We start from the raw sequence: 576,716 nt of genomic DNA, 5'->3' as shown, positions 1-576,716 counted from the left end.
GCTAGCTAATGTAAACATTAGATCTAGGTCAATGATCATCTGCTACATTCAGGTCTAACAAAAGATGAATTGCACAGTTAGTTTGTTTATTTGTTTGTTTGTTTGAATAATATTACTAATATTTAATGATATTAGTTCAGTTGAATTTAGAGAGGAAACACAGTGTATGTCAGTGTCAGTGTATATTTTCAGTGGAGGAGGTGAAAACAAGAGCAACAACATTACGGACACAATACACCAAGCTTCTCAAACCTAAACCGAGTGGGAGTGTGGAGAAAGGGCTCACTCATAAGCAGGCTTGGCTGTTGAGGAATCTGGAGTTCCTCAAAAAACATGTTGCCCAACGCCCCAGTGAGACCAGTGTAAGCAGAGCAGTATTATGGACAGGCATATTGTGTGCTTTAGTAATGGAGATATTTGCATAATTAGATATTAATTATCAGGAAATTTTCTAATCCTTTAAATTCTTGCACTGACATAGAATTGTTTTTCAACTTGATCAATCTGTCAAAGACTTGATTGATGGGCAGGACATGGATGACCCCACCAGCGATGAGGACATTATAAATACATCCGAGGCACCAGGTAAAATAACAATTGTAGATGTAAAGACTAATAAAATGCTGAAAAAGTGATGACAGATTAGTTGTTTTGTCATTCAGGATGCCAGGTGTCCTATTTTATAAGTTTGCACAAAACAGATCAAGCAGTGACATTTTCATAACTGGTGTATCCAAAATGGTCAATGTTTATGATAATGTCTTTATTCAAATTATTAATTATTCTTTACATATTATTATTCTTTTACATGTTATGGAGATATTTAATCATTTATAAATATTCTACTATATGCTCTGATATATTTCTAAATGCAAGATCTTTGGATTCTCTTCTGTGCTGTAATAACAATGTAATTTCTCTTACTTTAATTATCATCTCATTAACCACAGCACCACATCCCTCTACCCAAAAAAGGGGTGAAGAACTCACCACCTCTTTTCCCACTCCCAAATCGGGATCGAAACGTCACAAAGGAGATGCAGATTCTATCGAGCGACAGAAACTTAATATGTTACAGCAAGTTACTTCAGTTCTTGCCACTCCAGATCCTTACAGTTCCTTTGGACATCAAGTTGCTGTGGAACTTAAATTAATAAAAAATGTAAGCATACAGAAAAAATATCATATAAACTAGTGCTAACATGTTGCCAAACAACTGTAAACAATCTAGCCCTTGCTAGCGCACTACTGTAAACATTTTAAAACAGTTAAAAATCGTACCTCTAGTTCTCGCTGAAGAACAGACAATCCATGCTGATCCCGACTTCCCAACCATTTTCTCGTCCATGCTTCGTTTGATTTTCTTTTGTTTTTTATTGCTACAAGGAATAAGTATTAATACAGCAAGTTGCCGCGACACACTATCCATTTTGTTTACATGCGCTTCCCCGTGAGATCGCGTCACGTGAGGTGCTAAATCTTAAAGGGACACTTCACCCATTTGCATTAAGCTTTGTATTGTTAGAAACCCAGTCATATATTATAATAAACGTGGATTTTTCGTTCATTTTTCCCTGAGATGGGAGAAATAAGGATTTAAGTGTTTTACTTCCTGCTTATTATGACGTAAAAATCATCATTTTGCGTCATAATAAGCAGGAAGTCACATTTCATTGAAAAGTGTAGAGACTAAAAACACTAGCTCCTCATTATTCCAGGGGGCGGGACCCGCTCACGCTACAGACCTATTACAGATCAGTGGGTGGGACTTCACTTTCTGAAACTGAAAGCAATATCCTCCATCTTGTTTGGAAGCTAAGCTAACAGGCACTGTGGAGCCAGCTGTGAAGATATGACAATAGCGGAGGGTAACGTTACTCAATATGATGTAGAAGAAGAGGATTTCGGAAGTCTGCTGCTCGAATCGGGTGTTTGTGGCTACCTTTACAAGCCGCATTATAGCGAAGAGCAGCCGAGGCGGAAGACCTGCCTGTCGCGGACGAGAAGCCCAGACTGGCTCGAGTTAGGGCGGACTGGTGGCGCCGGTGATCTCACTATGCAACTACGAACCGCTACGAACACAGAGATAGCGGCAAAGAATTTCTCCTAGACGAAATCTCTGAATCAGACGAGGACACGGACGTTTGTGTTGTGAACCATCCTAGTTTCGCACGGTCGCACCGCATCTGACTGAACATCCCGGTAACGTTACCATGCAATAATTCACCATTTCGAAAGAAATACAAATGAGGAGTAATTCATTAATGAGTTCGCCAAATAACTAACGTTAGACATTTTGTGTGAAATGAATTTCAAGCTCCGGTTGTAGGTAGCTAGCCTTATGGACGGATGAGTAATTCATATGCTGTTCTGGATTAGTGGGAGTGGCTTGCGCAGCTGTGCAATGTGGTGCATCGTGGGAGTTGTTGTCTTTCATACAAATGCGTCCTGAAGTTACTTTCTTTCTTTCCTCGGTCAAGAAGGCACCAAATTCAAAATTTATTTTACATTTCGACTACATATATGACCCACTTTCAATGAAGATCAATGTTCCCATGGGTGAAATGCTCCTTTAAGAATATCTTGTAGTGTGTGATGCGCCACTATTCTCAAATATTGTAGTGTGAGCATGTTTAAGATCTGAGGGAAGAATATCTGCAGAGATTCTCCTTAAGTGTGTGTGCTGCAACCAGATTTCACAATCGGTTAGGATGTTAAAAATCCTGTAGTGCAGTGGTTCTCAACTCCAGTCCTCGGGACCCGCTGCTCTGCACATTTTGTATGTCTCTCTTATCTAACACACTCAGTTCAGTTCATGGAGTCTCTCCTGACGAACTGATGATCTGATTCAGGTGTGTTAAATAAGGGAGACATACAAAATGTGCAGAGCAGTGGGTCCCGAGGACTGGAGTTGAGAACCACTCCTGTAGTGTGAGCCAGGCTTAAAGCATCAAAACCATCAATCCTAGGGAGAGTCCTAGAAGGCTGGCGTTGTGGATGAGACTGAGGTCTGTTAGTGTTGGTCAGCAGGACTTTTTCAAGCATGTCAATGACCTTTTCAAGAGCAGAGAAATCTGCACATTTCTGTCGTTGCTCGCACACTGTGGGAACGGGCACTGGAGCTGCATTAAAATCAGTCTTGTTGACTGAAACTCTCTCATTTCGACTACCATGCCCTGTACTGGTGACTTTGAAAGACAACTCTGACTGATAGTCGTTAAGCACAGCCTGTACTTCATGAGCTGACCACTTGTCAGTCGGTATGGACCTGAAGGTTAGGGCTAAATCCTTACTCGGGCAGTGTCTGATAAACACCACTTCCACACTGGGCTTGTCAAGTGTTTTACCGTGCTCTCGAAGACATTCTGAAGCAACATCCGCTGCCTTGTTGAGTCTCAGCCAGTAGTCGTACGGATTCTCATCCTCCTCAGGCAAGGTAGTGTAAAAATCAGCAAGCGGGACCGGCGAGTAATGATTACAACTGAAATGTTTGTGCAACAGGCTATAGACAGAGTTTGGACAGACAGTGGTGGCAGAATCACAGGTCCTGATCCAGATTTTGACTACATCCTTTGCTTTACCACGCAGGTGCACAAGAATCTCTTCCACATGTTCGTCAGAATTCATGTTGCTCTTTTTAACAAATGTCCTCAACAGATCTTCCCATTCCTCAATTTCAATTGTGTCAGAACTATCCCCTCTGAATGAAGGTGGCTCCTTGACTTTTCTGTGCTGAATTACTTGACTTTGCGACAGATTTACCATGCCTGATGGGCTGTTAATAGCCTTAGAATCGCCAGTTGTCTATTTGGCATGCCAATGTCCAAGCTAAAAGGACTAAGATGGGACATAATGTTGTCTGCTAACTGTTGGCCAATTTGATGGACAATTGAACTCATTTGTCCTAACATATCAGGCACACCATGGTCAGCATTAGGTGTTGACGTGCTGAAATCTCTAGACTTTTGATTGACGTTTGACTGCATGTCTGCTGCATCACAATCTCCCACAGTACACACCCTACTGGTAATGTCAGGTCTGCTATCACTATTCCCAGTATTGGGGCTGTCCATTGAAAAGGGAAGTGGTACACCTAAAACCCCTCTGCCTCTGCTCTGCCTACTGGACTAGGACTGAAGTGGTCAGGCAAATATCTCCTGCTATTACTCATTATGAACGAAACAAATGTGCTGCAAGTTCACACACACATATAAACATAAACTCAATGTCAATGATCAGAGCGAAATGTCCCATAAACTGAAAAAGGATCAAGTGAAAGTGTCTCTTGAACACGAACGGCTGTGACCCAAGGACGAGCTGTTAAACTGATGACGGTGATTTCCATCAACTTGCTTGAAGACGCGACCCATAACAACACAGCGGCACCACAACTTCACGGCACCAGTGTGACGGTGTGGCCTGGGCCGTCTGCACAATGGAGACACAAACGTGGAAATAGGGGTTTCACTTCACAGAGAATAAATCAGTTCCACAGCATATCTCGTTATCTCTGCGGTTTATTTATAACAGTACTCTTTCTTTTTAATCTTTTTCTTTTGCGCTGTGATCGTATAATGAGTACAATTTTGCAGATTGACAATTATAAAACATTTTCAGTGAATTAATCACAAATCAACTCAATGAAAAACAGAACAATTCAATTAAATTCAATAGAAAGGGAAACACCCCCACCTAGTGGTGAACGTGCACAATTCTACATGAATAAAGCAATTAATCCATAAAACACATTATAACAATATATTTTATACACATTACCTGCACAATGGAGATACAAACGTGGAAATAGGGGTTTCACTTCACAGAGAATAAATCAGTTCTACATAAAACACAAGACAATGCACAAATTAACTGCGGTTGTGCCTCGTAATACTTACAATGTCAAAATAACTCGATATAATATAACACACTCGACGCCAAACACACATCAAAATATGCCTTACAAGTTCATTGCAGGATAAATCTACAATAAAGGGGTTATTTATGTGTTTTGAACACTTTTAACTGGCAGGTGTCCAAAGAAAAAAACGTAAGTTTATCTAATCCTTTTTTTTGTCCTAATCTTTCAATCAGAGATTTAATATTGTTTTAAATTGTCACGATGCTATCAAACATCGCATCATAAACCACTTATGCTTGTTATTACAGGAGGATTGCCTTCGTCTGTCACTAGCCACTGTTTTTCCTGGATTTAATCATTCTGTTTTACTTTTTATTTCTTTGTGTGTGTGTGTGTGTGTGTGTGTGTGTGTGTCTGGGGGATCTGCTACACCGTTCTGTGATGACCTGGACCTGATGGAGTCCTGCTAGTGGTAGCTTGTTAATGTAAATGTTTGTTTTTTGTCTGTTTGGCAATCATCATACTCCAATATTCGGCCCATGGGCATTGTGTAATATCTCCTTTGGGGACAGTGTTTATTTTGCAATGTTCACTAGTGTGAAGTGTGAAATGCTGTGTTAGGTGTGTGTATGCACGGCCGATTTGGTTTGAAGTGTCTCTTGCAGTGTTTGAGTGTGTGTATGTGGACCGTATCTATTTATTTGACTTTATTCACTGTAGACTAGGTATTGTTAGACTTTATATCCTGTAACTCATTCACTGTGAGACTTTTATACACTGTGATTTATTTATTGTAGAATTGTTCACTGTTATCTACGGGGAACATTTGTCTGCTCTGATTGCCTATCAGTGTATCATGGTGTTTAGTGTTTAATAAAATTATATTTGAGTACATCAGTCCCATTTCTGTTCCTTCATTGGACACAACCTGCCTGAATAGTGTAAAGGGGAGCGCTGTTTGGATTTTCTAGTTTAGATATTCAAATTGTGTGCGTTTGAGCGCCGCCTAGGGGTCACACATAGAACATCACTTTTTATTTAAAGCGACTGAATTGTTTGGGTTTGGCAGTTATTTCCAGAAAGCGATCAAAACCCTATAGAGAGGATGTCCCAGCTCTGGAAGATGATCAAGGGGGACTTCTGGCAGATCTGAGATAGGTAGAGGGATCAGACAAGGGTGTCCCATCTCCCCATTTTGGTTTTTGTTAGCAACGCAAATAATGGCCCTTCACATTAAAAAAGGACATTTTCAAGGAATTACAGCATTAGGGAAAACATTGAAGTTGTGTCAGTTTGCAGATGACACTGCTTTATTTCTGAAAGATAGGAATGAAATCATTAAAGCAGTGAAATGCATAAAATAATTGTCAGATGTATCAGGGCTGGGAATGAATATGAATAAATCTGTTTCCTCTTAAAGAATGTAGTTTAACTCATTTCTATAATATTCCAATTGCAAATCAAGTAACATATCTGGGAGTTGTTATATGTAAAGATGAAAATCTGCATAACAATTTAAACTTCAATCCAATTATTAACAAAACTAGTGAGAGGTTTAATGCGGTTACAAAGGGATCTGTCAATTCAGGGACGGGTACTTCTGTCAAAAGCTGAAGGAATCTCCAGATCAGTCTATGTGTCTATCATTGGATATTCCCCCTAAAGTTACCAAACAATTGGATAAAATGCCTTTTGATTTTATATGGAAAACAAGCCACATTATTTGAGAAAAGAAATTGTATGCAACCCCAAAGATCATGGTGGTTTAGAGGTTTAGAGTTATGACGCTTTGAACAATGTATTTAAAATAAATCGGCTTATTCAGTATTTAAAAAATAAAGACAGTATCTGGAATTCCTTTCCTAACTCTCTATTTAAACAATTGGACGATCTCTCATTTTCACTGAAGTGTAATTATTCAATTGAAAAAATAGCAAAATTTCATAAACAGGCTCTCATGGCATGGACACGGGCCTACAAACATAACTTTTCACCAGGAGATATTATATCTGGAACAACAAAGACATCCTTTACAAAAATACATCTCTCTTTTTTGATTACTGGTTTGAAAACAATATTATATTAGTTAGTCAGCTTTTGAATAATGATGGAAATTTATTAACATATAGAGAATTTTTGAATAAATTTAAAATACCAGTCAGACCTAAAGACTTTGCAGTTGTAATGGATGCAATTCCCAGGAAAGTATTGATCCTTCTTAGAAATGCATCACAGGAGGAAGATCTACATTTGACAGATATCATGGGGGAAATATTTCTTGGTAATACAAATATTTTACAAAATAAAGTCTCAAATAACTACATTAGGAATATACTTAATAATATTGTTTACCCTCCAGCTCGTTTGGTCATCTGTGTTTGGAGATGTAAACTGGCGTAATGATGGCGAATAGTAGATCAATTCTACATTAATAACAAAGTAAAAGAAGTCTCTTTTAAAATAATGCATAGAATATATCCAGTAAAACATGTGCTGGAACGGTTTAAATTAGATATTGATTACTCCTGCAATTTTTGTAAAGGTGAAAAGGAAACAATTTTTCATTTATTTTTCAAATAATTTTCTCTTGCATGTTTTGTTTTTTAATTGCAGTCTTTTTCTTCTGCCATTCATGCTTATCAGCTCCATGCAATCTTAAGCTTCTCTTGGTTCAGCTGCACACAGTCTGAAAAGGTTTATTGGCAGTTTAATAAAATAAAAGAGCCTTTCTAAGAGCCATCGTTTAAGCTGTTGACTTTTCTACCTTGAGAAAGAACGTTAAACGAACAACTTAAAAGGGCCTGACAAATCATGACATAAGACTGACATCACTCACAACGTACCGATGAACAAATATAATGTCTGATGTTTGCATACGTGCATACCAGTATACCATTACGACATTCTTCGTGAATAAACATGACCTCTGATGTTTGTATACATATATACCAACGTACCATCACGTCACATATGCAAATATAAGGCTTGTTCGACTTCATGCAGCTCTGCACAGACCGATCGCTGGCTGACTTGAAGCATTGCATGAAGGTTAGAAATTTTGTCCGACTTGATACAGCCAGAGAATAGCTGTGAAGGCTGCATCCTCCGAAGGCCGTATTTGAAGGCCGATTTGCCGCATTTGAAGACCGATTGCGTCACCGCGGCGCGATGAAGGCTGTCCCAATAGGCTAGGAAATTTATAATTATTATAAAAATAATAATTAATTATTGCAAACCGAGAGTGAGGACGGGGCCTTGATTTCGCAGCTTTACTTCCTGCTCACTACTGCGCAGGTCTGGTCCCGAGATCGCTACTGCGCAGGTCTGGTCCCGAGATCGCTTCTGCGCAGACTCAAACCCCAAGATGTCAGCGCCATATCGGGACACTGGCGGCTTCACTTCTCACGAAGATGGCGGAGAGAGCAGATGCATTGTGAATAGCTCAGAGTAGCAAAGCCTTGAAAATGAACGGAATGAACTTTAACTCAACAAAACCCTGAAATATCAGATGTAAAACCGTAGGGAACTAATAATTCAGAAACGTGTGAGTGACCCTGAGCACCTCCTGGAGTAGATATTGCAGACCATACCATGGCTAGTACAAAAGCTAATGCTAAATTGAAGGCTCTCCAAGAACACGACTATGGTGGTCCAGAAAGGATGGATCTGTCTCTCAATAGTAATTTGCAAGATGGCGCTCGGAAAGCGAGTGTATGTACATGTTCAGCTCATGTTTGAGCTGACTGCAGCATTTTCCCTGTTGGGGATTTGATCCTCCAGAGAAACCAAGCAAAAGTGATCGAAGCGCCTGTTTAGTATTACAACAACGAGAAAGCTTACGATTATCGTCAATATGGAAGATATTAAAAAAACTCTGGCCTCAATCCAACTAGAGGTCGGCAAAATCGCAACGCAACAAACGGAGATCCTGCAGCTCACGAAACAGGTGAATCTACTACAAGCTCAGGTGAGCGGCTATGAAATTAAATCAAAGAAGAAAGACGATCAGATCAAAGAATTGGAAAAGAGACTGGATGATGTAGAGCAATATTACCGTATGGATGATCTGATTATCTCTGGATTGAAAACACGACACCGTGCCTACTCCAGTGTCGCTGCGGGAATCAGTGCTGATGACACAACTGCTGAGACGGAGACCCTGGAATTCCAGGTTATCCAATTCTTCGGTAGTAAGGATATTCCCATTCACAGAAATCAGATCTCGGCCTGTCATACACTCCCTCGGAATAACAAGAATAACAAAAATAGTCCTTCTCCACCGGCGATCATAATCCGCTTTGTCAACAGAAAAGACAAGATCGGCTTGTTACAACAGGGGTTCAAGTTAAAAGGCACGGGAGTGTTTGTGAATGAACATCTAACGAGGAAGAACGGGAATATTGCTTATGCAGCGCGGCAACTGAAAAAGGCTAAAAAGTTTAAAGCGACCTGGTCTCGGAATGGTAAAGTTTATATCCGAACGATTGGAGCAACACCAGAAGAGGAAAGAGCAGTGATGGTGAAAGAAATGGACGAATTGAACTTGTACAAATGATGATTAGAGTTGAGTCACAATATGAGCTGTGGATGTGTGGACTTACTACTTTATTTTATTTTTTTGTGTCGCTGATTATGGACGAAGATTACTTAATCCTCCGGGACAGATGGAATATTCAGTTAACTTTGGTTATTAGCCTTTTTGAAGTAGGAGGCCTTCACAACCAGGGGACGCTCAGTTTTTATCACGTGAGTCTGTGTCGATTTTCTTGCCAGCTTAATTTCTATGGCTTCTATTGACTTGCCCATCTCTGACGATAACTCTTTTATTTTCAATCCGTTTGAGCAGAACATGGACAGTTGTGGCATTTATGAGAATTTCTTTAATCCTGATGTAAATCAACCTAATTTAAACTTATTAAAACTGTCTTGTAACTATTACTCTGAAGGGCAAGTAAACTCACTGCATCAAACCATAAACTTTTCTAAAAATCTTTTCTCTACTTTTCACTGGAATATTCGTAGTATGTCTAAAAATCATGACGAATTGAGAACTTTTCTGTCTACCTTAAGTTTTTCCTTCTCAGTCTTGGCCTTTTCTGAGACTTGGCTGACTGATGATGCATTTACTTTATTCCCCCTACCTAATTATGGATCATTTCATTCTTGTAGAAAAAAACAAAAGAGGAGGGGGTGTCTCGTTATATGTTTTGAATTCCTTTGATGCTGGTGTTAGAGATGAACTTAGTGCAGAATTTGACACCACTAACACAGAGTCTATATTTATTGAAATTCCATCTTGTCAGCAATTCAATGGAAAGAGCATTCTGATCGGATGCATCTATAGACCACCAGATTCAGACTATAACACATTTATTGATGCACTTCAATCAACACTTGAGTTAATAACCAAAGAAAGCAAATTATGTTTTTTACTCGGTGACTACAATATTAATTTACTCAAATGTGATTTAACACAAACAGTTGATTTCTTAAATGCACTCCATTCTTTTAATTTTTTTCCTCTTATTACTAAACCTTCCAGAATCACCTCCTCATCTGCTACTCTCATTTTGTTTAATTCTTATAACTTTGAGGTCACTTCAGGCCTCCTGATGTGTGATGTCTCTGACCACTTTCCTGTCTTCCAGTTTATCCAATCATGCCATCTAATGTCTAGCTATCCTAAGAATGGGCCAAATAAATATCGTAAATTCTCTAGAAACAGCATTGATCATTTTAAGTCTGCCATTGGCAATACCATATGGGATGAGGTACTTGTGTCACAAGACGTTAACAGTGCATACAGCTTATTCTTAAAGTCTTTTAATAAGGCTTTAGATTTATCATTTCCGTTGATGAGTACAAAATCCAGAAATAAATACTCTAAGGGGAAGCCGTGGATATCTGATGAACTAAAAAAGCTTTCCCGGAAAAAAAAAAAAACTTTATAGTAGGTCTATTCTTAACCCTTCCTCAATTAATACTGAAACTTATAAGAAATGTAAAAACTACTTCACATCTTTAGTAAGAAAAAACAAAGAAAGCATATTATTCAAATCAATTTGCACAAGCTTCTAAAAACATTAAAACAACATGGCACCTCATTAATCACTTACTGAACCGTACTAAATACCCATTTACCGTCCCTGTAGTAATGAACAGTAAGAAGGGGGTTCTCTCCAACCCTGTTGATATTGCTAATGGCTTTAATGATTTCTTTATATCGGTTGGTTCTGAACTAGCATTTAGCACTAATGGCTCGGATATACACCCCTGTTCTTTAATCAAAGCTCAGTATCCTTCATTCCATAATTTTGACCCACCAACTGTTCAAGAGGTTCGTAATATTATTTTAGCACTTAAAAATGCAGCCCATGGTCATGATGGCATTAAAAGTGCTCTTATCAAAGAGACAATTGACTATATCATTAAACCTCTCATTCATATTCTCTCACTGTCTCTTAAAACTGGAATTGTCCCTCGGGATTTGAAGGTTGCTAGGGTTATACCAATTTTCAAGACCGGTGACTCCAAGGAATTTGGTAATTATAGGCCAATATCAATTCTCCCGTGTATATCGAAAATCTTGGAAAGACTTGTCTTTTCTAGATTATTTAATCACTTGGATGCCAATAATATTTTATACAAACATCAATATGGTTTTCGGAAGCGACACTCTACTGAGCATGCCCTCATTCAACTTGTGAACTACATTTCTTTAGCTCTTGACAATAAAAAATTTGCTCTTGGAGTCTTCCTGGACCTGAGTAAGGCATTCGATACGGTCAGTCACAATATTCTGATTGCCAAACTTAGCAGATACGGAGTGGAGGATGTTGCCTTGAGATGGTTTAGAAGCTACTTAGCTGATAGAGAGCAATATGTATACCTGGAAGGCTATACCTCCATGAAGTCACAAATTATGATTGGTGTCCCTCAAGGATCAATTATGGGGCCTCTTTTATTTTTAATTTATATTAATGACATGGCCACGACTTGCACCAAACTCCTACCAGTACTATTTGCAGATGATACAAATCTTGTAGCTTCTCACCAAGACTTTAATATTTTAATCAAAACGGTCAATGAGGAACTATCTTCCATTGTGGAATGGTTTCAATGGAACAAACTTACCCTCAATATAAAAAAATGCAATTTTATGATTTTTTTGTAATACTAACAAACATTACCCTATAGAATTATCAAAAAATTGTATTAATAACATTCAAATCGAATTGGTTCAGCATACCAAATTTTTGGGAGTCATTATAGATAGTGGTCTTAAATGGTCTAACCATATCAATTTCGTATCTAAGAGGTCAGCTAAAATGCTGGGTATATTGAGGAGGGTTTGTCCTTTAGTTCACTCCTCAGCTTTTTTAACCTTATATTATAGTTTTTTGTTCCCATTCATTAATTATTGCAATATTGTTTGGCCAGCTACCTATTCTACTTACCTGAAGAAATTAACAGTCATACAGAAGAAATATCTTAGATTTATATCTCATTCAAATAGATATGCACCCTCGGCACCCCTTTATAACAAATTCAAAGTTCTCCCTATATTGATAAGGTAAATATTTATCAAACATGTTTATTTATGCATAAGTTTATATATAGGAAACAAGATCTTCCAGACTCCTTTCAGAATTTATCCCCATTTCACATGTACACTCATTTCAAACTAGACACAGCAATAATAACCTACTCTTACCTTACACACGAACTGCAAGACATCAATTTAATATTTCTTTTAGAGGTCCTAAGCTCTGGAGTGATTTAAGTCCATCTTTGTGATCAATGTCCTCTTATTCTGCTTTTAAAAAGCATTTGAAGAGACTACTATTGCCAGCCTGACGCCTTTAAGTATTTCTTTCTAGGTATTGCATGCTCTTTCTGCATCTTTTTTGTTTTTTTGTTATTGAATTGTTGTTCTATATTGTTTTTTTTTTCTGCTTATGCTCTTGCTTTGTCTCGATTGTTGTTTGTTTTTTTATTTAGTTTTTTTGTTTGAGTGTTTAGTCTGCATGTCTCATGAGTGAATATGAGCAGGAGTGGAACTCTGTACAAGCCTAGAGTGGCTTCGTTCCCTCCTTGCATAGTTTTGCACTTGTACTAAACATGTGCTAAACAAATAAACATAAACAAACACCAGAGGAACCAAAAACACCTTAGCATCTCCTTCCAAACCACCAGCACCACAGAAGAAGTCAAAACCAGACGACGCCGTGACTGCTGGAGCCCATGCTGAAGACGCCTCTAACGCTGTGATCCTGCTATCGGCACTCTTCAAAACATGATGCAGGACTTCAAAGCGGAGCTAAAGCAGAACACGCTGACCATAGCCAACATCGCGAAAGCGGTAGAGTTTAACTCTGCCGAAATCAAAGAATGTAAAACACAGTGCCAAAAACTGCACGTCGAGGTGAAACAACTCAAAGAGGAGAACACAGATCTGGGGAAAAGAGCTGCAGAGTTGGAGCGTTATAAAAGAAGAACCTGCGAGTAAATGGCTTACAGGAGGGAAAAGACGAAAACACATGACAAATCATCTCTGATATCATCGGAAAGATTGTGCAACACTGGAGGGAGAAGATGGATTTCATCCTGGATTCGGTGCACCGACCGGGGCCGAGTAACACCAGCCGCCCTCGTCAGATCATCATGCAGTTCACAGGACGCTTCAAAGGTCATATTGTGTCCCATATGGCAGATGAATTTGCTCACTGGCTGATTCTTATCATAAACATAGATGGTCTGAAATTCATCTCAGTCAACATTTATGGATATAACATCAGTAGAGAAAACCGAAACCTACTTGAACAAATTGGTTTACATTTAGACAATCTCAAATGAACACACTCAACTGATAACATCATCATTGGAGGCGATCTAAACCTAGTTCATGATTTAATGAAAATAAAATTAAAGAATGCAAATCAAGACTAAATATATGGCTTCAGAGGGACCTATCAATACTAGGCCGAGTTTACCTAACTAAGATGGAATATTTATCCAGATGTTCTTGCCCAGCCTATTCCAGTGCCACTACAAACAACACTGATTACATCTATCAACCAAATCAGCCTGAACTTCATTTGGAGAAACAGACCACATTATATGAAGAAAAGCAATATGGTTAAAGACACAAAGGATGGAGGACTAAAAGTTATTGATTTTGACTGCCTTAATGGAACCTTAAAAATAAACTGGTTAAAATCTTGGATCAAACACAGCAACTCCTTTTGGTATTGTATTCCAAGACCTTATTCAAGAGAATTGGAGGATTAGAATTTCTTATTAGAGCGGACTTTAGTGTTAACAAATTACCTATATCACTGTCAGAGTTTCACTGATAAATACTCTTGTACTGGAAAATGTTATACGTGCATAACTTCTCACGCCACACATCTGTACTCTGGAAAAACAGATATATTTTGCACAGCAACACATCTCTGTTCTTTGAGGATTGGTGTGGGAGAAATATATGGTCCATAGCCGACTTAATGGATACCGATGGACAGTTGTTAAATTATGAACAATTTTGCATCAAGCATTATTTCAAACCCTTAAAATCAGACTTTACTAAATTACATAAAGCACTAGCCCAATAATTTGTCCTTCTAACAAGAAACATTTTGGCATATTATCCGATACAACCACAATTGGCCCCACTATCAATTCAAGGGATCTTTGTTCTGGATAAAAAATGCACTAACCACTTTATTAGAAATTGTTTTATTGATTATATTTATATTATATTTATATTTACAAAAATGTGATAAATATTCAATCACTAAATTAAGAACAATGTATCTAACACTCCCTAAACCTCCTAAAGTGAAAGAAACACTTCAAAGTAATGAACAACATTTACCCCTCTAAAGAAGTACTGAGACGTCGCTTTGGTACAGATGATAATACATGTGCATTCTGTGAAAATGATGTCGAAACTACGGACCATGTGTTTTTCTCATGTAACGTGATACAGATATTTTGGTGTGATATACATAAATGGGTTAAGCAACAGATGTCTTCATTCCCTTCATTATATCTCCAGTGCCGACATAACATTTGGACTGATATTGCAAAGCAAGGGTGATGAGCTCTGGACTAATACAACTGTGTGTCTAGCTAAATTCTTCATTCACAAATGTAGAATTGTGAAATCATCTCCTAATTTTTTTTTATTTTTTATTTTTTTATTTAAACTGTATATGAAATCCTTAAAAACTCTGAAAGGTCCTAAAGCACAAAAAATATATAATACCCTAAAACACGTCCCAGCTGAGGTTACTAGCTGAACAATGACTGAATTCTCCTCTTATGTTATGTTTTAATTTCTTATGGTTTTTTTTTCTATTTAAATTTGTTTATATGAATGTTTCTTTTCCTTTTATAAATCATCCTTATTTTTGTTACTAAGACTACATATATATTTCCTGTTTGTATTAAGAGCTGCTCCCTCTGGCTATATCTTCTCTGTGTCCTATTCTGAAGAAACAGATTTTATGCAGCCATGTTTGCTTGTAAATCTTGATATTTTCAATAAAAAATAAAATAATAAAAAGGACGAAAGGTGACCAGGCACGGACATGTATAGGCTATTTTATTTTAGTTTATGCAGCAGTCGTCCGTGAGGGGCTGCCAAATTTAGTATTGTTGTTTGTTTATTTTTGGATTAAAGTTTATTCTGAAAAAAAAAAAAAAAGCTTCACTTCTCACCAATGGAGGAGAGCGAAGGGGCGTCGTCCATATTTTTTACAGTCTATGTTTTTATTTTTTTATTGAACAATTATTCATGTACAAAAAATATGGCAATATTAATAAATATTTACAAAAAAAAAAAAAAAAAAAAAACATACAAGACAGGTGCATGAAAGAACCACAAATACACACAACAAAAAAATGAAATAAATAAATAAATAGAATTAAGGGGCTAAGGTTTTTCTTTTAAATCATATTCTTCTATGGCGGAAAAAAGACTAATTGCGTTTTTCTTTTTTATCACTTTGAGGGCTTTTGTATAAGAAACAAATTCTCCATGAAATGCACAGAACATTGGTTTCATCTTTAGATATTTTGATTTGTGAACATAAAATTTTCCAAGCATGAGGATATTTTTTACAGTCTATGGTTGACACGGTCAAAATCACGCGTTTCGTTTAAAGACTTTTGACCTCGATCGCCTGCCATACTGTTTTTACGTCCGATCGAGACGAGCACAGCCACCTTGAAGGAAATCTCAATTCTCTAATTGCACCGCGAGGAGTCGAGGATCGAGGAGTGAGGAGGCTTCCAGAGGAGTCGTGAGCGAGGATACACAGGTGTATCCTATGCGGAAGAGTTTTATCGACTAAAACGTGACACACGTATAGCCTACATTCTCCTCCCCCTTCACATCGGTCACAATCATTTTGATGTATACTTTACCTCTGCAGTTTATATAAACCACACATCTCACATATTTCAACAGGGTATCTTGCTTTATTATTATTTATTATGAATTTCTTAAATAAACAAACTTCAACAACATAAGGGCAGGGGCCTGTTTCAGAAAGGAGGTTAAGTGAAAACTCTGAGTATGTTAACCCTGAAATGAGGGAAACTCTGAGTTTTCTGTTTCAGAATGGGAGGTATGTTAAACCTGAGAAAGCAGAGTATGTCAAGCCCGTTTCAGAAAGAGAGGTAACTTATACTCCGAGTCAGTTACCATGGTAACTTACTCTGTGAACCTAACTTGGGCCCTGTCCCAAATGGCACACTCCGGACTTGTGGACTTCCTCAGAGTCCACACTTTGGTGACGTCATGTAGTGCAGACCTATAGGGCCCTTGGCGCGAGTCCACGAGGGCGCATTGAGAGGTATTTTTGGGACAGACTTGATCAGCACGCCGGAAATAACGGGCTGTTTTGTTTTTTGTTTTTTTTGCATTACAATGGAAATAATACAAAACAATGAACATGAACATGTGGGGATACAGAGAAAATGAAAGTAAATAATAACAGTAAATAAAATATTTTTACAATTTATATAAAACTTATTCTATAATACAGGATATTTTCGAAGCTCTTTTATTGGAGGGGATTATTTGAAGTGAAGAATAACTGAAGAATAATCAATATGTAATGATTTACATAAGCAAATAATTTGCAACTACGTTTGAATTTAAGGTATCTTGCTTTGTGAATATGATATTTACCCATCGTACAGAAAAAGTTTAATATATCATCTAGCTTTTTATTTTCAGAGAAATCAGAGTGAAAAATAACCTTACTGACAGAAATACAGGCCTGGTTGTTGTTGGACAGGAGAAATCACATTTTTTTTGCGCTCCAACGTCTTATCTCCATGTCAACTACACAGCCTAATTTTACAGTTCTATATTTTGATATTGTGCATATCACCTGGGCATTAGACAATAGATACACCATGCTTATTTAAATGATGTATACAGTTGTACATAATAATACATAATGTTCCATTTGAACTAAGATTGCAATTTTAAAACATAATGAAAATGTGCATGAGTTTCAGATGAATTTACAGGTTTCAATATTCATACTATGTTTACATATGACTCAGTAAAGCCCTGCCATTATTTATTTAATGAATCATAATGCGATCGTATTATTAAACGCGCTATTATTATGTTTGAGACATCAACCACTGGTCGATTACCTTAATGTTTGTATAAACTGTAGGTAACCACTGATAAAATGTACATTTAGGTCATAAAAACCGTAATATTTTCTTCTCAGCCATGTCAACAATTATCCGCGAGTGAAATCTCCTCCCATCTGTTGTCTGATTGGCCTTTCGCAAGGATTCCTGGGTAGTTAAAGTGCGTGAAGCCTGCTTCTATGCGGGCTTCGCGGAAGACCGCTTCAAGGGTACAAAGGGGGCGCTGCTGAGCACACTTCAGAGCGGTAAAATGCTGAATGGGACAGCCTACGGACTCGTAGACTCAGCGAGCACGCGCAATTCAAGTCCACGAGACCGAAAGTCCGCATGAAGTGCGCCATTTGGGACAGGGCCTTGGTCGGGAGCATGTTTTCTTTCGGTCTTCTCCCCTTTTTTAAAGGGGAAGCGGTGTTTAAACACCTCATTCATTCTTTCAGTAAATTTTTATTAATAAAATGTATATTTTATTCATAAATAAAATATTGCTATTTTTACTGCAGTTTTTTTCTATTTTTTTTAATAAGATGAAGTCTATATAACTCCTTAACTGGCAACTGAAAATACAGTAGTAGATTAGAGTTACATAATGTAGTTCTAAACAAATTCTACTGAATTAAACTGTGGCATTTACTGGAAATCACTGAACTGTGTTGATCTGTGCAACAGAAGTTGATGGACCGTCCTCCTGCTGTTCTTCCACACTCTGAGGGCGCGGGGAGAGATAAGAATACCCGTTTATACTTAGATTTAAACTTAGATTATCCACATAAAAATTTGAAAAAATCTGAATGGGTAGATTGTTTGATGTGTAGACACATAATAATAACATTACCTCTGTAGGCCTCTCTGTGGCAGCAGAAACTCTTCATCCCCATCGTCCTGTGAAGATGAGCATTTGGTCGAGTGCACTTTATAACACTATTTAATTTCTGTTGTATTGAGTAGGCGACTTACAACTGCCTGGGGTTCTGATGGGACAGGAGGCTCCAAAAGACAGATATTACCATCAGAATCTTTTAGGACCAACAAAAAACCCAACCTCAAAGTAAAATATATGGAAATATCAAAAATAGCCTATATAAAAAATAACACATATGTAAACCTCTTACATTTTATGAAGGCCCTTGGATCTTTGGGAGTGACTGGCTCTGAAGTCCGTCCAGGAATTCCCTCAGCTGTAAATGCTGCTGCTGCTAGACACTGGATGCTTTAGTTATTTAATATGTCAAATGTTTTTTTTATATGATTATTTATTTATTGATTAATTGCAAGATTGAACAAGGTCCACATGAGACCACCATTAACTATATACAAGACCAGGGTTTGCTAAGAGAGAAAAAATAAAAAAATAAAAAATATAACAGTGAAAATAGATGAATAAGTTAGGGGGTTAATTAACGTTAGCACAGCTCTAGGATTTCCACTGCTCTTTATCAACACTCCGAAAAATTCAATACATCTGAGCTAACGAGTTATTATATGAGATATTTTTGTAACAAATTCAGTCCAGGCCTTAAGTGTCTTTGGTTTAGCTTTGTTGATTCTCGCTGTAGTGAGCTCTAGTAGTGCAATATATTTAATTTCTATAAGCCATAGTTTGGCTGCTGGGACCGTAGGCTCATGCCAGATCTTAAAAATTATCTTTTTGGCTGCAGTTAGAGCAGTGTGTAGGATCCTGCGCTGGCTAACCGTCAGATCAAGATCCTCATCAATATTCAGCAAACATAGACCGGGGTGCTTGATGATAACCTTATCACATAGTTCTGATACACTTAAAAACACTTCATCCCAGAAGTTACTGATAAGCTGGCACTCATAAAACATATGCATATAGGTACCCACAGAATTGGAATTACAAAGTGAACAGAAGGGGGTAGGTAACCGTTTCATTTTGTGCAAAACATATGGAGTAGCATATGCCTTATGAAGCAATTTAAAGTGTATCAGTTGGTGGGCAAGATTTTTAGACATTGTTGGAATAGTGTCCCATATCAAGTCCCAATTTAGTTTGCGGGGAGCGAATTCCTTTTCCCATATCGTGGTAATAGAGAGCCTACCACAGCCATGCTTGAGTAGACTGTTGTAAATGAAAGACACTGCTCCTCGTGCCTGTGAATAATTCACACAGTCCATCAGAGGGTGAGAGTCCAATTTACAGTTCCACGGCACTCCGTAAGCACGCATAGCACTTCTCAACCTTAAATATAAAAAATAGGAATGTCCAGGAAGATTGTAACACTCTTTCAGATCTTGAAAGGACCTCAAGCCCTGATTATTGAATATATCACCCAGGGTATGTACACCTTGATCCGACCATGACTTAAAAACAAAAGGTCTGTTATCTGATTGTAAATTATTATTATGCCAGATCGGAGATTCAGACGTGAACTTAAATGAACACCCCATGAATTTGCATACCTCATGCCAGATTTTCAGAGAATTACACACAATTGTGTTCCCAACCTTCACATCTTTCTTTAATACACCTGTGAATAAAATATCCTGGAGCCGAAGCGGGAGCACAGCGGACGCTTCCACATCCCTCCAGGCGATCTGGGAATCATCCTTTAACCAAACCCTAAGAGATCGCAGCTGACATGCCCAAAAGTACAAATGGAAGTTTGGAAGTGACAAACCACCTTTATTGGATCTTCTCTGTAGTGTTGAAAGTTTAATTCTTGGTCGCTTCTTGTTCCATATGAATTTGATAATCAAGGAATCTAATTCTTTGAAGAAGGTTCTATGGGGAGATAAAGGGATCATGGAGAACAGAAATAAAAGTCGAGGGAGGATATTCATTTTGATGATAGAAATTCTGCCTTGCAGTGAGGTTAAAATAACATCCCATCTCTGTAAATCTTGCCTGATAGAAGTAAATAAAGAACTATAATTTTCTTTAGAGATAGTCTGCAGTGAAGAAAAAATCTGAATTCCCAGATATTTGAATGTCTTGCTGATTGGGATCGAGCTAATTGGGATCGAGGAGGACGCTAATGCAGCATTAGTCGACGCTGACAAGGGCATTAATACGGATTTTCCCCAATTAATTTTGTAACCACTTATAATGCTAAAATCATTAAATATTTTAAGACATTGAGGAAGAGAAGAGGAAACATTAGACATATAGAGCAGGATGTCGTCTGCAAAAAGAGAGATAAAATGCTTAGAGACACCTACAGTAATCGGGGAAATAATGTGGTCTTGTCGAATTGCCTGCGCTAAGGGTTCTAATGAGATTGCGAATAGTAAAGGGGATAACGGACAACCCTGTCTAGTTCCCCGGTTCAATGGGATTGCCTCCGAACAGCACAAACCCGTTGAGACCCGCGCAGACGAGTTAACATAAAGGGTCTGAATCATATGTATAAAACGCGGGCCAAAACCAAAACGGGTTAAGACAGACCATAAATATGTCCACTCGACCCGGTCAAAGGCTTTCTCAGCATCTAGCGAGAGGATAGCACGTTGTTCGTTAACCGGGTCGGGTGAGTCAATAATGTTCAAAAGACGTCGCAAGTTATCCGCAGCATAACGTTCCTTAAGGAAACCTGTCTGATCGTGGGCAATTAAAAAACTGGCAACCGTTCCCAAACGGTGGGCTAGAACTTTGGCATATAACTTGACATCCGTACCAATTAGTGAAATCGGCCTGTAACTAGAGCAGCATAGGGGTTCCTTTCCCTTTTTCAGCAGCAGGGAGATAAGAGCAGTATTCTGGTCCCTATGGAAACAACCAGTATCTATAGCGAAATTTATGGAGTCGAGGAGGAGTGGTCCAATCATATCCCATATTGCCAGATACAGCTCCGGAGGTAACCCATCCAAACCCGGGGTCTTACCTTTATTCATAGCCACTAAAGCCTCCTTCAACTCTTTTAAATCTAATGGAGAATCGAGAAAAGCACATTGCTCCTCAGTTAAGTGAGGGAGATCTAAGTTTATCAGGAATTCACTAACAGCTTGTTCATTCGCTCCCACCTCAGATCTGTAAAGCAGCTCATAGAAGTCCTTAAATATTCTGTTTACATCCCCTGGAGCCGTGTGAAGAACATCTGTATTATCCTTAATGGCTGTTATTGAGGCCAGGGCCTCATTACGTTTCAACCTTAAAGCCATAAGTTTTCCTGGCCGCTCACCATTAAGATAGTAATTTTGTTTGGTACGGTGTATCAAAAATTCTGCCCTTTTTAATAGAATAGCCTTGTGGTCAGTTTTTAAATTGCCCAAGAGTCTGCTTTTATTTTCCGTAAAGGTTTTTTTAAGATCCTTCTCTACATGTTTAATCTGGGCCTCCAGTTGGGTTAATTTTTTCCCTCTGGATTTATTTACATGGGAGGCAAAAGAAATGCAGTTTCCTCTCAAGAAGCATTTAGTTGTCTCCCATAGGATTTGAGGATTAATAGATGAACTTAAGTTTTCTTGAAGAAAGAGAGATAATTTAGAACGTAACTGGGACAAAAAATCTTCATTTTGCAAGAAAGTTGTATTCATACGCCACCTTTTGGAGCTTAAGGGAATTATCGGAGGAGATAGATTACAAATCACAGCGGAGTGATCTGAAATCAGGATAGGTAGGATATCAATGTGATTTACTCCTTGGATAAGAGATTTAGAAATCAAGATGTAATCTAATCTCGAAAAAGATTTGTGGCGCGCCGAGTAAAAAGTATAATCTCTAGAGTTCCCATTTTTCACTCTCCAAATATCACATAAGTTGTTATCAACAATGAGCTCGTTTAATGACTGCGAAGCCGGATCACCATGGACAGCGACAAGAGATCTATCAATTAAGGGGTTACAAACTGCATTAGCATCCATACCTACAACCAGTTTGTAGTCTACAAAGTTAAGAAATAGTTTAGTAAGAGATGGGAAAAAGTCTACATCGTAAATATTAGGGGAATATACTGAGAAGAGAACTATTTTTAAATTGTTCCATGAGCCAGAAGCATAAGTAAACCGCCCGTTTTCGTCCCCTCCTATTTTCTCTATTAGAAACGGGAATTTCCTGTTCTGGAGTATAATAACTCCTCTTGAGGCACTATTATGCGAAGAGAAAGCTATCATTTTAAAATGTCTATTCTGAAAGCGAGTAACATCAGAAGCCTTGAGATGAGATTCTTGTATTAATGCAATGTCAGCTCGTTTACGGTGCAAATAATCTAGGCATTTAGATCTCTTTATGGGAGAATTTAGACCATTTACATTCCACGATATCACATTACAATCCCTCATTCTGTCACAATATAATTACCCATAAGACAGCGGTAGGTTAGCCATATAACATAACGCATCATTAATAATTTCACCCCCATGAACCAGTAAAATAACAAAAACAGCAAACCCTGGTAGTTCTAACATAATATTAGTTAACAACAATAACACAAAGAACAATTTACTATCGGCAGCTTGCAGAGGGGAAAACCGCACCCTCTTATCTGCCTGGAAAATAAATCTACTCGAGGCCATGCACTCGGACTATAAGGGTAACAGTTACTCAAACATCAGCATCTCTCACCTGAGTGACCATCACAGCGCAATCAAAACTATATCCCTACTTAGGATGTTAAAACACAAAAGCAAAAAGGCCGAATTTAATCCTCAGGCAGCGGCATATCTAATAGCGCGGTGGTATCCATCTCCGTGGTGGCAGCGCTCAGAGACGAGATGTACCGCTCCAGGTCCGCAGGGGTCTTGAAAAACAGTTGCTCCTGGCCGTGACGTACTTTAACCGACGCGGGGTAGAGCAGGAATGACTCGATCCCTAGTAGTTGGAGACGTTTCCGACCTTCAGCCATAGCTTTCCTTTTTTGGGACGTTCCCTTGCTGAAGTCAGGAAAGAACCGTAAGATACCCCCTTCGAAACTCAGAGGTGAAGCACTCCTGGCTCCCTGTAGGATCGCCTGCCGATCATTGTAACGAAGAAGCTTGAAAATTAAAGTGCGCGCTCTATTCCTAGAGGAATCCTCATTCGCGTACAGACGGTGCGCGCGTTCAATCTCTATCGTCTTCCCTTTAAGAGCCGGAATCCACTTGGTAATATGGGTCTGCAAAAACTGAATTGCATTCCCGCCTTCAGCTCCTTCCCTTAGGCCCACCAACCTTAGGTTATTTTGTCTGGATTTATCCTCGTAACGAAGTAATTTCTCCTGGAGCTCCTCCAGACAGGCCTTGTTAGCAATCGAGTCTCTCTTAACATCCCGGACCGTTGCCTGCATCTTGTCACATCTACTGCCGAACGATTTGACATCTTTTTCCAGCGAGTCGAGTCGTGCTGTAATCGTCGATATTTCCTCGCGAACAATCATCGTCATGCTTTGCTTTATGGCGCTCAGTTGATTATCGAGCATTTCGGCAATGGCGTCATGAAGGCGATCGTCATCTTTCTGCTTTTTCTTCGCCGGGGACTGGATTATATCTCTTTTAGATGCCATCTAGAATAGCACTAGATCCAGATATTTACATGAAATGCGGCCAAAAACTTAGTAGGGATTGAAAAAGGGCGAAAAATAGGCACTGAGGTGGAGCGTCGATATTAAGCAGCCATCACCGTCCGCTGCGCATGCGCATCTCCCAATATGTCAAATGTTTGTAAAGTCAGGTAGCCTTCACCCATGATATGCTCAAGCCTTACTTGACTAAATTATGTTTTTATATTTAAATTTCAGCTGCTGCCATGTTCTTTAATACCTGCAGGATTGCTCCACATGAAAATTAAAATTAGGTTGAATAACATAGGCCTACTGTTCTTCCAGTTTCACCTCTGATATTATAACAGTTGGGTAAGTTACTCTTACCCAACTAAATAGTTATCAATGTTATCTTCAACAGTGTAATTAAGTTGGCTTGAGAAAGCCAACTTACTGAAATCCTATTTAAACTTATTATTATTCTTCTTCTTTTTCTTCTTAGCCAAAATTTCTGACTCTAACTCCTCCTAGACCGTTAAAGCTACGGCCACCAAACTCGGGTCAGACCTTCAGACTGTTCTGACTTGGTGTGCTGACCTGGTCTTTCTTTCTTTCTTACTAATCTATCTTTCTAACTAACTAATCTATCTTTCTTTCTAACTAATCTATCCATCTTTCTTTCTTTCTTTCTTTCTAACTAATCTATCTATCTTTCTAATTAACTTATCTATCTATCTCTCTCTAACTAACTTATCTATCTTTTTTCTTTTTAACTAATCTATCTATCTTTCTTTCTAACTAACTTATCTATCTTTCTTTCTTTTTACTAATCTATCTTTCTAACTAATCAATCGTTCTTTCTTTCTAACTAACTAATCCATCTTTCTTTCGTTCTAACTAATCCATCTTTCTTTCTAACTAATCTTTCTTTCTTTCTAACTAACTAACTAATCCATCTTTCTTTCTAACTAATCCATCTTTCTTTCTTTTTTTACTAATCTATCTTTCTTTCTAACTAATCAGTCTTTCTTTCTTTCATTCTAACTAATCAGTCTTTCTTTCTTTTTAACTAATCCATCTATCTTTCTTTCATTCTAATTAATCAGTCTTTCTTTCTTTTTAACTAATCCACCATTCTTTCTTTTTAAGTAATCCATTTTTCTTTCTTTCTAACTAATCCATCTTTCTTTCTTTCTAACTAATCCACCATTCTTTCTTTCATTCTTTCTACATAACATTTTCTTTCTTTCATTCATTCTTTCTTCATAACATTTTCTTTCTTTCTTTCTTTCTTTCTTTCTTTCTTTCTTTCTTTCTTTCTTTCTTTCTTTCTTTCTTTCTTTCTTTCTTTCTTTCTTTCTTTCTTTCTACCTAATCTTTTTCTTTCTTTCTACCCAATTTCTTTCTTTCTGTCTTTCTTTCTACCTACCTAATCTTTTTTCTTTCTTTCTACCTAATCTTTTTCTATCTTTCTTTCTAATCTCTTTCTTTCTTTCTTTCTTTCTTTCTTTCTTTCTACCTAATCTTTTTCTTTCTTTCTTTCTTTCTTTCTTTCTTTCTTTCTTTCTTTCTAACTAATCTTTCTTTCTTTCTTTTTTCTTTCTTTCTTTCTTTCTTTCTTTCTTTCTTTCTTTCTTTCTTTCTTTCTTTCTTTCGTTCTTTCGTTCTAACTTTTCTTTCTTTCTAACTAATCTTTCTTTCTAACTAATCTTTCTTTTTAACTTATCTTTCTTTCTAACTAATCTATCTTTCTTTTTCTTTCTAACTAATCTTTTTTATTTCTTTCTAAAATTCTTTCTTTCTAACTAATTTATCAATCAAAATGTAAACTACTTTAAACTTCAAACTACTTTTAACTTCTTCAAACTCTCTGGTCCGGCTTTCTCAAGCCAACTTAAAGTTTGTCTCAAACTTTTTTTCTAGTTATATTAATGTAATAATTACTATATTTAGAAAGTATTGGTCTACTTATTACTAAATCCCATATCAACCTTAAACACTTGAACAATACAAGGAGAGACAAGAAACTGCACTTTTAATGCTTTCAAATAAACAATATACAATTGCATGAACTATTCTTGAATTGACCAAAGTGTGTAGAGGGAGAAGGTTACATAAAAAATATACCTTTTAAAAATGTATGTTAAATCCACTATTGTTTTATACAAAATTGTTCTCTATAGTCTATGCAGTAGCCTGTTTAATGTAATTACATCAGATTTTATTTTAAATTACAGAAGAATTAAGAGTTATCCCTTTAATTAAATCACAACATTTAGATTAGGCTACTTGGTAATTAATTACACCCAACACTGTATAACAGCAGAGAAGGGCTCTGATAACAGTAATTCCTCTTTTTGTTTGGCGCTGTTGCCATGGTGACTCGTAATATCTGCGCTCCATTGATAATGGCTTTTTATAGTTGTGGTGCACGCGCTAAACTCAGAATCAGTCAACTGTTGATTGAACTAACTCATTTCAGCTGTTCTGAAACCAAAAACTCAGAGTTTCCCATCTCAGGGTAAGTCAACTCAGAGTTCAAGTTTTAACTCAGAGTTGGTTGAACCTCCTTATTGAAACAGGCCCCAGATCCTCTGAGCGCTGCTGATGACGCGATGAAGTGACGCTCGAGTGATCAAGGATTCCAATGTATAAAAAAAGCTTCCATGCAGCCTTCCCTCGCATCCAGGGGGTGGAGCTGAGACGCAAGGAAAGGAAGCGAGGAAAGGAAACGAGGATACACAAATAAGAATTGAGAAGCACTCTCTCTCTCTCGTTACACATATAAAGTGAAAGTAAGTTTTCCTGTCGCCATTTAAGCAGGAGAAATGCGAAATACGACACGGGAAAAATAGAACATCAAAGTGTTTATCAACCATTATAAAGGGATTTAAGTGTAGTTTTATGATGTTAAAGCTGGAGGATTTGAGAGCCTGTATCTTGTAAAAGTTTGATCAAGGTGAGTGTTCATGTTTGACTTTCTCGTATTAATATGAATCTCTGGAGGACATTTTACGTGATTGATTGATATGAAATCTTAAATAAAGGTTTTTAATTTTTCACTTCAATGTTTCCTTTGTGTTTCGTGATGTTTGTGATTCTCCAGAAGTTTAACTTATGTGTAAACACATACATAGGCCAGCGTCACACAGACAGGAAAGGCTATGCTGCCACCTTGTGGTTACTCAATAGTATGCCTATCATTATCCATTTAATTTAGTGTGTGAATGTTTCTTCATTCAGAGTCAGTGGAGGAGATCAAACTCATCAGATTCTCCTGCAGCTTCATCATGGGTAATTCACAAGGATCCAGAGATGGAGATTGTTCTCCAGGATGCAGGTACTTTCAACAAACATTACATTACCATTACCCCCACACCTCCACCCCTCGCCACACATCGCATGCATTACCATTACCTCCACCCCTCGCATTTCTCATCCCTTATGTTACATTAAATGGAATTTTTAAAACAACTGGCCGCTGGATTGAGTAATAATGATGTCTGAAAAGACTGTACATTAGATGGTTTACTTTGTTTCAAAGTAGTCAATCCATAACCTGAACTAAAATCTTTAGGGACATGTTTAAAAAAAAAACGTAAGTTATTCTAACATGACTACAGCTAGCAAGAAACGGTGACAAACGTAGGGTAGAGTGGGGGAAAACGCCCCCCTTAAGGAAAATGTGACATTATAGTGAAACAAAACATAAATGTGACTAGAATTGCCATCCCGGTTTTGAGTGACTATGGCAGGAGTTATTCACCAAATATTAAAATTGCTCAGCCTTCATAATTAATTAGTATTTTCACTGAAAATATTTTTGTACAAAGGGGGCGTTTTGCCCCAGCGGTGGGGTAAAACGCCCCCCAAGGTGGGGTAAAATGCCCCCTTTCTTACCAACCAGTTAGCTTCATAGATCAACAGCAAAATTAACAGACAATAGTTTTTAATCTCTAAAGGTAAAAGGCAAGTAATGTATCAACATGTATATATATTAATATTTATTTCAGCAATGTTCAAAATAGGCAAAATTAACTACCTTCCATCAGTGAGCTAACTGTGCTAGCAAGCTAACTAGTTAATGCTCACTTGAGGTAATTTTTTCATGTTTTGTTCAAATATTTTTATTTTACCACCTAGTTATACTGCATTAAGTGTAAAACAAAGGATTTGATAGACAGAAATATTTTATTATAGTAATTATGATAGAGAAACTATGCCCCCAGGGGGGCGTTTTACCCCTCAGCGTAGGGGGCGTTTTACCCCACAAGCTATGAGTTTTTTAAAAAAATGTTTAATTTTTAAAATATAATTATATTCCTTATAAATAATATATGATCTCAAACTACAGACTTCACTGTTCATCTATCATACATCACTGCGATATCCTGCAGAACAATATTCTCTTAAACACTTATTTACTAATATCTGAAAATTATAGCATTTACCCTGTAATCCTCTTCTCTTCAAATGTGTCGCTGGTGTCAGCTTCTCCATAGAGATTTGTATATCCCCGTTATCAACGTAGTGCATAGCAACAGTAAAAATGTATCTTGACTACTTTTAGTGGTTATTTTGGGAAAAACAGGTGGGGGGCGTTTTCCCCCACTCTACCCTACTCTTTTTATCATTACACTGGATATCTAGTTAATGCAACTTTTGATATAGGAACTCGAACTCCTAATATTTTACTAAGCAATTATGGAGATATAAACATAATCGAAGCACTTACAGGATTTTCATTCAGGATTTCACTCTTTGTGAGGTTTGGTTTTGCCGCGTTCAGCTACAGTGCGTGTCTGCGGGAGCACCACAACAACAATCTGTGACGCTGTATAGGAACTCACTCGGCGCTGCCCTGATTGCTGCCTCGCGCTAGGAAATGAATTTATTACTGTTATAAATATAAAACGTCATTAAAGACCTATAATTTTCACAATCGTTTTTAATGTTAAAATATATTTGTCGGGGGGACCCCAAAATCCCAAAATAAAGTCTCATGGGGGGTCCCTAATGACTTATGGAGGGTCCGGGACCCCCCCACACCCCTCATTTCGAACCCTGGTTTATAGGAAAAATATGATTTTTTGGCCTATTTTTTTTTTTACATTTTTTTTTTTTACTAAAATGAAATATTCAGTAAAAAGATAGTTGTTTCCTCAAAGTACTTTTTGATGCAGGATAAATGTATTCACAGTAATCTAAAGGATTAAACTGAATCTGTTCTCTGTTCCAGTTCAGTCCAGCAGAAGAGCTCAAACCCAGAGTCCAGCTGTGTGTCTATGAAGAGTAACTGGTCTATGGATAAGCCAATATGGTTTAAGAGTGGAGACAAACGGCCTGATCTCAGGTATATCATTTCTATAAAAGATGTGCTTATAGTGCGACACTTTTGAATTAGAATCATCATTTTTCTCAGTCAGTCAGTCTAATACTAGCAATGACATCAAGTAAATGTAAGCTGAGATCTTCTCCACCTTTATATAATGGAGTAGGTGTAAAACTGAGTGGATTTTTTTAACTGCTGGTTCAGGGCCCGTATTTATCAAGCTACTCAAAGTGACATTTTAGTCTTATATAAATAATAATAATAAAAAAAAATCAGGTCATATAAATCGGCATATTTATGATATGTTAACCTTTATAAAGGGCATTTTCCCTCATCCCTAATCGATTCCCTAATCGCTTATTTCCCTAATCGCTTCCCTAATGCGTCATCTTTCATTTAAAATTCTTAAATTTCATCAATAAATTAAAATAGAATAATAAGATGCTAAAGGGATGTTACTAATCAAATTAAACTGCATTAAATAATGTAATGAGATTATTTTAATTATTTTTTTGAATATACCATTAAGAAATGTTGGTAAGAATGATACTTTTAAACACGAAACTAAACCACCGGCAGGAGGCGGCAGGAGACCGAGTCATTGAGTCATTTACTCAAACGATTCATTCAAACAACTGATTCATTCAGGGATGAGGCAGTTGTAAATGAATAGGAATTCATTAAATCTTTGACTCAACCGATTCGTTCAAAACACTGAATCATTCAGGAAAGAAACAGTTGAGTTTTCCTTTGAGATGCGCTGTGGTTCTTCTAGGATCTTTTTTAAAACTATTTTCGCTGCTGAAATAGAGCAAAAAATGTCAATATTGAGTCTAAAATTCAAGTGACTTAATATTAATGACTTGTTTATTGAACTGCAATATGAAATCAGTGTCACATTTTCAATCGTGATGGTATTCAGTGCTCTTGGTCGTATGATGTTGATGTTACTGGACAAGCGTAAATGTCGAGCCTGTAATACATATCAAGACATATTTTAAATATGATGTACTAATTTCATTATAGCACTCATCAGCCTGCAGCTTCCAAGACAATGTTTACTGTAAACAACACAGAGACAGAACAAAATTCACGCGTTTCGTTTAAAGACAGGGTTCGTACGTTTTGAAAAAACCTGGAAAAGTTATGGAATTTGAAAAATGCAAATTCCAGGCCTGGAAGGGTTTTGAAAAAATAGAAAGACCCAGAAAGTTTTGGAAAAGTCATGGAATTTCTTTTAACACAGCATAATATGTGATTAATACAAAAACTGTTTCGCGTTGTCTTAACGTCCTTATATTCGGGCGGCATAACGTTCAGTTCACGTCCGATTCACTCACTTGTTGCGATGTTGCCTGAGGCGAAGTCGGTTCTGACAGAAATTTAATTGAAATGCCAGGAAAGTGGCACGAGCATGCTAAAGTTTTGCAAGCACCGGTGGGTCGAGAATGTAGCGGAAAGAGGATTGCAGCACTGGCCGCATGTGAAAAGATACGTCTCCTGCACGCGAGAGGAGAGAAGAAAACGAGTAAATGTCAGTTCAATTGTAAGTTCATTCTTTATCTGCTTAGGAGTGTGCGATATTGTCTATGAACTATGATGATATTGTAATCATTGTTTTAACTATGTACGAGCCGAGGCACTGCGAGTGCAAGCTGACATCGCGTTTCTCTCATGCTTGCTTTCACTGCGTGATGTGTCAGTGCAGTTATAGTTATAGATGTCCCCAAATGAGTTTTTGTCTATCATATTATGTTGTCATATTAGAATATCACATGAGCAAGAGTGCCGTTTTCCTGTGCAAATGTGCTATTTATTTTATACAACAGTTAAAATAACAATAAAGTTGACATTGTGAGTTACTTTTTGGACACAATATTGTCAATTTTCACTTTATATAGCCGACGAGAATTTCATAATGAAGCCGTAGTCCAACAGACATCGATGATTTATTTATTTATTTAATGAAATCCATGTTTTGAATGAATCATTTTAACGATTCAATGAACAATCACTTGTTTTTCTAAATGAATCAGCCGTTTGAACGAATCGGTTGAAATTACTCCAACAACTCGCTTATTAAGACAGTGACTTGCCGCCACCTACTGGTGGTTTTAGTTTCATATTTAAAGTATCTTTTGATTAAAACGTTAAAATTATAAATCATTTAATTTAAATATTGAATAGCTTTATTTATGCAATTGTAAATGAAGTGTAAATATAGTAGGCTAATGCCAGTTTTGATGCCGCTTCTGTGTCAGCTCTAATGTCGACTGACATTTTCAGGAATACATAGTCATGGAAAAGTATTGGTTAAAATGTGTATAAACCCTGTAAAGACTTTTGTCCCCGATCGCCTTCCATTCGGGCGTACGCGCTCAGAGAAAGTGCATCATGTCAGAACAGAACGCTAATGAAATGTTTACCCGGCAAAGCTTTAAAGCACGAGCAAATAATGAACTTTTGTGATTGCGAATAAGTGCAGAGTCCTGAGTGTAACTCTAGCGCTGCGTTAACATGTGATGTGAGTTTTACAGTATTGGGACTGAGCGCCAGAACTGCAGCTGATAGAATGTGATACTACCATATTTATTCAAAAGCAGATCGTGGAGACATTAAATCATCCACGATCAAAAATCGTGATATCGCATAAGCACAAGTATAAAACGACTGTTATCATGTCTGAAAACACACACAAGTAACGGAGTTTACAAAACTGTATCGCACGCATGCTACAGTGGGACATTCATTCATCATCGCACAGACCAATCTTTCCGTAACTGTACAGCCCTGCAATGAGTATTACAATGTATTCTCTTGAAAATTATTTATTGAATGATTATTAGTGTTGAATGTAAACTCCTCTTAGGAATTTCACCATTCAATGGGAATTTATCTGAGCATATTCTTAAATAAGGAAATCAATTCAGTGATTGGTCCATGCCTATGTCATCATCCAAAATCCTGTTTGTGGCACAGCAAAGTGTTGTGAATCATCTCTAAGACTGACACTTAAGATTTAGTCCTACACTTCACTTAAATTACGACTGAGATGCTTGATAACTAACTTCTAAGCACAGCTTTGAGCCAAGAGTTGTTTTACTCTTAAGTCCATTCTTAGCAGTGTTCTTGTGAGTAATTCTCAGAGGCTTGATAAATACGGGTTCAGATTTGTTGAAAACTTCACGGTGTCTGGTCAGAACAGTGATGTTTCACAGCAAGAGTAGCGTTACTAGAGTACAGTAAGGTGGTTTATCTTTAAAGCTCAGCTAAACATTGGTCTCTTTAGTCGGTTGAGCCTTCGTCCTCCATTGTGCCTTTGAGAAGAGTCATGTGATCATGGTTGATGTTCATCTGAGTTGAATCGTTCTATAATTCTATAGTTGAATTCAATTTGTTTGCTTTGAATTCCTAATTCCTAATATTACCGGTTTTCTCAGTCGCTTTGGTACAATTGTTGAATCATGCTTAACATTTTTAAACCAGTGAGTTAATTTCTCAAAATAATTGTAATCAAAGTTTGAAACACAGTGCAAAACAGTTACAGACATTAAAGCAAAAGTACACAACATTTATGTGGTCTTTTATAAGTCTGTATTCTTTATATTTTACTTAGTTTTAAACCCAGTTCAGTCCAGCAGAAGAGCTCAAACCCAGAGTCCAGCTGTGTGTCTATGAAGAGTAACTGCTCTATGGATCCGCCACCAGAGTTTAAGAGTGGAGACAAACGGCCTGATCTCAGGTATATCACTTCTATAAAAGATGTGCTTATTGTATTTTATTTGTATGAAATTGTTATTAATATACAGCAGTTTAATGAGTTACAATCTTGCTGGTTTCGGTCTATTAATGATCATCATTGTGCTCTTGTGTAAAGCTCTATGTGTTGTATTGTTAATACATTCACACACTGTAAAAGCTGTTGGTCTGTTACTCAGTTAATGACACAATTACATCAATATCAGTGTGTCTGATTCTTTACCCTCTTCATTCTGATTTAAGGTCAACTCTTCCATCCAGACCAGTTAAAAACAAAACTGTGTCCAAGCCTGTGATTCGACCACAAGACTTTAATGAAAGCATGTTTCCTGGTTTCAGGTAAAATTCAGGACTTTGTTGTTGTTGTTGTTTAATTTTAGGTGCTGCAATTCACATCACACATCACTCACACACACGATTAATGATTTACACATTTCAGAAACCGAATGATGTTCCGTATCTCATAAATAGTTTTGTAATTTATGGCTATTTACTTCTCTGATTTGTGTAATAATGTGGTATTTTAATCTTACAGCCATGACTCTAATCCTGCTGAAGTCCTCAACACATTGAGATCAAATCTGAGACAGAAGTTTGAGTGTTTGTATGAGGGAATATCAAAGCAGGGAAACCCAACACTCCTGAATGAGATCTACACAGAGCTCTACATCACAGAGAGTGGAAGTGGAGAGATCAATAATGAGCATGAGGTGAGACAGATCGAGACACAGTCCAGCAGAGCAGAAACAGAGGACACACCGATCAAATGCAGTGACATCTTTAGACCTTTACCTGGACAAGACAAACCCATCAGAACTGTGCTGACAAAGGGAGTCGCTGGCATTGGGAAAACAGTCTCTGTGCAGAAGCTCATCCTGGACTGGGCTGAAGGGAAAGAGAATCAGGACGTCCAGCTCATATTTCCACTCGCTTTCAGAGAGCTCAACTTGATGAAGGACAAAACACTCAGTCTTTCAGATCTTCTTCATCTCTTTTTCCCCGAAACTAAAGAAATGGAGATATCCAGTGATGAGTATAAAGTGTTGTTCATCTTTGATGGTCTGGATGAGTGTCGTCTGTCTCTGAACTTTAAGAGCGATGTGAAGTTGTGTGATATATCTGAATCAGCCTCAGTGGACGAGCTGCTGAAGAACCTCATTGAGGGGAATCTGTTTCCCTCGTCTCTCATCTGGATCACCTCCAGACCAGCAGCAGCGGATCTCGTCCCCTCTGAGTGTGTCCATCGAGTGACAGAGGTACGAGGCTTCAGTGACACACAGAAGCAGGAATACTTCAGGAAGAGAGTCAGTGATCAGAGTCTGGCCGACAGGATCATCTCACACCTGAAGTCCTCGAGGAGCCTCTTTATTATGTGCCACATCCCAGTGTTCTGCTGGATCTCAGCCGCTGTTCTAGAGGAGATGTTGAGGAAATCACGGAGAGGAGAGATTCCCAAGACTCTCACTCAGATGTACACACACTTCCTGCTCATTCAGACCAACATCAAACATGAGAAGGACTATGAGAAGAAAGTGAAAGATGAAGACATGATTGTCAAACTGGGGAAACTGGCTTATCTGCAGCTTGTGAAAGGCAACCTGATCTTCTATGAGGAAGACCTGAGCGAGTGTGGCATTGATGAGGCAGAAGCATCAGTTTACTCAGGATTGTGCACTCAGATCTTCAGAGAGGAGTTGGGCTTGTGTCAGGGGAAAGTCTTCAGCTTTGTTCATCTGAGCATTCAGGAACATCTAGCAGCTCTATATGTGCATCTCTCCTTTATCAACAATAACATCAATGTGTTTGACCAGATTACCAGACCAACTAATGGAGGCAGAGTTTCCCTATCGGATCTCCATCAGAGAGCTGTGGATGAGGCTTTACACAGTAAAAATGGGCATCTGGACCTTTTCCTTCGTTTCCTTCTGGGTCTGTCAGTGAAGTCTAACCAGAGTCTCTTACAAGAGCTGAAGACACAGACAGCAAACAGCTCTCACAGCAATAAGAGAACAGTGGACTATATTAAAGAAAAGATCAGTGAGAATCCCTCTCCAGATAAATACATCAATCTGTTTCACTGTCTGAATGAACTGGGTGATCTTTCTCTAGTGGACGAAGCTGAACCTCATACGTGGTCTAGAGGATTAGGTGCTGTGAAACTCTCCTCGTCTCAGTGGTCAGCTTTAGTGTTTGTGTTGTTGTCCTCAGAGAAGACACTGCAGGAGTTTAACCTGAACAGATTAATTGGAGGCAGAGATGATCGGTAAGTAACACTGAGTGCAATCATTACAGTCTAAAACATTATGAACAAAGAGAAACTCAGAGATCAGAGGTGTTTAAATCACGGGGCACAGACTGATTTCTGGGATATTGTAGATCATTTGCGTGTGTTCCTCAAACCGTGGCTGTGTCCTAGTAAGACTGCATATCTCGACTGCCACGTCATCAAGCGCCTCTGAAGGCCGTCTCAGTTTGAAGGATGTTTTGAAGACAGACTTCATTTTGTGTCTTTAATTCAGCTCATTTTGAAGGATGCATCAAGTGTATCCTTCGTGTTCTTCAATCTCCCACAATCCTTTGCACACATTCTAATTCATGTAAAAGAACTGATGGAAAACGAGTCGGCACTGAGTTTATCTGAGTTCATTATGAAATGTAAGACACAGATAATGTATTCGGAGATGAAGGCATACATGTTATCTTTTGTTTGTGTGTAAATGAATCACTGAACACTAAACTGACAATAATGTAAGACACTGGGAGACACAGACGGCTGTCAGTCACTGTATTGCATTCATAAAAAAGCCAGTTAATATAAAGATATTTAATAGGAAGTATTTTTCCTAAATGAAGTTTTAATATTATTATTATACAAGAGAAGTATTAAGAAAATAAATTAGATTAATGTCTCATCATAATTTTTCTTTATCACCAGTTGCTGGCAAAATGATGGACAATGATTCACATTTTGTGCGCATCATTTCCTGTGACAATAAAACTAAGTAAATTATTAAATGAACAAGTATGTAAATAAACAAGTAACAAGCAAACAAACTCATGTGCTTAATTTCTAGGAATAATTTGCTGATGCAGGTACAAAAATACTTTTTTCTTGCCCCCCCGCCCGACTCGGGGGTTAAATGTCTCCATGGTGATAACCATAGCAACGGACAGGACAAACAAACCTGATGTGTCATAATAGTGTTGTAGTGTAAATGCAGACTAATAGCCCTGCCACAGCAACACTAACGAGAAGAAGAAGAGACTAATCAGTGACGGCTGAATACGAGGCTTCTACAGTTATAGATATAAAACCACTTTTTCACATGTCCTTTATAAAGCAGTGTTTCATTAAAACAATTATTTGAGGGTATTTAGGAAGGTATAATGCATTATTTACTTATGATATGAATTATTATTGTTATTATTAGCATTAATAATTAACTTTAACTTTTAAATAATTTTTATTTTCAATTAGTGGCACACAGAACACAGGAGATGAAGTTCTCCAGAAGCTGATGCCTGTGGTTACAGCAACTAGATACGCTCTGTAAGTAACACTGAGAACAAGCATCACTGTTAAAACATTATAACAGTTCTTACTTAAACATTATAAATTAATGGTTTAACAAAAAATATGAGTCACACTTCAGCTCTTACCTACTGTATCTGGCCTGATTTGTGATCTACTTAACCATTTTTTATGATATATGTGTGAGAAATTTATATTCAAATATATGCATTTGTAATGTATGCATATAAACATTTATATTTAATGTATGTAATGTATTCAATGTATTCCATTTGATCAGTTTCATATAATCTTTCTCCCTCACATAGAGACATAATCTCTTACAATAACAGTTAAATTTACTGATATATTGAATTCATTGTTTTAAAAAATAGATTTTGCACAAATTATGAACACAATCAAGAAAAGCAAAGATTTCTGTTTTGATCTGAGAGAGTGAAGAGTGTGTCATTGTTCTCTACAGGTTGAGGGATTGTGGTGTGACAGATGAAGGTTGTGCTGCTCTGGCTTCAGCTCTGAGATCAAACCCCTCACACCTGAGATATCTGGATCTGTCTGGGAATAAACTAGGAGACTCAGGAGTGAAGCTGTTTTCTGCTGGACTGGCGAATCCTCACTGTAAACTGGAGACACTGAGGTAAGATCATACGTTACTCTCACATGAAACTGTCACTAGGGGCGTTTCCATTACAGATTTGCGCAAAACTTTTTTTACATTTTTTATTGGAACAAAGAACACAAAGTTATCATGGATGCTACAATATCAGACAGTATCACAAAATAATTCCAACATCTTGATATACAATATCACACTTTCCTCAATGGTTTACATACATAATCCATTTTTCCCACAACTTGTTACATTTATCAAATTTGAGCCTTAATATAAATGTTAGTCTCTCCATACTGTATATTTCGTTAATGATCCCTAGCCATTGATCCTTAGTTGGAGAGTCAACCTGCAACCATTTACGGGTTATTGCTTTCCTACTGCTTGCTAACAATATTTTTAATAAATATTTATCCTTGTCTAAAACATTTCCTGGTATTTTACCTAAATATATAGTAGTGAACGAAAAATCAACCTCTACTCCCAATATTTTCCCAATCTCTGCCACTACTCCTTGCCAAAATAATTGTATTTTTGGGCATGCCCAGAAAATGTGATAGTGATTAGCCATCGGGGTTTCACATTGCCTCCAGCAAAAGCCACGGCTCTGTGAGCCTGTATGAAGTGCTGTTAATTTGGGAGTTATAAAAAATCTTACTAAATTCTTCCATCCAAATTCCCTCCAGGATCTTGAGTTTGTGGTATTTGCCTGTATCACACATATATCTGTCCAGTCTTCATCTGTTATTTGTGAATCAGACTCTTTCTCCCATTTTTCTTTAATGTATACTGATGAATGATTCGTGGAAGCTTGCATACTTCCATACAATCTAGAAACCAGCTTTTTATTATCTTTTAATGTGTACGCATTTGAGAATATTGTAATTAGATTATGATCTTCCGGCAATGTACTTTTAAATTTTTTGCAAATATCTATAAAAATCCTGCTTTTCTAGTCCAAATGTATTTGAAAGTGTCTGATAACTCTGTAATTTCCCATTAGAGATAACTGAACAGTAAGATGTGATACCTCTCCAAACCCACTGTTTAAATCTCTCATCTACCCTAGCCGGCTCAAAACCTGGGTCAAATGCTATCCAACTTAAAACTCCAGTTTGATCCTTTAGTTGCAATTTCTTCAATACTCTGAACCATACCCTCAGTGAAAATACAGTCCAAGTACTCAGTCTGTTATAGCTCCTTTCAGCTAGTTTTTTATTTCCAAGTATCGAATGTATAGGTGTATCTATCTGTGAAACTTCTAGGGTTTTCCATCTTGATTCATAGCTGGGTATACACCAACTTACTAAGGGTTTCAATTGAGCTGCATAATAATAGTCTTGAAGACATGGTAGAGCTCTCCCTCCCTTTTCTTTTGTCAACTGCAAAGTTTTAAACTTTATTCTAGGTTTTCTACCATTCCAGACAAACCTTGAAATCATACCATCCCATTCATTAAATTGTTTTTGCAATACTTCCAGAGGCAATGATTGAAAAAAGATAAAGTATCCGTGGTAGCATGTTCATTAGGGCCCAAGCCTTGAAAGGGCGAAGGCCCTATTGTTTCCGTAAGGATTTTTTTTTTCATTATTTTTTTTTTGTTGCCTTTTTGCCACTTTTGGGGCCCTTAACATGCTCAAAAACTCTTGAAATTTTGCACACATGTCAGAACCTGCGGCCATCAGTCAAGTCAAGTCAAGTCACCTTTATTTATATAGCGCTTTTTACAATACAGATTGTATCAAAGCAGCTTCACATTGAAAAAATGAAAATAATACAACATAGTTTGTTTCTAGAAGAAAATTGCATCATTGTCTACCCTAATAAGGCAGATCAATAATATCGTTGAATATTAAATGTCCCCAACTAAGCAAGCCAAAGCCAAGGCAACAGTGGCAAGGAACCAAAACTCCATCAGGTGACAGAATGGAGAAAAAAACCTTGGGAGAACCCAGGCTCAGTCGGGGGCCAGTTCTCCTCTGGCCAACGAGCGAACAGTGTATGATTATGATCCAGGCAGCATTACGGGTCAGAAGTCAGATTGGTCGTGTCGATGAGGCCGGCACTTCAGGGATGCGTCATGGTTGGGTCCACGTGCAGATCCACCATCTAGTCTGGATACGGCCAGGGTCCACCTCACTTCAGAAACGGAGTGTCTGGTTGACACTTCAGTACTACGTTGTCGTCGTGTCCAGGCGCTGGTCCTTCATCGGATCTGGATACGGCCTGGATCAGGCGGACTGCGGTAAACCTCGGTGTAAGCAGAGAGACTAATATTAACGTAGACGCCATTCTTCTTATGATGTAACAAGTACATCAGGATTCATGGGAAGTGTTCCCGGTTCCGGCTGAACTAATCTATGCAGCCTAATATGGAATTATAGAAGTCTATAATGTGTTATGTGTATGCTAGGTCAAAGAGATGTGTTTTTAGTTTAGCTTTGAACTGACAGAGTGTGTCTGCTTCCCGGACAATGTTAGGAAGACTGTTCCAGAGTTTTGGTGCTAAATAGGAAAAGGATCTACCGCCAGCAGTCGATTTTGATATTCTAGGTATTATCAACTGGCCGGAATTTTGAGATCGCAATAGACGTGAAGGACTATAATGCGTTAAGAGCTCGCTCAAGTACTGCGGAGCTAAACCATTTAGTGCTTTGTAAGTAATCAGCAATATTTTAAAATTTATACGATGTTTAATAGGCAGCCAGTGCAGTGTTGACAGAACCGGGCTAATATGGTCATACTTCCTGGTTCTGGTAAGAACTCGAGCTGCTGCGTTTTGAACTAGCTGTAGTTTGTTTATTAAGCGTGCAGGGCAACCACCCAGTAGAGCATTACAATAATCTAGCCTTGAGGTCATGAACGCATGAACTAATTGTTCCGCATTTGTCAATGAGAGCATATGGCGTAATTTAGATATATTTTTAAGATGGAAAAATGCGGTTTTACAGATACTAGACACGTGACTTTCAAATGAGAGATTGGTATCAAAGAGCACACCCAGGTTCCTAACCGACGACGAAGACTTAACAGAGCAGCCATCGAGTGTTAGACAGTATTCTAGATTATTACGTGAGGAAGTTTTTTGTCCAATAATTAGAATCTCTGTTTTTTCAGAATTTAGTAGTAGGAAATTACTAGTCATCCAATTTTTTATATCAGCTATGCATTCCGTTAATTTTGTGAATTGGTAAGTTTCGTCTGGGCGTGAAGAAATATAGAGCTGAGTATCGTCAGCATAACAGTGAAAATTGATTCCATGCTTCCTAATGATATCTCCTAATGGTAGCATGTACAGAGTGAACAGCAGCGGTCCTAGTACTGAGCCTTGTGGTACGCCATACTGAACTTGTGATCGATGAGACATCTCTTCATTTACTGCTACAAACTGATAACGGTCAGATAAGTATGATTTAAACCATGCTAGTGCAATCCCATTAATCCCAACATAGTTTTCAAGTCTGTTTAAAAGAATGTTGTGGTCAATGGTGTCAAACGCAGCACTAAGATCGAGTAACACTAATAAAGAGACACAACCACGATCGGATGATAAGAGCAAATCATTTGTGACTCTAATGAGAGCCGTCTCGGTACTATGGTACGGTCTAAATCCAGACTGGAAATCCTCGCAGATATCATTTCTTTCTAAAAAGGAACATAGTTGTGAGGATACTGCCTTTTCTAGTATCTTTGACAGAAAAGGTAGATTTGAGATCGGCCTGTAATTGACTAATTCTGTAGGATCAAGTTGCGTTTTTTTAACAAGCGGTTTAATCATAGCCAGTTTAAAGGTTTTCGGCACATATCCTAATGATAAAGATGAATTAATGATATTAAGAAGAGGATCTATGACCTCTGGAAGCATCTCTTTCAGTAGCTTAGTCGGTATAGGGTCTAACATACATGTTGTTGATTTAGATGATTTAACGAGTTTAGTAAATTCTTCCTCTCCTATAGCAACGAATGAATCAAATTTTTCCTCAAGGAGACAACAATGCACTGCCTGATGCGATACTGTAGTGGACGGTTGCATAGTTATAATTTTCTCCCTGATATTATCAATCTTGTTATTAAAGAAGTTCATAAAGTCATTACTGCTGTGCTGCTTAGAAACTTCTGGGGTTGAAGATTTATTTTTTGTTAGTTTAGTCACTGTTTCAAATAAATACCTAGGATTATTTTTATTTTCTTCTAATAGGGTTGAAAAATAAGCAGATCTAGCAGCTTTTAAAGCCTCTCTGTAAGCAATCGAGCTCTCCTTCCATGAAATGCGAAATACCTCTAGTTTTGTTTTCTTCCAGTTGCGCTCCATTTTTCTGGCTGCTCTCTTAAGGGCCTGAGTGTGCTCGTCGTACCACGGCGTTGGACTATTTTCTTTAATCTTCTTTAAGCGCAAGGGAGCAACTGTGTCTAAAGTGCTGGAAAAGAGAGAGTTAAAAGTTTCTGTCACAATATCTAGTTCTTCTAAGCTATCTGGGATGCTAAGATGATGAAACTGATCAGGAAGATTATTGATAAAGTAATCTTTAGTGGCAGAATTGATAGGTCGAACATATTTGTAACATGGAGTCGACTTTGCAGCCTTGGCTAAATGAAGTTTACACGAGACTAGGTAATGATCTGAGATGTCATCGCTCTGCTGCAGAATTTCAACAGCATCAACATTTATTCCATGTGATAAAATTAGATCTAGAGTATGATTACGACGATGAGTAGGTCCTGACACGTGTTGTCTAACTCCAATAGAGTTCAGAATGTCTTTAAATGCCAACGCCAATGCGTCTTTTTTGTTATCCACATGTATATTAAAATCACCAACAATTATGACTTTATCTGCAGCCAATACTAACTCTGATAGAAAATCAGCAAATTCTTTGATAAAGTCTGTATGGTGCCCTGGTGGCCTGTATACAGTAGCCAGCACAAATGTTAAACGTGATTTATCATTTACACTAGATAGTGTTACATTTAGCAACAACACTTCAAAAGAATTATATTTAAAACAAGTCTTCGCAGAAATTCTGAAAATATTACTATAAATTACAGCAACACCTCCCCCTTTGCCCTTCAGACGAGGTTCATGTTTATAACAGTAATCTTGCGGGGTGGACTCATTTAAAGTAATATAATTGTCTGGTTTTAGCCAGGTTTCTGTCAAACACAGCACATCTAGATTATAGTCTGTAATCATATCATTAACAATAAGTGCTTTTGAAGTAAGGGATCGAATATTCAGCAACCCAAGCTTTATCATTTGTTCATTCGTATTATGTCTGTTTTTTATTTGTTGAACATCATTTAAATTTTTACCCTTGAATGGGTTTAGGAGTTTTTTGTATGTCCTAATTCGGGGAACAGACACAGTCTCTATATGATGATAGCTAGGTGAAAGAGGCTCTATGTGATGGGATTTATCTGACCTTGGTGAGGTGAGACAGCTAGCAGACGGTCGGTTTAGCCAGTCTGTCTGCTTCCTGACCTGAGCCCCAGATTGTCATGTTTGAGCTCTAAGACTATTAGCCATATTACTAGAGAGAAGAGCAGCACCATCCCAGGAGGGATGAATACCATCTCTTTTCAACAGGTCAGGTCTGCCCCAAAAACTTTTCCAATTGTCTATGAATTCTATATTATTAAGTGGACACCACCTCGACAGCCAGCGATTCAGTGAACACAATCTACTAACTATCTCATCACTCCTGCGAACAGGAAGGGGGCCAGAGCAAATTACAGTCCTTGACATCGTACTTGCAAGTTCACACACCTCTTTAATGTTAATTTTTGTGATCTCCGACTGGCGGAGTCGAACATCATTAGTGCCGACGTGAATAATAATCTTAGAGAATTTACGATTAGCATTAGCCAGCACTTTTAAATTTGCTTTGATGTCAGGCGCTCTGGCTCCCGGCAAACATGTGACTATGGTCGCTGGTGTCTCTATTTTCACGTTCCGTGTAATAGAATCGCCAATAACTAGGGCACAATCAACACAAGTCTCAGTGGGTGTTTCACTGAGTGGGGAGAATCTGTTTGATGTTGTAATCGGAACGGAAGAGCGGTGTTTTGTCCCGCGACTACAGCGTCTCACCGTCACCCAATTGCCCTGCTGCACGGGCTCTACTTCAGCCGGAACCGTGTTATGTACAGAGGTCACTAAGCTAGTCGCATCCAAAGCAGTATCTAAAGCCCTTGCACTCTTACAATTAACCTCGATTAAAGTTTGGATGCGTGTTTCTAGTTCTGAAATCTTCTCCCATCAGGGCCGGGCTGAAGCTGGTACCCGGGCGTGGCAGGGGGGCTCGACAGCGCCCCCTGGAATGGGGTTTGAAAACTTGGTCCATAAATCAAACACACTTGCATGTAATAATATGAAACTCAGTACACATATAGATCTCATCGGGTCGAACAACTTTCGTGCTCTAAGTTTTAGAAAAGCCCAACAGGAAGTTGGTTATTATACGTTGTTTGGAAAACGCATACAATGGAATGTGAAATACTCCTCCTAGGGAATTCATCCGATCACCACCAAACTCGGTGTGAATGAAGTCAAGACATTGAGGATGAATTCTTGCGAACAGATTTTTGATATCTCGAACGGTTTGGCCGTGGCGAGGAAATGAATTTATGGCGAATAATGGGACACAGGAAGTGTGTTATAACTTCTGCATACATTATCTGATCTTGATGAAACTTCCGCAGTGTGTTCGTTGTAAGAGGCCGATCACATGGATGTGACTATTGTGAGTCAAAGTTATAGCGCCACCAACTGGCTGCAGGAAGTTTGTCACTTTCAAAATGCTTTGAAATCACTCTCTTATTTTTACCTGATTTGCTTCAAACTTTATGTGTATAATGTAAACACACGGCAGATGTAGACCTGTGAAAGGATTATTGATATCTTAGATACTGTTGCTATGGCAACGCATTGAACTTTGATATTATTTTTTGATGATTTTGAGACTCTTATCATGCTTGAAATTGCATGAAACTCAAAAGACACATCCCATTTATTAGCCAGTAGACATGTGCAAAGTTTCAGAAACGGGTGTGGTGGAATGGCTCAGTAGCGCCACCTTTAGTCAAAAATGGGGGCTTAGTTTTTCCTAGAATCACAAAACTTGGTACGTATATTGTTCTCATCAAGCCGGACAACTTTCTAATTTATAGTCATTATCTCCATTATAGGTCCATATATCAAACACGCTTGCATGAATTAATATGAAACTCGGTACACATATAGATCTCATCAGGCCGAACAACTTCCGCACTCTAAGTTATTAGCGCCGCCCAACAGGAAGTCGGCTATTATGGGTTGTTTGAAAAACGCATGCTGTGGAATTTGATGTACTCCTCCTAGAGAATTCATCCACTCGCCTCCAAACTCGGTCAGCATGAAGTCAAGACATTGAGGATGCTAAACTGCGGACGGATTGTTGATATCTCGAACGGTTTGGCCGTGGCGAGGAAACAAATTTATGGCGAGAAAAGATAAAAACGAAGTGTTATAACTTCTGCATACATTAACTGATCTTGATGAAACTTCAGCAGTGTGTTCATGGTAAGAGGCCGATCACATGTATGTAACTATTGTGAGTCAAAGTTATAGCGCCACCAACTGGCAGCAGGAAGTGTGTCACTGTCTAAATGCTTTTGACAAAAGTGAAGGGGTTCATTTTATGTACAGTCACAAAAATCAGTACGTATATTGGTCTCATCGAGCCGGACAACTTTCTCATTTACAGTCATTAGCTCTGACCAACAGGAAGTCAGATATTTTGGTTTGAATGTGGATTTCTTTGCAAAATCAGCCTCTGTATTTTTACCCATTCCTCTTAAGTGGTTTATATATTTTTTTGTTACATTTATTATATATATATATATATATATATATATATATATATATATATATATATATATATATATGTGTATATGTATATATATATATATATATATATATATATATATATATACAGTGAGGAAAATAAGTATTTGAACACCCTGCTATTTTGCAAGTTCTCCCACTTAGAAATCATGGAGGGGTCTGAAATTGTCATCGTAGGTGCATGTCCACTGTGAGAGACATAATCTAAAAAAAATAATCCAGAAATCACAATGTATGATTTTTTAACTATTTATTTGTATGATACAGCTGCAAATAAGTATTTGAACACCTGAGAAAATCAATGTTAATATTTGGTACAGTAGCCTTTGTTTGCAATTACAGAGGTCAAACGTTTCCTGTAGTTTTTCACCAGGTTTGCACACACTGCAGGAGGGATTTTTGGCCCACTCCTCCACACAGATCTTCTCTAGATCAGTCAGGTTTCTGGGCTGTCGCTGAGAAACACTGAGTTTGAGCTCCCTCCAAAGATTCTCTATTGGGTTTAGGTCTGGAGACTGGCTAGGCCACGCCAGAACCTTGATATGCTTCTTACAGAGCCACTCCTTGGTTATCCTGGCTGTGTGCTTCGGGTCATTGTCATGTTGGAAGACCCAGCCTCGACTCATCTTCAATGCTCTAACTGAGGGAAGGAGGTTGTTCCCCAAAATCTCGCATTACATGGCCCCGGTCATCCTCTCCTTAATACAGTGCAGTCGCCCTGTCCCATGTGCAGAAAAACACCCCCAAAGCATGATGCTACCACCCCCATGCTTCACAGTAGGGATGGTGTTCTTGGGATGGTACTCATCATTCTTCTTCCTCCAAACACGTTTAGTGGAATTATGACCAAAAAGTTCTATTTTGGTCTCATCTGACCACATGACTTTCTCCCATGACTCCTCTGGATCATCTAAATGGTCATTGGCAAACTTAAGACGGGCCTTGACATGTGCTGGTTTAAGCAGGGGACCCTTCCGTGCCATGCATGATTTCAAACCATGACGTCTTAGTGTATTACCAACAGTAACCTTGGAAACGGTGGTCCCAGCTCTTTTCAGGTCATTGACCAGCTCCTCCCGTGTAGTTCTGGGCTGATTTCTCACCTTTCTTAGGATCATTGAGACCCCACGAGGTGAGATCTTGCATGGAGCCCCAGTCCGAGAGAGATTGACAGTCATGTTTAGCGTCTTCCATTTTCTAATGATTGCTCCAACAGTGGACCTTTTTTCACCAAGCTGCTTGGCAATTTCCCCGTAGCCCTTTCCAGCCTTGTGGAGGTGTACAATTTTGTCTCTAGTGTCTTTGGACAGCTCTTTGGTCTTGGCCATGTTAGTAGTTGGATTCTTACTGATTTTATGGGGTGGACAGGTGTCTTTATGCAGCTAATGACCTCAAACAGGTGCATCTAATTTAGGATAATAAATGGAGTGGAGGTGGACATTTTAAAGGCAGACTAACAGGTCTTTGAGGGTCAGAATTCTAGCTGATAGACAGGTGTTCAAATACTTATTTGCAGCTGTATCATACAAATAAATAGTTAAAAAATCATATATTGTGATTTCTGGATTTTTTTTTTTTTGGATTATGTCTCTCACAGTGGACATGCACCTACGATGACAATTTCAGACCCCTCCATGATTTCCAAGTGGGAGAACTTGCAAAATAGCAGGGTGTTCAAATACTTATTTTCCTCACTGTATATGTATATATATATATATAAATATAGCTGCGAGCAGCGATGGAGGGCCCAAGCCGGTGACACCGCCACCCCGGTGGCTTTAGTGTAACTAAAGGCACCAGGGTGGCGGTGCCACCGGCTTGGGCCCGCAATTGCTGCTCGCAGCTATATTTTTAATTATTTCTATTCGATTACTCATATCTAATGGGAGCAGGGTCCATTTAGAAATATCAGATTTTACCTCCTTATTAATAGGACCATAATTACTTTCAAAGAGTTTCGATATATCTTTTGTTAGAGTTATCCCCAAATATTTTATTGACCGAGATTTCCAATTGAAATCATATTGTCTTTTTATATGCAGATTGGGTCTAAAATTATAAATAAGGGTTTGAGTTTTTTAATATTTATTTTATACCCAGAATATAAATTATATGTTTTTAAAAGGGTCATCAATTTAGGAATACTCGACTTTAGATTAGTCAGAAACAATAGGACATCATCTGCATACATACAGATCTTATGTTCATCTCCCCTAATCGAGATCCCTTTTATCTCTGAATCCTCTCTTATTGCTTGGGCCAAAGGCTCAATGAACAGGGCAAACAGAGCCGGACTTAAGGGGCAGCCCTGACCTGTTCCTCTTTCCAAATGAATTATTTCAGACAAGTGACCATTAATTTTTATCCTAGCTACTGGCAGGGCTGGACTGGGACAGAAAATCGGCCCTGGCATTTTGGCCCAGACTGGCCCACTACATATGATCATAAACACCACCCATCTTTGCACGCCTTTGAATATGTTTTTGTTCAACTCCTATTCATTAAAACCACTAATGCCATGTAATGAGTGAGTATAAACGAGTGAGAGTTAACAGATGAAATAAGTACAAAATTGTAATTTATTAATACAGTCGAACTATACTCCACAGTGGTGAATCCAAAAAACAAGCTATAAGCTGCATTGGCATAGCAATACCAGTGTTTCTCACAGGAATTTTGGTAAAACTGTGGTGGGTGGACCTCTAGGGGGGTTTGGGGGCATGGTCCCCCTAAGAATTTTTTTTGCATTTTAATGTTAAATTCATCAATCTGGTGCAGTTTGAGGGTTCATAATTAAAAGCTCCAACCCATATTCAGTGTGCAAGTATAACAAAGAAAAAAATCAAACCTCTTTTAGTAACAGTGTCTGTCTATATTACACTACTACATAATAATAGTTATAATATTAATCTCATGATAGTAGCTTAATATCCATATATTGTAAAAAATAATGCACCGAAAAATAAAGAAAACTTTCATAATTAGTTTTGTACTAATTTCTATACTTGAAAGAGATAAGCACATGATCTTTTATTTTGACGGAAACTGCATCGAGCTTTTATTTTGGCGGAAAACATGGATACAAACGCGTCTCATTAAACTTCTAGTAAATTGCTGTAATCGTCAACTATGCAGATGTGGAAATAATCTGTAACTGGGTTATGGGTTCCTACACTCATAGCCAAAGTGTTTTGAAAGTAGTTCTGCTTACCGCGGACTCTACGTTACACTTTCTCATCTCTCTCCTGATCCTCCTCACTATCCTCCTCATCAGCCACTGGAGATGATGAAGGTCAGAAAACATATATATCTTGACACATTTTACAGCGTCTGCTTGAAGGGCCTGTATCTATTTTTCACGCTATTTCTCTGCACATTCCTTGCGTTTCTTCTCCATCTCTCAGACTATTTTGACAGATACACACTTGACACTGCACGCTCACTCAAAGCCCAGAGGGGGAGGTGTTTAAAGATGTGATTGGCCCAGCCCAGTGTCAATCAAGAAAACAACCAATGGGCCGCTGATCTACGTGTTTCATGGGCCGGTCTGTCAGTGGAAAAAAAAAACTAACGCTTACTTTTTTTTTTTGACCAATGCATTACACCGGCACTAACCCATACTAACCCAAAGTATGAGATGTATCAGCCCAAAAGCACGTCGGCCCACCGAGCATTTTCCCGGTATGCCAGATTACCAGTCCAGCCCTGGCTACTGGTGAGGAGTATAATGCTTTAATGCATTGAATAAAATTATCATTAAACCCAAATCTTGCCAATACATGATACAAGTAATCCCATCTAACAGAGTCGAAAGCTTTCTCAGCATCTAGACTCATCAACATTGCGCTTATATTTTCTGTTACAACATGACTCATTACTTGCAATGCTCTCCTTATATTATCCTGCGTTTGCCTGTTTTGTATAAAGCCAGTTTGATCAAGATCCACTAACTCAGGGATAATAACCTCTAATCTCTTAGGTAAGATTGAAGCAAATAATTTATAGTCCACATTTAGGACTGATATCAGTCTATATGAACTGCATTCCTTCTTATCTTTCCCTTCTTTTGGAATAACTGAAATTACCGCTTCTCTCCATGACCGAGGGATTTCACCTATTCTTAATATATGATTAAAGCAGTTAAGCAATATAGGTGTTACTTGGGATCTAAATTTTTTGGACCACTCAGACGGATAACCGTCTGTGCCTGGTGCCTTGTTTGCTTTCATCTTTGATATGGCCCAATTTAATTCTTCTTTTGTTATTTCGGCCCGCAGTATTATATTCTGTTGTTCCCTATTGATGGAAGATCTAAAGAATCCAAAAATCTTTTAATAGTTGGAGTATCGGCCCTATGTGGTTGAGTGTATAAATCCTTGTAGTATAATTCAAAAGATTTTTGAATATCTTTTAATCTATTACATACCTTTTGGGTTTTAGTATTTCTTATTTTATAAATTGTATTTTTTGCCTGTTGTTTCTTTATCCTCCATGATAGAAGTTTCATTGCTTTAGGTCCTGTTTCATAATACCTTTGTTTAGCAAATTTGTCTCTCTATTTCCTCATCATAAATCCCATTTAGGTCTTGTTTAACTTTTCTTAACCAAATCAGTATCTGTGGATCTCTCTGTTTGCTGTGTCTGATCTCCAAGTTTTTCATTTCTTCCTGTAAAGCAAAAAAAAAAATTTGTTTCTCTTTTTTACGAAAAGCAGTTAGAGCAATAATTCGGCCTCGAATTACAGCCTTTGCGGCATCCCACAGAACACTTGGAGATACTTCCCCATTATCATTGCATTGGAGATACATTTCAAATTCATTCTCGATCTGCTTCTGTATTGCTGTATCATTCAAGATACTCGTATTAAGTCTCCAAAGTGTATTTTTCTGTTGATTATCTAGATGCAGAGTAAGGTATACCCCTGAGTGATCTGATACATCCCTAGCACCAATATTACAATTTTAATTTTATATCTATCTGAGTTATACATAAATAGATAATCAATTCTTGAGTACATAGAATGGCTTGCAGAATAAAATGTAAATTGTTTCTCCCTTGGATGTAATTCTCTCCATATATCCATCAAACCCAGTTCTTTAAGCATTCTTGAACCATTTTAGTATTTGAGTTTTTCTTTTTGGAAGGATTAGTCGTATCTAGTCCAGGCTGAAGTTGCACATTTAAATCCCCACCAAATATAAGGGTTCCATAGGATTCTGTGGCTATTAAATCAAATATTTTCTTAAAAAGGGATTTAGTGTCTCCTGGTGGAGCATATTATACATTAAGTAACGTTACTTCTTTATTATCTAATTTACCTTTAACTAAAATATATCTTCCCTCTTTATCTTTAATTTCAGACTTAAATTCAAAATTCACTGCATTAGAAATCAAGATAGCCACTCCCCTCTTTCGTCCTGATTTATGGGATGAGTAATAAGTATTTTGAAAACCCAGTTTCTTTAGTTTCTCATGTTCTGGTGGAGATAAATGGGTCTCTTGCCAAAAAATTACTTGTATTCTTTCTCGTTTAATTTTTGCAATAATTCTACTCCTTTTAATCGGACTATGTAGCCCATTGACATTAAGTGTAATTATTTTATATTCCTGACCATGTATTTACTTGTTTCAATTCGCATAACATTGTATAACATTACCCATGACAACCTAATAAACAGAGCAATGTACGAACCATCATAACAAAGAGAACAGTAAAATAAAATGAAAATAAAAAAAAAGACTTTCAAGTCCGAGGTTTAAAGTAGATCCTCAATTTGAGAGGAAATCCTTGTGTCCGTCAAGAGCCTCTCATCAGTGCAAAAGAAGATACTCTTAAGATATTCGATGCACCGGCAAATTGCTGACCCCACTTAACCGGTTTAAAGATTCAACTCAGGCAGGCTCACAAAAAAAAAAAAAAGGAATAAAGGAATAACAATATTTAACCTGTTGTAAACTAGAAAGGAGATACATTAACGGAATATTAACCCTTTTATTTAAGACTCGTAAAAGTTTCTCGGGATTAGATGGTCTAAAAGAGCTTTGGGGTCTACCTTAATATAACAGGCTACTGCACAATATCGCTCATCTGGATATGCGGTCTTAAAGGTTTATGGCTCCTGCTGGTGCAGACAATCAATTCCCGTTGATTTTATGCGAATATCACGCATCAGTATTATCATCAGTTAATCCCGGAGTGACACGGTGAAAACTTCGTAACTTCTCCCGTATCCGTTCTTGATCTACGGTTGCTTGGCGGCGTCGGTTTGCACCTGCTCTCTCCCACGTTGCAAGTCTCCGCTGTTTTGGTTCAGGCTCCTTGAAGTTATCAAAAGAGAATCCTTTCTTCTTCAAGTCTTTTACTGCCTCTGCTGCATTCTCGTAGGTTTGGGTACCATTTTCAAAGAACACTCTCAGTTTTGCTGGGTATGGCGTTTGGAATCAAATCCCCTTGGATTTGAGCTCCTTTAAACCCCCCGCATATTCCTTCCTCTTTTTCAATATCTCTGGAGGGTAGTCCAAGTCGAAATATATCCTCTTTCCTTCGAATCGAACTTCTTTATTTTTCCATGCTGTGTGCAGTACTTGTTCTTTCACTCTTGGAAGCAAAGAACCAGCGATCTGGGTGGTGTGTCGCGGGGAGGCTTTGGTGCGAGTGCTCTGTGGCAGCGCTGTATTCCAATCTCCGTTTCCGTGGACAACAGGCCAAGCTCCGACTTTATAAGCCTCGTTACAAACTCTAGTAGGTTGCTTCCCTCGGATCCCTCCGGGACTCCGTAAATGCGGAGGTTGTTCCGTCTAGAGCGAGCTTCTATGTCGGTTAACTTTGTTTGCAGAGCATCTTGACTCTCCAACACTTCAAGGAGTGCGTCACTTGCCGCCACATTCCATTCTTCCATGTCATTTTTCCCGTTTGGAGCCTGCTTTATTTTTAACCCTTTTTTGCTTCTCCCCTTCCATGTTAAACTTCAGCTTGTTTTTAACTTCCAACGTGTATTTTCCAGCGGATTACAATCGACCGGTCTGGAGACGTTATTTCAAGCAGCCATCTGCTTCAGCGCTACACCGGAAGTCCCCTCGCAAAACTTTTTTAATGAGCGTTTGGTGTAGGTCTACTAGGCATAGAGATATCTGAACATCTTTGCCAAGCGCAAACCAGTACAGAAGTAGCCTAATCAATAATTAAAGCTGAGAAACTGAAGTGGATATGGAGAAAAGCTTCTTTATATGCCATTGCCTACATTTTAAACGGATGTCTGCCAATAGGCCTAAAACATTACATATATGGTTATTGTGACAGAGACTGGGACTCCAGGTTAATAAGATTCTGACTGAGTAGCAAGATATGAATTCAATTGTGATTCTGTGAGAATTCACAGATCCAGTTTCTCTTTTTTAATCTTCCCCTTAAAGGAATCTACGTGTGTGTGTGTGTGTGTGTGTGTGTGTGTGTGTGCTCAAATATGGCTTCTGGAGAGCAAGTGAAGGATAAAATATGAATGACTAAACAGACATTAATTAAGCAGTTCCCCATACTTTTAGAGTTACAACTAACAGCCACTAGATGGCAGCAGCGTATAAGAGATGAACTGACAGCTAGTAAATCTTTGAATATGGAGTGCTAATGATAATAAATGTAATATGTCAGGCTCACAATTTTTGCAATTGAAGTGCTATAAAAGTTGTAGAAATGACAAATTCAATGTGCATTGTATTAAAAAAATCTTTATTGATATGCAAATAGACAATAGACATCCAGCAAAATAAAAATGGCAAGTGATGTATGCCCTCAAATCTGTAGATGTGCATGGATTTGTCCTGAATCCCTTCAAGAACTCGGGAGCAACTAGAGTATACACACCTTCTGTATAGTATAACGTGTCATAACGTAATTGTGTGTAGGACAGTGAGTGAGTGAGAAAACGTGTGTGTGTGTGTGGGATCATCTTTATCTTTAGCGTGCGCAGCTCAAACAGCAATGCGCATTTATAACTATAATTGGGACTGTCATATACATGCCGTTATAATGAGAACACTATTGTAATAAAATGTTGTGTATTCTCTGGGTTTAGTTGCCGTGTTTCAGCGCGTTGTTGTAGAAATAGCGCGTCCAGAACAGCGATTACACGTTCTGACCAGCACAGTCACACTTGTGCATTCACGGCACTTTGTGCAGATATATGATAAGTCGTAATATTAAGTTTATGAAATATAAATATCTGATTAATCTCACATAGGATGCGTTTCGTTGATTTAAACCTGCTAGAAAAGTTCTTCAGTTTCCCGGTGCTCGTTCTCTTCAGATCAAACAGCAATGCAAAACATTACAAGCTATGATTGGGACTGTCATATTATTATAATTGTATACACTATTGTAATAAAAAGTGGTCAATTCTTTGGTTTAGTGTCATTCTTCAGCAACCGTTGAGTTGATTAACCTTCTAGCAAAGTGGTTCAGTTTATCGCTCGTTCTCTTCCGCTTCAGCGCGCGCAGCTCAAACAGCAGCGATGTCATCTGACACGGTAAAGGGGACGATCACACCTAACGCGTTTTTCAGGTTCGAAAACGCGAGGTGTACAGTTGTGACCATAGACATAATAAATACATAGACGCCCTATTGGCCGCTGAATCGTACGTCAACGGCGCCGCCATACTGGGGAGGGCAACTTTCCCATACCTCTCATAACGAGAATTGAGAAAAATGCCTATTTCGTGTGCTGCTTGGGGCTTTACAAATCGCCACACAATTGAAAACAGGTCTCAGGGAATTACCTTTCACAATCAAAACTGAAAATATGTTTCTGGTTGTATTTCATTTACTATTTTTATTTTCAGAGGAGAAAGTCCGCGAAATTTAAAAATACTACTGTTATTGTGTCACGAAATGTAGTTTTAAGAGTTTTTCAGTCGACAATGTAGTTGTTCAAAGCTCAAATCTGTGTTTTTTTTATAAAGAGAGTGCCTTTTAAAAAATTGTATCTGTCGGTTTCGGAGTTGTGAGATCCAGCGATCACCGGGCGCTCAGCGCTCATGTACCCCGCCGAGAATAGCCTTACCTCGGCTATAGTGCTTCTGACGTTCGCCGCTGGATCTGATGTCTTTAGTCTAGTGAGAATAATTTGTCTTGTGTATATCTAACGGGCGATCTTTGGTTTCATTAATCTATAATTTGTTCCTTGGCAGATTGTTTTGGCTGAGGGCAAAGTGAAGTTTCATAACTTTATATATTTAGGCTATTTCACTTTAACGGTGTAGCCTGCTGTATTTTTTACTGAATCGTTTACTTTATTTCTTGACTTGTATAGCTTCTTATACCTTTTAAAAACTGAAATTTAACAAAAAGAGACAGGGTTGCGTCATTTTATTTTATATAGCCTATGTAAGAATATTTTAAAATATATAAATTTACATTATTTATTATTGTTATTATAATAATATACCACTTGCGATTATCAATCTATTATAGTTATGCTGTTAAATTATTGTACTATTCATAGTAACTATTTAACTTATTTTTTATTGTCTATATTCTGTAATTGATATTTCATATTCTATTGCTATTATTATAGTATTATACATAAACTATATGCTATTATCAATATATTATTATTATTATTATATACTGTATTATATAATTATACTTTTCATTACTATTTAATTTGCTGTATACTGTTTTTTTTTTTTTTTATTGACTAAACTATTTACTATTAGCCTACTTCTCACTTTATTTTATATTTACTATTTGCATTGCACTGTAGTTGTACCATGTATTACCATAAAGGATCCATCAGTTATCTTTGTTATTGCTAAAATCGGGTCAATGACAGAATATGCTTTTCCCACAATAAGAAAACTTTATTTAATTTAATGTGAAAATTAAATTATATCTCAGTATGGGGGTGTTCACAATTCTTATCCAAGAATGAAAAGCCAAATACATGACAAGCCTGAGCTTTGGCCATTCCTTATTAAAATTTTTTTATATATAAATCTAACTATCGAGATTTTAAATAACTACAGATGGAACTTTTTTGTACACCACATACAAACCACTGAAATCGGTTGATAAATGTCATTTTTGGGGGTTTTTATCCAGAAAACCGCAGCTCACCTGTTTACTTGCATTTGATTACAGCGCAGTCTTGCCCTCCACAAAATGGCGGACGCGTTGACGTATCGCAGCAACGTTCCAAAGCGGCCAATAGGGCGTCTATGTATTTATTATGTCTATGGTTGTGACCATCACACAGAATGAGCAGTGCGCTGCGTTTTTTATGTTGCTAGGCAACCACTGAAACAGCTGACCTGTCAGTCAAGTAAACGTCAAATCAGCCTTTTATTAACTTTATTTACTTTCTGTTAAAATTGTGGTAGTTACGGTTCGTGAAGTCGTTAAGCTCCTGGTAACCCGCGAGAGCACCACAAGTTTATCCTCCATCATCGCACTCTCCGGGCGTTCAAGCAACTGTAGCTTTCATCACTAAAACGGAAGACCCGCCTCTCCATTCACTCGATTGGACAGTGGAAAAAAACGCAATGACGTCGGGCGCTTTTTCCGCTCGGAGTTGCTTTTTTTTCAACTTCAAAAACGCGAGGCGCAGCAGGCGGTAAAACGCGAGGCGCAGCAGGCGCATAAACAGCGCGCAGAACGCTCGCTGCCATAGGAAACCAATTGAAAATAGGCGCCTCTCACTGCAAAAAACGCGTCAGGTGTGATCGGCCCCTAACGGTGCGTTTCCACTGGCGCGTTGCGAGCGGAGCGGAGCGAGCGTTTTCAATTCATTCCTATGGAAGTCGAGCTTCACGCTCGCGCAGTGCATTTTGGGATTGACAGCGGACCGGAGAAAGCGTTGAGAGCGACCGAGAGCGTCAAAAAGGTTGGGCAGTTTTTGACTTTATGCAAATATCAAGCGAAAAACGCGGTCGGCAGCCAATTGCTGTGAGGTTCGTGATGTGACATCTGTTTTGAGAGTTTAAAAATATGCAAATTTTGCTGGAGTTTATGCTGGATTTAGTGCGTAAATCATTTTGTTTACAAATTAGACGCTTTGCAGTTGTTATATATATGTTAAAGATTTTATTTTGGATGTGCATGTTCATTGTGATTATATTGGCTGGGTTAATAAAAGTTTATAAAATTGAAAGGATATCTTTGCTTGGTGCATTTGGAAACAAAGCTTGTCTATTTGTAAATGTAATCGCGTGCATTTCTGGTGATTATACTGTCCGTGTGTTGAAAAAAACTTCGATTAAACACACTCGCAATGACACACCCCAAAGCGGAGGCGTTATAGCGTTGCCAGCGGCACTGAGCGGACTTTTGCCGCTGTAGTGGAAACGCACCGTAACGGTGCGTGTCCACTACAGCGGCAAAACTCCGCTCAGTGCCGCTGGCAACGCTGTAACGTCTCCGCTTTGGGGTGTGTCTGTTGCGAGTGTGTTTAATGTAAGTTTTTTTTTAAACACACGGACAGTATAATCATCAGCGATGCACGCGATTACATTTAGAAATAGACAAGCTTTGTTTCCAAATGCACCAAGCAAAGATATCCTTTCAATTGTATAAACTTTTATAAAACCAGTCAATATAATCACAATGAACACATCCAAAATAAAATCTTTAACATATTTATACACTGTAAAAAATGTATTGTCAAATTAACAGTAACTTACTGGCAACAATTATCCAGTAGTTGCTGTATTTCATTCAACAGTAAAATTACTGTAACACTAAATACAGTACTGTTAAGCATACTGTAAAATTAAATACATTATTTTACTGTAATTTTTTACCACGTTAAAACACAGTATTACACCGTTGATTTTTAATAATACTGTATAGTATTATACAGTTATGAAATGTTATTTTATTACTTTTATAGTGCTACTGTGTTACCGGTAGAATATGTAGAAAATCTGTAGGAATATTATTTTAACTGTTAATGGGAAATAGAAAAAAGAACAATTGTAGCTTTAACTGCACAACAAGGTTTATTGTGTATTTTTAAACAATACCTTAGTAATAATAATGTAATATGATACAACAATAAAAATCTGTTTTAAAAGAAGACTAATGAACAATATATATTTAATAATTAAGATCAGTGAACAATTCATGTATTTCAATTCATGCAAAAATGATCCTGAACAGGTAAAAAAGAAACTTAGAAAGAAAGCAAGACAGGTGAGGATGAAGGCCAGGTGAGGAGGGTAGTGATGGTGTCAAGTGGTAGAAGAGCGACAACACTTCTGATAATCCTGCAAGGAATGATAAGCACAAATCAATCAGAGGCAAAACATACAACTAATAATAAAAAAAACCTAACTCACATTATCAACACCTTTTTAGGAGAATTTTTTTTTCCTATGGTATCCACTTTATTTTTCACGGAAGAGTGGGCACGGCCATTTATAAATGAAATGTGTCTGTGCTTGAAATGCACTTGATTGGGGCTAACAGTAGCTGCTGATCATTTCTGTTCGATTCTCGATTTTGAATCAAATTTCATTTAGATATATGCATAGATTTGATTTTAGATTTGATCATAGATTTTAAATCTATTCTATGCATATATCAAAATGAAATTTGATTAAAAAGAGAATTCCCAATTTCAAAAGTACCGCCTCTTTTGAATCAAATCGTGACCCAAAGAATCGATTTGAATCGAATCGTTCAATCAAAAAGATTCCCACCCCTATTACATTTCATTATATTTTAACTTTACCTGTTGTCTTCATTATATAATGTATGTTTGAGAACATTTAAAACTTAAAATAAATAAATATTTGACATTGATTGTGATAATTATCAATACTGACTGATATGAAACATTTTATCAAGATGATTTTTGACCATATCACTCAACCCTATTTTTTACCATTTCATGTTTTAATTAAAACTTATTTAAAGAGGTGTAAAAATTATAATATAAAAATACAAATTATTTGACTTATACAAGGCATATTTGTTAAATGAAAACTGTGAAGGGAACATAATTACATTATAAAACAGAGTATCAATTTGAAAAATGTAGGCTATGGTTTAAGTCATTTCCACCCTTTTTGGATTTTTCTAAATACAGATTCAGACACAAATCATTTCTAAAGATATGGGCTCCGCTGCACATCCCTAATATTACTCTTACCTTAATGATTTTGCCAATCATATTCTGCAAAGTCCCTGATTCAAGGCCATGGTCTTCCTCCGAACAACCTTCGCACTCTTTCTGCTCACCTGGAACTGTGATGTTCATTTAGAATTTTCAGGATTTATCCTGACAAGAAACCTGTAAACACAAAAAAAATATTTAGCCTATATATTTTCCAACTGAATCAAGAGTGATCACAATATGTAGCATCATCTGTAATAAGTCACATCACAATAAGCTCTAAGTCAAAGCTCTAAACCATCACTTGTGCAAAATAAAAAGCCATTGGTGTTACTAATAGAGATCAATTTGTAACAAAAGTGTATGAATGAACATAGACTGAGGTAACTGCACAAGGTCCTGGCAGATCGCCAGGTCAGGTCCTCACAGACGTGTAAAAGAATATTCTGATTTAGACAAAAATAAGCGCGAATAAATCAATAAGAGGAATCGAAAATTTAATTTTATAACAAGAATCCGAATCCTAACCTTGGGTATCCGATTTCAGGATATCGATTTTCAATTCCCAACGGTAGCCTATGATATATATATCTATAATGAACGCGCAGGCGCTTCCACCGACTTAAAATGGTAAATAACACAATTATTAGATCATTCTGACCTTATAAGAGGCTACATATGCAATCTATGTTTATAAAATTACATTTAATAATCAAGTAGGCTAGCTATCAACATGAGGAAATCCGCGTTACAGGCGTTATAGAACATAAGCCGCGGGCAGTTCTTCTAAACTAACATAACCTGCTACTATTTAGTTTGCATAAAAAATATATAAAGATTCATCACTAACCAGATATTTATGGCGAAAACTTCGCCGACAGACACAGCGACGCGATGCAAAGGCCTGCGCGCCCTTAACGTTACTCAGGGAAGTGAAGAGTTATTCATAAAACGGCAGCTTGTGGTTATTTTTCGCGGTCATTTCGTACTAATGTATTTAAATTTACAGTAACACCAATGCCCCAAACTACATTGAAACCTAGAGTAGCCTATCATATTGTACACAGCTGATAGTAAAATGTTAAGAATAAATTAAATTAAATATCTAAATCCTGGTCATACTCTCTAAATAATTTTAAAGTTATTAGCTAGAATCCATGCATACAAATATTAAGATTTATTACTTACCATATGGCGAAGTTCCTAACACCGGGCTGAAGTTCCAGGTCGGCAGAAAAGACTGACACAACTGCAGTGTTCGAATTATACCGTGAGCTTCGAGGGGTACCGCTATTTCGACTGGTGACGTCACTTTTTTGCCCATTTTATAGGCTTACACAGGAGACCCACTAATCTATATGCGACATTCCCTGAATATTAGTGCAGATTCCCTCTTGTTAAGACATTAAGAATGAAATTGCACAAAATGATAAATCGCCTCATTAAATCTTACTTATTTATTAATTAAATATTAATAAATCAATCATGTTACACTGAAAAGTTAATTCAATCAACCAATTATGTATCTTTACAAGTTAAGGGTATCAATCAATCATGTTACACTGAAAAGTTAATTCAATCAACCAATTATGTATCTTTGCAAGTTAAGGGTATCAATCAATCATGTTACACTGAAAAGTTAATTCAATCAACCAATTATGTATCTTTGCAAGTTAAGGGTATCAATCAGTCATGTTACACTGAAAAGTTAATTCAATCAACCAATTATGTATCTTTACAAGTTAAGGGTACCAATCAATCATGTTACACTGAAAAGTTAATTCAATCAACCAATTATGTATCTTTACAAGTTAAGGGTATCAATCAATCATGTTACACTGAAAAGTTCATTCAATCAACCAATTATGTATCTTTGCAAGTTAAGGGTATCAATCAATCATGTTACACTGAAAAGTTAATTCAATCAACCAATTATGTATCTTTACAAGTTAAGGGTATCAATCAGTCATGTTACACTGAAAAGTTAATTCAATCAACCAATTATGTATCTTTACAAGTTAAGGGTATCAATCAATCATGTTACACTGAAAAGTTAATTCAATCAACCAATTATGTATCTTTACAAGTTAAGGGTACCAATCAATCATGTTACACTGAAAAGTTCATTCAATCAACCAATTATGTATCTTTGCAAGTTAAGGGTATCAATCAATCATGTTACACTGAAAAGTTAATTCAATCAACCAATTATGTATCTTTACAAGTTAAGGGTATCAATCAGTCATGTTACACTGAAAAGTTAATTCAATCAACCAATTATGTATCTTTACAAGTTAAGGGTATCAATCAATCATGTTACACTGAAAAGTTAATTCAATCAACCAATTATGTATCTTTGCAAGTTAAGGGTATCAATCAATCATGTTACACTGAAAAGTTCATTCAATCAACCAATTATGTATCTTTGCAAGTTAAGGGTATCAATCAATCATGTTACACTGAAAAGTTAATTCAATCAACCAATTATGTATCTTTACAAGTTAAGGGTATCAATCAATCATGTTACACTGAAAAGTTCATTCAATCAACCAATTATGTATCTTTGCAAGTTAAGGGTATCAATCAGTCATGTTACACTGAAAAGATAATACTCATTCATTAAATTATCTTGAAAAAACTGACCACACTGGTCTTGGCTGGCGATCTTTACCCTTTCGCCCTGGAACCCATGATGTTGAAAGGCGATGGCCAGCTTTCACCCAAGACTCTACAAATGGAGTGGGATCAAAGCTGTCTATTGGTGGCCCATTCAAATCCAAAAACAGGAGAGAGGTGAGACTGTCGACACGCAGTTTATTACGTCCTTTCCTGTCAGTGTCATTCAATGCAGAAAACCCTCTCTCGCATTCTGCAGAGGTTGCCAAATAGGTCTTGCTTGCAATTATGAGCCGTTTAAGAGTGTCTCCTTCCTTTTTGCCATTTCGGAAATCTCTGAAATCTTCTACTGCCTCCCTGCTTCGCTCTCCAAGCAACTTGGCAAACAAGTGAATCTCCGCTTCCCCATATAAAATGAGGTCTTCCTGCTTTTCTGGCCAGGTAGATTTATCAAGGGGCTGGATCAGTTTCACCAGATCATCGGCTGGGATGCGAGCAGTCAAGTTGTCCACAACTGCCTGAAAAAACTGATGTCTATTGATCCTTCCTGCATGGTCACCAACAAGGGTGACACCTTTGAACTGGCCAACTGACACACACTGCTCAGCCTTGGAGATAGACTTCCCACCCTGTGTTTTCATTGCTGAAAGGATTTTGACAGTCTGTTGCACATAGAAAAAACTGCTGACAAGTGAGGAGTCTCTTTGCTGCAATTTCAGCGAAAGGCTCTGCAGTTCTCTTAAGATGTCCTTCATGCAGGCCAGATCAAACAGGAAAGTTGAACTAGTGAGATACTTATAAAGCCCAAGGTACTTCTTCCTCATAATGTCTGGGTTACTGGCATCTTCACTCTCTGCTCTGAAGAATTTGGCCAGGGCCGGGTAGTTTCTCCAGACAGCTTTCACAGTCTGAAAGCTGCTTGAGACCCACCTAATTGTAAATACCTGGCCAATCTTGAGCAGTTGTACATTAATATCTCCAGCTGCCTCAAGCAGCAACCGAGTGGTTTTGTGGGACTGGTTGAATAAACTATACAATTTAGAAATGAAAATCTCAAAATGGTTACAGCCAGAGACCGATTTAAGGGAGTCTGCTACAGCCAGTTCCAATCTGTGAGCTAGACAGTGAATACATTTTATCTTTGGGAATTCTTGCTTAAGCTTAGTAATTACACCAGATTTACTACCAGTTAAAACTGAGGCCCCATCTGAAGCAACACTGATAAGATTATGTTGTAAAAAAGCATCATTAAATCCAGCTTCCCTCAGACTTCCTCTCAATGAATTATAAATGGAAGTGGCATCTGTGCCCTCCTTCAACTCAACTAGATCTAAGAAGACATTGTCAAGATCGCCATCTCCACTAACATCACATCGGATAAAAATGATCATGTATGCCCGCCCAAACGCAGTGCTCTCATCTATTGTAACAGAGATGCGGGAGTTCTTTTCTATAATTGTTCTGACTAGCTTTTTTTTCATTTCATGTGCAATGTGCTCTATGATTTCTGCGCAAGAGTGGTCTGATCGGTGCACCTCCCCCACAACAGCACCATTAAGTTCTTGAAGTGTCATAAGGGATGGCATCTTTCTGAATGCCAATCTCTCTTTAGCAACAGCATAAGCTGTTCTGAAGGAGCTGGTGGTTTCACGAATTAAATTAGCACTAATTTCCAAGATGTTTCTGGGTAATACATCTTTTTCCCTCTGATGTTCAATCTCTATAGCTCTCTGGTGTGCTGCACTGTCACGGTGCTTGTAGATTTTCTTTGCCAGAGTTCTCTTAGAACAGTTGCCATCTAGTCCATTTATCCATTGCTGTGAAAAGTGCATCCCAATATATTTGTCAGACAAGAGGAATGTCTTTGCGTCTCTGCAAGTGGCACAACCTAGCATTCCGTTTTGCCTTGAATATAACCATGGATTTCTATCTTTCCACCCCAGCCACTGTTCTTGTGTCCAGCAGAATGGCGTTATCCCTGTCTCCTCATGGTCAATCCCTATTATAAACTAAAGAAAAAGGCTATAAGCATGTGGTTTGGTGCCATACTTTGCAGATCTCTGTCTAACAAACTCACCTCTTGGTCATGTCCTGCCTGCTCATCGCTTTGCTCTTGTCCACTACCTTCTCTTGCCTGCTCATGTTCACTACTTCCTGCTGCTTGTGTCTGTCCACTACTTCCTGCTGCTCGTGTCTGTCCACTACTTCCTGGTGCCTGTTCATTGTCCTGCTCCTGCAGAGGACCTGTTTTCTTCATACACATTAACATTTTGTTAAATATATCAGCACTCATACCTTAATTACCTGTCTCTTAATTGTGATATGTCCTACTTACTGTTCTTTTACCACCAAAAAAATGCCTGATGTCTGCCACTGTCCCTTTTCTCTTACTCATAGTTGCTCTGTAAATGAATTAATTTCAAGATTAAGTGACTTCTTTCATGTCAATCCCTTACAAAAAATAACTGCAGTACATTGAAGTACAACTGCAATAAAACTGTCCTACTTTTACAAAGCAGTATAACTGCAGTAAAATCAAGTACAACTTTAGATTGCAGTATACCAAAGTATAAATAACTGCAGGCCAGTGATACGCTGAAATGTATGTAGACCAAACGGCAGTTATTTCAGTTGTTTTCCTCTGTGAACATGCATTAATGGATGTCTAACAATTTTGTTGCTTTTTGGAGTTTTCAGATTTAAAAACGTCTATAGATATAGAGGCTCCTACAATCGTTCTGTGGTACCGTTGCTCTCACGGAGGTTGGAACAGATAACGTTAGACTAATATGCTTGTACCGTCTGATGGAATCCTACAGGTGTCTGTGCTTTTTCCGTCCATGCAATAAATGCACATTCTTGAACGAGCGCTGATTTCTAGCGCATTTACTTGAACTTGCCAAAATCAGAATTTAAAACGGACAGAATAAATCTCTCTACAAACTTGATGAGCGACTGTACAAAAGTGACATGTATGCACATAAATCACGGTCACACACACACACTCTGAATAATATTGTAAGTTACTGTATAATACATTTTCAACTAGCAGAATAGTAGGCTACAGAATCACAATACACAGCCTCACTTGTAGCTATGTTTTTTTAAATATTTTAATATTCATTAATTAATATTCATCAGTTCATCTGACAATTTTTTTTTAAATTAGCTTTTTTTCTTTATCAGGCTCTTTTGTTTAGGTTCAGTAGTTTTATTTTAAGGGCAACTAAAATTACAATTTAAGGGAAATTACTAAACCTAAACAAAGGAGCCTGATAAAAATGTTTGTTGAAAGAAAAATCTCAGTCGGACTTAGAGGTTTTTGCATTTGAAGTCTTCATAGGCCTACCGTTTGTACTACTACACTATACTGCAGTTATGCTGTATCGTGCAACACAAACTTCACCCACATAGATTGGCCCCGCACATGACCATTATCTTCTTCCTTCGCGCGAACGCGCAGTGGTCGTTGTTCTGACAACGAGTCTCGAGAGCAGCTGACGCTCGTTACCGTCAGTCAGCGTCTTTTCCCGTAGTGTCTACTCCATAAAATAAGTTTTGGTTGATTTCTTTACTGACAACATTGTTCATATATGTAAATGATCACAATTAAAACAAAGACATGACAGCATTACAGCCACTTGTCATTCACATCACAAGTGGAACAGAAGAGAAGCATTTTTCTAACAAAAACGGCAGTATTACTTCTAAAAAACTGCAGTAAGCAGGATGTTTTGAAATGAATCGCGTTGGTTCATGTGTTAAAGTCAAATATTAAAATACAAAACGATATTTTAATAACTGTTTCACTTGCTGTAGTGGTGTATGTGCGTGAGTGAAGAAATCACGCGCCACTCTAACTTATGTTGTTCGGGGAGAGAGTGAAGACGTATCTCGCGCCTAAATACAGATAGAGCTAGCTTCTGCAGCAGTTCAAACACACATTTTGAGCACGTTTCCATCCAACAACCTTGTCCATAAGATAATAAACAACTTCTTGGATTAATGCAACCATTCGTGGCTTAGTTTCACCAAGATACGGACAATATTTGCTTGGTACAGAGAGCTTCAGGAGCTGCGTAAACTTTTAGCAGCTAGCTAACGTTAGCTAGACTACGACTTCATTATATAGAATGAGAGAAACACTATGAACAACCAAATTAGGACAGTTCTGAAAACCTGTTTAGATGACGAGCTACTCATAACATTTAGCACAAAGTACAACACATGATACATGGAAGTCAAAACCATAGGCAAAGACTAATGTTGATTCAACCACTTACTCTTAATTTTTCACTGACACATCAGCGCCGGCGCCCCTACCGAGTACGTAAAGTTACGTTTTGACAGCTAGTGAAGTGATATCAAAAAACCATGGTAAAGAACAGAGGCTGAACGTACCAGAAAAAAATGGTACAGCCCGATGGGGAGTAGGCCAGGGTTTGAAATCGGATTTCATTAGATTATTGCCGGAATTGTTGATATGTGGTGTAATACATACTGCATTTAAATATTTTGGATAGGCTAACATTATATTTGATTTTTTTTTTTTTTTTTTTAATCAGTATCCCCCCAACTATTATTTTCATCCCTTTTGGGAGGTACCAAGTCTCATCTAGGGGGGTCGGACCCCCCCAATACCCCCCGTAATTCGAACCGTGTACAACTGACACAACAGAAAAACTCATTCAAATGCGCTCTCATGCACCCCCCACTGACAGAAATTAAGACTGTTAATGGTCACCCAGTCCTGAAAATGTTTTATGTAAGGATAACGTTTGTAGGCTAGCAATTTTACTCGTGGAATTGTGTGTGGTGTTTTTCGCGGTCAATTTGCACTGCTGTATTTAGATTTACAGTAACTAATAATTTCCCAGAATGCATTGAAAATATACAGTAACATACTGTCAACTGTGTGCACAGTACATAACTGTTGAAAACACAAAATAATACTGTGAAAGCAACAAAATCTACAGTAACATACTGTACATAGGTTATACAGCAAGAAACTGTTGAGAAAAACAGTATAATGCTGTGAAAACAACAGAAATCATTTACAGTGTAACAACTGCAAAGGGTCTAATTTGTAAACAAAATGGTTTAAGCATTAAATCCAGCATAAACTCCGGCACAATTTGCATATTTTAAACTCTCAAAACAGACGTCACATCCCGAACCTCACAGCAATTGGCTGCCGACCGCGTTTTTCGCTTGATATTTGCATAAAGTCGAGAACTGCCCAACCTTTTGACGCTCTCGGTCGCTCTCAACACTTTCTCCGGTCCGCTGTCAATCCCAAAATGCACTGCGCGAGCGTGAAGCTCGACTTCCATAGGAATGAATTGAAAACGCTCGCTCCGCTCCGCTCGCACCGCGCCAGTGGACACGCACCGTTAGCCTGATATTAAAGAGCTTTACTATTACTGTACTAGTACAAATGTCTCATTTTTTTTAGCAAAAACATTGATGCGTTATTAATAACTAGCATTCTTTTGTTCTCGTATTATTTTCATCAACAATATGGTTTGATTAAAATAATGTCCTTGTCCGTGCGGAGGCGAGTCCAGTTTATTTCTCCATGGCACATGCATTTTGTTTCTTTATATGCAGCCCAATGTTATCCAATGAGTTGTTTGCATTATTTAGGTATTTTATTTTCATTTTATTAAATTTTTGGTAACACTTTACAATAAGGTCTCATTTGTTAATGCATTAACTAACATGAACTAACAGAGAGCAATAGCCTTTATTAATGTTAGTTAATAAAATATTAGTGTTCATGTTAGTTCACAGTGCATGTTAACAGATACAACTTTGGATCTTAAAAATGTCTTATAAAATGTTGAGCTTAGAATAGAATAGAATTCAACTTTATTGTCATTGCACGTCACAAGTACAAGCAACGAAATGCAGTTTGCATCCATCCAGAAGTGCTTTAGCAAGAATATAGATATATTACAAAATATAGATATATTTTAGATATGTTACAATGTACACGGTATGAAGGAATGTTATGAGTGCTATAACTATAAGTATATACAGGCTATAACTGTAGTAAGTGTACAAGCTATGTACAGGCTATGAACAGGTTATACGTATGGATATAAATAAAAGACTATAACAGACTATAAATATACAATATGCAAGTATTAATAACAGCTGTAGAACTATAATTATTGTATTGTATTGTACAGCATGGTTGTCTATACAGTATTTACAGTAAGATATATATGAATAATTTATACAGTAGTAATATTAAAGTGCATGTGGCTGTAAGTGGTGGTCCAGCCACTGTGTATGAGTGTGTATGAGGATACTGGGGTTTTTTGTCCATTGTGTGTATGTTCAGTTATGGGTTGTTGTCAGTGGTTGTGAGAGTGCGTGTATGTTCAGTCTATGAGTTTTAATGTGGGTGAGATGTCAGGAGGCAGAATTCCGGAGTCTGACAGCTGTAGGATAGAAGCTGTTCCGGTACCTGGTGGTCTTAGTCCGGAGGCTCCTGTAGCGCCTCCCAGAGGGCAGGAGGGTGAAGAGTCTGTGTGCTGGGTGACTGGGGTCTTTGATGATTTTCCCGGCCCTTCTCAGACACCGCTTCCTGTAGATGTCCTCTATGGAAGGAAGTGGTGCTCCAGCGATGCGCTGGGCGGCTTTCACCACCCTCTGCAACGCCTTCCGGTCCGAGGCAGGATGGTCAGGATGCTCTCGATGGTGCAGCGGTGGAAGTTCACCAGGATGTCTGAGGACAGGTTGTTCTTCCTCAGAGTCCTCAAGAAGAAGAGGCGCTGGTGAGCCTTCTTGACCAGCTTGGAGCAGCTGGTCGTCCAGGTGAGATCCTCTGAGATGTGGACTCCCAGGAACTTGAAGCTGTTCACACGCTCCACAGCCGTCCCCTTGATGTGGATGGGTGGATGTGGGTCAGCATTCCTCCTGAAGTCCACGATGAGCTCTTTGGTCTTCTCGGTGTTGAGCAGCAGGTTGTTGGTGTCGCACCACTCAGCCAGACGATCCACCTCCTCCCTGTAGGCGGCCTCATTGCTGTCTTTAATGAGGCCGATCACCGTGGTGTCATCTGCAAACTTAATGATGGTGTTGGAACCATCGACAGGTCTGCAGTCATGGGTGAGGAGGGAGTAGAGGAAGGGACTCATCACACAGCCTTGTGGTACACCGGTGTTCATTGTGATGATGGATGAACAGTGGTTATCCAGCCGGACATGTTGGGGCCGGCAGGTCAGGAAGTCCAGTAACCAGTTGCACATGAGGGAACTGATGCCTAGGTCTGTGAGTTTCCTGATGAGTTGTGAGGGGATGATTGTGTTGAACGCTGAACTGAAGTCTATAAACAGCATTCTGGCGTAGGTGTTTTTATTGTCCAGGTGTGAGAGGACAGTGTGCAGCGCTATGGAGACTGCATCCTCTGTGCTCCTGTTCTGACGGAATGCAAATTGGTGGGGGTCCAGGGTGGGGGGGAGACAGGATTTGAGGTGTGCTTAACATTAACTAAGATTAATAAATGCTGTAGAATATTGTTCATTAATTGCTGGTTCATGTTAACTTATGCTAACGAAATGAAACCTTAGCCCATTATAAAGTGTTACTATTTTTTAATAAAGAAAGTTGGAAAAAAATTACTTCAACTTATTACAAGTAATCGATTTACTTTTTCTCAAGTGAGTTTGAACAAATCAAATTTCTATGGTCAGTTGAAACTAAAAATATTCTTTGAACCAAAGATGTTTTTTACATGATTAAATCACAAATTATCACAATCTTTTTGATTAACTCAAGCTGTAATAATAGTACTCTGGAACAAGCTGACAGGGAAAACACACATAAACACAACGGAGATCGGACAAAGACTGAAGGAAAGGGAGCATCTTATATAGCAGACAGAAACGAGATCATTAATCAGACACCGCTGGGACAAATGAACTCAATGATAGTAACCATAGAAACAAAGGAGTGGCGGGAAAAGAAAAGGAAAGCAGGAACCAATCAAAACACAAACTGAAAGTCCAAACATGAACGGACACGATATCTACAACTACACGTGACAGTTCCCCCCCTCCCGAAGACGCTTAACGTGTAATTAAACGCAATGCGTTCGTAATCTGGGCTCGTCTGCTATTCTGTAGCTTTATTAATAAGGTGTGCACAGAATTTGATCTTTTAACATGACTGTCTTAGTACATTAAGCCACGAGACGCGTTTTTCACGTTATAAGCGGTAATGTCCTGTATTGGGGGCTGCTGCTATTTGCTTAAGCTTTTCAAACGTAGAAGTATGATAAAGACATGATAAAGACATGATAGGCTATATACATTTTATGTGGAGAAAGGCATATTTTGTACATGACTACACATGTCCTTAAAAGGCCTAGAAAATATATAGATTTAACGACATAACATCTCATTATTATGACAAAATATGTTGTTAAAATGACATAACATCTCGTTATTACGTCACAATTGAGTGGATAAAATAATATGTATGTGTCAGCAATACACCACCGTACAAACTGCCTTGAGATCAGGCTGAACTATTAGGCCGACACTTCTGAATACACAATACAAACACAAACACATAAATATGCTTGTATTGAAGGCTGTAGAATGCACTGATTGCTATTACGGTTCTAAATCACCTTAGAGTATTAATACACAATTAATGTCCAGTAACTAGGAGAAGACTGAAGAAGCCAGAGACAAAGATCAAATTCACTCACTGTATTGATTGATTGATATTCATTTTCTCACAATGTCAACAAAAAGTAAATATCACAATAAACAGCGTAGGCCTACGTAAAATAAACAAACAATAAAAACAATGTGGTTATATTCAAAGATACAATTATATTAAGAGAGGGCAACTAAGTGGTGGAAATAAGTAAGTGTACTCAGTTTCAAGAAGTCCCAAGTATTCCAGAGGAAGTCCACTTAAAGGAAGAAGGGTGCAGAAACGTCGGTCCTCAGATGCGATGCCGTCTGGTCCTGATAGGATTAATATGATGATGCTCAAAAGGGCCTGTAGCTTCGTGTGCTGTGATGTTCAGTGTGTGTTTGTGGGATGGGTTTGTGTGATTTGGTCAGCTGGACAAATGTAGATGAACGTGTGTGTGTGGTTCTATAATAAAACAAACAAACTCAATTAGTTTCTGTTACAACTCTTACAATAAAAATGCTGCGTCATTATCACTTCACGTGATTGAACGTGAGAGACATCACAAACTTGTGATACATGTATAATATAGCAGCTGTTCTTTTATAACTGAATAAAGATCTTATTGATGCACTAAACAGAATATCAAACAATGATTATTAGACAAAATAAATATAAGATAATCACTTACAGTCTGCAATGACGCACGTGCGAGTATTCCCCACAGAAATCCAACAACCTCAGGAGCGATCACACAACATCAGCCGCCCATCACATATAAAATACCAAACTGCTCACCAGCTATATTATCGATCTATAACTTTATGGCTTTCTGATGCACCTTAACTCGTCTCGTTTGCTCACAATAACAACTCGTCGCGCACCCACATCTCTTCTTTCTTTCCTCTATTGCCGCGTGTGTGAGATCTCGCGTCATTCTCACAGAACTCGCGAGACTTCCGATTCAAACCCCGCCCTCTCGGCAAACTCAACTCCTGAATGGAACAATGTAAAACTATAGTAACAACATAAATACCAAATTTGGGGGCGGCTGTGCAAAAGGGCATGGTCATTTTATATGCAAATTTGCCATTAGTAGGGTCTATGAGGAACTCTCTGAGTCTGGGGGTAATATTGGCAATTCAATCAACTTAGCTACTGGTCTTGTGTACGTTTGATCTTTCACTTTGACCACAGCTGTTCTGACTCTCCCATCTGAACTAGGAATGACAGAAGAGACAGTACCAACTCTCCAGAGCGCTCTTGGAATCTGCTCGTCAACAATGAGTACTACAGTACCAACTGCAATATTCTCTTTCTCTCTGTGCCATTTCTGTCTTGACTGTAATGTGGGTAAAAAGTCATGAATAAAATGCTTCCAAAAATTATCACTCAGAACCTGACTATGTCTCCATATTTTCCTACTGAGTAATTCTGGGTCTGAATAGACAACTTGAGGCAAGGAGGAGTCAGGCCGCCCCATCAGCAAGGAATTTGGCGTCACTGGGTCTGGATCTGTGATGTCGCTAGAGACATAACCCAAGGGTCTAGAATTAAGGATGCTCTCAACCTTGATCAGAATGGTTCTTAATACCTCCTCAGTAACTGTCTGTGCGCCTAAGGTGGTTCTCAAGGCTGTTTTTACAGACCTCACTTCTCTTTCCCACGAGCCGCCGAAATGAGGTGCACTTGGTGGATTGAACCGGAATCTGATTTGTTCTTTGGCCAACTGGTCTCTGATACTGGGCTGAATCTGAGAGAAGGTGTCCTCCAGCTCTTTACATCCACCTCGGAAATTTGTTCCCTGATCCGAGAGAAGCTCATAGGGTTTCCCTCTTCGGGCAATGAAACGCCTGAGTGACAGCAGGAATGAATCCCCATCCATGTGATCCAATAGGTCAAGATGTACGGCTCGAGTAGTGAGGCACTTGTATACGATACCCCACCTTTTCTCAGTGCGGCGGCCCACCTTCACCATCAGTGGTCCAAAACAATCTACTCCGGTGGAGTAAAAGGGAGGTTTACACAATCGCAGACTTGATGGGGGTAAGTCTGACATTCTAGGAATCATTGGCTTGCCTCTCCACTTGTTACACTCAAGACAGTGGTGCTGGTGTCTTCAAATCGCCTCTCTTCCCCGCAAAATCCAAAACTTGCGCCGCAGTTCGGCATACACCCTGCCGGCTCCCGGGTGGTGCAATTGTTCATCGTAATGCTTGATTAGAAGCTTCACCACGGGATGATTCTGTGACAGAACGATAGGGTGTAGAACTGCATCACTCAATCCATGACACCTACGAAGTCTTCCTCCTACTCTAATCAAGTCTAGCTCTTTGTCATACTCAGGAGCAAGCTTAAGAAGTCGGCTATGCACAGAAATGTCTTTCCCTCCCTTCAAATTCGTCAGGAAAGTCTTGAATCTGACATTGTCTAAGGATAGACAATTCTGCCTTCTGAAATGCATCTGCACTCAGTGAATCTGTGTTGCCAGCCGCCCCATGAAGAACTCGCGCTGTAGCCTCTAGTAACTCAGTATAGCTATTAAATTGACTGGGATCAGGTTCAACTTGCAACTTATGTTCAGTCAACGAACCGCAAAACACAGATTTCTTAAGTTCCTGAACTTCTTCGGGGGCCTTTCTTTCTGGTGCCTTAGGCCAAAGGCTGCTAGACTGCATCAAGAAAGCTGGTCCTTGTTTCCATCGTGTTTCTTCAGCTAGCTGAGCCAATGACAACCCTCGCGTAATATCATCCGCAGGATTGGCTGCAGAATCGACATAACGCCAAGCTCCAGGGTCAGACAACTCTTGAATTTCTGTGACTCGGACTCCTACAAACACTCGGTATCTGCACGAATCAGACTGCAGCCAAGCAAGAACTGTAGTCGAGTCAGACCAATAGACGAATCTGGAGATATCTAGAGTTAACTCTTTCTTCAGGACTTCTCCTAGCTGCGCTCCTGTCAATGCAGCGCAAAGCTCTAAACGAGCAATGGAGATCTGTTTTCTCGGAGCGACTCGTGACCTTGCCGCCATGAAGGCCTGCGTGTTGCCCTGATCATCTTCAGAACACAAGTAGGCTACAGAGCCGTACGCCTTTTCAGACGCATCACAAAACACGTGAACACTGCGGCTCCTGATAGGATACTGAAGACTGGAACTGTAGCATCTTGGCAGGTGGATCTGAGACAATTGTGGAAGCTCGCTCTCCCACTGATGCCAAACGTCTAGTAGGCCGGATGGTAGATTGGGATCATCCCATTCTCGTTTCTTCTCCCACAACAACTGCACGACAATCTTGGCTCTTGTGGTATACGGAATGAGATATCCAAGGGGGTCGTACAGCTTGGCTAAAGTGCGATAGATGCGCCGCATCGTAATTTCACCATCCTCCCTCTGGTAAGGTTTGTATACCAATGTGTCTGGTCTACATTGCCATATCAATCCAAGGGCATTCTCCTGCGGGTTAGTCATTTCTTGAATGAGCTGAATCTCACCACTCTTCGACTTCAACTCAGCAGGAAGGTGGTGAATAACCTTGGGGATGTTACTGGCCCATTGCCTCAATTCGAATCCACCGTCCATAAGATGACACTGCAATCAGTTTACCAGCTGTAGAGCTTGAGCTTCAGTAGAGACACTCTTGAGACAATTGTCAACATAGAAGCTACGCTCCACCGTTTGACGTACTTCATCAGTAGCTTCGAGATCCATCTTTGCATGGGACTGAAGTGCGTAGGTAGCACAACAAGGGCTACATGCAGTGCCAAATGGCAGAACTTGCCACTGATACACGATGGCTGGTTCAGATGTTTTCCCATGACGCCACAAAAAGCGGAGGAAGGGTTTATCTTCGTCAAGGAGACGGATCTGATGGAACATACTCTTCACGTCACTGCAGATGGCCACAGAATGTTCTCGAAAGCGGAGGAGAACGCCCAACAAGCTGGCACTTAAAGTCGGACCGGGGAAAAGATGGTCATTGAGAGACTGACCCTGATACTCAAAAGAACAATTGAAGACAATACGGTTCTTCGCATTGTGATGAACCATATGATGTGGTATGTACCACGCCTTGGAACTCAGATCACATTCTGCAGATGTCAATGGGGTGACATAACCCGCTTGCAACAGTTTCTGAATCTCTGATTCGTAAGACGCAGCCATACTAGGCTCTCTAGCTAGTTTCCGCTCTGTGCTGCGTAACAGGGCCATGACTGCCTCTTTGGGTGCATTCAGAGGTGGAGGCGACTCTTTCCAGAGTAGAGGAGTGGCGTACCTTTTGACACCATTTACATCGATCCTGATGGTTTTCTCTTCTAGGAGGCGGATAGCTTCTGCATCTTGTCGTGATCGACTGGCTACTTTCTCAGATTGATAAGGAAGGGTATCCAGCTGCCAAAGTTTTTCAACTTGACGGAATAGCTCAGCTTCAGGAGAAACACAAGAAATGAATAAACATTCTTGAGGCTGCAAGTGAGGCTTAATAAGACTTGAGGGACCTTGCAATGTCCAGCCAAGCATCGTATGAACCGCCGCTGGACCTCCAGGAGGACCCAATCTCACTGGCTCCACAGGGGTTATCAAGTGAGGATAATCCGAGCCGATCAGTACCAAGGGCTGTGCTTCGTGGATGTCATGCAAAGGTAAGTCACTAAGATGACGATATCTTCTTTGCAAGTCAGAGATGGGGTAAGTATGTTGAACCAGGGCTAGCTCTTTTGCGGTAAAAGCACCCTTGACCGGGTAGGATTTGTCAGGGTGTGAAACAGGTGCTATGGAGAAAGATACAGATCTACCATGAATGGTATGGACATCCTGTCTCACTGTGCGCAGAGCCAAATCCTCAATTTCACCTTGAAGGTCTAGACGTCGAGCAGCTTCATTCAACAAGATCGTACGCTCAGATCCGTCGTCTAGTACAGCATAGATTTCTAGTGACTTATCACCATTCCGAATGATTATTTGGCTTAACTTCAGTAGCACTTGCTTGCCACTCGTAGGCCGATCCAAGTACAGGGTCTGAGAAGTAGGGCTTACTGTGCTTTTCTCCGATGTCGGGTTATTACCTTTACTCATCCCATCGGCGTTGGCATTGATTTCATGAAGAACATCAAGATGCCTCCGTTCACACCGCTTGCACTTCGCCTTTAACGTGCATTTAGATGAAGAATGCCCTCGTCCACAACGCCAACATCTACGTCCCGTTCTAATCCAACTCTCAATCTGCTCCTTAGTTAAGAGTTTGAAGTTGGAGCACTGATTCATGTAGTGCTGAATTGTGTCACAGAACGGACAATACTTTTTCGGCTTCTCCTGTGGTCTTTCTGAGTCCATGTATTCAGTCTTCGGGAGCTCTACCAATCCTACTTTCTGCTCTCTTCCATGTAGAACAGTAGTCAGCTTACGGGGCACAAAGCCAGTTCGCTTGTCTTTGTGAACGCTGTGTTTCACTTGATCAGGATAGGACCCATACTGTGTTCCTTCTACCTGCACACGAACCTCATATTCCAGCCAGTCTGCGAAATCAGCGTAGGAATAGGTGTCTGAATGGGGTTAATGAATCTCTTGAAGTTAGCTCTTAGGTCGTATGGCAACTTGGCTAAGAGACGAGAAACATGAGAGCCACATTTCAGTTCAGTCCAACCTGTGCTACCTAACTGATTTAACATTCCAACCAGTGCTTGGACACGAAGGGCAAATGCCTTGAAAGACTTCACATCCCCGCTCCTGATATTGGGCCCATCCATCAAATTAGTGATCCTTTGCAGTGCCAATTGATGTGGCTGCCCATACATATCAGTGAGCGCTCTCATAGTGTCACTGAATGGAGTGCGACTGTGACTATACGAGTCGGCGACAAGTAAAGCATCTTCCAGCTTAAGGTGGTCCATAAGTATTTGAAACTTAAAAGACTCAGAAGCGTCTTCAGGAAGAACGTTGTTTAATGCAAGCTTAAGACGAGCAAATTCTCGAGGATCATCCAGAACGAAATGAGGGATTGTAGGAGTTGGCCCTCGATATTGCATTGGGGGTGGATGCACCGGACGATGAATCTCAGATTGTCCAAGAGAATGGCGAGAACGGTAATCTGTACGTAACCGGCCATTATCGCGACTGTACTCTTGCCTCCAATCGATTGGAGAATGATCAAGACGATCCATAGGGGCATCGTTATACAGACACTCTCTGTCACTTAAGCGGCAATGATAAGGGTCCGTAGCTGGTTGATAAGAAACATCGTGAGACTGCATACTAGACCGCAACATTGGTGGGTCATCTGCACATTGCTGACGGGTATCAAACAAACGAGGTGGGTGCCGTGGAACATTAGCATCATAATGATGATCATACCGTGGCAAGTCATTCTTACTACTATGTGGATCATTATACGAAGGGGTCGACATACCTGAATTAGACGGACTATCACTAAGCCTACCTGTTCTCTTTAGACTGTCTGTAAGCTCCTCAATGAGATCTCGCTCACAATTGCGAACTGTAAGGAGGGATTCATCTCTATGTGGCACCAAAGGAGTATGTTCTGTCTGGCCAGAGTTTCCATCACCCTGAAATGACTCCTGCATACTAGTAGACTTTGGTGTAGATGACACTACAGCTCCTTCATTCGTAAGCCGTTGCTCAGATAATGAAACCTGGGAAGCTAACACAGGAGAGTTAACAATCATATCAGATATGCGTTGCATGTCCTGCCTCATTCGCCTGTTTTCCTCCCTCATTTCACGCATAAAACTAAGCATATCAGACTGCTCATCTGCAAATGCTAGCTGTTTCTGAGGATAACTAACCTCATAGTCACGCAAATGTGTTGGTCGTCTTGTTTCTCTACGAGGACGTACAACCTCTGGCTCTATAGCTTCCTCACTAGTTCTGGACATCATCGCTAAGGTGGTTATAGATTTGGCTCGAAGGACCATAAAATGTATTGAAGGCTGTAGAATGCACTGATTGCTATTACGGTTCTAAATCACCTTAGAGTATTAATACACAATTAATGTCCAGTAACTAGGAGAAGACTGAAGAAGCCAGAGACAAAGATCAAATTCACTCACTGTATTGATTGATTGATATTCATTTTCTCACAATGTCAACAAAAAGTAAATATCACAATAAACAGCGTAGGCCTACGTAAAATAAACAAACAATAAAAACAATGTGGTTATATTCAAAGATACAATTATATTAAGAGAGGGCAACTAAGTGGTGGAAATAAGTAAGTGTACTCAGTTTCAAGAAGTCCCAAGTATTCCAGAGGAAGTCCACTTAAAGGAAGAAGGGTGCAGAAACGTCGGTCCTCAGATGCGATGCCGTCTGGTCCTGATAGGATTAATATGATGATGCTCAAAAGGGCCTGTAGCTTCGTGTGCTGTGATGTTCAGTGTGTGTTTGTGGGATGGGTTTGTGTGATTTGGTCAGCTGGACAAATGTAGATGAACGTGTGTGTGTGGTTCTATAATAAAACAAACAAACTCAATTAGTTTCTGTTACAACTCTTACAATAAAAATGCTGCGTCATTATCACTTCACGTGATTGAACGTGAGAGACATCACAAACTTGTGATACATGTATAATATAGCAGCTGTTCTTTTATAACTGAATAAAGATCTTATTGATGCACTAAACAGAATATCAAACAATGATTATTAGACAAAATAAATATAAGATAATCACTTACAGTCTGCAATGACGCACGTGCGAGTATTCCCCACAGAAATCCAACAACCTCAGGAGCGATCACACAACATCAGCCGCCCATCACATATAAAATACCAAACTGCTCACCAGCTATATTATCGATCTATAACTTTATGGCTTTCTGATGCACCTTAACTCGTCTCGTTTGCTCACAATAACAACTCGTCGCGCACCCACATCTCTTCTTTCTTTCCTCTATTGCCGCGTGTGTGAGATCTCGCGTCATTCTCACAGAACTCGCGAGACTTCCGATTCAAACCCCGCCCTCTCGGCAAACTCAACTCCTGAATGGAACAATGTAAAACTATAGTAACAACATAAATATAAAATGACCATGCCCTTTTGCACAATGCTGTTTAAAGCTCTTCAGTTGTGGTTCAGGATCAGGGTGGACACACTGGAGTGTAGAAGCTAAAAACTGCAGTGTAATGCCACAAAACACACACACACACACACACACACACACACACACACACACACACACCTGAAGTGTAGCTGTATGACCACTTTCAAAAAATAAAAGCTTTGACGTGACCATTTTGTCATATTTTTGTGTTAATGGAATTAAACTAAAACCTTTTATTTCTATTGATTTGATGTTTTGTTGAGAAAATAAATATTAGACAGATTCTTCTAATAAAGGCTGAAATATATTTCACTAAAATATTACAGATTAAAACACGAAAGAAACCGTGCTGAGTTTCAGCTCATTGTGGCATGCTCCAAACATCTATAAAGGAAACAGAGACATTACGTTTGTTTCCGTTATTTTACAAAATCTGAATATCTTTTGTAAATGAATGAATTATGTCTTGCTTTTATCTGTATGAGCATAAATGACGGAGTAAGAGTTTACTCTCTTGGCAGGAATAAATCCAGTGGTCGCGCCGCCGCCTCTGAATAAAATACAGTCAAACATATAAAATGTTCCACCGCTCAATCTGAATAGTCTGCAATATATCTGTTATATGGGCCCTCATGCTGTCCAAAACGAGCAATGCTTTTTTTCTGTGAAAACATCCTCCCGGTCTCTTGCCATAGCACTCCGTCAGCCATTCCTTCATTAGGCTTTCCATCATCCACCCTTTCTTGTTTACTTTCACAATGATTTCTTTCGGGAGGTTTTCTTTTGGCATAGTCATCCTCTTAAAAATCACCATTGCTGGAAGCTTTTGTCCGGACGCCGTACAGCTCAGAACACAAGTGAAATGCCTTCTCTCATGACCAGTTCAGCGTGACCGACGATTCACCTTTCTTGTTAACGGTCCTAGTGAGAGGCAGGTCAAACGTCAAAGGTACTTCATCCATATTTATGATGTCGTCTGGGCCGATGGAATTCTCGGCTATCTTTCTTTGAGTGAATTCGCGAAAGTTTCTAACTTTTTCCTCATAGTCGGGAGGGAGTTGCTGACACAGAGTCATCCCTGATGGACAGGCCTTTTCGTCTCATAAATCTGAGACACCACGATGGCCCACCTCTAAAATCTTCAATCTACTTTTCGGTGGCAATCGTTTTGGCTTTCAGTCAGATCTGTACGGTGGAAACACCGCGGCCGTCTGCTCTTTGTGTGTTCACCCAGTCTTCAAGAACGTTTTCAAGTTCGGGCCATCTGCTTTTATGACCCCTGAAGGCTTTTGTCGTCTTTCTGCATGGACTCAGTTCTTCACGCTGCCGTCTCCACCGTCTCACCATCGATTCATTGATGCCAAGCTTACGTGCAGCAGCTCTATTTCCTTCTTCTACAGACAGACAGATTTTAACTTAAAAGCTGCATCATATGCATGTCTTCCTTAGTTTACCCCTAATTAGAACACAGACACACAAAAACACAAACACACACACACACACACACACACACACACACACAAAAACACAAACAGACACACACACACACACACGTTCCTTAAAATGCTTACAAATATATTAAGCACACACACACACGTTGGGTTTACATGTTTTATGGGGACTTTCCATTGAAATAATGATTTTTATATTGTACAAACTCTATAATCAATCCCCTAATCCTAACTGATGAATTTTCACAATGTGAACTAATGAGTATTTGTATATATTTCATATTGACAGCTATTACGCCCCGCCTCTAGGGGAATATAAAACACTACAGAGGCGCAATAAATAATTGGTTGGGTTGTGGAGAGGAATCCCAGCACGCATCACTCCGGTCGATAATCAACTACAAAAACACAGATGTAGCAAAAGATAATAAATTTATTGTAGAGTGATGAATGAAAAGGGCATCTCTTCAGGGTGTCCCAAAGGCCAAAACAACAAACAAAACGAATAAACAAAGAAAAAGGAGAAACATAACTAACCTAATCGAATATCAAAAGAAAATACATTTAACTAACCTGACTCCCTGTCATAAACAGAGATCAAACGGTTTAGAAATAAATAAGGCAGGACACCCCTACACGCTCCACTCTATTAAGGTTTTAAACAGGACCAGTTCAGACATTACCACACGGTGTAGCTGGTGGCATGGACATAACAAACAATTCAGAAGATTATATACACATCTGGTCACTTAAACTATAGAAAATTATTAATACGAAGACAAGGTTGATCATCGGCCGGAGGAGGGATTCCGGAGCTCTCAACCCACGTGCGACCGGACCAAAGTGAGCTCCCAGACGAGTGCCAGCAGCGTCCTTATGAAGGCGACGCCCCAACTAGACGACCAATGGCCTTCTTACAGCTCCTCATGAGATCACCTGCTTGTAATCAAAAGGAAAACACGGAACAACAAAACGAATGAAAACAGCAATAAAACAATAAACAAAACACAGGTCGTAACACTCTCACACACAAAGAATCTACATACAATACAGTACAGTAGATTTACTCAGAATTGAACGACCTGGATAAGGCATCAGCCAACACGTTATCTTTGCCTTTCTTAAAGCGGATTTCCAAATTAAAATCCTGAACGAAGAGAGACCAGCGCATAATTCGTTGGTTTGAGTTCTTCATGCGAGATATAAAAACTAACGGGTTATGATCCGTATGTACAACCACCGGCATAGAACTAGAGCCAATATACACCTCAAAGTGTTGTAAGGCCATTAAAAAGGCTAACGCCTCCTTCTCAATGGTGCTGTAGTTTAGCTGATGTTTCAGGAATTTCTTTGAAAAATACCCAACAGGATGCTCTATCCCATTTTCATCATCCTGTAGAAGAACGGCACCGCCACCAGTAGCACTTGCATCCACATCTAGCTTAAATGCACATGAATAGTTTGGAGCCGTCAAGACAGGACCACTACTCAAAAGGTTTTTAACAGAATCAAATGCAGTCTGGCATTCCTCAGTCCACTCAAAAACTTGTGATACACGAAGCAGATTTGTTAGAGGCAACACAACATCTGAAAAGTTTTTACAAAATCCCCGATAATAACCAGACATTCCTAGGAATCTCCTGAGTTCACGTTTCGTACGAGGCACTGCAAATTCGGTAATAGCTTGCACTTTCAAAGCAACAGGTCGAACCTGCCCTTGCCCCACCTGTTTCCCTAGGTAGGTAATTGTCGCTTTACCAAACTCACACTTAGACAAATTAAGAGTGAGAGATGCATCCAGTAAACGATTAAAAACAGTACTTAACGTGGTCAAGTGCTCATCCCATGTATTCGAATAAACAACAATATCATCGAGGTAAGCTTTACAGTTTGAAACCCCGCCCAGCACTTGACTCATCAAGCGCTGAAACGTAGCCGGAGCGTTGCGCAGTCCGAACGCCATCACCCTATAATTCAGGAAATCATCCGGAGTAACAAACGCAGATATTTCGGCCGCGCGCTCCGTCAGGGGAACTTGCCAGTACCCCTTTAGCATGTCGAGTTTCGTGACGAAGCGCGCAGACCCTACGTTATCAATACAATCCTCCATAAGCGGGAGGGGAAACGAATCTGGTTTTGTCACGGCATTTACTCTTCTATAATCCGTGCAGAACCGCTGTGTTCCGTCCGATTTCGGGACTAATAAGCAGGGTGAACTCCAGGCGCTGAAACTCGGAACTGCAAATCCATTTGCAACTAAATATTTCACCTCGGCCTCCATAACTTTACGTTTAACTGGATTCACTTTGTAAGCACGTTGCTTAATCGGTGAATGATCACCTACGTCAATATCATGCTTCAGTACTTGAGTGCGGGTAGGAACGTCTGAAAATAACCCCAAAGATGAATTAATCAGCTTTACTATATCAGTACGCTGAGAGTCAGATAAATGCGCCAGATGAGAGTTTAAATTCTCCAAAATCATGGAATTATCCAATCTGCCACCCAACATCAGGGTACTCTGTAGATGCAGTCCATCTTCATCAACATCACTGTCAGAAGCTATCACGATCGAGGCAACTGGAGTGATAACAGAGGTTTTTAACTCCATATCTTCCCCACGACTCACATACAGCTTCAGCATGTTTACATGACACACGCGAGTTTTTCTTTGCCGATCGGGAGTCCGAACAACATAATTCGTCTCATTCAGCTTCTTATCAATGACATACGGACCAGAAAATCTAGCCTGTAATGCAGCACCCTGGATTGGCAATAAAACCAAGACCCTGTCCCCCTCAGAGAACGAACGAAAAACAGCATTCTTGTCAAAACGCTTCTTCATTTTCACCTGGGTACTTTCCAATGCGGTCTGAGCCATTTTACAAGCGTTATGCAATCGCTCTCTAAAAGAACTGACATAGTCCAGTAAGTTACAATCCGATTGTTGCTCAGTCAGCCAGTTCTCTCTCAACATTTTGAGTGGGCCCCTTACCGTGTGTCCAAAAACTAATTCTGCAGGACTAAATCCTAATGACTCCTGAACACTTTCACGGACAGCAAACATAAGAAAAGGCAACCCCTCATCCCAGTCTTTCTCTGACTCGGCACAACATTTACCCAGCATGGACTTCAAGGTTTGGTGGAACCTTTCGAGAGCACCCTGGGACTCTGGGTGATAGGCACTAGATGTAATGTGCTTAATTTTCAGTTGGGACAGTACCTGTTTAAATAATCGTGACATAAAATTAGTCCCCTGATCCGTTTGGATCACCTGTGGAAAGCCAAAGGTAGAGAAGAACGTGATTAGGGCTTTCACCACAGCCTTCGCTTTTAATGAACGCAACGGGACTGCCTCCGGATAGCGAGTTGTCGCGCACATAAGCGTAAGCAGATAAACATGTCCAGATCTTGTTCGCGGTAACGGTCCAACACAGTCCAAGATTACTCGTGCAAAAGGCTCTCCCATGACAGGAATAGGTTTGAGTGGTGCAGGATGTATAATCTGGTTAGGTTTTCCTACGACCTGACACACGTGGCACGAGCGACAATACCGCGCAACATCAGATTTAATGCCAGGCCAGAAAAAAAAACGCAAAATGCGAGAATAGGTTTTAGTAATACCCAGATGTCCTGCTACATTATCATGGGCCACACTCAGAACTTGTTTTCGAAAGCATTTAGGCACAACCAGTTGAAAAACAATATCCCAACCTAAACCATCAGACCCGGCTGGAGTCCACTTTCTCTTTAACACCTCGTTGTCCCAAAAATAACCTATCGATTTATTTTCAATCTCCTTCAAATTAAACGCTCCATTCCTGCAGCGCAATAAAGTAGGGTCTTTTTTCTGTTCAGCAGAAATCACATCTTTATTAATGGACAACGACAGATCAGCTGATTCTAGTTCAGCACTACTAGTCGCGGACAGCGACTCGGGATCAGGCAGCTCAGGTTGCACCGTGCGAACTTCACCTTTAACCTGGTCCTCAGCTGCCAAAAAGGTATCCGAAATATCAATCGACTCACCAAATTTACGCGCTTGAGCCCGCGTAACTACACACGCCGCAAACACTGAAGGAAACTCTGATGCCAACTCACCGGAAGTAACAGAATCATACATGGGATTTTCAATGACCTCGGGAAATGGGAGTACTTTCCCTCCAGCGAGATCATTACCTATAATTAAGGCCACGCCATTCACAGGTAACTTGTGCCGCACCGCCAATTTTACACAACCTGTTACTAAACCGGATCGAATGTACACATTATGTAACGGTACTTTCAACACCCCCAACTCAATTCCTTGAATGAGAACATCAGATCCACAATAACTTTTCTCAGAAAATGGCAACATGCTAGCCAGCACAAACGACTGATTGGCCCCTGTATCCCGCAACATAGTTACAGGAACTAAGTCTCGCTCAGATCCACTAAGAGAAATCATCCCCTGACACACAAAAGGATCATACGCGGCATCAATATTCGAACTAAATTGACTGCCAATTTTCTTAACAAAACCAACACTTTTGGCTGACTTCCCTTTATTTTTATTTTTCAGTGAAGGGCAATTCGCAATCAAATGACCAAGTCCGTGGCAGTAGAAACATTCACGGCCTTCAACTGGCATTGTTTGTTTAGGCAAACCTACTTTCGAAATTTTGGCGTTTTTCTCTGAGGACGGAGAATTAAATTCGCGACGTACAACAAACGCATTTTTATGAGTCAGAGTAAACTCATCTGCACAAACGTCAGCCTCGGCAAGAGTCAAAACTCTCTTTTCGTTCAAATAGACAACAACTCTGTCTGGCAACGAATTTTTAAAATCTTCAATCAAAATCAACTCACGGAGATTTTCAAAATTAACGACTCTGCTGGAATGACACCATCTATCAAAAAGCACAGTTTTTTCCCGTGCGTATTCCACATAAGTTTGAGAGGCATTTTTAACATGTGCACGAAACTTCTGCCTATACGCCTCTGGCACTAATTCGTACGCCCTCAGTACCGCACTTTTCAGTTTATCATAGTCTAAACTATCACTCACAGATAGGGTAGAACAAACCTCTTGGGCTTTCCCAGTTAATTTACACTGTATCAAAAGAGACCAAACCTCTTTCGGCCAGCGCAACGCAGCAGCTATACGCTCAAATGCGCCAAAGTATGAATCTACCTCACTATCTCTAAATGCAGGCACTAAGGTTAGATGACGACTAACATCGAAATCTGTAGGGTGACTAGGAGCCACAGACAAAGGCGCAGAGGGTGAGTGATAGTCAACACTAGTAGAGGGTACATCAAAAAGAGTCTTAACCGAACTGGAACGACGATCATCAGCATGCGTTTCTAGTTCGCACTGCCTAAAACGTAACAATTGAGTGGTGTGTTCCTGACGTTTTATTTCGAGATCTAATTGCTTTAACTGAATAGCTAGTTTTAAATCCTCCGAGTTTACACCACTAAGTGAGCGCAACACGGGATCTGAACTAGCAACATCAACGCCATCTTCATCAGTTACCTCAACGTTAGAACTAGAATGCAAAATACCCTGCTTAATCAGTCCAGCTTGAATTACGTCTCTCAGTTCCTTCTTTCTATCAGTTTTAACAATCGCAATATCATAGAAATCGGCGATTAAATATAAATAAATTTTCCGACAGGACTCCAAAACATCACGTGAAGGAGCCTGTCTAAACGCCTCAATACTAAATTCCATCGATTAACCTACCACTTCCCCACTACACATGAAAAAAACTGCCAATCAAAACAAAAAAAATATATATAAATGGTACTCACCAGCAAAGCCGAAAACGTCTCAATTTGGATCGGGCAAATTTCCAAATCAAACAAATAGAATTGGACGGACGAGCCCCCAATTATTACGCCCCGCCTCTAGGGGAATATAAAACACTACAGAGGCGCAATAAATAATTGGTTGGGTTGTGGAGAGGAATCCCAGCACGCATCACTCCGGTCGATAATCAACTACAAAAACACAGATGTAGCAAAAGATAATAAATTTATTGTAGAGTGATGAATGAAAAGGGCATCTCTTCAGGGTGTCCCAAAGGCCAAAACAACAAACAAAACGAATAAACAAAGAAAAAGGAGAAACATAACTAACCTAGTCGAATATCAAAAGAAAATACATTTAACTAACCTGACTCCCTGTCATAAACAGAGATCAAACGGTTTAGAAATAAATAAGGCAGGACACCCCTACACGCTCCACTCTATTAAGGTTTTAAACAGGACCAGTTCAGACATTACCACACGGTGTAGCTGGTGGCATGGACATAACAAACAATTCAGAAGATTATATACACATCTGGTCACTTAAACTATAGAAAATTATTAATACGAAGACAAGGTTGATCATCGGCCGGAGGAGGGATTCCGGAGCTCTCAACCCACGTGCGACCGGACCAAAGTGAGCTCCCAGACGAGTGCCAGCAGCGTCCTTATGAAGGCGACGCCCCAACTAGACGACCAATGGCCTTCTTACAGCTCCTCATGAGATCACCTGCTTGTAATCAAAAGGAAAACACGGAACAACAAAACGAATGAAAACAGCAATAAAACAATAAACAAAACACAGGTCGTAACAACAGCATTATGTTATTTTTTTAAATGTCATGTTTATCTCTGGATATAGGCTTAATGTGTGTCATTGTTCTCTACAGGTTGTATAGTTGTGGTGTGACAGATGAAGGTTGTGCTGCTCTGGCTTCAGCTCTGAGATCAAACCCCTCACACCTGAGAGAACTGTATCTGTCTGAGAATAATCTAGGAGACTCAGGAGTGAAGCTGTTCTCTGCTGGACTGGCGAATCCTCACTGTAAACTGGAGAAACTGTGGTAAGATCATACGTTACTCTCACATGAAACTGTCACTAGGGGCGTTTCCATTACAGATTTGCGCAAAACTTTCGCGTTTTTTGTTGTTGTTGTTTTTTCTAAATGTCGACAAAAAGCTGTTGCGAAATGACGGTGTTTCCATTAACCCTCTGAGGTCGGCAAACGCGCCCCCGCGTTTTGCTGGACTTTTTTTACATTGTAGCACTTTAAACTTAAATTACTCCGTCATTTATGGTCATACAGAAAAAATAAATATAAAAAAAGAATCTGTGATATTTCTACTTTTGTATGTGTCCACTTAGAATCAAATCAAAACATTGTGCTTTTGAAAAATAAAGAAAATAAACAGGGTGTGCGTTCTGCCTCTCCGTCGCGGTGAACTTTTTTTTCTTGAGCACGTCTATAAACTGAAACAAAACTCAGCGAATACTTGTCACATATTTATGAGCCATATACCTTTATAAACATTTAAGTGTGTACTTTTAAATGATCGGATTCAAACTGAAAACAAATATTTTCTGTTTAAGTAATTTGTATAAAACCAACAAGATGTCCAGCTTCTCAAACGCTTGCTCATTACAGTTAATTTGGCCACGCCTACTCGCGCAAAAGATATTCACATGCAAATCTCCACATGGAACACGAACGCGCTCATTACCTCAAAAACAAAACACTTCATCAGTCTCTGCTTTTCGTCGAGTTTGAAAGACGTGAGTTTACATTGGCTTTACCCCAGAAGAAGAATGCGATTTCAAGACAAGAAAGATAAGGTAAGAAATTCTTACATATTAGTTTGTTATTGTTGCATAAATTTCACATTGCAGTTGAACTGTTGCTAGATATATGGTGAATATTATAATATTTAGACCCGTGTTTACTGTTACTGTGTTTGTGGATATCTGCTCAAACGTAGATATGTATATGGTAGGCCTAACCATAATGTTTTATATTTGAGCGCGATCGCGTTTGAATGTATCATATTTTTTATCGCGATCGCGTTTGAATGCATCATATTTTGGAAAAGCAAAACGCTCCAAACGGCTTCATGTTTTACTATTATCTCATTTCATATCATCATAACGAATGGAAACATTTGAAGTAACATGATAATCAATATATTTTTCTCTAGCTTAGTTGTTACTGAAATCTTTTTGAAAATGTATATAGGCTGCTATATTGTTATTATTTTATGCAGCACTGCGCATAGCCTATACCTACAAGGCACAACAAACCTGTGTTCATCATATAATATATTGTTGGAAACATTTGTGTGAGTGTGTGTGTGTATTCTGTGAATTTTAAAAAGCAATTTTAACCAGAAAAATCTCAAATGTATTCCCAAAATCGTGCAGGCCTTTCTCTTGATATCAGTATGTTCAATTTTTTTTTTTTTTCAGGGCCCAGATGCCACTGAGTCCTGCTGACTTCAACATTCACAGTACATGTCTCTGTACATGAACATGGTAAAGTGAAAATCAAACACCTTGGAAATGAAAGGTATGTACAATGTTTTTAGGAATGGCACAAAGGTCTCTTTCTTTGGATCATTGTTATCAATAAGTGTTTTTTTTTTGTTGTGTATCTTTGGATTATGTTGTAAATAAATCCAAACAATTTTAAAAGCCATTCTTTTTTTAATCTCCTCATTCTTTGTGCAAGGTTGGTCAGAATGATGGGCCCTGATAAGCTCCTAATAGGGCCATTAGGGAGTGTCTTTGTCTTTCTCAGGTGTAAAAAGCCTTACATATTAATGAGATGATCCGCCCCTTCGCATATTGCTTTTTCACACAAAACACGTCGTAAAAATTTTAAATCAATATATTGTCTTCTCTGAATGAGCAGTCAGGGTGATTTTCACATAGTTTTAGAGCAAATATTCTAGGCTACGTCATACAATTTTCAAAAGTCTTGTGAAGAAATAATCAGTATGGGTTTCATGACCTTATTTCAGTGAGAATTTTTTTTTGTATTTTCACAAACCACGCATAAATGTCATTATCTCAAAACTACAAACTTTTACACACATGCTGCTGACATATTATTGTAGCAGAGTTTGTGCTGAATACAGTGTAATAAGACTTTAGCCATGAAAATGTCACAAGTAACAGAAATAAGCACAAATGTCAGAGCATGTCAGAACACCTCCAGGGCCCAGAAAACAGCTCAGACCCCAGAGGGTTAACTGATGTTATGCGACTAAAACTTAATTTTTTCCTCTCGTTATCAGTAAAATCATTTCAAAAATCATGTTAACGGACGTTGGTAGGATTATGTATATCCCAGCCACTGCACTGGCCATTATTATTAATGGAAGGAGATGTGTGTGTGTGTGTGTGTGTTTCCAAGCATTAATGGTGAGGAACGACCCTTATTATACTTGTGAGCAGTGTTGGTCAAGTTACTTGGAAAAAGTAATTAGTTACTGATTACTGATTACTTCTCCAAGAAAGTAATCCAGTTACTTTACTGATTACTTATTTTCAAAAGTAATTAGTTACTTTACTAGTTACTTTACTAGTTACTTTTCAAAAACATGATGCACGAAATGAATACGCTATAAAGCAATAGACCTTTCTGCTCAATTCTGCTCTAAATTCCATCATCTAAAATTGAATCAAATGAAACATTCTTTTTTAAAACTTGTTTTATTAGTTTCAGTATTTTAACTTTATGCACTTTGCATCAATGACTCACTCATTAAGATGGTCGCCTGCCGCCTCCTACTGGCGGTTTATAAATATTATTTCTATGCACAAATAATAGGCCTATTTCTTATTTGTATATTCAAAAAATATTTTAAATAATCTCATTACATTATTTAATGCAGTTTATTTGATTGGTAACAGCCCTTTAGCATCTTATTATTCTATTGTAATTTATTGATCAAATTTAAGAATTTTAAATGAAAGATGAAGCAAACGATTAGGGAAAAAAGCCCTTTAAAAGGTCATTTTAAAAGGTTAAAATATCATAAATATGCCGATTTATATATGTTAAAGCTGAATGAACTGATGAGAATACTGATTCGGAATAAATTATATTTACAACACACACACAAAAATAAAAATAAATTCCTGTTCTAACAAATGTTTTTACTCGGACAAGGTATATATATTTTTTTATTATTATTCATTTATTTACCCATAAACCTGTCTTTAGGAAGCCATAAGTTACAGTGGCAAGAATAACTTTGTGAAACCTTTGGGGATGGTGGACAGGGTTTAAATAAAGACAGGAGTTTGCCTTAATCTAGTTAATCGTGCATTTCTTTTCTTTTATTCCACAGCTGATGTGTGCAGTTTGTTATTGCTTGCATTAAATTTTCTCTTGTTTTGTTTTTTAATTGCAGTCTTTTTCTTCTGCCATTCATGCTTATCAGCTCCATGCAATCTTAAGCTTTTCTTGGTTCAGCTGCACACAGTCTGAAAAGATTTTTTGGCAGTTTGCTAAAATAAAAGACCCATTCTAAGAGCTGTTGACTTTTCTACCTTGGGAAAGAACGTTAAACGAACAACTTAAAAAGGCATGGCAAATCATAAGACTGACATCACTCACAACGTACCAATGCATTATCCCTCATGAACAAATATAACGTCTGATGTTTGCACGTGCATACAGTTTACCATTACGACATCGTTCATGAATAAACATGACGTCTGAACACGGACAAACGGTTCATGTTGACGCGTCAAAATTCACGCGTTTCGTTTAAAGACTTTTGAACGCGATCGCTTGCCATAGTGTTTACCACTGACTTCGCGGCGCTCATGACAGTCACTCACGAGTCACGGCTCACGTCGCGAGACAGTCTCGCAGTATAACGCAGTAACGCAGCCTGCTTACGGGGAAGTAACAGTAATCTAATTACTGTTTTTGCAATTGTAATCCCTTACTTTACTCGTTACTTGAAAAAAGTAATCGGATTACTGTAACGCGTTACTTCTAACGCGTTACTGCCCATCAGTGCTTGTGAGCGGCACATATGAGGAGTTTCTGGGTGTTTCTCCCTCAGTTCTGCTTCAAGGTCTTGTCTTGTGTTCTGTCCAAACTCTGTCTCGTATTCTGTCTCGTATTCTGTCCACACACACTGTGTCGTCTACGTCAGGTGACTGTAAATGCTCAAAAACTGTTTCCATTGCAGTTTTGCGAAATATTTCTTTTTTGAATTGCCTGATAAACCTCCTCATGTGAGTGTAAAAACTTTTTTTCGGTAAATGGGAGTTTTTGTGAAATTGACGTGTTTCCATTGGGTGTATTTTCAATTTGCGCAATTTGAAGGGTAATGGAAACGCGGCTACTGTGAATTCATAAAGTATAATCAAAATGGAATCAAATGCAGGGAAATAACTACTATTTCATTTATTACAAGCAAAGCTATTAAAACAACATGATCAAATTCAGCAAATAATTTTTACGTCTGTTCATATGATGTAAGAGAATTCATATTTGTAAAGCGTTTGCTCTATCAAAACGACTCCATCTACACCTGGTCACATAAATGTGTTTTTGCAAAACGGATTTAAATCCGATCTTCAATTCTCGCGCTATATGCAGATTTAATGGAGGGCACGTCACCGAAAGCAACAGATATGAGCTGCATTTTATTGATTATCAGCTAAAATTTCTAAATCAAAGACCGCAATAAGAGCGAGCAGCAACAGCCCTGGAAGATCATTTAATTTCTTTACTTTTAATGATGATGATTGTGTGTTAAGCATCTGCGACTTACTTTCACTTTGATTTGCGATAGTTTGAACGTTGTCTTGATGAACAGATGCTCAGCTGCTCGTCTGCGGTGATGCGTGTTGCAGTAGCGGCGTCATATCTGGCTATAACATGACATATAGCCTATCACACGCTCTCACACGCTTATTTTTTAGCATTTTTGGGAGGAGTACAATTTCCATATGTGGTTTCAACAACCAGATGCATTTACACTTGTCCAGTTTGGTCTGAAATGCGTCCCAGACCTCCTCCTGAAGTGGTTTGAGCGATCGGATTCAAATCCGTCTGGAATGCGTTTCGGAGGGCATTTACACCTGGTCTTTTCACAGAAAAGCGCAAACCAGTACAGAAGTAGCCTAATCAATAATTAAAGTGCAAGCTGAGAAACTCAAGTGGATATGGAGAAAAGCTTCTTTATATGCCATTGCCTACATTTTAAACGGATGTCTGCCAATAGGCCTAAAACATTACATATATGGTTATTGTGACAGAGACTGGGACTCCAGGTTAATAAGATTCTGACTGAGTAGCAAGATATGAATTCAGTTGTGATTCTGTGAGAATTCACAGATCCAGTTTCTCTTTTTTAATCTTCCCCTTAACATTTAAAGGAATCTACATGTATGTATGTGTGTGTGTGTGTGTGTGTGTGTGTGTGTGTGTGTGTGTGTGTGTGTGTGTGTGTGTGTGTGTGTGTGCTCAAGTATGGCTTCTGGAGAGCAAATGAAGGATAAAATATGAATTACTAAACAGACATTAATTAAGCAGTTCCCCAGACTTTTAGAGTTACAACTAATAGCCACTAGATGGCAGCAGCGTATAAGAGATGAACTGACAGCTAGTAAATCTTTGAACATGGAGTGCTGATGATAATAAATGTAATATGTCAGGCTCACAATTTTTACAATTGAAGTGCTATAAAAGTTGTAGAAATGACAAATTCAATGTGCATTGTATAAAAAAAATCTTTATTGATATGCAAATAGTTTAGTTTAGTTGTTTATTTGAGCAGTAAACATTCTGCTCAAAAGGAGTGGGCCGAAGCAAAAGAGCTTATAAGCGCCCACCCCCAAAATTCATAGAATTAAATTTCTCATTTCACAATAATACACAGGAACATAGTGCAAAAAGAAACAAAACAACAACAAGGAAACAACAGCAAAAAGAAATGACCATTTACAAGTTGGCCTTTACATTTACACCTATGCTGTGAGGTGCATTAAAAGACGAGGTTTTATGAGCCCGTTGGGAGGGTCCCTCTCAACAGATCCATAGATCGCCTACAGTAATTCTCTTTTTTTGTAATTCTGAGCAATTGAATCATTTACATTTATTCATTTAACTGACGCTTTTATCCAAAGCGACTTACAATTGCTATATATGTCAGAGGTCGCACGCCTCTGGAGCAACTAGGGGTCTTGCTCAGGGACACATTGGTGTCTCACAGTGGATTCAAACCCGGGTCTCTCAAACCAAAGGCATGTGTCTTATCCATTGCGCCACACCACCCATCATAACCGTTCAGAGCAACAACACTCTTCCTTAATTAATATAATGTAAATTGATTCTAATGCTCCCCCTAGTGGCAACTCATTTCTTCTCTATACTTTTCAAAAATCTTTTTTGTATCTATATTTGAACAGGTTGATGTTTGGACATCGTTTCATCTCCATCTCCAAATTATTCCACAATTGAAGTTAAATTCATCTCGTAATTCATAACAACCAGTACGTTCTTGGAACCTTCTTTGTATTTGGCTCGGTAACAATTTGTGCTTCGTATAACATCTGTACTGTTTGAAACTCAGCAATGTCACAAAACTTCATGATCTTTGATTTTAAAAATAATGAGTTTGTGTGGTCCAAAAATAGACAATAGACATCCAGCAAAAGAAAAATGGCGAGTGATGTATGCCCTCAAATCTGTAGATGTAACACTTTACAATAAGGTGTCATTTGTTAATGCAAATGACCCGCCATAGGAAATGAATGGGAAATTGGCAAAAATATGAAAATACAGAGGGGTTTTTTGTGCGTACAATCTACAAATCAGCCACGATAACACAAAATAGGTGTCATTTTAAAGCTTAGAATCTCAGTTTTTTAATGCATCTAATCACTTTGATCAACTCCTAAAGAATGCTGAGTTATCACTCTAAAACGGAGTGTACCCCCGCAGGCGCCACCTAGCTGCGAAAAATATTACATTGATCAACTTAAAATAGTTGTCATTTGAAAGCTTATAGTCTGAAATTTACAATGAATGTAGCCAATTTGATAAACTCCTATGTAGTGCTGAGTTATTTGCTGATAAATAGAAAAAAAAGTTTTCATAATTTATTATATGAATGAATATTTAACCACTTTTTTGTACTACATACAGCAATATGTCAAATACATCATACAGCTCAGATAGTCCTGTGTCATATGTCATTTGAAAGGTCTCCAAGAGTAGAATACAACAAGCATAATTGTTTCAGGCTTTTTACTAAACTTGAGCAGGGTTTGTGTAAAAGACGCCCCTCAAGAGACCCATATGTGGAAACTGAATTTTAGACACATTTCCGCTCATAACTTCATGAAACATTCTCAGATTGTGGAAAATGACACATACTTATTTACAGTAGATGCTTACAATAAAAATGAGTCCAAACTCAACATAATCCATCACTCAGAACTAAAGATATTCCTCATGGAGTTCTTACACACAAAACATCCAGAGTAGCACGTGGCCAAGCAAGGCAGCTTCGACTTGGCCTTTTTACTCGTATCTTCATGAAACATACATCGATCATGAAAAATGACACATCGTTATTTACAGCAGGAGCTCACGATTAAAAAGATATATAAAACACATATATATATATATATATAATCAATATATTCCATCAATCAGATCTAAAGATATTCATCATGGCGTTCTAACACAAAAACACCTCAGACGCACCTATCCTAGTATATACTCATGTAGCACTCGCGTTTGGTTTTCACTTATAACTTCACGAAGCATGCACAGATCGTAGAAATCATTATTTTCAGCAGACTCGCACGATTAAAAAGAGCCCAAACTCAGCAAAATCCATCACTCAGATCTAAAGATATTCCTCATGGAGTTGTAACATGAACCCCCACAGGCGCACATAGAGCACTCATTATATATGTAGCACTTATGTCGCATTTTAACTCATACCTCAATGAAGCATGCATCAATTGTGGAAAATGGCACATCATTATTTACAGCAGATTGTTAAGATTAAAAAGAGCCCAAACATACCATAATCCATCACTCAGATCTAAAAGATATTCATCATGGCATTCTAACACAAAAATACCACAGACGCACCAAGGAAGTAGCAGTAGCAGTGATGCTATGTTGTCTTGATGTGACGTTTCAGCTCATAACTCAATGAAACATGCATGGATTGTGAAAAAACGAACATCTTTATTTACAGCAGATTACAAAGAGCCCAAACACAACATAATCCATTGCTTTGATCACGAGATATTTGTATAGTTATGCATACTTGGCTAAAAAACAAGTCTCTCATCCTTCCGGGGTGCAAAGTCTTTTCCAATTTTCCCGGGACCGCCCGTGCTCGTTTTCAAACGTGGAATAACACAAAATATGGATCATCTTAAAGCTTAGAATCTCAGCTTTTTAAAGCATCCAACCACTTCGATCAACTCTGAACGAGTGCTGACTAGTGGCTCTAAACCGGAGTGTACCGCCCGCGGCGCCACCTAGCTGCAAAAATATTCATTATCATATTTTTCTAAAATATTGCCTCGATTAACAAAAAATTGGTGTCATTTGAAAGCTTAGAGTCTGAACTTTACAGTGAATGTAGCCAATTTGAAAAACTCCTAAGTATTGCTGAGTTATTTGCTGATAAATGGATTTTTTTTTTCATAATCTATAAAATACTTCTTTGTACTATGTACTGCAATGTGTCAAAAACATCATACATCTCATGAAACATTCAAAAATCATTGAAAATGGCACTTTAGCATATTAATACAATTTAAATGAGCCCAAAATGAACTTAATCTATTGCTTTTATGACAAGATATTCTTCATGGTGAAACAATATAAAAAATGCCCATGAGGGGGCGTCAAAGACTGAACAATTTGGCTCCAAATGCTGTATCTTTTGATTCCTTTATCCAATCACCACAACATTTGATCCAGATGCAGCTCATATGTAGAGGGACTTCCCCAAAAAAGATTTTTCCTCCTACCTTATTTCCTTCCCGAATTATTGCATGTCAAACAAGAGAGATATGCAAAATCATAATAACAATTATATATATTTTTTGTCTTTTATCAGCAGTTTCTCGGCAGGAGAATGTCCAAATGCAATGTAATTTATATTTTCAATAAATTTGAAAAGTGTTCTATCAAACGATACCTACCTTTTGACTCTCCTAGTTATAATTTTGGTTATAACTTTAGTTTTGTGTGTGTCACTCAGACAAAACTCTAAAAATGCCTTAGTTTTTTGTTCATAATTGCTGTTGCCAATTTTGAATAAGAGTTACTGTTCATTGAATTGTACAAAAAATAATTTTAATGAAAATGTTTATTATAGAAGGTTCGTCACGTAGAGAAATGCCGAAAGGCCTGGGAGAAGGTAGGAAGGCTCAGCACAAGGGAGTGGTTTTCAAAATACCAGACGTGATTTATTTTAGAAGCTGCATCTTCAAGAAGCAGTCCACAAGGTGCACAAAAATAAACAAAGAAACAAAAGAAACAAAAAAAAACACTTAATGCAACAAACACTGGTGTTACAAAAACCAAAAATAAAATGCTGTGAGCAGCAAAAACTGGCACTAAACAATGCCTAGTGGCACATCCACATTGGTAACAGCATGTCTCACCTCAGACAAGTTCAAATGTTTGCACAGAATTCACAGGATGCAACCTCCCTTACTCTGCTCAGACCTTTGTTTAAATACACAAGTTTCCCGCCCAAACACTGGTGGATCAAACCATATGCACGGGGGGAACCTTTCTCCAAATCACACAACAGACTTTCACAGCAAAACATTTGTAGCTACATAATTAATATACATTCTCATAAACTCATTTTTTCCTAAAGTAACCATAATACAAACATACATAACATGCATAACAAACACTCAAACATTAACACTTCATAGCACTCATGTCTCCCTCCATTTTGTAAAATGGTACGTTCCGGATATGCGCACTACCAGAACCCACCTCTAAACACTGGATTAGACAGACAAGATCTAATATGTGCTGTAAAATGCAAACTTACACAATAAATAATTTAACAAACAAGGACTCTTGTATCCTTCACCACATTAACACATGGAACACATGATCTTGGAACTGTCCATCAACATACCCATTGTCAACACACAAAATACAACAAACTTTAGGCTGGCACCCTAGTAATGATGTAATTAACCTAGCCCATCATCACATACCCCCCTCCTCAAGACAACCACTCTTCAAGAGAGGCGTGACAAAAAGTCTGCAATAATGTTCAATGTTCCAGCCCTATATTGGACTTTGAACTTAAAAGGTTGGAGAGAAAGATACCACCGTGTAACTCTTGCATTACTGTCTCTCATTTTATTGATCCATTGCAATGCCCTATGATCAGTCTCAAGAACAAAGTCTTTGCCAATCAAATAATACTTTAAAGTGTCCAGGGCCCGTTTAATGGCCAACGCTTCTTTTTCAACCGTTGAATAGTTAGTCTCCCGAGGAAACAACTTTCTGCTAATGTACTGTACTGGGTGTCGATCTTGTCCTTCCCCTTGTAACAGTACTGCACCCAATCCCAGTCCAGATGCATCGGTTTGAACTACAAAAGACAGGTCAAAGTTTGGGCTCTGTAGGACGGGATCTTTACACAGGCAAGCCTTTAAATCTTGAAAAGCCTGCTCACACTCTGGGGTCCACTTGACCTTTATGGGGCTACTCTTCCTTGTGAGATTCGTTAATACTGCAGCTCTGCTGGCAAAATTTGGAACAAATCTCCTGTACCAGCCCACCAAGCCCAGAAACGATCGAACACTCTTCTTCATTGTTGGGGGTACACACGACAAGATAGCTTTCACTTTATCCACTTGAGGCCTGATTGATCCTCCCCCCACAACGTAGCCCAAATAAGAGACCTCCTGCTTGGCAATCTGGCACTTTTTGGCATTGACAACCAGACCTGCATGATGGATCTTATCGAACACTTCAGCAAGATGTTCCAGATGTTCTTCCCACGAATCGCTGTAAATGACTATGTCATCGATAAAAGCCGCTCCACTCCTCTCAGCACCTGATCCACCAAGCGCTGAAAAGTTGCTGCCGCCCCCTGCAGGCCAAAAGGCATAAATTTAAAATGATATAATCCAGAAGGAACACGGAAAGCAGTCAGTTCTTTAGCCGAGTCAGCCAATGGCACTTGCCAATATCCTTTGCATAAGTCAAGAGTTGTTAAATACTTAGCTTTGCCCAGTCGTTCAATTAGCTCATCAACTCTTGGCATTGGGTATGGATCAAAAGCAGACACTGCATTAAGCTTCGAGAAATCCACACAGAACCTGAGTGAACCATCCTTTTTTGGTACCAGCACCACTGGACTACACCATTCGCTCCTCGATGGTTCTATGATGTCTAAATCAAGCATCACTTTCACTTCCTCTTTCAAAGCGGGAATCAGGCGGGCGGGCACTCTACAATGAGTCTGCCTAATGGGATCTGTTGGCAGAAGGCGAATATCATGCTGAAGAAGATCTGTTTTCCCAGGCTGATCACTGAAAAGATTCTCTGGTACCCGTTTCCGGAACTCTCTCTGCTGTTTAGGTGTAAGATGATCTACTGCTGGAAAGGTGATTGACTTTTGATTGACTGGAAAGTATTGCTCCTCCAGTTCCTCTTCTTCATCCACCCTTCTTGCCCACAGCTGCTCTGACCACGAGCCCTTTCTCTCATGCCACGGTCTTAAGAGGTTGATATGAAAGACTTGGGACTTCTTTCTGCGATCCGGTAAAGAGATCTCATAGTTAGTAGCACTTAGTTTCCGTAACACTTCATATGGCCCCTGCCACTTGGCCAGCAATGAACTGTCAGATGTGGGAAGCAGTAGCACCTTCTGACCTGGACTTAAGGTTCTCTTTCTGCTTGACTGATCGTACCATTGTTTTTGATGTTGTTGTGCCTTAGCCATGTTAACTCTTACCAACTCTGCCATTGAGTCCATCTTCTCCCTCATCTTAATGACATATGACAAGATGTTGGTCTGCTCGCTTGCATTGTCTCCTTCCCATGCCTCCTTTAAGACATCCAAAGGTCCACGAACCTGACGTCCGTAGAGCAGCTCAAAGGGAGAATAGCCTGTAGACGATTGTGGAACTTCTCGATAGGCAAACATCAAGTACGGCAACCACTGGTCCCAGTCTGCACCTGTATCAGACACAAACTTGCGCAACATTGATTTCAATGTCTGATTGAACCTTTCTACCATACCGTCAGTCTGAGGATGATAAGGAGTGGTCTTAATAGGATGTATATGCAACATTGAATACACTTGCTTAATTTGTCTGGACGTAAAATTGGTTCCCTGATCTGCAATTATCTCTTTGGGTAAGCCTACCCGTGAAAAGAGCTGAACAAGGGCATTGACAATTTGTCTCGTCTTTGTGTTTTTAAGAGGAAAAACCTCTGGATATCTAGTAGCATAATCTGCAACAACCAGAATATACCGATTTCCTGTTCTACTCTTTTCTAAAGGACCCACTATATCCATAGCAATGCGAGAAAACGGGATGTCAATTATAGGGAGACTCACAAGAGGTGCTCTATCGCCCTTTCTAGCTGGACTCACCAGCTGACACTCTGGACAAGACTTACAAAAATCCATTACGTCCATATACAGTCCGGGCCAATAAAATCCTCTAGCAATTCTGGCCAGCGTTTTCTGCTGGCCCAAATGCCCTGCCCACGGTACACAATGACCCAACTGCAATATCCTCAGTCTCATGGATTCAGGGACCACTAACCTCTCTCCCTCAGCACTTACCAGGTACAGCCTATCCTCTTTAATCACAAAACGATCTTTCTGCAGCAAAGCTGACTCAGTGTTTCCCTTGCAAACCTTCTCAAACAAGAGTTTCAGGGTTTTATCTTGCCTTTGAAGTTCCACTATATCATGAGGAATGCATTCAATATCATCTGCATTAGGTTCAGGCAATTTTTCGACCATTTCTGTACCCTCAACTTTGTTCTGCCGCCTCTCACGTCTAGATTTCCTAGTTTTAGGACCCCCACCAAAAGGTAACTCTTGTAGCAGCTGTTTACAGGTCTTATCATGCTTAGCCTGGGCTCTTGTTACCATCATGACTTCAGCTATCTCCCTGTCATTCTGCAAAAGATCTACAAGCACAGGCACATCTCTACCTAAAATAACTGGATAGGGCGCCTGGTCCATTACACCAACTAACAGACAATAAGCCTGACCGTTTATTTCAATGACAACCTCAGCTTTGGGGTATTCTTTTTCATCACCATGAATACAGCAAACTCTCAATTTGTCCTGCATCAATGCGTTACCCTCCTCCAAACATTCAGTCCTTACTAACGTTTGGCTAGAACCAGAGTCCACTAAAGCTTTAAAGGATTTAGCCCCGATCTTTACCTCAATTACCGTGTCTGTGTTCGACTCCACCTCCTTTAACCCTAGAGAGGACCTCGGCACATAACAAAGGCGGGTATTCGTAACCTTCTGTAAAGGGCAATCTGCTTTCTTATGCCCTGGCTGGCCACATCCATGACAAATAATCACCGCTTTACCCTTATACTGATTAACTGCCCCCTGCTGTTTACCACTGTTAGTACCAGAACTGAACTGTGATGATACCCCGGTATTAGAACCAATATGACTCAGACCACTACCCCAACCATCCCCAGACTCACCGGTTGAGCTGTTGTTATAGGATCGCCATCGTCTTGGTTGATACAAAGATCGTCTTGCAGCCATAAAGGCCTCCGCCATCTCTGCTGCTAGTTTAGATGAGGTAGGGTTATTCTGTCTCACCCATGTTCTTGTCTCTGGAACTGTTCTAGCACAATCTGGTCACCGATCTCCTCCTTTGTTCGACTCTTAGGATTCATCCATTTCTCATATAAGTCTCTTAGTCTTACTTGCAACTCTCTTGGAGTCTCATCTTCCTGAGCATTGTATGCTCTGAAACGCTGCCTATACATTTCCACATTTATTTCAAACTTGTCAAGAATAGCCTGTTTGACCAAGCCATAGTTTAGTGAATCATCTGGCTCCATAGCCACATAAGCTGCCCTCGCTTTACCAGATAAGAGAGGTAACAAATGCAACACCCAGTCTTGCCTTGGCCATCTGCATGCTTGAGCAATACATTCAAAAGTTGTTAGATAGTGTTCTATGTCCTCATCATGGGCCCAAGGAAGCATTTTCGGAGTCTGGAAACATGGCACTGAAGGTCCTTGTCCCTCAGTTAGATTCTCATCTCCTGAAGCACAGTCATCGTCCTGTAAGGGTTGTCGACTTGAATGAATGGTTGAAGGCCGACGCACCGCCGTATCTGCTGGTACTGCCATCCCTGCCAGTGACTGTCGCTGTTGGTCTTGATGAACTTCAGACTGCAGCTGTGAAAACTGATGATGTAGCACCTGCCATTTATGCTCTTGGCGCTGCGCCTCTTTCCAAGCGCTCTTCTCTCTGATGTTGCTTACGTAAAAACTTTTGCATCATATCCATAAGTTGGTCAGCTGTACAACTTCACTTTGGTCTGGAACCGTGCATGTTGACACGGACTCATCTGGAACATTAGACTCGTCCCTTGCCTTTGCTGCATCTTGCTTCTTTGGTGGCATTTTTGCTTAATAACAATGTCTCTTGCCACCCAACTTGACAAAGGGTTTGTTGCACCACTCAACCTGCAGCCTCCACATGCACTAGCCTCCTATTGGCCTGGAAGTACCGCTGCCACCATGTGTCACGTAGAGAAATGCCGAAAGGCCTGGGAGAAGGTAGGAAGGCTCAGCACAAGGGAGTGGTTTTCAAAATACCAGACGTGATTTATTTTAGAAGCTGCATCTTCAAGAAGCAGTCCACAAGGTGCACAAAAATAAACAAAGAAACAAAAGAAACAAAAAAAAACACTTAATGCAACAAACACTGGTGTTACAAAAACCAAAAATAAAATGCTGTGAGCAGCAAAAACTGGCACTAAACAATGCCTAGTGGCACATCCACATTGGTAACAGCATGTCTCACCTCAGACAAGTTCAAATGTTTGCACAGAATTCACAGGATGCAACCTCCCTTACTCTGCTCAGACCTTTGTTTAAATACACAAGTTTCCCGCCCAAACACTGGTGGATCAAACCATATGCACGGGGGGAACCTTTCTCCAAATCACACAACAGACTTTCACAGCAAAACATTTGTAGCTACATAATTAATATACATTCTCATAAACTCATTTTTTCCTAAAGTAACCATAATACAAACATACATAACATGCATAACAAACACTCAAACATTAACACTTCATAGCACTCATGTCTCCCTCCATTTTGTAAAATGGTACGTTCCGGATATGCGCACTACCAGAACCCACCTCTAAACACTGGATTAGACAGACAAGATCTAATATGTGCTGTAAAATGCAAACTTACACAATAAATAATTTAACAAACAAGGACTCTTGTATCCTTCACCACATTAACACATGGAACACATGATCTTGGAACTGTCCATCAACATACCCATTGTCAACACACAAAATACAACAAACTTTAGGCTGGCACCCTAGTGATGATGTAATTAACCTAGCCCATCATCACAAGGTTAATAAAAAAACAATGGGAAACAAAATGCTTTCCATTCGTTCTCTTTCTAATGCAATGTTCAGGTTTGACTGTATTATAAAGTAAAACTGGCACTTCAAATTAGGGATGTCCCGATCCGATCACGTGGTTTCAGACTCGATCGGAATCGGACGTTACCTCCCGATCAGGACTCGGATATATATGTATATATATATATTCTCATTATTTTTTAACACATCTATAGTTATGCGGTGGCACAGAGTTACGCCGGTTTCACACTGCACGCTGTGTATGGTGAGCAGGAGCAGGACACGCGCGTTTTGCTTTCACACTGGCAGCGTTTGTCACGCGCGGCTGAACCACGGGTTGTGTACAGACAGAGTACTCTATAATGGATAAGTTGGCATTGCTTTATTTCGTTTTCAAATACATTTAAGAGAAAAGACTTGTCAATAAGACTTGTCATAATTTAATTTAGATAACTTTTGGTTCATCTTTGTTTTTATTGTTCTGGCAACAAGTTTGTTTTTGGACAGTTGTTTTCTTTTTAAATTGCTGTTGGTCATTTGATCTACTGTTTAAAACACAATAGATATATCATTAATGCACTTTTTGGATAAAACTGCGGTGTATTTTGGCCATGATCAATGCATTCTCACTTTAATTCAGCGTAAGCGGCGCAGCAAAAATAGACTCGTCGCCGAAACGATCGCGGCACTTCTGCTTCTGCTCTTCTCCTGCTACGCGCTGCCGCGCCGCCTCTGCGTGCGGTGTGAATGCTCTAATCTGTTAACATGGGCGCCGAAAAAAATACACGCTGCACGCTCTGCTAACGCGTGCAGTGTGAAACCGGCAAGTGCATTTCCTTAAAGCACATTACTGGCTTTGCAAACACTGTGGCACTTTTATTTTTTTATTTATTTACATGCCTGCTGGGTATTTTAAGTTGAGGTGCTATTTGTTTATATATTCGACTTTTGTTATATTTACTGTTGCACTAAGTCCAAAAGTGAAGAATTTATGTAAATGTATTACTTGATTGTTCAAGCTACCTCACAGAAGTGCTCTGTTTGTTAACAGTTGTTGAATGTTAAAATAAGGTGAATTAAATAAAAAATAAGGAACATCCTGGATCTGTTTTTCGCTCTTCTTTATTCTTTTTTTATGTATTATAGAAGTATCGGATCGGGACTCGGTATCGGTAGATACTCAAAATCAAATGACTCGGACTCGGACTCGAGGGCAAAAAAACCTGATCGGGACATCCCTACTTCAAATTACCATTTAAACCAACCAACCAAACAAAAAACTTGACAAAAATAGTCTTTGAGAATCTCTTATTATATATTAAAATCCACAACCTGAAAAAAATAGGCAAATATGTGCAAAAACAACTAGAATTCACAAGCCTTACTACAGAGAGCTGTAAATCCATCTAGTGGTTAAAATATGATATTGCACGATAATTATGCTCACTACATCCACCAGATGGCACCAATCTGACTTCAAAAATTGTTTTCTATAGGCCTAGTCTCTACTTTAACCTGAAATACAGAATTAATTAAAACATTTCTCCCCCGACTCTCCCAACAAAAATTTAGATTACTAAGAATTTAGATTTATCGGCCAATATATCGGTTATCGGCTTTCAAATGAAAAGAATTAGCGGTATCGGCCAAAATGTTCATATCGGTGCATCCCTAATTTTCAGTGACGTCTCCGTCCATACTACTATGTGCTAACGTTACCGCCATCAAGACACAATGATTTGGTGTGAATGAATGCCGCCGAATCTGTCGGGTCGTCTTGTGGAAAGTCCCGATATTTCTGTTAAAAATGTAAGGAGTAAAAGTAAAAAGTCGGCACAAAAATAAATAGTAAAGTAAAAATATCTGAAAAATCTACTTGAGTAACGAAGTATTTGTACTTCCCATCTCTGACACTTTGACATGGTGATATACATTTAACAGCCTTTACTTTAAACACACGCTCTCCCCCGACTCTCCCAACAAAAATCCCGCCCCCTCTCAGAAAATACATAAAACTGACATTACTAAGCTATATGCGTTTAAAAGTAGCCTATTAAAATGGTACAATGGCATTGCTCAGTTCAACGTGTTGGGAAATCGGGCATTTTGTCCTGCGTCAGCATTTATTCAAAAGTTAATAACGCTCAACATTCAAAAGGTAAATAAGGATTTCCCACTTCTCCAACACGTCGCTCGCGAGCTGCCAGTAGCTCGTGGCCTGATTGGAGGTAGCTCGCCAAGGGCCGTTCACATATCGCGTCTTTTGCGCGCTCAAGTTCGTTATTTCAAATAACTGAAGCGACGCGCTCATTTTGTCCAGGCGCAGCGAGTCAACATGACCCAAACTACGGGTGTTTTTTTCTTCTCCGTAAATAAATCTAGTAGCAGAGCTACAGCAAGCGTTTTTCAATGGTGGAAATCCATTAGCTCTTAAAACTTCTTTGTCGTTGTGGAGAGCGCAGTGCGTGGTTGCATATGTAGCACCGAAAGGGTGGGTTTCGTTATTTTGGACTCAATTATAATTACAACACCGACTACGCCACCCTGGGAATTTCACCCAGGGAAATAATGGTCCAATAAGGACACACAGGTTCGTTTCCACAAGGATAGAGCAGAGACGTGAATATAGAAAAAAAATAATAATTCTTTATTATAACTAGAATAAAATCTAAACAAACAATTCAGTACACAAGGGGTTAATATGGCTTCAAAATCAAAAATAAAAGGAAAATAACAAAATCGATCAAAGATAACATGTCAGATGGCAAGGAGAAATAACAAACCTACCCAATTCCACTTCACTACAAGCACTTCAAACGTACACTAATGTACTCACTTCACCACAAGCACACGTGCATTCAAGTGACAGGAAATTCAGAAGAATCAAATCACTCAGTGAACAAGGGTACCCATTAACTTGGATCTTGGAGTGGTCAGCAGTCAGCACTCCTTCTCAGCCAGTCCAACAAGGTTAACGAAATCAACGTCAAATTATCACAAATCAATAAACAAGGAAAAAAATTAAAATACAATCAACTTATCATAAATCAAATCAATAAACAAGGGAAAAAGAAAACACAAAGTTGATCAACAAAATACAAAAGCAAAAAAAGTGACAGATGCAAATCACATTACACCTGGTCCATTAACAATATATACACACACACACACACACACACACACACACACACGATGCACTCAAGAGATCACGCAAACTCACAACCAGTAATACTTCGCACGCGAACACACTCGCACACACTTCCAACAATAACCAAACGCACTCAACCAATTCACATCAACTTATGAATTAATTCACACAACAATCTAATTATACCATACAAACCCCACAAGCACACAACACAGTCTTCCAGTTGAAACAGTGCGGAGGTGGCCAAACGGCCACACGGATTAATACTCGGGTCTCACAATCTCCCAGCGTCAAGTTCACTTGATGTGGGCTGGTCAAACAGGCGCAAATGAGGCGAGGCAAGACGGAACGTCGCGGCAACGCGCAACAACAGTAGTACTCAAAACAACGAAGGCGAAGACCAAACAGGAAGGGGAAGCCAGGTCACAGTCCCAATCAGCTCGCTGTAATCATGCCGACATTACCAGCTCTTGGCCTCTTCAACTGATTATTAGCAAATCAGCCCTCCCAACGTCAAACCACGATGGATAAACACAGCCCGGGATACATACCAAATGATATGCGGCTCAGCTCAAGGATCCCCATACGGGAACAGCTCGAAAAGACGGTGTCAAAGTTTGCAGCAGTCTACACAATTCCCAACCACGCAGAAACCTTCCTTATACACACTCACGCACCTATAGCACACCTGGATCTAATTAGGTGATTACCATTCGGTTAGTACTCAGGTTGTTACTAAAATTAATTAGGCAGCTATGCCTGCTACACAACGACAATCGGACCGAATTAAGATAAGCTAATGTGCATTGTAAATGTCAGTAATTTATCTTTTTGACTCATTCTTTTTATAAAAATTATTTAAAGGCTGAAATATGCGAGGTTTATCTTTTTATAAAAACTCTTTTCTTATTATTTCTTAAAAAAAAAAACTTTTTATAAAAATTTGACCCGACCGTCCGCGACCCGAATATCATTAAAAATATTTTTGGATGACTCGTAACCGCGGGTGACCGCAGACACCCGCTCATTTTGGATCAACCCACGCATCACTGGTGTCCATGGAGCAAGAGTTGAGTGTGTTGCAGGCTTCCCCCGTGATGCTGTCAGGCCGAGACTTGCTGCGGGCGCTTGGTTGGCCAGAAACTACAGACACAATCAAACTGTGTGCGTGTGCGTGTGTGTGTGTGTAACAAGCGTCTTTCTGAGGAGAGCTACGAGAATTTCTGTCTTCTCTGTCCATCTTTATTGTCAGTGTCCTGAAGGGACGTAGATGTGTGATCTACGCAACCGGTTTTTATGACATTTGTGTGAGAAAATGATTATCATATACAGTATATATGCATTTATAGTGAATGTATGGAAAATACAGATTGTGTTGAATGATCTGGTAGGACTTTCACTGTCCGCTGTAAAATCCTCCAGTTTCCCCCTGATATGTAGTGAGAGCCGGCATGGGCCGCTGACAGATGACACACACACACACACACACACACACACTATAACGAATACCCGCTCTTTATAGCGTTCTTCCTATAAGATTATTTTACAAAGTAAATACCAAAATCATCCAGGAAATTATGGAGTTCTGCTGGACCCTTAGAATCGTCCCAATCCTCCCCTGCTAACACACACACACACACACACACACACACACACACACACACACACACGCACACACACACACGCACACAGACACAGACACACACACACACACGTTGGGTTTACATGTTTTATGGGGACTTTCCATAGAAATAATAATTTTTAATACTCTACAAACTCTATAATCAATCCTCTAATCCTAACTGATGAATTTTCACAATGTGAACTAATGAGTATTTGTATATATTTCATATTGACAGGATTATGTTATTTTTTAAGTGTCATGTTTATCTCTGGATATAGGCTTAATGTGTGTCATTGTTCTCTACAGGTTGTGGAGGTGTGGTGTGACAGATGAAGGTTGTGCTGCTCTGTCTTCAGCTCTGAGATCAAACCCCTCACACCTGAGAAATCTGGATCTGTCATATAATAAACTAGGAGACTCAGGAGTGAAGCTGTTAAAGAATCTGAGGGATGATCCACATTATAAACTGAAGACACTAGAGTAAGAACAGTTTTTAACGATTTTCATCATCTTTTTATTTAAAGTTCAAATGGCTGATTTACTCACTAGAAATATAAGTAAATTGTACCAGGTTCAAAATTGTAACACCGTGTGTGTGTGTGTGTGTGTGTGTGTGTGTGTGCCGTGCACAGACATTTTACGAGTACACAGTACACAGTATATGAACGAGTGAGAGTTAACAGATGAAATAAGTAAAAATTTGGCATTTATTAATACAGTGATGAAGCCTAAATAAAGCTATAATCTGCATTGGCATAGCAATACCAGTGTTTCTCACAGGATTTTTAGTAAAACTGTGGTGGGTGGACCTCGGTCCTTAGGGGGGTTCGGGGGCATGCCTCCCCGTAAGAAAATTTTGTGCATTTTAATGTTAAATTCATCAATCTGGTGCACTTTGAGAGTTCAAGATTAAAAGCTCCATATTCAGTGTCCAAATTAAACAAAGAAAAATTCAAACCTCTTTTAGTTACAGTGTCTATTTACATTACACCTACTACATAATAATAGTTATAATATTAATCCAATGACAGTAATAGCCATATTTTGTAAAACAAATGCACTAAAACAATAAAGGAAACTTTCATAATTAGTTTTGTACCAATTTCTATACTTGAAAGAGATAAGCACATGATCTTTTATTTTGACGGAAACTGCATCAAGCTTTTATTTTGGCGGAAAACATGGTTTACAAACGCCTCTCATTAGATTTCTAGTGAATTGCGGTAATCGTCAACTATGCAGATGTGGAAATTAACTGGGTTATGGGTTCCTACACTCATGACATAGCCTAAGTGTTTTGAAAGTAGTTCTGCTTACCGCAGGCTCTACACTTTCTCATCTCTCTCCTGATCCTCCTCACTATCATCATCTGCCACAGGAGCTGATGAAGGGCAGGAAACATACACTACCGTTCAAAAGTTTGGGGTCAGTAAGATTTTTAATGTTTTTAAAATAAGTATCTTCTGCTCACCAAGGCTGTATTTATTTGATTAAAAATGCAAACAAAAACAGTAAAATTCTGAAATTTTTGGGGGAAAGAAATAAAATAAATCAATACTTTTATTCATCAAGGATGATTTAAACTGATCAAAAGTTACAGTAAAGACATTTATAATGTTAGAAAATATTCTATTTTAAATAAATGCTGTTCTTTTGAACTTTCTATTCGTCAAAGAATTTTGAAAAAAAAATTGTACACGACTGTTTTCAACATTGATCATAATAATGAATGTTTCTTGATCACCAAATCATCATATTAGAGTGATTTCTGAAGGATCATGTGACACTGAAGACTGGAGTAATGATGCTGAACATTCAGCTTTGATCACAGGAATAAATTACACTTTACTGTATATTAAAATAGAAAACAGTCATTTTAAATTGTCATAATATTTCACAATATTACTGTTTGTTTTTTTATCAAATAAATGCAGCCTTGGTGAGCAGAAGAGACTTATTTTAAAAACATTAAAACATCTTACTGACCCCAAACTTTTGAACGGTAGTGTATATTTTGACACATTTTACAGTGTCTGCTTTAAGGGCCTGTTTCTATTTTTTCACGCTGTTTTTCTGCACATTCCTTGCGTTTCTTCTCCATCTTGCTGACTATTTTGACAGATACACACTGACACTGCTACACGCTCGCTCACTCGTTTAAAGTTGTGATTGGCCCAGCCCAGTGTCAATCAAGAAAAGAACCAATGGGCCGCTGATCTACGTGTTTCATGGGCTGGTCTGTCAGAAGAAATAGAAAAAAAACCTAACGCTGACTTTTTCTGACCAGTGCATTACACCGGCACAAACCCAGCACCGCCAATTAAGCAAAACAAAACAAAACGAATGGGCCGCCGATGTACACATTTTATGGGCCGTTAAAAAGAAAAAGAAAAAATAATAATAATAAAAATAATGTATGAGTATGAGATGTATCGGCCCAAAAAGCACGTCGGCCCACCGTGAAAGTGCGCGGTATGCCCGATGGCCAGTCCAGCCCTGGTTGTACAAGTTGTTAGCACTAGTAGAAAGAGCCAGAAGCCAGAAGACCAAGAGCAAAACATCATTTTCAGCTTTTCCCCTTTAACTGTCTCTATAGGCATCTCTACACAGCGAGTTAAGGCTGCTCTAAAGCGGCTCTGTGTCTGCTCAAAGTTCTGTGGAAAGACACAATGCCGCATGAAAGCAGACTTAAAATATGCCGGTCTGACCCGCCTCAGCCCCGAGTGTCAAAGATGACTCTGATATTGTTTTGTTCAGTGTAAATGAACGCGATCTTGTGCCGCTCTAAACTACGTCATTGTAGCACACTTGAAGGAATAAACAAGCGTGTGATTTTGGTTGGGTTCTTTTATTCAGCCAGCGTCATTCGCAACAGCTCCGTACCACACAGTACAACATAACTCAATACTCCTCGTCTCGTTAAACCTCGCGTGAACTAACTTTCCTTTTCTCTTCTAGGTTTTCTCCGGGGGTTTTCCTCTGGCTTACTGCCACCAACTGGACACCCATCACATAGCTGTATACTACAAATTGACATGCATGTACTGAATAATTAAATAACCATTATTAATAAAATAACTGAAATGACAAAAACTATTACATGGGGTCTAGCTTTTAACTCACAATTTCTTATAACAATTATACTATTCTATCAATGTATTCTAGATTTCCCCACATTCTCCCCTACAAAACAGAATGTAGTCCCGACATTCTCAGAATAAATTACTGGTTATCTACCCGTAGATAATTTCTTTGATAGGAGTCAGTGATACAACAGTTTTAGTACTCGTGCTATACTGTCACACGACACACAACATGTATCTCCTTTTCCATGCAGTGTGTTTGTAGCAGACATCATTGTGCACCATGATCTTCTACCACCATCGCTGTTTATCATCAGGAATCTGTACTTTCACTGAAGGAATCTAACCTTGCACCATTGAAACAATTTACTTTATGTTTTCTTCTGGAATATTACGGTAACTATTTTCTCTTTAAAACAAAAATATGAACTCAATCTTATTCTGGTCTTAATTTAACTTCTTAACATTTTAACTAGAACTAATTACTGTGATTTAATTCAGCAGTTTACCCATCTACGATACTAGGCTGACCTAGAGTATGGTAAGTAAACATTTTTTTTTGTTTTCTGTTTCTCAAAGGATATACTCTTTTGCAGGCAAGTTGTGAAGGAGTCTCCCCGTCACTCTCTTCAGGATCATCAGTTTCTACAGCATCTTCTCTGGATGATGACACATCATCTTCTCCCCGTCCTGCTCCTTGTTCATGTTCAATCTCTGGTTCTGCATCGTTCAGCATCACTGTGTCTTCTGAATGAGGTTCTGGAGGTTCTCTGACGCTCTGATTCTCCTTTTTGACTGGCACTCCAACCAGGCATTTCCAATCATCCTCACCATCTGAACTGTCACAGAATGTTTGATTTTGCTGTGTCGATGTTTTTTCAGTCTTGGCTTTTTTCTTGTTTTCTTTTTCAGGTCTTCCAGGTAAACATTCTCTCTCTGCAGGTAAGTAGTCACACGGTAACAATAGGTTCCTGTGTAGTATTCTTGTTTTCCCTTTGCCTTGTTCAGGTCGAACTTCATATACCGGACTATCCTGGTACTTCCTCTCGGTGACAACATAAACTTGTTCTTCCCAAAATGATCGAAGCTTCCCAGGTCCACCTTTTTCCTTGAAGTTCCGAACAAGTACTCTGTTCCCAGGGATCAGTTCAGCACCGTGTATTTTCTTATCGTACAAAGCTTTACCTCTTTCCTTTTCTTTGTGTGACACTCTTGAGGCTAACTTGTAAGCTTCTGTCATTCTCTTTCTCCATTCCTCAGCATAGTCATGGTAAGATGAGCTTTGGTTCTTTGCTGGTACACCGAACATGATATCAATGGGCAGTCTGGGAGTACGGCCGAACATGAGATAATAGGGAGCAAACCCTGTTGCCTCACTTTTCGTACAGTTGTATGCATTCACAACTTTTGCAAGTGACGTCTTCCAGTCGGCTTTGGCGGTTTCTGGTAAGGTCCTCAGCATTGCTAGCACAGTTCGATTAAACCGCTCAACTTGACCGTTGCCCTGCGGGTGATACGGTGTTGTGTGGGAGCCTTGCACGCCACTGTACTCTTGCAGCTTTGAAAACAGCTTGTTATCAAACTCCCTGCCTTGGTCGTGATGCAGTTTTGTCGGGAACCCAAACTTCAAAACAAAGTCCCCGAACACCTTCTCAGCCGCTGTCTTGGCGCTCTTGTTTCTGCATGCATACGCCTGTGCGAATCGTGTAAAGTGGTCCATCACAACTAAAATGTATTCATAACCTCCCTTACTCTTCTCTAGGTGCAGAAAATCAATAGAGACCAGCTCAAATGGGTAAGTGGTGGTGATGTTTACCAGAGGAGCTCGGGTCAGTTTGTTTGGACGCTTGCTTCGCAACTACAAACACGTGTGACATAGTGTTCCACTTCCTTTTGCATGTGGGGCCAATAAAACCGATCTCTGATTAAGTTCAGCACCCTTTCTGCTCCCAGGTGGCCCATGTCTTGATGCAACTCCTCATAAACGAGCTCATGGTATGTCCTAGGCAATACCAACTGATGACGAGTTGCTGTTTTCCGAAACAAGAGACCATGCTCATCCAGGTATAACTTTGCTCTTTCCCTCATCAGTCCCCGAACCACTCTACCCTGACTTCTGTTCACAGACCGCGATTTCATTTTTAGGTATGTAACAGCTTCTCTGATTTCAGGGTCTTCCTCTTGGGCTTTTCTCAGTACCTCCTTGGGGATCTCTGCAACTGAAGTGAACAGCTCCTCCTCCTGTTCTCCCGACAAAGCAGTTTCAATTGTAAGTGGACACAACCACGGCCCTCTGTCCTGACTCTGTACTACCGCTGACTGAGATAAGCTGACCATGACTTCAGGGTGCACTTCTTCTGAACAGGTTTTCATGTACTGTTCCATATGCAGCGGCATACGCGACAAGCCATCCGCGTCCCCATTTGACTTTCCTGGGCGGTATTTGATGGTAAATCTAAAGTCAGCAAGTTCCGCTACCCATCTGTACGTTGTGGCATTTAACTTGGCTGTTGACATCACATATGTGAGAGGGTTATTGTCCGTGTACACAATGAATGATGGTGCATGATAGACATAGTCTCTGAACCGCTCACATATAGCCCACTTCATGGCCAAGAACTCCAACTTTCCTGAGTGAAGATGGTAGTTTTTCTCAGGAGGGGTTAGGGTTCTTGATCCGTACGCTATTACCACTAACTTGCCTCTTTGCCTTTGATAAAGCACCGCACCAAGGCCTTCCTGTGAAGCGTCGCAATGGAGTACAAAAGGTTCCTCCAAATCTGGATATCCCAGCACCGGTGGGTTAGATAGATAATCGATTAACTCACAGAGGGCCTTTTGATGTTCATCTGTCCACGTGACTGGATGTGATGACGCAAGCTGTCCTTGGCCATGTTTCCCTTTTCCTTTCCGCTTCATCTGTACTTTCCCTGTTGGTGTCTTTTTTTCGGCGAGCAGCAGATAAAGAGGTGCGGCCTTGCGGGAAAAGTTTTCAATGTATGACCTGTAGTACGAGAGAAATCCTAACAACTTTCTCACCTCACCAACTGTCTTAGGGGTCCTTTCTTTCAGTGCTTGGACAGGAGCAACGTCAGCCGGGTCCATCGTGTATCCATCTTTTGTCACCAGCCTCCCTAGGAATCGTACCTGATTTCGGAACACTTCACATTTTCGAGGCGTTAGTTTGACGCCATGATTTTGATAACACTGCAGCACTTTTCTAATGTCCTGAAGATGATCATCAAATGTTTTAGAATGAACTAAGTTATCATCCAAATATGGTTGACATACCTCATCACGCAATTCTCTCAGGCACTCCTCCATGCTCCTTTGGAATTCAGCAGGTGCATTTGACAATCCGAAAGGGACCCTCACCCATTCATATAGTCCCCACGGTGTAATGAACGCAGTGAGAGGTCGGCTGGATTCCTCTACAAAACCCTGGTGATAGGCTTTGCCTTGATCAAGGACTGAAAACCAGGTGTTGCCTGCCAAGCTGTCGAGCATGTCCTGTATGCGGGGAATAGGGTGTCTATCTGGAATGGATTTCTTGTTTAACTCCCGATAGTCACAGCAGAGGCGGAGAGTTCCATCTTTCTTACGCACACAGACTACTGGTGAAGAATATGGTGACTTAGATTTAGTAATCCACCCCTTATTTAACAGATCCTCCAGGTATTCTTTAACCTCTCTGCGAAGTGGCTTCGGGACGGACATGTATGTGTGCTTCACAAATGTGGTATCATGTAGGCGGATTTTTAGCTGGAGTGATGGAATACATCCTACATCGCTGTCATCACGAGCAAAAGCACCACTCTCCTCCCTTAAAAGCTGCTTCACTTTCTGCTGCTGTTCAGGTTTTAGGTGATCAACGCATACAGGAGGGTCCCATAAGTTTTCTTTTTGAACCGTTAACGTTGTATTTGCGTTTCCTGTAAATTGGCTGACTTGTTCACCGTCTTTTTGGAACATGCTTTGGGTGGTGTTTGCAACAGTCGCACATGCAACCTCTTTCTGAGCGGTCACCGGTCTCACCTCAGCAGGGTAGATGGCTTTTACTCGCTGTATATGGCCCAGAACTGCCCGTGGAGGCAGGTCAATGTCATGAGTAGTATCATTGATCACAGGAATACAGATGCGTGAACAGGTCCCTCTCTTAAGGCAAACGATGTTTTCCTCCACCCTCAATCCATCTGGCCACTTCGCACACTCATCCGGTACAAAAAGAGCATCTTGATCAGATAGCAAAGGGCCCGTTTTAATGCAACATTTGACAGCTCTAGCCTGTTGGGCAGGAATTTTTGTTTCTGACCTTCCTACTTTCACTACTCCATCACTGAACCCTTCGTCTTGGCTTCTCACTAAGTTCAGCAAAACCTCTGCTTTCTTGCAGTCACAGGACAGTGCAGTACTCATGGCTTTGGTCTTTACATTGGTAGGTCGCTCTACACCACTGTTCAACAGGTACTCAATGACATTGTAACCAATGATGGGCTCCTCTGCCACTTCATCATCACCACATACCAATACCGGTACCTCCAGTTCCAACGGTGTGGTTTTGTCTGTTCCCAGCTTGAATGTCACTTCGACCCAGCTTTCAAACGGGATCACTGTTTGATTCACTGCTTGACCGGTGAGGATTCCAGGGCCTAGGATCTCTTCAAGGCCACGTAGTGTTGTGTGTGGAAGATGTTCTTTTCGCCACTTTTCATTCATGAGACAGACTTGTGAGCCAGAATCCCATAGCGCTCTTGTTGCTACCCCATCAAAGAAACAGTTCACCATACATTTTTCTCCGATCAAATTCAATAACTGTGCATTATGTTTGGTGGACAGCTGATTAGTAGTTATGGATCTGATATGCTGCAGAGGACACTCCTTTCGCTTCGCTGCTTTCTGAACTTCCAGCTGCTTAATGCTGTCACACAGGATGTCATGTTGATGTTCTGGCCACAGTGAGGATGTGGTGTGAGTTGTTACTGCCATACTGCTAGCTGAGTGTCCTCTTTCTGTTCTTCCTGCAGGTGGTCCCCTGCACCCTCTGGAAAGATGTCCACTTTGCCCACATTTAAAGCAATGATCACACTGGTCACCTCTGCCATCATCTTGACATCCACGGCATCCTCGCTTCCTTTCTCTGGGCTGCATGGAACGGTAAGTACTCATCACTTTCCTCATTTCTCCGATCTCCTCTTTCAGCTGTTTAACGACCTCATAGAGCTCAGAGTCTTTCTTGTCCATGACTTGTGGAGTTTTCAAAGCTTTTAATTGTGTGCATGTGGACTGTTCTTTACCTCCAACAGCATGACCCATTCTCTCTTGACTTTGACGTAGTTCTACTGGAACCTCACTGACTTTAGTTTCTTTGATGTTGGCATTTTTCTTGAACTTTTGCTGTCGTTCGCACTCAAGACTTGCAGCTTCGTTCATAGCTGTGATGAGAACCTCATCTGTGATTGTAGGATCATCAAGGCAGGTTTTTAGCTGATACTTAATGTTATCGTTTGATAACCCTGTTCCTAGTGCGCGCAGGAATCTTCTCTGTATGAGATCAGAGCTGTACGGTTCTTCTCCATCTGGTTCTCGAGCAGCAGCTAAAAGTCTTTCCTTCAACTCAATGGCACGGAATAGGAAATTTTGTGGTGACTCACGGCTCTCTTGAGTGATGTTTATCAGTCGATGATACAGGTCTGTTGAGCTTTCTTCCTTATAATGGCCTTTCAGAATCGTGCGCAGCTGAGAAAGGGTTAAATCAGTCTTGATCTCCAGCATATCACGCAGGCTCATACCTGGACTCACTGCTCTTATCACCGCATCAATTATTTCAGACTCTCTGTGTCCCTTGTTCCCTCCAGCATCAATTTGGTGCATCAAGTTGTTGTATGAAAGCTTATCTTTCTGACCCCGTTCTCCAATTTGGCCATTAATCTTAAAATCACGTCGGATAGTGACTTCAGGAACTGCATGATGATGATGGGAAAACACAGGGGGACTTGACACATCAGGAACTTTCAAACTCAGGCGTTGGATTTCGTTTTTTAACACATTTGTTGACAACTCAAACTGATGCTGCAATTCTGTGTACTGTCTCTTTAAATGCGCGAGCTCCGCCGAATTTCTGTCTGCGTCACCACCGCTATCTTGTACCGCGCGGTCACGGCTTTGCGTCATCTTGCTAGAAAACTCTAACAAATCTTCCACATGTTGACGGGCTACATCGTCATCTTCCGTCCCTATAACGTTCTCTACTGATTCACTTATTAATCTGATCAGCGAGTGCCTTTTGGTTTGTCCCTCCTCCACTGACAGTTTCACATACACACACACCTCGTGCAGCTGATCGAGCCGCAGCCGGAGCAACGCAGCGCTCAGCTGATCTTGCAGTTGCTCAATGTCCATGCTCAGCGTTTTCGTAGACAACTCACTCAAAACGGCACCGCCGATCCCATCCTCGTCGCCAGTATTTTGTAGCACACTTGAAGGAATAAACAAGCGTGTGATTTTGGTTGGGTTCTTTTATTCAGCCAGCGTCATTCGCAACAGCTCCGTACCACACAGTACAACATAACTCAATACTCCTCGTCTCGTTAAACCTCGCGTGAACTAACTTTCCTTTTCTCTTCTAGGTTTTCTCCGGGGGTTTTCCTCTGGCTTACTGCCACCAACTGGACACCCATCACATAGCTGTATACTACAAATTGACATGCATGTACTGAATAATTAAATAACCATTATTAATAAAATAACTGAAATGACAAAAACTATTACATGGGGTCTAGCTTTTAACTCACAATTTCTTATAACAATTATACTATTCTATCAATGTATTCTAGATTTCCCCACATCATTGTCATGACAACCAAACGCACGGCGCGAGAATCAAGAAGCGGAAGACTAAACATATCGGCCATAATCCATATTGTTTTAGCCAAATTAAAAAATGTCAGCCAACAAGAGACAATAAAGTAAAAGTGTCCTGTACTCACATCGTGAAGAAACCAGCAGAATAACAGAGTCGACGTGTGTAATCAATTGGCTTTCGCCGTTTGTAATCTTCCTCTGAAGAGACTGGCAGATCAACGCGCTTCTACATTTCTCTCAGATACGCTAATGCTTATTCGCCGTCACTGTGTGATATTATATTCCAGAAATCCTCTTCTTGAGGACGATATTTTTTACACACACACACACACACACACACACACACACACACACACACTGCCTGAAACGCTGACGACAGCAGAATTGTTCTTTCTGGCTCTTTGAAAAACATGAATAAATCCTGCGGTGATCGACCCGGTGTAATAATTCATAATATATTTGTAGCATTTGTTCCATCTGGAATAGTTTTATTAAGAAATATAAAATAGCTCTCAGTACCACAGAATTATGACGAACATCAGAGCGTGAGATCGCTATATCACACAGAGGAAATCTGACATTCTGTGTTTTTATTTATCTTGAGTTTTATTTCTTTAATATTTAATTACTTTTAAATTCATTTTATAACACTTTGTTAAAACTGTAGTTTTAGTAATGTTCAAAGTATTATTTTAATATATTAGTTATTATAACTAATTCCTGTGTAAATGCATTTATGTTCTCGGCGTCAGAGAAGCAATAAACATTCTGTGTAAATGCACATTTTGTGATTTTATGCCGCTTCAGATTTGGTTTGTGTGTAAAGACGCCTTATGTGTGTGATAATCTGAGATCTGGGTTGTTATTAACTGATATTAAATGTGTAGTGAGTGTAATGGTCATTTCTGCTGGTTCTGGATCAGCTGTCCGGTGTGTGAAAGTGACCTTTCATGTGCTTTTGATTTTGTAAAGTGACTTTGAGCATCAGATAGAAGCGATATGATCATGCTTGAGAATGAATTAATATAGATTATCTAGTTAGTTTTCTTATGAAAAGATGTAACAGATGTAATATCTCATACTGCATATGTGACTGTGTGTGTTTTATTTTAGGACTGGCAATCAGATGACAGTGTGATCTTCTGCTGATCATCTGATGGTGAATAAGGATCCACTACAGAGACTCAGTCAACAGAATCAACAGAGACTGAAGATACAGTGACTTCACTGTTAGAAATGAAGACTTCATGTAGATCTCAGCGATCCTCTGACAGACCTGATGAGGCGGCAGTGAAACACCTTTTATTTCACAGCAAATTACAGTTTCTCATTCATAGATTAATCATTTTATGTGTATAAACGCACAGTAACTCAAAAAGCTCTGAGTTTTGTCACAGAGTAAATAAAGAGCCTGAATATCTCTGTGTTTGTGTTGTACCAGCAGAGGGAGACAAAGACTGATGAATATTCATTTTTCATAATTATGAGAAGAAGAAGAAACAGTTCAAGCTCACTTTTGGAAAACAATGGAAGCTCAAGTTTATAGTACATAATGTTTTTAATAATGGTTGCATTACATGTGTATTAATGTATTAAAGGGGTCATATGATGTGTTTTCATGTTTTCTTTTTCTTTAGTGTTCCTCTACTTTTTATCTTCTTCTTCTTCTTCTTCTTCTTCTTCTTCTTCTAATGGAGTTTTATGGCGGTTGGCAAACCAACTTTCGGTGCATTACCGCCACCAACTGGACTGGAGTGTGAAGCACTAATAATCATTTGGAAATTAACAACTTAAACAAAATAATGGAAGAGATTATAAAAAATAAAAAAAAGACTATATATATTTAAATTTTATATTATTTTAAACCCATTGCTTTAAATTCTCCAGTATACTCCTATTGCTTTAATATATTTCAGAATAACACTATATATCTTGTTCGGCATGCGTTTTCAATAGGCTTTCCATATTAAATGATACAACCCCCAATTTTCTTACTTCGTTCATAAGTTCTAACCGTTCTTTTACATATTTTATACATTTTATTAACATGTTCAATTGTTTCTGCCTGATTACAATAATTACATTTACCTGTTTTATGTTTTCCTATTTTGAACACTGAATGATTTAGTCTAGTGTGCCCTATTCGAATGCCAGAAATAATTGTATCTTCTTTTCTATTCCTAAAAACACTTCTTCCATCTCCTACTTGTTTCTGTATACTATACATTTGTCTACCCTTGTTATCATACTATTCCATTCTTCTTGCCATTTGTTGTTTATGAATTCTTTCATTTTACTGTTTTGCTCAGAGTCACTTGAATATTTATCTCGTAGTGTTTTACAGCTTGCGTCGCTAGTTTATCAAGCACTTCATTGGCCTCCAGTCCCACATGAGCAGGAGCCCACAAGAACACTATTAAACTGATGTAACCCAGAGTATCTGTCCTGCTCCCCTCACAGATCATGCTTTTATCCATCTTATTTGATCTGATTCTGGTACTGGTTGTCACACAAACCCTGGATATTGGAAACTAAATTGTTCCCTCTTATTGTTTAGGTATTAAGAGCATTATTGAAGAATTTAAAGCAAAAGCTGGTGTTTCAATATCTTCTAATTGGGAAATGTTTAAATACCAGTGTAGAAAATTCTCTATTCGATTTAGTAAACAGTTAGCGAAGGCAAAATCTTTAAACTATACCTTTATATTAAATGAAATGAATCAAATTTTAGGCAAACAACAGACAAGTGAAGATGATAAAGTAAAACTGCACAATCTTAAAGAAGAATTAAATAACTTTTATGCAGAAAAGGCTAAGGGTGCCTTTATTAGATCAAGAGTGGCTCAAATTCAGAGAAAAAAATTCAGCATATTTTTTTAATTTAGAAAATAAAAGAGGGAAATAATTTCTCTAAATATTGAGGGCACTTTGGTCACAGATGAAGCTAGAGTTTCTCATTTTTATTCTCAGCTTTATTCTTCTTCATTTAAACCTCGTTTTGCTGATAGTTTCTTTGAGAGGGTTCAAGCATTCACACCTATTATAAGTGATGGAAATCGGTCGTCTTGTGAGATGGATTTGACAATGGAAGAGTTGGATATGATTATCCAGAAAGCCCCCCTCAGTAAAAGCCCTGGTCCAGATGGACTGCCTTTTGGCAAGACATAGAAAAGCTTGTTTTGGAAGTTTTTAAAGACTGTATAAAGAAAGGAGAATGAACTGAGTCCATGAAGCAGGGCTTGATCACTTTAATCCCAAAGCCTAACAAAGATTCTTCATATTTAGATAATTGGCGTCCAATTACTTTACTTAATTCGGATTATAAATTGTTAGCTTCCCTTTATGCAAATAGATTGAAACCATGCTTAGAAGAAATTGTCTCAGTTTCCCAATCTGGCTTTATGAAAGGTAGGCATATAGCAAATTATATTCGGCTTGTTTTAGATATTTTAGATTACAATGAATTGATCAACGATGGTGCAATCATTTAATTTTTAGACTTTTATAAGGCCTTTGATACGGTCGAGCATGAGTTTATGTTTGAATCTTTGCGCAAATTTGGTTTTGGCTCTTCCTTTATTAGAATAGTTCAGACTTTGTACAAAAATATTGTGACCGAGCGTTCAAACAGGGTTCGCCTAACACTTAGAAATAAGAAAATAATAAACGATAGCAGTTTGAACTCTTCACTCTTCTCCACTTTATTATCCAACACCTCAGATCACCAACTCCAAAAACCCGCGACACTCTAGTACCAGGTGCGCATGCGGCATGACACATGCCTATCTACGGCAAGCCCCGAAGTGAAAAATACATTGCATACACACATATACAACGAGCGCCAGTACATCCAGAGTTAGTGCATCATAACAGAATTCAACAAAGTCTGTTAAAATATGAACAGCAGTGTATCTTTGGTGAATGGTGTTTCTCCCCGGTTTACGATTAGCAGGGGCATCAGACAAGGGTGTCCTTGTTTTTATTAGTCACAGAGTTTCTTAATATTTGTATTACTCGCTGTGTAGATGTTCAGGGTATTGTTGTAGCTGAACACACTTTTCTAATTAGTCAAGTGGCGGATCACACCTGTCTGTTTTTAAAAGATGAGAAACAGGTTCCTGTTATTTTGGAAGCTTTAAAAACATTTTCTAATGCTTTTGGTCTCACTGTTAATCGAAATAAAAGTGAAATTATACCTATTCACAGTCTTGAAAAAGGTCATATAGAAGGTGTTGAAGTCAAAAGTTCTGTTAGATATTTAGACATTTTAATAAGTAAATCACCCAAAGATAGAATTTTAGATCATTTTTCACAACGGACAAAAAAAAATGAAAGAATGTCTTTAATTGCTGGCCACAAAGAAATGTAACTATCTATGGTCGTGTCTTGATAGCTAAAGCTGAAGGCATTTCTAGGATTGTTTACCCAGCTTTGTCCTTATATGTCAACCCGTAAACTTGCTCATCTATCGACTCTATACTATTTCAATTCTTATGGAAAAATAAAACTGAGTATGTTAAAAGGAAGACTCTGATAAGAAATACTTTGGAGGGAGGTGTGAATGCTGTGGACTTCAGTACTCTCAGTCAGGTTTTCAAGATCGGCTGGATTAAACGCTGCCTGAATGCTGATTCTCATCTGTTATGGTTTCACATACCTAAAGTTATCTTTGAAAAATGTGGAGGGTTACATTTTTTTATTGTCTTGTGATTTTAAATGCAACAAACTTCCGTTCAAGCTAATTTTCATAAGCAAGCCTTGGAGGCCTGTAAGCTTGCCTTTTGCCACAATTTTTCCCCTCATAGGAGTATTATATGGAATAATCAGAAAAAAATCTATCTTTATTAAGGATTGGGTTGACAAAGGTGTTCTTTTTGTTTTGGATTTGTTGAAGAAGGATGGCAGCTTTTATTCCTACAATGAATTTATCAACCTTTTTGGAGTGGATTCCTCACCTAAAGTTTATAACTGGGTTAGTAATTCTATTTCCCCTAAACTTTAGCATATGGTTAGGTCATACTGTAGCTACAGAGTATCCGTTTGTGAAATGCCCCAGTTGTCTATTAGAGGTTTGGAGCTTTCCAATGTCAAATGTAACAATTTTTGGATTAGAAGATTTCTTATTAGGAAAATCAGCTGTCATCCTAAAGCTTTTTTCAAATGGAAATTAAATGATCCTTCTCTTTCTACCATTAATATATGGACTGGCATTAATAAGTTTCTGTTACCTAACAAGTGGAAAGAGCTTCACTTTAAAACTCTACATAATTACTATCCCTGTAACTCTCTTCTTTCTAAATTTAAGTTAGACATCTCTTCAGACTGCGCATTCTGTAATTCTAATCTTGAAGCAATACCACATTTGTTTTTTGAATGTGATTATGCAAACGAGTTCTGGAAAAAAGTTTTTTTCTGCTTATTACAAACTCTTTATTTTTGAGGTTGTGAATGTGCTGTTTTTGATTTGGGACTCCGGGTCAAAGGAGATGGATGACAGATTAAAACTACTTACTTTATGTGGCGAGTTTCATCTCCATAAGTGTAAAGTTACTGATTCTAAGCCCAATTTTAGACTTTTTTGTGTTGATTTGAAATTATTTTATGACTCTCTTTGTTTATCAGCTAATAAGAAAGCTGCTAAATCTTCTTTGTTGCTCAAAGAAATTATGGTTTCATTGTAAATTACTTCCTGATTTTCTGAAGATTATTTATTTATGTATTCCCATTGTTATTCATTTCTAATTACTTGTATTCTTTTTTTGTATTTGTAGTTTCAATGAAGGTTTTGTTTTTTAGTAGCCTAGACTATCCCTTATTTGCTGCCTTGCTTTACTTTCAGTTTACTGACTTATTTTTATTTTATTTTACTTTTTTTGTGCTTGATACTGTATCCCCTGTGCTTTTTGTTCAATAAAAAAAAAGAAAAAAAAAGAGCCTTCCTGAACCACTGAGACCTCGCAGCCCATTGCTTCACCCAAAGGTTCATTACTCGAAGCTTCATTCAGCATTGCTCACTAGTGACACCTAGCGGTGCAAATACATAGCAGACTAATTAATTAATTTTGAACCAATGTCCATTGCCTGGGTATAAAATAAAATATGTATCTTTCTCTGTCTGAAATTATTTATGCAGAGACAACTGTCACACACACAATTAATTATTCATAAGTTGTTTGGATAGTGACAGTATGAACAGCAAAAGTGACACTGTGTTGAGTGCAGTGCTAATGGTGGAGGGAGTGTAATAAAGTAAACTGCAACAGAATAGTCTGGGGTGGGAAAAGTCCCTCTTCTTGGACAAAACCTCTCCAGCCACAGAGGATGCAGGGGAACATAAAGATGGCAGTGCCAGCTGGTGTAAATTAGGACACTGATGCTTCTGTTGAAGCCAGACAGGGGAGGATCTCCTCTTTATTGCTGCTCCATTACCAGGAAAAAGGAAGAGGTCACAAAAAGCAAACAAATCAAAAAGCAGTCCAGTCCAGATCCAAAAATACAAAGCAATCCAAATAATCCTATCTAATTAATATAACAAGACTATAATATAGCTAGGCCTACTGTCTATAATTAATAATAACAATATACTATAACTATTCTAACCTGATATAATGTAATAATATACAGCCCTAACACATATATGACACAATAACGACAATGACAATGGGAGTTCTCTAACTCTCTGACTCTCTGACACTACAGCTGCTTCTGCTACTCCTGCAACAGCCACAAGGTGGCGCGAGTTTCGAACCCCTTTAGCCGGAAGCGACACTCAGACCGAACCGATGACGTATCCACACAAACCGAGGCCTCGTTTGTCATTAGTCACATGATTTTCACGTTAACAACACAAGCCTTGAATCGCGGCTTCATCTGGCACGCCCATTTTTTCTCGTCAAAAGCTTTTTGTTCTGGTATGCCAAATCTCGCAAATAACGCTTTGAGTCTCTGAATAACATGTTCAGACGTTGTGACATGTAACAGAAGAATTTCCAAGAAGCGCGAATCGTAGTCAGATACCACCAAATACTGTTTCAATTTATACATACACAAATCTGTGGCTGTTCATTGCCATGGCCGTTCCGGCAGTGGTGTTGACTGGAGAGGTTCCTTGCGCTGCGCACATTTATTTTCTATGCAAAACTTACATGTCTCTGTCTTTCGCCTAAGATCCCCAGAAATCCCAGGGCACCACACAGCCTCTTGAGCGCATGCCCTGCATTTTGGCAAACCTTGGTGTCCGTCATGAATTCTGCTAAGCATCTCGTGTCTCATCGCTTTTGGAATTACTATGCGATTCCCAGCACAATCAGTCCCTCACTCACTGACAAAGAGTCTTTCCATTTGTAAAAACTCTGTACACTATTAGGAACACTTTTAGCATATTCCGGCCATCCTTCCGTTACGAATCTCTCTACAGTTTGTAGCTGCTCATCCTTTTGTGTCTCCGTTTTTATTCCTGTCAGCTTACGCTGTGACACAGGCAGACAGCTGATGATTGCATTCACGTGACAACTCACATCTGCTGTCATGAAGTCTTCCGTAGTGTTCAATGGGCTTCGCGACAGTACGTCTGCCACAACCAAGCTCTTGCCAGGCGCCAGGGGCGGATCTAGAAAAATATTTATGGGGTGGCAAGAGGGGGGCAGGAATTTTTGAGGGGTGGCAACATATGGCAGACGTATATTACTAGACGGTATTACTACTCTTACCAATACTCCTTATCGATCCGATACTTTAACGGTATTATTATCGGTTCTTTTTGTTATATTTAGAAAAAAGGGGAAAAAATTATTTAGAACACAATTAATATTGCTTTATATTTTGTAAAATGTAAAATAAATATCTATAGCAAAAGAAAAAGCAATGCTTTAACAAAACAAATAAAACATGCATGTTATGCAGAAGGGTGCAGGCTTTTGTGTTTTATATTCAGAAGACATAGGACACCAAAAACAAAGTACAAACACACGGTCAAACAAAACAAGTATACAATTAAAAAAATATTTAAATTATCTATCCATTGCTTTAATTTCAGTAATGTCTACTGACATTAATGGGCTAAAAAGACATCTAATAAAGTCAGATTTAAAATAACACTGCATAGTTTTTCATATATAGATTAAAGCTTATATCATTCAAGAGCTGCGACTGATTTTCTCTTTGCCTTTTGTTGTTTGGTTCACATTAATGGAGCAATCGTCAGCAGGATTATTAGACTGCTGCCTCTTTAAGACTGAGTGCAGATCTAATCATTATTACGCATCATATTTTCTCCCAACTATTAACGCCCATACTTAATCCTGTTGTATTTGTTATTTCCCCAGTTGTAACCTGGTTTCATTGCTGTGATATCTGAGAGGAATTGATTTTAATAGGACTGCTTAGCTAATCAAATGATCGATCTCCTAACTGGCACTGTATTGTGTGTTGTAACATAACGTACGTCGGCGTAACGGCGATCATCAGTAAACGTTATGGATACAAAAATATTTTAAATATTTTTTTCTATTAAGCTGTTCTTGTCTTCACTAAAATCAAAATTAGGCTAATCAAAGGGAAGAGTGCTCTAAATCACGAGGGAGCGATTTGACCGCTGATTTTGGCTATTTCGCTGTTTTTGCTGATGCTGAATCGTCTTTAGCACACAATACATTCATTACAAATGTAACTTTAAGTTAAACGTGTGTTTAAACTACACCTGGGGAAACTCACTTCACCTTCAGAGGCTCTGGGGCAGCTCAGTCTCTCCAGTCGTGTTGCTGGGCCACCGCACCGCAGCAGACTCGCTGTGTGTGAGCCAGACTGAGCGAACGCCGCTCTGCACGCAGGGGGGAGGGGCTAATAATACATTTAAAATTTTAAATTAAATTGTTCACTTTTGGTAAATGTATTGTTTAGTTCACTATTTTGAGAAGCTTGTGGACATAGTGGCGGGTTGTTTTTACAAGTACAGTTTTTGGATCATCAAAGTTAGGGGGGCAGCTGGGGGGGCAAGGCTCTAGAGTGGGGGGGCACCTGCCCCCCTTGCCCCCCTGTAGATCCGCCCATGCCAGGCGCATACTCCGCTTTCGCGTTAAACCACATGAGTCTCATCAGCAGTCTCTGACATCTCACTGGCACAGTGTCCAAGTCTTTACAATTGATTAGCGGTATTAACAGCTTGTGATCAGTGATCAATTTAAATGTGTCCATGCCCACTAAGTATTTCTGTAACCTTTCACACGCCCATACGCCTGCAAGGCATTCCTTCTCAGTATGGGCGTATCTTGTTTCAGAATCAGTCAGTTTTCTAGAACAGCACGCGAGCGGTTTCCAGCTGTCGTGCTTTTGCAGTAAAACACCGCCGATACCGTAACTGCTAGCATCCGCTGACACCACTGTTTCTTTTCCCAGATCATAGTGAGCTAGGACTGGAGCTTCTGTGAGTGAGCTTTTAAGTGTGTTGAATGCTCTTTTCTGCGGTTGATCCCATGTCCATGCACGTCCATTTTTGAGCAGCTCATACAAAGGACCTCCCTTTATTGCCAAGTCCGGGATGTATTTACCCATGTAGTTTATGAGGCCTAACGCCCTTCTCAACTCATTTACATTTTTCGTCTCTTGCAGATCACTTATTGCACATACCTTTTCAGGGTCTGCCCTGACACCCTGTGCATCCACAACATGACCCAAGAAGCTTAACTCTGCTTTCCTGAATACACACTCATCTTTATTCAATTTGAGGCCCACACTTTCCTAGCCTGGCTGCGCCCTCCTACGCACTTCCGCTCAATTTCATTTTCCTTCAGTACTACGTCTGGGACTGCTGTATATTCTTAGGTTTCCAGAAATCAATTTTTTGTAGGACCAATCAGCGAACAGAGGGCGTGGCTGAGAACGATGACGTTGATGTAGTGCGTCAGTTTGAGTTGGACTTCAGTAATGGCAGCGGAGAAAGACGTGAGAAAAGCTATTAGGTCCATTGTTGTTCCTTGAACTCTTAAATTCGATGAACAAAACCTGCAGCTCTCGTTGACAGACATCTTATTCTAAACATAGAACCAGGCTAACACTTTCCGTCCTATTTAGCACTTTTTCCAGGTGTTTGTCATGCTCTGCCCGATCCTTCCCGTACACGATCACATCGTCCATGTATACAGCAACTCCTTCCATGTCCATTAAAAGCTTGTTCATTTTTCTTTGGAAGATTTCCGGAGCTATGCTGATTCCAAAGGGGAGCCTCTTAAAGCAATAGCGTCCCACCGGAGTGATAAATGTTGTCAGCAAGCTGGTCTCATTACATAACGGACTCTGCCAAAACCCTGACGCTGCGTCTAATGATGTAAAGACGCTTGCTCCTGCTAATTTAGCTAGAATCTCGTCTTGTTGTGAGAAGCATGCACCGCTCTCTTTTTATGTTGTCATTCAGTTTATTTAATCCCACACAAATTCTGACTGCGCCATTGGGCTTCATTACCGGTACCATGGGTGCACACCAATCTGTAGGCTGTGTGACTCTTTCCACAACACCTTGTTCCTCCATTCTCAGCAGTTCTGCTGTAACTTTAGGGAGCAGTGGTAATGGTACCCTCCGCGCAGTATGTACTTAGTATGGCTCCGCGCCTTCTTTCAGGCGTATTTTTACCGGCTCTGTTTTAATTGTACCTCTTCCTTCAAAAACGGTGGCTATCTGCTCTATTCTTTTGACTAGCCCCATCTCAGCAGCTGTCTGTCGGCTTAGAAGGTTACTGACAGTTCCTCCCGCATCCACATACACGGTAATGGTATACTTTCTACCTTTATGCTCCACTTCTGCAGTGAACTGTCCGATGCAATTTAGTGATCCGCCTGGGCTGTCTAGTGCTATTTTCGAATGAAGGAGCTGAGCTCTTGGGCGAAGCTTTTCATACGTCACAGTGTTCATTACGGTAACATCCGCTCCCGTATCGATCTTAAAACTAACAGGAGGATCACCTATCTTGAGCAACACAATCCATTTAGCTTCTTCGGACTCATTTTTATTACTCACTGTGCCCAGGTAAAAGCTCTCTTCACTCACTTCTTTCGCTGTCACTTGTCTCACAGTTTTCGATTTGCGCATTCTCGCCCAGTGCCCTTTTCTTTTACATTTTCTGCATTCAGTATCTGCTGCTGGGCATTTTCTGATGTCTTTGTGTCCTGTCTTACCACACCTGCTACACTCATTTTCTGTATCCGCTCTTCTTTTCTCACCAGCTCTTTTGTGTGTTTCTCTCTCGTCCAGGGCCGATCTGCCGCTTTTGATGAACGCCTGGAGGCTACCTCTTGCACACTGCTTGTTGACTGTCCCTCCTGCTGGCTGATCTGCTGATCGACATCCTCGGCCTGCCGCGTCATCTGCACCGCAGTTTCCAGTGTAAGTGCTGTCATTAGCTGCATCCTCCTCGAAAGCTCTTTATCCCGAATTCCTACTTCAAGTCTGTCTCTTATATGTTCGTTTCGACTTGCACCGAATTCACAGTTCTCACTGAGTTCATAGAGGGCTCTGATGTAGCACTCCACCTTTTCCCCGGGCCTCTGCACTCTCTGGTGAAAACACGCCCGCTCGTGTATCACGTTCTTTTTTGACAAAAAAAAAAAAAAAAATACTTGTCCTTATACTTCTGACACCATGTCTTGTATGCATTTGCAAGGAGGCATTAATCGTCTCTATTATGTTTATTGAAGAGCCGCATGGAACCACAATATACTGTCTTCATCTTGTTTACATAAGGGCCGCTTATTCACTTTCTTGTGACTTTAGCATTCCGTACTCCTCGAGTCCCCCTAGTGGGCTGGATAGAACATCACAACTAAAGAAGTCATTTACAATACCCTTACAGCTCCGACGCCTCGGTTCAAAGGTCACATCATGCTGGGGGGCTCAAGATGGCGACGTGAGCGGTTGGTGTATTTTGAGCTGAGACAGAGAAACATAGGGTCCACTTAATTTAATAAGATTTAAATCGTATGGTTGCTTAGTATTGCTAGTTATGCTTTTGTAAAGACACTTTTGGAGACTTTCAACAACAGGTTTGTGTGTAAACGGTACTTTCTCAGCCGTTTGGTCGACATACACCGCGAAAGATGGAGAATTCTGTGGAGATGGAGACTGAATCTGCAAAAGAAAAAAGGTGTATTAATGATCTCCCTTCTTATAGTTGTAAAGTGGTTGAAGGAGGTAACTGTAATACACATCCTAATACTCCAGTGAAACGTCCACCAAAGAAAGCTAAGAATGACGGAGGAAATGAACTTTCTCTGACTGAGATGCAAGAGAACATCATTCGCATTCTGACGGCGAAAACTGACGAACGATCCGATCAAATTGACATGGCCGTCAAACAAAACACTCTACAAATCAAAGGACTCAAAAGATCACTCGATAACTGTTATCAAGACATTGCTGATCTAAAGAAGGAAAGTGCATGTCTTAAACACAGAGCGTTTGAATCTCAAAAGAAGATTCACGAGATGGAGCAGAAGTTAAACGATGCTGAGCGATACAACAGGCGATGGCACTTGCGTCTCTATGGTTCCCCTGAGAGACCAGAAGAAGACGTTAAAGCGGTTGTGAAAGAAATATGCAAAGAGATCCTTCCAGAAACTGAATGCACATTTGTGACAGGTGCCATCGATGTAGTCCACAGGACTGGCAAACCTCCAGAGGTGAAGAGCAACGTCACACCGCGACCAGTGATCATCAGGCTTCTTTCACGGACGGCGAGAGACTTGGTGTGGAGAAATGCCAAAGCAAATGAATATCTACAAAGAAAGCATCTCCGTTTTAAAGAGGATCTGACGGCTGCAGACAAAGAAGCACGCACCAAGTTATGGACTCTTGCTGAAAAAGCACGCAAAGAGGGAAAGAGAGCGTACTTTGTAGGTAACAAGGGTTACATAGAGAAGAAAGAGGTTCGAGTTAATGTTTCAGTGACTGAAGTGTAGAGTACTTGGAGCAAGTACATTTCTTAGTAGCTAATGTATGCTGTAGGCCTATAGGTAACAAGTTATGTTATAGGAATGGTAGGCTACCTGGACAATGTATATAAAAATGTGTTTGCTAAACAATCTTTGTGTTCATATGCAGCTATAAGTACACAATTTGTATTTATATTTTGTTAATTTATATTGCAGAGCATTATATGGAATATATATTTATGCAAGAAACAATAGTTTAAAAGACCCTAGTTCAATCATTAATTTTTCAAAAAACAAAAAAAGAGTATTTCAATTGATGTATTTCAGTTTTTTCGATTAATGCCAGAGGTTTACGTGATCTTTTGAAAAGGAAATCCTTATTTTTATATTGTAAAGGAAAGAAACGCATGCTTGTAAGGAAGATGAAAAGTTCTGGAGGAGTCAATGGGGAAATGACATGTGGTTCTCACATTTCAGCAATAGATCTGCAGGGGTCGCTTTACTAACAGGAGAACTCAAAGCTCAGGGTCTTAGCCACGAAATCCATAGTTTGGGAAGAATGATAATATTGCATGTTAACATGGATCAAACTCATTACACTCTTGTGAATTCATATGCCACCAATAATGCACAGCTTAATGAAACATTTTTCAAAAATATAGAAATTTTATTAAAACAAGTCAAAACTAAATTTCTCTTAGCAACAATAGTATGGGGAGGTGATCTCAATAGTGTGTTTGATGAGGATTTGGATCGATGGCCATCAAGAAGCAATGAAACTGGCTGTGAAATCAGGAATGTATGAACCCGTGTTGGTTTAGTTGACATCTGGCGACTCAAAAATCCAGACAGAAGAATGAACACATGCACTCTAAGAAGAAAAGGTTCAAAAATGAACCTTTTGAGGTTCCTGGAAATTGCAACTGTGGGGGAACCTTAAGGTTCATTTTGTAACCTTTTTGAAAGGGTTCTAATTGGAACCTTTACTTAAGGGTGCATTAATGAACCGCCTGGGTTCCATTTGGAACCTTTTTAGACACACTTTTGGTATGTATATATATGTATTATTATTATTATTATACATTTCTACTTCAATCCCATTTCACAACACAGACACAACGTATTATTCTTCTTGAAATATTTAATATAGGCATACAAATTTGAACACAGGACAGAAAGTACAAATGAAGACTTATTAAAACTGGAATAGAATATAGAGAATATAGAATATTACATTTCATGAAAAAAAAACTAACAGAATGCAACTGAATATTCACAATAAATATCATTGTATTTACACACCCACACACTCATACAATATATTGAATTATTTATATTTAATCTATATTTTATATTATATTATTATTATTATTTATATTATATTCACAATATTATGGGAAAAAATATAATGTTCACAACAACCCACTCCATGTATTTACATCATGTATTTACTCTCACACACACACACACACACACACACACACACACACACACAAGAAATTGGCCATTTTAATCACTGTGGGTGGTATTTTGGTTTCTGCGTTATGGCAAATTTCAGGGTGTTTCTCATCTTTGCAGCATACTCAATGTTGAAGATGAAGTGTATTGCCATCAGAACAACAAGAGCCATGGTCAGATCATCCACTTCACACACCTTCTCCCCTTCCATCAATATTTCTAGGAGAGACTCTTCAACCAAGGCACGTCCCTTTATGTACAGCACAGGGTTGGGTTCACGGGGTTCCTAAACAAAGAAAGGATAATGCTATATAAGGTATAATGATATACTGTATAGCAGTTAAAATACCATTTATGATTATAATTTTTTTCAAACATTTTCAAAAAGTTAAAAAAATAATTGGTCATTCAGAAATCTGTGACTTTGTGACATCATAACTGGAGAAATTAGCTGAATATTAGGATGTTCTAGTCTAAATATAGTCATAAAACTAATAATGCATGTTTTGGTTGCAAGAATACTATTAGAAGTGGATCTCAGTGGGAAAATGTAATTATAAATTTAAATTATACACAAATGTATAGGACACCATTACAGGAAAAGTTCCCCCAAAATGCTCCCATCATTTACTCCCTCGATGTTGCTGCTGATGTCGAGTGGTGCATCAGAATGACATCAGAACACAGAAGAGTTATTTGTCACGGGCTCCTTTGAGAGTTTCCAGTGGGGTTTTATAATGGGAGTTTTCGATATATGAGCAAAATAAAGCCTGTGCTAACATAACTTGATGATACTTTGACATTTAGTTTTACACTGTAAACTGCATATGCACATTGTCTTGTATAATTATTAGAAACATACTTTTCCAAAAATGAAAATTGCTTCAAAATTCACGTTTTCGGTATGGGTGACAAAATGTTGTCAAATTATGTTCACCACAGGCTTTATTTTACTAATACATTGAAAACCCCCATTATAAATGTCATATAATCTGGAGGGAACCAGGGTGTGGGGTTTTGACGTCATACCTGCACCACTCTATAGTGGGACCTGCACACATTCAACGAGATGGGGCATAAAAAACTATTTTTTTAATTTAAGTATACTATACCTCATTAATAAGATATAGAGATCTTGGACTCTCTTTGAATAAAAGTGGAAGCAGCAGGACAGCAGCAGCCATTGAGAGACCTTAAATGTAAAATTGTAAAAAATATGGGTAGTTTAGTGTTAATTGCAAAAAAAACAAATTGATTACATTTTCATTTATATATATTACCTTTGTGTGCCAATTCAATATGGGTTTTTTCCCGCTTCAGCCAACTCAGCACAAATATCCCCCCCGACTTCTCTTCTGTGCCACTCATTAATAACTTTCTGTGCCACCAGGGCAAGATTTTCCATAATGTTCTTTTCAATGTTTGCATCAAGTATGCTTTCAAACTCTAATACGAGCTGTTAAGGGGAAAACAAATATTAACAAAAATGTTCAAATGTGCAAATGTTCATTGCTTTGAAGTCTACTCACAACTGAGGGGATTTTAAGGGCTGGATATCGTGATAGTATTTCTTTTGTGGAGTGATGTTTCACATAGTCTTCCCTCTCATTCCTTGTCCGTGCCATGCAGTCTTGTAAAAGTCGGATATTTGGTGTCCTCTTCAAGCATTCTGTTCTCATTTTCTCCAAGTGGATCCCTATGCTGTATTCATCTTCTCCTGATTCACTCTTTCCACAAAAAACACACTTATAGGTATATTATTCTTAAATAACATATCTTAAATCCTGAAGATTATTCTATTTGTGACTCTTCCCTCTTCAGACCTTTGTCTCTTTTGGTGCATGTCTTGGATAACAGATAGATCCTGAGTCTAAAAAAAAGAAGTAAAGACATCTATCACTGTAAATATCCATTAAGGTGTAGTATGATTTGGCATACTTATTTCTTTATTAGTTACCTTATTGGTGACACTTGTCTGTTGGATGCTCTGAGAAGTCATCTGGTTCTTTGCTTTCCCGAATCTGCTGCAAACTTTATTTATCTCTTCAGTGTCAACCAATGATCTTTCTTTCTTGAATTTGTTCTTACGCATCTCATGCCATGACTCCTTAAATTGAAAAAATATTAATTAAACACGTATAACCTTCAAGATAACAATATCAAGGAAGTATTAAAGGTTTTAAGAAATTTAAAAACTCTTTGTCATGTTCTTACATATCCCCTTCCTGTCCTGTCTCTCAAGAATTGGTATTTAGTAACAAGGGCTGAACACACCTTGTTGTATTGTTCACTTGTTGGATACCTGAAAAAAAAGAGAAAAAAATGTGTCCTCCGGCATGCTCTAAAATTATGCTATTAATTATGCTATATAATTACCATGTATAAGTGCACATCTGATCAAACAGTGTTTGAATTATTTTTGATCTCCATTTGCTCCGTCCTGTTGAAGAACAAAAATCTCTGCTCTCCTCATCAATTTTTTTTTGTATTGCCATAGGAAATTTTGGTAGCTGATAATTTGCTGGCCACACTGTTTGAGCAAAGTTCTGTGTTGAGATTTCCCCATGTGAAATACCAAATGAAGTCCTATAGAAAAAGAAGTGAATCAGAGAAGTGTTATTTTGTATGTTTGTCACAACTCACAACACCGGAGAGGAGACTAATTTTATTTTTTATTTATTTTTTTTTTTTTGAGAAAGACGACTCTTATACAGCATTCTGTTCAAGTGTTGCGTATGCCCAGTAGGCGTGGTTTAATCTCGCGGGTTAGGAGAAACCAAAGCCCGTCTACGGAAAGCCTGTTCACTCCAACACCCTATTAAGTCCTATTGGTTGTAGTTCCACCAGAGTTCCACTGGGGGCGCTCGCCATGAGAAATCTCAGATTTGATTGTAGGTTTTGCAAGTTCAACATGGATTATAGATCGAAAGTTGAATGAACAAGTACTTATTTCTTTTCGATTTCTTACAGGTTGAGTTGTTGTTGCCCATAACACGCTAGCATTCTGCTAATGACGTCAGATTTTGAAAGACTTTTTAAAGCAAATAAGTGACTCTAAAAAATCTAACACCAAGCAATGTGTAATTTCTTTGCATCCCCTTTCGAAAACAACATTCAAATTACTAGCCAAAAAATTATATCCTAAGAAAAGTGGATTTTGAGCGGTATAGCCTCCATAGACCTCCATTCATTCTGCACTCGTCATGTGAGCGCCCTCATATGGAACAAGAGTGGAACTGCAACCGGAAGTTTATAGAGTGGCACTTCTCCCCTCATTAGACTTTCTCTGGAGAAACTAACGTGAGATTTGATACGGCACCATAAAGAAGGTAGAAAATAATGTGGTGCGCGTTATTGTAAATAATTGAGTCAAAGTGTAATATGTTCATCCCACTGTAGGGCATAGAGTGCACAGAATGTTTCAGACTGATATTGTATGGGCGGTCGATGTTGTGACTGGATTACGTTGGGATTGTAGGCCTGTGGCAAATTCCACTGCGTGCTCCAACGCAGACTGTAAGTGTTTACTTTCATTATTCAGTCTAACTAGCATGATCTGATACGCTATTAATTAGATTAATCGAGACACAAAATCCTAAATAAATACAATAGCCTAATTTTGTAATATTTTAAATATCAATTAAAGTGTTATTTGATTTGATGGCATGTGCCACTGAATGTTTTGTAATATCAGTGCTACTTTATGTTGTTCAAGTCACAAACTGCCCATTCTATGAAAAACACTAAATAAATCTATCATGGGTCACTACGAATAACATTTTAACAGTCACGTCCGATACTGTAAAGCGTTATTTCTGCATGATGCTGCACGGATGCACGCCAGTAGGTGTCAGTATATGTGAGTGTAACACTGGCCATCGCAAGATTCTGATCTGTGGTTTTAATATTTCAAGTGTTAAAAAAAAACAATTATTAACAATCATTTGTTTGGCTACTGAAAAGGATTACATACCTAGCTACTAGCAATCTCCTTTATTTATATAAGTGCAAAAAAGTACTTAGTGCATTTATACTTACTCATGATTGGTGTGTGTGGCATCTCAGTCTTTAGGCTTTGCCGTAATCTTATAAATTTAACTCGATCCTTCATTTTCGGAAATATTTTTGATATCATATTTTCAGTTAGGTTTACAAAAGTGTCCCCATCAATTTCATTCTCTGTAAAAACAACAAGAGTCAGTAGGCCTTTGACATTTTCCACCAAACTGCATTAAGAATTGTGTATAAATGCACATACACATCCTAATGTTTAGTAATCCGATGCCGCAAGGGGATCAAAAGAGTTCCTTCCAGGTTTTTATAAGTGTCCAGTCCATGGAAAGCTAACTCTTTCCCTACTTCAAGGGCACACCAAGATGTTTCGGCAACTTTGTATGCATGGAGATGACTGTCAAATTTGAATGGACTGGAGAGAGTATTTTTCCAAACATGCACCACGAACCACTGTGTCCATATATTGCTTTGATCTTGAGAAAAAGTGGAATCTCTTCAGTGTGTACAGTGTCAATCACTTTGCATTCTCCAGTTTTATAAGCTGTATTGTTAACTGTGATGGAATTTGTTTTTTGTAGGACTTCATTTGACAGAGGTCTTCCAATCTGTGATTCCAGTGTGGCCAAAACTAAAGAAGGCAGGGTGTTTGAGTGGACATCACAAGCTCCTGAGGCATGGCACACTTCATATCCAATGCTTTTCTTCTCAGCTTGCTCCCAGCATTGTCTCAGCTGATGCCTTCTAGCAAGTGATTTGGTGATGTTCTTGAAGTTGCAAACAACAGTGGACATTTTCTTGAAATATTGATGTTTTGCCTCAAAACGCATACAAGACAAATGAATTAATGGCCCATATTTCAGCATAAGTGAAGGATAGAGCACTAAAAAATGCACTTTTGGAATGACACCACCAGGGAAAAGCTCATGAAATGTTACCAAAAACTCCTCAAGATAGGGTATCCACGATCTTCTAACCACTGGGGCCATGATCAAATCTACCACTTCACACAGTAAGATGTAGCAGTTCCAATACATGTTTGGAGGTACATAAGATCCGACCATTAGTGGTAGTAGTCGAAACAATGTCCAGGTTTCTGAAGCTTTACCAGAGATTTGACCTCTGCTTCGCAACATTCTTTCCGTCAAGATTTGTGGCTTAGATGTTTTATCATTTACAGAATATGAAAAATTGTCAATTTCATAGTTCAGTTGATCTAGGGAGAAGTGTTTATCCTTGATTAACTGATGAAGAATCCATCTGAGAGCATTAGGAATAACTCCCTGCAAGATATCATGCATCACATCAGGTGGAAACATGTGAGTTATGACTGTAGGAGCATAGTTAAGTGATGAGAAACAGCACTCTCTCCGCACACCATAAACGGACCCATTATCAGGATTTTCACAGACAGCCTGCAGGTGGTATCTGTCATTAGCACTGTCTCTTAGAGTAAAGTCCTCTTCTTTGAATTTGGTAGTGATGTCTTCTTTTGTGGCCGTGCAAAAACGACATATTCTCCCATGTGAAAAATGTATTTTCAGCCCAATCAGAGAGCGAGCTGAAAGATTGTCCGCTGAGATGGTGACTACTGTGCCACAGAATCTTCTGCTTTCCCCATTACATGACAGAGTCACTCCCTCTGTCTCAAGAGATGCCACTTCTTCAATCAAAGGCTGAAACAGATTGTTATAGTTGGTAAGATCTTCTTCAATATACCGATGTCTGATTAATGATGAAAGGTAAATATTCTCAAGTTTTGATGTACATTTCTTATCAATGTTTCCGAGTTTAAAATACACAGCTGTCAGTTTATGTTTTCCCCTTTTAGAGCCTAAAGGGTTGACGATCTCAAATTCATGGATGTAGAAATGTAGACGTACATTGGATAAGGAAGAAAGCTCACAACTTTTGAACTGGTCTCCATCAGTGTAGTCCTCCATAACATCCTGATGTTTGGGTGTTTTCTCTTGGTTAAGCATTGCCCACACATCCTCATCATGAGCAATCTTTCTCAGCAGAGCCTTGAGAGGTATGTACTGGAAATGCGCACCATGTCGTTCTGTTTGTGTACAGGTGCAATGTATTCAAGTTCATCTTCACAATAGTGCTCAAGCATCCATTCAGTACTGATCTGTCGAAGGCATTCATCAAACATATTTTGCTGATTAAGTAGTTCAGATAAGTTGTCATCAGCATCAGTATCAATTTGATGTTGTTGAAGATGAAATCTTATAATCTCAGCATAATGAGTGGTGAACTCCTGAAAGATGACTTGCAGGCTCTCCACAATACTGAACTGAACTGTGGCTGCAATACAATGCTTCTCTCTTAATTTCAAAATGAAGAGACAAAGATTGCGCTTGAGGTTTGGCAGTAAATCTTCTGTTGTAAACTCTCTGCAGTTAGCAGTATCCTCCACATTAGTGTTAGGTAACTCCTCTTCAAGATCATGAAAGTCCTCTGTATGTTCCTCTGAGTTACGATGTTCATCATCATCACAAGCTTCCTCTTCTTCACTGACCAATGAAAGAAGGTCTCTATGTTTGCGATAAATATGTGATCTGTAGGAACTGAAGGTTTTGTTGGTTTTCAATCCGCATGTGAATTCAAATTTTGGTTCATTTTGATGGTAAAGGCCAATATGACGAATCTGTTTAATTAGGGAGAATGTTTGTTTGCTGCATATAGTGGACAGTTGAAGAGAGTGGGCATTTCTGTCAGATTAACCTTGAAATGTACGGATGAATTATCCAACCAATTAGCCACATCTTGGATTGTCCACTGAATCTCCTCTGTGCTCATCCTTGTTTACAGAAAAGATGGTGTTAAAATTTAGAGAACAATGTGTTATCACATACATTTTCTTAATATGGAATAAACAATTAATCATGATCAGAATCTAATATGGGTAGAATAATGTCAATGAGATATATAGCAGTGGTTCTGCAAGCCTGTTATGTTTGTACTGATTTTAATCTCTTTTTTTTTCTTTTTTTTCTTTTTTGTGCCATATATGGGCATCGGAGACTGTCAATTTTCAAAGCATTTTTATAAATCATAAATTTATATATTTATTCTTTGTAATGTGTGAAAAGCATTGATATTAAAAGTTAATTATTTGTACATGATTGTGTTTTTGTTTTTTCATAGCATGATCTTTTGGAATCCAATTAGGGTCAGTTTGCCCCGGACCATACAGGCTGAAACCAGAAATCGAACAGTGAAGGTTTTTGGTTCACCCAAAAATGAACATTCTGTCATCAGTTACTCTTATTTCTAAACCTGTATAACTTGTATAATTTCTTTGTTCTGCTGACTTTGAAGAATTTTAATAGATCTAGTTCACTTCCATAGTTTTTTTTTCCCCTACTATGGAAGTCAATGGTTCCCCAGATCTGCTTGGTTTACAAATATTCGTCAAAATGTCTTCCTTAGTGTCCATCAGAACAAAGACAATTATATAGGTTAGACAATTTGAGTAACTGATGACAGAATGTTGATTTTTGGGTGAACTATCCCTAAAGAATTGTAATACAACCAATTATATACATGTATAACGTTATACTGTTAAGTTTTCTGCGTTCAAAACGGTTATACTGGTTGTACGTTAGATGGCGCTATGGAGTAATTTTCCCTGAACAATTGCGCAATAATAACACTAGGGAGTTTGATTAAAGGTGAACTAAGTAACTTTTTTACCTTAACTGAACAGCTTCGGAGTCATTGGAATGGTTATATTACTTATTTCGGGTTGAATGGTGGTCGTTTCGCACCCCCCTGGTGCCCGTGAGCGGAAAATCCGCATTTGCAACTTTGAGCCGGCGGGACGCGTCAGGAAGTATCGCGTGATATCAGGTCTCGCGATGTAAACAATTGCTTTACGGCCAAAAGAAATCTGCTCAAATACGGTCATTATTGCGCTCCCTCACGCTGTCCGAACCCGAATGAAGAAGACGTTTTAAAGAATGTCCCATCTGCTTTGATGTCGTTGATCTACTAGCCTCTGGTGTCTGAGAATCACCAACGAGTTTTTACAACAGTGTTAGCTGATTCGCTTCCCAGGAAGGATGCACCCTGCCTGGGAAGCACTTTCAGAAAACCAGCCTGTCATTTCCTGGAGGTCTCGTACTTCCAGAGATCCACCATGGGTGGGCATTGATCTCTCTTCTCTCCTTGGCTGGGCTGGCCGACCGACTCTCCCCTCCAGGACTTCCAGAGCTCCAGAGCTCCAGAGCTCCACCACAGTAGCTTCGGGATTTCTTCGCTGTATTCTCGCTTTTTGCTCGCAGGTTTCTCTCTAGAGCTCCCCCCACAGCTTCGGAATAGATATTTGACAACACTGTTGTGAAAACTCGTTAGTGATTCTCAGACACCAGAGGCTAGTAGATCAACGACATCAAAGCAGATGGGACATTCTTTAAAACGTCTTCTTCCTTCGGGGTCGGACAGCGTGAGGGAGCGCAATAATGACAGTATTTGAGCAGATTTTTTTTGGCCGTAAAGCAATTGTTTACATCGCGAGACCTGATATCACGCGATACTTCCTGACGCGGCGGCCGGCGGCCCGCCAGCTCAAAGTTGCAAGTGCGGATTTTCCGCTCACGGGCACCAGGGGGGTGCGAAACGACCACCATTCAACCCGAAATAAGTAATATAACCATTCCAATGACTCCGAAGCTGTTCAGTTAAGGTAAAAAAGTTACTTAGTTCACCTTTAATAATACAGTCACAGAGGATGAGAAAAATATATCACAGTGTGTTACTTGGTTTTATAAAGGTCTGTACGCTCCCAACTTTGTGTCTTCAGATCTGAATGACTTTCACTGCCATCGCCTGTCTCTACTGTAGTGATCGGTGACTCCATCATTCGGGGACTTTCACTCAATTCCCACGGAAGTAAAGCAGCAGTCCACTGTTTTCCCGGAGCTAAGGTACTGGACATAAACACAAAACTCTCTGATGTGACTTTCTCTTTCGACTAGAAATGTAAAAAGAGGCGGAGGGACTGCAGCAATCTACAGAGAAACCCTAAAGGGAAGGGACATAGACCTTGGTACATTTACTACTTTTGAATATAATGCTATTTGTTGTGTTTTGAGTTACGGCTTAACCTGTAGAGGGCGATGTAGTTCACAATACATTGTACCGGATGTTGGTAAGAACAGTGAAGAAGAAAAAAATAAAAAGAGAAACAAGTTAAGTTGATGCTAGCTGGTTGATCTCGTCTGTTTTGCTGTGAATTATTGCAAAACATAATGAATTTGGCGACTGCCGGTGTGCCTCTCCCTGCGTTGTTCCTACCATTCCGTTCGATATGTGGATGAAAATGTTCGTGAATTTTCTGCTTGCTATTCACGCGGAGGGGGACAACTGGCCCGACACGAGGAAACGTGCAATTCTCCTACAGTGCCTGGGCACCGAAGGCCAACGTGTATTTTATACACTCACGAATGTAGGTACAACCTATGATTCAGCAGTGGATGCACTGCGTGCACATTTCAGTCCAGCAATAAATGTTGTGGTGGAACGACACAAGTTTAGACAAAGAGTACAGAGACCGCATGAGACTGTAGCCGAGTATGTGGGCGCGTTACGTGAGTTAGCCACAACGTGCGGGTTTGCTGGGAACACAGATGAAAAGATTTGGGACCAACTTATTGAGCATGCTAGCTGTGTAAAAATACGTGAAAGACTGTTAGTCCAAACTGAGGCAGATCTCACTCTGGACACAGCAGTAAAGTTGGCGTGTCAAGTGGAAGCAGCCATCGGACATGCCCAGACTCGAGCTTCGGAGCCGCACGCTCCAGTGCACGTGGTGAAGGCGAGACCGAAACGTCCATTCAGAACCAGAGCAAAGAGCAGTCCCTCCGCAGAGCCAGCACTGAAACAGGATCAAAGCTGTTTTAGATGTGGATCAGCAGCTCACCTGGCAAAGGCTCAGGACTGCCCTGCAAGGAAAGTGACTTGCCGAAACTGCAATAAGGTCGGACACTTAGCCCGTGTGTGTAAGTCCAAGCAAACCACGGCCAAGGTAGGAGAAGTAGTTATTCTGGAAATTAATACGGTGCAAATTATAGAAAATGGACCTGGCACATGAAACTCACCAGGGTGTTGTGCGCACCAAGCAGAGGCTGCGTGACTTATACTGGTGGCCTGGCATGGACATGTGGGTGCAGGACAGCATTAGTGCATGTGTGACCTGCCAGATGAGTGATAAAAGTGCTAAGACGCACGCTGCTCCACTTCAGCCAGTTTCACTGCCAGACGGTCCATGGCAGAAAGTAGGAATTGACATCGTCAGACCGTTCGAGTCTGCGAACTGGGACTGCCGCTATGCAGTCACACTGATTGACTATTATACAAAGTGGCCGGAGGTGGCTTTTACACACTCAATCACAACCACGGCTGTCACCACCTTCCTGTCTACTGTGTTTGCCCACTTCGGCAACCCCACAGAACTCAATAGTGATAATGGGACACAGTTTACCTCGAGCGAGTTGGCAGAATTCCTGGCAGTGAGGGACATTACACACAGGAAAGTGTCTTTACCCACAAGCAAACGGAGCCATTGAACGCTGGAACCGTGTTCTCAAAGAGACACTTCTTACTGCCGAGCAGGAGAGGAAATCATGGAAACCATTCATACAGGACTTCTTGCTCACGTACTGTGCAACTCCACACAGTACAACAGGAGTGTCACCATATGAACTCATGTTCAACTGCAAATCTAATCTAGTCTATCTAATCTAAATCTAGCAAGCAAATCTACTCTGCTGACAGAGAAGCAACTGCACAACCGTGTCATCTCTAAACAAAATGCATCAGAAGCTTACACAGATGTGAGGAGAGGTGCACAAGTACCAAAGATCAAAGAGGGAAGTCTAGTAAGAGTACGGAAACCCTTCCATGTCAAGAAAGGACTGTCAAAGTTCCATAGACCTGCCAGGGCGGTACGGAGAGCTGGTGCAAATGCGTATGTGCTGGAAGATGGACGCACCTGGAACGCCACTCATCTCTCTCTGGTCCCTGACAGGGTAACAGACACCACTGACGGTTCTGTTCCGGTACCTGTGCTGGAACCTGCCCAAATGCTGGATGTTCCAGTACCTGAGTCGGGACCTGCACAACGGCTGGATGGTGACGTGCGGGTGTCTGCCAGGGTCAGGAAGAAGCCTGCATGGCTTAGTGATTATGTACATTAATCCTCCTCATGGCCTTTGGGGGAGGGGGGAAAGAAGAGGGAATGCCAAAGTAAGTAAAAAAAAAAGAAAGGACATTGAAAAAATGTGACTGGAAGAAAACTATCATTTGAATGCTGTTTTGCTTGTGAAATTGGTTGTTTAATTCCGCTTAAGATTAACACTTCTGTTAGAAGTGAGTTCTGTGGTGTTGTTGCTATGGTGTTCTAGGTTGACGCAATGTTGATGATGTCACGAGAGCGGCGACTAGGAAGCGCCAGTGAGTTATGTATGTTTAACGTTGCCTAAAGAAAGTAAAGTAAACACGTTCATACAGTTCGAATCCAGAGTCATTATTTAAAAGACACGACATGGTGTCAGAAGTGCTGTAGTTTGACGTGTTACCTGATTTAGTTTTGCTCGCGAGGCCCGGATACGTGGGAAGAACGTGCGAGCTGAAATGGATGGCGGAGATAATGCGGTCGCTGCGCCGAGGGCAGTGGGACCGAGCAGTGGGCTGCAGATGCGGGCTCTGTTGACAGAGTGTACAAAGGAAAGTATAACATGGGGAGACCCCAAAAAGGAAATGGTCCTAAACAAAAATCACATATAGCACACTCCAGTAAGATGAATAGCAACCAGTGCCATAAGTGTTGCAGCTCCCCAGCACACGCAAAGCGTGACTGTCCAGCAAATGATGTAAAATGTCACTCCTGTGGGAAAAAAGGCCACTACAAGAGGGTGTGCACATCATCAAAAACTGTGCGTGAAGTGTGCGAGGGGGACCCTATATTTCTTGGCAGCATCACAGGTACTGGCGAACCATGGATGGTGGACTTAGACATTAGACACAAACGTGTGCCGTTTAAGATTGATACCGGCGCAGATGTCACTGTCATTCCAGTAGAGGTGTTTGAGGAGATTTTTAATAAAGACCTACCTACCCTCAAGGATGCAACAAGGCCATTGCTTGGTCCAGGGCAAGTTCCCTTAGATGTTGTTGGAGTTACTAGTCTGCTGTTGAAGAGAGGTGAAAAACAGTCTGAGGAAGATGTGTACATAATCAGAAATCTGCACACTGCACTTCTGGGCAGACCGGCTATTGCAAAGCTCGAGCTTGTGGCACGATTAGATAACATTGATATGGAAATATTAAAGACAAGTTATCCAAAATTGTGCAGTGGTCTGGGAGAAGTACGACAGCCATATGTTATCAGGCTCAAACCGGGGGCTTCTCCATTCTCTCTTAAAACCCCAAGACGTATCCCGTTACCTTTAATGAATAAGGTTAAAGAAGAGCTGGGCCGTATGGAGACATTGGGGGTAATCAGCAGGGTGGAGGAACCAACAAACTGGTGTGCTGGCATGGTGGTGGTCCCAAAGAAGTCAGGTGCTGTTAGGATATGTGTAGACCTCTCCAAGTTAAATGAGTCAGTTCGCCGGGAAAAATACATCCTGCCATCAGTTGAACAGACGTTAGGAATGCTTGCTGGAGCGCAGATCTTCAGTAAGCTAGATGCTAATATGGGATTCTGGCAGATACCATTGTCAGAGGATTCTGCGCGCTACACAACGTTCATAACCCCATTTGGCCGTTACTTCTTCAAACGGCTTCCTTTTGGAATATCATCTGCGCCAGAACACTTCCAGAATAGAATGGCTACAGAGGTCACTGAAGGACTGGAAGGCACGGTGTGTCATATTGATGATGTTCTGGTGTGGGGAAGAACAAGGGAGGAACATGACACCCGTCTGCATGCAGTACTGAGGAAAATGCAAAAGGCAGGCATGACACTCAATGTCGAGAAGTGTGAGTTGTCAAAGCGGACAGTACACTTTTTAGGGCACATTATTTCTGCCGATGGCATTAGCCCCGACCCAATGAAAACAGCGGCTATCAGGGACATGACGGAGCCCTCAAATGTGAGTGAATTGCGGAGCTTCCTGGGGATGGTAAATCAGCTTGGGAAGTTTATTCCACAACTGGCGGATAAAGACAAAGCTCTCCGTGACCTGCTGTCGAAAAAGAACTGTTGGATTTGGGACATTGAACAAGCCAATGCATTCCAGGCTCTGAAAGACGTACTGTCGTCCCCCCCTGTTCTTGCCATCTATGACGCGAATAGAGACTGTAAAGTGTCAGCGGATGCTTCGTCCTACGGATTGGGAGCCGTCCTACTGCAGAGGTGGACAGAAGGTTGGAGGCCAATAGCTTATGCGTCAAGATCTCTTACTCAGACTGAGCAGAGATACGCGCAAGTGGAGAAAGAAGCCTTGGGACTCACGTGGGCATGCAAAAGATTTAAGGACTTTCTCATTGGCAAACATTTCGCATTGGAAACTGACCACAAGCCATTACTGAGTCTCTTAGGATCGCAAGTTCTGGATGCTCTCCCTCCTCGTATCCAGAGGTTCAAAATGCGACTGATGCGTTACTCTTACTCCATTGTTCACGTGCCAGGAAAGGATTTGTGGGTAGCTGACACTCTGTCACGTGCTCCGGTAAAGCAGTGTGAGCTTCATGAAGAGAGAGAGTTTTGGGAGGACACTAACATTTATGTTGACTCTATTATGGGGAATTTGCCGGCAAGCACAACCTACCTGGGACAGCTGAGAGAAGACTTAAAGAATGACAATGTGTGTTCCAGTGTGATGAAACTGTGTGTTGAAGGCTGGACAGAGCACAGCCGGAGAGATCCAATACTGAAGCGTTACTGGGCAGAACGGGCTCTCTTAACTGTGCAGGACGACCTGTTGCTGAGAGGTACGAGGCTGGTCATTCCAGCTGCCATGAGAAATGGCGTCCTTAGCAAGTTGCATGAGGGGCACTTAGGACTTGTAAAATGCAGAGAGCGGGCAAGACAATCAGTGTGGTGGCCAGGGTTAAGTAATCAGCTGAAGGAAATGGTGCTCAACTGCAGGACATGCCTCAAGGAGAGATTAAACCCAAAAGAACCACTCATGCCCACTCAGTTTCCAGACAGGCCCTGGCAAAGGTTAGGGGCTGATTTATTCATTCTGGGAACTAAAACGTACCTGCTTGTGGTGGATTACTATTCCAGGTATGTGGAGATTGCTCAGTTATCACCCAGCAGGTCTACTGACGTCATTGTCCACATGAAGTCCATATTCGCACGGCATGGAGTTCCAGAGACACTAATTACAGACAACGGGCCACAATTCTCTGGGCACTCATTTGCATCCTTTGCTGCTTCGTATGGATTTGTCCAAGTTACTAGCAGCCCAAAGTTTCCCCAGAGCAATGGAGAGGGTGAACGTGCGGTCAAGACAATAAAAGCTCTTTTCAAGAAAGCTAATGACCCTTACCTTGCTCTCCTAGCGTATCGTGCTACTCCCTTGCAGAATGGGTACAGCCCAGCTCAGCTTCTTATGGGAAGAAGGCTGCGAACAACTGTGCCCACACTCTCATCATTGCTAGATCCAGCACTCCCTGATACTGATGCAATTTCCAGAAAAGAGAAGGGAAGAAAGAGTGCAGATGCAGAGCGCTTCAATAAACATCACAGAGCTAGAAAACTCAGCACACTACAGCCAGGAGAAGAAGTCTGGGTGTCTGATGCTAAAGAATCAGGAACGATTGTTGCCAGTCACTTTGCTCCACGGTCTTACCTTGTGAATACTCAGCATGGGACTGTGAGACGTAATCGCCACCATCTGGTATCTATGCAAGCGTCAGCTAAGGATGATAAAAGTGATACACAAGATCAGTCCTCGGATACATTCACTGAGTCGCACCCTGTCACTCCGGAATTAGAGGAGCAGGACATTCCTGATTTGGTGTCTACACCTAGAACTAGGTGTGGGAGACGGGTCGTGAAACCTGCAAGGTTGAACCTGTAAACAAGTGTGTGGTTTACTGTTGCATTATAGTTACAAATGCATTGCCACTTAATGTACATACTGGAAAAAATGATTGTTCGAAATATGAAGACAAATGTTATAATTATTTGGTTTGTTTAAGCATTAGATAGGAGCAGACCTTCCAGCAAAAGAGGCAGAATAATCCTCTAAGGTTTGTTGAGACAAAGGTAGTCTACCCTTTGATCTCTAGAAAGGGGAGATGTGGTGTTGTTGCTATGGTGTTCTAGGTTGACGCAATGTTGATGATGTCACGAGAGCGGCGACTAGGAAGCGCCAGTGAGTTATGTATGTTTAACGTTGCCTAAAGAAAGTAAAATAAACACGTTCATACAGTTCGAATCCAGAGTCATTATTTAAAAGACACGACAAGTTCAACATAATGTTACATGCTATAACTGTTAAATTGATACTATTATTGGAAAGAAAAGGATGCTAATGTTAAGTATAAATAAGGAAACATTTAAGTTTGCATTATATTACAGCCGAGGTCTAAGTGATTTAAGAGACGGCGTATTAATCTTACTTTATCTGGTAAGCTTCCTAAACAAGAGGGGAAATATGTTGTGTATTGAGTTACGGCTTAACCTGTAGAGGGCGATGTAGTTCACAATACATTGTACTGGATGTTGGTAAGAACAGTGAAGAAGAAAAAAATAAAAAGAGAAACAAGTTAAGTTGATGCTAGCTGGTTGATCTCGTCTGTTCTGCTGTGAATTATTGCAAAACATAACACTATTCTTTTAAACTTCCAACTACGTCTTCTTGCAGTGACACTATACAGATCTCCAAAATCACCTATATCTCCCTTCATAAAGGATTTCTCTGACATGCTCTCTGTTATTCATATGAATTAAGACAATTGTTTTAACTGGGAATTTTAATATACATGTTGATAATCTGTCAGATATCAGAGCAAATGAATTCTTGGAACTGCTAGAATGTATGTCGTTTAAACAGCATGTAAACATACCGACTCACAAACATGGTCACACATTGGATTTAGTCATATCATATGGATTAAACACCAATATAACTTCTGTTGTTGATCTGGCATTATCCGATCATTTTTGTGTGTTTTTTTAATAGTATTGATCCTTCTGTGCCTTACACAATTGAACATATCGTTAAAAAACGTTTTATTACCTCTGAAGTAGCAAAAAAAAATTCACAATACATTATAGGACTTATGAAAAGAATATTTTACCATCGTCCTGTGATGTCTTAGTTGATGAGTTTAATAATAAATTGAGAACAGCTCTTGATGCAGTTGCTCCATTGAAAGCAAAAGGGGACACTAATAAAAGGTAATAAAAGGCTCAAATCTGACCATGAAAATGAAAAGAAACAGTAGAAGTGCTGAACGAAGATGGCGAAAAACAGAATTAGAAATACACCTTAATATACTCACTGAAAATCTCAAAAACTATAACAAAGAAGTTCAAAAATCACAGCAAGCTTATTTTTCAAATCGTATAAATGAAAATATTAGTAACCCACGATTCTTATTTAGTACCATAGACTCACTAATAAATCACAATATTGATTGCAGTTCTGCGTTACCAAGTTCCAGATGTGAAGAGTTTGCTGGCTACTTCAGAGATAAAGTTATAAATATTAGATCAGGAATCTGCTCTGTCAACAAAAACAAGATTACTATGCTCTCTCCTTTACCTAGCGCACATAATACTATCCAAATGGAAAGGTTTACTTTGGTTGATTTTGAGACCCTAAGAAAGGTAGTAGAACTGAAACCGTCCACTTGTTCTCTTGATCCAATTCCTACCTCTCTTTTTAAATGCATCTTTAACTTTGTAATACTTTTTTTCTTGTTCTCTGACGATTTTCTTATTTTATTTTACTTTATTTACTTGTATTTGTTTTACTTTGAATGATTATGTCTCATTGTATTGTTCTGGTTCATGGCATTAAGTCGTCACATCACTACTGGTATGTCATGTGTAAAGAGCTGAAGACGAGAGTCCTGCGGATTCCCCCCCACAGCTCAGAGGATCTGACGTCACAGCAGCGCGGTGAGACTCGCTCAACTAGTTATAATAAAATCTCCATTATGATATCAGTAGATAAACAAACACTTCTGGGATGTTTCATAACACAGACTTTACCTAACCTACCTTACTAACCCTAACTAGAAAGTTAAGTTAAGATCATTTTCATACAGTAACTTCTGGTTTCTGTGTGTAAATCGTCCTCCAAAATGTCCAACGGTGTCTTTAATGTTTTTACTTCAGTGTCATTCATGGGCGGCGCTAGGGAGGAGCTAGCAGGAGCTTCAGCACCCCACCAAGAAAGACCAAAGCACCCCGATAGCACCCCCAAAAATATTATTATTATACTGTAAATTATTAATATAAATTATATTCAGGCTGTATTCTATGGAAGCCCTGAACCGCATTTTGAAGGAAAAAAAAAGAACTTATCTTGTTATTTCGAGATATTAAGTCGTTATTTCAACATAATATCTCATTATTCCAACATAAGAAGTTGTTATTTCGACATAATATCTCGTTATTCCAACATAAGAAGTTGTTATTTCGACATAATATCTCGTTATTTCAACATCATAACTCGTTATTTCGACATCATTACTCGTTATTTCGACATAATATCTCGTTATTTCGACATAATAAGGGGACATTCTAATCTGCATTAAGCCACATTAAGCATTCTTATAATGGTTTTCTATGGGAGGAAAATGCTTAATGTGTAATTAAACGTTGCGTTCATATTCTGCGCTCATCTGATTTTTTGTACATATAGCCTACTTTGTTATGATTTTAGTATCATAATGATTAATAAATTAGGCCTATCCGTGAACTTGATTTGAACAAATGCCTTTCAACTTGTGTGTGCAAAATTCAGAATTAAATGAATGTGCAGCAATTTGTACAAATAGAGAGTCTGTAGGCCTACTATACTGTTGTAGCCATTCAAAAAGCGCATTTAGTTTCATATTTGTTAAAATATTATAATGTTATTTTTTTCCATGTATGTTGATTATGAAAAGTGAACAGCACGAGTAAGATAGGATGCGCAATATATGGAATGGGTCAGACATGATTTTGACCACTTCATTAAGTTTTGTTTAGTAGAAAACCTTTCTTTAAAGTGAATTTCGTTTTGTATAAATCTTAATTTTAATACATTTTTCATCAACCAATTGTCTGGATTGAATAAATAAGCAAATATAGCAGAAAATATAATCAAGGTAGGTAGAACAATATAGTCTCAAATACAACAATTTCATTGGCTGCTGTGAGTGTTGTGGTCAAAATCACGCGTTTCGTATAAAGACTTTTGACCCCGATCGCCTGCCATACTCTGTTTGCGTCTCTCTCTCTCTCTCTCTCTCTCTCTAGTCACAAATAGAAAGTGAAAGTAAGTTTTCCTGTCGCCATTTTAAGCAGGAGAAATGCGAAATACGACACGGAAAAACAGAACATCAAAGTGTTTATCAACCATTATAAAGGGATTGAAGTGTAGTTTTATGATGTTAAAGCTGGAGGATTTGAGATCCTGTATCTTGTAAAAGTTTGATCAAGGTGAGTGTTAATGTGTGCCTTTCTCATATTAATATGAATCTCTGGAGGATATTTTACGTGATTGTTTGATATGAAACCTTAAATAAAGGTTTTTTTTCCTTTTCACTTCAATGTTTCCTTTGTGTTTCGTGATGTTTGTGATTCTCCAGAAGTTTAGCTTATGTGTAAACATACATAGGCCAATTCACACAAACGTCAACAAACACGTTTTTTTTTTCTTGTTTTATCGGATCAGTGTGTGTCGATGTGGGTCGGGGTTTGTTTTCTTTTTCACCCGAACATCAACGGTCGACTTGTGTGTGTGAAAAGGCCCTGTGAGCTCGAGTTAACGCAGTCACATGATCCTTTTCTCCCACACTCCAGATATGTTCAGCTAAATTATGAAGGTTGTTTAATTTAATCATTTAATTTAGTGTGTGAATGTTTCTTCATTCAGAGTCAGTGGAGGAGATCAAACTCATCAGATTCTCCTGCAGCTTCATCATGGCTGATTCACAAGGATCCAGAGATGGAGATTGTTCTCTAGGATGCAGGTACTTTCAACAAACATTACATTACCATTACCCCCACACCTCCAACCCTTCACACACACACAAACACAAACAGATCAAAGACGAAGAAGATTTTTTTGCCTTTTTTTTTTACTAAAATGAAATATTCAGTAAAAAGATAATTGTTTCCTCAAAGTACTTTTTGATGCAGGATAAATGTATTCACAGTAATCTAAAGGATTAAACTGAATCTGTTCTCTGTTCCAGTTCAGTCCAGCAGAAGAGCTCAAACCCAGAGTCCAGCTGTGTGTCTATGAAGAGTAACTGCTCTATGAATCCGCCAATAGCGTTTAAGAGTGGAGACAAACGGCCTGATCTCAGGTATATCACTTCTATAAAAGATGTGTTTATAGTTCGACACTTTTGAATTAGAATCATCATTTTTCTCAGTCAGTCAGTCTAATACTAGCAATGACATCGAGTAAATGTAAGCTGAGATCTTTTCCACCTTTATATAATGGAGTAGGTGCAGGGGCGGCGCTAGGGCTGGGCTAAGGGGGCTTAAGCCCCGAATGTTTTTAGTAAAGCCCCAAATATTTTGTTACCTTGTCTTTCTCATAGAGCAAAACAATTAATCAGAAAAACAAATGTGAACAAGATTACAGCAGCTGCGATTAACATGAAAAGTGCATATTACAGTTTTATTTATATTTTTCCCTTTGCATTAAAGATACTTACGACGTGCGTTTGCAGCGTTGAGCATTGTAGCCAATCACAGACATGTCTGTTGAACGCATCGGCCAATCAGAGGCGTTTAAATGAGTCGCTGTGCTGAAGATTTTGTTTTGTGCTAGCTCACCGAGTTCTACACTTTCGCAAACATGTCATTATTATTGGCAATAAACTTAAGATGCAAATAAGAGATTCACTGCAATGTATTTGATATTCTTGATGCTGCTCTGATGTGCTCCATTACGCACCGCTCTGTTTGTTGTTAGGATGACTAAAAGTGGATTTGTTTAACTGCTGGTTCAGGGCCTGTATTTATCAAGCTTCTCAAAGTGTCTTAAAGGGTTAGTTCACCCAAAACTGAAAATTCTGTCATTAATTACTCTCCCTCATGTCGTTCCAAACCCGTAAGACTTTTGTTCATCTTCAGAACACAAATGAAGATATTTTTGATGAAACCTGAGAGCTTTCTGTCCCTCCACTGACTGCAACGTCATTGCAACTTTCAAGGCCCAGAAAGGTAGTAAAAACATTGTTAAAATAGTCCATGTGACTCCAGTGGTTGGTTTGATTCATGGTTCATCATTGGTTGTTCGTTTAACGTTCTTTCTCAAGGTAGAAAAGTCAACAGCTTAAACGATGGCTCTTAGAAAGGCTCTTTTATTCTATCAAACTGCCATAAACCCTTTTCAGACTGTGTGCAGCTGAACCAAGAAAAGCTTAAGATTGCATGGAGCTGATAAGCATGAATGGCAGAAGAAAAAGACTGCACTTAAAAAGCAAAACAAGAGAAAATTATTTTAATGCAAGCAATAAAAAAACTGCACACATCAGCTGTGGAATAAAAGAAAAGAAATGCACGATTAACTAGATTAAGGCATACTCCTGTCTTAATGTAAACCCTGTCTGTAGCATTCCCGGCTGAACAGATGCGATTCACTCTCAAGAACTGATGTTAAAGAAGAATTTTATTCCCCAAAAAACACCTTCCAAAACACCGTAAGAGCTAAATGAAAGTAAACAAACAAACAAACAGACATTAGACATCTCACTGCAAATGATACATGTCCATAAACACATGAGAATACACATTTACAATCTAATAGGCTTTGGTAGCCTAAATAGTGTGAAAACTCAAGTTTTTAGTGAGCAGGGGCTAATGTAATAACCTTGCCTTAATGTACTGTAATAAAACTGAATATGAATTATAAATTGTTTTAATTACAACAATCTCCTTTTAAAGTGCTATATGGACTAAATGACAACTGAATTAACTATAAATTATTTATGTACAGCTGACGATCTCAATTCAGAGAGAAAAACCTAAAATATATGAAATGACCAAATAAAGGCCTAATTTCCTGTAAACAATCTATCAGACGTTCAAATCAAGAGAAACGAAGCAATATTACACTGTGATCTGCTTGTGACAGTAACAATCAAACACACACACTCTACATATCATATCACTGATTTACACATGCTAATGACCCACTGACATCTTCAACGAAAACGAAACAAACACTTTAGTCTCTCAAAATTTAGCAAACAACATAAAATTAAAACAATACCTTGTGCCCTTCATCAGCCAGGAGCTAAGAACGAAGTAGAAAGAAACCCTTTTGAAGCTATCTTTTCGGTGATTGGAGAACTCTCATCTCACTTCCCTGGTAGCTTTAATCAGAATGACGCGTCACATAGAAAGTGCGCCAACATACACACAGCGCGCGCGCCCGCTGAACTTCCTTTCACGGACTTCAAAATAAGAGCATGTGAGGTAAGTAACTGACGCTCTTGTAAGACAACAATAAAAATACAATGTCACAATAAGCATTCAGCGAAAAACATTAATAAACCAAAACAAACAAATAAAGATTTTTTTTGTTTTGTTTTTTAGCTCAGGTTTAACATTTGGCTCAGGTTTAGTAAGAGTCCCTTTTAGTAAGGCATTCCATGACCACACTGCCCTCTATGGCTGGAGATAAAGGAGACGGCCCACTTCGGAGATAGGGAGATTTAATGGTCCTTTACACTGTCCATCACCCACAAAGCTTTCACAAAGTTATTCTTGCCACTGGAACGTATGGCTTCCTAAAGACAAGTTTATGGGTAAATAAATGAAGAATAATAATAACTAAATTAATCCGGTCTCAACATTAAGCCTTTTCATTTGATTGTCCTCAGTTCAGTCATTCACTTGTCCGAGTAAAAACATTTGTTTGTCCAGGAAAAAAAAAGTTTTTGTAAATATAAATAAAAGTTGTAAATATAATTTATTCTGAATCAATATTCTCATCACTGTTCAGTCAGCTTTGACATATATAAATCGGCATATTTATGATATTTTAACCTTTATAAAGGGCATTTTTCCCTCATCCCTAATCGATTCCCTAATCACTTCCCTAATGCGTCATCTTTCATTTAAAATTCTTAAATTTCATCAATAAATTAAAATAGAATAATAAGATGCTAAAGGGATGTTACCAATCAAATTAAACTGCATTAAATAATGTAATGAGATTATTTTAAATATTTTTTGAATATACAATTAATTTTGGAAAGAATGAAACTTTTAAACACGAAACTAAACCGCCAGTAGGAGGCGGCAGGAGACCGAGTCATTGAGTCATTTATTCAAACGATTCATTCAAACGTAGGGCCCTATAAAATCCGTTTTATTTTTTCCCAAATTCCGTTTTTCCATTTTAATTTTTGCAAAATCATTTTTTTCCATTTTAATTTTGTGGGAATTCAGGTTTTTTTTTTTTACCCTTTACTGTTATTTTAGTCGTAAAAAGTGTTTTTAATGTTAATGATTAAAATGTACACAAATAAAAAGGAATGACCTTAAATGTATTGAGGTACATGGTGGCTTTAATAGCGTTATCATTGTACTTCTTGTTCTTCACATGGCTTTTGGATAACAGGTGGTCAGTGCATGTATTTTTGCGCTTCCAGTCAACGGAATGTTGACAACTTACAAAACTTACACAACAAGAGTTCGCTTGACATAAAAGCCACGTGGGAACTGCTCGGCTCGGTACTGAGGGCTTAGTTAGGCCGGCGACACACTGGCTGCGTGGTGTTTCTGGTGCGTGTCAGCTGCGTGGCGTTTGCGTGGCTTTTTCCATGTCTTTACACACCAGAAACGTGTCTGACGCTGCACTGTTGCTGATAGGTGACATATGATAAGCCTCATTGGTGATATATTTGACATATGGGGAGAGAGTTGTGGAAGGCCTATACTTCATGTTAAACATAAATATATAACAGCAAAGACAACGTCGGCAGTGTTGACAGCAAAATAGGCTATAGAATATTTCGTCCAGTATTGACAGGTGCAGTATTTGAAAATCGATAATATTTTTTTAAATTACGTTTATATTTGTATTTGTCAAAACCTAGAGACTTTCAAACATCAAAATGACATTTATTAATATGTATTCGTGTCAAAATGACTAAACACCACACAAAAACAGAATTTTATTGCAAATATGTAAACTTCCGCACAATAACACTTTAACACTTGATTCCGCATTAATTTGCCAATTCCGCGATCGTGGAAATTATAGGGCCCTACAAACGGCTGATTCATTCAGGAATTCATCATGTCAGAACAGAACGCTAATGAAATGTTTACTTGGCAAAGCTTTACCGGTACTGCAAAAATACCGGTATACACTCACCTAAAGGATTATTAGGAACACCATACTAATACTGTGTTTGACCCCCTTTCGCCTTCAGAACTGCCTTAATTCTACGTGGCATTGATTCAACAAGGTGCTGAAAGCATTCTTTAGAAATGTTGGCCCATATTGATAGGATAGCATCTTGCAGTTGATGGAGATTTGTGGGATGCACATCCAGGGCACGAAGCTCCCGTTCCACCACATCCCAAAGATGCTCTATTGGGTTGAGATCTGGTGACTGTGGGGGCCATTTTAGTACAGTGAACTCATTGTCATGTTCAAGAAACCAATTTGAAATGATTCAAGCTTTGTGACATGGTGCATTATCCTGCTGGAAGTAGCCATCAGAGGATGGGTACATGGTGGTCATAAAGGGATGGACATGGTCAGAAACAATGCTCAGGTAGGCCGTGGCATTTAAACGATGCCCAATTGGCAGTAAGGGGCCTAAAGTGTGCCAAGAAAACATCCCCCACACCATTACACCACCACCACCAGCCTGCACAGTGATAACAAGGCATGATGGATCCATGTTCTCATTCTGTTTACGCCAAATTCTGACTCTACCATCTGAATGTCTCAACAGAAATCGAGACTCATCAGACCAGTAAACATTTTTCCAGTCTTCAACTGTCCAATTTTGGTGAGCTCGTGCAAATTGTAGCCTCTTTTTCCTATTTGTAGTGGAGATGAGTGGTACCCGGTGGGGTCTTCTGCTGTTGTAGCCCATCCGCCTCAAGGTTGTGTGTGTTGTGGCTTCACAAATGCTTTGCTGCATACCTCGGTTGTAACGAGTGGTTATTTCAGTCAAAGTTGCTCTTCTATCAGCTTGAATCAGTCGGCCCATTCTCCTCTGACCTCTAGCATCAACAAGGCATTTTCGCCCACAGGACTGCCGCATACTGGATGATTTTCCCTTTTCACACCATTCTTTGTAAACCCTAGAAATGGTTGTGCGTGAAAATCCCAGTAACTGAGCAGATTGTGAAATACTCAGACCGGCCCGTCTGGCACCAACAACCATGCCACGCTCAAAATTGCTTAAATCACCTTTCTTTCCCATTCTAACATTCAGTTTGGAGTTCAGGAGATTGTCTTGACCAGGACCACACCCCTAAATGCATTGAAGCAACTGCCATGTGATTGGTCGATTAGATAATTGCATTAATGAGAAATTGAAGAGGTGTTCCTAATAATCCTTTAGGTGAGTGTATATTATATTTCAAACGGTACAATATCATAATTTTGCTCAATTCGGTATTTGATGCGCTGCTGTTTCGAAGTTCACCGCTAGGCGGCAGTGCGCTATCCAAACTGACGCGGGTCACGCAAAACCGGCAAACGGTGACAACAGAGGAACACGATGGATCAAACAGATGAAGCTCATTCTACACGCCCGAAATGAATAAATAAAGAGAGCAGTAGGAGTGAAATATGGCATTACTTTGAGCTCAAATGTGCTTGCATGACACGCTAGAACCAATGAAGTTTAGGTCTCATAATTTTTGAGATTAGTGATATTAATTTTAGTATTAGTGATAGTAAAATGAATGGCATCACTGCTGCTGTGGCGACCCCTAGAGGAATCAGCCGAGAGAGAGAGAGTAATAGTAATATATGGATATTACTAATATGAATGTTAGAATAACACTTTACATTTCAGATACATTTGTCAACATTCATTAGGTAACCTGACCTAACAGTATTTTAGCATTTATTAATCTAGATCAATCAGTAATTATTATTTAAACATACTAATACATGTTTAGCATGTTAACATTATGCAATGCATTAAACTAATATGAACCCAAACACAAACCAAACAGTAATCAAACCAAGATGAATAAATACTATAAATGTTGATAATTCTCTGATGATGCATGACAGCTAATGGTTTACATGTCATTTCAGTATTCTATTATTATTCTATATTAATCAATTATTATAGATATTAACCTATTTTAATTGTATCATTTCAGTTTTTTTCTCCCAAAATCAAAATTTAACCTACTGTATGTTCCCTGACTGTCTTTTATTTATTTTTTCTTAACATTTTGGTACTTTTTGTTTGCACATTCGATACAGCAGAGTTTCAAGCAGTGTTTTTTAATAAAATTGTTTCAACTCACTTCAATTTTGAGGCTAGTTATTTATCAGCTGTGGTATTGATTTAGTATCGATACCGAAGTATTAGGTTCTGGTATCGTACCGAAACCAAAATTGTGGTATCGAGCCATCTCTAGTGCAGAGTCCTGTGAGTGTAACTCTAGCGCTGCGTTAACATGTGATGTGAGTTTTACAGTATTGGGACTGAGCGCCAGAACTGCAGCTGATAGAATGTGATACTACCATATTTCTTCAAAAGCAGATCGTGGAGACATTAAATCATCCACGATCAAAAATGGTGATATCGCATAAGCTCAAGTATAAAACGACTGTTATCATGTCTGAAAACAAACACAAGTAACAGAGTTTACAAAACTGTATCGCACGCATTTATTCATCGCACAGACCAATCTTTCCGTAACTGTACAGCCCTGCAATGAGTATCACAATGTATTCTTTTGAAAATTATTTATTGAATGATTATTAGTGTTGAATGTAAACTCCTCTTAGGAATTTCACCTTTCAATGGGAATTTATCTGAGCATATTCTTAAATAAGGAAATCTATTCAGTGATTGGTCCATGCCTATGTCATCATCCAAAATCCCGTTTGTGGCACAGCAAAGTGTTGTGAATCATCTCTAAGACTGACACTTAAGATTTAGTCCTACACTTCACCTAAATCACGACTGAGATGCTTGATAACTAACTTCTAAGTAGGGTTGTGCCGATGGACGATATCATCGTCCATCGTGATGGCTGACCGACATCACGATGGTGAGCCACCATCGTGATGCCACGCCCCCCACCCTGTCAGACCAGCCCAGTCTCACGGCAGTTCGTGTTCGTGTGTACACCAGTGGTATAGGAACCTGGCTCTTAGGCAAAAATCATGTGGCTCGCAAGGTCTCTCACCCTTTACCAACGAAAGATAAAAAAATGAAGACGTGCGTGTTCAGTGCTGTTCGCGAGTGTCACGAGTCACCACAGCAAATAAACTAACCGCTTACGTTCCTGTGGTAACCTAACAGTTACAGCTCCTGCACTGGGATTCAAGCAGCTGCTTAAAGGTAACTTAATGGCGAAAATCATTTTAGAACAGCAGCGAAAATGTAAAAGTAGGCTATATAAACTTTAATATATCCTTTTATTGAAACGGGTGCTTTGCTGTGCAAAGAGACATTTCGAAACATTTCACCCGCTGGCCGCTGGTACTTTCACTTTTGCCGCAGAGACCCTTTATGTCCTATAAATGTGTCGTATTGTTGATAATCCGCGCAGATTTCAGTTGACGATTCTGTTTAATTCTGATAAAACATGAATGAATGAATGAATGAATGAATGAATGAATGAGAAAGAATATATTATATATATATATGAATATATATATGCTTTATATTGAAAGAAATATTAAAAGCGCGATAAGTCGTGAAAGAGAACTGGATTCTACTGACAGGATGCTGTGCGCGCGCTCCGAGCGCAACACGGACAAGCAGTTGTCTTCGGTTGCGAGCCTAAACGGCCAAATAAACATAAATATTTCAAAATGCCAAGCCGAGTATTCCCGTGGCGTAAACACAATCGAAGTAGCTACACACTCACTCTCTCTCTCTCTCTCTCTCTCTCTCTCTCTGTTCGTGATGGTCAGCGTAGCACAACCCCCCCCCCCCCCCCCGACGACGATATCATCGTCCATCGCGATGTTTTACTGTAAACATCGTCAACTGCCAATTTAGGGGACATAGCCCAACCCTACTTCTAAGCACAGCTTTGAGCCAAGAGTTGTTTTACTCTTAAGTCCATTCTTAGCAGTGTTCTTGTGAGTAATTCTCAGAGGCTTGATAAATACGGGTTCAGATTTGTTGAAAGCTTCACGGTGTCTGGTCAGAACAGTGATGTTTCACAGCAAGAGTAGCATTACTAGAGTACAGTAAGGTGGTTTATCTTTAAAGCTCAGCTAAACATTGGTCTCTTTAGTCGGTCGAGCCTTCGTCCTCCATTGTGCCTTTGAGAAGAGTCATGTGATCATGGTTGATGTTCATCTGAGTTTAATCATTCTATAATTCTATAGTTGATTTCAATTTGTTTGCTTTGAATTCCTAATTCCTAATATTACCGGTTTTCTCAGTCGCTTTGGTACAATTGTTGAATCATGCTTAACATTTTTAAACCAGTGAGTTAATTTCTCAAAATAATTGTAATCAAAGTTTGAAACACAGTGCAAAACAGTTACAGACATTAAAGCAAAAGTACACAACATTTATGTGGTCTTTTATAAGTCTGTATTCTTTATATTTTACTTAGTTTTAAACCCAGTTCAGTCCAGCAGAAGAGCTCAAACCCAGAGTCCAGCTGTGTGTCTATGAAGAGTAACTGGTCTATGGATCCGCCACTACAGTTTAAGAGTGGAGACAAACGGCCTGATCTCAGGTATATCATTTCTATAAAAGATGTGCTTATTGTATTTTATTTGTATGAAATTGTCATTAATATACAGCAGTTTAATGAGTTACAATCTTGCTGGTTTGGGTCTATTAATGATCATCATTGTGCTCTTGTGTAAAGCTCTATGTGTTGTATTGTTAATACATTCACACACTGTAAAAGCTGTTGGTCTGTTACTCAGTTAATGACACAATTACATCAATATCAGTGTGTCTGATTCTTTACCCTCTTCATTCTGATTTAAGGTCAACTCTTCCATCCAGACCAGTTAAAAACAAAACTGTGTCCAAGCCTGTGATTCAACCACAAGACTTTAATGAAAGCATGTTTCCTGGTTTCAGGTAAAATTCAGGACTTTGTTGTTGTTGTTGTTTAATTTTAGGTGCTGCAATTCACATCACACATCACTCACACACATGATTAATGATTTACACATTTCAGAAACCGAATGATGTTCTGTGTCCCATAAATAGTGTTGTAATTTATGGCTATTTACTTCTCTGACTTGTGTAATAATGTGGTATTTTAATCTTACAGCCATGACTCTAATCCTGCTGAAGTCCTCAACACATTGAGATCAAATCTGAGACAGAAGTTTGAGTGTTTGTATGAGGGAATATCAAAGCAGGGAAACCCAACACTCCTGAATGAGATCTACACAGAGCTCTACATCACAGAGAGTGGAAGTGGAGAGATCAATAATGAGCATGAGGTGAGACAGATCGAGACACAGTCCAGGAGAGCAGAAACAGAGGACACACCGATCAAATGCACTGACATCTTTAGACCTTTACCTGGACAAGACAAACCCATCAGAACTGTGCTGACAAAGGGAGTCGCTGGCATTGGGAAAACAGTCTCTGTGCAGAAGCTCATCCTGGACTGGGCTGAAGGGAAAGAGAATCAGGACGTCCAGCTCATATTTCCACTCGCTTTCAGAGAGCTCAACTTGATGAAGGACAAAACTCTCAGTCTTTCAGATCTTCTTCATCTCTTTTTCCCCGAAACTAAAGAAATGGACATATCCAGTGATGAGTATAAAGTGTTGTTCATCTTTGATGGTCTGGATGAGTGTCGTCTGTCTCTGAACTTTAAGAGCGATGTGAGGTTGTGTGATATATCTGAATCAGCCTCAGTGGACGAGCTGCTGAAGAACCTCATTGAGGGGAATCTGCTTCCCTCGTCTCTCATCTGGATCACCTCCAGACCAGCAGCAGCGGATCTCGTCCCCTCTGAGTGTGTCCATCGAGTGACAGAGGTACGAGGCTTCAGTGACACACAGAAGCAGGAATACTTCAGGAAGAGAATCAGTGATCAGAGTCTGGCCGACAGGATCATCTCACACCTGAAGTCCTCGAGGAGCCTCTTTATTATGTGCCACATCCCAGTGTTCTGCTGGATCTCAGCCACTGTTCTAGAGGAGATGTTGAGGAAATCACGGAAAGGAAAGTTTCCCAAGACTCTCACTCAGATGTACACACACTTCCTGCTCATTCAGACCAACATCAAACATGAGAAGGACTATGAGAAGAAAGTGAAAGATGAAGACATGATTGTCAAACTGGGGAAACTGGCTTATCTGCAGCTTGTGAAAGGCAACCTGATCTTCTATGAGGAAGACCTGAGCGAGTGTGGCATTGATGAGGCAGAAGCATCAGTTTACTCAGGATTGTGCACTCAGATCTTCAGAGAGGAGTTGGGCTTGTGTCAGGGGAAAGTCTTCAGCTTTGTTCATCTGAGCATTCAGGAACATCTAGCAGCTCTATATGTGCATCTCTCCTTTATCAACAATAACATCAATGTGTTTGACCAGATTACCAAACCAACTAATGGAGGCAGAGTTTCCCTATCGGATCTCCATCAGAGAGCTGTGGATGAGGCTTTACACAGTAAAAATGGGCATCTGGACCTTTTCCTTCGTTTCCTTCTGGGTCTGTCAGTGGAGTCTAACCAGAGTCTCTTACAAGAACTGAAGACACAGACAGCAAACAGCTCTCACAACAATAAGAGAACAGCTGACTATATTAAAGACAAGATCAGTGAGAATCCCTCTCCAGATAAATACATCAATCTGTTTCACTGTCTGAATGAACTGGGTGATCTTTCTCTAGTGAACGAAGCTGAACCTCATACGAGCTCTAGAGGATCTGGAGGATTACGTGCTGTGAAACTCTCCTCGTCTCAGTGGTCAGCTTTAGTGTTTGTGTTGTTGTCCTCAGAGGAGACAGTGCAGGAGTTTAACCTGAACAGCTTAATTGGAGACAGAACTGATCGGTAAGTAACACTGAGTGCAATCATTACAGTCTAAAACATTATGAACAAAGAGAAACTCAGAGATCAGAGGTGTTTAAATCACGGGGCACAGACTGATTTCTGGGATATTGTAGATCATTTGCGTGTGTTCCTCAAACCGTGGCTGTGTCCTAGTAAGACTGCATATCTCGACTGCCACGTCATCAAGCGCCTCTGAAGGCCGTCTCAGTTTGAAGGATGTTTTGAAGACAGACTTCATTTTGTGTCTTTAATTCAGCTCATTTTGAAGGATGCATCAAGTATATCCTTCCTGTTCTTCAATCTCCCACAATCCTTTGCACACATTCTAATTAATGTAAAAGAACTGATGGAAAACGAGTCGGCACTGAGTTTATCTGCGTTCATTATGAAATGTAAGACACAGATAATGTATTCGGAGATGAAGGCATACGTGTTATCTTTTGTTTCTGTGTAAATGAATCACTGAACACTAAACTGACAATAATGTAAGACACTGGGAGACACAGACGGCTGTCAGTCACTGTATTGCATTCATAAAAAAGCCAGTTAATATAAAGATATTTAATAGGAAGTATTTTTCCTAAATGAAGTTTTAATATTATTATTATACAAGAGAAGTATTAAGAAAATAAATTAGATTAATGTCTCATCATCATTTTTCTTTATCACCAGTTGCTGGCAAAATGATGGACAATGATTCACATTTTGTGCGCATCATTTCCTGTGACAATAAAACTAAGTAAATTATTAAATGAACAAGTATGTAAATAAGCAAGTAACAAGCAAACAAACTCGTGTGCTTAATTTCTAGGAATAATTTGCTGATGCAGGTACAAAAATACCTTTTTCTTGCCCCCCCGCCCGACTCGGGAGTTAAATGTCTCCATGGTGATAACCATAGCAACGGACAGGACAAACAAACCTGATGTGTCATAATAGTGTTGTAGTGTAAATGCAGACTAATAGCCCTGCCACAGCAACACTAACGAGAAGAAGAAGAGACTAATCAGTGACGGCTGAATACGAGGCTTCTACAGTTATAGATATAAAACCACTTTTTCACATGTCCTTTATAAAGCAGTGTTTCATTAAAACAATTATTTGAGGGTATTTAGGAAGGTATAATGTATTATTTACTTATGATATGAATTATTATTATTATTATTATTATTAGCATTAATAATTAACTTTAACTTTAAATCATTTCTATTTTCAATTAGTGGCACACAGAACACAGGAGATGAAGTTCTCCAGAAGCTGATGCCTGTGGTTACAGCAACTAGATCCGCTTGGTAAGTAACACTGAGAACAAGCATCACTGTTAAAACATTATAACAGTTCTTACTTAAACATTATAACAGTTCTTACTTAAACATTATAAATTAATGGTTTAACAAAAAATATGAGTCACACTTCAGCTCTTACCTATCTGACCTGATTTGTGATCTACTTAACCATTTTTTATGATATACAGTATGTGTGAGATTTATATTCAAATATATGCATTTGTAATGTATGCATATAAACATTTATATTTAATGTATGTAATGTATTCAATGTATTCCATTTGATCAGTTTCATATAATCTTTCTCCCTCACATAGAGACATAATCTCTTACAATAACAGTTACATTTACTGATATATTGAATTTATTGTTTAAAAAAAGAGATATTGCACAAATTATAAACACAATCAAGAAAAGCTAAGATTTCTGTTTTGATCTGAGAGAGTGAAGAGTGTGTCATTGTTCTCTACAGGTTGAGGGAGTGTGGTGTGACAGATGAAGGTTGTGCTGCTCTGGCTTCAGCTCTGAGATCAAACTCCTCACACCTGAGAGAACTGGATCTGTCTGATAATAAACTAGGAGACTCAGGAGTGAAGCTGTTCTCTGTTGGACTGGCGGATCCTCACTGTAAACTGGAGAAACTGGGGTAAGATCATACATTACTCTCACATGAAACTGTCACTAGGGGCGTTTCCATTACAGATTTTCCGCAAAACTTTTTTAATGAGCGTTTGGTGTAGGTCTACTAGATAATGTGTTAGACCAAAAAATAATAACTATATATCCAAACAATAAATCTTATATCTCTAAGGAAATTAAGGAGTGCATAGTACAGAAAAAAATGGCTTTTAGGAGAGGAGACCTTGCAGCTATGAAAGATGTACAGAAGGAACTGAATTATAAACTAAGGAAAGCTAGGAGAAAGGAGAGGGAGAAATTTGAGGCCCATTGTTTGACTATGAATACCAAAGAATTATGGGATTCTATGAAATATATGACAAACATGGCTCCAGCCAAAAGATCTATCAGTGTGATAGATGAGATGTGAGATCTATTAATGTGATTTGCAAAGGCAAATGAGCTGAACGACTTTTATTGTAGATTTGATGTAAGAGACTTCTCACAGGAGCAGGCAAATGCACTGGATGCCTTGCCTATATCGGATAATCCTAAAACAATTATTGACCAGAACATGGTGGAGAGACTGTTTTCACAGGTCTGTCCTAACAAGGCTTCTGGGCCGGACGGCATCTCTGGGCGGTTACTAAAATCTTGTAGTAGAGAGCTGGCCGAAGCCTGGTGCCCTATTTTTCAGAAATCTATAGACACGCATACAGTTCCCTCTATGTGGAAGAGCTCCACTATTATCCCTGTCCCAGAAAAGGCTAGCTGTAAGGAGAATAATGATTATCGTCCAGTAGCACTTACTTCAATAATAATGAAGTGTTTGGAGAAAATTATGATTAATTTTGTAAAAACAGACGTGAGTGGTCTATCAGACCAATTTCAGTTTGCTTATAGGAGCAATAGAAGTACAGATGATGCTGTTATAGCTATAACACATTTCATAAATAGGCATCTAGAGGATCCTAGCTCGTATGCACGTCTTTTATTTGTAGATTTTAGCTCAGCTTTTAATATGTTGGAACCACATCTTTTAATTGCAAGGCTGAATGATTTAAAGTCAATCCATCTATTATAAAATGGTATTATTCTTTTTTGACCAATCGCAGGCTATATTGTAGATATATGTCGCACTGTACAGCCCTGTACAGGACCCTTTTAATGAGCGTTTGGTGTTGGTCTACTAGGCATAGAGATATCTGAACATCTTTGCCAAGCGCAAACCAGTACAGAAGTAGCCTAATCAATAATTAAAGTGCAAGCTGAGAAACTGAAGTGGATATGGAGAAAAGCTTCTTTATATGCCATTGCCTACATTTTAAACGGATGTCTGCCAATAGGCCTAAAACATTACATATATGGTTATTGTGACAGAGACTGGGACTCCAGGTTAATAAGATTCTGACTGAGTAGCAAGATATGAATTCAATTGTGATTCTGTGAGAATTCACAGATCCAGTTTCTCTTTTTTAATCTTCCTCTTAACATTTAAAGGAATCTACATGTGTGTGTGTGTGTGTGTGTGTGTGTGTGTGTGTGTGTGTGTGTGTGTGTGTGTGTGTGCTCAAATATGGCTTCTGGAGAGCAAATGAAGGATAAAATATTAATGAATAAACAGACATTAATTAAGCAGTTCCCCATACTTTTAGAGTTACAACTAACAGCCACTAGATGGCAGCAGCGTATAAGAGATGAACTGACAGTAAATCTTTGAACATGGAGTGCTAATGATAATAAATGTAATATGTCAGGCTCACAATTTTTACAATTGAAGTGCTATAAAAGTTGTAGAAATGACAAATTCAATGTGCATTGTATTAAAAAATTCTTTATTGATATGCAAATAGACAATAGACATCCAGCAAAAGAAAAATGGCAAGTGATGTATGCCCTCAAATCTGTAGATGTGCATGGATTTGTCCTGAATCCCTTCAAGAACTCGGGAGCAACTAGAGTATACACACCTTCTGTATAGTGTAACGTGTCATAATGTAATTGTGTGTAGGACAGTGAGTGAGTGAGAAAACGTGTGTGTGTGTGTGGGATCATCTTTATCTTTAGCGTGCGCAGCTCAAACAGCAATGCGCATTTATAACTATAATTGGGACTGTCATATACATGCCATTATAATGAGAACACTATTGTAATAAAATGTTGTGTATTCTCTGGGTTTAGTTGCCGTGTTTCAGCGCGTTGTTGTAGAAATAGCGCGTCCAGAACAGCGATTACACGTTCTGACCAGCACAGTCAAGCTCACTTGTGCATTCACGTCACTTTGTGCAGATATATGATAAGTCGTAATATTAAGTTTATGAAATATAAATATCTGATTAATCTCACATAGGATGCGTTTCGTTGATTTAAACCTGCTAGAAAAGTTCTTCAGTTTCCCGGTGCTCGTTCTCTTCAGATCAAACAGCAATGCAAAACATTACAAGCTATGATTGGGACTGTCATATTATTATAATTGTATACACTATTGTAATAAAAAGTTGTCAATTCTTTGGTTTAGTGTCATTCTTCAGCAACCGTTGATTAACCTTCTAGCAAAGTGGTTCAGTTTATCGCTCGTTCTCTTCCGCTTCAGCGCGCGCAGCTCAAACAGCAGCGATGTCATCTGACACAGTAAGCCTGATATTAAAGAGCTTTACTATTACTGTACTAGTACAAGCACTAGCGGCGCCAGGATTTTGATTGTAGGTGGGCCTCCAGAAAACTGGATGGGCCAGTTAAAATAAGCCCCCCAATAAAATAAAAATAAAAAAAGGGTTCCCCTTCATCTCCGTTTCAGCGCTTTTCTGCGGCACTGAGGACCGCTACTCACTAGCCTACCTGAATTTAATGCGTAATTAGCATAGGTTTAAAAAAAAAAAAAAAAACAGAATTTTTTTGCTGCTTTTTTAAAAACAATTACAATTTAATTTAATTTAAATTATGTTTCGTTACGTTAGGATGAGATGCGCTCCTGTTCACAAGCAATGCAAGTGAGCACGCGGGCGCCTCCATGATTTTATTGTCTGCTATATTTTCTTCTTATTTATTAAATCCAATTGGAAATTGGTTGATAAAAAAATTATTAAAATTAAGATACAATTTATACAAAACGAAAAGTGGTCAAAATCATGTCTGACCCACATCTCTCGATATATTGCGCATCCTATCTTACTCGTGCCGTGCGTTCACTTTTCATAATCAACATAGATGAAAAAATAACATTATAATATTTTAACAAATATTAAACTAAATGAGCTTATTTAATGGCTACAACACATATAGTAGGCCTACAGACTCTCTATTTGTACAAATTGCTGCACATTCATTTTATTCTGAATTTTGCACGCATAAGTTGAAAGGCATTTGTTTGCATGCATAGTAAAACATATCTGCAACATTTATCAAGTTCACTGATAATTATGCGTTATTAATTATTATCTTAATGAATAATGTAACAAGGACGAAGCATGTAAACTGCGTTGTTTGTTTAGAATGGAATGGATCGCAAATAGATCCGAATGAAGAAACGTACAAAACCATAGTAGAAAATGGATGGGCCCGGACCTAAAATGGGTGGGCCCAGGCCCACCCGGGCCCAATGGTAGCGCCGCGGCTGAGTACAAGTGTTTACTTTTTTTAGCAAAAACATTGATGCGTTATTAATAACTAGCATTTTTTTGTTCTCGTATTATTTTCATCAACAATACGGTTTGATTAAAATAATGTCCTTGTCCGTGCGGAGGCGAGTCCAGTTTATTTCTCCATGGCACATGCATTTTGTTTCTTTATATGCAGCCCAATGTTATCCAATGAGTTGTTTGCATTATTTAGGTTTTTTATTTTCATTTTATTTAATTTTTGGTAACACTTTACAATAAGGTGTCATTTGTTAATGCATTAACTAACATGAACTAACAGAGAGCAATAGCCTTTTTTAATGTTAGTTAATAAAATATTAGTGTTCATGTTAGTTCACAGTGCATGTTAACAGATACAACTTTGGATCTTAAAAATGTATTATAAAATGTTGAGCTTAACATTAACTAAGATTAATAAATGCTGTAGAATATTGTTCATTAATTGTTGGTTCATGTTAACTAATGCTAACAAAATGAAACCTTAGCCCATTATAAAGTGTTACTATTTTTTAATAAAAAATTACTTCAACTTATTACAAGTAATCGATTTACTTTTTCTCAAGTGAGTTTGAACAAATCAAATTTCTATGGTCAGTTGAAACTAAAAATATTCTTTGAACCAAAGATGTTTTTTACATGATTAAATCACAAATTATCACAATCTTTTTGATTAACTCAAGCTGTAATAATAGTACTCTGGAACAAGCTGACAGGGAAAACACACATAAACACAACGGAGATCGGACAAAGACTGAAGGAAAGGGAGCATCTTATATAGCAGACAGAAACGAGATCATTAATCAGACACCGCTGGGACAAATGAACTCAATGATAGTAACCATAGAAACAAAGGAGTGGCGGGAAAAGAAAAGGAAAACAGGAACCAATCAAAACACAAACTGAAAGTCCAAACATGAACGGACACGTTATCTACAACTACACGTGACAGTACCCCCCCTCCCGAAGACGCTTAACGTGTAATTAAACACAATGCGTTCGTAATCTGGGCTCGTCTGCTATTCTGTAGGCTACATATGCTTTATTAATAAGGTGTGCACAGAATTTGATCTTTTAACATGACTGTCTTAGTACATTAAGCCACGAGACGCTGCGTTTTTCACGTTATAAGCGGTAATGTCCTGTATTGGGGGATGCTGCTATTTCAGCTTTTCAAACGTAGAAGTATGATAAAGACATGATAAAGACATGATAGGCTATATACATTTTATGTGGATAAAGGCATATTTTGTACATGACTACACATGTATATATATATTTCACTTAAATATTACAGATTAAAACACGAAAGAAACCGTGCTGAGTTTCAGCTCATTGTGGCGCGCTCCAAACATCTATAAAGGAAACAGAGACATTACGTTTGTTTCCGTTATTTTACAAAATCTGAATATCTTTAGTAAATGAATGAATTATGTCTCGCTTTTATCTGTATGAGCATAAATTACGGAGTAAGAGTTTACTCTCTTGGCAGGAATAAATCCAGTGGTCGCGCAGCCGCCTCTGAATAAAATACAGTCAAACATATAAAATGTTCCACCGCTCAATCTGAATAGTCTGCAATATATCTGTTATATGGGCCCTCATGCTGTCCAAAACGAGCAATGCTTTTTTTCTGTGAAAACATCCTCCCGGTCTCTTGCCATAGCACTCCGTCAGCCATTCCTTCATTAGGATTTCCATCATCCACCCTTTCTTGTTTACTTTCACAACGATTTCTTTCGGGAGGTTTTCTTTTGGCATAGTCATCCTCTTAAAAATCACCATTGCTGGAAGCTTTTGTCCGGACGCCGTACAGCTCAGAACACAGTGAAATGCCTTCTCTCATGACCAGTTCAGCGTGACCGACGATTCACCTTTCTTGTTAACGGTCCTAGTGAGAGGCAGGTCAAACGTCAAAGGTACTTCATCCATATTTATGATGTCGTCTGGGCCGATGGAATTCACGGCTATCTTTCTTTGAGTGAATTCGCAAAAGTTTCTAACTTTTTCCTCATAGTCGGGAGGGAGTTGCTGACACAGAGTCGTCCCTGATGGACAGGCCTTTTCGTCTCATAAATCTGAGACACCACGATGGCCCACCTCTAAAATCTTCAATCTACTTTTCGGTGGCAATCGTTTTGGCTTTCAGTCGGATCTGTACGGTGGAAACACCGCAGCCGTCTGCTCTTTGTGTGTTCACCCAGTCTTCAAGAACGTTTTCAAGTTCGGGCCATCTGCTTTTATGACCCCTGAAGGCTTTTGTCGTCTTTCTGCATGGACTCAGTTCTTCACGCTGCTGTCTCCACCGTCTCACCATCGATTCATTGATGCCAAGCTTACGTGCAGCAGCTCTATTTCCTTCTTCTTCAGCCAGATCGATGGCCTTTAACTTAAAAGCTGCATCATGTCTTCCTTAGTTTTCCCCTAATTAGTACACAAAAACACAAACACACACACACACACAGACACACAAAAACACAAACAGACACACACACACACGTTCCTTAAAATGCTTACAAATACATTAAGCGCACACACACACGTTGGGTTTACATGTTTTATGGGGACTTTCCATAGAAATAATGATTTTTATACTCTATAAACTCTATAATCAATCCCCTAATCCTAACTGATGAATTTTCACAATGTGAACTAATGAGTATTTGTATATATTTCATATTGACAGGATTATGTTATTTTTTAAGTGTCATGTTTATCTCTGGATATAGGCTTAATGTGTGTCATTGTTCTCTACAGGTTGCAGAGTTGTGGTGTGACAGATGAAGGTTGTGCTGCTCTGGCTTCAGCTCTGAGATCAAACCCCTCACACCTGAGAGAACAGAATCTGTCATATAATAAACTAGGAGACTCAGGAGTGAAGCTGTTTTCTGCTGTACTGGCGAATCCTCACTGTAAACTGGAGAAACTGTGGTAAGATCATACGTTACTCTTACATGAAACTGTCACTAGGGGCATTTCCATTACAGATTTGCGCAGAACTTTCGCGATTTTTTTTTTCTTTTTCTTCTTCTAAATGTCGACAAAAAGCTGTTGCGAAATGATGGTGTTTCCATTAACTGATGTTATGCGACTAAAACTTCATTGTTTCCTCTCGCGATCAGTAAAATCATTCCAAAAATCATGTTAACGGACGTTGGTAGGATTATGTATATCCCAGCCACTGCACTGGCCATTATTATTAATGGAAGGAGATGTGTGTGTGTTTCCAAGCATTAATGGTGAGGAACGACCCTTATTATACTTGTGAGCGGCACATATGAGGAGTTTCTGGGTGTTTCTCCCTCAGTTCTGCTTCAAGGTCTTGATTGTGGCATTTATTTGAGGTTTAGAATCCATTATTCCTGTAATTCTTTTGCCTTTTATGAGTTTAATAAAGAGCTCTGTCTCGTCTTCTGTCCAAACACACTGCGTCGTCTACGTCAGGTGACTGTAAATGCGCAAAAACTGTTTCCAGTGCAGTTTTGCGAAATATTTCTTGTTTGAATGGCCTGAAAAACCTCCTCATGTGAGCGTAAAAACTGAAAAACTGAACTGTTTTTGTGAAATTGACGTGTTTCCATTGGGCGTATTTTCAATTCTCAATTTCAATTTGCACAATTTGAAGGGTAATGGAAACGCGGCTACTGTGAATTCATAAAGTATAATCAAAATGGAATAAAATGCAGGGAAATAACTACTATTTCATTAATTACAAGCAAAGCTATTAAAACAACATGATCAAATTCATCAAATTATTTTTACGTCTGTTCATATGATGTAAGAGAATTCATATTTGTAAAGCGTTTGCTCTATTTATCAAAACGACTCCATCTACACCTGGTCACATAAATGTGTTTTTGCAAAACGGATTTAAATCCGATCTTCAGTTCCCGCGCTATATGCAGATTTAATGGAGGGCACGTCACCGAAAGCAACAGATATGAGCTGCATTTTATTGATCATCAGCTAAAATTTCTAATCAAAGACCGCAATAAGAGCGAGCAGCAACAGCCCTGGAAGATCATTTCATTTCTTTACTTTTAGTGATGATGATTGTGTGTTAAGCGTCTGCGACTTACTTTCACTTTGATTTGCGATAGTTTGAACGTTGTCTTGATGAACAGATGCTCAGCTGCTCGTCTGCGGTGATGCGTGTTGCAGTAGCGGCGTCATATCTGGCTATAACATGACATATAGCCTATCACACGCTCTCACACGGTTATGTTTTTAGCATTTTTGGGAAGAATCAAATTTCCATATGTGGTTTCAACAACCAGATGCATTTACACTCGTCCAGTTTGGTCTGAAATGCGGCCCAGACCTCCTCCTGAAGTGGTTTGAGCGATCGGATTCAAATCCGTCTGGAATGCGTTTCGGAGGGCATTTACACCTGGTCTTTTCACAGAAAACGCATGAAGTGGCCAGGTGTAAACAGCCCCTAAATCATAGCTACAGTGGGACATTTATTCATCGCACAGACCAATCTTTGTGTAGATATATGTCGCACTGTACAGCCCTGTACAGGACCCTTTTAATGAGCGTTTGGTGTAGGTCTACTAGGCATAGAGATATCTGAACATCTTTGCCAAGCGCAAACCAGTACAGAAGTAGCCTAATCAATAATTAAAGTGCAAGCTGAGAAACTGAAGTGGATATGGAGAAAAGCTTCTTTATATGCCATTGCCTACATTTTAAACGGATGTCTGGCAATAGGCCTAAAACATTACATATATGGTTATTGTGACAGAGACTGGGACTCCAGGTTAATAAGATTCTGACTGAGTAGCAATATATGAATTCAATTGTGATTCTGTGAGAATTCACAGATCCAGTTTCTCTTTTTTAATCTTCCTCTTAACATTTAAAGGAATCTACATGTGTGTGTGTGTGTGTGTGTGTGTGTGTGCTCAAGGCTTGATCTATATATGGCTTTCGTTGATTTAACAAAAGCATTCGACACAGTCAGCCGGCAGGGCCTATGGAAAATCATGGCCAAGTATGGGTGTCCAGACAAGTTCATTGGCATTGTGCGCAATCTCCATGATGGTATGATGGCCAGCGTCAGAGACCAGCAAGAACTCTCTGATCCGTTCCCAATCACAAACGGGGTGAAGCAAGGCTGCGTTTTAGCACCAACGCTCTTCAGCATGGTGTTTTCTGCCATGCTGCAAGACTCATTCCAGAATTACAACACTGGGATTAACTTCATTTACCGTTTTGACGGTGGGCTATTCAATCTGCGGAGGATGCAAGCCAAAACTAGAGTGGAGGAAGTCACTGTTCGAGAACTTTTGTTTGCTGATGACTGTGCTCTGGCTGCTGGCTCAAACAAAGATCTACAGGACAGTATGGACCACCTCTCCTCAGCTTGCAACAACTTCGGCCTAACAATCAGCACAAAGAAGACTGAAGTCCTATACCAACCTGCTCCTGGGAAACCCTACACTGAGCCAACCATCTTTGTGAATGGGAAAAAGCTTTCAGCCGTTGACAAGTTTATTTACCTTGGTAGTGCACTCTCTCGTGCTGTGCACATAGATGATGAAATTAACATCAGGATTGTCAAGGCCAGCGCAGCCTTAGGACGTCTACGTGACTCAGTATGGGAAAGGACTGGCATCAAACAGGAGACAAAACTGAAGGTCTACCGGGCGGTTGTCTTACCAACTCTTCTGTATGGGTGCGAAGCCTGGACAGTCTACCAGCGCCATGCCAAAAAATTGAATCATATCCACTTGAGCTGTCTGAGGAAACTGCTGAGGATCAAGTGGCAAGACAGAATCCCTGACACCTCAGGGAAGTCCTCAGCAGGGCAAATATCCCCAGCATTTACACCATGCTTGCGAAGGAACAGCTCAGATGGACTGGCCACGTGATCAGAATGCCCTACGTGAGACTTCCAAAACAAGTCTTCTTTGGCGAGCTGAAAAATGGCAAGCGAGCACAAGGTGGCCCCAAAAAGCGCTACAAGGACACCCTTAAAGCTTCCTTGAAGAGCTTTGGACTCGACCTGAAAAGCTGGGAACCCCTAGCACAGGACCGACCTGCCTGGAGAAGAAAAGTCCAGGACGGTGCAGTCCTCTGTGAGAGTAGGAGAAGCTCCTGTGCTATCTTGAAGAGGCAGCAACGCAAATCTACCAAGGAAGGACATGTGGCTGCACCTCAGAGCTCTACATCCTCCCTGACCTGTCCAGTGTGCCGCAGGGAATTCCGGGCTCGGATTGGCCTCTTCAGTCATCTGCGCACTCATCAAACCCCAACAAAATGACAAACGTGCCATGGTCATCATCAACTTTGATGGACGAACAAGAAGAAGAAAGAAGTGTGTGCTCAAATATGGCTTCTGGAGAGCAAATGAAGGATAAAATATTAATGAATAAACAGACATTAATTAAGCAGTTCCCCATACTTTTAGAGTTACAACTAACAGCCACTAGATGGCAGCAGCGTATAAGAGATGAACTGACAGCTAGTAAATCTTTGAACATGGAGTGCTGATGATAATAAATGTAATATGTCAGGCTCACAATTTTTACAATTGAAGTGCTATAAAAGTTGTAGAAATGACAAATTCAGTGTGCATTGTATTAAAAAAATCTTTATTGATATGCAAATAGTTTAGTTTAGTTTATTTGTTTATTTGAGCAGTAAACATTCTGCTCTAAAGGAGTGGGCCGAAGCAAAAGAGCTTATAAGCGCCCACCCCCAAAATTAATACAATACAATTTCGCATTTCACAATAATACACAGGAACATAGTGCAAAAAGAAACAAAACAACAACAAGGAAACAACAGCAAAAAGAAATGACCATTTACAAGTTGGCCTTTACATTTACACCTATGCTGTGAGGTGCATTAAAAGACGAGGTTTTATGAGCCCGTTGGGAGGGTCCCTCTCGACAGATCCATAGATCGCCTACAGTAATTCTCTTTTTTTGTTATTCTGAGCAATTGAATCATAACCGTTCAGAGCAACAACACTCTTCCTTAATTAATATAATGTAAATTGATCCTAATGCTCCCCCTAGTGGCAACTCATTTCTTCTCTATACTTTTCAAAAATCTTTTTTGTATCTATATTTGAACAGGTTGATGTTTAGACATCGTTTCATCTCCATCTCCAAATTATTCCACAATTGAAGTTAAATTCATCTCGTAATTCATAACAACCAGTACGTTCTTGGAACCTTTTTTGTATTTGGCTCGGTAACAATTTGTGCCTCGCTTCGTATAACATCTGTACTGTTTGAAACTCAGCAATGTCACAAAACTTCATGATCTTTGATTTTAAAAATAATGAGTTTGTGTGGTCCAAAAATAGACAATAGACATCCAGCAAAAGAAAAATGGCAAGTGATGTATGCCCTCAAATCTGTAGATGTAACACTTTACAATAAGGTGTCATTTGTTAATGCAAATGACCCGCCATAGGAAATGAATGGGAAATTGGCAAAAATATGAAAATACAGAGGTTTTTTTTGTGCGTACAATCTACAAATCAGCCACGATAACACAAAATAGGTGTCATTTTATAGCTTAGAATCTCAGTTTTTTAATGCATCTAATCACTTTGATCAACTCCTAAAGAATGCTGAGTTATCACTCTAAAACAGAGTGTACCCCCGCAGGCGCCACCTAGCTGCGAAAAATATAATCATAATATTTTTCAAAAATATTACATTGATCAACTTAAAATAGGTGTCATTTGAAAGCTTATAGTCTGAAATTTACAATGAATGTAGCCAATTTGATAAACTCCTATGTAGTGCTGAGTTATTTGCTGATAAATAGAAAAAAAAGTTTTCATAATTTATTATATGAATGAATATTTAACCACTTTTTTGTACTACATACAGCAATATGTCAAATACATCATACAGCTCAGATAGTCCTGTGTCATATGTCATTTGAAAGGTCTCCAAGAGTAGAATACAACAAGCATAATTGTTTCAGGCTTTTTACTAAACTTGAGCAGGGTTTGTGTAAAAGCGCCCCTCAAGAGACCCATATGTGGATACTGAATTTTAGACACATTTCCGCTCATAACTTCATGAAACATACTGCATACAGATATAGCTCATATGTAGAGGGACTTCCCCAAAAAAGATTTTTCCTCCTACCGTATTTCCTTCCCGAATTATTGCATGTCAAACAAGAGAGATATGCAAAATCATAATAAAAATTATATATATTTCCTGTCTTTTATCAGCAGTTTCTCGGCAGGAGAATGTCCAAATGTAATGTAATTTATATTTTCAATAAATTTGAAAAGTGTTCTTTCAAACGATACCTACCTTTAGACTCTCCTAGTTATAGTTTTGGAGTTATGAGTCTTTAGTTTTGTGTATGTCACTCAGACAAAACTCTAAAAATGCCTTAGTTTTTTGTTCATAATTGCTGTTGCCAATTTTGAATAAGAGTTACTGTTCATTGAATTGTACAAAAAATAATTTTAATGAAAATGTTTATTATAGAAGGTTAATAAAAAATGTTATGACTGAAAGAATTGCATTTTTATTAAGTTAGAATTAAAACAATGGGAATTAAAATGCTTTCCATTTGTTCTCTTTCTAATGCAATGTTCAGGTTTGACTGTATTATAAAGTAAAACTGGCACTTCAAATTACCATTTAAACCAACCAACCAAACAAAAAACTTGACACAAATAGTCTTTGAGAATCTCTTATTATATATTAAAATCCACAACCTGAAAAAAATAGGCAAATATGTGCAAAAACAACTAGAATTCACAAGCCTTTCTACAGAGAGCTGTAAATCCATCTAGTGGTTAAAATATGATATTGCACGATAATTATGCTCACTACATCCACCAGATGGCACCAATCTGACTCCAAAAATTGTTTTCTATAGGCCTAGTCTCTACTTTAACCTGAAATACAGAATTAATTTTAAAAATTTAAAAAAGTTATATTATATTCAATGGGAAAAAATGGATCATAATTATTGCATAAATATTCATTATTATCATAAAATTATCTCAAAACACCACAGAAAAAAAGAAAAAATATTATTGAACAAAAATACATTTCATTGATTTTACTAAAAATTAAAAAAAATCTGAATCCCCCTCCGGGTCATTTTAGACCCGAAGACCCCAAGTGTGACGAAAACATGAGGAACCCCAGAGGGCTAGGCTACTGTATTGTATATGTCTGATTTATGTTGAAGTGTTTGGGACATGGCTTTTAATGCTGAGTCTTTTGTTTATGTACACAGCCTATCAAAGTATATCAAAATATGAATTTAGATTTATCGGCCAATATATCGGTTATCAGCTTTCAAATGAAAAGAATTATCGGTATCGGCCAAAATGTTCATATCGGTGCATCCCTAATTTTCAGTGACGTCTCCGTCCATACTACTGTGTGCTAACGTTACCGCCATCAAGACAATGATTTGGTGTGAATGAATGCCACCGAATCTGTCGGGTCGTCTTGTGGAAAGTCCCGATATTCCTGTTAAAAATGTAAGGAGTAAAAGTAAAAAGTCGGCACAAAAATAAATAGTAAAGTAAAAATATCTGAAAAATCTGCTTGAGTAACGAAGTATTTGTGCTTCCCATCTCTGACACTTTGACATGGTGATCTACATTTAACAGCCTTTACTTTAAACACACTCAATCTCAGCACAGTCAGGATTAACACAGTCCATTCATTTTAATTTTAGGGGGAAACTGGAAACTGTAGAGATTTTTCTCCAGGTTTAAAGTCTACATCATGTCAATGTGACAGATTATGACCTGGAGAAACACTATAGTACATCGATGACACGTCAGTGTGTGTATTATTAATGAGACTGCGTGTTCTTATCCTATGAGAAGACATTTCTCTTCTTCATGACAGCACACGGTGTTTTTCTATGACAGACGCTTCAAACTGTAAAATCAGGCAGTAGTTTAGAGAGAGGCGTTCATGGGTCGCAAGTGTGTGTGTCCATCAGTGATGCGCGGGTCAATGTAGCCTATAAACAACCCGCACCCGACCGACGTTTTCAACTAACCCGCCCGCAACTAGGACCGCAAAAAAAAGAAAGAAAATATTGTACCCGACCCGCTTCCTGACCCGCATTTTTTTTAAAGTAGTAAATGCTCATCGTAGCGTCATAGAGTGCCGAAGTTATGACGTCACTTTGTAGGCCAACCCGGAAGTTAGCGGCGCATGGGTTCCCTCGATCGAAAAGCTATGCATTTTCCCCATAGACTTTTGGAAAATCACAAAAAATAAGATCTGTGTTCTGCAAAGAGTTGTGACCCTTACACGTTTTGTCTATCAAGATAATCTTTACAAGTTAATCCAAAATGTATACATTTTGAAGCCTAAATAAAGCCGTCAGATATAAAATGCTAACGGTAGGCTATAAACGGACTACAGCACACCATGGTCGCGGATCAACGTCATCATCAAGCTTCAGCTTTAACTAATGCTGTTTACAAATACAATCATATTATTATAAGTGGGTAAAAGCCAAGTCCACAAATATCAGGGTGCAGGACCCACCCTTTCTATAATTATATCCAAACAAGTTACATTAAAAGTCAATAAACCAGGTATTATTTTGAATATTTTAATTAAACACATTTCTTGACGTAACGTTAGCCTTTAATAAAACTGCAGCGGATCTAATCTATTAAACAGTGGCAAAGTAAACAAGCTTTTAGATATTTTAAGAGAAAGACAAAAGGTTTTAAAGAAAAAAAGAAAAAAAAATTAGCTGTTAATTTGGAACATGAAAAACGTTTATTCATGCTAGCCTTTATAACTCCATCTGACCGTCAAAGTAACATTAGCGTGTTAAGCAATATGCACCATTAAAGTTTCGTCGTGGCCACATTAAGGCAGTAACGTTAAATACGGTGTTCACATGGAAATCATCGATGTGTGAGCTTACCTTACGGCACGAACCCAGAGTCTCTGCTGCTGGGTAACATCGGACGGAAAACGGTAAAACGAGCATCTTTCATTCGACGACTTGTGGTTGCATCTCGGGACAAAACAAAACACCATTGTCAAACTACAGTCTCTCCACATAAATAAAGAACTGGTAATCGGTTACCTTAATATCACATAATTCTGTGTACAACAATATTTGGAAAAACTACAATTTGAAAAGAATAAATATATAACGTTATGTATATTAACTGAAAGGTAAACTTCTAAGAACGTGAGGCTAAAACGAACTTTATTATGAACAATGCACAGGACAATATGTACAGAGAACACTACAAATACTGTGCAACCTGCACAACAAAAAATGACATGTACAGACCAGAGGATAATAACATATGATTTAATATATAGAAGGGGGAAATTAAAAATTACACAGTTCCTTCAGGAGATGAAATGTTCTTGTAGCCTTCATATTTTTGAAACGCGGGCTAGTGAGAGATTTCCTGTTGGTCATGATGACGTCTAAAGTCTCCGCCAAAGGATGTAGTCCCTTTTAGCAACTTGTTAGCAACCACCGTTTTTAAGACACAATAAAGTAAAAAAAAAAATCACAAGCAGGTTATAACTGGTGTGTCTTATGTCATAGATCAAAACGTGAAAATATTTAGAGGCTTTGTTAACCACAGACCTTATTTCAGCCGATTTAGCAATAACCCATTCAAAAAACCCATAGACTTTTGGGGCGAGGGAACCGGAATTGCTAAAATGCTAACTCACTTCCGCGTTTTAGCCTACAAGCTCATTTTGTCCAGGCGCAGCGAGTCAACATGACCCAAACTACGGGTGTTTTTTTCTTCTCCGTAAATAAATCTAGTAGCAGAGCTACAGCAAGCGTTTTCCGATGGTGGAAATCCATTAGCTCTTAAAACGTCTTTGTCGTTGTGGAGAGCGCAGTGCATGGTTGCAGAGCAACGACAATCGGACCGAATTAAGATAAGCTAATGTGCATTGTAAATGTCAGTAATTTATCTTTTTTGACTCAATCTTTTTATAATAATGATTTAAAGGCTGAAATATGCGAGGTTTATCTTTTTATAAAAACTCTTTTCTTATTCTTTCTTTAAAAAAAAAATCTTTTTATATAAATTTGACCCGACCGTCCGCGACCCGAATATCATTAAAAATATTTTTGGATGACTTGTAACCGCGGGTGACCGCAGGCACCCGCTCATTTTGGAGCAACCCGCGCATCACTGGTGTCCATGGAGCAAGAGTTGAGTGTGTTGCAGGCTTCCCCCGTGATGCTGTCAGGCCGAGACTCGCTGCGGGCGTTTGGTTGGCCAGAAACTACCGACACAATCAAACTGTGTGTGTGTGTGTGTGTGTGTGTGTGTTTGTGCGTGTGTGTGTATGTGTGCGTGTGTGTGTGTGTGTGTAACAAGCGTCTTTCTGAGGAGAGCTACGAGAATTTCTGTCTTCTCTGTCCATCTTTATTGTCAGTGTCCTGAAGGGACGTAGATGTGTGAACTACGCAACCGGTTTTTATGACATTTGTGTGAGAAAATGATTATCATATACAGTATATATGCATTTATAGTGAATGTATGGAAAATACAGGTTGTGTTGAATGATCTGGTAGGACTTTCACTGTCCGCTGTAAAATCCTCCAGTTTCCCCCTGATATGTAGTGAGAGCCGGCATGGGCCGCTGACAGATGACACACACACACACACACACACACACACACACACACACACACACACACACACACACTCACACTATAATGAATACCCGTTCTTTATAGCATTCTTCCTATAAGATTATTTTTCAAAGTAAATACCAAAATCATCCAGGAAATTATGGAGTTCTGCTGGACCCTTAGAATCGTCCCAATCCTCCCCTGCTAACACACACACACACACACACGTTAGGTTTACATGTTTTATGGGGACTTTCCATAGAAATAATGATTTTTATACTCTACAAACTCTATAATCAATCCCCTAATCCTAACTGATGAATTTTCACAATGTGAACTAATGAGTATTTGTATATATTTCATATTGACAGGATTATGTTATTTTTTAAGTGTCATGTTTATCTCTGGATATAGGCTTAATGTGTGTCATTGTTCTCTACAGGTTGGAGAGTTGTGGTGTGACAGATGAAGGTTGTGCTGCTCTGGCTTCAGCTCTGAGATCAAACCCCTCACACCTGAGACATCTGGATCTGTCATATAATAATCTAGGAGACTCAGGAGTGAAGCTGTTAGAGGATCTGAGGGATGATCCACATTATAAACTGAAGACACTGCAGTAAGAACAGTTTTTAACGATTTTCATCATCTTTTTATTTAAAGTTCAAATGGCTGATTTACTCACTAGAAATATAAGTAAATTGTACCAGGTTCAGTAACACCGTGTGTGTGTGTGTGTGTGTGTGTGTGTGTGTGTGTGTGTGTGTGTGTGTGTGTGTGTGTGTGTGTGTGTGTGTGTGTGTGCCGTGCACAGACATTTTAAGGGGCAGTGGCCTAAACCAAAAAAGGGGCACTATTTTGTTTTTTTGGGGGGGTTGGCACACTACAAAGTGTGCCAACAACAAAAAATGTACTTATTTGTATTAGATCTGATCGAGAGTACAATAATTTGATTAGACAAGCAGCTAATTCTAAGAACGTGGATATGTTGTACACAGGGCTGGACTGGGGAAAAAAATTAAAAATCGGCCCTGGCATTTTGGCCCAGACTGGCCCACTATATGATCATAAACACCACCCATATTTGCACGCCCTTAAATATATGCATACCAACTCCAATTCCTTAAAACCACTAATGCCATGTAATGAGTGAGTATATGAACGAGTGAGAGTTAACAGATGAAATAAGTAAAAATTTGGCATTTATTAATACAGTGATGAAGCCTAAATAAAGCTATAATCTGCATTGGCATAGCAATACCAGTGTTTCTCACAGGATTTTTGGTAAAACTGTGGTGGGTGGACCTCGGTCCTTAGGGGGGTTCGGGGGCATGCCTCCCCGTAAGAAAATTTTGTGCATTTTAATGTTAAATTCATCAATCTGGTGCACTTTGAGAGTTCAAGATTAAAAGCTCCAACCCATATTCAGTGTCCAAATTAAACAAAGAAAAATTCAAACCTCTTTTAGTTACAGTGTCTATTTACATTACACCTACTACATAATAATAGTTATAATATTAATCCAATGACAGTAATAGCCATATTTTGTAAAACAAATGCACTAAAACAATAAAGGAAACTTTCATAATTAGTTTTGTACCAATTTCTATACTTGAAAGAGATAAGCACATGATCTTTTATTTTGACGGAAACTGCATCAAGCTTTTATTTTGGCGGAAAACATGGTTTACAAACGCCTCTCATTACATTTCTAGTGAATTGCGGTAATCGTCAACTATGCAGATGTGGAAATTAACTGGGTTATGGGTTCCTACACTCATGACATAGCCTAAGTGTTTTGAAAGTAGTTCTGCTTACCGCAGGCTCTACACTTTCTCATCTCTCTCCTGATCCTCCTCACTATCATCATCTGCCACAGGAGCTGATGAAGGGCAGGAAACATACACTACCGTTCAAAAGTTTGGGGTCAGTAAGATTTTTAATGTTTTTAAAATAAGTATCTTCTGCTCACCAAGGCTGTATTTATTTGATTAAAAATGCAAACAAAAACAGTAATATTGTGAAATATTATTCCAATTTAAATCATCTGTTGTCTATGTGAATATACAGTAAAGTGTAATTTATTCCTGTGATCAAAGCTGAATGTTCAGCATCATTACTCCAGTCTTCAGTGTCACATGATCCTTCACAAATCACTCTAATATGATGATTTGATGCTCAAGAAACATTTATGATTATTATCAGTGTTGAAAACAGTTATTTACATTTTTATTTCATGATGCTTTGATGAATAGAAAGTTCAAAAGAACAGCATTTATCTGAAATCTAAAGCTTTTGTAACATTAAACACCACCGTTCAGGAGTTTGGGGTCAGTAAGAATTTTTATTTTATTTTTGGGGGAAAGAAATAAAATAAATCAATACTTTTATTCATCAAGGATGAGTTAAACTGATCAAAAGTTACAGTAAAGACATTTATAATGTTAGAAAATATTCTATTTTAAATAAATGCTGTTCTTTTGAACTTTCTATTCATCAAAGAATTTTGAAAAAAAAATTGTACACGACTGTTTTCAACATTGATCATAATAATGAATGTTTCTTGATCATCAAATCATCATATTAGAGTGATTTGTGAAGGATCATGTGACACTGAAGACTGGAGTAATGATGCTGAACATTCAGCTTTGATCACAGGAATAAATTACACTTTACTGTATATTAAAATAGAAAACAGTCATTTTAAATTGTCATAATATTTCACAATATTACTGTTTGTTTTTTTATCAAATAAATACAGCCTTGGTGAGCAGAAGAGACTTATTTTAAAAACATTAAAACATCTTACTGACCCCAAACTTTTGAATGGTAGTGTATATTTTGACACATTTTACAGTGTCTGCTTTAAGGGCCTGTTTCTATTTTTTCACGCTGTTTTTCTGCACATTCCTTGCGTTTCTTCTCCATCTTGCTGACTATTTTGACAGATACACACTGACACTGCTGCACGCTCGCTCACTCGTTTAAAGTTGTGATTGGCCCAGCCCAGTGTCAATCAAGAAAAGAACCAATGGGCCGCTGATCTACGTGTTTCATGGGCTGGTCTGTCAGAAGAAAAAGAAAAAAAAAACCTAACGCTGACTTTTTCTGACCAATGCATTACACCGGCACAAACCCAGCACCGCCAATTAAGCAAAACAAAACAAAACGAATGGGCCGCCGATGTACACATTTTATGGGCCGTTAAAAAGAAAAAATAATAATAATAAAAATAATGTATGAGTATGAGATCTATCGGCCCAAAAAGCACGTCGGCCCACCGTGAAAGTGCGCGGTATGCCCGATGGCCAGTCCAGCCCTGGTTGTACAAGTTGTTAGCACTAGTAGAAAGAGCCAGAAGACCAAGAGCAAAACATTACCGACATAAATACAAAAAAGAAAAGAAAAGAAAAAAAAGACTAATTTCGCAGATTCAACCACTGTCTTGCATAGCCTACCTGTTAATGCGACCGCTTTCGTTAACTGTCGTATACTGTGAGTGATGCTGCGGAGCGAGCGGGAAAACCTGGAGCGGATTAGCGGAATCAGCGGAATGCTTTAAACTGTGTTTAATATGAGTGTAATTCTGCTCATACTGTTGTGACTGACTGTGAAAATAATATTAATGTTATTTCAGCTTTTCCCCTTTAACTGTCTCTATAGGCATCTTTCCACAGCGAGTTAAGGCTGCTCTTAAGCGGCTCTGTGTCTGCTCAAAGTTCTGTGGAAAGACACAATGCCGCATGAAAGCAGACTTAAAATATGCCGGGTCTGACCCGCCTCAGCCCCGAGTGTCAAAGATGACTCTGATATTGTTTTGTTCAGTGTAAATGAACGCGATCTTGTGTCGCTCTAAACTACGTCATTGTCATGACAACCAAACGCGCGGCGCGAGAATCAAGAAGCGGAAGACTAAACATATCGGCCATAATCCATATTGTTTTAGCCAAATTAAAAAATGTCAGCCAACAAGAGACAATAAAGTAAAAGTGTCCTGTACTCACATCGTGAAGAAACCACCAGAATAACAGAGTCGACGTGTGTAATCAATTGGCTTTCGCCGTTTGTAATCTTCCTCTGAAGAGACTGGCAGATCAACGGAGTAGTATGAAGCTGCAGACTCGGAGCCTGCTGCATCTACAGTCCCGCACCCAGAGTCCCGCATTCTCAGACCCCTCGTTTTTCGAGACAGCGCCTCCTATCAAATTAGATCGGATAAACATGTGAAGAACTTAAGCCGAAACGTGAGTATCGTCAATTTTATTTAGCGAATCATACCTCATTCGGTTTCTTTTTTAATCAAACTACTTTATAGCTCATCGATACACCAACATATGAATAGTCCATTTAATATTTGTAAAGTAGTTTGTAACAAAATTTGAGCCGTTAATGTATGTTTTTTCGCCTTTTTTCCCAGAAAATATTTTGATAGCTTATACGTTAGCCTTTAACCTTGGACTTTTGGTAGACAAGCCATTGTAAAAATGTTATTAAAATTAGTTGACATTAAAGTAGACCAATTAAATACATTAAGTGTGTTAATATCAAAGAATGTCATCATTAATTATTTAATCAGATTCACCATTTTACCTTTTTTTTTAATTACCGGACCTTTTTTCCTAAAACTATTAAGTTGAATTAATTAATGCCGGAGTGATTATTTTACTTTATATAATTTATGTAGACTACTTAAATTAGTTATTATAAAACGTAGTATTAAAATGAATCAATATTAATTTAACTGATATGAAGTTGTTGCAGCCATTTCCTCCGTGGCCCTATTATCACCCTAGGTATGCTTGTAATTTGCATTTGCAAAAAAATATTATTTATTATTACACAATATTTTTGACAATGGCATTCATCTTTTATTTTAGTGAAGTCGAGGAATTTGACAGAGCGATTGCAAAAAGAAGGAACATTCGCCTACCAGAAATTGTTATACCTTATGCATTTACATTTTACATTTATTCATTTAGCAGACGCTTTTATCCAAAGCGACTTATAAATGAGGAGTTTTTTTTTTTTAATGCAACTGAAGACGAAAAGTAAAGTCACTAACACAATTCTTTCCTTTTTTCTTTCCTTTGTCCTGTTTACAGCAAGATGATGCTTAGGTGATTGTTAAATAAAGTACAGAATTGTTTATTGTTGGTGTTTTGTCTATTCTTATTTGAGTTTTGCTTCGCATTCAAAATATCAAAAAACAGGTTTTGTAATGTTAGCAGGTATAATGTTAATTAGACCATTATTGAACTGAAAGAAAAATTGGAATTTGAATAAAAAAAAACATTGTAGCAATACAGTATAATATCACATAATATTTTTCAGAAGATAGTTCAATATGCAATTGCGACTTTATTTCTCAGAATTGTGACTTTATATCTCGCAATTCTGAGAAAAAGTCACAACTCAGACTTGATATATTGCAATTGTGAGAAAAAAAATCTGAATTGTGAGATAAAAAGTCGCTATTATTATTTATTTATTATTCAGTGGCGGAGTCAAGCTTCCATAGTAATTGTATCCCTTCCATCAGTAATTTTCTTTCAATTACACCCTCGCTCAAAAAATAACTACTGGGTAATTTGTTAGTCAGAGAACACAATGAGTTTTTTTTGGCACATGCATTAAGCAGGGAACACAAATATTTATTTGGATAACTTTAAATAAAAGGAGACCGTATTGCATCCTATTGTTTTCAATGGCATTTGGATAAGGGTGTTATACGATTTTCCGAACAGCAGGAGGCGCTGTCTCGAAAAATGAGGGGTCTGAGAATGCGGGACTCTGGGTGCGGGACTGTAGATGCAGGCTCCGAGTCTGCAGCTTCATAATGTTGGATCAACGCGCTTCTACATTTCTCTCAGATACGCTAATGCTTATTCGCCGTCACTGTGTGATATTATATTCCAGAAATCATCTTCTTGAGGACGATATTTCACACACACACACACACACACACACACACACACACACACACACACACACGACAGCAGAATTGTTCTTTCTGGCTCTTTGAAAAACATGAATGAATCCTGCGGTGATCGACCCGGTGTAATAATTCATAATATATTTGTAGCATTTGTTCCATCTGGAATAGTTTTATTAAGAAATATAAAATATCTCTCAGTACCACAGAATTATGACGAACATCAGAGCGTGAGATCGCTATATCACACAGAGGAAATCTGACATTCTGTGTTTTTATTTATCTTGAGTTTTATTTCTTTAATATTTAATTACTTTTAAATTCATTTTATAACACTTTGTTAAAACTGTAGTTTTATAGTAATGTTCAAAGTATTATTTCCCGCGATTTTAATAACTAATTCCTGTGTAAATGCATTTATGTTCTCGGCGTCAGAGAAGCAATAAACATTCTGTGTAAATGCACATTTTGTGATTTTATGCCGCTTCAGATTTGGTTTGTGTGTAAAGACGCCTTATGTGTGTGATAATCTGAGATCTGGGTTGTTATGAACTGATATTAAATGTGTAGTGAGTGTAATGGTCATTTCTGCTGGTTCTGGATCAGCTGTCCGGTGTGTGAAAGTGACCTTTCATGTGCTTTTGATTTTGTAAAGTGACTTTGAGCATCAGATAGAAGCGATATGATCATGCTTGAGAATGAATTAATATAGATTATCTAGTTAGTTTTCTTATGAAAAGATGTGACAGATGTAATATCTCATACTGCATGTGTGACTGTGTGTGTTTTATTTTAGTATTGGCTATCAGAAGACAGTGTGATCTTCTGCTGATCATCTGATGGTGAATAAGGATCCACTACAGAGACTCAGTCAACAGAATCAACAGAGACTGAAGATACAGTGACTTCACTGTTAGAAATGAAGACTTCATGTAGATCTCAGCGATCCTCTGACAGACCTGATGAGGCGGCAGTGAAACACCTTTTATTTCACAGCAAATTACAGTTTCTCATTCATAGATTAATCATTTTATGTGTATAAACGCACAGTAACTCAAAAAGCTCTGAGTTTTGTCACAGAGTAAATAAAGAGCCTGAATATCTCAGTGTTTGTGTTGTACCAGCAGAGGGAGACAAAGACTGATGAAATATTCATTTTTCATAATTATGAGAAGAAGAAACAGTTCAAGCTCATTTTTGGAAAACAATGGAAGCTCAAGTTTATACATAATGTTTTTTAAGAATGGTTGCATTACATGTGTATTAATGTATTAAAGGGGTCATATGATGTGTTTTCATGTTTTCTTTTTCTTTAGTGTGTTATGTAGATGTTTTTGCATGCATAAGATCTACAAACTTACAAAGCTCAAAGTCTCCTACAAAAGATTTTGGTGCTCGAGCCCCTTTTTCAGAATGAATCAGAAGTGCCCCTCTCAAACAAATATCAATGATAATATTGTGGTCAATAAAACAAAATGCATTCGATTATAATTAACATGACAATGTGAACGAAACTAACGACAATTTATTATTTTTTCCGAAGTGTTAACAACTTAGTGTTAACTAATAACTGTTATAAACTGGTACTACCAACAAAATATGAGTGCATTCCTGGAGCTGGGCGTCGTTACACTCCATCCTCATGATCGCTTTCTGCAGGACTTTTACGGCTTTCCTCAACTCACTGAAGTGACGTCAGTGTCCGGGTTAGCGCTAGCATGAGCCGTCAGGCAAGTGTGATTTAAATAAACTCCTGATGTACTTACAAACTTTCCAATGCCTCGTTTTATGAGTACAGAACCTATTTGTTTTACTGTAGAAGTTTGGTGCCATTCTGGGCATTATTAGTGGGGTAATTTACGAGATTCATCATTGGATCCATTAGCGCCTGCACTAAACCATCCGGCTGATATCTCTAAATAAGCTCTAACTGTAATAATGTTCGACCGAGGGGAAAAAGGCTTCTGGGGGTGTTTGGCTCGAGGTCATGGTGCAAAGGACCCTAGGTTAATTTTACTCCGAACCATCCCTTTAATTAACCCTCTGGTTTTCTTCGGGGTCCTTTTAACCCGCAAATGACTTTTGCTGAATTTTAAAAAATGTTCTCTTTGTCCAAATGGCATGAAACTTTGTACGACTCTCAACCCTTTATAGATCTACACATTTTTATTTTATGTTAGCGTGAAAAAAAATAGTCACACTCATTGTCTTAGGGGTCTCCAGGGACCCAGACAATAACATTTGTACAACTTTGTAACAGAATAGTTTTTTTATTAACAAGTGTAAATTTGCTCTGTTTATTAATGGTTTTTCTCCACATTTATGCAGTTTTGGAGGATTTATGATATATTTTTTAAAAAAGTTTTTTTTTTTTTTTTTTTTTAAACAGGTTTTTATGTAAAATTCACTTTATAAAAGACCCAAATTTCTAAATTTTGTTTAGTGGCTAAAATGATCATTTTTTACTTTTAAAACTACATTTTCCAAAATATGGGCAAAAATGTTACACTAAACCATGTACAATTATCCATGTTATCCCTATAAATTAAATTTAGAAATGTGGGTCTTTTATAAAGTGAATTTTACATAAAAAGCTGTTTTTGTATAAAAACCTATTTAAAAAAAAAAACTTTTTAAAATGTATATAACTTTAAAATATAGCATAAATACTGCACAAATGTAGAGTAAAAACATTAATAAACAGAGTAAAATTACATTTGTTAAAAAAAAAAAAACTATTATTCTGTTTCAAAATTGCATGTTATATTCTGGGGTCCCTGGAGACCCAAATACAACGAGTGTTGGCCCAAATGAAGATAATCAGAGGGTTAAAGCTAGGGTAGGTGATCCTGTTCAGAAACACTTTTTTTAATACTGGGTGAAATGGTCCTTCCATCCTGAGAGTAGTCAATACATTATGTGTTCAGAAAAATGAATGAAAACAATCAGACCTCTGTAGCAGCTGCAGGACAGTAAAAACTCTGACCAATCACTGCCACTCGGTCCGAGTGTAAAGAACCAATCAGATGCCTTCAGAGCCAGGAGGAGTGTCTTAGCAGTGTCAATCAAGTTCGCGTACGCGCTGATCGCCCCTCTCTTGCACAGCGCGTACCGTCATTCAAAATCAAGATTGCCGGTGTGCCGAGCAGCTGTGCTAATGGCGGACAAACAACCAAAACTGCCAATTTCTCGAGTGGAACCTGCTCATACAACAAAGACAGGTAAACGGAAAAAGACCGATGACGATAAACAAGCCCGTCGGAGCCCATTGACTCAGTGTTAAAACTCTAGCCGCATAACATACAGATAAAATGTCACGCACTGTGCAAAGCAACAATAACCTGCTAATTCACTGGCTTGTCATGTTGCTAAAATAATGTACTAGCAAACCTTATTTAGCATTACATATCGCTAGAATAATTATTTACATAGCCTACTGCAACGTTAGTTACCGTTATATTCAGGCACGTGCACACATATATCAAAGGGGGCTTGAGCACCTGCCCTTTTTATTACTGGAGAGAAAGTGTCCTTTTTTCTGGAGTGCTTTTTTTCTATTTTTGAAAAATAATATATATTCCTGTTTGCGCACAGCTTCCCTGTCAAACAAATATATTTATTGAAGAATAGTATATCTAAATATCAGGTCCGTCCAAGTGATCTGAGGGCGCGCGCGCATCCTGGTGTGTGACGTGTACGCAGACTGGTGCATAGATATATACACTAGATTTCGCCTTGTCTGCGGCAGGTCATTGGAACGAATGTCTTTAAGGCGACATCTAGTTTATATATCTATGCACCAGTCTGCGTACACTTCACACATCAGGATGCGCGCGCGCCCTCAGATCACTTGGACGTGGCTGTGTAGGCTATAAGAGTTAAAAACGATATAAATGCTGTTTGTTTTCTCACACAAACCGCTCGTTTCGTGTCTTAGGCCATCAATGTGTACTTACGATGGGGAATAGTTTAATTTGGACGATGGGGAATTGTTTTAATTTGGACTCTGTGCATCCTCTTTGAGACCTATTTGAGGCCTATTTAATGTCTCCTCAAAAGAGAACCACAACCGGAGTGACAAAGAGAAGAGCTGGGGAGAGATCGCTTCAGATTTGAACGTACCGGGTGAGTGTAAAAAGTTGCTAGCGCACTAGCTAGCAAATGTGAACATTAGATCTAGGTCAATGATCATCTGCTACATTCAGGTCTAACAAAAGATGAATTGCACAGTTAGTTAGTTAGTTTGAATAATATTACTAATATTTAATGATGTTAGTTCAGTTGAATTTAGAGAGGAAACACAGTGTATGTCAGTGTTAGTGTATATTTTCAGTGGAGGAGGTGAAAACAAGAGCAACAACATTACGGACACAATACACCAAGCTTCTCAAACCTAAACCGAGTGGGAGTGTGGAGAAAGGGCTCACTCATAAGCAGGCTTGGCTGTTGAGGAATCTGGAGTTCCTCAAAAAACATGTTGCCCAACGCCCCAGTGAGACCAGTGTAAGCAGAGCAGTATTATGGACAGGCATATTGTGTGCTTAAGTAATGGAGATATTTGCATAATTAGATATTAATTATCATTTTGGGGTGAACTAATCCTTTAAATTCTTGCACTGACATAAAATAGTTTTTCAGCTTGATCAATCTGTCAAAGACTTGATTGACGGGCAGGACATGGATGACCCCACCAGCGATGAGGACATTATAAATACATCCGAGGCACCAGGTAAAATAACAATTGTAGATGTAAAGACTAATAAAATGCTGAAAAAGTGATGACAGATTAGTTGTTTTGTCATTCAGGATGCCAGGTGTCCTATTTTATAAGTTTGCACAAAACAGATCAAGCAGTGACATTTTCATAACTGGTGTATCCGAAATGGTCAATGTTTATGATAATGTCTTTATTCAAATGATTTATTTTATTAATTATTCTTTACATATTATTATTCTTTTACATGTTATGGAGATATTTAATCATTTATAAATATTCTACTATATGCTCTGATATATTTCTAAATGCAAGATCTTTGGATTCTCTTCTGTGCTGTAATAACAATGTAATTTCTCTTACTTTAATTATCATCTCATTAACCACAGCACCACATCCCTCTGCCCAAAGAAGGGGTGAAGAACTCACCACCTCTTTTCCCACTCCCAAATCGGGATCGAAACGTCACAAAGGGGATGCAGATTCTATCGAGCGACAGAAACTTAAAGGGATAGTTCACTTTGAAATTAATTTTTGATATGTTTTAGCTTACCTCAAGGGCATCCAAGATGTAGGTGTCTTTGTTTCCGCAGTAGTTTCAATTTTGATATTTTTAGGTCAAACCGTTCTTGTCTGTCAGTCATATAATGCAGGTCTGTGGTCACTGTCTCAAAGAGCATGCACACGTCCAAATGATCTGACGGCGCGGGCGGGTATAGATATATACATAGATGTCGCCTTGGCTACTGCAGTTCATTGGAACGAAACCGTAGCCAAGGCGACATCTATGTATATATCTATACCCGCCCGCGCCGTCAGATCATTTGGACGTGTGCTGTTTTCAAGAGATAACAACGATATAAATACTGTTCGTTTTCTCACACAAACCGCTCGTTTCGTGTCTTAGGCCATCAATGTGTACTTATGATGGGGAATTGTTTCATTTGGACGATGGGGAATTGTTTTAATTTGGACTCTGTGCTTGTGTTTTGAGACAGTGACCATCGACCTGCATTATATGACTGACAGACAAGAACGGTTTGACCTAAAAATATCAAAATTGAAACTACTGCGGAAACAAAGACACCTACATCTTGGATGCCCTTGAGGTAAGCTAAAACATATCAAAAATTAATTTCAAAGTGAACTATCCCTTTAATATGTTACAGCAAGTTACTTCAGTTCTTGCCACTCCAGATCCTTACAGTTCCTTTGGACATCAAGTTGCTGTGGAACTTAAATTAATAAAAAATGTAAGCATACAGAAAAAATATCATATAAACTAGTGCTAACATGTTGCCAAACAACTGTAAACAATCTAGCCCTTGCTAGCGCACTACTGTAAACATTTTAAAACAGTTAAAAATCGTACCTCTAGTTCTCGCTGAAGAACAGACAATCCATGTGTCAGTATTTTGCTTGTTATGTTGTGTTTTGGCCTCTAGAGGTCCTCATGGTGCCCTCATGCCCAGCTTACTCAGCTTGTAATTATGTTATTAGGTTCACATGTGTCTCGTTCTGCCGTGTGTATTTAAGTGACTCTGTCTCTGCTTGGTGTTTATTTGTTTTGAAGCCAGTTGCCTGAGTAAGTGTTCTCTAACTCTGAGACATTGTATTTCCTTTTGCCTGTGGATTTTTTCCTTATCAGTTTTATTTTTTTGTGGACTTTCTCCTCTGGAGGTTTTTGCTTTAAGATTTTTTGAATCTTTTGTATATTTTTCTGGAATACCCTTTTTGGACTTGTTTTGTTTGAGAACTACTTTTTGCTGTTTTCTGCTCCAGTTGTGGACTATTGCTTGAACACTTATTAAAAGACTTTCTGCATCAAGTTCTCCATCGTGCGTCTTACTGTTGGGTTCACCATCCTCCAGTGGCTCAACGTTTGAGAGTCTGACTCTCACACCGGAGACCCGAGTTCAGGTCCTGGTTCTGACACCATGCTGATCCCGACTTCCCAACCATTTTCTCGTCCACGCTTCGTTTGATTTTCTTTTGTTTTTTATTGCTACAAAGAATAAGTATTAATACAGCAAGTTGCCGCGACACACTATCCATTTTGTTTGCATGTGCTTCCCCGTGAGATCGCGTCCGTGAGGTGCTAAATCTTAAGAATATCTTGTAGTGTGTGATGCGCCACTATTCTCAAATATTGTAGTGTGAGCATGTTTAAGATCTGAGGGAAGAATATCTGCAGAGATTCTCCTTAAGTGTGTGTGCTGCAACCAGATTTCACTATCGGTTAAGATTGTAAAACTCCTGTAGTGTGAGCCAGGCTTAAAGCATCAAAACCTTCGATCCTAGGGAGACTCCTAGAAGGCTGGCGTTGTGGATGAGACTGAGGTCTGTTAGTGTTGGTCAGCAGGACTTTTTCAAGCATGTCAATGACCTTTTCAAGAGCAGAGAAATCTGTACATTTCTGTCGTTGCTCGCACACTGTGGGAACGGGCACTGGAGCTGCATTAAAATCAATCTTGTTGACTGAAACTCTCTCATTTCGACTACCATGCCCTGTACTGGTGGCTTTGAAAGACAACTCTGACTGATAGTCGTTAAGCACAGCCTGTACTTCATGTGCTGACCACTTGTCAATCGGTTTGGACCTGAAGGTTAGGGCTAAATCCTTACTCGGGCAGTGTCTGATAAACGTGCACCACTTCCACACTGGGCTTGTCAAGTGTTTTACCGTGCTCTCGAAGACATTCTGAAGCAACATCCACTGCCTTGTTGAGTCTCAGCCAGTAGTCGTACGGATTCTCATCCTCCTCAGGCAAGGTAGTGTAAAAATCAGCAAGCGGGACAGGCGAGTAATGATTACAACTGAAATGTTTGCGCAACAGGCTATAGACAGAGTTTGGACAGACAGTGGTGGCAGAATCACAGTTCCTGATCCAGAGTTTGACTACATCCTTTGCTTTACCACGCAGGTGCACAAGAATTTCTTCCACATGTTCGTCAGAATTCATGTTGCTCTTTTTAACAAATGTCCTCAACAGATCTTCCCATTCCTCAATTTCAATTGTGTCAGAACCAGGGTGGGAATTATGTAATTTTAGGGGCAAGGCCATTTGGCCTCCACCTTTTCTTTTTTTTTTAGGGGCACCAAGGCCATATGACAGGGCACAAAGGCCATCGTACAATTCGATGGTTTTCCCATTCAGATTGATACCATAACATCCTAATTTGGAATAAGACATGGATTATGACTTTTTTAATAAAAAAAAAAACATTTTTTAATGAGAGAGAGAGCACCATTACATCCAGAAGGTATACACCCTCACACAACAATAGAAACAACACAAATGCCAATAAAAGCATTCAGAAACAACACAAATGCCAATAAATTAATAATTTCCTGCATTGTCGAACGCTCTTCTTCATGTGTTTCAAATATGGACTATAATGTTCAGTAGAGCGCCCTCAGGCTGCTGGTATGAATTGAAAACACAGCACATCAGTATACAGCGCTCATAATGATTACATCGACGCATTTGGCTATAAATTCAATAAAATATTATTCCTGTCAATAGAAATCTGATGTAAACTGAGAATATATCAATATTTCTCCAAATCTGCACACTTTTGAGCTAAAAGCCGTGAGGGACGTTGTTTTGTGAATCGCTTTCATGACGACAGCACAGGAGTTTTTTATGAATGGGAGCGTCTGACGCTCATAATTCATATTAAAGGTATCGACTCATTTTTGCATTTCATAACTCCTGACACAAATTAAGACATAACTGTCAATATAAATTTCTCAGAATACAATAGTGGTCAAATACTGAAACGTGAGTCTTATATCTTTTTAATGATGTAAGTTATAGTTTGTCAAGGTAATAACATTAAATCTTATAGTAACTGAACTATTAAAAAAAAAAAAAAAACGCTTCAGTGCGCCGACGCCGTTACCTCTGTTCTGAAAAGGGCACTTATCTACTAGCAAATAGATTTTGATATTTTTAGGTCAAACCGTTCTTGTCTGTCAGTCATATAATGCAGGTTTATGGTCACGGTCTCAAAGAGCAGCCATCCACAGAGTCCAAATTAAAACAATTCCCCATCGTCCAAATGAAACAATTCCCCATCGTAAGTACACATTGATGGCCTAAGACACGAAACGAGCGGTTTGTGTGAGAAAACGAACAGTATTTATATCGTTTTTACCTCTTGTAACACAGCGACGTCCAAGTGATCTGAGGGCGCCCGCGCTTCCTGCTGTGTGACGTGTGCGCAGACTGGTGCATAGATAGACATATAGAGTTCGCCTTGGCTACGGCAGTTCATGAACGAATGCCGTAGCCAAGGCGAACTCTAGTGTATATATCTATGCACCAGTGTCGACAACAGAGTGTCGTTCTTCTGTTGGTGCTGACGTTACATGCTTCTTGCACTGCTGTTTTGATGCGTGAGATCATCGATGTGATTATGACACTGCACCTGCGCGAATCCACAAACTAATTGAAGTTCAGAGACTACTTGGGTGGAACTTGGACAGGGCCAGGGCACACAGGCCACTGTGGCCGTACGATGATTTTTTTTTCACGGGGCATGAAGGCCAAAGTGTAGGGCAACGGCGGCCATGGCCGCGGTATAATTCCCACCCTGGTCAGAACTATCCCCTCTGAATGAAGGTGGCTCCTTGACTTTTCTGTGCTGAATTACTTGACTTTGCGACAGATTTACCATGCCTGATGGGCTGTTAATAGCCTTAGAATCGCCAGGTAGTCTATTTGGCATGTCAGTATCCAAGCTAAAAGGACTAAGATGGGACATAATGTTGTCTGCTAACTGTTGGCCAATTTGATGGACAATTGAACTCATTTGTCCTAACATATCAGGCACACCATGGTCAGCATTAGGTGTTGACGTGCTGAAATCTCTAGACTTTTGATTGACGTTTGACTGCATGTCTGCTGCATCACAATCTCCCACAGTACACACCCTACTGGTAATGTCAGGTCTGCTATCACTATTCCCAGTATTGGGGCTGTCCATTGAAAAGGGAAGTGGTACACCTAAAACCCCTCTGCCTCTGCTCTGCCTACTGGACTAGGACTGAAGTGGTCAGGCAAATATCTCCTGCTATTACTCATTATGAACGAAACAAATGTGCTGCAAGTTCACACACACATATAAAAATAAACTCAATGTCAATGATCAGAGCGAAATGTACTCTTGAACACGAACGGCTGTGACCCAAGGACGAGCTGTTAAACTGATGACGGTGATTTCCATCAACTTGCTTGAAGACGCGACCCATAACAACACAGCGGCATCACAACTTCACGGCACCAATGTGACGGTGTGGCCTGGGCCGTCTGCACAATGGAGACACAAACGTGGAAATAGGGGTTTCACTTCACAGAGAATAAATCAGTTCCACAGCATATCTCGTTATCTCTGCGGTTTATTTAAAACAGTACTCTTTCTTTTTAATCTTTTTCTTTTGCGTTGTGATCGTATGATGAGTACAATTTTGCAGAATTATAAAACATTTTCAGTGAATTAATCACAAATCAACTCAATGAAAAACAGAACAAATCAATTAAATTCAATAGAAAGGGAAACACCCCCACCTAGTGGTGAACGTGCACAATTCTACATGAATAAAGCAATTAATCCATAAAACACATTATAACAATATATTTTATACACATTACCTGCACAATGGAGATACAAACGTGGAAATAGGGGTTTCACTTCACAGAGAATAAATCAGTTCTACATAAAACACAAGACAATGCACAAATTAATTGCGGTTGTGCCTCGTAATACAATGTCAAAATAACTCGATATAATATAACACACTCGACGCCAAACACACATCAAAATATGCCTTACGAGTTAATTGCAAGATAAATCTACAATAAAGGGGTTATTTATGTGTTTTGAACACTTTTAACTGGCAGGTGTCCAAAGAAAAAACGTAAGTTTATCTAATCCTTTTTGTTTGTCCTAATCTTTCAATCAGAGATTTAATATTGTTTTAAATTGGCACGATGCTATCAAACATCGCATCATAAACCACTTATGCTTGTGATTACAGGAGGATTGCCTTCGTCTGTCACTAGCCACTGTTTTTCCTGGATTTAATCATTCTGTTTTACTTTTTATTTCTTTGTGTGTGTGTGTGTGTGTGTGTGTGTGTGTCTGGGGGATCTGCTACACCGTTCTGTGATGACCTGGACCTGATGGAGTCCTGCTAGTGGTAGCTTGTTCATTTAAATGTTTGTTTTTTGTCTGTTTGGCAATCATCATACTCCAATATTCGGCCCATGGGCATTGTGTAATATCTCCTTTGGGGACAGTGTTTATTTTGCAATGTTCACTAGTGTGAAGTGTGAAATGCTGTGTTAGGTGTGTGTATGCACGGCCGATTTGGTTTGAAGTGTCTCTTGCAGTGTTTGAGTGTGTGTATGTGGACCGTATCTATTTATTTGACTTTATTCACTGTAGTCTAGTCTAGGTATTGTAAGACTTTATATCCTGTAACTCATTCACTATGAGACTTTTATACACTGTGATTTATTTCTTGTAGAATTGTTCACTGTTATCTACGGGGAACATTTGTCTGCTCTGATTGCCTATCAGTGTATCATGGTGTTTAGTGTTTAATACAATTATATTTGAGTACATCAGTCCCATTTCTGTTCCTTCATTGGACACAACCTGCCTGAATAGTGTAAAGGGGAGCGCTGTTTGGATTTTCTAGTTTAGATATTCAAATTGTGTGCGTTTGAGCGCCGCCTAGGGGTCACACATAGAACATCACTTCTTATTTAAAGCGACTGAATTGTTTGGGTTTGGCAGTTATTTCCAGAAAGCTATCAAACCCCTATAGAGAGGATGTCCCAGCTCTGGAAGATGATCAAGGGGGACTTCTGGCAGATCTGAGATAGGTAGAGGGATCAGACAAGGGTGGCCCATCTCCCCATTTTGGTTTTTGTTAGCAACGCAAATAATGGCCCTTCACATTAAAAAACATTTTCAAGGAATTACAGCATTAGGGAAAACATTGAAGTTGTGTCAGTTTGCAGATGACACTGCTTTATTTCTGAAAGATAGGAATGAAATCATTAAAGCAGTGAAATGCATAAAATAATTGTCAGATGTATCAGGGCTAGGAATGAATATGAATAAATCTGTTTCCTCTTAAAGAATGTAGTTTAACGAATTTTTTTAATATTCCAATTGCAAACCAAGTAACATATCTGGGAGTTGTTATATGTAAAGATGAAAATCAAGTTTAACAATTTAAACTTCAATCCAATGATTAACAAAACTAGTGAGAGGTTTAATGCGTGGTTACAAAGGGATCTGTCAATTCAGGCACGGGTACTTCTGTCAAAAGCTGAAGGAATCTCCAGATCAGTCTATGTGTCTATCATTGGATATTCCCTCTAAAGTTACCAAACAATTGGATAAAATGCCTTTTGATTTTATATGGAAAAACAAGCCACATTATTTGAGAAAAGAAATGTTATGCAACCCCAAAGATCATGGTGGTTTAGAGGTTTAGAGTTATGACGCTTTGAACAATGTATTTAAAATAAATCGGCTTATTCAGTATTTAAAAAATAAAGACAGTATCTGGAATTCCTTTCCTAACTCTCTATTTAAACAATTGGACGATCTCTCATTTTCACTGAAGTGTAATTATTCAATTGAAAAAATAGCAAAATTTCATAAACAGGCTCTCATGGCATGGACACGGGCCTACAAACATAACTTTTCACCAGGAGATATTATATTTGGAACAACAAAGACATCCTTTACAAAAATACATCTCTCTTTTTTTGATTACTGGTTTGAAAACAATATTATATTAGTTAGTCAGGTTTTGAATAATGATGGAAATTTATTAACATATAGAGAATTTTTGAGTAAATTTAAAATACCAGTCAGACCTAAAGACTTTGCAGTTGTAATGGATGCAATTCCCAGGAAAGTATTGATCCTTCTTAGAAATGCATCACAGGAGGAAGATCTACATTTGACAGATATCATGGGTGAAATATTTCTTGGTAATACAAATATTTTACAAAATAAAGTCTCAAATAACTACATTAGGAATATACTTAATAATATTGTTTACCCTCCAGCTCGTTTGGTCATCTGTGTTTGGAGATGTAAACTGGCGTAATGATGGCGAACAGTAGATCAATTCTACATTAATAACAAAGTAAAAGAAGTCTCTTTTAAAATAATGCATAGAATATATCCAGTAAAACATGTGCTGGAACGTTTTAAATTAGATATTGATTACTCCTGCAATTTTTGTAAAGGTGAAAAGGAAACAATTTTTCATTTATTTTTCCATTTCATACATACAAACATATTTTGGATTGATGTGGAGTGTTTAATTAAGAACAAATTGAACATTGATTTACAGCTGAGTGGATTTGACATAATGCTACACTTCAATGATAATGGGATTGAGAAAGATAAGGCATACTTCATACAACTGTTAATATTAATGGGGAAGTTTCATATTCATAAAATGAAATGGTCTGACTCCAAACCTAATTTTTCTTGCTTTAAAAATGATTTGAAGCTTTATTGTTCTGTTGCACAAGTGAAAAGGCAATTAGAGCTGATAGCATTGTAAGCAGGGATTATGTTGTATAAAATAGCACCTTTTTCTGTTGTTTGTAATACTTATTTTCTTGTCCTCTGGCACTGTTCTTATTTTACTTTATTTACTTGTATTTGTTTTACTTTGAATGATTATGTCTCATTGTATTGTTGTGGTTCATGGCATTAATAATAATAATAATAAAAAGTCCCATCACTAGCGGTGTGTGTAAAGAGCTGAAGACGAGAGTCCTGCGGATTCCCCCCCACAGCTCAGAGGATCTGACGTCACAGCAGCGCGGTGAGACTCGCTCAACTAGTTATAATAAACTGATCATAATCTCGATAGACTGCAACCTAAACAGTCTGCCTCTGCTAACCCTAAATTAAAGATATTAATGGATACATGTGATATTATCGATATTTGGAGGGAAACATTTCCGAACACTAAATCCTATACTTGGAGTAACAAAAATTGCTCTAGACAGTCTCAGATAGACCACTGGCTTGTTTCACATTCTGTTAGGGATTTCAGTGTTTCTGTTAGCATTCTCCCTTCACCCATGACTGATCATAAAGCAACTCTTATCCAATCCCCTCTATCTTTAGTAATCTCTTCTTCAAGACCTAGAGCCTCTTACTGGAAGTTTAACGCTTCTTTGCTTAAGAATTGTGTATAAATGCACATACACATCCTAATGTTTAGTAATCCGATGCCGCAAGGGGATCAAAAGAGTTCCTTCCAGGTTTTTATAAGTGTCCAGTCCATGGAAAGCTAACTCTTTCCCTACTTCAAGGGCACACCAAGATGTTTCGGCAACTTTGTATGCATGGAGATGACTGTCAAATTTGAATGGACTGGAGAGAGTATTTTTCCAAACATGCACCACGAACCACTGTGTCCATATATTGCTTTGATCTTGAGAAAAAGTGGAATCTCTTCAGTGTGTACAGTGTCAATCACTTTGCATTCTCCAGTTTTATAAGCTGTATTGTTAACTGTGATGGAATTTGTTTTTTGTAGGACTTCATTTGACAGAGGTCTTCCAATCTGTGATTCCAGTGTGGCCAAAACTAAAGAAGGCAGGGTGTTTGAGTGGACATCACAAGCTCCTGAGGCATGGCACACTTCATATCCAATGCTTTTCTTCTCAGCTTGCTCCCAGCATTGTCTCAGCTGATGCCTTCTAGCAAGTGATTTGGTGATGTTCTTCAAGTTGCAAACCACAGTGGACATTTTCTTGAAATATTGATGGTTTGCCTCAAAACGCATACAAGACAAATGAATTAATGGCCCATATTTCAGCATAAGTGAAGGATAGTGCACTAAAAAATGCATTTTTGGAATGACACCACCAGGGAAAAGCTCATGAAATGTTACCAAAAACTCCTCAAGATAGGGTATCCACGATCTTCTAACCACTGGGGCCATGATCAAATCTACCACTTCACACAGTAAGATGTAGCAGTTCCAATACATGTTTGGAGGTACATACGATCCGACCATTAGTGGTAGTAGTCGAAACAATGTCCAGGTTTCTGAAGCTTTACCAGAGATTTGACCTCTGCTTCGCAACATTCTTTCCGTCAAGATTTGTGGCTTAGATGTTTTATCATTTACAGAATATGAAAAATTGTCAATTTCATAGTTCAGTTGATCTAGGGAGAAGTGTTTATCCTTGATTAACTGATGAAGAATCCATCTGAGAGCATTAGGAATAACTCCCTGCAAGATATCATGCATCACATCAGGTGGAAACATGTGAGTTATGACTGTAGGAGCATAGTTAAGTGATGAGAAACAGCACTCTCTCCGCACACCATAAACGGACCCATTATCAGGATTTTCACAGACAGCCTGCAGGTGGTATCTGTCATTAGCACTGTCTCTTAGAGTAAAGTCCTCTTCTTTGAATTTGGTAGTGATGTCTTCTTTTGTGGCCGTGCAAAAACGACATATTCTCCCATGTGAAAAATGTATTTTCAGCCCAATCAGAGAGCGAGCTGAAAGATTGTCCGCTGAGATGGTGACTACTGTGCCACAGAATCTTCTGCTTTCCCCATTACATGACAGAGTCACTCCCTCTGTCTCAAGAGATGCCACTTCTTCAATCAAAGGCTGAAACAGATTGTTATAGTTGGTAAGATCTTCTTCAATATACCGATGTCTGATTAATGATGAAAGGTAAATATTCTCAAGTTTTGATGTACATTTCTTATCAATGTTTCCGAGTTTAAAATACACAGCTGTCAGTTTATGTTTTCCCCTTTTAGAGCCTAAAGGGTTGACGATCTCAAATTCATGGATGTAGAAATGTAGACGTACATTGGATAAGGAAGAAAGCTCACAACTTTTGAACTGGTCTCCATCAGTGTAGTCCTCCATAACATCCTGATGTTTGGGTGTTTTCTCTTGGTTAAGCATTGCCCACACATCCTCATCATGAGCAATCTTTCTCAGCAGAGCCTTGAGAGGTATGTACTGGAAATGCGCACCATGTCGTTCTGTTTGTGTACAGGTGCAATGTATTCAAGTTCATCTTCACAATAGTGCTCAAGCATCCATTCAGTACTGATCTGTCGAAGGCATTCATCAAACATATTTTGCTGATTAAGTAGTTCAGATAAGTTGTCATCAGCATCAGTATCAATTTGATGTTGTTGAAGATGAAATCTTATCATCTCAGCATAATGAGTGGTGAACTCCTGAAAGATGACTTGCAGGCTCTCCACAATACTGAACTGAACTGTGGCTGCAATACAATGCTTCTCTCTTAATTTCAAAATGAAGAGACAAAGATTGCGCTTGAGGTTTGGCAGTAAATCTTCTGTTGTAAACTCTCTGCAGTTAGCAGTATCCTCCACATTAGTGTTAGGTAACTCCTCTTCAAGATCATGAAAGTCCTCTGTATGTTCCTCTGAGTTACGATGTTCATCATCATCACAAGCTTCCTCTTCTTCACTGACCAATGAAAGAAGGTCTCTATGTTTGCGATAAATATGTGATCTGTAGGAACTGAAGGTTTTGTTGGTTTTCAATCCGCATGTGAATTCAAATTTTGGTTCATTTTGATGGTAAAGGCCAATATGACGAATCTGTTTAATTAGGGAGAATGTTTGTTTGCTGCATATAGTGGACAGTTGAAGAGAGTGGGCATTTCTGTCAGATTAACCTTGAAATGTACGGATGAATTATCCAACCAATTAGCCACATCTTGGATTGTCCACTGAATCTCCTCTGTGCTCATCCTTGTTTACAGAAAAGATGGTGTTAAAATTTAGAGAACAATGTGTTATCACATACATTTTCTTAATATGGAATAAACAATTAATCATGATCAGAATCTAATATGGGTAGAATAATGTCAATGAGATATATAGCAGTGGTTCTGCAAGCCTGTTATGTTTGTACTGATTTTAATCTCTTTTTTTTTTCTTTTTTTTCTTTTTTGTGCCATATATGGGCATCGGAGACTGTCAATTTTCAAAGCATTTTTATAAATCATAAATTTATATATTTATTCTTTGTAATGTGTGAAAAGCATTGATATTAAAAGTTAATTATTTGTACATGATTGTGTTTTTGTTTTTTCATAGCATGATCTTTTGGAATCCAATTAGGGTCAGTTTGCCCCGGACCATACAGGCTGAAACCAGAAATCGAACAGTGAAGGTTTTTGGTTCACCCAAAAATGAACATTCTGTCATCAGTTACTCTTATTTCTAAACCTGTATAACTTGTATAATTTCTTTGTTCTGCTGACTTTGAAGAATTTTAATAGATCTGGGGCACCGTTCACTTCCATAGTTTTTTTTCCCCCTACTATGGAAGTCAATGGTTCCCCAGATCTGCTTGGTTTACAAATATTCGTCAAAATGTCTTCCTTAGTGTCCATCAGAACAAAGACAATTATATAGGTTAGACAATTTGAGTAACTGATGACAGAATGTTGATTTTTGGGTGAACTATCCCTAAAGAATTGTAATACAACCAATTATATACATGTATAACGTTATACTGTTAAGTTTTCTGCGTTCAAAACGGTTATACTGGTTGTACGTTAGATGGCGCTATGGAGTAATTTTCCCTGAACAATTGCGCAATAATAACACTAGGGAGTTTGATTAAAGGTGAACTAAGTAACTTTTTTACCTTAACTGAACAGCTTCGGAGTCATTGGAATGGTTATATTACTTATTTCGGGTTGAATGGTGGTCGTTTCGCACCCCCCTGGTGCCCGTGAGCGGAAAATCCGCATTTGCAACTTTGAGCCGGCGGGACGCGTCAGGAAGTATCGCGTGATATCAGGTCTCGCGATGTAAACAATTGCTTTACGGCCAAAAGAAATCTGCTCAAATACGGTCATTATTGCGCTCCCTCACGCTGTCCGAACCCGAATGAAGAAGATGTTTTAAAGAATGTCCCATCTGCTTTGATGTCGTTGATCTACTAGCCTCTGGTGTCTGAGAATCACCAACGAGTTTTTACAACAGTGTTAGCTGATTCGCTTCCCAGGAAGGATGCACCCTGCCTGGGAAGCACTTTCAGAAAACCAGCCTGTCATTTCCTGGAGGTCTCGTACTTCCAGAGATCCACCATGGGTGGGCATTGATCTCTCTTCTCTCCTTGGCTGGGCTGGCCGACCGACTCTCCCCTCCAGGACTTCCAGAGCTCCAGAGCTCCAGAGCTCCACCACAGTAGCTTCGGGATTTCTTCGCTGTATTCTCGCTTTTTGCTCGCAGGTTTCTCTCTAGAGCTCCCCCCACAGCTTCGGAATAGATATTTGACAACACTGTTGTGAAAACTCGTTAGTGATTCTCAGACACCAGAGGCTAGTAGATCAACGACATCAAAGCAGATGGGACATTCTTTAAAACGTCTTCTTCCTTCGGGGTCGGACAGCGTGAGGGAGCGCAATAATGACAGTATTTGAGCAGATTTTTTTTGGCCGTAAAGCAATTGTTTACATCGCGAGACCTGATATCACGCGATACTTCCTGACGCGGCGGCCGGCGGCCCGCCAGCTCAAAGTTGCAAGTGCGGATTTTCCGCTCACGGGCACCAGGGGGGTGCGAAACGACCACCATTCAACCCGAAATAAGTAATATAACCATTCCAATGACTCCGAAGCTGTTCAGTTAAGGTAAAAAAGTTACTTAGTTCACCTTTAATAATACAGTCACAGAGGATGAGAAAAATATATCACAGTGTGTTACTTGGTTTTATAAAGGTCTGTACGCTCCCAACTTTGTGTCTTCAGATCTGAATGACTTTCACTGCCATCGCCTGTCTCTACTGTAGTGATCGGTGACTCCATCATTCGGGGACTTTCACTCAATTCCCACGGAAGTAAAGCAGCAGTCCACTGTTTTCCCGGAGCTAAGGTACTGGACATAAACACAAAACTCTCTGATGTGACTTTCTCTTTCGACTAGAAATGTAAAAAGAGGCGGAGGGACTGCAGCAATCTACAGAGAAACCCTAAAGGGAAGGGACATAGACCTTGGTACATTTACTACTTTTGAATATAATGCTATTTGTTGTGTTTTGAGTTACGGCTTAACCTGTAGAGGGCGATGTAGTTCACAATACATTGTACCGGATGTTGGTAAGAACAGTGAAGAAGAAAAAAATAAAAAGAGAAACAAGTTAAGTTGATGCTAGCTGGTTGATCTCGTCTGTTTTGCTGTGAATTATTGCAAAACATAATGAATTTGGCGACTGCCGGTGTGCCTCTCCCTGCGTTGTTCCTACCATTCCGTTCGATATGTGGATGAAAATGTTCGTGAATTTTCTGCTTGCTATTCACGCGGAGGGGGACAACTGGCCCGACACGAGGAAACGTGCAATTCTCCTACAGTGCCTGGGCACCGAAGGCCAACGTGTATTTTATACACTCACGAATGTAGGTACAACCTATGATTCAGCAGTGGATGCACTGCGTGCACATTTCAGTCCAGCAATAAATGTTGTGGTGGAACGACACAAGTTTAGACAAAGAGTACAGAGACCGCATGAGACTGTAGCCGAGTATGTGGGCGCGTTACGTGAGTTAGCCACAACGTGCGGGTTTGCTGGGAACACAGATGAAAAGATTTGGGACCAACTTATTGAGCATGCTAGCTGTGTAAAAATACGTGAAAGACTGTTAGTCCAAACTGAGGCAGATCTCACTCTGGACACAGCAGTAAAGTTGGCGTGTCAAGTGGAAGCAGCCATCGGACATGCCCAGACTCGAGCTTCGGAGCCGCACGCTCCAGTGCACGTGGTGAAGGCGAGACCGAAACGTCCATTCAGAACCAGAGCAAAGAGCAGTCCCTCCGCAGAGCCAGCACTGAAACAGGATCAAAGCTGTTTTAGATGTGGATCAGCAGCTCACCTGGCAAAGGCTCAGGACTGCCCTGCAAGGAAAGTGACTTGCCGAAACTGCAATAAGGTCGGACACTTAGCCCGTGTGTGTAAGTCCAAGCAAACCACGGCCAAGGTAGGAGAAGTAGTTATTCTGGAAATTAATACGGTGCAAATTATAGAAAATGGACCTGGCACATGAAACTCACCAGGGTGTTGTGCGCACCAAGCAGAGGCTGCGTGACTTATACTGGTGGCCTGGCATGGACATGTGGGTGCAGGACAGCATTAGTGCATGTGTGACCTGCCAGATGAGTGATAAAAGTGCTAAGACGCACGCTGCTCCACTTCAGCCAGTTTCACTGCCAGACGGTCCATGGCAGAAAGTAGGAATTGACATCGTCAGACCGTTCGAGTCTGCGAACTGGGACTGCCGCTATGCAGTCACACTGATTGACTATTATACAAAGTGGCCGGAGGTGGCTTTTACACACTCAATCACAACCACGGCTGTCACCACCTTCCTGTCTACTGTGTTTGCCCACTTCGGCAACCCCACAGAACTCAATAGTGATAATGGGACACAGTTTACCTCGAGCGAGTTGGCAGAATTCCTGGCAGTGAGGGACATTACACACAGGAAAGTGTCTTTACCCACAAGCAAACGGAGCCATTGAACGCTGGAACCGTGTTCTCAAAGAGACACTTCTTACTGCCGAGCAGGAGAGGAAATCATGGAAACCATTCATACAGGACTTCTTGCTCACGTACTGTGCAACTCCACACAGTACAACAGGAGTGTCACCATATGAACTCATGTTCAACTGCAAATCTAATCTAGTCTATCTAATCTAAATCTAGCAAGCAAATCTACTCTGCTGACAGAGAAGCAACTGCACAACCGTGTCATCTCTAAACAAAATGCATCAGAAGCTTACACAGATGTGAGGAGAGGTGCACAAGTACCAAAGATCAAAGAGGGAAGTCTAGTAAGAGTACGGAAACCCTTCCATGTCAAGAAAGGACTGTCAAAGTTCCATAGACCTGCCAGGGCGGTACGGAGAGCTGGTGCAAATGCGTATGTGCTGGAAGATGGACGCACCTGGAACGCCACTCATCTCTCTCTGGTCCCTGACAGGGTAACAGACACCACTGACGGTTCTGTTCCGGTACCTGTGCTGGAACCTGCCCAAATGCTGGATGTTCCAGTACCTGAGTCGGGACCTGCACAACGGCTGGATGGTGACGTGCGGGTGTCTGCCAGGGTCAGGAAGAAGCCTGCATGGCTTAGTGATTATGTACATTAATCCTCCTCATGGCCTTTGGGGGAGGGGGGAAAGAAGAGGGAATGCCAAAGTAAGTAAAAAAAAAAGAAAGGACATTGAAAAAATGTGACTGGAAGAAAACTATCATTTGAATGCTGTTTTGCTTGTGAAATTGGTTGTTTAATTCCGCTTAAGATTAACACTTCTGTTAGAAGTGAGTTCTGTGGTGTTGTTGCTATGGTGTTCTAGGTTGACGCAATGTTGATGATGTCACGAGAGCGGCGACTAGGAAGCGCCAGTGAGTTATGTATGTTTAACGTTGCCTAAAGAAAGTAAAGTAAACACGTTCATACAGTTCGAATCCAGAGTCATTATTTAAAAGACACGACATGGTGTCAGAAGTGCTGTAGTTTGACGTGTTACCTGATTTAGTTTTGCTCGCGAGGCCCGGATACGTGGGAAGAACGTGCGAGCTGAAATGGATGGCGGAGATAATGCGGTCGCTGCGCCGAGGGCAGTGGGACCGAGCAGTGGGCTGCAGATGCGGGCTCTGTTGACAGAGTGTACAAAGGAAAGTATAACATGGGGAGACCCCAAAAAGGAAATGGTCCTAAACAAAAATCACATATAGCACACTCCAGTAAGATGAATAGCAACCAGTGCCATAAGTGTTGCAGCTCCCCAGCACACGCAAAGCGTGACTGTCCAGCAAATGATGTAAAATGTCACTCCTGTGGGAAAAAAGGCCACTACAAGAGGGTGTGCACATCATCAAAAACTGTGCGTGAAGTGTGCGAGGGGGACCCTATATTTCTTGGCAGCATCACAGGTACTGGCGAACCATGGATGGTGGACTTAGACATTAGACACAAACGTGTGCCGTTTAAGATTGATACCGGCGCAGATGTCACTGTCATTCCAGTAGAGGTGTTTGAGGAGATTTTTAATAAAGACCTACCTACCCTCAAGGATGCAACAAGGCCATTGCTTGGTCCAGGGCAAGTTCCCTTAGATGTTGTTGGAGTTACTAGTCTGCTGTTGAAGAGAGGTGAAAAACAGTCTGAGGAAGATGTGTACATAATCAGAAATCTGCACACTGCACTTCTGGGCAGACCGGCTATTGCAAAGCTCGAGCTTGTGGCACGATTAGATAACATTGATATGGAAATATTAAAGACAAGTTATCCAAAATTGTGCAGTGGTCTGGGAGAAGTACGACAGCCATATGTTATCAGGCTCAAACCGGGGGCTTCTCCATTCTCTCTTAAAACCCCAAGACGTATCCCGTTACCTTTAATGAATAAGGTTAAAGAAGAGCTGGGCCGTATGGAGACATTGGGGGTAATCAGCAGGGTGGAGGAACCAACAAACTGGTGTGCTGGCATGGTGGTGGTCCCAAAGAAGTCAGGTGCTGTTAGGATATGTGTAGACCTCTCCAAGTTAAATGAGTCAGTTCGCCGGGAAAAATACATCCTGCCATCAGTTGAACAGACGTTAGGAATGCTTGCTGGAGCGCAGATCTTCAGTAAGCTAGATGCTAATATGGGATTCTGGCAGATACCATTGTCAGAGGATTCTGCGCGCTACACAACGTTCATAACCCCATTTGGCCGTTACTTCTTCAAACGGCTTCCTTTTGGAATATCATCTGCGCCAGAACACTTCCAGAATAGAATGGCTACAGAGGTCACTGAAGGACTGGAAGGCACGGTGTGTCATATTGATGATGTTCTGGTGTGGGGAAGAACAAGGGAGGAACATGACACCCGTCTGCATGCAGTACTGAGGAAAATGCAAAAGGCAGGCATGACACTCAATGTCGAGAAGTGTGAGTTGTCAAAGCGGACAGTACACTTTTTAGGGCACATTATTTCTGCCGATGGCATTAGCCCCGACCCAATGAAAACAGCGGCTATCAGGGACATGACGGAGCCCTGAAATGTGAGTGAATTGCGGAGCTTCCTGGGGATGGTAAATCAGCTTGGGAAGTTTATTCCACAACTGGCGGATAAAGACAAAGCTCTCCGTGACCTGCTGTCGAAAAAGAACTGTTGGATTTGGGACATTGAACAAGCCAATGCATTCCAGGCTCTGAAAGACGTACTGTCGTCCCCCCCTGTTCTTGCCATCTATGACGCGAATAGAGACTGTAAAGTGTCAGCGGATGCTTCGTCCTACGGATTGGGAGCCGTCCTACTGCAGAGGTGGACAGAAGGTTGGAGGCCAATAGCTTATGCGTCAAGATCTCTTACTCAGACTGAGCAGAGATACGCGCAAGTGGAGAAAGAAGCCTTGGGACTCACGTGGGCATGCAAAAGATTTAAGGACTTTCTCATTGGCAAACATTTCGCATTGGAAACTGACCACAAGCCATTACTGAGTCTCTTAGGATCGCAAGTTCTGGATGCTCTCCCTCCTCGTATCCAGAGGTTCAAAATGCGACTGATGCGTTACTCTTACTCCATTGTTCACGTGCCAGGAAAGGATTTGTGGGTAGCTGACACTCTGTCACGTGCTCCGGTAAAGCAGTGTGAGCTTCATGAAGAGAGAGAGTTTTGGGAGGACACTAACATTTATGTTGACTCTATTATGGGGAATTTGCCGGCAAGCACAACCTACCTGGGACAGCTGAGAGAAGACTTAAAGAATGACAATGTGTGTTCCAGTGTGATGAAACTGTGTGTTGAAGGCTGGACAGAGCACAGCCGGAGAGATCCAATTCTGAAGCGTTACTGGGCAGAACGGGCTCTCTTAACTGTGCAGGACGACCTGTTGCTGAGAGGTACGAGGCTGGTCATTCCAGCTGCCATGAGAAATGGCGTCCTTAGCAAGTTGCATGAGGGGCACTTAGGACTTGTAAAATGCAGAGAGCGGGCAAGACAATCAGTGTGGTGGCCAGGGTTAAGTAATCAGCTGAAGGAAATGGTGCTCAACTGCAGGACATGCCTCAAGGAGAGATTAAACCCAAAAGAACCACTCATGCCCACTCAGTTTCCAGACAGGCCCTGGCAAAGGTTAGGGGCTGATTTATTCATTCTGGGAACTAAAACGTACCTGCTTGTGGTGGATTACTATTCCAGGTATGTGGAGATTGCTCAGTTATCACCCAGCAGGTCTACTGACGTCATTGTCCACATGAAGTCCATATTCGCACGGCATGGAGTTCCAGAGACACTAATTACAGACAACGGGCCACAATTCTCTGGGCACTCATTTGCATCCTTTGCTGCTTCGTATGGATTTGTCCACGTTACTAGCAGCCCAAAGTTTCCCCAGAGCAATGGAGAGGGTGAACGTGCGGTCAAGACAATAAAAGCTCTTTTCAAGAAAGCTAATGACCCTTACCTTGCTCTCCTAGCGTATCGTGCTACTCCCTTGCAGAATGGGTACAGCCCAGCTCAGCTTCTTATGGGAAGAAGGCTGCGAACAACTGTGCCCACACTCTCATCATTGCTAGATCCAGCACTCCCTGATACTGATGCAATTTCCAGAAAAGAGAAGGGAAGAAAGAGTGCAGATGCAGAGCGCTTCAATAAACATCACAGAGCTAGAAAACTCAGCACACTACAGCCAGGAGAAGAAGTCTGGGTGTCTGATGCTAAAGAATCAGGAACGATTGTTGCCAGTCACTTTGCTCCACGGTCTTACCTTGTGAATACTCAGCATGGGACTGTGAGACGTAATCGCCACCATCTGGTATCTATGCAAGCGTCAGCTAAGGATGATAAAAGTGATACACAAGATCAGTCCTCGGATACATTCACTGAGTCGCACCCTGTCACTCCGGAATTAGAGGAGCAGGACATTCCTGATTTGGTGTCTACACCTAGAACTAGGTGTGGGAGACGGGTCGTGAAACCTGCAAGGTTGAACCTGTAAACAAGTGTGTGGTTTACTGTTGCATTATAGTTACAAATGCATTGCCACTTAATGTACATACTGGAAAAAATGATTGTTCGAAATATGAAGACAAATGTTATAATTATTTGGTTTGTTTAAGCATTAGATAGGAGCAGACCTTCCAGCAAAAGAGGCAGAATAATCCTCTAAGGTTTGTTGAGACAAAGGTAGTCTACCCTTTGATCTCTAGAAAGGGGAGATGTGGTGTTGTTGCTATGGTGTTCTAGGTTGACGCAATGTTGATGATGTCACGAGAGCGGCGACTAGGAAGCGCCAGTGAGTTATGTATGTTTAACGTTGCCTAAAGAAAGTAAAGTAAACACGTTCATACAGTTCGAATCCAGAGTCATTATTTAAAAGACACGACAAGTTCAACATAATGTTACATGCTATAACTGTTAAATTGATACTATTATTGGAAAGAAAAGGATGCTAATGTTAAGTATAAATAAGGAAACATTTAAGTTTGCATTATATTACAGCCGAGGTCTAAGTGATTTAAGAGACGGCGTATTAATCTTACTTTATCTGGTAAGCTTCCTAAACAAGAGGGGAAATATGTTGTGTATTGAGTTACGGCTTAACCTGTAGAGGGCGATGTAGTTCACAATACATTGTACTGGATGTTGGTAAGAACAGTGAAGAAGAAAAAAATAAAAAGAGAAACAAGTTAAGTTGATGCTAGCTGGTTGATCTCGTCTGTTCTGCTGTGAATTATTGCAAAACATAACACTATTCTTTTAAACTTCCAACTACGTCTTCTTGCAGTGACACTATACAGATCTCCAAAATCACCTATATCTCCCTTCATAAAGGATTTCTCTGACATGCTCTCTGTTATTCATATGAATTAAGACAATTGTTTTAACTGGGAATTTTAATATACATGTTGATAATCTGTCAGATATCAGAGCAAATGAATTCTTGGAACTGCTAGAATGTATGTCGTTTAAACAGCATGTAAACATACCGACTCACAAACATGGTCACACATTGGATTTAGTCATATCATATGGATTAAACACCAATATAACTTCTGTTGTTGATCTGGCATTATCCGATCATTTTTGTGTGTTTTTTTAATAGTATTGATCCTTCTGTGCCTTACACAATTGAACATATCGTTAAAAAACGTTTTATTACCTCTGAAGTAGCAAAAAAAAATTCACAATACATTATAGGACTTATGAAAAGAATATTTTACCATCGTCCTGTGATGTCTTAGTTGATGAGTTTAATAATAAATTGAGAACAGCTCTTGATGCAGTTGCTCCATTGAAAGCAAAAGGGGACACTAATAAAAGGTAATAAAAGGCTCAAATCTGACCATGAAAATGAAAAGAAACAGTAGAAGTGCTGAACGAAGATGGCGAAAAACAGAATTAGAAATACACCTTAATATACTCACTGAAAATCTCAAAAACTATAACAAAGAAGTTCAAAAATCACAGCAAGCTTATTTTTCAAATCGTATAAATGAAAATATTAGTAACCCACGATTCTTATTTAGTACCATAGACTCACTAATAAATCACAATATTGATTGCAGTTCTGCGTTACCAAGTTCCAGATGTGAAGAGTTTGCTGGCTACTTCAGAGATAAAGTTATAAATATTAGATCAGGAATCTGCTCTGTCAACAAAAACAAGATTACTATGCTCTCTCCTTTACCTAGCGCACATAATACTATCCAAATGGAAAGGTTTACTTTGGTTGATTTTGAGACCCTAAGAAAGGTAGTAGAACTGAAACCGTCCACTTGTTCTCTTGATCCAATTCCTACCTCTCTTTTTAAATGCATCTTTAACTTTGTAATACTTTTTTTCTTGTTCTCTGACGATTTTCTTATTTTATTTTACTTTATTTACTTGTATTTGTTTTACTTTGAATGATTATGTCTCATTGTATTGTTCTGGTTCATGGCATTAAGTCGTCACATCACTACTGGTATGTCATGTGTAAAGAGCTGAAGACGAGAGTCCTGCGGATTCCCCCCCACAGCTCAGAGGATCTGACGTCACAGCAGCGCGGTGAGACTCGCTCAACTAGTTATAATAAAATCTCCATTATGATATCAGTAGATAAACAAACACTTCTGGGATGTTTCATAACACAGACTTTACCTAACCTACCTTACTAACCCTAACTAGAAAGTTAAGTTAAGATCATTTTCATACAGTAACTTCTGGTTTCTGTGTGTAAATCGTCCTCCAAAATGTCCAACGGTGTCTTTAATGTTTTTACTTCAGTGTCATTCATGGGCGGCGCTAGGGAGGAGCTAGCAGGAGCTTCAGCACCCCACCAAGAAAGACCAAAGCACCCCGATAGCACCCCCAAAAATATTATTATTATACTGTAAATTATTAATATAAATTATATTCAGGCTGTATTCTATGGAAGCCCTGAACCGCATTTTGAAGGAAAAAAAAAGAACTTATCTTGTTATTTCGAGATATTAAGTCGTTATTTCAACATAATATCTCATTATTCCAACATAAGAAGTTGTTATTTCGACATAATATCTCGTTATTCCAACATAAGAAGTTGTTATTTCGACATAATATCTCGTTATTTCAACATCATAACTCGTTATTTCGACATCATTACTCGTTATTTCGACATAATATCTCGTTATTTCGACATAATAAGGGGACATTCTAATCTGCATTAAGCCACATTAAGCATTCTTATAATGGTTTTCTATGGGAGGAAAATGCTTAATGTGTAATTAAACGTTGCGTTCATATTCTGCGCTCATCTGATTTTTTGTACATATAGCCTACTTTGTTATGATTTTAGTATCATAATGATTAATAAATTAGGCCTATCCGTGAACTTGATTTGAACAAATGCCTTTCAACTTGTGTGTGCAAAATTCAGAATTAAATGAATGTGCAGCAATTTGTACAAATAGAGAGTCTGTAGGCCTACTATACTGTTGTAGCCATTCAAAAAGCGCATTTAGTTTCATATTTGTTAAAATATTATAATGTTATTTTTTTCCATGTATGTTGATTATGAAAAGTGAACAGCACGAGTAAGATAGGATGCGCAATATATGGAATGGGTCAGACATGATTTTGACCACTTCATTAAGTTTTGTTTAGTAGAAAACCTTTCTTTAAAGTGAATTTCGTTTTGTATAAATCTTAATTTTAATACATTTTTCATCAACCAATTGTCTGGATTGAATAAATAAGCAAATATAGCAGAAAATATAATCAAGGTAGGTAGAACAATATAGTCTCAAATACAACAATTTCATTGGCTGCTGTGAGTGTTGTGGTCAAAATCACGCGTTTCGTATAAAGACTTTTGACCCCGATCGCCTGCCATACTCTGTTTGCGTCTCTCTCTCTCTCTCTCTCTCTCTCTCTCTAGTCACAAATAGAAAGTGAAAGTAAGTTTTCCTGTCGCCATTTTAAGCAGGAGAAATGCGAAATACGACACGGAAAAACAGAACATCAAAGTGTTTATCAACCATTATAAAGGGATTGAAGTGTAGTTTTATGATGTTAAAGCTGGAGGATTTGAGATCCTGTATCTTGTAAAAGTTTGATCAAGGTGAGTGTTAATGTGTGCCTTTCTCATATTAATATGAATCTCTGGAGGATATTTTACGTGATTGTTTGATATGAAACCTTAAATAAAGGTTTTTTTTCCTTTTCACTTCAATGTTTCCTTTGTGTTTCGTGATGTTTGTGATTCTCCAGAAGTTTAGCTTATGTGTAAACATACATAGGCCAATTCACACAAACGTCAACAAACACGTTTTTTTTTTCTTGTTTTATCGGATCAGTGTGTGTCGATGTGTGTCGGGGTTTGTTTTCTTTTTCACCCGAACATCAACGGTCGACTTGTGTGTGTGAAAAGGCCCTGTGAGCTCGAGTTAACGCAGTCACATGATCCTTTTCTCCCACACTCCAGATATGTTCAGCTCAATTATGAAGGTTGTTTAATTTAATCATTTAATTTAGTGTGTGAATGTTTCTTCATTCAGAGTCAGTGGAGGAGATCAAACTCATCAGATTCTCCTGCAGCTTCATCATGGCTGATTCACAAGGATCCAGAGATGGAGATTGTTCTCTAGGATGCAGGTACTTTCAACAAACATTACATTACCATTACCCCCACACCTCCAACCCTTCACACACACACAAACACAAACAGATCAAAGACGAAGAAGATTTTTTTGCCTTTTTTTTTTACTAAAATGAAATATTCAGTAAAAAGATAATTGTTTCCTCAAAGTACTTTTTGATGCAGGATAAATGTATTCACAGTAATCTAAAGGATTAAACTGAATCTGTTCTCTGTTCCAGTTCAGTCCAGCAGAAGAGCTCAAACCCAGAGTCCAGCTGTGTGTCTATGAAGAGTAACTGCTCTATGAATCCGCCAATAGCGTTTAAGAGTGGAGACAAACGGCCTGATCTCAGGTATATCACTTCTATAAAAGATGTGTTTATAGTTCGACACTTTTGAATTAGAATCATCATTTTTCTCAGTCAGTCAGTCTAATACTAGCAATGACATCGAGTAAATGTAAGCTGAGATCTTTTCCACCTTTATATAATGGAGTAGGTGCAGGGGCGGCGCTAGGGCTGGGCTAAGGGGGCTTAAGCCCCGAATGTTTTTAGTAAAGCCCCAAATATTTTGTTACCTTGTCTTTCTCATAGAGCAAAACAATTAATCAGAAAAACAAATGTGAACAAGATTACAGCAGCTGCGATTAACATGAAAAGTGCATATTACAGTTTTATTTATATTTTTCCCTTTGCATTAAAGATACTTACGACGTGCGTTTGCAGCGTTGAGCATTGTAGCCAATCACAGACATGTCTGTTGAACGCATCGGCCAATCAGAGGCGTTTAAATGAGTCGCTGTGCTGAAGATTTTGTTTTGTGCTAGCTCACCGAGTTCTACACTTTCGCAAACATGTCATTATTATTGGCAATAAACTTAAGATGCAAATAAGAGATTCACTGCAATGTATTTGATATTCTTGATGCTGCTCTGATGTGCTCCATCACGCACCGCTCTGTTTGTTGTTAGGATGACTAAAAGTGGATTTGTTTAACTGCTGGTTCAGGGCCTGTATTTATCAAGCTTCTCAAAGTGTCTTAAAGGGTTAGTTCACCCAAAACTGAAAATTCTGTCATTAATTACTCTCCCTCATGTCGTTCCAAACCCGTAAGACTTTTGTTCATCTTCAGAACACAAATGAAGATATTTTTGATGAAACCTGAGAGCTTTCTGTCCCTCCACTGACTGCAACGTCATTGCAACTTTCAAGGCCCAGAAAGGTAGTAAAAACATTGTTAAAATAGTCCATGTGACTCCAGTGGTTGGTTTGATTCATGGTTCATCATTGGTTGTTCGTTTAACGTTCTTTCTCAAGGTAGAAAAGTCAACAGCTTAAACGATGGCTCTTAGAAAGGCTCTTTTATTCTATCAAACTGCCATAAACCCTTTTCAGACTGTGTGCAGCTGAACCAAGAAAAGCTTAAGATTGCATGGAGCTGATAAGCATGAATGGCAGAAGAAAAAGACTGCACTTAAAAAGCAAAACAAGAGAAAATTATTTTAATGCAAGCAATAAAAAAACTGCACACATCAGCTGTGGAATAAAAGAAAAGAAATGCACGATTAACTAGATTAAGGCATACTCCTGTCTTAATGTAAACCCTGTCTGTAGCATTCCCGGCTGAACAGATGCGATTCACTCTCAAGAACTGATGTTAAAGAAGAATTTTATTCCCCAAAAAACACCTTCCAAAACACCGTAAGAGCTAAATGAAAGTAAACAAACAAACAAACAGACATTAGACATCTCACTGCAAATGATACATGTCCATAAACACATGAGAATACACATTTACAATCTAATAGGCTTTGGTAGCCTAAATAGTGTGAAAACTCAAGTTTTTAGTGAGCAGGGGCTAATGTAATAACCTTGCCTTAATGTACTGTAATAAAACTGAATATGAATTATAAATTGTTTTAATTACAACAATCTCCTTTTAAAGTGCTATATGGACTAAATGACAACTGAATTAACTATAAATTATTTATGTACAGCTGACGATCTCAATTCAGAGAGAAAAACCTAAAATATATGAAATGACCAAATAAAGGCCTAATTTCCTGTAAACAATCTATCAGACGTTCAAATCAAGAGAAACGAAGCAATATTACACTGTGATCTGCTTGTGACAGTAACAATCAAACACACACACTCTACATATCATATCACTGATTTACACATGCTAATGACCCACTGACATCTTCAACGAAAACGAAACAAACACTTTAGTCTCTCAAAATTTAGCAAACAACATAAAATTAAAACAATACCTTGTGCCCTTCATCAGCCAGGAGCTAAGAACGAAGTAGAAAGAAACCCTTTTGAAGCTATCTTTTCGGTGATTGGAGAACTCTCATCTCACTTCCCTGGAAGCTTTAATCAGAATGACGCGTCACATAGAAAGTGCGCCAACATACACACAGCGCGCGCGCCCGCTGAACTTCCTTTCACGGACTTCAAAATAAGAGCATGTGAGGTAAGTAACTGACGCTCTTGTAAGACAACAATAAAAATACAATGTCACAATAAGCATTCAGCGAAAAACATTAATAAACCAAAACAAACAAATAAAGATTTTTTTTGTTTTGTTTTTTAGCTCAGGTTTAACATTTGGCTCAGGTTTAGTAAGAGTCCCTTTTAGTAAGGCATTCCATGACCACACTGCCCTCTATGGCTGGAGATAAAGGAGACGGCCCACTTCGGAGATAGGGAGATTTAATGGTCCTTTACACTCCCACCAAATCATGAGTGATTTGTATAACGTCAAGGACTATAAATTACGAATGATTTTCAAATAAAAATGTTACCTTTAACTCAGAAACGGACAAAGTGTCCATACTATGGTGAATGTATATCAGCATTTAAGTAATATGATAAAAAGGATACACGTGGTTGTTTTTAGAAGCAGCTAGATGGTCTCTAGCAACAGGATCAGCTTCTGTACTGGGCGTTCAATGACAGACAGCTTGTGGAGTCGACGACCATCCTTCCCCAGATTCCGGTCACCAAGGCATACCTTGACTCGTCTCACAAGCCCGTCTTTATCTGTAGTAGTTTCTGTAACTCTAGCCAGCCGCCACTCATTTCTGGGCAGATCTTCAGCCTTTTCCATGACAATATCTCCCACTTGCAGGTTTCTCTTTGCTGTGTGCCAGCGCTGCCTGGTGGCAATGTTGGATAGATACTCCTTACGCCAACGACTCCAAAACTGCTCTGCAAGGTACTGAACATGACGCCACCTTTTCCTTGCATAAATGTCTTCTCTGACGAACCTGCCTGGAGGTGGTAGTGCTGGAATGGATTTCATAGTGAGCAGGTTATTTGGGGTGAGAGGTGCAAGGCTCTTGGGGTCGTTTAAGTTGTCAACTGAGAGTGGTCTACTGTTAACAATCGCCATAGCTTCATAGAAGAATGTCCGCAGTGATGCATCGTCCAGTCTGTCAGAGGACTGTGAGAGAGTTGAGCGAAGAACATTTCTCACTGTTCTGATTTGTCTCTCCCATACCCCACCTGCATGACTTGAATGGGGTGCATTTAGGACAAAGTCACACTGCTTCTCAGCTAAGAACACTGTCAGACGATTAGTGTCAATTTCCTTTAGAGCATTTCTCAGTTCATTCTTTGCTCCTACAAAGTTGGTGCCTTGGTCGCATTTGATTTGGCGCACTGCTCCCCGTAATGCAACAAAACAGCGCAGGCCATTGATGAAGGCATCTGTAGACATGTCATTTAGCATTTCTATATGAATAGCTCTGGAGCTGAAACATGTGAAGATGAGGCCGTACCTTTTATGTTCCTTCCGACCCTGTCTAGTGGCAAAGGGACCAAAGCAGTCCATACCGCAGTATGTAAATGGCGGGGATGGATTTGTACGTTCTGAAGGGAGGTCTGCCATTCTTTGTTCTTCTGTTGGTCTCCTGAGCTTACGACATGTCACACAGTGATGCACATGGGATGCTACTGTTCTGCTCATTCCTGGAATCCAGAAGCCTTGTGATCTGATCTCATTTATTGTGAGGCCTTTTCCTTGGTGCTTGACATTCTCATGACATTGAGAGATTATCATCTTTGTTATGTGGTGATCTTTAGGAATGACAACTGGGTGCTTGACTGAACTAGGTAGGAGCGCATCACAAAGTCTTCCTCCCACCTTGAGTACTCCTTGATCAAGGAAGGCATCAAGATGATACAGCTTGCTACGAGGTGACAGCTGGGCCCCCTTTCTCAAGAACTTGATTTCCTCTGAATAGGTGTTTCTCTGCAAGTCCTTAATGATGATGCGTTCAGCATCTTGTCGTTCAGCTACTGTACTGTGATTTCTGGACTTATCTCCTTTGGCTCGGCGGACGAGGCGAGCCACAGCTTGCACAGCTCCAGAAAATGAAGACAGCTTTGCCAAGCGGTCTGAGAGGCACTGATGCTTAAGTTCTGCTGTTTCTGCACTCAGTGTCTGAGCCTGTCTTACTTCAGGATCTCCAATTGTTAGTGCTGTGTCAATATCCGCAACAGGAGGTATATACTTGTTCCATAAGAATTTTGGCCCCGTCAACCAATTGGACGTAAGAATCTCACTAGCATTTAAACCTCTTGACGCATGGTCAGCAGGGTTTTCATTGGTGGGAACATATCTCCACTGTTGAGAAGTAGTGCTGAGGTGTATCTTCTGCACTCTGTTCGCTACGAACGTGTGAAAGCGGCGTGCTTCGTTGTTAATATATCCCAAAACCACTTGGGAGTCGGTCCAGAAGTGCTCTTCTATGTCTGAATATTCCAGCTCCTGTTTGAGCATATTGCTCATGGCAACTGAGACGACAGCAGCTGTGAGTTCAAGTCTGGGAATAGTCTGAACCTTAATGGGAGCAACTCTAGATTTACCTGCAACAAGTGCACAATGGATGTTTCCTTCTTCGTTGGTAAGTCTCAAATAGGAACACTGGCCATATCCGCTGTTGCTGGCATCAGAGAAGTGATGAAGTTCTCTTTTGATGACTTTTCCAAAGTTTGCAGGCACATAGCAGCGGGGTATGTTGATCCTTTCCAAGTTCTCAAGATCAGCTTTCCAATGTTCCCACCTTGGCTGCAATTCTTTAATAAGGGGGTCATCCCAGCCTGTTCCTTTTCTGCACATTTCCTGTAGCACTAATTTTCCACTGAGCAAGAAAGGAGCAATAATGCCCAGTGGATCATACAGTGATGCAACTGTGGATAGTATGCCACGGCGTGTTGCTGGCTGGTCTTTGAGGTCAATAGAGAATCTGAATCTGTCAGAATCAATGTGCCAGTGGATCCCTAAAGCTCTTTCTACAGGTGTGTCATCAAAGTTGAGGTCAAGTGCCTTTACATCAATGGCTCGTTCAGAACTAGGAATGCTATCCAGGACAACTCTGTCATTTGAAATAAACTTGTGTAGTCTAAGACCACCTAAGGCACACAGTTGTCGAGATTCTCTTGCTACTTGGACAGCTTCTTCTGTGCTGGCTACACTGGTGACACCGTCATCTACATAAAAGTCTGTCATGATGAATTTTGAGCCAAGAGGATACATGCACTCATTCTCCTTTGCGAGGTGTTTCAGACCATAGTTGGCGCATCCAGGTGATGAGGTTGCACCAAAAAGATGGACCTTCATGCGGTACTCTTGTGGCTGTAAAGCAAAGTTTCCGTTTTTCCACCAGAGAAAGCGGAGATAGTTTCGATCTGCTTCTTCCACATGAAATTGGTGGAACATCTTTTCAACATCGCACATAAGGGCAACGGGATGTTTTCTGAATCTTAAAAGAACACCAGTCAGCTTATTCATTAAATCTGGGCCTTGGAGCAAGTGATCATTAAGGCTGGTTCCCCGGTACTTGGCAGAGCAATCAAAGACAACACGGAGCTTGTCTGGCTTCTTAGGGTGATACACTCCATGGTGAGGGATGTACCACTTCTCTCCATCCTTTCCTTCATCATGCACTTCTTCTGCATCACCTCTCTCAATGACCTCTTCCATAAACCTTACATAATGCTGCTTGTACCGTTCATCTTTCTGTAATTTCCTTTTAAGATGATTGAGCCTTACGATGGCAAGCTGCTTATTGTTAAGGAAGTGAGGTCTCTCTTTGAAGGGGAGAGGCATCTCGTAATGCCCGTGGTCGTTCTTCCTTATGCCTTGCTGCAGTTTGGTTAAGAAGAGGATGTCATCCTGTGAGACAGTTTTATTATCTTCACCAGCGTCTTTGAAGTCAGACTCCAATACCTTAATAACATCCGCTGGAGTCACTGGGGGGAGCTCTTTAATGCTGACTCTATGACAGATGGTGTTGAAGCTTTGCGATTCATGGTGTGAAGACAAGCGACCAACAATGCTCCAACCTAGGTCTGTATGGACTGCATAGGGTTCATCATCGCCACCTAATATCACTTGTTTTGGTGCCAAAGCCTTTGGACAGCTGTAGCCTATCAGGAGACCAACCTCACAATCCTGCAGAGGTGGAATTTTGTCCACTATTGGAGAGAGATGCTTCCAGTGTCGTGCTGTGTCACAAGTAGGGATGTGAGTGCGGTTCACTGGAATGGAGTCCTTAGTATAAGCAGTTGGCAGGTTGAGGACAACGGGGGAGCTATAGCCTCTTACTTTGAGACCTGACACTCTTTCACTCGGCATGACAACATCCTTTGCAGTCATTGTTGTCAACTTCAATCTCACAGGACAGGAGTCAGCTTGTAGCTGTTTGCTTAGCTCTCGATCGACGAACACAGTATCACTCTGGGTGTCAAGCAGTGCATAAACAAGTTTTTCAGAGGCTGGATTTCTCTCGGTTGATACCCACACTGGCACAATCATTGAAGTATTGGTGGATGACTCACCATTATCTACTTTGTGAGATGTAGTAGTAGTTGTCTCAGTGTCATCTTGGTTTGAGGCTAGTGCAGAGTTTGCTTTCCTTCTGTAGTTTTCATCATGTAGACACGTTGGATGTCTACCATTGCAGGTGTCACAGGATAGACGGTGACGGCAGTCTTTTGCACTGTGGCCTAGTTTCATGCAACCATAGCAGAGATTGTTCTCCTTCACATATTTCCGTTTCTCTTCTAATGACTTTGCCACAAATTTAGTACAATTGTGAATCATATGCTTGATGTCTTTGCAGAAGAGACACATTTTTAAGCTTCCTTTAGGTGGCCTTTGTTTGTTGTCATCATTTTGTTTGTTATCCGTAGCTGTTTGGATGTGAAAGACGTTAGCTCTGTTCCTTTTGCTGTCCTTGAGGATCCACTTTTCTGAAGTGGGGTCAGAGGCACGAAGAGCGCTGAAGGAGGTGACTGGATTACAAGTAATCTCTGCTTCTATGGACATGAAGTTCACAAAATCTATAAGCTTTGGAAAGTCATGAGTCTCTATCAGTGTCTGCGTGACCTGACGGTTCCACCGTGCTGCTGCCCAATCTGGTAATTTGAGTACTAGTTTCTGATTTTCATCGCAGTCATTTAGTATTTCAAGCCCCTTGACATGAGGCATAGCTTGATGACATGCATTTAAGAAATCTGAGAATTCTCTGAAACCTTCAGAATCCTTGGGCTGAATCTTAGGCCATTTGGCTAGTTTTTCTCTAAATGCCTTCTGTATAACAAATGGCTGTCCATACCGTTGGTTCAGTTTGTTCCATGCATCATTATAGGCCTCGTCATCATTCCTATAGAAGATGCCATCAAGAGACTTCCGAGCTGGCCCAGCAACATACCTTTTTAAATAGTGCAGCTTGTCAGCAGAAGAAATGGCCTTTCCACCAATGAGCGACACAAATGCAGCCTTCCACTCAATGAACTGGATAGGATCACCACTGAACACAGGTGGTTCTGTTGTTGGCAGCCTGTTCAGGGCTATGCTATCTTGGACAGCTTGAGCGAGATACGATATATCAGATTTTGGAGGTGAGGATGTTGCGGTGATGTCAGTAGGGCTTGTTGCTGTGATGTTGGTTGGACATTGGATGGGAAATGGAACCACATGCTGTTGCGCTGTTATGCTTACATTCTGCTTTTCCCTTGTATTCGTGTCTGAATTATGAATGCTGGCTTCCTGTGCCATTTCTTGATCATAGGCCTGCAGTCTCGCTCTAGCTGCTTTTAGATCCTTCTCTGCCTTTAGTTTTTCTAATTCACACTTTCGAGCTTCAATTTCTTGTATAATTGAGTACTCTGCTTCTTTGGCTGCTAATTCAGCTGCTGCGTCTGCTCGCTTGGCTGCAATTGACATAGCTGTAGACCTTGATGATGTGGTGCGTGAGACTGTGGATCCATAGACAGAGCAAGCATAATCGTGATGGAGTAACTCACGAAGGCTGTGTTTCACATTTTCTTGATCAAAGTCCTCAAGGCATGCTATTCTGTCAAAAATGATCTTTGAAATATCTTTCGTCACAGCTTCACAAGTATCGATTCTGCGTCTTGTGTCACTGGAAGGAGCGATGTAATCTCTAATTTCTAGGTAGACGTGCATGACATCATCTCTTCCCTTCTCAAGTGCATTAATAAGTGCTACCAGTTGGCTCTCACTAACGTCTGTTTTAAGCTTTTCCCTTGTGTTGCGAGCACAGTCCTTCCATTGTTCGTATAGCTGAATCAATCTTTTCTCCTTTTTCAGGGCCTCCTCCTTTTTATATGCACGCATCTTCTCCGTGGGGTTGCGTTGTCGACCAGAACGGTGAAGCTCCTCCTCTTCCATTCCGTTATGAGGCGCATCTACCTGCTGGTCTGGGTCGTTATTTTCAGAAGCGTCCATTTTCTTTACAGGGGGACAGATGAGGTGAAGCTGTTGATCTTCTGGGTGAAGCTCTTACTGTAGCATTCCCGGCTGAACAGATGCGATTCACTCTCAAGAACTGATGTTAAAGAAGAATTTTATTCCCCAAAAAACACCTTCCAAAACACCGTAAGAGCTAAATGAAAGTAAACAAACAAACAAACAGACATTAGACATCTCACTGCAAATGATACATGTCCATAAACACATGAGAATACACATTTACAATCTAATAGGCTTTGGTAGCCTAAATAGTGTGAAAACTCAAGTTTTTAGTGAGCAGGGGCTAATGTAATAACCTTGCCTTAATGTACTGTAATAAAACTGAATATGAATTATAAATTGTTTTAATTACAACAATCTCCTTTTAAAGTGCTATATGGACTAAATGACAACTGAATTAACTATAAATTATTTATGTACAGCTGACGATCTCAATTCAGAGAGAAAAACCTAAAATATATGAAATGACCAAATAAAGGCCTAATTTCCTGTAAACAATCTATCAGACGTTCAAATCAAGAGAAACGAAGCAATATTACACTGTGATCTGCTTGTGACAGTAACAATCAAACACACACACTCTACATATCATATCACTGATTTACACATGCTAATGACCCACTGACATCTTCAACGAAAACGAAACAAACACTTTAGTCTCTCAAAATTTAGCAAACAACATAAAATTAAAACAATACCTTGTGCCCTTCATCAGCCAGGAGCTAAGAACGAAGTAGAAAGAAACCCTTTTGAAGCTATCTTTTCGGTGATTGGAGAACTCTCATCTCACTTCCCTGGTAGCTTTAATCAGAATGACGCGTCACATAGAAAGTGCGCCAACATACACACAGCGCGCGCGCCCGCTGAACTTCCTTTCACGGACTTCAAAATAAGAGCATGTGAGGTAAGTAACTGACGCTCTTGTAAGACAACAATAAAAATACAATGTCACAATAAGCATTCAGCGAAAAACATTAATAAACCAAAACAAACAAATAAAGATTTTTTTTGTTTTGTTTTTTAGCTCAGGTTTAACATTTGGCTCAGGTTTAGTAAGAGTCCCTTTTAGTAAGGCATTCCATGACCACACTGCCCTCTATGGCTGGAGATAAAGGAGACGGCCCACTTCGGAGATAGGGAGATTTAATGGTCCTTTACACTGTCCATCACCCACAAAGCTTTCACAAAGTTATTCTTGCCACTGGAACGTATGGCTTCCTAAAGACAAGTTTATGGGTAAATAAATGAAGAATAATAATAACTAAATTAATCCGGTCTCAACATTAAGCCTTTTCATTTGATTGTCCTCAGTTCAGTCATTCACTTGTCCGAGTAAAAACATTTGTTTGTCCAGGAAAAAAAAAGTTTTTGTAAATATAAATAAAAGTTGTAAATATAATTTATTCTGAATCAATATTCTCATCACTGTTCAGTCAGCTTTGACATATATAAATCGGCATATTTATGATATTTTAACCTTTATAAAGGGCATTTTTCCCTCATCCCTAATCGATTCCCTAATCACTTCCCTAATGCGTCATCTTTCATTTAAAATTCTTAAATTTCATCAATAAATTAAAATAGAATAATAAGATGCTAAAGGGATGTTACCAATCAAATTAAACTGCATTAAATAATGTAATGAGATTATTTTAAATATTTTTTGAATATACAATTAATTTTGGAAAGAATGAAACTTTTAAACACGAAACTAAACCGCCAGTAGGAGGCGGCAGGAGACCGAGTCATTGAGTCATTTATTCAAACGATTCATTCAAACGTAGGGCCCTATAAAATCCGTTTTATTTTTTCCCAAATTCCGTTTTTCCATTTTAATTTTTGCAAAATCATTTTTTTCCATTTTAATTTTGTGGGAATTCAGGTTTTTTTTTTTTACCCTTTACTGTTATTTTAGTCGTAAAAAGTGTTTTTAATGTTAATGATTAAAATGTACACAAATAAAAAGGAATGACCTTAAATGTATTGAGGTACATGGTGGCTTTAATAGCGTTATCATTGTACTTCTTGTTCTTCACATGGCTTTTGGATAACAGGTGGTCAGTGCATGTATTTTTGCGCTTCCAGTCAACGGAATGTTGACAACTTACAAAACTTACACAACAAGAGTTCGCTTGACATAAAAGCCACGTGGGAACTGCTCGGCTCGGTACTGAGGGCTTAGTTAGGCCGGCGACACACTGGCTGCGTGGTGTTTCTGGTGCGTGTCAGCTGCGTGGCGTTTGCGTGGCTTTTTCCATGTCTTTACACACCAGAAACGTGTCTGACGCTGCACTGTTGCTGATAGGTGACATATGATAAGCCTCATTGGTGATATATTTGACATATGGGGAGAGAGTTGTGGAAGGCCTATACTTCATGTTAAACATAAATATATAACAGCAAAGACAACGTCGGCAGTGTTGACAGCAAAATAGGCTATAGAATATTTCGTCCAGTATTGACAGGTGCAGTATTTGAAAATCGATAATATTTTTTTAAATTACGTTTATATTTGTATTTGTCAAAACCTAGAGACTTTCAAACATCAAAATGACATTTATTAATATGTATTCGTGTCAAAATGACTAAACACCACACAAAAACAGAATTTTATTGCAAATATGTAAACTTCCGCACAATAACACTTTAACACTTGATTCCGCATTAATTTGCCAATTCCGCGATCGTGGAAATTATAGGGCCCTACAAACGGCTGATTCATTCAGGAATTCATCATGTCAGAACAGAACGCTAATGAAATGTTTACTTGGCAAAGCTTTACCGGTACTGCAAAAATACCGGTATACTGTATATTATATTTCAAACGGTACAATATCATAATTTTGCTCAATTCGGTATTTGATGCGCTGCTGTTTCGAAGTTCACCGCTAGGCGGCAGTGCGCTATCCAAACTGACGCGGGTCACGCAAAACCGGCAAACGGTGACAACAGAGGAACACGATGGATCAAACAGATGAAGCTCATTCTACACGCCCGAAATGAATAAATAAAGAGAGCAGTAGGAGTGAAATATGGCATTACTTTGAGCTCAAATGTGCTTGCATGACACGCTAGAACCAATGAAGTTTAGGTCTCATAATTTTTGAGATTAGTGATATTAATTTTAGTATTAGTGATAGTAAAATGAATGGCATCACTGCTGCTGTGGCGACCCCTAGAGGAATCAGCCGAGAGAGAGAGAGTAATAGTAATATATGGATATTACTAATATGAATGTTAGAATAACACTTTACATTTCAGATACATTTATCAACATTCATTAGGTAACCTGACCTAACAGTATTTTAGCATTTATTAATCTAGATCAATCAGTAATTATTATTTAAACATACTAATACATGTTTAGCATGTTAACATTATGCAATGCATTAAACTAATATGAACCCAAACACAAACCAAACAGTAATCAAACCAAGATGAATAAATACTATAAATGTTGATAATTCTCTGATGATGCATGACAGCTAATGGTTTACATGTCATTTCAGTATTCTATTATTATTCTATATTAATCAATTATTATAGATATTAACCTATTTTAATTGTATCATTTCAGTTTTTTTCTCCCAAAATCAAAATTTAACCTACTGTATGTTCCCTGACTGTCTTTTATTTATTTTTTCTTAACATTTTGGTACTTTTTGTTTGCACATTCGATACAGCAGAGTTTCAAGCAGTGTTTTTTAATAAAATTGTTTCAACTCACTTCAATTTTGAGGCTAGTTATTTGTCAGCTGTGGTATTGATTTAGTATCGATACCGAAGTATTAGGTTCTGGTATCGTACCGAAACCAAAATTGTGGTATCGAGCCATCTCTAGTGCAGAGTCCTGTGAGTGTAACTCTAGCGCTGCGTTAACATGTGATGTGAGTTTTACAGTATTGGGACTGAGCGCCAGAACTGCAGCTGATAGAATGTGATACTACCATATTTCTTCAAAAGCAGATCGTGGAGACATTAAATCATCCACGATCAAAAATGGTGATATCGCATAAGCTCAAGTATAAAACGACTGTTATCATGTCTGAAAACAAACACAAGTAACAGAGTTTACAAAACTGTATCGCACGCATTTATTCATCGCACAGACCAATCTTTCCGTAACTGTACAGCCCTGCAATGAGTATCACAATGTATTCTTTTGAAAATTATTTATTGAATGATTATTAGTGTTGAATGTAAACTCCTCTTAGGAATTTCACCTTTCAATGGGAATTTATCTGAGCATATTCTTAAATAAGGAAATCTATTCAGTGATTGGTCCATGCCTATGTCATCATCCAAAATCCCGTTTGTGGCACAGCAAAGTGTTGTGAATCATCTCTAAGACTGACACTTAAGATTTAGTCCTACACTTCACCTAAATCACGACTGAGATGCTTGATAACTAACTTCTAAGTAGGGTTGTGCCGATGGACGATATCATCGTCCATCGTGATGGCTGACCGACATCACGATGGTGAGCCACCATCGTGATGCCACGCCCCCCACCCTGTCAGACCAGCCCAGTCTCACGGCAGTTCGTGTTCGTGTGTACACCAGTGGTATAGGAACCTGGCTCTTAGGCAAAAATCATGTGGCTCGCAAGGTCTCTCACCCTTTACCAACGAAAGATAAAAAAATGAAGACGTGCGTGTTCAGTGCTGTTCGCGAGTGTCACGAGTCACCACAGCAAATAAACTAACCGCTTACGTTCCTGTGGTAACCTAACAGTTACAGCTCCTGCACTGGGATTCAAGCAGCTGCTTAAAGGTAACTTAATGGCGAAAATCATTTTAGAACAGCAGCGAAAATGTAAAAGTAGGCTATATAAACTTTAATATATCCTTTTATTGAAACGGGTGCTTTGCTGTGCAAAGAGACATTTCGAAACATTTCACCCGCTGGCCGCTGGTACTTTCACTTTTGCCGCAGAGACCCTTTATGTCCTATAAATGTGTCGTATTGTTGATAATCCGCGCAGATTTCAGTTGACGATTCTGTTTAATTCTGATAAAACATGAATGAATGAATGAATGAATGAATGAGAAAGAATATATTATATATATATATGAATATATATATGCTTTATATTGAAAGAAATATTAAAAGCGCGATAAGTCGTGAAAGAGAACTGGATTCTACTGACAGGATGCTGTGCGCGCGCTCCGAGCGCAACACGGACAAGCAGTTGTCTTCGGTTGCGAGCCTAAACGGCCAAATAAACATAAATATTTCAAAATGCCAAGCCGAGTATTCCCGTGGCATAAACATAATCGAAGTAGCTACACACTCACTCTCTCTCTCTCTCTCTCTCTCTCTCTGTTCGTGATGGTCAGCGTAGCACAACCCCCCCCCCCCCCCGACGACGATATCATCGTCCATCGCGATGTTTTACTGTAAACATCGTCAACTGCCAATTTAGGGGACATAGCCCAACCCTACTTCTAAGCACAGCTTTGAGCCAAGAGTTGTTTTACTCTTAAGTCCATTCTTAGCAGTGTTCTTGTGAGTAATTCTCAGAGGCTTGATAAATACGGGTTCAGATTTGTTGAAAGCTTCACGGTGTCTGGTCAGAACAGTGATGTTTCACAGCAAGAGTAGCATTACTAGAGTACAGTAAGGTGGTTTATCTTTAAAGCTCAGCTAAACATTGGTCTCTTTAGTCGGTCGAGCCTTCGTCCTCCATTGTGCCTTTGAGAAGAGTCATGTGATCATGGTTGATGTTCATCTGAGTTTAATCATTCTATAATTCTATAGTTGATTTCAATTTGTTTGCTTTGAATTCCTAATTCCTAATATTACCGGTTTTCTCAGTCGCTTTGGTACAATTGTTGAATCATGCTTAACATTTTTAAACCAGTGAGTTAATTTCTCAAAATAATTGTAATCAAAGTTTGAAACACAGTGCAAAACAGTTACAGACATTAAAGCAAAAGTACACAACATTTATGTGGTCTTTTATAAGTCTGTATTCTTTATATTTTACTTAGTTTTAAACCCAGTTCAGTCCAGCAGAAGAGCTCAAACCCAGAGTCCAGCTGTGTGTCTATGAAGAGTAACTGGTCTATGGATCCGCCACTACAGTTTAAGAGTGGAGACAAACGGCCTGATCTCAGGTATATCATTTCTATAAAAGATGTGCTTATTGTATTTTATTTGTATGAAATTGTCATTAATATACAGCAGTTTAATGAGTTACAATCTTGCTGGTTTGGGTCTATTAATGATCATCATTGTGCTCTTGTGTAAAGCTCTATGTGTTGTATTGTTAATACATTCACACACTGTAAAAGCTGTTGGTCTGTTACTCAGTTAATGACACAATTACATCAATATCAGTGTGTCTGATTCTTTACCCTCTTCATTCTGATTTAAGGTCAACTCTTCCATCCAGACCAGTTAAAAACAAAACTGTGTCCAAGCCTGTGATTCAACCACAAGACTTTAATGAAAGCATGTTTCCTGGTTTCAGGTAAAATTCAGGACTTTGTTGTTGTTGTTGTTTAATTTTAGGTGCTGCAATTCACATCACACATCACTCACACACATGATTAATGATTTACACATTTCAGAAACCGAATGATGTTCTGTGTCCCATAAATAGTGTTGTAATTTATGGCTATTTACTTCTCTGACTTGTGTAATAATGTGGTATTTTAATCTTACAGCCATGACTCTAATCCTGCTGAAGTCCTCAACACATTGAGATCAAATCTGAGACAGAAGTTTGAGTGTTTGTATGAGGGAATATCAAAGCAGGGAAACCCAACACTCCTGAATGAGATCTACACAGAGCTCTACATCACAGAGAGTGGAAGTGGAGAGATCAATAATGAGCATGAGGTGAGACAGATCGAGACACAGTCCAGGAGAGCAGAAACAGAGGACACACCGATCAAATGCACTGACATCTTTAGACCTTTACCTGGACAAGACAAACCCATCAGAACTGTGCTGACAAAGGGAGTCGCTGGCATTGGGAAAACAGTCTCTGTGCAGAAGCTCATCCTGGACTGGGCTGAAGGGAAAGAGAATCAGGACGTCCAGCTCATATTTCCACTCGCTTTCAGAGAGCTCAACTTGATGAAGGACAAAACTCTCAGTCTTTCAGATCTTCTTCATCTCTTTTTCCCCGAAACTAAAGAAATGGACATATCCAGTGATGAGTATAAAGTGTTGTTCATCTTTGATGGTCTGGATGAGTGTCGTCTGTCTCTGAACTTTAAGAGCGATGTGAGGTTGTGTGATATATCTGAATCAGCCTCAGTGGACGAGCTGCTGAAGAACCTCATTGAGGGGAATCTGCTTCCCTCGTCTCTCATCTGGATCACCTCCAGACCAGCAGCAGCGGATCTCGTCCCCTCTGAGTGTGTCCATCGAGTGACAGAGGTACGAGGCTTCAGTGACACACAGAAGCAGGAATACTTCAGGAAGAGAATCAGTGATCAGAGTCTGGCCGACAGGATCATCTCACACCTGAAGTCCTCGAGGAGCCTCTTTATTATGTGCCACATCCCAGTGTTCTGCTGGATCTCAGCCACTGTTCTAGAGGAGATGTTGAGGAAATCACGGAAAGGAAAGTTTCCCAAGACTCTCACTCAGATGTACACACACTTCCTGCTCATTCAGACCAACATCAAACATGAGAAGGACTATGAGAAGAAAGTGAAAGATGAAGACATGATTGTCAAACTGGGGAAACTGGCTTATCTGCAGCTTGTGAAAGGCAACCTGATCTTCTATGAGGAAGACCTGAGCGAGTGTGGCATTGATGAGGCAGAAGCATCAGTTTACTCAGGATTGTGCACTCAGATCTTCAGAGAGGAGTTGGGCTTGTGTCAGGGGAAAGTCTTCAGCTTTGTTCATCTGAGCATTCAGGAACATCTAGCAGCTCTATATGTGCATCTCTCCTTTATCAACAATAACATCAATGTGTTTGACCAGATTACCAAACCAACTAATGGAGGCAGAGTTTCCCTATCGGATCTCCATCAGAGAGCTGTGGATGAGGCTTTACACAGTAAAAATGGGCATCTGGACCTTTTCCTTCGTTTCCTTCTGGGTCTGTCAGTGGAGTCTAACCAGAGTCTCTTACAAGAACTGAAGACACAGACAGCAAACAGCTCTCACAACAATAAGAGAACAGCTGACTATATTAAAGACAAGATCAGTGAGAATCCCTCTCCAGATAAATACATCAATCTGTTTCACTGTCTGAATGAACTGGGTGATCTTTCTCTAGTGAACGAAGCTGAACCTCATACGAGCTCTAGAGGATCTGGAGGATTACGTGCTGTGAAACTCTCCTCGTCTCAGTGGTCAGCTTTAGTGTTTGTGTTGTTGTCCTCAGAGGAGACAGTGCAGGAGTTTAACCTGAACAGCTTAATTGGAGACAGAACTGATCGGTAAGTAACACTGAGTGCAATCATTACAGTCTAAAACATTATGAACAAAGAGAAACTCAGAGATCAGAGGTGTTTAAATCACGGGGCACAGACTGATTTCTGGGATATTGTAGATCATTTGCGTGTGTTCCTCAAACCGTGGCTGTGTCCTAGTAAGACTGCATATCTCGACTGCCACGTCATCAAGCGCCTCTGAAGGCCGTCTCAGTTTGAAGGATGTTTTGAAGACAGACTTCATTTTGTGTCTTTAATTCAGCTCATTTTGAAGGATGCATCAAGTATATCCTTCCTGTTCTTCAATCTCCCACAATCCTTTGCACACATTCTAATTAATGTAAAAGAACTGATGGAAAACGAGTCGGCACTGAGTTTATCTGCGTTCATTATGAAATGTAAGACACAGATAATGTATTCGGAGATGAAGGCATACGTGTTATCTTTTGTTTCTGTGTAAATGAATCACTGAACACTAAACTGACAATAATGTAAGACACTGGGAGACACAGACGGCTGTCAGTCACTGTATTGCATTCATAAAAAAGCCAGTTAATATAAAGATATTTAATAGGAAGTATTTTTCCTAAATGAAGTTTTAATATTATTATTATACAAGAGAAGTATTAAGAAAATAAATTAGATTAATGTCTCATCATCATTTTTCTTTATCACCAGTTGCTGGCAAAATGATGGACAATGATTCACATTTTGTGCGCATCATTTCCTGTGACAATAAAACTAAGTAAATTATTAAATGAACAAGTATGTAAATAAGCAAGTAACAAGCAAACAAACTCGTGTGCTTAATTTCTAGGAATAATTTGCTGATGCAGGTACAAAAATACCTTTTTCTTGCCCCCCCGCCCGACTCGGGAGTTAAATGTCTCCATGGTGATAACCATAGCAACGGACAGGACAAACAAACCTGATGTGTCATAATAGTGTTGTAGTGTAAATGCAGACTAATAGCCCTGCCACAGCAACACTAACGAGAAGAAGAAGAGACTAATCAGTGACGGCTGAATACGAGGCTTCTACAGTTATAGATATAAAACCACTTTTTCACATGTCCTTTATAAAGCAGTGTTTCATTAAAACAATTATTTGAGGGTATTTAGGAAGGTATAATGTATTATTTACTTATGATATGAATTATTATTATTATTATTATTATTAGCATTAATAATTAACTTTAACTTTAAATCATTTCTATTTTCAATTAGTGGCACACAGAACACAGGAGATGAAGTTCTCCAGAAGCTGATGCCTGTGGTTACAGCAACTAGATCCGCTTGGTAAGTAACACTGAGAACAAGCATCACTGTTAAAACATTATAACAGTTCTTACTTAAACATTATAACAGTTCTTACTTAAACATTATAAATTAATGGTTTAACAAAAAATATGAGTCACACTTCAGCTCTTACCTATCTGACCTGATTTGTGATCTACTTAACCATTTTTTATGATATACAGTATGTGTGAGATTTATATTCAAATATATGCATTTGTAATGTATGCATATAAACATTTATATTTAATGTATGTAATGTATTCAATGTATTCCATTTGATCAGTTTCATATAATCTTTCTCCCTCACATAGAGACATAATCTCTTACAATAACAGTTACATTTACTGATATATTGAATTTATTGTTTAAAAAAAGAGATATTGCACAAATTATAAACACAATCAAGAAAAGCTAAGATTTCTGTTTTGATCTGAGAGAGTGAAGAGTGTGTGATTGTTCTCTACAGGTTGAGGGAGTGTGGTGTGACAGATGAAGGTTGTGCTGCTCTGGCTTCAGCTCTGAGATCAAACTCCTCACACCTGAGAGAACTGGATCTGTCTGATAATAAACTAGGAGACTCAGGAGTGAAGCTGTTCTCTGTTGGACTGGCGGATCCTCACTGTAAACTGGAGAAACTGGGGTAAGATCATACATTACTCTCACATGAAACTGTCACTAGGGGCGTTTCCATTACAGATTTTCCGCAAAACTTTTTTAATGAGCGTTTGGTGTAGGTCTACTAGATAATGTGTTAGACCAAAAAATAATAACTATATATCCAAACAATAAATCTTATATCTCTAAGGAAATTAAGGAGTGCATAGTACAGAAAAAAATGGCTTTTAGGAGAGGAGACCTTGCAGCTATGAAAGATGTACAGAAGGAACTGAATTATAAACTAAGGAAAGCTAGGAGAAAGGAGAGGGAGAAATTTGAGGCCCATTGTTTGACTATGAATACCAAAGAATTATGGGATTCTATGAAATATATGACAAACATGGCTCCAGCCAAAAGATCTATCAGTGTGATAGATGAGATGTGAGATCTATTAATGTGATTTGCAAAGGCAAATGAGCTGAACGACTTTTATTGTAGATTTGATGTAAGAGACTTCTCACAGGAGCAGGCAAATGCACTGGATGCCTTGCCTATATCGGATAATCCTAAAACAATTATTGACCAGAACATGGTGGAGAGACTGTTTTCACAGGTCTGTCCTAACAAGGCTTCTGGGCCGGACGGCATCTCTGGGCGGTTACTAAAATCTTGTAGTAGAGAGCTGGCCGAAGCCTGGTGCCCTATTTTTCAGAAATCTATAGACACGCATACAGTTCCCTCTATGTGGAAGAGCTCCACTATTATCCCTGTCCCAGAAAAGGCTAGCTGTAAGGAGAATAATGATTATCGTCCAGTAGCACTTACTTCAATAATAATGAAGTGTTTGGAGAAAATTATGATTAATTTTGTAAAAACAGACGTGAGTGGTCTATCAGACCAATTTCAGTTTGCTTATAGGAGCAATAGAAGTACAGATGATGCTGTTATAGCTATAACACATTTCATAAATAGGCATCTAGAGGATCCTAGCTCGTATGCACGTCTTTTATTTGTAGATTTTAGCTCAGCTTTTAATATGTTGGAACCACATCTTTTAATTGCAAGGCTGAATGATTTAAAGTCAATCCATCTATTATAAAATGGTATTATTCTTTTTTGACCAATCGCAGGCTATATTGTAGATATATGTCGCACTGTACAGCCCTGTACAGGACCCTTTTAATGAGCGTTTGGTGTTGGTCTACTAGGCATAGAGATATCTGAACATCTTTGCCAAGCGCAAACCAGTACAGAAGTAGCCTAATCAATAATTAAAGTGCAAGCTGAGAAACTGAAGTGGATATGGAGAAAAGCTTCTTTATATGCCATTGCCTACATTTTAAACGGATGTCTGCCAATAGGCCTAAAACATTACATATATGGTTATTGTGACAGAGACTGGGACTCCAGGTTAATAAGATTCTGACTGAGTAGCAAGATATGAATTCAATTGTGATTCTGTGAGAATTCACAGATCCAGTTTCTCTTTTTTAATCTTCCTCTTAACATTTAAAGGAATCTACATGTGTGTGTGTGTGTGTGTGTGTGTGTGTGTGTGTGTGTGTGTGTGTGTGTGTGTGTGTGTGTGTGTGTGTGTGTGTGTGCTCAAATATGGCTTCTGGAGAGCAAATGAAGGATAAAATATTAATGAATAAACAGACATTAATTAAGCAGTTCCCCATACTTTTAGAGTTACAACTAACAGCCACTAGATGGCAGCAGCGTATAAGAGATGAACTGACAGTAAATCTTTGAACATGGAGTGCTAATGATAATAAATGTAATATGTCAGGCTCACAATTTTTACAATTGAAGTGCTATAAAAGTTGTAGAAATGACAAATTCAATGTGCATTGTATTAAAAAATTCTTTATTGATATGCAAATAGACAATAGACATCCAGCAAAAGAAAAATGGCAAGTGATGTATGCCCTCAAATCTGTAGATGTGCATGGATTTGTCCTGAATCCCTTCAAGAACTCGGGAGCAACTAGAGTATACACACCTTCTGTATAGTGTAACGTGTCATAATGTAATTGTGTGTAGGACAGTGAGTGAGTGAGAAAACGTGTGTGTGTGTGTGGGATCATCTTTATCTTTAGCGTGCGCAGCTCAAACAGCAATGCGCATTTATAACTATAATTGGGACTGTCATATACATGCCATTATAATGAGAACACTATTGTAATAAAATGTTGTGTATTCTCTGGGTTTAGTTGCCGTGTTTCAGCGCGTTGTTGTAGAAATAGCGCGTCCAGAACAGCGATTACACGTTCTGACCAGCACAGTCAAGCTCACTTGTGCATTCACGTCACTTTGTGCAGATATATGATAAGTCGTAATATTAAGTTTATGAAATATAAATATCTGATTAATCTCACATAGGATGCGTTTCGTTGATTTAAACCTGCTAGAAAAGTTCTTCAGTTTCCCGGTGCTCGTTCTCTTCAGATCAAACAGCAATGCAAAACATTACAAGCTATGATTGGGACTGTCATATTATTATAATTGTATACACTATTGTAATAAAAAGTTGTCAATTCTTTGGTTTAGTGTCATTCTTCAGCAACCGTTGATTAACCTTCTAGCAAAGTGGTTCAGTTTATCGCTCGTTCTCTTCCGCTTCAGCGCGCGCAGCTCAAACAGCAGCGATGTCATCTGACACAGTAAGCCTGATATTAAAGAGCTTTACTATTACTGTACTAGTACAAGCACTAGCGGCGCCAGGATTTTGATTGTAGGTGGGCCTCCAGAAAACTGGATGGGCCAGTTAAAATAAGCCCCCCAATAAAATAAAAATAAAAAAAGGGTTCCCCTTCATCTCCGTTTCAGCGCTTTTCTGCGGCACTGAGGACCGCTACTCACTAGCCTACCTGAATTTAATGCGTAATTAGCATAGGTTTAAAAAAAAAAAAAAAAACAGAATTTTTTTGCTGCTTTTTTAAAAACAATTACAATTTAATTTAATTTAAATTATGTTTCGTTACGTTAGGATGAGATGCGCTCCTGTTCACAAGCAATGCAAGTGAGCACGCGGGCGCCTCCATGATTTTATTGTCTGCTATATTTTCTTCTTATTTATTAAATCCAATTGGAAATTGGTTGATAAAAAAATTATTAAAATTAAGATACAATTTATACAAAACGAAAAGTGGTCAAAATCATGTCTGACCCACATCTCTCGATATATTGCGCATCCTATCTTACTCGTGCCGTGCGTTCACTTTTCATAATCAACATAGATGAAAAAATAACATTATAATATTTTAACAAATATTAAACTAAATGAGCTTATTTAATGGCTACAACACATATAGTAGGCCTACAGACTCTCTATTTGTACAAATTGCTGCACATTCATTTTATTCTGAATTTTGCACGCATAAGTTGAAAGGCATTTGTTTGCATGCATAGTAAAACATATCTGCAACATTTATCAAGTTCACTGATAATTATGCGTTATTAATTATTATCTTAATGAATAATGTAACAAGGACGAAGCATGTAAACTGCGTTGTTTGTTTAGAATGGAATGGATCGCAAATAGATCCGAATGAAGAAACGTACAAAACCATAGTAGAAAATGGATGGGCCCGGACCTAAAATGGGTGGGCCCAGGCCCACCCGGGCCCAATGGTAGCGCCGCGGCTGAGTACAAGTGTTTACTTTTTTTAGCAAAAACATTGATGCGTTATTAATAACTAGCATTTTTTTGTTCTCGTATTATTTTCATCAACAATACGGTTTGATTAAAATAATGTCCTTGTCCGTGCGGAGGCGAGTCCAGTTTATTTCTCCATGGCACATGCATTTTGTTTCTTTATATGCAGCCCAATGTTATCCAATGAGTTGTTTGCATTATTTAGGTTTTTTATTTTCATTTTATTTAATTTTTGGTAACACTTTACAATAAGGTGTCATTTGTTAATGCATTAACTAACATGAACTAACAGAGAGCAATAGCCTTTTTTAATGTTAGTTAATAAAATATTAGTGTTCATGTTAGTTCACAGTGCATGTTAACAGATACAACTTTGGATCTTAAAAATGTATTATAAAATGTTGAGCTTAACATTAACTAAGATTAATAAATGCTGTAGAATATTGTTCATTAATTGTTGGTTCATGTTAACTAATGCTAACAAAATGAAACCTTAGCCCATTATAAAGTGTTACTATTTTTTAATAAAAAATTACTTCAACTTATTACAAGTAATCGATTTACTTTTTCTCAAGTGAGTTTGAACAAATCAAATTTCTATGGTCAGTTGAAACTAAAAATATTCTTTGAACCAAAGATGTTTTTTACATGATTAAATCACAAATTATCACAATCTTTTTGATTAACTCAAGCTGTAATAATAGTACTCTGGAACAAGCTGACAGGGAAAACACACATAAACACAACGGAGATCGGACAAAGACTGAAGGAAAGGGAGCATCTTATATAGCAGACAGAAACGAGATCATTAATCAGACACCGCTGGGACAAATGAACTCAATGATAGTAACCATAGAAACAAAGGAGTGGCGGGAAAAGAAAAGGAAAACAGGAACCAATCAAAACACAAACTGAAAGTCCAAACATGAACGGACACGTTATCTACAACTACACGTGACAGTACCCCCCCTCCCGAAGACGCTTAACGTGTAATTAAACGCAATGCGTTCGTAATCTGGGCTCGTCTGCTATTCTGTAGGCTACATATGCTTTATTAATAAGGTGTGCACAGAATTTGATCTTTTAACATGACTGTCTTAGTACATTAAGCCACGAGACGCTGCGTTTTTCACGTTATAAGCGGTAATGTCCTGTATTGGGGGATGCTGCTATTTCAGCTTTTCAAACGTAGAAGTATGATAAAGACATGATAAAGACATGATAGGCTATATACATTTTATGTGGATAAAGGCATATTTTGTACATGACTACACATGTATATATATATTTCACTTAAATATTACAGATTAAAACACGAAAGAAACCATGCTGAGTTTCAGCTCATTGTGGCGCGCTCCAAACATCTATAAAGGAAACAGAGACATTACGTTTGTTTCCGTTATTTTACAAAATCTGAATATCTTTAGTAAATGAATGAATTATGTCTCGCTTTTATCTGTATGAGCATAAATTACGGAGTAAGAGTTTACTCTCTTGGCAGGAATAAATCCAGTGGTCGCGCCGCCGCCTCTGAATAAAATACAGTCAAACATATAAAATGTTCCACCGCTCAATCTGAATAGTCTGCAATATATCTGTTATATGGGCCCTCATGCTGTCCAAAACGAGCAATGCTTTTTTTCTGTGAAAACATCCTCCCGGTCTCTTGCCATAGCACTCCGTCAGCCATTCCTTCATTAGGATTTCCATCATCCACCCTTTCTTGTTTACTTTCACAACGATTTCTTTCGGGAGGTTTTCTTTTGGCATAGTCATCCTCTTAAAAATCACCATTGCTGGAAGCTTTTGTCCGGACGCCGTACAGCTCAGAACACAAGTGAAATGCCTTCTCTCATGACCAGTTCAGCGTGACCGACGATTCACCTTTCTTGTTAACGGTCCTAGTGAGAGGCAGGTCAAACGTCAAAGGTACTTCATCCATATTTATGATGTCGTCTGGGCCGATGGAATTCACGGCTATCTTTCTTTGAGTGAATTCGCAAAAGTTTCTAACTTTTTCCTCATAGTCGGGAGGGAGTTGCTGACACAGAGTCGTCCCTGATGGACAGGCCTTTTCGTCTCATAAATCTGAGACACCACGATGGCCGACCTCTAAAATCTTCAATCTACTTTTCGGTGGCAATCGTTTTGGCTTTCAGTCGGATCTGTACGGTGGAAACACTGCGGCCGTCTGCTCTTTGTGTGTTCACCCAGTCTTCAAGAACGTTTTCAAGTTCGGGCCATCTGCTTTTATGACCCCTGAAGGCTTTTGTCGTCTTTCTGCATGGACTCAGTTCTTCACGCTGCCGTCTCCACCGTCTCACCATCGATTCATTGATGCCAAGCTTACGTGCAGCAGCTCTATTTCCTTCTTCTTCAGCCAGATCGATGGCCTTTAACTTAAAAGCTGCATCATGTCTTCCTTAGTTTTCCCCTAATTAGTACACAAAAACACAAACACACACACACACACAGACACACAAAAACACAAACAGACACACACACACACGTTCCTTAAAATGCTTACAAATACATTAAGCGCACACACACACGTTGGGTTTACATGTTTTATGGGGACTTTCCATAGAAATAATGATTTTTATACTCTATAAACTCTATAATCAATCCCCTAATCCTAACTGATGAATTTTCACAATGTGAACTAATGAGTATTTGTATATATTTCATATTGACAGGATTATGTTATTTTTTAAGTGTCATGTTTATCTCTGGATATAGGCTTAATGTGTGTCATTGTTCTCTACAGGTTGCAGAGTTGTGGTGTGACAGATGAAGGTTGTGCTGCTCTGGCTTCAGCTCTGAGATCAAACCCCTCACACCTGAGAGAACAGAATCTGTCATATAATAAACTAGGAGACTCAGGAGTGAAGCTGTTTTCTGCTGTACTGGCGAATCCTCACTGTAAACTGGAGAAACTGTGGTAAGATCATACGTTACTCTTACATGAAACTGTCACTAGGGGCATTTCCATTACAGATTTGCGCAGAACTTTCGCGATTTTTTTTTTCTTTTTCTTCTTCTAAATGTCGACAAAAAGCTGTTGCGAAATGATGGTGTTTCCATTAACTGATGTTATGCGACTAAAACTTCATTGTTTCCTCTCGCGATCAGTAAAATCATTCCAAAAATCATGTTAACGGACGTTGGTAGGATTATGTATATCCCAGCCACTGCACTGGCCATTATTATTAATGGAAGGAGATGTGTGTGTGTTTCCAAGCATTAATGGTGAGGAACGACCCTTATTATACTTGTGAGCGGCACATATGAGGAGTTTCTGGGTGTTTCTCCCTCAGTTCTGCTTCAAGGTCTTGATTGTGGCATTTATTTGAGGTTTAGAATCCATTATTCCTGTAATTCTTTTGCCTTTTATGAGTTTAATAAAGAGCTCTGTCTCGTCTTCTGTCCAAACACACTGCGTCGTCTACGTCAGGTGACTGTAAATGCGCAAAAACTGTTTCCAGTGCAGTTTTGCGAAATATTTCTTGTTTGAATGGCCTGAAAAACCTCCTCATGTGAGCGTAAAAACTGAAAAACTGAACTGTTTTTGTGAAATTGACGTGTTTCCATTGGGCGTATTTTCAATTCTCAATTTCAATTTGCACAATTTGAAGGGTAATGGAAACGCGGCTACTGTGAATTCATAAAGTATAATCAAAATGGAATAAAATGCAGGGAAATAACTACTATTTCATTAATTACAAGCAAAGCTATTAAAACAACATGATCAAATTCATCAAATTATTTTTACGTCTGTTCATATGATGTAAGAGAATTCATATTTGTAAAGCGTTTGCTCTATTTATCAAAACGACTCCATCTACACCTGGTCACATAAATGTGTTTTTGCAAAACGGATTTAAATCCGATCTTCAGTTCCCGCGCTATATGCAGATTTAATGGAGGGCACGTCACCGAAAGCAACAGATATGAGCTGCATTTTATTGATCATCAGCTAAAATTTCTAATCAAAGACCGCAATAAGAGCGAGCAGCAACAGCCCTGGAAGATCATTTCATTTCTTTACTTTTAGTGATGATGATTGTGTGTTAAGCGTCTGCGACTTACTTTCACTTTGATTTGCGATAGTTTGAACGTTGTCTTGATGAACAGATGCTCAGCTGCTCGTCTGCGGTGATGCGTGTTGCAGTAGCGGCGTCATATCTGGCTATAACATGACATATAGCCTATCACACGCTCTCACACGGTTATGTTTTTAGCATTTTTGGGAAGAATCAAATTTCCATATGTGGTTTCAACAACCAGATGCATTTACACTCGTCCAGTTTGGTCTGAAATGCGGCCCAGACCTCCTCCTGAAGTGGTTTGAGCGATCGGATTCAAATCCGTCTGGAATGCGTTTCGGAGGGCATTTACACCTGGTCTTTTCACAGAAAACGCATGAAGTGGCCAGGTGTAAACAGCCCCTAAATCATAGCTACAGTGGGACATTTATTCATCGCACAGACCAATCTTTGTGTAGATATATGTCGCACTGTACAGCCCTGTACAGGACCCTTTTAATGAGCGTTTGGTGTAGGTCTACTAGGCATAGAGATATCTGAACATCTTTGCCAAGCGCAAACCAGTACAGAAGTAGCCTAATCAATAATTAAAGTGCAAGCTGAGAAACTGAGGTGGATATGGAGAAAAGCTTCTTTATATGCCATTGCCTACATTTTAAACGGATGTCTGCCAATAGGCCTAAAACATTACATATATGGTTATTGTGACAGAGACTGGGACTCCAGGTTAATAAGATTCTGACTGAGTAGCAAGATATGAATTCAATTGTGATTCTGTGAGAATTCACAGATCCAGTTTCTCTTTTTTAATCTTCCTCTTAACATTTAAAGGAATCTACATGTGTGTGTGTGTGTGTGTGTGTGTGTGTGCTCAAGGCTTGATCTATATATGGCTTTCGTTGATTTAACAAAAGCATTCGACACAGTCAGCCGGCAGGGCCTATGGAAAATCATGGCCAAGTATGGGTGTCCAGACAAGTTCATTGGCATTGTGCGCAATCTCCATGATGGTATGATGGCCAGCGTCAGAGACCAGCAAGAACTCTCTGATCCGTTCCCAATCACAAACGGGGTGAAGCAAGGCTGCGTTTTAGCACCAACGCTCTTCAGCATGGTGTTTTCTGCCATGCTGCAAGACTCATTCCAGAATTACAACACTGGGATTAACTTCATTTACCGTTTTGACGGTGGGCTATTCAATCTGCGGAGGATGCAAGCCAAAACTAGAGTGGAGGAAGTCACTGTTCGAGAACTTTTGTTTGCTGATGACTGTGCTCTGGCTGCTGGCTCAAACAAAGATCTACAGGACAGTATGGACCACCTCTCCTCAGCTTGCAACAACTTCGGCCTAACAATCAGCACAAAGAAGACTGAAGTCCTATACCAACCTGCTCCTGGGAAACCCTACACTGAGCCAACCATCTTTGTGAATGGGAAAAAGCTTTCAGCCGTTGACAAGTTTATTTACCTTGGTAGTGCACTCTCTCGTGCTGTGCACATAGATGATGAAATTAACATCAGGATTGTCAAGGCCAGCGCAGCCTTAGGACGTCTACGTGACTCAGTATGGGAAAGGACTGGCATCAAACAGGAGACAAAACTGAAGGTCTACCGGGCGGTTGTCTTACCAACTCTTCTGTATGGGTGCGAAGCCTGGACAGTCTACCAGCGCCATGCCAAAAAATTGAATCATATCCACTTGAGCTGTCTGAGGAAACTGCTGAGGATCAAGTGGCAAGACAGAATCCCTGACACCTCAGGGAAGTCCTCAGCAGGGCAAATATCCCCAGCATTTACACCATGCTTGCGAAGGAACAGCTCAGATGGACTGGCCACGTGATCAGAATGCCCTACGTGAGACTTCCAAAACAAGTCTTCTTTGGCGAGCTGAAAAATGGCAAGCGAGCACAAGGTGGCCCCAAAAAGCGCTACAAGGACACCCTTAAAGCTTCCTTGAAGAGCTTTGGACTCGACCTGAAAAGCTGGGAACCCCTAGCACAGGACCGACCTGCCTGGAGAAGAAAAGTCCAGGACGGTGCAGTCCTCTGTGAGAGTAGGAGAAGCTCCTGTGCTATCTTGAAGAGGCAGCAACGCAAATCTACCAAGGAAGGACATGTGGCTGCACCTCAGAGCTCTACATCCTCCCTGACCTGTCCAGTGTGCCGCAGGGAATTCCGGGCTCGGATTGGCCTCTTCAGTCATCTGCGCACTCATCAAACCCCAACAAAATGACAAACGTGCCATGGTCATCATCAACTTTGATGGACGAACAAGAAGAAGAAAGAAGTGTGTGCTCAAATATGGCTTCTGGAGAGCAAATGAAGGATAAAATATTAATGAATAAACAGACATTAATTAAGCAGTTCCCCATACTTTTAGAGTTACAACTAACAGCCACTAGATGGCAGCAGCGTATAAGAGATGAACTGACAGCTAGTAAATCTTTGAACATGGAGTGCTGATGATAATAAATGTAATATGTCAGGCTCACAATTTTTACAATTGAAGTGCTATAAAAGTTGTAGAAATGACAAATTCAGTGTGCATTGTATTAAAAAAATCTTTATTGATATGCAAATAGTTTAGTTTAGTTTATTTGTTTATTTGAGCAGTAAACATTCTGCTCTAAAGGAGTGGGCCGAAGCAAAAGAGCTTATAAGCGCCCACCCCCAAAATTAATACAATACAATTTCGCATTTCACAATAATACACAGGAACATAGTGCAAAAAGAAACAAAACAACAACAAGGAAACAACAGCAAAAAGAAATGACCATTTACAAGTTGGCCTTTACATTTACACCTATGCTGTGAGGTGCATTAAAAGACGAGGTTTTATGAGCCCGTTGGGAGGGTCCCTCTCGACAGATCCATAGATCGCCTACAGTAATTCTCTTTTTTTGTTATTCTGAGCAATTGAATCATAACCGTTCAGAGCAACAACACTCTTCCTTAATTAATATAATGTAAATTGATCCTAATGCTCCCCCTAGTGGCAACTCATTTCTTCTCTATACTTTTCAAAAATCTTTTTTGTATCTATATTTGAACAGGTTGATGTTTAGACATCGTTTCATCTCCATCTCCAAATTATTCCACAATTGAAGTTAAATTCATCTCGTAATTCATAACAACCAGTACGTTCTTGGAACCTTTTTTGTATTTGGCTCGGTAACAATTTGTGCCTCGCTTCGTATAACATCTGTACTGTTTGAAACTCAGCAATGTCACAAAACTTCATGATCTTTGATTTTAAAAATAATGAGTTTGTGTGGTCCAAAAATAGACAATAGACATCCAGCAAAAGAAAAATGGCAAGTGATGTATGCCCTCAAATCTGTAGATGTAACACTTTACAATAAGGTGTCATTTGTTAATGCAAATGACCCGCCATAGGAAATGAATGGGAAATTGGCAAAAATATGAAAATACAGAGGTTTTTTTTGTGCGTACAATCTACAAATCAGCCACGATAACACAAAATAGGTGTCATTTTATAGCTTAGAATCTCAGTTTTTTAATGCATCTAATCACTTTGATCAACTCCTAAAGAATGCTGAGTTATCACTCTAAAACAGAGTGTACCCCCGCAGGCGCCACCTAGCTGCGAAAAATATAATCATAATATTTTTCAAAAATATTACATTGATCAACTTAAAATAGGTGTCATTTGAAAGCTTATAGTCTGAAATTTACAATGAATGTAGCCAATTTGATAAACTCCTATGTAGTGCTGAGTTATTTGCTGATAAATAGAAAAAAAAGTTTTCATAATTTATAATATGAATGAATATTTAACCACTTTTTTGTACTACATACAGCAATATGTCAAATACATCATACAGCTCAGATAGTCCTGTGTCATATGTCATTTGAAAGGTCTCCAAGAGTAGAATACAACAAGCATAATTGTTTCAGGCTTTTTACTAAACTTGAGCAGGGTTTGTGTAAAAGCGCCCCTCAAGAGACCCATATGTGGATACTGAATTTTAGACACATTTCCGCTCATAACTTCATGAAACATACTGCATACAGATATAGCTCATATGTAGAGGGACTTCCCCAAAAAAGATTTTTCCTCCAACCGTATTTCCTTCCCGAATTATTGCATGTCAAACAAGAGAGATATGCAAAATCATAATAAAAATTATATATATTTCCTGTCTTTTATCAGCAGTTTCTCGGCAGGAGAATGTCCAAATGTAATGTAATTTATATTTTCAATAAATTTGAAAAGTGTTCTTTCAAACGATACCTACCTTTAGACTCTCCTAGTTATAGTTTTGGAGTTATGAGTCTTTAGTTTTGTGTATGTCACTCAGACAAAACTCTAAAAATGCCTTAGTTTTTTGTTCATAATTGCTGTTGCCAATTTTGAATAAGAGTTACTGTTCATTGAATTGTACAAAAAATAATTTTAATGAAAATGTTTATTATAGAAGGTTAATAAAAAATGTTATGACTGAAAGAATTGCATTTTTATTAAGTTAGAATTAAAACAATGGGAATTAAAATGCTTTCCATTTGTTCTCTTTCTAATGCAATGTTCAGGTTTGACTGTATTATAAAGTAAAACTGGCACTTCAAATTACCATTTAAACCAACCAACCAAACAAAAAACTTGACACAAATAGTCTTTGAGAATCTCTTATTATATATTAAAATCCACAACCTGAAAAAAATAGGCAAATATGTGCAAAAACAACTAGAATTCACAAGCCTTTCTACAGAGAGCTGTAAATCCATCTAGTGGTTAAAATATGATATTGCACGATAATTATGCTCACTACATCCACCAGATGGCACCAATCTGACTCCAAAAATTGTTTTCTATAGGCCTAGTCTCTACTTTAACCTGAAATACAGAATTAATTTTAAAAATTTAAAAAAGTTATATTATATTCAATGGGAAAAAATGGATCATAATTATTGCATAAATATTCATTATTATCATAAAATTATCTCAAAACACCACAGAAAAAAAGAAAAAATATTATTGAACAAAAATACATTTCATTGATTTTACTAAAAATAAAAAAAAATCTGAATCCCCCTCCGGGTCATTTTAGACCCGAAGACCCCAAGTGTGACGAAATGAGGAACCAGAGGGCTAGGCTACTGTATTGTATATGTCTGATTTATGTTGAAGTGTTTGGGACATGGCTTTTAATGCTGAGTCTTTTGTTTATGTACACAGGCTATAAAGTATATCAAAATATGAATTTAGATTTATCGGCCAATATATCGGTTATCAGCTTTCAAATGAAAAGAATTATCGGTATCGGCCAAAATGTTCATATCGGTGCATCCCTAATTTTCAGTGACGTCTCCGTCCATACTACTATGTGCTAACGTTACCGCCATCAAGACAATGATTTGGTGTGAATGAATGCCACCGAATCTGTCGGGTCGTCTTGTGGAAAGTCCCGATATTCCTGTTAAAAATGTAAGGAGTAAAAGTAAAAAGTCGGCACAAAAATAAATAGTAAAGTAAAAATATCTGAAAAATCTGCTTGAGTAACGAAGTATTTGTGCTTCCCATCTCTGACACTTTGACATGGTGATCTACATTTAACAGCCTTTACTTTAAACACACTCAATCTCAGCACAGTCAGGATTAACACAGTCCATTCATTTTAATTTTAGGGGGAAACTGGAAACTGTAGAGATTTTTCTCCAGGTTTAAAGTCTACATCATGTCAATGTGACAGATTATGACCTGGAGAAACACTATAGTACATCGATGACACGTCAGTGTGTGTATTATTAATGAGACTGCGTGTTCTTATCCTATGAGAAGACATTTCTCTTCTTCATGACAGCACACGGTGTTTTTCTATGACAGACGCTTCAAACTGTAAAATCAGGCAGTAGTTTAGAGAGGCGTTCATGGGTCGCAAGTGTGTGTGTCCATCAGTGATGCGCGGGTCAATGTAGCCTATAAACAACCCGCACCCGACCGACGTTTTCAACTAACCCGCCCGCAACTAGGACCGCAAAAAAAGAAAGAAAATATTGTACCCGACCCGCTTCCTGACCCGCATTTTTTTTAAAGTAGTAAATGCTCATCGTAGCGTCATAGAGTGCCGAAGTTATGACGTCACTTTGTAGGCCAACCCGGAAGTTAGCGGCGCATGGGTTCCCTCGATCGAAAAGCTATGCATTTTCCCCATAGACTTTTGGAAAATCGCAAAAAATAAGATCTGTGTTCAACAAAGAGTTGTGACCCTTACACGTTTTGTCTATCAAGATAATCTTTACAAGTTAATCCAAAATGTATACATTTTGAAGCCTAAATAAAGCCGTCAGATATAAAATGCTAACGGTAGGCTATAAACGGACTACAGCACACCATGGTCGCGGATCAACGTCATCATCAAGCTTCAGCTTTAACTAATGCTGTTTACAAATACAATCATATTATTATAAGTGGGTAAAAGCCAAGTCCACAAATATCAGGGTGCAGGACCCACCCTTTCTATAATTATATCCAAACAAGTTACATTAAAAGTCAATAAACCAGGTATTATTTTGAATATTTTAATTAAACACATTTCTTGACGTAACTTTAGCCTTTAATAAAACTGCAGCGGATCTAATCTATTAAACAGTGGCAAAGTAAACAAGCTTTTAGATATTTTAAGAGAAAGACAAAAGGTTTTAAAGAAAAAAAGAAAAAAAATTTAACTGTTGATTTGGTTATGAAAAACGTTTATTCTTGCTAGCCTTTATAACTCCATCTGACCGTCAAAGTAACATTAGCGTGTTAAGCAATATGCACCATTAAAGTTTCGTCGTGGCCACATTAAGGCAGTAACGTTAAATACGGTGTTCACATGGAAATCATCGTTGTGTGAGCTTACCTTACGGCACGAACCCAGAGTCTCTGCTGCTGGGTAACATCGGACGGAAAACGGTAAAACGAGCATCTTTCATTCGATGACTTGTGGTTGCATCTCGGGACAAAACAAAACACAATTGTCAAACTACAGTCTCTCCACAGAAATAAAGAACTGGTAATCGGTTACCTTAATATCACATAATTCTGTGTACAACAATATTTGGAAAAACTACAATTTGAAAAGAATAAATATATAACGTTATGTATATTAACTGAAAGGTAAACTTCTAAGAACGTGAGGCTAAAACGAACTTTATTATGAACAATGCACAGGACAATATGTACAGAGAACACTACAAATACTGTGCAACCTGCACAACAAAAAATGACATGTACAGACCAGAGGATAATAACATATGAATTAATATATAGAAGGGGGAAATTTAAAATTACACAGTTCCTTCAGGAGATGAAATGTTCTTGTAGCCTTCATATTTTTGAAACGCGGGCTAGTGAGAGATTTCCTGTTGGTCATGATGACGTCTAAGTCTCCGCCAAAGGATGTAGTCCCTTTTAGCAACTTGTTAGCAACCACCATTTTAAGACACAATAAAGTAAAAAAAAAATCACAAGCAGGTTATAACTGGTGTGTTTTATGTCATAGATCAAAACGTGAAAATATTTAGAGGCTTTGTTAACCACAGACCTTATTTCAGCCGATTTAGCAATAACCCATTCAAAAAACCCATAGACTTTTGGGGCGAGGGAACCGGAATTGCTAAAATGCTAACTCACTTCCGCGTTTTAGCCTACAAGCTCATTTTGTCCAGGCGCAGCGAGTCAACATGACCCAAACTACGGGTGTTTTTTTCTTCTCCGTAAATAAATCTAGTAGCAGAGCTACAGCAAGCGTTTTCCGATGGTGGAAATCCATTAGCTCTTAAAACTTCTTTGTCGTTGTGGAGAGCGCAGTGCGTGGTTGCATAGCAACGACAATCGGACCGAATTAAGATAAGCTAATGTGCATTGTAAATGTCAGTAATTTATCTTTTTTGACTCATTCTTTTTATAAAAATGATTTAAAGGCTTAAATATGCGAGGTTTATCTTTTTATAAAAACTCTTTTCTTATTCTTTCTTTAAAAAAAAATCTTTTTATAAAAATTTGACCCGACCGTCCGCGACCCGAATATCATTAAAAATATTTTTGGATGACTCGTAACCGCGGGTGACCGCAGGCATCACTGGTGTCCATGGAGCAAGAGTTGAGTGTGTTGCAGGCTTCCCCCGTGATGCTGTCAGGCCGAGACTCACTGCGGGCGCTTGGTTGGCCAGAAACTACCGACACAATCAAACTGTGTGTGTGTGTGTGTGTGTGTAACAAGCGTCTTTCTGAGGAGAGCTACGAGAATTTCTGTCTTCTCTGTCCATCTTTATTGTCAGTGTCCTGAAGGGATGTAGATGTGTGATCTACGCAACCGGTTTTTATGACATTTGTGTGAGAAAATGATTATCATATACAGTATATATGCATTTATAGTGAATGTATGGAAAATACAGGTTGTGTTGAATGATCTGATAGGACTTTCACTGTCCGCTGTAAAATCCTCCAGTTTCCCCCTGATATGTAGTGAGAGCCGGCATGGGCCGCTGACAGATGACACACACACACACACACACACACTATAATGAATACCCGTTCTTTATAGCGTTCTTCCTATAAGATTATTTTTCAAAGTAAATACCAAAATCATCCAGGAAATTATGGAGTTCTGCTGGACCCTTTGAATCGTCCCAATCCTCCCCTGCTAACACACACACACACACACGTTAGGTTTACATGTTTTATGGGGACTTTACATAGAAATAATGATTTTTATACTCTACAAACTCTATAATCAATCCCCTAATCCTAACTGATGAATTTTCACAATGTGAACTAATGAGTATTTGTATATATTTCATATTGACAGGATTATGTTATTTTTTTAAGTGTCGTGTTTATCTCTGGATATAGGCTTAATGTGTGTCATTGTTCTCTACAGGTTGTGGAGCTGTGGTGTGACAGATGAAGGTTGTGCTGCTCTGGCTTCAGCTCTGAGATCAAACCCCTCACACCTGAGATATCTGGATCTGTATGGGAATAAACTAGGAGACTCAGGAGTGAAGCTGTTAGAGGATCTGAGGGATGATCCACATTATAAACTGGAGACACTGGGGTAAGAACAGTTTTTAACGATTTTCATCATCTTTTTATTTAAAGTTCAAATGGCTGATTTACTCACTAGAAATATAAGTAAATTGTACCAGGTTCAGCAACACTGTGTGTGTGTGTGTGTGTGTGTGTGTGTGTGTGTGCCGTGCACAGACATTTTAAGGGGCAGTGGCCTAAACCAAAAAAGGGGCACTATTTTGTTTTTTTTGGGGCGGTTGGCACACTACAAAGTGTGCCAACAACAAAAAATGTAGTTATTTGTATTAGATCTGATCGAGAGTACAATAATTTGATTAGACAAGCAGCTAATTCTAAGAACGTGGATATGTTGTACACAGGGCTGGACTGGAAAAAAAAAAAAAAAAATTCGGCCCTGGCATTTTGGCCCAGACTGGCCCACTATATGATCATAAACACCACCCATATTTGCACGCCCTTAAATATATGCATACCAACTCCAATTCCTTAAAACCACTAATGCCATGTAATGAGTGAGTATATGAACGAGTGAGAGTTAACAGATGAAATAAGTAAAAATTTGACATTTATTAATACAGTGATGAAGCCTAAATAAAGCTATAATCTGCATTGGCATAGCAATACCAGTGTTTCTCACAGGATTTTTGGTAAAACTGTGGTGGGTGGACCTCGGTCCTTAGGGGGGTTCGGGGGCATGCCTCCCCGTAAGAAAATGTTGTGCATTTTAATGTTAAATTCATCAATCTGGTGCACTTTGAGAGTTCAAGATTAAAAGCTCCAACCCATATTCAGTGTGCAAATTAAAAAATTAGAAAAATTCAAACCTCTTTTAGTTACAGTGTCTATTTACATTACACCTACTACATAATAATAGTTATAATATTAATCCAATGACAGTAATAGCCATATTTTGTAAAACAAATAATTAGTTTTGTACCAATTTCTATACTTGAAAGAGATAAGCACATGATCTTTTATTTTGACGGAAACTGCATCAAGCTTTTATTTTGGCGGAAAACATGGTTTACAAACGCCTCTCATTACATTTCTAGTGATTTGCGGTAATCGTCAACTATGCAGATGTGGAAATTAACTGGGTTATGGGTTCCTACACTCATGACATAGCCTAAGTGTTTTGAAAGTAGTTCTGCTTACCGCAGGCTCTACACTTTCTCATCTCTCTCCACGAGGGCTTGGAGCCAGAGGGGCGTAAGTGGCTTTTGACAAACTTTACAGGAGAGACAAAACAAAATTTTGACCACACTTCAATCACCTGTATTATTAACCTTAAACCACAAACATTGTAACCACAGGCATGCTTACATGAATGAGTATTTAAGTAATAAACTTATGGCATATTAACACAATGAACATGTTCTAAAACATTTAAAAATAAAAAAAAATGGCAAAAATGTCAGATACGAATTTTTGGCACCAAACATTTCCAAGTCTTCTATGGACATATAGAATGTATGTATCTGCTGAACAATGCAGAAAATAATTGGTCAAAAGGGGAATTGATTAAATAATTAACACTTGAATAACACTTGAACAAGTAATTAATTTTCATTTAACTCATTAATTAATTCATTCATTTATTTTTCATTTCACTTTTCCATTCTGGGCATCTGCTGAACAGTACAGACTGTAATAAAAGTCACTGAACTTGCTAAACACACTTCTGATTGGCAATTCATGAGTTGTTCAATTTATTTCATTACATTCATTAATTTTTTTTTTCAAATACTCTATACAACTGACAGTTCTCTCGTGTTCTTTTTACTCATTTCACTTTTCTTTTTTGTTCAACCATTTCAATTACTCTGTGAGTCTATTCATTGACCACATCCAAAGAATCATGTCACGTCTTATTTGCTTTTCTGTTCACTAGTTTTAGTTCTACTCACTGTCCACTGTCAGAGCATTGTAGAACTCTGCGTATGTGTGAGGAATACCCTCACCTACATGTATTTTTCAGAGCCAGAAGGGCGTAAGTTGTCGAGGGTTTTGAGCAAAGCCCATTTGCGGGTGACATTTCACTCACTTCACCTATACCTCAAACTCGACGTCAGAGAAGAAAGGGCCACAATAAGAGGCCTATAACTAAGGGTATTCCCAGCGAACTAGCTGGTTTGTTAAAACACATGACTATCTAAAAATATGATTTTGAATAAAGAGTTTTTGTCCATAGCTGGTTTCCTGAAGTCACATGAGGGAACAGTGACAAGGGTCTTTGTCCACCAATACAAAGGAACTGTTGTATCTTCGGAGAGCGAGCTGATGACTGGACAGTAGTCACAGGACCCATGGAGTCATGTGCCTTATAATGAATATGACGAAGATTTCTCAATTCGGACTATAAAAGAGACTGAGACGAAATCAAAAATTGCTCTTCCTTGCATTCAACAATCCAGAACCCCTGCACTCTGGACAGCAAGAAGCCGTTAAACCTAGCTAGCATTTCTCTGTTAGTTCAGTACTCTATGGTAATCTGTAACAAGTGTTCTTTTCAATTTTGATTCTTTTTAATAAATATTGTTAAACATTTATTCTAAATCATCTTGTCTGGACCTTGGATTCTTGAGTACTTGCCTCCTTCTTTCCTCTGGATCAAGGAGATCCTAACTGAAAGATACGACAGGAGGGTAAGCATTATTTCTGATATATGAATAATCAGTGTATGCTTTTGAGTGATTGATTGCCTAGCCAAAGAGGCAGCCTACAATAGGGTTATTGTTGTAGAGCGAACACGGTTGAAGAGTACCTAAAAAGGTAGATTTATACTACGAAGGGTAAATTTATTATACTAATATTCCATATTATCTTTATAATAAAATACGAATTTGTAGAGACTATTCACCTAACTCTTAATAGCATGACTAAAGGTTAGGCTCTTTAGTTACCGCGTAATTGTTTTTATATCCAGGTAGGACGTAAAATAATTTGGAACGGTATTAATCATGATATGATCGAGATATGGTCATAAACTATTACATGGGGGCTCGTCGGTCTTCCCAGAAGAAATTTCGCAAATAAAATAGAGGACGCTCTATTAAAAAGAAAAAGCGAAACCGCGCGGCAGAACCAGTGAGTATCTGTAAAACATAGAGAAAATTCCTTAATAAAGGGAGACAGTTTTCCTAGTCTGCATTTCCAACGAAAAATAAAATTAAAAAAAACAAAGACCCAAATGACTAAAAAATGGCTCAACTACCAAATGATTTAAATGTATGTCCAGCTCCTCAACAAGCATCCGTATACCAAATCACTATAACTAAACGTGATAATTTCCAAAGGCAAAAAGCTGCTAAAGAAAAAAATGAAGAATGGTATATAGGAGACTATGAGATAAATAATGGACAGGAATTCATCTGCACTTCAGCAGCAGATGTGAGGGCTATAATTGAAAGAATTAATGACACTAGGTTGAAAGGAGACAAAATTAAAGTTTATTTTGATCTTGGTTTGGAAGTAACATATAAGCCAACCACAGACCCTAGTATAGAGGTATACTATGGTAAGACAAGAGTGATGTATGATGGTACAGTGATGCCTCAGAGAAAGCGCAGAGATTCTCATGATACAGAAATTTATTTTTCTGATGTAGAAAAACCTGGCCCTAGCGCCCAAAAAAGATTGGACTTTCAGGAACCTAGTCCTGGCCTTCAATACATACCGTTGGCAAATGAATTAGTTCATACTTTAAATAGTATGAATAAAACTGTCCACATTAAAAATAGAGGTGGGGATACAACCACCGAGGGTGAAGAAACTGAGTGGGATGGTGAAGAAAGTGTAGTGTATCAGTGGGATGAACCGATTCCACAAAGAAGTAGAGTTAATCTAAAAAATTCTAGACCATTGTCTCGAGAGAGAAAGAGTAGTAGTTATGCTCGGGAACATATAGACCTAGCAGGAAGAAAAACTCTAACGAAACCAGGGCATAATCTGAAAGAAAAAATCAAAAGAGAAGAGCCCGAATACATGCAGAGAATCTTCTTAGCTGCGACAGGCCCAACATCTGATGAAATTTTGGATATGCCTGACACAAGCATAAAAGCTAAGCAGGATATGATTGCAGAACAAAAAGACTCTTGTCAAAAAGCTCTGTCTTTATTACTCCGCTTGACCCTGTCAGAGAACAGAGGAAGAAGTGGAAGAGACCCCATTATGGGTGATATATTTGAACTCAGAAGAGAAGTTTTAAATGAATCAAAAAACCCTATATATTATAGGAGAACATTACCTGAAATTTCAACTAGGAATAAAATAACAGGAGATGATAACCTATACTATGAGGAAGTAAAGGAAAAGCATAGGCCCAGAGGGGGTCTAGGCATAGATTTAGCCGAGATAGCAGCCTCCTCTGTGATGAAAATAAAACAAGAAGAAAGAAGCCCTCAGATGAGGGGGGCTTATAGAGAACAATGTGACTATTATGACGAATCTGTGTCCAGTGAGTCTGTTTGCTTAGAAGATGATTATGATCAGAGGCATGACAGCAGAAATAGGGCCAGAACTAAACATACAATAACAGCCACGGAAATAGGGATGTTCAATGGAATGAAACTAGATCCAAAAGATAACATGAAAAGTTGTCAAAAAATAGTGGACCTAGGCAAGAGGCTTAATATTCATGATGAGGATATAGAGCTGATGATTAATCAGTTATTGAGTTTAAATATAAGAATTAATGATGTTTCCTTACACAAGAGAAACATTTCAGGGGAAACTAAAAAAGAAACGTATGACAAAAGACTGAGAGAAATAAAAAGTACAGGACTTTTAATATTCTGCAAAAATAGAGCTCATGATGGAAAGGACCCAGCGCAAACTGTGGAAGAATTAATGCAGTTTGAAAAAGATCTTCCAGGTCTCCAACACTTGAAATTTTGTGGACATGAGACTAAATGGGAGGAATTACAAACTTTTGCAGTAAGGTATGATAGGAGGTCCAAACATGAGGCAGAGAAAAAAGGTAATCAAGATTCTAATTACCAAGGAGAAAGTAAACAGCGAGGTCTGAGAAGGTCTGAGAGGCTCAAAGCCCAAGGCCATTATGCTCAACAAGGGCCTAAATATGTAGCACAGCCCAAAAGTTACAGGGAACAAAAGGACCAGTTCAGACCTAATGACTTCCAGAGAAGAGGCAGATCTCAGAGCAGAGGAGTGCAGAGAAAGCCTAACTTAGAACAAAAGCCACCATTCGTTAAGAATGCCAGTAAGCAAACTAACTCCACATATGTCTCCAAAGAAGAATGGGACAGGTTGACTCCAGAACAACAAAACAAAATCAGAGAACAGAGAGCCAAACAAAATGCAACTGTAGAAAAATCATACAGTACTGGACAATCTAAACCTAAATATGTGAGAAACAACAAGCTTGAAAAAGCACAAAAATAGGACTTCCCTGAAGGAAAAGCGACCATCCAATCTGATTTAGTTAAAGAACATGAAGGTTTCTTTTATATAGATTACAATGGTAGGACCTTCATTCTCGATACAGGTGCTGAAATCAGTTGCCTTACTGACTTACCTGAGGATGCCATTAAACAAAAAGGCATGATGAGGGTATACAGTTTTAATAAAGCTCAAGGTCCAATTGATACTGACTGGTATATGTGGAAAGACATAGCCATTATTCCTAATCAATCGGAGAATCTAATGACATTACAGGATGCAACTAAAATTGTAGGTAAAATTAATAAAGAATTAACAGTCAGATGGATGAAAATGGTCGACCTCAAAGGGGAAATAGACAGAATGGTGCGAGAAACCATGCTTGATAAAAACAAATTGAGAGAAATCCTTGAAAAACATAAAGGAGGAGCAGCTAAATTTAAGAATGATGTAGGCCTTTTAGGTAAAGAATATGAGTATGAAATCAAGGGAGGTGTGCATAAACCACAAAGACAATACCCAATTAATAAAAAAGCTTTACCTGAAATTGAAGAAACTATCAAAGAATTAGAAAAACTAGGAGTAATTAAAGAAATAGAAAACCCGATCACTAATTCACCGCTCCAAGCCGTGATTAAACCAGATAATTCTTACCGCGTCGTTAATAATTTCAAATCTTTGAATAAAGTATCAGAACCAGACAGGAGATACTTAATTAATGCAAAAGATGTAACAAATGGTTTACCTAAAGGTAGAATTTTGACTAAAATTGACCTAGCCAACGGTTTCTGGACAGTTCCATTAACTGAAAACAGTATGGCTAAAACTGCGTTTACCTGCCGATCAAAAGCCTATTGTTACACAAGGCTTCCGCAGGGCTATTTAAATTCCGCTAATGCTTTCCAATCTATTGTCGTCACGCTAATGACAAATTTGCCGGTAACAGTTTATATTGACGACCTTTTAATTATAAACGATGATCCAGGTGAACACCTGAAAATCTTAGATGAAGTGTTTACTAGATTAATAACTGCAGGTTTTAAGCCCAGTTACAAAAAGATCGAAATAGGTAAAGAGGAAGTGGATTTTTTAGGCTTTGCTATGACAGGGATGGATAGAGGACTCTCAAAAACTACCAAAGAAAAATTGGAGGATTTGAGACAAAACACCCCGAAAAGCCTAAAAAGTTTACAGAGTTTCATGGGACACATGAATTTTATCAGGGATCTGATACCAGGATACGCTAAACTAGCTAAACCTCTTTATGGAGCCACAAAAGGAAATGAATTTAATTGGAGCAATGAATTAGAAAACATTAGGCTACAATTAATTGATTTAGCATTGACCTCTGGTAAGATAGCGAGACGAGAACCAGATCAAAAATTAGTAGTAAGTGTTGAAAATACTGCGGATGAAATAGAACTGGTATTGTATAATGAAAAAGATAGGAAAAATCCAATACAGTTCATGTCATACCCAAAACCTGCTAATCAGCTGAAACAGGAACCAAAATCAGCAGCTGACATCTTAGCTAGTATTGCTAAATGCTTGATACCAATAAAAACACTAGCCCTTGAACAACAAATAATTGTAGAATCAAAAGGTGAAGGCATCACTCAGCTAGTGAGGGAATCTAAAAACCTAGTGAGCGAAGCACCTAAAATTCATCAATTTACATGGGCAAAATGGAGTAAATTGCTGCAGGATACTCAAATAATCTTTGGACAAAGTAAACTTAACAAAAAAGAGAAAATAACAGAAATCCCTAAAGGGGCTAATATTTGTTATTTTACAGATGGCTCTAAAGAAAATGAGGAAGTTTGGTGGGGCTTCATTAGAAAAGAAAAAGGAAAAATAGTTTTCAGACAAAAGGGTCAATTGTCTAATGAAGACTCAGCACAACTGGCTGAAGTAAAAGCTGTGTTGGAAGCCCTAAGGCATATGAAAGCAACAGAAACAGAACAAGCGATTGTTGTCTCGGACAGTGATTATGTTTACAAAGCACTGACAGAATATATTGCCACTTGGAAACTGAATGGCTTTTGTACTGCTAAGGGAAAGCCATTAAAACAGGACAGTTTATGGAAGGAAATAGCAATATTATTGGAAGAGGTTAAACCGCAGGTGCTGCACCAAAGCAGTCACACAGTACAAACTACATCGGCTGCAAAAGGTAATGATGAGGTGGATAAGTACATTAGACATAAGACAGTTAGAACAACTAAAATTATTAAAGCTATCACTAAGACAAGTGAAAATAATATTGTTGAAAAACTGCATATAGATTTAATGCATCCCAGCTTAGCCTATATGGCGAAGTATTGTAAAGCCACCGGACTTAACATACAAAATCTAAAAACGACCTACCTGAAAATCAGGAAAAAATGTCCTGAATGTAGAAAAGTCATGACGAGCAGGTTTAATGATTATGGAACAATAAAAACAAATAAAGAGAACGAGGAAGTGTCTCTAGACTGGGCTGGACCAATCCGCCCAATGACGAAGTTAAAGAACTGTTATTTTCTAGTAATTATAGATAGTTGTTCTAACTTTTTACAGATTTATCCATGCAAACAAGCAACTAGTTCCGTAGTTGTACAAGCACTAAGAGAATGGATAAGGTTCAGAGGACCACCAAAGAGAATTAAGGGTGACAATGCTCCAAATCTGACGGGAAAGGAAGTGGAAGACTATTGCGATAAAATCGGAGTAAAATTAATTAAAAGTGTGAAGTACGCAGCTGAATCTAACGGAATAGCAGAAAACGCTGTTAAACAAATTAAACACTTCTTCATTAAGAACGAACAGGTGGGAGAATGGGATTCTTTGATTGATCAATGTACACATTTTCTAAATTACAGAATCAAACCGAGTGAACTCAAAATTGAAGATCAGCCTGAGCAGGAAAATTATAGCGCCAATCCATTTAAGGTAGGCGACCAAGTAATAATACTGCATAAAATCAGAGGTAAAAGATTTAGACATAAAACTGAAACCGTGGATACGGTTACAAAAGTCACTTCAAATACAACTGTACAATTAGAAAATAACGGAATTTGGTCTTTGAGGGACCTAATTAAAGCATAATCATGAAGAAGGTAGTATTTGAGTCCATTATTGAATCCAAAACAGGATGGGTCAGGTGCCAAAATGAAGCATATGCACTGCTAAGAGTTAAAAAATGGCATGAAAATTGTCCTGATGGTACCATTAGTAGATTGATACCATTCACAAGCTGTTGTATTTGTGAAGCAACAGATGTGGCAGAATTACTGTGGGAAGGTCCGAATGAGTCTCGACCAAGCAAAATGAGCTTAAAAACACTCCCTAGCATGGGAGAACATAACCTTTTTTCCTGGTACAATCCGGAAAAAAGAATCGGCCACTGCGCCTTAGGCGAGATTTCAGTGTGCGGAAACTGCAGACTAGGTAAACAAAGATGGGTCATTCAAAAGATGCAACGTGGAGAAACCAATTGTGTCTGTCGAACCTGTAATTTATGTGAAGAAAAACTTATTTTGCTAGGCTCGAAATGTTCATGTACGTTTAGAGATTCTAAACTAGAACTATGCGAGAGATGTGAAAAGCTAGAAGAACAGAAATGGATCCAGACTGTCAGTAAGAAAGAAGTCTGGTTAACCCGGAAAACGAAATTAGCTATGGGATGTGTTTCCCAGGGTAAGATAATGACCTCATGGGTTAGCAATCCACTCCAATTAATGGAAGTAGATGAACAAGCATGGCTATATCGATATTGTGAATTGTCAGGACTTGGTAATCCTTATTATACAGACACCCTGGAGATTGGATCCGTATTAGGCCAAATACTGGGACAAATCACTTGTTTAGATGCGTGGGAAAGAGTTATCTCACATAATCTAAATGAACCAAAGCAAACCATCTTTGTAAAAAGACAGGGACAGTATGAACGCAGCTCAGCCGAACAATTGATTATTACAGAAATGAAAAATATGAACTTCCTAATTGAACAACATAACTGGGAAACCAGAGCATGGGAAGTGGGAGTAAGGGAGACTGACATAACTAGGATGTCCAGAAGTCAAATTATCATGACTGGGCAAGCCCGTTATAAAATTAAATATGGAGAAGATGAAACATCTATGATTAAAAAACTGATGGTAAATCTCTGTTGTACCAGGAGTTATATGGGCATTGGATTCGCCATACAGGGTCTTAATATTAATTGGGTGACAGAAGTTAAACCCATTAAACAAAAACTTCAAGACTGGCTGCGCAAAAAACACTTCTAGGGTCAGACAGGCAATTCTTTGTTCTCTCACCAACAGCAATATGGCTAGAGGGGGAAAAGGCTGGCGACTGAAATCCATCTACAGACGAGTCCAGGAGGAAAAGACTGAGAAATTTCAGGAAGTCATGGCAGGAATAAGTATGGCTTTCATTCTCCTTATATCCATATTGGCCGGATTCGGAACAAAGGAAACAGAGGAAATCTATACTGTCTATCCTTGTACTAAGATAGAAAAGATAGTTAAATTATACTGCTATAATCAAACAATAATGGTTGAAGGTTCACCTCTGATTTTAGCAGGAAAAGTATACAATTCTGAAAATAATGCTAGAGTAATGAGAAACTGGATAGCAGACATAGATCCAGAATACTGGAATTGTACTAATGAAGAAAGTTTTCTAAAATCAGTAGCAGAGTATGGCCCCACGACGGAAAGAGGGATAACCGTAATGAAATGGAGTAAACTTGAAGTACTGAATCAAACACACGTGTTATTAAAAGGGCAGAAAATAGATGAAGCTGCAGCTAAAAACATTAGTGTGATAAACTTCGATCTAGTATGGTGGACATATTCGTATGGAAAAACAACCTCCACTTTAGAATGGAATTGTGAGACAGGAAAAGCAAATATAAAAAGAGTCAAAATATTAGACGAAGTAAACCAAGGTAAATTAGAAGTGGTAGATGACTTAGAAGTGGCAGATGATATGGAGGAGACCGAAGAAACGGAGTCACCAAAGTCAAGTCCGCTGACACCTGCTGCGCAACGCGCAGGGCCAAAACCAATAGATCGTTGGATTCGTATGAGTGAGTTCGGAGATAAAACTATAATTCATTCAATCCATGAAACCAAACCAATAATTCCTGCAAAAACCACAGAATGGATAAACTGCTACAATAAGCCTCGAGCTACGCCTATGTGCCATAAAGTTCCAGGTTGTCCATGGTTAGGGAAGATGGTTTGGCCGAGTAACAAAGACAGGTCAACTATTGATCACAAAAAACAGTGTGCTCGTAAATTAAACCCACAGAAGAAAGTTTGGTATTGTGCCATAAAAGCTGAAGCTCCCTGGAATCAAACCCTTATGGAAAAATATGAAAAAGACACTATTATTATGTGGCATAAATGGATAACGAAAAATTATAATTTCACAGAAGGGACAGGTAGTGAAACAGATAGAACTACATGGACCGTGAAGGCCACATTAGAAGGAAAGAAAAGAGCAAATGGTAACTATAGACATCCTTACACCCTAGAATACTTCCCAAATGCGGGTATTCCAGAAAAGTTTATAACATTATCAGGAATAGCAAAATACCTGACAACGAAAGTAATAGATCAACAATACAGGAGTGCATTGTTGCTATACATGATGCAGGGAGGGGAAGCCTTAAAACACTATACTATTACTAAAAGACCTAATGGTTACGTAAGATACCACGGAAGACATCAAGATATAAAGGATGAACATACTGGAAGAAAGGAAGGTGATCTTATTTGGCCAGTGCATATGAAGTATCTGGGCTCACACAAGATTGTAAACTCCTATAAATCCCAGAGGATCGGCCAATGGGAAAGTGGTTATTATTTAAAAGTAGCTGACCCAGATAGTTACTCATGGGGGACTCAGAGTAAAATATACATCAGACCCACTAAAGGAACTTTCAACAAAAGGTGGAATGTCACAGACTGGTACGGGGGACCATGTACTAGACGACAAGAAATAAATATAGTAAAATCTTTAAAAGGAAAAAGATTAGCTTATAACATGAAGTGTGTTAAGGAATTTGATCTAGGAACAGAAGTATTGATGGTAGGTCAAAGAATGGATACGAAGAAAATAGAATTTTGGAGTGATAGGGTAGAGACAAAATATTTATGCACTGGAGACCTATTTAACAATTGGAAGCATGCAACTTTTAGTGCCCCCATTTTCCAGTCTTATGGGGCCAGAAGGACAAAAGGACCTATTGAGAGGAATCACATGTCATGCAACTTTGAAGCCATGGAAGGCGCCCTCTGGGTAGGAGAGAACATAAAAATCACCCCCTTGATTCTAAAACAAATGATAGGAGAAGTTCAAATCAGAAAGGTATGTGCTATTATACCTTATATTAATTATATAAGTGAATGGAAAGATTTACTACACCCGGTTGATAGCTATCTAGAAGGGGAGAGTTTAGGTGGGCACTGGGTGCATAGGATCGACTATTGGTCAAAGACCAGGAGCCCATCAGAGGTAACCCTAATCAAGTTGGTCGGAAAAATAGTGAAAACAGCATTTCAAGATATAGGAGGAAAAATTAAGGCAGTGGCCACGAATGTATGGGATATAATGACAGACACATGGGAGATAATAAGAGCTGTGCTGTACTGTGTGGGAGGTACGATAGTATTCATTGTAATAATAAGTATTTTAATCAAACTAGTGAAAATATGCATACATTGTAGGAAGCTAAAACAGCTAGCTAACAAAGCCAAGTATAGAAAGATTCCTCTGTCAGCTGATTTCTCCGAGTCAGAAAATGAGAGTGAGGGGGAACTGCCCGCGGCTAGCGTACAGAACATAAAAAGTCAAGGGCTCGTAAAAATCCCCCCATTCCTCTGAAATTCAGCAAACTGAACTGATCACATCGATTAAGGAGCTTACTTTGAGAAACCTGACCATGGAATCAATGACCAGACCAAATTGGGAAAACAAATCCAATGCAACTTGCTCTGACTTGCCGGTAAATAAATTTCAAATTATAATCTTCAATGTCATTTTGATCCTTTACTGGATATTGATGTTTATGGGGTTACAAGGATTATGGCAAATTCCTATTGCAATATGTAACATAGCCTCATTTAATTTGGAAAAAAGGCTAAATCTGGCAAGTATATTAATCGGACAAGTTGCGAAAGGCCCTAAGATAAAATCCATTTTTGGACTTAGGAGCTTGATCGGACTGGAAATACTTAATATAATACTTGTTGCATGTGATTTACTGAAGTATTATCTTGAGCTCCAATCTATAAAGTATATAGCATCCTCTTCTACACTATTGGTGATTATGTATCTTATGATACTTGCAACCAGGAGAGTAGAAATGGAAGGTACAAAAAGGACTGTCTATGAAATAACTGTAATTGCAACTGCATTTATGATAATGGTGATTGCAGACTATTATGATGATCATATAATGTGTGTTATAGCAATAACGATAGTTAGTAACGATTGGTTTTATGTAACAAAACTGATAGAAGCTGGTAAAGAATGTTGTCTCAATATTGAGCTGACAAACCCTTTTTGTAACTTGTAATTAAGGATACAACAACCCCTGGCAAGAGGAAAAGATTCCTGGATGGCATCTCAAATGAGAGTTGTGGAAAAAATGTAGTTGAAGTTAAAAGAAACTGTGATATATGTGGAATGCTTCCAGGAGGTTTAAGAATAAGATGTTTTTTGATGGGTCAATGGCAAGATCTATGTTCTAACTGTACTGCAATACAAAATGTGAAAATGGATGAAATTGGGGTAGTGACTATATCCCAACGAGGAAAAAGAATGGATGTTGAAGGACCTTGGGTGTCAAAGAGCTTCCTCACATGGTGCATTGAAATGAAATTTAGGTGCTGTAAAATCGATGAAATTGTATCGATACAGGCTGGACCTAGAAACAGTTATACGGCTACTGGGTATCACCTGGAACCCAGGATATACCAAAAGAAAAAGAAAAATGGAGGCTTGAAAACAATAATAGGAATTATTTACAGGCATTGGATCCTGGATAACCCAAGCCAACCCGAAAGTGCTGGACAAAAATTCAAATATAGCTGTGTGTATGTTTCGGCAGGTAGTCCTCTTACCAAAGGCCCCTGGGGACTGGGCGGTGGCACCTTTAACCCTGGACGTGGCCGAAAGAGGACTCATCTTCGCAGTCAACCAGTTAAATCTGGACAAACTGCCGAAAGTCTGGCGGAACAAACACGAATTTCAGTGGCAGCCAGCACTCAAACAGGGGCAGAGGCAAAAGGTTATCCAGAGTCTGAGAACCTGGTGTCTTCAAGCAGGGATGAGTCAAAATCAAGCCAACTCATTAAAAGTGATGATATGTAAAAATGATGGAATTGGTCATCGCCTGTATGAGATCGAATTTGATCGAATTATACCTAGCGTGTACTGTACTGATTTTGTAAGCAAACTGGATAGATTTGCTGTAAGAGATTTTGTATGTAAACCGAAACGAAAACCTAGAGTTAGATTAAACAAGTTTAGAAGAATTAAAGAAGCTCAATCAATGTCAAGAGGGGATGTCGAGGGTTTTGAGCAAAGCCCATTTGCGGGTGACATTTCACTCACTTCACCTATACCTCAAACTCGACGTCAGAGAAGAAAGGGCCACAATAAGAGGCCTATAACTAAGGGTATTCCCAGCGAACTAGCTGGTTTGTTAAAACACATGACTATCTAAAAATATGATTTTGAATAAAGAGTTTTTGTCCATAGCTGGTTTCCTGAAGTCACATGAGGGAACAGTGACAAGGGTCTTTGTCCACCAATACAAAGGAACTGTTGTATCTTCGGAGAGCGAGCTGATGACTGGACAGTAGTCACAGGACCCATGGAGTCATGTGCCTTATAATGAATATGACGAAGATTTCTCAATTCGGACTATAAAAGAGACTGAGACGAAATCAAAAATTGCTCTTCCTTGCATTCAACAATCCAGAACCCCTGCACTCTGGACAGCAAGAAGCCGTTAAACCTAGCTAGCATTTCTCTGTTAGTTCAGTACTCTATGGTAATCTGTAACAAGTGTTCTTTTCAATTTTGATTCTTTTTAATAAATATTGTTAAACATTTATTCTAAATCATCTTGTCTGGACCTTGGATTCTTGAGTACTTGCCTCCTTCTTTCCTCTGGATCAAGGAGATCCTAACTGAAAGATACGACAGGAGGGTAAGCATTATTTCTGATATATGAATAATCAGTGTATGCTTTTGAGTGATTGATTGCCTAGCCAAAGAGGCAGCCTACAATAGGGTTATTGTTGTAGAGCGAACACGGTTGAAGAGTACCTAAAAAGGTAGATTTATACTACGAAGGGTAAATTTATTATACTAATATTCCATATTATCTTTATAATAAAATACGAATTTGTAGAGACTATTCACCTAACTCTTAATAGCATGACTAAAGGTTAGGCTCTTTAGTTACCGCGTAATTGTTTTTATATCCAGGTAGGACGTAAAATAATTTGGAACGGTATTAATCATGATATGATCGAGATATGGTCATAAACTATTACAAAGTGTGGACTTACGCCCTTCTGGCTCCAAACATTACATACACTTTTTTGTTAGGTCTTTATTGTTTTGTTGCTTTATTCAATACAGTTTGATCTCAGATAGGTCTTTTTGGCACCATTGGATAGAGCTCATCGAGACCTTTATTTTGATATCAATAACTCATATTCGACCAAAATGCCACTTACGCCCCTCTGGCTCCAAGCCCTCGTCCTGATCCTCCTCACTATCATCATCTGCCACAGGAGCTGATGAAGGGCAGGAAACATACACTACCGTTCAAAAGTTTGGGGTCAGTAAGATTTTTAATGTTTTTAAAATAAGTATCTTCTGCTCACCAAGGCTGTATTTATTTGATAAAAAAATGCAAACAAAAACAGTAATATTGTGAAATATTATTCCAATTTAAAACAGCTGTTGTCTATGTGAATATACAGTAAAGTGTAATTTATTCCTGTGATCAAAGCTGAATGTTCAGCATCATTACTCCAGTCTACAGTGTCACATGATCCTTCAGAAATCACTCTAATATGATGATTTGATGCTCAAGAAACATTTATGATTATTATCAGTGTTGAAAACAGTTATTTACATTTTTATTTCATGATGCTTTGATGAATAGAAAGTTCAGAAGAACAGCATTTATCTGAAATCTAAAGCTTTTGTAACATTAAACACTACCGTTCAAACGTTTGGGGTCAGTAAGAATTTATTTTTTATTTTGGGGGGAAAGAAATAAAATAAATCAATACTTTTATTCATCAAGGATGAGTTAAACTGATCAAAAGTTACAGTAAAGACATTTATAATGTTAGAAAATATTCTATTTTAAATAAATGCTGTTCTTTTGAACTTTCTATTCATCAAAGAATTTTGAAAAAAAAATTGTACACAACTGTTTTCAACATTGATCATAATAATGAATGTTTCTTGAGCATCAAATCATCATATTAGAGTGATTTGTGAAGGATCATGTGACACTGAAGACTGGAGTAATGATGCTGAACATTCAGCTTTGATCACAGGAATAAATTACACTTTACTGTATATTAAAATAGAAAACAGTCATTTTAAATTGTCATAATATTTCACAATATTACTGTTTGTTTTTTATCAAATAAATACAGCCTTGGTGAGCAGAAGATACTTCTTTTAAAAACATTAAAACATCTTACTGACCCCAAACTTTTGAACGGTAGTGTATATTTTGACACATTTTACAGTGTCTGCTTTAAGGGCCTGTTTCTATTTTTTCACGCTGTTTTTCTGCACATTCCTTGCGTTTCTTCTCCATCTCGCTGACTATTTTGACAGATACACACTGACACTGCTGCACGCTCGCTCACTCGTTTAAAGTTGTGATTGGCCCAGCCCAGTGTCAATCAAGAAAAGAACCAATGGGCCGCTGATCTACGTGTTTCATGGGCTGGTCTGTCAGAAGAAAAAGAAAAAAAAAACTAACGCTGACTTTTTCTGACCAATGCATTACACCGGCACAAACCCAGCACCGCCAATTAAGCAAAACAAAACAAAACGAATGGGCCGCCGATGTACACATTTTATGGGCCGTTAAAAAGAAAAAGAAAAAAAAATAATAATAAAAATAATGTATGAGTATGAGATGTATCGGCCCAAAAAGCACGTCGGCCCACCGTGAAAGTGCGCGGTATGCCCGATGGCCAGTCCAGCCCTGGTTGTACAAGTTGTTAGCACTAGTAGAAAGAGCCAGAAGACCAAGAGCAAAACATTACCGACATAAATACAAAAAAAAAAAAAAAGACTAATTTCGCAGATTCAACCACTGTCTTGCATAGCCTACCTGTTAATGCGAGTGATGCTGCGGAGCGAGCGGGAAAACCTGGAGCGGATTAGCGGAATCAGCGGAATGCTTTGAGCGGAGCGGTGGGGGTGGGGAAGAGGGGCAGTGGCTCTAGCCACCGGGCCACCCCACTGTGCACGGCCCTGTGTGTGTGTGTGTGTGTGTGTGTGTGTGTGTGTGTGTGTGTGTGTGATTGTGAAAATAATATTAATGTTATTTTCAGCTTTTCCCCTTTAACTGTCTCTATAGGCATCTTTACACAGCGAGTTAAAGGAGAAGTTCACTTTCAAAAAAACTTTTGCTGATAATTTACTCACCCCCATGTCATCCAAGATGTCCATGTCTTTCTTTCTTCAGTCGCAAAGAAATTAAGGTTTTTGATGAAAACATTCCAGGATTTCCCCCCATGTAATGGATTCTATTGGGACCCAAACGGTAGAAGGTCCAAATGACAGTTTAAGTGCAGCTTCAAAGGGCTTTAAACGATACCAGATGATGAATAAGGGTCTTATCTAGCGAAACGATCGGTCATTTCCAAAATAAATAAAAAAGTTTAAGTTTTATAAGCACAAATGTTCGCCTTGCTCTGTTCTGTGATGCGCGTTCGTGACGTCACGTAATACGCAATTACGTTGAAAAGGTCACGCTTGAAAAATTTCTGTCCTGAAGAAAATGTTCTTTTTGGCTTTTTAATATTAAAACACCCAGGATACGCACACGAAATGGGCATTTTAAACGATAAACTGACACAAATACATTTGAAAATGTGTATATGGTCCTCCTCCTGCACATTTGTAAACACGTCAAGCGTGACCTTTTCAACGTAATTGCGTATTACGTGACGTCACGAACGCGCATCACAGAACAGAGCAAGGCGAGCGTTTGTGCTTATAAAACTTAAACTTTTTTATTTATTTTGGAAATGACCGATCGTTTCGCTAGATAAGACCCTTATTCATCGTCTGGTATCGTTTAAAGCCCTTTGAAGCTGCACTTAAACTGTCATTTGGACCTTCTACCGTTTGGGTCCCAATAGAATCCATTACATGGGGGGAAATCCTGGAATGTTTTCATCAAAAACCTTAATTTCTTTGCGACTGAAGAAAGAAAGACATGGACATCTTGGATGACATGGGGGTGAGTAAATTATCAGCAAAAGTTTTTTTGAAAGTGAACTTCTCCTTTAAGGCTGCTCTAAAGCGGCTCTGTGTCTGCTCAAAGTTCTGTGGAAAGACACAATGCCGCATGAAAGCAGACTTAAAATATGCCGGTCTGACCCGCCTCAGCCCCGAGTGTCAAAGATGACTCTGATATTGTTTTGTTCAGTGTAAATGAACGCGATATTGTGTCGCTCTAAACTACGCCATTGTCATGACAACCAAACGCGCGGCGCGAGAATCAAGAAGCGGAAGACTAAACATATCGGCCATAATCCATATTGTTTTAGCCAAATAAAAAAATGTCAGCCAACAAGAGACAATAAAGTAAAAGTGTCCTGTACTCACATCGTGAAGAAACCACCAGAATAACAGAGTCGACGTGTGTAATCAATTGGCTTTCGCCGTTTGTAATCTTCCTCTGAAGAGACTGGCAGATCAACGCGCTTCTACATTTCTCTCAGATACGCTAATGCTTATTCGCCGTCACTGTGTGATATTATATTCCACAAATCATCTTCTTGAGGACGATATTACACACACACACACACACACACACACACACACACACGACAGCAGAATTGTTCTTTCTGGCTCTATGAAAAACATGAATAAATCCTGCGGTGATCGATCGGTGTAATAATTCATAATATATTTGTAGCATTTGTTCCATCTGGAATAGTTTTATTAAGAAATATAAAATAGCTCTCAGTACCACAGAATTATGACGAACATCAGAGCGTGAGATCGCTATATCACACAGAGGAAATCTGACATTCTGTGTTTTTATTTATCTTGAGTTTTATTTCTTTAATATTTAATTACTTTTAAATTCATTTTATAACGCTTTGTTAAAACTGTAGTTTTAAAATAGTAATGTTCAAAGTATTATTTCCCGCGATTTTAATAACTAATTCCTGTGTAAATGCATTTATGTTCTCGGCGTCAGAGAAGCAATAAACATTCTGTGTAAATGCACATTTTGTGATTTTATGCCGCTTCAGATTTGGTTTGTGTGTAAAGATGCCTTATGTGTGTGATAATCTGAGATCTGGGTTGTTATGAACTGATATTAAATGTGTAGTGAGTGTAATGGTCATTTCTGCTGGTTCTGGATCAGCTGTCCGGTGTGTGAAAGTGACCTTTCATGTGCTTTTGATTTTGTAAAGTGACTTTGAGCATCAGATAGAAGCGATATGATCATGCTTGAGGATGAATTAATATAGATTATCTAGTTAGTTTTCTTATGAAAAGATGTGACAGATGTAATATCTCATACTGCATATGTGACTGTGTGTGTGTTTTATTTTAGGATTGGCAATCAGATGACAGTGTGATCTTCTGCTGATCATCTGATGGTGAATAAGGATCCACTACAGAGACTCAGTCAACAGAATCAACAGAGACTGAAGATACAGTGACTTCACTGTTAGAAATGAAGACTTCATGTAGATCTCAGCGATCCTCTGACAGACCTGATGAGGCGGCAGTGAAACACCTTTTATTTCACAGCAAATTACAGTTTCTCATTCATAGATTAATAATTTTATGTGTATAAACGCACAGTAACTCAAAAAGCTCTGAGTTTTGTCACAGAGTAAATAAAGAGCCTGAATATCTCTGTGTTTGTGTTGTACCAGCAGAGGGAGACAAAGACTGATGAAATATTCATTTTTCATAATTATGAGAAGAAGAAGAAACAGTTCAAGCTCACTTTTGGAAAACAATGGAAGCTCAAGTTTATACATAATGTTTTTAATAATGGTTGCATTACATGTGTATTAATGTATTAAAGTGGTCATATGATGTGTTTTCATGTTTTCTTTTTCTTTAGTGTGTTATGTAGATGTTTTTGCATGTATAAGATCTACAAACTTACAAAGCTCAAAGTCTCCTACAAAAGATTTTGGTGCTCGAGCCCCTTTTTCAAAATGAATCAGAAGTGCCCCTCTCAAACAAATATCAATGATAATATTGTGGTCAATAAAACAAAATGCATTCGATTATAATTAACATGACAATGTGAACGAAACTAACGACAATTTATTATTTTTTCCAAAGTGTTAACAACTTCGTGTTAACTAATAATTGTTATAAACTGGTACTACCAACAAAATATGAGTGCATTCCTGGATCTGGGCGTCGTTACACTCCATCCTCATGATCGCTTTCTGCAGGACTTTTACGGGCTTTCCTCAACTCACTGAAGTGACGTCGGTGTCCGGGTTAGCGCTAGCATGAGCCGTCAGGCAAGTGTTATTTAAATAAACTCCTGATGTACTTACAAACTTTCCAATGCCTCGTTTTATGAGTACAGAACCTATTTGTTTTACTGTAGAAGTTTGGTGCCATTCTGGGCATTATTAGTGGGGTAATTTACGAGATTCATCATTGGATCCATTAGCGCCTGCACTAAACCATCCGGCTGATGTCTCTAAATAAGCTCTAACTCTAATAATGTTCGACCGAGGGGAAAAAGGCTTCTGGGGGTGTTAGGCTCGAGGTCATGGTGCAAAGGACCCTAGGTTAATTTTACTCCGAACCATCCCTTTAACCCTCTGGGTTTCTTCGGGGTCCTTTTAACCCGCAAATGACTTTTGCTGAATTTAAAAAAAAATTCTTTGTCCAAATGGCATGAAACCTTGTACGACTCTCAACCCTTTATAGATCTACACATTTTTTTTTTTTTTTATGATATCTTTTTTTATATTAGCGTGAAAAAAAATACTCACACTCATTGTCTTTGGGGTCTCCAGTGACCCAGACAATAACATGTAACTTTGTAATAGAATTAGTAATAGTTTTTTCATTAACAAGTGTACATTTGCTCTGTTAATTGTTTTTACTCCACATTTATGCAGTTTTGGAGGATTTATGATATATTTTAAATGTATATAAATATCTAAAAAAAGGTTTTTTTTTTTTTTTTTTTTTTTAAATAGGTTTTTATACAAAAACAGCTTTTTATGTAAAATTCACTATAAAAGACCCAAATTTCTAAATTTCGTTTAGTGGCTGAAATGATAATTATATTACTTTTAAAACTACATTTTCCAAAATATGGGCAAAAATGTTACACTGCATGTACAAATTATCCATGTTATCCCTATAAATGAAATTTAAAAATGTGGGTCTTTTATAAAGTGAATTTTACATAAAAAGCTGTTTTTGTATAAAAACCAATTTAAAAAAAAAAACTTTTTACATTTTATTTATATAACTTTAAAATATAGCATAAATACTGCACAAATGTAGAATAAAAACATTAATAAACAGAGTAAAATTACATTTGTTAAAAAAACTATTATTCTGTTTCAAAATTGCATGTTATATTCTGGGGTCCCTGGAGACACAAATATAACGAGTGTCGGCCCAAATGAAGATAATCAGAGGGTTAAGGGATACAATTATTGACTACAGGGGGACTTTAAAGGGATAGTTCACTTTGAAATAAAATTTTGATATGTTTTAGCTTACCTCAAGGGCATCCAAGATGTAGGTGTCTTTTTTTCCGCAGTAGTTTCAATTTTGATATTTTTAGGTCAAACCGTTCTTGTCTGTCAGTCCTATTATGCAGGTCTGTGGTCACTGTCTCAAAGAGCAAGCACAGAGTCCAAATTAAACAATTCCCCATCGTCCAAATTAAACAATTCCCCATCGTAAGTACACATTGATGGACGAAACGAGCGGTTTGTGTGAGAAGATGAACAGTATTTATATCGTTTTTAACTCTTGTACAAAGCCACGTCCAAGTGAGCAGATGGAAGAACGGATGGTGGAGATGTGGCAACAGTATGAGTGCCTATTTAATGTCTCCTCAAAAGAGTACCACAACCGGAGTGACAAAGAGAAGAGCTGGGGAGAGATCGCTTCAGATTTGAACGTACCGGGTGAGTGTAAAAAGTTGCTAGCGCACTAGCTAGCAAATGTAAACATTAGATCGAGGTCAATGATCATCTGCTACATTCAGGTCTAACAAAAGATGAATTGCACAGTTAGTTAGTTTGTTTGTTTGTTTGAATAATATTACTAATATTTAATGATATTAGTTCAGTTGAATTTAGAGAGGAAACACAGTGTATGTCAGTGTATATTTTCAGTGGAGGAGGTGAAAACAAGAGCAACAACATTACGGACACAATACACCAAGCTTCTCAAACCTAAACCGAGTGGGAGTGTGGAGAAAGGGCTCACTCATAAGCAGGCTTGGCTGTTGAGGAATCTGGAGTTCCTCAAAAAACATGTTGCCCAACGCCCCAGTGAGACCAGTGTAAGCAGAGCAGTATTATGGACAGGCATATTGTGTGCTTAAGTAATGGAGATATTTGCATAATTAGATATTAATTATCATTTTGGGGTGAACTAATCCATTAAATTCTTGCACTGACATAAAATTGTTTTTCAGCTTGATCAATCTGTCAAAGACTTGATTGACGGGCAGGACATGGATGACCCCACCAGCGATGAGGACATTATAAATACATCCGAGGCACCAGGTAAAATAACAATTGTAGATGTAAAGATTAATAAAATGCTGAAAAAGTGATGTCAGATTAGTTGTTTTGTCATTCAGGATGCCAGGTGTCCTATTTTAAAAGTTTGCACAAAACAGATCAAGCAGTGACATTTTCATAACTGGTGTATCCAAAATGGTCAATGTTTATGATAATGTCTTTATTCAAATGATTTATTTTATTAATTATTCTTTACATGTTATGGAGATATTTAATCATTTATAAATATTCTACTATATGCTCTGATATATTTCTAAATGCAAGATCTTTGGATTCTCTACTGTGCTGTAATAACAATGTAATTTCTCTTACTTTAATTTTTATCTCATTAACCACAGCACCACATCCCTCTGCCCAAAAAAGGGGTGAAGAACTCACCACCTCTTTTCCCACTCCCAAATCGGGATCGAAACGTCACAAAGGGGATGCAGATTCTATTGAGCGACAGAAACTTAATTTGTTACAGCAAGTTACTTCAGTTCTTGCCACTCCAGATCCTTACAGTTCCTTTGGACATCAAGTTGCTGTGGAACTTAAATTAATAAAAAATGTAAGCATACAGAAAAAATATCATATAAACTAGTGCTAACATGTTGCCAAACAACTGTAAACAATCTAGCCCTTGCTAGCGCACTACTGTAAACATTTTAAAACAGTTAAAAATCGTACCTCTAGTTCTCGCTGAAGAACAGACAATCCATGCTGATCCCGACTTCCCAACCATTTTCTCGTCCACGCTTTGTTTGATTTTCTTTAGTTTTTTATTGCTACAAAGAATAAGTATTAATACAGCAAGTTGCCGCGACACACTATCCATTTTGTTTGCATGTGCTTCCCCGTGAGATCGCGTCACGTGAGGTGCTAAATCTTAAGAATATCTTGTAGTGTGTGATGCGCCACTATTCTCAAATATTGTAGCGTGAGCATGTTTAAGATCTGAGGGAAGAATATCTGCAGAGATTCTCCTTAAGTGTGTGTGCTGCAGCCAGATTTCACAATCGGTTAGGATTGTAAAAATCCTGTAGTGTGAGCCAGGCTTAAAGCATCAAAACCTTCGATCCTAGGGAGACTCCTAGAAGGCTGGCGTGTTGGATGAGACTGAGGTCTGTTAGTGTTGGTCAGCAGGACTTTTTCAAGAGCAGAGAAATCTGTACATTTCTGTCGTTGCTCGCACACTGTGGGAACGGGCACTGGAGCTGCATTAAAATCAGTCTTGTTGACTGAAACTCTCTCATTTCAACTACCATGCCCTGTACTGGTGGCTTTGAAAGACAACTCTGACTGATAGTCGTTAAGCAGAGCCTGTACTTCATGAGCTGACCACTTGTCAGTCGGTTTGGACCTGAAGGTTAGGGCTAAATCCTTACTCGGGCAGTGTCTGATAAACGTGCACCACTTCCACACTGGGCTTGTCAAGTGTTTTACCGTGCTCTCGAAGACATTCTGAAGCAACATCCGCTGCCTTGTTGAGTCTCAGCCAGTAGTCGTACGGATTCTCATCCTCCTCAGGCAAGGTAGTGTAAAAATCAGCAAGCGGGACAGGCGAGTAATGATTACAACTGAAATGTTTGCGCAACAGGCTATAGACAGAGTTTGGACAGACAGTGGTGGCAGAATCACAGTTCCTGATCCAGAGTTTGACTACATCCTTTGCTTTACCACGCAGGTGCACAAGAATCTCTTCCACATGTTCGTCAGAATTCATGTTGCTCTTTTTAACAAATGTCCTCAACAGATCTTCCCATTCCTCAATTTCAATTGTGTCAGAACTATCCCCTCTGAATGAAGGTGGCTCCTTGACTTTTCTGTGCTGAATTACTTGACTTTGCGACAGATTTACCATGCCTGATGGGCTGTTAATAGCCTTAGAATCGCCAGTTGTCTATTTGGCATGTCAGTGTCCAAGCTAAAAGGACTAAGATGGGACATAATGTTGTCTGCTAACTATTGGCCAATTTGATGGACAATTGAACTCATTTGTCCTAACATATCAGGCACACCATGGTCAGCATTAGGTGTTGACGTGCTGAAATCTCTAGACTTTTGATTGACATTTGACTGCATGTCTGCTGCATCACAATCTCCCACAGTACACACCCTACTGGTAATGTCAGGTCTGCTATCACTATTCCCAGTATTGGGGCTGTCCATTGAAAAGGGAAGTGGTACACCTAAAACCCCTCTGCCTCTGCTCTGCCTACTGGACTAGGACTGAAGTGGTCAGGCAAATATCTCCTGCTATTACTCATTATGAACGAAACAAATGTGCTGCAAGTTCACACACACACACATATAAACATAAACTCAATGTCAATGATCAGAGCGAAATGTCCCATAAACTGAAAAAGGATCAAGTGAAAGTGTCTCTTGAACACGAATGGCTGTGACCCAAGGACGAGCTGTTAAACTGATGACGGTGATTTCCATCAACTTGCTTGAAGACGCGACCCATAACAACACAGCGGCATCACAACTTCACGGCACCAATGTGACGGTGTGGCCTGGGCCGTCTGCACAATGGAGACACAAACGTGTAAATAGGGGTTTCACTTCACAGAGAATAAATCAGTTCCACAGCATATCTCGTTATCTCTGCGGTTTATTTAAAACAGTACTCTTTCTTTTTAATCTTTTTCTTTTGCGTTGTGATCGTATAATGAGTACAATTTTGCAAATTGACAATTATAAAACATTTTCAGTGAATTAATCACAAATCAACTCAATGAAAAACAGAACAATTCAATTCAATTCAATAGAAAGGGAAACACCCCCACCTAGTGGTGAACATGCACAATTCTACATGAATAAAGCAATTAATCCATAAAACACATTATAACAATATATTTTATACACATTACCTGCACAATGGAGATACAAACGTGGAAATAGGGGTTTCACTTCACAGAGAATAAATCAGTTCTACATAAAACACAAGACAATGCACAAATGAATTGCGGTTGTGCCTCGTAATATTTACAATGTCAAAATAACTCGATATAATATAACACACTCGACGCCAAACACACATCAAAATATGCCTTACAAGTTCATTGCAGGATAAATCTACAATAAAGGGGTTATTTATGTGTTTTGAACACTTTAACTGGCAGGTGTCCAAAGAAAAAACGTAAGTTTATCTAATCCTTTTTTTTTTGTCCTAATCTTTCAATCAGAGATTTAATATTGTTTTAAATTGTCACGATGCTATCAAACATCGCATCATAAACCACTTATGCTTGTTATTACAGGAGGATTGCCTTCGTCTGTCACTAGCCACTGTTTTTCCTGGATTTAATCATTCTGTTTTACTTTTTATTTCTTTGTGTGTGTGTGTGTGTGTATGTGTGTGTGTGTGTCTGGGGGATCTGCTACACCGTTCTGTGATGACCTGGACCTGATGGAGTCCTGCTAGTGGTAGCTTAATTTAAATGTTTGTTTTAGTCTGTTTGGCAATCATCATACTCCAATATTCGGCCCATGGGCATTGTGTAATATCTCCTTTGGGGACAGTGTTTATTTTGCAATGTTCACTAGTGTGAAGTGTGAAATGCTGTGTTAGGTGTGTGTATGCACGGCAATGATTTGGTTTGAAGTGTCTCTTGCAGTGTTTGAGTGTGTGTATGTGGACCGTATCTATTTATTTGACTTTATTCACTGTAGTCTAGGTATTGTTAGACTTTATATCCTGTAACTCATTCACTGTGAGACTTTTATTCACTGTGATTTATTTATTGTAGAATTGTTCACTGTTATCTACGGGGAACATTTGTCTGCTCTGATTGCCTATCAGTGTATCATGGTGTTTAGTGTTTAATACAATTATATTTGAGTACATCAGTCCCATTTCTGTTCCTTCATTGGACACATCCTGCCTGAATAGTGTAAAGGGGAGCGCTGTTTGGATTTTCTAGTTTAGATATTCAAATTGCATGCGTTTGAGCGCCGCCTAGGGGTCACACATAGAACATCACTTTTTATTTAAAGCGACTTAATTGTTTGGGTTTGGCAGTTATTTCCAGAAAGCTATCAAAACCCTATAGAGAGGATGTCCCAGCTCTGGAAGATGATCAAGGGGGACTTCTGGCAGATCTGAGATAGGTAGAGGGATCAGACAAGGGTGTCCCATCTCCCCATTTTGGTTTTTGTTAGCAACGCAAATAATGGCCCTTCACATTAAAAAAGGACATTTTCAAGGAATTACAGCATTAGGGAAAACATTGAAGTTGTGTCAGTTTGCAGATGACACTGCTTTATTTCTGAAAGATAGGAATGAAATCATTAAAGCAGTGAAATGCATAAAATAATGTTCAGATGTATCAGGGCTAGGAATGAATATGAATAAATCTGTTTCCTCTTAAAGAATGTAGTTTAACTCATTTCTATAATATTCCAATTGCAAACCAAGTAACATATCTGGGAGTTGTTATATGTAAAGATGAAAATCTGCGTAACAATTTAAACTTCAATCCAATTATTAACAAAACTAGTGAGAGGTTTAATGCGGTTACAAAGGGATCTGTCAATTCAGGGACGGGTACTTCTGTCAAAAGCTGAAGGAATCTCCAGATCAGTCTATGTGTCTATCATTGGATATTCCCCCTAAAGTTACCAAACAATTGGATAAAATGCCTTTTGATTTTATATGGAAAAACAAGCCACATTATTTGAGAAAAGAAATGTTATGCAACCCCAAAGATCATGGTGGTTTAGAGGTTTAGAGTTATGACGCTTTGAACAATGTATTTAAAATAAATCGGCTTATTCAGTATTTAAAAAATAAAGACAGTATCTGGAATTCCTTTCCTAACTCTCTATTTAAACAATTGGACGACCTCTCATTTTCACTGAAGTGTAATTATTCAATTGAAAAAATAGCAAAATTTTATAAACAGGCTCTCATGGCATGGACACGGGCCTACTAACATAACTTTTCACCAGGAGAGATTATATCTGGAACAACAAAGACATCCTTTACAAAAATAAATCTCTCTTTTTTGATTACTGGTTTGAAAACAATATTATATTAGTTAGTCAGCTTTTGAATAATGATGGAAATATATTAACATATAGAGAATTTTTGAATAAATTTAAAATACCAGTCAGACCTAAAGACTTTGCAGTTGTAATGGATGCAATTCCCAGGAAAGTATTGATCCTTCTTAGAAATGCATCACAGGAGGAAGATCTACATTTGACAGATATCATGGGGGAAATATTTCTTGGTAATACAAATATTTTACAAAATAAAGTCTCAAATAACTACATTAGGAATATACTTAATAATATTGTTTACCCTCCAGCTCGTTTGGTCATCTGTGTTTGGAGATGTAAACTGGCGTAATGATGGCGAACAGTAGATCAATTCTACATTAATAACAAAGTAAAGTGAAGTCTCTTTTAAAATAATGCATAGAATATATCCAGTAAAACGTGCTGGGACGTTTTAAATTAGATATTGATTAATCCTGCAATTTTTGTAAAGGTGAAAAGGAAACTTCTGGTTTCTGTGTGTAAATCGTTCTCCAAAATGTCCAACGGTGTCTTTAATGTTTTTACTTCAGTGTCATGAAAGCTTTGTGGGTGATGGACAGGGTTTACATTAAGACAGGAGTGTGCCTTAATCTAGTTAATCGTGCATTTCTTTTCTTTTATTCCACAGCTGATGTGTGCAGTTTTTTCTTGCTTGCATTCAAATAATTTTCTCTTGCATGTTTTGTTTTTTAATTGCAGTCTTTTTCTTCTGCCATTCATGCTTATCAGCGCCATGCAATCTTAAGCTTTTCTTGGTTCAGCTGCACACAGTCTGAAAAGGTTTATTGGCAGTTTGATAAAATAAAAGAGCCTTTCTAAGAGCCATCGTTTAAGCTGTCGACTTTTCTACCTTGAGAAAGAACGTTAAACGAACAACTTAAAAGGGCCTGACAAATCATGACATAAGACTGACATCACTCACAACGTACCGATGAACAAATATAACATCTGATGTTTGCATACGTGCATACCAGTATACCATTACGACATTCTTCGTGAATAAACATGACCTCTGATGTTTGTATACATATATACCAACGTACCATCACGTCACATATGCAAATATAAGGCTTGTTCGACTTCATGCAGCTCTGCGCAGACCGATCGCTGGCTGACTTGAAGCATTGCATGCCGGTTAGAAATTTTGTCCGACTTGATACAGCCAGAGAATAGCTGTGAAGGCTGCATCCTCCGAAGGCCGTATTTGAAGGCCGATTTGCCGCATTTGAAGACCGATTGCGTCACCGCGGCGCGATGAAGGCTGTCCCAATAGGCTAGGAAATTTATAATTATTATAAAAATAATAATTAATTATTGCAAACCGAGAGTGAGGACGGGGCCTTGATTTCGCGGCTTTACTTCCTGCTCACGACTGCGCAGGTCTGGTCCCGAGATCGCTACTGCGCAGACTCAAACCCCAAGATGTCTGGAATTCCAGGTTATCCAATTCTTCGGTAGTAAGGATATTCCCATTCACAGAAATCAGATCTCGGCCTATCATACACTCCCTCGGAATAACAAGAATAACAAAAATAGTCCTACTCCACCGGCAATCATAATCCGCTTTGTCAACAGAAAAGACAAGATCGGCTTGTTACAACAGGGGTTCAAGTTAAAAGGCACGGGAGTGTTTGTGAATGAACATCTAACGAGGAAGAACGGGAATATTGCTTATGCAGCGCGGCAACTGAAAAAGGCTAAAAAGATCAAAGCGACCTGGTCTCGGAATGGTAAAGTTTATATCCGACCGATTGGAGCAACACCAGAAGAGGAAAGAGCAGTGATGGTGAAAGAAATGGACGAATTGAACTTGTACAAATGATGATTAGAGTTGAGTCACAATATGAGCTGTGGATGTGTGGACTTACTACTTTATTTTATTTTTTTGTGTCGCTGATTATGGACGAAGATTACTTAATCCTCCGGGACAGATGGAATATTCAGTTAACTTTGGTTATTAGCCTTTTTGAAGTAGGAGGCCTTCACAACCAGGGGACGCTCAGTTTTTATCACGTGAGTCTGTGTCGATTTTCTTGCCAGCTTAATTTCTATGGCTTCTATTGACTTGCCCATCTCTGACGATAACTCTTTTATTTTCAATCCGTTTGATCAGAACATGGACAGTTGTGGCATTTATGATAATTTCTTTAATCCTGATGTAAATCAACCTAATTTAAACTTATTAAAACTGTCTTGTAACTATTACTCTGAAGGGCAAGTAAACTCACTGCATCAAACCATAAACTTTTCTAAAAATCTTTTCTCTACTTTTCACTGGAATATTCGTAGTATGTCTAAAAATCATGACGAATTGAGAACTTTTCTGTCTACCTTAAGTTTTTCCTTCTCAGTCTTGGCCTTTTCTGAGACTTGGCTGACTGATGATATATTTACTTTATTCCCCCTACCTAATTATGTATCATTTCATTCTTGTAGAAAAAAACAAAAGAGGAGGGGGTGTCTCTTTATATGTTTTGAATTCCTTTGATGCTGGTGTTAGAGATGAACTTAGTGCAGAATTTGACACCACTAACACAGAGTCTATATTTATTGAAATCCCATCTTGTCAGCAATTCAATGGAAAGAGCATTCTGATCGGATGCATCTATAGACCACCAGATTCAGACCATAACACATTTATTGATGCACTTCAATCAACACTTGAGTTAATAAGCAAAGAAAGCAAATTATGTTTTTTACTCGGTGACTACAATATTAATTTACTCAAATGTGATTTAACACAAACAGTTGATTTCTTAAATGCACTCCATTCTTTTAATTTTTTCCCTCTTATTACTAAACCTTCCAGAATCACCTCCTCATCTGCTATACTCTCATTGATAATATTTTGTTTAATTCTTATAACTTTGAGGTCACTTCAGGCCTCCTGATGTGTGATGTCTCTGACCACTTTCCTGTCTTCCAGTTTATCTAATCATGCCATCTAATGTCTAGCTATCCTAAGAATGGACCAAATAAATATCGTAAATTCTCTAGAAACAGCATTGATCATTTTAAGTCTGCCATTGGCAATACCATATGGGATGAGGTACTTGTGTCACAAGACGTTAACAGTGCATACAGCTTATTCTTAAAGTCTTTTAATAAGGCTTTAGATTTATCATTTCCGTTGATGAGTACAAAATCCAGAAATAAATACTCTAAGGGGAAGCCGTGGATATCTGATGAACTAAAAAAGCTTTCCCGGAAAAAAAAAAAACTTTATAGGAGGTCTATTCTTAACCCTTCCTCAATTAATACTGAAACTTATAAGAAATGTAAAAACCACAAAGAAAAACAAAGAAAGCATATTATTCAAATCAATTTGCACAAGCTTCTAAAAACATTAAAACAACATGGCACCTCATTAATCACTTACTGAACCGTACTAAATACCCATTTACCGTCCCTGTAGTAATGAACAGTAAGAAGGGGGTTCTCTCCAACCCTGTTGATATTGCTAATGGCTTTAATGATTTCTTTATATCGGTTGGTTCTGAACTAGCATTTAGCACTAATGGCTCGGATATACACCCCTGTTCTTTAATCAAAGGTCAGGATTCTTCATTCCATAATTTTGACCCACCAACTGTTCAAGAGGTTCGTAATATTATTTTATCACTTAAAAATGCAGCCCATGGTCATGATGGCATTAAAAGTGTTCTTATCAAAGAGACAACTGACTATATCATTAAACCTCTCATTCATATTCTCTCACTGTCTCTTAAAACTGGAATTGTCCCTCGGGATTTGAAGGTTGCTAGGGTTATACCAATTTTCAAGACCGGTGACTCCAAGGAATTTGGTAATTATAGGCCAATATCAATTCTCCCGTGTATATCGAAAATCTTGGAAAGACTTGTCTTTTCTAGATTATTTAATCAATTGGATGCCAATAATATTTTATACAAACATCAATATGGTTTTCGGAAGCGACACTCTACTGAGCATGCCCTCATTCAACTTGTGAACTACATTTCTTTAGCTCTTGACAATAAAAAATTTGCTCTTGGAGTCTTCCTGGACCTGAGTAAGGCATTCGATACGGTCAGTCACAATATTCTGATTGCCAAACTTAGCAGATACGGAGTGGAGGATGTTGCCTTGAGATGGTTTAGAAGCTACTTAGCTGATAGAGAGCAATATGTATACCTGGAAGGCTATACCTCCATGAAGTCACAAATTATGATTGGTGTCCCTCAAGGATCAATTTTGGGGCCTCTTTTATTTTTAATTTATATTAATGACATGGCCACGACTTGCACCAAACTCCTACCAGTACTATCTGCAGATGATACAAATCTTGTAGCTTCTCACCAAGACTTTAATATTTTAATCAAAACGGTCAATGAGGAACTATCTTCCATTGTGGAATGGTTTCAATGGAACAAACTTACCCTCAATATAAAAAAATGCAATTTTATGATTTTTTGTAATACTAACAAACATTACCCTATAGAATTATCAAAAAATTTTATTAATAACATTCAAATCGAATTGGTTCAGCATACCAAATTTTTGGGAGTCATTATAGATAGTGGTCTTAAATGGTCTAACCATATCAATTTCGTATCTAAGAGGTCAGCTAAAATGCTGGGTATATTGAGGAGGGTTTGTCCTTTAGTTCACTCCTCAGCTTTTTTAACCTTATATTATAGTTTTTTGTTCCCATTCATTAATTATTGCAATATTGTTTGGGCAGCTACCTATCCTAAGAAATTACCAGTCATACAGAAGAAATATCTTAGATTTATATCTCATTCAAATAGATATGCACCCTCAGCACCCCTTTATAACAAATTCAAAGTTCTCCCTATTGATAAGGTAAATATTTATCAAACATGTTTATTTATGCATAAGTTTATATATAGGAAACAAGATCTTCCAGACTCCTTTCAGAATTTATCCCCATTTCACATGTACACTCATTTCAAACTAGACACAGCAATAATAACCTACTCTTACCTTACACACGAACTGCAACATCAATTTAATATTTCTTTTAGAGGTCCTAAGCTCTGGAGTGATTTAAGTCCATCTTTGCGATCAATGTCCTCTTATTCTGCTTTTAAAAAGCATTTGAAGAGACTACTATTGCCAGCCTGACGCCTTTAAGTATTTCTTTCTAGGTATTGCATGCTCTTTCTGCATCTTTTTTGTTTTTTTGTTATTGAATTGTTGTTCTATATTGTTTTTTTTTCTGCTTATGCTCTTGCTTTGTTTCGATTGTTGTTTGTTTTTTTATTTTGTTTTTTTGTTTGAGTGTTTAGTCTGCATGTCTCATGAGTGAATATGAGCAGGAGTGGAACTCTGTACAAGCCTAGAGTGGCTTCGTTCCCTCCTTGCATAGTTTTGTACTTGTACGTCGAGGTGAAACAACTCAAAGAGGAGAACACAGATCTGGGGAAAGAGCTGCAGAGTTGGAGCGTTATAAAAGAAGAACCTGCGAGTAAATGGCTTACAGGAGGGAAAAGGCGAAAACACACGACAAATCATCTCTGATATCATCGGAAAGATTGTGCCACACTGGAGGGAGAAGATGGATTTCATCCTGGATTCGGTGCACCGACTGGGGCCGAGTAACACCAGCCGCCCTCGTCAGATCATCATGCAGTTCACAGGACGCTTCAAAGGTCATATTGTGTCCCATATGGCAGATGAATTTGCTCACTGGCTGATTCTTATCATAAACATACATGGTCTGAAATTCATCTCAGTCAACATTTATGGATATAACATCAGTAGAGAAAACCGAAACCTACTTGAACAAATTGGTTTACATTTAGACAATCTCAAATGAACACACTCAACTGATAACATCATCATTGGAGGCGATCTAAACCTAGTTCATGATTTTTTTTATTATTAATATCCTTGCAGATACTCTGCAAATCATCCAAACACCATATTCACAAACTTTTGCGAAAAACTAAATTTGGTTGATCCTTGGAGACACTTAAATCCAGAAATATCTAAATACTCCTGGTTTAGCTCAAGCCACAATTATAAATCCAGAATTGATCACTGGTTAATGGCAAATCCTTTGCTATTTTATAATATTAGCTCTGATATTTCTTCTGCACCACTAACAGATCATAGTGTTATTTTACTACAGATCAAACCCAATGACAACAATGTCCACTCACACACATATTGGAAGTTCAATTCCAGTCTGCTCAAAAATAATGACTACTGCCAAAAAATCTAATTATTAATTAAAGAAAATGCCAATTCTGAGGAGCTCACAACTGCTACCAAAAAGTGGGAATTCCTAAAATATAAAATACGCCAATTTACCATCTCATTCAGTAAAATAATTAAAAAAGATAGTGAAAAACAAGAAGTAGACATTATTAATCAGTTCAATATGTACTGCAATAGGCCAAACCCAACTGAAGACGATAGACAGAAGATATTAAACCTCCAACCAAAACTAGATGAAGTTCACAGTCGTAAGGCCCAAGGGGGCTTTATTAGATCCAGAGCTAGTGGATAGAGGAGGGGGAAACAATTCAGCGTATTTCTGTGGTCTTGAAAAAAGAAGACAGGAAAAAAATAGCATCAGATCCCTGATGGGTGATAATAATGAAGTCACAGATGAAAAATTTATCTCTTCAGAAATCTGGGAATTCTATAGCCAGCTCTATAGCTCTAAATTTTCTAGCGTGGACTGTCAACATTTTTTTCAGGATATAGCAAAACATATTCCAAAAATAGAGGATGGCCTCAAACAAACATGTGATAATCAAATAACAATTCCAGAACTTGACGCAGTAATTGGTCGCCTCTCTCTTAACAAAGCCCCCGGATCCGACGGTCTCACAGGTGACTTTTACAGACATTTGGGTAGATTTAAGAGACCTGCTGCTACAAGTCTTTACCCAAATATTTGAAACATGAGTGTTTGCACCAACAATGAGACATGGAGTTATCGTCTCAATTCCAAAACCTGGGAAAGATCCCAGAATTATAGATAACAGAAGACCCATTACACTCAGAAATTCAGACTACAAACTCCTAACTTACATCTTTGCTTCTCGTCTTCAAACAGGGATTTCAGATCTTATTGCAGATACACAGTCAGGGCTCTTAAAAGGAAGGTCAATACATAATAATATAAGATTGGTAATGGACATCATTGAGTGTAGAAGCCAAATAGAGGATGATGGTTTCCTTCTCTTTCTAGACTTCTATAAAGCATTCGACTCCGCGGAGCATCCATTTATTCTTTCGCCGCTCGAACACTTTGGCTTCGGAATCAAATTTAGAGAATGGGTTGGTGGATTATATCGAGATATTAATATCTGTGTCCTATTACCTAGTGGTACCACCCCAAGCTTCAAGATTAATGTGGGTATTCCTCAAGGTTGCCCCATCTCACCATACCTGTTCATCTTAGCCACAGAAATGCTAGCAATCTATATTAAAAACTGTAATGATATTAAAAACCTTAATGTACTTGGCACAGACATAATAATCAGCCAACTAGCGGACGACACAACAATATTCTTAAAAGATAGATACCAAATTTCAACAACTATTGCCAAAATTGAAAAATTCTCAAAAGCCTCAGGTCTAACATTAAACTTACAACACTTCACTGAAAAACATCTGTAATATCCCTATTAAATCAGAAATCAAATTTACCTCTCCAAGGACCAAAAACAAAGCCAGCTTCTGAATGTAGAAAATACAATTAAAGAATGCAAATCAAGACTAAATATATGGCTACAGAAGGACCTATCAATACTAGGCCGAGTTTACCTAACTAAGATGAATATTTATCCAGATGTTCTTGCCCAGCCTATTCCAGTGCCACTCCAAACAACACTGATTACATCTATCAACCAAATCAACCTGAACTTCATTTGGAGAAACAGACCACATTATATGAAGAAAAGCAATATTGTTAAAGACACAAAGGATGGAGGACTAAAAGTTATTGATTTTGACTGCCTTAATGGAACCTTAAAAATAAACTGGTTAAAATCTTGGATCAAACACAGCAACTCCTTTTGGTATTGTATTCCAAGACCTTATTCAAGAGAATTGGAGGATTAGAATTTCTTATTAGAGCGGACTTTAGTGTTAACAAATTACCTATATCATTGTCAGAGTTTCACTGATAAATACTCTTGTACTGGGAAATGTTATACGTGCATAACTTCTCACGCCACACATCTGTACTCTGGAACAACAGATATATTCTGCACAGCAACACATCTCTGTTCTTTGAGGATTGGTGTGGGAGAAATATATGGTCCATAGCCGACTTAATGGATACCGACGGACAGTTGTTAAATAATGAACAATTTTCCATCAAACATAATTTCAAACCCTTAAAATCAGACTTTACTAAATTACATAAAGCACTAGCCCAATAATTTGTCCTTCTAACAAGAAACATTTTGCCATATTATCCGATACAACCACAATTGGCCCCACTATCAGTTCAAGGGATCTTTGTTCTGGATAAAAAATGCACTAACCACTTTATTAGAAATTGTTTTATTGATTATATTTACCCTAAAAGGCTAAATAAAAATAACATCCTTCAAAAATGTGATAAATATTCAATCACTAAATTAAGAACAATGTATCTAACACTCCCTATACCTCCTAAAGTGAAAGAAACACTTCAAAGTAATGAACAACATTTACCCCTCTAAAGAATTACTGAGACGTCGCTTTGGTACAGATGATAATACATGTGCATTCTGTGAAAATGATGTCGAAACTACGGACCATGTGTTTTTCTCATGTACATGATACAGATATTTTGGTGTGATAAACATAAACGGGTTAAGCAACAGATGTCTTCATTCCCAAACTCTCTCCAGTGACGTCATAACATTTGGATTGTGAAATCATCTCCCAAAATTTGTTGTTTTTTAAATGAATTTAAACTGTATATGAAATCCTTAAAAACTCTGAAAGGTCCTAAAGCACAAAAATATATATAATACCCTAAAACACGTCCCAGCTGAGGTTAATAGCTGAACAATGGCTGAATTCTCCCCTCATGTTATGTTATAATTTCTTACTTTTTTTCTATTTAAATTTGTTTATATGAATGTTTCTTTTCCTTTTATAAATCATCCTTATTTTTGTTACTAAGACTACATATATATTTCCTGTTTGTATTAAGAGCTGCTCCCTCTGGCTATATCTTCTCTGTGTCCTATTCTGAAGAAACGGATTTTATGCAGCCATGTTTGCTTGTAAATCTTGATATTTTCAATAAATCAAATTAAAAAGGACGAAAGGTGACCAGGCCCGGACATGTATAGGCTATTTTGTTTTAGTTTATACAGCAGTCGTCCGTGAGGGGCTGACAAATTTCGTATTGTTGTTTGTTTATTTTTGGATTAAAGTTTATTCTGAAAAAAAAAAAAAAAAGCTCCACTTCTCACCAGTGGAAGAGAGCGAAGGGGCGTCATCCATATTTTTTTTACAGTCTATGTTTTTATTTTTTTATTGAACAATTATTCATGTACAAACAATATTGCAATATTAATAAATCTTTACATAAAAAAACATACAAGACAGGTGCATGAAAGAACCACAAATACACACAACAAAAAATAATAAATAAATAAATAGAATTAAGGGGTTAAGGTTTTTCTTTTAAATCATATTCTTCTATGGTGGAAAAAAGACTAATTGCGTTTTTCTTTTTTATCACTTTGAGGGCTTTTGTATAAGAAACAAATTCACCATGAAATGCACAGAACATTGGTTTCATCTTTAGATATTTAGATTTGTGAACTAAATTTTCCAAGCATGAGGATATTTTTTACAGTCTATAGTTGACACGGTCAAAATCACGCGTTTCGTTTAAAGACTTTTGACCCCGATCGCCTGCCATACTCTCTCTCTCTCTCTCTCTCTCTCTCTCTCTCTCTCGTCACACATAGAAAGTGAAAGTAAGTTTTCCTGTCGCCATTTTAAGCAGGAGAAATGCGAAATACGACACGGAAAAAACAGAACATCAAAGTGTTTATCAGCCATTATAAAGGGATTTAATTGTAGTTTTATGATGTTAAAGCTGGAGGATTTGAGATCCTGTATCTTGTAAAAGTTGATCAAGGTGAGTGTTCATGTGTGACTTTCTCATATTAATATGAATCTCTGGAGGATATTTTACGTGATTGTTTGATATGAAACCTTAAATAAAAGTTTATAATTTTCCACTTCAATCTTTCCTTTGTGTTTCGTGATGTTTGTGATTCTCCAGAAGTTTAGCTTATGTGTAAACACACATAGGCCAATTCACACAAACGTCAACAAACACGTTTTTTTCTTTTCTTTTTTGTATCGGATCAGTGTGTGTCGATGTGTGTCGGGGTTTGTTGTCTTTTTCACCCGAACATCAACGGTCGACTTGTGTGTGTGAAAAGGCCCTGTGAGCTTGAGTTAACGCAGTCACATGATCCTTTTCTCCCACACTCCAGATATGTTCAGCTAAATTATGAAGGTTGTTTAATTTAATCATTTAATTTAGTGTGTGAATGTTTCTTCATTCAGAGTCAGTGGAGGAGATCAAACTCATCAGATTCTCCTGCAGCTTCATCATGGCTGATTCACAAGGATCTAGAGATGGAGATTGTTCTCCAGGATGCAGGTACTTTCAACAAACATTACATTACCATTACCCCCACACATCCACCCCTCCACACACACACACAAACAGATCAAAGACAGTTACAGAAAAACATGATTTTTTTGCCTATTTTTTGTTTTTTAAAACTAAAATGAAATACTTTTTGATGCAGGATAAATGTATTCACAGTAATCTAAAGGATTAAACTGAATCTGTTCTCTGTTCCAGTTCAGTCCAGCAGAAGAGCTCAAACCCAGAGTCCAGCTGTGTGTCTATGAAGAGTAACTGCTCTATGGATGAGCCACTAAAGTTTAAGAGTGGAGACAAACGGCCTGATCTCAGGTATATCATTTCTATAAAAGATGTGCTTATAGTGCGACACTTTTGAATTAGAATCATCATTTTTCTCAGTCAGTCAGTCTAATACTAGCAATGACATCGAGTAAATGTGAGATCTTTTCCACCTTTATATAATGGAGTAGGTGTAAAACTGAGTGGATTCTTTTAACTGCTGGTTCAGGGCCCGTATTTATCAAGCTTCTCAAAGTGACATTTTAGTCTTAAAGGGTTAGTTCACCTAAAAATAAAAAACATGTCGTTCCAAACCCGTAAGACTTTTGTTCATCTTCGGAACACAAATGAAGATATTTTTGATGAAACCTGAGAGTTTTCTGTCCCTCCACTGACTGCAACGTCATTGCAACTTTCAAGGCCCAGAAAGGTAGTAAAAACATTGTTAAAATAGTCCATGTGACTCCAGTGGTTGGTTTGATTCGTGGTTCATCATTGGTTGTTCGTTTAACGTTCTTTCTCAAGGTAGAAAAGTCAACAGCTTAAACGATGGCTCTTAGAAAGGCTCTTTTATTTTATCAAACTGCCATAAACCCTTTTCAGACTGTGTGCAGCTGAACCAAGAGAAGCTTAAGATTGCATGGAGCTGATAAGCATGAATGGCAGAAAAAAAACGGAAAAAAAAACCGAGAAAATTATTTTAATGCAAGCAATAAAAAAACTGCACACATCAGCTGTGGAATAAAAGAAAAGAAATGCACGATTAACTAGATTAAGGCATACTCCTGTCTTAATGTAAACCCTGTCCATCACCCACAAAGCTTTCACAAAGTTATTCTTGCCACTGTAACGTATGGCTTCCTAAAGACAAGTTTATGGGTAAATAAATGAATAATAATAACAAAATTAATCAGGTCTCAACATTAAGCCTTTTCATTTGATTGTCCTCAGTTCGGTCATTCACTTGTCCGAGTAAAAACATTTGTTTGTCCAGGAAAAAAAAAAAATTCTGATAAATTATAAATAATTATATGTAATTTATTCTGAATCAATATTCTCATCACTGTTCAGTCAGCTTTGACATATATAAATCGGCATATTCATGATATTTTAACCTTTATAAAGGGCATTTTTCCCTCATCCCTAATCGATTCCCTAATCGCTTATTTCGCTAATCGCTTCCCTAATGCTTCATCTTTCATTTAAAATTCTTAAATTTCATAGAATAATAAGATGCTAAAGGGCTGTTACCAATCAAATTAAACTGCATTAAATAATGTAATGAGATTATTTTAAATATTTTTTGAATATACAATTAAGAAATTTTGGAAAGAATGAAACTTTAAAACACGAAACTAAACCGCCAGTAGGAGGCGGCAGGAGACCGAGTCATTGAGTCATTTATTCAAACGATTCATTCAAACGTAGGGCCCTTTAAAATCCGTTTTATTTTTTCCCAAATTCCGTTTTTTCCATTTTAATTTTGTGGGAATTCTTTTTTTTTTTTTTTTTTTTTTACCCTTTACTGTTATTTTAGTCGTAAAAAGTGTTTTTAATGTTAATGATTAAAATGTACACAAATAAAAAGGAATGACCTTAAATGTATTGAGGTACATGGTGGCTTTAATAGCGTTATCATTGTACTTCTTGTTCTTCACATGGCTTTTGGATTACAGGTGGTCAGTGCATGTATTTTTGCGCTTCCAGTCAACGGAATGTTGACAACTTACAAAACTTACACAACAAGAGTTCGCTTGACATAAAAGCCACGTGGGAACTGCTCAGCTCGGTACTGAGGGCTTAGTTAGGCCGGCGACACACTGGCTGCGTGGTGTTTCTGTTGCGTGTCAGCTGCGTGGCGTTTGCGTGGCTTTTTCCATGTCTTTACACACCAGAAACGTGTCTGACGCTGCACTGTTGCTGATAGGTGACATATGATAAGCCTCATTGGTGATATATTTGACATATGGGGAGAGAGTTGTGGAAGGCCTATACTTCATGTTAAACATAAATATATAGCAGCAAAGACAACGTCGGCAGTGTTGACAGCAAAATAGGCTATAGAATATTTCGTTCAGTATTGACAGGTGCAGTATTTGAAAATCATATCAAATTATATTTGCATTTGTCAAAACCTAGAGACTTTCAAACATCAAAATGACATTTATTAATATGTATTCGTGTCAAAATGATTAAACACCACACAAAAACAGAATTTTATTGCAAATATGTAAACTTCCGCGCAATAACACTTTAACACTAGATTCCGCGTTAATTTGCCAATTCCGCGATCGTGGAAATTCTAGGGCCCTACAAACGGCTGATTCATTCAGGAATTCATCATGTCAGAACAGAACGCTAATGAAATGTTTACCTGGCAAAGCTTTAAAGCACGAGCAAATAATGACCTTTTGTGATTGCGAATAAGTGCAGAGTAGGGATGCGCGGTATACCGGTACTGCAAAAATACCGGTATATATTATATTTCAAACGGTACAATATCATAATTTTGCTCAATTCGGTATTTGATGCGCTGCTGTTTCGAAGTTCACCCAGAGTGCGAATTACCCCACCATAATTGGGGGGTACTGCTCCTTCACTTCTTCTATGACCATCATGGTCCACTACCATATAAATCCCCACCGTGATCGCCAAGTGCAACATGTGTTGTGCAACACACATACAAGGTCTAAACATGCCACAAACTGATAATCAGTAGGCTACAGAATATCTCATTGTTATTATATATCCAAAAGAGAACTGTTTTGATCAACTTCTAACCAAAAGTTAGAAGTTAAGTGCACTGAAATACCATTCTAATTACTGGTAAAAGTAATACCTTTACAAGAAGCCTATTGCCTATTCCAGGGTTTTTCCTGGCTCAAAATGAGGCAGAGGTGGTAAAATCATAATAATGTATTTTAATAATAAGATAATTAAATGTGTATTTTTTTTTTGTAGATCATCATATAGCCTAATGTGTTTCCCAAATTTTTTGGTTGGTGGAGCTTGGTATCTGTAGGGGGGTCCGGGGGCATGCCCCCCCGGAAGAAAATGTTGTACATTTTAAAGATAAATTCATTAATCTGGTGCACTTTAAGTCACCCGAATCCACTATTAAAAATAAATAATCCACCCGCAAACCGCCTATATTCTTTGATTTAGATATCTGCATCTGATCATCACATTACAATTATTCAAATTCCATAATATGGTAACATATCACACTGTGTAGGCTGCTTTAAAATGAACATTTATTTAAAATAAAAGTTCTTCTTTTGGAAAAATTACATTTCCTTAATAGCTTAAACAGAGGCTTTACTCCCTTCAAACTTAAATTGTCAATGTTTCATTACATCACTGTTTGAAAACACTCAGAATAATGTTTTGTACCTTTATAAAGGGCATTTTCCCCTAATTTTTATTAAATGTATGCTCCAATTATGTCCAATTATGTATGCTTCAATTAAAATATTGGCTGTTACCAATAAAATTAAATAATTTACATTGAAAAATTATAACTGTATTAAATTAGATTATTTTAAATATTTTTGAATATACAAATAAGGAATGTTGAAAAGAATGATACTTTATGAAACTAGCGTTTTGTCATTAAACGTTGACACTTGCTTGAGAAGTTGAAGTCGTTCTCTATCTCCGTTGCTTCTAGCCACGGTGGTTAAAAATGGTACGGTCCACAATAGGGGTGTCTGAAATCGCTTTAAATTAAAATGTTCCTACAGTGAAAATAGGAGTTGACTTGTATTGTAACTGTAATTATATTTTTTCACAATATCAGAAAAATTATCTGACCCCCCCAAAACTGATATTTCTGTCCCTTTGGGGGGTACTGGGTCTTCATTGGGGGGTATAGTAATAATACTGTAATTCGAACTATGCGCTAGGCGGCAGTGCGCTATCCAAACTGACGCGGGTCACGCAAAACCGGCAAACGGTGACAACAGAGGAACACGATGGATCAAACAGATGAAGCTCATTCTACACGCCCGAAATTAATAAATAAAGAGAGCAGTAGGAGTGAAATATGGCATTACTTTGCCTACAAAAGTAATGAGAAAGGTGAAGCAACAGACCTCAATGCACCACTCCACAAACGCTGCTTTAAATTAGCCACGGGAGGCAACACATCAAATCTGGCTAAGCACTGTCACTTGCTCATCCTGACTTGTTCAAAGAGTTCAGAGATCGACAGGTGAGTCCGTCATTCAACTGATTTCATTTAGACTTTTATTCACAACACTGATCAGCGCACATAAGTTACATCAGAGCTTATCAATTAAATATGACACGGTAAACACGAAAGCTCAAATGTGCTTGCATGACACGCTAGAACCAATGAAGTTTAGGTCTCATAATTTTTACACTTTGAATGAATAAAGAGATTAGTGATATTAATTTTAGTATTAGTGATAGTAAAATGAATGGCATCACTGCTGCTGTGGCGACCCCTAGAGGAATCAGCCGAGAGAGAGAGAGAGTAATAGTAATATATGGATATTACTAATATGAATGTTAGAATAACACTTTACATTTCAGCTACATTTGTCAACATTCATTAGGTAACCTGACCTAACAGTATTTTAGCATTTATTAATCTAGATCAATCAGTAATTATTATTTAAACATACTAATACATGTTTCTTGGCATCTTAACATTATGCAATGCATTAAACTAATATGAACCCAAACACAAACCAAACAGTAATCAAACCAAGATGAATAAATGCTGTAAATGTTGATAATTCTCTGTTGATGCATGACAGCTAATGGTTTATATGTAATTTCATTATTCTATTATTATTCTATATTAATCAATTATTATAGATATTAACCTATTTTGATTGTATCATTTCAGTTTTTCTTAACATTTTGATACTTTTTGTTTGCACATTCGATACAGCAGAGTTTCAAGCAGTGTTTTTTAATAAAATTGTTTCAACTCACTTCAATTTTGAGGCTAAAAAAAGCACAGCTTTGAGCCAAGAGTTGTTTTACTCTTAAGTCCATTCTTAGCAGTGTTCTTGTGAGTAATTCTCAGAGGCTTGATAAATACGGGTTCAGATTTGTTGAAAGCTTCACAGTGTCTGGTCAGAACAGTGATGTTTCACAGCAAGAGTAGCGTTACTAGAGTACAGTAAGGTGGTTTATCTTTAAAGCTCAGCTAAACATTGGTCTCTTTAGTCGGTCGAGCCTTCGTCCTCCATTGTGCCTTTGAGAAGAGTCATGTGATCATGGTTGATGTTCATCTGAGTTGAATCATTCTATAGTCGATTTCAATTTGTTTGCTTTGAATTCCTAATTCCTAATATTACCGGTTTTCTCAGTCGCTTTGGTACAATTGTTGAATCATGCTTAACATTTTTAAACCAGTGAGTTAATTTCTCAAAATAATTGTAATCAAAGTGTGAAACACATTACAGACATTAAAGCAAAATTACACAACATTTATGTGGTCTTTTATAAGTCTGTATTCTTTATATTTTACTTAGTTTTAAACCCAGTTCAGTCCAGCAGAAGAGATTAAAACCAGAGTCCAGCTGTGTGTCTATGAAGAGTAACTGGTCTATGGAGAAGCCACTACACTTTAAGAGTGGAGACAAACGGCCTGATCTCAGGTATATCATTTCTATAAAAGATGTGCTTATTGTATTTTATTTGTATGAAATTGTTATTAATATACAGCAGTTTAATGAGTTACAATCTTGCTGGTTTCGGTCTATTAATGATCATCATTGTGCTCTTGTGTAAAGCTCTATGTGTTGTATTGTTAATACATTCACACACTGTAAAAGCTGTTGGTCTGTTACTCAGTTAATGACACAATTACATCAATATCAGTGTGTCTGATTCTTTACCCTCTTCATTCTGATTTAAGGTCAACTCTTCCATCCAGACCAGTTAAAAACAAAACTGTGTCCAAGCCTGTGATTCAACCACAAGACTTTAATGAAAGCATGTTTCCTGGTTTCAGGTAAAATTCAGGACTTTGTTGTTGTTGTTTAATTTTAGGTGCTGCAATTCACATCACACATCACTCACACACATGATTAATGATTTACACATTTCAGAAACCTAATGATGTTCTGTGTCCCATAAATAGTGTTGTAATTTATGGCTATTTACTTCTCTGACTTGTGTAATAATGTGGTATTTTAATCTTACAGCCATGACTCTAATCCTGCTGAAGTCCTCAACACATTGAGATCAAATCTGAGACAGAAGTTTGAGTGTTTGTATGAGGGAATATCAAAGCAGGGAAACCCAACACTCCTGAATGAGATCTACACAGAGCTCTACATCACAGAGAGTGGAAGTGGAGAGATCAATAATGAGCATGAGGTGAGACAGATCGAGACACAGTCCAGGAGAGCAGAAACAGAGGACACACCGATCAAATGCAGTGACATCTTTAGACCTTTACCTGGACAAGACAAACCCATCAGAACTGTGCTGACAAAGGGAGTCGCTGGCATTGGGAAAACAGTCTCTGTGCAGAAGCTCATCCTGGACTGGGCTGAAGGGAAAGAGAATCAGGACGTCCAGCTCATATTTCCACTCGCTTTCAGAGAGCTCAACTTGATGAAGGACAAAACACTCAGTCTTTCAGATCTTCTTCATCTCTTTTTCCCCGAAACTAAAGAAATGGACATATCCAGTGATGAGTATAAAGTGTTGTTCATCTTTGATGGTCTGGATGAGTGTCGTCTGTCTCTGAACTTTCAGAGCGATGTGAGGTTGTGTGATATATCTGAATCAGCCTCAGTGGACGAGCTGCTGAAGAACCTCATTGAGGGGAATCTGCTTCCCTCGTCTCTCATCTGGATCACCTCCAGACCAGCAGCAGCGGATCTCGTCCCCTCTGAGTGTGTCCATCGAGTGACAGAGGTACGAGGCTTCAGTGACACACAGAAGCAGGAATACTTCAGGAAGAGAATCAGTGATCAGAGTCTGGCCGACAGGATCATCTCACACCTGAAGTCCTCAAGGAGCCTCTTTATTATGTGCCACATCCCAGTGTTCTGCTGGATCTCAGCCACTGTTCTAGAGGAGATGTTGAGGAAATCACGGAGAGGAGAGATTCCCAAGACTCTCACTCAGATGTACACACACTTCCTGCTCATTCAGACCAACATCAAACATGAGAAGGACTATGAGAAGAAAGGGAAAGATGAAGACATGATTGTCAAACTGGGGAAACTGGCTTATCTGCAGCTTGTGAAAGGCAACCTGATCTTCTATGAGGAAGACCTGAGCGAGTGTGGCATTGATGAGGCAGAAGCATCAGTTTACTCAGGATTGTGCACTCAGATCTTCAGAGAGGAGTTGGGCTTGTGTCAGGGGAAAGTCTTCAGCTTTGTTCATCTGAGCATTCAGGAACATCTAGCAGCTCTATATGTGCATCTCTCCTTTATCAACAATAACATCAATGTGTTTGACCAGATTACCAGACCAACTAATGGAGGCAGAGTTTCCCTATCGGATCTCCATCAGAGAGCTGTGGATGAGGCTTTACACAGTAAAAATGGGCATCTGGACCTTTTCCTTCGTTTCCTTCTGGGTCTGTCAGTGGAGTCTAACCAGAGTCTCTTACAAGAGCTGAAGACACAGACAGCAAACAGCTCTCACAACAATAAGAGAACAGCTGACTATATTAAAGACAAGATCAGTGAGAATCCCTCTCCAGATAAATACATCAATCTGTTTCACTGTCTGAATGAACTGGGTGATCTTTCTCTAGTGAACGAAGCTAAACCTCATACGTCTGGAGGATTACTTGATGTGAAACTCTCCTCGTCTCAGTGGTCAGCTTTAGTGTTTGTGATGTTGTCCTCAGAGGAGACACTGCAGGAGTTTGACCTGAGCAGATTAATTGGAGGCAGAACTGATCGGTAAGTAACACTGAGTGCAATCATTACAGTCTAAAACATTATGAACAAAGAGAAACTCAGAGATCAGAGGTGTTTAAATCACGGGGCACAGACTGATTTCTGGGATATTGTAGATCATTTGCGTGTGTTCCTCAAACCGTGGCTGTGTCCTAGTAAGACTGCATATCTCGACTGCCACGTCATCAAGCGCCTCTGAAGGCCGTCTCAGTTTGAAGGATGTTTTGAAGACAGACTTCATTTTGTGTCTTTAATTCAGCTCATTTTGAAGGATGCATCAAGTATATCCTTCGTGTTCTTCAATCTCCCACAATCCTTTGCACACATTCTAATTAATGTAAAAGAACTGATGGAAAACGAGTCGGCACTGAGTTTATCTGAGTTCATTATGAAATGTAAGACACAGATAATGTATTCGGAGATGAAGGCATACATGTTATCTTTTGTTTCTGTGTAAATGAATCACTGAACACTAAACTGACAATAATGTAAGACACTGGGAGACACAGACGGCTGTCAGTCACTGTATTGCATTCATAAAAAAGCCAGTTAATATAAAGATATTTAATAGGAAGTATTTTTCCTAAATTAAGTTTATTATTATTATTATTATACAAGAGAAGTATTAAGAAAATAAATTAGATTAATGTCTCATCATCATTTTTCTTTATCACCAGTTGCTGGCAAAATGATGGACAATGATTCACATTTTGTGCGCATCATTTCCTGTGACAATAAAACTAAGTAAATTATTAAATGAACAAGTATGTAAATAAACAAGTAACAAGCAAACAAACTCGTGTGCTTAATTTCTAGGAATAATTTGCTGATGCAGGTACAAAAATACCTTTTTCTTGCCCCCCCCGCCCGACTCGGGAGTTAAATGTCTCCATGGTGATAACCATAGCAACCGACAGGACAAACAAACCTGATGTCATAATAGTGTTGTAGTGTAAATGCAGACTAATAGCCCTGCCACAGCAACACTAACGAGAAGAAGAAGAGACTAATCAGTGACGGCTGAATACGAGGCTTCTACAGTTATAGATATAAAACCACTTTTTCACATGTCCTTTATAAAGCAGTGTTTCATTAAAACAATTATTTGAGGGTATTTATGAAGGTATAATGTATTATTTACTTATGAATTATTATTAGTAGCATTAATAATTAACTTTAACTTTAATTAATTTTTATTTTCAATTAGTGCCACACAGAAGAACACAGCAGATGAAGTTCTCCAGAAGCTGACGCCTGTGGTTACAGCAACTAGATGCGCTCGGTAAGTAACACTGAGAACAAGCATCACTGTTAAAACATTATAACAGTTCTTACTTAAACATTATAAATTAATGGTTTAACAAAAAATATGAGTCACACTTCAGCTCTTACCTATCTGACCTGATTTGTGATCTACTTAACCATTTTTTATGATATATGTGTGAGAAATTTATATTCAAATATATGCATTTGTAATGTATGCATATAAACATTTATATTTAATGTATGTAATGTATTCCATTTGATCAGTTTCATATAATCTTTCTCCCTCACATAGAGACATAATCTCTTACAATAACAGTTAAATTTACTGATATATTGAATTCATTGTTTAAAAAAAGAGATATTGCACAAATTATAAACACAATCAAGAAAAGCAAAGATTTCTGTTTTGATCTGAGAGAGTGAAGAGTGTGTCATCGTTCTCTACATGTGTGTGTGTGTGTGTGTGTGTGTGTGTGTGTGTGTGTGTGTGTGTGTGTGTGTGTGTGTGTGTGTGTGTGTGTGTGTGTGTGTGTGTGTGCTCAAATATGGCTTCTGGAGAGCAAATGAAGGATAAAATATGAATTACTAAACAGACATTAATTAAGAAGTTCCCCATACTTTTAGAGTTACAACTAACAGCCACTAGATGGCAGCAGCGTATAAGAGATGAACTGACAGCTAGTAAATCTTTGAACATGGAGTGCTGATGATAATAAATGTAATATGTCAGGCTCACAATTTTTACAATTGAAGTGCTGTAAAAGTTGTAGAAATGACAAATTCAATGTGCACTGTATTAAACAAATCTTTATTGATATGCAAATAGACAATAGACATCCAGCAAAATAAAAATGGCAAGTGATGTATGCCCTCAAATCTGTAGATGTGCATGGATTTGTCCTGAATCCCTTCAAGAACTCGGGAGCAACTAGAGTATACACACCTTCTGTATAGTGTAACGTGTCATAACGTAATTGTGTGTAGGACAGTGAGTGAGTGATAAAACGTGTGTGTGTGTGTGTGTGTGTGTGTGTGTGTGTGTGTGTGTGTGTGTGTGTGTGTGTGGGATCATCTTTATCTTTAGCATGCGCAGCTCAAACAGCAATGTGCATTTATAACTATAATTGGGACTGTCATATACATGCCATTATAATGAGAACACTATTGTAATAAAATGTTGTGTATTCTCTGGGTTTAATGGCCGTGTTTCAGCGCGTTGTTGTAGAAATAGCGCGTCCAGAACAGCGGTTACACATTCTGACCAGCACAGTCAAGCTCACTTGTGCATTCACGTCACTTTGTGCAGATATATGATAAGTCGTAATATTAAGTTTATGAAATATAAATATCTGATTAATCTCACATAGGATCAGTGGCGGTTCTAGACCACAGTAACTGGGGGGGCCAGGCAGGGGCCACTTGTGCTTTTAGGGGGCACACCTTTAACATTCATCTTAACCTATTTTCAGTATTATTTCTAGTCATATTTCACCATGTCATGTATGACTGCAATCTCTAGAAAAAGCTAATAAATTATATTAGCTAAGCTAATAAAACAATTTCAATTCAAATGAATGTTTCATTATGTTTAATTGTAGTGTGATATAATGATCAATAATAACACATTTTTAACATCTAAGCACATCTAGGCACTTTTTTACACCTGGGGTGGGCGATATGGCAATAATATCATATCACGATTTTTTTTTTTCAGGAAAATCACGATTTTATCACGATTCTTTTTTCATGTTGGTTTTACTATTTTGCAAGTGACTGAGCATTACAGCCAAACTCATTTCCCTATTTTAAAAACAAAGCCTTATAGGTAACAAAATATAAAATAAAAAAGAATGGCAGACATTTAGGCCAAAGTGGCGAAGATAAAAATCTTTGTCATTATTTTCTTTGTTATTAAAAATTAAGAACAGAGATACACATTACACATACACAACTTAATATACAAATGAAATAAACTGCTTTATTTTTTCAGCTATAGGTGTATTTAACAGTATGAGAAAGTAATTAAATGAACAAATATGAAAATAAAACACAACAGACTTAAAGTTCTCAGTCAAGAGCAGTGAATGATTTCCTCTGTGTGTTTTGTTGTTTTATTAACATTAAAGGGATAATTCTCCCCCAAAAAAGTCATAATTTACTCTCTTAAGTTGTTTTAAACCCGAATAATTTTCTTTATTCTGTTGAAAATAAACGTTATTTGAAAGAATGTGAGTAACCACAACAGCCCGGCGCGAATTCGCGTCTATGCGCGTCTTTGCATTGACTTTGTATGTAATCTACTCGCGCAAATAATTAAATTCCCGTTTGGTGTGAACACACCATAATTTACATGACAAGCAGATTTTAATTAATTTTCTCTGTTTGCTTTCACTTTAGACATAACCAACTTTGTTTATGTAAACAATGTCTGTATTTGACAGTATTAGCGCAATATAAGACTCAAAAGATAACTTAGTCCAGTAACAGGCTTTTAGTGCATGTGCGCGTCGAGTGTACGCGCTCAGTAAAGCGCATGTTTGAACAGCGCATCAGCAGCGAATGACGTTTAACCGGCAAGGCTTTAAAGCACATGCAAATAATGATCTTTTGTGAACTGCAGTGTCCCGGTCCTCTGCGTTAACATTTGATGTGAATATACGTCGTGCTGCAGTGTAGCCTAGATGAAGGCGCTGCAACTGAATAAATGCGCAGTTGTTTGGTGTGATTTTACGATTCCAAATTTAGGGGGGCCAGAGGGGGGGCCAAGCTTGTTGACACGGGGGCACTGCCCCCCCCCCCCCCCCCGTGCCCCCCCGTGCCCCCCCCCCCCCCCCCCAGAACCACCACTGTATAGGATGCGTTTCGTTGATTTAAACCTGCTAGAAAAGTTCTTCAGTTTCCCGGTGCTCGTTCTCTTCAGATCAAACAGCAATGCAAAACATTACAAGCTATGATTGGGACTGTCATATTATTATAATTGTATACACTATTGTAATAAAAAGTGGTCAATTCTTTGGTTTAGTGTCATTCTTCAGCAACCGTTGAGTTGATTAACCTTCTAGCAAAGTGGTTCAGTTTATCGCTCGTTCTCTTCCGCTTCAGCGCGCGCAGCTCAAACAGCAGCGATGTCATCTGACACAGTAAGCCTGATATTAAAGAGCTTTACTATTACTGTACTAGTACAAATGTTTACTTTTTTAGCAAAAACATTGATGCGTTATTAATAACTAGCATTTTTTTTGTTCTTGTATTATTTCATCAACAATATGGTTTGATTAAAATAATGTCCTTGTCCGTGCGGAGGCGAGTCCAGTTTATTTCTCCATTTCACATGCATTTTGTTTCTTTATATGCAGCCCAATGTTATCCAGTGAGTTGTTTGCATTATTTAGGTATTTTATTTTCATTTTATTTAATTTTTGGTAACACTTTACAATAAGGTCTCATTTGTTAATGCATTAACTAACATGAACTAACAGAGAGCAATAGCCTTTATTAATGTTAGTTAATAAAATATTAGTGTTCATGTTAGTTCACAGTGCATGTTAACAGATACAACTTTGGATCTTAAAAATGTCTAATAAAATGTTGAGCTTAACATTAACTAAGATTAATAAATGCTGTAGAATATTGTTCATTAATTGTTGGTTCATGTTAACTAATGCTAACAAAATGAAACCTTAGCCCATTATAAAGTGTTACTATTTTTTAATAAAGAAAGTTGGAAAAAAAATACTTCAACTTATTACAAGTAATCGATTTACTTTTTCTCAAGTGAGTTTGAACAAATAAAATTTCTATGGTCAGTTGAAACTAAAAATATTCTTTGAACCAAAGATGTTTTTTTACATGATTAAATCACAAATTATCACAATCTTTTTGATTAACTCAAGCTGTAATAATAGTACTCTGGAACAAGCTGACAGGGAAAACACACATAAACACAACGGAGATCGGACAAAGACTGAAGGAAAGGGAGCATCTTATATAGCAGACAGAAACGAGATCATTAATCAGACACCGCTGGGACAAATGAACTCAATGATAGTAACCATAGAAACAAAGGAGTGGCGGGAAAAGAAAAGGAAAACAGGAACCAATCAAAACACAAACTGAAAGTCCAAACATGAACGGACACGTTATCTACAACTACACGTGACAGTACCCCCCCCTCCCGAAGACGCTTAACGTGTAATTAAACGCAATGCGTTCGTAATCTGGGCTCGTCTGCTATTCTGTAGGCTGCATATGCTTTATTAATAAGGTGTGCACAGAATTTGATCTTTTAACATGACTGTCTTAGTACATTAAGCCACGAGACGCGTTTTTCACGTTATAAGCGGTAATGTCCTGTATTGGGGGATGCTGCTATTTGCTTCAGCTTTTCAAACGTAGAAGTATGATAAAGACATGATAAAGACATGATAGGCTATATACAATTTATGTGGATAAAGGCATATTTTGTACATGACTACACATGTTCTTAAAAGACCTAGAAAATATATAGATTTAACGACATAACATCTCATTATTATGACAAAAGATGTTGTTAAAATGACATAACATCTCGTTATTACCTCATAATTGAGTGGATAAAATAATATGTATGTGTCAGCAATACACCACCGTACAAACTGCCTTGAGATCAGGCTGAACTATTAGGCCGACACTTCTGAATACACAATACAAACACAAACACATAAATATGCTTTTTAAAGCTCTTCAGTTGTGCTTCAGGATCAGGGTGGACACACTGGAGTGTAGAAGCTAAAAACTGCAGTGTAATGCCACAAAACACACACACACACACACACACACACCTGAAGTGTAGATGTACGACCACTTTCAAAAAATTTTATTTTATTATTTTTAATTGATTTGATGTTTTGTTGGGAAAATAAGACAGATTCTTCTAAAAAAGGCTGAAATATATTTCACTAAAATATTACAGATTAAAACACGAAAGAAACCGTGCTGAGTTTCAGCTCATTGTGGCGCGCTCCAAACATCTATAAATGCGTTCCGCACATTCAGCTGACATAAAATTACTCTCTAAATAAATGAAAAAACCTATCCAGTGATGTAATGTTTTCTGTGTTGACACTAACCTTGTGGGATGTCCATGTCCTAACTGCTGGGATAATCACACAACAGTATGACACATCCAATTCGCAAACTAATGACTCTTTTGAACCGATTCATGTAAATGAATAGTTAAAACAACTTATCTATACAATACAATGTTATTACTGATAAAGTGCAAACCTGCTTATATTTAAATAATGGAGAACAATATTTACATTGATTATTGCACAACACCGGCATTCTGGATAGAGACGTAAATGAAGTTGGTGTCGTAAACTCTTGCGCATGCGTAGTAAAGTATAACCTGTGGGGAAAAAGGCATTTTAAACCTTATTTTGGGGCAAAGTCATCAAACTTTTTCAGCGATTTTTATCATATTTTACTGCTGTTTCTATACATGCAGTTTTTATGTCCCGGTGACCAGTGAAAGTGCAGTTCTGACTCTCTGCCCATTCATTTAGATAGGAGCCTGGTCTTGTTAGTCCGAAATAGCTGCCCGGAGGCGTTGCCAAGATGGCGGCCGAGTGGCACGACTTGCCTAAAAGGACTTTGTTTGAACTCAGTAAACTAAATCAGTTCTGTTCATGAATGAATCATCTAGACTGGTTTATTAACGGGTTTCTCCTATTCACGGCAATGAACCGACTCAAATGATTCATTCACGAATCGGACATCATTACAAATGTATATCTATGACTAGAACGACATCGTAAATGTTGATCGATTCCTCACAGAAATCGGCTCCAAGTCTTCAGAAAGCCTAAATATATTCATCACTGGACTAGTTTTATTGTCACTTGGTGATTTTGCGTTTCTGCCCTGCGTCGTTTCTGAATAACCCGCGAACACACACACACACACACACACACACACACACACACACACACACACACACACACACTATAATGAATACCCGTTCTTTATAGCGTTCTTCCTATAAGATTATTTTACAAAGTAAATACCAAAATCATCCAGGAAATTATGGAGTTCTGCTGGACCCTTAGAATCATTCCAATCACACACACACACACACACACACACACACACACACACACACACACACACACACACACACACACACACACACACAGACACAGACACACACACACAGACGGTGCTTTCCCGTCTGCAAAAACAGGGACTAAAAGTAAAACTGTCAAAATGCCGTTTCTTCCAGGACCAGGTTAGTTACTTGGGGCATGTGGTCTCCGCTGAGGGAGTTGCCACGGATCCCGCCAAGATAGAGGTGGTTAAGGAGTGGAGACGCCCTGGACATCTGGCTGAATTACGATCTTTCCTCGGTTTCACGAGCTATTATCGGCGTTTCGTGGAGGGATTTTCAAAGCTGGCAGCCCCGCTCCACCATCTGGTAGGAAGACTCAGTGGACCTCGAAGGAAGGGAAAGACCCCCCCAGTTCCTCTGGCCTCGGCCTGGGATGAAGGATGTGAGCAAGCATTTCTGTCTCTGAAGGAGCGACTCACCTCGGCTCCAGTGCTGGCTTATGCCGACTTTAAGAAGCCCTTCATCTTGGAGGTAGATGCCAGCCACGGAGGTCTTGGTGCAGTCCTCTCCCAAGAACATGAAGGGAAAGTACGCCCAGTCGCATTTGCCAGTCGGGGACTCAGAGCTGCTGAAAGAAATATGGAGAACTATAGCTCCATGAAGCTCGAACTACTTGCGGTAAAATGGGCAGTTACGAAAAGTTCTGTGAATATTTGCTGGGGAACCATTTCACAATCCTTACTGACAATAACCCCCTGAGCCATTTGCACACGGCAAAGCTGGGAGCAACTGAGCAGCGGTGGGCTTCGCAACTGGCATCATTCAATTTTACCCTCAGATATCGTCCGGGCAAGAGCAATCAGAATGCCGACGCTCTTTCTCGTCAGTATCTGGAACGCTTCACCTTCGGGACAGAGGTCCCCGCGTTGGGCGCATTGACCAGCCTTGGTCCAACGCCGGCCATAGAGGGCCAATGCGAGGAGGTGGTGGCCTTACCGGGGCATACACCTCAGGATCTCAGCTCGCTTCAGGATGCTGACCCAGTCATCGGGCCCGTGAGGAAGTACTATCAAGAAGGGCGACGGCCAGGTGCAATGGAGCGTGAAGCGTTACCCAAGTCCAGCAGAGCCCTGCTCCGGCACTGGGAACGCCTAGTCAACGAGGAAGGAGTTCTGTACCGCCAGATTCATGCACCAGGGGGGGGTCCAGAGACTCTCCAGCTGTTGCTGCCTCAGTGCCTGCAAGCCGAAGTCCTACGAAGTGTCCACGATGAGCAAGGGCACCAAGGCATGGAAAGAACACTCCAGCTACTCCGAAGCCGATGTTTTTGGCCCAGTATGACTAAAGATGTTGAACAGTGGTGCCAGCAGTGCCAGCGATGCGTTCTGGGGAAGGCCGTCCAGCCCAAAGTCCGTACGTATTGGAGCACGATGCAAGCCACTCGACCGAATGAAATCCTGGCTCTTGATTTTACTCTGTTAGAGCCGGCCAGTGATGGACGAGAGAATGTCTTGATTCTCACAGACATATTTACAAAGTACTCACAGGCTGTCCCTACTAAAGACCAAAGAGCTCCTACTGTGGCCAGGGCCTTGGTGCAGCAATGGTTCCATAGGTTTGGTCCCCCAGCTCGTATACACTCTGACCGAGGGCGAAACTTTGAGAGCCTCCTGATCCAGCAACTGTGTCAGATGTACGGTATACAAAAGAGCCGCACCACTCCGTACCATCCTCAAGGGAATGCCCAGTGTGAGCGGTTTAACCGCACACTCCATGACTTGCTGCGCACACTACCTGAGACAGAGAAGCGTCGCTGGCCACATCATCTGCCTCAGCTCACCTTTGCCTATAATATTACCCCACACCAGACCACAGGGCATACACCATATTATCTGATGTTTGGCCACCATCCAAGATTGCCAGTTGATTTCTTGCTTGGTATCAGGGAGGCTGCTCCAGACATCAACACCCTAGAAGAATGGGTTGAAAAGCACCAGCAAAGTGTCAGGATGACTCATGAACATGTCAAGCAGAGATCAGAAGAACTGGCCCTCAGGCGGAACCAGAACCATAATGATCAGGTGAACGATGCCGGCTTCCAAGAAGGAGATTTGATCTATCTGCGGAACCACCCACATGGGAGAAATAAAATCCAGGACTACTGGAACTCTGTGGCCTATCGAGTTGTACGCTGCCCATCTGGAGCAGGAGCGGTATACACTGTGATCCCTGTAGATGCGAGTGGACCTGTTCGACAGGTGCATCGTTCTGAGATGCGCGCCATCCCCATGGGATTGAGGCCCGGGCCAGGTGGTGTTCCTGGTCCAGCTTGGGAAGAGGAGACCCTCAAAGATCCTCCTGCCTGGAACGATAGTGATGCCCGAGATGTGATCATTTGGTATGGGGCAGAACAAGAACCTCAAGCTGTACCTGCGCCAACCGGCACCTCCGCATCTGAAGAAATTGACAGCGAGGATATGGCTGAGGTAGGGCTGCACAATTAATCGAATTTCTAATCGCGATTACGATTACGGATGCCACGATTACGTAATCGTTCAAAGCCGCGATTACAAAAAAAAAAAAAAATCCACTCTGCGTGCATTTAGAGCATGTTATGAGTGGCGAATCACAACTACTTCAGAAAACCCAGCACAATAGGAACTACCAGGCAGTGACGTAGGCTATGTGTACGGTGAAAAAAAAAAAAAAGTATTTCACCTCAGAAAAACGGACGTTCCTGTCCTGTCAGCCGTTATACTGTCCTCGTAGCGCACACTCTTCAATTGCACGCGCAAATGCGGAGGGGCGCGCCGTGTATCGCTTCACTGTATATAAAGTGCAAAGGAAACTACGAGCATGCAACGTTGTAAATTAGTAAGTCATGAAATAAAAGTAAAATACCAATAAATCACGTTACTAGTACGTCGTGTGTTAGTTGAGAAGGATTTGCATGCAGGTATGATTTTCATTATTCACAAGGAGCAGTTTCCATGTTTCATTAACAGTTCTTGTTAGTATTGTGTATTCACCATGGTAACTGTCGTTTCAATATTAACCCCAAAATGCCACTTTATTTTCACTTTGTGTTATTTTTTATATTTGTAAAAGACTGTGGTGGCTCATACCAACATTGTATTAACAAAAGCTAGTTTGGGACTGCTATTTAATAGCTTTAGCTTAGGCCTAATGTTTATTTATTAGTAGTCTTAACTATTAGTCATATTCTAACAATTTATGTCTATGTTAAGTAAAGGGGGACAGTACTTGTGTGTGTGTTCACAATTTTTAAGTAAACATGTATAATAATATGCATATATATATATATATATATAGCCTATATATATATATATATATATATATATATATATAGGCTATATATTCAATGTAAATTGTGATAATCGTAATTAATAATCGCAATTACAATTTCAAGGAAATAATCGGCAATTATGATTTTTGTCATAATCGTGCAGCCCTAGGCTGAGGTGCCTGAGGACAATATTGTGGCTGTGCGCCGTTCAGCGAGGTCTACAGCAGGGCAGCACTCCAATCTCTACCATCTACCCCGGCCGACTTGTGGCAGAAATGATGGTCCATCAGGAATAGAGGGTGAAGACTCCTGGGCATGAGGTGTCATCGTCGGGCCGCCGATTCATTTGGAGGGGGTGGATTGTAGCCTGTGGATTTGGGGTGCTCTCTTTTCCCTCTCTTCTCCCTCTTTCTCCGCCTCTCGCTCACTTTCACTCTTTCCTGTATTGCTACATCACCTAATGTGGGTGGGAGAGGTCTGCAATTAAGCGCAGGCAGGTGTATAGGCACCTGGGGTCCTCATGCCGGTAGCCATTCATTGTAGCTAGCTACTGAGGCGTCGGAGTGCAGCAGTGTTCCTGGGCGCTGTTTGTTGTGCAAGGTATGTCCAAACTATCTGTTGTATGACTATAATGGTTATTTGGGTTCAGCGCACTAAGGGAGGTTTTAATGTTTTCTTGATGGGCTAAGGTGTGACCGAGCGCACACGGTCAACGGCGCTACGGTTTTGTGTGTGTGCATGCGTTTCCAAAACACGTTGGGAATGCCTAGAGTGACAAGCGTAGAGAAGGTACCCTTTTATTCTATCTGTTTTAGCGTATCTTTGTTGGTTTATTACGTTAATTGTAATGAGGCTCCGTTGTTATGTTCGCCAGCGTCCAGTGACCCTGGTGAATGCGTGAAGCACGGAACACTGTCTACTCACCCGATCGCTAGCTTGCAAAAAGGTATGTTATGGCTTTAATTATAATGTGTTTGGTAAAAAGCAAAACGTGTAATAAAGTTATGTGCTTCATGGTCTTTGCTGAAAGAAGTAATGGTAGAGGGTTTTTCTTGCAGTAAATCTACTGGCTTACGTCTGGTTAGGATCTAACAGTATTTAATTTATGGGTCTCGTGTTTGCCGTGTGTGCGCGTGCATTTAGTAGCTATATGTAAATAGACTGACTGAGTATGACTCTTAGGCGCACAGAGCACTCAACTGGGTCTCTTGTTTCTTTTTTGTTTGTTTGTTTGCTTGTTTTTATAGAGGCTACAGCAATCAGATTGTCGGCTGCTGTTCTCTTGAATGTGTATGTATGTGCAGGTGCTGCTTCTCAGACACTTTTCTGTTTGGTTGATTGATTTATTGTATTTTTCTTTTTTTTCTTTTCTTTTACCACTAGCCGGCGGGCTGTAAGAGATGTGTGTTAGTGAACTGATGGTGGCCACCGGCTAGCGGTTTCTTCTCTTTGTTTGTCTCCCCCCCTTCCCTATTAATAGCCTAATGTGGATTGGGCCTATAGGATAAATTAGCCTACCGGGCTTTAGTCTGGTTTCCTTAGAGTGTTTTACCCATTTGGAACCGATGTGTGCAGTGTAATGCTGTGAAGTGTGCATCTGTTGTAATAGCTCAAGCAGCAACGTTGCTGTGGTGTGTAAGCTGAGTTTGTAGTGTTTGTTCTACTCTAAAGTGGTGTGCCTTAGCTCACGTGTGGTATCGAAACCTAGGCCTGTTTAAGCTTACATTCTGGTGGCTCACTCTACTATGGCTTATCCCTGTTAAATGATGAATTTGTGTGTTATTTATTGACTATCTAAAGCGACTCATTTTTAACTAAGATAAAATAAACATTGTATCTTTTTACTTTGCTAAACCAAGCCTGTGCGTGTTTCTTTATAAAAGAGTCCCCTTGCTCTCACCAGTCTTGTCCAAGGGGTGGCGTAGTCAGCACTGCCATCGCCCCACCAGGGGGCAACACATGTTTTATGGGGACTTTCCATAGAAATAATGATTTTTATACTCTACAAACTCTATAATCAATCCCCTAATCCTAACTGATGAATTTTCACAATGTGAAATGTGGAGTATTTGTATATATTTCATATTGACAGCATTATGTTATTTTTTAAGTGTCATGTTTATCTCTGGATATAGGCTTAATGTGTGTCATTGTTCTCTACAGGTTGTGGAGGTGTGGTGTGACAGATGAAGGTTGTGCTGCTCTGGCTTCAGCTCTGAGATCAAACCCCTCACACCTGAGAGATCTGGATCTGTCTGAGAATAATCTAGGAGACTCAGGAGTGAAGCTGTTTTCTGCTGGACTGGCGAATCCTCACTGTAAACTGGAGAAACTGTGGTAAGATAATACGTTACTCTTACATGAAACTGTCACTAGGGGCGTTTCCATTACAGATTTGCACAAAACTTTTGCGTTCTTTTTTTCTTCTTCTAAATGTCGACAAAAAGCTGTTGCGAAATGACGGTGTTTCCATTAACTGATGTTATGCCACTAAAACTTCATTGTTTCCTCTCGCGATCAGTAAAATCATTCCAAAAATCATGTTAACGGACGTTGGTAGGATTATGTACATCCCAGCCACTGCACTGGCCATTATTATTAATGGAAGGAGATGTGTGTGTGTTTCCAAGCATTAATGGTGAGGAACGACCCTTATTATACTTGTGAGCGGCACATATGAGGAGTTTCTGGGTGTTTCTCCCTCAGTTCTGCTTCAAGGTCTTGATTGTGGCATTTATTTGAGGTTTAGAATCCATTATTCCTGTAATTCTTTTGCTTTATATGAATTTAATAAAGAACTCTGTCTCGTATTCTGTCCAAACACACTGCGTCGTCTACGTCAGGTGACTGTAAATGCGCAAACACTGTTTCCATTGCAGTTTTGCGAAATATTTCTTGTTTGAATGGCCTGAAAAACCTCCTCATGTGAGTGTAGAAACTTTTTTTTCCATAAATGGGAGTTTTTGTGAAATTGACGTGTTTCCATTGGGCGTATTTTCAATTAGCAATTTCAATTTGCGTAATTTGAAGGGTAATGGAAACGCGGCTACTGTGAATTCATAAAATATAATCAAAATGGAATAAAATGCAGGGAAATAACTACTATTTCATTAATTACAAGCAAAGCTATTAAAACAACATGATCAAATTCATCAAATTATTTTTACGTCTGTTCATATGATGTAAGAGAATTCATATTTGTAAAGCGTTTGCTCTATTTATCAAAATGACTCCATCTACACCTGGTCACATAAATGTGTTTTTGCAAATGGATTTAAATCCGATCTTCAATTCCCGCGCTATATGCAGATTTAATGGAGGGCACGTCACCGAAAGCAACAGATATGAGCTGCATTTTTGAGCTGCACGAGAGGACGTGCCGGACTCGTTCGTTGCCCTGGAAGGTTTCTCTCTGGTACGCTCTGATAGGAACGACAACTCAGGCAAGAGCAAAGGGGGCGGTATTTGTGTTTACGTTAACCAAAAGTGGTGCTCGCAATTCTCCGTGAGAGAGCGGCTCTGTGACTCCGACATAGAACTGGTATGTGTAAGCCTTAGGCCTTTTTATCTTCCATGCGAATTCGGGAACATTTTAATATGTACTGTTTATATTCCACCTAGTGGGAATGCTGCAAATGCAGCTAAACTTACAGCAGACTGTGTTCATAGACAATTAAGTCGTAGGGGAGACCGGGGATGGTTGTAACAATTTTGACCTTTCTGTCTATAGCTTGAAGTACTTTGAAGTCAGTGTGTTCAAAATGTGATCCAAACTAGTTACAAGTGTCTGCTATTAAATGACATAGCTATTATCTTTGCAACACAAACAGAAAATGCATGGTTTAGTTTCAAACACAAGGAGTGAAATGTTACAATTCACCCCATAGTCTGGGTTAGTTGTAACATACCCTGGGGTGAGATGCAGGGTGGGAATTATACCGCGACCACGCGGCCATGGCCGCCGTTGCCCTACACTTTGGCCTTCATGCCCCGTGAAAAAAAAATCATCGTACGGCCACAGTGGCCTGTGTGCCCTGGCCCTGTCCAAGTTCCACCCAAGTAGTCTCTGAACTTCAATTAGTTTGTGGATTCGCGCAGGTGCAGTGTCATAATCACATCGATGATCTCACGCATCAAAACAGCAGTGCAAGAAGCATGTAACGTCAGCACCAACAGAAGAACGACACTCTGTTGTCGACACTGGTGCATAGATATATACACTAGAGTTCGCCTTGGCTACGGCATTCGTTCATGAACTGCCGTAGCCAAGGCGAACTCTATATGTCTATCTATGCACCAGTCTGCGCACACGTCACACAGCAGGAAGCGCGGGCGCCCTCAGATCACTTGGACGTCGCTGTGTTACAAGAGGTAAAAACTATATAAATACTGTTCGTTTTCTCACACAAACCGCTCGTTTCGTGTCTTAGGCCATCAATGTGTACTTACGATGGGGAATTGTTTAATTTGGACGATGGGGAATTGTTTTAATTTGGACTCTGTGGATGGCTGCTCTTTGAGACCGTGACCATAGACCTGCATTATATGACTGACAGACAAGAACGGTTTGACCTAAAAATATCAAAATCTATTTGCTAGTAGATAAGTGCCCTTTTCAGAAAAGGGCCCTATGCAAGGTTCCAGAGGTAACGGCGTCGGCGCACTGAAGCGTTTTTTTTTTTTTATATAGTTCAAAGTTACTATAAGATTTAATGTTATTACCTTGACAAACTATAACTTACATCATTAAAAAGATATAAGACTCACGTTTCAGTATTTGACCACTATTGTATTCTGAGAAATTTATATTGACAGTTATGTCTTAGTTTGTGTCAGGAGTTATGAAATGCAAAAATGAGTCGATACCTTTAATATGAATTATGAGCGTCAGACGCTCCCATTCATAAAAAACTCCCGTGCTGTCGTCATGAAAGCGATTCACAAAACAACGTCCCTCACGGCTTTTAGCTCAAAAGTGTGCAGATTTGGAGAAATATTGATATATTCTCAGTTTACATCAGATTTCTATTGACAGGAATAATATTTTATTGAATTTATAGCCAAATGCGTCGATGTAATCATTATGAGCGCTGTATACTGATGTGCTGTGTTTTCAATTCATACCAGCAGCCTGAGGGCGCTCTACTGAACATTATAGTCCATATTTGAAACACATGAAGAAGAGCGTTCGACAATGCAGGAAATTATTAATTTATTGGCATTTGTGTTGTTTCTGAATGCTTTTATTGGCATTTGTGTTGTTTCTGAATGCTTTTATTGGCATTTGTGTTGTTTCTGAATGCTTTTATTGGCATTTGTGTTGTTTCTATTGTTGTGTGAGGGTGTATACCTTCTGGATGTAATGGCTCTCTCTCTCTCTCTCTCTCTCTCATTAAAAAAAGTTTTTTTTTTATTAAAAAAGTCATAATCCATGTCTTATTCCAAATTAGGATGTTATGGTATCAATCTGAATGGGAAAACCATCGAATTGTACGATGGCCTTTGTGCCCTGTCATATGGCCTTGGTGCCCCCCCCCCCCCCCCCCCCCCCCCCCAAAAAAAAGGTGGAGGCCAAATGGCCTTGCCCCTAAAATTACATAATTCCCACCCTGGTGAGATGTAACATTATGATATCCACCGGGGTGAAATGTAACATTATGAAATAAGGATTTTGACAAAAAAATTATTTTGAAAGGTTTTTATTCAAAACTGACTTTTCAATATAACTGATGTGTGTGTCACTCTTAGTCTCAGTGTGTTTGTCACTCTCAATCATAGTAATTGACCATTATAAATTGAACTTGAACACAAACATTGTTTGTTTGTAAGCATGTTTGTTACTGCCAGTGTTAGTATTGGCCATAATAAAATTTAACACTTGAACATTGGGTGTGTGTGTGTGTGTGTGTGAGTGTGTGTGTGTGTGTGTGTGTGTGCGTGTGTGTGTGTGTGTGTGTGTGTTTGTGTGTTTGTGTGTGTGTGTGTGTGTGTGTGTGTGTGTGTGTGTGTGTGTGTGTGCGTGTGTGTGTGCGCGCGTGTGTGTGTGTGTGACTCTGTTGTTTCTCTGTCATAGTAATTGACCATAATAAAATGAACTTGAACATTCTATTTGTGTAAGCATGGTTGTTACTGTGAGTCTATAGTATTGGCCATAATAAAATTTTGTTTCATTGTTGTTACAACTAACCCAGAGTCATGTAGCCATGAACTAGCTCGCCTTACAGCTAACAGGCAAAACATTAGCACTAACAACTTGCATGGAAAATATCTACACAGACACACAATAAACATAATAAAAGTTTGAGGAGTTTAACTACAAAGCAGAAATTCCCATTACAAAAACAAAAAAAGTAAAAAAAAGTAACTTTCTTATCTCAAAATTGTTTTTTTCCACTCTAACATGTGCTTTGTCTGCCACAGGGCTCTACTTTATCACATGTGGAATAAGAACTAAACTGAGGATGTGCAAAGTGAATCAGGTGATTTGTAACTAGTTCATGATTGGACAGATTGGAATTGTTACAACTGACCCGTGTTACAACCATCCCCGGTCTCCCCTACCCCTGAAGCACCTTGTTTCATTTTAGGGGATTTTAATCATTGTAAACTTGACGCTGTGTTGCCTGGATTTGATCAATATGTGGACTGTAATACGAGAGGCAAAAACATCTTGGACAAATGTTATGGGAATGTTAAGAATGCCTATACAGCTAAGGTTAAATTGCCATTAGGCTCCTCTGATCATAATGCTGTCCATTTAATTCCGACATATAAGTCCATGCTTAGGAGCAGTAAACCACAAACTAAAACTGTATATGTGTGGAATGATGATGGAATTGAAACGTTAAAAGGATGCTTCTCTTGCACTGACTGGAACGTCTTTCAAAGTTTGGATCTAGAGGAGGCCGTAGAGACTATGACAGATTATATACTTTTCTGTAAAGATAATGTGTTAGACCAAAAAATAATAACTATATATCCAAACAATAAATCTTATATCTCTAAGGAAATTAAGGAGTGCATAGTACAGAAAAAAATGGCTTTTAGGAGAGGAGACCTTGCAGCTATGAAAGATGTACAGAAGGAACTGAATTATAAACTAAGGAAAGCTAGGAGAAAGGAGAGGGAGAAATTTGAGGCCCATTGTTTGACTATGAATACCAAAGAATTATGGGATTCTATGAAATATATGACAAACATGACAAAAGATCTATCAATGTGATAGATGAGATGTGAGATCTATTAATGTGATTTGCAAAGGCAAATGAGCTGAACGACTTTTATTGTAGATTTGATGTAAGAGACTTCTCACAGGAGCAGGCAAATGCACTGGATGCCTTGTCTATATCGGATAATCCTAAAACAATTATTGACCAGAACATGGTGGAGAGACTGTTTTCACAGGTCTGTCCTAACAAGGCTTCTGGGCCGGACGGCATCTCTGGGCCGTTACTAAAGTCTTGTAGTAGAGAGCTGGCCGAAGCCTGGTGCCCTATTTTTCAGAAATCTATAGACACGCATACAGTTCCCTCTATGTGGAAGAGCTCCACTATTATCCCTGTCCCAGTAAAGGCTAGCTGTAAGGAGAATAATGATTATCGTCCAGTAGCACTTACTTCAATAATAATGAAGTGTTTGGAGAAAATTATGATTAATTTAGTAAAACCAGACGTGAGTGGTCTATCAGACCCATTTCAGTTTGCTTATAGGAGCAATAGAAGTACAGATGATGCTGTTATAGCTATAACACATTTCATAAATAGGCATCTAGAGGATCCTAGCTCGTATGCACGTCTTTTATTTGTAGATTTTAGCTCAGCTTTTAATATGTTGGAACCACATCTTTTAATTGCAAGGCTGAATGATTTAAAGTCAATCCATCTATTATAAAATGGTATTATTCTTTTTTGACCAATCGCAGGCTATATTGTAGATATATGTCGCACTGTACAGCCCTGTACAGGACCCTTTTAATGAGCATTTGGTGTAGGTCTACTAGGCATAGAGATATCTGAACATCTTTGCCAAGCGCAAACCAGTACAGAAGTAGCCTAATCAATAATTAAAGCTGAGAAACTGAAGTGGATATGGAGAAAAGCTTCTTTATATGCCATTGCCTACATTTTAAATGGATGTCTCCCAATAGGCCTAAAACATTACATATATGGTTATTGTGACAGAGACTGGGACTCCAGGTTAATAAGATTCTGACTGAGTAGCAAGATATGAATTCAATTGTGATTCTGTGAGAATTCACAGATCCAGTTTCTCTTTTTTAATCTTCCCCTTAACATTTAAAGGAATCTACGTGTGTGTGTGTGTGTGTGTGTGTGTGTGTGTGTGTGTGTGTGTGTGTGTGTGTGTGTGTGTGTGTGTGTGTGTGTGTGTGTGTGTGTGTGTGTGTGTGTGTGTGTGTGTGTGTGTGTGTGTGTGTGTGTGTGTGTGTGTGTGTGTGTGTGTGTGTGTGTGCTCAAATATGGCTTCTGGAGAGCAAATGAAGGATAAAATATGAATTACTAAACAGACATTAAGCAGTTCCCCATACTTTTAGAGTTACAACTAACAGCCACTAGATGGCAGCAGCGTATAAGAGATGAACTGACAGCTAGTAAATCTTTGAACATGGAGTGCTGATGATAATAAATGTAATATGTCAGGCTCACAATTTTTACAATTGAAGTGCTATAAAAGTTGTACAAATGACTAATTCAATGTGCATTGTTTAAAAAAAATCTTTATTGATATGCAAATAGACAATAGACATCCAGCAAAAGAAAAATGGCAAGTGTTTATTTATTCATGGCACATGCATTTTGTTTCTTTATATGCAGCCCAATGTTATCCAGTGAGTTGTTTGCATTATTTAGGTATTTTATTTAAATTGTATTACATTTTTGGTAACATTTTCTTGCAAGAAAATGATATCTATGAAAAGTTTCAGTCTGGTTTCAGGCCGCACCATAGCACTGAAACTGCGCTCGTTAAAATCACAAATGATTTACTTTTAGCTTCTGACCAAGGCTGTATCTCAATACTAGTTTTACTTGATCTAAGTGCTGCGTTCGATACTATAGATCACACAATACTCTTAGATCGACTACAAAATTATACTGGTGTTCAAGGACAAGCATTAAGCTGGTTCGGATCATACTTATCTGACCGCTACCATTTTGTCTATTTAAATGGAGAAAAATCGATCATAACTCCAGTAAACTATGGAGTGCCGCAGGGATCTGTGTTAGGCCCTCTATTATTCTCAGTATATATGCTGCCACTTGGAAATATTATAAGGAAACATGGAATTAGTTTCCATTGTTATGCTGATGACACTCAAATCTATATTTCATCACGGCCGGATGAAAACGCTAAATTATCCAAATTGACAGAGTGTGTTAACGATATAAAAGATTGGATGACGCGTAATTTTCTTTTATTAAATCCAGACAAAACAGAGGTACTACTTATCGGTTCAAAAAACCGCCCACAAAACCTCTCACAATACAACTTTAATATAGTAGGATGTCCTGTTACTTTATCCTCTACAGTAAAAGACCTGGGTGTTATACTAGATTGTAACCTGTCTTTTGAAAATCATATTTCATATGTTACAAAAACCGCCTTTTTCCACCTTAGAAACATTGCTAAGCTACGTAATATGCTATCAGTTTCTGATGCAGAAAAGTTAGTTCATGCATTCATGACCTCGAGACTAGATTACTGTAATGCTTTATTAGCCGGTTGTCCTGCATCCTCAATTAACAAGCTACAGTTAGTCCAGAATGCCGCCGCTAGAGTTCTTACTAGATCAAGAAAATATGATCATATAACACCGATTTTATCATCACTGCATTGGTTACCTATAAAGTTCCGTATTAATTACAAGGTATTGCTACTGACTTATAAAGCCCTAAACGGCTTAGCTCCAGTTCCAATTTTTTTTCTCCATTAGGTCACTTGATGGAGTTTTTCGGTTCCTTGCCACTGTTGCCTTTGGCTTGCTCAGTTGGGGATATTCTGGGGATATTTAATTCAATAAATCAATAAATTCCACTAGAAACAAACCTTGTTGTATTATTTTAATTTAATACTGTGAAGCTGCTTTGATACAATCGCTATACAAATATACTTGACTTGACTTGATTTTACAATAAGGTCTCATTTGTTAATGCATTAACTAACATGAACTAACAGAGAGCAATAGCCTTTATTAATGTTAGTTAATAAAATATTAGTGTTCATGTTAGTTCACAGTGCATGTTAACAGATACAACTTTGGATCTTAAAAATGTCTTTTAAAATGTTGAGCTTAACATTAACTAAGATTAATAAATGCTGTAGAATATTGTTCATTAATTGTTGGTTCATGTTAACTAATGCTAACAAAATGAAACCTTAGCCCATTATAAAGTGTTACCATTTTTTAATAAAGAAAGTTGGCCATAGGAGTGTAAAATTAATTTTAAAAGTTAAGGAATCTCCTCTATTCGCCTCTGAATAAAATACAGTCAAACATATAAAATGTTCCAGCGCTCAATCTGAATAGTCTGTAATATAATCTGTGGCGTTCAGCGTGTCCACCGCCTCACTGCGCTGTTATATGGGGAAGATGATATTTTACGTCAATAATGCCGAGTACAAAGCTTAGCCTACATAATAGGCCTAATAGTTCAGCTTGATTCGCAAATCATGAAACATCTGGATTCGTGCCGAATGAGGAATGTAGGCTTTTTCACTTTAATTAATTCGTTTTAGTTTTATTTAAATAAAAAACCTGTTCCTCACCTTGAATATATATATCCATAGAAGCTGGCATGGCATTAAACAAAGAAAAGAAAAGAGAGATATTATTAGTAGTAGTAGTATTATAGCCTAATTATTATTATTATTATTATTATTATTATAAACTAGGCTACAAAAAAAAGTAACACAAAATAACGTTATTAATCTGTATTTGTTCTAATCAAACCGGTTTCTGAACGTTTATAATACAGAAGAAACGCAGGATCAGAAACATGAGTTAAAATGACATAACATCTCGTTATTACATCATAATTGAGTGGATAAAATAATATGTATGTGTCAGCAATACACCACCGTACAAACTGCCCTGAGATCAGGCTGAACTATTGGGCCGACACTTCTGAATACACAATACAAACACAAACACATAAATATGCTGTTTAAAGCTCTTCAAGTGTGGTTCAGGATCAGGGTGGACACACTGGAGTGTAGAAGCTAAAAACTGCAGTGTAATGCCACAAAACACACACACACACACACACACACACACACACACCTGAAGTGTAGATGTATGACCACTTTCAAAAAATAAAAGCTTTGACCATTTTGTCGTATTTTTGTGTTAATGGAATTAAACTAAAACCTTTTATTTCTATTGATTTGATGTTTTGTTGGGAAAATAAATATTAGACAGATTCTTCTAAAAAAGGCTGAAATATATTTCACTTAAATATTACAGATTAGAACACGAAAGAAACCGTGCTGAGTTTCAGCTCATTGTGGCGCGCTCCAAACATCTATAAAGGAAACAGAGACATTACTTTTGTTTCTGTTATTTTACAAAATCTGAATATCTTTTGTAAATTTATGAATTATGTCTTGCTTTTATCTGTATGAGCATAAATTACGGAGTAAGAGTTTACTCTCTTGGCAGGAATAAAAGGAAAAGATCTTTTATATGTTATTTAAATGTCAAAGAAATGAATTCACAGTGTAATAATTCCACAATGTGGGAATTAGCGCTGATAAAATGGGACGGGATATTTGCACTTATAAGTTCACTAAAAAGTTATTGTAACACTCTTTTATGCTACAAACGCCCATGACAAGCATGTAAAAACCACTGATAACTGAATCATTAATATTTTATTTCTATTTGAGCTGTTCATAAACAATATATTCTACTTACAAATGTGTTTCTCACACGTTTATGAGCTCGCCGCTTGCTGTCAATACGCGCCAGAGAGAGTTTAACACATCATCGCACATTATTGTCTTCAGTGCCGCTATAACTGAGAGAGAAACAGGACTGCCCCCTACTGGTGATGTACGGCATGTGCCAGAGAACTTCACCACGGCCGAATCGCCCAATCCCTTTCCCTGTGATTCTTAATGGACACATCTGCACAACTTTTGATTTCAAACATGTATTAATAAATGTTGAAATGAACATCAACTAAGATTAATAAATGTTGTAGAAGAATCTGTCATGGTTCGTTCATGTTAACTAATGTAGTGAACTAGTGTGTAACAAATGAAACCTTATTGTAGTGTAAGCAAATAATCATCTCTGTGAGTCCATGTAATGCAAGTGGATTCAGAAACCACACAAAGTGAACATGACGGTAATCCATAAACCCCAGCTGATGAATCAGTGCTTCTGAAGTGAAACAAATATTTCAAACTTTTTACAGTATAAGCCTTTGCTTCCGGCCAACACACACACATTCACGAGTTCATGTTTGTCTTAAACGTCAGCACGTTCTGAAGCGTGATATAAGCGAACTGTGAAACTCACAGGAATGCCGCTCATCTTCCGCATCACTTCTGGTGTGAGCTTCAGAACGCACTTGTGTCGCTTCACGCCGATATCATTAACCCGTGTGCGACCATTGGCTGGAAGTGAGTGTTTATAACACTCTTATGGAAAATGAAACAAAGTGAACATGACGGTAATACAAAAAGAAAATATATCCATATATCTGGATCTGAAGTCTCTTCTGCTCACCAAGGCTGCATTTATTTGATTAAAAATACAAAAGAACAGTAATGTTATTAAATATTATGACAATTTAAGATAACTGTTTTTTTATTTTAATATATTTTCAAATGTAATTTATTCCTGTGATCAAAGCTGAATCTCAGCATCATTACTCCAGTCTTCAGTGTCACATGATCCTTCTGAAATCATTCTGATATGATGATTTGATGCTCAAGAAACATTCATTATTATTATTATCAATGTTGAAAACAGTCGTGTACAATTTTCTTTCAGGATTCTTTGATGAATAGAAAGTTACACTTTACTATATATTCACATAGAAAAGAGCTGTTTTACATTGGAATAATATTTCACAATATTACTGTTATTATTAATGAAATAAATGCAGCAGAAGAGACTTCTTTTTAAAACCTTAAAGATATTAGCGATCCCGCACGTTTGGCTGGTAGTGTATCTGCATGTGTTGCTCTGGAATCATCATTCGTCTCCACAACTGCATAATTACACCAGTTGTCTGTAATATGATGGTATTGTATTATACAATAAGCGAGTACATCATGAATGGCTTTTTTCAAAGCGTGTTTTTGTCCTATCCTGAATCACTACGGTAAGCCTGTAATAAGCGTTTAGACTCGGCCTACTTTACAGCGGTCGGGTCGCACCGCGGCGGAGTAACGTTAGCCCAGCGCCTGCGGGACTCACCGCGTCAGAGACATAAACAGAGAGAAGTTTATTAACTGATAGAGCGCTGATTCATCCAGTAGTGAAACAAGTGAAGTCTTTATGAATCAATCATTCAAACCCATTTTAAAAATAGTATGTTTCACCTGTCTGGATCTTACATGTGTGTTCAAGCATATTCTCCCCTTTCTGAGAGGGTGTTCTCCACTGCTGGAGACACTGTAAGCTATAGGAGAGTCCCACATTCTCCAAGAGGATGCAGAAATGTTGATTTTCCTTATTTTTGCAAAAGTTTGTTGACATTACCAGTCTGTTAAACTCATTTGACAAGTATAAGAAATAAACACACACAGGATTGTGCATTTTCCCCTTACTGCTGTGTTTTATTAGTTGTTTTAATCATTTTATTGAATGGGAACCGAAACCGGAAAATGTCTTACGATTCCCAACCCGCTGTTCCCAATAAGCTGTTTCATGACGACTCTCTCTGGGTCAGCGGCAGCGCCAACACAGATTTACAATATCGCGATATGATTTAGTCAAAGGTTTAATAGACAGAGGAATCTGAAGAAGATGGTGTGTGTGTTTGAATGGAGATCACAGTAAAGATGAATCGTGCAGCTCTACTGTCTTATCTCTCTCTCAGCATATGAGCAGCGCGAGGGCTTTCAGTGCTTTCAGTCTCACGGCTCTTCCACACGTCCACTTGACATGGATATTACGACACTCAACACTCATATGCTGCGTTCATGTCATCTCGTAAAGATTGTCACATATAACAACAATCATTATCTACAAGCATAGCGATTATTATTCAATAAGAGAAAATAAAGGACTAAATTTGAAAGTTTATTAAATGAACTAAAATTATACATTTATAATGACATACTGCATACAGTACAACACCATTCTCTGATCAGATCTTTGAAATCAAGCCGTCGTGCTCAATCGTGTTTAATAGACAGCATGACCAGACCATTCAGTCTTTCCTGAGACAGTGTTCAGTAAAACATTGACAGGATCATTGAATCAGTGATTTGAACTCGGTAAACTAAATCAGTTCTGTTCATGAATGAATCATCTAGACTGGTTTATTAACGGGTTTCTCCTATTCACGGCAATGAACCGACTCAAATGATTCATTCACGAATCGGACATCATTACAAATGTATATCTATGACTAGAACGACATCGTAAATGTTGATCGATTCCTCACAGAAATCGGCTCCAAGTCTTCAGAAAGCCTAAATATATTCATCACTGGACTAGTTTTATTGTCACTTGGTGATTTTGCGTTTCTGCCCTGCGTCGTTTCTGAATAACCCGCAACACACACACACACACACACACACACACACACACACACACACACACACACACACACACACACACACACACACACACACACACACACACACACACACACACACACACACACACACACACACACACACACAGACAGACACACACACACACAAAAACACACACACACACACACACACACACACACACACACACACACACACACACACACACACACACACACACACACACACAGACAGACACACACACACACACACACACACACACACACACGTTGGGTTTACATGTTTTATGGGGACTTTCCATAGAAATAATGATTTTTATACTCTACAAACTCTATAATCAATCCCCTAATCCTAACTGATGAATTTTCACAATGTGAACTAATGAGTATTTGTATATATTTCATATTGACAGGATTATGTTATTTTTTAAGTGTCATGTTTATCTCTGGATATAGGCTTAATGTGTGTCATTGTTCTCTACAGGTTGTATAGGTGTGGTGTGACAGATGAAGGTTGTGCTGCTCTGGCTTCAGCTCTGAGATCAAACCCCTCACACCTGAGAGATCTGAATCTGTCTGAGAATAATCTAGGAGACTCAGGAGTGAAGCTGTTTTCTGCTGTACTGGCGAATCCTCACTGTAAACTGGAGACACTGGGGTAAGATCATACGTTACTCTCACATGAAACTGTCACTAGGGGCGTTTCCATTACAGATTTGCGCGAAACTTTTGCGATTTTTTTTTTTCTTTTTTCTTTTCTAAATGTCGACAAAAAGCAGTTGCGTACCGTCACGGTACTTGGTATATGAAGACCCAAAAGAATTGGGGACAGGATTTAAAAAGTCTAAGTGGTCATAAAAAAAAAGTCACACTCAGTGTCTTCGGGTCTAAAATGACCCGCCATAGGAAATGAATGGGAAATTGGCAAAAATATGTTCTGTTCATGAATGAATCATCTAGACTGAAAAAATTCTATATATTTCCTGTCTTTTATCAGCAGTTTCTCGGCAGGAGAATGTCCAAATGTAATGTAATTTATATTTTCAAAAAATTTGAAAAGTGTTCTTTCGAACGATACCTACCTTTAGACTCTCCTAGTTATAGTTTTGGAGTTATGAGTCTTTAGTTTTGTGTATGTCACTCAGACAAAACTCTAAAAATGCCTTAGTTTTTTGTTCATAATTGCTGTTGCCAATTTTGAATAAGAGTTACTGTTCATCGAACTGTACAAAAAATAATTTTAATGAAAATGTTTATTATAGAAGGTTAATAAAAAAATGTTATGACTGAAAGAATTGTATTTTTATTAAGTTAGAATTAAAGGTATTGTAGGTAGGATTTTTATAAAAAACTTTTTTTCACATTTGTTTAAACTGTCTTCATATACCAATACATAATTAAAATGTAAGTACTCTGAAAAAGAAAATATAAAAATCGAGTGACTGTAGACCTTTTAATCTGCAATAAACACAGCTCATTATTTCCATTCACTCCCACCCCCTCCCTTCTGAGCTCCTTCCAAAGCCACGCCCCCAAAACACATGAACGCGCGACGCCAAACGCTCAGGCTCAGCTGGAAGACGCATTTATTACCTGAGACGAGCGGAGAGGAAGGAGCGCAGTGCATACAGTGACATCATGTCAGAATCACATGTAATAAAATACCTAACTCTATCACTATAAATATAAACAAATAAGATTTATTTTAGTACTCACTATCAAGCTAGCATATCGATACTGGTAAAGTTTAAAATATAGGCTACTTTGTTTGATTCGGTAACGAGCTATATTTATAGGTAACGAGCTATATAACAGCTAAAAACAGGTTGCATTGATACACGTTTTTCCATTACCATCAGTTACACTGTGATGAAGGTGAATTTCGTGTAAGATTCATAACATATACGGTGTTTTGCATGAAAGAGTTTCCATGATGAAAGCATTGTTGACTCTGATGAGGACTAACGCTACAGTCCGGTGACAAGTCCCGCATCGTCGGTTCGAGGACAGGTCCGGGGTTGAGGGCGAAGCAGAGGAGGTCGTTCAAGAGTGCGGGCAACCAGGGTCCGAGGAAGTAGTTTTTGCCTTGTTTGCCTTCGCTGACTGCATATGCAGGTGCTTTGAATTTTGAATGCTCTTTCTCTGCCATAATTTTACTCTTCGTAGGTTCCGCGCATCTCTTGACTTGCACTCCTCAAATCAAACGGGTGCGCGCGCATATGGGCAGATCTAGCAACAGGGGTGGTAGCCATGGTTGCGAGAGTGAGTGACAGTCGCCCAAACCAATCAATTGTTTCGTCCCGAATGGAAATAATGAGCTGTGTTTATTGCAGATTAAAAGGTCTACAGTCACTCGATTTTTATACTCTCTTTTTCAGAGCACTTACATTTTAATTATGTATTGGTATATAAAGACAGATTAAACAAATTTGAAAAAAAGTTTTTTTATAAAAATCCTACCTACACTACCTTTAGAACAATGGGAATTAAAATGCTTTCCATTTGTTGTCTTTCTAATGCAATGTTCAGGTTTGACTGTATTATAAAGTAAAACTGGCACTTCAAATTACCATTTAAACCAACCAACCAAACAAAAAACTTGACACAAATAGTCTTTGAGAATCTCTTATTATATATTAAAATCCACAACCTGAAAAAAATAGTCAAATATGTGCAAAAACAGCTAGAATTCAGAGCTGTAAATCCATCTAGTGGTTAAAATATGATATTGCACGATAATTATGCTCACTACATCCACCAGATGGCACCAATCTGACTCCAAAAATTGTTTTCTATAGGCCTAGTCTCTACTTTAACCTGAAATAAAGAATTAATAATAATAAAAAAAAAAATCTATTATATTCAATGGGGAAAAATAGAACATAATTATTGCATAAATATTAATTATTATTATAAAATTCTCTCAAAACACCACAGAAAAAAAAAGAAAAAATATTATTGAACAAAAATACATTTAATTGATTTTACTGGAAAAAAAAAAATCTGAATCCCCCTCCGGGTCATTTTAGACCCGAAGACCCCAAGTGTGACGAAAACATGAGGAACCCCAGAGGGCTAGGCTACTGTATTGTATATGTCTGATTTATGTTGAAGTGTTTGGGACATGGCTTTTAATGCTGAGTCTTTTGTTTATCTACACAGGCTATCAAAGTATATCAAAATATGAATTTAGATTTATTGGCCAATATATCGGTTATCGACAAAAATAAATAGTAAAGTAAAAATATCTGAAAAATCTGCTTGAGTAACGTAGTATTTGTGCTTCCCATCTCTGACACTTTGACATGGTGATCTACATTTAACAGCCTTTACTTTAAACACACTCAGTCTCAGCACAGTCAGGATTAACACAGTCCATTCATTTTAATTTTAGGGGGAAACTGGAAACTGTAGAGATTTTTCTCCAGGTTTAAAGTCTACATCATGTCAATGTCACAGATTATGACCTGGAGAAACACTATAGTACATCGATGACACGTCAGTGTGTGTATTATTAATGAGACTGCGTGTTCTTATCCTATGAGAAGACATTTCTCTTCTTCATGACAGCACACGGTGTTTCTCTATGACAGACGCTTCAAACTGTAAAATCAGGCAGTAGTTTAGAGAGGCGTTCATGGGTCGCAAGTGTGTGTGTCCATGGAGCAAGAGTTGAGTGTGTTGCAGGCTTCCCCCGTGATGCTGTCAGGCCGAGACTCACTGCGGGCGCTTGGTTGGCCAGAAACTACCGACACAATCAAACTGTGTGTGTGTGTGTGTGTGTGTGTGTGTGTGTGTGTGTTTGTGTGCGTATGCGTGTGCGTGCGCGTGTGTGTGTGTGTGTGTGTGTAACAAGCAGAGGTGGGAGTAAGTCACTGGGAGTCAAGTCAAGTCATAGCTTGGGTCACAAGTCACTGGCAAGTCATACAAACGTTTGATGATTTCAATGAATTTATATATTAAAATAAGTTAAAACTACAGAAGTTGTGGACTATGGTTTTATTTGCAGCATTTTTTTAAATATGCATTTCCACATACAGCTGAGTGGTTACTACAATAAAAATCTAAAAAATAAAAAATAAATAAAATTTCAAACTACATAGCCTAAAATGTAAATGTAACTGAAATTAGGCCAACATTAAAGCATGAAAAAATAAATATGCCTCAAACATTGCAGAAGACCATTAAAAGGTATTAAACAATTCACGATTCAACCATAATGGTTCATATGCCACCAAATGGCATTCTTCAAACTGGCATCCCCTTTATATAAGCTATTTTTAATTATGAAGTTAAAACCGCCAATAGGTGGCGCCAAATCACCTCTTAATGTACGAGTCATAAAAGCATTCATTCAACTGATTTGTTCAAAAAGGCAGATTCGTTCTGGAACTAAGCAACTAGGTCACTGAATCACAAATACACATAACTCTTTCTGTGGCTTGTTTGGAACTATTGTCATTGGAGAAATAGAGCAAAAACAGAGAATATCTGGAATATTATGTCTAAAATGTCACATCACAATATTCACTCTTTGTTTACTGAACTGTTTTATAAAATCATTATCACATTTGCAATCGCGCCAATATTCTGGAAATATTATTTAATATCATATGTTATAGGCCTAATTATAAAAATAACTCATACTAGGGCAATTTTTCCACCACATTCTGAATTTTGTCATATATTCTGAATAAGCCATAGCTTACTTTTAGACGTGGTGAATGAAGTTCGACTGTTCGAGGTTGTGATGGTCGTCCGATATCCCTTGCCTCTTATTATGCGTACAGCAAATCTTCTTGTATGGATATGGTCAATTTCTAGTGCTTATATCCAAAAAGAAACGATGCGGGGAGATGTTTTTGTATTTAGCGCGCTCACCGTGATGTATGTTTTTTCTGGGCTTGTGCAGCGATAGCAATCGCGCAGAATCTGATGACTGACGCCAATGGTTCCGTTGCTTTCATTTTGTTCATCAATTGATGTTGCGATTATTAAAAAAAAAAATATATATATATATATATATATATCAAGTCATTCTCGAGTCATACAGTTCAAGTCAAGTCAAGTCTCGAGTCATTGGGTCTCAAGTCAAAGTCAAGTCGAGTCATTTTCTTTATTTAGTCAAGCAAGTCTCAAGTCCTTAAATTTGCGACTCGAGTCTGACTCGAGTCAAGTCATATGACTCGAGTCCCCCATGTCTGGTAACAAGCGTCTTTCTGAGGAGAGCTATGAGAATTTCTGTCTTCTCTGTCACTATCCATCTTTACTGTCAGTGTCCTGAAGGGACGTAGATGTGTGACATTTGTATGAGATCAATACAAATTATATCACAATTATACTCGTCCCTCTCTCTCTCCTCTGTCTTGCTCTGCCACACACACTATAATGAATACCGGTTCTTTATAGCGTAAGTAAATACCAAAATCATCCAGGAAATTATGGAGTTCTGCTGGACCCTTAGAATCGTCCCAATCCTCCCCTGCTAAAACACACACACACACACACACACACACACACACGTTGGGTTTACATGTTTTATGGGGACTTTCCATAGAAATAATGATTTTTATACTCTACAAACTCTATAATCAATCCTCTAATCCTAACTGATGAATTTTCACAATGTGAACGAATGAGTATTTGTATATGTTTCATATTGACAGGATTATGTTATTTTTTTAAGTGTCATGTTTATCTCTGGATATAGGCTTAATGTGTGTCATTGTTCTCTACAGGTTGTGGAGGTGTGGTGTGACAGATGAAGGTTGTGCTGCTCTGGCTTCAGCTCTGAGATCAAACCCCTCACACCTGAGACATCTGGATCTGTCATTTAATAATCTAGGAGACTCAGGAGTGAAGCTGTTAAAGAATCTGAGGGATGATCCACATTATAAACTGAAGACACTGTAAGAATAGTTTAATGATTTTCATCATCATATTTTTATTTAAAGTTCAAATGGCTGATTTACTCACTAGAAATATAAGTAAATTGTATCAGGTTCAGTAACACTGTGTGTGTGTGTGTGTGTGTGTGTGTGGATATTTTGTCTGAGATCATCAGATAATGAGTCTTAATTCAGCTTCAGTTTCTGTAGGTCTCTGAACTTTAAACTGTGTTTAATATGAGTGTAATTCTGCTCATACTGTTGTGACTGATTGTGAAAATAATATTAATGTTATTTCAGCTTTTCCCCTTTAAAGGGTAACTAAACCCCTGGTCAGAGCCTGACTCCACCCACTGGCAATATTTGAAAAATGCTAGAAAAGTGGGCAGACCCCAGCGGAGATAGAGGGGACGAACCGTGAGCGGGGGGGCGTGCACCTGAGACCCGCTGTCAGACTCTCTAAAATGGAGAGTGACTCACAGGGTCGCGAGACGACGTAAAGTACATGCATCTGATGAGTTTTATCGAGTGGATGTCAATAGCGCGTGCTCTCTATAGGCATTTTCATATTTTGCCGCTATGTGAAAAAATCCAGCAAAATGCGCTGGCGCGTTTGTCGACCCCAGAGGATTACCTTTAGCCTAACCATAAATTGTGATTAAAATATATATGATCACTCACATCAAGACGCCGCTGCGGTGGTGGAGTCCATGCAGGAGGAGCAGCGTTTGGCACTGCGTCGCTTTTCAGCGCGAGCTGTGTGGAGAAGCCCATTTCCACCTCTATTGAGTTGGAAAAGCAATTCCGCGTAAAATGCAGGTTTCACGGTCTTCCAGGCCACGCATTCAACCACTGGCGCCTAATTTCAAGTCTGCTGGAAAGCTGTGCAGTTGCCACTAACAACACTACACCTACCACTGTACTAAATACAGATAAATCTACGCTAGTTCATCCAAGGGCGTGGTGAGCTCATACCAAGGGAGGGCGTGGTGAGCTGGAACCTGCTTACATCACGCAGTACCGCAACATCCAATAGGAAAATTTAACTGCAGTAGCCACCGTTCAACCTGAAGAGGGCAGCACTCAGACGTTTTTACACCATATATTGTAGAATTAAAACACTTTATACCCAAATGTCAAAAAAGTTACTCGAATCAATGACCAGCACTAATAAAGCCCCATTCTTACAGATCATTAACTAAAAAAAGTTGGTTTAGGGTTTAGTTACCCTTTAACTGTCTCTATAGGCATCTTTACACAGCGAGTTAAGGCTGCTCTAAAGCGGCTCTGTGTCTGCTCAAAGTTCTGTGGAAAGACACAATGCCGCATGAAAGCAGACTTAAAATATGCCGGGTCTGACCCGCCTCAGCCCCGAGTGTCAAAGATGACTCTGATATTGTTTTGTTCAGTGTAAATGAACGCGATCTTGTGTCGCTCTAAACTACGCCATTGTCATGACAACCAAACGCGCGCGCGAGAATCAAGCAGGGGGGCAGGGATTTGGATTATTTTGAAGGTACCCCCGGGCGCCGCCATTGGCTAGCGGAACCCCACCTGCAGTTAGCATCCCATTGACTCCCATTCATTTTGGCGTCACTTTGACAGCGAATAACTTCACATCTGAGGCGTTTAAAGACTCCATTTGTCCATTATTTATTTCTAAAGAAACACGAAAATGTATAAAAGGCTCCATTACCTTGTAGCTTACGTTATGGCCCTGTAGAAGCAGTTTTTGTAAAAGTAGGCTAACGATTGCGTCATAGCCACGCGACTCTCTGTCGCACAGTAGGAAATTACCGTATGGACAGGAGTAGAAGCTCGCGGGCAATCGGGGGGACGTGGAGGCAAAATGACAAAGTAATTAATCAGAACACCTACAAAAAGTTTCTCCTGCTCCAGCTCATGGACAGCTCCTACTCACGCTCTCCGTCTCTGCGAGTTTCAGAAGGGAATGATTCAGATTGATCTTGGCACAGCCACTAGAAGACAGACGGTTTGCTCACGTCACATCTACGTCGTCGAGCTCAGTTTGAGTCTGCGCAGTACGCTGGACCCCCAGGAAGTAAGAGTTTCTAATTGGCTTCATTTTGTCTCCGTTGAATCCAATGGGGTCGCTGTGTCCATTTCTTTTACTGTCTATGGAATCAAGAAGCGGAAGACTAAAAATATCGGCCATAATCCATATTGTTTTAGCCAAATTAAAAAATGTCAGCCAACAAGAGACAATAAAGTAAAAGTGTCCTGTACTCACATCGTGAAGAAACCAGCAGAATAACAGAGTCGACGTGTGTAATCAATTGGCTTTCGCCGTGTGTAATCTTCCTCTGAAGAGACTGGCAGATCAACGCGCTTCTACATTTCTCTCAGATACGCTAATGCTTATTCGCCGTCACTGTGTGATATTATATTCCAGAAATCATCTTCTTGAGGACGATATTTCACACACACACACACACACACACACACACACACACACACACACACACACACACACACACACACACACACACACACACACTGCCTGAAACGCTGACGACAGCAGAATTGTTCTTTCTGGCTCTTTGAAAACATGAATAAATCCTGCGGTGATCGACCCGGTGTAATAATTCATAATATATTTGTAGCATTTGTTCCATCTGGAATAGTTTTATTAAGAAATAGAAAATAGCTCTCAGTACCACAGAATTATGACGAACATCAGAGCGTGAGATCGCTATATCACACAGAGGAAATCTGACATTCTGTGTTTTTATTTATCTTGAGTTTTATTTCTTTAATATTTAATTACTTTTAAATTCATTTTATAACACTTTGTTAAAACTGTAGTTTTAAAATAGTAATGTTCAAAGTATTATTTCCCGCGATTTTAATAACTAATTCCTGTGTAAATGCATTTATGTTCTCGGCGTCAGAGAAGCAATAAACATTCTGTGTAAATGCACATTTTGTGATTTTATGCCGCTTCAGATTTGGTTTGTGTGTAAAGACGCCTTATGTGTGTGATAATCTGAGATCTGGGTTGTTATGAACTGATATTAAATGTGTAGTGAGTGTAATGGTCATTTCTGCTGGTTCTGGATCAGCTGTCCGGTGTGTGAAAGTGACCTTTCATGTGCTTTTGATTTTGTAAAGTGACTTTGAGCATCAGATAGAAGCGATATGATCATGCTTGAGAATGAATTAATATAGATTATCTAGTTAGTTTTCTTATGAAAAGATGTGACCGATGTAATATCTCATACTGCATATGTGACTGTGTGTGTTTTATTTTAGGATTGGCAATCAGAAGACAGTCTGATCTTCTGCTGATCATCTGATGGTGAATAAGGATCCACTATAGAGACTCAGTCAACAGAATCAACAGAGACTGAAGATACAGTGACTTCACTGTTAGAAATGAAGACTTCATGTAGATCTCAGCGATCCTCTGACAGACCTGATGAGGCGGCAGTGAAACACCTTTTATTTCACAGCAAATTACAGTTTCTCATTCAGAGATTAATCATTTTATGTGTATAAACGCACAGTCACTCAAAAAGCTCTGAGTTTTGTCACAGAGTAAATAAAGAGCCTGAATATCTCTGTGTTTGTGTTGTACCAGCAGAGGGAGACAAAGACTGATGAAATATTCATTTTTCATAATTATGAGAAGAAGAAGAAACAGTTCAAGCTCATTTTTGGAAAACAATGGAAGCTCAAGTTTATACGTCATGTTTTTAATAATGGTTGCATTACATGTGTATTAATGTATTAAAGGGGTCATATGATGTGTTTTCATGTTTTCTTTTTCTTTAGTGTGTTATGTAGATGTTTTTGCATGTATAAGATCTACAAACTTACAAAGCTCAAAGTCTCCTACAAAAGATTTTGGTGCTCGAGCCCCTTTTTCAAAATGAATCAGAAGTGCCCCTCTCAAACAAATATCAATGATAATATTGTGGTCAATAAAACAAAATGCATTCGATTATAATTAACATGACAATGTGAACAAAACTAACGACAATTTATTATTTTTTCCGAAGTGTTAACAACTTAGTGTTAACTAATAACTGTTATAAACTGGTACTACCAACAAAATATGAGTGCATTCCTGGAGCTGGGCGTCGTTACACTCCATCCTCATGATCGCTTTCTGCAGGACTTTTACGGGCTTTCCTCAACTCACTGAAGTGACGTCGGTGTCCGGGTTAGCGCTAGCATGAGCCGTCAGGCAAGTGTGATTTAAATAAACTCCTGATGTACTTACAAACTTTCCAAAGCCTCGTTTTATGAGTACAGAACCTATTTGTTTTACTGTAGAAGTTTGGTGCCATTCTGGGCATTATTAGTGGGGTAATTTACGAGATTCATCATTGGATCCATTAGCGCCTGCACTAACCCATCCGGCTGATGTCTCTAAATAAGCTCTAACTGTAATAATGTTCGACCGAGGGGGAAAAGGCTTCTGGGGGTGTTTGGCTCGAGGTCATGGTGCAAAGGACCCTAGGTTAATTTTACTCAGAACCATCCCTTTAACCCTCTGGTTTTCTTCTGGGACCTTTTAACCCGCAAATGACTTTTGCTGAATTTTAAAAAATGTTCTCTTTGTCCAAATGGCATGAAACTTTGTACGACTCTCAACCCTTTATAGATCTACACATTTTTATTTTATGTTAGCGTGAAAAAAATAGTCACACTCATTGTCTTTGGGGTCTTCAGGGACCCAGACAATAACATTTGTACAACTTTGTAACAGAATAATAGTTTTTTTATTAACAAGTGTAAATTTGCTCTGTTTATTAATGGTTTTTCTCCACATTTATGCAGTTTTGGTAGCCTGGGTGCCAGCCCGAACCCCGCCCACAATATTTTTTGGTCGGGAAGTTCGGTCTGGACTCGCTCCGTTGAGGAGCTATTATGCCCGAACAAAAATTGTTCGGACCAATCAAATTGTCAGGGCGGGCTTTATACGATGATGGACAGATAAGCAACGGTAACGTCATCATCCACGTCATCAACGAGCGCTTGGGTTGAATTCAAATGACTGCCGCTGAAGAATTGAGATTTCACGAGTTCACGCTTACAAATAAGTCAGATAGAATAAATGCATATTTGGCGTGCTGTCTGAGGAGAGGCTTCGGGCTCGGTATTCGGCCCGAACCCAAAGTACTCCCCCCGTATTCCTGGCTGTGGAAGAACAAGCCAAGAGTGAGTGCAGGGATGCTGAAAACTGTCATGTTAGGTGAGTTGACCGAGTGAATAATATGCTTTCCTCTCATGCTGATAGACGGTTGATTGGATTGATTATTTGAATGTGCTCCTCCTGAAATTTGTTTATAAAACATCATGTGTAGATTCCGCCATCGCGTCTGTTATAGAAGATATCGACAGCGCATTAATTTTAAAAGAGGAACAGAGAACCGCGATCGGAAACATGAATGAAAAACATACGTCACTTACTCCGTTGCTCTGATTGGTTGTAGGTCTATCCAATTGAGTGCAGAGGAATTTTTTTTCCTGGTTCGGTTGAAACACGCCCCATAATCAAATCTCTATGGAGAAGTATCAGACTCACATTCTGACTAGAATTGAGTATGACAACGTCAGGCTACAGTTTTGGAGGATTTATGATATATTTTTAAAAAAAGTTTTTTTTTTAAAAAACAGGTTTATATACAAAAACAGCTTTTTATGTAAAATTCACTTTATAAAAGACCCAAATTTCTAAATTTTGTTTAGTGGCTAAAATGATCATTTTTTACTTTTAAAACTACATTTTCCAAAATATGGGCAAAAATGTTACACTAAACCAACCATGTACAGTTATCCATGTTATCCCTATAAATTAAATTTAGAAATGTGGGTCTTTTATAAAGTGAATTTTACATAAAAAGCTGTTTTTGTATAAAAACCTATTTAAAAAAAAAAACTTTTAAAAATGTATATAACTTTAAAATATAGCATAAATACTGCACAAATGTAGAGTAAAAACATTAATAAACAGAGTAAAATTACATTTGTTAAAAAAAAAAAAAAACTATTATTCTGTTTCAAAATTGCATGTTATATTCTGGGGTCCCTGGAGACCCAAATACAACGAGTGTCGGCCAAAATGAAGATAATCAGAGGGTTAAAGCTAGGGTAGGTGATCCTGTTCAGAAACACTTTTTTTAATACTGGGTGAAATGGTCCTTCCATCCTGAGAGTAGTCAATACATTATGTGTTCAGAAAAATGAATGAAAACAATCAGACCTCTGTAGCAGCTGCAGGACAGTAAAAACTCTGACCAATCACTGCCACTCAGTCCGAGTGTAAAGAACCAATCAGATGCCTTCAGAGCCAGGAGGAGTGTCTTAGCAGTGTCAATCAAGTTCGCGTACGCGCTGATCGCCCCTCTCTTGCACAGCGCGTACCGTCATTCAAAATCAAGATTGCCGGTGTGCCGAGCAGCTGTGCTAATGGCGGACAAACAACCAAAACTGCCTATTTCTCGAGTGGAACCTGCTCATACAACAAAGACAGGTAAACGGAAAAAGACCGATGACGATAAACAAGCCCGTCGGAGCCCATTGACTCAGTGTTAAAACTCTAGCCGCATAACATACAGATAAAATGTCACGCACTGTGCAAAGCAACAATAACCTGCTAATTCACTGGCTTGTCATGTTGCTAAAATAATGTACTAGCAAACCTTATTTAGCATTACATATCGCTAGAATAATTATTTACATAGCCTACTGCAACGTTAGTTACCATTATACTATCTTACAAGCTATTTATAACTCATAGAAAGAGTGCAACGTTATAAAGTTACATTGCATGTATTGCATAATACGTAATGATTTGAGGACCAAGTTTGTGGTCAAAGTATGGGCAGGCCAGTCAATGTAAAGCATTTCGTCCCTACCAGTGAATGTGCCATAACTGTTTATCCGTCGTCATCGGTGACCCTGCATGTTTACTAGACTGCGCGTTCACGGCAGGCTCCGCTGTGGGGGGAACTTTACATAACAAAATACATGTTTAACAGCTAGTAGGCCTAACGTTATATGTTATGAATCTTACACGAAATTCATCTTCATCACAGTGCAACTAATGGAAATGGAAAAACGTGTATCAATGCAACCTGTTTTTAGCTTTGCCTTATAGTTATAACTAGCTCGTTAGCGAATCAAAAATATATGTATTTTAAACTTTACCAATATCGATATGATAGCTTGATAGTGAGTAGGCTACTAAAATACATCTTATTTGTCTATATTCATAATGATAAAGTTAGATTTTTTTATTACATGTGATTCTGACATGATGCTACATGCACTGCGCTCCTTCCTCTCCGCTCGTCTCGGGTAAATAATGCGTCTTCCAGCTCAGCGGTCGGAGTCGCGCGTTCATGTGTTTTGGGGGCGTGGCTTTGGAAGGACACCAGAAGGGAGGGGGTGGACTGAATGGAAATAATGAGCTGTCTTTAAAACAGTCGTTAGAGGTCTACATACACTCGATTTTTATACTTTCTTTTTCAGAATACTTACATTTTAATTATGTATTGATATATACATAAAGTCTAAACAAATTTTAAAATTAAGTTTTTTAGACCATTCTTACCTACCCCAGCTTTAAGGGATACAATTATTGATTACAGGGGGACTTTAAAGGGATAGTTCACTTTGAAATTAATTGTTGGTATGTTTTAGCTTACCTCAAGGGCATCCAAGATGTAGGTGTCTTTTTTTCCGCAGTAGTTTCAATTTTGATATTTTTAGGTCAAACCGTTCTTGTCTCTCAGTCAGATAATGCAGGTCTGTGGTCACTGTCTCAAAGAGCATGCACAGAGTCCAAATTAAAACAATTCCCCATCGTCCAAATTAAACAATTCCCCATCGTAAGTACACATTGATGGACGAAACGAGCGGTTTGTGTGAGAAGACGAACAGTATTTATATCGTTTTTAACTCTTGTACACAGCCACGTCCAAGTGAGCAGATGGAAGAACGGATGGTGGAGATGTGGCAACAGTATGAGTGCCTATTTAATGTCTCCTCAAAAGAGAACCACAACCGGAGCGACAAAGAGAAGAGCTGGGGAGAGATCGCTTCAGATTTGAACGTACCGGGTGAGTGTAAAAAGTTGCTAGCGCACTAGCTAGCAAATGTGAACATTAGATCTAGATCAATGATCATCTGCTACATTCAGGTCTAACAAAAGATGAATTGCACAGTTAGTTAGTTTGTTTGAATAATATTACTAATATTTAATGATATTAGTTCAGTTGAATTTAGAGAGGAAACACAGAGTATGTCAGTGTCAGTGTATATTTTCAGTGGAGGAGGTGAAAACAAGAGCAACAACATTACGGACACAATACACCAAGCTTCTCAAACCTAAACCGAGTGGGAGTGTGGAGAAAGGGCTCACTCATAAGCAGGCTTGGCTGTTGAGGAATCTGGAGTTCCTCAAAAAACATGTTGCCCAACGCCCCAGTGAGACCAGTGTAAGCAGAGCAGTATTATGGACAGGCATATTGTGTGCTTTAGTAATGGAGATATTTGCATAATTAGATATTAATTATCAGGAAATGTTCTAATCCTTTAAATTCTTGCACTGGCATAAAATTGTTTTTCAGCTTGATCAATCTGTCAAAGACTTGATTGACGGGCAGGACATGGATGACCCCACCAGCGATGAGGACATTATAAATACATCCGAGGCACCAGGTAAAATAACAATTGTAGATGTAAAGACTAATAAAATGCTGAAAAAGTGATTAGTAGACAGATTAGTTGTTTTGTCATTCAGGATGCCAGGTGTCCTATTTTATAAGTTTGCACAAAACAGATCAAGCAGTGACATTTTCATTACTGGTGTATCCAAAATGGTCAATGTTTATGATAATGTCTTTATTCAAATTATTTATTTTATTAATTATTCTTTACATATTATTATTCTTTTACATGTTATGGAGATATTTAATCATTTATAAATATTCTACTATATGCTCTGATATATTTCTAAATGCAAGATCTTTGGATTCTCTTCTGGGCTGTAATAACAATGTAATTTCTCTTACTTTAATTATCATCTCATTAACCACAGCACCACATCCCTCTACCCAAAGAAGGGGTGAAGAACTCACCACCTCTTTTCCCACTCCCAAATCGGGATCGAAACGTCACAAAGGGGATGCAGATTCTATCGAGCGACAGAAACTTAATTTGTTACAGCAAGTTACTTTTTCAAGCATGTCAATGACCTTTTCAAGAGCAGAGAAATCTGTACATTTCTGTCGTTGCTCGCACACTGTGGGAACGGGCACTGGAGCTGCACTAAAATCAATCTTGTTGACTGAAACTCTCTCATTTCGACTACCATGCCCTGTACTGGTGGCTTTGAAAGACAACTCTGACTGATAGTCGTTAAGCACAGCCTGTACTTCATGTGCTGACCACTTGTCAGTCGGTTTGGACCTGAAGGTTAGGGCTAAATCCTTACTCGGGCAGTGTCTGATAAACGTGCACCACTTCCACACTGGGCTTGTCAAGTGTTTTACCGTGCTCTCGAAGACATTCTGAAGCAACATCCGCTGCCTTGTTGAGTCTCAGCCAGTAGTCATACGGATTCTCATCCTCCTCAGGCAAGGTAGTGTAAAAATCAGCAAGCGGGACAGGCGAGTAATGATTACAACTGAAATGTTTGCGCAACAGGCTATAGACAGAGTTTGGACAGACAGTGGTGGCAGAATCACAGTTCCTGATCCAGAGTTTGACTACATCCTTTGCTTTACCACGCAGGTGCACAAGAATCTCTTCCACATGTTCGTCAGAATTCATGTTGCTCTTTTTAACAAATGTCCTCAACAGATCTTCCCATTCCTCAATTTCAATTGTGTCAGAACTATCCCCTCTGAATGAAGGTGGCTCCTTGACTGTTAATAGCCTTCGAATCGCCAGTTGTCTATTTGGCATGTCAATGTCCAAGCTAAAAGGACTAAGATGGGACATAATGTTGTCTGCTAACTGTTGGACAATTTGATGGACAATTGAACTCATTTGTCCTATATCAGGCACACCATGGTCAGCATTAGGTGTTGACGTGCTGAAATCTCTAGGCTTTTGATTGACGTTTGACTGCATGTCTGCTGCATCACAATCTCCCACAGTACACACCCCACTTGTAATGTCAGGTCTGCTATCACTATTCCCAGTATTGGGGCTGTCCATTGAAAAGGGAAGTGGTACACCTAAACCCCTCTGCCTCTGCTCTGCCTGGACTAGGACTGAAGTGGTCAGGCAAATATCTCCTGCTATTACTCATTATGAACGAAACAAATGTGCTGCAAGTTCACACACACATATAAACATAAACTCAATGTCAATGATCAGAGCGAAATGTCCCATAAACTGAAAAAGGATCGAGTGAAAGTGTCTCTTGAACACGAATGGCTGTGACCCAAGGACGAGCTGTTAAACTGATGACGGTGATTTCCATCAACTTGCTTGAAGACGCGACCCATAACAACACAGCGGCATCACAACTTCACGGCACCAGTGTGACGGTGTGGCCTGGGCCGTCTGCACAATGGAGACACAAACGTGGAAATAGGGGTTTCACTTCACAGAGAATAAATCAGTTCCACAGCATATCTCGTTATCTCTGCGGTTTATTTAAAACAGTACTCTTTCTTTTTAATCTTTTTCTTTTGCGTTGTGATCGTATGATGAGTACAAGTTTGCAGATTGACAATTATAAAACATTTTTAATCACAAATCAACTCATGAAAAACAGAACAATTCAATTAAATTCAATAGAAAGGGAAACACCCCCACCTAGTGGTGAACATGCACAATTCTACATGAATAAAGCAATTAATCCATAAAACACATTATAACAATATATTTTATACACATTACCTGCACAATGGAGATACAAACGTGGAAATAGGGGTTTCACTTCACAGAGAATAAATCAGTTCTACATAAAACACAAGACAATGCACAAATTAACTGCGGTTGTGCCTCGTAATACTTACAATGTCAAAATAACTCGATATAATATAACACACTCGACGCCAAACACACATCAAAATATGCCTTACAAGTTCATTGCAGGATAAATCTACAATAAAGGGGTTATTTATGTGTTTTGAACACTTTTAACTGGCAGGCGTCCAAAGAAAAAACGTAAGTTTATATAATCCTTTTTTTTTGTCCTAATCTTTCAATCAGAGATTTAATATTGTTTTAAATTGTCACGATGCTATCAAACATCGCCTCATAAACCACTTATGCTTGTGATTACAGGAGGATTGCCTTCGTCTGTCACTAGCCACTGTTTTTCCTGGATTTAACCATTCTGTTTTACTTTTTATTTCTTTGTGTGTGTGTGTGTGTGTGTGTGTGTGTGTGTCTGGGGGATCTGCTACACCGTTCTGTGATGACCTGGACCTGATGGAGTCCTGCTAGTGGAAGCTTGTTAATGTAAATGTTTGTTTTTTGTCTGTTTGGCAATCATCATACTCCAATATTCGGCCCATGGGCATTGTGTAATATCTCCTTTGGGGACAGTGTTTATTTTGCCATGTTCACTAGTGTGAAGTGTGAAATGCTGTGTTAGGTGTGTGTATGCACGGCCGATTTGGTTTGAAGTGTCTCTTGCAGTGTTTGAGTGTGTGTATGTGGACCGTATCTATTTATTTGACTTTATTCACTGTAGTCTAGGTATTGTTAGACTTTATATCCTGTAACTCATTCACAATGAGACTTTTATACACTGTGATTTATTTATTGTAGAATTGTTCACTGTTATCTACGGGGAACATTTGTCTGCTCTGATTGCCTATCAGTGTATCATGGTGTTTAGTGTTTAATACAATTATATTTGAGTACATCAGTCCCATTTCTGTTCCTTCATTGGACACAACCTGCCTGAATAGTGTAAAGGGGAGCGCTGTTTGGATTTTCTAGGTTAGATATTCAAATTGCGTGCGTTTGAGCGCCGCCTAGGGGTCACACATAGAACATCACTTTTTATTTAAAGCGACTGAATTGTTTGGGTTTGGCAGTTATTTCCAGAAAGCTATCAAACCCCTATAGAGAGGATGTCCCAGCTCTGGAAGATGATCAAGGGGGACTTCTGGCAGATCTGAGATAGGTAGAGGGATCAGACAAGGGTGTCCCATCTCCCCATTTTGGTTTTTGTTAGCAACGCAAATAATGGCCCTTCACATTAAAAAAGGACATTTTCAAGGAATTACAGCATTAGGGAAAACATTGAAGTTGTGTCAGTTTGCAGATGACACTGCTTTATTTCTGAAAGATAGGAATGAAATCATTAAAGCAGTGAAATGCATAAAATAATTGTCAGATGTATCAGGGCTAGGAATGAATATGAATAAATCTGTTTCCTCTTAAAGAATTTAGTTTAACTCATTTCTATAATATTCCAATTGTAAATCAAGTAACATATCTGGGAGTTGTTATATGTAAAGATGAAAATCTGCGTAACAATTTAAACTTCAATCCAATGATTAACAAAACTAGTGAGAGGTTTAATGCGGTTACAAAGGGATCTGTCAATTCAGGGACGGGTACTTCTGTCAAAAGCTGAAGGAATCTCCAGATCAGTCTATGTGTCTATCATTGGATATTCCCCCTAAAGTTACCAAACAATTGGAAAAAATGCCTTTTGATTTTATATGGAAAAACAAGCCACATTATTTGAGGAAAGAAATGTTATGCAACCCCAAAGATCATGGAGGTTTAGAGGTTTTGAGTTATGACGCTTTGAACAATGTATTTAAAATGAATCGGCTTATTCAGTATTTAAAAAATAAAGACAGTATCTGGAATTCCTTTCCTAACTCTCTATTTAAACAATTGGACGACCTCTCATTTTCACTGAAGTGTAATTATTCAATTGAAAAAATAGCCAAATTTAATAAACAGGCTCTCATGGCATGGACACGGGCCTACAAACATAACTTTTCACCAGGAGATATTATATTTGGAACAACAAAGACATCCTTTACAAAAATAAATCTCTCTTTTTTGATTACTGGTTTGAAAACAATATTATATTAGTTAGTCAGCTTTTGAATAATGATGGAAATTTATTAACATATAGAGAATTTTTGAATAAATTTAAAATACCAGTTAGACCTAAAGACTACAGAAGCGTATTGCGTTCACTTGAGGAAAAAAAATCTACTGTTTTTCTGAATTAACGAGTTCATTATCTCAGAATTACGAGATAATTTTTCATGAATAAAAAGTTTTTGCTCTGTTTTTCTGAATTAATGACTTAATTATCTCAAAATTATACAATTATCCAAAAACTATTTTGGTCTAAACAATGAGGAGATGAAGCTTACTTTAGCCACGGCACTTCAAGGTCAGCAGGAGTCGCCATCCTCCTAAGTAACTTCAAAGGTCATATTGTGTCCCATATGGCAGATGAATTTGCTCACTGGCTGATTCTTATCATAAACATAGATGGTCTGAAATTCATCTTAGTCAACATTTATCGATATAACATCAGTAGAGAAAACCGAAACTTGAACTTGAACAAATTGGTTTACATTTAGACAATCTCAAATGAACACACTCAACTGATAACATCATCATTGGAGGCGATCTAAACCTAGTTCATGATTTTTTTAATTTTATTATAAATATCCTTGCAGATACTCTGCCAGTCATCCAAACACCATATTCACAAACTTTTGCGAAAAACAAAATTTGGTTGATACTTGGAAACACTTAAATCCAGAAATATCTAAATACTCCTGGTTTAGCTCAAGCCACAATTATAAATCCAGAATTGATCACTGGTTAATTGCAAATCATTTGCTATTTTATAATATCAGCTCTGATATTTCTTCTGCACCACTAACAGATCATAGTGTTATTTTACTACAGATCAAACCCAATGACAACAATGTCCACTCACACACATATTGGAAGTTCAATTCCAGTCTGCTCAAAAATAATGACTACTGCCAAAAAATCTAATTATTAATTAAAGAAAATGCCAATTCTGAGGAGCTCACAACTGCTACCAAAAAGTGGGAATTCCTAAAATATAAAATACGCCAATTTACCATCTCATTCAGTAAAATAATTTAAAAAGACAGTGAAAAACAAGAAGTAGACATTATTAATCAGTTCAATATGTACTGCAATAGGCCAAACCCAACTGAAGACGATAGACAGAAGATATTAAACCTCCAACCAAAACTAGATGAAGTTCACAGTCGTAAGGCTCAAGGGGGCTTTATTAGATCCAGAGCTAGTGGATAGAGGAGGGGGAAACAATTCAGCGTATTTCTGTGGTCTTGAAAAAAGAAGACAGGAAAAAAATAGCATCAGATCCCTGATGGTTGATAATAATGAAGTCACAGATGAAAAATTGATCTCTTCAGAAATCTGGAAATTCTATAGCCACCTCTATAGCTCTACATTTTCTAGCGTGGACTGTCAAAAAAACATATTCCAAAAATAGAGGATGGCCTCAAACAAACATGTGATAATCAAATAACAATTCCAGAACTTGACGCAGTAATTGGTCGCCTCTCTCTTAACAAAGCCCCCGGATCCGACGGTCTCACAGGTGACTTTTACAGACATTTGGGTAGATTTAAGAGACCTGCTGCTACAAGTCTTTACCCAAATATTTGAAACATGTGTGCTTGCACCAACAATGAGACATGGAGTTATCGTCTCAATTCCAAAACCTGGGAAAGATCCCAGAATTATAGATAACAGAAGACCCATTACACTCAGAAATTCAGACTACAAACTCCTAACTTACATCTTTGCTTCTCGTCTTCAAACAGGGATTTCAGATCTTATTGCAGATACACAGTCAGGGCTCTTAAAAGGAAGGTCAATACATAATAATATAAGATTGGTAATGGACATCATTGAGTGTAGAAGCCAAATAGAGGATGATGGTTTCCTTCTCTTTCTAGACTTCTATAAAGCATTTGAGCATCCATTTATTCTTTCGCCGCTCGAACACTTTGGCTTTGGAATTAAATTTAGAAAATGGGTTGGTGGATTATATCGAGATATTAATATCTGTGTCCTATTATCTAGTGGTACCACCAATGTTCCCTCTAATTTTTTTCAGCACTGAGCAAATTTTTTTTTTTTTGAGCGCACATTTCAGTACTGTGAGCAATTCGCAACCACACGACCTGCCGAAAATGACCACGAGCCTGCGTTAGCCATAGGGGATTCAAAGAAATGACAGCAAATGCATCAATATGTCTACAAGGTTGATATTTATTCAATATCCTTTATAATGGTTGGACTTTGGGAACATTTTAAAGATGGTGTTTTACCAGTCAGTTTAAGTCAAGTCAAGTATATTTGTATAGCGCTTTTCACAATACAAATTGTATTAAGGCAGCTTCACAGTATTAAATTAAAATAATACAACAAAGTTTGTTTCTAGTGGAATTTATTGATTGATAAAAATAAATTAATATTCCCAAAATATCCCCAACTTATGGGGATATTTAAGTTTAAGTTCAAGTTACAGTTTTTATTTCACTTTTAGATGCAATACATTTTAATTTAATCATTAAAAAAAGTACCTGTATGTAAGCAGAACAGTGTTGATTTTTGTTGTTACAATGTTTAAAGTGTCTGACAACAATAAATATTCTTCTTATAAATAAAACTGCCTAGTTTTTGAGCTGTGCATAACTGTAGCTGAATACTATGCTACTGTATTTTAATATTGGCCATTATGTGAGCTTGGAGAGCCAAATATTTTCTGAGGTGGTAACTTACTTGGTGTAAAAAGTTTGAGAACCACTGGCCTAAAGGATATGTATGCGTAGGCTACCGTAAAACTTCAAATAATAGCCCGGGCTTTTATTTTCCCCAATCGCCGAACTGCACCGGCTTGTAGGGTAGAGTGGGGGAAAACGCCCCCCTGGGGTAAACCGCCCCCCACCTGTTTTTCCCAAAATAATCACTAAAAGTAGTCAAGATACATTTTTACTGTTGCTATGCACTACGTTGATAACGGGGATATACAAATCTCTACGGAGAAGCTGACACCAGCGACACATTTGAAGAGAAGAGGATTACATGGTAAATGCTATAATTTTCAGATATTAGTAAATAAGTGTTTAAGAGAATATTGTTCTGCAGGATATCGCAGTGATGTATGATAAATGAATAGTGAAGTCTGTAGTTTGAGATCATATATTATTTATAAGGAATATAATTATATTTTAAAAATTAAACATTTTTTAAAAAACTCATAGCTTGTGGGGTAAAATGCCCCCTACGCTGAGGGGTAAAACGCCCCCCCTGGGGGCATAGTTTCTCTATCATAATTACTATAATAAAATATTTCTGTCTATCAAATCCTTTGTTTTACACTTAATGCAGTATAACTAGGTGGTAAAATCTAAATATTTGAACAAAACATGAAAAAATTACCTCAAGTGAGCATTAACTAGCTAGCTTGCTAGCACAGTTAGCTCACTGATGGAAGGTAGTTAAATTTGGCTATTTTGGACATTGCTGAAATAAATATTAATATATATACATGTTGATACATTACTTGCCTTTTACCTTTAGAGATTAAAAACTATTGTCTGTTAATTTTGCTGTTGATCTATGAAGCAAACTGGTTGGTAAGAAAGGGGGCATTTTACCCCACCTTGGAGGGCGTTTTACCCCACCGCTGGGGCAAAACGCCCCCTTTGTACAAAAATATTTTCAGTGAAAATACTAATTAATTATGAAGGCTGAGCAATTTTAATATTTGGTGAATAACTCCTGCCATAGTCACTCAAAACCGGGATGGCAATTCTAGTCACATTTATGTTTTGTTTCACTGTAATGTCACATTTTCCTTAAGGGGGGCGTTTTCCCCCACTCTACCCTACTTGAGACAGGCGTCTATATGAGACAGGCCTTTAATTTAGTGAAACTTCACCCTGTGCTGCAATATACATTTAGTTTGACATTCATCTACAGAAATCAGCTGGTTGAATGGAAACTGCTGATGTTATCGGATTTCCAGGTGATATTCTCAATTCATTCAGTAAACGGACGCTCTGAGGTAAAGTGAATTCAGACTGCAGACTTAGCAACGATTGTATTTGTACAGTACAATCATATAGCCTAGTACAGACATGATCTTAATTCCACAATGTCCTTAAACATAACTATTGCTGGCCATAAACTGACAAAGTGCGCGTCCGGTGCGGTCTGCGATACCTCGAGTTGTCATGGACGCGACGCGCGCTTCTCGTCCGGTGTACGATACCTCGAATAGTCATGGACGCGACGCGGCGCTTCTAGTCCGGTGTGTGATACCTCGAGTTGTCATAGACGCGACGCGACGCGGCGCTAACTCTCTCTGCCTGCCTTAAAGGCCAATTTATACTTCTGCGTCGAGGGTACGCCGTAGTGTACGTCGTAGGCTACGCACGTAGGTGACGCCGTCGTGAGCATTTATACTTCTGCGTTATGTCTGCGTTGCTCTGCAGTTGCACCGCCGAAACGCTAGTTGGCGGGGGTGGGTTTTAATGTTCCACTGTGTTTAGATTCCTCGCGGGTGTTTTGAGTTTAGGCTACTACAACAAGCAATGGCGACTGAAAGAGAGCGGATCATGTTGGAGTTGGAGCTTATTGAGGTTGAAAAACAGTTAAATTTAGTGAAATTACTCAAATTAAAAGGCAGAAACGAGAGAAGGCGTCGGAGGAGATGGTACGTGCGACCCGTGAACCTGATGAGGCAGAAGGAGGGTGAATTTTCTGTGCTTGTCCGGCCACTGAGAGACATGGACGAGGAAATGCACTTCAGATATTTCCGAATGTCTGCAGGTAGATTCGACGATTTAGTTCGTCGTGTGCAGCCATTTATCGTACATCAGTGTACGCACAGTATGCCTGTAGACATTACGCAGAGACTGGCAATCACCCTTCGAGTTTTAGCTTCAGGTGGAAGCCAACAGGCTGTAGCAGCTAGCTACAAACTGTCGTCCAGCACAGTGTCTTCCATAGTCGCCGAGGTATGTAAAGCTTTGTGGAAAGCACTGCAGCCAGAGTTTCTTCCCTGCCCTTCAGTCGCCCAATGGGAAACTATTGCTGCCGATTTTTGGCGACTGTGGAACTTTCCGAACTGTGTTGGCAGCGTAGACGGAAAGCATGTCAACATAAAAGCACCACCGCACGCAGGTAGCGACTACTACAACTACAAGGGTGCACACTCCATTGTTCTGATGGCTACCTGTGACGCCAGATATCGCTTCACCATGGTGGATGTGGGGGGATACGGACGGGAAAGTGACGGTGGTGTCTTCAAGGAGAGCCGATTTGGTTCTAGGCTTCTTGAACACAAACTGAACCTGCCCCCACCAGTCAATCTGCCTGGAACAGGAGTCAAAATCCCACATGTGATCATTGGTGATGCTGCATTTCCCCTACACAACAACCTCATGCGTCCCTTTCCAGGTATGTCACAGACAAGATTTATTTAATGTAATAGTACTTCATGTATGTGTATATATGGTGGTGAATTCAGGTTGAGTGGGACACTTTTTGCCATTGAGATAACTTGGAAAAAGTGTCCCAATCAACCTGAATTTTATATATATATATATATATATATATATATATATATATATATATATATATATATATATTCATTCCTGATCACAGCTACATTGACACTCAATGATTGCCTATCAATTAATACTGTTTTATTTTTCTACATAGGGATGAACCTACCAATGGATAAACAGACCTACAATTACCGTCACTCCAGAGCCAGACGCGTGATTGAGAATGCATTTGGCATTTTGGTTGCAAGGTGGCGAATCCTTGGACGACCTCTAGAATGTCTGCCAGACAAAGCAGTTGATATTGTGAAAGCTTGTTCTGTTTTACACAACTTCCTGGCCTACACAGATGAGGTCAGCACACCTGTTAGCAGATACATCCCTGCTAATTTCACAGACACTGACACTACAGGGTCACCTCAGCTCGGGGAGTGGCGCAGAGTGGTGTCAGGGGACACAAATCTTTTGGAACCACTAGATCCACGTCACCTTTCAAGGGCCCGCTCCACCAGAGCTGCAGTTGGTGTACGGAATGACCTGACGGCCTTCTTTCAGTCACCCCACGGAATTGTGCCATGGCAGAACAACATAGTGTGTCGTGGTCAACTTGGTCAGTAAATTGTACTGGTGTAAAATATATACACCAATAAATGACATGCAACCATGTAAATAAAGACCAGTTTTAACTGTTCACGTTGTTTCTTCTTTAATTACAGTAACCTGCACAATACAATGTGCAAACTATGTATAAAATAATGTAACATGTAAAGGTGCAATGGTCTAGAATTGTTTATATTAAATATAGATGCAAAAGAGCAAACTATACACAAATAAATACTGTTATTGATCTTAATTTGCTGTAACCTGAACCATACAATATGCATACAGCAGGAAATGACATAATTGGTTTCAAACTATATATACAAATAGGTTAAAATATGTAAAAGTGCAATGTATAAAGGTGCAATGGTCTAGAATTGTAGATTAAAAATAGATGCTAAAGAGCAAACACACACAAATGGGTAAACTATACATTAATCTTTATTTGCAGTAACCTGCACAAAACAATGTGCAAACAGCAGGAACAGGAAATTTTTTGTATGCAAACTATATACACAAACGGGCATACTATGTACAAGTTAGTACAAAGTATTAAGGTGCAATGATACACTATTAACAATAAAAATGCACGAGAAAACTGTACACAAAAGCTATAACTATATAGTATAACCTGCACAAATAGGTGCAAACAGACAAAATTATTAAAAAACAAAATGCTAAAGTGCATACTATTTACAAAAATGTGCAAACAATAAAACCTGCACAAATAAGTGCAAACAAGCAAAATATGAATAAATGCAAAAGTGCAAACTATATACACAAATGTGCTAACAGACAACTTACTAAAAGATGCAAAAGTGCAAACTATATAAAGATAGTGCACAGAATTAAAAGGTGCAATGTTGTAGAAGTAGGCACAATTGTTTATTTTTTCTGCTGCCACTCAAACAGGACCTTGGACACATCAAACATTGCCTGCGCCCTGTGCTCCTCCGGCACCCTTCGCAGCATGTCGGCAACAGTGTGCCCAAACCGGTCGCTCTCGTCATTTCCATGACTCAGTCTCTGTTGCAGCTCGACCCGCCGTTCCTCCAACTGAGCCTCCAACCTAGCAACTTGCATTTGGACCCAGTCCTCTTGTTCCTTCCTCTTCCTTTTCTGTGCCATCCTTGGACTGGGGGACTGAAGAGATGTCTGGGGGGACTGAGATGTCTGGGGGGACTGAAGCGATGTCTGGGGGGACTGAAGCGGGCTGGGGGGACTGAAGAGATGTCTGGGGGGACTGAAGAGATGGCTGGGGGGACTGAAGAGATGGCTGGGGGGACTGAAGAGATGGCTGGGGGGACTGAAGAGATGGCTGGGGGGACTGAAGAGATGGCTGGGGGGACTGAGATGTCTGGGGGGACTGAAGAGATGGCTGGGGGGACTGAAGAGATGGCTGGGGGGACTGAAGAGATGGCTGGGGGGACTGAGATGTCTGGGGGGACTGAAGCGATGTCTGGGGGGACTGAAGCGATGTCTGGGGGGGCTGAAGAGATGGCTGGGGGGACTGAAGAGATGGCTGGGGGGACTGAAGAGATGTCTGGGGGGGCTGAAGCGATGTCTGGGGGGACTGAAGCGATGTCTGGGGGGACTGAAGAGATGGCTGGGGGGACTGAAGAGATGGCTGGGGGGACTGAAGAGATGTCTGGGGGGACTGAAGAGATGGCTGGGGGGACTGAAGAGATGGCTGGGGGGACTGAAGCGATGTCTGGGGGGACTGAAGAGATGGCTGGGGGGACTGAAGAGATGGCTGGGGGGACTGAAGCGATGTCTGGGGGGACTGAAGCGATGTCTGGGGGGACTGAAGAGATGGCTGGGGGGACTGAAGAGATGGCTGGGGGGACTGAAGAGATGTCTGGGGGGACTGAAGAGATGGCTGGGGGGACTGAAGCGATGTCTGGGGGGACTGAAGCGATGTCTGGGGGGACTGAAGAGATGTCTGGGGGGACTGAAGAGATGGCTGGGGGGACTGAAGAGATGTCTGGGGGGACTGAAGAGATGTCTGGGGGGACTGAAGAGATGGCTGGGGGGACTGAAGAGATGGCTGGGGGGACTGAAGAGATGGCTGGGGGGACTGAGATGGCTGGGGGGACTGAAGCGATGTCTGGGGGGACTGAAGCGATGTCTGGGGGGACTGAAGCGATGTCTGGGGGGGCTGAAGAGATGGCTGGGGGGACTGAAGCGATGTCTGGGGGGACTGAAGCGATGTCTGGGGGGGCTGAAGAGATGTCTGGGGGGGCTGAAGAGATGGCTGGGGGGACTGAAGAGATGTCTGGGGGGACTGAAGAGATGGCTGGGGGGACTGAAGAGATGGCTGGGGGGACGGTGGACATGCTAGTTGGTCGTTATTGGCTGAAGGTCTCACAACAGCCGAACCATTGGAGTTTGAGCTTGAATCGCTCCCATCCTGCGATTATGAAAGAAATAGCAAATAGTGTAAGTTAGTCTTTTATATATAAAAGCTGATGCATCCAGTGTTAATTCACAGATAAACAGAGCTATGAATACTGCATATTCCTACATTGCAAATGCTACGTTGTTGCGTTTGTATTATCTGCAAGCCCAATATAATTACAATATATTACATATAATATAAATACAATATAATTAAAACCCATTACACATGCTTTTTGTTTCCCAGGTATATTATTTTTGCACTAATCAATAACGTTACGGCGTGGTAGCATTGCTAGTTAAGTTAGCTAACCTAAAAACAACAGAGGTTCATAAAGGACGTGCATTATTTACCTTATCGTCAAAGTTTGACTCCGTAAGCCGGTGTTTCACATGAGGTGCCAGCCAAGACAGGAATAAATAAAACGCTGGGACTTTTTTCCCTCCTGGATCCCCGCTCCTTGTGGCGAGCTTTTTACGGAGGCGAACGTACTTGTCTCGACAGTTCTTCCATCTCTTCATACAATCCGCTACATCCAAACCGACGTTGGAGGAAATCTCTCTCCACGAATTCGCTGCCATCTGGCAGTCTTTGTATTCTGCAGAAGATGAGTCATACAGATGGCTGTATTTCCGCACTTCTTCAACTAATCGCTCGGTCACTTGGTCCATTTCCATTTTCTTCACTGAACTTTCACCTGAACTTCTGAATTTAAAAATGGCGGGCGGTGCAGAAGAACACGCCGGAAATGCGTAGCCGGAAATGCGATGCTACCAAGCCGACCAATCACAGATCTTGCGGTCCGCGTCGCCGCGACGCGTAGTTACATTTTTGAGGAGGTGCGCGTCAGGGTACGGCGAAGGGTACGACGTATGGTACACGTCAATGCGTATGCTACGCCGTACCTTCTACGCGCACCCGACGCAGAAGTATAAATTGGCCTTTAGAGGGAACATTGGGTACCACCCCAAGCTTCAAGATTAATGTGGGTATTCCTCAAGGTTGCCCCATCTCACCATACCTGTTCATCTTAGCCACAGAAATGCTAGCAATCTATATTAAAAACTGTAATGATATTAAAAACCTTAATGTACTTGGCACAGAAATAATAATCAGCCAACTAGCGGACGACACAACAATATTCTTAAAAGATAGATACCAAATTTCAACAACTATTGCCAAAATTGAAAAATTCTCAAAAGCCTCAGGTCTAACATTACACTTACAACACTTCACTGAAAAACATCTGTAATATCCCTATTAAATCAGAAATCAAATACCTGGGGATTTACCTCTCCAAGGACCAAAAACAAAGCCAGCTTCTGAATGTAGAAAATACAATTAAAGAATGCAAATCAAGACTAAATATATGGCTACAGAGGGACCAATCGACACTAGGCCGAGTTTACCTAACTAAGATGAATGTTTATCCAGATGTTTTTGCCCAGCCTATTCCAGTGCCACTCCAAACAACACTGATTACATCTATCAACCAAATCAACCTGAACTTCATTTGGAGAAACAGACCACATTATATGAAGAAAAGCAATATGGCTAAAGACACAAAGGATGGAGGACTAAAAGTTATTGATTTTGACTGCCTTAATGGAACCTTAAAAATAAACTGGTTAAAATCTTGGATCAAACACAGCAACTCCTTTTGGTATTGTATTCCAAGACCTTATTCAAGAGAATTGGAGGATTAGAATTTCTTCTTAGAGCGGACTTTAGTGTTAACAAATTACCTATATCATTGTCAGAGTTTCACTGATAAATACTCTTGTACTGGAAAATGTTATACGTGCATAACTTCTCACGCCACACATCTGTACTCTGGAACAACAGATATATTTTGCACAGCAACACATCTCTGTTCTTTGAGGATTGGTGTGGGAGAAATATATGGTCCATAGCCGACTTAATGGATACCGACGGACAGTTGTTAAATTATGAACAATTTTGCATCAAACATAATTTCAAACCCTTAAAATCAGACTTTACTAAATTACATAAAGCACTAGCCCAATAATTTGTCCTTCTAACAAGAAACATTTTGGCATATTATCCGATACAACCACAATTGGCCCCACTATCAATTCAAGGGATCTTTGTTCTGGATAAAAAAATGCACTAACCACTTTATTAGAAATTGTTTTATTGATTATATTTACCCTAAAAGGCCAAATAAAAATAACATCCTACAAAAATGTGATAAATATTCAATCACTAAATTAAGAACAATGTATCTAACACTCCCTATACCTCCTTAAGTGAAAGAAACACACTTCAAAGTAATGAACAACATTTACCCCTCTAAAGAATTACTGAGACGTCGCTTTGGTAAAGATGATAATACATGTGCATTCTGTGAAAATGATGTCGAAACTACGGACCATGTGTTTTTCTCATGTAACGTGATACAGATATTTTGGTGTGATATACATAAACGGGTTAAGCAACAGATGTCTTCATTCCCAAACTCTATCTCCAGTGACGCCATAACATTTGGACTGATATTGCAAAGCAAGGGTGATGAGCTCTGGACTAATACAACTGTGTGTCTAGCTAAATTCTTCATTCACAAATGTAGAATTGTGAAATCATCTCCCAAATTTGTTGTTTTTAAAATGAATTTAAACTGTATATGAAATCCTTAAAAACTCTGAAAGGTCCTAAAGCACAAAAATATATAATACCCTAAAACACGTCCCAACTGAGATTAATAGCTGAACAATGACTGAATTCTCCCCTTATGTTATGTTATAATTTCTTACGTTTTTTTTTTCTATTTAAATTTGTTTATATGAATGTTTCTTTTCCTTTTATAAATCATCCTTATTTTTGTTACTAAGACTACATATATATTTCCTGTTTGTATTAAGAGCTGCTCCCTCTGGCTATATCTTCTCTGTATCCTATTCTGAAGAAACGGATTTTATAAAACTTAAATTGATATTTTCAATAAAAAAAATAAAAAAGGACGAAAGGTGACCAGGCCCGGACATGTATAGGCTATTTTGTTTTAGTTTATGCAGCAGTCGTCCGTGAGGGGCTGCCAAATTTCGTATTGTTGTTTGTTTATTTTTGGATTAAAGTTTATTCTGAAAAAAAAAAAAAAAAAAAGCTTCACTTCTCACCAATGGAAGAGAGCGAAGGGGCGTCCATATTTTTTTTACAGTCTGTTTTTATTTTTTTATTGAACAATTATTCATGTATAAACAATATGGTAATATTAATAAATCTTTACAAAAAAAAACATACAAGACAGGTGCATGAAAGAACCACAAATACACACAACAACAAAAAATAAATAAATAAAATTAAGGGGCTAAGGTTTTTCTTTTAAATCATATTCTTCTCTGGTGGAAAAAATAAGTTTTTCTTTTTTATCACTTTGAGGGCTTTTGTATAAGAAACAAATTCACCATGAAATGCACAGAACATTGGTTTCATCTTTAGATATTTTGATTTGTGAACATAAAATTTTCCAAGCATGAGGATATTTTTTACAGTCTATGGTTGACACGGTCAAAATCACGCGTTTCGTTTAAAGACTTTTGACCTCGATAGCCTGCCATACTCTGTTTACGTCTCTCTCTCTCTCTCTCTCTCTCTCTCTCTCTCTCTCGTCACACATACAAAGTGAAAGTAAGTTTTCGCCATTTTAAGCAGGAGAAATGCGAAATACGACACGGAAAAAACAACATCAAACTGTTTATCAGCCATTATAAAGGGATTGAAGTGTAGTTTTATGATGTTAAAGCTGGAGGATTTGAGATCCTGTATCTTGTAAAAGTTTGATCAAGGTGAGTGTTCATGTGTGACTTTCTCATATTAATATGAATCCCTGGACGACAATTTACGTGATTGTTTGATATGAAACCTTAAATAAAGGTTTGTAATTTTTCACTTCAATGTTTCCTTTGTGTTTCGTGATGTTTGTGATTCTCCAGAAGTTTAGCTTATGTGTAAACACACATAGGCCAATTCATACAAACGTCAACAAACACGGTTTTTATTTTTTATTTTTTTAATCGGATCAGTGTGTGTCGATGTGGGTCGGGGTTTGTTTTCTTTTTCACCCGAACATCAACGGTCGACTTGTGTGTGTGAAAAGGCCCTGTGAGCTTGAGTTAACGCAGTCACATGATCCTTTTCTCACACACTCCAGATATGTTCAGCTAAATTATGAAGGTTGTTTAATTTAATCATTTAATTTAGTGTGTGAATGTTTCTTCATTCAGAGTCAGTGGAGGAGATCAAACTCATCAGATTCTCCTGCAGCTTCATCATGGCTGATTCACAAGGATCCAGAGATGGAGATTGTTCTCCAGGATGCAGGTACTTTCAACAAACATTACATTACCATTACCTCCACCCCTCGCCACACACACACACACACAAACACACACACACAAACACACACAGATCAAAAGACAGTTACAGAAAAAATATGATTTTTTTGCCTGTTTTTTTTTTTTTTTTTTAACTAAAATGAAATATTCAGTAAAAAGATAATTGTTTCCTCAAAGTACTTTTTGATGCAGGATAAATGTATTCACAGTAATCTAAAGGATTAAACTGAATCTGTTCTCTGTTCCAGTTCAGTCCAGCAGAAGAGCTCAAACCCAGAGTCCAGCTGTGTGTCTATGAAGAGTAACTGGTCTATGGATCCGCCAATAATGTTTAAGAGTGGAGACAAACGGCCTGATCTCAGGTATATCATCTCTATAAAAGATGTGCTTATAGTTCGACACTTTTGAATTAGAATCATCATTTTTCTCAGTCAGTCAGTCTAATACTAGCAATGACATCAAGTAAATGTAAGCTGAGATCTTTTCCACCTTTATATAATGGAGTAGGTGCAGGGGCGGCGCTAGGGCTGGGCTAAGGGGGCTTAAGCCCCGAATGTTTTTAGTAAAGCCCCAAATATTTTGTTACCTTGTCTTTCTCATAGAGCAAAACAATTAATCAGAAAAACAAATGTGAATAAGATTACAGCAGCTGCGATTAACATGAAAAGTGCATATTACAGTTTTATTTATATTTTTCCCTTTGCATTAAAGATACTTACGACGTGCGTTTGCAGCGTTGAGCATTGTAGCCAATCACAGACATGTCTGTTGAACGCATCGGCCAATCAGAGGCGTTTAAATGAGTCGCTGTGCTGAAGATTTTGTTTTGTGCTAGCTCACCGAGTTCTACACTTTTGCATAGATATTATTATTATTATTGGCAATAAACTTAAGATGCAAATAAGAGATTCACTGCAATGTATTTGATATTCTTGATGCTGCTCTGATGCGCTCCATTACGCACCGCTCTGTTTGTTGTTAGGATGACTAAAAGTTCAGCGGTCTAGCTCATCAGTGTTAAAATGATTAAATAAGTGAACGAATGCCTGGTAAAATGTAAGTCGAAAACATTTAATATTTGACTGTTTTACAGTAGAAATGTTCAACGACCGACAGTATCCGGTGACGCAAATTACTCAACTTTTTAAATTTTTGTATAAAATTTTGCCTTTTTGAATTGAAAATATGCTATAATTTCCTTGATACATTTAGAGAGAATGCATGCATAATTAAAAATAAAATATTATTTGCAAATAGTTACAATTATTTCACTAATACAATAAGCCTTTCTTTTTCTTTATTCCCTTAAATCGCTTTTATAGTTAATTAATTCCTTTAAATAAAAATACCCAATTTTAGGTTGGGCTAAAGCCCCGAATATCCACTGACCTTAGAACCGCCCCTGAGTAGGTGTAAAACTGAGTGGATTTTTAACTGCTGGTTCAGGGCCCGTATTTATCAAGCTTCTCCAAGTGTCATTTTAGTCTTAAAGGGTTAGTTCACCCAAAAATGAAAATTCTGTCATTAATTACTCTCCCTCATGTCGTTCCAAACCCGTAAGACTTTTGTTCATCTTCAGAACACAAATGAAGATATTTTTGATGAAACCTGAGAGCTTTCTGTCCCTCCACTGACTGCAACGTCATTGCAACTTTCAAGGCCCAGAAAGGTAGTAAAAACATTGTTAAAATAGTCCATGTGACTCCAGTGGTTGGTTTGATTCGTGGTTCATCATTGGTTGTTCGTTTAACGTTCGTTCTCAAGGTAGAAAAATCAACGGCTTAAACGATGGCTCTTAGAAAGGCTCTTTTATTTTAGCAAACTGCCATAAACCCTTTTCAGACTGTGTGCAGCTGAACCAAGAAAAGCTTAAGATTGCATGGAGCTGATTAGCATGAATGGCAGAAGAAAAAGACTGCAATTAAAAAGCAAAACAAGAGAAAATTATTTTAATGCAAGCAATAAAAAAACTGCACACATCAGCTGTGGAATAAAAGAAAAGAAATACACGATTAACTAGATTAAGGCATACTCCTGTCTTAATGTAAACCCTGTCCACCACCCACAAAGCTTTCACAAAGTTATTCTTGCCACTGTAACGTATGGCTTCCTAAAGACAAGTTTACGGGTAAATAAATAAATAATAATAACAAAATTAATCCGGTCTCAACATTAAGCCTTTTCATCTGATTGTCCTCAGTTCGGTCATTCACTTGTCCGAGTAAAAACATTTGTTTGTCCAGGAAAAAAAAAATATTCTGATAAATTATAAATAATTATATGTAATTTATTCTGAATCAATATTCTCATCACTGTTCAGTCAGCTTTGACATATATAAATCGGCATATTCATGATATTTTAACCTTTATAAAGGGCATTTTTCCCTCATCCCTAATCGATTCCCTAATCGCTTATTTCCCTAATCGCTTCCCTAATGCGTCATCTTTCATTTACAATTCTTAAATTTCATAGAATAATAAGATGCTAAAGGGATGTTACCAATCAAATTAAACTGCATTAAATAATGTAATGAGATTATTTTAAATATTTTTTGAATATACAATTAAGAAATTTTGGAAAGAATGAAACTTTTAAACACGAAACTATACCGCCAGTAGGAGGCGGCAGGAGACCGAGTCATTGAGTCATTTACTCAAACGATTCATTCAAACGTAGGGCCCTATAAAATCCGTTTTATTTTTTCCCAAAATCCGTTTTTCCATTTTAATTTTTGCAAAATCCGTTTTTTCCATTTTAATTTAGTGGGAATTCAGTTTTTTTTTTTTTTACCCTTTACTGTTATTTTAGTCGTAAAAAGTGTTTTTAATGTTAATGATTAAAATGTACACAAATAAAAAGGAATGACCTTAAATGTATTGAGGTACATGGTGGCTTTAATAGCGTTATCATTGTACTTCTTGTTCTTCACATGGCTTTTGGATAACAGGTGGTCAGTGCATGTATTTTTGCGCTTCCAGTCAACGGAATGTTGACAACTTACAAAACTTACACAACAAGAGTTCGCTTGACATAAAAGCCACGTGGGAACTGCTCGGCTCGGTACTGAGGGCTTAGTTAGGCCGGCGACACACTGGCTGCGTGGTGTTTCTGGTGCGTGTCAGCTGCGTGGCGTTTGCGTGGCTTTTTCCATGTCTTTACACACCAGAAACGTGTCTGACGCTGCACTGTTGCTGATAGGTGACATATGATAAGCCTCATTGGTGATATATTTGACATATGGGGAGAGAGTTGTGGAAGGCCTATTCATGTTAAACATAAATATATAGCAACAAAGACAACGTCGGCAGTGTTGACAGCAAAATAGGCTATAGAATATTTCGTTCAGTATTGACAGGTGCAGTATTTGAAAATCGATAATATTTTTTTAAATAACATTTATATTTGCATTTGTCAAAACCTAGAGACTTTCAAACATCAAAATGACATTTATTAATATGTATTCGTGTCAAAATGACTAAACACCACACAAAAACAGAATTTTATTTCAAATATGTAAACTTTCGCGCAATAACACTTTAACACTAGATTCCGCGTTAATTTGCCAATTCCACGATCGTGGAAATTCTAGGGCCCTACAAACGGCTGATTCATTCAGGAATTCATCATGTCAGAACAGAACGCTAATGAAATGTTTACCCGGCAAAGCTTTAAAGCACGAGCAAATAATGAACTATTGTGATTGCGAATAAGTGCAGAGTCCTGTGAGTGTAACTCTAGCGCTGCGTTAACATGTGATGTGAGTTTTACAGTATTGGGACTGAGCGCCAGAACTGCAGCTGATAGAATGTGATACTACCATATTTCTTCAAAAGCAGATCGTGGAGACATTAAATCATCCACCATCAAAAATCGTGATATCGCATAAGCTCAAGTATAAAACGACTGTTATCATGTCTGAAAACAAACACAAGTAACGGAGTTTACAAAACTGTATCGCACGCATTTATTCATCGCACAGACCAATCTTTCCGTAACTGTACAGCCCTGCAATGAGTATCACAATGTATTCTTTTGAAAATTATTTATTGAATGATTATTAGTGTTGAATGTAAACTCCTCTTAGGAATGTCACCATTCAATGGGAATTTATCTGAGCATATTCTTAAATAAGGAAATCTATTCAGTGATTGGTCCATGCCTATGTCATCATCCAAAATCCCGTTTGTGGCACAGCAAAGTGTTGTGAATCATCTCTAAGACGGACACTTAAGATTTAGTCCTACACTTCACTTAAATTACGACTGAGATGCTTGATAACTAACTTCTAAGCACAGCTTTGAGCCAAGAGTTGTTTTACTCTTAAGTCCATTCTTAGCAGTGTTCTTGTGAGTAATTCTCAGAGGCTTGATAAATACGGGTTCAGATTTGTTGAAAGCTTCACAGTGTCTGGTCAGAGCAGTGATGTTTCACAGCAAGAGTAGCGTTACTAGAGTACAGTAAGGTGGTTTATCTTTAAAGCTCAGCTAAACATTGGTCTCTTTAGTCGGTCGAGCCTTCGTCCTCCATTGTGCCTTTGAGAAGAGTCATGTGATCATGGTTGATGTTCATCTGAGTTGAATCATTCTATAATTCTATAGTTGATTTCAATTTGTTTGCTTTGAATTCCTAATTCCTAATATTACCGGTTTTCTCAGTCGCTTTGGTACAATTGTTGAATCATGCTTAACATTTTTAAACCAGTGAGTTAATTTCTCAAAATAATTGTAATCAAAGTTTGAAACACAGTGCAAAACAGTTACAGACATTAAAGCAAAAGTACACAACATTTATGTGGTCTTTTATAAGTCTGTATTCTTTATATTTTACTTAGTTTTAAACCCAGTTCAGTCCAGCAGAAGAGATTAAAACCAGAGTCCAGCTGTGTGTCTATGAAGAGTAACTGCTCTATAGATCCGCCACTAAACTTTAAGAGTGGAGACAAACAGCCTGATCTCAGGTATATCATTTCTATAAAAGATGTGCTTATTGTATTTTATTTGTATGAAATTGTTATTAATATACAGCAGTTTAATGAGTTACAATCTTGCTGGTTTCGGTTTATTAATGATCATCATTGTGCTCTTGTGTAAAGCTCTATGTGTTGTATTGTTAATACATTCACACACTGTAAAAGCTGTTGGTCTGTTACTCAGTTAATGACACAATTACATCAATATCAGTGTGTCTGATTCTTTACCCTCTTCATTCTGATTTAAGGTCAACTCTTCCATCCAGACCAGTTAAAAACAAAACTGTGTCCAAGCCTGTGATTCGACCACAAGACTTTAATGAAAGCATGTTTCCTGGTTTCAGGTAAAATTCAGGACTTTGTTGTTGTTTAATTTTAGGTGCTGCAATTCACATCACACATCACTCACACACACGATTAATGATTTACACATTTCAGAAACCTAATGATGTTCTGTGTCCCATAAATAGTGTTGTAATTTATGGCTATTTACTTCTCTGACTTGTGTAATAATGTGGTATTTTAATCTTACAGCCATGACTCTAATCCTGCTGAAGTCCTCAACACATTGAGATCAAATCTGAGACAGAAGTTTGAGTGTTTGTATGAGGGAATATCAAAGCAGGGAAACCCAACACTCCTGAATGAGATCTACACAGAGCTCTACATCACAGAGAGTGGAAGTGGAGAGATCAATAATGAGCATGAGGTGAGACAGATCGAGACACAGTCCAGGAGAGCAGAAACAGAGGACACACCGATCAAATGCAGTGACATCTTTAGACCTTTACCTGGACAAGACAAACCCATCAGAACTGTGCTGACAAAGGGAGTCGCTGGCATTGGGAAAACAGTCTCTGTGCAGAAGCTCATCCTGGACTGGGCTGAAGGGAAAGAGAATCAGGACGTCCAGCTCATATTTCCACTCGCTTTCAGAGAGCTCAACTTGATGAAGGACAAAACACTCAGTCTTTCAGATCTTCTTCATCTCTTTTTCCCCGAAACTAAAGAAATGGACATATCCAGTGATGAGTATAAAGTGTTGTTCATCTTTGATGGTCTGGATGAGTGTCGTCTGTCTCTGAACTTTCAGAGCGATGTGAGGTTGTGTGATATATCTGAATCAGCCTCAGTGGACGAGCTGCTGAAGAACCTCATTGAGGGGAATCTGCTTCCCTCGTCTCTCATCTGGATCACCTCCAGACCAGCAGCAGCGGATCTCGTCCCCTCTGAGTGTGTCCATCGAGTGACAGAGGTACGAGGCTTCAGTGACACACAGAAGCAGGAATACTTCAGGAAGAGAATCAGTGATGAGAGTCTGGCCGACAGGATCATCTCACACCTGAAGTCCTCAAGGAGCCTCTTTATTATGTGCCACATCCCAGTGTTCTGCTGGATCTCAGCCACTGTTCTAGAGGAGATGTTGAGGGAAGCAGAGAGAGGAGAGATTCCCAAGACTCTCACTCAGATGTACACACACTTCCTGCTCATTCAGACCAACATCAAACATGAGAAGGACTATGAGAAGAAAGTGAAAGATGAAGACATGATTGTCAAACTGGGGAAACTGGCTTATCTGCAGCTTGTGGAAGGCAACCTGATCTTCTATGAGGAAGACCTGAGCGAGTGTGGCATTGATGAGGCAGAAGCATCAGTTTACTCAGGATTGTGCACTCAGATCTTCAGAGAGGAGTTGGGCTTGTGTCAGGGGAAAGTCTTCAGCTTTGTTCATCTGAGCATTCAGGAACATCTAGCAGCTCTATATGTGCATCTCTCCTTTATCATCAATAACATCAATGTGTTTGACCAGATTACCAGACCAGCTAATGGAGGCAGAGTTTCCCTATCGGATCTCCATCAGAGAGCTGTGGATGAGGCTTTACACAGTAAAAATGGGCATCTGGACCTTTTCCTTCGTTTCCTTCTGGGTCTGTCAGTGAAGTCTAACCAGAGTCTCTTACAAGAGCTGAAGACACAGACAGCAAACAGCTCTCACAACAATAAGAGAACAGTTGACTATATTAAAGAAAAGATCAGTGAGAATCCCTCTCCAGATAAATACATCAATCTGTTTCACTGTCTGAATGAACTGGGTGATCTTTCTCTAGTGAACGAAGCTAAACCTCATACGTCTGGAGGATTACGTGCTGTGAAACTCTCCTCGTCTCAGTGGTCAGCTTTAGTGTTTGTGTTGTTGTCCTCAGAGGAGACACTGCAGAGGTTTAACCTGAGGAACTTTATTGGAGCCAGAGATGATCGGTAAGTAACACTGAGTGCAATCATTACAGTCTAAAACATTATGAACAAAGAGAAACTCAGAGATCAGAGGTGTTTAAATCACGGGGCACAGACTGATTTCTGGGATATTGTAGATCATTTGCGTGTGTTCCTCAAACCGTGGCTGTGTCCTAGTAAGACTGCATATCTCGACTGCCACGTCATCAAGCGCCTCTGAAGGCCGTCTCAGTTTGAAGGATGTTTTGAAGACAGACTTCATTTTGTGTCTTTAATTCAGCTCATTCTGAAGGATGCATCAAGTATATCCTTCGTGTTCTTCAATCTCCCACAATCCTTTGCACACATTCTAATTAATGTAAAAGAACTGATGGAAAACGAGTCGGCACTGAGTTTATCTGAGTTCATTATGAAATGTAAGACACAGATAATATATTCGGAGATGAAGGCATACATGTTATCTTTTGTTTCTGTGTAAATGAATCACTGAACACTAAACTGACAATAATGTAAGACACTGGGAGACACAGACGGCTGTCAGTCACTGTATTGCATTCATAAAAAAGCCAGTTAATATAAAGATATTTAATAGGAAGAATTTTTCCTAAATGAAGTTTTAATATTATTATTATACAAGAGAAGTATTAAGAAAATTAATTAGATTAATGTCTCATCATTTTTCTTTATCACCAGTTGCTGGCAAAATGATGGACAATGGTTCACATTTTGTGCGCATCATTTCCTGTGACAATAAAACTAAGCAAATTATTAAATTAATAAGTATGTAAATAAGCAAGTAACAAGCAAACAAACTCGTGTGCTTAATTTCTAGGAATAATTTGCTGATGCAGGTACAAAAAGACTTTTTTCTTGCCCCCCCCGCCCGACTCGGGAGTTAAATGTCTCCATGGTGATAACCATAGCAACGGACAGGACAAACAAACCTGATGTGTCATAATAGTGTTGTAGTGTAAATGCAGACTAATAGCCCTGCCACAGCAACACTAACGAGAAGAAGAAGAGACTAATCAGTGACGGCTGAATACGAGGCTTCTACAGTTATAGATATAAAACCACTTTTCACATGTCCTTTATAAAGCAGTGTTTCATTAAAACAATTATTTAAGGGTATTTAGGAAGGTATAATGTATTATTTACTTATGATATGAATTATTATTAGTAGCATTAATAATTAACTTTAACTTTAATTAAGTTTAAATAATTTTTATTTTCAATTAGTGGCACACAGAACACAGCAGATGAAGTTCTCCAGAAGCTGATGCCTGTGGTTACAGCAACTAGATGCGCTCGGTAAGTAACACTGAGAACAAGCATCACTGTTAAAACATTATAACAGTTCTTACTTAAACATTATAAATTAATGGTTTAACAAAAAATATGAGTCCCACTTCAGCTCTTACCTATCTGACCTGATTTGTGATCTACTTAACCCTTTTTTATGATATATGTGTGAGAAATTTATATTCAGATATATTCATTTGTAATGTATGCATATGAACATTTATATTTAATGTATGAAATGTATTCAATGTATTCCATTTGATCAGTTTCATATAATCTTTCTCCCTACATAGAGACATAATCTCTTACAATAACAGTTAAATTTACTGATATATTGAATTAATTGTTTAAAAAAAGAGATATTGCACAAATTATAAACACAATCAAGAAAAGCAAAGATTTCTGTTTTGATCTGAGAGAGTGAAGAGTGTGTCATTGTTCTCTACAGGTTGTATAGTTGTGGTGTGACAGATGAAGGTTGTGCTGCTCTGGCTTCAGCTCTGAGATCAAACCCCTCACACCTGAGAGAACTGCATCTGTCTGGGAATAAACTAGGAGACTCAGGAGTGAAGCTGTTTTCTGCTGTACTGGCGAATCCTCACTGTAAACTGGAGACACTGGGGTAAGATCATACGTTACTCTCACATGAAACTGTCACTAGGCGCGTTTCCATTACAGATTTTTCGCAAAACTTTTTTAATGAGCGTTTGGTGTAGGTCTACTAGGCATAGAGATATCTGAACATCTTTGCCAGAGCCATAGAGAGAAAGAGTTGCGACACTCTTTGATGTCGCCGCTATGGCTGTCACGTGGTTCATGTAAGCCCCAATAGTTCCAAAACATACGCTGGCTGTCATGTTCTTCTATGGGACAGACAGCAGCGATTGCATTATTGAACGGTAAATATAAAATAAAACACACACCCAAGTACTTTTTCCAGCTGTTATTGCATTATTGCATTTTGTTAATGTCAGTTTTGCATTTGGAGATAAGTTTTAGGCTATATTTTTGGAGGGAAAAGCTTAGTGTTCATGTTCGCATGGGTAGTAGCACTGGCTTTAGCGGCTCTAACTTAACTTTTCCATATCATTCATCTGATGATGGACGTCTCATGATATTTATTTTAGCACAACTGGGCTGTATTAGGCTATTGATTCCCGTGATTTTGCTTATAAATTTTGATTCAGCCATTAGCCTACCTTCGTGATCACGCAAAGAGGTCTGCCGTGGCGGTCCGTTCAGAGGTCGCTTAAATATGTTTTATTAAACATTGACAGACAACAAAAATGTGTGCTTGTGTGGGTGTGTGTGAACAAGAAAAACAAAAACCAGGGGCAGGTGATCCATGAAACAGACAGGACTGGTGATCCCATAACAATCCTAGAGGTCCAGCATTGTTCTCACAAGCCGCTTCACTCAAGACAATAAAACATAATGAAAAGTTAGTATATCCCAAAAAATTTAATTAAATAAAAGTTGCTATAAAGGTGGTAGTGATTCATTACCGAGCTCTTACTGTCACAGCTGACGAAGTCGCACTAGCTAGCAGGCAGTGCTTGAAAATTGGTTGAAACAACCAACATAAAATATAAATAATTACGCTGTGCATATACAAATGAAGACCAGTATAAGCATCGCAAAGGGCCTCTGATACAATATAGACAGTTGACAAATCAAAAGAGGTCGATATTTCAGCAACTTAACTCTGGAACAACTCGACGCGCAGCAATGTAAGTGAATGGTGTCCAACGCCAAAATGACAGTGTTTGGAACTATTCCGATCTTCAAATCCCGGAAGTAGGCGGTTAAAAGCGCCGCCATTATTTACAACGGAGGTCTATGGGAGTGTCGCAACTCTTTCTCTCTATGGCTCTGATCTTTGCCAAGCGCAAACCAGTACAGAAGTAGCCTAATCAATAATTAAAGTGCAAGCTGAGAAACTGAAGTGGATATGGAGAAAAGCTTCTTTATATGCCATTGCCTACATTTTAAACGGATGTCTGCCAATAGGCCTAAAACATTACATATATGGTTATTGTGACAGAGACTGGGACTCCAGGTTAATAAGATTCTGACTGAGTAGCAAGATATGAATTCAATTGTGATTCTATGAGAATTGTGTGTGTGTGTGTGTGTGTGTGTGTGTGTGTGTGTGTGTGTGTGTGTGTGTGTGTGTGTGTGTGTGTGTGTGTGTGTGCTCAAATATGGCTTCTGGAGAGCAAATGAAGGATAAAATATGAATTACTAAACAGACATTAATTAAGCAGTTCCCCATACTTTTAGAGTTACAACTAACAGCCACTAGATGGCAGCAGCGTATAAGAGATGAACTGACAGCTAGTAAACCTTTGAACATGGAGTGCTGATGATAATAAATGTTATATGTCAGGCTCACAATTTTTACAATTGAAGTGCTATAAAAGTTGTAGAAATGACAAATTCAATGTGCATTGTATTAAAAAAATCTTTATTGATATGCAAATAGACAATAGACATCCAGCAAAAGAAAAATGGCAACATTTACAAGCGCCAAAACGGTATTTATTGTTTGAATTGCGTAAAAAAAAATGTGACAGAATCTGAGAGCTGAGATATTTTTATATCATAACTAACCTGCTCTGTCTAGTCTGTCGGTCTCCGTGTCCTCTTTGCTTCGCGATTTTTCTGTGCGTGAGAAAATTGATGTGTGGCGTGAGAGCGTGTGAAAAGTGTCAACTGCGTGTGTCTCACAGTGAATGCGTGAGAGTTGGCAGCTCTGGTTACGTTGGCGATAGCTTGGTCAACATCAGCGAATGCTGTCTGTCAAATTAATGTAATTCAAACTAACAATAAAAATGTAATATGAACATATTCACTGGTAAAGGTGAAGGGGAGTAGATTGAAGATGTCATATTCATACTCTAGAGTAGATCAACTCACTCTCTGTATGGAGCTTAAAATATGACAATATGATTTGAATTTGAATTGTGTAAATTTGAATTATTTACAAGTGTAATCTAACAAAATTGAATTTTAGGTGGTAGTTTAAATAGTTCTGAATTTGATTTTGTCTGCAGTGCAGTAGCTTTCTGCCGCAAACGCGGTGGTGCTTCAAGAGAATCCGTGTATCAATCGTTCAGTCGATTTTTTTATTTAATATTAAGAGTAGAAAAATGAGAAAACAGCTTGAGTATTAGATTTCTAATATTCTAGTAGCCTAATAATAGTCCGCTGCAGCAGTTGCACGGAGCTTACAAAACGTGTGTATTGCAACTATAGGCTACATTTAATTTTCTCATCAAACAACTAGACTAACGAATAGCTCGGCACAACAGAAGAGCCTAAGGGCTTTTTCTCTGTGTAGACCAGCTGGTCTGAATTTGCTAAAACCTATTTCCGGACTGTATAGGCTAAGTCACGTTTTATCATGAAACACGCTGTGATTTATTCCAAAGTGACTCGGGCATATATAATGCATTTAACGTTAAATAATCTAAATGTTGACTTTCAAAAGTAGGCGCGCCAAGAAGGCTATTCTCTGTATTTTGGTTCATTTTTGGTGAGCGCCAGAAAGATCTAAAGAGACAGAGACGCGCTAAAAATAATACATTTTACTGTTTCGGATGATGTCATATTATCTGTATGACTATAAATAACAGAGTATTAAGTTATTTCCCAGCAGTGGAACAAATCCAAGTGATGGCGCTCGCGCATCGCGCTCTCACACAACATATTAGGCTATCAGTTCTGGCGCTGCTTCATATCGCAGACTGCTCATTATCAAAATGAAACACAGTCAACCAAACATATAAAAAGTTATTCTGCCTAATTTAATTGGTCTGTTGTACAATATAAAGGGCAAGCTGTGCCGCACACAGTCCTACGTGTTATTCCAAACATTTCCCTTGCTGTGAACAAGAATGATCAACATCCAGAATGGGTGTCTAGGTGCACTGGAACAGTCCTTCCTAAAACGCATTAAACTTTCGTTTACAAAGACGTGAAACTCACCGAGTGGTCAGGGGTGTTCACTGATATGCTCATACAAAAATCGCTGCAAAATATGCTTAACAAAAATATGACCACTTTCAAAAATAAAAGCTTTGATGTGACCATTTTGTCGTATTTTTTGTGTTAATGGAATTAAACTAAAACCTTTTATTTCTATTGATTTGATGTTTTGTTGAGAAATTAAATATTTGACAGATTCTTCTAAAAAAGGCTGAAAAAATATTTCACTTAAATATTACAGATTAAAACACGAAAGAAAACGTGCTGAGTTTCAGCTCATTGTGGCGCGCTCCAAACATCTATAAAGGAAACAGAGACATTACGTTTGTTTCCGTTATTTTACAAAATTTGAATATCTTTTGTAAATGAATGAATTATGTCTTGCTTTTATTTGTATGAGCATAAATGACGGAGTAAGAGTTTACTCTCTTGGCAGGAATAAATCCAGTGGTCGCGCCGCCGCCTCTGAATAAAATACAGTCAAACATATAAAATGTTCCAGCGCTCAATCTGAATAGTCTGTAATATAATCTGTGGTGTTCAGCGTGTCCACCGCCTCACTGCGCTGTTATATGGGGAAGATGATATTTTACGTCAGTAATGCCGAGTACAAAGCTTAGCCTACATAATAGGCCTAATAGTTCAGCTTGATTCGCAGATCATGAAACATCTGGATTCGTGCCGAATGAGGAATGGGCTTTTTTATTTTAATTAATTCGTTTGGCATCTTATTTAGTTTTATTTAAATAAAAAACCTGTTCCTCACCTTGAATATATATCCATAGAAGCTGGCATGGCATTAAACAAAGAAAAGAAAAGAGAAATATTATTATTAGTAGTAGGAGTATTATAGCCTAAATATTATTATTATTATTATTATTATAAACTAGGCTACAATAAAAAGTCAAACAAAATAACGTTATTAATCTGTATTTGTTCTAAACAAGAATATGTGCCAGAGAGAGTTTAACACATCGCTGCACATTATTGTCTTCAGTGCCGCTATAACTGAGAGAGAAACAGGACTGCCCCCTACTGGTGATGTACGGCATGTGCCAGAGAACTTCACCACGGCCGAATCGCCCAATCCCTTTCCCTGTGATTCTTAAAGGTGCTGTATGTAACTTTTTTTATAAAATGAATCCTTTTTTTATTGCCCGTCTGTGAAGGGGTTGTAATCACACATTACAATGATCCACTTTTCGCGTTTTGCTATTACCTCTGAAGGCCAGTATTCCTATTTTTATGTGAAGTGTCCGGGTCGGATTTTCTGCGAAATCCACCGGATGTGACGTGCATGCGCGCTCCCGAGCCTCTCCATTTTATATATACAGTCTATTGCGACGGCACTGCAGCTAACGACATGGAGTCTGATAACACCAAAAAACGACCTGCCTCCAGCACAACACAGACTCCAAAAAAAAGAAAAGAAAATTATCTGCTGAAGCTCGTCAGGCCAAACGTCAATCGGATCGACTCAGGACGAAAACACGGATCAACATTGGCAGAGCGTTTGAATTATGGAGAGACCTCCGCTTTGTTTTAGGTATAAAAACAGACCCTGAGTTGGCTTTCATCCTTTTGGACAGGTAAGCTAACAATACTTCAAAGCATGTAAAATATATTGTGATTTTGTGCTTTAGTTGGCTCAAGTTAGACATCATTAGTTCGCCAGCTAACGCCGACCATTTGCTAACGTTATCTGATGTGAAAGACTACAGTTGTAACTTTATTGCTTTTCACGAGCACGAGCGCTGTTGTTGCAATCTGAAACATCACCGCTAGAGGCCGCTGGATCCTACATACAGCACCTTTAATGGACACATCTGCACAACTTTTGATTTCAAACATGTATTAATAAATGTTGAAATGAACATCAACTAAGATTAATAAATGTTGTAGAAGAATCTGTCATGGTTCGTTCATGTTAACTAATGTAGTGAACTAGTGTGTAACAAATGAAACCTTATTGTAGTGTAAGCAAATAATCATCTCTGTGAGTCCATGTAATGCAAGTGGATTCAGAAACCACACAAAGTGAACATGACGGTAATCCATAAACCCCAGCTGATGAATCAGTGCTTCTGAAGTGAAACAAATATTTCAAACTTTTTACAATATAAACCTTTGCTTCCGGCCAACACACACACATTCAGGAGTTCATGTTTGTCTTAAACGTCAGCACGTTCTGAAGCGTGATATAAGCGAACTGTGAAACTCACAGGAATGCCGCTCATCTTCCGCATCACTTCTGGTGTGAGCTTCAGAACGCACTTGTGTCGCTTCACGCCGATATCATTAACCCGTGTGCGACCATTGGCTGGAAGTGAGTGTTTATAACACTCTTATGGAAAATGAAACAAAGTGAACATGACGGTAATACAAAAAGAAAATATATCCATATATCTGGATCTGAAGTCTCTTCTGCTCACCAAGGCTGCATTTATTTGATTAAAAATACAAAAGAACAGTAATGTTATTAAATATTATGACAATTTAAGATAACTGTTTTTTTATTTTAATATATTTTCAAATGTAATTTATTCCTGTGATCAAAGCTGAATCTCAGCATCATTACTCCAGTCTTCAGTGTCACATGATCCTTCAGAAATCATTCTGATATGATGATTTGATGCTCAAGAAACATTCATTATTATTATTATCAATGTTGAAAACAGTCGTGTACAATTTTCTTTCAGGATTCTTTGATGAATAGAAAGTTACACTTTACTATATATTCACATAGAAAAGAGCTGTTTTACATTGGAATAATATTTCACAATATTACTGTTATTATTAATGAAATAAATGCAGCAGAAGAGACTTCTTTTTAAAACCTTAAAGATATTAGCGATCCCGCACGTTTGGCTGGTAGTGTATCTGCATGTGTTGCTCTGGAATCATCATTCGTCTCCACAACTGCATAATTACACCAGTTGTCTGTAATATGATGGTATTGTATTATACAATAAGCGAGTACATCATGAATGGCTTTTTTCAAAGCGTGTTTTTGTCCTATCCTGAATCACTACGGTAAGCCTGTAATAAGCGTTTAGACTCGGCCTACTTTACAGCGGTCGGGTCGCACCGCGGCGGAGTAACGTTAGCCCAGCGCCTGCGGGACTCACCGCGTCAGAGACATAAACAGAGAGAAGTTTATTAACTGATAGAGCGCTGATTCATCCAGTAGTGAAACAAGTGAAGTCTTTATGAATCAATCATTCAAACCCATTTTAAAAATAGTATGTTTCACCTGTCTGGATCTTACATGTGTGTTCAAGCATATTCTCCCCTTTCTGAGAGGGTGTTCTCCACTGCTGGAGACACTGTAAGCTATAGGAGAGTCCCACATTCTCCAAGAGGATGCAGAAATGTTTATTTTCCTTATTTTTGCAAAAGTTTGTTGACATTACCAGTCTGTTAAACTCATTTGACAAGTATAAGAAATAAACACACACAGGATTGTGCATTTTCCCCTTACTGCTGTGTTTTATTAGTTGTTTTAATCATTTTATTGAATGGGAACCGGAACCGGAAAATGTCTTACGATTCCCAACCCGCTGTTCCCAATAAGCTGTTTCATGACGACTCTCTCTGGGTCAGCGGCAGCGCCAACACAGATTTACAATATCGCGATATGATTTAGTCAAAGGTTTAATAGACAGAGGAATCTGAAGAAGATGGTGTGTGTGTTTGAATGGAGATCACAGTAAAGATGAATCGTGCAGCTCTACTGTCTTATCTCTCTCTCAGCATATGAGCAGCGCGAGGGCTTTCAGTGCTTTCAGTCTCACGGCTCTTCCACACGTCCACTTGACATGGATATTACGACACTCAACACTCATATGCTGCGTTCATGTCATCTCGTAAAGATTGTCACATATAACAACAATCATTATCTACAAGCATAGCGATTATTATTCAATAAGAGAAAATAAAGGACTAAATTTGAAAGTTTATTAAATGAACTAAAATTATACATTTATAATGACATACTGCATACAGTACAACACCATTCTCTGATCAGATCTTTGAAATCAAGCCGTCGTGCTCAATCGTGTTTAATAGACAGCATGACCAGACCATTCAGTCTTTCCTGAGACAGTGTTCAGTAAAACATTGACAGGATCATTGAATCAGTGATTTGAACTCGGTAAACTAAATCAGTTCTGTTCATGAATGAATCATCTAGACTGGTTTATTAACGGGTTTCTCCTATTCACGGCAATGAACCGACTCAAATGATTCATTCACGAATCGGACATCATTACAAATGTATATCTATGACTAGAACGACATCGTAAATGTTGATCGATTCCTCACAGAAATCGGCTCCAAGTCTTCAGAAAGCCTAAATATATTCATCACTGGACTAGTTTTATTGTCACTTGGTGATTTTGCGTTTCTGCCCTGCGTCGTTTCTGAATAACCCGCAAACACACACACACACACACACACACACACACACACACACACACACACACACACACACACACACACACACACACACACACACACACACACACACACACACACACACACACACACACACACACAGACAGACACACACACACACAAAAACACACACACACACACACACACACACACACACACACACACACACACACACACACACACACACACACACACACACACACAGACAGACACACACACACACACACACACACACACACACACGTTGGGTTTACATGTTTTATGGGGACTTTCCATAGAAATAATGATTTTTATACTCTACAAACTCTATAATCAATCCCCTAATCCTAACTGATGAATTTTCACAATGTGAACTAATGAGTATTTGTATATATTTCATATTTACAGCATTATGTTATTTTTTAAGTGTCATGTTTATCTCTGGATATAGGCTTAATGTGTGTCATTGTTCTCTACAGGTTGCAGAGGTGTGGTGTGACAGATGAAGGTTGTGCTGCTCTGGCTTCAGCTCTGAGATCAAACCCCTCACACCTGAGAGATCTGAATCTGTCTGGGAATAAACTAGGAGACTCAGGAGTGAAGCTGTTTTCTGCTGTACTGGCGAATCCTCACTGTAAACTGGAGACACTGAGGTAAGATCATACGTTACTCTCACATGAAACTGTCACTAGGGGCGTTTCCATTACAGATTTGCGCAAAACTTTTGCGTTCTTTTTTTCTTCTTCTAAATGTCGACAAAAAGCTGTTGTGAAATGACGGTGTTTCCATTAACTGATGTTATGCGACTAAAACTTCATTGTTTCCTCTCGCGATCAGTAAAATCATTCCAAAAATCATGTTAACGGACGTTGGTAGGATTATGTATATCCCAGCCACTGCACTGGCCATTATTATTAATGGAAGGAGATGTGTGTGTGTTTCCAAGCATTAATGGTGAGGAACGACCCTTATTATACTTGTGAGCGGCACATATGAGGAGTTTCTGGGTGTTTCTCCCTCAGTTCTGCTTCAAGGTCTTGATTGTGGTATTTATTTGAGGGTTAGAATCCATTATTCCTGTAATTCTTTTGCCTTTTATGAGTTTAATAAAGAGCTCTGTCTCGTATTCTGTCCAAACACACTGCGTCGTCTACGTCAGGTGACTGTAAATCCGCAAACACTGTTTCCATTGCAGTTTTGCGAAATATTTCTTGTTTGAATGGCCTGAAAAACCTCCTCATGTGAGCGTAGAAACTTTTTTTCCATAAATGGGAGTTTTTGTGAAATTGACGTGTTTCCATTGGGCGTATTTTCAATTAGCAATTTCAATTTGCGCAATTTGAAGGGTAATGGAAACACGGCTACTGTGAATTCATAAAGTATAATCAAAATGGAATAAAATGCAGGGAAATAACTACTATTTCATTAATTACAAGCAAAGCTATTAAAACAACATGATCAAATTCATCAAATTATTTTTACGTCTGTTCATATGATGTAAGAGAATTCATATTTGTAAAGCGTTTGCTCTATTTATCAAAACGACTCCATCTACACCTGGTCACATAAATGTGTTTTTGCAAAACGGATTTAAATCCGATCTTCAGTTCCCGCGCTATATGCAGATTTAATGGAGGGCACGTCACCGAAAGCAACAGATATGAGCTGCATTTTCGAGCTGCACGAGAGGACGTGCCGGACTCGTCCGTTGCCCTGGAAGGTTTCTCTCTGGTACGCTCTGATAGGAACGACAACTCAGGCAAGAGCAAAGGGGGCGGTATTTGTGTTTACGTTAACCAAAAGTGGTGCTCGCAATTCTCCGTGAGAGAGCGGCTCTGTGACTCCGACATAGAACTGGTATGTGTAAGCCTTAGGCCTTTTTATCTTCCATGCGAATTCGGGAACATTTTAATATGTACTGTTTATATTCCACCTAGTGGGAATGCTGCAAATGCAGCTAAACTTACAGCAGACTGTGTTCATAGACAATTAAGTCGTACCCCTGAAGCACCTTGTTTCATTTTAGGGGATTTTAATCATTGTAAACTGGATTTGATCAATATGTGGACTGTAATACGAGAGGCAAAAACATCTTGGACAAATGTGATGGGAATGTTACCTATACAGCTAAGGTTAAATTGCCATTAGGCTCCTCTGATCATAATGCTGTCCATTTAATTCCGACATATAAGTCCATGCTTAGGAGCAGTAAACCACAAACTAAAACTGTATATGTGTGGAATGATGATGGAATTGAAACGTTAAAAGGATGCTTCTCTTGCACTGACTGGAACGTCTTTCAAAGTTTGGATCTAGAGGAGGCCGTAGAGACTATGACAGATTATATACTTTTCTGTAAAGATAATGTGTTAGACCAAAAAATAATAACTATATATCCAAACAATAAATCTTATATCTCTAAGGAAATTAAGGAGTGCATAGTACAGAAAAAAATGGCTTTTAGGAGAGGAGACCTTGCAGCTATGAAAGATGTACAGAAGGAACTGAATTATAAACTAAGGAAAGCTAGGAGAAAGGAGAGGGAGAAATTTGAGGCCCATTGTTTGACTATGAATACCAAAGAATTATGGGATTCTATGAAATATATGACAAACATGACAAAAGATCTATCAGTGTGATAGATGAGATGTGAGATCTATTAATGTGATTTGCAAAGGCAAATGAGCTGAACGACTTTTATTGTAGATTTGATGTAAGAGACTTCTCACAGGAGCAGGCAAATGCACTGGATGCCTTGTCTATATCGGATAATCCTAAAACAATTATTGACCAGAACATGGTGGAGAGACTGTTTTCACAGGTCTGTCCTAACAAGGCTTCTGGGCCGGACGGCATCTCTGGGCGGTTACTAAAATCTTGTAGTAGAGAGCTGGCCGAAGCCTGGTGCCCTATTTTTCAGAAATCTATAGACACGCATACAGTTCCCTCTATGTGGAAGAGCTCCACTATTATCCCTGTCCCAGAAAAGGCTAGCTGTAAGGAGAATAATGATTATCGTCCAGTAGCACTTACTTCAATAATAATGAAGTGTTTGGAGAAAATTATGATTAATTTTGTAAAAACAGACGTGAGTGGTCTATCAGACCCATTTCAGTTTACTTACAGGAGCAATAGAAGTACAGATGATGCTGTTATAGCTATAACACATTTCATAAATAGGCATCTAGAGGATCCTAGCTCGTATGCACGTCTTTTATTTGTAGATTTTAGCTCAGCTTTTAATATGTTGGAACCACATCTTTTAATTGCAAGGCTGAATGATTTTAAAGTCAATCCATCTATTATAAAATGGTATTATTCTTTTTTGACCAATCACAGGCTATATTGTAGATATATGTCGCACTGTACAGCCCTGTACAGGACCCTTTTAATGAGCGTTTGGTGTAGGTCTACTAGGCATAGAGATATCTGAACATCTTTGCCAAGCGCAAACCAGTACAGAAGTAGCCTAATCAATAATTAAAGCTGAGAAACTGAAGTGGATATGGAGAAAAGCTTCTTTATATGCCATTGCCTACATTTTAAACGGATGTCTGCCAATAGGCCTAAAACATTACATATATGGTTATTGTGACAGAGACTGGGACTCCAGGTTAATAATTCTGACTGAGTAGCAAGATATGAATTCAATTGTGATTCTGTGAGAATTCACAGATCCAGTTTCTCTTTTTTAATCTTCCTCTTAACATTTAAAGGAATCTACGTACGTGTGTGTGTGTGTGTGTGTGTGTGTGTGTGTGTGTGTGTGTGTGTGTGTGTGTGTGTGTGTGTGTGTGTGTGTGTGTGTGTGTGTGTTCTCAAATATGGCTTCTGGAGAGCAAATGAAGGATAAAATATGAATTACTAAACAGACATTAAGCAGTTCCCCATACTTTTAGAGTTACAACTAACAGCCACTAGATGGCAGCAGCGTATAAGAGATGAACTGACAGCTAGTAAATCTTTGAACATGGAGTGCTGATGATAATAAATGTAATATGTCAGGCTCACAATTTTTACAATTGAAGTGCTATAAAAGTTGTAGAAATGACTAATTCAATGTGCATTGTTTTAAACAAATCTTTATTGATATGCAAATAGACAATAGACATCCAGCAAAAGAAAAATGGCAAGTGTTTATTTATTCATGGCACATGCATTTTGTTTCTTTATATGCAGCCCAATGTTATCCAATGAGTTGTTTGCATTATTTAGGTATTTTATTTAAATTGTATAACATTTTTGGTAACATTTTCTTGCAAGAAAATGATATCTATGAAAAGTTTCAGTCTGGGTTCAGGCCGCATCATAGCACTGAAACTGCGCTCGTTAAAATCACAAATGATTTACTTTTAGCTTCTGACCAAGGCTGTATCTCAATACTAGTTTTACTTGATCTTAGTGCTGCGTTCGATACTATAGATCACACAATACTCTTAGATCGACTACAAAATTATACTGGTGTTCAAGGACAAGCATTAAGCTGGTTCGGATCATACTTATCTGACCGCTACCATTTTGTCTATTTAAATGGAGAAAAATCGATCATAACTCCAGTAAACTATGGAGTGCCGCAGGGATCTGTGTTAGGCCCTCTATTATTCTCAGTATATATGATGCCACTTGGAAATATTATAAGGAAACATGGAATTAGTTTCCATTGTTATGCTGATGACACTCAAATCTATATTTCATCACGGCCAGATGAAAACGCTAAATTATCCAAATTGACAGAGTGTGTTAACGATATAAAAGATTGGATGACGCATAATTTGACAGAGGTACTAATCATCGGTTAAAAAAACCGCCCACAAAACCTCTCACAATACAACTTTAATATAGTAGGATGTCCTGTTACTTTATCCTCTACAGTAAAAGACCTGGGTGTTATACTAGATTGTAACCTGTCTTTTGAAAATCATATTTCATATGTTACAAAAAACGCCTTTTTCCATCTTAGAAACATTGCTAAGCTACGTAATATGCTATCAGTTTCTGATGCAGAAAAGTTAGTTCATGCATTCATGACCTCGAGACTAGATTACTGTAATGCTTTATTAGCCGGTTGTCCTGCATCCTCAATAAACAAGCTACAGTTAGTCCAGAATGCCGCCGCTAGAGTTCTTACTAGATCAAGAAAATATGATCATATAACACAGATTTTATCATCACTGCATTGGTTACCTATAAAGTTCCGTATTAATTACAAGGTATTGCTACTGACTTATAAAGCCCTAAACGGCTTAGCTCCAGTTCCAATTTTTTTTCTCCATTAGGTCACTTGATGGAGTTTTTCGGTTCCTTGCCACTGTTGCCTTTGGCTTGCTCAGTTGGGGATATTCTGGGGATATTTAATTCAATAAATCAATAAATTCCACTAGAAACAAACCTTGTTGTATTATTTTAATTTAATACTGTGAAGCTGCTTTGATACAATCGCTATACAAATATACTTGACTTGACTTGACTTGATTTTACAATAAGGTCTCATTTGTTAATGCATTAACTAACATGAACTAACAGAGAGCAATAGCCTTTATTAATGTTAGTTAATAAAATATTAGTGTTCATGTTAGTTCACAGTGCATGTTAACAGATACAACTTTGGATCTTAAAAATGTCTTATAAAATGTTGAGCTTAACATTAACTAAGATTAATAAATGCTGTAGAATATTGTTCATTAATTGTTGGTTCATGTTAACTAATGCTAACAAAATGAAACCTTAGCCCATTATAAAGTGTTACCATTTTTTAATAAAGAAAGTTGGCCATAGGAGTGTAAAATTAATTTTAAAAGTTAAGGAATCTCCTCTATTCGCCTCTGAATAAAATACAGTCAACCAAACATATAAAATGTTCCAGCGCTCAATCTGAATAGTCTGTAATATAATCTGTGGCGTTCAGCGTGTCCACCGCCTCACTGCGCTGTTATATGGGAAAGATGATATTTTACGTCAGTAATGCCGAGCACAAAGCTTAGCCTACATAATAGGCCTAATAGTTCAGCTTGATTCACAAATCATGAAACATCTGGATTCGTGCCGAATGAGGAATGTAGGCTTTTTCACTTTAATTAATTCGTTTTAGTTTTATTTAAATAAAAAACCTGTTCCTCACCTTGAATATATATATCCATAGAAGCTGGCATGGCATTAAACAAAGAAAAGAAAAGAGAGATATTATTAGTAGTAGTAGTATTATAGCCTAAATATTATTATTATTATTATTATTATTATAAACTAGGCTACAAAAAAAAGTAACACAAAATAACGTTATTAATCTGTATTTGTTCTAATCAAACCGGTTTCTGAACGTTAATAATACAGAAGAAACGCAGGATCAGAAACATGAGTTAAAATGACATAACATCTCGTTATTACATCATAATTGGGTGGATAAAATAATATGTATGTGTCAGCAATACACCACCGTACAAACTGCCCTGAGATCAGGCTGAACTATTAGGCCGACACTTCTGAACACACAATACAAACACAAACACATAAATATGCTGTTTAAAGCTCTTCTGTTGTGCTTCAGGATCAGGGTGGACACACTGGAGTGTAGAAGCTAAAAACTGCAGTGTAATGCCACAAAACACACAAAACACACAAAAAAAACACACACACACACACACACACACACACACACACCTGAAGTGTAGATGTATGACCACTTTCAAAAAATAAAAGCTTTGACGTGACCATTTTGTCGTATTTTTGTGTTAATGGAATTAAACTAAAACCTTTTATTTCTATTGATTTGATGTTTTGTTGGGAAAATAAATATTGGACAGATTCTTCTAAAAAAGGCTGAAATATATTTCACTTAAATATTACAGATTAAAACACGAAAGAAACCGTGCTGAGTTTCAGCTCATTGTGGCGCGCTCCAAACATCTATAAAGGAAACAGAGACATTACGTTTGTTTCCGTTATTTTACAAAATCTGAATATCTTTTATAAATTTATGAATTATGTCTTGCTTTTATCTGTATGAGCATAAATTACGGAGTAAGAGTTTACTCTCTTGGCAGGAATAAATCCAGTGGTCGCGCCGCCGCCTCTGAATAAAATACAGTCAAACATATAAAATGTTCCAGCGCTCAATCTGAATAGTCTGCAATATAATCTGTGGTGTTCAGCGTGTCCACCGCCTCACTGCGCTGTTATATGGGGAAGATGATATTTTACGTCAGTAATGCCGAGTACGAGCTTAGCCTACATAATAGGCCTAATAGTTCAGCTTGATTCGCAGATCATGAAACATCTGGATTCGTGCCGAATGAGGAATGTAGGCTTTTTTATTTAAATTAATTCGTTTGGCATCTTATTTAGTTTTATTTAAATAAAAAACCTGTTCCTCGCCTTGAATATATATATATATATATATATATATATATATATATATATATATATATATCCATAGAAGCTGGCATGGCATTAAACAAAGAAAAGAAAAGATATTAGAGATATTATTAGTAGTAGTATTATAGCCTAAATATTATTATTATTATTATTATTATTATTATTATTATTATTATAAACTAGGCTACAAAAAAAAGTAAAACAAAATAACGTTATTAATCTGTATTTGTTCTAATCAAACCGGTTTCTGAACGTTTATAATACAGAAGAAACGCAGGATCAGAAATGTTAAAATAGGACTGGTTCTGCTCGAGTGAACCGGGGGATTTTATTCATTTATTCATTTTTACAGATCGTACTTTTAAGTGGCCAATGAATGAACAATATTATTAAAATATTTTAATATGTCTGAAAAGTTCATATCTTTGGCAAAGATAGACATTAAAATGCAATATAATTTTATGTTAGACTGACATAAGTCACATTTTCGTCATTGTGTCCTTGCAAAAGATCTTTTATATGTTATTTAAATGTCAAAGAAATGAATTCACAGTGTAATAATTCCACAATGTGGGAATTAGGGCTGATAAAATGGGACGGGATATTTGCACTTATAAGTTCACTAAAAAGTTATTGTAACACTCTTTTATGCTACAAACGCCCATGACAAGCATGTAAGAACCATTGATCACTGAATCATTAATATTTTATTTCTATTTGAGCTGTCCATAAACAATATATTCTACTTAAAAATGTGTTTCTCACACGTTTATGAGCTCGCCGCTTGCTGTCAATACACACCAGAGAGAGTTTAACACATCGCTGCACATTATTGTCTTCAGTGCCGCTATAACTGAGAGAGAAACAGGACTGCCCCCTACTGGTGATGTACGGCATGTGCCAGAGAACTTCACCACGGCCGAATCGCCCAATCCCTTTCCCTGTGATTCTTAATGGACACATCTGCACAACTTTTGATTTAAAACATGTATTAATAAATGTTGAAATGAACATCAACTAAGATTAATAAATGTTGTAGAAGAATCTGTCATGGTTCGTTCATGTTAACTAATGTAGTGAACTAGTGTGTAACAAATGAAACCTTATTGTAGTGTAAGCAAATAATCATCTCTGTGAGTCCATGTAATGCAAGTGGATTCAGAAACCACACAAAGTGAACATGACGGTAATCCATAAACCCCAGCTGATGAATCAGTGCTTCTGAAGTGAAACAAATATTTCAAACTTTTTACAATATAGCCTTTGCTTCCGGCCAACACACACACATTCAGGAGTTCATGTTTGTCTTAAACGTCAGCACGTTCTGAAGCGTGATATAAGCGAACTGTGAAACTCACAGGAATGCCGCTCATCTTCCGCATCACTTCTGGTGTGAGCTTCAGAACGCACTTGTGTCGCTTCACGCCGATATCATTAACCCGTGTGCGACCATTGGCTGGAAGTGAGTGTTTATAACACTCTTATGGAAAATGAAACAAAGTGAACATGACGGTAATACAAAAAGAAAATATATCCATATATCTGGATCTGAAGTCTCTTCTGCTCACCAAGGCTGCATTTATTGGATTAAAAATACAAAAGAACATTAATGTTATTAAATATTATGACAATTTAAGATAACTGTTTTTTTATTTTAATATATTTTCAAATGTACTTTATTCCTGTGATCAAAGCTGAATCTCAGCATCATTACTCCAGTCTTCAGTGTCACATGATCCTTCAGAAATCATTCTGATATGATGATTTGATGCTCAAGAAACATTCATTATTATTATTATCAATGTTGAAAACAGTCGTGTACAATTTTCTTTCAGGATTCTTTGATGAATAGAAAGTTACACTTTACTATATATTCACGTAGAAAAGAGCTGTTTTACATTGGAATAATATTTCACAATATTACTGTTATTATTAATGAAATAAATGCAGCAGAAGAGACTTCTTTTTAAAACCTTAAAGATATTAGCGATCCCGCACGTTTGGCTGGTAGTGTATCTGCATGTGTTGCTCTGGAATCATCATTCGTCTCCACAACTGCATAATTACACCAGTTGTCTGTAATATGATGGTATTGTATTATACAATAAGCGAGTACATCATGAATGCCTTTTTTCAAAGCGTGTTTTTGTCCTATCCTGAATCACTACGGTAAGCCTGTAATAAGCGTTTAGACTCGGACTACTTTACAGCGGTCGGGTCGCACCGCGGCGGAGTAACGTTAGCCCAGCGCCTGCGGGACTCACCGCGTCAGAGACATAAACAGAGAGAAGTTTATTAACTGATAGAGCGCTGATTCATCCAGTAGTGAAACAAGTGAAGTCTTTATGAATCAATCATTCAAACCCATTTTAAAAATAGTATGTTTCACCTGTCTGGATCTTACATGTGTGTTCAAGCATATTCTCCCCTTTCTGAGAGGGTGTTCTCCACTGCTGGAGACACTGTAAGCTATAGGAGAGTCCCACATTCTCCAAGAGGATGCAGAAATGTTTATTTTCCTTATTTTTGCAAAAGTTTGTTGACATTACCAGTCTGTTAAACTCATTTGACAAGTATAAGAAATAAACACACACAGGATTGTGCATTTTCCCCTTACTGCTGTGTTTTATTAGTTGTTTTAATCATTTTATTGAATGGGAACCGGAACCGGAAAATGTCTTACGATTCCCAACCCGCTGTTCCCAATAAGCTGTTTCATGACGACTCTCTCTGGGTCTATAGTTTAATTGTCTTCCTCACAGAAATCGGCTCCAAGTCTTCAGAAAGCCTAAATATATTCATCACTGGACTAGTTTTATTGTCACTTGGTGATTTTCCGTTTCTGCCCTGCGTCGTTTCTGAATAACCCGCGAACACACACACACACACACACACACACACACACACACACACACACTATAATGAATACCCGTTCTTTATAACGTTCTTCCTATAAGATTATTTTACGAAGTAAATACCAAAATCATCCAGGAAATTATGGAGTTTTGCTGGACCCTTAGAATCGTCCCAATCCTCCCCTGCTAACACACACACAGACACAAACACACACACAGACACAAACACACACACAGACACAAACACACACACACACACACACACACACACACACACACGTTGGGTTTACATGTTTTATGGGGACTTTCCATAGAAATAATGATTTTTATACTCTACAAACTCTATAATCAATCCCCTAATCCTAACTGATGAATTTTCACAATGTGAACTAATGAGTATTTGTATATATTTCATATTGACAGGATTATGTTATTTTTTTAAGTGTCATGTTTATCTCTGGATATAGGCTTAATGTGTGTCATTGTTCTCTACAGGTTGAGTGAGTGTGGTGTGACAGATGAAGGTTGTGCTGCTCTGGCTTCAGCTCTGAGATCAAACCCCTCACACCTGAGAGATCTGGATCTGTCATATAATAATCTAGGAGACTCAGGAGTGAAGCTGTTTTCTGCTGTACTGGCGAATCCTCACTGTAAACTGGAGACACTGGGGTAAGATCATACGTTACTCTCACATGAAACTGTCACTAGGGGCGTTTCCATTACAGATTTGCGCGAAACTTTTGCGATTTTTTTCTTTTTCTTTTTTCTTTTCTAAATGTCGACAAAAAGCAGTTGCGTACCGTCTCGGTACTTGGTATATGAACACCCAAAAGAATTGGGGACAGGATTTAAAAAGTCTAAGTGGTCATAAAAAAAAAGTCACACTCAGTGTCTTCGGGTCTAAAATGACCCGCCATAGGAAATGAATGGGAAATTGGCAAAAATATGTTCTGTTCATGAATGAATCATCTAGACTGAAAAAATTCTATATATTTCCTGTCTTTTATCAGCAGTTTCTCGGCAGGAGAATGTCCAAATGTAATGTAATTTATATTTTAAAAAAATTTGAAAAGTGTTCTTTCAAACGATACCTACCTTTAGACTCTCCTAGTTATAGTTTTGGAGTTATGAGTCTTTAGTTTTGTGTATGTCACTCAGACAAAACTCTAAAAATGCCTTAGTTTTTTGTTCATAATTGTTGTTGCCAATTTTGAATAAGAGTTACTGTTCATCGAACTGTACAAAAAATAATTTTAATGAAAATGTTTATTATAGAAGGTTAATAAAAAAATGTTATGACTGAAAGAATTGCATTTTTATTAAGTTAGAATTAAAGGTAGTGAAGGTAGGATTTTTATAAAAAAAAAAATTTCACATTTGTTTAAACTGTCTTTATATACCAATACATAATTAAAATGTAAGTACTCTGAAAAAGAAAATATAAAAATCGAGTGACTGTAGACCTTTTAATCTGCAATAAACACAGCTCATTATTTCCATTCACTCCCACCCCCTCCCTTCTGAGCTCCTTCCAAAGCCACGCCCTCAAAACACATGAACGCGCGACGCCAAACGCTCAGGCTCAGCTGGAAGACGCATTTATTACCTGAGACGAGTGGAGAGGAAGGAGCGCAGTACATACAGTGACATCATGTCAGAATCACATGTAATAAAATACCTAACTTTATCACTATAAATATAAACAAATAAGATTTATTTTAGTACTCACTATCAAGCTAGCATATCGATACTGGTAAAGTTTAAAATATAGGCTACTTTGTTTGATTCGGTAACGAGCTATATTTATAGGTAACGAGCTATATTTATAGGTAACGAGCTATATAACAGCTAAAAACAGGTTACATTGATACACGTTTTTCCATTACCATCAGTTACACTGTGATGAAGGTGAATTTCGTGTAAGAGTCATAACATATAGGCTACGGTGTTTTGCATGAAAGAGTTTCCATGATGAAAGCATTGTTGACTCTGATGAGGACTAACGCTACAGTCCGGTGACAAGTCCCGCATCGTCGGTTCGAGGACAGGTCCGAGGTCGAGGGCGAAGCAGAGGAGGTCGTTCAAGAGTGCGGGCAGGGTCCGAGGAAGTAGTTTTTGCCTTGTTTGCCTTCGCTGACTGCATATGCAGGTGCTTTGAATTTTGAATGCTCTTTCTCTGCCATAATTTTACTCTTCGTAGGTTCCGCGCATCTCTTGACTTGCACTCCTCAAATCAAACGGGTGCGCGCGCATATGGGCAGATCTAGCAACAGGGGTGGTAGCCATGGTTGCGAGAGTGAGTGACAGTCGCCCAAACCAATCAATTGTTTCGTCCCGAATGGAAATAATGAGCTGTGTTTATTGCAGATTAAAAGGTCTACAGTCACTCGATTTTTATACTCTCTTTTTCAGAGCACTTACATTTTAATTATGTATTGGTATATAAAGACAGATTAAACAAATTTGAAAAAAAGTTTTTTATAAAAATCCTACCTACACTACCATTAAAACAATGGGAATTAAAATGCTTTCCATTTGTTGTCTTTCTAATGCAATGTTCAGGTTTGACTGTATTATAAAGTAAAACTGGCACTTCAAATTACCATTTAAACCAACCAACCAAACAAAAAACTTGACACAAATAGTCTTTGAGAATCTCTTATTATATATTAAAATCCACAACCTGAAAAAAATAGGCAAATATGTGCAAAAACAGCTAGAATTCAGAGCTGTAAATCCATCTAGTGGTTAAAATATGATATTGCACGATAATTATGCTCACTACATCCACCAGATGGCACCAATCTGACTCCAAAAATTGTTTTCTATAGGCCTAGTCTCTACTTTAACCTGAAATACAGAATTAATAATAATAAAAAATAAAAAAAATCTATTATATTCAATGGGGAAAAATATAACATAATTATTGCATAAATATTAATTATTATTATAAAATTCTCTCAAAACACCACAGAAAAAAAAGAAAAAATATTATTGAACAAAAATACATTTAATTGATTTTACTGAAAAAAAAAAAATCTGAATCCCCCTCTGGGTCATTTTAGACCCGAAGACCCCAAGTGTGACGAAAACATGAGGAACCCCAGAGGGCTAGGCTACTGTATTGTATATGTCTGATTCATGTTGAAGTGTTTAGGACATGGCTTTTAATGCTGAGTCTTTTGTTTATGTACACAGGCTATCAAAGTATATCAAAATATGAATTTAGATTTATCGGCCAATATATCGGTTATCGGCTTTCAAATGAAAAGAATTATCGGTTAAAAAATCTGAAAAATCTGCTTGAGTAACGAAGTATTTGTGCTTCCCATCTCTGACACTTTGACATGGTGATCTACATTTAACAGCCTTTACTTTAAACACACTCAATCTCAGCACAGTCAGGATTAACACAGTCCATTCATTTTAATTTTAGGGGGAAACTGGAAACTGTAGAGATTTTTCTCCAGGTTTAAAGTCTACATCATGTCAATGTCACAGATTATGACCTGGAGAAACACTATAGTACATCGATGACACGTCAGTGTGTGTATTATTAATGAGACTGCGTGTTCTTATCCTATGATAAGACATTTCTCTTCTTCATGACAGCACACGGTGTTTTTCTATGACAGACGCTTCAAACTGTAAAATCAGGCAGTAGTTTAGAGAGGCGTTCATGGGTCGCAAGTGTGTGTGTCCATGGAGCAAGAGTTGAGTGTGTTACAGGCTTCCCCCGTGATGCTGTCAGGCCGAGACTCACTGCGGGCGCTTGGTTGGCCAGAAACTACCGACACAATCAAACTGTGTGTGTGTGTGTGTGTGTGTGTGTGTGTGTGTGTGTGTGTGTGTGTAACAAGTGTCTTTCTAAGGAGAGCTACGAGAATTTCTGTCTTCTCTGTCACTATCCATCTTTACTGTCAGTGTCCTGAAGGGATGTAGATGTGTGACATTTGTATGAGATCAATACAAATTATATTACAATTATACTCGTCCCTCTCTCTCTCTCCTCTGTCTTGCTCTGCCACACACACACACACACACACACACACTATAATGAATACCCGTTCTTTATAGCGTTCTTCCTATAAGATTATTTTACAAAGTAAATACCAAAATCATCCAGGAAATTATGGAGTTCTGCTGGACCCTTAGAATCGTCCCAATCCTCCCCTGCTAACACACACACACACACACACACACACACACACACGTTGGGTTTACATGTTTTATGGGGACTTTCCATAGAAATAATGATTTTTATACTCTACAAACTCTATAATCAATCCCCTAATCCTAACTGATGAATTTTCACAATGTGAACTAATGAGTATTTGTATATATTTCATATTGACAGGATTATGTTATTTTTTAAGTGTCATGTTTATCTCTGGATATAGGCTTAATGTGTGTCATTGTTCTCTACAGGTTGATCAGGTGTGGTGTGACAGATGAAGGTTGTGCTGCTCTGGCTTCAGCTCTGAGATCAAACCCCTCACACCTGAGAGATCTGTATCTGTCTGAGAATAATCTAGGAGACTCAGGAGTGAAGCTGTTAGAGGATCTGAGGGATGATCCACATTATAAACTGGAGACACTGAGGTAAGAATAGTTTAACGATTTTCATCATCATATTTTTATTTAAAGTTCAAATGGCTGATTTACTTTAAGTAAATTGTACCAGGTTCAGTAACACCATGTGTGTGTGTGTGTGTGTGTGTGAATATTTTGTCTGAGATCATTTACATTTACATTTATTCATTTAGCTGACGCTTTTATCCAAAGCGACTTACAATTGCTATATATGTCAGAGGTCGCACGCCTCTGGAGCAACTAGGGGTTAAGTGTCTTGCTCAGGGACACATTGGTGTCTCACAGTGGATTCGAACCCGGGTCTCTCACACCAAAGGCATGTGTCTTATCCATTGCGCCACACCACCACCCCTATCTGATTATCATCAGATAATGAGTCTTAAATTCAGCTTCAGTTTCTGTAGGTCTCTGAACTTTAAACTGTGTTTAATATGAGTGTAATTCTGCTCATACTGTGTGACTGATTGTGAAAATAATATTAATGTTATTTCCAGCTTTTCCCCTTTAACTGTCTCTATAGGCATCTCTACACAGCGAGTTAAGGCTGCTCTAAAGCGGCTCTGTGTCTGCTCAAAGTTCTGTGGAAAGACACAATGCCGCATGAAAGCAGACTTAAAATATGCCGGGTCTGACCCGCCTCAGCCCCGAGTGTCAAAGATGACTCTGATATTGTTTTGTTCAGTGTAAATGAACGCGATCTTGTGTCGCTCTAAACTACGCCATTGTCATGACAACCAAACGCGCGGCGTGAGAATCAAGAAGCGGAAGACTAAACATATCGGCCATAATCCATATTGTTTTAGCCAAATTAAAAAATGTCAGCCAACAAGAGACAATAAAGTAAAAGTGTCCTGTACTCACATCGTGAAGAAACCACCAGAATAACAGAGTCGACGTGTGTAATCAATTGGCTTTCGCCGTTTGTAATCTTCCTCTGAAGAGACTGGCAGATCAACGCGCTTCTACATTTCTCTCAGATACGCTAATGCTTATTCGCCGTCACTGTGTGATATTATATTCCAGAAATCATCTTCTTGAGGACGATATTTCACACACACACACACACACACACACACACACACACACACACACACACACACACACACACACACACACACATAACACACACACACACACACACACACATAACACACACACACACACACACACACACACACACACACCCACCCACACACACACACACACACACACACACTGCCTGAAACGCTGACGACAGCAGAATTGTTCTTTCTGGCTCTTTGAAAAACATGAATAAATCCTGCGGTGATCGACCCGGTGTAATAATTCATAATATATTTGTAGCATTTGTTCCATCTGGAATAGTTTTATTAAGAAATATAAAATAGCTCTCAGTACCACAGAATTATGACGAACATCAGAGCGTGAGATCGCTATATCACACAGAGGAAATCTGACATTCTGTGTTTTTATTTATCTTGAGTTTTATTTCTTTAATATTTAATTACTTTTACATTCATTTTATAACACTTTGTTAAAACTGTAGTTTTAAAATAGTAATGTTCAAAGTATTATTTCCCGCGATTTTAATAACTAATTCCTGTGTAAATGCATTTATGTTCTCGGCGTCAGAGAAGCAATAAACATTCTGTGTAAATGCACATTTTGTGATTTTATGCCGCTTCAGATTTGGTTTGTGTGTAAAGACGCCTTATGTGTGTGATAATCTGAGATCTGGGTTGTTATGAACTGATATTAAATGTGTAGTGAGTGTAATGGTCATTTCTGCTGGTTCTGGATCAGCTGTCCGGTGTGTGAAAGTGACCTTTCATGTGCTTTTGATTTTGTAAAGTGACTTTGAGCATCAGATAGAAGCGATATGATCATGCTTGAGAATGAATTAATATAGATTATCTAGTTAGTTTTCTTATGAAAAGATGTGACAGATGTAATATCTCATACTGCATATGTGACTGTGTGTGTGTGTGTGTTTTATTATAGGTTATAGATGACAGTGTGATCTTCTGCTGATCATCTGATGGTGAATAAGGATCCACTACAGAGACTCAGTCAACAGAATCAACAGAGACTGAAGATACAGTGACTTCACTGTTAGAAATGAAGACTTCATGTAGATCTCAGCGATCCTCTGACAGACCTGATGAGGCGGCAGTGAAACACCTTTTATTTCACAGCAAATTACAGTTTCTCATTCATAGATTAATCATTTTATGTGTATAAACGCACAGTAACTCAAAAAGCTCTGAGTTTTGTCACAGAGTAAATAAAGAGCCTGAATATCTCAGTGTTTGTGTTGTACCAGCAGAGGGAGACAAAGACTGATGAAATATTCATTTTTCATAATTATGAGAAGAAGAAGAAACAGTTCAAGCTCACTTTTGGAAAACAATGGATGCTCAAGTTTATACATAATGTTTTTAATAATAGTTGCATTACATGTGTATTAATGTATTAAAGGGGTCATATGATGTGTTTTCATGTTTTCTTTTTCTTTAGTGTTCCTCTACTTTTTATCTTCTTCTTCTTCTAATGGAGTTTTATGGCGGTTGGCAAACCAACTTTCGGTGCATTACCGCCACCAACTGGACTGGAGTGTGAAGCACTAATAATCATTTGGAAATTAACAACTTAAACAAAATAGTGGAAGAGATTATAAAAAAAAGTAAAAAAAAAAACTATATATATTTAAATGTTATATTATTTTAAACCCATTACTTTAAATTCTCCAGTATACTCCTATTCCTTTAATATATTTCAGAATAACACTATCTTGTTCGGCATGCGTTTTCAATAGGCTTTCCATATTAAATGATACAACCCCCAATTTTCTTACTTCGTTCATAAGTTCTAACCGTTCTTTTACATATTTTATACATTTTATTAACACATGTTCAATTGTTTCTGCCTGATTTCAATAATTACATTTACCTGTTTTATGTTTTCCTATTTTGAACACTGAATGATTTAGTCTAGTGTGCCCTATTCGAATGCCAGAAATAATTGTATCTTCTTTTCTATTCCTAAAAACACTTCTTCCATCTCCTACTTGTTTCTGTATACTATACATTTGTCTACCCTTGTTATCACTATTCCATTCTTCTTGCCATTTGTTGTTTATGAATTCTTTCATTTGACTGTTTTGCTCAGAGTCACTTGAATATTTATCTCGTAGTGTTTTACAGCTTGCGTCGCTAGTTTATCAAGCACTTCATTGGCCTCCAGTCCCACATGAGCAGGAGCCCACAAGAACACTATTAAACTGACGTAACCCAGAGTATCTGTCCTGCTCCCCTCACAGATCATGCTTTTATCCATCTTATTTGATCTGATTCTGGTACTGGTTGTCACACAAACCCTGGATATTGGAAACTAAATTGTTCCCTCTTATTGTTTAGGTATTAAGAGCATCATTGAAGAATTTAAAGCAAAAGCTGGTGTTTCAATATCTTCTAATTGGGAAATGTTTAAATACCAGTGTAGAAAATTCTCTATTCGATTTAGTAAACAGTTAGCGAAGGCAAAATCTTTAAAGTATACCTTTATATTAAATGAAATGAATCAAATTTTAGGCAAACAACAGACAAGTGAAGATGATAAAGTAAAACTGCACAATCTTAAAGAAGAATTAAATAACTTTTATGCAGAAAAGGCTAAGGGTGCCTTTATTAGATCAAGAGTGGCTCGAATTCGGAGGAAAAAATTCAGCATATTTTTTTTAATTTAGAAAATAAAAGAGGGAAATGATTTTTCTAAATATTGAGGGCACTTTGGTCACAGATGAAGCTAGAGTTTCTCATTTTTATTCTCAGCTTTATTCTTCTTCATTTAAACCTCGTTTTGCTGATAGTTTCTTTGAGAGGGTTCAAGCATTCACACCTATTATAAGTGATGGAAATCGGTCGTCTTGTGAGATGGATTTGACAATGGAAGAGTTGGATATGATTATCCAGAAAGCCCCCCTCAGTAAAAGCCCTGGTCCAGATGGACTGCCTTTTGGCAAGACATAGAAAAGCTTGTTTTGGAAGTTTTTAAAGACTGTATAAAGAAAGGAGAATGAACTGAGTCCATGAAGCAGGGCTTGATCACTTTAATCCCAAAGCCTAACAAAGATTCTTCATATTTAGATAATTGGCGTCCAATTACTTTACTTAATTCGGATTATAAATTGTTAGCTTCCCTTTATGCAAATAGATTGAAACCATGCTTAGAAGAAATTGTCTCAGTTTCCCAATCTGGCTTTATGAAAGGTAGGCATATAGCAAATAATATTCGGCTTGTTTTAGATATTTTAGATTATAATGAATTGATCAACGATGGTGCAATCATTTAATTTTTAGACTTTATAAGGCCTTTGACACGGTCGAGCATGAGTTTATGTTTGAATCTTTGCGCAAATTTGGTTTTGGCTCTTCCTTTATTAGAATAGTTCAGACTTTTTACAAAAATATTGTGACCGAGCGTTCAAACAGGGTTCGCCTAACACTTAGAAATAAGAAAATAATAAACGATAGCAGTTTGAACTCTTCACTCTTCTCCACTTTATTATCCAACACCTCAGATCACCAACTCCAAAAACCCGCGACACTCTAGTACCAGGTGCGCATGCGGCATGACACATGCCTATCTACGGCAAGCCCCGAAGGGAAAAATACATTGCATACACACATATACAACGAGCGCCAGTACATCCAGAGTGAGTGCATCATAACAGAATTCAACAAAACATAGTTTGTTAAAATATGAACAGCAGTGTATCTTTGGTGAATGGTGTTTCTCCCCGGTTTACGATTAGCAGGGGCATCAGACAAGGGTGTCCTTGTTTTTATTAGTCACAGAGTTTCTTAATATTTGTATTACTCGCTGTGTAGATGTTCAGGGTATTGTTGTAGTAGCTGAACACACTTTTCTAATTAGTCAACTGGCGGATCATACCTGTCTGTTTTTAAAAGATGAGAAACAGGTTCCTGTTATTTTGGAAGCTTTAAAAACATTTTCTAATGCTTCTGGTCTCACTGTTAATCGAAATAAAAGTGAAATTATACCTATTCACAGTCTTGAAAAAGGTCATATAGAAGGTGTTGAAGTCAAAAGTTCTGTTAGATATTTAGACATTTTAATAAGTAAATCACCCAAAGATAGAATTTTAGATAATTTTTCACAACGGACAAAAAAAAATGAACGAATGTCTTTAATTGCTGGCCACAAAGAAATGTAACTATCTATGGTCGTGTCTTGATAGCTAAAGCTGAAGGCATTTCTAGGATTGTTTACCCAGCTTTGTCCTTATATGTCAACCCGTAAACTTGCTCATCTATCGACTCTATACTATTTCAATTCTTGTGGAAAAATAAAACTGAGTATGTTAAAAGGAAGACTCTGATAAGAAATACTTTGGAGGGAGGTGTGAATGCTGTGGACTTCAGTACTCTCAGTCAGGTTTTCAAGATCGGCTGGATTAAACGCTGCCTGAATGCTGATTCTCATTTGTTATGGTTTCACATACCTAAAGTTATCTTTGAAAAATGTGGAGGGTTACATTTTTTTTATTGTCTTGTGATTTTAAATGCAACAAACTTCCGTTCAAGCTAATTTTCATAAGCAAGCCTTGGAGGCCTGTAAGCTTGCCTTTTGCCACAATTTTCCCCCTCATAGGAGTATTATATGGAATAATCAGAAAAAAATCTATCTTTATTAAGGATTGGGTTGACAAAGGTGTTCTTTTTGTTTTGGATTTGTTGAAGAAGGATGGCAGCTTTTATTCCTACAATGAATTTATCAACCTTTTTGGAGTGGATTCCTCACCTAAAGTTTATAACTGGGTTAGTAATTCTATTTCCCCTAAACTTTAGCATATGGTTAGGTCATACTGTAGCTACAGAGTATCCGTTTGTGAAATGCCCCAGTTGTCTATTGGAGGTTTGGAGCTTTCCAGTGTCAAATGTAACAATTTTGGGATTAGAAGATTTCTTATTAGGAAAATCAGCTGTCATCCTAAAGCTTTTTTCAAATGGAAATGAAATGATCCTTCTCTTTCTACCATTAATATATGGACTGGCATTAATAAGTTTCTGTTACCTAACAAGTGGAAAGAGCTTTAAAACTCTACATAATTACTATCCCTGTAACTCTCTTCTTTCTAAATTTAAGTTAGACATCTCTTCAGACTGCGCATTCTGTAATTCTAATCTTGAAGCAATACCACATTTGTTTTTTGAATGTGATTATGCAAAGGAGTTCTGGGAAAAAGTTTTTTTCTGCTTATTACAAACTCTTTATTTTTGAGGTTGTGAATGTGCTGTTTTTGATTTGGGACTCCGGGTCAAAGGAGATGGATGACAGATTAAAACTACTTACTTTATGTGGCGAGTTTCATCTCCATAAGTGTAAAGTAACTGATTCTAAGCCCAATTTTAGACTTTTTTGTGTTGATTTGAAATTATTTTATGACTCTCTTTGTTTATCAGCTAATAAGAAAGCTGCTAAATCTTCTTTGTTGCTCAAAGAAATTATGGTTTCATTGTAAATTACTTCCTGATTTTCTGAAGATTATTTATTTATGTATTCCCATTGTTATTCATTTCTAATTACTTGTATTCTTTTTTTGTATTTGTAGTTTCTATGAATGTTTTGTTTTTTAGTAGCCTAGACTATCCCTTATTTGCTGCCTTGCTTTACTTTGAGTTTACTGACTTATTTTTATTTTATTTTGCTCTTTTTTGTGCTTGATACTGTATCCCCTGTGCTTTTTGTTCAATAAAAAAAAAAAAAAAAAAAAAAGCCTTCCTGAACCACTGAGACCTCGCAGCCCATTGCTTCACCCAAAGGTTCATTACCCGAAGCTTCATTCAGCATTGCTCACTAGAGACACCTAGCTGTGCAAATACATAGCAGACTAATTAATTAATTTTGAACCAATGTCCATTGCCTGGGTATAAAATAAAATATGTATCTTTCTCTGTCTGAATTTATTTACAGAGACAACTGTCACACACACAATTAATTATTCATAAGTTGTTTGGATAGTGACAGTATGAACAGCAAAAGTGACACTGTGTTGAGTGCAGTGCTAATGGTGGAGGGAGTGTAATAAAGTAAACTGCAACAGAATAGTCTGGGGTGGGAAAAGTCCCTCTTCTTGGACAAAACCTCTCCAGCCACAGAGGATGCAGGAGAACATAAAGATGGCAGTGCCAGCTGGTGTAAATGAGGACACTGATGCTTCTGTTGAGCCCAGACAGGGGAGGATCTCCTCTTTATTGCTGCTCCATTACCAGGAAAAAGGAAGAGGTCACAAAAAGCAAACAAATCAAAAAGCAGTCCAGTCCAGATCCAAAAATACAAAGCAATCCAAATAATCCTTTCTAATTAATATAACAAGACTATGATATAGCTAGGCCTACTGTCTATAATTAATAATAACAATATAGCCTACTATAACTATTCTAACCTGATATAATGTAATAATATACAGCCCTAACACATATATGACACAATAACGACAATGACAATGGGAGTTCTCTAACTCTCTGACTCTCTGACACTACAGCTGCTTCTGCTACTCCTGCAACAGCCACAAGGTGGCGCGAGTTTCGAACCCGCTTTATCCGGAAGCGACACTCAGACCGAACCGATGACGTATCCACACAAACCGAGGCCTCGTTTGTCATTAGTCACGTGATTTTCACGTTAACAACACAAGCCTTGAATCGCGGCTTCATCTGGCACGCCCATTTTTTCTCGACACAAGCTCCTGTCTTGTATGCATTTGCAAGGAGGCATTAATCGTCTCTATTATGTTTATTGAAGAGCCGCATGGAACCACAATACTGTCTTCAGCTTGTTTACATAAGGGCCGCTTATTCACTTTCTTGTGACTTTAGCATTCCGTACTCCTCGAGTCCCCCTAGTGGGCTGGACAGAACATCACAACTAAAGAGTTTTTTTTTTTTTTTTTTTTTATTGCAGAACTTACACATAAATACAAGCTCAGGGAAGTGAAGCAAGGTTGTATCACTTACAATGAACAAACAATGATACGAAGAGAAAAAAAATAAAAATAATAATAATACATAAATATCCTGGATTTGCATACAGCACAATATGTAATTATACATAAAAAAAAGAAAAAAAGAAAAGCATAACAACAAGGTTAAGTCATATCTTTGAATAAAACATCATAATGCATCAACAAATTTGCACTTTTTTTGTTATTTGTAAGTCTAAGGGAAGAAATAAAAGAATTAAGGTCAGCCAGAAAAAGAGGGAAGCTCAAAGGAGACTTAAGCCATTTTTGCTTGTGGATGAAGAATTTTGCATATAAGATAAGGAAATTAACAACATGTTCAAGGGACATCCGCTTTGGGTTTTCATAATAAAAGATAACCTCTTTGAGAATGAAGGTGTGGGTCACATTTGTAGGGCCAAAAACAAAAGCACTTAAATGAGCCCAAAATCTATTGGTTACATTACACTCACAAAATAAATGGGTGACAGTTTCCTCAACAAAACCACAAAAAGAGCAAGTCTCATCAATATCAGAATATTTAGAAATAGAAGAGTTAACAGGATAGATTTTATGAAGGATTTTATAATGAATTTCCTTAACTTTGTTGGATACACAAAATTTACTAGGCAAAAGCCAGGCCTTTCTCCAGATTACGTTTGTTACAAGGGATCCCCAATAGAATTGACCCCTTGGAGTAACCTTTCTCTTCATCTGAAAAATTGAGCGAATATGTCTGTTGTTGCATTTTCGATCTAAAAAATCTATCGCGCCCGCAAGCGTAAAGCCGGATAAACACTATTACCTTTACTGAAGTTAAGGTGATTTTTAATTAGCTGAATTAAACCTGCTGGGAAAGCTTTTATCAAGGAATTATATTCCTTTGGTGGAACTGGAAAGTTATGGTGATTCAAAAATTGCTTGTAAGTTAGAATATGACCAGAATCATCAAAGACAGATAGAATGCAATTAAAATTATTGTTAAACCATCTAGGGAAAAAGAGAGATTTATTTCTAACGGTTATATCCGCGTTATTCCAAAGGAGAACTTTGTGGGGGGAAAAGCAATGGACAAAACACAATTTCCACGAGAGAAGGCATTGCTGATGAAAGTTAGATAAGGAAATTAGTAACTTGCTAGGTAAAAAGTTACACTTTAATAGGAAAGACAGGCCACCCAGTTTGTTAAAGATATTATTAGGAATGAAAAACCATAACGACACTGGATTCACAAGGCATCTTTTCAGCCAGTTTACTTTAAAGGTGTTTATAGTATCAGCAAAATCTAAAAAGTCAAGGCCGCCTTCACCTCTGGAATTAGAGAGTACTTCTTTTTTCAATTTGTGAGGCCTATTTTTCCAAATAAAATCCAAAAATATTTTGTTAATTTCCCTTATAGCTTTATCATTGATAAACAAAGAGAGAGCAGGGTATACAAAGCGAGAGAGCCCTTCCACCTTAGATAAAAGGACTCTACCGTATAATGAGAGATCTCTCTGAAGCCAGATGTTGAAGACGGTTTTAGTTTTTGTCCTTTTATCAGAAAAGTTTAAAAGATGTCTGGTAACTGGATTTTTAGTGATATTGATTCCTAGATATTTCACACAGTTTTTAACTGGGATCCCCTCCAATGATGTCTCATCTATATCATGAATTGAGATAATTTCACACTTTGAAATGTTAAGTTTTAGGCCCGAAGCACATGAAAATTGTTCCACCAATTCCAGAGCATTAGGTAACTGTTTTTTATCCTCCAAGAATAGTGTGGTGTCGTCAGCTAGCTGTGCAATTTTAATCTCTCGATTAAATATAGAGATTCCTATCAAACTTTCATTTTGGTTAATCCTTAGACAAAGTAGTTCAGTGGCTAAAAGAAATAAAAACGGGGAGATTGGACAGCCCTGTCTGACTCCACGATGGATATGTCAAACCTTTTGGACGTATCAAAGTTAACGATCACTGAGCTGTTAATATCTCTATAAAACATGGTTACAGTATCAATTAATGATTTACCGAATCCAAATAACTCAAGAGTGCGAAAAAGAAATTTGTGTTCTAAAGAGTCAAAAGCTTTTTGAAAATCAAGAAAAAGTATGAGATCATCTGACTGAATTAAATTAGAGTAATCCAGCACATCTAATACTAACCTTATATTATTAGATATGTGACGGCCTTTCATGAATCCCGACTGAGATTCTGAAATAATGTTATTTAGACCAGAACATAATCTTTTAGCATAAACAGAGGCTAACATTTTATAATCTAATGTTTACAGAGTAATAGGCCTCCAATTGTCAATTAATAAAGGGTCCTTGCTTGACTTGGGTATAAGGGATATAACTCCCTGTTTCATTGTAGAGGTCATTTCTCCCTGACTGATGCATTCCTTATACATATGAAATAAAGGCAATTTAATAAACTCCCAAAAGTGAAGATAGAATTCTACGGAAAGCCCGTCAATACCGGGGGATTTACCTTTTTTCATTGAGTGCAGAGCTTGATTAATTTCATCTATTGACAAATCAGCGTCACAAATTCGACTAAACTCACGATCAATAATTGTAATACGGTGTCTAATTGTATCAATACATTTTTCACAGCTGTCATAGTTAAATTTAGATGTAGCCTATAAAGATTGCTATAAAATTTGCTAACAAATTCTGATATTTCTTTTGGATCTTTAGAGGTAACTCCATCGATGTTAAGTGCTGAAAGAGCTTTCCTCTGACTGTTTCTTTTTTCCAGGGCAAAGAAATAGCTAGAATTCTCTTCCCCCTCCTCAAGCCATTTTGCCCGAGACCTAATATATGCACCTTTGGCCGACTCTAAATAAACTCTATCGAATTCCAGATTTAATTTTTTTATTTCCATATCTTCTTCTTCTGAAATCTTATCTTTGGCTTGTAATACATTAAGTCTATTAACCAACTCTCTGAATCAATTTTATGTTTAATATTTTTAAGTTCCTTACTTCTTTTAACTGCAATATATCTGGCCTTATATTTAAAGAACTCCCAATTTTTTTTATAATCTCTGGTTGATCCGGTAAATAATTCTTTGGTAAGATTGACAAAACTAAAGAGGTAATTTACAATACCCTTACAGCTCCGACGCCTCGGTTCAAAGGTCACATCATGCTGGGCAACGTGAGCGGTTGGTGTATTTTGAGCTGGGACAGAGAAACATAGGGTCCACTTAATTTAATAAGATTTAAATCGTATGGTTGCTTAGTATTGCTATTATGCATTTGTAAAGACACTTTTGGAGACTTTCAACAACAGGTTTGTGTATAAACGGTACTTTCTCAGCCGTTTGGTCGACATACACCGCGAAAGATGGAATTCATTCTGCACTCGCCTGCGAGCGCCCTCGGCTACTCTTTTCCCCCTGCTATATAGTAGGGAAGTATGCGGTTTCAAACGCAGCCAATGTCTAATAAGGGGAGAAGTGCCACTCTCAGTAAACTTCCGGGTTCTGAACTGGTTGCAGTTCCACTCTGGCTCCACATGAGGGCGCTCACAGGACGAGTGCAGAATGAATGGAGGTCTACGGAGCTATAGTCCTCAAAATCCACTTTCCTCAGGATATAATTTTCTGTCTAGTAATTTGAATGTTGTATTCGAAAGGAGATGCAAAGAAATTACACATTGCTGGGTGTTAGATTTTTTAGAGTCACTTATTTGCTTTAAAAAGTCTTTTAAAATGTCAATGACGTCATACACATCGTTTCAAACAGACGCTGTACGAAGCAGTACATAAAGTGTTGAATGAAAATGTCTCTGAAACATCTGTGTGTTATTTGGCAAATATTGCATTTATTTCACTTCAGCTGTGGTAAAGTATGCAAACACCACGTGAGCGGTCACCACGGGAACCAGGAAGTGTCCGACTTCACGTCTCCGTTTGCAGCTCCTCCCGCCGGCACGCGGCTACTCTCGCCGATCGGTTACATCCAGCCGATGTCCAACACACCTATTGTCTCAAATACAACAATTTCATTGGCTGCTGTGCGTGTTATGGTGCGTGTCGCACAAGCCCTGAAAAGTGAAGCCAAAGCGTCTCGACCGCCCCCCCCCCGGTGACTGGTCCCAGTATAGGTCATAAGCCCCGCCTCCCCGTGTTATTCAACGGGACTTGAGACCAACTAAACAATTTAATTACACTTCAAATATCTTTTTTCTGAAGGTGGGTTCTGTCATTTACTGTAGTTTTTATCACGCTGATGTAAATTCAAGTGTTTGTTTTTAGTTTGTTATTTGATGCTATAAAAACGGTGGTGTGACGTCATGATTGACAGCTGTGATTGACAGGTTTTTTTTCAGGATCTTCGGAGGACTGAAGAGATCGGCACTTTAAATTTAATATCTAAATTTCTATAATTAATTATTTCACACTAAGAGTGAGGACGGGGCCTTGATTTTGCGGCTTTACTTCCCGCTCACGACTGCGCAGGTCTGGTCCCGAGATCGCCACTGCACAGACTCAAGCCCCAAGATGTCAGCGCCATATCGGGACACTGGCGGCTTCACTTCTCACGAAGATGGCGGAGAGAGTAGACGCATTGTGAATAGCCTTGAAAATCAAAGGAATGAACTTTTATCTCAACAAAACCCTGAAATATCAGATGTAAAACCGTAGGGAACTTATCATAATAATTCAGAAACGTGTGAGTGACCCTGAGCACCTCCTGGAGTACGATATTGCAGACCATAACATGGCTAGCACAAAAGCTAATGCTAAATTGAAGGCTCTCCAAGAACACGACTGTGGTGGTCCAGAAAGGATGGAAACTAACACCAGAGGAACCAAAAACACCTTAGCATCTCCTTCCAAACCACCAGCACCACAGAAGAAGTCAAAACCAGACGACGCCGTGACTGCTGGAGCCCATGCTGAAGACGCCTCTAACGCTGTGATCCTGCTATCGGCACTCTTCAAAACATGATGCAGGACTTCAAAGCGGAGCTAAAGCAGAACACGCTGACCATAGCCAACATCGCTAAAGCGGTAGAGTTTAACTCTGCCGAAATCAAAGAATGTAAAACACAGTGCCAAAAACTGCACGTCGAGGTGAAACAACTCAAAGAGGAGAACACAGATCTGGGGGAAAGAGCTGCAGAGTTGGAGCGTTATAAAAGAAGAACCTGCGAGTAAATGGCTTACAGGAGGGAAAAGACGAAAACACACGACAAATCATCTCTGATATCATCGGAAAGATTGTGCCACACTGGAGGGAGAAGATGGATTTCATCCTGGATTCGGTGCACCGACTGGGGCCGAGTAACACCAGCCGCCCTCGTCAGATCATCATGCAGTTCACAGGACGCCACTTCAGGGACGAACTCTGGCGGATCACCAGACTTCCCCCCGTCTGCAAGCATCTCAACATCCGCTTCGCAGAACACCTCACCAAGGAAGACAGAGAGGCACGGAGGGCTGTGTGGCCGAAAGTTGAACAGGCAAGGGAGGCAGGACTAAAGACAGTGTTCCCCCCATGCTTTCATTAATGGACAAAGAGTCTCACCATAGACACAACTATCCAGGGTTTTTGAATCCCGAAAACAAGTGAGTTTGAATGAAAATTCTCCGGGTTTTGCTACTATTACAAATTCCTGATAGGAAACTTCTACTGTTGTTTTAAGTAAGTTCAGTAATCCATTGTTGTTGATTGTTTATTCATTTGTTTTTGTTCTATGTTCAGTTTAAAGAGTAACATTTCTCTAATTTCTGCAAGGGGTTTAAGAAACATGACAAAGAGAAAAAGTATTTTCTTATTTTGTAAAGGGAAGAAGTCAAATATCATTTTTTTGCAGGAAACGCATTCTAAGGTTGATGATGTTATATTTTGGTCTAAACGATGAGGAGATGAAGCTTACTTTAGCCACGGCACTTCAAGGTCAGCAGGAGTCGCCATCCTCCTAAGTAACTTCAAAGGTCATATTGTGTCCCATATGGCAGATGAATTTGCTCACTGGCTGATTCTTATCATAAACATAGATGGTCTGAAATTCATCTCAGTCAACATTTATGGATATAACATCAGTAGAGAAAACCGAACCCTATTGAACATGGTTTACATTTAGACAATCTCAAATGAACACACTCAACTGATAACATCATCATTGGAGGCGATCTAAACCTAGTTCATGATTTTTTTTTATTATAAATATCCTTTCAGATACTCTGCCAGTCATCCAAACACCATATTCACGAACTTTTGCGAAAAACCAAATTTGGTTGATACTTGGAGACACTTAAATCCAGAAATATCTAAATACTCCTGGTTTAGCTCAAGCCACAATTATAAATCCAGAATTGATCACTGGTTAATGGCAAATCATTTGCTATTTTATAATATTAGCTCTGATATTTATTCTGCACCACTAACAGATCATAGTGTTATTTTACTACAGATCAAACCCAATGACAACAATGTCCACTCACACACATATATTGGAAGTTCAATTCCAGTCTGCTCAAAAATAATGACTACTGCCAAAAAATCTAATTATTAATTAAAGAAAATGCCAATTCTGAGGAGCTCACAACTGCTACCAAAAAGTGGGAATTCCTAAAATATAAAATACGCCAATTTACCATCTCATTCAGTAAAATAATTAAAAAAGATAGTTAAAAAACAAGAAGTAGACATTATTAATCAGTTCAATATGTACTGCAATAGGCCAAACCCAACTGAAGACGATAGACAGAAGATATTAAACCTCCAACCAAAACTAGATGAAGTTCACAGTCGTAAGGCCCAAGGGGGCTTTATTAGACCCAGAGCTAGTGGATAGAGGAGGGGAAACAATTCAGCGTATTTCTGTGGTCTTGAAAAAAGAAGACAGGAAAAAAAATAGCATCAGATCCCTGATGGTTAATAATAATGAAGTCACAGATGGAAACTTGATCTCTTCAGAAATCTGGGAATCCTATAGCCAGCTCTATAGCTCTACATTTTCTAGCGTGGACTGTCAAAATGTTTTCATTATAGCAAAACATATTCCAAAAATAGAGGATGGCCTCAAACAAACATGTGATAATCAAATAACAATTCCAGAACTTGACGCAGTAATTGGTCGCCTCTCTCTTAACAAAGCCCCCGGATCCGACGGTCTCACAGGTGACTTTTACAGACATTTGGGTAGATTTAAGAGACCTGCTGCTACAAGTCTTTACCCAAATATTTGAAACATGAGTGCTTCCACCAACAATGAGACATGGAGTTATCGTCTCAATTCCAAAACCTGGGAAAGATCCCAGAATTATAGATAACAGAAGACCCATTACACTCAGACATTCAGACTACAAACTCCTAACTTACATCTTTGCTTCTCGTCTTCAAACAGGGATTTCAGATCTTATTGCAGATACACAGTCAGGGCTCTTAAAAGGAAGGTCAATACATAATAATATAAGATTGGTAATGGACATCATTGAGTGTAGAAGCCAAATAGAGGATGATGGTTTCCTTCTCTTTCTAGACTTCTATAAAGCATTTGAGCATCCATTTATTCTTTCGCCGCTCGAACACTTTGGCTTTGGAATCAAATTTAGAGAATGGGTTGGTGGATTATATCGAGATATTAATATCTGTGTCCTGTTACCTAGTGGTACCACCCCAAGCTTCAAGATTAATGTGGGTATTCCTCAAGGTTGCCCCATCTCACCATACCTGTTCATCTTAGCCACAGAAATGCTAGCAATCTATATTAAAAACTGTAATGATATTAAAAAACTTAATGTACTTGGCACAGAAATAATAATCAGCCAACTAGCGGACGACACAACAATATTCTTAAAAGATAGATACCAAATTTCAACAACTATTTCCAAAATTGAAAGATTCTCAAAAGCCTCAGGTCTAACATTAAACTTACGACACTTCACTGAAAAACATCTGTAATATCCCTATTAAATCAGAAATCAAATACCTGGGGATTTACCTCTCTAAGGACCAAAAACAAAGCCAGCTTCTGAATGTAGAAAATAAAATTAAAGAATGCAAATCAAGACTACATATATGGCTACAGAGGGACCTATCAATACTAGGCCGAGTTTACCTAACTAAGATGGAATATTTATCCAGATGTTCTTGCCCAGCCTATTCCAGTGCCACTCCAAACAACACTGATTACATCTATCAACCAAATCAACCTAAACTTCATTTGGAGAAACAGACCACATTATATGAAGAAAAGCAATATGGTTAAAGACACAAAGGATGGAGGACTAAAAGTTATTGATTTTGACTGCCTTAATGGAACCTTAAAAATAAACTGGTTAAAGTCTTGGATCAAACACAGCAACTCCTTTTGGTATTGTATTCCAAGACCTTATTCAAGAGAATTGGAGGATTAGAATTTCTTCTTAGAGCGGACTTTAGTGTTAACAAATTACCTATATCATTGTCAGAGATTCACTGATAAATACTCTTGTATTGGAAAATGTTATACGTGCATAACTTCTCACGCCACACATCTGTACTCTGGAACAACAGATATATTCTGCACAGCAACACATCTCTGTTCTTTGAGGATTGGTGTGGGAGAAATATATGGTCCATAGCCGACTTAATGGATACCGATGGACAGTTGTTAAATTATGAACAATTTTGCATCAAACATAATTTCAAACCCTTAAAATCAGACTTTACTAAATTACATAAAGCACTAGCCCAATAATTTGTCCTTCTAACAAGAAACATTTTGGCATATTATCCGATACAACCACAATTGGCCCCACTATCAATTCAAGGGATCTTTGTTCTGGATAAAAAATGCACTAGCCACTTTATTAGAAATTGTTTTATTGATTATATTTACCCTAAAAGGCAAAATAAAAATAACATCCTACAAAAATTTGATAAATATTCAATCACTAAATTAAGAACAATGTATCTAACACTCCCTATACCTCCTAAAGTGAAAGAAACGCACTTCAAAGTAATGAACAACATTTACCCCTCTAAAGAATTACTGAGACGTCGCTTTGGTACAGATGATAATATATGTGCATTCTGTGAAAATGATGTCGAAACTACGGACCATGTGTTTTTCTCATGTAACGTGATACAGATATTTTGGTGTGATATACATAAATGGGTTAAGCAACAGATGTCTTCATTCCCAAACTCTCTCCAGTGACGCCATAACATTTGGACTGATATTGCAAAGCAAGGGTGATGAGCTCTGGACTAATACAATTGTCCGTCTAGCTAAATTCTTCATTCACAAATTTAGAATTTAGAAATCATCTCCCAAATTTGTTTTTGAAAAAAAATGAATTTAAACTGTATATGAAATCCTTAAAAACTCTGAAAGGTATAATACCCTAAAACACGTCCCAGCTGAGGTTAATAGCTGAACAATGACTGAATTCTCCCCTTATGTTATGTTATAATTTCTTACGGGTTTTTTTTTCTATTTAAATTTGTTTATATGAATGTTTCTTTTCCTTTTATAAATCATCCTTATTTTTGTTACTAAGACTACATATATATTTCCTGTTTGTATTAAGAGCTGCTCCCTCTGGCTATATCTTCTCTGTGTCCTATTCTGAAGAAACGGATTTTATGCAGCCATGTTTGCTTGTAAATCTTGATATTTTCAATAAAAAAATGAATAAAAAGGACGAAAGAGGACCAGGCCCAGACATGTATAGGCTATTTTATTTTAGTTTATGCAGCAGTCGTCCGTGAGGGGCTGCCAAATTTCGTATTGTTGTTTGTTTATTTTTGCAATAAAGTTTATTCTGAAAAAATAAACTTCTCACTGATGGAAGAGAGCGAAGGGGCGTCGTCCATATTTTTTTACAGTCTATGTTTTTTTTTTTTTTATTGTACAATTATTCATGTACAAACAATATGGCAATATTAATAAATCTTTATATAAAAACATACAAGACAGGTGCATGAAAGAACCACAAATACACACAAAAGAAAAAAAATGAAATAAATAAATAAATAGAATTAAGGGGCTAAGGTTTTTCTTTTAAATCATATTCTTCTATGGTGGAAAAAAGACTAATTGCGTTTTTTTAATCACTTTGAGGGCTTTTATATAAGAAACAAATTCACCATGAAATGCACAGAACATTGGTTTCATCTTTAGATATTATGATTTGTGAACATAAAATTTTCCAAGCATGAGGATATTTTTTACAGTCTATAGTTGACACGGTCAAAATCACGCGTTTCGTTTAAAGACTTTTGACCCCGATCGCCTGCCATACTCTCTCTCTCTCGTTACACATAGAAAGTGAAAGCAAAGGCTTCTATCAGAGCCCGCCATATTAGACATTCTCTGCTTCTATACTCTTTGGTGAAAGTAAGTTTTCCTGTCGCCATTGTAAGCAGGAGAAATGCGAAAAATACGACACGGAAAAAACAGAACATCCAAGTGTTTATCAACCATTATAAAGGGATTTAAGGGTAGTTTTATGATGTTAAAGCTGGAGGATTTGAGATCCTGTGTCTTGTAAAAGTTTGATCAAGGTGAGTGTTCATGTGTGACTTTCTCATATTAATATGAATCTCTGGACGACATTTTACGTGATTGTTTGATATGAAATCTTAAATAAAGGTTTTTAATTTTTCACTTCAATGTTTCCTTTGTGTTTCGTGTTGTTTGTGATTCTCCAGAAGTTTAGCTTATGTGTAAACATACATAGGCCAATTCACACAAACGTCAACAAACACGGTTTTTTTTTTTTTTTGTACCGGATCAGTGTGTGTCGATGTGTGTCGGGGTTTGTTTTCTTTTTCACCCGAACATCAACGGTCGACTTGTGTGTGTGAAAAGGCCCTGTGAGCTTGAGTTAACGCAGTCACATGATCCTTTTCTCCCACACTCCAGATATGTCCAGCTAAATTATGAAGGTTGTTTAATTTAATCATTTAATTTAGTGTGTGAATGTTTCTTCATTCAGAGTCAGTGGAGGAGATCAAACTCATCAGATTCTCCTGCAGCTTCATCATGGCTGATTCACAAGGATCCAGAGATGGAGATTGTTCTCCAGGATGCAGGTACTTTCAACAAACATTACATTACCATTACCCCCACACCTCCACCCCTCGCCACACACAAACACACACACACACACACACACACACACACACACACACACACACACACACACAGATCAAAGACAGTTACAGAAAAAATATGATTTTTTTTACCTATTTTTTTTTTTTAAACTAAAATGAAATATTCAGTAAAAAGATAATTGTTTCCTCAAAGTACTTTTTGATGCAGGATAAATGTATTCACAGTAATCTAAAGGATTAAACTGAATCTGTTCTCTGTTCCAGTTCAGTCCAGCAGAAGAGCTCAAACCCAGAGTCCAGCTGTGTGTCTATGAAGAGTAACTGCTCTATGGATCCGCCAATAGCGTTTAAGAGTGGAGACAAACGGCCTGATCTCAGGTATATCATCTCTATAAAAGATGTGCTTATAGTGCGACACTTTTGAATTAGAATCATCATTTTTCTCAGTCAGTCAGTCTAATACTAGCAATGACATCAAGTAAATGTAAGCTGAGATCTTTTCCACCTTTATTTAATGGAGTAGGTGTAAAACTGAGTGGATTTTTTAACTGCTGGTTCAGGGCCCGTATTTATCAAGCTTCTCAAAGTGACATTTTAGTCTTAAAGGGTTAGTTCACCCAAAAATGAAAATTCTGTCATTAATTACACTCCCTCATGTCCTTCCAAACCCGTAAGACTTTTGTTCATCTTCAGAACACAAATGAAGATATTTTTGATGAAACCTGAGAGTTTTCTGTCCCTCCACTGACTGCAACGTCATTGCAACTTTCAAGGCCCAGAAAGGTAGTAAAAACATTGTTAAAATAGTCCATGTGACTCCAGTGGTTGGTTTGATTCGTGGTTCATCATTGGTTGTTCGTTTAACGTTCTTTCTCAAGGTAGAAAAGTCAACAGCTTAAACGATGGCTCTTAGAAAGGCTCTTTTATTTTATCAAACTGCCATAAACCCTTTTCAGACTGTGTGCAGCTGAACCAAGAAAAGCTTAAGATTGCATGGAGCTGATAAGCATGAATGGCAGAAAAAAAACGGAAAAAAAAAAACGAGAAAATTATTTTAATGCAAGCAATAAAAAAACTGCACACATCAGCTGTGGAATAAAAGAAAAGAAATGCACGATTAACTAGATGAAGGCATACTCCTGTCTTAATGTAAACCCTGTCCATCACCCACAAAGCTTTCACAAAGTTATTCTTGCCACTGTAACGTATGGCTTCCTAAAGACAAGTTTATGGGTAAAAAATGAATAATAATAAAAAATTAATCAGGTCTCAACATTAAGCCTTTTCATTTGATTGTCCTCAGTTCGGTCATTCACTTGTCCGAGTAAAAACATTTGTTTGTCCAGGAAAAAAAAAATATTCTGATAAATTATAAATAATTATATGTAATTTATTCTGAATCAATATTCTCATCACTGTTCAGTCAGCTTTGACATATATAAATCGGCATATTCATGATATTTTAACCTTTATAAAGGGCATTTTTCCCTCATCCCTAATCGATTCCCTAATCGCTTATTTCGCTAATCGCTTCCCTAATGCTTCATCTTTCATTTAAAATTCTTAAATTTCATAGAATAATAAGATGCTAAAGGGCTGTTACCAATCAAATTAAACTGCATTAAATAATGTAATGAGATTATTTTAAATATTTTTTGAATATACAATTAAGAAATTTTGGAAAGAATGAAACTTTAAAACACGAAACTAAACCGCCAGTAGGAGGCGGCAGGAGACCGAGTCATTGAGTCATTTACTCAAACGATTCATTCAAACGTAGGGCCCTATAAAATCTGTTTTATTTTTTCCCAATTTCCGTTTTTTCCATTTTAATTTTGTGGGAATTCTTTTTTTTTTTTTTTTTTTTTTTTACCCTTTACTGTTATTTTAGTCGTAAAAAGTGTTTTTAATGTTAATGATTAAAATGTACACAAATAAAAAGGAATGACCTTAAATGTATTGAGGTACATGGTGGCTTTAATAGCGTTATCATTGTACTTCTTGTTCTTCACATGGCTTTTGGATAACAGGTGGTCAGTGCATGTATTTTTGCGCTTCCAGTCAACGGAATGTTGACAACTTACAAAACTTACACAACAAGAGTTCGCTTGACATAAAAGCCACGTGGGAACTGCTCGGCTCGGTACTGAGGGCTTAGTTAGGCCGGCGACACACTGGCTGCGTGGTGTTTCTGTTGCGTGTCAGCTGCGTGGCGTTTGCGTGGCTTTTTCCATGTCTTTACACACCAGAAACGTGTCTGACGCTGCACTGTTGCTGATAGGTGACATATGATAAGCCTCATTGGTGATATATTTGACATATGGGGAGAGAGTTGTGGAAGGCCTATACTTCATGTTAAACATAAATATATAGCAGCAAAGACAACGTCGGCAGTGTTGACAGCAAAATAGGCTATAGAATATTTCGTTTAGTATTGACAGGTGCAGTATTTGAAAATCATATCAAATTATATTTGCATTTGTCAAAACCTAGAGACTTTCAAACATCAAAATGACATTTATTAATATGTATTCGTGTCAAAATGACTAAACACCACACAAAAACAGAATTTTATTGCAAATATGTAAACTTCCGCGCAATAACACTTTAACACTAGATTCCGCCTTAATTTGCCAATTCCACGATCGTGGAAATTCTAGGGCCCTACAAACGGCTGATTCATTCAGGAATTCATCATGTCAGAACAGAACGCTAATGAAATGTTTACCTGGCAAAGCTTTAAAGCACGAGCAAATAATGACCTTTTGTGATTGTGAATAAGTGCAGAGTAGGGATGCGCGGTATACCGGTACTGCAAAAATACCGGTATATATTATATTTCAAACGGTACAATATCATAATTTTGCTCAATTCGGTATTTGATGCGCTGCTGTTTCGAAGTTCACCCAGAGTGCGAATTACCCCACCATAATTGGGGGGTACTGCTCCTTCACTTCTTCTATGACCATCATGGTCCACTACCATATAAATCCCCACCGTGATCGCCAAGTGCAACATGTGTTGTGCAACACACATACAAGGTCTAAACATGCCACAAACTGATAATCAGTAGGCTACAGAATATCTCATTGTTATTATATATCCCAAAGAGAACTGTTTTGATCAACTTCTAACCAAAAGTTAGAAGTTAAGTGCACTGAAATACCATTCTAATTACTGGTAAAAGTAATACCTTTACAAGAAGCCTATTGCCTATACCAGGGTTTTTCCTGGCTCAAAATGAGGCAGAGGTGGTAAAATCATAATAATGTATTTTAATAATAAGATAATTAAATGTGTATTTTTTTTTTGTAGATCATCATATAGCCTAATGTGTTTCCCAAATTTTTTTGTTGGTGGAGCTTGGTACCTCTAGGGGGGTCCGGGGGCATGCCCCCCCAGAAGAAAATGTTGTGCATTTTAAAGATAAATTCATTAATCTGGTGCACTTTGAGTCACCCGAATCCACTATTAAAAATAAATAATCCACCCGCAAACCGCCTATATTCTTTGATTTAGATATCTGCATCTGATCATCACATTACAATTATTCAAATTCGATAATATGGTAACATATCACACTGAAGTAGGCTGCTTTAAAATGAACATTTATTTAAAATAAAAGTTCTTCTTTTGGAAAAATTACATTTCCTTAATAGCTTAAACAGAGGCTTTACTCCCTTCAAACTTAAATTGTCAATGTTTCATTACATCACTGTTTGAAAACACTCAGAATAATGTTTTGTACCTTTATAAAGGGCATTTTCCCCTAATTTTTATTAAGTGTATGCTCCATCTTTCATTTCAAATTCTTAAATTTGATAAATATATTCAATTAAAATAATTAGACACTAGGCTGTTACCAATAAAATTAAATAATTTACACTGAAAAATTATAACTGTATTAAATTAGATTATTTTAAATATTTTTGAATATACAAATAAGGAATGTTGAAAAGAATGATACTTTATGAAACTAGCGTTTTGTCATTAAACGTTGACACTTGCTTGAGAAGTTGAAGTCGTTCTCTATCTCCGTTGCTTCTAGCCACGGTGGTTAAAAATGGTACGGTCCACAATAGGGGTGTTTGAAATCGCTTTACATTAAAATGTTCCTACAGTGAAAATAGGAGTTGACTTGTATTGTAACTGTAATTATATTTTTTCACAATATCAGAAAAATTATCTGACCCCCCCAAAACTGATATTTCTGTCCCTTTGGGACATTTCAGTACCCCCAGTAGGATATTTCAGTACCCCCTGTAATTCGAACTATGCGCTAGGCGGCAGTGCGCTATCCAAACTGACGCGGGTCACGCAAAACCGGCAAACGGAGGAACACGATGGATCAAACAGATGAAGCTCATTCTACACGCCCGAAATGAATAAATAAAGAGAGCAGTAGGAGTGAAATATGGCATTACTTTGCCTACAAAAGTAATGAGAAAGGTGAAGCAACAGACCTCAATGCACCACTCCACAAACGCTGCTTTAAATTAGCCACGGGAGGCAACACATCAAATCTGGCTAAGCACTGTCACTTGCTCATCCTGACTTGTTCAAAGAGTTCAGAGATCGACAGGTGAGTCCGTCATTCAACTGATTTCATTTAGACTTTTATTCACAACACTGATCAGCGCACATAAGTTACATCAGAGCTTATCAATTAAATATGACACGGTAAACACGAAAGCTCAAATGTGCTTGCATGACACGCTAGAGCCAATGAAGTTTGGGTCTCATCATTTTTGAGATTAGTGATATTAATTTTAGTATTAGTGATAGTAAAATGAATGGCATCACTGCTGTGGCGACCCCTAGAGGAATCAGCCGAGAGAGAGAGAGAGAGAGAGTAATATATGATATTACTAATATGAATGTTAGAATAACACTTTACATTTCAGATACATTTGTCAACATTCATTAGGTAACCTGACCTAACAGTATTTTAGCATTTATTAATCTAGATCAATCAGTAATTATTATTTAAATATACTAATACATGTTTAGCATGTTAACATTATGCAATGCATTAAACTAATATGAACCCAAACACAAACCAAACAGTAATCATCAAACCAAGATGAATAAATGCTATAAATGTTGATAATTCTCTGATGATGCATGACAGCTAATGGTTTACATGTAATTTCATTATTCTATTATTATTCTATATTAATCAATTATTATAGATATTAACCTATTTTAATTGTATCATTTCAGTTTTTTTCTCCCAAAATCTAAATTTAACCTACTGTATGTTCCCTGACTGTCTTTTAGTTATTTTTTCTTAACATTTTGATACTTTTTGTTTGCACATTCGATACAGCAGAGTTTCAAGCAGTGTTTTTTAATAAAATTGTTTCAACTCACTTCAATTTTGAGGCTAGTTATTTGTCAGCTGTGGTATTGATTTAGTATCGATACCGAGGTATTAGGTTCTGGTATCGTACCGAAACCAAAATTGTGGGATCGAGCCATCCCTAGTGCAGAGTCCTGTGAGTGTAACTCTAGCGCTGCGTTAACATGTGATGTGAGTTTTACAGTATTGGGACTGAGCGCCAGAACTGCGGCTGATTGAATGTGATACTGCCATATTTCTTCAAAAGCAGATCGTGGAGACATTAAATCATCCACGATCAAAAATCGTGATATCGCATAAGCACAAGTATAAAACGACTGTTATCATGTCTGAAAACAAACACAAGTAACGGAGTTTACAAAACTGTATCGCACGCATTTATTCATCGCACAGACCAATCTTTCCGTAACTGTACAGCCCTGCAATGAGTATCACAATGTATTCTTTTGAAAATTATGTATTGAATGATTATTAGTGTTGAATGTAAACTCCTCTTAGGAATTTCACCATTCAATGGGAATTTATCTGAGCATATTCTTAAATAAGGAAATCTATTCAGTGATTGGTCCATGCCTATGTCATCATCCAAAATCCCGTTTGTGGCACAGCAAAGTGTTGTGAATCATCTCTAAGACTGACACTTAAGATTTAGTCCTACACTTCACTTAAATTACGACTGAGATGCTTGATAACTAACTTCTAAGCACAGCTTTGAGCCAAGAGTTGTTTTACTCTTAAGTCCATTCTTAGCAGTGTTCTTGTGAGTAATTCTCAGAGGCTTGATAAATACGGGTTCAGATTTGTTGAAAGCTTCACGGTGTCTGGTCAGAACAGTGATGTTTCACAGCAAGAGTAGCGTTACTAGAGTACAGTAAGGTGGTTTATCTTTAAAGCTCAGCTAAACATTGGTCTCTTTAGTCGGTCGAGCCTTCGTCCTCCATTGTGCCTTTGAGAAGAGTAATGTGATCATGGTTGATGTTCATCTGAGTTGAATCATTCTATAATTCTATAGTTGATTTCAATTTGTTTGCTTTGAATTCCTAATTCCTAATATTACCGGTTTTCTCAGTCGCTTTGGTACAATTGTTGAATCATGCTTAACATTTTTAAACCAGTGAGTTAATTTCTCAAAATAATTGTAATCAAAGTTTGAAACACAGTGCGAAACAGTTACAGACATTAAAGTAAAAGTACACAACATTTATGTGGTCTTTTATAAGTCTGTATTCTTTATATTTTACTTAGTTTTAAACCCAGTTCAGTCCAGCAGAAGAGATTAAAACCAGAGTCCAGCTGTGTGTCTATGAAGAGTAACTGGTCTATGGATGAGCCACCAGAGTTTAAGAGTGGAGACAAACGGCCTGATCTCAGGTATATCATTTCTATAAAAGATGTGCTTATTGTATTTTATTTGTATGAAATTGTTATTAATATACAGCAGTTTAATGAGTTACAATCTTGCTGGTTTCGGTTTATTAATGATCATCATTGTGCTCTTGTGTAAAGCTCTATGTGTTGTATTGTTAATACATTCACACACTGTAAAAGCTGTTGGTCTGTTACTCAGTTAATGACACAATTACATCAATATCAGTGTGTCTGATTCTTTACCCTCTTCATTCTGATTTAAGGTCAACTCTTCCATCCAGACCAGTTAAAAACAAAACTGTGTTCAAGCCTGTGATTCGACCACAAGACTTTAATGAAAGCATGTTTCCTGGTTTCAGGTAAAATTCAGGACTTTGTTGTTGTTGTTGTTTAATTTTAGGTGCTGCAATTCACATCACACATCACTCACACACATGATTAATGATTTACACATTTCAGAAACCTAATGATGTTCTGTGTCCCATAAATAGTGTTGTAATTTATGGCTATTTACTTCTCTGACTTGTGTAATAATGTGGTATTTTAATCTTACAGCCATGACTCTAATCCTGCTGAAGTCCTCAACACATTGAGATCAAATCTGAGACAGAAGTTTGAGTGTTTGTATGAGGGAATATCAAAGCAGGGAAACCCAACACTCCTGAATGAGATCTACACAGAGCTCTACATCACAGAGAGTGGAAGTGGAGAGATCAATAGATCAATAATGAGCATGAGGTGAGACAGATCGAGACCCAGTCCAGGAGAGCAGAAACAGAGGACACACCGATCAAATGCAGTGACATCTTTAGGCCTTTACCTGGACAAGACAAACCCATCAGAACTGTGCTGACAAAGGGAGTCGCTGGCATTGGGAAAACAGTCTCTGTGCAGAAGCTCATCCTGGACTGGGCTGAAGGGAAAGAGAATCAGGACGTCCAGCTCATATTTCCACTCGCTTTCAGAGAGCTCAACTTGATGAAGGACAAAACACTCAGTCTTTCAGATCTTCTTCATCTCTTTTTCCCCGAAACTAAAGAAATGGACATATCCAGTGATGAGTATAAAGTGTTGTTCATCTTTGATGGTCTGGATGAGTGTCGTCTGTCTCTGAACTTTAAGAGCGATGTGAGGTTGTGTGATATATCTGAATCAGCCTCAGTGGACGAGCTGCTGACGAACCTCATTGAGGGGAATCTGCTTCCCTCGTCTCTCATCTGGATCACCTCCAGACCAGCAGCAGCGGATCTCGTCCCCTCTGAGTGTGTCCATCGAGTGACAGAGGTACGAGGCTTCAGTGACACACAGAAGCAGGAATACTTCAGGAAGAGAATCAGTGATGAGAGTCTGGCCGACAGGATCATCTCACACCTGAAGTCCTCGAGGAGCCTCTTTATTATGTGCCACATCCCAGTGTTCTGCTGGATCTCAGCCACTGTTCTAGAGGAGATGTTGAGTGAAGCAGAGAGAGGAGAGATTCCCAAGACTCTCACTGAGATGTACACACACTTCCTGCTCATTCAGACCAACATCAAACATGAGAAGGACTATGAGAAGAAAGTGAAAGATGAAGACATGATTGTCAAACTGGGGAAACTGGCTTATCGGCAGCTTGTGAAAGGCAACCTGATCTTCTATGAGGAAGACCTGAGCGAGTGTGGCATTGATGAGGCAGAAGCATCAGTTTACTCAGGATTGTGCACTCAGATCTTCAGAGAGGAGTTGGGCTTGTGTCAGGGGAAAGTCTTCAGCTTTGTTCATCTGAGCATTCAGGAACATCTAGCAGCTCTATATGTGCATCTCTCCTTTATCAACAATAACATCAATGTGTTTGACCAGATTACCAAACCAACTAATGGAGGCAGAGTTTCCCTGTCGGATCTCCATCAGAGAGCTGTGGATGAGGCTTTACACAGTAAAAATGGGCATCTGGACCTTTTCCTTCGTTTCCTTCTGGGTCTGTCAGTGGAGTCTAACCAGAGTCTCTTACAAGAACTGAAGACACAGACAGCAAACAGCTCTCACAACAATGAGAGAACAGCTGACTATATTAAAGACAAGATCAGTGAGAATCCCTCTCCAGATAAATACATCAATCTGTTTCACTGTCTGAATGAACTGGGTGATCTTTCTCTAGTGAACGCAGCTAAACCTCATACGTCTGGAGGATTACGTGCTGTGAAACTCTCCTCGTCTCAGTGGTCAGCTTTAGTGTTTGTGTTGTTGTCCTCAGAGGAGACACTGCAGGGGTTTGACCTGTTCAGATTAATTGGAGGCAGAGATGATCGGTAAGTAACACTGAGTGCAATCATTACAGTCTAAAACATTATGAACAAAGAGAAACTCAGAGATCAGAGGTGTTTAAATCACGGGGCACAGACTGATTTCTGGGATATTGTAGATCATTTGCGTGTGTTCCTCAAACCGTGGCTGTGTCCTAGTAAGACTGCATATCTCGACTGCCACGTCATCAAGCGCCTCTGAAGGCCGTCTCAGTTTGAAGGATGTTTTGAAGACAGACTTCATTTTGTGTCTTTAATTCAGCTCATTTTGAAGGATGCATCAAGTTTATCCTTCGTGTTCTTCAATCTCCCACAATCCTTTGCACACATTCTAATGAATGTAAAAGAACTGATGGAAAACGAGTCGGCACTGAGTTTATCTGAGTTCATTATGAAATGTAAGACACAGATAATGTATTCGGAGATGAAGGCATACATGTTATCTTTTGTTTCTGTGTAAATGAATCACTGAACACTAAACTGACAATAATGTAAGACACTGGGAGACACAGACGGCTGTCAGTCACTGTATTGCATTCATAAAAAAGCCAGTTAATAGAAAGATATTTAATAGGAAGTATTTTTCCTAAATGAAGTTTTAAATTATTATTAAGAGAAGTATTAAGAAAATAAATTAGATTAATGTCTCATCATCATTTTTCTTTATCACCAGTTGCTGGCAAAATGATGGACAATGATTCACATTTTGTGCGCATCATTTCCTGTGACAATAAAACTAAGCAAATTATTAAATGAACAAGTATGTAAATAAGCAAGTAACAAGCAAACAAACTCGTGTGCTTAATTTCTAGGAATAATTTGCTGATGCAGGTACAAAAATACCTTTTTCTTGCCCCCCCGCCCGACTCGGGAGTTAAATGTCTCCATGGTGATAACCATAGCAACGGACAGGACAAACAAACCTGATGTGTCATAATAGTGTTGTAGTGTAAATGCAGACTAATAGCCCTGCCACAGCAACACTAACGAGAAGAAGAAGAGACTAATCAGTGACGGCTGAATACGAGGCTTCTACAGTTATAGATATAAAACCACTTTTTCACATGTCCTTTATAAAGCAGTGTTTCATGAAAACAATTATTTGAGGGTATTTAGGAAGGTATAATGTATTATTTACTTATGATATGAATTATTATTATTATATTATTATTGTTAGTAGCATTAATAATTAACTTTAACTTTAATTAAGTTTAAATAATTTTTATTTTCAATTAGTGCCACACAGAACACAGCAGATGAAGTTCTCCAGAAGCTGATGCCTGTGGTTACAGCAACTAGATGCGCTGTGTAAGTAACACTGAGAACAAGCATCACTGTTAAAACATTATAACAGTTCTTACTTAAACATTATAAATTAATGGTTTAACAAAAAATATGAGTCACACTTCAGCTCTTACCTATCTGACCTGATTTGTGATCTACTTAACCATTTTTTATGATATATGTGTGAGAAATTTATATTCAAATATATGCATTTGTAATGTATGCATATAAACATTTATATTTAATGTATGTAATGTATTCAATGTATTCAATTTGATCAGTTTCATATAATCTTTCTCCCTCACATAGAGACATAATCTCTTACAATAACAGTTACATTTACTGATATATTGAATTCATTGTTTAAAAAAAGAGATATTGCACAAATTATAAACACAATCAAGAAAAGCAAAGATTTCTGTTTTGATCTGAGAGAGTGAAGAGTGTGTCATTGTTCTCTACAGGTTGTATGATTGTGGTGTGACAGATGAAGGTTGTGCTGCTCTGGCTTCAGCTCTGAGATCAAACCCCTCACACCTGAGAGATCTGAATCTGTCTGAGAATAAACTAGGAGACTCAGGAGTGAAGCTGTTTTCTGCTGGACTGGCGAATCCTCACTGTAAACTGGAGACACTGAGGTAAGATCATACGTTACTCTCACATGAAACTGTCACTAGGGGCGTTTCCATTACAGATTTGCGCAAAACTTTTTTAATGAGCGTTTGGTGTAGGTCTACTAGGCATAGAGATATCTGAACATCTTTGCCAAGCGCAAACCAGTACAGAAGTAGCCTAATCAATAATTAAAGTGCAAGCTGAGAAACTGAAGTGGATATGGAGAAAAGCTTCTTTATATGCCATTGCCTACATTTTAAACAGATGTCTGCCAATAGGCCTAAAACATTACATATATGGTTATTGTGACAGAGACTGGGACTCCAGGTTAATAAGATTCTGACTGAGTAGCAAGATATGAATTCAATTGTGATTCTGTGAGAATTCACAGATCCAGTTTCTCTTTTTTAATCTTCCCCTTAACATTTAAAGGAATCTACGTGTGTGTGTGTGTGTGTGTGTGTGTGTGTGTGTGTGTGTGTGTGCTCAAATATGGCTTCTGGAGAGCAAATGAAGGATAAAATATGAATTACTAAACAGACATTAATTAAGCAGTTCCCCATTCTTTCAGAGTTACGACTAACAGCCACTAGACGGCAGCAGCGTATAAGAGATGAACTGACAGCTAGTAAATCTTTGAACATGGAGTGCTAATGATAATAAATGTAATATGTCAGGTTTACAATTTATACAATTGAAGTGCTATAAAAGTTGTAGAAATGACTAATTCAATGTGCATTGTATTAAAGGTGCCATGTGTCAGAATTGAGGTAAAAATACACGCTACACGCATCAAAAGAATGAGAAGAAATAAGGGCGATGATGTCATTAAAAAAATGACAAGTTATAGTGCTGCAGAGATATCAACCTGAATTAGCATTAGCATTACTAGCCACGGCCCGACAGGTGTCGTAATACCAGTTTCGGCCATGGGAGGCGGTATGCGGGCAACATAACCACCAGCCAAACATGCAATACACGAATAACTCGCACGGCTTGTGGGCGTACTTGAACCTGATGTCAATCGTGTGGAAAGTACAGGCCACTACTACATTCAAATAAAATCTGATAAAAAAAGGAACAGAACCAGAGTAAACATTGGCACTGCTTTCCATCGCTGGAGACAACTAATGGACATGAAAGAAATGAGGTTCGACTCCGAACTTGCAACATTTCTTTTGGATTGGTAAGTAAAGATGCTGTTAGTATTTCGTTAGAAGTTTGTTTTATATGTTTGTGTAGTTTTTTCGGGAAGTTATAACATAGAAATGTATCGAAGGCTGTTCGATAAACGTATATATAACGTACATAAATATAGTATTGTAATAGTACAGATATATAGCACAATCTCTATAGCTCTTTTCTTCTTGCCAACTACGTGACCTATATTATGTTTATTAAATGGCTTTCCTGAGGTAAATCTGACATAATTGTTCTCCAGCTGTTCACCTCTTCACGCTGATAAAAAACACTGATTGGTCGATATTATGTATGAGGAATACATTTTGGTAAGTTGTAGCCTAACGCTACTGTATCTTTCAACACTGTTCGTGTTTTTTTTACTATTAGTAGAGATCGGTTCACGTGCGCTAGGGATCTGTCGTGTAACATTTACAAGCGCCAAAATGGTATTTATTGTTTAAATTGCGTAATAAAAGTGACAGAATCTGAGAGCTGAGATATTTTTATATCATAACTAACCTGCTCTGTCTAGTCTGTCGGTCTCCGTGTCCTCTTTGCTTCGCGATTTTTCTGTGCGTGAGAATATTGATGTGTGGCGTGAGAGCGTGTGAAAAGTGTCAATTGCGTGTGTCTCACGGTGAATGCGTGAGAGTTGGCAGCTCTGGTTACGTTGGCGATAGCTTGGTCAACATCAGCGAATGCTGTCTGTCAAATTAATGTAATTCAAACTAACAATAAAAATGTAATATGAACATATTCACTGGTAAAGGTGAAGGGGAGTAGCTTGAAGATGTCATATTCATACTCTAGAGTAGACCAACTCACTTTCTGTATGGAGCTTAAAATATGACAATATGATTTGAATTTGAATTGTGTAAATTTGAATTATTTACAAGTGTAATCTAACAAAATTGAATTTTAGGTGGTAGTTTAAATAGTTCTGAATTTGATTTTTTTTAAACGAATATTGAACATTTGAAATTTAACAAATTGAAATGTTTTTATGGCTGAATTTTATAGACATGTATTTTCAAACAGCTAGTTTTTTTGTTCTGAATTCATATACTGCAAATATTCAGATTAAAAAAAATACAGATTCAAGTTTTCAAGATGAAGAAATTCGGAACTTCAAATTCAGTTTTTTTTTAATTCAAGTTCAAAAATTCAAGTTCAAAAATTCAGATCTTACAGAAAGTAGGTCACAGGTCATCCACAGGGAAGAGTAAAGGATCTCAGATAAGTCGAACAGAGCATTCTGGCTGCAGTGCAGTAGCTTTCTGCCGCAAACGCGGTGGTGCTTCAAGAGAATCCGTGTATCTTTCGTTCAGTCGTTTTTTTTATTTAATATTAAGAGTAGAAAAATGAGAAAACAGCTTGAGTATTAGATTTCTAATATTCTAGTAGCCTAATAATAGTCCGCTGCAGCAGTTGCACGGAGCTTACAAAACGTGTGTATTGCAACTATAGGCTACATTTAATTTTCTCATCAAACAACTAGACTAACGAATAGCTCGGCACAACAGAAGAGCCTAAGGGCTTTTTATCTGTGTAGACCAGCTGGTCTGAATTTGCTAAAACCTATTTCCGGACTGTCTAGGCTAAGTCACGTTTTATCATGAAACACGCTGTGATTTATTCCAAAGTGACTCGGGCATATATAATGCATTTAACGTTAAATAATCTAAATGTTGACTTTCAAAAGTAGGCGCGCCAAGAAGGCTATTCTCTGTATTTTGGTTCATTTTTGGTGAGCGCCAGAAAGATCTAAAGAGACAGAGACGCGCTAAAAATAATACATTTTACTGTTTCGGATGATGTCATATTATCTGTATGACTATAAATAACAGAGTATTAAGTTATTTCCCAGCAGTGGAACAAATCCAAGTGATGGCGCTCGCGCATCGCGCTCTCACACAACATATTAGGCTATCAGTTCTGGCGTTGCTTCATATCGCAGACTGCTCATTATCAAAATGAAACACAGTCAACCAAATATATAAAAAGTTATTCTGCCTAATTTAATTGGTCTGTTGTACAATATAAAGGGCAAGCTGTGCCGCACACAGTCCTACGTGTTATTCCAAACATTTCCCTTGCTGTGAAGACGCTGATGAAACGATGATGTCATCACATCACGTGTCGTCTGTGTCACGAGCAAGCGGCAACCTCCCCGTCTCTCTCTTGAAACCAACACGGAAGTGAGTTAAACTGCAATTCATTGACTGGCCGCTTGAGGCTGTTGTCAGAAGTGAGTCAAATCTGTATCTCCCCCATGTTAAAATGCCAAATTTTACAGCAGAAAAAAACGTGTTTAAAGCCTGGTGTCTATATGTGGATTTGGTCTACAGCTAATTTTGCCCTTCATAACAACTGTGAGGGGGGTGAATTATTTTATAACTCGTCCGTTTAGTTGATTAATATTTAAATTTAAGGGTGTGGCCAAGCCACTTGAGTGACAGATGGATTGCCGCTGTCAGTGCTAGCCGTTTGTCTGCTGTTACTAGCCGTCACTTCACCTCAGCAATGTTAGCTGCTGAACTTGCCATCTCTGCAGTGTTTGTGCTTTTTTTCGGGATTATTATTTCATACTTGGGTAACGTTACAAAGGCCACGTCTTTGGATTCCGTCGTTATCGTTCGAGAGAACAACCAGCGCTGTATTTCAGTTGTTTTCCTCTGTGAACATGCACTAATGGATGTCTGACAATTTCGTTGCTTTTTGGGGTTTTCAAATTTATAACGTCAATAAATGCTCGTTCGTTCTGCTCCCATGGAACAGATGGATTATAATATGCTTATGTAAGTTACCGTCAGATGAAATCATGCGGGCGTCGGCGCTTTCTCCGTCCGTGAATGAGCGCGGATTTTCTAGCGCATTTACTTGCACTTCAAAGGCAATATTAATTCGGTTCACGTGACGTCACTGTAGCTTTGCGCCGCCATCTTTGCGACCGCGGCGGTCTCAGTAATGCCTGCAATATGTTGTGCAGTTGGCTGCAACAACAGCCGAAAGAGGAACCCTGAACTGGTATTTTATTCTATACCAAAATAATAATTTATTTAAAAGACTTGAAGTCTCATGTTGGTTTGTGGTTAATTATATTTCCATTATACTCTCAGTGGCCAACATTATACAAACAGATATCGACAGATAATGTTTTGTCTTCATTTTATTGTTGGATCTGTTTAAATGCATTTTATCATGGTAAGTTAGTAAGATTTGGGGTTGTTTTGAATATAACTGTCTGTCTGTCTGTCTGTTAGTTAATACCTACCTAAATCTAATAAATATTTTTATGAAGTTCATAAATTGTCTTCGTCACATGCGCTTTAGATGTTATTTTGTGTAAGTAACGTTAACGTTAGCTCTGCAGACGATGCATAATCTCAGCCTTGAAATGCATATTAAAGGACTAGGTTATTTCTTCCAAAAATGATAATTCTGCCGTCATTTAACTGTTACTCGCCTTCATGCGCAAATCCTTGTTTACTTTCCGTGGAAGACAAAGGGGCATTTTTGAATATGTAGCCTAATGGAGACTCTTCTTGTCGATGTAATGAAAGTGAATGAGTAACATTAGCCTACTGGGGGCTGTCACGCAAAAAATTATAATAATAAAAGACAAAAAAAATATCACTAAAGTATCATAAAAGTGATCTAATACGATTCGTCCGTTATATTAATAGCGTTATTTATTCATATGATAGCTTTATGTGACGAACAAACTACAATTTAAGTCGTTATATTATAATCACTGGTGAGCTTACCTCTTGATAGCTTTTAATCGTAGCCGAATCATTCAAAAAGATTCGACTCAAAAGATTCTTTCGATATTTGTGTGTATTAAACCTTCTCTCTGTAATTGAACATCTGTTCTTTCGGACAGATATGGCAGTCTTTTATGATATTCGGCTGATGTCTCTGGCTGTGCTGATTAGATAGATTCATTCATGCCAGCTGAACAGCTGCAGATTCATAGATTCATTCATGACATCGCCTCGACTCTCATGAACGCGCGCCATGAAGCTCTATGACTTTAAGTATTTCTATATCATGAAAGGCCAATTGGGGCAAGCCTGGGGCAGATAATAATGGACTAAAGAAAACTGGCGGTAACAAATAAGGATCGGAGGAGCCTAAATAGAAATTTTCTCCAGGTATCTGTCTCTCTCTCTCATTCAAATGGGCAGTTTGGGCGGCCATACCGGGCGAGTCGGTCGCAAATATGGCGGCGTTCTATTTGTAGTGACGTAGGTGGCATCTATGAATATCTATGGTTTAACGGTTAAACCATAACCCATTTGAGAGACGGCCAACATCAGAATTTAAAATGGACTGAATAAGCTCTCTACGAACTTGAGCGATGCCGCGCTGACGGACCATGAAAGAGTGACGGACATGTATGCACATAAAGCACTGTCACACACAAACACTCTCGAAGTAACTTAATACACAGTCTCACTTGTAGCCATGTCTTTTAACTATTATAATATTTCGAAGGGCAAAAATAGGAACGTTTAATTGGCTTTACATCATCAGCTAACTCGATCACGTCGAGCTAGGTGATTTCAGATAGCCAGGCTCCTCAGCTCCACTCACGCCCCGCCTGTTTGTCTATTTTCTGTATTCCGGGAGTGACGCCAGGCCAAGATGGCGACGGCCGGCTCCTCCCACTTTAGGCTTCAAAAATGCTCTTCAGAAACCTACGGGTGACGTCACGGACACTACGTCCATATTTTTTTACAGTCTATGGTCACGAGTAACAGCAACAACAATAATGGCGGACTTATATGATCGTATTCGTGCTGCAGAAGCTACTAAGCCTACTAGCTTTATTACAGCAAAATCTATTGCTTCTCTGCAACTGTGGTGAGCAAAAAGCGATAATCTTTGTCTTCTTCTTCTTGGTTCGTATACAGCGCGCAAGGTTATGCGCATGCTCAAAGTCTTCTTCTCCGTGTATAGTGTATCTCTGTGGCAGAATTATAGCGCCCCATACTGGTCTGGCATATATACTACACCGTTTTCAGTCGGTTTCAGTGGTTTCGTGTGTACGCAGATATTTCTTGAGACGACGCCGTGTTTACGGAATTTTTTTTTAGAACGAGGAAAAAAAAATATCGGATCGGGAACGCACCGGCTTCGTGTGGACGTGGCCTCAGGTACAATTACCAAAAATATCAAGGTATTTTTATTAATGAACTAATTATATAAAACTATTGTCAGTGCACTACAAATAAACTGGTTCTATGCCTTTACTTTATTAATAAAACTTTTTTTTTTTTTAAATACAAGGTTTAATACATTTATTTTTCTTTTGGTGGTCCAGCCTGAGACATGCACAAGCCTTCTGCATTTTTGTTTTGCTTTTCCCTCCATTGTACCGAACTCGTACCGAACCATGATGTCTTAACCGAGGTATACCGAACCGTGACTTCTGTACCGTTCCACGCCTAAAAGAGAGTGCAGAGTTTTCAAAGAATAGTGGACCAACGATTATTTGTGAAGAATAACTTTAATTAAAACAAAGTGTGAAGACTCGATTACAACTTTTGCAAACCACTAGTAAAGATAAACAAATATGTGCCAGGAATCAAGTGTTGATATAGTAATGGGGATATAGTAGTGGGGATGGCTGTGCCAGGCTAGTAATCTCTACTACACAATGAGGCCTGCTGGTGGTCATTTTGGTCTGGGTCATACAATTCTATGTTATATAGCTGACCTGGACCCGGCCCCCCATCACAGTCAGGAATGATAATGTGGCCCCCAGAGAAAAAAGTTTGGTGACCCCTGGTCTAGTTGTTTGATGAGAAAATTAAATGTAGCCTATAGTTGCAATACACGCGTTTTGTAAGCTCTGTGCAACTGCTGCAGCGGACTATTATTAGGCTACTAGAATATTAGAAATCTAATACTCAAGCTGTTTTCTAATTTTTCTACTCTTAATATTAAATAAAAAAACGACTGAACGAAAGATACACGGATTCTCTTGAAGCACCACCGCGTTTGCGGCAGAAAGCTACTGCACTGCAGCCAAAATGCTCTGTTCGACTTATCTGAGATCCTTTACTCTTCCCTGTGGATGACCTGTGACCTACTTTCTGTAAGATCTGAATTTTTTAACTTGAATTTTTGAACTTGAATTAAAAAAAAAACTGAATTTGAAGTTCCGAATTTCTTCATCTTGAAAACTTGAATCTGTATTTTTTTTAATCTGAATATTTGCAGTATATGAATTCAGAACAAAAAAACTAGCTGTTTGAAAATACATGTCTATAAAATTCAGCCATAAAAACATTTCAATTTGTTAAATTTCAAATGTTCAATATTCGTTTAAAAAAATCAAATTCAGAACTATTTAAACTACCACCTAAAATTAAATTTTGTTAGATTACACTTGTAAATAATTCAAATTTACACAATTCAAATTCAAATCATATTGTCATATTTTAAGCTCCATATTTCTGGAGGTATACTGCCCCCATCTGGTATGGAATGTGGAGTATGAATTTATTTTTTTTGACACAAGGCACCTTTAAAAAAATCTTTATTGATATGCAAACAGACAATAGACATCCAGCAAAAGAAAAATGGCAAGTGATGTATGCCCTCAAATCTGTAGATGTGCATGGATTTGTCCTGAATCCCTTCAAGAACTCGGGAGCAACTAGAGTATACACACCTTCTGTATAGTGTAACGTGTCATAACGTAATTGTGTGTAGGACAGTGAGTGAGTGAGTGAGAAAACGTGTGTGTGTGTGTGTGTGTGTGTGTGTGTGTGTGTGTGTGTGTGGGATCATCTTTATCTTTAGCGTGCGCAGCTCAAACAGCAATGTGCATTTATAACTATAATTGGGACTGTCATATACATGCCATTATAATGAGAACACTATTGTAATAAAATGTTGTGTATTCTCTGGGTTTAGTGGCCGTGTTTCAGCGCGTTGTTGTAGAAATAGCGCGTCCAGAACAGCGATTACACGTTCTGACCAGCACAGTCAAGCTCACTTGTGCATTCACGTCACTTTGTGCAGATATATGATAAGTCGTAATATTAAGTTTATGAAATATAAATATCTGATTAATCTCACATAGGATGCGTTTCGTTGATTTAAACCTGCTAGAAAAGTTCTTCAGTTTCCCGGTGCTCGTTCTCTTCAGATCAAACAGCAATGCAAAACATTACAAGCTATTGGGACTGTCATATTATTATAATTGTATACACTATTGTAATAAAAAATTGTCAATTCTTTGGTTTAGTGTCATTCTTCAGCAACCGTTGAGTTGATTAACCTTCTAGCAAAGTAGTTCAGTTTATCGCTCGTTCTCTTCCGCTTCAGCGCGCGCAGCTCAAACAGCAGCGATGTCATCTGACACAGTAAGCCTGATATTAAAGAGCTTTACTATTACCAGAGAATGTCTAATATGGCGAGAAGTTTCACTCTCAGTACACTTCCGGCTTCTGAACTGGTTGCAGTTCCTTTCTGATTCCATATGAGGGAGCTCACAGGACGAGTGCAGAATGAATGGAGGTCTATGGCGCTATACCAATAAAAATCCACTTTTCTCAGGATATAATTTTTTGTCTAGTAATTTGAATGTTGTATTCGAAAGGAGATGCAAATAAATTACACATTGCTGGGTGTTAGATTTTTTTGAGTCACTTATTTGCTTTAAAAAGTGTTTTAAAGTGTCAATGACGTCATACACATGTACGACCAGAGATACTGCTTAACGGCAATCCTTCAGTCACTCTGGTGCGTTCGCGCTCTGCACTTTCTTTTCTCTCGAGGCATCGACAACACAGCTGACACAGGCAAACACACGTGCTAGAAGAGTTTTTATTTTGTTTGTTTCTGGTCCCGCTGCGGATGACACGATGCCATCAAGCGGTATCTCTGGCCGTAATCAGTCCTTCACTGACCAATCAGCGTTCATTAGCAGAATGCTAGCGTGTTATGGGCAACAACAACTCAACCTGTAAGAAATCAAAAGGACATAAGTACTCGTTCATTCAACTTTCGACCTATAACCCATGTTGAACTTGCAAAATCTACAATCAGATCTGAGATTTCTCAACGGCAATCGAGTGAAAGAGACACATTTAGCCGTCTAGCTCCATAGACTCCCATTCATTCTGCACTCATGGGCGATCGCCCCCAGTGGAGCTCTGGTGGTACTACAACCAAAATTCGGTACAATAGAGCTTAATAGGGAGTGGGTAGGCTCTCCGTAGACGGGCTCTGCTATTACTGTACTAGTACAAATGTCTCATTTTTTTAGCAAAAACATTAATGCGTTATTAATAACTAGCATTTTTTTGTTCTCGTATTATTTTCATCAACAGTATCGTTTGATTAAAATAATGTCCTTGTCCGTGCGGAGGAGTCCAGTTTATTTCTCCATGGCACATGCATTTTGTTTCTTTATATGCAGCCCAATGTTATCCAATGAGTTGTTTGCATTATTTAGGTATTTTATTTTAATTGTATTACATTTTTGGTAACACTTTACAATAAGGTCTCATTTGTTAATGCATTAACTAACATGAACTAACAGAGAGCAATAGCCTTTATTAATGTTAGTTAATAAAATATTAGTGTTCATGTTAGTTCACAGTGCATGTTAACAGATACAACTTTGGATCTTAAAAATGTCTTATAAAATGTTGAGTTTAACATTAACTAAGATTAATAAATGCTGTAGAATATTGTTCATTAATTGTTGGTTCATGTTAACTAATGCTAACAAAATGAAACCTTAGCCCATTATAAAGTGTTACTATTTTTTAATAAAGAAAGTTGGAAAAAAAATTACTTCAACTTATTACAAGTAATCGATTTACTTTTTCTCAAGTGAGTTTGAACAAATCAAATTTCTATGGTCAGTTGAAACTAAAAATATTCTTTGAACCAAAGATGTTTTTTACATGATTAAATCACAAATTATCACAATCTTTTTGATTAACTCAAGCTGTAATAATAGTACTCTGGAACAAGCTGACAGGGAAAACACACATAAACACAACGGAGATCGGACAAAGACTGAAGGAAAGGGAGCATCTTATATAGCAGACAGAAACGAGATCATTAATCAGACACTGCTGGGACAAATGAACTCAATGATAGTAACCATAGAAACAAAGGAGTGGCGGGAAAAGAAAAGGAAAACAGGAACCAATCAAAACACAAACTGAAAGTCCAAACATGAACGGACACGTTATCTACAACTACACGTGACAGTACCCCCCCTCCCGAAGACGCTTAACGTGTAATTAAACGCAATGCGTTCGTAATCTGGGCTCGTCTGCTATTCTGTAGGCTACATATGCTTTATTAATAAGGTGTGCACAGAATTTGATCTTTTAACATGACTGTCTTAGTACATTAAGCCACGAGACGCTGCGTTTTTCACGCTATAAGCGGTAATGTCCTGTATTGGGGGATGCTGCTATTTGCTTCAGCTTTTCAAACGTAGAAGTATGATAAAGACATGATAAAGACATGATAGGCTATATACATTTTATGTGGATAAAGGCATATTTTGTACATGACTACACATGTCCTTAAAAGGCCTAGAAAATATATAGATTTAACGACATTACATCTCATTATTATGACAAAAGATGTCGTTAAAATGACATAACATCTCGTTATTACGTCATAATTGAGTGGATAAAATAATATGTATGTGTCAGCAATACACCACCGTACAAACTGCCTTGAGATCAGGCTGAACTATTAGGCCGACACTTCTGAATACACAATACAAACACAAACACGTAAATATGCTGTTTAAAGCTCTTCTGTTGTGCTTCAGGATCAGGGTGGACACACTGGAGTGTAGAAGCTAAAAACTGCAGTGTAATGCCACAAAACACACACACACACACACACACACACACACACACACACACACACACACACACCTGAAGTGTAGATGTACGACCACTTTAAAAAAATAAAAGCTTTGACGTGACCATTTTGTTGTATTTTTGTGTTAATGGAATTAAACTAAAACCTTTTCTTTCTATTGATTTGATGTTTTGTTGGGAAAATAAATATTGAAAGATTCTTCTAAAAAAGGCTGAAATATATTTCACTAAAATATTACAGATTAAAACACGAAAGAAACCGTGCTGAGTTTCAGCTCATTGTGGCGCGCTCCAAACATCTATAAAGGAAACAGAGACATTACGTTTGTTTCCGTTATTTTACAAAATCTGAATATCTTTTGTAAATGAATGAATTATGTCCTGATTTTATCTGTATGAGCATAAATTACGTAGTAAGAGTTTACTCTCTTGGCAGGAATAAATCCAGTGGTCGCGCCGCCGCCTCTGAATAAAATACAGTCAAACATATAAAATGTTCCACCGCTCAATCTGAATAGTCTGCAATATATCTGTTATATGGGCCCTCATGCTGTCCAAAACGAGCAATGCTTTTTTTCTGTGAAAACATCCTCCCGGTCTCTTGCCATAGCACTCCGTCAGCCATTCCTTCATTAGGCTTTCCATCATCCACCCTTTCTTCTTTACTTTCACAACGATTTCTTTCGGGAGGTTTTCTTTTGGCATAGTCATCCTCTTAAAAATCACCATTGCTGGAAGCTTTTGTCCGGACGCCGTACAGCTCAGAACACAAGTGAAATGCCTTCTCTCATGACCAGTTCAGCGTGACCGACGATTCACCTTTCTTGTTAACGGTCCTAGTGAGAGGCAGGTCAAACGTCAAAGGTACTTCATCCATATTTATGATGTCGTCTGGGCCGATTCTTGGCTATCTTTCTTTGAGTGAATTTGCGAAAGTTTCTAACTTTTTCCTCATAGTCGGGAGGGAGTTGCTGACACAGAGTCGTCCCTGATGGACAGGCCTTTTCGTCTCATAAATCTGAGACACCACGATGGCCCACCTCTAAAATCTTCAATCTACTTTTCGGTGGCAATCGTTTTGGCTTTCAGTCGGATCTGTACGGTGGAAACACCGCGGCTGTCTGCTCTTTGTGTGTTCACCCAGTCTTCAAGAACGTTTTCAAGTTCGGGCCATCTGCTTTTATGACCCCTGAAGGCTTTTGTCGTCTTTCTGCATGGACTCAGTTCTTCACGCTGCCGTCTCCACCGTCTCACCATCGATTCATTGATGCCAAGCTTACGTGCAGCAGCTCTATTTCCTTCTTCTACAGCCAGATCGATGGCCTTTAACTTAAAAGCTGCATCATATGCATGTCTTCCTTAGTTTTCCATGATGTGTGTGTGTGCATGATGCGCAAAAATGACTGTTCAAAACTCTATCAAACTTGCGTCTTCCTCTGCGCATTATCTCTTCCACCTGTCTAACTGTGTTTGAATGGAGATCACAGTATTTTAAAGATGAATCGTGCAGCTCTACTGTCTTATCTCTCTCTCAGCATATGAGCAGCGCGAGGGCTTTCAGTGCTTTCAGTCTCACGGCTCTTCCACACGTCCACTTGAAATGGATATTACGACACTCAACACTCATATGCTGCGTTCATGTCATCTCGTAAAGATTGTCACATATAACAACAATCATTATCTACAAGCATAGCGATTATTATTTAAGAAAATAAAGGACTAAATTTGAAAGTTTATTAAATGACCTAAAATTATACATTTATAATTACACACTGCATACAGTACAACACCATTCTCTGATCAGATCTTTGAAATCAAGCCGTCGTGCTCAATCGTGTTTAATAGACAGCATGACCAGACCATTCAGTCTTTCCTGAGACAGTGTTCACTAAAACATTGACAGGATCATTGAATCAGTGATTTGAACTCGGTAAACTAAATCAGTTCTGTTCATGAATGAATCATCTAGACTGGTTTATTAACGGGTTTCTCCTATTCACTGCAATGAACCGACTCAAATGATTCATTCACGAATCGGACATCATTACAAATGTATATCTATGACTAGAACGACATCGTAAATGTTGATCGATTCCTCACAGAAATCGGCTCCAAGTCTTCAGAAAGCCTAAATATATACATCACTGGACTAGTTTTATTGTCACTTGGTGATTTTCCGTTTCTGCCCTGCGTCGTTTCTGAATAACCTGCGAACAAACACACACACACACACACACACACACACACACACACACACACACACTATAATGAATACCCATTCTTTATAGCGTTCTTCCTATAAGATTATTTTACAAAGTAAATACCAAAATCATCCAGGAAATTATAGAGTTCTGCTGGACCCTTAGAATCGTCCCAATCCTCCCCTGCTAACACACACGCACACACACGCACACACACGCACGCACACACGCACACACACACACACACACACACATAAACACACACACGTTCCTTAAAATGTTTACAAATACATTAAGCTCACTCACACACACATACACACAAACTCACGCACACACACGCACACACACACACACACACACACACACACACACTCACTCACTCACTCACTCACTCACTCACTCACTCACTCACTCACTCACTCACTCACACACACACACACACACACGTAGGGTTTACATGTTTTATGGGGATTTTCCATAGAAATAATGATTTTTATACTCTACAAACTCTATAATCAATCCCCTAATCCTAACTGATGAATTTTCACAATGTGAACTAATGAGTATTTGTATATATTTCATATTGACAGCATTATGTTATTTTTTAAGTGTCATGTTTATCTCTGGATATAGGCTTAATGTGTGTCATTGTTCTCTACAGGTTGATGAGGTGTGGTGTGACAGATGAAGGTTGTGCTGCTCTGGCTTCAGCTTTGAGATCAAACCCCTCACACCTGAGATATCTGAGTCTGTCTGAGAATAATCTAGGAGACTCAGGAGTGAAGCTGTTCTCTGCTGGACTGGTGAATCCTCACTGTAAACTGGAGACACTGAGGTAAGATCATACGTAACTCTCACATGAAACTGTCACTAGGGGCGTTTCCATTACAGATTTGCACAAAACTTTTTTTTTTCTTTTCTAAATGTCGACAAAAAGCTGTTGACAAAATGCGAAACCATTTTTTGGTGTTGACGGCGTTTCCATTAACTGATGTTATGCGACTAAAACTTCATTGTTTCCTCTCGCGATCAGTAAAATCATTTCAAAAATCATGTTAACGGACGTTGGTAGGATTATGTATATCCCAGCCACTGCACTGGCCATTATTATTAATGGAAGGAGATGTGTGTGTGTTTCCAAGCATTAATGGTGAGGAACGACCCTTATTATACTTGTGAGCGGCACATATGAGGAGTTTCTGGGTGTTTCTCCCTCAGTTCTGCTTCAAGGTCTTGATTGTGGCATTTATTTGAGGTTTAGAATCCATTATTCCTGTAATTCTTTTGCCTTATATGAATTTAATAAAGAACTCTGTCTCGTATTCTGTCCAAACACACTGCGTCGTCTACGCCAGGTGACTGTAAATGTTTCCATTGCAGTTTGGCTAAATATTTCTTTTTTGAATGGCCTGAAAAACCTCCTCATGTGAGTGTAAAAACTTTTTTTCCATAAATGGGAGTTTTTGCGAAATTGACGTGTTTCCATTGGGCGTATTTTCAATTAGCAATTTCAATTTGCACAATTTGAAGGGTAATGGAAACGCGGCTACTGTGAATTCATAAAGTATAATCAAAATGGAATTAAATGCAGGGAAATAACTACTATTTCATTAATTACAAGCAAAGCTATTAAAACAACATGATCAAATTCATCAAATTATTTTTACGTCTGTTCATATGATGTAAGAGAATTCATATTTGTAAAGCGTTTGCTCTATTTATCAAAACGACTCCATCTACACCTGGTCACATAAATGTGTTTTTGCAAAACGGATTTAAATCCGATCTTCAGTTCCCGCGCTATATGCAGATTTAATGGAGGGCACGTCACCGAAAGCAACAGATACCCAGACCTCCTCCTGAAGTATAAAACGACTGTTATCATGTCTGAAAACAAACAAGTAACGGAGTTTACAAAACTGTATCGCACGCGTGCTACAGTGGTATATTTATTCATCGCACAGACCAATCTTTGTGTAGATATATGTCGCACTGTACAGCCCTGTACAGGACCCTTTTAATGAGCGGTCTACTAGGCATAGAGATATCTGAACATCTTTGCCAAGCGCAAACCAGTACAGAAGTAGCCTAATCAATAATTAAAGTGCAAGCTGAGAAACTGAAGTGGATATGGAGAAAAGCTTCTTTATATGCCATTGCCTACATTTTAAACGGATGTCTGCCAATAGGCCTAAAACATTACATATATGGTTATTGTGACAGAGACTGGGACTCCAGGTTAATAAGATTCTGACTGAGTAGCAAGATATGAATTCAATTGTGATTCTGTGAGGATTCAGTGTGTGTGTGTGTGTGTGTGTGTGTGTGTGTGTGTGTGTGTGTGTGTGTGTGTGTGCTCAAATATGGCTTCTGGAGAGCAAATGAAGGATAAAATATGAATTACTAAACAGACATTAATTAAGAAGTTCCCCATACTTTTAGAGTTACAACTAACAGCCACTAGATGGCAGCAGCGTATAAGAGATGAACTGACAGCTAGTAAATCTTTGAACATGGAGTGCTGATGATAATAAATGTAATATGTCAGGCTCACAATTTTTACAATTGAAGTGCTATAAAAGTTGTAGAAATGACAAATTCAATCTGCATTGTATTAAACAAATCTTTACTGATATGCAAATAGACACTAGACATCCAGCAAAAGAAAAATGCATTTTGTTTCTTTATATGCAGCCCAATGTTATCCAATGAGTTGTTTGCATTATTTAGGTATTTTATTTTAGCCCTCCTATTACCTTTGCGGTCAATTTGACCCCATTCAGTGTTTAACGTCTCTAAATACAAATGGTTTTAATAAACCATTTTTTGATAAAGAAAGTTGGCCATAGGAGTGTAAAATTAATTTTAAAAGTTAAGGAATCTTTCCTGTAGCTCAAACAGTAGAGTGATGCGCTTGCAACGCCAAGGTCATGAGTTCGATTCCCAGGGAAAGCAAGAACTGATAGGAATGTAAATGTGTGTCTTGGAATGCAATGTAAGTCGCTTTGGATAAAAGCGTAAATGTAAATAATGTACACTGGTTCAAACTAGGCTACTGTATTGTCAGTGTTTCCCCTACAATGTATTAAGCAGCGGCGCAGCGCCGCCGCAAAAACTTCACATGATCAATAATATCACGACATTCACTTTCACACGTTCACACGTTGCCATAAAAGGAGCCGTTCACATGCACATATCTCAAATGTGGGCGCGTGGCAAGCGCGCTCATAATAGAAGCGACGCGGCGCGCACGTTTTCAGCATGGACAGATCAAAAGGTTTTCAGGCGCGCCCAGTCTATGACCCCCCGTGAGCGGCTTGGTAACAACCTCCGGCACGTAACAGCACCGCTGCTGGAAAAATTTATAGGGGAAACACTGATTGTATATGTTTGATTTATGTTGAAGTGTTTGGGACATCCATCATCCATCCATCTTTATTGTCAGTGTCCTGAAGGGACGTAGATGTGTGATCTACGCAACCGGTTTTTATGACATTTGTATAAGAAAATTATTATCATATATATATATGCATTTATAGTGAATGTATATAAACATTTGTACTGTTAAAGGAGAACTCCGGGCAATTTTAACATTGAGCTCATTTTTTTGTACATTTGGAGTGCTGTCAATACAGAGAACAACGACAAAAATCGGTGTTGCCTACACCGAGTTATTCTATTTTTAAAATTTGCACCCTATTGACTTCAATGGGGCAAGTAGTAAGCCTGCTTTTTAGCCTCTTAACATCCTTTAAGTGTCATTACAAGTGCACAGAAAATGTGAGTGATTCCTTCCGAGTGAACACGAGTGGATCTGACTGCAGTAGATGTTAGAGATATTAATAAAAATGAAGTTAATTCAGCCAGCGCTCATACCTTTGTTTACGTCCTGTTTTCGGTGGAAGGCCATAGTAGTCGATTGTCGAGTTCACGCGCATGATCATAGGTACTAAACCTATGCGCGTGAACTCGACAATCGATTACTATGGCCTTCCACCGAAAACAGGATGTAAACAAAGGTATGAGCGCTGGCTGAATTAACTTCATTTTTATTAATATCTCTAACATCTACTGCAGTCAGATCCACCCGTGTTCACTCGGAAGGAATCACTCACATTTTCTGTGCACTTGTAATGACACTTAAAGGATGTTAAGAGGCTAAAAAGCAGGCTTACTACTTGCCCCATTGAAGTCAATAGGGTGCAAATTTTAAAAATAGAATAACGCGGTGTAGGCAACACCGATTTTTGTCGTTGTTCTCTGTATTGACAGCACTCCAAATGTACAAAAAAATGAGCTCAATGTTAAAATTGACCGGAGTTCTCCTTTAAAGGGAAAATACAGATTGTGTTGAATGATCTGGTAGGACTTTCACTGTCCGCTGTAAAATCCTCCAGTTTCTCCCTGATATGTAGTGAGAGCCGGCATGGGCCGCTGACAGATGACACACACACACACACACACACACACACACTATAATGAATACCCGTTCTTTATAGCGTTCTTCCTATAAGATTATTTTACAAAGTAAATATCAAAATCATCCAGGAAATTATGGAGTTCTGCTGGACCCTTAGAATCGTCCCAATCCTCCCCTGCTAACACACACACACACACACACGTTCCTTAAAATGTTTACAAATACATTAAGCACACACACACGCACACACACACACACGTTCCTTAAAATGTTTACAAACACATTAAGCACACACACACACACACACACGCACACACGTTCCTTAAAATGTTTACAAATACATTAAGCACACACACGCACACACACACGTTCCTTAAAATGTTTACAAATACATTAAGCACACACACACACACGCACACACACACACGTTCCTTAAAATGTTTCAGATACATTAAGCACACACACACACACACGCACACACACGTTCCTTAAAATGTTTACAAATACATTAAGCACACACACACGCACACACACACGTTCCTTAAAATGTTTACAAATACATTAAGCACACACACACACACACACACACACACACACACACACACGTTGGGTTTACATGTTTTATGGGGACTTTCCATAGAAATAATGATTTTTATACTCTACAAACTCTATAATCAATCCCCTAATCCTAACTGATGAATTTTCACAATGTGAACTAATGAGTATTTGTATATATTTCATATTGACAGGATTATGTTATTTTTTAAGTGTCATGTTTATCTCTGGATATAGGCTTAATGTGTGTCATTGTTCTCTACAGGTTGAGTGTGTGTGGTGTGACAGATGAAGGTTGTGCTGCTCTGGCTTCAGCTCTGAGATCAAACCCCTCACACCTGAGAGTTCTGGATCTGTCTGGGAATAATCTAGGAGACTCAGGAGTGAAGCTGTTAAAGGATCTGAGGGATGATCCACATTATAAACTGGAGACACTGAGGTAAGAATAGTTTAACGATTTTCATCATCATATTTTTATTTAAAGTTCAAATGGCTGATTTACTCACTAGAAATAATAAATTATATAAAAAACAAGTAAATTATACCAGGTTCAATAACACCTTGTGTGTGTGTGTGTGTGTGTGTGTGTGTGTGTGTGTGTGTGTGTGTGTGTGTGAATATTTTGTCTGAGATCATCAGATAATGAGTCTTAAATTCAGCTTCAGTTTCTGTAGGTCTCTGAACTTTAAACTGTGTTTAATATGAGTGTAATTCTGCTCATACTGTTGTGACTGATTGTGAAAATAATATTAATGTTATTTTCAGCTTTTCCCCTTTAACTGTCTCTATAGGCATCTCTACACAGCGAGTTAAGGCTGCTCTAAAGCGGCTCTGTGTCTGCTCAAAGTTCTGTGGAAAGACACAATGCCGCATGAAAGCAGACTTAAAATATGCCGGGTCTGACCCGCCTCAGCCCCGAGTGTCAAAGATGACTCTGATATTGTTTTGTTCAGTGTAAATGAACGCGATCTTGTGTCGCTCTAAACTACGTCATTGTCATGACAACCAAACGCGCGGCGCGAGAATCAAGAAGCGGAAGACTAAACATATCGGCCATAATCCATATTGTTTTAGCCAAATTAAAAAATGTCAGCCAACAAGAGACAATAAAGTAAAAGTGTCCTGTACTCACATCGTGAAGAAACCACCAGAATAACAGAGTCGACGTGTGTAATCAATTGGCTTTCGCCGTTTGTAATCTTCCTCTGAAGAGACTGGCAGATCAACGCGCTTCTACATTTCTCTCAGATACGCTAATGCTTATTCGCCGTCACTGTGTGATATTATATTCCAGAAATCCTCTTCTTGAGGACGATATTACACACACACACACACACACACACACACACACACACACACACACACACACACACAACAGCAGAATTGTTCTTTCTGGCTCTTTGAAAAACATGAATAAATCCTGCGGTGATCGACCCGGTGTAATAATTCATAATATATTTGTAGCATTTGTTCCATCTGGAATAGTTTTATTAAGAAATATAAAATAGCTCTCAGTACCACAGAATTATGACGAACATCAGAGCGTGAGATCGCTATATCAAGTCAAGTCAAGTCACCTTTATTTATATAGCGCTTTTTACAATACAGATTGTATCAAAGCAGCTTCACATTGAAAAAATGAAAATAATACAACATAGTTTGTTTCTAGAAGAAAATTGCATCATTGTCTACCCTAATAAGGCAGATCAATAATATCGTTGAATATTAAATGTCCCCAACTAAGCAAGCCAAAGCCAAGGCAATAGTGGCAAGGAACCAAAACTCCATCAGGTGACAGAATGGAGAAAAAAACCTTGGGAGAACCCAGACTCAGTCGGGGGCCAGTTCTCCTCTGGCCAACGAGCGAACAGTGTATGATTATGATCCAGGCAGCATTACGGGTCAGAAGTCAGATTGGTCGTGTCGATGAGGCCGGCACTTCAGGGATGCGTCATGGCGTCATGGTTGGGTCCACGTGCAGATCCACCATCTGATCTGGATACAGCTGGAGTCCACCTCACTTCAGAAACGGAGAGACTGGTTGACACTTCAGTACTGCGTTGTCGTCGTGTCCAGGCGCAGGTCCTTCATCGGATCTGGATACGGCCTGGATTCGGATATCACACAGAGGAAATCTGAAATTCTGTGTTTTTATTTATCTTGAGTTTTATTTCTTTAATATTTAATTACTTTTAAATTCATTTTATAACACTTTGTTAAAACTGTAGTTTTAAAATAGTAATGTTCAAAGTATTATTTCCCGTGATTTTAATAACTAATTCCTGTGTAAATGCATTTATGTTCTCGGCGTCAGAGAAGCAATAAACATTCTGTGTAAATGCACATTTTGTGATTTTATGCCGCTTCAGATTTGGTTTGTGTGTAAAGACGCCTTATGTGTGTGATAATCTGAGATCTGGGTTGTTATGAACTGATATTAAATGTGTAGTGAGTGTAATGGTCATTTCTGCTGGTTCTGGATCAGCTGTCCGGTGTGTGAAAGTGACCTTTCATGTGCTTTTGATTTTGTAAAGTGACTTTGAGCATCAGATAGAAGCGATATGATCATGCTTGAGAATGAATTAATATAGATTATCTAGTTAGTTTTCTTATGAAAAGATGTGACAGATGTAATATCTCATACTGCATATGTGACTGTGTGTGTGTTTTATTTTAGTTATTAGATGACAGTGTGATCTTCTGCTGATCATCTGATGGTGAATAAGGATCCACTACAGAGACTCAGTCAACAGAATCAACAGAGACTGAAGATACAGTGACTTCACTGTTAGAAATGAAGACTTCATGTAGATCTCAGCGATCCTCTGACAGACCTGATGAGGCGGCAGTGAAACACCTTTTATTTCACAGCAAATTACAGTTTCTCATTCATAGATTAATCATTTTATGTGTATAAACGCACAGTAACTCAAAAAGCTCTGAGTTTTGTCACAGAGTAAATAAAGAGCCTGAATATCTCTGTGTTTGTGTTGTACCAGCAGAGGGAGACAAAGACTGATGAAATATTCATTTTTCATAATTATGAGAAGAAGAAGAAACAGTTCAAGCTCACTTTTGGAAAACAATGGAAGCTCAAGTTTATACATAATGTTTTAATAATGGTTGCATTACATGTGTATTAATGTATTGAAGGGGTCATATGATGTGTTTTCATGTTTTCTTTTTCTTTAGTGTGTTATGTAGATGTTTTTGCATGTATAAGATCTACAAACTTACAAAGCTCAAAGTCTCCTACAAAAGATTTTGGTGCTCGAGCCCCTTTTTCAGAATGAATCAGAAGTGCCCCTCTCAAACAAATATCAATGATGATATTGTGGTCAATAAAACAAAATGCATTCGATTATAATTAACATGACAATGTGAACAAAACTAACGACAATTTATTATTTTTTTCCGAAGTGTTAACAACTTAGTGTTAACTAATAATTGTTATAAACTGGTACTACCAACAAAATATGAGTGCATTCCTGGAGCTGGGCGTCGTTACACTCCATCCTCATGATCGCTTTCTGCAGGACTTTTACGGGCTTTCCTCAACTCACTGAAGTGACGTCGGTGTCCGGGTTAGCGCTAGCATGAGCCGTCAGGCAAGTGTTATTTAAATAAACTCCTGATGTACTTACAAACTTTCCAATGCCTCGTTTTATGAGTACAGAACCTATTTGTTTTACTGTAGAAGTTTGGTGCCATTCTGGGCATTATTAGTGGGGTAATTTACGAGATTCATCATTGGATCCATTAGCGCCTGCACTAAACCATCCGGCTGATATCTCTAAATAAGCTCTAACTGTAATAATGTTCGACCGAGGGGAAAAAGGCTTCTGGGGGTGTTTGGCTCGAGGTCATGGTGCAAAGGACCCTAGGTTAATTTGACTCCGAACCATCCCTTTAACCGTCTGGTTTTCTTCTGGGTCCTTTTAACCCGCAAATGACTTTTGCTAAAAAATGTTCTCTTTGTCCAAATGGCATGAAACTTTGTACGACTCTCAACCCTTTATAGATCTACACATTTTTATTTTATGTTAGCGTGAAAAAAATAGTCACACTCATTGTCTTTGGGGTCTCCAGTGACCCAGACAATAACATGTAACTTTGTAACAGAATAATAATTTTTTTATTAACAAGTGTAAATTTGCTCTGTTTATTAATGGTTTTGTCCACATTTATGCAGTTTTGGAGGATTTATGATATATTTTAAAAAAAAAAGTTTTTTTCTTTTTTTAAAAACAGCTTTTTATGTAAAATTCACTTTATAAAAGACCCAAATTTCTAAATTTTGTTTAGTGACTAAAATTATCATTTTTTACTTTTAAAACTACATTTTCCAAAATATGGGCAAAAATGTTACACTAAACCAACCATGTACAATTATCCATGTTATCCCTATAAATGAAATTTAGAAATGTGGGTCTTTTATAAAGTGAATTTTACATAAAAAGCTGTTTTTGTATAAAAACCTATTTAAAAAAAAAAAACTTTTTAAAATGTATTTATATAACTTTAAAATATAGCATAAATACTGCACAAATGTAGAATAAAAACATTAATAAACAGAGTAAAATTACATTTGTTAAAAAAACAACAACTATTATTCTGTTTAAAAATTGCATGTTATATTCTGGGGTCCCTGGAGACCCAAATATAATGAGTGTCAGCCCAAATGAAGATAATCAGAGGGTTAAGGGATACAATTATTGACTACAGGGGGACTTTAAAGGGATAGTTCACTTTGAAATTAAATTTTGGTATGTTTTAGCTTACCTCAAGGGCATCCAAGATGTAGGTGTCTTTTTTTCCGCAGTAGTTTCAATTTTGATATTTTTAGGTCAAACCGTTCTTGTCTGTCAGTCATATAATGCAGGTCTGTGGTCACTGTCTCAAAGAGCATGCACAGAGTCCAAATTAAAACAATTCCCCATCGTCCAAATTAAACAATTCCCCATCCTCCAAATTAAACAATTCCCCATCGTAAGTACACATTGATGGACGAAACGAGCGGTTTGTGTGAGAAGACGAACAGTATTTATATCGTTTTTAACTCTTGTACACAGCCACGTCCAAGTGAGCAGATGGAAGAACGGATGGTGGAGATGTGGCAACAGTATGAGTGCCTATTTAATGTCTCCTCAAAAGAGTACCACAACCGGAGCGACAAAGAGAAGAGCTGGGGAGAGATTGCTTCAGATTTGAACGTACCGGGTGAGTGTAAAAAGTTGCTAGCGCACTAGCTAGCAAATGTAAACATTAGATCTAGGTCAATGATCATCTGCTACATTCAGGTCTAACAAAAGATGAATTGCACAGTTAGTTAGTTTGTTTGTTTGAATAATATTACTAATATTTAATGATATTGTATGTCAGTGTATATTTTCAGTGGAGGAGGTGAAAACAAGAGCAACAACATTACGGACACAATACACCAAGCTTCTCAAACCTAAACCGAGTGGGAGTGTGGAGAAAGGGCTCACTCATAAGCAGGCTTGGCTGTTGAGGAATCTGGAGTTCCTCAAAAAACATGTTGCCCAACGCCCCAGTGAGACCAGTGTAAGCAGAGCAGTATTATGGGCAGGCATATTGTGTGCTTTAGTAATGGAGATATTTGCATAATTAGATATTAATTATCAGGAAATGTTCTAATCCTTTAAATTCTTGCACTGGCATAAAATTGTTTTTCAGCTTGATCAATCTGTCAAAGACTTGATTGACGGGCAGGACATGGATGACCCCACCAGCGATGAGGACATTATAAATACATCCGAGGCACCAGGTAAAATAACAATTGTAGATGTAAAGACTAATAAAATGCTGAAAAAGTGATGACAGATTAGTTGTTTTGTCATTCAGGATGCCAGGTGTCCTATTTTATAAATTTGCACAAAACAGATCAAGCAGTGACATTTTCATTACTGGTGTATCCAAAATGGTCAATGTTTATGATAATGTCTTTATTCAAATTATTTATTTTATTAATTATTCTTTACATATTATTATTCTTTTACATGTTATGGAGATATTTAATCATTTATAAATATTCTACTATATGCTCTGATATATTTCTAAATGCAAGATCTTTGGATTCTCTACTGTGCTGTAATAACAATGTAATTTCTCTTACTTTAATTTTTATCTCATTAACCACAGCACCACATCCCTCTACCCAAAAAAGGGGTGAAGAACTCACCACCTCTTTTCCCACTCCCAAATCGGGATTGAAACGTCACAAAGGGGATGCAGATTCTATCGAGCGACAGAAACTTAATGTGTTACAGCAAGTTACTTCAGTTCTTGCCACTCCCGGGGTCTCATTTATAAAACTGTGCGTAGGAACCTTACTAAAAGTGTACGTGCGCCCGAAAGCCAAAAATGGCGTACGCAAAATAATATTCGGATTTATAAAACCGTTCGTACGCCAGAACCTGCGCAGAATTCACTTTATAAATCCCACTCAGCGGAAGATTGTGCGTACATGCGTCTCCTCCCCGAAATAACCATATATGGAGCTTACAACGCCTAGTTTTACTATGCAGATCCTCATCTGCATATCATTTGCATATGATTATTCATCCACGTGATAACGTTTAAAGGTACAAGACACATTACATGAATAAAAATCAAGTAGTTGCCTATCCTTGCCTTGTTTTTGAATACATAAATCAAATAGTGTAAAACACATTTCAGAGAAAGTTTTTCTCAATCTTTTCCACTGGCCGAACTGTATTTTTAATACTTTTAATGGAAACAGATAGGCCTTGGGCATTATTTGCACGAAACTATTTTCTCAGACAATCTGGTATTATCATGATAAGCAATTATCTCTGTGGTTAAAACATTAAAACAAAGCATGCCAGAGGAAAAGTGTTCAAAAACACCGCATTAACAACAAATATTTCTATTGACTGAATTTGAATATAAAAATGTTGTAACTTCTCAGTAATGATTTCATGTTTAAGTGCTTAACTCCATTAGTTTAAATCATTATTTTATTTATTTAAACTGTTATTTGCGTCAGTTTCACTAAATGGCCCAACGCGCTCGCTGGCGCAGACATTTAAGAAGGGATGGATATTTGCTTCAAGTGACAGGCTTGGTGAGTGAAATTATATCTGTAATATCTTTCTGTATATGTTAAATTTTCTTTAGATTGTCTGTCTAAAAGTGACCAAAAAGACACTTAACTCCAGCTCACCATCGGTGTCGCCAATTCCCTTTGTCTCCAGAATGTGCGTACGCACGGCTCAAAGTTTGCTTAAAGGTGCGCACATTCTCCCGTCAAGTTTGTTTTTTATAGATCACAACCTTTGCGTGGGAACTGGCGTACGTACGTTTCCAGCCCCGTTTTGTGCGTACGCACGCTTTATAAATGAGACCCCAGATCCTTACAGTTCCTTTGGACATCAAGTTGCTGTGGAACTTAAATTAATAAAAAATGTAAGCGTACAGACCAGGGCAAAGAAAAAAATATCATATAAACTAGTGCTAACATGTTGCCAAACAACTGTAAACAATCTAGCCCTTGCTAGCGCACTACTGTAAACATTTTAAAACAGTTAAAAATCGTACCTCTAGTTCTCGCTGAAGAGCAGACAATCCATGTGTCAGTATTTTGCTTATGTTGTGTTTTGGCCTCTAGAGGTCCTCATGGTGCCCTCACGCCCAGCTTACTCAGCTTGTAATTATGTTATTAGGTTCACATGTGTCTCGTTCTGCCGTGTGTATTTAAGTGACTCTGTCTCTGCTTGGTGTTTATTTGTTCTGAAGCCAGTTGCCTGAGTAAGTGTTCTCTAACTCTGAGACATTGTATTTCCTTTTGCCTGTGGATTTGTTCCTTATCAGTTTTATTTTTTGTGGACTTTCTCCTCTGGAGGTTTTTGCTTTAAGATTTTTTTAATCTTTTGTATATTTTTCTGGAATACCCTTTTTGGACTTGTTTTGTTTGAGAACTACTTTTTGCTGTTTTCTGCTCCAGTTGTGGACTATTGCTTGAACACTTATTAAAAGACTTTCTGCATCAAGTTCTCCATCGTGCGTCTTACTGTTGGGTTCACCATCCTCCAGTGGCTCAACGTTTGAGAGTCTGACTCTCACACCGGAGACCCGAGTTCAGGTCCTGGTTCTGACACCATGCTGATCCCGACTTCCCAACCATTTTCTCGTCCACGCTTCGTTTGATTTTCTTTAGTTGTTTATTGCTACAAAGAATAAGTATTAATACAGCAAGTTGCTGCGACACACTATCCATTTTGTTTGCATGCGCTTCCCCGTGAGATCGCGTCACGTGAGGTGCTAAATCTTAAGAATATCTTGTAGTGTGTGATGCGCCACTATTCTCAAATATTGTAGTGTGAGCATGTTTAAGATCTGAGGGAAGAATATCTGCAGAGATTCTCCTTAAGTGTGTGCTGCAACCAGATTTCACAATCGGTTAGGATTGTAAAACTCCTGTAGTGTGAGCCAGGCTTAAAGCATCAAAACCTTCGACCCTAGGGAGACTCCTAGAAGGCTGGTGTTGTGGATGAGACTGAGGTCTGTTAGTGTTGGTCAGCAGGACTTTTTCAAGCATGTCAATGACCTTTTCAAGAGCAGAGAAATCTGTACATTTCTGTCGCTGCTCGCACACTGTGGGAACGGGCACTGGAGCTGCATTAAAATCAGTCTTGTTGACTGAAACTCTCTCATTTCAACTACCATGCCCTGTACTGGTGGCTTTGAAAGACAACTCTGACTGATAGTCGTTAAGCACAGCCTGTACTTCATGTGCTGACCACTTGTCAGTCGGTTTGGACCTGAAGGTTAGGGCTAAATCCTTACTCGGGCAGTGTCTGATAAACATGTGCACCACTTCCACACTGGGCTTGTCAAGTGTTTTACCGTGCTCTCGAAGACATTCTGAAGCAACATCCGCCGCCTTGTTGAGTCTCAGCCAGTAGTCGTACGGATTCTCATCCTCCTCAGGCAAGGTAGTGTAAAAATCAGCAAGCGGGACAGGCGAGTAATGATTACAACTGAAATGTTTGCGCAACAGGCTATAGACAGAGTTTGGACAGACAGTGGTGGCAGAATCACAGTTCCTGATCCAGAGTTTGACTACATCCTTTGCTTTACCACGCAGGTGCACAAGAATCTCTTCCACATGTTCGTCAGAATTCATGTTGCTCTTTTTAACAAATGTCCTCAACAGATCTTCCCATTCCTCAATTTCAATTGTGTCAGAACTATCCCCTCTGAATGAAGGTGGCTCCTTGACTTTTCTGTGCTGAATTACTTGACTTTGTGACAGATTTACCATGCCTGATGGGCTGTTAATAGCCTTAGAATCGCCAGTTGTCTATTTGGCATGTCAATGTCCAAGCTAAAAGGACTAAGATGGGACATAATGTTGTCTGCTAACTGTTGGCCAATTTGATGGACAATTGAACTCATTTGTCCTAACATATCAGGCACACCATGGTCAGCATTAGGTTTTGACGTGCTGAAATCTCTAGACTTTTGATTGACATTTGACTGCATGTCTGCTGCATCACAATCTCCCACAGTACACACCCTACTTGTAATGCCAGGTCTGCTATCACTATTCCCAGTATTGGGGCTGTCCATTGAAAAGGGAAGTGGTTCACCTAAACCCCCTCTGCCTTTGCTCAGCCTACTGGACTAGGACTGAAGTGGTCAGGCGAATATCTCCTGCTATTACTCATTATGAACGAAACAAATGTGCTGCAAGTTCACACACACATATAAACATAAACTCAATGTCAATGATCAGAGCGAAATGTCCCATAAACTGAAAAAGGATCAAGTGAAAGTGTCTCTTGAACACGAACGGCTGTGACCCAAGGACGAGCTGTTAAACTGATGACGGTGATTTCCATCAACTTGCTTGAAGACGCGACCCATAACAACACAGCGGCATCACAACTTCACGGCACCGATGTGACGGTGTGGCCTGGGCCGTCTGCACAATGGAGACACAAACGTGGAAATAGGGGTTTCACTTCACAGAGAATAAATCAGTTCCACAGCATATCTCGTTATCTCTGCGGTTTATTTAAAACAGTACTCTTTCTTTTTAATCTATTTCTTTTGCGTTGTGATCGTATGATGAGTACAAGTTTGCAGAATTATAAAACATTTTCAGTGAATTAATCACAAATCAACTCAATGAAAAACAGAACAATTCAATTAAATTCAATAGAAAGGGAAACACCCCCACCTAGTGGTGAACATGCACAATTCTACATGAATAAAGCAATTAATCCATAAAACACATTATAACAATATATTTTATACACATTACCTGCACAATGGAGATACAAACGTGGAAATAGGGGTTTCACTTCACAGAGAATAAATCAGTTCTGCATAAAACACAAGACAATGCACAAATTAATTGCGGTTGTGCCTCGTAATACAATGTCAAAATAACTCGATATAATATAACACACTCGACGCCAAACACACATCAAAATATGCCTTACAAGTTCATTGCAGGATAAATCTACAATAAAGGGGTTATTTATGTGTTTTGAACACTTTTAACTGGCAGGTGTCCAAAGAAAAAAACGTAAGTTTATCTAATCCTTTTTTTTTTGTCCTAATCTTTCAATCAGAGATTTAATATTGTTTTAAATTGTCACGATGCTATCAAACATCGCATCATAAACCACTTATGCTTGTTATTACAGGAGGATTGCCTTCGTCTGTCACTAGCCACTGTTTTTCCTGGATTTAATCATTCTGTTTTACTTTTTATTTCTTTGTGTGTGTGTGTGTGTGTGTGTGTGTGTGTGTGTGTGTGTGTGTATGTGTCTGGGGGATCTGCTACACCGTTCTGTGATGACCTGGACCTGATGGAGTCCTGCTAGTGGTTGCTTGTTCATTTAAATGTTTGTTTTTGGTCTGTTTGGCAATCATCATACTCCAATATTCGGCCCATGGGCATTGTGTAATATCTCCTTTGGGGACAGTGTTTATTTTGCAATGTTCACTAGTGTGAAGTGTGAAATGCTGTGTTAGGTGTGTGTATGCCTGGAATACACCTCCTGGAAAGCGAGTGTATGTACATGTTCAGCTCATGTTTGAGCTGACTGCAGCATTTTCCCTGTTGGGGATTTGATCCTCCAGAGAAACCAAGCAAAAGTGATCGAAGCGCCTGTTTAGTATTACAACAACGAGAAAGCTTACGTTTATCGTCAATATGGAAGATATTAAAAAAAACCTGGCCTCAATCCAACTAGAGGTCGGCAAAATCGCAACGCAACAAACGGAGATCCTGCAGCTCACAAAACAGGTGAATCTACTACAAGCTCAGGTGAGCGGCTATGAAATTAAATTAAAGAAGAAAGACGATCAGATCAAAGAATTGGAAAAGAGACTGGATGATGTAGAGCAATATTACCGTATGGATGATCTGATTATCTCTGGATTGAAAACACGACACCGTGCCTACTCCAATGTCGCTGCGGGAATCAATGCTGATGACACAACTGCTGAGACGGAGACCCTGGAATTCCAGGTTATCCAATTCTTCGGTAGTAAGGATATTCCCATTCACAGAAATCAGATCTCGGCCTGTCATACACTCCCTCGGAATAACAAGAATAACAAAAATAGTCCTTCTCCACCGGCAATCATAATCCGCTTTGTCAACAGAAAAGACAAGATCGGCTTGTTACAACAGGGGTTCAAGTTAAAAGGCACGGGAGTGTTTGTGAATGAACATCTAACGAGGAAGAACGGGAATATTGCTTATGCAGCGCGGCAACTGAAAAAGGCTAAAAAGATCAAAGCGACCTGGTCTCGGAATGGTAAAGTTTATATCCGAACGATTGGAGCAACACCAGAAGAGGAAAGAGCAGTGATGGTGAAAGAAATGGACGAATTGAACTTGTACAGATGATGATTAGAGTTGAGTCACAATATGAGCTGTGGATGTGTGGACTTACTACTTTATTTTATTTTTTTGTGTCGCTGATTATGGACGAAGATTACTTAATCCTCCGGGACAGATGGAATATTCAGTTAACTTTGGTTATTAGCCTTTTTGAAGTAGGAGGCCTTCACAACCAGGGGACGCTCAGTTTTTATCACGTGAGTCTGTGTCGATTTTCTTGCCAGCTTAATTTCTATGGCTTCTATTGACTTGCCCATCTCTGACGATAACTCTTTTATTTTCAATCCGTTTGAGCAGAACATGGACAGTTGTGGCATTTATGAGAATTTCTTTAATCCTGATGTAAATCAACCTTTATTTTGAACTTATTAAAACTGTCTTGTAACTATTACTCTGAAGGGCAAGTAAACTCACTGCATCAAACCATAAACTTTTCTAAAAATCTTTTCTCTTCTTTTCACTGGAATATTCGTAGTATGTCTAAAAATCATGACGAATTGAGAACTTTTCTGTCTAGCTTAAGTTTTTCCTTCTCAGTCTTGGCCTTTTCTGAGACTTGGCTGACTGATGATGTATTTACTTTATTCCCCCTACCTAATTATGTATCATTTCATTCTTGTAGAAAAAAACAAAAGAGGAGGGGGTGTCTCTTTATATGTTTTGAATTCCTTTGATGCTGGTGTTAGAGATGAACTTAGTGCAGAATTTGACACCACTAACACAGAGTCTATATTTATTGAAATTCCATCTTGTCAGCAATTCAATGGAAAGAGCATTCTGATCGGATGCATCTATAGACCACCAGATTCAGAACATAACACATTTATTGATGCACTTCAAACAACACTTGAGTTAATAACCAAAGAAAGCAAATTATGTTTTTTACTCGGTGACTACAATATTAATTTACTCAAATGTGATTTAACACAAACAGTTGATTTCTTAAATGCACTCCATTCTTTTAATTTTTTCCCTCTTATTACTAAACCTTCCAGAATCACCTCCTCATCTGCTATACTCTCATTGATAATATTTTGTTTAATTCTTATAACTTTGAGGTCACTTCAGGCCTCCTGATGTGTGATGTCTCTGACCACTTTCCTGTCTTCCAGTTTATCCAATCATGCCATCTAATGTCTAGCTATCCTAAGAATGGGCCAAATAAATATCGTAAATTCTCTAGAAACAGCATTGATCATTTTAAGTCTGCCATTGGCAATACCATATGGGATGAGGTACTTGTGTCACAAGACGTTAACAGTGCATACAGCTTATTCTTAAAGTCTTTTAATAAGGCTTTAGATTTATCATTTCCGTTGATGAGTACAAAATCCAGAAATAAATACTCTAAGGGGAAGCCGTGGATATCTGATGAACTAAAAAAGCTTTCCCGGAAAAAAAAAAAACTTTATAGGAGGTCTATTCTTAACCCTTCCTCAATTAATACTGAAACTTATAAGAAATGTAAAAACCACAAAGAAAAACAAAGAAAGCATATTATTCAAATCAATTTGCACAAGCTTCTAAAAACATTAAAACAACATGGCACCTCATTAATCACTTACTGAACCGTACTAAATACCCATTTACCGTCCCTGTAGTAATGAACAGTAAGAAGGGGGTTCTCTCCAACCCTGTTGATATTGCTAATGGCTTTAATGATTTCTTTATATCGGTTGGTTCTGAACTAGCATTTAGCACTAATGGCTCGGATATACACCCCTGTTCTTTAATCAAAGGTCAGGATCCTTCATTCCATAATTTTGACCCACCAACTGTTCAAGAGGTTCGTAATATTATTTTATCACTTAAAAATGCAGCCCATGGTCATGATGGCATTAAAAGTGTTCTTATCAAAGAGACAATTGACTATATCATTAAACCTCTCATTCATATTCTCTCACTGTCTCTTAAAACTGGAATTGTCCCTCGGGATTTGAAGGTTGCTAGGGTTATACCAATTTTCAAGACCGGTGACTCCAAGGAATTTGGTAATTATAGGCCAATATCAATTCTCCCGTGTATATCGAAAATCTTGGAAACACTTGTCTTTTCTAGATTATTTAATCACTTGGATGCCAATAATATTTTACACAAACATCAATATGGTTTTCGGAAGTGACACTCTACTGAGCATGCCCTGATTCAACTTGTGAACTACATTTCTTTAGCTCTTGACAATAAAAAATTTGCTCTTGGAGTCTTCCTGGACCTGAGTAAGGCATTCGATACGGTCAGTCACAATATTCTGATTGCCAAACTTAGCAGATACGGAGTGGAGGATGTTGCCTTGAGATGGTTTAGAAGCTACTTAGCTGATAGAGAGCAATATGTATACCTGGAAGGCTATACCTCCATGAAGTCACAAATTATGATTGGTGTCCCTCAAGGATCAATTTTGGGGCCTCTTTTATTTTTAATTTATATTAATGACATGGCCACGACTTGCACCAAACTCCTACCAGTACTATCTGCAGATGATACAAATCTTGTAGCTTCTCACCAAGACTTTAATATTTTAATCAAAACGGTCAATGAGGAACTATCTTCCATTGTGGAATGGTTTCAATGGAACAAACTTACCCTCAATATAAAAAAATGCAATTTTATGATTTCTTTGTAATACTAACAAACATTACCCTATAGAATTATCTAAAATTTTTATTAATAACATTCAAATCGAATTGGTTCAGCATACCAAATTTTTGGGAGTCATTATAGATAGTGGTCTTAAATGGTCTAACCATATCAATTTCGTATCTAAGAGGTCAGCTAAAATGCTGGGTATATTGAGGAGGGTTTGTCCTTTAGTTCACTCCTCAGCTTTTTTAACCTTATATTATAGTTTTTTGTTCCCATTCATTAATTATTGCAATATTGTTTGGGCAGCTACCTATTCTACCTACCTGAAGAAATTAACAGTCATACAGAAGAAATATCTTAGATTTATATCTCATTCAAATAGATATGCACCCTCGGCACCCCTTTATAACAAATTCAAAGTTCTCCCTATTGATAAGGTAAATATTTATCAAACATGTTTATTTATGCATAAGTTTATATATAGGAAACAAGATCTTCCAGACTCCTTTCAGAATTTATCCCCATTTCACATGTACACTCATTTCAAACTAGACACAGCAATAATAACCTACTCTTACCTTACACACGAACTGCAAGACATCAATTTAATATTTCTTTTAGAGGTCCTAAGCTCTGGAGTGATTTAAGTCCATCTTTTGCAATCAATGTCCTCTTATTCTGCTTTTAAAAAGCATTTGAAGAGACTACTATTGCCAGCCTGACGCCTTTAAGTATTTCTTTCTAGGTATTGCATGCTCTTTCTGCATCTTTTTTGTTTTTTGTTATTGAATTGTTGTTCTGTATTGTTTGTTTTTTTCTGCTTATGCTCTTGCTTTGTTTCGATTGTTGTTTGTTTTTTTATTTAGTTTTTTTGTTTGAGTGTTTAGTCTGCATGTCTCATGAGTGAATATGAGCAGGAGTGGAACTCTGTACAAGCCTAGAGTGGCTTCGTTCCCTCCTTGCATAGTTTTGTACTTGTACTAAACATGTGCTAAACAAATAAACATAAACAAACTAACACCAGAGGAACCAAAAACACCTTAGCATCTCCTTCCAAACCACCAGCACCACAGAAGAAGTCAAAACCAGACGACGCCGTGACTGCTGGAGCCCATGCTGAAGACGCCTCTAACGCTGTGATCCTGCTATCGGCACTCTTCAAAACATGATGCAGGACTTCAAAGCGGAGCTAAAGCAGAACACGCTGACCATAGCCAACATCGCTAAAGCGGTAGAGTTTAACTCTGCCGAACTCAAAGAATGTAAAACACAGTGCCAAAAACTGCACGTCGAGGTGAAACAGCTCAAAGAGGAGAACACAGATCTGGGGGAAAGAGCTGCAGAGTTGGAGCGTTATAAAAGAAGAACCTGCGAGTAAATGGCTTACAGGAGGGAAAAGACGAAAACACACGACAAATCATCTCTGATATCATCGGAAAGATTGTGCCACACTGGAGGGAGAAGATGGATTTCATCCTGGATTCGGTGCACCGACTGAACCATGCAGTTCACAGGACGCTTCAAAGGTCATATTGTGTCCCATATGGCAGATGAATTTGGTCACTGGCTGATTCTTATCATAAACATAGATGGTCTGAAATTCATCTTAGTCAACATTTATGGATATAACCTCAGTAGAGAAAACCGAAACCTACTTGAACAAATTGGTTTACATTTAGACAATCTCAAATGAACACACTCAAGGAAGACAGAGAGGCACGGAGGGCTGTGTGGCCGAAAGTTGAACAGGCAAGGAAGGCAGGACTAAAGACAGTGCTCCCCCCATGCTTTCATTAATGGACAAAGAGTCTCACCATAGACACAACTATCCAGGGTTTTTGAATCCCGAAAACAAGTGAGTTTGAATGAATATTCTCCGGGTTTTGCTACTATTACAAATTCCTGATTGGAAACTTCTACTGTTGTTTTAAGTAAGTTCAGCAATCCATTGTTGTTGATTGTTTATTAATTTGTTTTTGTTCTATGTTCAGTTTAAAGAGTAACATTTCTCTAATTTCTGCAAGGGGTTTGAGAAACATGACAAAGAGAAAAAGTATTTTCTTATTTTGTAAAGGGAAGAAGTCAAATATAATTGTTTTGCAGGAAACGCATTCTAAGGTTGATGATGTTATATTTTGGTCTAAACAATGAGGAGATGAAGCTTACTTTAGCCACGGCACTTCAAGGTCAGCAGGAGTCGCCATCCTCCTAAGTAACTTCAAAGGTCATATTGTGTCCCATATGGCAGATGAATTTGCTCACTGGCCGATTCTTATCATAAACATAGATGGTCTGAAATTCATCTTAGTCAACATTTATGGATATAACATCAGTAGAGAAAACCGAAACCTATTGAACATGGTTTACATTTAGACAATCTCAAATGAACACACTCAACTGATAACATCATCATTGGAGGCGATCTAAACCTAGTTCATGATTTTTTTTTATAAATATCCTTTCAGATACTCTGCCAGTCATCCAAACACCATATTCAAGAACTTTTGCGAAAAACAAAATTTGGTTGATCCTTGGAGACACTTAAATCCAGAAATATCTAAATACTCCTGGTTTAGCTCAAGCCACAATTATAAATCCAGAATTGATCACTGGTTAATTGCAAATCATTTGCTGTTTTATAATATTAGCTCTGATATTTCTTCTGCACCACTAACAGATCATAGTGTTATTTTACTACAGATCAAACCCAATGCCAACAATGTCCACTCACACACACATATTGGAAGTTCAATTCCAGTCTGCTCAAAAATAATGACTACTGCCAAAAAATCTTATTATTAATTAAAGAAAATGCCAATTCTGAGGATCTTACAACTGCTACCAAAAAGTGGGAATTCCTCAAATATAAATTTACCAATTTACCATCTCATTCAGTAAAATAATTAAAAAAGACAGTGAAAAAAGAAGAAGTAGACATTATTAATCAGTTCAATATATACTGCAATAGGCCAAACCCAACTGAAGACGATAGACAGAAGATATTAAACCTGCAACCAAAACTAGATGAAGTTCACAGTCGTAAGGCCCAAGGGGGCTTTATTAGATCCAGAGCTAGTGGATAGAGGAGGGGAAACAATTCAGCGTATTTCTGTGGTCTTAAAAAAAGAAGACAGGAAAAAAATAGCATCAGATCCCTGATGGTTGATAATAATGAAGTCACAGATGAAAAATTGATCTCTTCAGAAATCTGGGAATTCTATAGCCAGCTCTATAGCTCTACATTTTCTAGCGTGGACTGTCAACATTTTTTTCAGGATATAGCAAAACATATTCCAAAAATAGAGGATGGCCTCAAACAACCATGTGATAATCAAATAACAATTCCAGAACTTGACGCAGTAATTGGTCGCCTCTCTCTTAACAAAGCCCCCGGATCCGACGGTCTCACAGGTGACTTTTACAGACATTTGGGTAGATTTAAGAGACCTGCTGCTACAAGTCTTTACCCAAATATTTGAAACATGTGTGCTTCCACCAACAATGAGACATGGAGTTATCGTCTCAATTCCAAAACCTGGGAAAGATCCCAGAATTATAGATAACAGAAGACCCATTACACTCAGAAATTCAGACTACAAACTCCTAACTTACATCTTTGCTTCTCGTCTTCAAACAGGGATTTCAGATCTTATTGCAGATACACAGTCAGGGCTCTTAAGAGGAAGGTCAATACATAATAATATAAGATTGGTAATGGACATCATTGAGTATAGAAGCCAAATAGAGGATGATGGTTTCCTTCTCTTTCTAGACTTCTATAAAGCATTCGTCTCCGTGGAGCATCCATTTATTCTTTCGCCGCTCGAACACTTTGGCTTCGGAATCAAATTTAGAGAATGTGTTGGTGGATTATATCGAGATATTAATATCTGTGTCCTGTTACCTAGTGGTACCACCCCAAGCTTCAAGATTAATGTGGGTATTCCTCAAGGTTGCCCCATCTCACCATACCTGTTCATCTTAGCCACAGAAATGCTATGCTAATCTATATTAAAACCTGTAATGATATTAAAAAACTTAATGTACTTGGCACAGAAATAATAATCAGCCATCTAGCGGACGACACAACAATATTCTTAAAAGATAGATACCAAATTTCAACAACTATTGCCAAAATTGAAAAATTCTCAAAAGCCTCAGGTCTAACTTTAAACTTACAACACTTCACTGAAAAACATCTGTAATATCCCTATTAAATCAGAAATCAAATACCTGGGGATTTACCTCTCTAAGGACCAAAAACAAAGCCAGCTTCTGAATGTAGAAAATAAAATGAAAGAATGCAAATCAAGACTAAATATATGGCTACAGAGGGACCTATCAACACTAGGCCGAGTTTACCTAACTAAGATGAATATTTATCCAGATGTTCTTGCCCAGCCTATTCCAGTGCCACTCCAAACAACACTGATTACATCTATCAGCCAAATCAACCTAAACTTCATTTGGAGAAACAGACCACATTATATGAAGAAAAGCAATATGGTTAAAGACACAAAGGATGGAGGACTAAAAGTTATTGATTTTGACTGCCTTAATGGAACCTTAAAAATAAACTGGTTAAAATCTTGGATCAAACACAGCAACTCCTTTTGGTATTGTATTCCAAGACCTTATTCAAGAGAATCGGAGGATTAGAATTTCTTATTAGAGCGGACTTTAGTGTTAACAAATTACCTATATCATTGTCAGAGTTTCACTGATAAATACTCTTGTACTGGAAAATGTTATACGTGCATAACTTCTCACGCCACACATCTGTACTCTGGAACAACAGGTATATTTTGCACAGCAACACATCTCTGTTCTTTGAGGATTGGTGTGGGAGAAATATATGGTCCATAGCCGACTTAATGGATACCGACGGACAGTTTTTAAATTATGAAAAATTTTCCATCAAACATAATTTCAGACCCTTAAAATCAGACTTTACTAAATTACATAAAGCACTAGCCCAATAATTTGTCCTTCAACAAGAAACATTTTGGCATATTATCCGATACAACCACAATTGGCCCCACTATCAATTCAAGGGATCTTTGTTCTGGATAAAAAAATGCACTAACCACTTTATTAGAAATTGTTTTATTGATTATATTTACCCTAAAAGGCAAAATAAAAATAACATCCTACAAAAATGTGATAAATATTCAATCACTAAATTAAGAACAATGTATCTAACACTCCCTATACCTCCTAAAGTGAAAGAAACACTTCAAAGTAATGAACAACATTTACCCCTCTAAAGAATTACTGAGACGTCGCTTTGGTACAGATGATAATACATGTGCATTCTGTGAAAATGATGTCGAAACTACGGACCATGTGTTTTTCTCATGTAATGTGATACAGATATTTTGGTGTGATATACATAAATGGGTTAAGCAACAGATGTCTTCATTCCCAAACTCTGTCTCCAGTGCCGACATAACATTTGGATTGATATTGCAAAGCAAGGGTGATGAGCTCTGTACTAATACAACTGTGTGTCTAGCTAAACTCTTCATTCACAAATGTAGAATTGTGAAATCATCTCCCAAATTTGTTGTTTTTAAAATGAATTTAAACTGTATATGAAATCCTTAAAAACTCTGAAAGGTCCTAAAGCACAAAAATATATAATACCCTAAAACACGTCCCAGCTGAGGTTAATAGCTGAACAATGACTGAATTCTCCCCTCATGTTATGTTATAATTTCTTACGTTTTTTTTTTTCTATTTAAATTTGTTTATATGAATGTTTCTTTTCCTTTTATAAATCATCCTTATTTTTGTTACTAAGACTACATATATATTTCCTGTTTGTATTAAGAGCTGCTCCCTCTGGCTATATCTTCTCTGTATCCTATTCTGAAGAAACGGATTTTATAAAACTTAAATTGATATTTTCAATAAAAAAATAAAAAAGGATGAAAGGTGACCAGGCCCGGACATGTATAGGCTATTTTATTTTAGTTTATACAGCAGTCGTCCGTGAGGGGCTGCCAAATTTCGTATTGTTGTTTGTTTATTTTTGGATTAAAGTTTATTCTGAAAAAAAAAAAAAAAAAAAGCTTCACTTCTCACCGATGGAGGAGAGCGAAGGGGCGTCCATATTTTTTTACAGTCTGTTTTTATTTTTTTATTGAACAATTATTCATGTATAAACAATATGGTAATATTAATAAATCTTTACAAAAAAAAAAACATACAAGACAGGTGCATGAAAGAACCACAAATACACACAACAACAAAAAATAAATAAATAAAATTAAGGGGCTAAGGTTTTTCTTTTAAATCATATTCTTCTATGGTGGAAAAAATAAGTTTTTCTTTTTTATCACTTTGAGGGCTTTTGTATAAGAAACAAATTCACCATGAAATGCACAGAACATTGGTTTCATCTTTAGATATTTTGATTTGTGAACATAAAATTTTCCAAGCATGAGGATATTTTTTACAGTCTATAGTTGACACGGTCAAAATCACGCGTTTCGTTTAAAGACTTTTGACAACGATCGCCTGCCATACTCTGTTTGCGTCTCTCTCTCTCTCTCGTCAAATAGAAAGTGAAAGTAAGTTTTCCTGTCATTTTAAGCAGGAGAAATGCGAAATACGACACGGAAAAAACAGAACATCAAAGTGTTTATCAGCCATTATAAAGGGATTGAAGTGTAGTTTTATGATGTTAAAGCTGGAGGATTTGAGATCCTGTATCTTGTAAAAGTTTGATCAAGGTGAGTGTTCATGTGTGACTTTCTCATATTAATATGAATCTCTGGAGGACATTTTACGTGATTGATTGATATGAAATCTTAAATAAAGGTTTGTAATTTTTCACTTCAATGTTTCCTTTGTGTTTCGTGATGTTTGTGATTCTCCAGAAGTTTAGCTTATGTGTAAACATACATAGGCCAATTCACACAAACGTCAACAAACACGGTTTTTATTTTTTAATCGGATCAGTGTGTGTCGATGAGGGTCGGGGCTTGTTTTCTTTTTCACCCGAACATCAACGGTCGACTTGTGTGTGTGAAAAGGCCCTGTGAGCTTGAGTTAACGCAGTCACATGATCCTTTTCTCCCACACTCCAGATATGTTCAGCTAAATTATGAAGGTTGTTTAATTTAATCATTTAATTTAGTGTGTGAATGCTTCTTCATTCAGAGTCAGTGGAGGAGATCAAACTCATCAGATTCTCCTGCAGCTTCATCATGGCTGATTCACAAGGATCCAGAGATGGAGATTGTTCTCCAGGATGCAGGTACTTTCAACAAACACTACATTACCATTACCCCCACACCTCCACCCCTCCACACACACAAACACAAACAGATCAAAGACAGTTTACAGAAAAAATATGATTTTTTTGCTTTTTTTTTTTTACTAAAATGAAATATTCAGTAAAAAGATAATTGTTTCCTCAAAGTACTTTTTGATGCAGGATAAATGTATTCACAGTAATCTAAAGGATTAAACTGAATCTGTTCTCTGTTCCAGTTCAGTCCAGCAGAAGAGCTCAAACCCAGAGTCCAGCTGTGTGTCTATGAAGAGTAACTGGTCTATGGATCCGCCACTAGTGTTTAAGAGTGGAGACAAACGGCCTGATCTCAGGTATATCACTTCTATAAAAGATGTGCTTATAGTACGACACTTTTGAATTAGAATCATCATTTTTCTCAGTCAGTCAGTCTAATACTAGCAATGACATCGAGTAAATGTAAGCTGAGATCTTTTCCACCTTTATATAATGGAGTAGGTGCAGGGGCGGCGCTAGGGCTGGGCTAAGGGGGCTTAAGCCCCAAATGTTTTTAGTAAAGCCCCAAATATTTTGTTACCTTGTCTTTCTCATAGAGCAAAACAATTAATCAGAAAAACAAATGTGAATAACATTACAGCAGCTGCGATTAACATGAAAAGTGCATATTACAGTTTTATTTATATTTTTCCCTTTGCATTAAAGATACTTACGACGTGCGTTTGCAGCGATGAGCATTGTAGCCAATCACAGACATGTCTGTTGAACGCATCGGCCAATCAGAGGCGTTTAAATGAGTCGCTGTGCTGAAGATGTGTTTTGTGCTAGCTCACCGAGTTCTACACTTTCGCAAACATGTCATTATTATTGGCAATAAACTTAAGATGCAAATAAGAGATTCACTGCAATGTATTTGATATTCTTGATGCTGCTCTGATGCGCTCCATCACGCTCCGCTCTGTTTGTTGTTAGGATGACTAAAAGTTCAGCGGTCTAGCTCATCAGTGTTAAAATAATTAAATAAGTGAACGAATGCCTGGTAAAATGTAAGTGGAAAACATTTAATATTTGACTGTTTTACAATAGAAATGTTCAACTACCGACAGTATCCGGTGACGCAAATTACTCAACTTTTTAATTTTTTTTATAAAATTTTGCCTTTTTGAATTGAAAATATGCTATAATTTCCTTGATTCATTTAGAGAGAATGCATGCATAATTAAAAATAAAATATTATTTGCAAATAGTTACAATTATTTCACTAATACAATAAGCCTTTCTTTTTCTTTATTCCCTTAAATCGCTTTTATAGTTAATTAATTCCTTTAAATAAAAATACCCAATTTTAGGTTGGGCTAAAGCCCCGAATATCCACTGACCTTAGAACCGCCCCTGAGTAGGTGTAAAACTGAGTGGATTTTTTTAACTGCTGGTTTAGGGCCCATATTTATCAAGCTTCTCCAAGTGTCATTTTAGTCTTAAAGGGTTAGTTCACCCAAAAATGAAAATTCTGTCATTAATTACTCTCCCTCATGTCGTTCCAAACCCGTAAGACTTTTGTTCATCTTCAGAACACAAATGAAGATATTTTTGATGAAACCTGAGAGCTTTCTGTCCCTCCACTGACTGCAACGTCATTGCGACTTTCAAGGCCCAGAAAGGTAGTAAAAACATTGTTAAAATAGTCCATGTGACTCCAGTGGTTGGTTTGATTCGTGGTTCATCATTGGTTGTTCGTTTAACGTTCTTTCTCAAGGTAGAAAAGTCAACAGCTTAAACGATGGCTCTTAGAAAGGCTCTTTTATTTGATCAAACTGCCATAAACCTTTTCAGACTGTGTGCAGCTGAACCAAGAAAAGCTTAAGATTGCATGGAGCTGATAAGCATGAATGGCAGAAGAAAAAGACTGCAATTAAAAAGCAAAACGAGAAAATTATTTTAATGCAAGCAATAAAAAAACTGCACACATCAGCTGTGGAATAAAAGAAAAGAAATGCACGATTAACTAGATTAAGGCATACTCCTGTCTTAATGTAAACCCTGTCCACCACCCACAAAGGTTTCACAAAGTTATTCTTGCCACTGTAACGTATGGCTTCCTAAAGACAAGTTTATGGGTAAATAAATGAATAATAATAAAAAATTAATCAGGTCTCAACATTAAAGTCCCTGTAAAGGCAATTCTACAAAAAAATTCTAAACACATTATAAGTGCTAGAAATGTATTGCTAAAACATGTTACAAAGACTGAGAACTGTGAAGTACTAAATTGTGGAGTTAGACCGTTTAACAGTTTTTCACCCTTGCTGTGAGCCGGATTTTTGGGCGGGGCTAAAACGGGGGATTGATGACGCACTGCGACCCCCTGAGCTTGATTGGGCCCCTACTTGATGACGCACGGAGTCACTAAGCCTATCGCTCAATCGCGAGTTACTATCAGACAGCCTACAGTTTGCTAGCTACTATGCCCATGGCTCTGGCTATGCCTTCGTCATGTAAATGCGTTTTCCCTGGATGCAATCACTTAGAAAACAGATCGGTGTCCTTATTTAAATTTCCGAAAAATGATCATATCAAGAAGAGGTGGATTTATCTTGTGAAGAGCTAACGTTACCTTGATGGAGAGCTGATGATCACCACCACACCCACCTCTGTAGAGATCAGGATAGTTTACTTTCGTTGGAGACAACTGGAATTCACTGATAATCCGCTGTTACTGGTGAATGGGGCCGAACCGACTATCTCCCACTGTCCGCTTCGGCCTTCATCCTCCCGTCGCGCCGACATGCACAAGCTGTGCGCGAGTCATATTTCCCGCGAGTGGGCGTGGTTTCAGCGCAGCCAGCGGACACGCCCCCAGCGTTTGAGAGCTGAGACTACTGCTCATTTTTTCGAGATTTTGATAGCTTATTTTATTTACTTGGCGGCTTTTTTAATCATTGAAATTGGGCTGGGTGGCTAATAACACATTTTTCGGTGGTATGACAAACTCAGAACACATACTTAATTTTGACTTTACAGGGACTTTAAGCCTTTTCATTTGATTGTCCTTAGTTCGGTCATTCACTTGTCCGAGTAAAAACATTTGTTTGTCCAGGAAAAAAAAAATATTCTGATAAATTATAAATAATTATATGTAATTTATTCTGAATCAATATTCTCATCACTGTTCAGTCAGCTTTGACATATATAAATCGGCATATTCATGATATTTTAACCTTTATAAAGGGCATTTTTCCCTCATCCCTAATCGATTCCCTAATCGCTTCCCTAATGCGTCATCTTTCATTTAAAATTCTTAAATTTCATAGAATAATAAGATGCTAAAGGGATGTTACCAATCAAATTAAACTGCATTAAATAATGTAATGAGATTATTTTAAATATGTTTTGAATATACAATTAAGAAATTTTGGAAAGAATGAAACTTTAAAACACGAAACTAAACCGCCAGTAGGAGGCGGCAGGAGACCGAGTCATTGAGTCATTTATTCAAACGATTCATTCAAACGTAGGGCCCTATAAAATCCGTATTATTTTTTTCCCAATATCCGTTTTTTCCATTTTAATTTTGTGGGAATTCTTTTTTTTTTCTTTTTTTTTTTTACCCTTTACTGTTATTTTAGTCGTAAAAAGTGTTTTTAATGTTAATGATTAAAATGTACACAGATAAAAAGGAATGACCTTAAATGTATTGAGGTACATGGTGGCTTTAATAGCGTTATCATTGTACTTCTTGTTCTTCACATGGCTTTTGGATAACAGGTGGTCAGTGCATGTATTTTTGCGCTTCCAGTCAACGGAATGTTGACAACTTACAAAACTTACACAACAAGAGTTCGCTTGACATAAAAGCCACGTGGGAACTGCTCGGCTCGGTACTGAGGGCTTAGTTAGGCCGGCGACACACTGGCTGCGTGGTGTTTCTGTTGCGTGTCAGCTGCGTGGCGTTTGCGTGGCTTTTTCCATGTCTTTACACACCAGAAACGTGTCTGACGCTGCACTGTTGCTGATAGGTGACATATGATAAGCCTCATTGGTGATATATATGACATATGGGGAGAGAGTTGTGGAAGGCCTATACTTCATGTTAAACATAAATATATAGCAGCAAAGACAACGTCGGCAGTGTTGACAGCAAAATAGGCTATAGAATATTTCGTTCAGTATTGACAGGTGCAGTATTTGAAAATCGATCATATTTTTTTAAATTACATTTATATTTGCATTTGTCAAAACCTAGAGACTTTCAAACATCAAAATGACATTTATTAATATGTATTCGTGTCAAAATGACTAAACACCACACAAAAACAGAATTTTATTGCAAATATGTAAACTTCCGCGCAATAACACTTTAACACTAGATTCCGCGTTAATTTGCCAATTCCGCGATCGTGGAAATTATAGGGCCCTACAAACGGCTGATTCATTCAGGAATTCATCATGTCAGAACAGAACGCTAATGAAATGTTTACCCGGCAAAGCTTTAAAGCACGAGCAAATAATGACCTTTTGTGATTGCGAATAAGTGCAGAGTAGGGATGCGTGGTATACCGGTACTGCAAAAATACCGGTATATATTATATTTCAAACGGTACAATATCATAATTTTGTCACCCGAATCCACTATTAAAAATAAATAATCCACCCGCAAACCGCCCATATTCTTTGATTTAGATATCTACATCTGATCATGACATTACAATTATTCAAATTCGATAATATGGTAACATATCACACTGAAGTAGGCTGCTTTAAAATGAACATTTATTTAAAATAAAAGTTCTTCTTTTGGAAAAATTACATTTCCTTAATAGCCTAAACAGAGGCTTTACTCCCTTCAAACTTAAATTGTCAATGTTTCATTACATCACTGTTTGAAAACACTCAGAATAATGTTTTGTACCTTTATAAAGGGCATTTTCCCCTAATTTTTATTAAATGTATGCTCCATCTTTCATTTCAAATTCTTAAATTTGATAAATATATTCAATTAAAATAATTAGACACTAGGCTGTTACCATTAAAATTATATAATTTACATTGAAAAATTATAACTGTATTTAATTAGATTATTTTAAATATTTTTGAATATACAAATAAGGAATGTTGAAAAGAATGATACTTTATGAAACTAGCGTTTTGTCATTAAACGTTGACACTTGCTTGAGAAGTTGAAGTCGTTCTCGATCTCCGTTGCTTCTAGCCACGGTGGTTAAAAATGGTACGGTCCACAATAGGGGTGTCTGAAATCGCTTTACATTAAAATGTTCCTACAGTGAAAATAGGAGTTGACTTGTATTGTAACTGTAATTATATTTTTTCACAATATCAGAAAAATTATCTGACCCCCCAAAACTGATATTTCTGTCCCTTTGGGGGTATAGTACCCCCCAGTACCCCCTGTAATTCGAACTATGCGCTAGGCGGCAGTGCGCTACTCAAACTGACGCGGGTCACGCAAAACCGGCAAACGGTGACAACAGAGGAACACGATGGATCAAACAGATGAAGCTCATTCTACACGCCCGAAATGAATAAATAAAGAGAGCAGTAGGAGTGAAATATGGCATTACTTTGCCTACAAAAGTAATGAGAAAGGTGAAGCAACAGACCTCAATGCACCACTCCACAAACGCTGCTTTAAATTAGCCACGGGAGGCAACACATCAAATCTGGCTAAGCACTGTCACTTGCTCATCCTGACTTGTTCAAAGAGTTCAGAGATCGACAGGTGAGTCCGTCATTCAACTGATTTCATTTAGACTTTTATTCACAACACTGATCAGCGCACATAAGTTACATCAGAGCTTATCAATTAAATATGACTGTTAGAATAACACTTTACATTTCAGATACATTTATCAACATTCATTAGGTAACCTGACCTAACAGTATTTTAGCATTTATTAATCTAGATCAATCAGTAATTATTATTTAAACATACTAATACATGTTTGCAGTGGCGGATTTAGCAAATTGGGGGCCCAAGGCGAAAGTATGTTTGGGGGCCCCTCCCATTCGATCTTTAAAAGAGAATGAAAAAATTTTTTAGCGACTGAATGGTGGATACAGGTAAAGCTAATCTACGGTGAAGTAAAGGTTGGAGAGGAGAAAAAAAAACTTCCCCTTTAAACCCTGCATACATTTCTTTACTCCAAAATGAAGATGGAAAGCAGAGAACACACAAAGTGTAGCACTACACAAACTAATAGTTACGATGGAACCCAACAGAGAATAAGGTTTCAGATAACACCTGAAAAATCTTGCATCACAATAAGCGTATTGTTATTGTCAAAACATTTTAGTAACTAAACAGAAACATGTTACAATGTTTACAATTTCTGGTAAGCTACAGTTTTTTTTATTGCTTGACACAAATTTCACGATTTCAATTCAATTCTTGTGATTTGATTCAATATTGACTCATTTGGATAAATATTAGGTACACAAGATAGCCATTAATTTTTCTCAAGAAAAAAAAAAACCTCACATAATGCTGTAAACATACAGCCCTATCAGCTGGTAGTATTATTTAAGGTTAAAAATAACTCAAATTAAACAATGCGTTTTTATTATAATAACAACTTTAATAATATAAGTAAAAAATAGACTAAATATGTAATATAGTACACATATTTAGCAAAATACTCTCTATAGCTCTTTATTTCTAGCCAACTAACATGCTATAACATATACAGTATTATGGTCATTAAACGGCTTTCCTGAGATAAATGTAATGTGACATAATTGTTCTCCAGCTGTTTTATTGACCTCTTTCCGTGGTTGAAAAACACTGATTGATCGATATTATGTATGAGGAATATACATTTCGGTAAGTTGTACTGTATCTTTCAACATTGTTCATTCGTGTTTATTCACTATTATTAATATTATATTATATTATATTATATTATATTATATTATATTATATTATATTACAAGCTAGTAGAGATGATCGGTTCACGTGCCGCTAGGGATCTGTCACGTCATTTACAAGCACCAAAACGGTATTTAAAGTAAGGGGGTAAGAGGGGTGAACTGGGGAGAGGTAATGTTGCATTTGGCTCCTAGCAAATCCACGTATATCCACGTGAGTGTGTTAATGTTATCCTCACCTAGCGCCACTTCACAGCTAGCTGCTGCTGCTGTAGTGGCATGTTCAACGCTTTGGACGTTGTTGTTCCTGTTTGTATCCCCAACAGTAGCCGTAAAAAAAGTTTGACATCTTTGCCAGCGTTGCCAAATACTTATCGGCGTCTTTTCGTTTTTTTCTTTTATTTGAGCCGCTTGGGTAACTTCGTTTCATTTTTGCGTTTAGACTCGTCTTGCTTCGTCTCTGTTTGTGTACTTCCCAGCCCTCCTGTCACTGCGTGTTTATCTTCCGCGCCACGCACCGTTACGGACTAGTCCATTTCATTGTGAAAGTCGGGGGTTCATGTGTAGAGACGGACACCATGAACTGGACATTTGAACTACTACTTCAACGTTTCAACGTATTTCTTAAGAATATTAATACAATTTACCAATCTTTTGAAGCGTTCATTATGATAAGGAGATTTTTTTTTTTTTTTGAGGTTGGTTGGGGGCCCCCCTACTTCGACCGCTGGTAGGGGGCCCCAAGCAGCCGCCTACCTATGCCTCTATGTTAAGACCGCCACTGCATGTTTGGCATGTTAACATTATGCAATGCATTAAACTAATATGAACCCAAACACAAACCAAACAGTAATCAAACCAAGATGAATAAATGCTATAAATGTTGATAATTCTCTGATGATGCGTGACAGCTAATGGTTTACATGTAATTTCATTATTCTATTATTATTCTATATTAATCAATTATTATAGATATTAACCTATTTTAATTGTATCATTTCAGTTTTTTTCTCCCAAAATCAAAATTTAACCTACTGTATGTTCCCTGACTGTCTTTTATTTATTTTTTCTTAACATTTTGATACTTTTTGTTTGCACATTTGATACAGCAGAGTTTCAAGCAGTGTTTTTTAATAAAATTGTTTCAACTCACTTCAATTTTGAGGCTAGTTATTTGTCAGCTGTGGTATTGATTTAGTATCGATACCGAGGTATTAGGTTCTGGTATCGTACCGAAACCAAAATTGTGGGATCGAGCCATCTCTAGTGCAGAGTCCTGTGAGTGTAACTCTAGCGCTGCGTTAACATGTGATGTGAGTTTTACAGTATTGGGACTGAGCGCCAGAACTGCAGCTGATAGAATGTGATACTACCATATTTCTTCAAAAGCAGATCGTGGAGACATTAAATCATCCACGATCAAAAATCGTGATATCGCATAAGCACAAGTATAAAACGACTGTTATCATGTCTGAAAACAAACACAAGTAACGGAGTTTACAAAACTGTATCGCACGCATTTATTCATCGCACAGACCAATCTTTCCGTAACTGTACAGCCCTGCAATGAGTATCACAATGTATTCTTTTGAAAATTATTTATTGAATGATTATTAGTGTTGAATGTAAACTCCTCTTAGGAATTTCACCATTCAATGGGAATTTATCTGAGCATATTCTTAAATAAGGAAATCTATTCAGTGATTGGTCCATGCCTATGTCATCATCCAAAATCCCGTTTGTGGCACAGCAAAGTGTTGTGAATCATCTCTAAGACTGACACTTAAGATTTAGTCCTACACTTCACTTACATTACGACTGAGATGCTTGATAACTAACTTCTAAGCACAGCTTTGAGCCAAGAGTTGTTTTACTCTTAAGTCACAACATTTATGTGGTCTTTTATAAGTCTGTATTCTTTATATTTTACTTAGTTTTAAACCCAGTTCAGTCCAGCAGAAGAGCTCAAACCCAGAGTCCAGCTGTGTGTCTATGAAGAGTAACTGGTCTATGGAGCCGCCACAAAACTTTAAGAGTGGAGACAAACGGCCTGATCTCAGGTATATCACTTCTATAAAAGATGTGCTTATTGTATTTTATTTGTATGAAATTGTTATTAATATACAGCAGTTTAATGAGTTACAATCTTGCTGGTTTCGGTCTATTAATGATCATCATTGTGCTCTTGTGTAAAGCTCTATGTGTTGTATTGTTAATACATTCACACACTGTAAAAGCTGTTGGTCTGTTACTCAGTTAATGACACAATTACATCAATATCAGTGTGTCTGATTCTTTACCCTCTTCATTCTGATTTAAGGTCAACTCTTCCATCCAGACCAGTTAAAAACAAAACTGTGTCCAAGCCTGTGATTCGACCACAAGACTTTAATGAAAGCATGTTTCCTGGTTTCAGGTAAAATTCAGGACTTTGTTGTTGTTTAATTTTAGGTGCTGCAATTCACATCACACATCACACACACACATGATTAATGATTTACACATTTCAGAAACCGAATGATGTTCCGTGTCTCATAAATAGTTTTGTAATTTATGGCTATTTACTTCTCTGACTTGTGTAATAATGTGGTATTTTAATCTTACAGCCATGACTCTAATCCTGCTGAAGTCCTCAACACATTGAGATCAAATCTGAGACAGAAGTTTGAGTGTTTGTATGAGGGAATATCAAAGCTGGGAAACCCAACACTCCTGAATGAGATCTACACAGAGCTCTACATCACAGAGAGTGGAAGTGGAGAGATCAATAATGAGCATGAGGTGAGACAGATCGAGACACAGTCCAGGAGAGCAGAAACAGAGGACACACCGATCAAATGCAGTGACATCTTTAGACCTTTACCTGGACAAGACAAACCCATCAGAACTGTGCTGACAAAGGGAGTCGCTGGCATTGGGAAAACAGTCTCTGTGCAGAAGCTCATCCTGGACTGGGCTGAAGGGAAAGAGAATCAGGACGTCCAGCTCATATTTCCACTCGCTTTCAGAGAGCTCAACTTGATGAAGGACAAAACACTCAGTCTTTCAGATCTTCTTCATCGCTTTTTCCCCGAAACTAAAGAAATGGACATATCCAGTGATGAGTATAAAGTGTTGTTCATCTTTGATGGTCTGGATGAGTGTCGTCTGTCTCTGGACTTTAAGAGCGATGTGAGGTTGTGTGATATATCTGAATCAGCCTCAGTGGACGAGCTGCTGAAGAACCTCATTGAGGGGAATCTGCTTCCCTCGTCTCTCATCTGGATCACCTCCAGACCAGCAGCAGCGGATCTCGTCCCCTCTGAGTGTGTCCATCGAGTGACAGAGGTACGAGGCTTCAGTGACACACAGAAGCAGGAATACTTCAGGAAGAGAATCAGGGATCAGAGTCTGGCCCACAGGATCATCTCACACCTGAAGTCCTCAAGGAGCCTCTTTATTATGTGCCACATCCCAGTGTTCTGCTGGATCTCAGCCACTGTTCTAGAGGAGATGTTGAGGAAATCACGGAGAGGAGAGATTCCCAAGACTCTCACTCAGATGTACACACACTTCCTGCTCATTCAGACCAACATCAAACATGAGAAGGACTATGAGAAGAAAGTGAAAGATGAAGACATGATTGTCAAACTGGGGAAACTGGCTTATCGGCAGCTTGTGAAAGGCAACCTGATCTTCTATGAGGAAGACCTGAGCGAGTGTGGCATTGATGAGGCAGAAGCATCAGTTTACTCAGGATTGTGCACTCAGATCTTCAGAGAGGAGTTGGGCTTGTGTCAGGGGAAAGTCTTCAGCTTTGTTCATCTGAGCATTCAGGAACATCTAGCAGCTCTATATGTGCATCTTTCCTTTATCAACAATAACATCAATGTGTTTGACCAGATTACCAGACCAACTAATGGAGGCAGAGTTTCCCTATCGGATCTCCATCAGAGAGCTGTGGATGAGGCTTTACACAGTAAAAATGGGCATCTGGACCTTTTCCTTCGTTTCCTTCTGGGTCTGTCAGTGGAGTCTAACCAGAGTCTCTTACAAGAGCTGAAGACACAGACAGCAAACAGCTCTCACAACAATAAGAGAACAGCTGACTATATTAAAGAAAAGATCAGTGAGAATCCCTCTCCAGATAAATACATCAATCTGTTTCACTGTCTGAATGAACTGGGTGATCTTTCTCTAGTGAACGAAGCTAAACCTCATACGGGCTCTAGAGGATTACGTGCTGTGAAACTCTCCTCGTCTCAGTGGTCAGCTTTAGTGTTTGTGTTGTTGTCCTCAGAGAAGACACTGCATATGTTTGACCTGTACAACTTAATTGGAGCCAGAGATGATCGGTAAGTAACACTGAGTGCAATCATTACAGTCTAAAACATTATGAACAAAGAGAAACTCAGAGATCAGAGGTGTTTAAATCACGGGGCACAGACTGATTTCTGGGATATTGTAGATCATTTGCGTGTGTTCCTCAAACCGTGGCTGTGTCCTAGTAAGACTGCATATCTCGACTGCCACGTCATCAAGCGCCTCTGAAGGCCGTCTCAGTTTGAAGGATGTTTTGAAGACAGACTTCATTTTGTGTCTTTAATTCAGCTCATTCTGAAGGATGCATCAAGTAGATCCTTCGTGTTCTTCAATCTCCCACAATCCTTTGCACACATTCTAATTAATGTAAAAGAACTGATGGAAAACGAGTCGGCACTGAGTTTATCTGAGTTCATTATGAAATGTAAGACACAGATAATGTATTCGGAGATGAAGGCATACATGTTATCTTTTGTTTCTGTGTAAATGAATCACTGAACACTAAACTGACAATAATGTAAGACACTGGGAGACACAGACGGCTGTCAGTCACTGTATTGCATTCATAAAAAAGCCACTTAATATAAAGATATTTATTAGGAAGTATTTTTCCTAAATGAAGTTTTAATATTATTATTATACAAGAGAAGTATTAAGAAAATAAATTAGATTAATGTCTCATCATCATTTTTCTTTATCACCAGTTGCTGGCAAAATGATGGACAATGATTCACATTTTGTGCGCATCATTTCCTGTGACAATAAAACTAAGTAAATTATTAAATGAACAAGTATGTAAATAAGTAAGTAACAAGCAAACAAACTCGTGTGCTTAATTTCTAGGAATAATTTGCTGATGCAGGTACAAAAATACCTTTTTCTTGCCCCCCCGCCCGACTCGGGAGTTAAATGTCTCCATGGTGATAACCATAGCAACGGACAGGACAAACACACCTGATGTGTCATAATAGTGTTGTAGTGTAAATGCAGACTAATAGCCCTGCCACAGCAACACTAACGAGAAGAAGAAGAGACTAATCAGTGACGGCTGAATACGAGGCTTCTACAGTTATAGATATAAAACCACTTTTTCACATGTCCTTTATAAAGCAGTGTTTCATTAAAACAATTATTTAAGGGTATTTAGGAAGATATAATGTATTATTTACTTATGATATGAATTATTATTAGTAGCATTAATAATTAACTTTAAAGGTGCATTGCGCAAAAGTCTGAGTTTTCGCAGAACTACGCCCCCTCTGGCGGCAAGCGAAACTGCAACCAGAGGTGTGCACGCTCACGGACCACACGCACACGCACGCTTGCACGAGCACGAGCTGGTCATAACCCAAGGAGCATCAGCCGCACAAATCTTTTGTTTACAATCATAATGTCTTCAGAGGTAATAAAGTTTTAAATCTGCAAGTAATTTAAAATATGTGAAAGGAAAGGCAATTGAGTAAATAACACACTTATGTGTGAGGGAAAAAATGGGGGTAGTAGAAAACTTCGTTTTTTATTCCCATCTATCTCCATGTTGAACTGTGTTATGTGTTTACTGTATCCACTTATGACTATTATTATGGAAACACGTTCATGAACAATATAAGTTATTACTTTGTAAAAGCTCAAAATAGTAATCATGATACCATACCATACACAGTCGGTCAACAAAGTACACCCAAATGTCTCAAGGTAATAAACAATCAAGTGGCACTATGACGTTACCATAAAAGCCAAATAGGCTAATCCGCCGAAGATTTGCGGGGGTTTAGCCTGTTTTATTGATCAGCTAAGTAGCATATTCCAATAGCAATACATCGTAATTAAGCAGTAATTTGCTCAAAATTTGTGTCTAAGTATCTAACTTATATATCAGCATTTTATATCACAATCATTCTGAACCTGATCACGGACAATGGTAAGTTAGTAAAACCTATTCCGATTGTACATTTATCTAGCTTACGCTAAAGCATTACACATTTTATGGATCGTCATTTATTGTCATTATTGGCCGTATCAGACATTAGAGAATGGGATATATCTTACCTTTTTATCAAGAAAAAAGCCAACTGAGGATCCCGTTTGAGCCCTAGAGCAGACCGGAGATCTCTCCATTTGTTGAAAGCCTTCCCTATGTTTACTCTCGTCTTACCCCGACGCCTGTCTGACTCCAATTTGGACCTTTTGGTTGCACTAGGCAAAAGTTCTCTTTTTTTTTATCTTACGTGGAGTTTGCGTTGGTGTTTGAAATGAACTACAAGCCGGTCTCTTAGAATCCATTTTCTACGGAGAATGGCGGCGTCGGCGCATACACAATCACAAACCTGCCAGACATATGAGCGTGCCGTGAACGCGCATGACGTCACGCCCAGTCTCAGATTCCGACCCGAATCCCTCTTATTTATTTTACTGTACAGGATTATAGAGGCAATCGCAGTGATCAGAGAAGGGCTCATTCAGCCCATCAGGCAATTGTTTAAGCATGTATGGGTTAGAAAACGGGTATTTTTAACATGAAAAGTTGCGCAATGCACCTTTAACTTTAATTAACTTTAAATAATTTTTATTTTCAATTAGTGGCACACAGAACACAGCAGATGAAGTTCTCCAGAAGCTGATGCCTGTGGTTACAGCAACTAGATGCGCTCGGTAAGTAACACTGAGAACAAGCATCACTGTTAAAACATTATAACAGTTCTTACTTAAACATTATAAATTAATGGTTTAACAAAAAATATGAGTCACACTTCAGCTCTTACCTATCTGGCCTGATTTGTGATCTACTTAACCATTTTTTATGATATATGTGTGAGAAATTTATATTCAAATATATTCATTTGTAATGTATGCATATAAACATTTATATTTAATGTATGTAATGTATTCAATGTATTCCATTTGATCAGTTTCATATAATCTTTCTCCCTCACATAGAGACATAATCTCTTACAATAACAGTTACATTTACTGATATATTGAATTCATTGTTTAAAAAAAGAGATATTGCACAAATTATAAACACAATCAAGAAAAGCAAAGATTTCTGTTTTGATCTGAGAGAGTGAAGAGTGTGTCATTGTTCTCTACAGGTTGATGAGGTGTGGTGTGACAGATGAAGGTTGTGCTGCTCTGGCTTCAGCTCTGAGATCAAACCCCTCACACCTGAGATATCTGTATCTGTCTGATAATAATCTAGGAGACTCAGGAGTGAAGCTGTTTTCTGCTGTACTGGCGAATCCTCACTGTAAACTGGAGACACTGAGGTAAGATCATACGTTACTCTCACATGAAACTGTCACTAGGCGCGTTTCCATTACAGATTTTTCGCAAAACTTTTTTAATGAGCGTTTGGTGTAGGTCTACTAGGCATAGAGATATCTGAACATCTTTGCCAAGTGCAAACCAGTACAGAAGTAGCCTAATCAATAATTAAAGTGCAAGCTGAGAAACTGAAGTGGATATGGAGAAAAGCTTCTTTATATGCCATTGCCTACATTTTAAACGGATGTCTGCCAATAGGCCTAAAACATTACATATATGGTTATTGTGACAGAGACTGGGACTCCAGGTTAATAAGATTCTGACTGAGTAGCAAGATATGAATTCAATTGTGATTCTGTGAGAATTCACAGATCCAGTTTCTCTTTTCTAATCTTCCCCTTAACATTTAAAGGAATCTACGTGTGTGTGTGTGTGTGTGTGTGTGTGTGTGTGTGTGTGTGTGTGTGTGTGTGTGTGTGTGTGTGTGTGTGTGTGTGTGTGTGTGTGTGTGTGTGTGTGTGTGTGTGTGTGTGTGTGCTCAAATATGGCTTCTGGAGAGCAAATGAAGGATAAAATATTAATGAATAAACAGACATTAATTAAGAAGTTCCCCATACTTTTAGAGTTACAACTAACAGCCACTAGATGGCAGCAGCGTATAAGAGATGAACTGACAGCTAGTAAATCTTTGAACATGGAGTGCTGATGATAATAAATGTAATATGTCAGGCTCACAATTTTTACAATTGAAGTGCTATAAAAGTTGTAGAAATGACAAATTCAATCTGCATTGAATTAAACAAATCTTTATTGATATGCAAATAGACAATAGACATCCAGCAAAAGAAAAATGGCAAGTGATGTATGCCCTCAAATCTGTAGATGTGCATGGATTTGTCCTGAATCCCTTCAAGAACTCGGGAGCAACTAGAGTATACACACCTTCTGTATAGTGTAACGTGTCATAACGTAATTGTGTGTAGGACAGTGAGTGAGTGAGAAAACGTGTGTGTGTGTGTGTGTGTGTGTGTGTGTGTGTGTCTGGGATCATCTTTATCTTTAGCGTGCGCAGCTCAAACAGCAATGCGCATTTATAACTATAACTGGGACTGTCATATACATGCCATTATAATGAGAACACTATTGTAATAAAATGTTGTGTATTCTCTGGGTTTAGTGGCCGTGTTTCAGCGCGTTGTTGTAGAAATAGCGCGTCCAGAACAGCGATTACACGTTCTGACCAGCACAGTCAAGCTCACTTGTGCATTCACGGCACTTTGTGCAGATATATGATAAGTCGTCGTAATATTAAGTTTATGAAATATAAATATCTGATTAATCTCACATAGGATGCGTTTCGTTGATTTAAACCTGCTAGAAAAGTTCTTCAGTTTCCCGGTGCTCGTTCTCTTCAGATCAAACAGCAATGCAAAACATTACAAGCTATGATTGGGACTGTCATATTATTATAATTGTATACACTATTGTAATAAAAAGTGGTCAATTCTTTGGTTTAGTGTCATTCTTCAGCAACCGTTGAGTTGATTAACCTTCTAGCAAAGTGGTTCAGTTTATCGCTCGTTCTCTTCCGCTTCAGCGCGTGCAGCTCAAACAGCAGCGATGTCATCTGACACAGTAAGCCTGATATTAAAGAGCTTTACTATTACTGTACTAGAACAAATGTTTACTTTTAGCAAAAACATTGATGCGTTATTAATAACTAGCATTTTTTTGTTCTCGTATTATTTTCATTAACAATATGGTTTGATTAAAATAATGTCCTTGTCCGTGCGGAGGCGAGTCCAGTTTATTTCTCCATGGCACATGCATTTTGTTTCTTTATATGCAGCCCAATGTTATCCAATGAGTTGTTTGCATTATTTAGGTATTTTATTTTCATTTTATTTAATTTTTGGTAACACTTTACAATAAGGTCTCATTTGTTAATGCATTAACTAACATGAACTAACAGAGAGCAATAGCCTTTATTAATGTTAGTTAATAAAATATTAGTGTTCATGTTAGTTCACAGTGCATGTTAACAGATACAACTTTGGATCTTAAAAATGTCTTATAAAATGTTGAGCTTAACATGAACTAAGATTAATAAATGCTGTAGAATATTGTTCATTAATTGTTGGTTCATGTTAACTAATACTAACAAAATGAAACCTTAGCCCATTATAAAGTGTTACTATTTTTTAATAAAGAAAGTTGGAAAAAAATGACTTCAACTTATTACAAGTAATCGATTTACTTTTTCTCAAGTGAGTTTGAACAAATCAAATTTCTATGGTCAGTTGAAACTAAAAATATTCTTTGAACCAAAGATGTTTTTTACATGATTAAAGCACAAATTATCACAATCTTTTTGATTAAAGGTGCTATATGTAGTTTTTCTACTAAAATGAATCCTTTTTTTATTGCCTGTGTGTGAAGGGGTTGTAATCTCACATTAAAATGATCCACTTTGCGGGTTTTGCTATAACCTCGGAAAGCAAGTGTTCTTATTTTTATGTGAAGGTGCCGGGTCGTATTTACCGCGAAATCCAGTGACGTGACCTGCACGCGCGCTCCCGAGCCTCTCACCTCGTCTACTGACTCTGCACTCAACAGCGACGACACTGCAACTTATGACATGGACTTATGACTTATGCAACTTATGACATGTCTGATAACACTAAGAAACGACCTGCTCCCAGCACAACACACACTCCAACACAAACTCCACATATTGATAAAAAAGTTTTTTCGTGAATCGGATCAACTTCGGACGAAAACACGGATCAACATCGGCAGGGCATTTGAATCATGGAGAAACCTTATCTACAAACCTAGAATGTACATTTCCTGAAGAAATTTCCTGAAGAAATGTGAAGTGGTGCTCGCAGTGGCAAAATTCGGCACGGTTGCTAGAGTTCCATACTTATCATGGTACGAGCATGGAGCATTAGTTCAACGTCAAGCTGATAAAAGTAGCCTATTATTGTAACGTTGCAGTGGGAGTTTACCTGAGTTTCCAGCATGTTGTGTGATGCTTTCTCCGGTGTGTTGCGTCTCAGTCTGGCCGGTACCCAGAGTGCTCGCTCATGAGTTCCAGCACGAGCATCACCGCTAGAGGCGCTGAAAACTACATATAGCTCCTTTAACTTAATTTTTTTTTAAATCAAAAATCCAAATAACTACAAACAATGTTGTCACACTGTGGTTTCCTCAGGATCAGACTGAAGACTCGATTATAGGCACAAACTCAAGCTGTAATAATAGTACTCTGGAACAAGCTGACAGGGAAAACACACATAAACACAACGGAGATCGGACAAAGACTGAAGGAAAGGGAGCATCTTATATAGCAGACAGAAACGAGATCATTAATCAGACACCGCTGGGACAAATGAACTCAATGATAGTAACCATAGAAACAAAGGAGTGGCGGGAAAAGAAAAGGAAAACAGGAACCAATCAAAAACACAAACTGAAACTCCAAACATGAACGGACACGTTATCTACAACTACACGTGACAGTACCCCCCCCCCCCGTACATTAAGCCACGAGACGCGTTTTTCACGTTATAAGCGGTAATGTCCTGTATTGGGGGATGCTGCTATTTGCTTCAGCTTTTCAAACGTAGAAGTATGATAAAGACATGATAAAGACATGATAGGCTATATACATTTTATGTGGATAAAGGCGTATTTTGTACATGACTACACATGTCCTTAAAGGTAGGGTAGGTAATCCTGTTCAGAAACACTTTTTTTATACTGGGTGAAATGGTCCTTCCATCCTGAGAGTAGTTAATACATTATGTGTTCAGAAAAAGGAATGAAAACAATCAGACCTCTGTAGCAGCTGCAGGACAGTAAAAACTCTGACCAATCACTGCCATTCGGTGCGAATGTAAAGAACCAATCAGATGCCTTCATGTCTCGTGCCCGAGCCCCACTGTGCGCGCTGCCCTGCGTGCACTCATCACATGTCACCGTTCCCGGAAATATTCAGCTCAAAGCACCTGCATATGCAGTCAGCGAAGGCAAACAAGGCAAAAACTACTTCCTCGGACCCTGCCCGCACTCTTGAACGACCTCCTCTGCTTCGCCCTCAACCCCGGACCTGTCCTCCAACCGACGATGCGGTACTTGTCTCCGGACTCGGAGTGTACGTTAGTCTTCATTAGAGTCAACAATGTTTTCATCATGGAAACTCTTACAGATGGTGGACAACCAGAATGCCTAATACCGCCGCGCCAGCTGCCGCGGCGAAATCACCGCGGCGAAAATAAACCAGCCGCATTTCAAAGTCGTTCCCAAAATGACCGCCAGGTGGCGCAAAGGGACATTGTGCAAAACAGCAGCAATTGCCGTATTTTAAAATGTAAGTGGGTTAAATATAAAACCCTAAGCCTAATAGGCATATTTTTCATATATATAAATAGGCCTATTAGGCTACAACAGAATAGAACCAAAGATATAATCAATTTTAGAACTGAAAAAATAGAATCAAAAGTTAAAAATAGAGACGATATTAGGAGCAATGACGCTGAATATTTTTACTATTCTATTGAGGAATTAGATAAATGAAGAGCTCTCGTGAGCGATACAATTGCATAGTAATTTATAGTGATTTCAAAAGCAGTCCTTAAAAAAAATAATACATTGAGTAGTGTGGCATAATTTTTAAATTTAAACGTGCTTTTTGGGCCGATACATCTCATACTCATACATTATTTTTATTATTATTATTTTTTCTTTTTCTTTTTAACGGCCCATAAAATGTGTACATCGGCGGCCCATTCGTTTTGTTTTGTTTTGCTTAATTGGCGGTGCTGGGTTTGTGCCGGTGTAATGCATTGGTCAGAAAAAGTCAGCGTTAGGTTTTTTTTTCTTGTCTTCTGACAGACCAGCCCATGAAACACGTAGATCAGCGGCCCATTGGTTCTTTTCTTGATTGACACTGGGCTGGGCCAATCACAACTTTAAACGAGTGAGCGAGCGTGCAGCAGTGTCAGTGTGTATCTGTCAAAATAGTCAGCAAGATGGAGAAGAAACGCAAGGAATGTGCAGAAAAACAGCGTGAAAAAATAGAAACAGGCCCTTAAAGCAGACACTGTAAAATGTGTCAAAATATACACTACCGTTCAAAAGTTTGGGGTCAGTAAGATGTTTTAATGTTTTTAAAATAAGTCTCTTCTGCTCACCAAGGCTGCATTTATTTGATAAAAAACAAACAGAAATATTGTGAAATATTATGACAATTTAAAATGACTGTTTTCTATTTTAATATACAGTAAAGTGTAATTTATTCCTGTGATCAAAGCTGAATGTTCAGCATCATTACTCCAGTCTTCAGTGTCACATGATCCTTCACAAATCACTCTAATATGATGATTTGATGCTCAAGAAACATTCATTATTATGATCAATGTTGAAAACAGTCGTGTACAATTTTTTTTTTCAAAATTCTTTAACGAATAGAAAGTTCAAAAGAACAGCATTTATTTAAAATAGAATATTTTCTAACATTATAAATGTCTTTACTGTAACTTTTGATCAGTTTAACTCATCCTTGATGAATAAAAGTATTGATTTATTTTATTTCTTTCCCCCCAAAATAAAATAAAAATTCTTACTGACCCCAAACTCCTGAACGCTAGTGTTTAATGTTACAAAAGCTTTAGATTTCAGATAAATGCTGTTCTTTTGAACTTTCTATTCATCAAAGCATCATGAAATAAAAATGTAAAAAACTGTTTTCAACACTGATAATAATCATAAATGTTTCTTGAGCATCAAATCATCATATTAGAGTGATTTGTGAAGGATCATGTGACACTGAAGACTGGAGTAATGATGCTGAACATTCAGCTTTGATCACAGGAATAAATTACACTTTACTGTATATTCACATAGAGAACAGATGATTTAAATTGGAATAATATTTCACAATATTACTGTTTTTGTTTGCATTTTTTTATCAAATAAATACAGCCTTGGTGAGCAGAAGATACTTATTTTAAAAACATTAAAAATCTTACTGACCCCAAACTTTTGAACGGTAGTGTATGTTTCCTGCCCTTCATCAGCTCCTGTGGCAGATGATGATAGTGAGGAGGATCAGGAGAGAGATGAGAAAGTGTAGAGCCTGCGGTAAGCAGAACTACTTTCAAAACACTTAGGCTATGTCATGAGTGTAGGAACCCATAACCCAGTTAATTTCCACATCTGCATAGTTGACGATTACCGCAATTCACTAGAAATGTAATGAGAGGCGTTTGTAAACCATGTTTTCCGTCAAAATAAAAGATCATGTGCTTATCTCTTTCAAGTATAGAAATTGGTACAAAACTAATTATGAAAGTTTCCTTTATTGTTTTAGTGCATTTGTTTTACAAAATATGGCTATTACTGTCATTGGATTAATATTATAACTATTATTATGTAGTAGGTGTAATGTAAATAGACACTGTAACTAAAAGAGGTTTGAATTTTACTTTGTTTAATTTGGACACTGAATATGGGTTGGAGCTTTTAATCTTGAACTCTCAAAGTGCACCAGATTGATGAATTTAACATTAAAATGCACAAAATTTTCTTACGGGGAGGCATGCCCCCGAACCCCCCTAAGGACCGAGGTCCACCCACCACAGTTTTACCAAAAATCCTGTGAGAAACACTGGTATTGCTATGCCAATGCAGATTATAGCTTTATTTAGGCTTCATCACTGTATTAATAAATGCCAAATTTTTACTTATTTCATCTGTTAACTCTCACTCGTTCATATACTCACTCATTACATGGCATTAGTGGCTTTAAGGAATTGGAGTTGGTATGCATATATTTAAGGGCGTGCAAATATGGGTGGTGTTTATGATCATATAGTGGGCCAGTCTGGGCCAAAATGCCAGGGCCGATTTTTTTTATTTTTTTTCCCCAGTCCAGCCCTGTGTACAACATATCCACGTTCTTAGAATTAGCTGCTTGTCTAATCAAATTATTGTACTCTCGATCAGATCTAATACAAATAACTACATTTTTTGTTGTTGGCAGTTTATTACACTTTGTAGTGTGCCAACCCCCCCCCCCCCCCCCCCCCCAAAAACAAAATAGTGCCCCTTTTTTGGTTTAGGCCACTGCCCCTTAAAATGTCTGTGCACACACACACACACACATAAAAAGATGATGAAAATCGTTAAAAACTGTTCTTACTCTAGTGTCTTCAGTTTATAATGTGGATCATCCCTCAGATCCTTTAACAGCTTCACTCCTGAGTCTCCTAGATTATTCCCAGACAGATTCAGATCTCTCAGGTGTGAGGGGTTTGATCTCAGAGCTGAAGCCAGAGCAGCACAACCTTCATCTGTCACACCACAACTCTTCAACCTGTGGAGAACAATGACACACATTAAGCCTATATCCAGAGATAAACATGACACTTTAAAAATAACATAATCCTGGATGAAACTCAACAGCAGTGCAAAATATGAAAAGACAATGCAGAAAAGCAGAGCGCATGTGGCGGAAGACAAAACTTGTAGTCCATTATAACATCTACAAAGACAGCCTTCATGCTTTCAATATGGAACTGGGCAAAGCTAGACAGACTTTCTTCTCAAATATTATAAACAGCAATTTAAACAACACACGCACTCTTTTTGCTACTGTAGAGAGACTGACAAACCCCCCAAGCCAGATTCCCAGTGAAATGCTCTCAGACAGCAAGTGTAGTGAGTTTGCTTCTTTCTTCTCTGAGAAAATCAATAATATCAGAAAGGTGATCAGCACATCCTTGAGTTGCACTGGGGTCAGACAGATCAGACCACCTGAGAAAGTAGTTACTATGTCTGATTTCAAAGAAATTGATGGCAAAATTTTGGAAGAAACCGTACAGCACCTTAAAACATCAACCTGCGCTCTTGACACACTTCCCACATCATTTTTCAAAAGTGTGTTAAACAGTTTAGAAGCAGATCTTCTAGAAGTGGTAAATGCCTCACTTCTCTCTGGGAGTTTTCCAAACTCCCTGAAAACTGCAGTTGTCAAGCCCCTCCTGAAAAAGAACAATCTGGATAAGACCATATTAAGCAACTATAGACCGATCTCAAATCTTCCTTTCATAGGCAAGATCATTGAAAAAGTTGTCTTCAATCAGCTGAACAAATTCTTATGCTCAAATGGATACTTTGACAATTTTCAATCTGGTTTCCGACCACATCACAGCACAGAGACAGCGCTCATAAAGATAATAAACGATATTCGCTTAAATACTGATTCAGGCAAATTATCAGTGCTGGTGCTACTCGACCTCAGTGCTGCATTTGACACTGTCGATCACAACATACTTCTGGACAGGCTGGAAAACTGGGTGGGGCTTTCTGGGATAGTCCTAAAATGGTTCAGGTCATACTTAGATGGGAGAGGTTATTATGTGAGTAGGAGACCATAAAGCCTGTTTTATACTTCTGCGTCGAACTGCCGCCGTAGCTACGTCGTAGGCTGTATGTAGCGCGCGTACCCTTCGGCGTACCCTGACGTGCACCTCTCCAAAAATGTAACAACGCGTCAATTCTACGCGGACACAAGCGCTGTGATTGGTCTGCCAGAACCCCTCCCTCGGGGTTTCATGCTCCCCAGGTGCGCGTCAACGCGGACAACGACACAGAAGTATAAATTAAAACCAACACGTTGCCTACGGCGTATAGGCTCCGGCGTATGTCCGACGCAGAAGTATAATGAGGCCTTAAGTCTGAGTTAGGGATGCACCGAAATGAAAATTCTTGGCCGAAACCGAAAACCGAAAAAGAGGAAACCAAGGCCGAAAACCGAAAACCGAAACACCGAAAGAAATTATGCCAATTATTGTTAGTACCATTTCATTTATGGCTATGACTGTGTACTAAGTTTACTAAAATCAAGGCATTGCAATTGCATAAATTAATATTAAAGTTTCAAAGAATAAATCCATTAAAATTTTATGCAAATATTTATTTAGCATTTGCAAAGTATAAAATTAAATGTTTAACTTGACCCCACTCATGTGTACATTAAATAATAATGTAAAAGCCTATGGCCTGGAGAAAGGTTTAAATATGAAATGTTCTCTCATAAAAACAAAGTGCATTTAGGTCAATACTGCCATAGCCCAAAATAATATCTGCAGTTATATGCTCATGGACGTGAGTTGCAAAAACCATAAACAGCTCAGGTAAACCTCTGAGAAATGACGGCTGCTCTGCACACACACGCAAAGGTCTCTCGCTCCCTCTCTCTGCCGCGCGTGCTCATGCTCGCTCGCGATTCCGGGAGATTTAAACTAATTTGCGGGCATTAGGGAGCCGGTATCAATACGCGGGAGACTCCCGGAACTTCCGGAAGACTTGGGATGTCTGTGTTTTGAAAATCGCTGTCCGTGGGTCACTCTTAGATATACGTCCACACCGCAGATATGTAATGTTGCTTCAGACAAGCACGTGCAGGTCGCGGTGTCTGCTGTTTGCGTCATCACAACATTTCGGCCGTATTGTTTCGGTGATAAAAGTCTTTCGGCCGAAAACCGAAAATGCATTTTTGGGCCATTTTCGGCCGAAAATTTTCGGTGGCCGAATATTCGGTGCATCCCTAGTCTGAGTGGACATCCATGACATGCGGAGTCCCTCAAGGCTCAATTCTTGCGCCACTCCTGTTCAACCTGTATATGCTCCCAATGAGCCAAATAATGAGAAAGAACCAAATTGCTTACCACAGCTATGCAGACGACACACAGCTCTACTTAGCCCTATCGCCTAACGATTACAGCCCCATTGACTCCCTGTGCCAATGCATTGATGAAGTCAACAGTTGGATGTGTCAAAACTTTCTTCAGTTAAACAAAGACAAAACTGAAGTCATTGCGTTTGGAAACAAAGATGAAGTTCTCAAGGTGAACGCATACCTTCACTCTAGGGGTCAAACAACTAAACATCAAGTCAGGAATCTTGGTGTGACACTAGAGTCAGACCTTAGTTTCAGTAGTCATGTCAAAACAATAACTAAATCAGCATACTATCATCTGAAAAATATTGCAAGAATTAGATGCTTTGTTTCCAGACAAGACCTAGAGAAACTTGTGCATGCTTTCATCACCAGCAGGGTGGATTATTGTAATGGACTCCTCACTGGCCTTCCCAAAAAGACCATAAGACAGTTGCAGCTCATACAGAACGCTGCCGCCAGGATTCTGAGCAGAACCAGAAAATATGAACATATCACACCAGTCCTCAGGTCTTTACACTGGCTCCCAGTTAAATTTAGGATTGATTTTAAAGTATTATTACTGGTATATAAATCATTCAATGGCCTAGGACCTCAATACATTGCAGATATGCTCACTGAATATAAACCCAACAGATCACTCAGATCATTAGGATCATATCAGCTAGAAATACCAAGGGTTCACTCTAAGCATGGCGAGTCCGCTTTTAGCTATTATGCTGGAACAGCTTCCAGAGGAGATCAGACGTGCTCCTACTGTAGTCACATTCAAATCCAGACTCAAAACACATCTGTTTAACTATGCATTTACTGAATGAGCACTGTGCCAATGTTCGTCCGACTGTTTGTACTGTATTTTATTTTTTATTTTTCTAAACTGTTTTAATTATTCTTATTTCTTTTTATTATTTTAATTTCTTCTATGTAAAGCACTTTGAATTGCCATTGTGTATGAAATGTGCTATATAAATAAACTTGCCTTGCCTTGCCTTGCCTCTGGCACATGCCGTACATCACCAGTAGGGGGCAGTCCTGTTTCTCTCTCAGTTATAGCGGCACTGAAGACAATAATGTGCAGCGATGTGTTAAACTCTCTCTGGTGTGTATTGACAGCAAGCGGCGAGCTCATAAACGTGTGAGAAACACATTTGTAAGTAGAATATATTGTTTATGAACAGCTCAAATAGAAATAAAATATGAATGATTCAGTGATCAGTGGTTCTTACATGCTTGTCATGGGCGTTTGTAGCATAAAAGAGTGTTACAATAACTTTTTAGTGAACTTACAAGTGCAAATATTTTAGCAACCCTAATTCCCACATTGTGGAATTATTACACTGTGAATTCATTTCTTTGACATTTAAATAACATATAAAAGATCTTTTGCAAGGACACAATGACGAAAATGTGACTTATGTCAGTCTAACATAAAATGATACTGCATTTTAATGTCTATCTTTGCCAAAGATATGAACCTTTCAGACATATTAAAATATTTTAATAATATTGTTCATTCATTGGCCACTTAAAAGTACGATCTGTAAAAATGAATAAATTAATAAAATCCCCCGGTTCACTCGAGCAGAACCAGTCCTATTTTAACGTTTCTGATCCTGCGTTTCTTCTGTATTATAAACGTTCAGAAACCGGTTTGATTAGAACAAATACAGATTAATAACGTTATTTTGTGTTACTTTTTTGTAGCCTAGTTTATAATAATAATAATAATAATATTTAGGCTATAATACTACTAATAATAATAATATCTCTCTTTTCTTTTCTTTGTTTAATGCCATGCCAGCTTCTATGGATATATATTCAAGGTGAGGAACAGGTTTTTTATTTAAATAAAACTAAATAAGATGCCAAACGAATTAATTAAAATGAAAAAAGCCTACATTCCTCATTCGCCACGAATCCAGATGTTTCATGATCTGTGAATCAAGCTGAACTATTAGGCCTATTATGTAGGCTAAGCTTTGTACTCGGCATTACTGACGTAAAATATCATCTTTCCCATATAACAGCGCAGTGAGGCGGTGGTCACGCTGAACGCCACAGATTATATTACAGACTATTCAGATTGAGCGCTGGAACATTTTATATGTTTGACTGTATTTTATTCAGAGGCGAATAGAGGAGATTCCTTAACTTTTAAAATTAATTTTACACTCCTATGGCCAACTTTCTTTATTAAAAAATGGTAACACTTTATAATGGGCTAAGGTTTCATTTTGTTAGCATTAGTTAACATGAACCAACAATTAATGAACAATATTCTACAGCATTTATTAATCTTAGTTAATGTTAAGCTCAACATTTTATAAGACATTTTTAAGATCCAAAGTTGTATCTGTTAACATGCACTGTGAACTAACATGAACACTAATATTTTATTAACTAACATTAATAAAGGCTATTGCTCTCTGTTAGTTCATGTTAGTTAAAGGAGTCATAATGTAGAAATTTCACTTTTCCACGAGAATCAATGTATGTTATGATTGCATAATGATTATACACTGGCCGGGAAGCCGATATTTAAAAGTGAAGCGTTTGTTTACCTCGGGGTTTGTAAAATAGGCCACGTGCACGCGCACGAAAAAACGAGATTTTGATTTCTTCCCCTTCTTGACGTCAAGACGGGGGAGGATATACCAAATATGGACACCGCAAACCTATGCCGCGGGAAGCCCGCCCCTCTCCCCCTCAGATTCAGTTTAGTTGACTCGAGAAAGATGGAGAAACCGAGTGCACACCTGAGATGCTCTGTGGGTGACTGCCACAAACAACATGCAAATGTGTTTTATCTACCAAAAACGGACGAAACTATCAGGGAACAGTGGATGAAATTCATTTTTAATGACGCTGTCCCAACAACTCTTTCAAGTGGCGTATCGTTAGGTGTGTGTGCTAAACATTTTACACCGGAATCTTTTACAAATTTGGGGCAGTATCAGGCGAACTTGGCCTCGAAGCTCCGTTTGGGAAAAGGTGCCATCCCAACCATCAGGGACTTGCCAGAAATTGAAAAGGTAAGACTGTGTTTTTATTGCTCTACTGTGGTTAACAAATAGCAGCTAACTGCTAATGCGGCTATTGTATGTAACTTTACCTTCGAGGTAAACACGGGGAATGGACTCTACGAATGCTAGCCACATCTTTCGACTTTGTTTTACACTAGCAGCTACAGTAGTGACGGTACAGGAGTCCATGCTCAGTGGCTAAAACTGTTTAAATGCAAGTATGAAAACAATATACCACTAAACATTATTAGCCAAACTCATGCAAAACATGCAGTTTGAAAATAGCTTTCAGTTAGTGGGGCTTCTGTAAGAATGTATCTGGCAATGGTGTATTTTTTCTTTTTTCTTTGGTTGTGATTACAATTTCACTAACAATAAGTACTGTCACATTTATTGAGCTATTGCAGTATTTTGTCTATGTTTTTGTACCGCTTGGAAGTAGTAAAATACATTTTTTTTTGCATATGAGTCATTTTTTTTTTCAATCAACGCGCCCCTCATTTGCATTATTATAATGACCGTCCACGACAGCCAAAACATCGCATCAGATCTCGCGAGACAATAATGCCTTTAGAAATAAGGGTCTGAGGGGCTCTGTGTTGATTTTTTTTTTCACTTTTCTTTTTTAGAAGTGCCTAAAATACTATAATAGAGCATTTGGGTATCCAAGGTAACACAACATTATGACTCCTTTAATGCATTAACAAATGAGACCTTATTGTAAAATCAAGTCAAGTCAAGTATATTTGTATAGCGATTGTATCAAAGCAGCTTCACAGTATTAAATTAAAATAATACAACAAGGTTTGTTTCTAGTGGAATTTATTGATTTATTGAATTAAATATCCCCAGAATATCCCCAACTGAGCAAGCCAAAGGCAACAGTGGCAAGGAACCGAAAAACTCCATCAAGTGACCTAATGGAGAAAAAAAATTGGAACTGGAGCTAAGCCGTTTAGGGCTTTATAAGTCAGTAGCAATACCTTGTAATTAATACGGAACTTTATAGATAACCAATGCAGTGATGATAAAATCGGTGTTATATGATCATATTTTCTTGATCTAGTAAGAACTCTAGCGGCGGCATTCTGGACTAACTGTAGCTTGTTAATTGAGGATGCAGGACAACCGGCTAATAAAGCATTACAGTAATCTAGTCTCGAGGTCATGAATGCATGAACTAACTTTTCTGCATCAGAAACTGATAGCATATTACGTAGCTTAGCAATGTTTCTAAGATGGAAAAAGGCGGTTTTTGTAACATATGAAATATGATTTTCAAAAGACAGGTTACAATCTAGTATAACACCCAGGTCTTTTACTGTAGAGGATAAAGTAACAGGACATCCTACTATATTAAAGTTGTATTGCGAGAGGTTTTGTGGGCGGGTTTTTGAACCGATGATTAGTACCTCTGTCTTGTCTGGATTTAATAAAAGAAAATTACGCATCATCCAATCTTTTATATCGTTAACACACTCTGTCAATTTGGATAATTTAGCGTTTTCATCTGGCCGTGATGAAATATAGATTTGAGTGTCATCAGCATAACAATGGAAACTAATTCCATGTTTCCTTATAATATTTCCAAGTGGCATCATATATACTGAGAATAACAGAGGGCCTAACACAGATCCCTGCGGCACTCCATAGTTTACTGGAGTTATGATCGATTTTTCTCCATTTAAATAGACAAAATGGTAGCGGTCAGATAAGTATGATCCGAACCAGCTTAATGCTTGTCCTTGAACACCAGTATAATTTTGTAGTCGATCTAAGAGTATTGTGTGATCTACAGTATCGAACGCAGCACTAAGATCAAGTAAAACTAGTATTGAGATACAGCCTTGGTCAGAAGCTAAAAGTAAATCATTTGTGATTTTAACGAGCACAGTTTCAGTGCTATGATGCGGTCTGAATCCAGACTGAAACTTTTCATAGATATAATTTTCTTGCAAGAAAATGTTACCAAAAATGTAATACAATTTAAATAAAATACCTAAATAATGCAAACAACTCATTGGATAACATTGGGCTGCATATAAAGAAACAAAATGCATGTGCCATGAATAAATAAACACTTGCCATTTTTCTTTTGCTGGATGTCTATTGTCTATTTGCATATCAATAAAGATTTTTTTAAAACAATGCACATTGAATTAGTCATTTCTACAACTTTTATAGGGATCTCCCAGTCACGTGACCCCTAGCCGAGTGTCAGCCATTTTGACGGAATACTTCAGCGCACCTACATACATGAGAATGCGGATTATCACATGTTTTATGACAGCAAATTGATTAAAATAATATAATAGTATATAATGGGTCACTGTATTAATTATCTTGAGCCTGCTGTAATGTTCCTATAAATATATTTTCTTTCCAACTGTGCATTCTGAATAATAAATAGGCTAAATATATGTATCCACTAAGCTGCAGCAGTCCGCTCGTCTTCCCATTAACAGTTTTTTTTTTCTTCTCTTTCTGACATTTCATACCTGTTGGGTTTACATTTTTTAATTAAATTGACTATAAAAAAAGATTGCTTGTGTGTGCTGGTGTTTATTCCAGTCTTTTAAAATAGTTGAATGAATGCGCGATCGTGCCTGTAACGATGTTAAATAGGCTAATGTTAGGCTATTTAATCAATAATGTACACAGGGTAGAGGAGAATGACAGTCAACTATATTATAGCATTTTGGGCATAAACATGTAAACAGTGAAAAGATTGACATTGAAAAATGACACAGAATGATAAAAATTTAATATTTAATTCAAAAAATAAATGTTCGTGGTTCACACTGATGTTATTCATTTGTTCTCACACACTTCAGCGTCACGGTCACTGGTTTAGACGAACACTGACCATTATCTATTATTAGCACAGCGGCCGTCAGCTAACTGTTCACGTCATGTCATCACAAAAAGAAATATACAAGAGGAAGATAAAGGAATTAGAAATCATAGATCCATATGAAGCACCACAAGTTCTTTTTTTACAGACATTAAATGTGTAGAAAAACTTCCTGACATTGAGTTCGGTGACATACAGCTAAGTTACCTTATTCACTTCCCATCACGCTACACCGGAGCTTCATTAAAAGCATACACAAGCTTAGCAGGCTATCGTTATCACAGCATCGCTCGGGCATGATAGAAGAATAGATGAATATTTCGCGACGAGCTGTATCAGAGCCCGTCTCTGGCTGTATTATAACCAGCGGTTTAGCATTTTCTATTCCGTCAAGATGGCTGCTCTAAATGGCGTGACGTCACGCGGGACATCCCTATAGCACTTCAATTGTAAAAATTGTGAGCCTGACATATTACATTTATTATCATTAGCACTCCATGTTCAAAGATTTACTAGCTGTCAGTTCATCTCTTATACGCTGCTGCCATCTAGTGGCTGTTAGTTGTAACTCTAAAAGTATGGGGAACTTCTTAATGTCTGTTTAGTAATTCATATTTTATCCTTCATTTGCTCTCCAGAAGCCATATTTGAGCACACACACACACACACACACACACACACACACACACACACACACACACACACACACACACACACACACACACACACACACACACACACACACACACACACGTAGATTCCTTTAAATGTTAAGAGGAAGATTAAAAAAGAGAAACTGGATCTGTGAATTCTCACAGAATCACAATTGAATTCATATCTTGCTACTCAGTCAGAATCTTATTAACCTGGAGTCCCAGTCTCTGTCACAATAACCATATATGTAATGTTTTAGGCCTATTGGCAGACATCCGTTTAAAATGTAGGCAATGGCATATAAAGAAGCTTTTCTCCATATCCACTTCAGTTTCTCAGCTTGCACTTTAATTATTGATTAGGCTACTTCTGTACTGGTTTGTGCTTGGCAAAGATGTTCAGATATCTCTATGCCTAGTAGACCTACACCAAATGCTCATTAAAAGGGTCCTGTACAGGGCTGTACAGTGTGACATATATCTACAATATAGCCTGCGATTGGTCAAAAAAGAATAATACCATTTTATAATAGATGGATTGACTTTAAATCATTCAGCCTTGCAATTAAAAGATGTGGTTCCAACATATTAAAAGCTGAGCTAAAATCTACAAATAAAAGACGTGCATACGAGCTAGGATCCTCTAGATGCCTATTTATGAAATGTGTTATAGCTATAACAGCATCATCTGTACTTCTATTGCTCCTATAAGCAAACTGAAATGGGTCTGATAGACCACTCACGTCTGTTTTTACTAAATTAATCATAATTTTCTCCAAACACTTCATTATTATTGAAGTAAGTGCTACTGGACGATAATCATTATTCTCCTCACAGCTAGCCTTTTCTGGGACAGGGATAATAGTGGAGCTCTTCCACATAGAGGGAACTGTATGCGTGTCTATAGATTTCTGAAAAATAGGGCACCAGGCTTCGGCCAGCTCTCTACTACAAGATTTTAGTAACCGCCCAGAGATGCCGTCCGGCCCAGAAGCCTTGTTAGGACAGACCTGTGAAAACAGTCTCTCCACCATGTTCTGGTCAATAATTGTTTTAGGATTATCCGATATAGACAAGGCATCCAGTGCATTTGCCTGCTCCTGTGAGAAGTCTCTTACATCAAATCTACAATAAAAGTCGTTCAGCTCATTTGCCTTTGCAAATCACATTAATAGATCTCACATCTCATCTATCACATTGATAGATCTTTTGGCTGGAGCCATGTTTGTCATATATTTCATAGAATCCCATAATTCTTTGGTATTCATAGTCAAACAATGGGCCTCAAATTTCTCCCTCTCCTTTCTCCTAGCTTTCCTTAGTTTATAATTCAGTTCCTTCTGTACATCTTTCATAGCTGCAAGGTCTCCTCTCCTAAAAGCCATTTTTTTCTGTACTATGCACTCCTTAATTTCCTTAGAGATATAAGATGTATTGTTTGGATATATAGTTATTATTTTTTGGTCTAACACATTATCTTTACAGAAAAGTATATAATCTGTCATAGTCTCTACGGCCTCCTCTAGATCCAAACTTTGAAAGACGTTCCAGTCAGTGCAAGAGAAGCATCCTTTTAACGTTTCAATTCCATCATCATTCCACACATATACAGTTTTAATTTGTGGTTTACTGCTCCTAAGCATGGACTTATATGTCGGAATTAAATGGACAGCATTATGATCAGAGGAGCCTAATGGCAATTTAACCTTAGCTGTATAGGTAACATTCCCATAACATTTGTCCAAGATGTTTTTGCCTCTCGTATTACAGTCCACATATTGATCAAATCCAGGCAACACAGCGTCAAGTTTACAATGATTAAAATCCCCTAAAATGAAACAAGGTGCTTCAGGGGTACGACTTAATTGTCTATGAACACAGTCTGCTGTAAGTTTAGCTGCATTTGCAGCATTCCCACTAGGTGGAATATAAACAGTACATATTAAAATGTTCCCGAATTCGCATGGAAGATAAAAAGGCCTAAGGCTTACACATACCAGTTCTATGTCGGAGTCACAGAGCCGCTCTCTCACGGAGAATTGCGAGCACCACTTTTGGTTAGCGTAAACACAAATACCGCCCCCTTTGCTCTTGCCTGAGTTGTCGTTCCTATCAGAGCGTACCAGAGAGAAACCTTCCAGGGCAACGGACGAGTCCGGCAAAAGTTTTTACGCTCACATGAGGAGGTTTATCAGGCCATTCAAACAAGAAATATTTCGCAAAACTGCAATCGAAACAGTGTTTGCGCATTTACAGTCACCTGACGTAGACGACGCAGTGTGTTTGGACAGAAGACGAGACAGAGCTCTTTATTAAATTCATAAAAGGCAAAAGAATTACAGGAATAATGGATTCTAAACCTCAAATAAATGCCACAATCAAGACCTTGAAGCATAACTGAGGGAGAAACACCCAGAAACTCCTCATACAGATGGTGGACAACCAGAATGCCTAATACCGCCGCGCCAGCTGCCGCGGCGAAATCACCGCGGCAAAAATAAACCAGCCGCATTTCAAAGTCGTTCCCAAAATGACCGCCAGGTGGCGCAAAGGGACATTGTGCAAAACAGCAGCAATTGCCGTATTTTAAAATGTAAGTGGGTTAAATATAAAACCCTAAGCCTAATAGGCATATTTTTCATATATATAAATAGGCCTATTAGGCTACAACAGAATAGAACCAAAGATATAATCAATTTTAGAACTGAAAAAATAGAATCAAAAGTTAAAAATAGAGACGATATTAGGAGCAATGACGCTGAATATTTTTACTATTCTATTGAGGAATTAGATAAATGAAGAGCTCTCGTGAGCGATACAATTGCATAGTAATTTATAGTGATTTCAAAAGCAGTCCTTAAAAAAAATAATACATTGAGTAGTGTGGCATAATTTTTTAGAGATTACGCGGAACGCGTTTTAGTTAAGATCCTGGTTTCAATGCCCTTAATGTATATAGGCTAGGCTACTGCTTTAAAAAAATGTCATAACGCGTTTTGAGATTGTTTTGAATCAAACATTGAAGTTTAAAATGTAGTGTTTTGGCACACCAGGCCGAGTGGCGTTAGGCATTGTTCAAAAATCAGGTTTTATTCTGGCATGTTGAATTGGCGTTAGAATTTTGTTTTAGATTTATTAGATTTAGATTTTAGATTTCGTTAGATTTATTTTTCTCATAACAGCTAAAATAACTTAATATATGCCTTGTCTTAATATGACCTACTTAATATAGGCAATAGGCATATAATAGCCTATATAATAAATTAGCAAAACTTGGCCACTAAATATTTAATTTTCAATTATTTTAATTATCACAATAAAGTTTTAATTTTATTAAATTGAACAAGCGCAACAATCAGCATTTAATCAAATATTCTAAAAGATGTAGCCTATTATTAATAATAATGTTATTTCAACATAATATTTCGTTTTTTCGACATAATATGTGTGCGTGCAACAAGCAAGATGTGTATTTGTAAATCCGGTGATGCGTGCATTGATTTTTATCAATAAACAACTGTTTTCTGACAGTGTCGACTGCAAAGATGAAGTTGACGATCGCCATATTTGTAGTGAACGCACCTAGAGAGAAATGCACGTAAAGACATAATCAGAGAGTAGCCTTTTTCTTTTCGTTTTGAATTATTTCGTTTGAAGACATTTCAAGCTCTGTGTATTTTATGTATTTATCATGTCTGTGTGAGGCATACGCTGAGTTTCGTTAAGTTAGGAGGATGAGATGCGCTCCAGCTGACGTGCAATGCAAGTGACCGCGCGGGCGCCTCCATGATTAGTGTCTGTTATATTTGCTTCTCTTACTTATTAAATATTAAATATTTTAACAAATATGATACTAAATGAGATTATTTAATGGCTACAACAGTATAGTAGGCCTATAGACTCTATTTGTACAAATTGCTGCACATTAATTTAATTAAATGAAACCTTGTTGTAACGAATTCACATTGTAGGGTAGACTGTGTACAGTTGAGACACCTTAAATAACTTGCGTTCGCAGCAAGCACAAGTTGTGATTTTTGCTGTGCACTTGCATATTAGTGTCAGCTGGGAAGGAAATATAGAGACCAGACCTCTTGGAACTTTAATTGAATACATAGCGTTGGTAAAGCATTCTGAAATTACATCCCTACAAATGTATTAGGCCCTACTGAAAATAAATGTATCGAATTTAAGCAAAGTAGCCTAAATGTTAAGACTGTAAGCCCTTTGCTTTTTTACGTAGCCTATAAAGGATTCTTATAGCCGACTTTGTGTTAATATAATTTGTAGAGAATTTTTTTTAACTCAAACATTAACACTGAAATAAATGAAACTAAATTATTTTAATTTTTTTGGCACACCACGACGAGTGGCGCTATGCATTGTTCTAAAGCCAGGTTTTATTCTGGCATGTTGAATTAGTGTTCGACAAACGCGGCGGCGCGTTCATTTGAATGAAGAGCGCTTCTCGATCGTGTGAGCGAACACACACTGGAACGTTAGGCCATGTCGCAACGAGTGAATCGTGGCCGAGTGGTTGAACTTACGTTACGATCATTTAGATGACACGGGTTCGAATCCCGAACTAACTTGGATTACTGATATTTGTATATTAGCCTATTAATGCATTTTATAGTCTATTGTTGATGCAGAGAGATTTGTCTAGTTCTAAAACATAGTTTTTTGCTTATAGCCTATTTACAAAATAAAAATCACCATGCATTTCCATTTTACACTAAGGAACAAATATTATACAATGACATTACTTCTGTAGCCTATAATAATTCCAATCGTAATTTCAAAAGCAGTTCTGTTAAAATTTGTATATATATATATATGACGTTTAAACGACAAACAATAAAATCAGAACCAGTATTCTGTTGCGTTCATGGGGCTCGATGGTGTTTTAAGCCCCCAATGGCTCCTTAGAGGCAACTAACCCTATACCCTCAACCTTAAACCTACCCATCCCCTCGCTGCCTGGAAGGCGCCGTTGGGGGCTTAAAACACCAAGTGCCGTTGGTTCCAGTGGCAGTAATGCATCCACGGCTTTCAAAATGTCACAAAGCGTTTTGAGATTGTTTTGAATGAAATATTTAAGTTTATAATTAAGTGTTTTGGCACACCACGACGAGTGGCAAACTCTTTGTTTTGTTTTGCAAACTCAGCTAGCCTGTGGGGGGTTTGGAGAAGGCAATAGTTGCTTTATCGTGGGGGTGCAGGACAGAGGTGTTAATGTTCCGTCTTTCATATGGAGAGTGTCGGAGCCAGCCTGATGAGCAGGCAAAGGCAAAATTCTTCTAAGGATTAATCTCAAAATCTCCAAAAGTCCATATGTAGGCCCTATATCTTATTAAATTATAAATATTGTAGTTTTATTGATTGTATTTAAAGGTTTTCCACACACAATTTCAATTTAGCAGATACAGAGCTCTTTAATTCGCGACCCACCTCGTTTTATTGTAAGGTGAATTCAGCAAGGCATGCTTTATCTTTGAAGGAACAAAAGCTATTTGTTACAGTTTTTTCTTTCGTGATTTGTGTGGATGACACAGCGACATACAGTATTATCAGCTGTATGGTGTTTTTTTACGCTGAAATGCTTAATTTCGAGAAAGACCCGGCGTGCGCAGTGAGGGAGACCAAACTTACTAAAAAAATATCCAGCGCGAGAGAGGCAAAGAAAAACGCCTGTTCTTAATTTATGTTGCTTTGCACTTTTTTCGTTTTGTACCGTTTTAATTTTTTTATTTAGCTGCAATTTCTTTGACAATAGAAATTTAAAATGTTGCAAGAATAAGATTCTGTGTTTCTTATTTTGCATCACAAAGGGAATAAACTCTATCGATGCAACCCTGTTTAAATAAATAAACTGACACTTTATTCGTACCTTGAAATGTGCGATGGGTTTTCAAACTTAATGAATTTTCTTTTTCTTTTACATTTTCATTGTTTATTTTTTAATTGAAAGCAATACTGTATAGAAAGTATTTTTCTGATTTGTTCGATCTGTTTTGAAAAATGTCTTCCGTTGCTATGGCCGGGTATCACTGTCAGTCATCTCAATCTCGTGAATGATTCACACACACACAAAAAAGCGGCTCAATTGGAATGTAGCAAATTTATGTTGTAATGTACAATTGATAATTAAACAAGATGATTGACTTTAATAAACAGATGCATATTTAAGCATCAAGAACGGAAAAACATAAACACTGTCGGCTACACTGAGATTCGATCTCAGATCGTTTGAAACTCCGAAAGGCTATTGTTAATGCATTGACCACAGAGCTATCGTCTGAATAGAATAGTTGAATAGTTATAGCCTACCACTCGGTCACGAATTTGTTTTGTTTTATTTTGTTTGAAATGGATTTTTACATGTTTTGCTTTCGTATGTTAACCAATTCTGTAGTAGCATAATAGGCCTATATTTTTTCCCTAAAAGTTTGTTTTATTCTCTGCTTTGTTTGTTTATATTTTTACATATTCAATCAGTCTCATTTTTGTTCAAATAATGAAAAAAGTTTTTTTTTTTTTTTTTTTTACAAGATCTTGCGCCACGTTTTTTTAATTTATTATTATTATTTTTTAAATAAACAGATAGGAAACTTACCTTTTAAAATGCCGCAGTTGCTGCTGTTTTGCCCTGTCACTTGCGCCACCCGGTTTAGCCTAGTCATTTCGCGAACGACTTTGAAATTCGACTGGTTTTTTTTTTGCTGCGGCAGTAATAGGCATTGTGGTTGATTATTTATTAAAGAATTCAATTGATAATCATAACAACATGTAAGCCTATTTAATTCTGAATATAACAAAGAATGCTTAAACCGACTAACATCGGTTAGTAACTGCAAGTCCTGAAAATGTTTTAATTTTACGGTAAATTATTTTAATTTATTTCACTGTTATGTTTCAGTTAATAAATCTACAAATTAAAATAACACGAAGTATTGACAAGTAGCCTAACCTATTGACATAGCCTTTCTAAATTATAGAAAAACTGGGCTGCACACAATGTTAATGTGTGTCTGCTTTGTTTAAATTTAATGAATTTTAATTCGTTTAACTACAATATTTATCTTGAATTTATCTGTGACCTCAGCTCAGATTACTGCCGCGGCAGATTACGTCATAAAGAGAATAAACTGACACTTTTCAAAGTCTGTGATTACAGCGCCACTCAGCGGTAAAAGGCAGCAAATACACATCCCAATTTTGCCGCCGCGGGAACGGCGGCGGTAAAAGTCTCATTCTGGGGTGCGTTTCCCGAAAGCATCGTTGGCCATCTATGGTCGCAAGTTCCGTCGTTACCAATAGAGTTCAATGGACATTGCGATGAACTTGCGACCATAGTTGGCCAACGATGCTTTCGGGAAACGCACCCCTGGTTGTCCACCATCTGTACATGCAAAACACCGTATATGTTATGAATCTTACACGAAATTCACCTTCATCACAGTGTAACTGATGGTAATGGAAAAACGTGTATCAATGCAACCTGTTTTTAGCTTTGCCTTATAAATATAGCTCGTTACCGAATGAAACTTTACCATTATCGATATTCTAGCTTGATAGTGAGTACTAAAATAAATCTTATTTGTTTATATTCATAGTGATAAAGTTAGGTATTTTATTACATGTGATTCTGACATGATGTCACTGTATGTACTGCGCTCCTTCCTCTCCACTCGTCTCAGGTAATAAATGCGTCTTCCAGCTGAGCCTGAGCGTTTGGCGTCGCGCGTTCATGTGTTTTGGGGGCGTGGCTTTGGAAGGAGCTCAGAAGGGAGGGGGTGGGAGTGAATGGAAATAATGAGCTGTGTTTATTGCAGATTAAAAGGTCTACAGTCACTCGATTTTTATATTCTCTTTTTCAGAGTACTTACATTTTAATTATGTATTGGTATATAAAGACAGTTTAAACAAATTTGGAATGTTTTTTTTTTTAGAAAAATCCTACCTACCCTGCCTTTAAAAGGCCTAGAAAATATATAGATTTAACGACATAACATCTCATTATTATGACAAAATATGTTGTTAAAATTAGGATTGTGCCGATGGATGATATCATCGTGATGCCAAGCCCCCCACCCTGTCAGACCAGCCCAGTCTCACGGCAGTTCGTGAAATTGTCACGTTATTTAATCTATTGATTCGTGTATACCAGTGGTTGGGAACCTACGGCTCCCGAGCTACACCTGGCTCTTTGGCAAAAATCATGTGGCTCGCAAAGTCTCTCACCCTTTACCAACAAACGATCGATAAAAAAAATTAAGGCACATCGGCTCTCTGTAGAAAAAGCAGCCAATTACAATTCCCTTGTTGTACAGCCTACCGAAGTTAATGCAAAGTTTATGATAGTAATAATATTCAAGTTGTACCGGCAAAAGTGCGTGCAGTGCTGTTCGCGAGTGTCACGAGTCACCACATCAATCAACTAACGTTAACTGCTTACGTTTCTGTGGTAACCTAGAGCTCCTGCACTGGGATTCAAGCAGCTGCAGCTTGTTTAAGGTAATGGCAAAAAACATTTTAGAACAGCAGCGAAAATGTAAAAGTAGGCTATATAAACTTTAATATATCATTTTATTGAAACGGGTGCTTTGCTGTGCAAAGAGACATTTCGAAACATTTCACCCACTGGCCGCTGGTACTTTCACTTCAGCCGCAGAGACCCTTTATGTCCTATAAATGTGTCGTATTTTTGATAATTCGCGCAGATTTCAGTTGACGATTTTGCTTAAAGTTATATTGAAAATAAATATTAAAAGCGCGATAAGTCGCGAAAGAGAACTGAATTCTACTGACAGGATGCTGTGTGCGCGCTCCGAGCGCCTTCGTCTTCGTTTGCTCGCCTAAACGGCCAAATAAACAACACAGAAATATATCAAAATGCCAAGTCGAGTATTCCCGTAAACACAGTAGATGTAAGTACAGTGTGCATTCTCTCTCTCTCTCTCTCTCTCTCTCTCTCTCTCACACACACGCACACAAAGAGGATTTATGCTCATCAGTTGGTAACTCAACCTCACAGTGAAAGACCTTGCACCCCCCCCCCCCCCCCCCCCCCCGACGATATCATCGCCGATCGCGATGTTTTACTGTAAACATCGTCAGCCAATATAGGGGACATCGCCCAACCCTAGTTAAAATGACGTAACATCTCGTTATTACCTCATAATTGAGTGGATAAAATAATATGTAGGCTATGTGTCAGCAATACACCACCGTACAAACTGCCCTGAGATCAGGCTGAACTATTAGGCCGACACTTCTGAATACACAATACAAACACAAACACATAAATATGCTGTTTAAAGCTCTTCTGTTGTGGTTCAGGATCAGGGTGGACACACTGGAGTGTAGAAGCTAAAAACTGCAGTGTAATGCCACAAAACACACACACACACATACACACACACACACACACACACACACACCTGAAGTGTAGATGTACGACCACTTTAAAAAAATAAAAGCTTTGACGTGACCATTTTGTCGTATTTCTGTGTTAATGGAATTAAACTAAAACCTTTTATTTCTATTGATTTGATGTTTTGTTGGGAAAATAAATATTAGACAGATTCTTCTAAAAAAGGCTGAAATATATTTCACTTAAATATTACAGATTAAAACACGAAAGAAAACGTGCTGAGTTTCAGCTCATTGTGGCGCGCTCCAAACATCTATAAAGGAAACAGAGACATTACGTTTGTTTCCGTTATTTTACAAAATCTGAATATCTTTTGTAAATTTATGAATTATGTCTTGCTTTTATCTGTATGAGCATAAATTACGGAGTAAGAGTTTACTCTCTTGGCAGGAATAAATCCAGTGGTCGCGCCGCCGCCTCTGAATAAAATACAGTCAAACATATAAAATGTTCCAGCGCTCAATCTGAATAGTCTGCAATATATCTGTTATATGGGCCCTCATGCTGTCCAAAACGAGCAATGCTTTTTTTCAGTGAAAACATCCTCCCGGTCTCTTGCCATAGCACTCCGTCAGCCATTCCTTCATTAGGCTTTCCATCATCCACCCTTTCTTGTTTACTTTCACAACGATTTCTTTCGGGAGGTTTTCTTTTGTACGGTGGAAACACCGCGGCCGTCTGCTCTGTGTGTGTTCACCCAGTCTTCAAGAACGTTTTCAAGTTCGGGCCATCTGCTTTTATGACCCCTGAAGGCTTTTGTCGTCTTTCTGCATGGACTCAGTTCTTCACGCTGCCGTCTCCACCGTCTCACCATCGATTCATTGATGCCAAGCTTACGTGCAGCAGCTCTATTTCCTTCTTCTACAGCCAGATCGATGGCCTTTAACTTAAAAGCTGCATCATATGCATGTCTTCCTTAGTTTTCCATGATGTGTGTGTGTGCATGATGCGCAAAAATGACTGTTCAAAACTCTATCAAACTTGCGTCTTCCTCTGCGCATTATCTCTTCCACCTGTCTAACTGTGTTTGAATGGAGATCACAGTATTTTAAAGATGAATCGTGCAGCTCTACTGTCTTATCTCTCTCTCAGCATATGAGCAGCGCGAGGGCTTTCAGTGCTTTCAGTCTCACGGCTCTTCCACACGTCCACTTGACATGGATATTACGACACTCAACACTCATATGCTGCGTTCATGTCATCTCGTAAAGATTGTCACATATAACAACAATCATTATCTACAAGTGTAGCGATTATTATTCAATAAGAGAAAATAAAGGACTAAATTTGAAAGTTTATTAAATTAACTAAAATTATACATTTATAATGACACACTGCATACAGTACAACACCATTCTCTGATCAGATCTTTGAAATCAAGCCGTCGTGCTCAATCGTGTTTAATAGACAGCATGACCAGACCATTCAGTCTTTCCTGAGACAGTGTTCACTAAAACATTGACAGGATCATTGAATCAGTGATTTGAACTCGGTAAACTAAATCAGTTCTGTTCATGAATGAATCATCTAGACTGGTTTATTAACGGGTTTCTCCTATTCACGGCAATGAACCGACTCAAATGATTCATTCACGAATCGGACATCATTACAAATGTATATCTATGACTAGAACGACATCGTAAATGTTGATCGATTCCTCACAGAAATCGGCTCCAAGTCTTCAGAAAGCCTAAATATATTCATCACTGGACTAGTTTTATTGTCACTTGGTGATTTTCCGTTTCTGCCCTGCGTCGTTTCTGAATAACCCGCGAACAAACACACACACACACACACACACACACACACACACACACACACACACACACACACACACACACACACACACACACACACACACACACACTATAATGAATACCCGTTCTTTATAGCGTTCTTCCTATAAGATTATTTTACAAAGTAAATACCAAAATCATCCAGGAAATTATGGAGTTCTGCTGGACCCTTAGAATCGTCCCAATCACACACACACACACACACACACACACACACACACACACACACACACACACACACACACACACTATAATGAATACCCGTTCTTTATAACGTTCTTCCTATAAGATTATTTTACAAAGTAAATACCAAAATCATCCAGGAAATTATGTAGTTCTGCTGGACCCTTAGAATCGTCCCAATCCTCCCCTGCTAACACACACACACACACACACACACACACACACACACACACACACACACACACACACACACACACACACACACACACACACACACACACACACACACACACACACACACAAAAAAACACAAACAGACAGACACACACAGACACACAAAAACACAAACAGACACACAAACACACACACACACACACACACACACACACACACAAACACACAAACACACACACAGACACACAAAAACACAAACAGACACACACACACACACACACAAACAGACACACACACACACACACACACACACGTTGGGTTTACATGTTTTATGGGAACTTTCCATAGAAATAATGATTTTTATACTCTACAAACTCTATAATCAATCCCCTAATCCTAACTGATGAATTTTCACAATGTGAACTAATGAGTATTTGTATATATTTCATATTGACAGGATTATGTTATTTTTTAAGTGTCATGTTTATCTCTGGATATAGGCTTAATGTGTGTCATTGTTCTCTACAGGTTGCAGAGGTGTGGTGTGACAGATGAAGGTTGTGCTGCTCTGGCTTCAGCTCTGAGATCAAACCCCTCACACCTGAGAGATCTGATTCTGTCTGATAATAATCTAGGAGACTCAGGAGTGAAGCTGTTTTCTGCTGTACTGGCGAATCCTCACTGTAAACTGGAGACACTGGGGTAAGATCATACGTTACTCTCACATGAAACTGTCACTAGGGGCGTTTCCATTACAGATTTGCGCAAAACTTTTGCGTTCTTTTTTTCTTCTTCTAAATGTCGACAAAAAGCTGTTGTGAAATGACGGTGTTTCCATTAACTGATGTTATGCGACTAAAACTTCATTGTTTCCTCTCGCGATCAGTAAAATCATTCCAAAAATCATGTTAACGGACGTTGGTAGGATTATGTATATCCCAGCCACTGCACTGGCCATTATTATTAATGTAAGGAGATGTGTGTGTGTTTCCAAGCATTAATGGTGAGGAACGACCCTTATTATACTTGTGAGCGGCACATATGAGGAGTTTCTGGGTGTTTCTCCCTCAGTTCTGCTTCAAGGTCTTGATTGTGGCATTTATTTGAGGGTTAGAATCCATTATTCCTGTAATTCTTTTGCCTTTTATGAGTTTAATAAAGAGCTCTGTCTCGTCTTCTGTCCAAACACACTGCGTCGTCTACGTCAGGTGACTGTAAATGCGCAAACACTGTTTCTATTGCAGTTTTGCGAAATATTTCTTGTTTGAATGGCCTGAAAAACCTCCTCATGTGAGCGTAACAACTTTTTTTCCATAAATGGGAGTTTTTGTGAAATTGACGTGTTTCCATTGGGCGTATTTTCAATTCTCAATTTCAATTAGCGCAATTTGAAGGGTAATGGAAACGCGGCTACTGTGAATTCATAAAATATAATCAAAATGGAATAAAATGCAGGGAAATAACTACTATTTCATTAATTACAAGCAAAGCTATTAAAACAACATGATCAAATTCATCAAATAATTTTTACGTCTGTTCATATGATGTAAGAGAATTAATATTTGTAAAGCGTTTGCTCTATTTATCAAAACGACTCCATCTACACCTGGTCACATAAATGTGTTTTTGCAAAACGGATTTAAATCCGATCTTCAGTTCCCGCGCTATATGCAGATTTAATGGAGGGCACGTCACCGAAAGCAACAGATATGAGCTGCATTTTTGAGCTGCACGAGAGGACGTGCCGGACTCGTCCGTTGCCCTGGAAGGTTTCTCTCTGGTACGCTCTGATAGGAACGACAACTCAGGCAAGAGCAAAGGGGGCGGTATTTGTGTTTACGTTAACCAAAAGTGGTGCTCGCAATTCTCCGTGAGAGAGCGGCTCTGTGACTCCGACATAGAACTGGTATGTGTAAGCCTTAGGCCTTTTTATCTTCCATGCGAATTCGGGAACATTTTAATATGTACTGTTTATATTCCACCTAGTGGGAATGCTGCAAATGCAGCTAAACTTACAGCAGACTGTGTTCATAGACAATTAAGTCGTACCCCTGAAGCACCTTGTTTCATTTTAGGGGATTTTAATCATTGTAAACTTGACGCTGTGTTGCCTGGATTTGATCAATATGTGGACTGTAATACGAGAGGCAAAAACATCTTGGACAAATGTTATGGGAATGTTACCTATACAGCTAAGGTTAAATTGCCATTAGGCTCCTCTGATCATAATGCTGTCCATTTAATTCCGACATATAAGTCCATGCTTAGGAGCAGTAAACCACAAACTAAAACTGTATATGTGTGGAATGATGATGGAATTGAAACGTTAAAAGGATGCTTCTCTTGCACTGACTGGAACGTCTCTCAAAGTTTGGATCTAGAGGAGGCCGTAGAGACTATGACAGATTATATACTTTTCTGTAAAGATAATGTGTTAGACCAAAAAATAATAACTATATATCCAAACAATAAATCTTATATCTCTAAGGAAATTAAGGAGTGCATAGTACAGAAAAAAATGGCTTTTAGGAGAGGAGACCTTGCAGCTATGAAAGATGTACAGAAGGAACTGAATTATAAACTAAGGAAAGCTAGGAGAAAGGAGAGGGAGAAATTTGAGGCCCATTGTTTGACTATGAATACCAAAGAATTATGGGATTCTATGAAATATATGACAAACATGGCTCCAGCCAAAAGATCTATCAATGTGATAGATGAGATGTGAGATCTATTAATGTGATTTGCAAAGGCAAATGAGCTGAACGACTTTTATTGTAGATTTGATGTAAGAGACTTCTCACAGGAGCAGGCAAATGCACTGGATGCCTTGTCTATATCGGATAATCCTAAAACAATTATTGACCAGAACATGGTGGAGAGACTGTTTTCACAGGTCTGTCCTAACAAGGCTTCTGGGCCGGACGGCATCTCTGGGCGGTTACTAAAATCTTGTAGTAGAGAGCTGGCCGAAGCCTGGTGCCCTATTTTTCATAAGTCTATAGACACGCATACAGTTCCCTCTATGTGGAAGAGCTCCACTATTATCCCTGTCCCAGAAAAGGCTAGCTGTAAGGAGAATAATGATTATCGTCCAGTAGCACTTACTTCAATAATAATGAAGTGTTTAGAGAAAATTATGATTAATTTAGTAAAAACAGACGTGAGTGGTCTATCAGACCCATTTCAGTTTGCTTATAGGAGCAATAGAAGTACAGATGATGCTGTTATAGCTATAACACATTTCATAAATAGGCATCTAGAGGATCCTAGCTCGTATGCACGTCTTTTATTTGTAGATTTTAGCTCAGCTTTTAATATGTTGGAACCACATCTTTTAATTGCAAGGCTGAATGATTTAAAAGTCAATCCATCTATTATAAAATGGTATTATTCTTTTTTGACCAATCGCAGGCTATATTGTAGATATATGTCGCACTGTACAGCCCTGTACAGGACCCTTTTAATGAGCGTTTGGTGTAGGTCTACTAGGCATAGAGATATCTGAACATCTTTGCCAAGCGCAAACCAGTACAGAAGTAGCCTAATCAATAATTAAAGTGCAAGCTGAGAAACTGAAGTGGATATGGAGAAAAGCTTCTTTATATGCCATTGCCTACATTTTAAACGGATGTCTGCCAATAGGCCTAAAACATTACATATATGGTTATTGTGACAGAGACTGGGACTCCAGGTTAATAAGATTCTGACTGAGTAGCAAGATATGAATTCAATTGTGATTCTGTGAGAATTCACAGATCCGGTTTCTCTTTTTTAATCTTCCCCTTAACATTTAAAGGAATCTACATGTGTGTGTGTGTGTGTGTGTGTGTGTGTGTGTGTGTGTGTGTGTGTGTGTGTGTGTGTGTGTGTGTGTGTGTGTGTGTGTGTCTGTCTGTGTGTGTGTCTGTCTGTGTGTGTGTCTGTGTGTGTGTCTGTGTGTGTGTGTGTGTGTGTGTGTGTGTGTGTGTGTGTGTGTGTGTGTCTGTCTGTGTCTGTGTCTGTGTGTGTGTGTGTGTGTTCAAATATGGCTTCTGGAGAGCAAATGAAGGATAAAATATGAATTACTAAACAGACATTAATTAAGCAGTTCCCCATACTTTTAGAGTTACAACTAACAGCCACTAGATGGCAGCAGCGTATAAGAGATGAACTGACAGCTAGTAAATCTTTGAACATGGAGTGCTAATGATAATAAATGTAATATGTCAGGCTCACAATTTTTACAATTGAAGTGCTATAAAAGTTGTAGAAATGACAAATTCAATCTGCATTGTATTAAACAAATCTTTATTGATATGCAAATAGACAATAGACATCCAGCAAAAGAAAAATGGCAAGTGTTTATTTCTCCATGGCACATGCATTTTGTTTCTTTATATGCAGCCCAATGTTATCCAATGAGTTGTTTGCATTATTTAGGTATTTTATTTGAATTGTATTACATTTTTGGTAACACTTTACAATAAGGTCTCATTTGTTAATGCATTAACTAACATGAACTAACAGAGAGCAATAGCCTTTATTAATGTTAGTTAATAAAATATTAGTGTTCATGTTAGTTCACAGTGCATGTTAACAGATACAACTTTGGATCTTAAAAATGTCTTATAAAATGTTGAGCTTAACATTAACTAAGATTAATAAATGCTGTAGAATATTGTTCATTAATTGTTGGTTCATGTTAACTAATGCTAACAAAATGAAACCTTAGCCCATTATAAAGTGTTACTATTTTTTAATAAAGAAAGTTGGAAAAAAATTACTTCAACTTATTACAAGTAATCGATTTACTTTTTCTCAAGTGAGTTTGAACAAATCAAATTTCTATGGTCAGTTGAAACTAAAAATATTCTTTGAACCAAAGATGTTTTTTTACATGATTAAATCACAAATTATCACAATCTTTTTGATTAACTCAAGCTGTAATAATAGTACTCTGGAACAAGCTGACAGGGAAAACACACATAAACACAACGGAGATCGGACAAAGACTGAAGGAAAGGGTTTTATTATTAATAAATAATTAAATGTCTCCTTGCTATTTTAGACACATTCATAATCATTACTTTTACCGGTTATTTGTGGCAAGCTTTATGCGTGCGGTCGTGCGCTTGAGTGCGGCTATATTACGTAAACCTGTGTAGGCTATATAGCCTATTTAAGTAGCATAATTAAAATAATATACAGGGGCGATTTGTCCACGAATGGCTTAAATGAACAACTACTAGTCGACTAGAATTTTTTTTTTTTAAGTCGGAGGCAGCCCTTATTCCACATATTTTCGAACCAGGCTCAGGCCATTCTGGGTTGAGCGAGCGACCCTGAGGAAATAAGCGAGCGGAGCGGAATATTCAGAAATGCTCACGAGCTCTGATCGGAACAAACCCGTCTGCTGAATTTGCGCAGAAACATCAAAATAGACATAACCAGCTTTTAAAAAAATGTAAAACTTTATGAGCTTATTGACGATTTTTTATAGTTCTAACTTCTTGACAAAATTAGAATATATGAATTTTTTTTTTTTTTGAAGAAAAGTTTTGGGTGGGCCTACTAACGCACCCATAACGCCGTGCCTGGTGTGTGTATAAGAAAGAAAGAAAGAGAAAATGTCAGTATTTCATTGAGACTTGAGATTAAATAAACTGCTGTAGATCTTGTAGTATTAATTTTCACATGCAGTTACACATTGTATGTTAAAAACAAGAAAGTGGCTGGTAAAAACATTGAGTGGCTGGTAGATTTTGAAATCCACAGCTACAGTGGCCTGTGGACAAAAAAGTTAATTTCCATCCCTGAAACAGAGACATTACGTTTGTTTCCGTTATTTTACTAAATCTGAATATCTTTTGTAAATGAATGAATTATGTCTTGCTTTTATCTGTATGAGCATAAATTACGGAGTAAGAGTTTACTCTCTTGGCAGGAATAAATCCAGTGGTCGCGCCGCCGCCTCTGAATAAAATACAGTCAAACATATCAAATGTTCCAGCGCTCAATCTGAATAGTCTGTAATATAATCTGTGGCGTTCAGCGTGACCACCGCCTCACTGCGCTGTTATATGGGGAAGATGATATTTTACGTCAGTAATGCCGAGTAGAAAGCTTAGCCTACATAATAGGCCTAATAGTTCAGCTTGATTCGCAGATCATGAAACATCTGGATTCGTGCCGAATGAGGAATGTAGGCTTTTTTATTTTAATTAATTCGTTTGGCATCTTATTTAGTTTTATTTAAATAAAAAACCTGTTCCTCACCTTGAATAGGCCTATATATATATCCATAGAAGCTGGCATGGCATTAAACAAAGAAAAGAAAAGAGAGATATTATTATTATTATTAGTATTATAGCCTAAATATTATTATTATTATTATTATAAACTAGGCTACAAAAAAAAGTAACACAAAATAACGTTATTAATCTGTATTTGTTCTAATCAAACCGGTTTCTGAACGTTTATAATACAGAAGAAGCGCAGGATCAGAAACGTTAAAATAGGACTGGTTCTGCTCGAGTGAACCGGGGGATTTATTCATTTATTCATTTTTACAGATCGTACTTTTAAGTGGCCAATGAATGAACAATATTATTAAAATATTTTAATATGTCTGAAAAGTTCATATCTTTGGCAAAGATAGACATTAAAATGCAATATAATTTTATGTTAGACTGACATAAGTCACATTTTCGTCATTGTGTCCTTGCAAAAGATCTTTTATATGTTATTTAAATGTCAAAGAAATGAATTCACAGTGTAATAATTCCACAATGTGGGAATTAGGGTTGATAAAATGGGACGGGATATTTGCACTTATAAGTTCACTAAAAAGTTATTGCAACACTCTTTTATGCTACAAACGCCCATGACAAGCATGTAAAAACCACTGATAACTGAATCATTAATATTTTATTTCTATTTGAGCTGTTCATAAACAATATATTCTACTTACAAATGTGTTTCTCACACGTTTATGAGCTCGCCGCTTGCTGTCAATACACACCAGAGAGAGTTTAACACATCGCTGCACATTATTGTCTTCAGTGCCGCTATAACTGAGAGAGAAACAGGACTGCCCCCTACTGGTGATGTACGGCATGTGCCAGAGAACTTCACCACGGCCGAATCGCCCAATCCCTTTCCCTGTGATTCTTAATGGACACATCTGCACAACTTTTGATTTAAAACATGTATTAATAAATGTTGAAATGAACATCAACTAAGATTAATAAATGTTGTAGAAGAATCTGTCATGGTTCGTTCATGTTAACTAATGTAGTGAACTAGTGTGTAACAAATGAAACCTTATTGTAGTGTAAGCAAATAATCATCTCTGTGAGTCCATGTAATGCAAGTGGATTCAGAAACCACACAAAGTGAACATGACGGTAATCCATAAACCCCAGCTGATGAATCAGTGCTTCTGAAGTGAAACAAATATTTCAAACTTTTCACAATATAAACCTTTGCTTCCGGCCAACACACACACATTCAGGAGTTCATGTTTGTCTTAAACGTCAGCACGTTCTGAAGCGTGATATAAGCGAACTGTGAAACTCACAGGAATGCCGCTCATCTTCCGCATCACTTCTGGTGTGAGCTTCAGAACGCACTTGTGTCGCTTCACGCCGATATCATTAACCCGTGTGCGACCATTGGCTGGAAGTGAGTGTTTATAACACTCTTATGGAAAATGAAACAAAGTGAACATGACGGTAATACAAAAAGAAAATATATCCATATATCTGGATCTGAAGTCTCTTCTGCTCACCAAGGCTGCATTTATTGGATTAAAAATACAAAAGAACAATAATGTTATTAAATATTATGACAATTTAAGATAACTGTTTTTTTATTTTAATATATTTTCAAATGTACTTTATTCCTGTGATCAAAGCTGAATCTCAGCATCATTACTCCAGTCTTCAGTGTCACATGATCCTTCAGAAATCACTCTGATATGATGATTTGATGCTCAAGAAACATTCATTATTTAGGTATTTTATTTTAATTGTATTACATTTTTGGTAACACTTTACAATAAGGTGTCATTTGTTAATGCATTAACTAACATGAACTAACAGAGAGCAATAGCCTTTATTAATGTTAGTTAATAAAATATTAGTGTTCATGTTAGTTCACAGTGCATGTTAACAGATACAACTTTGGATCTTAAAAATGTCTTATAAAATGTTGAGCTTAACATTAACTAAGATTAATAAATGCTGTAGAATATTGTTCATTAATTGTTGGTTCATGTTAACTAATGCTAACAAAATTAAACCTTAGCCCATTATAAAGTGTTACCATTTTTTAATAAAGAAAGTTGGCCATAGGAGTGTAAAATTAATTTTAAAAGTTAAGGAATCTCTCCTGTAGTTCAAACAGTAGAGTGATGCGCTTGCAACGCCAAGGTCTATCACAGGCTATCAAAGTATATCAAAATTTGAATTTAGATTTATCGGCCAATATATCGGTTATCGGCTTTCAAATGAAAAGAATTATCGGTATCGGCCAAAATGTTCATATCGGTGCATCCCTAATTTTCAATGATGTCGCCGTCCATACTACTATGTGCTAACGTTACCGCCATCAAGACAATGATTTGGTGTGAATGAATGCCGTGAATCTGTCGGGTCGTCTTGTGGAAAGTCCCGATATTCCTGTTAAAAATGTAAGGAGTAAAAGTAAAAAAGTCGGCACAAAAATAAATAGTAAAGTAAAAATATCTGAAAAATCTGCTTGAGTAACGAAGTATTTGTGCTTCCCATCTCTGACACTTTGACATGGTGATCTACATTTAACAGCCTTTACTTTAAACACACTCAATCTCAGCACAGTCAGGATTAACACAGTCCATTCATTTTAATTTTAGGGGGAAACTGGAAACTGTAGAGATTTTTCTCCAGGTTTAAAGTCTACATCATGTCAATGTCACAGATTATGACCTGGAGAAACACTATAGTACATCGATGACACGTCAGTGTGTGTATTATTAATGAGACTGCGTGTTCTTATCCTATGAGAAGACATTTCTCTTCTTCATGACAGCACACGGTGTTTTTCTATGACAGACGCTTCAAACTGTAAAATCAGGCAGTAGTTTAGAGAGGCGTTCATGGGTCGCAAGTGTGTGTGTCCATGGAGCAAGAGTTGAGTGTGTTGCAGGCTTCCCCCGTGATGCTGTCAGGCCGAGACTCGCTGCGGGCGTGTGTGTGTATGTGTGTGTGTGTGTGTAACAAGCGTCTTTCTGAGGAGAGCTACGAGAATTTCTGTCTTCTCTGTCACTATCCATCTTTATTGTCAGTGTCCTGAAGGGATGTAGATGTGTGACATTTGTATGAGATCAATATACTCGTCCCTCTCTCTCTCTCCTCTGTCTTGCTCTACCACACACACCATAATGAATACCCGTTCTTTATAGCGTTCTTCCTATAGATATAGATATTACCTATCTCTGTAAAATCCTCCAGTTTCCCCCTGATATGTAGTGAGAGCCGGCATGGGCCGCTGACAGATGACACACACACACACACACACACACACACACACACACACACACACACACACACACACACACACTATAATGAATACACATTCTTTATAGCGTTCTTCCTATAAGATTATTTTACATAGTAAATACCAAAATCATCCAGGAAGTTATGGAGTTCTGCTGGACCCTTAGAATCGTCCCAATCCTCCCCTGCTAACACACACACACACACACACAGACACAAACACACACACGCACACACACACGTTGGGTTTACATGTTTTACGGGGACTTTCCATAGAAATAATGATTTTTATACTCTACAAACTATTTTTTATACTCTAATCAATCCCCTAATCCTAACTGATGAATTTTCACATTGTGAACTAATGAGTATTTGTATATATTTCATATTGACAGGATTATGTTATTTTTTAAGTGTCATGTTTATCTCTGGATATAGGCTTAATGTGTGTCATTGTTCTCTACAGGTTGGAGAGGTGTGGTGTGACAGATGAAGGTTGTGCTGCTCTGGCTTCAGCTCTGAGATCAAACCCCTCACACCTGAGAGATCTGAATCTGTTTGGGAATAATCTAGGAGACTCAGGAGTGAAGCTGTTAGAGGATCTGAGGGATGATCCACATTATAAACTGAAGACACTACAGTAAGAACAGTTTTTAACGATTTTCATCATCTTTTTATTTAAAGTTCAAATGACTGATTTACTCACTAGAAATATAAGTAAATTGTACCAGGTTCAGTAACACCGTGTGTGTGTGTGTGTGTGTGTGTGTGTGTGTGTGTGTGTGTGTGTTTGTGTGTGTGTGTGTGTGTGTGTGTGCCGTGCACAGACATTTTAAGGGGCAGTGGCCTAAACCAAAAAAGGGGCACTATTTTGTTTTTTTGGGGGGGTTGGCACACTACAAAGTGTGCCAACAACAAAAAATGTAGTTATTTGTATTAGATCTGATCGAGAGTACAATAATTTGATTAGACAAGCAGCTAATTCTAAGAACGTGGATATGTTGTACACAGGGCTGGACTGGACATTTTGGCCCAGACTGGCCCACTATATGATCATAAACACCACCCATATTTGCACACCCTTAAATATATGCATACCAACTCCAATTCCTTAAAGCCACTAATGCCATGTAATGAGTGAGTATATGAACGAGTGAGAGTTAACAGATGAAATAAGTAAAAATTTGGCATTTATTAATACAGTGATGAAGCCTAAATAAAGCTATAATCTGCATTGGCATAGCAATACCAGTGTTTCTCACAGGATTTTTGGTAAAACTGTGGTGGGTGGACCTCGGTCCTTAGGGGGGTTCGGGGGCATGCCTCCCCGTAAGAAAATTTTGTGCATTTTAATGTTAAATTCATCAATCTGGTGCACTTTGAGAGTTCAAGATTAAAAGCTCCAACCCATATTCAGTGTCCAAATTAAACAAAGAAAAATTCAAACCTCTTTTAGTTACAGTGTCTATTTACATTACACCTACTACATAATAATAGTTATAATATTAATCCAATGACAGTAATAGCCATATTTTGTAAAACAAATGCACTAAAACAATAAAGGAAACTTTCATAATTAGTTTTGTACCAATTTCTATACTTGAAAGAGATAAGCACATGATCTTTTATTTTGGCGGAAAACATGGTTTACAAACGCCTCTCATTACATTTCTAGTGAATTGCGGTAATCGTCAACTATGCAGATGTGGAAATTAACTGGGTTATGGGTTCCTACACTCATGACATAGCCTAAGTGTTTTGAAAGTAGTTCTGCTTACCGCAGGCTCTACACTTTCTCATCTCTCTCCTGATCCTCCTCACTATCATCATCTGCCACAGGAGCTGATGAAGGGCAGGAAACATACACTACCGTTCAAAAGTTTGGGGTCAGTAAGATTTTTAATGTTTTTAAAATAAGTATCTTCTGCTCACCAAGGCTGTATTTATTTGATTAAAAATGCAAACAAAAACAGTAATATTGTGAAATATTATTCCAATGTAAATCATCTGTTCTCTATGTGAATATACAGTCAAGTGTAATTTATTCCTGTGATCAAAGCTGAATGTTCAGCATCATTACTCCAGTCTTCAGTGTCACATGATCCTTCAGAAATCACTCTGATATGAGGATTTGATGATCAAGAAACATTTATGATTATTATCAGTGTTGAAAACAGTTATTTACATTTTTATTTCATGATGCTTTGATGAATAGAAAGTTCAAAAGAACAGCATTTATCTGAAATCTAAAGCTTTTGTAACATTTAACACCACCGTTCAGGAGTTTGGGGTCAGTGAGGATTTTTATTTTATTTTTGGGGGAAATAAATAAAATAAATCAATACTTTTATTCATCAAGGATGAGTTAAACTGATCAAAAGTTACAGTAAAGACATTTATAATGTTAGAAAATATTCTATTGTAAATAAATGCTGTTCTTTTGAACTTTCTATTCGTCAAAGAATTTTGAAAAAAAAAAATTGTACACGACTGTTTTCAACATTGATCATAATAATGAATGTTTCTTGAGCATCAAATCATCATATTAGAGTGATTTCTGAAGGATCATGTGACACTGAAGACTGGAGTAATGATGCTGAACATTCAGCTTTGATCACAGGAATAAATTACACTTTACTGTATATTAAAATAGAAAACAGTCATTTTAAATTGTCATAATATTTCACAATATTACTGTTTGTTTTTTTATCAAATAAATGCAGCCTTGGTGAGCAGAAGATAATTTTTTTTAAAACATAAAACATCTTACTGACCCCAAACTTTTGAACGGTAGTGTATATTTTGACACATTTTACAGTGTCTGCTTTAAGGGCCTGTTTCTATTTTTTCACGCTGTTTTTCTGCACATTCCTTGCGTTTCTTCTCCATCTCGCTGACTATTTTGACAGATACACACTGACACTGCTGCACGCTCGCTCACTCGTTTAAAGTTGTGATTGGCCCAGCCCAGTGTCAATCAAGAAAAGAACCAATGGGCCGCTGATCTACGTGTTTCATGGGCTGGTCTGTCAGAAGAAAAAAAAAAAAAAAAAACTAACGCTGACTTTTTCTGACCAATGCATTACACCGGCACAAACCCAGCACCGCCAATTAAGCAAAACAAAACAAAACGAATGGGCCGCCGATGTACACATTTTATGGGCCGTTAAAAAGAAAAAGAAAAAATAATAATAATAAAAATAATGTATGAGTATGAGATGTATCGGCCCAAAAAGCACGTCGGCCCACCGGGAAAGTGTGCGGTATGCCCGATGGCCAGTCCAGCCCTGGTTGTAGAAGTTGTAGCACTAGTAGAAAGAGCCAGAAGACCAAGAGCAAAACATTACCGACATAAATACAAAAAAAAAAAAAAAAAACTAATTTTAAAAGACTAATTTCGCAGATTCAACCACTGCCTTGCATAGCCTACCTGTTAATGTGACAGCTTTCTGCGGCGCGAGCGGGAAAACCTGGAGCGGATTAGCGGAATCAGCGGAATGCTTTGAGCGGAGCGGTGGGGGTGGGGAAGAGGGGCACCTCAGTCGAAGAGGGCAGAGGGGCAGTGGCTCTAGACACCGGGCCACCCCCCTGTGCACGGCCCTGTGTGTGTGTGTGTGTGTGTGTGTGTGTGTGTGTGTGTGTGTGTGTGTGGATATTTTGTCTGAGATCATCAGATAATGAGTCTTAAATTCAGCTTCAGTTTCTGTAGGTCTCTGAACTTTAAACTGTGTTTAATATGAGTGTAATTCTGCTCATACTGTTGTGTCTGATTGTGAAAATAATATTAATGTTATTTTCAGCTTTTCCCCTTTAACTGTCTCTATAGGCATATCTACACAGCGAGTTAAGGCTGCTCTAAAGCGGCTCTGTGTCTGCTCAAAGTTCTGTGGAAAGACACAATGCCGCATGAAAGCAGACTTAAAATATGCCGGGTCTGACCCGCCTCAGCCCCGAGTGTCAAAGATGACTCTGATATTGTTTTGTTCAGTGTAAATGAACGCGATCTTGTGTCGCTCTAAACTACGCCATTGTCATGACAACCAAACGCGCGGCGCGAGAATCAAGAAGCGGAAGACTAAAAATATCAGCCATAATCCATATTGTTTTAGCCAAATTAAAAAATGTCAGCCAACAAGAGACAATAAAGTAAAAGTGTCCTGTACTCACATCGTGAAGGAACCACCAGAATAACAGAGTCGACGTGTGTAATCAATTGGCTTTCGCCGTTTGTAATCTTCCTCTGAAGAGACTGGCAGATCAACGCGCTTCTACATTTCTCTCAGATACGCTAATGCTTATTCGCCATCACTGTGTGATATTAACTTATATTCCAGAAATCATCTTCTTGAGGACGATATTACACACACACACACACACACACACACACACACACACACACACACTGCCTGAAACGCTGACGACAGCAGAATTGTTCTTTCTGGCTCTTTGAAAAACATGAATAAATCCTGCGGTGATCGACCCGGTGTAATAATTCATAATATATTTGTAGCATTTGTTCCATCTGGAATAGTTTTATTAAGAAATATAAAATAGCTCTCAGTACCACAGAATTATGACGAACATCAGAGCGTGAGATCGCTATATCACACAGAGGAAATCTGAAATTCTGTGTTTTTATTTATCTTGAGTTTTATTTCTTTAATATTTAATTACTTTTAAATTCATTTATAACACTTTGTTAAAACTGTAGTTTTAAAATAGTAATGTTCAAAGTATTATTTCCCGCGATTTTAATAACTAATTCCTGTGTAAATGCATTTATGTTCTCGGCGTCAGAGAAGCAATAAACATTCTGTGTAAATGCACATTTTGTGATTTTATGCCGCTTCAGATTTGGTTTGTGTGTAAAGACGCCTTATGTGTGTGATAATCTGAGATCTGGGTTGTTATGAACTGATATTAAATGTGTAGTGAGTGTAATGGTCATTTCTGCTGGTTCTGGATCAGCTGTCCGGTGTGTGAAAGTGACCTTTCATGTGCTTTTGATTTTGTAAAGTGACTTTGAGCATCAGATAGAAGCGATATGATCATGCTTGAGAATGAATTAATATAGATTATCTAGTTAGTTTTCTTATGAAAAGATGTGACAGATGTAATATCTCATATGTGACTGTGTGTGTGTTTTATTTTAGGGCTTATAGATGACAGTGTGATCTTGTGCTGATCATCTGATGGTGAATAAGGATCCACTACAGAGACTCAGTCAACAGAATCAACAGAGACTGAAGATACAGTGACTTCACTGTTAGAAATGAAGACTTCATGTAGATCTCAGCGATCCTCTGACAGACCTGATGAGGCGGCAGTGAAACACCTTTTATTTCACAGCAAATTACAGTTTCTCATTCATAGATTAATCATTTTATGTGTATAAACGCACAGTAACTCAAAAAGCTCTGAGTTTTGTCACAGAGTAAATAAAGAGCCTGAATATCTCTGTGTTTGTGTTGTACCAGCAGAGGGAGACAAAGACTGATGAAATATTCATTTTTCATAATCATGAGAAGAAGAAGAAACAGTTCAAGCTCACTTTTGGAAAACAATGGAAGCTCAAGTTTATACATAATGTTTTTAATAATGGTTGCATTACATGTGTATTAATGTATTAAAGGGGTCATATGATGTGTTTTCATGTTTTCTTTTTCTTTAGTGTGTTATGTAGATGTTTTTGCATGTATAAGATCTACAAACTTACAAAGCTCAAAGTCTCCTACAAAAGATTTTGGTGCTCGAGCCCCTTTTTCAAAATGAATCAGAAGTGCCCCTCTCAAACAAATATCAATGATAATATTGTGGTCAATAAAACAAAATGCATTCGATTATAATTAACATGACCAACAAAATATGAGTGCATTCCTGGAGCTGGGCGTCGTTACACTCCATCCTCATGATCGCTTTCTGCAGGACTTTTACGGGCTTTCCTCAACTCACTGAAGTGACGTCGGTGTCCGGGTTAGCGCTAGCATGAGCCGTCAGGCAAGTGTTATTTAAATAAACTCCTGATGTACTCAAGGCCGTAACCAGGGTTTGAAAATTAGTGAGGTCCGGAGTGAGGTGTTAAGAATTGTGCTATAATAACACCCACAAATGCACTACATATAGCCTAAACCTCAAAATAGAGAGACATGTAGATGATTGTGAAAGATTTTTTATTCAATATAATGTTTTACATTTCACAGACATGTTACAACTATTTACAGGCTATTTGCTATAGAGAGTGTGTGTGTGTGTGTGTGTGTGTGTGTGTGTGTGTGTGTGTGTGTGTGTGTGTGTGTGTGTGTGTGTGTTACTCTTCAATCCTTGGCTCACTGAAATGACAAAATAAAAAAGACAGATTCAGACTTCAGACAGATAGTTTATAATCAGTGCAAATGCAAATGAATGTTGGATGACTATACTCCTTACAACATGCATTACCTTTCCATTGAAGGCTAGCTGTATCCTCCTGTGGCCAGAGGCATCCCACCGTCTAAGGACTCTCTCCTTGTCCAGCTTAACTTTTTGATGAACATGCATCAACGCCAGTCCTGTGAGCCTTTCACTAGACATAGAAGATCTGAGCCATGTTTTGAGCCTTCGCATTGCAGAGAGTTCTACGTCACGACGCTTCCATCTCCATGAACGCGCGCCGACCGCCTCCGGAAGCCAGTTATTTTCGTTTATAAAGTTTTAAATATGTATATTTTTACGACAAAACCGCACGGATTACCCTCGGAAGGCCTTCGTTTATCCCCCTGGAGCCGGATGGATTACTTTTGTGAAGGATGCGTGCACATTTTCGGTCTTGAAGCAGCTGGACCCCATTGCCTCACATTATAACCACTGAAAGATCTAAAACATTTTCTAAAATAACTGAAAATATGTTCGTCTGAAAAAAGATTGACATATGCATCTCGAACGGCTTGAGGGTGAGTAAATCATGGATTAAATCATGGATGAATCATTTTTGGGCGAACTATCCCTTTAACACTGGATCCAACACTATCTAATCCGTCCATCAGCACAGCCAGAGACATCAGCCGAATATCATAAAAGACTGCCATATCTGTCCTAAAGAACAGATGTTCAATTACAGAGAGAAGGTTTAATACACACAAATATCGAAATGAAAGAATATTTCGAGTCGAATCTTTTTGAATGATTCGGTTGCGATTAAAGGACTAGTTCTTCCAAAAATGATAATTCTGCCGTCATTTACTCACCTTTCATGTGCAAATCCTTAAGTTTACTTACCGTGGAAGACAAAGGGACATTTTTGAATATGTAGCCTAATGGAGACTCTTCTTGTCGATGTAATGAAAGTGAATGAGTAACATTAGCCTACTGGGGGCTGTCACGCAAAAAATAATAATAATAAAAGACAAAAAAAAAAAATCACAAAAGTATCATAAAAGTGATCTAATACGACTCGTCCGTTATATTAATATAGTTATTTATTCATATGATAGCTTAATGTGACGAACAAAGTCGTTATATTATAATCACTGATGAGCTTACCTCTTGATAGCTTTTAATATGCATTTCAAGGCTGAGATTATGCATCGTCTGCAGAGCTAACGTTACTTACACAAAATAACATCTAAAGCGCATGTGACAAAGACAATATCTTTATGAACTTCAGAAAAATATTAATTAGATTTAGGTAGGTAACTAACAGACAGACAGATATATTCAAAACAACCCCAAATCTTACTAACTTACCATGATAAAGTGCATTTAAACAGATCCAACAATAAAATGAAGACAAAATATTATCTGTCGATATCTGTCTGTATAATGTTGGCCACTGAGACTGTAATGGAAATAAAATTAACCACAAACCAACATGAGACTTCAAGTCTTTAAATAAATTATTCTCTCTTCTCTCTTCTTTTGGTATAGAATAAAATACAAGTTCAGGGTTCCTCTTTCGGCTGTTGTTGCAGCCAATTGCACAACATATTGCAGGCATTACTGAGACCGCCGCGGGGACTTCCGGAATGGCGGAGCAGCGCTCAGTCGCAACCACAGAGCGGCTTGCTTAATAACAGTCTTCTGGCCTCCCAACTTTGCTTTAAACAACGGTGGAACTACATTATTGTTGTCTGTAACTTTTTTTACACAATATTATGTCCGAACAAAAAAAGAATAGGAAACAGAAGCGTAAAGGCAGAGCTCAAGCGCTGACGCTAACGGACCACAACTACGGTGCTAGCCAAAAAGAAAACAACGGAGGGAAAATGGATGACGACTTCTCAACGGACTCGGAGGTTGTAACACCGGTTGGTAGCCCCTCTTCCAGCCCTGCCTCAAAAGTAAAAAGGAAAGAAAAGAGCGACTTGTCTCTAGAGGATCTTCAGGCTAACATTCTGGCTGCAGTTAACCAGAGAGCTGATAACCTGGAACTGATGGTAAGAGACAACAAGTCAGGCATTGAAGAGCTGAAAACCTCCCTTAATTTTGCCTTCGTCGAAATTGAAGCTTTGAAAAATGAAAACAAAAAGTTATCTGAGCTTTGCTACAGTCATGAAAAAACTATAAAAAGCATGGAAATTCGGCTCACTGAGACTGAAAGATACAGGCGGAGATGGGCTCTAAGGCTGTATGGGCTACCAGAGGAAAGGGATGAAAACGTAAAAAGAAAGGTGATTGACATTTGTCAGCAAATAGCCCCTAACCAAAATATGAGTCAAGTCATCGATGTCGTGCACCGAATTGGAAGGAGGGATGGCGGCAACACACACCCTCGCTCCGTTATTATCCTCTTTGCCTTCCGCACAGCGAGGGATGACGTTTGGAAAAATGCGCGAAACCACACTTTCCTGAGGGAGAAGAGGCTCCGCTTCGGCGAGGATCTCACTCAGGCTGACAAGAAGACCCGAGAAAGGCTGTGGCCCCGCATCGAAGAAGCGAGGAAACAAGGAAAGCGAGCTTTTTTCAGAGGAACCCGAGCCTTCATAGAGGATGTGGAGATCCTTTAAGATATTTCCTACGGAGTCACTCTAGAACTTTGTTGTAAACTCTTGAGTTCGTGCCTTCTCTTTCTGTTGCTGCTTTAGAGGACAAGAAAATCTATTCAGGTAACTGTTCTAATACCTATGTTGGCTATATCTGCTGATAAGGTTGAATTCCATCCTCTCTCAGGGTTTTATTATATATTAACAATAATTCATATTTGTATATTATACTTTATATTAACCCAGTCAGTCATTCCTGAATAACACTAGCACTTTGTAATTACTTTAAAATGTTCCAAACTCACTTTAAAGAGGCAGAAGCTGTTATTGCTTAGGTTGTTTTTTTCTCTCGTAAAGAGAATTGTTCTTTAGCGGTTGATGAAATTACTTTCTATAAATGCCAGAGGACTACGAAATATTGTTAAAAGAAAAGCCATCTTTATTTTTTGTAAGGACTATAATGCTGATGTTATTTTCGTCCAAGAAACTCACTCATGTAAAGAAGACGAAAAGTTATGGAAGAGTCAATGGGGAGAGGACATTTGGATGACTCACGGTTCCAACCACTCCGCAGGGGTTGCTATTCTTACTCATAAATTTAAAGGAAAGGTTCTTAATACTGTAAGGGATACTGATGGTCACTGGATGGTTACTATTACCTGTTTGGAAGATGCATTTTTTATTTTAGTCAACATCTATGGGTACTGCTCACTCTCACAAAATTCAAAATTATTGGAAGAACTGGACTCTGTATTAAATGAGTTGATGTCTAAATATCCTTTAGCTAAAGTAATTTTGGGCGGTGACTTTAATATGGTAATGGATAACCAATTAGACAGGTGCCCACCAAAACTAACTCCAAATTCAAAAAAACTAATTGACTTCACGAAAAGGATGGACCTAATTGATATATGGAGAAAAAAAAATACATTGTTGAAAACATATACTTGGAGCAATAAAAGTCACACGCTACAGTCCAGGATAGATTTCTGGTTGATTTCGGCTGATTTAGAGCCCTCTATTGAGTCATGCACTGTTTCTCCTGCTGTTCTGACAGACCATAAGGCCATCTCTTTAGCTATTCAGGTCAGCAGGGAACAAAGAGGGAGATTCTCTAGCGGTTACTGGAAATTAAATAATTCTCTACTATCTCATGAAGAGCTAAAAATGAAAATAGAACTCCTTATCTCAGAACAGTGGGAGGCTGCTAGAAAAGGGAATAATTTTGGGACATCGTGGGAACTTCTCAAATATAAAATTAGAGGTGTCTGCTCGGGTTATGGCAAGATATTGGCGCACAAAAAGAAAAATGTAACTTACACGCTAATCAATAATATTAACAAACTTACTGAAAAAGAGCATTTGAGCCAAGAAGATAATAATGCCTTATTAGAATTACAAAGTCAACTAGATATTTTATATGAGAACAAAGCGAAAGGAGCTTTTATAAGGTCACGTAGGAATTGGATGGAACAGGGTGAGAAAAACAGTAGATATTTCTTTAACATGGAAAAAAGAAGAAATGAAATCAATACTATAAGAAAACTTGACATTGGGGAAAAGATTAGTGAGGACAGTAGAGAGATATCAAACTATATAAGTGCTTTTTATGAAAAACTTTACTCAAAAGATATTAATCTCAAAGATCCAGAGGAAATCTTTAGCTTGATTAACTCACCTAAATGTGTAGATGCAGAATATAATAAAATCTGCTGCCAGGACATAACTCTTGAGGAGATTATTTGGGGAATAACTCAATTAAAGAACAATAAATCACCAGGCTGTGATGGCCTGACCTCTGAGATGTATAAATGTTTCTCTGAGTCACTAGGTAAATTTCTTCTGGCTGTCTTCAAAGAATCTCTTGACAGAGGGGAGCTTCCTCCTTCTCTGAGGCAAGGTGTCATAACACTTATTCCAAAACCTCACAAAGACTCTCTATTAATTGAAAATTGGCGCCCCATTACATTGCTAAATAATGACTATAAGATTCTAGCTTCTATCTTAGCAAAACGTCTCAAATCTAAACTACACACTTTAATTGATGAATGCCAATCTGGTTTCATGAAAGATCGTCACATAGCCAATAACATTCGATTAGTTTTGGATCTAATTGAATACAAAGACTTTCTAGATGATGAACACCTTATTTTATTCTTAGACTTTCAAAAAGCCTTTGACACGATAAGCCACAAATTTATTTTTGACACTTTAAACTTTTTTAATTTTGGTAAGAATTTTATTAATGCTGTAAAAACTCTCTACATGGGAGGAAACAGTTGTGTTAAATTGGCTAATGGAACTTCACCCAGATTTGACATTAACAAAGGTATCCGCCAAGGCTGCCCCACCTCGCCTCTTCTATTTTTGACTGTGGCTCAAATTCTCTGTGATTTAATTCACAGGAGTTCATTCAAAGGAATTACATTAAATGAAAGAGAAATAAAAATCTCACAGCTGGCGGATGACACAACCCTGTTTCTAAAAAATGAATCCCAAATAGGAGTTGCACTAAATATTGTAAACCAATTTGCTGAAAGCTCAGGCTTGAATCTAAATCTTTCAAAATGTGAGCTGTTTTCTCTTAAAAATAAGCATTTGGGTCAAATATGTGGCATAAATATAAATAATGTAGTAACTTATCTTGGAATTAAAATCAGTCATAATCACAAGTTGATGACAGAGAGTAATATCTCATTACTACATGACTCTATTAATAAAAAGTTTGACTCTTGGCTCGCAAGAGATATATCTATGTATGGCAGGGTTCTTCTTTCTAAAGCAGAAGGTCTCTCACGAGCAGCATATTTATTTACATCAATAGAAATACCTAAATTACAATGTGCCAATCTAGACAAACTATTATATAACTTTATATGGAGGAAGAAACCCCATAAAATCAGGAAAAACATCTTGACCAATAAAATTGAGGACGGGGGGTTATCTGTAATTGACTTCTCACTTTTTAATGAGATATTAAAAATCAACTGGATAAAAAGATTTCTAAAAAATCCAAACAGTTTGTGGAACATTGTGCCAAACTTTATCTTTGAAAAACTTGGTAAAATCACATTCTTGCTTCAATGCCCATACTCCATCAACAGACTGCCAGTCAAACTGTCAAATTTCCATAAACAGGCTCTAACTTGTTGGACACTTTTGTACAAACACAATTTCTCCCCTCACAAATGTTTTATCTGGAACAACATGAACATAATATATAGAAACAAGACTCTCTTTATAGAAAACTGGTTTAAACATGATATTATACTGGTATCCCAATTATTAAATAACTCAAATCAAATTTTAACTTATGACGATTTCACACATAAATTTAATTTCCATCCTCCAAGAAAAGAATTTGATATTGTAACCAGAGCTATACCCCATGGGATCATCACCCTACTTAGAGATGAGTCAGAGTTGGATCAAATTAATATATCTTTCTCCAGCAGTGTTTCAATAAATGGTCTACCTTTTCTAGACAGAAAAGTCAACAACAAAGTAATAAAAAACATTTTATGTGCAAAATCTATCCCTGCTTCCAGATACAAATGGTCCCCCTTGTATGAAAATATTAATTGGAATAGAGCATGGAGGAACCCACATACATTTTTAATTACAAACAAAGTAAAAGAAATAACGTTTAAAATTCTTCACCATTATTACCCCTGTAACAAGATTATTTCTAAATTTATCCCTACCGTAGACGAAAAATGTAGCTTCTGCTCTCTGGAAACAGAAACATTAGACCATTTATTCTATAGCTGTTCACATAGCTCTTCTCTGTGGAATGATATACAGTGTTTCATTAATGGACAACTTGGCTCAAACATTCACTTATGTATACAATATATAGTCAATCTATTAATTTTGCTTGGAAAATTCTTTATTCATAAATCGAAATTTATGAAGAACATACCTCTTTTCAATGTTTTTAAACTTGACTTAAAAAATTATATAGAATGTATCTCTGGATTAGATGGTAAATCAGCATCAAAATGTATGCAATACTTATCTAAGTTAACTTTATAATTAATTTAACTGATATTTACTGTCCGATACTCTGGCTGTATATACTTTTATGTTATTTATAATTTTTATACAGATTATTTGTTACTTGTATGATATTTGTCTCAATTCTCTATTGGCTGATGTGTATTTGTTACTTAATTTATTTTTATTTATTTAATTTTTATTCCTTTTGAAAACGTGAACTGTATCTAAATGAATTTTGTATTGCAAGATTATTTTATTTTTTTGAAAATTGTATCAAATGTGTTATGCAATAAAAAAAAAAAAAAAAAAAAAAAAACTAAGACCGCCGCGGTCGCAAAGATGGCGGCGCAAAGCTACAGTGACGTCATGTGAATCGAATGAATACACGTGGCGATTGTTTACATCAGAGTGCGCACGTGTTTCTCGCAGCATATACGCAGTGTTTGTTTAAGCGGTTGATGGAAAATAAGCTATAATGCGCATTCTAAAAATCTAAATTCAGATCTATTATTTTTCACGGTATTTTGAAGTGCCCGCGATTACAATATCGTACATATTCAGTACCGCGATTTATCGCATTACCGAATACCGGCACATGTCTAGAGTCCAGCTGTGTTTGATTATACTGATTGGACTTGATTAGGAAAGCCACACACCTGTCTATATAAGACCTTACAGCTCACAGTGCATGTCAGAGCAAATGAGAATCATGAGGTCAAAGGAACTGCCTGAAGAGCTCAGAGACAGAATTGTGGCAAGGCACAGATCTGGCCAAGGTTACAAAAAAATTTCTGCTGCACTTAAGGTTCCTAAGAGCACAGTGGCCTCCATAATCCTTAAATGGAAGACGTTTGGGACGACCAGAACCCTTCCTAGAGCTGGCCGTCTGGCCAAACTGAGCTATCGGGGGAGAAGAGCCTTGGTGAGAGAGGTAAAGAAGAACCCAAAGATCACTGTGGCTGAGCTCCACAGATGCAGTCGGGAGTTGGGAGAAAGTTGTAGTAAGTCAACCATCACTGCAGCCATCCACCAGTCGGGGCTTTATGGCAGAGTGGCCCGACGGAAGCACCTGAACTCTCCAAGAACACCTGAAGGACTCCAAGATGGTGATAAATAAGATTCTCTTGTCTGATGAGATCAATTGTCCAATACAGTCTCAACAGTGAAGCATGGTGGTGGCAGCATCATGCTGTGGGGGTGTTTTGCAGCTGCAGGGACAGGACGACTGGTTGCAATCGAGGGAAAGATGAATGCAGCCAAGTACAGGGATATCCTGGACGAAAACCTTCTCCAGAGTGCTCTGGACCTCAGACTGGGCCGAAGGTTCACCTTCCAACAAGACAATGACCCTAAGCACACAGCTAAAATAACGAAGGAGTGGCTTCACAACAACTCCGTGACTGTTCTTGAATGGCCCAGCCAGAGCCCTGACTTAAACCCAATTGAGCATCTCTGGAGAGACCTGAAAATGGCTGTCCACCAACGTTTACCATCCAACCTGACAGAACTGGAGAGGATCTGTAAGGAGGAATGGCAGAGGATACCCAAATCCAAGTGTGAAAAACTTGTTGCATCTTTCCCAAAAAGACTCATGGCTGTATTGGATCAAAAGGGTGCTTCTACTAAATACTGAGCAAGTATTTATATTTGTGATATTTCAGTTTTTCTTTTTTAATAAATGTGCAAAAATGTCAACAATTCTGTGTTTTTCTGTCAATATGGGGTGCTGTGTGTATAATAATGAGGAAAAAAAATGAACTTAAATTATTTTAGCAAATGGCTGCAATATAACAAAGAGTGAAAAATTTAAGGGGTTCTGAATACTTTCCGTACCCACTGTATCTGGTTTAGGCTCATGCGAGGGATATTGTCAATATTCTATAATATGCTGCTTGATACTGTTGGAAAGGGGACCTTTTAGGCTTTCATTTAAGCCCAGTACTGAATCTGTCTGACAAACACAGAGGTCACATGACTTCTTTAAACCAGAAATAACACATATTTTTTTCACAATTTCCGCCTAAACTGTATGCTTTCTTTTATCCCTGTGGCATGAAAGAACACCACAGACACAAAACTCAACAACTTCAATACTCAAGGCACTCTGATGACTCAGAAAATGTATAATATACCCATACTAGTTATTTGTGAGAGCCTTAAATTAGACTTGTGCAGCCAGCTCAAGTCTTCAAAATAGAATAGAGCCAATAGAATGGACAGATAGCATACCCTATTAGTCCAGGGCCAAATGGCCTATTTATTCATGTACGGTTGTAATAAAAAGTAATTGTTTCAATAGTGTTGTCAACATAACACTTGTAAGTGGTTAAACAAAATGTTTCTATCATGTATTTTGATATTCACCCACTTTCGGTTAGAATGTCAGAAAGTAGCTCATGCACGGCATGTTGATGGATTTTGACAGTTTGACAAGGTTTTGTGAAAAGATTGTTGGTTCAGTTGACTGGTTATAACAACACTATCAACAATGCCATCTTCAATCAACTTCCATTGAGTTCCAGGGGTATTAAATGTAAGTTCAAAATACTTTTACTCTTGTGCTTGTGAATTGGTGGGGAATAGTAGCAGTAGCTAATGTAAGCTTGGTGTTTTTAGCAAGCTAGCTAGCTTGCAGGTTAAACAGTGTAACAGTAACTGCTACAGTGCAGTCAGGGCTCTCAAGTGTCACGTGACACTCACTCATTTCAGTCTTTTGTCACGCCCTCTCGCCACACATTGTATTTCTCACACGGAAAAACTACTTATAATATATTTAATATGCCGCAGCACCCAAAATGTCTCTGGCCGCGCCAGTCTCATTATGGAACCGGCAGGAATCAATCGCTGTGATTCAAGATCAATCCTCAGCCCGCTGCTGGAGCCTGCATCCAGTTAGTTTTACATCAGGCCTGGCTAGAATAAGCTTCTCCAAACCGTAGAAAAAGTGTACTGCAACATAAGAGTGTGCAAATATCATCTACGATAATATCGTAATTGTTTTAATGATGTGAAATCGAGTATGTCCCTCACTTTGCAAACACCAAACAAAAACTCAGCAAGAGAGTTAACCCTTTCCGGTTTAGGTTAGACTACTGAGCGTGTGCATTTAGAGGGCACGCTCTCAACTGCGTGATTTACTCTATCTAAACGCAGCAACAAACACACCTGTATTAATTGTCTGTTAGGCTATATCATATGATATAGATAAGCAATCACACAAAGAGTGCCATTTTCTCCTCAAAATATCAGCACAATTAAAATGAGTTTAATAAACAAGAAGTTAATATTAAGTGACTTACATTAAGTCTGCCGACCTGAAGCATCTCTCGCTCAAAACCGCTCTTTTACTGGCGCTCGCCTCCGTTAAAAGAGTGGGCGATTTATACGCGCTGTCTTCGAGTGCGCCCTGTCTTGAGTTTGGACCCAACGATTGCAGAGCCGTCCTTAAGCCAAGGCATGGGTATATTCCTAAAGTGCTCTCCACTCCCTTCAGAGCACAGGTTATTTCCCTAGCAGCTCTTTCCTCACCAGAGGACAAAAGAGATGCGAATTTACTCTGTCCCATCAGGGCTCTCGGAGTGTATCTACAGCGTTCTGCCTCGTTCAGACAGTCGGAACAGCTGTTTGTGTGCTTTGGCGGCCGCACTAAGGGTCTCGCCGTCTCAAAGTAGAGATTATCGCGCTGGATAGTTGACGCTATAGCGCTGGCTTATGAGTCTAAGGGCCTTCACTGCCCCTTAGGCATCAGAGCTCATTCCACAAGAGGCATGGCCTCGTCTTGGGCTTGGTCAAGTGGAACACCCATCGAGGATATCTGTGCGGCGGCCGGCTGGGCCTCACCGTCCACATTTATCAGGTTTTATAACCTACAAGTCCCTGCTCTGCATTCCAGGGTACTTTCAGTATGAAAGGTGTAAGCACAATACCCCCATAAAACGTGGGCCTGATATTATCCAGTCCTGTTTTACATGAACTTAGTTTGTATATGTATTATACATTTTATATATTACATTATATATAATTTATTAAGGTTTGGCCTTCATTAGGCCCACTCCTCCTTTTTCCCTTATGAAGCCCGTCACTGACCGGCTTATTGGGTTCATACTTTACTCTTAAGGGCTTCAGGCTTCTTGCCTCAGGCTTTATCAGAGCGAAGTCAAGCACGCGAGGCGTTTCAAAGTGGGTTACCATAGCGTCAGCTACTTATGCAATAGGAGAGACCCCTCGAAAGAGAACGTCTCGGTTACTAACGTAACCTTGGTTCCCTGAGATGAGGGAACGAGTATTGCGTAACTCGCCGTGCTTGTGCTTTGGTCAGGGAATCGATTCAGTCTATTTAACCTAAAGACTTTGACGAACGATGGGCTCTTTTTAGCCTCTGGCCACGCCCATCCTGGCGGGCTCTGACGTGTCAGGGCACGAATTGCCCTGATTGGACTACGTGTCTGAGCCGCCTCGTCATAGGTTCATGCAGTTGCCGCAGCACAGCCAATGGTCGTGTTCGCCGCTCATCTGTGTATGCTGTGCAGCTGCACTGCGTTTCAAAAATTTGTCTTCAATATTCTCGAGAAAAGGAGTTTTCCCATAGCGTAAGCTACTTACGCAATACCGTGAGTCTGTTGTTCTCTGGCAGAGCAACAGCCAGAACCTGAATCTGACATGAACCTTTATTTATTACTGTACAGTTTGCATTGTGGACCAAAGCAAAGTCAATCATCTTATTGCCATCTTTTTATTTTTATTTTATTTTTGCAATAGTCCCTCACATTTGGTTTTTGAAATTAAAATATTATGTCCTCGCTGGCTTTGTTTCATTTTATTTCATACATTTTGTTTTTATAATGCCTATGCATTCATGGATGTGTTTGTTGCATGTTGTAAAGCTGTTCGATCAATAAATAATGCATAAATAGTAATTTAAGCACATTCCTCACATTCTTTTAACTAAAATTCAAAATAAATTAGTTTCATGCATAATACTTTTAATCCAGCTCTAAATACCTTACATTGGGTGTCTTTGACCTCTTGTGGAAAGATGCTATTTCATGACTCTAGATGGCCTTATATGGAGCAAATGAGCAATTTCAGAACTCTTTAATTTCCTTTTTTTTTTTTTTTTTTTTTTTTTAAGTGACTAGAAACATATTTTTTTTTATGCAACATTTAGCAACTTTTTGAACAGGCTGCATGTAACCCCACTTATTCAATAGGGAATAAATTATGGCTAATAATGACTAGGGATGCACCGATACCACTTTGGTACTCGCCGATACCGTAACCGATACCTGTATTTTCACTGCATTTGTCATTTTTAAATGTATTGGTAGAGAAACCAAAAGAATATAAATCATATTATTTGGCTAAGTTGTTTTCATGCTTAATAAAGCCTGTGTATGAATTTGTTACTTTCACTGTTCATATTGCTCAATCATATTTTATCTTTCATTTAAAGGGATGGTTCGGAGTAAAATAAACCTAGGGTCCTTTGCACCATGACCTCGAGCCAAAGAATGGCACCAAACTTCTACAGTAGTACAAATAGTTTCTGTACTCATAAAACGAGGCATTGGAAAGTTTGTAAGTACATCAGGAGTTTATTTAATAAAGAAATATAAAATAAAGAAACTGCAAATCATATTACTTATAAATCAGAATTAATGTAACACTGTATATTATACTCTGTACTCTATATGTAGTGCATATTAATCTCAAAATATTTTAGTTGTCACAATATAATACCACTTTACACGTCATCAGAGAATGTCTGACGTCATCCATTTTATGTGATAACTGCAGGCCTTCACATTTGAACATGGACGGTTCAGCACGTGACCCATTAACACTCACTCATGTACGATACAAACTCAAATAAACATAAAACAGAGTTAGAAAATAATAATATTACAGCCAAACTCTTCTTAAAGCTACACTGTGTAATTTTTTTAGTTGATTCTTAGCAAAAAACACTTAGTTCTTTCAAAAATATATGTGCTCATTAATGTATATTTAATTCTTTCAAGTAATAAAGTATTCTCGTAAGTTTATAATCTGCCATTGAAAGTACATACGGGTGAGGGGTTAGAATGCCGGTCGCCATGTTGCCCCTCCATCTTGAAACTACATTAGCCAAAGAGGGACATACCTGTAAATTCAAGCTTCGCCTTTTGCGTTTTTCACTCAGTGACACCGTGACGAATGCGAGGGGGAGATTACTCGCGAGTCGCGAGTCGACTGCCGGCAGATTTGAAAGATGTGTGTGTGTGTGTGTGTGTGTGTGTTCACTCACATTTGATTTTGAAAGAGAGAATTAAAACGTCAATGCGACAGGCAAATCAGCAAGACCAAAGTCAATATTGGAGTAACTTTTCCCAGATGGAAAGAGCTCATGAGGAGCAAAGATTTTAAAACGGATGCCGACGTTGCCTGCTTTCTTCTCGACAGGTAATTCAGCCTGTTGTAATTCATTTGTTTAAATTCGAAGTTTTATAGTTGCTTGTCTAACCATAGCATGGTTGTGCATAACGCCAGAACGACCTCTAGTATAACTTCATCCTCGCATCAATGGTGAAAAAGTATTGTTTACCTTGTAACATAAATATGTGCTGCGACAGATCACAGGTGATGAATAGTTTTAAAGGCGCAATTTTTTAAGCTATATAAAAAAAGGACACTGTAAATTTTAGTTATTTTTAATTGCTTTTACTTTGTACCCATTGTAACGTTAGCCTAATCTGATTATGCTGGGATAGCCGATTCCAAGGGTGACGTTTACCTCCTGACATCTGTCCTGTAGTTTTATTCATTTTAGACGTATTATTGTTTATTATTGTCATGGACGAAGTCGATAACTGGAAGCCATGTTAATCTTGGAATAATGCGGCCACCATAGGAGTTAAAACGCCCTCGGAATTGAAAGGAACAGAAACTAATATTCACTGGGTAGTCATATACAATTTCACCACTAGATGGGGGAAAAATTCACACAGTGTAGCTTTAACAGCATAAATAACACTGTATTTTATTATACGAACTGTTAGAAACCCATAAAACTTCATGTACTAACAATACAGTGCATTGAGACGTGCTGATGTTAGCGTAGCATCGGGAACTAATCACGTTCGCCATGTGCGACAATCTCATCTCTTTTTCCACAATACGGGTATATAACAATTATACCAACACCCTATATACACAAACTCATATTAACATCAAATATTCGGATATTTAAGGGGCTTACCTGAAAAGGGGAACATAAAAATATTAAAATAATCTCTGTTTTATGAGTGGGGGAAGGGAACCGTGTGCCTGATAATAACTCTCCATGCTCGCCCCGCCCCCTGCTGGAGTCTTCTGGTACTGCACCATAACAAACTACATGAACCAATGAAATAACCAATCATAACAATACTATTCTCAATACCTGCTACATTATACACCATATAAAATGATCCACAATACTTTTGTATATTGCATTACACACTGCGTTTGCATAGGTGGAGATTTTTTTCGTGAGAAATACAAGTACGAAATAATCCACAAAATTATTAGTGAATGAGACCCAATGTGTATACATGTGATTCATTTAACATAATTTTAACTTAATTTAAAATACTTATTCCAATATCCAAATATGATATAAAACTCACAGTGGGAAAACGGGTTTATATTTGTGACGTGCTGTCTTTGCATCTGATCATTGCACACTATAAACAGGCATTAGCTGAATAAACGTTAGCCAATACAAACATAATAGAAAACAGTTGACAATGAATAGAGCAAATCACCAATAAAAAACCTAGCACGTCAGTTTTAATTTTACAGTTATCTACAATTCTCACGCAGCGCAGACAACAATAATTTTTAATCCATAAGTAATAACGCACTAGTTTTCATACCAAATAAATACGTAACATAATTAGGTACTTTATTTATTAACACAATAATGTAACATGTAGGCTACGTTTCTCAACACTGAGAATTAATAAATAAACAGCTGTTTCTCCAGACTATCGCTTTCCAGTTATCCACAAATCACAGCACTATTATAATCACTAAGTGATTTTTTATTTATTTCAGTATTTAGATTTATTGTTCAGCATTACTTGAGCATTTTATCATTTGCATGGCTGAATGATGTCTTCCTCTTGTTTGAGTGACCATGAATGATGGAGTATCTTAAATTAATCCCACAGACAGTAAAAGAAATGGACACAGCGACCCCATAGACTTCAACAGAGAAAAGTGAAGTCAATCAGAAGCACTTCTTCCTGATGGCGAGCGACTGCACAGACTCAAACTGAGCTTGATGACGTAGATGTGACGTGAGCAACGCGTCTGTCTTCTAGTAGCTGTGCCGAGAGAAATCTGAATCATTCCCTTCCGAAACTTGCAGAGACGGAGAGCGTGAGTAGGAGCTGTCCATGAGCTAGGAGCAGGAGACACTTTATGATCCTCTATGGGCTTCTCCCTTGACTTTATCTATGCCTCCACGTCCCCCCGATTGACTGCGAGCTTCTCCTCCTGTCTATACGGTAATCTCTCTACTGTGCGACAGAGAGTCGCGTGGTTATGACACAATCGTTAGCCTACTTTTACAAAAACTGCTTCTACGGGGCCATAACATAAGATACAAGGTAATGGAGCCTTTTATACATTGTCGTGTTTCTTTAGAAATAAACAATGGAAAAATACAGTCTTTAAACGCCTTAGATGTAAAGTTATTCGCTGTCAAAGTGACGTCAAATGAATGGGAGTCAATGTAATGCTAACAGCAGGTGATGGCTTGTTAGCCAATGGAGGAGGCTGGATTCCCCCCTTGATTAATCCATGCGATTAAGCCCATGTGATTGTCGAGGACTGAATCCAGCGCTATGATTGGTCGAACTCTTCTTCTTTTGCTGTTGCTTGATGTGAGTTCTGCGATCGCACAGTCACCAGGTTTTTGCGTAGTTTAGAGTGACAAATCGAACCAGTGTACCCAAAATGTGTTCAGGTTGGCAGGTCTGCTACAGGCTTTTTTCAATTTATTTTTTACAAATTAATTTATTTTTTGAACTTTATTAAACTTTAAAATAAAATGTTTAAATCAAATTTAATAAAGCCAATAAGCCCCAAGAAACTGTTTTACAGTGAATGTATTACAGCTATGTGGTGTTCACTGTAAAAAAAAAAAAAAAATTATGATCAATAAGTTAACATGTTTGAAAAGAAACTTAGAAAAACCCAAGAAAAGGAAGAAGAAAGGCATCTGTGCTTTCTTACGGAGAATAGGGAAGGCTGTAAACAAGGCTCTACAGTGCAAGTATTTCACTTGCATTTGCGCCTAAAATAGATATGTGCGAAACCTGAAAAATAATTTACGAGCACAGTGCGCGAGTGACAGGCTGTTCTCAATACACAGAACAACAGCGCCATGAAACGAAGCACACCATTGATTTCACATGGAAAGCAAGCAAGAGGACGTGATGGGGTCGCAACTGCGCGATGTGAACATAGCATGATGACGCGCCTAACGTAATGCAAATGAGAGCGACGATTCGCAACCAAGTGTGCCGCACAAGCCCTGAAAAGTGAAGCCAAAGCGTCTCGATCGCCCCCCGGTGGCTGGTCCTAGTATAGGTCATAAGCCCCGCCTCCCCGTGTTATTCAATGGGACTTGAGACCCATGGGACTAACCCTAACCCTAACTAAACAATTTAATTACACTTCAAATATCTTTTTTTCCGAAGGTGGTTTCTGTCATTTACTGTAGTTTTTATCACGCTGATGTAAATTCAAGTGCTTGTTTTTGTTTTATATATTTTTATTAGAATTTTGTATACAAGTAACAAAAAAAAAACAGACAGAAAAAAATACAGAATAGAAACCACAAGCAAAACAGAACACAGACAAAAAAAAACAAAAAAAAAACCAAAAAAAACAGGGCATATTTAAAAACAACAATAATTAAGTACACTGCTACACCGCTGACACTAGAATCTCAACACAAGTACTAAACAGAGATGGTAAAGGTGGTCGGCACTCTATGAACTCCCTTGCTGGTCAAAATCAGTGTTGTATTTGTCAAGGTGAGCCAAAAATGGCTGCCAAATATCTGAAAATTTATTAAGATTGTCCATCATGCCATAGCGGACCTTCTCCATATGCAATATACCAATGAGCTCACTTAACCAGATCCTAAACTGAGGCACAGTATCTGACTTCCAAAGTTTTAAAATCATTTTCTTTGCAACTACCATTCCATACATAATTGTGCTTTGCATCGAAACTCTGTGTTTAAGTAGAGAAGGAGAAACCCCAAACAATGCAATCATTGGGTCAGGTTCAAATACACAGCTATACATGTCAGAAAACCACTTAAAGTGCTTGTTTTTAAAGTAAGTTTGTTTTTAGTTAGTTATTTAATAGTGGTGTGACGTCATGATTGACAGCTTCTCTGAGCGAAGTAGTCATTGAACAACAACAACAGCAACCTTCAGTTATAAAGCACATTTAACACAATACAAATTGATCTAAAGTGCTGTACATAGTGCATAGCAGGACTACACTATAAAAAAAACTACAAGTTTCCAAAAGCTAAAGAATAAAATTGTGTTTTCAGAGTAGATTTAAAAATGTCCAATGAAGGAGCAGACCTCACAGGATAAGGGAGAGCATTGCAGAGCTTGGGCCGGGCCACAGAAAAGGCCCGATCACCCTTTAATTTGTAGCGACATCGTGACACATTTAAAAGCAAGTGATTTGAAGATCTCAGTGCCCTAGCAGGACAGTATGGCACAATAAGATCACAAATATACCTTGGTGCACAGCCAGACAACGCCTTATAAACAAACATAAGGATCTTAAAATCAACTCTAAACTTAAAGGGTTAGTTCACCCAAAAATGAAAATTCTGTCAGTAATTACTCACCCTCATGTTGTTCCAACCATGTAAGTCTTTCGTTCATCTTCGGAACACAAATTAAGATATTTTTGATGAAATCTGACAGAATTTTGACTCCTCCATAGGCTTCCAGTGTGACCGAAACTCACCGGCCCAGAATAGTTATTAAAACATCGTTAAAATAGTCCAAGTAACTACAGTGGCACTACATTAAGTTTATCATGCGACGAGAATACTTTCTGTGCGCAAAAACAAACAAAAATAACGACTTTATTCCACTTTTCATTTCCTTCTCTCTGGGCCTCGTAGTGTGTTTGCGCTGCGCGTCTGTGTTGCACGTCATCACGCAAAACACACATGACCGGCGTCGGCCAATAGTGAGCCTACGTGGTGACGTGTAACACAGACGCGCTGCGCAAAAACACTACGCAAACCAACTAGACATCCAGAGAGAAGGAAATGAATAGTGGAATAAAGTCGTTATTTTTGTTTGTTTTTGCGCACAAAAAGTATTCTCGTCGCTTGATATACTTAAGATTGAGCCACTGGAGTCACTTGGACTATATTAACGATCTCTTTAATAACTTTTCTGGGCCAGCAAGTTTCGGTCACACTGGAAGCCTATGGAGGAGTGAAACATAGCTCAGATTTCATCAAAAATATCTTAATTTGTGTTCCGAAGATGAACGAAGGTCTTACGCGGTTGGAACAACATGAGGGTAAGTAATTACTGACAGAATTTTAATTTTTGGGTGAACTAACCCTTTAATGAGAAGCCAGTGAAGGGATGCCAAAACAGGAGAAATATGATCCCTCTTTCTAGACCCAGTCAAAAGTCTTGCAGCTGCATTTTGAACAATTTGTAAGCGAAATAGTGAAGATTGAGGAAGACCACAATAAAGAGAGTTGCAATAGTCTAAACATGATGTTACAAATGCATGAATTGCAATTTCTAAATCTTTGCTTGAAAGAAGGTTCTTCAACTTTGCAATAGATCTTAAATGGAAAAAGCTTCCTCTAATAACAGCACTAATTTGTTTATCAAAAAATAGTGAAGAGTCAAAGATCACTCCAAGGTTTTTGATTTGTTTGCATACATTTGTTGAGAGAGGACCTAACTGGGCTTTCAGAGCAGGAGAGGAATCTGCCGGACAACCCAGAATTAAAACCTCGGTTTTATCCTCATTTAGCTGCAGAAAATTATTTGTCATCCACCTCTTGATATCATCTACATATTCCATCAACACATCAGATGATGCAAATGATGCACATCAACTGATTACTGAAGCACCAACAGACTTTTTTTCGGGATCTTCGGAGGACTGAGGAGATTGGAGCTTTATATTTAATATCTAAATTTCTATAATTAATTATTTCACACCGAGAGTGAGGACGGGGCCTTGATTTCGCGGCTTTACTTCCTGCTCACGACTGCGCAGGTCTGGTCCCGAGATCGCTACTGCGCAGGTCTGGTCCCAAGATGTCAGCGCCATATCGGGACACTGGCGGCTTCACTTCTCACCAATGGAAGAGAGCGAAGGGGCGTCGGCCATATTTTTTTACAGTCTATGTTCGCAACCAATGAGCCAATCACTTAAATAGTGTGGGAATGTGCGGGAACTGCTGGATTTTAAGTGAGAGAGTCAAGTGAGGTAAACACTTGAAAAAAGTATTGGTACAATAGTTAAAAATGAAGAACATACGTTTTTATTTTAAGTGAAAAAGAGATGAGGAGAAAGAGGAATCAGGTGAGGATATGGAAGGTTCAACTAACTTTAATGAGGTTTCTTCACAAGATTTACCTGAAGCTGAGAACAACTTTAGCGAAGTTACGGTGACCACTGCTGTCACTTCAACGTCCACTGGAGCCGGCAGAGGGAGAACATATACATTTAATGTCAATTGACCCTTCGCTAAGCCCCGCCCTCCTTAGTTACTGTTGCTACGCCTGACAAGCTTTCGCGCCTGGCACATCTATTACAGTATGAATGCACCGGTGTCAGACATTCCCAAGGAGATAATTAGTCATTTTTGGTGAACAGGTGAAATATCTGAGAGAGCAAGACAAAAGGGACTGCAGTATGCATTCGAGGGATATATCCACGACATAATATGCAACCGATTAGAGAATAATTTCATCAAAATTGAAGCTAAAGCCTATAGGTCCCATCGCAAGCAGCAGCCGCCTCGTACGCAAAGAAAGAGCCAAAGGTGTCTGTTGCATACGATCTTCTACATCTGATACGGAAGACTTATCACTTCAGCGGAAAATCCAAACGAGAGCTCTACGTCTCGGACAAGAGCTTGGTGTGGATATTTGTACACCAGCTAGTGTCAAGGGAACTCGCTGGATACCCATGTCCACAGAGCCCTCAAAGTGTTCTTGTGGTATGGACAAGAGGACCTTGCCAATGACCAAGGCCAGTACTCAGTTGTTCTGCAGCACATGGAGCGTCTGGCCGTAGCATCAACAGCGGACGCTCAAAAAAGGTCAGATTTACTCAGTAAATTTAATACTCCTAATTTACAAAAATAGGTTAAAAACTCAAATTAACTTTTAGAATCAAGTAATTGACAGATGTCTGAGGAGAAAAATAAATAAACTTAAATTAACTAACACGTTTACTGTGTACTTGTTTACTCACTACTTAACAGATAAAGCGGGAATTGGAGAATGCACTCTTTTGTGTATTCTGCCATTTTCTCTCTGAGCCTATCCTCACTTAGCCTCACCTTGCAAAGGAATGACCCGATCCACATCAGAGTTGAGGACGACAGTGGCCAGACTGGAAGCACTGAAGTTTTAGGGCAAAGGCAGGAGGCATGCTGGAGAAGATCCAGACCATGCTCGCTCAGCAGAAGCGTGATGCGAGGAGATTCCAGGTGTGTTAGGATGAGAGTTTGTTAGGATGTAAGAGAAATCGATGATTAAGACAGATTCTCAGTGTGAGAATCAATGTTTTCATTGCACAATAGGCCTTTATCACAGTGCGTCTGTCGTCACTTCCAGTGGCGGATTGTATCGTAAGCCGACTTCCGGTCTAGTTTGTAGCAATGGCGGCGAGCACAGCGAGGAATTGTTGTTGCGTTCCTAAATGTTCTAATAGTTCTACTAAACAGCCGTATCTCAGTTTCCATTCTTTTCCAACTGATGAAAAAGCGAAGAAAATGTGGATTCATGCTATTCGGCGGGATGAAGGCAAAAGTTTAGCAGTTTTAAAAGGGAGTACATACCTATGCGGGCAACACTTCACAGAATCTGACTACTCATCAACAGCCGATCGTAAACGCTTGAAACGTGGAGTTATATCGTCCAGGTTCGAATGGAACAACTGGGGGAGTGTTCGCCAAAAACGACCCAATGTACTAGATAAGGTAACGTTAAAGTGCCAACATTGCAGTGAATCAGAGATCAGTGATGAACAGCCTGTAGTCTATTATGGACCCGTCCCACACACAGACCATGACTACTCAACACCTCCGTGTCCAGATATTTTGGATGCTGCAGCAGAGAGAATTAGAGAGTTGGAGGCTGAAGTGCGAGCTTTGTCTGTCTCCCACATTCAAATAAATAGATTTTGTCTCTCGGATGATGACTTCCGATTTAACACGCGCTTTCCCTCAGTGAAGGTTTTCAGGATTTTCTGGGCATCAATAGAACCATCAGCATCGAACCTTGTGTATTGGTCTAAGGCACAGAGACATGGTCTAGAGACGGCTCCAGGACCAAGCACTAACAGAAAGCTTCAGCTTATTGATGAGTTTTTCCTTGTTGTCGCGTGTCTGCCGGTCTACGAGAGAAGGTCTTGGCAGATATCTTCAATGTGAGTACGACAACGGTCAGTCGAGTTATCATAACATGGGCAAATTTTCTGTACCGTGTTTTGGGGTCCTTGCCTATTTGGATGACCAAAGAGCAAGTCAGAGCAACCATGCCAGCAAAATTTAAGGAGTACTTCCCAGATGCCCGTGTTATTTTGGACTGTACTGAGATCAGATGTGAAAACACCACAGCTCTTACACTACAGTCGGAGATGTTTTCACATTACAAAAACTACCCTACCTTCAAAGGCTTGGTTGGTGTTGCTCCATGTGGGGCCATAATCTTTGTTTCACAGCTGTTCACTGGATCCATCTCAGACAGGGAGATAACAAAACAGTCTGGACTTTTGGACCTGCTCGAGCCTGGAGACTGTTGTATGGCAGATAAAGGCTTTACCATAGAGCGACTGCTTGAGAATGTGGAAGCCAGACTTGTTATGCCTCCATTCAAAAGAGCAGCCCAATTTACAAAAGAGGAGACGAAACGTACACAATCAATAGCCCGTCTAAGGATTGTGGTGGAAAGAGTCATTCGACAAATTAAAGAAAACCACATCTGGGACTCTATCATTCCTCTCACCCTGACAGGCACAGTGAACCAAATATGGGCAAACTGCTGTTTAATGGCGAATTACCAAGGCCCACTTGATGTAAATGATGATGTTGTATAAAACGTTTACACAGAAAAGACACCTGATTTAAGTTGCCACCAATCAAATGTCTGTCATTTCATAACTTTAATAAGTTTAGAGTTTCATTTGTACAAAAATATTGAATTGTGAAAACTTGCATTTAATGTTGCAAAATGTTTTTAGTAAATGAGCTAGAAAGTTGCAAACTTAAAAATTGGAATTAAATTTATTGCACCACTTTTATACATGTTATATGTACAAGTATTGACTCCATTTTGACAATTAAAAAGTTGTTACAATTTCTGTTGTTACAAATTCTTATTTATTCATTCATTAACAATTTACAGTGAACTTAGTTATGAATAGGCACTATTAACAATTTAAGACAAACAGATGCTCAACCAAAATAGACATTTGAAGAATCTTTAAAGTAAAACAATTTTAAATCTCGCTCGCGTGTGTAGCTGCTAACCGTTACGAGTGACAGTGTATTTACCAGTTTTGGGCTTTTATCTGTTTATGCTACGTTTAAATTCACAACTTGTATATACCATGGTATATGTATACTGTAATCATTCAGTACCATGGTATTCCCTTCTGATACCATCGCTGTAACAGTTCAGTTTTGAGATTAGGACTTTAATTTAAAGGGATAGTTCACCCAAAAATGTTGTTCATCCTCATGTTGTTCCAAACCTGTAAGAGTTTCTTTCTTCAGTTCAACACAAAATAAGATGTTTTGAAGAATGTTGGTAAGCAGACAGTTAATGGACCCCATTGACTTCCATTCTAGGAAAAATAAATACTACCGTAGTCAATCGCATAACGTTACTGTCACGGTTCATGAATTCACTGTTTCCTTCTTGTCTCGTGTTGCTGTTGTTCTGTGTGTGTAGGTGTGTGCGTGGGGGCGTTACCGCTCATCCCAGTTGATCAGCGATCCAGCTGATCTCACTCCTCTCTCCAGCTGCAGCCTATTCACTCACCCTTAAATACTCATTGCACTCTCCTCTCTTTGTCAGATTGTTGTCTGATGTCTTCCGTGTGTGTTGGTCTTGTTCCAGTCGGCGTCTCAGTTTCGTGCTCTTGTTCCTTTTCCTTGTTTCTACTGGCCGTCGTTCATTATCTGGATTACTTCACCATTCACCGACATCACCGTTTCATCACTTCACTACCGGATCGCTGACCATCTAGTCTTACCGGGAGGAACGTAGATGTAGATGAGGTCTTCCCACCCGACAGTAGCCTCATACTTACTGCCGGGCTTGGCCTTTTACTGGACAGTTGTAAGCATAGTGTCCCGTCGCACAGGTAGAGCCCTTGGGATCTCCGCCTTTCCTTCTCCTCCCGGGAAAGCCGAGCTCGCCCGACCTGCATGGGCTCGTGATTGTAGACGGGGCTGACCACGTCCCCGCCGCTGGGCCGCTGACTCATAGCTCCTCCCAATATCCGGCTGGGCAACATCCGTCGCTCAACCCTGGTCAGTCGTGCATCCACTCGAAGAGCCAACTCCACCAGTCCGTTAAGAGAAGTAGGAAGGTCCAGGGCGTAGATCTCTCTCTGGACGCGGTCAGCCAGCCCATGCAGGAACATGTCCCACTGCGCCTCCTCGTTCCACTGACACTCTGCCGCCAGGGTCCTGAAGTCGATCGAGTAATCTGACACTGACCTCTCTCCTTGTATGAGTTCCACGAGCATCCGAGCCGCCTCTCTTCCGGCGACAGCTCTGTCAAAAACTCTCTTCATTTCGGCGGCGAGTGTCTGGAACGAGGCGCAGCAAGGGTCTTGGTTCTCCCACACCGCCGTCCCCCATAGCGCTGCTTTCCCAGTCAGTAAAGTCAACACAAATGCCACCTTGGCTCTCTCGTTGCGGAAGGTTCTGGGCTGGAGAGAGAAATGCATCGAGCAACGAGTTAAAAATGCTCTACAAAAGCTAGGCTCACCAGTGTAGGATTCCGGAACTGGTAGGCGGGGCTCTGACTGGGAAACGCTCTCTGGTGGTGTGGGGGGAACGGCCGGTGTGGGTGGTGCAGTGGGAGCTCGCAGATGTTGTAGTTGCTGGGTGAGCTCGGACACCTGCGTCACCAGCGCTTGAACAGCCCGTGCAGTAGGGCTGGGCGATATATATCGTGACATTGTTAGGCGCATCTCGTCAGTAAAGCCGGTTCCTTGATTAGTAGTAAATCACCATCAGCTGCTTTTAGATGGAGTGGCATTTACTACACAGAGCCGTAGTTCACTGACAAGCTGAGCCATATCGCATTAATCATCGCAGGCGATACGTCTTGTCAGTTAACTACGGCTCTGTGTAGAAAATACTGTTTGTCACATAATTTTTCACCACCAGATGTCGCCCATGTGTTTTTCTCGGTTGCACAAGTGCACTGCTTACTGTACACTGAATATGTTGTGTAATATGTTGTATGTTTCCCCCAAAGTGCAGTAACAGAATCCAATTCAATTTAAACAGAACTGTTTTCATACCATGTCCAGTTATGAGCTCAGAAATAAAAACACATTTTATTTTCATCCAAATGTGTGTACAGCACAGTGCATTTCAACAGATTAATAGGTCATCAAGCGTTCTTCATGCATACTGTACACACTGTGTTCAAACTGTGATAGTGTGAATATTCCACTCAGACTGACTGACAGACATGCCTTCAAAGAGACCCAAGAGCAGCGGCGCCAGTAAAATCAAGAAGAAAGGTACAAGTATTCTGTCCAAATGAACAATTTCTTCTTCTTATTAATATTCCTTATTTCTCTCATGAGACAGATGTCGCACTGTTGGCATCGTTTATAGCTATAATCAAAATAATTATTCACTCGCCAATGCATCTTTTGGTTTCTAATGTCTTACTTTTTTATTCTTTGCAGATAAAAAAAAAAAAATGAAACCCCAGATGAAGGTGCATCAGAATCTGGCAAGTGTCTCATATCACTCTTATAGCATCATATTCAGCACTTTTTTGTTCAACGTCTTGCACCAAAAACAGTCATAATCAGATTCTCAGATCTGTGTAGAGCATCTGTTTCCAGCATGTGTCCACTCGTTCCTTTCAGCCAGTGTCTGTGATCAGATTAAAGACAGACAGACAGGCACGCACGCACGCGCGCACGCACACACACACACACACACAAGCACGTAGCCAGACCTCTTTTGTTCCCAGAATCCAATTCCCCTACTTGTCCTATGCACTACTGTGCAGGCGATGGGAATGTTCAAGACACTACATCATAAAAATGCACTTTGACACCGTTTTGTATTCTGTTTGCGTTTTTAGCATTCACTTTTAGGTTAATACATTTAAAAGAACAGAAAGAAAGCCAAGTTTATTTGAGATAGCCTGACCTCTTCTGGTCAAAACAGGTTACTGCATCATCTATCAGTAAAATTAGTCATAAACCATGTTAAAGGGATAGTTCACCCACAAATGAAAATTAGGCGTTATAAAGCTTGGAAGAGCCAGGACATTTTTTTTTAATATAACTCTGATTGTATTCGTCTGACAGAAGAATGTCATACACACCTAGGATGACTTGAGGGAGAGTAAATCATGGGCTAATTTTAATTTTAAGTCTAACAAGGCTTGTTCAATATCCCAGACAGCTTCCTTTCCATGTTTTCTAAAGGGCACGTGTATGGGGTTCCGATTGTGCCAAAATTATGTCGATATGCTGTCTGTCTTGCTGTGTGTCGTCTTCCATGTCTATGTGTCTATTAACTGTCTATGTGATTGCCCACATGACTCAACTTTTGTCTGTCAACTCAACTTACTCCTGTCATCTGTCCTTGTCGTTTGAATGTGTCGTCTTGCTGTGTCAATGCTGCATGTGTCATGACTATGTGTTGTTTCAATTTGTTGTTGCTATGCGTTGTTGCTATGCGTCGTTTCCCTCTGTCATTACCATGGTCGTTACTATGTGTCGTTACTATGTGTCGTCTTCTGTCATATTGCTTCATATTGTTGCTTTGTGTTGTTGCTTTGTGTTGTTGCTATGTGTTGTTGCTATGTGTCATTGCTGTGCGTCGTGTCACTCTGTCGTTGCTTTATAGACCATTTCAACGGCCTTTTGTCTGTTTAAGGAAGTGATGTATTTGGCCCTAGGACGTTTCCGGTTAGTTGTCGAGCGCATTCAAAACAATGGCGGGATGCGCTTGATGTACAGTGGGATTGCGATCATTTATTTAATCCTGCTATTTAGAATATCTAAATTAAAATTAGGTCCTTGTTGCTCGTTAGTTGGGTCCTCCTTCTGGCCCGAAACAAACTTTTTTTATTTTTTTAATTAAAATGTTTAAATTCCTGAAAAACGCGCCTGGATTGCATCAGTGAAGCGAGAAGGCTGAATACGCAACTAGCAATATACAGCACACATTTCGATTCTGGTAAGTAAAACACTCCTAATACTCCTAAAATACTCCTAATAACTAATGTCTAGTTAGTTGACAACTGCAGTAAGTAACACATTACAGAATGTATACTGTATAACAGTTACCTGAATGGTGTGCTGCAGTAGTTTACAAAAGGTAACGGTAAACATTTTTCATCACTTAAGCTTGGCTAATCTTAATTCCAACATTTACTATAGTACACAATAGTAGCATTAGTTCTTAAATATTGTGCATTAACCAGATTAAGTTAATAATTGTTTTTCTGCTTTTGTCTTCAATAGGAAAGCCATCATTTGTAATTTAAGACGTCCAGACTACTACAGGGAGACAGGAACGACAGCCAAACCACATGTGACCATACAGTGTGTGCAGAATTATTAGGCACCTTGATTTTCTGATCATATTTTGTTTTTCAGACCCATTTTTACCAATTCAAAACCACATTAAACTTAACTCCTCCCTCATTCATCTGTTCACAGAGATCATTTGGAGACTTTTTCTGAATATCCACCTAGTAATCACCCACAACAGCCTGGCAACTGAGTGGTGGACAGGGTTTACATTAAGACAGGAGTGTGCCTTAATCTAGTTCTGTCAGCATCACGCTGCGTCTGCCTTTTGTTTGCTGCTGTTTTATTCTTGTGTTTTTGCTGCCGGGATGTAACTAGCCCTTAATCGCTGTTAAAAAAGGACAACACTTAAGGTGTTTGGGGTCATTTTGACCCCAATCTTTTAAAGAGCGATTGCATAAGGAAATATAAATTTTTTATATGGAAAACTATATATCATTTTTTTAAATTTACTTCTCAACTATACATTTATGCTGTGTTTTTGTGGAAATTTTGAAGTTTTTTAACTATTTACTGCACAATTACATAACTAGGCCATAAATTGGCTCATGAAAAAAGATTTTTTAAAGAAAAAATCACTTAAATGATGATCTTAATTAAATCTAAATAGTTTTTGGACATTGCTCTAAGTGTTAGGGATAGAATACTGACATCTGCTGGTTTGTGGAAAAACTTTAGAAATTATAATTAAAGAAAGAAATTGCAATGACCACATATATCCAATAGAGGGCCATAGAGATTAATTCATTTTCACTTCATTTTTCTTGATGCTTAAACTTCTCCTCACAACTTTATGATATATATATTGTGAATATTTATTTAAACATTTTAAAATACATAACAAATATGTAGTTTTGTCAGAGTTATAATTTGTTGTTGTTTTCTGATATATTTTGAATTATCTTGCTTTTGCAAATGATTATACATACATTTGCAGTATCATTACAAGTCACCACTATGCCATGACTGTAATGTGTGGGTGTCTGTGGGTGTCGGTGTGGGTGTGTGTGTGGGTGTGGGTGTGGGTGGGGGGGAAAGCTTGTTCCATGTTGCATATATGTGACATTTTTCAGATTTATGCCAGTTTAGTTGATTTTATTTGCCAATTTCTATAAAAATGCTCTCTGTTGCAGTGACATACGTGTGTGTTTGTGTGTGTGTGTTTGTGTGTGTGTGTATGAGATAGAAAGTTCGTTCCACTTTGGGTTTATGCTCTAGGACCAGACCTTTATTTAAATGTACATTTTTTTTGATTTATGCCAGTTTTGTTTATTTTATTTGCCAATTTCTGTAAAAATGCTCTCTATTGCAGTCACATACATGTGTGTGTTTGTGTGTGTGTGTGTGTGTGTGTATGAGATAGAAAGTTCGTTCTACTTTTTATTTATGCTCTAGGACCAGACCTTGGTTTATTTGTAGAAATTTTCAGATTTATAATGGATTTACTTTAATTTTTTTGACAAACAAAATAAATAAAAAAAGTAATTTTTTTCATTTTCCCATTCATTTTCAATGTGGGGTCATTTTGACCCCAAACACCTTAAGTGGTAAAAAATTTTTTACACACCTTTAGACCAACCAAATCAAGCCCAGTTTTTTTGTGCATGTTTAGATAGATTATTTAGGAAAAGTCACAGAGTTGTATGCCCCTGAGATGAAGGTAACACTTTTAAAAAATGAAGGAAAAGTCCAATGGGGTCATTTTGACCCCAAACAGCGATTAAGGGCTAGCCTTCTCATATATGATCGCCAAACTTTGTTCGACATCCGAGCGTCCTGTGAAGCTTTGGGGCTATCTAGAGATCATTTGGGAGAACAGGCTGGAGGCCTCCCCCCATGGTTGTTTAATATCCCAGACTACCTGCGCTGTGTCCCGGGTGATTTTCCTCGAAAAAAGCGCCACAGGAGACGTGGAAAGCGTGCCGGAGTGCTTGTTCGCCTCAAGGCTTACCTGAGGTCTTCGGATGTGCCTCATCCTCGTCTCCTCTGCGGTGGGGGTTGCGGTCGCCCCGCTGTTTGTGGCTGCCGGTGCTCGGAGGTCCCGCGCCTGCGATGGATTCGACCTGTTCTCCCCAGCCCGATTGCTGTTGCGTCACAGCTTGTCATGGCTCCTTCCAGCCTGATACATGGCGCCCCGTGGGCTGACACCAGGCGGGGAAACCCAGCGTCGGTGAGGAAATTTCGGCCTGACTGTCGACGTGGTGTGGAAACAGCTAATCTGCGCGCACTGTGGCGGGCCCCAAAGACAGACAGTTTGGATTTAACTCTTCATATGGCCCTGATTAATGTCAGATCACTGGCCAACAAAACTTTTGTGCTAAATTATTTTTTTACATATTATAAATTGGACTTCATGCTGCTGACTGAGACTTGGCTTCATGTTGGTGAGCCGCTTCTTTTTCTGAAATTCTCCCTCCAAACTGTACATTTTTTAGCTCTCCTCGGACCACTGGTAAAGGTGGAGGACTTGCCAGTGTGTTTAAATCCACCTTCCAGTGTCGGCTGTCTGCATCTGTCAACTATTCAAGCTTTGAGCGGCAGCTATTCGAACTAAACGCCTCTTCTTCTTCGACGCTGTGTGCAGTTGTGTATCGTCCACTGAAATTTAACAAAGATTTTAAGCAAGACTTTGCTGATTTTATAGCAGGTCTAAGGTTAAACTATGATCATTTTATAATTTGTGGTGATTTTAACTTGCATGTATGCTGTGAAAACAAACCTATGGTTAAAGATTTCTTAAATCTTCTAAACGCTTTTAATCTCACTCAGTCAGTGTCTGGCAACACATGAAAAGGGACACACATTAGATCTTGTGCTGTCTCATGGCTTGTGTGTTCATGTAAATGAAATATGTAACGTATGTATTTCAGATCACTTCTCTGTCTTGTTTACCGCCGTGTAATTAACAGTCAAACCCCGGCACAGTTCTCTGCTGCTTTCAAAGACTCTGTGCTCTATACCTTGGATGGAGGTGATGTTACTGATGCTGATGGACTTATAACTCTTTTTAATTCAACTTGCACAAACATTTTAGACTCTGTAGCTCCTTTGAGGGTGAAACGCACTAAAGCGCTTTCAGAGCCTTGGCTAAATGACACCACCCGAGCGATTAGACGTGCATGTCGGCAAGCTGAGAGAAGGTGGAAGAAAGATAAACTCAGAGTGTCATCTGAAATTCTACAGCAATATCTATCTGATTATCAGAGAGCTGTAAAATTTGCTAAATCTGATTTTATTTCTAAACTGGTCGCAAACAATTGGCACAGGCCACAGGTTCTTTTTAACATGCTTAACATCATTACAAATCCTCGCAACTCAGTACTTATTATACCTACATTGGACCTCTGTAACTCTTTTCAAAAAAAATTTGTAGAGAAGATTTTTGCTCTTCGATCTTAACCACATCCTGCGACCATGATCCCTCTGTTCCTCCGATATGCCTTGCGGTACTAGACCAATTTGAGCCCATATCAGTCTTTTCCCTAGCTGAGGTGGTCCATCATCTGCGGCCCACAGATTGTCCCTCAGACAGCATTCCCTCTCGTTTGATTAGAGAAGTCTTTGATACCGTTGGACCATGTATTTTATCATTGATGAATACTTGTCTTGTCTCTGGTCATGTTCCGTCCGCCTTTAAACATGCTGTTGTACAACCCCTGCTAAAAAAGGAAAATCTCAACCCCTCTGTTCTCTCTAACTTCAGGCCCATTTCTAAACTGTCTTTTTTATCTAAAGTCTTGGCGAAAGTAGTTTCTATGCAGCTGCAAACTTTTTTAATCAATAACAATGTTTATGAAAAGTTCCAGTCTGGCTTTAAATCCCGTCACAGCACTGCAACTGCACTTTTAAGAGTTTTTAATGATCTGATTTTAACTGTTGACTCAGGAGTCTCTGCTGTTCTAGTACTCTTAGACCTCTCTGCAGCCTTTGACACTGTGGACCACTCAATCCTCTTGTCACGGCTGGAAAATTGTGTGGGAATCAAAGGTACTGCACTAAGGTGGTTTCAATCCTATCTAACTGACAGGAGCTTCTCTGTCCACCTCGGTGATTATTCCTCTGAAACGGCCCCATTTACCTGCGGTGTCCCTCAAGGTTCTGTCTTAGGCCCCACCCCAAACGAACAACTTAAAAGGGCATGACAAATCATGACATAAGACTGACATCACTCACAACGTACCCGGGTGATTCTCCAACTAGGAGCACTTTTGGCACTGTGAGTTTATGGAAAATTCACTCTCTTAAAACAATCTTCCTAGCCTCATTCATTTGCCTTCTAACACAGTATAACAGTGGGCCGTTTTAGAATTCCATGGATTATTATTACTTTTAACAGTTTTTCTGAAGAGCGCTTTCAAAGATGTCACTTTTCAATTTATGTATTTTATTACAATATAATATTGTAAAACTTATTATATAAGATTATGTATCAGTCAACAACATCAGTGGCTACCTAATCATGTAACAAAATAAATCTTAATACTTCATGAACTTTTTATGCATTTTTATTTAAAGTTGCTAAATGCCACGAGTTGGGATTTTTTGCCTACAGCATTTCATTTTTGCTCAGGTCTAAGTTTATTATAAGTCACTCACACATATATTGTAAGCAATGAACTATTACTACTTGATTTAAAATACTTTTAGATCCACATCATTGGTTATTCTTATTTTTTTTCTTAAAAACTGTAGTGGTGGAAAGTGGTGGAAATGACAGTTTATGGTGGAAAGATTGTTTCTGTTTATTTTTACTTAAATTGCCAGTCCAAAATATTTTTAACCATGTATTTTATTATTTAACATATATGAGTTCAACAGTATACCTAATAGTTTTAAAAATAATGATTACAAATGATATGCAAGTTATATGAACTTTCTCAAAACATTCATATAAATATAGATAAATAAAAATAAATTGAGTTCTCAGTCCAAAAACAATTTTAGCACTTCCTCATTTCAGGTTTAGCTACTTTTGAACTTATTATGTTGTTTACTCGTAATAAACATAAATACATTATTTTCATATTTGTTGTACATAATTCAACCGAACTACAGCTGGAAATGACGCTGAATAAAAATACTCTGTATAAAAGCTTGAGTTACCTTGATTTATTTTCTTGTGCTGAAGAGCACATGTGCCTGAAGTTTCATCTTCAACTAATACGTCCTTTTCACTATTATTTACCAAGTAAATAAAATATTTAAGTGATCTATTATTTTGTTGAAGGAGGTGGAAATGACGGAAAACCTGGGGACAGACTTATTTCATTCCAAAAATAGTTTAAAATGATGGTATACATATGGAATTTCGATGAAATCCATCCTAAATCGATCCTTTAATATAATTTTTTAACATTCAAAGAGGGCCAGTCTGGGTTGGGGACAAGCATAAAACTGCAAAATCTGCTAATAAACAGCCTTGCAAAAGCATGTTTAAAAGAAAAAAGTGGCAAGATTGGGTGGTTACTAGGATGTTGGAGCATGAACTTCATAATGACAATTTATTTGTGCACTTGTTTGTTTATTTATTTACAAATAAAGGCCAAGGACACAAATACCTGTAGTTGGAGAATCACCCACCAATGCATTATCCCTCATGAACTAATATAACGTCTGATATGTTTGCATACGTGCATACCAGTATACTATTACCACATTCTTCTTGAATAAACATGATGTCTGATGTTTGTATACATAAATACCAACGTACCATCACGTCACATATGCAAATATAGTCTCAAATACAACAATTTCATTGGCTGCTGTGCGTGTTATGGTGCGTGTTGACACGGTCAAAATCACGCGTTTCATTTAAAGACTTTGACCCCGATCGCCTGCCAGTGAAAGTAAGTTTTCGCCATTTTAAGCAGGACAAATGCGAAATACGACACGGAAAAAACAGAACATCCAAGTGTTTATCAGCCATTATAAAGGGATTTAAGTGTAGTTTTATGATGTTAAAGCTGGAGGATTTGAGATCCTGTATCTTGTAAAAGTTTGATCAAGGTGAGTGTTCATGTGTGACTTTCTCATATTAATATGAATCTCTGGAGGACATTTTACGTGATTGTTTGATATGAAATCTTAAATAAAGGTTTTTAATTTTTCACTTCAATGTTTCCTTTGTGTTTCGTGATGTTTGTGATTCTCCAGAAGTTTAGCTTATGTGTAAACATACATAGGCCAATTCACACAAACGTCAACAAACAAGTTTTTTTTTTTTTTTTTTATCGGATCAGTGTGTGTCGATGTGTGTCGGGGTTTGTTTTCTTTTTCACCCGAACATCAACGGTCGACTTGTGTGTGTGAAAAGGCCCTATGAGCTCGAGTTAACGCAGTCACATGATCCTTTTCTCCCACACTCCAGATATGTTCAGCTAAATTATGAAGGTTGTTTAATTTAATCATTTAATTTAATTTAGTGTGTGAATGTTTCTTCATTCAGAGTCAGTGGAGGAGATCAAACTCATCAGATTCTCCTGCAGCTTCATCATGGCTGATTCTCAAGGATCCAGAGATGGAGATTGTTCTCCAGGATGCAGGTACTTTCAACAAACATTACATTACCATTACCCCCACACCTCCACCCCTCCACACACACACACACAAACAGATCAAAGACAGTTACAGAAAAAAATATGATTTTTTTGCCTATTTTTTTTTTAAACTAAAATGAAATATTCAGTAAAAAGATAATTGTTTCCTCAAAGTACTTTTTGATGCAGGATAAATGTATTCACACTAAAGGATTAAACTGAATCTGTTCTCTGTTCCAGTTCAGTCCAGCAGAAGAGCTCAAACCCAGAGTCCAGCTGTGTGTCTATGAAGAGTAACTGGTCTATGGAGCCGCCACTAAAGTTTAAGAGTGGAGACAAACGGCCTGATCTCAGGTATATCACTTCTATAAAAGATGTGCTTATAGTGCGACACTTTTGCTGAGATCTTTTCCACCTTTATATAATGGAGTAGGTGTAAAACTGAGTGGATTTTTTAACTGCTGGTTCAGGGCCCGTATTTATCAAGCTTCTCAAAGTGACATTTTAGTCTTAAAGGGTTAGTTCACCCAAAAATGAAATTAATTAATTACTCTCCCTCATGTCGTTCCAAACCCGTAAGACTTTTGTTCATCTTCAGAACACAAATGAAGATATTTTTGATGAAACCTGAGAGCTTTCTGTCCCTCCACTGACTGCAACGTCATTGCAACTTTCAAGGCCCAGAAAGGTAGTAAAAACATTGTTAAAATAGTCCATGTGACTCCAGTGGTTGGTTTGATTCGTGGTTCATCATTGGTTGTTCGTTTAACGTTCTTTCTCAAGGTAGAAAAGTCAACAGCTTAAAGGGATACTTCAGGATTTAGCATTAAGCTTTGTATTAGTAAAAAAACGTACTCGGTTACTAACGTAACCTCGGTTCTCTCTAGAAGAGGGAACGAGTACTGCGTAAGATATCTTACGCTAGGGGAAAATCCTTTTTCCGCGAGATATTGAAGCCAAAAATTATCCTTAATTTTGTAATAATGCAAAACGCGTTGCGGCAGCATGCAGACATAGGCGAGACAGCTCGCGCGCCTATTGGCTGCTCTGCGGCAACTGCAGCAGCCTATCGAGCGAGGCCTGGCGTGACGCCAGACCCAATCAGGGCACTTCGCGCCCGCTGCGTCACGTCCCGCCGAAATGGGCGTGGTCTAGGCCTATAAATACCGCTCGCAGGCAGCTATTATCTGGTTTTTCATCATCGAAGCAACCAGAGCGTGTGCTTGCACGGCAAGATACGCAGTACTCGTTCCCTCTTCTAGAGAGAACCGAGGTTACGTTAGTAACCGAGTACGTTCTCTTACGAGAGGTCTCTCGTACTGCGTAAGATATCTTACGCTAGGGGACCCAATGCAAAACGCCGTGCATGCTGAGATCTGACACCAAAGACCCAAGGGCGAAAGCCCGGGGTACATATAGTGCACAATCACTCAGGGAACTCACAGGGAGTCCAGGAAGAGGGAGGGGCGAAGCCGCACTCTTCCACATATGGTAGCGTCGCTGAGACGCGAATTTCATCATACAGACAGGGCGGGGTACGGCCTGAACTGATGGGGGAATGTGGGTCTTACACAGTTTGCCCAGGCACATCTCGTGCTGCTACTTTTTTACTGTCGAACATTGAGCTGTGCTCAGTAGACGCAGCATTCTGAGCTGATCGGATCAGGTCAGATAATACTGGTAAACTTAGACCGACAGCAGCCTGGCCTGCAGGGCGGGAACCTCTAGGTTATAAAACCTTATAAATGTAGACGGGGAGGCCCAGCCTGCCGCCATACAAATATCTTGCAAGGCAATCCCACTTGACCAGGCCCACGAAGAGGCCATGCCTCTCGTGGAGTGCGCTCTGACACCCAACGGGCACTGCATGCCCTTGGAGGCGTATGCCAGCGCTATAGCATCAACTATCCATCTGGATAGGCTCTGTTTCGACGCGGCTAGTCCCTTAGAACGTCCGCTAAACGAAACAAAGAGCTGCTCCGTCTGTCTGAAACCAGACGAGCGAGACACATAAGCTCGTAATGCCCTGACTGGGCAGAGGAGGCTCGCGTCTCTTTCCTCATCAGGGACCGGTAGGGCTGACAGGGAGATAACCTGCGCCCTAAACGGTGTGTTGAGGGATTTCGGAACATAACCGTGCTTAGGTTTGAGTATAACTTTTGAGTCATTAGGCCCAAACTCCATGCACGCCGCGCTCACAGAGAGCGCGTGCAGATCCCCTATGCGCTTCACCGAAGCGAGAGCCAGCAAAAACACCGTCTTGAAAGACAGGTGTTTCAAATCGATTGACTGTAAAGGCTCAAATGGCGCACCTTTCATGGCTTCCAGAACCGTAGAAAGGTCCCATACGGGGACTGAGGGAGGTCTGGGAGGATTCAGTCTCTTAGCCCCTCTAAGGAAGCGGATGAGTAAATCGTTCCTTCCTATTGACTGACCAAGCGTTGTTTCTGAGAACGCTGCTATAGCCGCCACATAAACTTTGAGCGTGGAGGGGGCCCTGCCCCCATCCAACAGCTCTTGTAGGAAGGAAAGCACCTCCGCCACACCACAGTCTGTGGGTGACACACCACGGGCTGTGCACCAGCCCGAAAACACTGACCATTTCGAGGAATAGAGTCGTCTCGTAGACGGAGCTCTAGCCTGCGTGATCGTGTTTAATACTCCTTCAGGGAGTCCAACATGTACCCGTTGATGGCCCAGACATGAAGGGACCACAGTTCCGGGTGAAGATGCCAGATCGAACCGTGGGCCTGTGAGAGGAGGTCTCTCCTCACTGGTACTGGCCACGGGGCAGTACTTGCTAACTGCATCACGACTGGGAACCAAGGTTGGTTTTTCCAGAACGGTGCCACCAGCAGTACTGAGCATCCTTCTTCCCTGATCCGTTCTATCACCTGAGGCAGGAGAGAGACGGGGGGAAAAGCATAGAGCGGGCGGCGGGGCCACACATGGGCCAGCGCGCTCCTGCTCTTTGAGAAAAATTCCTGACAGTGAGCGTTTTCTTGAGACGCAAACAGGTCTACTTCCGCTCTGCCGAATTTCTTCCACAGCAGTTGGACTGTCTGTGGGTGTAGAGACCACTCGCCTGCCGGAACATTGTTCCTGGACAGTCTGTCCGGTCCTATGTTCAGGAGCCCTGGCACGTGCGCTGCTCTGAGCGAGCGCAGGTTGCACTGAGCCCATACCAGGAGGCGTTCTGCCAGCCTGTACAGGTTCTTGGACCTGAGGCCGCCCTGGCGATTTATGTAGGACACCACAGACATGTTGTCCGAACGGACCAAGACGTGGCGTCCTTTTATCTGGGGACAAAAACGCGTCAGCGCGTTGTCTACTGCCAGCATTTCGAGGCAGTTTATGTGCAGGAGCTTCTCCCGTTCCGACCACTGGCCGAAGAACGGTCTGCCCTCGAGCAGCGCTCCCCATCCCGAGGTGGACGCGTCCGTGGACACCACTTTCACCCTCGAGGAAGTCCCCAGGCTTACACCTAATTGGTACCAGTCGTTCGCTCTCCAAGGTTTCAGAGCTGTGACGCACTTCTGATTGACCCTGAGGCGAAGCGAACCGGATGCCCACGCTCTGCGTGGGACTCGCGCTTTCAGCCAAAACTGCAGCGGGCGCATGCGGAGCAGGCCCAGCTGGAGCACTGACGATGCTGAGGCCATGAGACCTAGCATCTTCTGAAATTTCTTGAGCGGGACAGACGCGCCGCAGCGAAACGCATTCGCTGTGCGCTGAATGTCTACCGCGCGCTGTGGTGATAGTCGCGCTATCATGGACAGCGAGTCCAATTCTGTGCCCAGGAAAGATATCTTCTGACTGGGTAACAGAGAGCTCTTCGCCCAATTGACACTGAGACCCAAATCCTCGAGGTGATCGAGTAAAATGGTCGTGTGTTCTATGAGCACTGCGCGAGATTGCGCTAGAATCAGCCAATCGTCCAAATAGTTCAGCACTCGTATGCCTCTCATTCTGAGGGGTGCGAGCGCCGCGTCCATGCACTTCGTAAATGTACGGGGTGCCAGGGACAAACCGAATGGCAGGACTGTGTACTGATATGCCTGGCCCTCGAAGGCGAATCTCAAATATCGCCTGTGACGTGACGCTATCTGTATTTGAAAATACGCGTCTTTCAGATCTATTGACACAAACCAATCTCCTTGGCGAATCTGCACAAGGATTTGTCTGGTCGTGAGCATCCTGAACTGTCGCTTCACAAGCACTTTGTTCAGTTGCCTTAGATCTAGTATGGGTCTGAGACCCCCGTCTTTTTTCGGTACCAGGAAGTATCTGCTGTATAGCCCTCCTTCGCTCTGAACTTGAGAGAGAGGCTCTATGGCCCCTTTGCTCAATAGTTTCGTCACTTCGGCTCGAAGTAAATGTGCTACTTCTGTTTTTACCGTGGTCTCGACGCGCGCCACATAGCGGCGAGGGCGTCGGCGAAACTGCAGCGAATAGCCTCTTTTTATAATGTTCAGCACCCACTTCGAAACCCCGGGCAGCTTTGCCCATGCGTCTGCATGGATAGCTAGGGGTTGAATACGAAGCGCGCTCCGCTCGCTCAGCGATGGAGAGGCTTCGGCGTGCTGCAACACAAGCATCGCGCTCGTGACATTTGAGGCATGGGGCGCGCTGATAACAGCGGGCAGATTGCCCGCGCTCGAGTCCTCTGCGGTGGTCAGCCGCGAGGGGGAGGGCTGGGCGGTTCCCGTGGGAACTGTCATGTCTATGTGTGGATGTGGGCGCGGGACAGCGGGCACATTTATCACACCGAAAACATCGTTCGCTTGCGTGAAGCGAGTGCACGTTGGTTTCGTTTTTACAGAAACTGTGAGACATGCACAACGCGGTGTTAGTGGGCACTGGGTAGTGGGCACTTTCACCATGTTTGAAGCGCAACCGATCTGAGTCGGTTTTATGTGCGCAAGCCCTGTGTGACAGGCTGTGCTTGTGTGTAGGGATGGGCACTGGGCAGTGGGCATTCTTACTACACATGAAACACCATCGGCCGTAGCCGGGACACCAGAAAATACACTCTTTTGGGGATTTATCTGGGTAGCCGTGAAAACGGCATTTGTGTGCAGGCAAGCGGGTGACAGAACCGACTTGTTGGCTGCAGAAAACACTGGAACAGTCACATTTGCTGGAACTGGACGAGCGAATAGCTTTGGTGTGAGTCTGGCCGCAGCGGGACTTAAACACCGTCGTTTTCCTAGCTGTGCTAGGACGACTTCGGGGCCTCGGGCTTCACCGTAATCCTAGGTCGCGGGCCACGTACAGCGGGGCGGCGACCGGATGAGCGGGAGCGCGGTCTCGCGCTTCGGGCCTGGCGGCGCTGTGAAGTGGAGGCAGTGGACGGTGGCTGTGGCTGTGAGCTCTGAGCAGACGGTTTCGCACGGCCTGCTGCAGAGCTGGAGCGCTTCGGGAGGAAGTGCTTCATAGCCTGTGACGCTTTCTGTACCTCTGCGAATCTCTCCGCGAAATCCTTGACGGAGGATCCAAAGAGGCCTGTGGCGGAAAGCGGGGCGTCGAGGAACGCGGTGCGCTCAGACTCGGCCATTTCCGAGAGCGTCAGCCAAAGATGTCTCTCAGTCACGGTGAGAGAGGCCATATTCCGTCCAATGGCTTGCGCTGCAGACTTAGTAGCACGGAGAGCGAGGTCCGTGGCACTCCTTAAGTCCGGCACGCAGATCGCGTCAGGCCCTTCCTCATCCATGAGCGGGCTGCTCAGGCGAAGACCACTCGAGGCCGAGGCTCGCCGCGGCCTGTGCGAGTACTCGCATGAGCTCCGTCTCGATGGACGCTCTTTTGCCTGAAGACATGCGGGCAGGGGGCGCGGGGTCCTCAGAGCCCGCCCAATCCTCACTGCCTGACGCCAGGATAGAGCAGGAATCATCCTCTCCCAGCAGGGCTTCCTCATCCACGATGTCAACGGAAGCGGCGGCAGACGGCGGCCGCTGTCTGTCAGGAAGCGAGGCTGACGAAGCCGGGGAAGCAAGCGGGCGAACCGGCGAGCTTTGGCGGCTGAGGGAGGGTTCCGGGGCCCGCTGGGCACGGCGCTTTTTACGGCGCGACGCCGCGGCGGGCGGGGGAGCAGTCTCGGTGAAGAAGGCTAGGCGAGTCCTCAGAGTCGCCATTGCCATCAGCTCGCAGTGAGGGCAGCCGCCGTCAGTGAGCGCGAGAGCTGCATGTTCCTCACCCAGGCAGGAAACGCAAATCACGTGGCGGTCCCCGTTGCTGAGTGTGGCTCTGCACGAGCCGCAGGAAGGCATCTTTAAAAAGACGCTAGCTCTTTTAGAATGTGTGTCGCGGCGGCGACACACACACACAAAAGTACAGTGTAATAAAAGGGAAGGATATAAGCGCCGGAAAGCGCAGCAGGAAGGCAGGAAGGCGGCGCGGCCAGCGACTTCAGTGACTCGTCCCGCTGAAGGTGCTCTCTCTCAGACGGCGCGGCTTCTTCTCCGGCTCCAGCGATGCGTGTGCTTCGCTTGAAGGATGAAAAATCAGATAATAGCTGCCTGCGAGCGGTATTTATAGGCCTAGACCACGCCCATTTCGGCGGGACGTGACGCAGCGGGCGCGAAGTGCCCTGATTGGGTCTGGCGTCACGCCAGGCCTCGCTCGATAGGCTGCTGCAGTTGCCGCAGAGCAGCCAATAGGCGCGCGAGCTGTCTCGCCTATGTCTGCATGCTGCCGCAACGCGTTTTGCATTATTACAAAATTAAGGATCATTTTTGGCTTCAATATCTCGCGGAAAAAGGATTTTCCCCTAGCGTAAGATATCTTACGCAGTACGAGAGACCTCTCGTAAGAGAACCTGTAGTATTTTCGAATTACCATGCTTTCCACCCTCATATCCCCCTGAGACGAGAGATTTATGTATTTTTTGTCTGGAAAAAATCCTCCGATGACGCAAAAATCTTCATTTTGCGTCATCGGAGGATTTTCTGTCCAGAGGCTAAAGACTACAGCCAGTAGGAGGAGCTGTTTTCAACCCGCCCATAGAAGGGTGGGATCTCACTCACAGAATGTACACAGTGTCAGCTTTGTAAGCTAAGCTAGCAGGCTCTTGTTCTGTGGAGAAAACTGAGTAGTAGGAGAAAGCTGAATAGTAGGGGTTACCATCCTCCTTTTCCCGGACTTGTCCGGCGGGCAAGATCGTTCAAAATGTCGGGGATTCAGATTTTGCGTTCTGCAGTCGCCATTCATTGTTTACATGCACACCTTTTGTTTCAATCTAGCTGAATTCATTCCGATTGGTGAATCTGAATGTAGTGTTTACATGAACGCTAAACAAGTGATCGGTTGATGTGCGTTTTAACATTGCTAAGAAAATTCCCGCTCCTCCGTGAGAGATTCGAGACCGGCGCGTCTTAGTAATGACACCACCGGCCTCGCGCCGTTCCTCCCGCGGCCGTCAGCCTCGTCCTGCTCGCCTCAGTAAACATGATAAATGGCGACTATAGAACGCAAAAGCCGAATCCCGGACATTTTGGGCTATCTCGAAATCACGGGCAAACTTGTCACGGAGACTCACTAAGTTAGTAGCCTAACCTTCTTGTTGTTTTCAACTGCGCTCTCTAACAGGTAGGCGTGGCCTCCTAGGGCAGCGAAGCAAGTGCATTCTGGGAGTTGTTGTCTTTCATCCACATAAGCCAAAAATACTTTTTCTGGCTTTTCTCAGGCTAGAAAGCTCTGAATTAAAAAATTTCTTCACATTTCTTCTACATAAATGACCTATTTTAAATACACATTCATCTTTCCAGAGGTGAAGTATCCCTTTAAACGATGGCTCTTAGAAAGGCTCTTTTATTTTAGCAAACTGCCAAAAAATCTTAAAAAGCAAAACAAGAGAAAATTATTTTAATGCAAGTAATAAAAAAACTGCACACATCAGCTGTGGAATAAAAAGAAATGCACGATTAACTAGATTAAGGCATACTCCTGTCTTAATGTAAAACCTGTCCACCACCCACAAAGGTTTCACAAAGTTATTCTTGCCACTGTAACGTATGGCTTCCTAAAGACAAGTTTATGGGTAAATAAATGAATAATAATACAAAAATAAATCAGGTCTCAACATTAAGCCTTTTCATTTGATTGTCCTTAGTTCGGTCATTCACTTGTCAAGAGTAAAAAAAATTTTTTTTTTTTTTTTTTTTTTTGTTGTAAATATAATTTATTTTGAATCAATATTCTCATCACTGTTCAGTCAGCTTTGACATATATAAATCGGCATATTTATGATATTTTATAGGGGTGTAACAATATATCGTGTCACAATATATCGCAATACAAAAATGCAACAATATGTATCGTGAATAGTGACAATATGTATCGTGAATAGTTCAGCCAAAAAAAAAATTACTATGTGAGAACAATTTTTAGTTTTCAGAGTTTTAGTGTCAGTACTACATTAAAATATTATATATAATGTTGAATATAATGTATAATAATGCAATAGGGGAATATCTGTGTAAAAAAGTGGCCTACATTATTTTAAATGTATCTAGTCAGTGACAGAGAAACACATTCGTCTAAAATAACTCTGTATTTTCAGCTTCAGAATCATGAATATTGTTATTCTGGTGTCTCTATTGTCCTGTGCTTTGGGTTTCCAGCACCAAGTCCAAGAATATTCATTTATACACACAATGTAATATCAAATTTATCAGTTTAATAAACAGTACATTTTTTGTTAACCTTTTATCATATGTCTTGGAGTATCGCAATAATATCGCATCGTGAGTTCAGTATCGTGATATGTATCGAATCGTGACATGAGGGTATCGTTACACCCCTAATATTTTAACCTTTATAAAGGGCATTTTTCCCTCATCCCTAATCGCTTATTTCCCTAATCGCTTCCCTAATGCGTCATCTTTCATTTAAAATTCTTAAATTTCATCAATAAATTAAAATAGAATAATAAGATGCTAAAGGGATGTTACCAATCAAATTAAACTGCATTAAATAATGTAATGAGATAATTTATGTTTTGAATATACAATTAATAAATTTTGGAAAGAATGATACTTTTAAACACGAAACTAAACCGCCAGTAGGAGGCGGCAGGAGACCGAGTCATTGAGTCATTTATTCAAACGATTAATTCAAACGCCTGATTCATTCAGGAATGAGGCAGTTGTAAATTAATTGGAATTCATTGAATCTTTGACTCAACCGATTCGTTCAAAACACTGAATCATTCAGGAATGAAACACAGTTGAGTTTTCCTTTGAGATGCGCTGTGGTTCTTCTAGGATCTTTTTTTAAAGGGGTCATATAATGGTACATGCACTTTTACAAGTTGATTGTACTGAAATGTGTGTTGGCAGTGCCTGTACACAACCATAATAAAATGATAAAAATCCATCCAGTGTTTTTTTTTTTAATCTTCTTATATGTTTCCTCCTGTCTCAAATCAAGCTGTTCGATATTGTGATGTCACAAAATCGATGCCCCTCCCAAGATGCCTGATTGACAGCAGCGTTTCAAACACAGACCCGCCCTCGTGAGCGAGCTGTCAATCATAGCACGCGCCGACGCGCGTTCATTGTTGATAGCTGGAGCACTGAGTAGAATGGCGTCGGTCTAAGAGATTGTGGTGTTCTGTTCTTGGGTGTAATAACGAACACAGCAGTCATATTGATGATGTTCCTAAATCCGAACCGCTGAAGACGCAGTGGCTGAGTTTGTTTTCGAAGGGAATATTCCCCACGATCAACGTCAATGCTCTCATGTTTGCGCAAATCTTTTCACCAGACTGCTTTACAAACGAGGGTCAGTATAAAGCTGGTTATTTGCGAAGAAGCTGCTCCTGAAAAAAAGGATCAGTACCAACTATTCGTGTTCCTGCTGAACCTCCAGAAGAACAAGTGAGTGTAACGTTTTATTGACCTTTATATTAATCTTTATATTAATCTTTGCAAATAGCTTGCACGCTTCACGATGAATGTGGCTGTTTTTACACTCAGGGTACATTACAGCATGTTTTCTATGTACAACGTTATTAATATAATTCATAATCCCACGTTTACGCGTTATGGTTATTGTGTTATTGTGTTACAAACGGTGTGCACAGAACAGAGGGGCGGAGTCAGCAAAGCCCATTATCATTTAAAGACACATGCACTGAAACGGCGTGCTGAAAACAGAGCTGTTTTTGACCAGGTAAAATGAGTGTTTTCTTACAATACTAATGAGAATTTTTAATTAAAGTATAATAGAAACTTTTAATTTAGACCCTAAAGAATCATATTAGCTTGTACAAAAATGACATTATATGACCCCTTTAAACTATTTTCGCTGCTGAAATATGGCAATAAAAAATGGCAATATTGTGTCTAAAATGCAAGTGACTTAATATTAATGACTTGTTTATTGAACTGCAATATGAAATCAGTGTCACATTTTAAATCGTGATGGTATTCAGTGCTCTTGGTCATATGATGTTAATGTTACTTGACAAGCGTAAATGTCGAGCTTGTAATACATATCAAAACATATTTTAAATATGATGTACTAATTTCATTATAGCACTCATCAGCCTGCAGCTTCCAAGACAATGTTTACTGTAAACAACACAGAGACAGAACAAAATTCACGCGTTTCGTTTAAAGACTTTTGTCCCCGATCGCCTTCCATACGGGCGTTCGCGCTCAGAGAAAGTGCATCATGTCAGAACAGAACGCTAATGAAATGTTTACCCGGTAAAGCTTTAAAGCACGAGAAAATAATGAACTATTGTGATTGTGAATAAGTGCAGAGTCCTGTGAGTGTAACTCTAGCGCTGCGTTAACATGTGATGTGAGTTTTACAGTATTGGGACTGAGCGCCAGAACTGCAGCTGATAGAATGTGATACTACCATATTTCTTCAAAAGCAGATCGTGGAGACATTAAATCATCCACGATCAAAAATCGTGATATCGCATAAGCTCAAGTATAAAATGACTGTTATCATGTCTGAAAACAAACACAAGTAACGGAGTTTACAAAACTGTATCGCACGCATTTATTCATCGCACAGACCAATCTTTTCGTAACTGTACAGCCCTGCAATGAGTATCACAATGTATTCTTTTGAAAATTATTTATTGAATGATTATTAGTGTTGAATGTAAACTCCCCTTAGGAATTTCACCATTCAATGGGAATTTATCTGAGAATATTCTTAAATAAGGAAATCTATTCAGTGATTGGTCCATGCCTATGTCATCATCCAAAATCCCGTTTGTGGCACAGCAAAGTGTTGTGAATCATCTCTAAGACTGACACTTAAGATTTAGTCCTACACTTCACTTAAATTACGACTGAGATGCTTGATAACTAACTTCTAAGCACAGCTTTGAGCCAAGAGTTGTTTTACTCTTAAGTCCATTCTTAGCAGTGTTCTTGTGAGTAATTCTCAGAGGCTTGATAAATACGGGTTCAGATTTGTTGAAAGCTTCACGGTGTCTGGTCAGAACAGTGATGTTTCACAGCAAGAGTAGCGTTACTAGAGTACAGTAAGGTGGTTTATCTTTAAAGCTCAGCTAAACATTGGTCTCTTTAGTCGGTTGAGCCTTCGTCCTCCATTGTGCCTTTGAGAAGAGTCATGTGATCATGGTTGATGTTCATCTGAGTTGAATCATTCTAAAAATCTATAGTTGATTTCAATTTGTTTGCTTTGAATTTCTAATTCCTAATATTACCGGTTTTCTCAGTCGCTTTGGTACAATTGTTGAATCATGCTTAACATTTTTAAACCAGTGAGTTAATTTCTCAAAATAATTGTACCGTAATCAAAGTTTGAAACACAGTGCAAAACAGTTACAGACATTAAAGCAAAAGTACACAACATTTATGTGGTCTTTTCTAAGTCTGTATTCTTTATATTTTACTTAGTTTTAAACCCAGTTCAGTCCAGCAGAAGAGCTCAAACCCAGAGTCCAGCTGTGTGTCTATGAAGAGTAACTGGTCTATGAATCATCCACTAAAGTTTAAGAGTGGAGACAAACGGCCTGATCTCAGGTATATCATTTCTATAAAAGATGTGCTTATTGTATTTTATTTGTATGAAATTGTTATTAATATACAGCAGTTTAATGAGTTACAATCTTGCTGGTTTGGGTCTATTAATGATCATCATTGTGCTCTTGTGTAAAGCTCTATGTGTTGTATTGTTAATACATTCACACACTGTAAAAGCTGTTGGTCTGTTACTCAGTTAATGACACAATTACATCAATATCAGTGTGTCTGATTCTTTACCCTCTTCATTCTGATTTAAGGTCAACTCTTCCATCCAGACCAGTTAAAAACAAAACTGTGTCCAAGCCTGTGATTCAACCACAAGACTTTAATGAAAGCATGTTTCCTGGTTTCAGGTAAAATTCAGGACTTTGTTGTTGTTTAATTTTAGGTGCTGCAATTCACATCACACATCACTCACACACACGATTAATGATTTACACATTTCAGAAACCTAATGATGTTCTGTGTCCCATAAATAGTTTTGTAATTTATGGCTATTTACTTCTCTGACTTGTGTAATAATGTGGTATTTTAATCTTACAGCCATGACTCTAATCCTGCTGAAGTCCTCAACACATTGAGATCAAATCTGAGACAGAAGTTTGAGTGTTTGTATGAGGGAATATCAAAGCGGGGAAACCCAACACTCCTGAATGAGATCTACACAGAGCTCTACATCACAGAGAGTGGAAGTGGAGAGATCAATAATGAGCATGAGGTGAGACAGATCGAGACACAGTCCAGGAGAGCAGAACCAGAGGACACACCGATCAAATGCAGTGACATCTTTAGACCTTTACCTGGACAAGACAAACCCATCAGAACTGTGCTGACAAAGGGAGTCGCTGGCATTGGGAAAACAGTCTCTGTGCAGAAGCTCATCCTGGACTGGGCTGAAGGGAAAGAGAATCAGGACGTCCAGCTCATATTTCCACTCGCTTTCAGAGAGCTCAACTTGATGAAGGACAAAACACTCAGTCTTTCAGATCTTCTTCATCTCTTTTTCCCCAAAACTAAAGAAATGGAAATATCCAGTGATAAATATAAAGTGTTGTTCATCTTTGATGGTCTGGATGAGTGTCGTCTGTCTCTGGACTTTAAGAGCGATGTGAGGTTGTGTGATATATCTGAATCAGCCTCAGTGGACGAGCTGCTGAAGAACCTCATTGTGGGGAATCTGCTTCCCTCGTCTCTCATCTGGATCACCTCCAGACCAGCAGCAGCGGATCTCGTCCCCTCTGAGTGTGTCCATCGAGTGACAGAGGTACGAGGCTTCAGTGACACACAGAAGCAGGAATACTTCAGGAAGAGAGTCAGTGATGAGAGTCTGGCCGACAGGATCATCTCACACCTGAAGACCTCAAGGAGCCTCTTTATTATGTGCCACATCCCAGTGTTCTGCTGGATCTCAGCCACTGTTCTAGAGGAGATGTTGAGGAAATCACGGAGAGGAGAGATTCCCAAGACTCTCACTCAGATGTACACACACTTCCTGCTCATTCAGACCAACATCAAACATGAGAAGGACTATGAGAAGAAAGTGAAAGATGAAGACATGATTGTCAAACTGGGGAAACTGGCTTATCTGCAGCTTGTGAAAGGCAACCTGATCTTCTATGAGGAAGACCTGAGCGAGTGTGGCATTGATGAGGCAGAAGCATCAGTTTACTCAGGATTGTGCACTCAGATCTTCAGAGAGGAGTTGGGCTTGTGTCAGGGGAAAGTCTTCAGCTTTGTTCATCTGAGCATTCAGGAACATCTAGCAGCTCTATATGTGCATCTCTCCTTTATCAACAATAACATCAATGTGTTTGACCAGATTACCAAACCAACTAATGGAGGCAGAGTTTCCCTATCGGATCTCCATCAGAGAGCTGTGGATGAGGCTTTACACAGTAAAAATGGGCATCTGGACCTTTTCCTTCGTTTCCTTCTGGGTCTGTCAGTGAAGTCTAACCAGAGTCTCTTACAAGAGCTGAAGACACAGACAGCAAACAGCTCTCACAACAATAAGAGAACAGCTGACTATATTAAAGACAAGATCAGTGAGAATCCCTCTCCAGATAAATACATCAATCTGTTTCACTGTCTGAATGAACTGGGTGATCTTTCTCTAGTGAACGAAGCTAAACCTCATACGAGCTCTGGAGGATTACGTGCTGTGAAACTCTCCTCGTCTCAGTGGTCAGCTTTAGTGTTTGTGTTGTTGTCCTCAGAGAAGACACTGCAGGAGTTTAACCTGAAGAGCTTAATTGGAGGCAGAGATGATCGGTAAGTAACACTGAGTGCAATCATTACAGTCTAAAACATTATGAACAAAGAGAAACTCAGAGATCAGAGGTGTTTAAATCACGGGGCACAGACTGATTTCTGGGATATTGTAGATCATTTGCGTGTGTTCCTCAAACCGTGGCTGTGTCCTAGTAAGACTGCATATCTCGACTGCCACGTCATCAAGCGCCTCTGAAGGCCGTCTCAGTTTGAAGGATGTTTTGAAGACAGACTTCATTTTGTGTCTTTAATTCAGCTCATTCTGAAGGATGCATCAAGTATATCCTTCGTGTTCTTCAATCTCCCACAATCCTTTGCACACATTCTAATGAATGTAAAAGAACTGATGGAAAACGAGTCGGCACTGAGTTTATCTGAGTTCATTATGAAATGTAAGACACAGATAATGTATTCGGAGATGAAGGCATACATGTTATCTTTTGTTTCTGTGTAAATGAATCACTGAACACTAAACTGACAATAATGTGAGACACTGGGAGACACAGACGGCTGTCAGTCACTGTATTGCATTCATAAAAAAGCCAGTTAATATAAAGATATTTAATAGGAAGTATTTTTCCTAAATGAAGTTTTAATATTATTATTATTATACAAGAGAAGTATTAAGAAAATAAATTAGATTAATGTCTCATCATCATTTTTCTTTATCACCAGCTGCTGGCAAAATGATGGACAATGATTCACATTTTGTGCGCATCATTTCCTGTGACAATAAAACGAAGTAAATGATTAAATAAACAAGTAACAAGCAAACAAACTCGTGTGCTTAATTTCTAGGAATAATTTGCTGATGCAGGTACAAAAATACCTTTTTCTTGCCCCCCCGCCCGACTCGGGAGTTAAATGTCTCCATGGTGATAACCATAGCAACGGACAGGACAAACAAACCTGATGTGTCATAATAGTGTTGTAGTGTAAATGCAGACTAATAGCCCTGCCACAGCAACACTAACGAGAAGAAGAAGAGACTAATCAGTGACGGCTGAATACGAGGCTTCTACAGTTATAGATATAAAACCACTTTTTCACATGTCCTTTATAAAGCAGTGTTTCATTAAAACAATTATTTGAGGGTATTTAGGAAGGTATAATGTATTATTTACTTATGATATGAATTATTATTATTATTATATTATTATTATTTTTATTAGTAGCATTAATAATTAACTTTAACTTTAATTAAGTTTAAATAATTTTTATTTTCAATTAGTGGCACACAGAACACAGCAGATGAAGTTCTCCAGAAGCTGATGCCTGTGGTTACAGCAACTAGATGCGCTCGGTAAGTAACACTGAGAACAAGCATCACTGTTAAAACATTATAACAGTTCTTACTTAAACATTATAAATTAATGGTTTAACAAAAAATATGAGTCACACTTCAGCTCTTACCTATCTGACCTGATTTGTGATCTACTTAACCATTTTTTATGATATATGTGTGAGAAATTTATATTCAAATATATTCATTTGTAATGTATGCATATAAACATTTATATTTAATGTATGTAATGTATTCAATGTATTCCATTTGATCAGTTTCATATAATCTTTCTCCCTCACATAGAGACATAATCTCTACAATAACAGTTAAATTTACTGATATATTGAATTCATTGTTTAAAAAAAGAGATATTGCACAAATTATAAACACAATCAAGAAAAGCTAAGATTTCTGTTTTGATCTGATAGAGTGAAGAGTGTGTCATTGTTCTCTACAGGTTGTATGATTGTGGTGTGACAGATGAAGGTTGTGCTGCTCTGGCTTCAGCTCTGAGATCAAACCCCTCACACCTGAGAGATCTGCATCTGTCTGTGAATAATCTAGGAGACTCAGGAGTGAAGCTGTTTTCTGCTGTACTGGCGAATCCTCACTGTAAACTGGAGACACTGGGGTAAGATCATACGTTACTCTCACATGAAAATGTCACTAGGGGCGTTTCCATTACAGTTTTTTCGCAAAACTTTTTTAATGAGCGTTTGGTGTAGGTCTACTAGGCATAGAGATATCTGAACATCTTTGCCAAGCGCAAACCAGTACAGAAGTAGCCTAATCAATAATTAAAGTGCAAGCTGAGAAACTGAAGTGGATATGGAGAAAAGCTTCTTTATATGCCATTGCCTACATTTTAAACGGATGTCTGCCAATAGGCCTAAAACATTACATATATGGTTATTGTGACAGAGACTGGGACTCCAGGTTAATAAGATTCTGACTGAGTAGCAAGATATGAATTCAATTGTGATTCTGTGAGAATTCACAGATCCAGTTTCTCTTTTTTAATCTTCCCCTTAACATTTAAAGGAATCTACGTGTGTGTGTGTGTGTGTGTGTGTGTGTGTGTGTGTGTGTGTGTGTGTGTGTGTGTGTGTGTGCTCAAATATGGCTTCTGGAGAGCAAATGAAGGATAAAATATGAATTACTAAACAGACATTAATTAAGCAGTTCCCCATACTTTTAGAGTTACAACTAACAGCCACTAGATGGCAGCAGCGTATAAGAGATGAACTGACAGCTAGTAAATCTTTGAACATGGAGTGCTGATGATAATAAATGTAATATGTCAGGCTCACAATTTTTACAATTGAAGTGCTATAAAAGTTGTAGAAATGACTAATTCAATGTGCATTGTATTAAAGGTGCCATGTGTCAGAATTGAGGTAAAAATACACGCTACACGCATCAAAAGAATGAGAAGAAATAAGGGCGATGATGTCATTAAAAAAATGACAAGTTATAGTGCTGCAGAGATATCAACCTGAATTAGCATTAGCATTACTAGCCACGGCCCGACAGGTGTCGTAATACCAGTTTCGGCCATGGGAGGCGGTATGCGGGCAACATAACCACCAGCCAAACATGCAATACACGAATAACTCGCACGGCTTGTGGGCTTACTTGAACCTGATGTCAATCGTGTGGAAAGTACAGGCCACTACTACATTCAAATAAAATCTGATAAAAAAAGGAACAGAACCAGAGTAAACATTGGCACTGCTTTCCATCGCTGGAGACAACTAATGGACATGAAAGAAATGAGGTTCGACTCCGAACTTGCAACATTTCTTTTGGATGCTGTTAGTATTTCGTTAGAAGTTTGTTTTATATGTTTGTGTAGTTTTTTCGGGAAGTTATAACATAGAAATGTATCGAAGGCTGTTCGATAAACGTATATATAACGTACATAAATATAGTATTGTAATAGTACAGATATATAGCACAATCTCTATAGCTCTTTTCTTCTTGCCAACTACGTGACCTATATTATGTTTATTAAATGGCTTTCCTGAGGTAAATCTGACATAATTGTTCTCCAGCTGTTATTGACCTCTTCACGCTGATAAAAAACACTGATTGGTCGATATTATGTATGAGGAATACATTTTGGTAAGTTGTAGCCTACTGTATCTTTCAACAGTGTTCGTGTTTTTTTTACTACTAGTAGAGATGATCGGTTCACGTGCGCTAGGGATCTGTCGTGTAACATTTACAAGCGCCAAAACGGTATTTATTGTTTGAATTGCGTAATAAAAGTGACAGAATCTGAGAGCTGAGATATTTTTATATCATAACTAACCTGCTCTGTCTAGTCTGTCGGTCTCCGTGTCCTCTTTGCTTCGCGATTTTTCTGTGCGTGAGAATATTGATGTGTGGCGTGAGAATATTGATGTGTGGCGTGAGAATATTGATGTGTGGCGTGAGAATATTGATGTGTGGCGTGAGAGCGTGTGAAAAGTGTCAATTGCGTGTGTCTCACGGTGAATGCGTGAGAGTTGGCAGCTCTGGTTACGTTGGCGATAGCTTGGTCAACATCAGCGAATGCTGTCTGTCAAATTAATGTAATTCAAACTAACAATAAAAATGTAATATGAACATATTCACTGGTAAAGGTGAAGGGGAGTAGCTTGAAGATGTCATATTCATACTCTAGAGTAGACCAACTCACTCTCTGTATGGAGCTTAAAATATGACAATATGATTTGAATTTGAATTGTGTAAATTTGAATTATTTACAAGTGTAATCTAACAAAATTGAATTTTAGGTGGTAGTTTAAATAGTTCTGAATTTGATTTTGGCTGCAGTGCAGTAGCTTTCTGCCGCAAACGCGGTGGTGCTTCAAGAGAATCCGTGTATCTTTCGTTCAGTCGATTTTTTTATTTAATATTAAGAGTAGAAAAATGAGAAAACAGCTTGAGTATTAGATTTCTAATATTCTAGTAGCCTAATAATAGTCCGCTGCAGCAGTTGCACGGAGCTTACAAAACTCGTGTATTGCAACTATAGGCTACATTTAATTTTCTCATCAAACAACTAGACTAACGAATAGCTCGGCACAACAGAAGAGCCTAAGGGCTTTTTCTCTGTGTAGACCAGCTGGTCTGAATTTGCTATAACCTATTTCCGGACTGTATAGGCTAAGTCACGTTTTATCATGAAACACGCTGTGATTTATTCCAAAGTGACTCAGGCATATATAATGCATTTAACGTTAAATAATCTAAATGTTGACTTTCAAAAGTAGGCGCGCCAAGAAGGCTATTCTCTGTATTTTGGTTCATTTTTGGTGAGCGCCAGAAAGATCTAAAGAGACAGAGACGCGCTAAAAATAATACATTTTACTGTTTCGGATGATGTCATATTATCTGTATGACTATAAATAACAGAGTATTAAGTTATTTCCCAGCAGTGGAACAAATCCAAGTGATGGCGCTCGCGCATCGCGCTCTCACACAACATATTAGGCTATCAGTTCTGGCGTTGCTTCATATCGCAGACTGCTCATTATCAAAATGAAACACAGTCAACCAAACATATTAAAAGTTATTCTGCCTAATTTAATTGGTCTGTTGTACAATATAAAGGGCAAGCTGTGCCGCACACAGTCCTACGTGTTATTCCAAACATTTCCCTTGCTGTGAACAAGAATGATCAACATCCAGAATGGTTGCATAGGTGCACTGGAACAGTCCTTCCTAAAACGCATTAAACTTTCATTTACAAAGACGTGAAACTCACCGAGTGGTCAGGGGTGTTCACTGATATGCTCATACAAAAATCGCTGCAAAATATGCTTAACAAAAATATGACCACTTTCAAAAATAAAAGCTTTGACGTGACCATTTTGTCGTATTTTTTGTGTTAATGGAATTAAACTAAAACCTTTTATTTCTATTGATTTGATGTTTTGTTGAGAAATTAAATATTTGACAGATTCTTCTAAAAAAGGCTGAAAAAATATTTCACTTAAATATTACAGATTAAAAAACGAAACGAAAGAAACCGTGCTGAGTTTCAGCTCATTGTGGCGCGCTCCAAACATCTATAAAGGAAACAGAGACATTACTTTTGTTTCCGTTATTTTACAAAATCTGAATATCTTTTGTAAATGAATGAATTATGTCTTGCTTTTATCTGTATGAGCATAAATGACGGAGTAAGAGTTTACTCTCTTGGCAGGAATAAATCCAGTGGTCGCGTCGCCGCCTCTGAATAAAATACAGTCAAACATATAAAATGTTCCAGCGCTCAATCTGAATAGTCTGTAATATAATCTGTGGTGTTCAGCGTGTCCACCGCCTCACTGCGCTGTTATATGGGGAAGATGATATTTTACGTCAGTAATGCCGAGTACAAAGCTTAGCCTACATAATAGGCCTAATAGTTCAGCTTGATTCGCAGATCATGAAACATCTGGATTCGTGCCGAATGAGGAATGTAGGCTTTTTTAATTTAAATTAATTCGTTTGGCATCTTATTTAGTTTTATTTAAATAAAAAACCTGTTCCTCGCCTTGAATATATATATATCCATAGAAGCTGGCATGGCATTAAACAAAGAAAAGAAAAGAGAAATATTATTATTAGTAGTAGGAGTATTATAGCCTAAATATTATTATTATTATTATTATAAACTAGGCTACAATAAAAAGTCAAACAAAATAACGTTATTAATCTGTATTTGTTCTAAACAAGAATATGTGCCAGAGAGAGTTTAACACATCGCTGCACATTATTGTCTTCAGTGCCGCTATAACTGAGAGAGAAACAGGACTGCCCCCTACTGGTGATGTACGGCATGTGCCAGAGAACTTCACCACGGCCGAATCGGCCAATCCCTTTCCCTGTGACTCTTAAAGGTGCTGTATGTAACTTTTTTTATAAAATGAATCCTTTTTTTATTGCCCGTCTGTGAAGGGGTTGTAATCACACATTACAATGATCCACTTTTCGCGTTTTATTACCTCTGAAGGCCAGTATTCCTATTTTTATGTGAAGTCTCCGGGTCGGATTTTCTGCGAAATCCACCGGATGTGACGTGCATGCGCGCTCCCGAGCCTCTCCGTTTTATATATACAGTCTATTGCGACGGCACTGCAGCTAACAACATGGAGTCTGATAACACCAAAAAACGACCTGCCTCCAGCACAACACAGACTCCAAAAAAAATAAAAATAAAAATTTATCTGCTGAAGCTGGTCAGGCCAAACGTCAATCGGATCGACTCAGGACGAAAACACGGATCAACATTGGCGGAGCGTTTGAATTATGGAGAGACCTCCGCTTTGTTTTAGGTATAAAAACAGACCCTGAGTTGGCTTTCATCCTTTTGGACAGGTAAGCTAACAATACTTCAAAGCATGTAAAATATATTGTGATTTTGTGCTTTAGTTGGCTCAAGTTAGACATCATTAGTTCGCCAGCTAACGCCGACCATTTGCTAACGCAGTGGTTCCCAATTCCAGTCCTCGTGACCCACTGCTCTGCACATTTTGTAGGTCTCTCTTATCTGACACACTCAGTTCAGTTCATGGAGTCTCTCCTAATGAGCTGATGATCTGGTTCAGGTGTGTTAAATAAGGGAGACATACAAAATGTGCAGAGCAGTGGGTCACGAGGACTGGAATTGGGAACCACTGTGCTAACGTTATCTGATGTGAAAGACTACAGTTGTAACTTTATTGCTTTTCACGAGCACGAGCGCTGTTGTTGCAATCTGAAACATCACCGCTAGAGGCCGCTGGATCCTACATACAGCACCTTTAATGGACACATCTGCACAACTTTTGATTTAAAACATGTATTAATAAATGTTGAAATGAACATCAACTAAGATTAATAAATGTTGTAGAAGAATCTGTCATGGTTCGTTCATGTTAACTAATGTAGTGAACTAGTGTGTAACAAATGAAACCTTATTGTAGTGTAAGCAAATAATCATCTCTGTGAGTCCATGTAATGCAAGTGGATTCAGAAACCACACAAAGTGAACATGACGGTAATCCATAAACCCCAGCTGATGAATCAGTGCTTCTGAAGTGAAACAAATATTTCAAACTTTTTACAATATAAGCCTTTGCTTCCGGCCAACACACACACATTCAGGAGTTCATGTTTGTCTTAAACGTCAGCACGTTCTGAAGCGTGATATAAGCGAACTGTGAAACTCACAGGAATGCCGCTCATCTTCCGCATCACTTCTGGTGTGAGCTTCAGAACGCACTTGTGTCGCTTCACGCCGATATCATTAACCCGTGTGCGACCATTGGCTGGAAGTGAGTGTTTATAACACTCTTATGGAAAATGAAACAAAGTGAACATGAAGATAATACAAAAAGAAAATATATCCATATATCTGGATCTGAAGTCTCTTCTGCTCACCAAGGCTGCATTTATTTGATTAAAAATACAAAAGAACAGTAATGTTATTAAATATCAAGACAATTTAAGATAACTGTTTTTTTATTTTAATATATTTTCAAATGTACTTTATTCCTGTGATCAAAGCTGAATCTCAGCATCATTACTCCAGTCTTCAGTGTCACATGATCCTTCAGAAATCATTCTGATATGATGATTTGATGCTCAAGAAACATTCATTATTATTATTATCAATGTTGAAAACAGTCGTGTACAATTTTCTTTCAGGATTCTTTGATGAATAGAAAGTTACACTTTACTATATATTCACGTAGAAAAGAGCTGTTTTACATTGGAATAATATTTCACAATATTACTGTTATTATTAATGAAATAAATGCAGCAGAAGAGACTTCTTTTTAAAACCTTAAAGATATTAGCGATCCCACACGTTTGGCTGGTAGTGTATCTGCATGTGTTGCTCTGGAATCATCATTCGTCTCCACAACTGCATAATTACACCAGTTGTCTGTAATATGATGGTATTGTATTATACAATAAGCGAGTACATCATGAATGGCTTTTTTCAAAGCGTGTTTTTGTCCTATCCTGAATCACTACGGTAAGCCTGTAATAAGCGTTTAGACTCGGACTACTTTACAGCGGTCGGGTCGCACCGCGGCGGAGTAACGTTAGCCCAGCGCCTGCGGGACTCACCGCGTCAGAGACATAAACAGAGAGAAGTTTATTAACTGATAGAGCGCTGATTCATCCAGGAGTGAAACAAGTGAAGTCTTTATGAATCAATCATTCAAACCCATTTTAAAAATAGTATGTTTCACCTGTCTGGATCTTACATGTGTGTTCAAGCATATTCTCCCCTTTCTGAGAGGGTGTTCTCCACTGCTGGAGACACTGTAAGCTATAGGAGAGTCCCACATTCTCCAAGAGGATGCAGAAATGTTTATTTTCCTTATTTTTGCAAAAGTTTGTTGACATTACCAGTCTGTTAAACTCATTTGACAAGTATAAGAAATAAACACACACAGGATTGTGCATTTTCCCCTTACTGCTGTGTTTTATTAGTTGTTTTAATCATTTTATTGAATGGGAACCGGAACCGGAAAATGTCTTACGATTCCCAACCCGCTGTTCCCAATAAGCTGTTTGATGACGACTCTCTCTGGGTCAGCGGCAGCGCCAACACAGATTTACAATATCGCGATATGATTTAGTCAAAGGTTTAATAGACAGAGGAATCTGAAGAAGATGGTGTGTGTGTTTGAATGGAGATCACAGTAAAGATGAATCGTGCAGCTCTACTGTCTTATCTCTCTCTCAGCATATGAGCAGCGCGAGGGCTTTCAGTGCTTTCAGTCTCACGGCTCTTCCACACGTCCACTTGACATGGATATTACGACACTCAACACTCATATGCTGCGTTCATGTCATCTCGTAAAGATTGTCACATATAACAACAATCATTATCTACAAGCATAGCGATTATTATTCAGTAAGAGAAAATAAAGGACTAAATTTGAAAGTTTATTAAATGAACTAAAATTATACATTTATAATTACATACTGCATACAGTACAACACCATTCTCTGATCAGATCTTTGAAATCAAGCCGTCGTGCTCAATCGTGTTTAATAGACAGCATGACCAGACCATTCAGTCTTTCCTGAGACAGTGTTCACTAAAACATTGACAGGATCATTGAATCAGTGATTTGAACTCGGTAAACTAAATCAGTTCTGTTCATGAATGAATCATCTAGACTGGTTTATTAACGGGTTTCTCCTATTCACGGCAATGAACCGACTCAAATGATTCATTCACGAATCGGACATCATTACAAATGTATATCTATGACTAGAACGACATCGTAAATGTTGATCGATTCCTCACAGAAATCGGCTCCAAGTCTTCAGAAAGCCTAAATATATTCATCACTGGACTAGTTTTATTGTCACTTGGTGATTTTGCGTTTCTGCCCTGCGTCGTTTCTGAATAACCCGAGAACACACACACACAGACAGACACACACACACACACACACACACACACACACACACACACACACACACACACACACACACACACACACACACACACACACACACTATAATGAATACCCGTTCTTTATACGTTCTTCCTATAAGATTATTTTACAAAGCAAATACCAAAATCATCCAGGAAATTATGGAGTTCTGCTGGACCCTTAGAATCATCCCGATCCTCCCCTGCTAACACACACACACACAGACACACACACACACAGACACACACAGACACACAAAAACACAAAAACACAAACAGACACACACACACACACACACACACACACACACACACACACACACACACACAAACACACACACAGACACACAAAAACACAAACAGACACACACACACACACACACACACACGTTCCTTAAAATGCTTACAAATACATTAAGCACACACACACACACGTTGGGTTTACATGTTTTATGGGGACTTTCCATAGAAATAATGATTTTTATACTCTACAAACTCTATAATCAATCCCCTAATCCTAACTGATGAATTTTCACAATGTGAACTAATGAGTATTTGTATATATTTCATATTGACAGCATTATGTTATTTTTTAAGTGTCATGTTTATCTCTGGATATAGGCTTAATGTGTGTCATTGTTCTCTACAGGTTGTGGGATTGTGGTGTGACAGATGAAGGTTGTGCTGCTCTGGCTTCAGCTCTGAGATCAAACCCCTCACACCTGAGAGATCTGGTTCTGTCTGTGAATAATCTAGGAGACTCAGGAGTGAAGCTGTTCTCTGCTGTACTGGCGAATCCTCACTGTAAACTGGAGAAACTGGGGTAAGATCATACGTTACTCTCACATGAAACTGTCACTAGGGGTGTTTCCATTACAGATTTGCGCAAAACTTTTGCGTTCTTTTTTTCTTCTTCTAAATGTCGAGAAAAAGCTGTTGCGAAATGACGGTGTTTCCATTAACTGATGTTATGCGACTAAAACTTCATTGTTTCCTCTCGCGATCAGTAAAATCATTCCAAAAATCATGTTAACGGACGTTGGTAGGATTATGTATATCCCAGCCACTGCACTGGCCATTATTATTAATGGAAGGAGATGTGTGTGTGTTTCCAAGCATTAATGGTGAGGAACGACCCTTATTATACTTGTGAGCGGCACATATGAGGAGTTTCTGGGTGTTTCTCCCTCAGTTCTGCTTCAAGGTCTTGATTGTGGCATTTATTTGAGGTTTAGAATCCATTATTCCTGTAATTCTTTTGCCTTATATGAATTTAATAAAGAGCTCTGTCTCATATTCTGTCCAAACACACTGCGTCGTCTACGTCAGGTGACTGTAAATGCGCAAACACTGTTTCCATTGCAGTTTTGCGAAATATTTCTTTTTTGAATGGCCTGAAAAACCTCCTCATGTGAGCGTAGAAACTGTTTTTCCATAAATGGGAGTTTTTGTGCAATTGACGTGTTTCCATTGGGCGTATTTTCAATTAGCAATTTTAATTTGCGCAATTTGAAGGGTAATGGAAACGCGGCTACTGTGAATTCATAAAGTATAATCAAAATGGAATAAAATGCAGGGAAATAACTACTATTTCATTCATTACAAGCAAAGCTATTAAAACAACATGATCAAATTCATCAAATTATTTTTACGTCTGTTCATATGATGTAAGAGAATTCATATTTGTAAAGCGTTTGCTCTATTTATCAAAACGACTCCATCTACACCTGGTCACATAAATGTGTTTTTGCAAAACGGATTTAAATCCGATCTTCAGTTCCCGCGCTATATGCAGATTTAATGGAGGGCACGTCACCGAAAGCAACAGATATGAGCTGCATTTTTGAGCTGCACGAGAGGACGTGCCGGACTCGTCCGTTGCCCTGGAAGGTTTCTCTCTGGTACGCTCTGATAGGAACGACAACTCAGGCAAGAGCAAAGGGGGCGGTATTTGTGTTTACGTTAACCAAAAGTGGTGATCGCAATTCTCCGTGAGAGAGCGGCTCTGTGACTCCGACATAGAACTGGTATGTGTAAGCCTTAGGCCTTTTTATCTTCCATGCGAATTCGGGAACATTTTAATATGTACTGTTTATATTCCACCTAGTGGGAATGCTGCAAATGCAGCTAAACTTACAGCAGACTGTGTTCATAGACAATTAAGTCGTACCCCTGAAGCACCTTGTTTCATTTTAGGGGATTTTAATCATTGTAAACTTGACGCTGTGTTGCCTGGATTTGATCAATATGTGGACTGTAATACGAGAGGCAAAAACATCTTGGACAAATGTGATGGGAATGTTAAGAATGCCTATACAGCTAAGGTTAAATTGCCATTAGGCTCCTCTGATCATAATGCTGTCCATTTAATTCCGACATATAAGTCCATGCTTAGGAGCAGTAAACCACAAACTAAAACTGTATATGTGTGGAATGATGATGGAATTGAAACGTTAAAAGGATGCTTCTCTTGCACTGACTGGAACGTCTTTCAAAGTTTGGATCTAGAGGAGGCCGTAGAGACTATGACAGATTATATACTTTTCTGTAAAGATAATGTGTTAGACCAAAAAATAATAACTATATATCCAAACAATAAATCTTATATCTCTAAGGAAATTAAGGAGTGCATAGTACAGAAAAAAATGGCTTTTAGGAGAGGAGACCTTGCAGCTATGAAAGATGTACAGAAGGAACTGAATTATAAACTAAGGAAAGCTAGGAGAAAGGAGAGGGAGAAATTTGAGGCCCATTGTTTGACTATGAATACCAAAGAATTATGGGATTCTATGAAATATATGGAATGGAGGTTTTTCAGGCCATTCAAAAAAGAAATATTTCGCAAAACTGCAATGGAAACAGTGTTTGCGCATTTACAGTCACCTGACGTAGACGACGCAGTGTGTTTGGACAGAATATGAGACAGAGCTCTTTATTAAATTCATATAAGGCAAAAGAATTACAGGAATAATGGATTCTATGAATCCATTCCTAGCAAAGGATCTAGACATGCATTTCACATGCATTTGAAGGCATTGAGTGGCGTTACCTCCTGCCGTTGCTGAGCTAAGCTGGGCCGAGGGATCGCTGAATCGACGTGGGTGCCGCTATACCTTCTGCTGCTGCTGGTCTACGCTGGCCGCGAGAGCGCTGAATCGGCGTGAGTGGCGTTACCTCCTGCCGTTGCTGAGCTAAGCTGGGCCGAGGGATCGCTGAATCGGCGTGAGTGGCGTTACCTCCTGCCGTTGCTGAGCTAAGCTGGGCCGAGGGATCGCTGAATCGACGTGGGTGTTGTTTACCTCCTGCTGCTGCTGGTCTACGCTGGCCGAGTGATCGCTGAATCGGCGTGAGTGGCGTTACCTCCTGCCGTTGTTGAGCTAAGCTGGGCCGAGGGATCGCTGAATCGACGTGGGTGTTGTTTACTTCCTGCTGCTGCTGGTCTACTCTGGCCGAGAGATCGCTGAATCGGCGTGAGTTGCGTTATCTCCTGCCGTTGCTGAGGTAAGCCGGGTTGGAGGATCGCTGAACAGGCCTGAGTGGTGTTACCGGGCTGAGGAAAAGTTTGTCTGGTCGAACGTTATCTCCCCTTGTTGTTGAGGTAAGCCGGCTCGGGGGATCGCTTGTCAGGCGCTGCTGTTGCTAAGCTACATTTGACTGCCTGTTGGTGAAGGTTCGCTGGTTAAGGTGCATAGTTTTCTCCTGTGTTTTGATGTTTTGGAGTAAGCATCTGCCAAGGTGACTGCTTTATTTGTCTTATAAGCATACAAACTGATATATTAAAGTTTACTTTAAGTGAAAGATTTAGAGAAATAGGAGAAAAGCAAAAAACTGGTTACGATGTTGTTAAAGTACACCTTGTTGTTTGCTCTTTTTTATACTTTCCTGAGTGGGCCACAAGTTGAAGATGTATGTGTTTTTAGTCGCAATGATTTCTTTAATGTGTCAAATGGGCAGTTAAATGCTGATCTGACCACTGCTTCACTTTATAATGTGCTCATTTTAGATGGTATAAAATGTACTGTTGCTTTTGAATTATTGCTTCTGGACGCGTTTGCCTGTAGGGGCACTTATTGGCCCGCTGTACATCATAGCAAGGTATCTAGTGCTTCGAAATCTTTCTCTAAAATTTTAATCCTATTACTCCTTCTGGTTTCTGGAAATGTGAGCACCAATCCAGGTCCAGATTTGCTTCCTGAAAGTCTACATCAGCTTTCAACCCCCTTAGAATTTAGTAATAGACATGGGCTTGGCTTTCTTCATATAAATGTTAGAAGTCTTGTTCCCAAATTAGATATATTTAAAACTTGGTTCATGATCTCTAAACCTGATGTTGTAGTAGTGTCCGAAACTTGGTTAAAACCTTCTGTCTCTGATAATGTTTTATTTATTGACGGTTATAGAATTTTTAGATCTGATCGTAAAGGTAGGGCTGGAGGTGTTGCAGTTTATATTTCGGACAAATTTCAGTGCTCTGTTCGGCTTTCTAAATCAATTCCTAAGCAATTTGAACTTATAGCTGTGGAAATAAAAATTGGGAATATTCCACTTATTGTCATCGGTTGTTATAGGCCCCCCACTGCCATTAATGATAGTATCACTAGTCTGTCAGAGGTGATATCTAATTTTCATTCATCTGAATTAATCTTGTTAGGTGATTTGAACTGGGATTGGATGACTGAGAAGTCTGAGAACATAAAGCGGGTTTGTGATTCTTTAAATCTAAAACAACTTATAAATTGTGCTACCAGGATAAATCCTTCACAGCTAGGTAAAGATACACTCATTGATGTTATTTTAACAAATGCAGCACATAAATATGTTGCTGTTGGTGTTTTTCCAAACGATATGAGTGATCATTGTGCTATTGCATGTGTTAGGAGTACAAAATTACCCAAATCCGAAGGTCGGACTGTTCTCAGACGTTGTTTCAGGCATTTCTCGGAGCAAGCTTTCCTTCAAGATTTATCCAGAGTGAAATGGCTTCAAATAGAACTGATTCCTACTATTGAGGATGCTGTTGCTTTTTTTCAGCAACATTTCTTAAAGCTTGCAAATAAACATGCCCCTATTAGGAAGATTAGGATAAAAAACAGAGACAACCCTTGGTTTTCTAAAGATATAGCTGACCTAATCCATGCCAGAAATAATCAATGGTCAATAGCTAGAAAAACACAGAGTGCAAACGATTGGTGTCTTTTTAGAACTCTTAGAAATCAGTGTACAGCGCTTATTAGAAAATCTAAAGCTGAATACTATTTGGCACAAACGTCAATTAGTTTGCATGACCATTCTAAATTCTGGAAAACTATTAGAGCATTACAAAATAAGAAAGTTAATGGCTTCCCCCATCAGTTGAAAATAGGAAGTGCTGTGATAACAGAGCAGAGGGATATGCTAAATGCTTTTAATGAGCACTTTGAAAAGGCAGGTCATATCTTTGAGAAAACATTGGGTGAAACCTCTATTGTTCAACATAGTTCCCAGGCAGAAACAGGTGAAATTCCCCATGGCGAAACTAACATGCAGGAATCTTGGAATAATCTATTCCGGGCGGAACCTATATTCCAGTCACTAACAGGGGAAGTGGTTGCTGATATTGTTTCTTCTTCGATCCTTGAGTTTACACCATTCTTGGAATCAAAGGTTTTACATGTTTTGCAGAACATTGATTCCAAGAAGGCAGCTGGGCCAGATGGACTTGATCCTGGTTTGTTAAAAATGGCAGCAGAAATTATAGTGAAACCACTCACTTATATCTTTAACCTGTCCATTTGCACAGATACAGTGCCTATTGCGTGGAAGCAGGCTTACGTCACACCATTACTAAAATCTGGGGATTCATGTGATGCAAATAATTATAGACCTATCTCAAATCTTTCGGTTTTAGCTAAGGTTTTGGAGATTTTAGTGTCTGATCAATTAAAAACTTTTTTGGTTTCACAAAATATTCTTAACAACATGCAATCTGGTTTTAGATCTGGCCACAGCACAGTTTCTGCCTGCTTAAAAGTTATCGATGATATAAAAGCGGCAATTGATAAGAAGTTATTCTGTATGGCTGTGTTCATTGACCTTACAAAGGCATTTGACACAGTGGACCACTTCATGCTAATCAAAACCTTGTTGAATATTGGTGTGGGTCATAGAGCTGTAAATTGGTTTCACAGCTATCTCTCTGAACGGATGCAAATTGTAAGACATGGGAATGTAACGTCTGACCCTGTCGTCTTAAATAAGGGTGTCCCACAAGGATCAGTTTTAGGTCCTTTGCTTTTTATTATCTATATAAATAATGTTTGTAGTGAATTTAAATACTCACAGTATCATTTGTATGCCGATGACACAATTATGTATTGTAGTGCCTCTACACCTGAGACTGCCTGTGCGAATTTGCAGTCAGATTTTGCCTCATTACAATCCGCCTTGTTTGATTTGAAGCTACTTTTAAATGCAAAAAAGACGAAGACAATGATT

The 576,716-nt window shown here is 38.6% G+C and overlaps 6 protein-coding genes and 4 long non-coding RNA genes across 18 annotated transcripts; 7 read left to right on the top strand and 3 right to left on the bottom strand.

Moving 5' to 3' along the window:
* The first annotated feature begins 26,530 nt into the window (after positions 1 to 26,530).
* LOC311302533 (NLR family CARD domain-containing protein 3-like) lies at positions 26,531 to 127,881 on the top strand. Of its 5 annotated transcripts, XM_084428495.1 has the most exons (12): positions 26,531 to 26,911; positions 27,196 to 27,292; positions 29,192 to 29,305; positions 32,901 to 33,026; positions 33,287 to 33,382; positions 33,579 to 35,306; positions 36,522 to 36,593; positions 37,039 to 37,212; positions 85,645 to 85,818; positions 106,487 to 106,660; positions 114,288 to 114,417; positions 117,238 to 117,737. In XM_084428495.1, the coding sequence occupies exons 2-12, from the start codon at positions 27,243 to 27,245 to the stop codon at positions 117,271 to 117,273; spliced, it is 2,874 nt and encodes a 957-aa protein (XP_084284621.1). In that variant the 5' UTR covers positions 26,531 to 26,911; positions 27,196 to 27,242; the 3' UTR covers positions 117,274 to 117,737. The 5 variants fall into 5 exon arrangements, with proteins under 5 accessions (XP_084284621.1, XP_084284622.1, XP_084284623.1 ...); XM_084428496.1 differs by lacking the exon at positions 114,288 to 114,417 and having other exon boundaries at positions 117,238 to 118,355; XM_084428497.1 differs by lacking the exons at positions 85,645 to 85,818; positions 114,288 to 114,417 and having other exon boundaries at positions 117,238 to 118,355.
* Positions 57,114 to 59,424, bottom strand: LOC311302601. Its single transcript, XR_014629618.1, has 3 exons — positions 59,366 to 59,424; positions 58,214 to 58,354; positions 57,114 to 57,326 (listed from the first exon to the last, which is right to left on the bottom strand). It is a non-coding gene; the product is annotated as an uncharacterized lncRNA (long non-coding RNA).
* Positions 127,882 to 130,550: 2,669 nt separating the features above from the next.
* On the bottom strand, positions 130,551 to 132,670 carry LOC311302590. Its single transcript, XR_014629606.1, has 5 exons — positions 132,458 to 132,670; positions 132,030 to 132,370; positions 131,781 to 131,956; positions 131,613 to 131,692; positions 130,551 to 130,786 (listed from the first exon to the last, which is right to left on the bottom strand). It is a non-coding gene; the product is annotated as an uncharacterized lncRNA (long non-coding RNA).
* Positions 132,671 to 135,099, bottom strand: LOC311302592. Its single transcript, XR_014629608.1, has 4 exons — positions 134,759 to 135,099; positions 134,539 to 134,679; positions 132,877 to 133,086; positions 132,671 to 132,802 (listed from the first exon to the last, which is right to left on the bottom strand). It is a non-coding gene; the product is annotated as an uncharacterized lncRNA (long non-coding RNA).
* Positions 135,100 to 148,908: 13,809 nt separating this feature from the next.
* On the top strand, positions 148,909 to 186,862 carry LOC311302538 (NACHT, LRR and PYD domains-containing protein 3-like). Its single transcript, XM_084428513.1, has 11 exons — positions 148,909 to 149,134; positions 149,571 to 149,667; positions 149,893 to 150,006; positions 158,453 to 158,578; positions 158,839 to 158,934; positions 159,131 to 160,867; positions 162,088 to 162,159; positions 162,626 to 162,799; positions 169,164 to 169,337; positions 179,455 to 179,628; positions 185,738 to 186,862. Exons 2-11 carry the CDS (start codon positions 149,618 to 149,620, stop codon positions 185,760 to 185,762), a joined length of 2,742 nt encoding a protein of 913 aa, XP_084284639.1. The 5' UTR covers positions 148,909 to 149,134; positions 149,571 to 149,617; the 3' UTR covers positions 185,763 to 186,862.
* A 26,257-nt stretch (positions 186,863 to 213,119) lies between these two features.
* Positions 213,120 to 270,111, top strand: LOC311302540 (NACHT, LRR and PYD domains-containing protein 3-like). 4 transcript variants are annotated; one of them, XM_084428514.1, is made up of 11 exons: positions 213,120 to 213,304; positions 213,741 to 213,837; positions 214,063 to 214,176; positions 228,607 to 228,732; positions 228,993 to 229,088; positions 229,285 to 231,021; positions 232,242 to 232,313; positions 232,780 to 232,953; positions 239,339 to 239,512; positions 249,502 to 249,675; positions 268,900 to 270,111. In XM_084428514.1, the coding sequence occupies exons 2-11, from the start codon at positions 213,788 to 213,790 to the stop codon at positions 268,922 to 268,924; spliced, it is 2,742 nt and encodes a 913-aa protein (XP_084284640.1). In that variant the 5' UTR covers positions 213,120 to 213,304; positions 213,741 to 213,787; the 3' UTR covers positions 268,925 to 270,111. The 4 variants fall into 4 exon arrangements, with proteins under 4 accessions (XP_084284640.1, XP_084284641.1, XP_084284642.1 ...); XM_084428515.1 differs by lacking the exon at positions 268,900 to 270,111 and adding an exon at positions 251,842 to 252,206; XM_084428516.1 differs by lacking the exon at positions 232,780 to 232,953.
* A 16,930-nt stretch (positions 270,112 to 287,041) lies between these two features.
* Positions 287,042 to 437,263, top strand: LOC311302525 (NLR family CARD domain-containing protein 3-like). 2 transcript variants are annotated; one of them, XM_084428476.1, is made up of 16 exons: positions 287,042 to 287,222; positions 287,660 to 287,756; positions 287,964 to 288,077; positions 293,537 to 293,662; positions 293,923 to 294,018; positions 294,212 to 295,936; positions 297,141 to 297,215; positions 308,758 to 308,931; positions 321,829 to 322,002; positions 362,107 to 362,280; positions 370,562 to 370,735; positions 380,801 to 380,974; positions 414,708 to 414,881; positions 428,781 to 428,954; positions 433,360 to 433,533; positions 435,772 to 437,263. In XM_084428476.1, the coding sequence occupies exons 2-16, from the start codon at positions 287,707 to 287,709 to the stop codon at positions 435,776 to 435,778; spliced, it is 3,585 nt and encodes a 1,194-aa protein (XP_084284602.1). In that variant the 5' UTR covers positions 287,042 to 287,222; positions 287,660 to 287,706; the 3' UTR covers positions 435,779 to 437,263. The 2 variants fall into 2 exon arrangements, with proteins under 2 accessions (XP_084284602.1, XP_084284603.1); XM_084428477.1 differs by lacking the exons at positions 287,042 to 287,222; positions 287,660 to 287,756; positions 287,964 to 288,077; ... (8 more) ...; positions 433,360 to 433,533; positions 435,772 to 437,263 and adding exons at positions 352,428 to 352,602; positions 353,041 to 353,137; positions 353,400 to 353,513; ... (4 more) ...; positions 384,734 to 384,907; positions 386,879 to 387,791.
* Positions 403,149 to 412,229, top strand: LOC311302581 (uncharacterized protein). The gene is made up of 6 exons (XM_084428576.1): positions 403,149 to 403,395; positions 403,830 to 403,926; positions 404,212 to 404,325; positions 410,555 to 410,680; positions 410,941 to 411,036; positions 411,233 to 412,229. Exons 2-6 carry the CDS (start codon positions 403,877 to 403,879, stop codon positions 411,417 to 411,419), a joined length of 573 nt encoding a protein of 190 aa, XP_084284702.1. The 5' UTR covers positions 403,149 to 403,395; positions 403,830 to 403,876; the 3' UTR covers positions 411,420 to 412,229.
* Positions 437,264 to 438,300: 1,037 nt separating the features above from the next.
* Positions 438,301 to 441,123, top strand: LOC311302600. Its single transcript, XR_014629617.1, has 3 exons — positions 438,301 to 438,659; positions 438,792 to 438,882; positions 439,257 to 441,123. It is a non-coding gene; the product is annotated as an uncharacterized lncRNA (long non-coding RNA).
* Positions 441,124 to 454,139: 13,016 nt separating this feature from the next.
* Positions 454,140 to 512,321, top strand: LOC311302542 (NACHT, LRR and PYD domains-containing protein 12-like). Its single transcript, XM_084428519.1, has 11 exons — positions 454,140 to 454,322; positions 454,753 to 454,849; positions 455,086 to 455,199; positions 463,660 to 463,785; positions 464,046 to 464,141; positions 464,332 to 466,059; positions 468,608 to 468,679; positions 469,120 to 469,293; positions 497,687 to 497,860; positions 507,140 to 507,313; positions 511,827 to 512,321. The coding sequence occupies exons 2-11, from the start codon at positions 454,800 to 454,802 to the stop codon at positions 511,837 to 511,839; spliced, it is 2,721 nt and encodes a 906-aa protein (XP_084284645.1). The 5' UTR covers positions 454,140 to 454,322; positions 454,753 to 454,799; the 3' UTR covers positions 511,840 to 512,321.
* The last annotated feature ends 64,395 nt before the right edge of the window (positions 512,322 to 576,716 follow it).

This window comes from Rutilus rutilus, assembly GCF_951802725.1.
Source record: "Rutilus rutilus genome assembly, chromosome: 13".
Lineage (NCBI taxonomy): Eukaryota > Metazoa > Chordata > Actinopteri > Cypriniformes > Leuciscidae > Rutilus > Rutilus rutilus.
The sequence above is the reverse complement of the archived record's forward strand: the minus strand, read 5'-3'. Positions and strand labels throughout refer to the sequence as shown.

What these genes read in the sequence shown, in the direction of transcription:
- LOC311302538 (XM_084428513.1), top strand. Translation starts at nt 149,618, where the DNA reads ATGGCTGATTCACAAGGATCCAGAGATGGAGATTGTTCTCTAGGATGC. An exon ending in TGTAAACTGGAGAAACTGGG is followed by an intron (nt 162,800 to 169,163) that starts GTAAGATCATAC and finishes TGTTCTCTACAG; the next exon opens with GTTGCAGAGTTGTGGTGTGA. An exon ending in TATAAACTGAAGACACTGCA is followed by an intron (nt 179,629 to 185,737) that starts GTAAGAACAGTT and finishes GTTTTATTTTAG; the next exon opens with TATTGGCTATCAGAAGACAG.
- LOC311302581 (XM_084428576.1), top strand. Translation starts at nt 403,877, where the DNA reads ATGGCTGATTCACAAGGATCCAGAGATGGAGATTGTTCTCCAGGATGC. An exon ending in GACAAACGGCCTGATCTCAG is followed by an intron (nt 404,326 to 410,554) that starts GTATATCATCTC and finishes TATTTTACTTAG; the next exon opens with TTTTAAACCCAGTTCAGTCC. An exon ending in AGCATGTTTCCTGGTTTCAG is followed by an intron (nt 411,037 to 411,232) that starts GTAAAATTCAGG and finishes TTAATCTTACAG; the next exon opens with CCATGACTCTAATCCTGCTG.
- LOC311302542 (XM_084428519.1), top strand. Translation starts at nt 454,800, where the DNA reads ATGGCTGATTCACAAGGATCCAGAGATGGAGATTGTTCTCCAGGATGC. An exon ending in GACAAACGGCCTGATCTCAG is followed by an intron (nt 463,786 to 464,045) that starts GTATATCACTTC and finishes TTCTGATTTAAG; the next exon opens with GTCAACTCTTCCATCCAGAC. An exon ending in TGTAAACTGGAGACACTGGG is followed by an intron (nt 497,861 to 507,139) that starts GTAAGATCATAC and finishes TGTTCTCTACAG; the next exon opens with GTTGGAGAGGTGTGGTGTGA.
- LOC311302525 (XM_084428476.1), top strand. Translation starts at nt 287,707, where the DNA reads ATGGCTGATTCACAAGGATCTAGAGATGGAGATTGTTCTCCAGGATGC. An exon ending in GACAAACGGCCTGATCTCAG is followed by an intron (nt 293,663 to 293,922) that starts GTATATCATTTC and finishes TTCTGATTTAAG; the next exon opens with GTCAACTCTTCCATCCAGAC. An exon ending in TGTAAACTGGAGACACTGAG is followed by an intron (nt 370,736 to 380,800) that starts GTAAGATCATAC and finishes TGTTCTCTACAG; the next exon opens with GTTGAGTGAGTGTGGTGTGA.
- LOC311302533 (XM_084428495.1), top strand. Translation starts at nt 27,243, where the DNA reads ATGGGTAATTCACAAGGATCCAGAGATGGAGATTGTTCTCCAGGATGC. An exon ending in GACAAACGGCCTGATCTCAG is followed by an intron (nt 29,306 to 32,900) that starts GTATATCATTTC and finishes TATTTTACTTAG; the next exon opens with TTTTAAACCCAGTTCAGTCC. An exon ending in TGTAAACTGGAGACACTGAG is followed by an intron (nt 37,213 to 85,644) that starts GTAAGATCATAC and finishes TGTTCTCTACAG; the next exon opens with GTTGTATAGTTGTGGTGTGA.
- LOC311302540 (XM_084428514.1), top strand. Translation starts at nt 213,788, where the DNA reads ATGGCTGATTCACAAGGATCCAGAGATGGAGATTGTTCTCTAGGATGC. An exon ending in ACAGCAACTAGATCCGCTTG is followed by an intron (nt 232,314 to 232,779) that starts GTAAGTAACACT and finishes TGTTCTCTACAG; the next exon opens with GTTGAGGGAGTGTGGTGTGA. An exon ending in TATAAACTGGAGACACTGGG is followed by an intron (nt 249,676 to 268,899) that starts GTAAGAACAGTT and finishes GTTTTATTTTAG; the next exon opens with GATTGGCAATCAGATGACAG.